The sequence below is a fragment of the Accipiter gentilis genome, chromosome 16 (genome assembly GCF_929443795.1).
Source record: "Accipiter gentilis chromosome 16, bAccGen1.1, whole genome shotgun sequence".
Lineage (NCBI taxonomy): Eukaryota > Metazoa > Chordata > Aves > Accipitriformes > Accipitridae > Astur > Astur gentilis.
The window spans coordinates 27,973,717-28,409,786 of record NC_064895.1 but is presented as its reverse complement, the minus strand read 5'-3'; the positions used below and the strand labels follow the sequence as shown (position 1 = coordinate 28,409,786).

Below are 436,070 nucleotides of genomic sequence, written 5' to 3'. Positions count from 1 at the left end.
AGACCCACGCAAAAACATATTGGGTACAACTGTGCAGAGGGGGGCTCCAGAGCGAGGAACATACCGCACAGACGTTCACAGCTCGGGGGGCAAGGTCAGGGACAAGGCGCAGCGGGCAGAGCTGAAGGAAAGGGCTACTTTTTTGGGGCAAGCTAAACCCCGAGCAAGACCCCAGGGGCGGCGGCTGCACCCCTCAGAGCACGCAGACCCAAGGGCCCACCGCTGGGGGACGGGCAGGGAGGTGGGTTCCCCCTCCACAGCCACCCACACCCCGGGACACAGCGGCTGGGGACACAGCCGGGAGGCTGCTGCCCCCTCCACAGCACCCACTCCCCGGGACGCACCGGCGTGTGCGTGTGAGGAGGGGGATGTTTCCCCCCCCCCCCTCCCTCTCCACAGCCCCCCGGGACGCAAGAGCGGGGCTGAGGGACGCCGCTCGGCAGGGAGGGGCGGGCCGCGCGCCCCCGCCCGCCCGCCCGCCCCAACGGCCAGCGCGCGCGCGGCGGGCCGCTCACACCCGCCCCGTCGCTCCCGCCCCCGCCGCCCGCCGCCTTCTCCTCAGGGGGCGATGCCGGCAGCGGCGCGGCGGCGCCTCCTCCGTACGCTCTGCAGCTCCACCTTCAGGATGGGCGACTGGGCCTCCCGGCTGCCGCTGAAAGAAGAAGCGCTCCCCGGCAGGAACCAGCGCATCCCGGTGGCAGGTAGGGACGACTTTTCACACACAAACACACACGCCCGCCCGCCCCCGGCCGCCGTTACCGGGGGCGGGGGAGCGGAGAGCCGTTCGGTGAGACACAGAGAGGCGGCGCCGCTCCCTCAGGCGGGCGGAGCTGCGCTGAGGGCGCCTGCGCGGCGCGGCTGCGGCGCATGCGCGGCGGGGCGGGGGTGGGGGGCGTGTGTGTGACATGGCGGGGGCCGGCCCGTTCCTGTCAGGCGGCGGGGAGAGGGGGGAGTTGGGGCGAGAGGCTGGAGGGTGCCTTGCGAGCGCTCTTGCTTCGTGGTTTAGCTGCGCAGTGACGTGTCCTGTGCACTCTTGTCCTAAGAACAGGCGTTAATCGATTGCTGGAGCAGTCAGCAAGCTCGTACCTGTTTTTCTCTTGGCCGGGTGTGAGCGTTCTGTTTTGTTTTTAGGGCCGTGGTTGTCCTGTTCAGGGTTTTAAACAGATTTCCCTAGCCCTTGCTTCTTCTGTTGAATAATAATACTTAAGCGTGGCACGGATGTTCTAACCCTAATGTTTGCAAGGTGTTTTAAAGTTCTTAACAACTCTTTCAGTGATTCTCCAGTACACCTTTTTCATTTTGCGTATGCGTGTGCTGTCAGGTAAGCAAAGTAGCAACCTAGAATTAAGCAGTTTTGCCTTCTGTCAGCCCTCCTAGGCACTGAAGACACTGCAAGATGACTGTCATCACCGTTAGATAGGAATTAGAGTAGGTGCTTTAACACACATGATCGTTCTCGGGTTGTACAAGGTGTTTATGTATCTTTGCTCCAGGCATCTGATGTCCCTAACAAAGTCTGTGAACTTAGGAAAAAAAAAATCTTAAACCTATAAAGTACATAAGTGCTGTTGGGAGAATAATAAATGGACGATGGCATAAGCCCAGTGAAAGAAGCGTTTTGAGAGCACGGTAAAATTTCAGATTGTATAGATATTTGGTAAAATGCTGAAGGTAGCAAGAAGGTCGTGGTGAAATTAAAGGTGGCAGGAAGACTATTCTGTCTGATGTGGAGAAGGTGGACTCAAAGGAGCTGTGCAGAGATGGGGTTGATGTTGTTAGGACAATGAACGCTAAGATGATACCAAGATTAGCACATTGCCTAGATTAAAGTGGCACCTTCACATTGCTTCTGGATACAAGCCTGGGCAGAAGGTATGCTAGGCCCATTTTATGCTCTGTAATTCCATAGAATAATTTTATGCTGCTCTACAAAAAACATCCTCATAAGGCCAAATACGATTTATTTTTTGACGTTTTTATTCTCTGACTAAATGTGCTGTTATGTTCTTAATAACAGCATGGACCTCTAGTGAATTGTGACAGTTAAAATAAGATGTAAACTACTTTCAGAAAAGAATGGCAATTTAAATTTTAACATTGTGTAATATTTACTCAGTTGCATTTCCTTTGTTTAAGTTGCTCTTAGGTTGCGGAATCGGAGGAGTGTTGGTTGGAAGGGTGCTCCCCTGTTCAGCTTCTGTGCCAATGCTGCGCCGCCTCCTTGTCAGAGAGTTTTTCCAGAGCTGTCCAACGTGAGTCTCTTATAGCAGAGTTAGTGGCTGCTGTCCTTTCCGATACTGTCTGGTGCTGCTGAGAAAGGTTTGGCTGAATTGTCATTCTCACTCCCTATTTAGCTGCTGTAAGGTTGCCCCTTAGTTTACCCTTCACCAACTGAAATACGCCCAGCTTCTGTGAGCTCTGTAGGTTTGTGTGCTGTAGGCTGCTGACCAACTTGACCATTGACCTTGCAGATCCTTGCAATTTCATTAATGTCTCTTGTGAACTGAGGACCCAAAATGGGACATGGTATTTCAGGTGAATTCTTACCGGTACAGCACAGAGGAGAGAGTTTTTTCCTTACTGTGCTGCCCATGCTCCTTGTAATGCAGCCCAGTACACGGTTTGCTTTATTTGCAACGAGAGCACATTGCTAGTTCATATTTAACCTGGCATCCAGCATAATCACAGGTCCTTTCCAGCAGGTCTGAGATTATCTTGCAGTGGTGCAGAACTTGCACTTCTCCTTGCTGACTTTTATGAGGTTTTTGTTGGCATAGACATGAAATTTTTCAAGGTCTCGTCAGACTGAAGCTCTGCTGTTTGGCATGTCCGCTCTCACTCTCTGTTTAGTGTTGCCCTCAAATTTGCTGAGCATGTTTTCTGTCACATCATTCATGTTATTGTTTAAGATATTGAATGATTTCGGTCCCAGCGTCAGCCCCTGGGGTAACCTGCTACACACTAGACATCAAGATATTGATCACTGCGTTGTGAGTCTGGTGGTCCTGCCAATTTCTGACATGTCTAGTGCCTAGCAGTCTGTTCTTCAGCCACTACTTTCTCACCTTCCAAATGCAAATGCTGTAAGAGATGGTGTCAGAAGCTCTGCTGAAGTCAACATGTATTACATCTACTGCTTTGCCCTCATCTGCATAGCCAATCATTTCATCATAAAAGGCAACCCAGCTGGTCAAGCATGATTTACCTTTGGTAAATATGTTGACTATTCCTGATTACTTTCCTGTTCTCTTTGTGTTTGGAAATGATTTCTGAGGACATACTCCATAATCTTGCCTGGGACTGAGCTGAGGCTGAGCAGCCGATAGTTCCTCAAGCCTCTTTTTGCCTGCCTTAAGAATGGCTGTTACTGTAGCCCATATGTAGTTATTGGAGATCTCCCCCAGTCACCAGGATTTTTCTAGATATCTTTAGATCCAGATCTGTCACAGTGTTCTGATGATCACAACAGTGAGCTTCCTCTGCAGCCCTGGAAAAACTCCACGTGGCTCCTTGGACATTTTAACTTCTCTAACTAGCCATAACGCATTTTTTCCCACATTGCTGTTTTTCTTTCTGACTGTGCCAGTGCGTGCAGAGGTTTTGGAATAGTATTTGTTTCTGAAGACACAGGCAAAAGAGGTTTTGAGTACTTTCGTCTTTTCAGTACTACTTCTAGGCTGTCTTCTGTATTCATCAATGCACCCAGATTTTCTCTGTGCTTCCTTCTACTCTTGTAATTTTTGTGAAGTCATTTCTTATCACTGTTTAGGTCCTTAGCTAGTTTTCACTCCAGTTTTGGCCTTTCTGATTTTGTTCCTAAATGCCTGGGCAAGGCATTTTATATACCTCCTTTGTTGCTTGTTGCTGTTTCTACCTCTTGCAAGCTCTCTCTTTGCCTTTTAGTTCATTGATCTTGACTCGGAGACTCTCAGCAGATGTGACTTCAGTTTCTCTGTGCTATCAAGGAGTTTGTTTCCATAGAGTGCAGCTCCCCATCCTATTCTTCTGTGTTAATCCTTCCTACATACCCTGTGCCCATGCATGACACTGCTTAAGTTGTGTGTGCTGTGCCAGGTCTCTGATTCTGACCACATCATAGGTCTGTGACCACACTTGGACATCTGAGTCTTCTTTGTGAACCAAACTCTGCCTTAGTGTGCAGACACTTGAGGAAAATGTCTGCCGGACCTTTCTTTTAAGCGATAACTAGCACTGATCCTAATCTAGTGACCTGATGTGTCCATCCTGTTCATCTTAAATGGTGTTGAGGGCCTCTAACTGTTTCCCAGGTGAAGAGCTGCAGAGCGTTCGGCTTCTTGTCTGCGCGGTCTCTTTGAAGATCCTGTTGGATCTCCTGCTCCTCCTCCCTGATGCGATATAATGTGCTCACTTCTTGCAGCTCCTTCCCTTGCGCTGCAGCGACTAGGTCTGCCAGGGCACAGCTCTCAAAGGTGAGGCTGCTGCCACTGCTGCGATCCCCATGGAGGAGCACCAGGCTCTCCCCACAGCCTGAGACCACTCTCAGGAGTCCAGTCTGGAGAGAGGCTGCTGAAGTACCAGAGGTGTTAGCGCTGTCTGGGTCAGGGCATTGTGTCCTGGAAGGTGTTTTCAGCAGCTGAGGCTTTTCTTCTGTGAGTGGCACTTCTGGGCTCTCTTTGTGCCTCCTGCACATTGTGTTAATTGCATTGTACCTGCTTGCACATCCTGGTCCCAGCGCTCCAAGCTCCTGATGCTTTCTGGATGTCAGATGGGCATGAATGTGCTGTGCCCCAAATCTCAGTGAGATTTGTTGTTTGGCAGGGAACCTTTTGTGCTGAGGGTTCTTGATCGTCATTCACAAACCTTGTGAGTACAGAGAGGAAAAGACAGCCGAGTGACAACTTCAGCTTGAAAGTTGCATTTCATCTAGTCTTGTGAAAAACTAAATTACATTTCTATTCCTTTGTAACTTGCTGACCAAGGTATTATGTGAGACTTGACCTTGTCAGTGAAAGTTTTTTGGTTTTTTTAATTGTAATTTAGGATCTAAGTCTAAGAAAATGATGCAGTTAAACCTTGTATATTATATGGATTTCTGTGAAGTGACTGAAAGTAGTTGGTTTGTGATAGAAAGGATTCTGTTTGTAGAAGTCAGTTAAACGGGGATAAAATACGATACTGTGAGCTGAAAACAATATAAACATTAGTAAGCCTCACTTACTCTTTATGTAATCAAGTTGGATTTATCTGATCTTCAACAAATTTCATAATCTGGGAATTAGAGTTCATAGTACTGTTTTCTTTCCTTGCAGTAGAGCTGCTGCATTCATTTTTGAAAATTACGTGTTTCATATGATTTCTGTATAACGGTGCAGTACAATGTCATGCTTTATAGTAAAACCACATATTATTTATTGCTTCTACCATTCTACTATAACTGTAGTTTTCAGAATTAATTTTAGTTACTTTACAGCTGAAACATGGCTGTGTTTTATGAATATGTGAGTATATATTGCTTACACTATTTGACTATTTTATTTTATGATAATGGTAGGAGCGCTAGTCAAGGAGCCCTAATAATGTAGAGGGAACCTCTTGTGCAAGACATCGTATAATAGCATACACACACACACACACACACACACACTTTTTTTCTGCTATATAGCCTGAGATAGGAGAGTATAGTAAATTAAAAGAATGTTTTGACCCACTGGTCCCCATGAGTAGTGTCAGGAAACCTTCTCTCTCTGTGGTCTCAGCTATGTTCCTAGCAGAGGTACTTACATTGTAACATACACATCTGTAGTGGGTTAACTTTTTTGAGGCAGTAAAGGTACAGCTCATGGGTAGACAGTCTTATGATTGTTTAAACCTATTAAGCCTCTTAGCTTTATATTTATAGACTAATAGAGCAATAATTACAAACGTGGAGGAGGTCATGGTGAACTTTAGTCTGACCTTCTGTATAAAAAAGAGCACAGCGTTTCCATGAATTAATTCTTGCTTGAATCAGATCATGCTCTTTACAGAAAATATTGATTAAAAATGTCATTTGACAGAGGATTCACTGCAAAATGTCATAAATTGTTCCAGTGTTTCATAACTCTCTCCATCATAAAGGTGTATATTTTGAATTACTTTGTTATGTTTCAACTTCCAACCATTGCAGCTTGTTAGTTTCTTCATGAAGATGAAAACCACAGTAGTATGTATTTTCTGGTTTTCATGACATATGTTTAGATCATAATTAAATTGCTGGTTAGCCTATTTTTTAAAAAAGCAAAGACTTTAACCACACATAAACCAATCAAAGTGAATTTTTATTCGGTCAGCAGAAGGCACATTTTCAATCACTTATTAATTTTTGTTTCTTCTCCTTAAACTGTCGTGAATTATAAGGTCTTCCTTGAGTTTTGGATTTTGGAAGTAGACACAGGATTTTACTAGTGATAGTGTTAGTGTGAACTGCTGTTTTGTTCCTTCTCAGTATTTTCCTGTTTGTGTACCAAAGGTTAACTAACATGTTGGGTTAAAGTGTTGCACTGGGAGCTTTGTGTTTAAGTGATTGACTCCTGCATACCTAAAAGCTTTTCAAGTCATTGGTATAGTGTCTGATTCTACTCTTAACTTTATGAATTGATCTGCATTTGGTTTGACTATTTCATTTAATTCCAAGTCTGTATATTTTACATTAAATTCATACAACAGTGAATTTCAGTTCTATGTGGAATTACTACTTCAACCTGACATACTGAACTCAAGAAAAAGTTGCACTGAATGTTTTTGCTGAGACATCTGGAGAAGGCTAGTGAGCATAGGAAATTGAGATTTTGATAGGTTTCTAGTCTCACCCTTGTTTTATTGTTATTGTCTTCAGGTGTACCAGGAACATTTCAGCTTTAGTTGCCTTGATATTGTTAAAACAAATACATGATCTTTGAGTGAAAGGGTCACTCTTCTTAAATTCAATTAAGCTGGGACATGGTGCTCAGGGGGATCTTATCAATGTGTATAAATAACTGATGGGAAGGAGTAAAGGAGATGGAGACAGACTCTTCTCAGTGGTGCCCCATGGATCGACAAGAGGCAACAAACATAAACTGAAACGTTGGAAATTGCATTTCAACATAAGAAGAAAACTTTTTTTTCTCTGAGTGAGTGGCATAGTTGGCATAGGTTGCCCAGAGAATTTGTAGCTTCTCCATCCTTGGAGACAGTCAAAACCTGACAGGACACAGTACTGAGCAACCTGCTCTATCTGACCTGGCTCAGAGCAGGGGAGTTGAACTAGGTTGTCTCCAGAGGTCCCTTCCAACTTCAGCTGTGCCGTAACTCTGTAAATCCTCTTAGCTGTAGCTGTGGTGGTAGTAGCAGTGTCTGCCTTTTCTAAGATACTCCAGCAGTTACAGAATTCCCTCAGGAAGTTGATGATGCTCCTCTGTTGGGAGGTTGAAATGATGTCCTAAGCAGATATATCAAAATAACCACCCAAAGCACACCTGGGATGATGGTACTTACTCTAAGATGGTACTTAATACAGGAGGCTGGAGCCAGACCCTCAAGTCGTCTTCTCTCTTTTTGGCCGCAATACTTTTGCATTTCTGCATGTATAACAGTCTGACCCGTTGCAGAGTGGGCATGCTGTCAGTCTCACAGGACACTCCAAGTCCAAGTGGTTAGAATATACTTCTGAAATGTGTTTCATTTTTTCTCAGTCTGAGTGGAGTTATGTCAGTTTTTTCTAAAGTTCCTAGAGAATGTACTGAAGTTTTATGACAGGGATCACTTGCTCTTCCTTCAGAGGCACACTTCTTTCCATTAAATTTATGCAGAACATAAACAGGTATTTTATGACTACTGCTTTATTTTTCCTGTTCTGTCCGCTGCCTGCTGAAGTAGCACTTGCTTTTCACAGGGTATAGCCAGATTGGATTCCACCCCAATTGATTGTATATGCATGAAGAATAGTATACCTTATATTCTTAAGGAGAGTTTATTTCACAAGAGATTTTTAAATGAGATGATTTTAGGTATCATATGCCCTGTTAGGAATCGTTTAGTTGATTTCTAATGTTGTATTTAGTTGGACGTCTTTTGAAGCTTAATAGTTTCCAAACACAGTAAAAATAAATGAACATTCCAAAGAAGAACTAACCCTTTAAATTATTTTGCTTCTATACCTGTTTGTTTTAGTGGACTTTCTGTCCATGCTAATCTTTTTTTAACATTCTTAAAAAAATGAACAGAAATTATTGTGGTCAAACTGGTGGCCTGTGGTCTCGTACTTTTGTTTGTCTCATCCTGTGCCCTTGGAGGAGGTTGCTGGCTGGACTGTGTATGCTGCCATGGGCACGTGGAAGGGTGCTAGGGCTAAAAGACCATAACTTATGCATGTTCATGGCCTGGTACAAAGACTTCCCAGTGGAATTTGATCCTGTGGGCATGGGATCATCCAGTAATTTTCTCAACGGTTAGTGAATCTGTGTTGTCATTAAAGTTTAAATTATGCTGACTTGTAATGGTACAGGGGCATTGCACTGACAAATTGTACTGGATATCACCGAGCTGTGATCACTGAATTAACTTATTCTTAAATCATCAGTACTTTCCTACCAAGGGCGAATGGCAAAATGGAGAACTGCTGAATGGGACAGCCTGATCCCTCGATACTTGTGAATTAGTATGTCACAAAAATCTCCATGTTTTTGTAGCCTCTTTGTACTGTGCAGAATTAGGGAAAACATCTGGTACCTTATGCTTATTCTGTGCCTAAATATGTATGCAGTGTTAGGTTGAGAAGTTTTAAAGAGATTTTCCCTGATATTCTGACAGTTTGCTGAATAGTGCAAGGCACAAGATTTTGCAATAGAATTGCAAACTAAAATGTAAGCTTAATGTTTTCTGAGATATTTTTTTCAGTAGCATATAAGGAATAAAATGAAAAAGATTAGTTTTTTTTTCCTTTCATGCTTAAAAAAGTTTGTTAATCATGGGCAAATATAAAATTTTTTTTCAGACATGAATTTAATATCACTCTATTGTAGGTCTAAAATAGAGATTCTTGAGTGATGACTCAGAACAAAGCCTACAAAGGAAATACAGTTTCTCTTAGGGTTTAGAAGGATTAATTTCTTAAAGGTTTCTACCACTTTATTTACCTGATACAGTGTTTTACATGAAGAGTTAACTAGTTACCCATTTTTACTGAAGTTTGTATGGAATATGGGCCAAAAAATGTGTGACCTGACTTCCATTGAAGTAGAGTTCAGGAGCATGTTGAGTGGCAGTGTCATATGTGGACTAGTGTTTCTCAAATTTCAATTTACCTTTCTAATTCAGAAGAGTTAATTACTTATTTCTTCATTCTATGAGATGATCTTTGCCTCAAATACACTTAAGCCATCAATTTCCATAAATTATTAAATTTCATTACAATTTCACTGCGTATGCTGAGATTCAAATCAGAAAGGATGTAAACCAGAGTACGTTTCTTTGCGGAAGCACCTCACTCCCAGTAATTGTTCATTATTTGAAAGACAACTTCTGAAATTTGTGGTTACAACATCTTTACAGGTAGGTGTGAGGTGAATTTGCCTGGAAATCCTGTCTGTACTAACATGCCATGGCTTTTTCTCTTTCTCTCTGTTTTTTTTTTCGCACCTTGTCAGGTATTTATATCTAAACACTAAACAACTCGTTTTCAAGCCAAGTGTACAACTATAAATATTGTACTGTCATTGGAAAAACAGGAGTTACTTTTTAACCACCCATTACATTTACATGTTGGAAGGTGTTGCAAGGAGAAGCAAAGGTTAAGTCAATCTAAGGGGATTTATTTGTTGTTTGCATGTGCTTTTTGCTCTTTCCATGGCAGCTGGAAAACAACAAAAAGGAAGTTAGCGTGCACACACGATGCTTGATAGATTAAAAGCATACAGAAAATATGTTTACAGAGCTGCACATCCAGCTGTCAAATGCTGCTCCCAAGGTAACGCCACCCTGATGAAAAACCCCTGCACTGCCTCATCACCTCTAACTCCACTGCAATAGAAGGGGCTACGTCAGTCATCACTAAGCCCTCTCCAAAAAAATATAAAATAAAAAAAATCTCATGTTCAAGTCCCTGGAGTTCCTGGCGGACTACTTAGCATGCTGCTCACGGTCAGATGTGTGCGCTGGCATGAAGCAGCGCTGCACAAAGCTGTACCCCCAGGACTGCGGCGGGGCGGGTGCGGAGGAAGCTCTCCCCGGGGTTTCTCCTGGCAACAGTGCGGGTTGCTGGGAAACAGAATTACTTAAATGGGGAGAAACTTTACCCAACTGGCAGCCTCTTGAATGCAAATAAGGCTTGAAGGAGACTCCTCTTGCTGATACCGTAATTTCCCTCTCTGAAATGAAAAATGAATCCAGAGGTTCTTTATTCAGAGGATTATGTGTGGATGCTGCTCTGAGGAATCATTCAAAGTTGTGTAATAAAAGAGGATAATTATTTCTAGTAAAAGGTAGTGGTGTGGTACACAGGATTCAATAGCTTCTTATTGCTGCCGTTTTGAAAAGGGATGTAATGTCTGAATTTGGCAAATTTGTGTTGTTACACAAACCTGTCAGTTATGAGAATTAAACACAAGGGTTTTATTTACATAGGTTATTTTTTTCACTAGAGAATATTTTATATTATTTTGTGTGAGTCCTGGGATACATTGGAGTTCTTTGGCTAATTGTGTCCATTTATCTTCAGTGCAATTATTGCATGAATGACATTGACTTGACATTTAGGTAATGTTGTGATTTTGACTCGGAAAATAAGTCAGTTGAGAGAAACATCTCACTTTCTTCACTTGGTCTCCATGCTACTATTTAAAAGCCTTTTGTGCTGGGATGCTAAACAACTGTGGCACCAGCTATGTCTTCAGTTGTGCCTGTGTAACTCGAATAACAAGTGTTCTTTTTCAGTGTGATGTTTGTCTGACTTCATTATAGTCACGCTAACACAAGGTTAGCATATATGGGGAAGACTAAGTTGGTTTTAAATGATGAGCTGTTGCAGCTATTCACATACAAGTAGGCATTGCTAAAATACCATGTAGTAAAACAGATTGTGCCCTGGATCGCATATGTGCCTCTGTAACGCTGATTTGGTCAATGTCTGTTATAAGTAGAGACATGGGATTAGGTTGCCCATTGCTTCTTCTCCTACCACACCAGATAGAAGAGTCTGGGGGAAACCCCCCTTGTTCTGGCTTTACGTTGTACCAGGTACAGAGCTGGGACAGAGCACTGGAGGGGACTGTACGTATCATTGAATTGCTGCTGCAAGTTGGAAGGGACCTTTAAAGGTCATCTAGTCCAACCCCTCTGCGATAAGCAGGGACATCTTCAACTAGATCAGGTTGCTCAGAGCCCTGTCCAACCTGACCTTGAATGGTTCCAGGGATGGGACATCTACCACGTCTCCCGGTGACCTGTGCCAGTGTTTCACCACTCTTGTAAAAAATGTCTTCCTTATACCTAGTCTGAATCTACCCTCTTTTAGTTTAAAACCATTACCCCTTGTCTGAATCTACCCTCTTTTAGTTTAAAACCGTTACCCGTTGTCCAGTCGCAACAAACCCTACTAAAAAATCTGTCCCCATCTTTCTTATAGGCCCCCTTTAAGTACTGAAAGGCCACAATAAGGTCTTCCCAGAGCCTTCTCCAGGCTGAACAACCCCAACTCTCTCAGACTGTCCTCATAGGAGAGGTGCTCCATCCCTCTGACCATTTTTGTGGCCCTAACCAGATAGTGCACAATCTTCTGTGGACCCATTGACTTGTATTTCAATTATGTAGCAGTTTGGTGTTGGTTAAGTCATCGACATGTCTACCCCAGTCTTCCACTTGGAAGGATTTTCCAGGAGTGAACTGCTTTGACTATTTATAATGTTCTTTTAATTTTGACCCTATTATTTATTGCTTTTCTTATCTCTTTTTGTGTCTACATAGTCATTTAGTGTCTCTCCATTTTCTTTTATTTCCTTGATGAGAGGAGAGAGAGGGTGGTCCCATGCCGCCTTCTCCTGTGTTCTGTTAAAGAGTAAAGCTCTGTCAAACAGTATGACCAGCCAGTCAAGAGAGGGGATTATCCTGCTGTACACAGTGTTGGTGCACCCTCACCTTGAATACTGTGTGCAGTTCTGGGCCCCACAGTTTGAGAAGGTCCTTGAGTGTGTCCAGGGAAAGGCAACAACTGGTGAAAGGGCTGGAAGGAATGTCCTGTGAGGGGTGGCTGAGGACTCTGGGCTTGTCTAGTTTGGAGAAAAGGAGGCTGAGGGTTGACCTCATTACAGCTTCCTGAGAAGGGGAAGTGGAGAGGGAGGTGCTGATCTCTTCTCCCTGGTAGCAAGTGACAGGATGCCTGGCAGTGGTTCAGAGCTGTGCCAGAGGAGGTTTAGACTGGACATGAGGAAGCATTTCTTTACCGAGAGGGTGGTCAAACACTTGAATGGGCTTCCTGGAGAGGTGGTCGATGCCCCCAGCCTGTCAGTGCTTAAGAGGCATTTGGACAATACCCTTAATAACATGCTTTTGGTCACCACTGAATTGGTCATGCAGTTGGACTAGATGATCATTTGAAGTCCCTTCCAACTGAAATAGTGTAGTCTATTCTTCTCATAAAATAGGTTACTTTTCAAAAAATATATCATAATCATACTTTTCAGCATGGTAGAGCTCGGTTATATATGGTATTCTTAAAGAAAAGGGTAACTGCTATGGAGACTCATTCAAACTAGACATGACTATGATTTACGTTACGGTTACATGGACAGATTAGCTCAATGCAAGCCAGGTGTGGATTTATAGCATAATAACTACTCCAGGTAACTGCCTATGTGGATGCCTTTGTTGTGCAGTGAATGCAAAGTAATCTGTCTCAGTTTCATTGAAAGGTAAGCTATGTGTTGTGGTTTAACCCCAGATGGCAACTAAGCATCACGCAGCTGCTCGCTCACTCCCCCCGGGGTGGGATGGGGGAGAGAATCAGAAGGGTGGAAGTGAGAAAACAAATGATGGGTTGAAATAAAGACAGTTTAATAGGTAAAGCAAAAGCTGAGTGCACAAGCAAAGGAAAATAAGGAATTCATCCACCACTTCCCGTGGGCAGGCAGGTGTTCAGCCATCCCCAGGAGAGCAGGGCTCCATCACGCCTAACGGGGACTTGGGAAGACAAACGCCATCACTCCAAATGTGCCCCCCTTCCTTCCTCTTCCTTCCTCTTCCTCTGTATGCTGAGCATGATGTCCTATGGTCTGGAATCTCCCTTGGGTCAGTCGGGGTCAGCTGTCCCAGCCGTGTCCCCTCCCAACTCCTTGTGCCCCCCCAGCCTGCTCGTGGTGGGGTGAGAAGCAGAACAGCCCTTGGCTCTGTGTAAGCACTGCTCAGCAGGAACGAAAATATCCCTGTGTTATCAGCACTGTTTTCAGCACAAATCCCAAACATAGCCCCATACTAGCTACTGTGAAGAAAATTAACTCTATGCCAGCCCAAACCTGCACACTATCTTACATTTACTCTAGGGTAAAAAATTGCGGTTACCACAAAGAGATGCTCTAATAGGTAGAGAATTTTGTTTCTGTGAATCATTTTTATCTTCTCTGTTTATTCCCAGAACAGCACAACCAAAAATAATTGAGGGAATGATGTTATTTAATGACCTATTCCTGAAGTTGGTATTCACTGTAAAGCCTTGAAAATCTTTTCTTGCCCAAAGAGTTATTCTGGTTGCCCTGAGTCAAAAGCTGTCTTTTTTTTTTTTTTTTTTTTTTTTTTTTACTCTTTATCAAACGCCAGTTCACAGAATCATAATTTTCTTCCTTCTTTTCTTTGATTTTCTTGGTTAATGTTCATATGCTACATTTTCAATAATAAAGAAAAGAATTTGCAAGGTCAGGTTATGCTAAATGAGGGTTAAGTTTTTCACACATGGAACTTTAGAGGTGCAGCAGCTTTAGTTCCCTCAGAAACCTCAGGAAGTACAATAGTAAAACTCCTCATACTTTAATTGATTTGAAAGAAGATAAGTGCAGACTAGACCTTACATTAGGTTACCATAAGGCAGATTTAAGGTTGTTTGAATGTTTTAGCTACTAACCTCTGTGTCTTAGTCCTTTTGTGTTTCTTTGATGTGTCGTATTTGCTTTGAATTTTTTCAGCTTAAAAAGCTTCTGTGGTTTAATGAATGTCTTCCTGTCACATTTATACCTTCAAATTACAGTGGTGTACGTTGCCTTAACTTCAGTTTTATGTAATTTTTATTAAATTTATTTCTACTTTGTGACCATTGAATTATTTGGCTTGTAATTTGTTGTGTAATAAGCGTTGCTTGATCTTTGCATGCTAATATTTTATTTATTATGTGTAGAATTTCAGTGGTATGGATACATTTTTATATTGCTCTTATTTTGTTACTTGCAAATTTTTACGATACATATGAAACTTGCATTTAAATTTCTAGTACAATTAAAGTAATACACATAAATAAGTCCTTAGTTCAAATACGATAAAAACCTGTGCAATATATAATGATGTTTATTCCAGTTTCTTATGTATTGCTCATAGTTAATTCCTGTTGCAGATATGCAAAATTGGAGTTAGTGGTATTTCATCCATCTGGGTGAAGAGATTATTTTGGTCTTAGTTTTGAAGATAGGATCTTATTTTCTGTTGCAAAATGGGGGCAAGCAGATTATATCTGTATTTTCACTGTAGTTTGGGCTTGATTTTCAGGAATTTGACTTTCCATGAGCCTCCAAAGATATTTTAAGGACTGCCCAAATTTCAGGAATGGCTGAGAAGCAGAACTGTAGCAGGAACCAGTTTTTTTGGTGTCCCTCAATGTGAGGCAGAAAGCTCTCATGTTGAGGACGTATGCTCTGTTTGAGGGTAGAGATTTGGTGCTTGAGACACTGGCTGATACCTTCTGCTAGGAACGCAGTGAGAAAGTAGAAGTATCGTGCAAGGGATGCTTGTTCTGATTAGACAATGGAAGTGCTCATAGAAAGCCTGAAGATTAGCAGCAAAAGCAAGCCACTTCCTGGACTGCTGCTCTGTAATCAGAAAATGCTTGACTACTGTTGTGGGATGTTAGATGTTTTCCACAAACCGTAGCCAACTCTGGCCGTTGGGTAGGAGAAATATTTCAGTATTGCACCCTCGCCCTCAAAAGGGAAGCACAGGTTGGTTCATGTTAGTGGCAGCGCTGGCCTGTCTGCTTTCATTGAGGGATAATCTGGATGATGTTGATGTTTCTCTGGAGGTCTTTCTATTTCTGACATTCCCCATTCATCTTTTACTATTTACAGGCTCAGAAATGCACTTTTTGGTTCATCAAACATTCAACTCCTGAAAATTTCATTCCAGAACCTGGTTATACATCTGTGGCTACTTCAGTCGATGCACAGCCCACTCCTAAAGCAGCAGCAGGAGTTGGGGAGGACAGTCGTTGATTAGCTAGCAGTCTGGATAAGCAAGGAGATGGATGACTCCAGACAGTCCTGGGGGACAGCAAAATAGAATGCAGAGACAGGGCCTGGTACCTACTGAATGGCAGAGTAGGATCACAGGATAATCCAGGTTGGAAGGGACTTTGGGATATCATTGATTTATGAGATCAGTAGACTGACAGCTGATCTACTGGTCTTGTAGAGGAAATGTCTGTAAAGAAATATCTGCTACTTTCAAATGTTGAGCTTACATTTTAAAAAAAGACAAAATACTGTCATGGAATCAGTGGATGATTTCCCGATACGTTTTAGCAAACTGCAGTAAGATTTTTTTCTAAGATTATCAGAAGCAAAGTCACTGCACCAGAGATAACATTACAATATGTAGGGTCTGTGGTGGCTATTTATATTGCTTGCTTTCTTTTGTTTATGTTCTTCCTTAAAAATTCTCCTTCATAGGGATGTGCCAATCTACTTTTGCACTTACTGAGGTTGACCTGATGTCTGATGGGGAGCGGAAATGAAATCTCATCTTAAAGAAGTTCCACGCAGACAACTTTTAATAAAATAAACTGCTCACGGAGTAGTAATGCTTAATTTCAGTAGTATCTTGAGTGTCAATTTTCAAAGTTACTACTCAGAAAGGGAACAGGAAAGAGAAGATATTAGCAGGCAAACCAAATGTAGAGGGTGGATTCTTAAGCAGAACATACTAATATATGTCTTTATATGAAGAAAAGAAATATCAATAAGATGACCCAGAGATATGTTTACAGTTGATTCTTAAGATATTAATCTAAAAACTTAGCTAATGATCCTTTTTTTTTGAGTGATTCTAGGGTGTTCTGACCCTCCTCCTATTTTTTATCATTTCACCCATAAATCTAATCATAAATTCAGTGATTTGGGTATAATTGCTGTGGAGAGCAGCTGCAACTTCTGAAATTAAGCAGTAGGACCAACGGAGTATCTGTTTGCCACGTTCCCTTCTTCAGAAGTGGAGCATTCTGCTTCTGAAAAGTGTCTTCTGATGATGTTGGCAGCTGAACGTGATTCCTGTTTAAAACACTGTGTTGAGCAGTGAAGGGATTTGGGGTAAGACCTTATACCTTGTATCTTACTGTTGAGCAGGTTAATGCATTTGTTTTCTTACCAGGTTGTCTAAATTTCTTCCTATTTGATTTAATTTGGTCCCTTGTGCCATTCTTTGTCATCAAATTGCTTTTCAAACTACCTGAAAGGTGTTCTCTTTCACTGGAGTAGGATACCATCCCAGCCAGGAAAAGCTGGATACAGACTCTAACGCTGAGTACCCAGCATGGGCATTGCAGGCTGTTTCTGTACCAGTAAATCGAACTGTATCAGGGCCCCAGCTCTGTAGATGTAGATGACTCGGGTAATCTCTATTATATTGTTAGAGAGATCCTGGGTCTGCCTTTGCGCTGGCAAACCAGTATGTTACTCTGAAATTCTGAGACATGGTTCAGGAGTTAGCATAAATCGGGAACTGCTCCCACTTGACAGTTTGACACAGCCATCCTTTTTCGGAGTGTACAAGTATGGTGTGGCTGTGCCTGGGCTGTTGACACAGGTCCAGAGGATGGGACCTGTGGTCATGAAGTAGCCGTCAGCAGGACTTTGGTGTCTCTCCAGTCTTTGGTGGTGGAAAGTGCAGACTTTCAGGCTTGCCCTCTTGCATTTAAATGACTAAATTTCTCCTTAAGTCCTCATTAAGGAGTCATTCTTGTGTTGAGCATTTCACACGTCAATTAAGACCTACTCAGTGTTTGATTTAATTTACAACAATTATAGCAAGCTTTTTGAATGAGAGAAAAAAAACAATAGCTCATCAAATATGTATCCTATATGTGTAGATATCTGTGCACAGACATTCCTGGGTACTACTGTTGTGAAAATATTATTAAGTATAATGGAAGTGGAAAATAAGTAAAAAATTGTGATCTCTGGGCTGATGACTGGATGCAGAGGAGGAATTCTGAGATATTAATCTCTGTAGAACCATTTAAAATATTTAATTTGTGAAAATTTAATTGTTGAAGAGAATGTGGAACACAAAATGAAGTACTTTGTACCTGAATTTTACAATAAAGCCCTTGCTTAGTGCAAAACAAAGAATATGTTCTTATTCCTCACACATGGACTGACAATTATGAGATGGTAACCTGACCATATTTTGGATAAATTCTCTTTCTCATTTACTTGATTTTTCAGAGCCTCCTTTTTCATAATCACTGAAGATATTTGAGAGTTTCTATCCACTTCATTACAAGTCTATTTTCACTCTACCCAAGTTAAGTGTAAGTGGATTCCATTATGAGTAACTACTTCTACCTAAAGTGCCATGCATATATTTTTCATGTTGCACGCTGTAACCGCTTTTCTAAATGACAGTCACAAATGCCTGTGAAGCTGAGTTCCTAACATTTTGATTTTCGTAAGTATCTGTTTTTCTCCTGAGATCTAAAAGGAAATTATAAGCAGTTAAGGGTACAAATGATGTTTAAACTTCCATGTGGCACTTTATATATATAATGCATGTATCTAAAGTGTTCCGGGTGGTACTGGACAAAGAGAATGGGAAAACATTTTAACCTATGAATGCAAATTCTGTTTGATATGGTCAGAAAAAACAGCTGGTCCTCAAAAAACTGAAGAAGAATACATTTAGTGAAGATTGACCCATGTGTTTTGCAATTCCAAATTGGGGCATCATGCCAGCAGATGATGAGTAGTTGAAGTATATTCCGACAGTGGAATATTTAGGAAGTTGTTGACTTGAGTTTGGACTTGCAGTTTGTTTGCCTTGCAGAGCTGGAGAACTCCACTCAACAGTGTGACAGTGTGCCAGCCCTAGACCCACTGCACTGCGGCATAGTTCAGGCATGCAGATTTGCTGGTTTGATTTGCAGCTGAATTCAACTGGAACAATCCATTTCTGGTGCTAATCCTTTTCCACAGCATTGCTCGACTATTGCAGCCTCCCGTGGAAAAGGCCACAGTCATGCATACATTATGTTGTCTAAATGATAAATGATAATTGAAGATGGTAAGTGGTCAGCTGCCAAGGAAAGGACAGTCCGTCCTGTAGCAAAGTTAATTGGGTACATACACAACTATGCAAAATGAGCTGTCATAGGTGGTGGCTGCTGGGACACCTCATCAGTCTATTGATTGGTTGCCCTGGGAGTCTGGGAGACCTGAGGTACACTCTGGAGGTCCTTGCAGATCTAGGCCTTCATGTTCAGGTTGTTCATGCATTTATAGGCTTTTATGCTTGTTTTCTTGTATGTTTTTTCCATTTTTGTGGTTGAATCTTGGAATGTCTACTTCAGCTACTGCTATCTTCCTTTGCTGCTTCTGTGTGACTGCGATATTCCTTTTTTTTTGCCTTTTCAACTGTATTTCTCTCAGTATTCATTCTCCTTTTATATTGGTCTCTATGTCATAACTACATTCACTCACTTTTGGGTTCTTAGAGCTTCACCATGGCTATTTAATAATAAATGAAAAAAAGGAATGTGAAGAGTCATTAGGCAATTCATTGTCATCATCTGTCTGTAAGAACAGCCAGGTAAAGTAGCCTTTTTTCTGTCACATAATGTACTTTCACCCTTTAATAATAAATCAACAAAGCATCTGGCTCCAAAATTAGACTCCTAAAAAACCTCTGGCTTGTTCACAGAGGAATCGGCTTCACTCATCTGTAATGGGAATGCCCAGAAATGATACCAGGAGTATGATAGCAGAAAGGCTAATAGAGCTAGCCCTGACATGACAAACCTGCCATGCTAAGAATGTGTTTATTCTTAAGAATAAAACGTTTGGGGAGTATCATGCACACACTGCTTTTGAGCAATATTCTCATATCAGGTGGTCAGGATGAGGTGTTACACAGCTTTCATTGATCCATAGCACTTAGGTATTCTGTCAAGGAAGACAAAAAGGGAAATGAGAGGTATACCTGACATTAAAGTTTTAAAAGTAGCTATTTGGGGTTAAAGTGTCTTGATGAGTTTTCCAATGGATAAAGGCCCTTTTATGTGTACAAATACTTGTTAACATTTGTAGTTTATATTATCTGTATTTAGGCATGCATTTACTGTGTTCCATGAGAAAATGTAGGCCTGTAAGTGTTTTTGCATTTTGTACGTCATTCTCTCATGTTAATTCTTCTCATAAAACTTGCCTGGTAGATTTGTCTCCCCTGCAAGTGAAGAAAATAAGCTGTGGTTATGTGGAAGGAGAGACAGTCTTGTGGGTTACTTTTGGATTCCAAATATAGCATCTTAAATGAATGAGTTACTTCTGCTATTCCTAAGTTTTCCACTTGTGAGATGGGAAATCATGCTCATTTGACAGGTATACTAGGACAGGTATCCAGGTATCCTACTTTTGTGAGACACAGGTGCATTTGAGCGAGATGGAAAAATATACGAATAAAGGGGTTTTGAAAAGAGGCAGAATAAGAAGACATCAGGAGGCTTTCATCGGGAGAATTTTAAATGAACAAATTGTAGGGACATCAAGGTAAAATATATAGAAGATGGTAAAAAGAATTTGAATTGAATGATGACCAAAGTACAGATAAATATTAACTTCTTCTTAATTCATAAAAGAAGGATCAAAGTGATATCTAAGATATTGCAAAAGAATTAATTTGTGGATTTTTCTATGAGCATGGGGGTGTAGACAGTGTTGAAGGACAGACCTACATGTTGTTCTGTAATGGTAAACCTGTCAACAATGAAGATGGTCAAATTTGGACTAGAGATGGATAGGAGAATACTTGGAGAGAAAGATGAGGAATTCAACTCTTTCTGTATTTTGTGCATTGGAAGAGAATAACATCAAAGAAATATCAGGAGGATAGCTGGAGATGCAAGAATGTTCAAAAGAAAAATGTTAGTGTCGGAAAATACTTTCTAGAGTTACTAATACAGAGCCAGATGCCATTATAGTGAGTCAGGTTACCTGAGATTTGGGTACTGACTATTGCAGCCTCCATGGAAAAGGCCACAGTCTTACTGCAAGAAAGGAGTGACATCAGAACCATGGGAGACCCAGATGACAATAAAGAGAAAAGCAAATTGGAGAAGCTAGTGGGAGAGTAAGGTGAAAAACAGGCAGAGAACATGAAAAAAAAGTCCTGAAACACAAAGCGTGGAGAAAGTTTTGTATTTTCTTCCTATCTGGCGGATATTGGATTAAGTGGGACACTAGATTGATCTGGGCTGGAAACTCATTTATGGAAAGGAGGAGAAATTGGTTGCATTGAAAGATTCTGACAGCTCAAATTGGAGGAAGATGCATCTTGGAAGGTGTCACTGAGGGTGGTGTAAGCAATTTCAGGGGAGTGGAGCAGAACTGCAATTATAGAGTATTTCAGAGAAGAGAAAGGGAATTAGGAGAGCTACAGTAAACTACACATTTGGAAAAAAAATGCTTTAAGACAGGAAGAGTGTAGTCATTTCTGCAAACGAGATCCACTGTATTTGGAGCAGTATATATTGAGAGATAAAATAAAGCTCTTCATCCTATTAGCAAGGCTCTTCTTTTCAGGAAAGCATTTGGCTGCTAGGGAATATATTTGGTTTTCCTGCCTTACTTTCAGTAAGAGTAATGAAGGAATAGTTAAAGTTGTTCATCTCTGTTGGAATGATTTTTTTTTTATATATAGCTGAAGTACTCTGTTGTCAATACATAGGGTTTTTGAAGGAAAACTAATTAAAAGATGAGTTTCTAATAGTGACTGCTGAAGTATACCCTTTCAGAGGTAATTCCACTGACAGTAATTTCTATGAGATCTTTTTGTTCCCATGTTGATTCCTGATGGCCTTTCAGTAAAGTCAAACTGACATATTAGAGTTTTCTGTCAAGTGCACAAAGAAAAGAAATAGAAAAATTATACATAGGTGTATTTTTTTCCCAAGCTAGCCTGTCATAATGATGCAAGGTGCTAATTGAAATGATAGGATGTGCAATATTTTGAGGCAAAAATGTGATTTTAAAGTTAATGATGTTTCTTCTGGAGTTGGGAGGCTATTGGGAAAAGCATGGATAGGTCTGTTACAGTCATTGGTAACAAGACAAGGGGAACCTTGGGAGGATGTCTAATTTATCCACCTGTCTGAAGGTCAGATAATTAACCTGTTTTTTTAAAAAAAATCAGTAGTTAAGATTACACAATCTCTTGCAGAATGTAGCAGTTGTTATCTTTAGAAAGTTTTTTCTCAAGGCTTAAGCTAGATATTTATTATTTTGGTTCATCTTGTTTGATTTCTTGTCCTGTTCATGGTAGTTACCTAAAACAATTTCTATTCTCCCTTTTGGTACCATATTTTAGGTATCTGAAGTCTGCTGGCAATTTTCTTCTTGATTAAATAGCTGTAGTGTGGGGTTTAGTGCTGGTTTCAGACCTGAAATTTAGATATCCGCATACAGGTATCTCAGCGTGCTGTGGGTGTGTGACCTCCTGTTACGTTCCGTAGAGGTATAGCCCTGGAGTGATGCCTATAGAGCTTGGTTTATAGCCTAAACAAATGGGTGGGGAGAGCAAAGGAAACAAAATTTGTTGATAAATTTACTAGGAAGAAATGTTGATTCATCAGCTGAATACTTGGTATGTCACAGATGTGTATCTGATGGAAAGCCGGGACAGGACAGATAGGAATTAGATGACTTGCAGCTTGCCAAACAGTCCCGCCCAGCCATCTTGTCGGGCATTAGCCTGTTCTCCAAAGTGCTTTGGCAAATGTGGATCTTAAAGTAACACTTTTAAAACTCCAGGGCTTTCTTAGCCTGAGAAACAAAGCATGCTTTTATATTACATTGAGGAAGAATATTTTGCCTTCTTTTTTAGCCAAGTGAACTTTATCCCTGACTCAAACCTTTGAGAAGATTGTATCACTAAGTCCCAAATAACAACTTAGCCCCAAAACGTCTGGGACTCTATATTGAATCTCTTAACAAAAACCCAGTAGTATCCATAAACTTACAAAATTATACACTTAGGGAAGGGGTTTTTTTTCCTGCATAATTTATTTTGCTCATTAATGTAATGCATATATTTTAAAAAGTTGGCATTTTGCCTTGGCAAATAGCTTGAAGATAAAAGAAAGTTTATTCCTGTAATTCTCCTCATATGAATTCTTGTCATTTAGAATCTCTTGAATGAAGTTCCAAATATAATTTTCCATCCTTAAAGTCTTGCAACGTATTGAAGATTTTTCCACCAAAGTTAACTGTTAACGCTGAGCCATGTCTCCTATGAATGCCACAACAAGAACTTGTGCTTTTGAATTAACAGATGACATCATTGGCATCTACGGATTTGTGGTGATTGCTGAAGATTTTTTGTGTATTAGCCGGGATCAGATTTAGTATTAATTTTCAGCTCATTTTTAATAATGGTGGAATTGATAAGAACCAGTAGTTTTCAAGCTGGAGTTTAGAAAGTTAAAATGTGCCTGAATTTCGAATGTGATCTTAATTCAAATCTATACGTCTCCTGCTCCTGGCATCTTCCCATGATTCTCGGAAGGAGAGAATGAAAACATATTATTTTAAGGAGTATTTGGTGCTTATTAAAATTACACATACGCCCGCCTTCAAAAGAATCTTGATTTACTGCAGGTTGTTCATGTGTCGCATGCGGACATTTTTAGAGAACAGATTTCTTATCACTGTGAACAGCGAATGGCTTCCAGTGCTCCACGATCAGTGAGCAAAAATGTTATAGCCATTGTAAAAGGTAGGAAACCATGAAATCTATAAGCCGATTTGGCAGAAGAAGTGGTTGTTGGTGCCAAGATTTGGTTACTGACCCACAGTTTCCTGTTTTTAAATATATTAATTGATTTGCAAAGAGCATCTCTTGGAAAACAAGAACTCAGACAGACTGGCACAGGCTGGAGCTCCGCCAAGACTGCTCGGGAAGGTTGCCATGCTGGGAGCGAGCGAGCGAGAGAGAGAGCGAGCGAGAGAGCTGAGGAAAGAAAAAAAGGCAAGACTTGGCACAGCTCAGTCAAATCAGCTTCTTTTGTCTGCTTTCTCGGCTTGAGCTTCAGGAAAGAAAACCGTCCTGGGGTACAGAAAAACTCAGAACTTTTTGGTTTTCAAACTTAGATAGCTTTTTAAGTCTCTTGGGCTGTTTGAAAGTGGTGGTACATTAAATGACGTTCAGTTACCAGTGATAAGAGAAATAAAAGACTTCCTTAATGAAGCCTCCACAATGTCAGTTTATACATATGGGAAATATGATATTTGATTTTTTTTTGTATGTCTGATTAAACTGTAAGGGAGCCGAGTAACTTGGAAGATTACAGAGGGAATACCTAAATAAAAGGGAGAATTTTCATTTTTTGCAACAAAAAAAAGTTTTCGTCGACATGAACGTGCTTTAAAACCAAATCTGACCTCCTTCGGAATATGTTCAGAATGGGAATTTCAGCGTTTCTCTCACATATGCTACAGATACGAACTTTTAATGGAACCTCCTGAAAGATTTCATCTGACCCAGCGATGAAGTAAGAGTAGAGAGAAAGTTGTGACATCTTAATATAAAAGTAAGTATGTTCTTAAAGCAACAATATTTATTTTTGCTGCTTCATACTGTCCTAGCTCCATCTCCCAGCTATTAGTGACAACACTGAAGACCAGCAGGGCAAGCCGAAGACACCCAGACTACGCCTGAAGGCAAAGAAAGAAATGAGAGCATGGTTATTTTGCTCCTGCTCTAAAACATTTCTTCCAGTGCATCTTTGTAGAAAGCATATGAAATTGCTGAATTTTCTGCCTGTAGAGGAAATAAGAGATGGAAAAATATTGACTTCTGCCAAGTGAGGGATGTTTGAAGATGACAGAGCTGGATTTGAACTGATGACACTGGATATAGAAACTTCAATTTGTAGTTACAGTACCTGTTTGCTGTAAATTGTGAAAAAATCTGCTCTTTTCTCATACGTGGATTAAAAAAATCTGTGACGACTGAAGCGTGGATGTCTTATGATTTCAATAAAATTAAGGACCTAAAAATCCATTGTTTGTTTTCTCCAAGGGTGCCTGGATTTTCAGTGAGACAGGTACCTTATTTCTGATTTCATAGGAACAAATGCTAGCATACTGCCTATTAGGCCTGGATGTGGTTGGATTATACTACTTCTGTTGTGACAATCAGCATTATTATTTCAGAGAGTAACTGTAAAGCATAGATTTTTATGGATCGTCTTCACTTATAGTAAGTATTATACTATCCTTAAAGAATAGATTGTTCAGCCTGTAAGATGTGCAATTTCTGGCATGCTGCAGAAGTGCATTTCCCTAATTCTTATATGCTGAAGGAAAGTAAGAAACAACATTAATGTAAAGCATTTTAACAGGAATGTGTTTGTATTTTAGCTGTACATTATGACATTTTGTTTAGTGGATGACTAGAAATAACTGGTCTTTTTGATTAAGTAAAAGAACTTTGCTTACTTAATATTACATTAAATTGGTTTCATAGCAAGATATGTCAGATTTTTACTACATCAGTGAACCTTTTGAAAGATACTGTAGTTAAATAGTGGGTAAGATGCAGTTGTGATTACCATTTGATGTACTGAAACCTTTTAATATGGTTTGTTAGTGATTTTGGAAGAAAGTGTCTTCATCAGATGATATTATAAAAATAGTAACCCTGTCTTTTGAAATCATTAAAAAATACATTCAACAGCTATGTGTTAAAATTAGTATCCCGCAATAGATTGCAAATTGATACTCAGTGGAAAGGAAGTGTTTGAAGGAGTTCAGTTTTGCTTTCTGTGTGGTTAGCTAGTATGTTGTTCATTCCTGCACAGACATTAACATGTGATGTGATCGGGGAAAGAGAGAGATGTGATGGGTGTAAGTTTGCAATCACAATAGTGTAGGAAGTTCGTCTATCTGTGTGCATATTCTGAAACAAATTTCCTGTGTTTCTTAGAAATAGCATGTAGTCTCAAAGCATATGCTATTTTTCTTTGCTCACGACATTTCAAAACAAATTTTTAATGGATGCCCCTATTAAAATTCAGGAAACAATAGAAAACATTTATCGTAGTGTTTCTAAGTGAAAACAAGCTCTGAATATTAAAATAACCATATATCTGTCCTGAGTGCTTATATAATTTCATAAATGATTTCTCGGGTTTTAAACACGATCAACATGTGGGTCCTTGCAATGCAGTTACAAATATAAATATTTGTACAAATATTTGAACATATATTGACACTGATGTTATTTTGAAAGCAGTTACTACAATTTTGAGAATATTATTTATCTTTGAAATTTCTAGTCAGCACATTTTGGTTTCTAAGTGAGATATACACCACTGCAGACTTCTTTTGGCCTACATAATAAAGAAAGTATTTTTTCTTTCTGCTAAACCCTTCGCTTTTAAGAGTTCATCCAAGTCCTTATTTTTGGAAAATACCCCAAGTTGGCAAGTTCAAATCAAAATTTGAATTGCATGGTTTAAATGGTTGGTTCCAGAATGTTGATTGGATTGCATGCAAATGTAATTTGTGAGTGTAATTTGACATGGTTTATCGTATTTATATATTTTATTTATAAACTGTGTAATAACTTGGAGTTTTCTGGATACTTTAATCAGATCATTCATTATCACCATTCATTTATGATCCTTAATTATTAGTTAAGTTTAATAACTTCATTGGTTAAGTTTAATAACTTCATAAATGAGCAATTTCTGTTTAATTCTTAATGAATCATTACTATATATTTTGTATTGGATTGTACAATTCCTCAAAGTGGCATATTTCAATGTGGACGGGAGGATTAGGGGTTAGGGCTTAACTTGATTTTTCTTATTAAATTACAGAGGCTTAATATTATTTCACATAGGAGCATTGCGTTTGATACTGTAATGGGCCTATGTCTGATCTCACTTGTATATATTAATAATACATAAACCAAAGTTTACTTTTCTGTTTTTACTAGTATCAAAGTAGATTGAGATCAAAATGGCACTGTAATGGCTTTTATATTGCTATGTGTAAAGCATTTTTAACACAGATTTGTACAAAGAGTGAACGAGCGCTTACTATGAACCTGTATGTTTACTGGACAAGGAAGAGATACACAGTTCTCAGTGTGGCTATGGATTTTTCCTAAATATGGCTGTAGGATAATAATATAGATATTAAAATACAGCGTATGCAGATTTTGCGTGTTATTTTGCATTCCTATATCCATCGAAAATGCTGAAGAGTACCTTGATATTCTATATATGGTAGAACTCCATATTCTGCCATTTCTGTGGTATCTTCAGCTTCTCTATCCAGTATTTTTTAAAAAGCTACGTATATTTTAAGGCTCTTTCCATTTACCATTTACCATTACTCCAGAACAATTGCTTATTTTGTAGCCCACTACATGGCAAGGTGTTTTCTCTCTGTATAGCAGCTTTTCTGGCACTGGTGTCATTATAATTATTCTGTATAACTGTAGCATGTATTCCTTCAGATCTCTCTCCAGTACAAAGTATCTAAAACCGTAAATGTATTCCTAATATTTAGTTGTTAAGTCCAACCTTGACCAAGGTGCAAAACTGTCTGAGAAACTGCAGGAAGAAGGCTGTAGTGTTCCCCTCTTTCTTACCATCTATACCTGATCATAATTTAGCATAAATTACTTATCCACTTGTTTATGAAAACAGACACAGACTTTTTCTTCATTTAAGTTAAAATCATTTGTCCCATACTATGTGTGCATGTGCTGGTTAGATTCTCAACACTGTGAATTGTCATAGTGGGATTCACTTTGGTAGTATTCCACTCCTTTATTCCAACTGGAGGTGTAGGCCACAGTCTTTATCTGTGCAATAGAAATTCTGAGCAAAATCACTAGTGTTTTGTCTAGTGTAACTGTTAAAACAGCATGTGAGTTAAGTAATTTTTGTAATCGATGTGGAGCAATAAACACCTTTAGAAGGTGATTTAGATGGCTGTCACATTGGTCCTGTGAATCACTCTCTTTATTGAGCATAACGGTAATCCAGGGCAGCTGGCTTAGACTAAGACATTTGACATTTAGTTGTCTAAATTTGAGGAAGATCAGTCAAATTCTTAATAAGATAATTTACAAAAAAGGAAGTTTTAAAATAAAAAATGGCAGTGATTGCTTGTACAGGCTTGTGCTCCACTACAATGCAGTATTGGTTATATTCAGTTTCAAGGTTAAGAAAATAGGAAAATAGGACAACAAATGGTAAGAAGAGGAAAATATTAATTTTTAATATTTTAAAGTTGTCTTAAAATAACCATATTGTCTGCTATATTCATATTTATTTTATATATAAGGAATAATCTACAGTTGTTTAGGACCTGACTGATTCTGATAATCTTGTGGAAATTATTGTAGAAATGATAGAAGCTTGTCCTCCTTGATAATTATGGACATCTATATTTTTCCAGCTGTTTTCCTATAATTAAATTATACCCAGCATAGATCTGTTTCTCTGAGTCACTATAGCAGTTTTCCATATCTGGCTGATGCTACAGAATTTTAAAATGTTTGTATCTTCCCTGAAGCAGACAGGGACCACCCACTTAATGTAGTTGAAAGCTGTAGTGGTCTTCACCTTGTCTTGGGTATTCTGTGTCCTCTTATGTTCACAAAGATATCACTTACTGTGGCTAGAAAAATTAACAAACATGAATTGGCCACTGTGCATTTTCTCATCTAAGTCATGGCAATGTTGGGATTGAAATGTGGACCTGATTTGAATGTTATTTTCATTACAAGGGAATGAATTGTAGGTCTTGCAAGAAATTCCCATTATTGTCCTTTACGTTTGTTAAATCACCTATTTTTTTGTAAGTTTGCCAAGATCAAGCAGAACAAGGCTATAATTTCCTTTAGCTAGCTTCGTTTTGTTGTCTTAGTATAATGAAGGTCAACTTTTTTGAGTCTGCTTTGGTTTTACACATTGTGAAGACAAAGACACTTGAGTCGTGTCTAGTGTTTTAAACTGGAGAGTGACTTCTGTATTTGCTACCTCCTAATAAAAATATAATTCCCTTCTCTACTGTATTTTTTTAGTGAAGGCAAAAGATATCCTTGAAGATGCTTGGTGACATGTCTTATGTTTTACATATTCCTAAGTATCTTGGAATGGATTAATTTGATTTTTTTCTCCATTGTCTTCATACACCATATAGTTTTTCCAAGTCTATATAAGAGGATACTGTATGCTTAATAGTTGTTTGAAGAGAATCTGTGAATTTCCTTTTCATGAACTGTAAAATAGCAGATCACCAGAGGTTCATATTGATGCTGTCTTCATTCTTCTCCTGATAGTGATGGATAGGAAAAGAGCTTTTTAGGGAAATAGGATATATTCTTTGGGAACATCTGGGGAGTTTAGGTGCCTAACAGCAGTATATAGTGCCACTTTAGACATCCTAGGCTGGCTGAGATATCTTCCTGGAGCTGGCAGGCATGAGCAGGGTATACAGGAGAACTGGGGTCTTTTGGAATGACAGCTGAAGCCAGATGGGGGCATCTGAAAAGGTATCAGGCATTTGGAATTGCTTTTTTTTTTTTTTATCATTTTACGGATGAAGACTAGAGACATTCTGTAGAGATTCTTTTTCTATCAACTATGTGATTCCCGAAGTCAGATTATGTAATGCGAAGGACCATGGCCCTACAAATAATGTAATCTATCTCCTGAGTAATGACAAGAGAACTTGTGAGTACAGGATGAGGATCCCTCGTGACATGTCCTCTCAGTCTTACGTTTTGGCATCTTAACACCAGTCTTAACACTTTTGTTCGGAGGAGTGCATTAATTTGCGTATCTCTAAGTCATTTTCCTTGTTTCTCTTGAACCTGTCTTGTTTTCTCTAATCCCTGAAATTTTCAGTTCCAAGATGACTGATTTAGTTTATTTTAGTTGCTTTAACCAATTCTGCTGTGTCTCCATTCTTCCCTATTTTTCAGGGATTCAACACTGAACAAGTCCTTTTTGAAAAAAAGAATTTCTTTCTCAGAAAGGGACGCAGGGTTACCAGGGCATCCTGTTACTACCAATTCCACATGAAGAGTTTAGGTTTAAATTCGATCTTGTACTTAAGAAACCTCAAAGGGTAGATAGAGGGTGTTTGAGTTCACTGGGCTTGGTTCAGGACTACTGTATTCTGAAGCCGTTCTTTGCCACCCTCCAGAGATGTTTGTGGTTCCAGGGCAAATGGTGGTGTAGTGTATAAGAGCACAAAAAGAAAATAGGATTGAATTAGGATCATTGTGGCACAGGAAACTGTGGAAATAGTATAGAATAGCCCAGTGTGGCAGAACGGTAGCGGACTCTGATTTCCCCAATGTATTTTGATTTAGCTAGGGCAGTGAGTGCTTCTTAGATCTGGGTAAAGGATGTGCTTCCTGAATGTGCTTTATGGCTGTGGGAGGAAATGTACTTTGTACAATTTCTGGCATAAATTAGATACCAAGAGGTATTGTCTCTCCACCTGGGTAAGCTGGATTCTGAAGGGCAGCAAGATCAACCTATTACGTGATCACTCCTGATCAATGTGCCTGCTACTTTGCTTAGGGACATTACCTGGCTGGCACAGATGGCCGTCTTGATGTCATCTTTTCTCCTAAATTCTTATTCCTGCTGACCTCCTCAGTCTATGTGAAAGTCTTGGTTTGTCTGAAGTTGCAACCTCTGTAGTATCAAATGTTAGGTTTTTAAAAACAGAAAGTATACAGCATTTGTAAGACACTGACAGTTTGCCCTGTGTACTCTTAAGAATTTATTAATGAAGCATATTAATAAGAGAGAAGTTAAAGAATAGTCATGAAACTGGGATGTCATATTTACCTTATTCCTGATTTATGGCGAGATTGGATGGCACACCTGTGGAGACTTTCAAGTCCACTCTTTTCACAGATGTACATTGCTGTAAGGAAAGCAGTTATGAGAGATGTTTCAGACACTTCAGGAGGATGCTTATAAGGAGGTCCGCAGTATAGGAGGTAATCAGATCCCAAGAAGACTGTCTCTCTGATAGGGAGATAATACATTTACTGAATTGGAAAGGAAACGGGAAGGTCTGAAGAAAGGCTTGTTTTGACTTCACTAAACTCTAATGAGAAGATATATAGCTGCCATGCAGATCCTTAAGGAAGCTATTAGTAAACTCTTGATTTAATATGCAGAAGCTATCTAAGATTACATTATCCTTATGTAAGACAGAGCAGGTCCGTCACAAGCAGTTAAAAAAGTAAATTGATTCCCTGACTTTTTGAAATGTTTCAGGATGTAGTTCTTCATCAAGAGTAGTGTGGGTGGCATGGAGTATCTGAGAGCAGATGTGATTTATATTTAGTGAGTAGGTTATCTCTGTTCCATACTGTGGATTGTCTCCATGTTAGGATACAGAATTATATATTTCTGCTGAGGTAAGAGATCTAGAGTAGTATATGTGATGCTTTTCTGGACAGGTGCAAAAGGTGGGGAGTGGATACTAGTAAGCTGTTATTGGGGCTATTAATATATTTTAATATGACTTTGATTTAATCTTCCATATAAATTAGTATTAGAAGAATTAGAGAAGAGGCATACAGAAAACATTGTCTTTGATCTGCTAGATTACATCAAATTGGAATATTTCTTTCACTGTCTTCTTGGATAATGCACTTAACAGTTCTTGCTTTTTTCCTGACACATAAGAAGGGTTTAGTCCCAGTTCTCCATCTGCAAAATGCTAACTTTGGGTTTCAACACTGATAGGTTTCCATTTGTATTGATTTTACAGAGCAAGCCGTCATCCCTTTTACATCTCAGCACAGCACCAAACGTACAATGTAAGAGTGCTTATACTAGATGAAAGGCTTCTGTGTGGATTTTGTTTTGGATGCCCCACAGCTGTGCTTTTCCAGTCCTACAGACAGGAATAGCAATAAGGTCTAGTTTGCTTGTTCATCAAATACATAGCCAAGTGAAAACAAAAGAAGTCTCTGGGGTCCTTACTTCTACATAGATAGTACAGTGATATGATATTTCAAATTTTTGTTTTCCAGACAGTGATTTTGGTAATATGGGTTCCAGCCCAGATTAAAACACCTGCAGAGACTGAGGAGAGGACAGACTGAGAGAAAATGTATATGTTCAGGAGAAGCATATTCAGAAAAATCTTGACAATTTGTTTGTACTATATTGATAGAAATACTTGGAATTGGATTATAAGATGGAAGGTTTTGCACTGAATTTTATCCACGGAAACAATCTTCTCCTAGAAGTTTATGGCCACATCGAAGGCTCGTTTTAGGCAGTTTTCCCATTTTTAAAGAAGAGCATGGTGTTTGCCCATGAGCTTATATTGTATCCTGGTCCTAGTTGGAGAATGTTGGATTGTTCTGTCCTTAGTTAATTGCTTGTTCGTTGTCTGTCTACGAGAGCACTACTTTCTAATCTCCATAGATGAGAAGGCAGGGAGGATTTCAAAGAAGAAAGAGGACCTCTTCTTTACTAGTAACTATTATTTTAAGGCTTGCTACTTTCACTGACGTTAGTTACCTTTCACTTTACGTTGGACTTCTAGATAATGACAGGTATCTGTGATTTGGGAGGTGGAATAGAGGAGGTGATATGCCGGTGGATGCCGTTGGTTATTTGCTAGTGTATTGTCTTTATACAAAGATAATGATACCATCTTGCACAAATCTCCCCAGTACCCTGTGCTGTGATGTGTGTGGTTCTGAGATTGAAACACCCACTTAAACCTTGGTTATGAAAGTCATAGCAAGCCAAACTTCTTGGCTACAGCCAGCTTAGATTCCCGAAGAGAGCCAGTGACGATAGAAAATCGATCTTTTGAGGGCATATATTTCTTCAGCATCTGGATGGTTGTGATCCTTCAGAATAAGAAAGCCGAGATGAGATTGTTAGCAAGGTACAGGCAAGTGCCATACTGAACGTGCTGCCAGCAGCAGCATGTTACTGCAAGTGCTTGGCTGTTTTAAAAGAAAACCAATGCTGTTTGCAAATAAAACCAATGCTGGCTTGTATCTGTAGTTACAAAGAGGGCAGCACTTTTATTTCTTTGTCCGTAGCTTTATCCAGTGAGTGAGAACGTTGTAAGAGTAATCCCATAAGTCTGACCTAATTCTACATACCCATTTTTGGCACTATCGAAGGAACTAATGCATGGGCAATTGGTAGCATGCTGGGAACCCACCTTTATAATCTATAGATAAGAGGTTTGTGGTCCCTAAAGGACATGAAATTACATATATATGCCTTTATATTAGTTGTGCACAGTTGCGATGCATTTTAAGTACTTGAGTTGTTTTGTTCTGATGCTATTACACTTACAGCTCTTGTTTTCTGTTTTTGTGCACCCAGTGTAGTAACTTTTTATAAATGAGTTTATGTAATCCCTGTTGTATTTCTTGGTGCATTTTTTTTTTGGCACTATGATTAAACTCATGAACTTATAGCATTGGTGTAATTTTGCATTTAAGATGCATTGTGCTATTGTAATAAGATACATTGTCCCAGTGTAATGTTTTTTCCTTTCATATGGATTCACTATACATTATAATTCCTTTTTTCTGTTATAACATTTTTTCTGTGTAAATTCATCTGAAATGGAAATGTTAAAAGCCAATATATTTGTAGCGAATGAACCAGTTTTAGCAGAGAGAGCAATGTGATTCCCTGCAATGCTGTCTCACTGTCTCTTCTTTAAAATTGCTGTGTTGTGGGAGGCTATTGTTGTACTTACTTTTATAGTTGGGAAACATTTTCCTTGTTATTTAATTCAGATGCTGACATAATGAGTGCTTGGCTGTAATGAATATTTGATGTGGTTATGCTAATGTAAATGCTGAACTATCTTGCCAGTTCTCTTCAACCTTTATAACTTTTTAGACAACAATTTTGGGAGTGATGCTGTTTGTCTACCTAGTCCACTTTGATGAAAGGGAGAGTATTTTTATGGACGCTCCACCACCATTTTCTTGTGGTCTTGGCTGTTATTCAGTGAGATTTTAACTTCAAATAGTCTCTTTAGACTCTTATGAGAGAATTGGGCCAGAATCAATATCTGCAGTGAAGGTATGTGGGACTCGTTACTCCTGTTCTCCTCTTCAGTCAGCAGACAGAGGTAGGCACTTTTAGGCAAATTTGTTAATTATATAATACAATGCTATTGGAGCCTCAGGTGGAATAGTTTCTAGTAAAACACAGTATCTTCTAATTAATTTGCTTGTAGAAGTGATGAATTATGACTGAGGTGCTCATAAGCAGTGAGTTTGTAAATCAAAGGCTTTCTTTAGCTCTCCTAATCTGGAGCAGATAAATGTTCTTTAGAAATTACTAGCAGTATGCAGGCACATAATTACATCTAGCTAGCCCTTTGTGCGTTTGTGCGTGTGTGTCCCCTCTGGGTGATACCACCCAGTTGCTTTGTCCCACGGGAGACATTTTAGAAGATGGTCTGTACGAGTTGATGTGGCTCATTCTCTCTGCTGTTTGCCCTGTCATTCTAGTGGTAGGGTACAATAGGGAGTAATGCGCTTTTTAAGATTTTGGCACTGCATTTCAAGAAAAATATGGTCCAACTGGAAATAGTCCAGAAGACATCAATGATAGCGATCGGAAGTCTAGAAAATCTAATCGGTGAGAAAGCAAATTTGAGTCATTTAGCCTAAGGAAGAGAAGATTGAAGGAGAACGTGATAACACTATTCAGTTACGTAAAAGGCTGCTGTAAATTGGAAGGTTGTAATCTGTTCTCCATGCCTGTGGTGGTTCAAACAAGGCATAGTGGGTTTAAACTGTGTCAACAGAGATTCAGGTTAGGTATTAGGGAAGAAGTTCAAAAGATACAGGTAGAGCAGTACTGGAATATGTGATCTCTGGGTCTTTGGAGCATCCAACTGTACCAGTCTTTAAAATCTGGTTGGGCAAACGGCTGTCAGAGATGACAACAGGTAATCCTACCTTGAGACAGACTGATGGACTACATTTTCTCTCCAGGACCTCCAAACCTGTTTTTTATGATTATTGATACAATACATGAAAAAAGAGAGATAAAATGACTGAAACTGAAGGATGATGCTTTAACAAAACACCATAACATTTCTAAGACTACATTCTATCAGTGGGACTCACTCCCAGTTTGTTCTACTTCCAAAATTGATCCCTTTGGTTAGGAAGGCTAACAAAATATGACTAACACTGGGGTCTACTAACAGTAAATATGGATGGTAGTAACTGGTAAGGGTTGCCGAATCCTGTAGCGCAATGGAGGTGAAGCTGGAGCAGCTCTATGCCCTGAGGTCCACCCAGCAGTGAAGGTGATCCATGGAAGGTCTTGTTTGATATTTTAATTGTTTTCTTTTGTTTCTTCTTAATTTTCTTCTAGTATTTTGAAGCAATTCTGTAACAGAAAGGAGAGAGGTGTTAAATCTTTCAACCTGTGTGCCTAGCTGTGTCAAAGAACGGCACCTCTGCATTTTATGGTCTTGTAGTGCAAGGAAGTTCATGATGTGCTGGCCGGTTTTTCCCTTGTGAACTTTCAGCCTGTTTTCTTACTCTAATTTTCATTTAAAAAAAGGAAGGTGTTTCTTCTGCTCTCTGTTGCCCTTTTTGTATATGAAACTTGCATGTTCTGTGCATGCCTAGCATACTTATTATTATCACAGACAATCTCAGTGGTCTCGACCGCATATGTTACTTGCTTTTGACTTATATGTTAGAAGTGGTGAATTTTGCATGTGGTATTTTCCCTCGGCTGTTTCATCCTCTGGGATCAGGCACAATCCCACTGGCAGGAATTATGCATGATATTACCGGAAAACATTACAGCTGACCGTGTCTTGTAATGAAAGGGCACAGCACTGTGCCCTGGAGTGGCCAGGCTTATATTTGCTTTGTGGATTCCTTCATAAGGAGCTCATTGAAACAAATCTTCTGGGTGTTCAGCAGCCAAAGGTAGTTTTAAAATGAAAAAATATTTTTAACATAATCAGATAGTGAAAAAATCAAAGAAAATTACAAAAATAGTAGGAAGAGAGACACGTGAAGAAAGGGGGGATAAGAAGAAATGTTTTTAGATGAGGTCTTCCAAGAAGTGCCTACATACATGTTTTCTGTGTTCACGTCTTTTGCTATTAGGAACAGAAATCTGTTGGTTACAAAAAGTTCTTTTACTGCTGCAACATCTATTTCCCTTGCCCTACATGCTTGTGTAGTAAATGTGCAACCTCTTATGCTCACAGAGAATGACGGTATTTTATCTTTGTCCTGTATTGCTGTGGTATGAGGGAATATAGCCAATTAAAATAATTTAATTTTGGACAACATATTAAGAGGCAGTAATCCTATTGTATTACTACTGCATATCAGTTAAAGTTATTTGCACCCTTTACTTGCTTGGGGTTTTTTAGCATATTTGGAGTTTTCTTTGTTCTATATAATATTTTTTTTTTTTTTTTTGGTTTGCTTTTGGATAACTGCAAAATCCTTATGCATTTTTTTATTCCTGACTTAGTGATGTGTGTTATTAAACTTATCTTTCACATAGGAGATTTTATTTAAAGATGAGAGGGGTGTGTATGTATCTATACAAATACATGTATATATGTGTGTGTGTGGTGAAAGTAAGACTTTATGCTCATATGCTTCTCTGAGATAATCAAAACATTTACATTTTTTTTCATTATAATCAGATATCACAGAGCTTGTTTAAAGATTTTTTTTTTTTTTTTTTTCCTGGTAAATTTTCCAGACATTCTGGTATTCATCTTAGTTTGTACACTTGCTTAAATTTGAATTTCTGAGTGACATTTAGATCAAAGGCTCTGTAATTGTTTTATTGTGAATCATTATAATTTCATTTGTAATAGATAAAAATGAGACAAATGAATGTGGAAAGTCCTTGTCTGCCTACCCTCTAGTAATGCATTTCCTTTTTATTGCCTGTGCTGGGAGTTGGAGTTTCTTATGTTGCTTCAAATTCACTGCTTTTTCTTTACAAGTCACTTCTCTTTTATGTATAAAAAGTTTATAGATTTAGTTAGCTAATGCAGTTATTGGTTTTAAAATGTGCCTTTGGGCTTCAGGCAGTCTTTTGTGTAATGCTCTTATATATGCAAGTGATGGGCATGCTGAATGCTTAACTTGCCTTTCAGAAGGACATGGGAAAATAAAATGTGGTATTTGCATATCTTTCAGGATGAGACCAGAAGTCTTATGAGGCACAAATGTCAAAATATCTGACGGAAAACTTTGAGCGCACTTCCTGTGATCCTAAGCACCGATGAACTGAAAAGCAGGACCTTCATTTGTCTAAAATAGTTAGCTGCTCCTACTACCTTGAAGGGGACTGACACAATTTCTTTTATTTGGGCTTTCTGCGAAAGTACGCAAGTTTTCTCTTGCCTTTTTCTGTCCACATAAGCGTGCTGTTTAGTATGCCTGAATTGGAGATTTCTGGCTGTAGTTCTTTTGTCCATAACTTCAGCTCATGTCATGCCCCCAAGTACTTGCATCTCGGAGCTCTGGTCCTTCTCCCTAAGGGTCCTCTGAGATGTCAGCAGCATGAAAAGTTCCCTCCTATTACTGGGAAGCTGTGAGGCTTCGCTCTGAAGCTCGCTGCTACCACCCTACTTGCATCTTTCCCTTTTCAGAAACGTTTACATTACTCCCATATGGATCCACAGTCTTGGTGCCTGATGCTGTGGCATCAGGAACGAAACCAGTGCTGATGATAGCAACTGTATGAAACAATGTATGTAGACAGTACGTAGACAATGTAGACAACTTACGTCTAAATATTTTAAACTACTTTTATTGGCTCTTTAATTATTTAAGCAGTAAAAGGAAATTTGTCCCACACAAAACTGCATCTAACTACTGCTAAGAGTTTTTATTAAAGTTCTGCTTTATTTAATCTCACTTTTCTAGTACTACTTGCTTCATTTTTATCCGTCATGGTAATGGAGGTGATAATGTTTGTTTATTATCACAATCCCATTCTCACTTGTACTGTAACTAAAGTCAGTAGACCTTCACTTAGTAGCCTCAACGTCTGAGTTAATATTTCTCTTGCTTTCCTTTTTATTGAGAATTTATGCCTCCAAACATTCTGTTCTTAATATGCTGCAAATAAATCTGTCACTCCCATTACTTCTATCAGGTGCTGAGCACTCCAGAGAACGGGATACCAGATAATCCTTGGCATTCACGCACTTACCTGGTTTCTTAGCACAGTCCAAGTTTGCTACACCCCAAAGAGAACCCACACAGATCTTATAATGCACTGAAGAGGAAATTGAGGAATTAACCCTGTTGAAGAAGGTTTTGCCACCTTCTTGTGCAGCTCAGGGTCCATTGAGAAAGAGCACTTGCTGCATTTTAAAAATTTTAGCCCCTGGCTCCTCATTGAGCAGTTGAATGACACAAAAGGTGTTTTTTCCTCACTTCTGTGAGTGCTCAGAAGAGGACTACAAGCATCTTTGTCAAAGTTGCAGAGCTAATGATACATCCAAAAATAATGGTGTGGTTTTGTTGTGGGTTTTTTTTTTTTTTTTTAGATCACCTGCAGATTACCAATGACAGCCTGAGATTACTAGTTTGGGGGCCACAGTTTGGGAACACTTGGAGTAATATCCTTGTCTAGGAAGGTCCAGTAACCCAGTGTAATGGTACAGTGACTTTAATATTGATGAATAGGCTCCCTACAGTATCCTTTAAATAGTTTTATTAGTAATCTAAAAATACTGCTTAGCAGTTTCAGATAAAATTGGCTTTATATAAAATTGAAGAGGCCTGGGGGAAATTTTCTGTATTGTTAACTCCATTTTGGCTGACTCTAAACTTGCACATCACAAATCATACTGGGATTTGAATGTAATAGTGGGACTCAAAGCTTTGCTGTCTACACACAGCTTCTTCTTTCCTTCTGTCTGTATTGCACAAAACTTGGACTTTATTTTTTTGACAGTAAGTGAAATTAAAACCTTCTTCTCCCCTTCAGAGCCTAGGAAGCATCACCTTTCCTGTAACTCTTCATCTGAAGATTTTTTTGTCAACCTATTGCAGATTCCTAAGTCCCAGTGTTTTTAAATGGACAACTTATGTTTAAACTGTTGTAAGGATGATTACAGAAATTTTGTGTAGTTCAAATATTTTGAAATCAAGCTGTAATTTTGCCATTGGTGATAGCAGTTATTCTGAAAAGGTATTCATGAAGCAGTTGGAACCCAGCGCGTTCCGTGCCTTAGGTAGCAGGAACATGCTTTCAGGGCTTTCCAGATTTAATTTCTGCAGCATGGCCAAATATTTTAAGCACGTATGTTGAAACTGGCTTTCAAAATCTGTATTTAGTCTTTGATTTTATTGGAAGGTGTAAGAGACTGGTCCTTTGGAAAATTAGGCTCCTCTAATTATGTAGGTAGCATATTTTAAAATGTTAGATTCTGTCTATGAATCATTCTCTCCCATTATTAGAGATGACATTTCCATTTAATTTCCCTGTGGGATTCCATTTAATGTTTTCAAAACAATGTCAGTTGAAATCATATTTGTTTTGGTTGTTAGCCTTTATAAAGAAATTTTTATTAGAGGAATTGCAAAGTTTTTAAAATGGAAGAAAGAGGAGGTTTTAGAGATGAAATATTTGTAAAAGTTCCACTTGTTATTTTCTTTTAAATTCAATACGTTGACTAGATGTCAGACTTGTGAGGCAGCTGTGGCACATCTAAATATAATATCAGAAACAAAGGATTTGGGAGTCTGCTGAATTTTCTTATTTTGATCATGTTCTTATTCGGTGAATCATACATATTTAGTGCTATTGTGAATGAAGCTTAATACTTTGGTTTTAATTTACAGATGAAGAAGTTAGTCCATCCTTGGAGTATTCTTACCAGGAATGATTTTTTTAGCAGGTATATTGAATTTTTGTTACATTACTGGCTATGATGCAATATACCAATCTGTTCTAAATATGTCTGTTCTAAATAAAAGAAGGCCAAGTGATTTTTGGCCCTAGGACCAGGTGGCATGGGCTGCCTTATGTCAGTCAGGCCAAGGCGTGGATTGAGGCACTGAGACAGGACACTCTGTATTCTCCAGATGTCCTGTTCTTTTGGAGATGACAAAGGCTGGATGTGGCTTAAAGTTTTATGAGCTATCACTACTAAGATTCTCCGAGATATTTGAGTCTTTGCCTTGTTTTGGGTTTGGTGAAATGTGGTGTATTGTGGAATTGTATGAGTGAAATTTAAATGTGTTAGGAAAAATGCTAGATAAACTGCTTATGTGCTTGGGAGAGTGTGAAAAGGGAGGAAACTAGCAGAGCAGGGGGAAACAACGTATGTGTGAAGAATAAGAGAGACGTAAAATCTTAGTATACTGCTTATTAATAGGATTTATTGCTGCTATTTATAATAACCCTGACTGAAACTGTTTCTTTTACTTTTCTTACTGGTACATTTTCAGGAAATCAGAAGAAAATATTAAATGTTTTACCTTCTAGACCATGTCCCCTTTCTCTTCTCCTGATCTTTTTACTTGTTAGGTTTTAAACATTTATGGGGAAAAAACATTTTAAAAGGGCATGTAACACAAAGGTAATAATCACAGTGCCATGCTGTTTTATGGGGCCATAATCCAGTTGCCTTGTTTGAAAAAACTACTCGGCCTTCATTCTTCTAGGCTTTACCTTAGGGAATGGAGCTGGATTATTGCCTTGTAAAACAGTGCTGCATTCCTGTTGTTGATTAATTATAAATCTTTGCCTATCAGTAGTCTTGGAGTACTTTGTCTTACAGCATTCCTGTTCCTTTCCTTCATAGTTTTGTCTTGCATTCAGAGAATTCGCAAATAAAAGCTGAGTTCTATTTGTGGCACTCTAATGTTAATCTCCATTCTGGGAGTTTCTGTATAAGCATGTTATACATTTATTTTCTTCAAATGAAGGTGATTCACAGTGCCCTCCATGTGAACAGCTTCTGAGTGAGATTCCGCCTGCCTAAATTTCACTGAAGTCATTCAGTCTGAGATAACTGGGAGTGCAGTGGTGGCTTTAGTGCGGAGGAGGATCTCCTGCCTCCCCATGGGAGTCTTCTCAACTTCAGAACACATACCCACTCATTTTCTGTGACCACTGGAATGTGTAAGCCAGTAGTAAGTAGATGTTAGCAAGGGACTTGATTAGTACCACCCAAATGAATTTTAGGAAGGTTGGAATCTCTTTAGGTTTGAACTCGGAATGTGGGCTACTACCTCACAGTGCCACCATCAAGATATTGTGATTGTTAGCACGTAGCCATATACTGATCCCTCTACTTCTTGTTAACTGACCTTGTTGGGATCTTCCAGAGAATGTTTAAGCCTTTTTCCACTTCCTGAGACTTTCTGGGAATGGGAAGGAACAGTCCAGAAATGCCTGAAATAGCAAGAAGCCAGACACAGCCATGATCATATGGTTGCTGGCATGACATTTTCTGAAATGCAGGTAATCTAGTAGGACAGTCAGTTCAGCAGTATTGCCAAATAGAGTTACAAATTGATAGACACTGTCCAAATTGGAAGATTCTAGCATTTGTAACATCATTTGTAATTTGTGTGCTGAAGAAGTCTGAATAGTATTCTTATAAATTATATCTTTTGGGGGGGGAATGACCTACATATGTTGATGAGTTTGCTCAGTGTACAATTAGTGAATGAGTGTTTTCTGATGTAGTGTTTATGATTTGTGCATGGCAAAATAGCCATTACCATTCCTTATTTATTCATGTATCGATTTGGATGCAATGGTCTCTATACTTTAAAATAATTTGAAAGTTCAACCTGGTGTTGTGCATGGCCACCAGCTTACTAAGTAGTGTTTGATACAGAGGACTTATCGTACATCCAACTCAATCATCAGAGATGGCTATCAATTGTTTTCCTTGCGAACAGTAACAAGGAAAAGTTCGATTGCATGTAAGGAAAAAAATCTTTATAGTGAGAGGGTGGATCACCATCCTTAGAGATTTTGAAAACTTGACTGGATGTGACCCTGAGTAGTCTGTTCTAACTTTGAATTTGTTCTGCTTTGAGCAGGTGTTTAGGCTTCAGACCTCCAGTGGTCCTTCCAAGCTACGTCCTTCTGTGATTGAAACTAGGAGGTGCTGTCTTTGTGTTACTATTACAAACTGCACTGGAAGCCGTGGATTCAAGCGTGCTGCTTCTGTGTCAGACAGCTTTTTTGGCTTCTTGCTGGCTTATGGGAGCCATACTCTTTTCTCATACTGCTGCTTTAGTAGTTCATAAACTGTGCAGCTAGATGGAGAAACTGCTTGTTACTTTCTGGGGATGTTGGGGAATATGTCCTGGGGGCCTGGTTACTGAACAAGTGTTCTACTCCCTCAGTTTCAGGTACAGCACCAGAAGTTGGTGGAATAGCTTCATGGTAGTCATCTGCCTTCAAACCATACATCACCAGTAAGGTTAGAGTTAATGGAGGGTATTTACAACCTTTTCAAATACTTGGTAGAAAGGAGATTAACCCATGCTTGGTTGACCCATCCCAGGATCACACCTGAAATACATTTCTACATCTATAGTAGGCTATGTCATCATAGTAAACTGAATGGTTTTCTAGTCTTGACTCAATCTGACCACATTCACACTATTAAACTCTTGCACGTGACAGAACACTATAGCAACATTCAAAACATCTTTTGGAAAGCTTCCAGGTCCATACTGACACTAGCTGAATAGATAAATACACCAGCCAGTCAGCAGGGCCAGGATCTTGGATCTAGTGCATACACTACATCCTGTTTAAGTTTGCGTAAATTAGAATTTTCCTCCCTTTCCTTTCCTATTCAGCTTCATGATTTCTTGTTCATCGTTGTCTAGGAGGCAGTTTCTGCTTCTGTTCCTGACAGCTAAGTGACCTTACATGCTAAGATATGCTGTTTTTTTGACACGCCATATGCAAGAATCTCTTTTGTGCTTGTCTGAATTACAAGGAGGTTATTAACTTTTAGTGGGGTAGGCTCCTCTTTCTCACCCAGTAAGGCAGTATGCAGGTTTCACGGCGCACTGCGTTTTATAGTTTTTATAAATACACACAGTAACAGATGTATGTTATATGCATATAAATGAGACAAATCACTGCACCCCACTACTGACTTTTGTTTGAGATCAAACATATGCATTATTGACCACCTGAAGGTGACAGTAAATTTTGGGTGCCTGATCCTCAATCCTGTTTTTGAGGGAAACCATGGTATTTACCTCTTGAAATTCTCAATGCTTTAGATGCTAGCAGAGTCTGTAGTTCTTTGTATGGAATGGTAACAGGTGTGATCACCCAAGAAATAAGAATCTTTCAGTTCTTTGATTTAAGTGATCAGTGCTGATGGATACTCACTTTTACAAAGGTCTTTGATTCTTGAATATTATGAACAGAAGTACATAAAGTAAAGGCAGCTCTTTCTCAGTTTACCTATGTAAAAGAGTTTAACACTAATGATACCAAAAGGATTTTTTATGAACAGTGTATGCTGACGAACAGTGTTGTAGTAAAAATTTATATTGATAACAATTATTTGATAAACTTTAAAATGGATTTTTATTTTTACTGTGTCTAAATTTGGCATATAATGGATAAACATATTTAACCATCGAACAGACTATTTAGTAACAGATAGAATTAGGAGGAAAAAGCAGAGGATGTAGGAGGATGAGTTTTGGGAAGCACAAGGAAGTCACTGTGTACTGAGGTAGCTGAACTGCTGATTTTGATTGCAGCAAATCTCTGAAAAGGTTTACAATGAAGAGCCAATTTAATTTTAGAAAAAAGGAGTCCTCATGTGCTGTCACCTGCATTTGGTCCATGCAGGTTAATAAATGTCTTCCCTCTACGTATACTCAAGAGAGTTATTCCTTAAAAATAAAATATATTTCTGCACCCCCATCCCCTAATGCCTTATTGTTTTGTGCAAACGAAGTCAGAACAGAAGTGTATTTTAACTTTGCTTAGAGCAACGTAATTGGTAGGATATATGATGCAAATAAATTGGCTCAAATTTTCACCTAATGTACCCCTGCTTCAATTCTCTTGCTGCCCTTGTGAACTGTAGTTATTGTTCTTGCATTGTAGTTATCTTTGAAGAGGCAGGGTTGCCTGTGGCAGTCAAGGAAAAATCAGAAGAAAATTTAAATGATTAATTAATGTAATCTAGTGTCTGTTTTACCAAAGGCTTTCAGGGACTTATTTAGCTCGATTAATGAGAGAAATTCCAACAGCAGGTTTTTAGAATAGGTTTTTGAAGAGTGTAAATGACATAGCTGCTGGAGGGAAAATGATCTTACACCTCTTTATATTAAGCCACCCACTGAATTAGTACTAAGGAAAAATATTCTTTTAAAGCTTTTGTTTTTTATTTAGTTATTATTTAGTATTTGTAAAAATCAATGTAGTACACATTTTCTTGGAAGTTTTAAAGGACAGAGGATGTAAATTTCAAATATAGCTATCAGGTAATAGTGCACATGTTCCTAAAAGTGGCTGGGCGAAATCATGGAAGAAAAGTCTGCTGGGGGATACTGAATACAGGTACCACATTGGGCCAGGGAGTCCCTGGAGGTTGTGCAAACATCCTAGGACGTTGTCAATATGTCTTTGCAGTGCTTCTATGCTCTTCTGTTGGAGAGAGAGCAAGAGTCTGAACGGACCTTTAGTTCAACTCGTATAGCTGTTTTGCATTATATGTTTTAGGATTCAGAAATACCAGTAACTAAATGAAAAAGGTAAAAGAAGTAAAAATGTTGAGATATTTAAAATTTTGAAATGTTTTGGGTTTATCCATTTAAAATTGTTGTTATTATGCTTAAATTTGGAAACAAACACTGATGAACTAAAATACTGTTATTTCATACTATTACAGAAAGAGTTAGGGTAGGTGGGACTTCTGGAAGTTATCTAGTTCAATTCCTTGCTCTGAGCATGGCTGCCTTCAAAGTTAGGGCCTTGCTCAGCTGAGTACTGAAAATCTCTGAGGATGTAGATTTTTGTTGCATTTTTAGGTACCTCATTCTTGTGCTTAACCACTTCTGTTGTGAAAAATCTTTCCCTTGTATGGAGCTGGAGTTTTGCTTGCTGCTGATATTTTTGTTTCAAAAATGTGCAACTACATGTTTTAATACTTCTGAAAGATTTGCAGGTTTTTTTCAAAACAACAAAAAAATCTATTTATTGATTATTTCCAGCAAATTTTTAATGTAAGGCATACTAGCAATTGCTATTGAAGAATGTCATCAATTCCTGTCCAGCTGTAATTATATTATTTAATGCCAGTCCAGAAGTTACAGCTGTCTGTGGGGATGCAAAATGTCTCGAGCTGAGTTACAGGATCCTAGAGTGGAACAGTGATGAACACTGAGAAAGACACAGAGAGAGATCTTCAAAGTTGCGTTAGTTTTTTTTCTGGGTAGCCTCAAAACTGTGTCAAGTTCAATGCAGATGCACAGGCTTTCCTCCTCGCTCACCCTTCCCCCTTCCCCTCCTCTATAGGTCATGCTAATCAAAATGGTAGTTAAATAGAGAAAAACTCATACTGTAATTCTATGGTAGAAGAATACTGTAGTTTTCGAAATGAAAACTAAAAAGTGAAGGTTTGCACTGTATTGTATAATCATAGAATAATGTAGGTTGGAAGAGGCCCCTGGAGGTCTGTGGTCCAACTTCCCACTCAGAGCAGGGCCAGCTTAGGTAGGCGAGGTTGCTTACCTACCAAAATATAGATGGCTCATCCATCAAAAGTGTTTTATTGGTTGAAAGGTAACAGTAGATTGCCACTTATTTTTCTAGCTGTCTCTGTTAGAAGAGTTTTTACTGGCCAGAAGTTCAATGACAAAATGAAAAAACGACGAAAAGGTATTTTTCAGTATACTAAAAATGTGTACGCTTTACATGTGGCTATATGGAGTAAGGCTAAGTGCATTAATTTAAAAGATGTGCTAATTAGACTTCCTCTTTCAAGAACAGGAGCAACAATATTAGACTCACCGGAGGTCCAGCTGACAATCAGGCGGCCAGCATGACAGTGACAGCATACAGAGTTGGAGGTAAAGTGATAAAGGAGTAAGAAAGCTAGCAAATGGAGGGATAAAAATGAATCCCCAGGCAATCTGAATATATGAGTCAGAGAAGGGAAGGAAGGAGGATGACTTGCAGAGGAGAACTAAAGTAAGGAATGAGAAAGTGTGGCTTTCAGTGCAACTGTGACATGACTGTGAAAAGAGGGATTGAGACATGGAATTTCACGGGGACTCATTTTAAGGTCATGAGCCAGAGAGGAAACCCCCCAAAAGAAGGCGTCCATCGAACTGCTTCCTCATTACCATTGACTACAACATGAGCAGAGCAGTTTCCAGGGGAGGCAGTTAACCCTCTGTGGGTCTCCATGTTAGCAGTATCCCCAGATTCTCAGTGCATCAGACCTAGTTTGCTGGAAAGAGAACTAACACACTAACAACTTGTGTAATCATTATGAGCAGCAAGGTGTTATTTTATATCTTACATTTGTACATAGCTTCACCAAATTAGGGCATGTGATATGCCTACATTTTTAATATCAAGAGGCTTCAATAAAGGTGAAGAGAAAAGAATCTTACTCTTTTAAAGCTTGCATAAAATACTACATTTGAATACAAAGCGACTGCTTCCATGAACCATAAACCAGCCCCAATGCACCAAGGAGGTTCATTATTCAGCCCAAGAACACTCATGCACAGCTCACAAATGTGAGCACAAATGGCATCCCCTATGGCTTTTGTTTTAGTGAGGCCTCTGGCAGCAAGAGGTCTATTTCTTCATTAGCTGTATATACATCTTGATTTATCCTTGTTGGCAAGCTAGCCCACCTTATTCCTTATATTGTGAAATGCACACAATACCTTGATTATGATTATGATATAGAAGTGACAGTTTAAACGGCTTTTAAGTAGCTCCATCTTATCCATAAATGGCAAAAGGTTCTTTCATCACTTTTCTGTAGTTTGTATTTAAAATGACCATTGTCCTCTTGGTATGTATCAGGGTAATATCTACCAGGACAGCAAAAGGTATGCTGTGTTACCAAACAATTTTCACTGGTGTATATCTGTCAGTGATAATTCTGTTACTGCTTATGCTCAGATACTAGTGCTTCTAGTTCAGTCTTTCACCGGAGAAGCTTATGATTCATTGGCGAGAGAAATGTGTAAGTTGTGTCCAAAAGCTGGTAGAGTGAAAACCACAGCAATGTAGCAGCTTTGTTGGTACTGAAATGAACCTTGGGACTTTTCCTTCTGACAGAGTTACTTTTGGGAGCAGTACAGATGCCATAATATAGCGTTATGCTGACATTTACAAGGTAGTTGTGTAGTAGTTGGTTGTACAACTCCATACTGGCTTTCACATAATTTGTCTAGGCTAGAATGTGGTGAAGACCATGTTCAACTCCCATGAGCAATATGAGTCCTGAAAATGCATCTGAGAGGGAACTCTGCTAGATTGGTCATGTGTTGCAATTCAAGCAAAGATAAAGCATTAAAATAGTCAAATGGTAAAATGAGAACAGTAAGCTGTTGGCCTTTGAGCTTATTAAGGGTTCCCAGACTGTCGTCTACCAAGAACCCTTGGCAAAAAGATGATGCAGTCTTGAGTGATATTAGTAGCTGAGCTGAACACATCTGATCCCCCCAGTTTTGGGAGCCCTGCCTGTCAGAAATGATGGATCAAACAAGCGTGAGGTATTGATGGTAAGCGAACTCTTTGCTTTAAGAACTTTAAGTGGCACTTCAAAGAAAGTAGATGACCATACCACTGCAATTCAGGGTGCCTCAGTCAGGTACCGCGTCAGCACTGGAACTAGTCACCTCTGAAGATCTTTGGAGACCAATGCAGCGAACTTACCTGAAATGTCTGTCTCCTCTTACTGACTGTAGATGTTTCTGGAGGATGAGTGAGTGCTTCTACATGACAAATATGCCTATTAGCTTCCTGCAGGGGCTGAGAAAATAATAAGTTACAATTACCCAAATGGCTTTGGGCTTGTGTTTGTACTTTGTGTTGCTCTCCTTGTTTTTCACTCTGAGTGGCAAGCACATTGAACTCTTGTTGTGGTGTTTCTCGGATTTTTTTTGTATAGATGAGGTTTGTATTTGTATAGTGTGATTTTGCCACACATCCACACTGGTTCTTGCTGCTAGAAAAAAGTGGGAAGAGATTTAAACACCACCATATCCCTGCTTTTAGTCTTAATTGCTTTCAGTTGGATCAAAGACTGCCTACTAAAAGAAACTTCTAGTCTGAATTAAAAAATCTTCACAGAGTTATCATCAAACCCCAAAGAAACATCAGTTCTCTTATTTTTACTTTCTTCTATTTTCCCGGTACCTGTAATCCTTCTCATGTTTCTATTTACTTTTTTTTTTTAAATCTGTGCATTCTTTTTGATGTTTAGCTGCAGAACCTGACTTTTCAGAAATTGTGGCTTTTTCGGTATGTTAAAAATACTTTAGTTTTAATACTGTAGCTGCATACACAATTTTAATATAGCTATATACAGTTTTATAGCTTGCAGTTTTTCTGTGCATTTATGTTGAAGAAGCAAAACTCCAGCGTTACGTATTGTTCTTAAAAATGAAACTTTAAAACATTAATCCACACAACAAATAAAGAATCCTGCAAAGCGTTTGATGTTGGTTGCAAAAATAATGTCAGTACTGTATCACATTCAGAAGAGCATTTTATGTGTTTCTCTCTTTTATGATCTATAACACTGCATTGTTTTTTTCCAAAGCTTCTGTTGGATCCTTCTTGTTGAGATTATTTAACAACTTGGTTTCTTGTGTCCTTATGGCTGCAGAGTGACACTTTTCACTGCTGCCTATTTTAAAATGTTCTTACATCTCATTTTCATGATCCTATAATTATGTCGGATCAATGTCTGATTGTGTGATAGTTTAAGGTAAGGATCATCTGACTCAGTCCTCCTCTAACGGGCAGAAGCAAATGCTTTATTTGATCAAGGGTGATACAAACCTTTCACCCGTTTTTATTATCTCTTTTATTATATTTTTGCATGGTGAATATTCTGGACCTGTTTTGATATACTGCTGATCTGTCTATCACACATCACTTAAGTAGTTCCCAAGCCTTGAAGACACTGAGTTATTGTGTTAGAATTTTTCTGAGTTAAAAGATTTTTGTTTTACATTGTTTTGAAGGTACAAGTTGTTTTGATCATTCTTTAATAAAAGAAAAATATATTTAATAGAATGTCCTTCATCATCATTGATACGTTGAGATCGTAGTCTCCTAGCAACAAAAGACGATTTGGAAAAAAAAAAAAAGGTTAAGTATAGAGAAGTCTACTTCTCCCTAAGTTTTATTTTCAAGCTCTTAGTAATTGGAAAAACTGCAGCCAAATTTTAAAAAAAAGTCTTTACTTCTAACTACTTCAATACTTTTTAGGGGAGAAATGGGCGAAGTATTTGTTTTATGATCCCTGCAGTCCAGCTGTGCAGGAAGAAATGGTGAATTTTGCTAATGAGGTCGAGCTTAAACACAATTTCTAACCACATAATACCAGGTCATCCATGCTGTCGGGTCATCCTAGCCTTGTAAAGGGTGAAACAGACTCCAAGAATAAATGCTTCCTCTGTGCTCCAGTTTAGCGGTCAGTGGCGACTGTATGTCAGCTCATCCCTCGACATGGTTATTGTAACCCTTTGTGGTTGTTGTAACTGGGGTCAGCAATTGATGAGTTTACACTGTACAGACAAGAAGCTCCTTCCCCAAGGCTATGTAAGAGATCACCCATGGAGCTGGAAACAGAATTCAGGTCTCCATGCCTCCATCCAGGTGCCCCATCTGCCAGACCAGAAGTCCTTAATCTATAGCTGGTGAGCAACACGTTGCCTTTGAGACTCTGCTGTTGTTCACAGCAATGATTAGAGTTTGTGCGCTGTCACCTAAGAGCACGGGGGAGTGAAGGTTGGTGTTGCCTGTGGCACGTTACATTGCCCGTACTGTTACCTGTGGGTCTGCAAAGATTCAAGGCCATTTGCTGTTAAACCATGTTTTGCTTTTGATGATACATGGCTACCGGTGCATTGTTTACCTCTGTCGTAATACCATAACTCTTACAGAGACAAAAATGAGTATTTAAAATACTAAATGTATTAAAAAAATTAAACCTATGCACAGTACCAGAATTCTTTTTCCCCAAACAAGTACATGGCTTTACATAATCCTCTTTTCCAGTATCACTTGCTACCTGTTTAAAAGAATGCTTCTAAATGTTCTTTTATACCTGTGACTTATAATGTCCCTGTATTCCTGATTTCTGACTCACTGTCAGATATGGCTCTTGACATTCATTTGATTCATTTCTACTATTTCATCACTCTATTAGGATTTTAGGTTTGGCCTAATCCATCTCATATGTTTTCACTCAGTCTCTTACCAGTACATGATCCCTGCAGCACAGGTACTTGTAAGCATTAATATTAAAACTAAGTTAAACTTGCGTTTAAAAGCAAATACTACTTTAAATGAAGCAGAAGCAGCACATAAGAAGACATAACCTTTTCAGCTGTGGGTGCTGCAAGCTTTTGGTGTATGAGGATAGTTGAAAAGTTACTGTCAATAAACTTGGATGCTAGCAACATTATCTTGATTTCTCAGCTTCATATGATTTCATGTCATGCTTGGTTTGAATGGCCTTTTGGACTTGTTTTGCATTTTTTAAAAAATAAAGGCACATAGCCTACTTATTGATTCAGAGAACAAACGTTTTAATTCATGGCATATCACTTTGTCCTTATTTAGACTTTATACACTGATTTTCTCTGTACCAATAAAAATTGCAGTTTCTAAAGATGTTTTAGGTGAGCGTACCAAGTAACACTGTTAAAATTGGGACAAGCTATGTGAGAATCTATTCCTTCTGCATATCTGGGCAGCTCAGAAATCATTCTACACTTTATAAGTTGCTGTCTTGAACCATGAGAGACATTTCAAAGAACTTTCCCCTTCTCACAGGGGTATTTGCGTAATCATTTTTGCTGGAACAAGTTCCTTTGGCATGCTAATGAATTCTCAACTCCAGGAGGTTCTTTCTACAAAGTTGCTTTACATCAGATTTAATGCTGTTAAAAGCACACAAGAAAATTTAACCCACAAAACATGTGCCATCATCATTTATGCTGCTTCATGAAAATGTGACATGCATGACATAAAGAGATGATTGACTAAGATAACTGTTTATATAGTGTGAAGAAGAACAGGCTAAGCTGTAACCTTGCTCTGTTGGATACAAGCAAAGCCGTGGGATGATGCCATTGTAGGTCCACATTAATTACTCAGTAATTATCCAAGAAGAGAAACAAAGAATTTGAGAAGCTATTATAAGGGATATTGGATATCTGCAGTTTTAGTTTTTTTTAAAAAAGAAATATATTAGGCTTTTCTGTAAGCTCTCCTCTTCTACTGACTTTTATGAGTTTTCACAATTCTCCTTTTTAATGGCTCATCTTGGGGTATCTTGAGTCCCTGGTCACAATGCAAACATAGAGTGGCTTGAAAACATAGCCCTTGAAGGAGCACTAGGGCCTAACAGAGACAAATTAAAATTGCCATGACACAGTAATTCTATTTCTTTTTTTATTTATCTTCTCTGCAAATTTCCTCTCTCAGATAACAGGAAAAATGTAAAGACTTTTGGCCACTGTGCTACCAAGTCATAGACCTCGTTTGTTTTCCTTCTGGCTGCATGACTCCTGCATGCTTATGGTTTCAAATGGAGGTGTCAGTAATTGTTCCGCTTAATCTGGTGGTTGGGATATTTTATAAAGGTGCAACAAAAATGGATCTGAATCCTCTTAGGATCCTGCACAGAAGACTGAAATTTAATCTGTCAAAGTGTGTGATAGAATGGGTTGATGTGCATTGGCAATACTCCCTAATGAACACTGGTAGAGTAGCCATCTTGGTGAAATCTGCACTTAGTTAGTGGTCAAACCTTTTGCTGTTTTGAATATGTTATTTTCAGTAAGGAAAATAGCACTTTCCCCTGGGCATGCTAAGGATATTAATGAAATGCTGCAGCATTCAACAGCATGTTTAAGAGTGGTAAATACTGTAGAGATGTTGCCTACCGGATTTTCAAAGGGATGTAAACATCCGTCTTCCATTTTGATTTTTATGGAAGTTATGCATGCAAATACTTTATTTTTCAACATCCAGGCCATAAATTCTTTTAAAAAGTTGCCAAAAGGCTTACTTTCAGTAATAATTCTTAATGGAGAAAAAAAGCAATAGTGCTACTCCATCATTAGAAATGGTTCCTGAAACCGCTCTACATCATTGGTAAGACTACATCAAGAATGATACATCCGTGGATGTTTCCGTGATGAGAAGGATGTGGAAATAGCAAAGAGAAATAAAGGTCAGCCACAAAAATGATTTTGAAGCTGAAAAGCAAGACTTATGATGTAGGTCTTGAAAAACTGTAATTATAATTATGTATGAAGAGAAGATGGATAGGCAACTCTCCTTGTATGTGAGTACTTGCATGTGGAGAAGATTCCTGCTAATGAGTGGCATTTTAGTTTTGCAGAGAAAAATGTAAGATAGAAAGTCTGAAGTCGATGATAGATAAATTCATCTGTAAAACAGGGGTTGGTTCGCTAGCTGTAAAGATCACTGAAGTATGGAGCAACTTCCCAGGGGAGCGTTATTATACCTGGAGTCTTTAAAATGAGTTTAGGTTTATATTTCAAAAGCTTAAAACCTGTTTTGGGAGAAGTTACTTGACCTGTATGTGCAGAAGATATTTTTAATCTCATAGTTCTCTTATGCAACCTCTTGCATGATAGGTTTTGAGCACAGAGGATTGCCTGTATTACCCTCAATGTATAAACAGTCTCTGTGTGCTGTATTAAAACAGTTCTTACTATTTTTAAGGGTGGATGCAGGTCACCTGTACACATTAGGACTTCTTCTTTAGTACACAGTTAGCTAACTGATTTTTTCTATTAAGCTTTTCTGGAGGGTGGTTAGAGGGGGGGGCCCAAACGGCAGAAAAAGGTTTGCAAATCCACAGGTGTGTGTTTCTGTAGAATTACGCAGAGTGGGGATGTTTGAGGGCACAGGGTCTGCTGGGATAGTGCTGAGCATATTCCAGGGGAGGAGGTGGCAACCATGGTATCTCCTTGGCTAAGTCTACAGGAGGAATTAGTGCAAACCAATAGAAATGGATTTTTAGATTTAGATGGCATTGAGGATCTAATGCCTGTACTGCAGACTTTTCAAGGCTTCTTACGTTGGATTAGCTTTAGTCTGGCCCCATAGGCTGAATGCCCACGTGCAGCTGGAGTGTATTAGGTGCATTTCTGGAGTGAATCTTCCAGTTTAGTTTTATCCAAGAGGAATCAACTTCCTGCACTCAGATACCATTCCTCTTGTGAAACAGCAATAAGTGGAGAGTATCACAAAGTTTGCCTGAAAAGCAAACTCCTTCTCTGACCTAACATGCTTAATGTGGATGCACCTTTTATTGCAGCCATGGGGATGAAACTTTGGATTGAATTGTCTCCAACATATCCTGCTTGGGAAGGAACTTGTTTTCTTTGAGAGAAAGTCCAGGAATAAGCTTTAAGTTTTAACAGGTAGAACAAACCCAGAAGCAAACCAGCTATATTACATTGGTAGATTAGACAAACCTCCCAATAACACTCTACTGTAGGGTTCACTTCAGTGATTTATCAAGTGTATTTTGAATAACAGAAGATCTTTGGCATTGCACCGAAAGTACATTTGACCCTCGCCCTTTGCAAAGCCTTCTTGCCTAAATCTCATATCAACTCTTAATACAGTGGACATGGGGAAAGAACTGCCTACACTGAAGAGCTGTACTGATCCAAGAACACAGGCACTGTTCATGGCATAATGTGACCAAGAATAAAATTACCGAAAATTAGAAGAGCATTTCTAAAAATTAGAAACATAAAGTTCTGGACTGGCCTTCCAATGGCAGTAATAAGGCAAATCACTTAAATATTGTATAAATTAAATGACCGGTGTATTGCTGCGAGCATGGGATTGGACTCAGTGACCCAGATGGTCCCTTCCTAATAGAATAACAATTAAAATATAACTTACAATATAAAGTAGTTTCCAATGTGAATTGTGTTTATCTTAATATCTGACTTTTTTTGAAAATTATTTGACTATCTAGCCTCTATGAATCGTACAACTGTGGGCTGAAGATAAAATTTTAACTCATTCAGGAAGATATGCTTCCATTCATACAGAGTCTGAGATGTGCTATTCCATTTTATATTCTCAGAAAAATGCCTTGGTGAATAAAAGCTTTTTTATTAAATTCATGCTATCATATCTTCTTTTTTTACAGTTGGTGAGGATTAATATTACTCTATCGTTTAGTCATAAAGGAACAGGTCCTTATAATGAACTGTGACAAGAGAGAGGTGAAGAACTTTGATAGACAGATCTGATATAATGACACAGAAGATAATATATATTCCACGCTGTCCTCGTATCTTGATCTTTTATATATGTTCAACTGCAGGAAAACTAGAGGAAAAAGCTTTTTATTAAAAGAAAAAACACTAGACAGTTTGCTTACAGAAAGCTTACTTGAATCACTGCTGCAGAGGAGTGGAGAATATGTGACCATCGACTCTCTTTCCCTCTTAGTGGGCAAATGGTAATGTTCTCTCACTGATCACTGCAGCCTAACGGAGGAATCATTTTGCTAAGTTGTCCTCAAAACTGTTAGTTTGTCCTGCAGTTCCTTTGCTGGCTGAAGACTGAGGAGACTTTGGAGAAGACGTTAAATATCCAGAGCATTTTGGATGTATATTTCTCTCTTATTTCTCCTTCATCTCCTTATGCCCAAGGGGGAAAAAAGATTTCCAGCCTGTAGCTCTGCGTTATAACTGAACAAAGCTTCCGTGATTGTGCTGCATGTCTGTCCCTCATTGTTCCCAGTAACTTCTGAATCAGCTGGCCAGCTTCAAGCAAATTGGAAGGAAGGATGGCGTAACTTGAAGGAGAGAGATCAGTGAGTGCTCACACTGATGGAGAGGCAGGGAAATGCAGTACTTCTGCTTTAGGGGTAGTTGGCAGGCTGATCAATATATCCTTGTGGCTGTCTAATCAGCAGAAGCATGGCCTCAAAGTAGCCTCAGTGTGCTTCTTCAGCAGTAAAAAAGGGTCAAATGACATTTGGAGAGGAGCTGTGATCAAGTGAGATGAAATGAGAAAACGGAGGGAGCAAAGTTTACGAATCTGTAGGAAAGCAGACTTCGCTGGCTTCATTTCTCCACAAAATATCACGATTAAACATTTTAGTCCGCACATGATAACAGCTGTAGCGTGGACAACTCATTGTTTTCTCAGGTGTGAGGGTTTGCTTCATTCTGACGTGTGAAATCAAACCATGCTTTCCACGTTAAGATTTTCCTACATACGACCGTGACAATTAACTGTCATACAGAGGCATTCTTCCCTTTGCCCCCTCCTGCAGCATCGATCTCCAAAGTGCACATTTTCCCCTAATTCTCGTACACAATAAAATGAAATTGTGAAAGTCTGTGAAGGTGGAAGTAAAAATAGTTGACACCTAGCCAGTTCAACATTGTACTTCCAAGGAAACATTTTCTGCTCAAATACTGTCTGCGTTTGTTCTAGCTTAGCATGGCTTTTACATGTTACTTTTACTGTGGCTGGAAGTGTCACCCTGAATCCAGATAACTGCCTGGTTTTGAAGAGGCTGTGTGTGTACTTGCTTGTAACTTTAATCTCCCTGAAACTACTGAAAAAATTATTTTAACTTGGTAGTCTTTGTTTCTTTTGTTTAAAGATGTGTTTAATTCTTCTTAAAAAACTTTTTTGATGAGATATTATCATTAAAATGACTGTATTGAACTCAACATCATGAATAATTCATAATGCAAATTTGAAAAACATTGCCATGCAAAACTACAATAATTAGTTTTATGTGATAGGAAAAGCACTATTTTCATATTTAGACAGGAAGTGAACATTTATTTAGATACACTGTTCATAGTATACTAAATTATGGCATAAAGCACTGTTTGTAATTTAAAAAAAATGAGAAGTTAATTTGAAAACCAGCCCTAAGATGCAAACTTGTACGTTGCCACCTACCTGATAAAATTGATTACTTTGTATATTTATGCATTTGCTGTTAAGTAGGTGGTTTTAAAATGTGATTGCACATGTAAAATTAGACTTGAGCCCATGATGCTGCGTTTTATGATTTTTTTTGCATCTTATTCATAATATTTTGAGTAGTAATATCTATTACTTTCTGAGGACACAATGACAATTCTTATTAATTGCCTGCAGTCTTGTAGGCGACTTTAAAGGAGTTGTGGGATGGTTGGATGGAGTCATTGCATATGCCTCAAAATACTACTTTCCTGAATCTGGGATTGGAAGGTGCCTAAATACTGTCATACAAATACTAACCTACATCTCCCCAAATGAGACTGTCTGGCAGTTTTGAGCCAAGCTGTCTTCTTTTCTCTTACTGACATCTTGAAAAATCTGCTCCCTTTCTCAAATGCGGAGTAAGGAACTGTGCTGAGGAAGTACCCTGTCCTGCCCTAAACCCCGCATTTTGCAGAATCCTGAGCTTCTAGTTATTCACTGAATCAAGATGAAGGGCATTTTTTCAACTTAATTAATCACCATGTACACAGCAAATAAGAAAAAAAAAAAAGATTTCTGTAAGTTGTGATTGGCAAGGCTCCCAGGCTTGTGTAGGAAGAGGGGCAGAGATATTTTCACATTCTCTGTTGACCTCAGTCTTTGGGCTGCTGGATGTTGGCGTGTGTTTTTCAAGAAGCTAGTAAGATGAAATGTAAAGTTGCTTGCATTTCAGATATTGAGTATCTGCCACACGATCCAATTAGTAGTATGTGGAGCCTGGCTTTACATCCTGAGCTCAGAAAAGTTTTGGCAAGTTACTTTGATCTTCTTGGCAGTCTGTGGGAACAAGCATTTTAATAAAAAGGCTTGAATAATAAATACAATACATTATTTATTTATTTGTAACAAATCTATTACTTTAATAAAGCTGCTGGAAAATACTTTTCTGCACTGGTGACCGTTAAGTGGTGCAAAGTTTAGTTTGTGCCGGGTGGATAAAGCTGACTGCTGTGAGCTGTGAGACCAGGAGGGTTCGGAGGTGAGCCGGGGGCCTGCAGCTTGGGCTGAGCAATTCCTTGGGTGCTCTCAGCTGTAGTTGCGAAGAGTTTATACAATCTGTTAGATACAGGCAGGGACCGGGATAAAACGAAGTACTGAATAAAACCCTATTCACAAAAATGAGCTGAGGTCCTGCCAGAAAAAAACTAATGACATAATTGCATCTGTATCATGATGCATACACACGAGCAGGATTACTGTAATGAATGTGGACAGTCATAATTCTGGCATTTCCAAACTTCTGAGCACCTGGTTTTGTGATTTTAACATGACTTGAATGAATTATTTGAATAGAGTACTGCTGTAAAAAAGGGCTTGTTGAAATGCAGTCAATGGCTCAGAGCGGCCGATAAGAGCTTTTATTCGTATCTTCTATTAATTTGAATGGCAGGCATGTCGGAATCTCACAGCGCGCTGTGAACGTTGCACTCAATGTTTTTAATATGAGCAGAGGCAAGACACTCAGGCCTTGTCTTTCTGTGTTAAAATACTACCGTATGGCGCTTACTTACCTCGAAACCTTTTAAAAGCTTTCAATTAAGTGAAGAGTTCAGCAGAGCTCTGCAATCATAGAATTCTTTCCCTGCTGTCCTGAATTAAAGATCCTTTTCTATTGGTAGTTGTCAAAATTAGTTAGCTGTGTTTTAATTATGCTCTTAACATCTTGAGCAGTACCTGGACGTTTGGCATGGGAAGTAAGGCAGAAGTGTACTAGATAAAGATTATTGCTATAAGTATTGAAAATAGCAGTGGTATGTCTAAATTATTCCTAAGTATTCTTTTTAGTGTGTTTTTTTGTATCTCCGTGATGATTTTGGGACTACCTCATTAGTGACCGGTACCTAGTTTAAAGACCTGGAAGAGATTTTGTTCTGTCAACTGGGACGATCCACTATTGTTCTTTGTACCGTGCAGTTTCTTGAACATGAAGAGGCTATAAAATGTTAGCAAATAATTTTTTTCTGTCTTCCATTAAAGGCATCATCAGAATAGTCTTCACAGCAGTTTTGACACCTTTTGTAACTTCATATTCTGTGCAGAACAGTGCATACTCGTTTCATCAAAGCTTATATATGCAAACTTTTGTTGTGCTAATGTAAGCTCCCTCAGGGTTCTCTGTGGCACTAGCACAAATTTTAACATTTTGACTTCTACACTGCTGGATTTTGTGTATGTCACCTAAAAAGCAGCAAGAATTTTGTTTCTTTTTTGTTGTTATTGCTAGTTCTTTGTTCCTTCAAAGGCTTTTCAAGGCATTTTCCTCTATTTTTGTGGATGCACTGATTTCTTTCCATGATTTAAAGTCAGAAGATTTTCTCTGTTACTTTTTGAACTGACAGATTCTTTTTGAGCTTTCAAAGGCACTGCAAGATATAGGGTTGTGTCGTTATCAACACTGTCATATTCTTTCTGCAATAACAAAAGAGCCATCCAAAGACTCTCTGTAGCAAGATGAGAATTTATTGTGGATGTGCAGAAACCCTGCCTAAGGTTTCTTCTCGTTGCTCCTGGTGTACCAAGTATCAACATGACAATAGCATTGTTATAAGTAGTACATAAAAGTCATGTTGCCTATGTGAAGTAAACTGCCATTTCCTGGTGCAGGTACGCTAGCCCCAGGAAATGATATAGCAGTATAAAAAATATTTTCATTTTTGTATATAAAATTTCTACCATATGACTGTAGTGGCTTGATCTTTCTTCCGCTGTGTGGCATGTGAACAGTTTCTGATGTTTGTGTTTCAGTGGACGATGCGCTCCCTAAAGCTGGAGTCATGTGGCAGTAAAGGCTGCATTCCCAGGGTTAGGATTCCTACAGGAGGGAAAAAGGAAGCATTGAATCAGAAAGCAGATCATATCAAAAAGGGCAGAAAAATAAGGGGTTTGCAACACAGCCTGCCCCCACAATTAAAACCACAATATTTTGAAACAACAGAGAAAGTACTAGGTTTCTTCTATAATAAAGAGCATACACCATCGTAAGTGACATTGCAGATATTGAGATGTGAGAGCAAAAGCATGTGAACTTAGATAACTGCTGTAATAAAAAAGGAAATTTTCAGATAACCACAATGTTTAGAAGATGGCAAGCCCAGTGTGACTTCATCGACTTCAGTGGTTTTAGCTTGTAAAAAGGTCTATGTCTGTTCAATATGACATAATAAATAATTCTGTCTTCAGTACAAGTTATGACTTAAAAAAAATTCTGAGTGTAAATTCCAGGACCAAGAATCTGATTTGACTCTTCGTCTTATCAGTTGTGAATTCTTGACAGCTTGCAGCCATAAAGCTGAGGTTAAGTGTACCAGGAAGATAGAGTGTCATATTACAAGATTTAATGTTAGTAGAATGAATATTAACTTGTTCCTTCTGCTAAAAATAGGCTGATATTTGCAGTTCGGTTTCTTAAAAATATATATGCTTTTTCTATTGGAAGTGCTTTTATGGTACATCTCTGGGTTACTGAGCACATCATCCTCTAAATTTGACCCAGTGTAATTATGGAGAAATACTGTATTTTGTGGAGAAATATGATGTATATTAATTTTCTGTTTCATTGGCATGTTCTGTTTACGTTGCCTAAGTAACTACTGAGAGCAAAATGATTACATTTTAAAGATGTGAAAAACGTTATTGTTCCATATAGGTGGTAAATATTCACTCTGCTATATTTACAAAATTATTTACACGTTGTTTATGTAAAACTTCCTTTTAGAAAAAGAAATCATCTCCTCTCATAGTATTTTAACATTTGTTCTCATACGCTGTGTTGTACATATAAATGTTTATTTTTCTGGAAAGTGTTTTAAAATTGAATCTCACTTCAACAAAGTCAAGGCAGATTTTCGTTTTAATTCTACTGGGAACAGGATTGGGCCAGTGTATCTTGGATTCCTTTTAATATGGTGATTGACATTTTAAACCAGTTACAGATTTAAAAAAAAATGGGTTTGAGGACTGAAATTGAGTTAATTGCAATAGGTAAAACAGATGAATGTGTGGTTTACTAATTTTATGAATTTTACAAAAGAGCACCTGTAAAGTCACGATGAGGGGATCTTTTAGCATGCATATTTTAAGTTCTGTCCCAGGCAAGAGGAGCAGATAAATATGCAGCAATGTTATTTTTATAAAAATAAATAAATAACTTGGAATTATATTCAATGTAATGATTTAGGAAAAAATATTTGTGCTCTAGATTGCTATCACTTCCTTGCTTGCTGCAATTTTTATTTTCATTTTTCAGTGTTTTAATGTCATCTTCTGAATAACTCTAATTAGATTTATGTTGGAGTAAAGCATTAAAATACTATTTGCAGGTTTTTTTTTTCACAGTAGAAATCAATAAGGAACATTCTCTCATTTGCCTTTCCGTATCATTGTCTGCATCAACTATAGACAATTCCAAACTAGAGGAAAACATGTTCTTAAAGGAGATGCTATAGTCAGTTTGAGCAGAGAAAATGGCATTAAAACTGTGAAAAAAAGAGGCAGAGCTTTGTAAGTATACTTATTCTGCTTAGCTGTGTGAAACGTTTGTACTACTTTACATTCCTGCATGAGTTATTGATTTACGTGAAAAACAAGCATCAACTCTGAAAACATGATTTTAGAAATCATACATCAGTATTGGTGTAATATCCCAATGTGCTGTATGCTGCACATATATCTATACGAGGAGAAATGGTTGCTGTCCCAAATCAGATATACTAAGACAAGCAGCAGTATGGGAATGGAAAGTGATAAAAAATAGGTGCATACAGGCTATGTCATGCTAGTAAATTAAATTGCTGAGAGCTGAAACTCATATTCTGTATACTCTTAATGTGTTGTACATACTCTTACTCTTAAGGCTCTTGGTCCCACCCAACTGGCATTTTATCAGACAGTCCTTGGGCACATTTTGGCAGTGCAGATGAGAACCACTGAAACAGTCTTGCACCACTTTGGATATAGCCTTCCTGGTTTGGAAGATGAGAGGGGTTAGTGTGGATGCCGCCAGACTGGCGTCATGCCAGAGAATGGGCCATGATGTTCTGCAGTTTGCAATGATAGTGGTACCCAGATAGTTCCCCAGGTGAAGAGCTGATGTCGTTAATCAACACCCCTTAGTCCTACACATTTGTCTAATCATTAAAGTGATCTTTAACTGTTAATTGCTTGTCAAGTCTATGGAAAATCTGATTTTGCAAAAGAATTTGGAGAAATGAGGGCGTATTAGGATCTCTGAGTGCAAATTTTAGCATAAAATAAAATAAAAAACGTACACGGGGGAATAGCCAGAAAGTGTGTTGAAATTCACGTTGTTGCTACATCGATCGCAGTAACAATATTATAGTAGCAGCTGGTTAGAGAGTTCCAGAAGGTCATACAATTCATTTGAGAGTATTAAATACAGAAAGTTTTAACTTGGTGTCTGTAGTAGGATCTAACAGAAGAATTCAGTGACAAGTAATTACGGTGACCTCAGCTGTGTTTTGTGTGGAAGGGGAAAGTGCAATGTGTGAATCTAGGAGACAGTTATGGATGGAAATAACATGTCTTTGCTTTACAATTTTGCCTGTCAAGACAGAAAGGAAAGATCATCTCACAGAAATTTGTTGGAGAAAAAGCAGCAAAACTTCTACCTGGAGTGGAGATGAAAGTGTGGGAGGGTACGAGTTGGCACTCACTTTGAAGACCTATGCCTGAAAAGAGGAAAATGATAGTTTTATATAAAAAATACCTAACCGGTGTAAATCACAGTCTTCAGACTTAGATTTTGCCATGATGAGATGGTGGGAAGGGGCAGACGATGGGGACCTTCAAGTGGTGTGACTAGTGTAGCCACACTTAATAGAGCTACATTGATTTACATCAAGTAATTCCTAGCTTAGAAGCTTATTACTGTAAAACAGTTCCCTGATTACCCTGATTCCAACTGCAAAACCCCCAAACAGGTCAATTTGTGAGCAAGCCGTGTGGAGTGTGGACTTTTCAAGGATATTTTTTGGTTAATGACAGTGATTAACATGTAAGATCATCTCCTCTAATTTGATCTCAGTAGAGGAGCAGAGATGATGGACATAGAGATGCCATGGAGATCTCTTCTTATCGCTAGTGCTCTGGCAAGGAAAGACCATTTAACAGTGTATGTTCAAAAATGTCTCCTATGTAGAGCGTGATGCTCAGAAATTTTGGGTTTTATGATAGAAACTTCAGATGAACTAATTTGTTTTCACCAGAGATACAAAATTAAAGGTTCCTGCTGTTTTCCTTTTGATATGAGGATCTTAGTTAATGAAACAAAAAACTAGCACGTAATTATGATTCCTTGAGCTTTGCCAAGTCCAGTTTTCATCATGGACAGAAAACTCGGATGCCATTGCCAGGTAACTTTCACATAGTCATCACAATAGAGTGCATTTTATATTTTATAATTCTCACAGATTACTTTAAACAACATAAGTTATTTTGGTCACTTCTATGCTCATATTTATCTGAATTACTTCTTGAGTTCACAGTATTGACTCGAGTTATGATATTGGGAAGAATAAAGAGAAGATACTTCTCTGCTGAAGTTTAGTCTATAAACTGTAGTCTGTGTTGATCAAATTCTTGGCAAAATATTCTAGTTCCCAAAATAGCCCCACTGAAAAGATTACCTGAATATATACGTTCCACATTTTTCATGGCATTGTTCTGTATTAATAGTACTCCTGCACAGAAATGTTAAGAGCATTTCAAGCTCAGATCATGATGCTGGTTTTCAGAATGGGGTACAATAAATACCGCCTTCCAAAGCTTCTGTCTTTCTTTTATTCATATCTATTCAGCTATAGTAGTAGCTGGACAAAGTAAGTTTTTAAGTCTTAGTATCTTAAGAGTCTGAAAGTTGTTTGGTTGCCATTTAGGTTTATTTATTTGGTGCTAGCTCGTATTTAAAGTTCTGTAAAACTGCTAGTTTTGTTCTTCACCAGCATTCTTTTCTGTTGAATTCTTTGATTCTTGTCATACCTGCATGGGTCTGTGTGAGATCCCTTTGTACATCTTAAAGCTTCTTGGATTTAAATCAAGCCCAGGAACTGCTTCTGGAGGCTGATGTGCAGTCTGGGGGAGCAGGTCTGCTCTTTATCTCTCTCTTTGAAGAGCTGAGATGTGGCGATTTAACTCTTCATTATCTGAACTTCGCTAATGTAAACTCTTCAGCAACTCCCGTCATGTCAGCACTGTAGGTTTGTGGTTCAGAGACTTGTGGTGGATTAAACAAACAGATAGTGTTTGCATGGCTCGAAAGGGAGACAAGTCCAGACGAAAACAGTACATTCTGGCAACCCTTTCACGTCTCACTTTCACCATTGGCACTGAGGTTAGATTGGATTTCCAGGGTCCTCCTCCTGCAGCTCTTGGCTTGTTGTCTGAAAGATGGTGTTTCTCCTTTGTCTTGGTACAGCCATGTCTAGTCTTGGCTAGCCTCTCAGTTAAAGAAGAAACCGCTTTCTCAGCTCTGGTACAATAGTGCTGCTTTTTTTCTGAGTGGAAGAGACTCAAGAGGCTTTTTGGTGTTTTGTGGAGGGACTGATTTCTCCCACATCTTTTCAAAGAATTACTCTGGGTGTTTTTGTTTGAAGGAAGGGTCATTAAAATTTAAGAGATGATTGCTGTCCCTGACCTAGCGGAGACAGAGGCCTAGGACCATGTTGGATGGAAGGGACCTCTTGAGGTCTTCGGTTCAACATCCTGCACTTAGAGCAGGCTGCTCAGGGCTTTGACTATTTGAGGACTAGACAGGTACTGCTGACTTTCTGAGCCCTGCCCCAGCATTTGACCAGGTCTAAGATAAATTTATTATTCTTTCTTAGTTTGAGTTGGAATTTCCCATGTTTCAACTTCTGTCTGTTGCCTCTTGTCATTTTAGTTTACACCTGCAAGAAGGGTCTGGTTTCATCTTCCCTACCCCCTCCAGTTAGGTAGACAGCAATACGATTGACTCTTAGCCTTCTCCTCTTAATGTCCTGCAAACCCAATACTTTCAGCGTCCCCTCATGTGTCCTGTGTTCCAGACCCCTAACCATTTTGGTACTCTGTATAGGGCTCTGTCTGTCTGTCTGTCTATCTATCTACCTACCTATCTACCTATGTACGTATCTACCTATATTCTGGTAGCTCTCTATGTATACAATTATTATAGCAAACAGCTGATTCCCTAAAGCAGTGGATAATACACAACTTCTTTAAGCTGTTCTGCGATAACAGCTTCACAAAGTCAAACTGTGCCTGGGTACATGGGTGGAATCACACATTTTTTAAGTCAAAGGGTCATTCTTAATGCAGTTTCAAAGAGATTTTGTACATTTTGTAAGTAAATGATTAATATATAATTTCTAATTCCATGTCTAAGTGCTATTCTCTTCTTTTATACTGCACATCTTCCTTGGTTACAGTGTTTGTCTCCATAAGCAATGCATACAAAGAGGGTGACTGCAGTCATATGTTTTACAAATGCAAAATATCTAAAATTAATATTTGCTTTTGGAAGCTGAAGTTATGGAAATACCGTAAAATAAACATAGAGCAAATGAAAAGAGAAAAAAATTATAAAATATATAGGAATGTGTATTTTTTTAAACTGCCAGGATCTGGAATGAGCTTTCAGATGTTAAATACCATATTGTCTTCTTATTACTTTTATTTCATTCTTTTACCTTGGTTATTAGAAGAACAAATGATGATGGAATTTAGAGGATGAGCAGTGAGGATCAGGAGATTGAAAGTAATATTTGCAAGTCTTTAAAGATGAAGGTAGCAGAAAGCCAAATGGTTTCCAAAAAGGGACATTTCATGGAGTGATTTATCTGATCTGGCATTGCCATTTGTTGTATAATTTCAGTCTTGTTGCTATGGGAACCAATTTTACTGTTGCAGTGATTGTTAATCAGGATTTGTAGTTATACCATTTTTACCACAAGGCCTTATATCCTTACAGATTAAATCATGGTTCTCATTGACAGTGGTGTACATCAAAATTATTGCCAGAAATAAAATCTGACCAACCTTCCTGTCATTTTTCTCACCATTACCAGAATCAGAGAGCAGAAGCTTGAGTTAACTTTTACAGGAACTCAAGGATTCTGCTTCAGTTACATTTGTCATGCTTGTGCAATTCCAGGAAAAGAAAAAAAAAAGCAAGCTTCTGCCTTACAGTGTAATTTTATTTTTCATTTAAGTGGAAATGAATTGAGTACTCTGGAGATACATTTTCTACGTATTGTTTCTTTAAGCAGCTCTTAAGGTAGAATTAAAGCTTAAGGTCAGCTAAACCTAAGAACTTTTCTCCCTATATTATAAGAAGAGACAGATATTTCTGTTTATGGGGGGAGGATTCAACACTCAAAAGTTTAGATATCTTGGCAGTGTAAATATTCTGTATCTCTTCAATCTTCCCTCTAGTTTTACAACTGTCCCTGCAAAGAGGGTGTTAGGAGGAATAGGGACGAAAGCGCTAATGTAGCGTAGGTTGTATTATCCTTTGCTTCAGTTAAAGGAGGATACTAGGGTCAAAGAGCATGACTTCTCTGGTCCTGGTCCTGGTCTGTTCTCTGTAAGGTGAATAGAAATGGGAAGAATTCTTTCTTTCCAAATTTACTCTCTTGGTGACCTGAAGAGCTAGGCTGAAGTATTTGTCTGGACACTCAAAGCTTAAGGTAACGGATAACGCATTTCTGTTTGATTTCTTCTATGTGTCTTACTAGTTTCTTTGCTACCAAAAAAATAATTTAAGTTCTGAAAAAAGCCATTGGTAAATTGTAAACTAATGAAAAGCTGCACTCAAAATTCACAGAAAACTTGAAAACCGTGAGAATGGTTAACTTCCCCATTCATCTCAGTGGGTGGTTTATGCTGAAGCATATTGATGACCAATATTGTTCAGTGTTCACTGGAGATCAGTTTAATGGAATCATTAAACAAAATGCTTGCCTCTGAGTCCAAAACTACTGACCTCTGATGGCAGAGCTCCAGTTCTTCACTCCCCTGGTCAGCTCTTTTAACTTGCACAATGAAAAGTTGTCAACGCAAAATTTGTGATAGATCGTGAGATGAAATTACATGGATCACATCATTTGAGTGCAGTCTGGGCTGGGGATTATTTTTAGGTGTCCTCTATTATTTAAGTGGTGTTTTGGCAGAATTTCTAAAGTGCTAAACCAGAATGATGCAGAATTGCTAGCATTGTTCCCAGATTTATGTTTATCTGATAGTATATTATTCAACGTGATACAGCCAGGTAGCATTTTGTGTGATATTTCACAAAACCGCTCAGATTGTTGGCTTTTTCCTGATGAACCAAATTCACAGCTTCTCTAATTGCAAGTCAGCCCCATTGAGCCAAGAACATCTACGTAACAGTTTTGTTTTCACTTCATTGTATTCCAAGTACACTGAGGGATGCAGAATCAAAATATTAGCAAGGTGCTAGTCACATTTTTCTGATCCCTTTCCTGATTTTCTTTCTCCCTTCTTTCTCCTTTTTCACGTTTGCTGCTGCCGATACCCAGCCCCCACTATAATTCTGATTGGCTAAATTAATTCTGCAGCATCCTGCTGTGAATAATTATGTTCATCCAGTGTGGAGCTGGATGCCTTTCTCTCCCCCCCTTCCTCCTTGCCTAAATTATAATGTGACAATTGAAGCTCACAGCTGGCTCATCAGAGGTGGCCAGTTTGGGAATTGGCACATCTGAATGTGCCTCTCCGTTAACTCTCTGCCTTGATTGCTTAAGACAAGACATATGTAAACCCCATGATTATTACCATTTTGTGCGTTTCACAAAGATACTGCTTTAAACTGCAAAGCTGTTGTGTTTGTTGGGGGAGGGGAAATTACAGGAATTTTTCTCTTCCCCTCCCTACAGTTCCCTCCAACAATAAATAGCTGTCAGACTTATGTCAAGAATGAAATTATAGGAGCACATGAGGCCTTGATTACATTGTTTTGGATAGATTGCCATTAGCATACTGAAATGAAGTCTAATTTTTCAGTGCTTTAGCTCAGTCAAGAATCAAGTGACACAGGAGGGGGAAGGGATATCATCTACAAGAAATGAATGATGTAATTCTGTGCAACCATTCTGAAGCCTGTTTCGGTTATCAGTGGTTAAAAACAAACAATGAAATAAATAAATATAGTCTGCTGAAATCTATTATTAGTTGGGAGGTAGGCAAAGCTGGCAGATTACTGAACAAAACATTCAGGTTAGATGTCATTCTTTGTGAACTTATTAAAGACATCTCAAAAGCAAATTGGTGTATATTTAATCCATCCTCATGCAGCTTCTAGTTCACTCAGTACATTTGTATTTTAGAGTTGAAAATATACTAGTTTTTTATTAGTTGTTTGCATAATTCATAGCCTATTGCCAGTTTCAGCTACCGCGCGTCCTCTGATGATGCATGCTTATTATCAGATAATGGGTAGGCCAAGTGCCCTTGTTGTGTTTTTGTTGTTTACAATTTCTGATGATGTGCACACATTGCTCGCTTAGTTTGAAAATCGTTCATTTTCTATTCTGTGAGTGTCCTAACCTTTAAATGTTTTAGTATCTGTGGCTCCTAAGATGGTAATTTTATTAGTCACAGATACATTGTTTTAACTACCTCTGTTTTGGTGGGGTGGACATAAATAAAAATTGCTTTGACTGATTCTTGAAACAAGTGACCTGGAGTTTGGAAAGGGTCAAAATTCATTTGGGTTTACTGGGACAACTGAGAGCAGCAAGAAGAGAGCATGAGCTGTGCATGATGATACATAAAAATTCTACTTGCATGAGCTTGAGTTGGCCGTGTTCTTTCTGAGTGGCAAAGTAGAGGGTGAGATGCACGAGACATCCAAATCAAGCATTTAGAAAGGATTTATACCACAACATCATGAATTTACTAGGTGACACATACTATGCAGAAAGTTCTTACTGAAGTGTTAGACATTTTATCGTTCTAACTTGAAATGCTGAGCACTTTAACTTAAATTAATATACTGCATCAGCTGCAGAGGGATGTGGTAATTACCACTAATTCAATTTGAAATATCCCTAAAATGAAACGAAATACCTTGCTTATTCTTAAAAGGCAGTTATGAGATCTGCTGTTTTCGAGACCTCTTATTACTTAAAGAAAACACGGTTTACTTTGTTGGAAAGTTGGGAATCTCTTGGTTCAGTGGCTCATGCAGCCTGTGGACCTTGTTGGCAAAGGCTCCTGTGAATACCAGGAGTTTAGCAGAGCTCAGAAGGTGCTTAGAGAAATTCAGAGAAGAAAAGTCCATGAAGAGCTGTTAAAAAATAAGTATCACTTTTAAGAGATGCCTTCAGTGCAGATAACTGTAAATGAGGGGATCTACGAGGAAATACCACAGTGTGCTTACACTGTTAGACTGGGCAACATCTAAAGCACTATCACAGAAAGGGACCCAGATATACTTTTGGTCAGATCCAGTGTGGATGTTCTCAGGTTTATATGGAATATTGAGCATCTTGCATTTTAGTTAATATCTACCTAGGGTTTGTCTTTATGTGTACTCCAAATGGTTGGTATTAAATTCTAAAGCTCGTCTTGGACTATTTCAGTAGGTTGGACTTTCCTGAACATTTGCAATGTAAAGAAGAAAAGACAATTCAAAAGATAGCTCTTAATAAAATAAATATTATTAATTTCCATGGTTTAAATGGTTTCAGTTGCTTCGGTACTAGGTGCAGACAGTAATGGAGAGAAGGGGAGAAAGAGAGAGTGTAAGCTGGTGTGGAACCAAAGGCTTTCTAGGTCAAAGCTGATATGTCCACTTGTGCCCAACTCTCCCTGTGAGCACGGACTCCTCACTAAATCTTTCTAGTAAAGTGGTGAGATGCTTCATCCATGAGCAGCCAACTAACTCCCTTCCAGGTCTTAGTCTAGACTGAGCATGGGGCTCAGCTGCGCTACCCTGGGCCAAGGAAGGAGACGTGAACCTTAATGTGAATCTCCTGATGACCTGGAATGAACCAAAACCACTTCAGCCCTTGCCTCACTATGTGACTCACAAAAAGCCGTTGGTAGTCAGATGAATTGTTACAACCTTGTGGTCTCCCACTGGAAACATATCCAACATTGGGTAATATTTATTTTGCAATTTCTAAGCTGTCTTGGCCTATGATATGACTATGAGGCCAAAGCATTAAACTCAATGCCTGACAATTTATTGTGGTGGTTTTGAGGAACATTTAATATGTTCTTTGGTTATAACTCATAGGTCATAGCCAGTGTAGAAGTGATTACCAAGCTAAGAGCCATGGGAAAAATGAAAATAACGCAGCATGGTTTGGTTCTCCATTATCCCTGGGGCTTGCAAAATGAACTTGGTAGTTCTGAAATACACCTTTTATATCTGCTGTAGTGAATTCTTGCTGATATTTTGGTACAACCTCAAAAAGCACATTGTATTGTCACTGTATCGGTTTACTAAGAAATATATCTCTCACAGTTAGGTGAATGTCACTTTTGAAATTGGTATATAAGAACATCTTGAAATGACATAGAGCTTAAACAACTGAAGTTATTGTTAAACAAACAAAATTTCAGTTCCATTGAAATCAGAGGAAAAAACAAGCTTACTAAATGGAAAAGGGTAAATTCATAGAGGAAAATAATTTTTGGTTTTAAATGGAAAGATGAACTCAGCTAAGTAGAGAGAAAAATATATCATAGCTATTAAAAAAGAAAATTAAAATATGCTTAAGTGTCATGTAGAGAATCCTAATACAACGAATAAAGAATCTTAAAAATTCCACGTAACATTTCCAAATTCTAAAATTCTAAAAATATTTATGCAATGGCTAAGCGATATTTCTTGCTAAATCATGTTTTTCCTGGATTAGTTCTACTGAGCTGTTTGAAACTAGTCCCCCTCAATAACGGCAATGCAGCCACGTCAGCCATGCTGAAACCGATGGCAGTGTTGCTGTTGATGACGGTAGGTACCAAATGTTGCTCAGTTTGAATAAAGATCTCAAAAACTGATACTAAAAAAAACAAACCAGAATTTGTAATTAGAGAGGATGCTAGTTTTCCTGTCTGTGGTGTCTGAATTTTTAATTTCACTGGTGTGAATGTGTTGTAAATATTTTGTATGGGTACTTCTTGTAAGTCACTGGGAGTTACAAGTTTAAAAGAAGTTAATCAGAGGAACAGATCTGCTAGACATTTGAAGTGCTTTACAAAAAAAGCGAGAGAATGCAAACTCATGTTAGTATCTGCATGACTTAATAAAAGAAGCAAATGATGTGCTAACACAGCCAGAGGGAAAATTGTTATATCACTTATTTCCTGAGAAATGTGAGTTTCAGACATAATTAACCCAGCATTCATACACTTGTGACAATACTATTGATTAGCTAATCAATGATAACTAAATACACACCTCTAAATTACATAGTTTAAAACACATTACATTATATCAATGGAAACAAACCAATTAAAGTGCTCTAAATGCATACAACTAATCAGGAATTTAATACATGCTAATTGTGACCAAAATTTCAATTAATGTGTTGATACATTACATCATATTCAAGAATGTAAAAAAAAGTGAAGTAATCATGTTCATCATGATCATATCAAATGATCTCTGAAACATACTATCAAGAAACAATGGTAATTTTCTGCCATTTGTCAACATTTTCTTGTTACAGGTATGGACTTCATCTCTTTATGTATGTATATACATATATGTGTGTGTATGTGTGTGTATAAAATGCCTGGCTTAGTGTGTCCCAGCTCTAGCGTGGCCTCAGGGTGATATTGCCAAATCTATCTCTTTTTTATAATGTTGTTTCTATCATCTCCTTTTAGTAGGTGTGATTGAATATTTTTATGTGTTACAAAAGATTAGTGCTGGAGAGGATTAGGTGGTGGATTGTAAATGGCTGACAACAGGATAAATATGTTTGTGTGTAGGATCTTTTCTCTGAGTAAAGTAAGATTTGTGTGCTGACTTATTATTTGGAGAGTGCTAACAAATCATCATTTTCTCTTTGGGAAATGATTGGATAATAGTAAGAATTTGTACCAGTATCCCTATTGTTGCATTCCTTTTATTTTACCTGTAAACTCTGGTGAATTTTTTTAAATAGACAAAAGATAGTTAAGTATGTAGCTCTCAAAATTAAATGCAAATTGGACACTTTACAAATCTCTTTCTGAAGTGAAAAATGTCTAGTATAAAATTAATAGTAACAGCCTAATATCAACTTGATCTATACAGGAATAGATGGGAAATAGGTGGGGGAAGAATTGCCAAAAATCTAAAGAGCAGCCGAGAGATAAGAATGCACATTAAGAATTGGATTCAATTCAAAGTTAATACACCTGAATTTAAATGCCTTTAAATGTAGTAGTTGCCTAAGCTCTCATTATAGTCACTGTTGATGCAACCAGAGAGCTGCCCTGCTAATAACGTCCATGTCCGCTTTAGGGTAGGCTATGGGGCAGGCGATGACTTTCCCTGCCTTGTGCTGGTGTGTTGTAGGTAGAAACAAGGACGTGGAAACAACTGTACAGCTAATCAATTCTTCTAACTCATTAACAAATTTGATTTGAAAAAGTGTTTGATAATTTAGAATTTTCCCGTTGAGAACAAAGGAAACTAGGAAAAACAAATCCTTTGGTTTAAAACCAACTGTTTCCATTTGGGGCACCTCTAGGGAGAGATAAAGCAAGAAGAAGCTGAACTTTACCCAGGAGTTTAGGGACGTGGATGCTCTCACCAGATGTGATAAATCCAGCTTTCAGCTCCTTCCTTTCCCTAACAGGATTTTAAGTGATCTTCCCCCACTTTCTAAGAGATTCCCTGGATCACCAAGCGGTGGAGGAAACACATTTTTTCAGGTAATGCCTTTGACCCTTTGTCCATTTTATAAATAAATAAAGAAACATCCACTGTAGCAGGGAAGTGAACCCAAGTGTCCCATTTTCGAAGGAGTACTCTTTAAGTGCCCTAAAGTTGGTCTAAACTGTGCCTTTGAGTTAGTCTTAATCCATTGCAACTACAGCTTGATGCTACAAGAGTTTATCACTAGATGATCTAAAATACATTTTTTCAGTGAGTGTACTCCTGAGAATTTGCTGGTAAATCATTAGGAACCTGCAAGCAAGCAGGAAGAAGGGTTGAGATGTTAGATATACAGAAAGGTAAAATGACAGCTGAAGTACACATAAACTCTGAGAGGTATATAGAAAATACATGAAGTGCTAGAAACTTTATTACAAAATGATGTTGTTATTTCATGGGCTTGAAATACACAGTTGCAGGAGATGGGAAATTTCATAGAGTAAGTGATGTGGTTTAACTCCAGCTGGCAACTCAGCTCCACGCAGCCCCCCACTTACTCCCCCCTGGTGCGGTGGGGGAGAGAGAGAATCAGAAGAGCAAAAGTGAGAAAACTCGTGGGTTGAGATAAAGGCATTGTAACAAGTAAAGCAAAAGCTGTGTGCGCAAGCAAAGCAAAACCAGGAATTCATTCATTCCTTCCCGTGGGCAGGCAGGTGTTCAGCCATCCCCAGGAGAGCAGGGCTCCATCACGCCTAACGGGGACTTGGGAAGACAAACGCCATCACTCCAAATGTGCCCCCCTTCCTTCCTCTTCCCCCAGCTCTGTATGCTGAGCATGATGTCCTATGGTCTGGAATCTCCCTTGGGTCAGTCGGGGTCAGCTGTCCCAGCCGTGTCCCCTCCCAACTCCTTGTGCCCCCCCAGCCTGCTCGTGGTGGGGTGAGAAGCAGAACAGCCCTTGGCTCTGTGTAAGCACTGCTCCGAAAGCATCCCTTTATTATCAATACTGTTTACAGCACAAATCCCAAACATAGCCCCATCCTAGCTACTGTGAAGAAAATTAACTCTATGCCAGCCCAAACCTGCACACTATCTTACATTTACTCTAGGGTAAAAAATTGCGGTTACCACAAAGAGATGCTCTAATAGGTAGAGAATTTTGTTTCTGTGAATCATTTTTGTCTTCTTTGTTTTTTTGACATTCACAGAGAAAGCTTACTAACAATAAAAGTTTTAATTAGAACACATTTTGTAGCTAGATCATGTTACAGGACTTTTGCACCCCTTGCAGTTTTTCAAGGGAAAGAGGGCAACCCTTGAGCAGTAGCCCTTACATGTAGAAGAGGACAACGGCAGCTTTTGCCAGCCAACCCACCAATCCGGTATCCTTTAGCAATAAATACTGGAGTATCAAGCTTGAGGTTATGATTTTTCTAGTATGTAAAGTTCCAGGAAAGTTGTTTGGTTTTTTTTAAATACTCAATGGGGAAAAAGAAGTAACTAAACCAGTGGATATTCAGATGACATAAAAAGAGATTGAACACAGTGGTAAAGGCCTCTTTGAAAAACAAATTATGTTAGTCCTTCCAGCTAAGTGATGAGGTTAAATGCATATTTACAAGGTCATGCAGAATACAAGAAGAAAAGGCAGGTTTCTTTTCCCTTGTCTATGGCAAAACAACTCTAAACTCTCCTGTGTGAGAGAGACAAGTCTGGAGCTGTTCACTAATGTTTCTACTCGTTTCCTATGAGAATCACCCTAGGGTCATACTGCCACTTTCAGATAATACCTTTGGTTTACACACTGGAGGCTGAAGAACCTACTAGAATACTTGGAAGCTTTGGTCAAAACCTGAGAACCATGGAAAAACCACTGACATATTTGTAGAAGAGAAGTGTTCTTTCTCCCCCAAGAGTGAACAGAAGTAGCTTTTGTATACACGTCTTCTTATTCCTTATAAATACAGTCTTCTATAAAGGAAAGTCTTCTCAGTACCGACAGCGTACGGAAAGAGGTGGTCAACAGAGTTTAAGCAAGAAATAGCTGTCTCCTGGAGCAAGCAACAAACAACCCATAGCAGTCCAACACCAACAGTTTCTATTGCTATTAAGCATATAAAGAGAATTCCTTCTGTACTACACAGAAAGTATCTGAGATCCATGGCAAATAGGTATACATATATTTTAAAATGCTGTCCATGAGAACAGCAGTGTTTCCAATAGTAACAGAAGCCAGTGAAAAATAAGCTTCCATGTGAACTGAACAATTTGAGGGTCTGACTCAGAAGGAGATGGATTGCTGCTCTGCACGTTTTAATGCTCTCAGAAACAGTGATGTTCAAACTTCAATATATATGTCTAAATAAATATCTAAAATAGTCCAGATTGTTTGAGGAGACACTGATTGATATATTTTCCATGATACTATTAATCAGCTGGTAGTTTTCATATATTGATGAGCATGTGCAAATAATGGCACATGGAAAATAAGGAGGTGATTGGTGACAGCCAGCGTGGCTTCACTAAGGGCAAATTGTGCCTGATCTATTTGGTGGCCTTCTGCAATGGGGTTAAAGCGTTGGTGCATAAGGGGAGAGCAACTGATGTCATCTACCTGGATTTGTGCAAAGCATCTGACGCTGTCCCGCATGACATCCTTGTCTCTAAATTGGAGAGGTGTGAATTTGACAGATGGTCACACTCAAAGAGTTGCGGTCAACGGCTCGATGTCCGAGTGGAAAGCAGTGACGAGTGGCGTATCTCAGGGGTTGTTGGTATTGGGACCGGCGCTGTTTAACACCTTTGTCGGCGACATGGACAGCGGGATTGAGCGCACCCTCAGCAAGTTTGCTGATGACACCAAGCTGTGTGGTGTGGTCCACAGGCTGGAGGGAAGAGATGCCATCCAGAGGGACCCTGACAGGCTTGAGAGGTGGGCCTGGGTGAACCTCATGGAGTTCAACAAGGCCAAGTGCAAGGTCCTGCACGTGGGTTGGAGCAAGCCCAAGCACAAATACAGGGTGGGCGATGAGTGGATCGAGAGCGGCCATGACGAGAAGGACGTGGGGGGGACTGGTGGATGAAAAACTGGACATGACCTGGCAATGTGTGCTTGCAGCCCAGAAAGCCAACCATCTCCTGGGCTGCATCCCAAGCAGCGTGGCCAGCAGGTCGAGGGAGGGGATTCTGCCCCTCTGCTGTGCTCTGGTGAGACCCCACCTGGAGTCTTTTGTCCAGCTCTGGGGCCCCCAACATGAGAAGGACATGGACCTGTTGGAGCGGGTCCAGAGGAGGCCACAAAGATGGTCAGAGGGCTGGAGAACCCCTCCTGTGAGGACAGGCTGAGAGAGTTGGGCTTGTTCAACCTGGAGAAGAGAAGGCTCCGGGGACACCTTACAGCAGCCTGCCAGTACCTAAAGGGGGTCTACAGGAAAGCTGGAAAGGGACTTTTTACAAGGACATGTAGTGACAAGACAAGGGGTAATGGCTTTAAACTGAAAGAGGGTAGATTTAGATTAGATATAAGGAAGAAATTTCTTACAACGAAGGTGGTGAGGCACTGGAACAGGTTGCCCAGTGAAGTTGTTGATGCCCCATCCCTGGCAGTGTCCAAGGCCAGGTTGGATGGGGCTTGGAGCGACCTGGTCTAGTGGAAGGTGTCCCTGCCCAAGGCAGGGGGTTGGAACTAGATGATCTTTATGGTCCCTTCCAACCCAACCCATTCTATGATTCTATGATTCTATGATAATCCCTTTTGGAGAAGACTTCTAAATTTTTGATGTAGAAAGTAGCATCCTTTCATTTGATTTTTTTCCATTCACTCATTTTAGAACAAAGGTGCCATTCTGTGTAAAACTATAAAAAATGTGGAAGTGCATAACTAGGAAATGAATCTCTGAAAACTGACAGATGATTCATGAGATCTTCTCATGGAAACCAAAAAATGAAAAAACTACAAATACAGAATGGCAAGCAAAAAGAGAGAGTATCGCCAGGTAAAAAGAGTTCAGCTGGCAAAGGAGAACAAAATTGCAATATTGAAAACAATGAAAGAGAGAAAGAAAGAAAAATTATGCACTCCTGTAATTAGAGAGAGTAGATCAGGAGAAATAAAGATTTAGGATAAATATAACCAGAGAAGGCTTTCAGCAATAGATTTCTAAAGTCATCAAAGTTTGATAGCATTTTTCCAAAATTATGGATGTCTAATGCCACCATCGGAATCAAATTCTAATCAATTCTTGAAGTAAATAGAAATTAGTCATCTCAGTTAAGTATGTGGGGTTAAAGTAAAATCTTGTTTGACTTCATTTTCTTTTCATCTTGTGAAAATAATGTAAAATTCGGAAAGGTATGTTGTTTTCTTGGTACTGTACTCGGCATTTCCACAAAGGTAACATTACTCAGAGAGAGAATGTGATCGCTGCAATTTCATGAAAAATGTTTCACGTTGCGTGCAAATGCTTAAGTTTTGAGAACAGAGGTTCTTAGTGGGATTGAGACAGATGGACAACTCAGTTTTTATTTGATTTCACTTCTCAGGTTTCTGACTGCTAATTTTGCAGAGGTGCAGGGGTCATACACATATATGTAATCTTCCACAAGGTCAGAGAAATGTGTTGGAAGAAGCAGAAACATAAACTGGCCACGTATACAATACCTGCTTGAGTAGATCCCAAACTTTCAAGGTCTTTTTTGCTTGGTACGAACAATGCATTCAGATTTTTAAAGGAGCAATACAGCTTGTTTCTTAGAAAATAATGTTAAAGCAGGGGTCAAATTACCACATTAATTACCTGGAGGTCATTTTGAGAAAATTACTATCAAATGTGTTGAAAAAGGTTTTATATTTTCACAGAAATTATGATCTGCTGTTTCTATGGAAACTGCAACAGTAGTTCATAAAAGCTCTTTAATGGAGGTTTACAAAAGCTTAACATCCTGAAGTCTAGCAACATCTACAGAAAAAGCACACGCTCACACACACATAAGGCTAATTTCATCGCTGCTGCAACTCTTTGATTTGAGCCAGAGTTACATCAGGCATGAATTGAGTCCCTAGCATTTAATAGTTTTATGAGATATAGGGATAAATATTATAAGATAATATTTGAATTGTAATCCTCAAATCTTTCTCCTCTGTTGGACACACACGCTCTGTCATACTGTCAACCTGATGAAATGGAGCAAATCTTGGGGGAATAGAACTATTTAAAAATGAACATTATTTCAATCTGTAGAACATTCTGGCCTAGGATTTTATTTTTATATTTCCATATTCCATTAACTATGCTTTTCTGGTGGGTTCAGTCTGGAGTGAGGCTGATCATTCTGCTCTTTTACACACGCTTAACTTTAAGCACGTGAATAGTAATATTGACTTCAATGCATAAAGATAAGAAAATGCTTAAGTGCTTTACTGGCTTAGAGCCAGATTGCTCAGCTCCCAGCAAGAGCGTGCCCAGTATCAATGATTAATAATAATGAAAACTAGAATTCGCATTTTCTTAGATAGTTTATTGATAACTTTTCCAAGATGAATATTCCTTTTATCTACTGTGCACACACACAGTCTGTTTCTTCACTGAGATATCATTGTAAAAAAATTTCAAGAAGCATGATGGACAGTTCACACTCTTTTAGTTGAGAGGACTAATAAACATGAATCTTGCAAAAAGAGGAATAATGTGATATTTTAGTTCAAAGTGCAGTCAGGGTTATTACTGTGATTTTGGGAAGATTCAAACTATTGTTGATTTGCTGACAAACCTGTCATATATATCTTTAAAGCTCAATAATAGCGCCAGGAAAAAAATGTGGGTGGAGTAATGGTGAAGAATGGGCCGTTACATAATTTAATGGAAGTGATAGAAACACCTTTACAGCGGTTGCCTGCAAACATTAGTTCTATATGCTTTTTTCTGCTTTCTGCTAAGACTTTTTAACAACTCCCATTTGCTTAGGGTAATGAACTACCTTATGGAATTGAACTACAGACTATTTGCAAACTATGGAATCGTTAATGTTTTTCTGTGTTTGTATTTGCTAATGAACATGTAAGCAATTTGGGATGAAATTAATAAGAAGTTTCCTCATCTGCATAAAAGGTGGATTTTCTAATTTTGCTAAGTGGATATCAGATGAAAGGGGAGAGAAAAGAATGGCCAAAGTTTGTTACAGCATTGGCATAATTTTAAATGGAATCCTCCAGTTATGCCTCCTTTCCGTGTATCTGTTTGGTTTGGTGTATACACTAAGACTCCTTTTGGAGGAAACTATATGAACTCATCATATTGGAAAATAAAAGATGAATTAGTGACTGACCTTCAGGCAGCTTCATGCACATATGCAATCAGGGGATCAGAGTAAGTCTAGTCCAGCTAATATCTTGTACTGCATATAATATACAGATAGGGACTTTATCAACAACTGCTTGTTTACTGATTTATTTTGGTAGAACTGGATTACTTGCTCTTGTAAACATAACCACTGCGTTTAGGAATGTAAAAAATCAATTTCTGTCTTCATGGCCTTTGTTCCTTGTAGCCACAGGTTGCACATAATGTCGGAAGTCCTGGGAAATACAGGTTTGCTATTAGTATCTATGAACTGCGTGAATGCTGTTGACTGGAAACACTTACCTGAAAATGTTAAATAATGATCTTGGGTGACCGGAGTTCATTTTGATTCCAACTACCAACTCAGTTAAAAGAAAATGGGAGACATTACTGATTTCTGTATAAGGTGTATATTAGCATGTGTGAGTAAAACTAGCATATACATTTTAGAGAATTTCCTGAAATGTTAATTGCACTAAAGATGTCAGTTTACTTATGTGGTTGGCTACCAAAAGGAACATGACTGACTCTATGGCTATTCAGCAGTTACTGATGGTTAGTGCTATTCATTCTTTGGAAGTGAATTGACAAAGCAAATGGTATAGGCATACAGTCAAAAGTCAATCGAAATAGTATCATGCTTTTATTGGTTTTACTTTTAGAATACAGGAGGATTAAATTGAAGTCCATGACTAAAACCCCACTATCCTCAATGAACAGCCACTTTAGTAATTGATTAAAGCTTTTTTCCCCTTCATTCTCACTAATTAAAATAAAACAATAGCCAACCCTTCCCCCCCCCCCCCCCCCCTTAAACGTAAAGAAGCTCCATATGTAATAACAATACTAAATATTTTGTTTTCTTCATGGAGACCCTGATACTGCTACAGCCTTTTCCTGTTGAGGGTCCAAGACCAAAATAGATACACACGAGGACCAACAGAATTTCAATTTCTATTGTACAGGTTCACTTCAAGGAACCTTTGCATGGGTCTTTATCTATAACCTCTCAGTTGCAAGACTTAGCCATAGTCAGGTGAAATAGAAAGTTAGTCTTCTGTCTTGTCTACATCACAAACTAGGTTCTTTGTCAGTGTGTTATATTGCTGTACTGTTCCTAAAATACTTAAAAGGATGCCTATTACTCAAAGCCCCCCATAATTTGCCTTTCAAATAAGGAATAAAATAATAATTCTTAATTATTTCAAATAATTCTTAAAATTCTCTAACCTATTTTTAGTGTAGTATTTAAGATTACATTCGTATTGTAATACTTAACTTGAATAATTATTTTTATTGAAGAAATTAAAATACTTGTAATAAGCATAAATATAGAGTTAACAAAAAATAGATTTTTTTTTCGAGGAAACTCTTCATTAAACATCAGTAGAGAATGTGTGATATTACTATGCTTTTAGTTGCCTTATTTCTAAGAACTGTTTGTCTCTTAGGTACATTCACTCTATAAGTAGAAAGAAAAACAATGAGCAATGTAGTTTAAATCTTAGTAACCGGCTTCAAAATTTGGCTGTCCAACACCCATATAATTTCATTCCTTGGAGCATTGCCGAGAATATTTATTTAATTAAATATCATCTGTTTCCTCATTAATATGTGGTTCTTCTTGGCTAGTTTGTTGTTTCCTTTGTGCAGAAATCATCCAATAAATTTGCATCAGCCCTGATGTATTTTCTTCATTAGATTCTTGGGATGATGAGTCCCCAGGCAGGCCTTAATTTGATTTACAGTGTACAAAGAATTGAACCTTTTTACAAATTAAAACGAAAATGAAACAAACCATAACAGAACAACCTTCACTGAAGCTCTGAGAAGTGCTACCATTTGTTCTTTTCCATTTGAAAAATAATGTAGAGAAACTGCAATGATGTCATAGCAAACTATTATCATAAAATTAATTCTAAACCTATTTGTTTGTACTCAATTAAATAGTCCTTACTAAGGCAAGAATTTTCACCAGCTTAAACCGGAAACTTGTTTATTTTCCTTCTGTTATGAGTTTTCTTTGTTTAAAATCTTCCAAGTTCGATTGTTGAGATGGGTGTTTCTGGGATTTCCCGTAAGATACTAACACATGTGAGTGAATAAGTGCAAATTATGCGTGCCAGTGATAATGAAGTCCACCGCTTCAGCTGTGACCTGAATTTGCCAAGCTATATCCTAGTTGTCCCCCACCATTTAATTTCAGCTGGTCCCTTACCGGTTTATTATATAGATTAAAACAATGTGTATTGCCTATATTAGGGTTTGAAAATGTCTTGGACAAACTTTTGCTGTCTAACTTGTGCTAACACTGTGTCTTAAAATCAAGCCCAGACAATACCAAACCCCACACTTTAGGTTGATAGAAGTGAAGTAGAAGGAGGGCAGGTTCAGGGAAAGCTACATGCACTCAAGCAAGCCACATGAAATAATTGGTAGGGGTATTAGATTGTTGTGTACTATGAGCATCCACCACTTCATTGAGATGGAACACATTGGTAGTGGATTTTGACAGTTTTTTTGTTTGACTGAAGAAAGCAACGAGCTTTGAGGCTTCTGCGATACATTCCAGACCGAGAAGTCCAAAGGAAGAGCAAGCCAAGATCTACATTCAGATTCTTCTTTTAAAACAGGGAGGCAACTGGAACTCTTTAATTAAATGATGGCAAAGATTTGTATTTTAAACATGGGTAAACCATTCCTTTATTTTCTTATAATTGTTTTGACAAGTGGCTGAATTAAAGTTATCTGGAATTTCTAAAAATTGAATAGATATAGACATAGGTATGTGAAAATTTTCTTCCAGCAATGGAAGTGTGGCAGTATTATAGGCAATGTGAAACAAATCTACCGTGAGCAATGGGCAAGCCTAATTATAAGTGTATTAACACTGCAGCTAACATGCTGAGTTTCTAATTGAAAAAATCATGGTCATTGTTTTCATATTTTCCTCATAATGAATGATTCTTATTTCTTGGAGTGATTTCCAATATTTTGCTACTTGATCCTAGTTTGAAGATTGGTCAGCAAACACAGACCTTAATTCTGCAAAATATTCCTCATGTGGTGCACAGTTTCCTGGTAGATTATACAGTTGTATAAGATCTTGTGTGATTAATTTGCAGTAGTGTGCAATCTCAGTTCATGAGCACATTTCTGCAGAGTAAGTGCTGCTTAAGCATAAATATAGCAGGTTCCTAGGTTTTCATCTTGCTCAAATCTCAGCCTAGCTTTTCGCAGGAATATGTTTTGAGATCCGCTCTGTGTAATGCAGGATGCCCACATGACACAGCAGTACTAATGAGAGCGACTCTGACCCCCATGAGCCCGTTTGTTCTTCTGTGTCCTTCATCCAGCTGAGAACCTATGCATTAACATGTGTTACACATAGTAAAATAATGCAGGAGTAGTACCTATTGTGGCTATATTTCTCCATCCCTAATTACCGTCTTGAGATTTATAACAATATAAATGAGTTTGCCTTGTGAGTCTGTTTTATACATCAAGTATATGTGCTTTATAATGAACTTCAGTTAGACTGGAGAAATGGCTTGGCTCAGTTCACGTGTATGAGCCTAGGCTGTGCAGCTTACTGATTTCCATTTCTGAGCCACACGTTTCTTGGAGGTCTTGCCCTCTGCTTTTCAGAACATTTGTCTCACAAACTTCTGAAATATTATCCCCAACTTAAAGTGTTAAACTGGGTACAATTTGCCTTTCCGAGTTTAGGAAGCTTGGGGCAAATTGAAGGGCTGAATCCGAATCTTATGAATATGACTTTAGCGTATTTACAGGTTACACGGTTCAGATCCGTGATTGTAACTACTGTGACTTAAGTCACTTAATTTCCCTGTATTAAATTTTTTTCCTTGTCAAGAACTAGCACTAATTCAAATTATATCTCTTTCCGTTGCTGATTAAGTCATTAACATTTAATAGTGATTTGAACATCAAAACCACTAATCAAGCACAAATATTAATGGCTCTGTTTTGTAGCTTTTCCTCTGACCTAGGCTGTGAGCGCTGCAAATCTGTTATGGCCCATGAGTTCTTGGGGCACAAACTGTTTCTGGTACAGCAGTTTTGCTGGTGAGCATGAGGAAAGGTTGGAGAGATTTTTTTACCTACCTGCTTTTGTTCCCCAAAGTGATTTCCTGCTGGTAGTAATGTGATTTATTTATGATAATGTGAACCCCGTCTCTTCCCAGTACACTCGTTTACTTCGTGATCTGTCCACAGTGTTCCCTCCTCATTCATCAGTCCTAACTCTCTACCTGTGGACTTCTCCTTTGAAACGTGGATGGAAACCACTTTGATGGCAGTAAAAATTATGCTACTGGGTTTAATAGAGGAAAGACTGCGTGAATAAATGAATATAATGTAATGGTCTGCTAATTAATCAGTCTAGATGATCTCACGTTGCTTTTTATCCATCAACTTTATGAATCTTTCCTTTCTAAACAGGACTTCTTTCATTCATGGTCTTTCTTCTTGAGCTCAAATATTATTAAACTGGTGCTTTTAATAGTGTCTCTTTACTCCACTTTTGTTCATTAAGCCTGCCCTCTTTCTGATGGCTTTTTGTTGCTGGGAATATAAAATTTGCATGTGTACAGTTAACTATAATAACCACGACATCACTGTAAAGGTGACATTCTTCTTGTACCTTTTAGTGCAGGATGTCTCGGATACCTTAGGCATCCAAAATAGCATTAGCTATATTTTAAGTACCTGAATGTTTCCAAATGTGTCACAGAAGTATAGTAACTTCCTTGCCTTTGTTTTCCTTGTTTTACTATATGAAATACACATCTATAAATACAGGTACCAATAGCGTGAGACTCTTGGCTCTTCTGAATCATGCACACAACAGGGTGGGATCTTTGCTGGTGCTTTAATTTGGCATGCAGCCGCTGAACGTCTTGCCCAAATTCTGAATTAACACTGAAGAGCAATTGTCTGCAGCAAAAAAATTAACTTCATGATTCTGGCCGCTTACTATGTCTTCCATCTGGCAGTGTGTCTTTCCGAAGGCTACATGCCCATGTCTAGTCTCTTGGATAGGACTGCTATAGCTGAACAGCAGGAGTAAGAGTTTACCAGTTGATCTCCATTTTCTCTTGCATGAGGAGAGCTTATTCGGCACTCATCTGAATGTGCTAGAGGTGATAAGCAAGCAATCGAGTTTTCTTTAAAAAAAGACTAAACAGAAGGGAATCCAAAACACTTGGAGGCTTCTGAGAACGCCTTGAATTGCTTTTGAGCTACTCTTTTGGCTGATAGCTAAAGCGATGGCCCTAAAGAAAGCTTCTTACAACCTTTGTACGCCTGTGGTAATGGGGATGCGGGATTAGCGAAAAGGAGGGAAGAGATTAAAGGAGGAGGTATTTTTGAGAACAGTTCCCAAACCAAATATTGCCTGTCACGTTCTATAATTTATCAACAAGCTGACAGCCTATTTCAGATTTGGAAACCTCCCAGAATTTTGAAATAAATCAAGTCACCCTTCTCAGTTTAAGTAGTACTTTGCCCCTTATCTTAGCTCTACTGTTTGTGGAATAGTGCTAGGGGATGGTGGCATAATCTAGCTCTAAATTAAATGGCTTGGCATTTGTCCAGTACCTACTTCTTCCCGCTACCATGAACTGTGTCAAGATCTTTTTTTCCTCTCAGTTGACTGTAATCAAAATGTCATTTTGTCATTATTCATCCTTTCTTATTAGTGTCTGAAAGTGCTGTGTTTGAATGTGCTGCTTCTTTGGTCCAAATTTACAGTCAACATACAGAAGTTGCCTCATCCTCACTTCTCCATGACTATCTTTTCTCACATTTCCCTTATCTTTCCGTGTATTACTTTTAGTGACATTCATATAAAATGTCTGATCTGGATGAAGAGGGAGGAGGGAAGAAGACGGGACTCACGTAACTCCTCTTCATGCTCATCTTTCCTATTTTTGTTCCTATTTTACTCCCCAGTAACTTGTTGAACTGTGACATCTCAGAAGCTGTCAGTCAAACTGTCAGCCCCCCTTTTTTTTAGTGTATGATATGAGATTATAACTTTTCACTTCTGTCTTTTCAATGCTCCCTTTTCTCTTTGCTGTCATGCTGCTGCAGTGGTGAAATAAATTACCTATTTGTATAATCAGTGACTTACCTTTGTACCTTCCGATCTCCCCTTACAGAGTTCGCTTGCTATGTCAGGCATTCCCCTGGTGAGCTCCAGTCCAGAAACTTCCATTGTTTTTAATTTTTCCTTAGGCAATTGCCAAATAGCTCCGCAAGAGATGAGACTTCTTGTGCTCGATGACAGGACACCTCGTGTAAACGGTCCTGGCTTAAGTGAAGTTAAATGTAAAATCATCTACTGCCACGCTGCTGATCAAAGAGGCAAACTCCCCTTTTCACACTTCTTGTCTCTTTCTGCTTCTTATCATTTTCTCCAACCTGGGCATGAATTGTTACTTTGCCTGTTATGCAAATTTTTTTGCAAATTTGTTGGAACTGGATCTTTGTCCTTTTCAGCAGTTCCCTGTTGATTTCTCAGGAATTGCTGTGCATGAAAAGACATTTGCAAGAGGTTTGTTGGCAGGATACGTCTTCCATGGGAGCATCATTTAGAAAGGACCTTTGGCCAAAGGTCTCAACTATTTCTGTGATTTTGTTTTTCACTTGTTGATTTCCAGCTGACCTGCACTTGCAGCTTTGAGGAAAAAAGTTTGAAGCTGCCAAATGAGGCAAAGAGCAGGAATTATTTTTTTCTGCTTTCTCAGGGAGAAAAAAAAAGAAAAATAAGAAGAGAAAGTTATAGAAATAATTCCTCATTCTTTCAGTCTTACGGTCCTGGGGCTAGGAAGCCTATTTATCCATTGGCTCAACTAGACAACATCCTGGATCCACATGTCTTATATGCATACATTTTTATGTATAGATAAAAAATATATATGGGTGTATAGATATATACACACATATATTCTTATGTATGTATGTATGTATTTGTATAAAGCAAAATGAAACTTGAAATCCTGAGATTATTGTGTAGGTGTGAGTATTGCTATGTGATTACTTAATGTTTACAGTTTTGCAAAAAAACACATTAGAACAACTTTCAATGTTGAGGCTGTATACCGAGTCCTCTGTCAGTATTTTAAACTACAGAGGACAAAATTATTTTCACTTCCAAATGGTCTAGATCCATCTATACTTTTGAAATAGAGGGTATACAAACAAATTTCTGGTTTGTTGTTCCAACCTCGCTTTAGGATAAAAGGTGTCTAAGCTAAACTTAGGGTCCAAGCTGGTTCTGAAGTCAATGCAGGTGGCTGCCTAAAGTCATTTCTAGATTCCATCATTAAACGGTTTCAAGTAGAGAAGGGGGATTCATCTGTTCAGTTGCCACTTTCTCTCTGTTGCCCACAGAAAGCACTTTATGTGTTCATTAGAAAGGTTTAAGATATGTGTATTAGATTAGATAAATCTCACAGTTAAAATTTTCAGATCTTGTTTTCCTGCTATTCAATGGGTTGATGATCTGGATTTTTTTTTTCACAGTCCCCCGTACTTATGACACTGATATCTTGGCAGGTGTGAACTTTCTCTGTGTGTAATTAAACCAAGTTTTATTCCCGATCCATGACACGTAAGATAATATTTTAACAATTCACTGTAGTTTCAAAAAGCTGTATATTAAAAAGACGTTGTACACCACTTTCTGCATGAAATATAACAAGGCAAATACTTTAATTGCATTTTGATTTTCAGTTCACTGTCCAATAATTTCTTGTAATTGTTTATTAGAGATTATTGTAGTCTCTACTGCAATAATTAAAAGTTGAAAAGCAATAAAAAGAAGCAATCTTGTTGCACAACAACGTAGCTGCTAGATTTTGCATGTTTTCTTTTGGAGTTATTAACCAACAAAGGTATTTTTTCTAGGGAAAGACATTTTTCAAGAATCGCATTACCAGCTAAACAATTTTAAAAGCTGCATTTAATAATATTGTAAAATAAAACTATTTCCTATGGTTGACTGAATAATGTAGCTTCCTCAAATAGTACAACCCTTAGCTAATTAACTGGGTGCTTTCATATCAGTAGCTGATTATTGCTTCTGGAAACAATCATTTAGCCACTGAGAGAGGAACAACACATCTTAATAAAGACGTTTTTCCTTACAGATCAGCTCATTAAAAATTTTCTAATGCACGTCATCAGCAAGGCTGTAAAGTAGTTTTGACTGATCCTCTAAACTTTCATGGGTTTCTGTCTGTGAAATGGGGATATAATATTTACTTGGGAGTTCTTTCATAGCCTGATAAACTAATGAAACTGGGGAGTATGTACAGGGGCAAAGATATTTGGTGTTTATACCGAAAGGTATATATATACCTTTACACAAAGGTAAGCGCACTGTTTGCCGCAGCTGCACTTGTTGCTTGCAGATGTTTAAAGGCCGAGACAGTAAGTATGACAACAGTTGTGACTCCAAACTGTTAGGAATCTTAGTCAACGTAATTGTACTATGTAAAAAACTTGTGTTAGAAAGTTAGTTCTTCTCCATTAGTTATGTATTATTTAGCTACTTAAAACCTGTAATTCAGCCGTGAGTAAGAAACAATAGCAGGTAGCTGTGATCTTTCTCACATACAACGTATGTTAGAGAGAGATTAGTCTAATGGTTTCTAAATGATTTGTGAGTTTGGCTGCAACTGAAGTGCATTTCTGAATTGTCTATAGAATGAAAAAAAGATTAATAATCACAAAAAATAATTCAAAGTGTCTGACTTTGAAGAGAGTTACTTTTAGAAAATTTAAACAAGCTTTGTAAAGAATCTTGAGATTCTTTGATAGATTTTTTTTAAAAATTCTTGGAAGATTTTGCTAGTTGAGGTAGCTAAATTGTCAAAAGATTTTTTTTGATGAAAGGAATCTACAAGCAAATATTTTTATCCACAATCAGCACTAAATATTGATATTAGAAATACCCCATCTTTAATCGCTATTATGAATTTGCGATTGATTTAGGTTGTTCCAGAAAAACATAATTATAGGGAAAGCATTATTGGTATAACTTTTATTTTGATTTGAAGAGACAGAGTTCAATAAAATGAACGTTAAACATTATTTTTACTTAAACTAACGAGCCACCTGAAATAGAGAAATCAAATATAAAATTATCTGTGTAATGAAAGACAGCCTTCACACAAAAATACGAGGCCGTATTTTTTCAACCACAAGTCTGCATTTGGGATTTCTATGCATCTATTTCAGTATTTGGTTGTTCATTTAATTGTGGACACTTATCTAGAAGTATTTATTCTGCTGTTACCCGAGTCAGCAAACCCATCTAAATCCTTTGTAAATGTTTTGTTGACAGTTACATAATTTTAATTCATTTATATAAACATCAGTAAGAGAACAAATCAGTGACTCACAAGCCCTGGACATGCTGTGACATGCAATCTTTAATATAAGATTTGGGATTGAAAACTCTGTGTGAAGTTCATTATTTTATTTTGACACTTGATGTTGCCTATAGATTTATTTGTACTGCATACTGACAGAGGTGGCATCTCAAGCATCTGCTAAGATTTCTCTTTTCATAAAGACTAATCATACATTAGAAACACAGACTTACTCAGGCTGGAAGGGACCTCAGGAGGTCTCAAGTCAAACCTCCTGCTCAAAGCAAGGCCAGCACTGAATTCAGCCAGATTGCTTACGACTTTGTCCAGTTGTGGCTTGAAAACCTCCAACTAAAACATTCCACAACCTCTCTGTGCAAACTGTTCCAGTGCTTTATTGTCCTCAGAGTCCTCTTTACACCCAGCTGGAACCTCTAGTCTTTTAGACTAGATAATCGGAAGAAATGTTTTACGCTGAGCTGTAATGCTGGCCCAGGTTGCCCAGAGAGGTGGTCGCTGCCCCATCCCTGGAACCATCCAAGGTCAGGTTGGACGGGGCTCTGAGCAACCTGGTCTGGTTGAAGATGTCCCTGCTCATGGCAGGGGGATGGACGAGATGAATTATTAACGTCCCTCCCAACCCAACCTATTCTTTGGTTCTATTCTATGTTCTCTCCTCTTTCAGTGTGTGACTGTTGTTTCTCCTGATGCACAGCTCAGTAAAGAACTTGAGTTTCTCAGTCACATTTTCTGCTCTTTTCTGAAGAGGGCAGTCTATTGGGAAGACTCTGGCTCAGCCTGTGCCTAGATACAGTAAGATATGTCTCTCACTCTTCCTTCATAAGCAGCCAAGTGTCATCAATGTGGTTCTGGCCTGGCTGTGCAGCAGCATAATTGTGCAGACATCATCTTTATATTGGTCTGTGTGAGAAAAGGATTGGGGTCAATTTAACTTACAAAGCTATGAGTGTTCGTGTCCCCAGACTAACTCTTAGTCTTCAGAGAGAGAGCAGATCCTGTGACTTGTACAGATGAAGCTGTGCTGTTGGCTTCCAGTAGTCTCTATTATGCTTAGATTGGTAATAAATTCAGGTCTCGTGTTTCTCTGTAACATCAGAGTGAACAGCTTTTATGTTTAGCCGTGCAAGGAAATAAACCATTGAACTTACAAACTTATTCTACATTTGATCGTATCAATTTTATATTATTTGAACATTTCTCAGTAAACATAGCAGTGGGGCATGAGTTACAGCTGCAGCATTTTCTCACATCACTTTCTGTTCTTTCATCAGCTTTGTGCTCTTCATTTATTGCCTCCCCTGAGTCATCAGTATTGGTCTAATGGACTGGAACAGCCTAAGGTGAATGGTAATTACTTATTGAGTTGCTGATAGCCCAGATGAGAATAGGACTTATTAGATCAGTAATAATGGAAATCTGTGTTTAATGCAGAAATTTTAGAGTCTAAAAGAAAAGTGTCTGGATTTATCATTTTTTTGTATGCAGGAAGTTAAAATGTTGTTATAGAAGGGTTTAAAATTAATTATATGAATCATGTTGTCAAAAGAAGACATTCCAAGAGGTAAACATCTTAAAAGTGCACTGACTGTGGTCTTTCCTAAAAAAACCCAATAAAATGAAAATGGTTTTGAAATCGCCTTTTTTATATGACAGAATAGGAAAGCAAATGTTCAGTTCCCCAGCAAGAAATGTGTACAACCTGCTTACATCTACCAGAAGAGTAGTACCCCTAAATTGTCTGAAAAGCATCCTCAGAAAAACTTCCATTCCCCCTTTGTCCACACTGGGATGATCAGGGCTCAGCACCAATTTGGTTTCAGAACTGCAGGCGTTCTGGGTTGAGATCTTGTTAAATCTTTTTACCTGCCATTGCTTGGCTGCCTTAGTGCTTGGATGGGAGTTATAAGGGAACATAACCTGTATAAAGTGGCTGCTGATATTTTGCTTTTTTTCTATTCTTTTTCTGTTCAGATGAATATGATGTTCTGTTTTTTCTTCCAATCTTTAAACTTTAGTGTATTGTTGCAGGCGTAGACTTGGCTTCCTTTCGTTATCGACTGAAGTTATTTTCTAATTCATCATCATGAAAAGTCCTTTATTAAAAGGTCTGCAGCTGCGTTGTTAAATAAAATAACAATAATAACAATTATATTTTGTATTAACCTACATGCTCAATCAGGAAGGTGGTGCTCCACTGTACAGGACAACGTGGAACATCTAAGGAGACATGATCCTTTGCTCAGAAAGATTGTAAACTGCTCTAAGGATAGATACAACAACTGTGTATAGTAAAAAATAGGAAGAAAAATTAGAAGGATGAGATTAATTGCAATAATACCTGTCATCTACAGATCTTCACAGCCTAATGTTTGCCCTGAAATTTTACCATGTTTGCTACAATATTTGTTTCTCTAGTGAACCAATTGTATGAATACAGTCATAAATAAGACATCAGAGCAAAGAGAGCATGAGAACCAAGAATGAATGAGATATATCTTACATGATTGCTAAATATATGAAGTATACATTTCTATGTGCTATATTCTTGTCTAGTAAAAGAAAAAAGCTTTTAAAACCTTTCAAAGGAGAAGTGTAAGTGGTGCTAAATAACTAAAATTAGAAACTCCATTATCCCTTTACATTCTTACATGCTATTATTTTAAACATATGAGATGTCTTGTAAATACCCAGCCAAATGAGAAACCCCAGTTATTAGGGAGGCAGTTTATTGCTGCTGTGTGGTTTACCATGGAGCGTGGTTTGGAGACTCTGTTTCTGTGATCTTTACCTGATATATGAAATAATGTTTTAAGGACCATGTCACAAAAAGCTCAGCCTAATTCTTTCTGAAACAAAGAGCCTGTTGTTAAGTTCCCATTTTTATGATGCTGTTGAGCTACTCTAACAGTCAGCAATAAATGCTTCTTAGGATCCCATGTTTTCAGTAAACAATATTTGAAATGTTTTTTTCCTTAGATCAAGTCAGAAAGACCCTTGAATACTTTTTCCATTTGTAAGAGAAACTTTGCCTTCAAGTAAGCTGAGAGCAGACCCTAATTTCTGTTGCATTACTTGATCTTTTAAGATTTACCCTTTACCATATTTAAAATTCACCTTGGTGCTGGGACGACCTGATAAATTCATGGCTGGACTTGCATAACCAAGTTGTTGGGATTCAGAGGGTCCTTTCCACTGTTATATCCATGAATATTTTTTAATGTCAAATAAATCCCGGGGAATCTCAGCTCATTCGAGGATTCTTTATCTTTTTCCTTCCTCATCTTTCAAACAGACTAATCCTTCAAGACCAGTCGTGCAGTGGTAGATGTGAATTAATACCAAGATTCAGGTCTGTTGCGTTGCTGGAATCTGCAAGGCAGTATCAGATATTGTACAACATCGTGTGGAAATGTTGAATGAGCTGTATCACAGGTCTTGCTCAAATATCATGTATTAATTTAAAAAAACATTTTTACATCCAGGCTACATTGAGTGCTTTCTGACTGTAATAGGTTAAAAGCAAGTATATTTTATCTAACTAAGCATATAGTGTTATCATCTCTTATAGTTTGTATTTGAAGAACTGTCTGGAATTGCCATGTTATTTTGTTGTCTTGGCTTTTCTTTCTTTGTTTCTCTAACACTTCCAATAATCCCAGCCAGAAACTGAGTAGCTAACTTGATTTCTTCTCTCCCTCTTGAGTTGTCAGATCAGGCCACATTTGATATTTGAAGGCAGTTCATTGCCTGCTTCGGTGAGTGGTTATTGCTTATTATATTTATAAATATTGCCTTCTTTATTTTTTTTTTGGCTTTGGGGAGGTTATATAGCAAAGCATTTCAGTTTACGTTAACTACTGCCATAACTTCCTTTCAAGCCAGGAAATCTGACTTGCCTGTGGGTAGAAAAGTTTGTGTAGGTGTAGCCTATACTATAAGATCTAAACAATATGCTGTAAATCAGTGCCTTATTTTCAAAATTACAGAGTTAATCATATTTCTGTCAGGAATTTGCAACTGAGATTAATTACTGAAGTTTAATTATACAGTCATACATGAATGTAGATATATGAATATATGCAGGGTACTTAATTTGAATTTGCAAGGTTGTCTTGTTTGTACTTGCATTACTAAATACTTTTGTCCTTGTTAGATATTAGTCGTTGACCCTCTTTCCATTAGTTTACGTGGGTTTTACAATCAATTGCAATAAAAATTGTAGTGCTTAGCTATGATTATTTCCTGTTTCAGGTTTCTTTACTGTTGACTGTGATGAAGTTGATGATATTGTTAGGACAGGTAGACCCTGGGACACACAGATTCAGTTTCCTTCTCTGCTGCTGGCTTCTTTTGTAGCCAGGGGTATGCCAGGTAGCTCCTAATTCTGCCCTTCTGAGGGCTGTGAGAATAAATTCATTAAAAACTATGAAATATGAGATGCTATGGAGGCTTTCAAAGTAAGTGAGACAAACTGGCAGGCTGCAATTTAAATTCTGCTTCTTGAATGCCCGCTTATGTGATTTTTGAAATTGTTTTTCCTTGAACAGTTATAGCAGGAAAATTCAATCAACTGAACGTTTGTAGAAAGCAAATACAAAAGTGAAGCGAACATGGTCAAAGCAAATTAATTTCAAAATGTGAATGATTTTCATTAGAAAATGCTTTTACTTTATTGCCAGTAAGTATTCATCCGACTCTACGTTGGAAGCATTAAGAAAGTTTTTGTTTCACTTTGGGGAAGGCAGTGAAATTTGAAAAAATAGAATGGTATATACATATTAAGTGTTATCAAAATTGAAGATACCTGTGCTTTCTTTAACGCATCCACTTGACCATTCTCTTTCTGGAGGAACCACTTCAGAGATCCTAATCCCACAGAGGTCACTACTACTGACCTCATAATTGTTTTATTAACTTACATTAGCCTACCAGGTAAATCATCATCTGTATTTTATTTTTTTTTATATTCTACACATAATGTAGATTTCCAATTTTCAAATACCAAATAAAGTTCAGCAGTAACCTTAATAAATACAGCAATTATGTTTTCATTATTCCCTCACTGCTTGTTAAATCGGGTCTAGAGTGTTTTATGGATCTAGAGCAATAAATATTATCTTACTTTGAGAGGTATTATAAAGCGTTGAGAAAAACATAATTATTGTTATTGGAAATGTTCAAGGTTTTAATGTGAGAATGTCAGAGAAACTTAATTATAGTTTTTTTCACTGAATAACTTGATATTTTGGGGCTTGATAATGTTATATAGAGCCTTTAATCTGTAGGTGTTACCAATGAATCTTTGATAGTCCGTAGCAGGCATAAGTTGCCACCTGAATTTTGGCAGCATCTCAACCCTGTTCCATCTACATTTGTCCGTAGACAAAGATTACTTTTCTTTCCAACCGTAGCTTTAAATAAAAAATAGCCCCAAATTAGGAATGATAACTTCCAGGCTCAGCTCTTTCTGTGAATTTCTTGATGTAAAATTTTGCATATGGCTGTGTTCGTGACAGGTTGTAGCTTCCTAGAAAGCTACTTGAACCTCATCAAATGTACTTACTGTAGCAGTCTTAAACAGCTGTGCCCAGATTCCTCCAGCACGTGATGTCTGAAAAACTTCCAGAACCTTTTAAGCCTTCAGGCAACACGTATACCAGTAGACCAAGCAGAGCCAAGGCCCGTTTGTTGGCTTTGAGGCCACTGGGGTGGTTTGGCCACCTTCATGCTATTAAATTCTCTTATCTTCCAAATCATCACAGGCGTGTCCAGACTGCCTGCCAGGAATGAACCCCGACCTGCTCTAAGTCCTGAACCTTGCTGGGAATTGCCTGGGAGAGTGCCAGAGAACCTCCATGAACCCATGCCGAAGACCATGTAACTGTGTAGAGCTTTGTCATCCAGCCCATGTGCCTCTGCCACTATTAGTTTATTATTACAAGCAAAGCCTGAAGAGTTAATAATCTCATGTCAGTTCTTGCTGTCCAGGTGCATTCATGACAATGCATCGAGCGGGGGAATCGGCTGGTATTTGGGCTGACTCTCAGGAGAAAAGCCCAAATGCAGTGTGGAGACACCGACTGGATAACTGGCACAGATTTGTAGGTGACCAAGAGGCAGGTTCTTCAGGCTGTGTGGTTAAATGTACAGCAACTCTTTTAAAATCCGATATTTTTTTTGAATGCTAGTTGAAATAATACACAGGAGTCAGATTTTTGAAAGATCTTACAATATTAAGTGCTGAGCTCTTATGAAAATCTGCCATCAGTTCAATGGGAGCTATTGAATAATTTTGAAAAACTGTCCTTGATTATGTAGTACCGTAAGCTGCAGCTGGTCATAATACATGCGGCAAGAAAAAAACTGCAAAATTGGAGTCACATTTACAACACTATTTCAGCAATATATAGATAAAAATACTGTTGGACTGCTGTAGTTATCTGCAAACTAGGCATTATAAACTCAGGATACTTGATGTTATGTTTACTTCTGGTAAAGCAAGACACATTAAAGTACTAAACCCATGATTATGTTTTGTCATTTTATGAAGGGAAAAAGTGTTAAAAAAATCCACATCCATTTTATCTACCAAAAATCTGCTTTGTCTACTACAAAACAGCAAACATTAGCATGTATTACTCATAAAATTGTATGAGAAGTGACTGGCAAAATTATAAAGCAGGATTTCCCAGCAGTTCAGTTTTGTTTCACGCTTTAACTGAGGAAAGAATACTGTGGGCAACTGCTGAAGTAGAAGGTACACAGACAAGGGACATTTCAGAAGCAATGAGAGCTAGGCAAACTCATCCGGGAAGGAAGGGATGCAATGCAGGCAATATTCCCCTATCCCTCACTCATTACAATTTGTAAAATAGTTACCTGTGAGTGAGTTGTAAAGGAGTGATAGTGGTTCGATGAGTTGTATGTCACACCATAACCATGTAGTGCAAGCCTATCCTGAGCTATGGATGAGAGCTCAAGGTGGTTTATCTGTAACAGTTAAAGCAATAATAGATAAATTCATTAGACCTCAATTTATTAAACTACAATGTAAGCTCAATATGTCAGTTAATTTCAGTGTATAATAGGTCTGAAGATTCAAATTCTGTTATTAAGAGCAAAAGAAGAATGGAAAGAATGCTGAATTTCTAAAAAATGCAGTTTATTAATTAGAGCTTTAATAGTTACTAGAAAGAGGAAGAAATTTTCAGAAAATTGATTCTGTATTCAAAGGAATGTGTTGCCTATTTGGATAACATATACTTTATTTTTCTGGGTTGGAATAAAGGTTAAATTCCTGTTATATAAGGAAAGGGGATTTCACTGTTAATTATGGAATTGTGTCTACTAATGGAATAAATATTGGGGTGCAACTAATGCTTCCATAATAACACAGTGTGCCCTTCCACTGGACTTGATGTGTTTGTTTTTTTCTTCACAGGGGTGACATTCTTTAGAAAATACAGGATTCCCTCGAAAATTATATTGAAATTAGGTTCCACAGTGAGGATGACAAATCACTTCTTTGCAAATAGTAAAAAATGTTAGACTAATTTGGCCAAAATTCAGATGCTTACAGTACAGGTGTTGCTATCTGATCTAGTCACCACTGGCTCTCTAACAGTCACGGGCGAGATAAATGTCCTCAAGGTATGATTCAAATATTTTAGATGACTGCTTTAGGATGAGATGAATCATATTAGAATTACCAGCCTATATAGCTACATGCTTTATTTGTTTATATCTCTTGCTCTAATGGGTTAAAATGTTCATTTTGATGATTTTCAGAATAAATTCTAGCTTTCAGCTGAAATTTGTTGCCATTTGCAGGGCTATCAATAGAAACTAACTTTAGCGTAAAGAAGCTAACTTCAGCACAAAGAAGCTAACTTTAGCATAAAGGAGCTAAAATCTCCCATGTTTCTTCCTCCACTGTCAATGGAGAGACAGAGAGTGGGAGAGAACCTCATTCAGAAGGCAGTTCAAGGCTGAAAACTAATTTTAGGTTCTCTGAATTGTTCTCTGCAATGCCCTATCTCCCTGATGATCATGCAGGAGAATTTAGGGCGTTTAACCTTGGGGAATATATTGCTTACACCTGCCAAAATAACTGCCAGATCCCATTTCTTTCTTTTCAAAGGGAGAAATCCTTTCTTGGCGTACCTCAAACACAAGGTTGAACTTACGATGCCTGTCTCGGGTCCGCTGACCAGCAGTGAGGAGCGGACTGCTTGTGCTCCCTCTTCCCGTGCTGGCGGGGTGCTCCGGGCAGCCCCCGTTCCCCCAGACACAGCCAGTATCTTCCCCTCTCCAGTTCATCTTGTTCTCTTGAGTATTTCAAGGAGCAGCCTGTTCCTCCTGGTGCTGAGACATGGAGCATTCCTGTCCATGGCAGGTGCCTCTTACGCTAAACAGTCCGCCACGCTGATTACACTCCCAATTGCCCTGTAAGCATACGTTTTCCCAGGCCTAAAGCATGATACAGCAATGCCAGTAAAGAAATATTAGTGTTTTCAGTGGAGTTCAGAAACAGATCCCTAGCTGTGCTGCTGTTTGATTTAACAATACCCTCCCCAGTTAGTATTTTGATATATTCTACAGTTCTTTTTAATTTTAGTATTAACATGGGTTACTGATAATTACATGTAAGTGAACAATCCCTTTTCTACAACTCTACTTTTCTACAGCTCTACTAGTGTATTTAACGTGTAATATCCTTTCTAGTCAAGCACTCTTTTCTCCTATGTAGCTTTGTCAGTCTACATCCTTCCTTGTCCACTCTGCCTCCTTCCTTCGCGGCTCTGCTAGAGCACCTGCGACGTGACCACTGCTATTCCGTCTCTGGATTTCCTCTAAGCCTTCAGTACCAATTATATCTAATTGTTCCAGATTTGGTAATTGTTTAATGGTGTATACAGTGCTCACAAAGGCCAGGTAAAGGCCACTAAACATGTTTTTTCTCTTTAAAGCTGCTGTCTTCACTCTACACATGGCATTTTAGTAAAGTTCTGGATATAATATGCTTATTAGCAAGTTTTTTGAGAACACTTAAAGGCCATAATTAGTCCGTCTACTTTAGGTTCCCAAATTAGGCAATGCAATACCTTTAAAAGAGTTGCCTTGGACCAGGAAGGATGATTGAGGACCCCAAAAGGAGGCACCTTGCTCTTTCCATTACCTGAAAGGAAACCTCATCATCTCTATCAAGCACTTCAATACTGTAATTGTAGATATTCTTGATGTGAGACTTTACAAATCACTATCAGCATGCAGTTTTTTCCATGTAAAGAAATCCAGGTAACTCCTAACTGTGCATATATAGTCAATGAAAGTCTTGCCTACAGTGAATGGAGTATCTGATGCATTGAGGGTGATCTCACCACTCAGAGACAGTCTTTTTGTTCCACTCTCCTGTCTTTATCCTGGCTTCATCGCCCTCAGAAGTCAATGCTGGACAGCCTACATATAGGATAATTCTTCTGAGCCTCTCGGGGTTGATAGTGGTGTGATGGGTTGACCCTGGCTGAACACCAGGTGCCCACCAAAGCCGTTCTATCACTCCCCCATCCTCAGTTGGATAGGGGAGAGAAAATATAACAAAAGGCTCGTGGGTCGAGATAAGGACAGGAGAGATCATTCACTATTACCGTCACGGGCAAAACAGACTCAATTTGCAAAACATACTCAATTTATTACAAATCAACCAGAGCAAGGTAATGAGAAGTAAAATGAAATCTCAGAACACCTTCCCACCACCCCTCCCTTCTTCCCGGGCACAACTACCCTCCCGGATTTCACCACCAAGCCCCCCCAGCGGCACAGGGGGACAGGGATGGGGTTTATGGTCATCACACGTTATTTTCTGCCGCTTCACCTCCTCAGGACGAGGGCTGATCACACTCTTCCCCTGCTCCAGCGTGGGGTCCCACCCACGGGAGACAGTCCTCCACGAACTCCTCCAACGTGGGCCATTCCCACGGGCTGCAGTTCTTCATGAACTGCTCCAGCATGGGTCCATTCCACGGTGTGCAGTCCTTCAGGAGCACACTGCTCCAGCGCGGGTCCCCCACGGGGTCACAAGTCCTGCCAGAAAGCCTGCTCCGTGGGCTCCTCTCTCCACAGATCCGCAGGTCCTGCCAGGAGCCTGCTCCGGCGCGGGGTTCCCACAGGGTCACAGCCTCCTTCGGGAACCCACCTGCTCCGGCGTGGGGTCCTCCACGGGCTACAGGTGGATATCTGCTCCACCGTGGACCTCCCTGGACTGCAGGGGGACAGCCTGCCTCACCAGGGTCTTCCCCACGGGCTGCAGGGGAATCTTCGCTCCGGCGCCTGGAGCATCTCCTCCCCCTCCTTCTTCACTGACCTTGGTGTCCGCAGGCTTGTTTCTCTTACATGTTCTCACTCCTCACTCCGGCGGCAGTTTCTCCCCGTCCCAACTTTTTTTTCCTTCTTAAAAATGTTATCACAGAGGCATTACCACTATCACTGATTGGCTCGGCCTTGGCCGGCGGCGGGTCCGTCTCAGAGCCGGCTAATATGGGCTCGCTCTCTCTCGAACACAGGGGAAGCTTCCAGCAGTTTCTTACAGAAGTCACCCCTGTAACCGCCCCCCCCCGCTACCAAAACCTTGCCAGACAAAACCAATACAAGTGGATAAAAACTGATCAGTAAGACAGAATCAAATCCACTCTGCTTCCTTTCCTTACAGCTCATCCACTTCCTCTGCTTTGACTACAGTCCTGCTCAGGAGATCTCTCCAAAGACAATCACTAGGCAAACAAGTTTCTTTGTGCAAGTATCTAATATAGGACTTCATATTAGATGCTCTTATCTAATGCTTCTTGAGGGTTTAAGTCTACTCCTTAGCCCAAGCGTAGCTTTGCGCTGACACTCTTCTGGGAAAGGTTGAAGGCATTTTAAAAATGAAACTTTGGTCTCCCAGAGGCCAGGTTTCAAAGCGGAGATGCTTACAGGTGCAGTGAAACGAACGTTAAGATGCCACGTAGACAGCAAGCGAGGCTGCAACAAAGCTGCGAACAGTTCAGTGCCTAACCCTGTCACCCTATGAGAACTGTGTGCCTTATGCTTAGGTGTTCTGCATTTTCATTCATTTTAATTCCTCTTGCATCTCATCCTAAATCACTCATGCACTTTGGAAGCTACAAAATGTGAATTGGAAGTTTACTGTGAAGCATCTATTCACGATGGGTCCTTTAACTGTGAATAAGGTTTCGTAGTGGTCAGTGGCTAATTTGATGTTTGACGGTCACTGGCGTCAGTAAAGAAACATAGTTTGAGCCTAGAATGCTGGAGTAATTTATTTGACTTAAGATAAAAGTGAAAAAAAAATTTTCTTAAGTATGAAATATTTTATGATGTATTTCTAGTCGCTAAGAAATAGAGTATCAGCCTTAAACTGCAAGATGAAGTTGTAGCATATTTTTATAATTTTATATTTTCACTTTAAAAATTGTCTTTTTTAGAATCCCTTCCCCATCCACTCCAGGTACAATGAAAGAAGCAATATCATGATGTTGTTTCACAAAGAGGACAAGCACTTTACATAAACTATATATAAGGTTTGGGTGCATTTTTGAAGCGTTGAGTGAGACGCATCCATGCTTTAAGGAGATAGTTAACTGATGACCGTGCTCATTGTGGTGGCTGTGGTGCGTTGACCCTGGCTGGACACCAAATCTGCTCTATCACTCCTCTCCTCAGCTGGACAGGGGGGGAGAATATAACGAAAGGCTCGTGGCTCAAGATAAGGACAGGGAGAGATCACTCAGCAGTTACCGTCATGGGTGAACCAGACTTGACTTGGGGAAATTAATTTAATTTATTGCCAATCAAATCAGAGTAGGGTAATGGAAAAAAAACCCCTAAATCTTAAAACACCTTCTCCCCACCCCTCCCTTCTTCTTGGGCTCAGCTTCACTCCCAATTTTCTCTTCTTCCTCCCCCCCGAGCATCACAGGGCGACAGAGAATGGAGGTTGGGGTCAGTTCATCCCACGTTGTCTCTGCTGCTCCTTCCTCCTTAGGGGGAGGACTCATCACGCTCTTCTCCTGCTCCTGCGTGGGGTTCTCCTGCTCTCCCATGGGAGACAGTCCTACATGAACTTCTCCAACGCGAGCCCTTCCCACAGGCTGCAGTTCTTCATGAACTGCTCCAGCGTGGGTCCCTTCCATGGGCTGCAGTCCTTCAGGCACAGCCTGCTCCAGCGTGGGTCCCCCACGGGGTCACAAGTCCTGCCAGGACCCTGCTCCAGCGTGGGCTTCCCACGGGGTCACAGCCTCCTTCGGGCATCCCCCTGCTCCGGCGTGGGGTCCTCCCCGGGCTGCAGGTGGAGATCTGCTCCACCGTGGACCTCCCTGGGCTGCAGGGGGACAGCCTGCCTCACCGTGGTCTTCATCCCCACGGGCTGCAGGGGAATCTCTGCTCCGGTGCCTGGAGCATCTCCTCCCCTCCTTCTGCACTGACCTGGGGGGCTGCAGGGCTGTTCCTCTCACGTATGCTCACTCCTCTCTCTGGCTGCAGTTTGCTGTGCAGGTTTTTTCCCTTCTTAAATACATTATCCCATAGGCTCTACTCCTGTCGCTGATGGGCTCAGCCTTGGCCAGCAGCGGTTCCATCTTGGAGCCTGTTGGACATGGGGGAATCTTTGAGCAGCTTCTTACAGAAGCCACCCCCCAAAGCCCCCCCGCCACCAAAACCTTGCCACGCAAACGCAATACAGTGGTTTATAACACTGCTCTCATCTTTATTTTTGCCATCAGATTATGAGCTTCTTCGAGTAGTAAAATCACAATTCCCTTTTTTTTTTGCAAAAGAAAAGCCAGTCGGCCTAACCTTGGCGCTCCCCAATCCTGCCTTTGCTGTGCCGACAGGGGATATTACCAGAAAAAGGCTGACGTTCGTCTGAAACAGATTGCGAGGGGAGGCCTGGACCCGTCAAGCTTAGCTGAGCATTAGGTCTGGTCATTTATCACTGTCAGATGGGCGAGGGGGGGAAGAAGCACTGGACCGTTCCTGCTCATCTGCTGACTGACAGCTGACTGAAGCCTAATGCAACCTCCAGGCAGATAATCTGCCATCAAGGGGGAATGTGCATGAGAGAGATACTCTATCACAGGCTGCATGCTGCTTCTTGCTCAAAGCTACTGACATCTTCACAAGGAAAAAAGAAATGTCAGTTGTGCTTTAAGGGACTGCGGTGTATTGTAATGCTTCGCTAAAACTGTGCTGTACCTCATTTCCATGGTTTCATGTAGATCCATTTTTAAAAACAGATTAACGGCGTAGTGGAGACATGCAGTCGGGCACAGAAATGATAATATGATGACAACGTTCAGACGAGAAAAAGCGCTGTTTGTTTCACCTATCAATGTAATTCACAGGACTGCAGATATGCTGCAAAGCGGCGTAATTATGTAAAAATAGCAAAACCCACCCTGCCAAATACAGGCCTCTGAGTAAGCCTACATATTTAAGGAATGGGAAAAATATCTTGTGAGGGAAAACTGAAGTTAAAGCAAGAAAAATCTAATAAGTAAGAATTAATACTATTTCCTGCAGTGTTTTGTGCAACAAATACTTCCCGTAGGTGCTAATTTAGAGCAATGCTCTGCAAGATAGGCTCCCAAACCAGTGTGAGAATATCCTGTTTTCAAAAATTCTTGCTCTACCGCCTAATGAAAAATTCCGCATCTTTAATTTTGTCAATCTTAAACTCAAGGTTTTATTGTTTTTAATTTGCTATTATTTTTATTAACAGTATCTAATTTTGCTATTCATTACAAATCATATGCATTAACTTAACTGGGGAACATTTTAATTGAGCACTGCTGGAGATTTTCCAATAAATTAACATTACATACTTTTAACAGATGTCTGAATTAGACATTGTTATTAGACATTGTAATTAATAGAAGTATTACTCAAATTAAAATCTCAGGACCTTAGAAAAATTAAATTGTAGGTGACTGAGTGATGTTAACTCATTAATAGAGAGTGACTGTTGAATTCCCTCTGTTGGGTTTTATTAGCCCAATAAACACCCTTTTCCAAGTACCTGGCGAGGGAGTTGGACAAACTTTGGTATAAGGGACTGAGAATCAAGACATGTTTTACCAGGGGTATTGCGGAGTTCTTTAACCTGTCGTTGTGTTATTGGTATAATGTGCATAATAATACCTTTCTGGGATGTTGTAAAATTTTGATATCATGTGTTGGTTAGATTTTTTTAGATACAAAAATCACAATAGGCCTGGTTGTTCACTGGCTTGGCTCTTCAAAATTATTTTGTTCCATTTTCATGGAGAAGAAATACAAAGGTGGTATAAAACAGGATGTTTGTGCAAGGAGGAATCAAGCTCCCTAAATGTACAAAGTATCAACGAGTAGAGGGAGAAAAGTATGAGAGTGGCTTTTCTTTGGTATCGCTTCTTTAATGAGTGAAAACAGACAGTCTGGTTGGAATTAATTTGACCCAATATAGATATCTTTATCTGAGCTGGCGACTGTAGAAGCCTTCGTATTAATTGGGGAAAAACTAGTCACCTGCAGGGTAAGATTCATCTCTTCTGTATGTGGATACCTAAAAGCAGATGAATTGCCCAATACTGCATATTTCTCCCCATTAGTCCAGCTGCTTTGGGTGAGAGGAACCTTTCCTGGGTCAAATTCTTCTGCATTGTATTTCAGAAAAAACAAAGTTACATGTAGAGTGATCTCATCAGCTTGAATGGCATGTTTTAGTGCAATATTAGAATATTGTAATATTAGTCAAAGAAGTCTACATTGGAGAAGCAGGGTTTCTCTCTGAGTCCCTCCGCAGGAAAAAAAAATGTTTGAGTTACGGCTCTGTGTATGTAATTAAAGACTTGAAAAACCACTGCTCTACTACTTATCTACAAATTCACGGCCAGACATGAGTTTCAAAGGGATTTTCCCACTTTGAACACGTGTGTGATGTCCAGCAGAAATTACCTTGACTCTAATTTTGAGAAGCTATGAACATAAACAATCAATAATAGCTTGTCGGTGTTCAGATACCCAGTATCAGTTGGCACAGGACTTAACTGCTCTCAGGCTGAGCCCTCAGAAAGTGAGCAGCCTAAATCAGAAGTCACATTTAGAAGGCTATTTATGTAAATATTAACGTGTAAAAGGAAATAATAAAAAAGCAACCTACGTAAAAGCAATTTGGGGGATTTTACCATTAGGGCTGCACTGTTTTCTGTACCTGGCTTTTCTTTGCGTAGGCTAGCCTAGAATTTGGCATTTATGTTGCTGATTCACGAGTGGAGAGATGTTGAGCCAAGCAGTGCCAGGAAGCATACCAACAGAGATTATATCCCCAGCAGCAGTCTGTGCTGAGGACACATGGTTTCCAGAGTTTGGCCATTATAAGAGCTTATTTTTCCTGTGAATCTTCTGTCCTTCTCTTAGGCCGTGGTCCCTGCCCTTTTAGACAGTTTTTTTTCCTTTTTTTTTCCTCAAGAAAGATGAGGGCGCAAGCTCTTCTTCCATAATAAGAAAACAGTAGAATTCCTGGAGCTACTTTGCATCTCTCTGTGCTTCATTGCAGAATTTCTGCCTAGAGCTTTGTGCTAGTTTTCATTTTTTATGGTGTACACATGATGTCCCAGTTGAGTATCCAGTGCATGTTTTATTCATGTGCTTTTCACCCCTTCTTTGAGATCATTAATAAAGCTGCTAAATAAACCCAGGCTTAACAATCCTCCTTGCCACACCCCACTGGACATCTCCTCCCAACTCCGTTACACTGTGTTTATCATCGTCCTTTGTTTGGATCTCTTGGTTTTCTAGCCTGGCTGATAGTATTCTTATCCAAGCTGGTTTAGATAAGGGTTTCAAGTGAGGTTTTGAAAGGCATTGTCTCTAATTCTGAAATAAAGTCCAGTTGTATTTTATCAGCTTCATTCAATTCCTACACTAACAACCAGATGCTGCTGGCACTGCCTGAAAAGCAGCGATGGTAGAGATGGCATGGATTGTTTGTGTTGTGTGGATAACTCAATACCACACTCTGCTCCAGGTTTAGGGCTTTTTCTAGGCATTCAGGGCATTGCTGATCATTATAGGGAGTCAAAAAAAGGTGTCGTGCTGCTATATTCTCTCAAATGATGGCATGCTGACCTGTTCTTTTGCAGAAGGGGATAATTATCGATCCAAATTATTCAACAGCTATGCATTGGGTTCCACACAGTAAATGCAACAGTATTTTTATTATTTTTATTTGGGTTACCACACAGTGATACAGAACTGACAGACAGCTGAAATCTCTCTAGATCGGTATACTGGCAACCTGACTATACATTACATACAAGCCAACTGACTAGTGTCAGGTTTTTCACGTACATTTCCATAACTGGAGTTTAAGGAAGGGCGTAAGGAGGTAGCTGTGGTTTTGTTTATGGGGATCTCCTCCCTGCTCTAAGGGAAATTACCTCAGAAATGATGAAGAAACTTGTTAGGAAGGGTAAAACTTGATGGCTGGCATCTCTGAGTGATTAGAGGTGGAACAGGATATTCAGCCTGTGCAGAAAAGATGGGTGGCAGTGTAGTCTCGGTCAGGAGGGCCTTGAAAATAGACAAGCAACTTCTGCTTGGTGCGATAGAGAAGCAATCTGAAGAGGAGAGTGACATTGTCAAACTGACGGACTGGAACAGTGTTCTTTGCAGCAATGTTTTTTGGGAATTTTAGTGCTCCAGAGAGCCTTTCTCAAGTCTCAAGGAAAGCATATTTTAGCAATCAAGGTGGGTGATAATGACAACCTAAACAACAGATTTATACATACATGTAGATAGTGGAGCCATATTGTAGAGGTATTAGGAAGATAAAATCTTGACCATTTGAACACTGCATATCGTCTTAGAAGGAGAAATTACATTTGTATTTCTTGTTTAATTCTTAACTTTTGAAGCTAGGTGTTCTCCATTTTTTTAATCTCCCAACAGGCAGGTTAAAAAGCATAGGTTTTAAAAACGAAAACTGAGACTTGCATGTTATGTCATAACTCCATGAGCTAGGTTTTTGGGAAATGAAATGATGTGACAGTCCCCAAAACACCACAAGAGTTAACCACCGTGTATACATAATATGTTTCTGTCTATGTTACCTGTCTGAGCTGGGTGAACACTGTATTGATTAGAGGTCTAGTACTATAGTAAAGCAAAAAAACTCCTCGTGAGATAGTCTACTTTCTAGCCGCCCTTGTAGATAGGATTGTTATTTTCCTCTGCTATTGTTTCCTTTGCTATTTTGAGGGTATGTTTTAGTATTAACATTTGTCCTGGTTCATAACCCAGAATCTCCATTGGTGTCAAGGCCATATTTTAATAAATACGTATGTACACAAAAGTACATATAATCCTCCCACTGAATAGATCATAAATCTCAGTGGTATTACTTCAGGTGGTATAGGTGGAATTCATCTGAGTTTGTCACTCATTTCCTTATAATCAGTGCTCAGAAATTGACATTTTTAAATATGATTCATTTTATCCTGAAGAAAACATCCAAAATATGTCAGATGAATCACCATAGAAGTGTCTGGTTCTTTCCAGAGTACAGAAGGATCCAAGGCTGAATACTCAGATGTAGATATCCATTGTAGATGACTAAAGCCAAGTGGCATGAATCCCAATTTCAGCATATTTAACCTTAATGTGTCTACCCCAGAACTCAAAAGTTAAATGCCTGGCCTACAGAATCAGAAAATACATCAAGCAGCACACGTGGGTACAGTCAGGATGTGAGCAGTGTTGTTTATCCAAGTCTCATGTACTTTCTGTGCGTGAAAGTCACATAATGGTACGTGGCTTTGTCTCCTTGAAAGCAAAAAGTCTGTTATTGCAGTTTCTAGGATCCATTCCTCTGGCCATACCCCAAATATATCCCCGATCCTCCTATTTTACCCCCCCACCCCACCATCCTCTGTCCCAGCTGCCACGTACCCAGTACCCCACACCCAGTACGTACGTCTGCTCTCTCTCTGGTCTTATGCAGAGCCCTACAGCCGGCTTTTCCCCTTGCCCTACACACGCTCCTATAGCCTGTCTTCCCCATCGCACAGGCGGTCTCCTCTGACCTTGCAGCCCATCTACCCTTTCGCACTGCGCAGCCGGCTTCCCTTGTGGTCCATAGCTGCGTGACATACTGCTTCCTATTAGCACAGTCACACAGCTACAGGCGCAGCTGTTCAGCCACTAATCTGCAAACCCCAGTAGATTGGAAATTTCAAAATCGCTATTTCTCCTCCTCTGCATCGCCACTGCCCTCTTCTAAGAAATGAATTCATTTACATTTTCAAAAACTTATTTTCCTGTCATTCCTGTTGGTACATTTCCCGGTAAGAACTGTAGAACAAAATCAGCGTGCGATAATCTCGCCTTTGTTCATTAAACAGAACCTATGTTTTTTGAGGAGTCCATGTGTTTTGGGGTCTGAACTGACACACTGTGCTAGGACGCATCACATTTTGTAGCATCAATCAGTTTCTGTGTAGTAATCTGTTTGATAGAATGGATGCAGCAGAACACAGTTTGTCACATTGTGAGACATCATCTCCAGAATACATTTCAAAACTGTTTTCAGCTACCACTCTTCCTTTCCTGACCTACTTTAATAAGCAAAGTTATTTATTTTTCAACAAAATTTGTAATTAATGTTTTCCATTGAATGAAGTCGTGCTTTTTTGATAATAGTTGGGAACCACCATGTGAGAACAATAACACAATACTACAAATAGTTGTAGGCAGTGAATTACCGTTAGGTAGCTGACCTCTCTTTTTAATTGGTAATGAGTTGACAGCTGATCTCTACTGACTGACGGAGGATGGAACTAGAGAAATGAGAGGTGAAAGAAACCCAGTAGATCATGTACGCCATCTCTCTGCCAATGCTGAGAACCAAAATGACTTGTCAGAGTTGGAAATGTAAATGGCTGGGTTCGAGCAGCAATGTCCCTGTGCTGAAAATATCCTTTGGGAGACAAAGTGATTTGAAACATAACACTTCAGGTTTCATCTGATATGACATTAGATTTTCTTATTACACAGGAGCTTGCAGAACTGACAGTTCTGCTCATTGAACTAGACCCGAAAATAAAAAAGACCTTCTATTTCATCATCAGTGATGAAGAATTTATGGACGAAATTCTGCCATAAATTACACGTCTAATACCACTATTAGCTCCGCAGAGACCTGAAGTTGAGCAGCCCTCTCCTTCTTGTGCCTCTATTTAGTCCTCTAAGAGCATGCCCCTGGTGAAGCTATTCTTCCATGGATTTTTCCATTGAGTAGCTTTGTGAAATCCCCAAAATGATGAACAGAGGCTCCACCTTCAGCGACAAGGATGAATGGGTGCTTTTAGACAGTTTAGGTTGGAAATGGGGGGATTTAGTAGGTAATTTCTATTCCTTCAGCAGCACTACCTACAAGCTTTCTCTTTAACAGCCAGACTTCCCCTCTGTCCTTTCCAGATCATTGTGAAGCCATCTCAAAAGCATATTCTGATATCCAGGAAATCTTGGGAGAGGAGACAGATATAAATAAGGTGAAAGATTTCCCCTTTGTCTGAAGAAGTAAGGATCTGGTTCAATATTAATGACTGGAACAATCCTATCCTTGTACAATTTATAAAATGCTCATATATGACATAATTTGGTACATAGTACATGCATAACTCCTCTTGGCATGCTAAACCCTTTTTTTTAAGGAAATATCTTCCGGGTTATCAAAGAGGTAGACGGTGAAAAGTTTTGCATTTATGCTTTTGTCTGAAAGAACTATCAGGCTTGCTCCTAGAATAACTGACAAAGCAATCCAAATAACTGTTTTGATCAAACTATCAGCCATGCCTACTGAGAATGATAGGACAAAAAAAGAAAGATTCTGGCTCTGTGACAGCTAGGCTTTCAAACGAGAATTTAGTCAGATTGACTTCAAATTGGATGAATCAATTGTTAAAAGATTTCTCAGAGATTTAGTAATTTAAAGAAAAATAAAAAGACTTAACAATTACTGTTAAAAGATTTAACAGGGGTAAGGTACTGTGAAAAAAAAAAAAAACCCAACCAAAACCCTCTTAGGCTTAAAAAGTCAGGCTTCAAGGTTTGTATTTAGGTATATAAATGAATGACCTGTTTTTCAAAAATACTGGCCAGTTGTGACTTTCAGTGAAGTTAATAGAAATTCTGGAAGCCCAGAAGTTTTTAGAATCAGGTAATTTACGTAGGTACCTCATTTTAGGCACAAGTACGATAAAGGTCAGATCCCTGTTTTCTAAGCCAGGTGAATGAAGTGCAATGAAGGTCTCATCAGATAACATGCGAAAATACTGAAATGGAGTTCTGTTTTAAAGATATTGAGTAAGTTTTATACTTGGAAATGTGAATAACACATTTGTTACTGTCTTTTAATTCCACAGGCCATGTAGCCTAATAGAAGTGTGCATTTTAGTAGAGTTAGTTCACTGTTAATAAATTAAGTGCTGCCTGTAGACTTCAATATAGTTACTGTAAGGGGTATGACTATTTGAAAAAAATGAACAGGTATTTAGTTCATTCTCTCTTGACATGTATTGGTTAAATTAAATGGGTAAATGAAAAAGAAAATATTTGTTTGGAAAATATTGGTAAGTAAGGCTAATTTTTCCTTCCTTTGAATTGAGTTTTCATGTGTAACCTGTGTTGAACTTTCACCCAAGGGCAGTGAATTCCTTATTTTTACTACTTCGTCTTCCTTAGCTTAGGATTTCTTCTCTTTGGTGACACTTAACAGACCTTTTACTCATTGCACGTGAAATGGTAACACTGCATTGCCGAACTTCCACCATTTTTTTTCTAAATGTTGCAGTCTTTTACTGGAAATAAAAATTAGATAATTTCTTGTGTACAAGAGAGAAAAGAAACCCACTGGCCTTCAGTTGCGTACTGTATATCGATGGTGCACAGCAGTAAAAAGTGTTATATGAAGAAGCGGAAGGGAATGATCAGGCCTGACAGCCCACGTATCTCACTGTGGGTTACTAGTCATGCCATGAGGAGCTTTTTCTGAATGTCTTACTTCTCACAAAGCACTTCACTTGTCTTGGGCTACGGGTTAGATTTGTTGTTACATCAGTTTTCAGACTGCTGATAATTCTGTCTTCTCCTGAAGCGGTAAAACTTTCTCAGCCATCACAGGAGCAATGAATCTGATGTCTTCACACTGTAGCATTCATTTTACCGTGGTCTTTCTGGAGCATACAAACTCCAACATCAAAGTTAAACTTGGGCATTCAATGAATTTTTAAATGGAAGAACATAGCAGCTGCAGGTTACATCAGTCTGTCTCCATGTCATGAGTTTTCAAATGGTGTCTGTCATCCTACTTTTCATTACTGTGCTTTAGAGAGGTGGAGTTGTGACTGTGGGTGACATACTCCTCTCACATCCAAAATTTAGGAGGCATTTAAATAACTCGCTTATTCGATGCTGAACATTTTTCTTCACCCCTCTTTATTTAGATGAAAGCAGTCTTTTTCACATAGGCCTGGCTCTAAGTTTTATGCCCCTTCATCGCCTCCAAAATTTTGTTTAAAATGAATCTGGCGACTATGCTAAATGTTATATATACGTGCCATGCACAGCTAACACTCTGGAAAGTGAGCAGTGCTTTTATCTTTCTTTGGCGCCCATCTTGCAACTCTTAAGATATATAATATGACTTATATGGCACTTTTGGAAATAATAACTGCTGAGTTATTTTTATTACTGTTTATAAACTTCTCGTATTGCCTCTGTTATCTGTCTGAAATTTCCAGCCCCTCAGTGATCTAGCTACTGCATCGACAGCTGAGAGAGTGTTTGGTGTAGCCAAAGGAGAAAAAATCGCCACGGCGGTGTGATGGAAAGTGTAGGAAAAGGAGTCTAAGGGAAAACAGAAAGGGGAAAGGAGTCATTCAAGCAGTCGCTGATTTGCTTTAGGAAGTTCCTTCCTCACCCCATCACTGCTTAGCCCTTTTCTTCCTCCTCTCCCCATGTACACATCATGTTTGTGCTGGTAGGAGATGGAGGAGGCTCATGGTAATTGGTTAATCAGCTATTTTCAATTCAATTCCTGGCTGTGCTTACCATGGAAAATTAACAGTCCTTGTGTATAAATATGACCCCTGCTCCTGGATTAATTTGATTATGTGAGAATCTCAGTTTTCATTTAAAAATAATAACTTTCTGGCTGCTCTTATAAAACAAGTTTGGATATGTAGTCTAAATATTCCCTAATGGTTTAAAAATCAAAAGATAAATATTAAGAACATATGAATCTCTTACTAATAAAAAATAAATGTTCTCAAATCTTTACTATGATTACTATGATTGCTTGAGATTGAATATTCGGAGACCGGAAAATTTCTGATTTTCACTCAATGCTGGATCAGCATTCTCTGAAAGGCAAATCTTTTTAAGCAGCTTCATTTGGGTCCGCAGATAGAGAACTCATGTTCATTAATGACTGTGGATATCTTAACCTAGAGTTCCTCTCAGATATCTTCAGTTATGCAGAATGCCTTCTGTAGACTTTCTGCACTGCTGGTTTCATTCTTGGTATAACTTTCATTTCATCTGCACTACTGTGAGAGAGGATTTTGCCTATGAGTGACTGGCTGCTCTGCATTAGACCAGTGCTTTAATTTTGCATATTTAAGAAAGAAGCACAAACTTCAGCCTTTAATAATTGCAAGTTTGATTCTGTTAAAGGTCTGATAAGTGCTATAAATTTTGTGGCAATGACTTTATTAGGAATCTAACTTAACAGCAGTGAGTTTATTTAACTGAGCTTTAAATTTCCTCTGGGCTTATAGCAGAACAGTAAATCTGCTTAGAACCTAAGTCAGGCTCATTTGAAAGGAAATATTTTTTACAAAACTTTCTCATTTGAACATCTTCCGTTGTTAAATTTATCTATTACAGGTGTGATTCCATCGACATACATGCAACTCTGAAGATAAATGAAGTGTCTACTAATAAATTAAAATGTGCCAGGGAACAGGTCCAGGCACTGGAACTTGATTGTCCACACTGGTAAATTGCTAGGATAGAATCTAACATGATTTCAGCTAGGCTAGTTAACACTCCTTCAAATAGTTTCTAGATATGACTTGTTTATTTTTATAGTTTACTAGTATAGATAATAGCCTAATCTGTGTGTGGACAGAACTTTAGTTGAAGTTAGTGAATCTTTAGCAAAGGGCAATTGTAGGACTATATTAGAAACTATTGAGTGATAGGCTACAAAGACTGAATAATGCTGAAGAAATACTGAGGACCTATTTAGCAGCTTATGATTATCTTTCCATATATTATGCTGTTTCATAGATACAGAGGACCTGTGAAGGATTATTTCTATAAAAATCCAGAGAAGCTAGGGAGAGTGGGCCAGGCACTGCACCTGTCTACAGCAGACTTTGCCTGAAGCTAAAGTTGAATGTCAAGACCTCCAGGATATGTGTTGCTTTCAGCACATACCAGTTCTGTTCAGCAGGGAGCAAAATACGTTGCAAATATCTCTCAGGCTTAGTTTGAAAATGGTAGAGAGTTTCTGCAGCTGAGGATGGAGCAGCATTCGGCAGTTTTGAGAAGAAGTCCCCCATTGTTTGGTTGTGAATTTACATTAATGAAAATGCTGACAGCTTGAATATCAATGAAACAGAAATTAAAATTTATTCCTTACCAATTGGCTTTCTGTTGAAAACCTGAGGATCATGAAGATCAAGAAAATGACATAAAGATATCCATATCCTCCCAATTCTACTTTTCCAAGTGCCGGAATACTGTTGTAGTCCACTGAAGGATTAACCCTGTAACTATTGACAGTATTAGGGTGAAGTGTGTTGTTTTCACCACTAGGAAGCTGAAGGTAACTTCTCATAGCCAGTTCAGTGTTCACTGATAATCTTTCTATGTCTTTGTAACAACAGGTTTATCTTACTTATTGTAAGCCCTTGTCTCTGGAATGATGATGAGCTTTGAAAATTTATTTATTGTTTCTGTTGGCCAGTTACAGGGAAAGTCCTTCTAACTTTTTTTCTAACTCCATGGGGCCAAAGTATTTCTGATTTTTTGGAGCTACTCAATCCAATTTGTAGGTGAGAATTAAAGCTTATGTTTCCACAAGAAAAACTGTTCAGTAAAAAGCCCCAAACTGCAACGTTCTATGAATAGTGTACTTGTTGAGAGTACTTTATACTTACATGTTGTTACTTTCTTCCTAAGGTTGAATGTATGTTTTGTGAAAGTCCTTTTAATGTTTTTTTGGTTTGGTTTTTTTTTTTTTTTTTTTTTTTACTATTTAGTGCATCTAGGCAGGGGGCAGGGAGTACTGGAAAAATTGTAAAACAAAGTATGAATGACAAGAAAATGAATTATTTTATCTGGCTAGCATCTTTGAAACAAAAATATGAAGGCATTGGAAGGCAACTTGAGAACTCTGAAAATATTACTTTCATTCAAGCCCATCTCACCTCTAAAAGTTTAATTTTAATTTTAATATATTGAAAGCCTCACCATTTGAAATGATAACTATTTCATACATCATATATGTCATTCACTCTTTAAATGAAGGCAGCTATCAGGAATAGGTCAGGGTTAGTTTATTTGATCTTGCACGATGTTTCATAATTTTTCTGACTGTTCGCTCATCTCAGATGGCTGTAGATCATGTTAGTAATACAAGCTATAGCTAACAAGGTTGAAACCTTGCGTGACGCTGGTCGTATTACTCCCACTCTGGAACCTCCAAACAATTTCCTTCCTAAAGCCCCTCTCTTGGCTTGCATGGCCCAGGGCATTCAATCTTCCTAAATGCAAACAATTGACTTCATGGCACCTCTTGTTCCAATTGCATATAACCCTGATTTTCCCTTCTCATTGACTGTTGATAAATGTTTGATGCCAGCTGGGATTAGCACTGTGCTATGCCTCCCTGCTAATGAGAAATACTGCTTTCAGAGAATTCGCAAGGCAATCCCATGTTCTTAATTTGACATGTTTTATTCCTCACCAGGTTCCGTACTACAGGAAGTAAAATAATGCACCTACTGAGAAAAGTCTCTTGGCTTTGTCCCTGGAAAGTATTTTGTGAAGAGAAACCTGTATTTTGAGTTCAGGCGATTTGATTTCTTTTTACCGTTGTTGACAATGAATCTTAGTAGATTCATGAAATGAATGTGGGGATGCCAGTGAAAAGGATTGGGAATATTCTGTTGTGGATCTGTACATTTTATTTTATTTGGAGGTTGGAAATCTCGCTTCCAGGTTATAAATACAACCCTTCCAGGTTAGATATACAACCCTGATCATACAGTAGTGATAAGCCTATATTATCGCAAGGAGTAGAATTTTCTTTATGCTGAGGAAAGTACATTGGGATGAAAGACAAGTACACTGGCATGTGAAGAATATATTATTTAGTTTGGAAACTGAGCAGTTTCTAGACCCTGGGAGCCATCTTGTCACAGAGGGAGTAAAGCCAGGCTTCTACTACTTTATTGCACAGAAAAAATTGCTGTGAGCACTAGCAATGCCAGAATATTGCACTTTCCTGTACTCTTTGTATTCCTTAAGAATGAAGTCTCAGAATTGATTTGTTTTTTACACAAATTCTTTGTATAAGTGTTCTGTCTTATGTCCTCCTGTATACTTGTGCAAAGATATAGAACATAGGCTAGAAACAGACCATTTAACTAAAGTAAACCTGAAATGGACCAACTTTTCAGCTTCCATGAAAACAGTGGATGTGGTTTTGCTAATTTAGTGTCATGCCTCAAGTTTTCTAAGAAAAATTGAAGAAATTTATCCACAGCATAGAGGAAGTGTCCTTTGTGAAGAACATCTCCATTGCAGAGACCCGGTGGGACTTGGAGGGCGCTGGGGCTGTTAACTCCAAGTCACTGGGAACAATTGCACAATGCTTTTTGTTTTGCGTTTTGTGCTCCTCTCCCCTTCTTGAGTAAGCGTTGGTTAATGGAAGAGCCATTACACTTGATCTGTTACAGTGGTTTCCAGTGGCGGCAGTAATTTAATAGTGTTAAAACAGTCCAAGGTGTGACAGGTGTAAAGGACAAACTCTGTATGGTCTGTCATGGATGGACATGGCATTAGACTATGTTGGATAAATATTCATTTTAGCAAAGAGGTTGCTGGTTGTGGTGGGTGTAAACATCCAGGTTTTGGTGGCGGGAGGGTTGCGGGGGTGGCCTCTGTGAGGAACAGGCAGAGGTTGCCCCGTGCCCGTCACAGCCGGTTCCAGCCGGTTCCAGCCAGTTCCAGCTGGCTTGGCAACAGCCCCGCCACAGGACACAGCTGAGCCCATCAGCGTCGCTGGCGGTGCCTCTGGCAAAATATGTGTAAGAAAGGGCAAAATATGGCACGGCAGTGAGGAGTGAGGAAAAAAGTGTGAGAAACAGCTCTGTGAGCCTGAAAGTCGGAGTCGGGAATGGAGTGAAGTTGAACTGGGGAAAAGGGGAGGTGCGGGCAAGGTGGTGTTTTAATTTGTCTTCTCACTATCCAAACACATTTTAATTGGCAATAAATTAAATTAATTTTCCCCAGGTTGAGTCTGGTCTGCCTGTGATGGAATTGGTAAGGGATCTCCCTGTACATTACCTCGACCCATGAGCTTTTCTGTCTTGTTTTCTCCCCCTGTCCTGTTGAAAGGGGGAGTGAGAGAGCAGCTGGGTGGGCATCTGTCAGCCAGTCAAGGTCAACCCACCACACCAGTGCAGAAAATACACATAGTTCACGCTTGATCATATAAAAAAGCTTGTGGTTGAGCACCAGTATGTCCTAGCAGCAAAGGAGAATTATGATTTCCCTGCTTTTTCTGCTTGCATGAAGAGGTTGCTTTCAAGAGTATTCCACATGTGACAGCAATTGCTACGTTATATTGCTCTGTATGTGTGTGTCACGTTGGTATCAGCTGATTTGTCTTAACCACTAAACTGAAACGCATCTCCAGCTTATATCCTGGGACTTGTGGACAGTATTTTTGAAAAATAGACTCAAAAGAGTGTGAAGTTGCAGATATTAGTGAATTGTACAGGTCGGCTTTCATAAATCAGACTTCCGTTTTCAACAGAACTATAAGAAAAACCAGTTAGTTTTATGCAAAGCATATATTCTATTACATTTTGACTTTTTTTCTCCCTTCTAGATAAACATCATGTCAATGGAAACAGAATGGTAGAACCTTTCCCAGAGGGAACACAGATGGCTGTATTTGGTAAGACATCAGTTTTAAAATAAAAGCTCTAAGCTGTATAGTGTTACTGCACGCCAAATTTGTTAATATCAGTCTGAGTCCTTAGAGTTTTAGAATCTGGGTTGCTATTGCCATTTTCTAATCACTACATCAGCTAAAGCCACTGATCATTTTTGGAGATGTCCATGCCACAAAAGAAGTATACTAAAAGTATTTTTCTGAGTTACACAAACAGAAGATTTAAACCCTTATTTTGTTCCATAAAAATTCCCAAACAGTAGATTTTTATGTATGATAATTACTGTAAGATCATTCAGTAGTTTAAACAAAATTCTGAAGATGATCCATGATTCTCCAGACCTTAAGTCATGCAAGGAACTCAAACTGTTGGGATCTACTGTACTTCCAGACTTGTTACCATTTACATGCCCCAAACCAAATCTGCTGTTTTGTACTTTACTTCATGAATAGTACCATAGACTTTCTGTTGGGTGCCAACAGAGCTGGAAAGGTGACCCGCTGTAAAAGAGATGTTTAATTTCATTGTATCTATGCTATTTTCTATGAAATTCTCATTCTTTGAGCCCTTTTGTAAAACTTGACAAAAGTGTTTCTCTGGAGAAATTAATTACTTCTGGAAGAAAGGAACATCCTAAACCAGATCAGAATCACCAGTTTTTTACCAAGATATGGACTTTGCCCAAATGCAGGAATCGTCAGAGCTGTCATTTCAGAATGTGCTAATGTTAGGGCAAGCCTATGGAATTTACTAGGGAAGAAAAAAGTGGATTTCTATGACAATTATTCTTAAAACTTACTGTTACAGAGAATCAAAACTAACCCTGTTTTGAACCATAAGACTGGATTGTTTAGAAAGGATATAATTCTTTATTAACTTCTATAGGGTGGTATAAAAATGCCTTAGGAAATCTATTATATCCTATTAAATGTTTATCTATCTGGGATGTTGAAGTAAATATTAAATTACTACTTGATACACTATATCATCTATGTATCATCTATCATAATCTATCTATGATATGCTATATCATCTAGCCTGATGGAGTTATAATCGTAGTAAGTGCAGGTCAGGTATGTAAAGCAGTCATCACTATTTTTGACCTGGGCCTGTTCTAATAACATACATATATACATTTTGGCAATTGCAAGGCAATGTGTGTAACAACAAACATGTAAAAATGGAGGATGTACCCTGGAAAGCTGTGGTTCTGAGAGGCGATGCTAAATAAATGCCCAGTATGATGTAACAAAAAGAATAAATGCAGCCTTCAGACATGAAGTCAGAGGCATAGTGAGTAGGCGTGAGTGGGAAATTTTATACCTGCATGCAGTGTTTCCGAGACAGACACTAAAATACATTTCGTATTCTACTGAGCAATTAGACAGAATTTATTAACAACAGCAACAAAAAGGTGAAACCCTGAAACAAACTATCAAAGCAACCAAGAGAATCTGCGTATCATCATGTCCTAAGATACAGACTGGGAGAGTTAACAGGGTGCCTAACCGGAGGTTTCAGAAGTCAGCTCACGAGGCTGCCTGCTGCCAAAGTAGAGGGATGGAGGTCTCCTGTGGTCCTGCGGTGTGGGTATCTCAGTAGTCCTAGGGCACCCAGAATGAACCTAGACACTTGTGTCAGGTATCCCATTCACCCCAGATGCTTCCTGAGGTTGTGCATCCATGGAAAACACATTATTGATCTCCATAAAGGCAAAAGTACTAGAAGTTATCTTCCCTACATGATACAGTAGGTCATATTAGATAATCTAATCATGCCTACTGATGTTAAAGGTTATGAATCTGTATTTTACAGGAGAAAGTAGCCCATGTCAATATGGCATTTTCTCAGTCATTGAGCTTAGCGATGGTGATCTGGTCTAATTTATAAAAAGAAAACGTAGCATAAATATTTCAAAAACCTGAGCAGTGTCTGAAAGTTCTTAGTTAGTAACAGTTTACATAGCTCTCTGGAATAAACTGTTGTTCTTAATCTATTTTCAAACAGAGCTGTATTCACATCTGAAATATTTAGCAATCCTATGTGCAATGCAAAGGGCTAAGTTATCCATGGGCACTAATTTATTACTCCGAAAATTATCTTTTGAATTGATTATTGCAAAAAAATCATAGTAAGTGTTAACTTTCCTGTTGAGCTAATGTTTCTGTAGTTAACGTAGTTGAAGAGGAGAAATGCTTCGTGGGTGTCACCCTTCAGTTATCACTGTGATTTCTTCAAGTTCTCTTTAGAGTTCCTCTAATCCAGTATTGTCTTTCTGCCAGTATTCCCTTGTCTGTGGATTGTGGGAACATCAAAAAAATCTTGGAGTGTTGGAATGAGAGAATGATAATTTTTTTTGAGCTAATGGAAAATGATCGTATGTTACCTTTTGAGTTTTAAAGTTAAGATGGATGTAGAGATTCTTCTTTGGATTTCTTACAGCAGAAAGGGTGAGAGTTCTGGTACAATCTGATATTGATGCAGTCTTCACCGTTTAAATTTTTTTAAAGCTCCTCCTTTATTTCCTGTGTGATGGTCAGATTGGTTTTCCAGTTGTTGTGGTGGGTGTGGGTGTGAGTGCTTTTATTGGTTATATCACTGTTGATTGTACACAATTTGTAAAATTTCATAGAAAGTAAAACCCTATCTACAGAATTTCATTGGAATAGTGCAAAAGCTCATTAAACAGCCTACTTTGGATCATTCCTGAGGAACATCGTTATATTCATATCGAGCCTGGTAACTTTCATGATTTTTAAATTGCCATAGATTTTCCACAACATTATGATTGCAAATGTTGGGCTAGGTGGTGAAAACTCATGCTGCTGCCATCTGTGCTGTGAATAAATGGAAAACCTACATGTTCTTAGGTTTACTATTAAACCTGAAATATAATAGTATACAAACATGACTCTGATAATAATTGTTGTCATTTGTTGGCATTGGCATCCCATTCTAATATGTGGTATAGAAAAATGGAGCTACAGTTCGCTTTTGCTGCCTCCCAATGGGGCAGCGTTTGCTGGCCCGTGTGAACAGGAGTGATAGGAAGCACTCAAAGAAGAAAACGATTATCTGTTAGTAATTCTTCTCCTCTCATTGTTACTCATCCTATCCATGTATACTCCTGTTAACAGGAAGATCTTTGTATTTTAGGACTAAGCTAGGGGGAAGAAATTGAGCTAGTCTGAGCTAGTAGGCTTTCTGACTCCATCTTAGCAAGAGAGGGCTTCTCCCTCCTCTGCTCCAGAAACACCCTTTAGTCCTTTAATTGGGATTGCACAGGGACAAGTCTCGAAGAGCAGTAGTTACTAAGAAGTAATCCCTCTTCCTTAAAAAGATCTACAAAAGCTAAAAGATGGTAAATAACCATATGATTTTGTAGATCTAGCTTACTTGCAGTGAATTTTCCTACTGCTTGGATAGTTTAGATTCACCACTAAAAATAACAGTATGAAATGTAATGCTGGGTTGTAAACACTAATCCTTTTACCTGCTTGCAAAATGCAGTTAGATTGCATTACATAGCTGCATCTTCTGCAAAACCTCCTTCAAGATGCTCTTACTAATGCTGCATTATTTGCTTTATGGTATGACATCTTGTTTTGATCAAGGTACAGGGGGAATGTACATGGGTCATTGTTTCTGCAGCTTTCCATTTATAACAGAACCTCACAGTTTTCCAAAGACTATTGAAAAGATCTTGAGATTCTCTGGTTGTCTGTTTAGCATCATTCAGCTGCCTAAGATACGCCTATTGTTCGTTAGAATAAAGAAATGCGTCCTTGTTTCTACAATGGTAAAAAAGCTAGATTTCAAGGGTGAGGGTGACTCTTTAATGGAAATCTTTTAATGCTAACCATCCAGTGACCTTTTAATCCAGTTTTCAGCTAATACTGAAGCACTAAGAGCACAGGAGGTGCACAGGCACTGCTCCCAGCCTCACCGGAGGCACTGCAGAATGCTGTATCAAAAATCGTTGTGCCCCTTGGAGTAAGGAGGAGGATGTATTCCCAAGTTCAGTGACTGAAACAGATGAAACTCTAGACGTTATGTGCTTGTGTTATGGATGGTAAAGTAGAAGCCATTCAATAAATGCCTGTCCAGAAAGTTTTGTTGTAGTTTTTGTGGCCATAGATATTTTCAGTTATTTTGCCTGAGAGAGACTGATTTTGACCAGAAACCTAACCACAAGTCAAAACCTGAACATATATTAGGGGGTTGATAATGTTTTGAAAAGAAGCAATTTGAGATCTAAAATCAACTTTTGGTTAGAGGTGTAAAAAATAAAAAGCAATGCTTCAAAGCTGCAGAACGTATGCAACTTTTGATAAATTAACATTTCCATCAGTACCATTGTAATTCTTTGCATATTTTGAACACATTTAAATGCACTGCTGTATTATGCCTAGAAATATTTCTGGTCAGCATTTCTGAATTTTAAGTACATATTCTTCTCATCAACTGCTGCTATTGCAAGACTCCAGTTTATCCCAGAACACCTGTATATTCACTGTGCTTTATATGCTACCTTATTTCTCTAAGAGGAAGCATTGTGCATATGGTGCGTTCATAGAAGGGCTCTTATTTACCTTTTGTAAAATCTGGCAATAGTTCAGATTTGTAATTATAACACTTTTTAAATACAGGACTGAATTGTGTTGTATTTGCTTGACATACTGGCTAGTAATGGGATAATTGGTTTCTTAATGTAAACAAAATATAGACAGAAGTGGGATGTTAAGTAACTGATAAGATCTAATTACAGACATTTCTGAGTTGGCAGACAGATCCAAGCTTGTTCACCTTCTGCTCTGCACTTATTAGACAGCAGCATGTTCCAGTAATTCTACAGAGAGCCGTATTATTGTTGTACTTTGCCTGAGTTATGATGTCCTATTGAGATTCAGATGTACTCTATGCATTCCCACAATTCCCACTGCTTCAAAGGTTATTTAAAAACTAAAATAGGATTACACCAAGACTGTCCAGTTAGCCCTGGGCAGAGCCAGGGGTTTCTCAGCCTTTGCATGTGGCCTGTTCAGCTGCCTCGGCAGCGCAGCTTCACCCGATACCTCTGTGGGTTAGCAGTTGGAAAGCTGTGCTCCTCAAACAAGACTTGCTCTTGAATGGTTTAACTCTTTCTAATACAGGCTTGGTCAGGGCAACTTTTCAACCAAAGGAAAATAATTTCACTTGAAAGTGGGGTGATGTGTTTAAGAATGGATCACTCTATCCTGAAACAGCTACTGGTGGCTATGTCAGATAAGAAAGTGTCTTAGGAAGTCCTTTGGTCCAACTGAGTTTTCAATTACTATGTTTTTATGATGAGCTCTGTTCTTTTCAGCAGGAAAAGGAAATGACCGGAAACAAAATTTGAACCCCAAGAAAAATACCTTTTTTGTAGACAGTAAAAATAGAACAATTTTTCTCTGTTGCACAAAGAAAAGGAAGAAAACTTTAAACCACGCTACATGTCAGGAGATATTATATCTCTGTCTGAAGAGAATGTAAGACTTCATGATGTTGAAACAGGTGTGTGTGCTGTGACCCAAATTGTAGGAGAAACATCTACAGCAATATTACCAGATGTTACGAAGATCACACTGTGGAAGAACTGAGAGCCAGAGGGAATGTCTTCCAGAAGGGATTCATGTTTCTCATGCTAATTCTCTTTCAACGTCTTGGAAAAGTGAAGGAAGTGTACTAAATGGCTGGATTTATAAAGGACTGAAGCATTAGTGCTGTCCTGTGTTCACAAGGTGGCGTAAAAATGGACACTGAACTTTCTGCAGTTCTGGAATGAGAAAATAAACCTGTGAAGACATTGCATAACAAAAAGGGTTTGCCTAAAGGGAGTCTGCTCCATCCCTAAACCAAATCATGTTCCTATTCTTACCTTTGCAGTATGTTTATTAAAGAAATATATCCTTATTTCCTATTTGCTTTTATCTTCCAAATACTGACTTATGGCCAGTGTCTTTTTGTTGCCTCTTCTAGTGAACTGAAACACAACCCAGTTCCCTGGCTCTGCTGTCTGGTCCTGGTTCATCCTTATTGCCACCAGTGCCTAAACATCTTCTTCCTCGTAATCTTGCCTGAAATATGATGCTGTGGTTTGCTGGTCAAACCTTCAGGGGGTGTGTCAGCTCTAAGCAATTGCCAGGGAACATTGTCTGTTTAGGATTTAAAAGTGCAACCAGGGAAGCCCTGAACTGAAAATTTTCCCCTAAGCCTGTTGTAAAATAAGGTGATAAACACAGAAATAAACATTATTCTGGGACCTTTTAAAAATGCAAATCTTACTATTCAATTTCTCTTGTCCTATAGCATATCATAGGCATTAGGCATTAAATGCTGGTGATCTGATTTGATAGCATTGTGCGTCAACTTTGTGGTAGTGTAAATGGGTTATTGCAGAGCACTATGCAAGGCAGACCCAGATAAATACAAAATGCTACCGTCTGCTTGGTCTTTCCCAAGGACGTTTCCTGACATTTATAAACACTAATAAGGGACAATAAAATATCCCTAATGCAAAGTGAAAGCTGTCCTTGATCAGCACAACCCTTCGTAACATTCTTTTATTTCAAAGGATCCACATCTCTTTTTCTTTTTGCTTCTGAAAACAAAAGTAATGTGGCCTTCAAACACAATATCTGTCCTTCTCTGTCAGGGACCTGTTTATGTTAATTTAGCTTTCTTGAGGTAATGAAGAATTTAGCTTTGTGTGGATTTCCACTTAGAGTGTGTATTGCACATTAGTGAAGATCCAGAGGTTTTTAAAAGTAAATCAGATCGCAGCTTTTAAGTCAACATCATTCACCTTAAAACAGCCATTTAATTATGTTTTGGGGACTTGCCCACTGAAATGAGTAGAAGAGACATAGTTAATTTTCATGGGTTTTGGGAGAAGGCTCAGTGATCTCCAATGGCAGGAATTGTCTTTAACATACCTTTTATTTTTTATGCAAAAAACCAGCAAGAGCACCTAGATTACTTTAGCGATGCAAAAGCCTTGCAGAGAAGTAATTTCTTGCCAATGATAAATAGGGATATATCAGTGACTAGGATGAACATATGCTTGGCATCATTCTGAGTTGGTTTAAGTTTGAAATAGAAGTAAATTATCCTGTTAATGACTAGAGGCTGCCCTCGTCAGATTTATGCTGCTTTGCAGGAGATATATGTGTGTGTGTGTTTATGTGCTGGGATATACACACATACACATTTACCATCAGCATTTATCCTTTGATTCTTGTTAATAAAGCACAGAGCATGGTGACATAGCATAAAAAATACAGAACAGTGATGATTTATTCTATTCAGCCACAAAAAAATGTGGTGCTAATTGTCAGTAGTTACAACAGCAGAGAAAAAATAAATAAGGACATTTTTGGAGGCATAAAATTGTGTTGTTTTGATAATTTGAGACATACTGTGACATTCACAAAGTATTGTCAGTGCATCTTACAGCTCCTAATGGATTTATCTTTACAAGACTGCTGTCACAGACTGACAATATTAGAACTGGGGATGTGAGACCAAGAAAATAGGATCCTATATTAAAAAATATGGATTACTTATTATTGGGTTATTCCATCTGGGATAATTTAGAGTGATTTTCCTGATTTTCAGAAGGTTTTCTCACCTGATGAAGTTACAGGTGATCTCAAAAAATGTATCATTAGATATCTGGCTTAAAATCGAAGGTACAAAAATCTTCATCTACTTTTAAAATACTTGCTCGGAAATGCTCCTGAAGCCTGGGGGAGTCAACTGCAATCTTTATATTGATCTCATTGGTGCTTTCAACTCATCGGGCTGGAATTAATCTCAACAGATTTCAGGTATGTAATGTAAAGTGGTCGTCAAGAATTTCTCCCTAGTCAGAGAAAACACATTTGGAGGTCAGTTCATAACGGCTGTCTCAGACAGGAATAAATCACCCTCTGTAGGTGCCTTGTACTGTCAAACGCTGTCTAAACAACTAGCTTAGACTAGGGGGAATTGATTCGTTTGCATAAATATGTTGCAAATGTTTTCTGCCATCTAAGGTGCTCTAGGGCATTTGAGACATCCACAGGGGGCTGGCAGGGATGATACAGGTCTCACAGGAGAGCCATACTCCTCTGAACTAGGAGATGAAAGCCTGGTAGGTTTGTGCAGGACGTCCCAAATGATATTAGATACCTTTGTTTAGGGATTCCATGTGCAGATAAATGTAAGTGTAATAGGTATGTGAAATTGTCCTTGGCATCCAGCTTTCAAGGACACAGGTCTACCTTTTGTCATATGTGCCACTCTTATGCCAGTCCTACGCAGAATTGCTGCATAAGGCATCTCTGGTGACACCAGATGCCTTTAGTTATGCATCGGTACTGAACCCTCGATCCTCACTGACCGTCATGGGAGCTTGGATACCTTTTGTCCCACCTGAACACCTATTTGTAGAGATCTAATTGTAGTTGTTCAAGTCTGCATGCTGAAGCACACCCTAGAGGTCTCTATTTCAAGTGCCTGTGCTTAGCTGGGAAGAATTGCTTCTAGACTATTTCTCACAGAATCCCTTACATCCCAGTATATGCCAGGTACATTATTTATCCTTGTATTTAGGGTAATGCCCACATTATTAGATTATTTTCAGTGGCAGTCTATGCTGGCAGGTACAGGCGCTCAGCTTTTTCTGGGTGACACACACAAGTCTTTTGTCTTTAGAAGAGAGTGAAAACTCCACCCTTTAAGAGGGTCAGACAGCATTTTGTTCCAGATTTTTCTTCTAGAATACCACCTGACTTTGCTGTCTGTGCAGGACACACTTTAGAAATGAAGGAAAAAATGCACTTCAGCAGCTACAAGAAAGAAATAATATGATCAGTTTTTCAAATAAGATAAGAACTAATCACAATAAAAATCTGATTTGAGTTGAACTGTAAGTAATTTTGAAACAGCCGTAGTTATTTGTTTGTGAGCCAGGGAAAACAGCATGCAATATGTCAGGCTTTGAGATAAAATTTATTGGTGTGTCATTGGCTTAAATCCAACATTATGCTCATAAATAATATAATCCTAGTGTGACACATTTCTGCTTGAACCTTGACTGAAAATTATTGAGAATCATGTTATGAATTATGTAGTAGCAGTCACGCATTCAAGTCAAAAGGATATAACTTGAGTGAAATGCTGAAATGTATTTGTAATTAGGTACACTATCTAAAGATGCATAGTTGCAGAAAGGGCGAGGTATCTTTCTGTGTATCCAAAGGTATGACATGGAGCCTTGCTGCAGACTCAGGCTAATGGTCATTCAGCTTTTATTGACTCATTCTTCTGGGATGGAAAGTCTGATGTGGTTGAATGTTGTTGTCATCTGTATCACTCTCTTCTATGCTATTAGCACCGTCTTTTGTCTCTTAATTTGTGCTAGCTCAGTATGACCCAAGGCTCCAGACAAACCTTGACAATAATATACAGTCCAACTGCACAGCAGGATGGGAGTGTTATTCAGTGGAATGTGCCTGACAAGCCAAGAGAGGACACATGTAGGGGTTTAAGCATCAAAATGGTTATACTCAGACTCATCAAGTGTGATGGTGTTTATCCCTGTGGCAGACAAAGAGATTATCAATTGCTTTGCTTTCTGGAGGCCAATAAACCCAAGATCATTTTACTGTGCTGCTACATTAAAGATCTGGGCATGTTTTTTAGATGTAGAAGGACTTTTTGTAGCTAACATAGTCCCTCTTCAAACCTTTGTGTAGTGTGCTACTTGGCTGTAGTGGTTATTTCTAGTCTACTACGGAAATTCACACCTGGGTTCTTCTCTTTTTTTTTTGTCCTTACTATATGTGTACAAGTTTGTTCCCGGTCTGTCTTCTGGAGAGAACCAGTTGGCTCCCTTTGAGATGAAACCTGCATGTGGTTCTGGGGATAGTTCATCCTGCTCTACACCATCCCGCAATGCTCTCCTGGCAGGCCTTGTACCCTCAAATGTCCTGATGTGCTCTCATGTCATGCCCAATGCATGCAGCCCCCACCCTGGGTCTTATGCTATAGAAGCACCTCTTTTAAAAGACCGACACTGATTTGAAACAAAAGACTAAGCTGAAAAAATGTATGCGCACACAACACCAATTATGCCTTAGGTGAAATGCGGTTTGCGTGGTAAATGGAAGAACAAGGTTGTTGACCATGTTTCCCATCTCAGAGCTTTATCTTTTCTTAAATTTCCTAGATCTCATGCCATGGTATTTCCTGAAAACAGGGAACAGCATTGTTGCATGAATAAATGAAGCCAGGCCATGAACCACCTGTGGTACAGATATATTCAGCCAGCTGGAGCTGACTATAGTGTGAGAATTTAGCATCTGTGAAGAATTCATGAATACTCCTGAATTTTACTTGTTCTAGTACTGTACCTTCAGACAAAGAAAACTGCATATAAGTGGAGACTTTTAATACAGATTTCCTCTTGCTGGCCAATATCTTCTGTATCCTTTCTTTTTGTTTTCATCAACAGACTTTTATTAGGTCACCAATTCCTTGGTGCATGTGACAGGGCCAAAATTTGGATTTTTATAAGACATGCTTATAATTGAATTTTTTATATCTTCAGTTAAAATATTGCCACTTACCTAATTTTAAAACTAATCTCGATCCCTTCCAGTTGTTTGTTCCAGACTACAATTATTTACGCTTTACAATGCTATAGATCAAACCCAAGGGTAAATCAAAGATGTTTGTAGCCTTGAGGCAGTTTTTTGCTTTAACAGACTTATTGACTCTATACAACTATTTTCCCAAGAATTCAAGGTACTGTGTGGATCCAACATGTTTTGGAGCATGTGCTGGATTTTACAAAAGGGCTGTGTTGTTTGGAACCTGAGGCTATAAGAGTCTCTCAGATCTCAACCAGTTGTGTTGTCCCTGGCTGCAGCCTGCTGTGAGTCGAAGGCACTTTGCTGATGACTCCATCAGTCATATTTTGCCCCCAAACTCCTTTCTTATACACAGTTTTAGGAGGAGGGTAATATATGGATTTTAACTGATTCCTAATTATGCAATTCCTTTCCCTGTTGATGCATGTTGTTGGAAAGCGGAATAGGAATGGAAAAGAGAACAAAACAGAAGTCATCATTATGCCAGTGCATAAACCCATGGGTTTTCCATTCGGTGAATACTGTATGCATTTGTGCACCACTCAGGTCAAAAGAGATGTAGCAGAACTGAAAAAGGTTCGGGGGGCAAAAAGGGTGATAGGAAGTATGGAGCATCTTCTACCCGAGGAACGACAGGGTACACTAGGACTATTCAATATCAAAAAGAGATAACCTAGTGGGGTATGAGAGGTCTACAGAATAATGCTAGGCATGGGGAATGTAAAAGGGAATTGATTTTGCAGAGTATCTCCCCTTAAAAGAAGTAGAGGCCAGAAGAATGGATGCAAGTAGGAGCCAGTTTCAAAATAAATCAGAAAAGCTGGAATAAAATAAGAAACTGTTGGTCTCCTTGCCAAAGGATTTTCTGCATACAGAAGATTTCTCAGGTTGAAATGGGGCCAGGAGAAATAGCTGGAAGAGAGATCCACTGAGAGTTATTCAAACCACAGCAGGCTCAGGAAATCCTGCAAAAGTCAGAGACTAGGACTGGCAGGTATCGTGTGTATTTGTCCTTTTGTTACTCTTCCCTGAGTGCCTGCTGTTGTCAACTGTGAAATGGATCCCTATTTTGCCATATACTGCATGTCACAGGTCTCATATATCATGTGTGTATATCACCGATCATATCCCATCGACTGATTTTCTATTATTAATTAATTAAACCTCTGGGGAGTCTCATAGCTAGAACCTGTGTGCTGATTTGAAAGTACAGGAGTCGTTGCTGAAAATCGTGTTGAAAACCATGCAAATGCAAGCCACAGTTGTCATTAGGTCCCCGTTGAGAGATTTGTAATGAGAAATAATAAATTAAAGATGCATGTAAGTCTTTTTCTGCTGGACAATAAAGTTGGGCAAGTTTTGCAAACTTGATATGAATTCTAGTAATCGCACCTAACCTGCTTTGAAGTTGTATGTCAGAAAACCCCCTAAAGCCCCCAAAGGAGGCAAAATGCCTGATTGCACAGTGAATGCTGTAAAATAGACAACAGCTCTTTCTGGATGCACATCTAGCTTGGCATGGATATGAGAGATGTCTCTGCGCTTGGAAAGCGGGTGGGCTGAAGGCCCATAAAGGGACCACTTACTGCTTCCACCCTGGGGCAGCACAGCTCTGTCTGTGACTGCGGTACCCGACTTATTCAAGCCTGGTTGGACAGCTACAGTTATCCAAAATACATTTGTACAAAGATCTCTGACCATGGTTTGTATAAGCTAATTTATTATCCGCTTCAGTGTTCACTCTGGTGCATCTCAGGCTTGTCTGTCATGTATCACTTTTGGCTACTGCATTACTCGGAAATGCAGTAGTCAGAAGTGATACAAATTGCGTTGCTTTTTTAAAAATGTTAATAGTTGCTGATTCAAAACCTGTGAAGAAAGAGAAAAACTCTGCTGTATACAAAAATAAGTGTATCTTTGCTTGTTCAAAGAGTTGCTATACAACAGCCACATCCAACTTCATGGTAAAGACGGGAATTTCCACCTTCGGCGGCTGCTGTGCAGCTGTCATGGTGCTTCTTTAATGAACGACAGTGCGTAGGTCTATTGCACATTACAAGGCTCTCCCAAAAGCCAGCTTCAAGGATAGAGAGGCTATTTATTTAAGCAAGAGCATGCTACTCCAGCCCTTAAAACAGCCGGAGGCTGTATGCCTCATGATGCCCTCTAGCTTAATATTCTGCCAACCACAGCCAGAGAAGAGAGCACAGGACGTTCAGAGGATGTCTAAGAAAACCGCGGGGTTGCAGAGGGAGCAGGCCATGGACTTCGCTGTGTGTAGTGGCAATTCCTTTGCCGAGCCATTAATGCAGTGCAGACACTCTGCCTCAGCGTTTATTATAGTTACTTTATTTTCAACAGTGACATACCCTGTTTTTTGGGAATGAGTGCACGTCAACTACTGCATAAATGGTAAATGACTAACAACATATCTATTTGGCCTCTGTCTGTTCCTCTGGATATAAATTAGTTTTTCTATAACAATCTTCTCGAGTATTTTCTGGAGTAATTCTCTTTTTGGGGGTGGGTAAGAAAGAGTTATTCTCTTTTGTGAGTGAGAACATACCATAATTTTATTGGTTACTAACAGATGAGGAAATGACTCTTGGAAATTCTATATTTCCATTAAGGACAGCTGTGGTTCAAAATAGATTAATTTTAATGATCTTCTAGGTACACTTAGAAGGCATTTATTAGTTTGGGCTAGAAGGCATTTATTAGTTTGGGCTTTTATTGGAAAAAGGTTAAGGGTATGTTTCTGTGGAGCTGGGGAAAGGAGGACTAAAGGGCTGCTTGTTGAATTGGCTTGCTATTTGAATGTAATTATTTTTTGCTCCTGCGCAATTATAGATTGTAAGTTTAAATAATTGTCAGGGTGCCTACAGCTTTCTATTGTTGCCTAAAATCTAAGGTTATAAATAAAATAAGTAATATGAGTTTACTTTTTCTGAATGTGTCTATGGCAGTTAATTTAACTTAGGAATAAGTATCAAAAAAGGAAAGAAAAGGCAAGATTTCTATTCCTTGCAGTAAACAAATTTTGTAAACAAGTTATTATTTTCTGCAGCATAGCCCTAAAAGTGATTCTTATTTTGCTGGTAACAAAATGTTTGTGGTGCTTTGCTTTTAAAATAGTAGAATATATTTTGTTTTGCTTCTCTGTATTTCAAGCTCCCTAAGGTTGCTGAGTGATTAAAGAGATTTTCACAAGACAAGGGTAAGGCTTTGCTATTATTGCAGAGATGAATTTATATGAAAGATACTGTTTCAAGAGAATGAAATGGATTACACAGCCATGATGACATCTCTTATTTTATGTGTACATCAAGTTCTACTTGAGTAGCAGAGCCCTAAAGTGTGTCAAATGACCGAAGATGATCTAAAATGAATCTCTGCAAAGTGTTGGAATGTTTAGAGCAAAGGAGGATCACAAAATGATTTGAAAGCCTCAAATCAATGACTGAACTAAAGATGTGATGCTTTGCAATGAAGCAAATAATCAGGTTGATGATAGGACCATGTAGCTCTATCTCAATCTCTTTCACATATTATTGTACTAGTGGTTCTTTTTATCCCTAACAGACTTTTGAAAGGTAATATATTAAGAAACTACTCCCTTCTTCAGAGGAGATAGAAAAGTGGCTAGAGTGAATTTATCTGTGCAGAAGTTGGCATAATTTATTATTTATTGACTGTATCCTTGGACATTCTACTGTGTCAATTCAGATTAAGATTTGGTTCCATTTTTTGGGGCACTTCAGAGATGTGCAAAGATCTTCTGATCCTTTTATTCATACTTATCATATTTTCATTGATCCAATAGTTTATTTTGTAAGAGAAATTAAAGAGCGTAAGTAATTAAAGGAGTCAGAATTTTGACCATAAACCCTGAGATTTGTCTCTGTGTCCTTGGGACACTTCAATCATCATCTTTGTGGCCAAGAAACATCAGGTCCCTACAGTACTTATTAAGACTCCTCTTTAATCAATTAGACATGAAAGGCATGCAATTGTAATCCAAATATGTTGCACTTAAGGGCTGATTGTACTTACGCTGTGAATAGCACTTCTTTTCTGCAGGTCATACCCGTTTTTGGTGCAATATGGCTTTGTACGTGATTCAGTTGTTCATGGAAAATGATACCCAATTGTTCCCAGCCATGAGCATTCACTCAGTTGCATTCCCAAATCCCCAAACATTAAAGAAAGCATGTGTTTATTGGTTTCCAATTCCTGAATTGGAATTGTACAATTTGTGACAGTTCTCTTTCATGTTTATGGAATGTACTGATATGAATGGCCCTGTAAATAGAAATCTAAACTTTTGGGGAGGTTGCGGTTTTGTTCTGCATTTGTACCCAGAACCCAGCACAATGGAATTCAAATCTGTGATGAAGGCTTTTATGTGCTGTGGTTTTGAAAATAGCAATACCACAGATGATGGAAACAAGCCTCAGAGAGAAAATCTTTCACAGTCTGCTTTCAGGCTTGAATTCCCGAAGCCTGCTTCTCATCTCATTTTTCCCAGTTCTACACCTGTCTAAATATAATGGAATCGATTACTTATTCAATGCCAAGTAAACAGAATTAGTTCCATTTCATGAATGAAACTCAATCAAAGAACAAAATTAATTTTTATAAGATGGAAATTTTCAAGAGTAAGACATTGAACTTTTGGGGGGATGAATTCTTTATTTACTTGTTAAAGATTTTTGCTTTCTTTTGTCCCATGCCTAATCTTGACTGGTTCTATCCTCAACGTTAACAAATATCAAGATCACCAATTGGTATATCTGGCTCAACATGTTAAAGCAATCATAATGTTCCAATATATTTTCTGTATTTTTGGAAGCAGTTCTTTATTTTGTCTTATTTTCCACATTACTGTTTTGCAGCTATGTTCCCCTGACTGAAGATGAGTAAGATGAAAGTTGCTACATTTTATCTAGATAAAGTTTTACTGCAGAATACAAACTACCAAAATACAGGACGGAAAAAGTTAGAAAATACATAGTTTTATCAAGTGGTGCTTCTTTCACCCAATAGTCATAGCATGAAAAAGAGATACTTTAAACAAAGGCCTGTTAGTTGGGATCCTTTGGTATTTTTCCAAAAGGGATTCTTTGCTTTGCTTTGGGACCACTCGTACCTCACAACCGAGTACTTAAAGTAATAATTCATAAATTATGGTTCATGTGAGGCTTAATTATTGTGTGCAAAATGCTTTGATGGTTTTGGATGAAAGGAGCTAAATACATGTGAATTAGTATTTAAGTATTTGCTTTCTGGAGGAGGCAGAAAACATGGTTCCCCAGATCTGAACGTCTGCTGCCAGGCTTCCTCCTGTGGCATATCCGCACACTAGTGTCCTTTTGGGAGCTGGAAGTAAATCTCGTGAATTTTATGTATATGTTTGGGCCTAATGAACCCTGCATGTCTTCCAACTCCTCCTAACCTTTCTCTCCTAATTAAGAAAATGCTGGGTGTGATTAATGCAGAACAAATAGATGCAGAACAGTGATTAGGAATACAGCCTGTACCCCAAGACCACGGAAGGAGGCAGAGCCGCGGCTTTCTTCCCTCTCGCAAGATCTAATTCTTTTCCTATTCACTTTTCGGAATGATTCACAGTGGTAGTTCTGATTATTTAGACCCAAGAAGAACTTGTGAATGGTTCAGGTGCCGCTCACAGGTGGAAGTTGTGTTGCACAGTTGTCCACCCAGCTCTGCCTGGTGGAGGTATGTGTCATGGCTACAGGGACACTCTGGTGAATCTCTCAAAGGTCAGAAAGTTTGGCCTCTGCTGCTTTTACATATTCTCCTTCCAGGGTGTGATGACAACCTTTCAGCTCAGCATAAATGATTTTTTGAGTGGGCCGTATCTTCTAGTTTCTGGGAATTGAAGGCAAGAAGTTTTCCAACAGAGGATTTTGATGATGGAATTTTCTTATTATGTGGACTCACCAGAGAACAGCTTGTTGACCTTCGGGATAAAATTGGTTTAAATATTCCTGCTTATTGGGTGGGGAAGGAATACTGATGCAGTGAATAAGGCCATCTTTGAAAGTATCTTAATACACTGACTTGGGTATATCCCTGCTCTCTGCTGGTTAAGATCAAAATTACATTTAAATAGGAATATCTGAAACCCCTTGTACTATAACTGTGAAGTTCAGAGCAACTGTGGTTTGTGCCTCATTAACATTCTTGATATTGGCTTTGGATTTATTTAAATACTGTTGATTTTTTTATTTATTTATAACTTGTAACATGCTTTTATGATGGATTGAACAAACATGTTTTAAGGATCATATTCTATCTCTCTATCCCTCTATTGCTTTTCCCAGTTTGAGTGCTGTTGTCTTACAGGGTTTTTCAAAAGTCATACTTATGACACGTTATGCATATTTTTTGTGCTGAAAACATGGCAGTTTTTCTCTTGACAGTAAAATATTCCTTTTCTATTATGGTAGTCTGCTTTTCCTTTTACAATAATTCTAATCTGTTGTGCAGATTTTATACAAACATACATACATACACAAACATGTGCCCACACGCACTTCGAATGTCAGCAGCTACCGTACAGGCATAAATGAATTGCCTGGGCATTTGTTAATTTGAATGAACATGAGGCTTCTGCTTCTCCTATGGAAAAAGAAGCAAACCCAACAGTTTCTCTGGGAATTCATGCAGTGTGAACAGAACACATCTTGGCAAAATGGTGAGCCAAGAAATTCCTCTTTAGTTGCTCTGTTAGGCAAACTGCATTTTAAATTTCTTGCCGAGGGCTTTGTTTGACTTGCCCCAGGCAAGCTGTTCAACATATTTATCAACCCTGTTGTAGCATTAGAGCCAACGCTTATCTAGGAAGATCATCCGCTTAATGCCATCTGTCATCAGGAGTTTTATTTCTTTCAGCTGAGCTTGTTCTCCATTTCAGTTTTTTTTATATTCCTCCCAACCATTTCTTAGTTGATTGTTTTCCAGTGATCTCAAATATTCTGTGATTGCTCAAATATTCTGTGGTTGCTGCGTGTTAAACCCCTAAAGACATCAATAATACAATTTTACTTTAAATCCTGATTGATAACATTAATCCTATATACATACAGATGGCTCACCAAAGTGCCCTACATCTTACAGTGTTATGTAAAAGATGATACTGCATTTCAATCTGAATCTGGAATTCTTTCCAGATAGTCAACAGGACTTTGAAAAAATGCAGAACAAAGACTCTGGAGTAATTCATGCTGTGGTTTTATGTTGGTGCCTGTGAGGACATGGCTTTGATAATTTTAGATTTTCATGTCCTTATTAACTGTTGTGTAAGTGCACAGGGAGTATGTATGTGTTCAACAAAGCTGAATTCACTCACTTTGCATGGGATTGTGAGATACAGTTCTACTTTTGGATTTGTGTGCACAATCACAGTGAAGCCAAAGGGACCAGCATATTTCCCTGCAGAGAACAAAATTTAACTTTCTGGAAGTCTGGTGCTATTGAGTTACATAAAGTCAAGAAAAATTGCTGTAACCAGGCGTACAAGCACTGTGTATAGACTAGATAGAGGATGGATTTTCTCCTGTATTGCCAGGACGTCCTGATCTCCTGATTGTCCCAACTGGGAGATCTGCTGGGTCCCACCAGAGCTCCCTTGTTGCCTGCTTGCCCATCTTCTGTTTGAGGGATGAAACACGATGGTGCCTACCAAGGTCTCATCCCGACCTTTCATGGTGAAGCCAAGGTACCCACTTCAACCTGCGAAGAACTAAAAATCAATGGTCCCCACAGTTTCAGAGCACACAGCATAAATATCTCTTTGGCTCAGTACTTAGAAATATCAGTACTTGGACTGACTTCAATCAATCAGCTGTACCAACTGCTTGACACAATTTTTTAAAGAGAAAAACGCCAATCACACTCAGTTAGTATTTGGCGGAAATGTCTGAAATGAGCATTATTATATAGGTATATAACTTGAGGTTCAATTTATTCCTTCCAACTGGGGAAAAAAAATAATTTCAGTTTAAAGCAGCTGAGCATTTCCTTCTCCAGATTTTATAGAGGTAACTAAGTAAATCGTATTCAAAATTTGGGCCAAGTTCTATACTGGCCAAGAGAAGCAGGGATACTGGCAGCTGTGTCTTCAGCTCCCAGGGAGATGCTGGCTAGAGCAAGATGCATTGAGGTAGGCCGGTGGGATGTACTGTTGGCTGTCCTTTACTGCTTCAATGTATAGGAGCAGCCTGTGCCCCCAGCTACTTTTGGCTGGGTACTGTAGAATTTGAGCAGCTGGCAGAATCGTTGCTTCTAGGGTTTCAGAACATAAGCTGGCACAGGAGCCAGTCTCCTCCGTCTAGTGTGCTCCCGAGCTTTGGATAGATCCTGTCCCCCTACTTACTCTGATCTGGGGTTAGGGAAGAGGTTTCCAGGGCACGTCGCTCTTTGTTCTCTCAACATACCAGCATGGTTTATTTTTCTGAGTATATATTTAAAACTGACATTTTCCCCTACTTAGTGGAATCATACATTCTAAAATCCTGTTAACAGAAGGACGAGCAGGATCCGTATCCTTTGCAGTTCATCTTCTGCAGCGAAGCATTGCTATCAGCCTGGCACGGAAACAGCTTCTTAATCTGCTGCATGGAAAAGTGCCTTGAAGTGTGGGTGTAGGGATTGCAGGCGGTGGGCCAGAAAAGACTTGGCATGCCAAGGAAATAATGCATTCATTCTGCAGAATATGACAAAAAGAGTCTTCTGGATGTCCTGTTGGGCTGCTGGGAGGGCAAGAGAAAGAGAACGCTTGTAAATAAAGCTGGCAGGAGCGAAAGGTCGTTGGGTAGTCAGGCAGAAGTTGGGTTGTGTATGCACCTGATGCCCAGTGAGAAGGATGTGCCTCAAAGGTAAAGGACAAAGGTATTGAAAAAAATGCTCCACAAATGAAAATACCATATATATGTACACGTTTTAGAGAAAATATGAAAGTTAGCCAGTAGATAAAAACAATGCACCTGCTGTGAGTTTCTTTAAATGGAAAGCTGAGAGTCCCTGAAGCATCAGCCTCCTTTAGCAACTGTGGAGCTCAGAACTTAATAGACTTTAATTAGTACAGAATGGGTGCATCTTGTGAGGTTTTAGTTTGGATCAGGAATACCGTCTGATGCAAATTTACTGCTTCTGCTGATTTACATAATGGAATCATAAATAGGAATTTACATCAGGGAACCTGCATGGAAACCAAATGTTATTCAAAGATGTGATAGGAACAGCCATTGGAGAAGGGGATCCGAACGAAGGCGAGTAAAGGTTACCTTTGCAGGATCACGCAGTTTCTTGTAGGAGTGGAGAACATTTCCTGAACGTTGCATAATTTTCAAACAAGTTTTCCAGTCTGTTTTTTGGTTCTGTGTGGTGGCTATTGCATGCAGTACACAAAATAAAGACTAACAATATTACGAGCTACCAACATTATTATGAGGATAGATAACTTTGTAATTACTGATTTTGCTTAGGATTCATCTAGCTTATGCTGCAGCATAGATTTCTACAACTGAGCGAGTCATGCTAGGCTCTCTTTATAGTTGTGGAAGAGAATTAGGCAACTTTCAGACACAAATCACTGTATTTTGGGGGACTTGATTCAACTACAGGTTCAGAGACTTTCAGGTTTTTTTAATGTCTGCATATGGGGTGTGGGCTTGTTTCTCTTGCCTTAAAATATGCAAACAGTTACATTTGAGATGTCCAGGAGCATTTTGCCTGGCCTCAGGATGCCTTTCAAGAAAGGCATGTGTCTCACCTGAGTCCCGTGTAATTTATATCAGACTCGTGTAGATAGATGTCTTGGATATCCTAAGGCATCTCAAATGACCCTGAATGTCTCCATTTAGGCAAATAAATTAATTCCTGAATGTATGAGCTCCTGTTGCAGTCAATGGAGACCAAGTCAATATGGTTAACGTAATCTATAAAGCTATTCATCCCACTAGAAAGTAAACACCTGGGTTTCAATTCTGCTCAGTTTATCTCTGTGAATATTTCAAAATTATTACAGATTACCTTTAACAATGGGATGCTTATCTCTCTTATCAGAGTAACACTTTGCTTTCCTTATTTTAGAAAAAGACTTCAGTTTACACTAACTATTTTTTACAAATATGCAAATGATCTGGGTTGCCTATGGAAACACATGTTCCTGGGCTGGGCGTAAGGCTGTGTGCAAAAAGAGTTGTTCAGAAGATATGTATGTGTATGGATATATAAAGAGAATAGTTTGAGAAAATGGATGTGGGTGCTACAAAGGAATGGGGGTACTAGCATTTATTCCCAAATTGTATGATTAATATTGTTTATAGGGATGAATGAACCTTTAAAGATTGCCATTTGAATCTGTTTGGTTTTGATGTTCAAAAGCAAAAAATCTTTAAATAGCTTTTGAAATTCCAATTAAGAGTCAGTCAAAACCTATCACTAAAAGAATAGTTTTTGTTTTACAAATTAGCAATTAAAAAGTGACAAATATCTTCAATGCTTAAACACTGTTCTGCAATACCCATTATGTTCAAATAATACTTTTTCTGGGAACATGGGTATGTTTCCCAGTATTTCCTTTTTTTTTCTTTCTCTTAGGAATGCCTCCGGAAGCTGTCTAATTCTAAAGCTGCACTCACTTCACCAGTACTGGGGATTATGCAAATTATTTCATGAATAGTTTAAAATCACATTCTTTTTTCTAGTTTCAAATTATAATACGGGTGGCTCATTTTGCTTTTATGGTTTTTTTTCTACCGTTTTTTACTGTTTTTTCCTCTGAGTTTTATTTACTTATTTAATTTACTTATTTTATTTATTTATTTAGTTAGTTTTCTTACTAGAGTAGTAATAATTAGGGGCAGTAAACTTTTTTGTACTACAAGAGCATGAAGTCTTGAACTGAGATTATTTCCCTATTTCAGTAATCGTTGTTCATGTTAAACATGGCTTAAGGCAGCCAGTGGTCTGAAGAACAGGAATTCCATGAGCTGATGTGTCTTAACACTGGAATATTATGTGAGGTTTTATTGTTAATATTTCTGTCCTTGTGACAATTTCTCTGTAGACCGTGGCACCACTTTAGCAGAATAACAAACATCAACCGCTGAATGTATTAATACTGTGGAAAGCAATTTATTATTTCATTGTTGTAAATTATGTCCCTTTACTAGCAGGTTGTTTTATTATGACAAAGATTTCAATTTTATCTATTCTCGTGGATGTGAGGATTTATTGTTTGTGCAAGGTGCCAGCGTACTTGAGAAATGATGAGAATAGTTCACCAAGAGAATAAAATGTCTGTCTCTCAGAGGAAGGAGGGCAGAATGAATTCAGACATAAACTGGAAGAAGAAAAAGTGAAGGAAACCATGATAAGGATGTAGGTCACTAGGTCAAATCAACAGGTCAGAGAGGTCTATCAATGAGAGAATCCTAAATCATAGTTATTGATCAAGGAGGGTCAGCGACCACTACCCTGATGATCAGTAATTTCAGACAGTGCAGTTAGGGATTTATTGAGCATTAAAATTCTTGAAATAAATAGGAAAAGAATGAGCATTTCTACTTTGTATTTGAAGCTAGGCCTATATCCGAACTCAAACCTGAATTTGGATTGTGTCCTTAATTTTGGGTTGCTCATTTGCACTCAGGTGTAGGCCTAGGAGTATGTTGTGGGAACAATTTTGAGTCTGTACCATTCCTTGGCATAGATGAAACAGCTCATTCACCACCCCTCAACATGCTTGTCCAGCCAACAGTAGTTTGATAAATTGGCTACAGAGTCCTTTCTGCAAAGGGTCTCGGTGTCACCTGCAGCAAACAGAGCTATCGTTTTAGGCACCTGGAACTCAAAACTTCCCCTATAGTATTAAGGATGCACAGCACTGAAGTATTAGTGTTCGGCTGAAGTTTGTTTTCTGTGCTTCGCATACAGATACAGACTTAGGATCTAACAAACAACCCATGAAACAAATTAAAAGCACCCTTGGAAGCAATCTAATACAACCTAATTCTGCCCACTTCTGTGTGAGTTCTGAAGTCCTGTTCTGCTCTCCGCCTAAATGCAACCACCAGAAAGCTACTGAAAGGTGCCTTTTTTTTTCAGGACAAAATGTTTGGGTGAGTGCTGTCATGGGAAGTAGAGAAGAACCTAATGAATTCCAAGACGATCAAGTTTAGACAGTCCTAAAAAATAAGCAGAATAACTGGGCAGTGTGTGTAGTTAAATATCTAAATTTAAGATAGATGAGATTTAAGTGGATCCTGCCTCCTTCTTTTGGGGTTGCATATCTAAATACAAAATTTTCTTTTGTTGACAGAGTAAATTAGGATTATCAGAAGGAAAAAAGTCTGTCACAGCAGACTGGATAGGCATGGAAAAGCTGTGTTCCTAACTTTTCACTATCTTGCAATGGAATTGAAATAACTTTTTTTTGGAATCTGTGATAGACTTGGTATTCAATAGGCCTTTCCCATAATTAAACTATTGTCCCAGTCATGATTCTTAAAAATGATGTTTTCTGTGTTGACTTTAGCAAAATCAGATGCACTTTTCGAATACATTCTTCATCACAGCTGAATTCTGTAATGCCTCCAAAATGTCCTCATGGATAAAGCAGTTTGAAGGTGTAGTCAAGGTTTAGCTACATCTCTAAGGCTGGGGATGAGGAGTAAAGAACTGCAGACAGGAATGATGAAGCTCAAGGGTTTTATTTTAACAGAAGTTTGCCCTTCTACCCCAAGCTGTGTATGGTTGTATTTGCTTCTGAACTTTGTTACCATATGCCTGTTCAGCGTAAAAAAGTCAAGAATTTGCGTACCCTCCGCATTAAAGTACTGTTAATGAGCATTGCCTACGTGCTTCACATCACTCAAATGTACTGCGACAGGAATTTTGGCAGGATGCGTGTGGTATTTTTACAAGGAACTTGCAGACGTACCTGTCTTCACATGCAGTTTTACATGTACATATGAGAAACATGGCTAGAAATATACTTCTAAGCAATTATTTGGTTAAAGCCTCAAAGGCTGTGTCTAAACTATGTGTTCAAAGGCTGTCTTCACCATGGACCAAGGAGCACTTCCCAGCTCATTGCTCCAGGCTCCCTCTCATCTGTGACCCGACTGTTGGGATGAGACATGGGCATGCGCTGTCCCCCCTTATACATGCTCTGACTTCTGTGGGAAGGAAGCCTGAGCATCAGGGATTTCTGACGTTCTGTTACGCTCTTGATTTGGACAACTGATGGGACCACAGCTGCCGTTGGTACTGGGCAACATAGGCAGAGTGATGTGTGAAAGCTCTCTCGCCCTACATCAATTGACTAGACCTAGGGGTGTAATTACTGGAGAACTTCTGAGGCTTAGCTGAGATAAAATAGTGACATCAGGTACAGAAATACACCCTAGTTTAAATCACCATTAGATAGGTGATGTGTGAGTGCCTGGAAAATTTCTGAAATCAGAATTCTTGATTGTTCTTTCTGCAAAACTGGGAGGGAATTTCACGAGAGTTCCTACAGCAGCTTGCCACCAGCCTAATTTAGCTGAGGAACCCAAGTCCAATAGCCATAGCTATCTCTGTAGTCAAGGGAGAATGACTGTAATTTGATCAGCTTTTTCTCTCTTCTGTGGGCTGAATTGTCCTCAGGAGATGCCTGCCTCTTTCTGTGGTCTCCAGGAGCAGGCTAGGCTCCTAATTTATGTGTCTTGCTTGAGCACCTGAATTAGAAGGAGAAATTTGGGATCATCACTTCCATAATTTTTGGTGCATTACAACTTTAATTTGAAGTTAAGCTCTGGAGTTTCAGAGAAAGAATATGACTTTGTGAGTTGATAGAAGGGACTGCTTTGTTCTTCTAGTTGTACTTTGAAGGAACATTTCTGTAATTTTTTAACCTGTCATATCTGCAGTGTTATCAATAGAAAATCCATTATGGATCATTGATTTCTAAGTGTATTTAATATTTAGCTTATTTTTTACTGCCTTTTATTTCAGATGTTTTAGTAAGGGAATAATAAAAGGAAGTATGTTATCACTGAAAGAGAAAATACATTGCCCATAATCAGGGATAAGCTAAACAATGCTAGAGTGTGCATGACATGTTTCAGCTTTTAGAGAGTCCTCCAAATTGTAGCTAGCATCTCTTAACTATGTGAGCCATCAGAGAATTGTGAATGTTAGTCTTGTTTGTTCCTTCCCCCTGGCTTTCGTACAATGTGCTTGATTCGTATTGCCAGGAGAGTTTTGCTAATTTACACCTGTTGACAGTCTGATGTCCTTTGATAATTGGCCATGTGGGTGAATGACTACCAAAATTTTGTCTGAACATCAAATATCTGCATGCATAAATTGTTAAACTAAAGCATTTTTCCTCCTGTATAGCATATAATTTAATCCATTATTACTGCCACCTTTAAAGACTTCATATGCCTGAAAGCAGAAAATTAAATAACTGTTTGCCGTTAATACAAATTATTGTGTTTTGACAGCTTGCTAATCAACTGAAGTAAAAATGATGCTGTACGAATAGCGCAATTGCCTTTTAAGTAACTTTTTTTTTAATGTGCATGAGAATTCCCCTTCTTTGGGCCTTTGAACCCTTATAGGATTTGTCCTCTGTGATATGTTAATGTTCAGAAGCATAATAAAGCTTTATTTGAGTTGTGCTCTGATGCAGAATGGATTTTTCAGTATAGTTACTCTATGCATAATCTTGGGAAATATTTGACCATCATGTGCTGGCGATAGATGTTGCTTCCACTATGGACTGTATCAATTAATGTGCAAATGAGTGATTTAGTATTGAGGAGATTTTGACATAACATGTACTTTATGCAATATTCAGGTATGGGCTGTTTCTGGGGAGCTGAGAGGAAGTTTTGGAGGCAGAAGGGAGTCTATTCCACTCAAGTGGGTTACGCAGGAGGGTATACCCCAAATCCTACCTACAAAGAGGTCTGTTCAGGTAAGTCTTTCTCTTTGTTTTTTAAGGGTTGTGAGTAGAATCGTGTCGGATTATGAGTGACAATGAAGGGTAAAATGGGTGACTGCAGCGACTAAAAAGATTTGGTGTTTAGACAACCTTGGTATTGGCCTTGCATCTTAAACTGTAATGGAATCTATGGTGTGTCCATCCCATTGTTATCTCCTAATAATTAATGAGTTAATGTATGTAAAAATATTCTGAGGAAAAATAAAAAAATATTTCTTCAGGAAGTTAATTCTGTTTCAAACTATGCAAATGTGTTCCTGAGAAAAAAGCATGAGTTTTGATTTTACTTTTGTCTGTATCTGAGTATGAACAAAAATCAGAAAGCACACATTCTTTCTTTTTCTTTCCATATAAACAAGAGGTTGTATAGAGGAGTCTAAATTTCTCATTTGCGCTATTATTAATAATTTGTTAACTTTTTATACTGTTCAATGCACAGCATCCTATCATTTCCATGCCAAACCCTTGCATTTATTTTTCATTGCAGTCTTACACTAATCCTTCTATAGTACTAATAACCCAATACAGTTCCTTTCTGTGATCTAAAACATAGAACCACTGGCAGCCAACTGACTAATGTTGCTGTTAAAGCAAATTCTTGCTTTCCTATACTTGCTGGTGGAGAACAGCTTGGAGGTTTTCTTTTGGTTTATTTTCTTGTTAACACTTTTTATGCCAAATGCTGAAGTTGATATACTGTTCTCCCTGACAATCTGTCACAGAGGCTTGATAGAAAGAGTGTAAAAAGTTCAGTGGCACAAACAAATAACGGACACTTTAGCAACTGTGCAGAAGTGCTGCAAGGCATCCAAAAAAGCAGAAACTTTCTGGAAATAGTAAAAAATGGGAAAAGAGATGTTTTAAGGTGGTATAGAATGGAATGGAATGGAATGGAATAGAATAGAATAGAATAGAATAGAATAGAATAGAATATTTCAGTTGGAAGGGACCTGCAACAATGATCTAGTCCAACTGCCTGACCAATTGAGGGCTGACCAAAAGTTAAAGAAAGTTATTAGGTCATTGTCCAAATGCCTCTATTTTATAGACAATACTGTACTAATTAGAAATTGCCTATAAATGCTAAAGAAAACATATAGATTAGGGAGAATTGCCAGTGGGAAAGCTCCTAAGTGCAAAAGTTTAGTGTATAGAAATATAAAAATATCTAGAACAAAAAAAAGGACACCATGCATTTAGCATTAAGTGATGCATAGATACCCAGAACTCCTGCAAACATAGCAATAAGAAGCTTCATCTAGGGAAGGATCAGTGATGCCAATCTTATTTATCGAAATGATCCATTACTTCCTAATACTTCTTGCACTTTTGTATTCTGTACTTTCATCATTTGCCTGCACTATCTGTAATTTTTATAAGAATATAAAATCCAAGACCTCTCTGGTAATTATTGTCCACTCTGTTTAATGGCCTGGGTATTAAATAATTAGATTATTTATATAGAATAGGGATGTGCAGCACAACTTCTCTTTTCCAATGCGCTCACAGTTCCAGTACACCGAGGGTAGTTATGATGGACTGTTGAGTGTTTCTCCCAAGATCCTGAGTGCTGGCTGTTGGCCAGGGGAGATGTGAACACAGGACAAGATGATGTGTCCAGGAAAGTAAAAAAAAGGTACCGTCTCTTTCAATTCTGTGCAGTATAGGCTGGTTTTATATTTCAGAATAGCTCCATAGTATTTTAAGCTTTGTGTTTGATTGAGATACTTTGAAAGCTTTTTGTAGCTACTTTATGTGTTGTATTTCATCAACAGTGAACAAAAATAAAAAAGATAATTGTATAATAAGAATCCTGGAATAAAGCAATGGGAAAAATCTTTGAAATCTATTTTCTGATAGTTTTTTTAGTTAAATTTGTAGCGCAAAACCACAGCTGAGGTTATTTTTCTAGTGCTTGTTTTTATACACATTTGCATTATGGATGTTTATATGCCTCCAGATGCTGGACACTAGAGGATTTTTGCTTAGAGATATCCAGAAGCATAAGCACATATTTCGTAGCCTTGTCTGTGTGAACATAAATGGGATGTGTATGTGCAACACACTTCTGTTCCTAGTTGTGCAGCTGAGCTGAGTTGGAGAATTTACTGATTTCTGCATGCTATTTTTTTCTGCTTAGCTTCCTCTAGCTCTATTTTATTCTGACTTTGTTCTGATCTTTTTTTGGCACTTTTTTTTCATCTTTGAACATACTTTTTGGAAGTCTCTTTAAAGAGAGCTCTCACAAGCTCCCCTGAGTTATTGCCATCTGGCTGCTCCTAGGTTCCATAGTTTTCATTGGGAAGAACAGTTCTTATGAAATAGTAGACTTCAGTTATGCACTGGGTGATTGCCACTTTCTTATTCTTCTGTTCTGGAAAGATCATCTCTATGGTAAACACTTAACAGTCATATCCTCTAAATCCAGCTCTAGAAAGGACATCAGGGACATCTAAACAATATCCGCTTGGCAAGACTTTGAGCTTTACTGTCAGCCCATGCAGTCCTGAGAATCTGTGCAGGAAGTTATTTTAGTCCAACACCTTTCTGACTACTCTGAACAAAAAAAAGCAACAATTATTTGGATGAAACATTTAACACTTCTAAAAGCACATTCATTGTCAGCTAGACCTCAGGCAAAATGGTGTAGATTTACTCTTTTCCCCACGCTAAGGTCACTCAAAACATATCAACCAATGGTGGTTTTCTTTATTTAGTTGCCTAAATGTAGGATTTTGTGCCATTTGAGATGCCTGGGAATATCCCATGTGCCATGCTACAGTGACATCTGACAGTTTTTCATGAATGCCCTAGCTGCCCTTGGACATCTTAAATGTAACTGGATGCCTACATATGAACAACTAATTCAAATCTAAGGTATCTGTGTGTACGTTCGCTATCCATACTTCCATCTGGAGCTAAGGACATGGGTAGGCCATGCACTGTTGATTTATGTAAATATGTGCTGCTACACAGTGTGGAGGCAGGGGAGCGTGTACCTGCTGAGGCATAAAATTTTTCAATCTCTTGTTCTTGGATGTTCTTGGATGCATGCACAGTTTTGATCATGTATCTATCATCTGATCCATGCATGTTATATATCATAGAATCATAGAATGGTTTAGGTTGGACGGGACCTTTAGACATCATCAAACCCCCTATGCCCTGGGCAAGGACAGCTTTCACTAGATCAAGTTGCTCAAAGCCCCATCCAACCTGACCTTGAACACTTCCAATGATGGGACATCCACAACTTCTCTGGGCAACCTGTTCCAGTGTCTCACCACCCTCATTGTAAGAAATTTCTTCCTTATATCTAACCTAAATCTACACTCTTTCAGTTTAAGACTGTTACCCCTTGTCCTGTCACTACAGAGCTTGGCATAAAGTCTTTCTCCATCTTTCTAATAAGCCCCTAGATCTGCAGACGTAGTGTTAAGCTGTATGTGTGTGGGGGGACATCATTTCTCTTACAGCAGCCAGGTGATGGCTGCACTGTTACAGCACTGTGTTGGCACCCCATGAAAACTTAAGCCTCTCAGGATAAAACCTCTAACCTCGTAAGCCTTGAAGAGCAGCATGATTCACCTCGCCGTTGGGGAGGTAGGGAAGTCATGATTCTGCTTGAAAGGGTCAGATTAGTGTTATCCTGTTCAGATGTGGGACAGGTCATTTGAAGATTCTCCTCAGTTGATGTGGTATTGCCTTGCTAAATTCATGTTTAAGAGATAATTGAGTTACTTTGAAGCTTATGAATACAGTTCTGGAAATTATTTTTACATTTTGTGGTGACAACCATATAGATGAAAATCTGAAAAGGCATTCTGGAGTGCATGAAGGATTTGGAGCTATTTTCAGTGCATTAGCCTAATACATAAATACACCATTTTTGGCCAGCATTAGACAACCCAGGATGTTCATTCAGTATGAACATCTTTTCATATTTTGCTTACAGATGTTCAGAACAATTCTGTTTATCTGTATATTCATAAGCTTTTTGAAATCTGCATAGCTCAAGTGGCACTGAAATCAGAAGGGAAAAACTCTGCTGTTGTTATTCATAAACTGGTTATGTACAATTACCGTATAAAATATGCAGCTAATGATGATTTTCTTAAAAACAGGACAGTTTATAGGCTTATGGTTCAAGCTGTTAACATCTAAGCAGGTAATTTTATTTTGTTTGGGGTTTTTTCTTTTTTTATCTTCAGTGACTATAATGTAAAAAAAAAATAGATTAATATGCCTGTTTTTATCCAATATTAGTTAGAAGGCTTAGTGAACATAACAGTTAGTTAAACCAATTTATAACCTAGTCAATTCTCGGTACCTTTCTGAAGCATATTCTCTTTTACACAAGTCACATTTCTTAATAATTAACAATGCAATAGAACAGTATGCCACATGGACTTAGTTTCTGTGTTGAGTTACATAAAATACTTGATTGTGAAGTTGTTTCACATTTCCCATGCAGCAAACCCACATTTTTCTGAGGGATAGTACTGCCTCTTGAATACCAATTAGTCTTTTGACTGATTCTTATATGTAGGAGTTCCAGTCCTCCTTAAAAAGTCTAGGCTTCCAAAGGTCATCTGGAATACTTCTAAATAGCTGATGGAAGACAGTGGAGAAAGGCAAAATTAATTTCTTGCTCTGTTACCTCCTATCCCTTTGGTCAGTTGGTGATTTACAAAGTTAATTCCATCTCTGCTTCTTCTTAGTTATACTTGAAAGAGAGGGCAAGACAACCATTGAATTCCACAACAGGTTGATGATTAGCATGTTCTTGCTTTAAGAATGGAAGTGCGTGCAGAGGGTTTGACTTGGTGATGTGGGACTTATTTGACATACTTATGCATAAACAGCATGATCATTAAAGCCAACAACAGCAAATCTGACTAGCATTTTTCACAAGTTATTAACAGCAATATAGACAAAATGTAATATGGGAAAATATTTCTTTCCTTCTCAGATTTCCCATTCTCTACAAAATACAGATGAATGTCCTACAAGAAACCACTTGAAAAGCCCTTCATTTAGACATCACAACACTATTCCAAAGTGGGTCTGACTCTCCAAAATGTTTAAATGTATAATTAAACTACAAATATTCCCTTCACTTTCTGTAGCTGATAAAGGGATCTGAAGGTTTTCATGAGCAGAAACTAAGTCCACAAGATTAAAGTTTCCAAGCAGTAATGAGAATGGCTCAGAACATTTTCTTTTATTATTAAATCGCTGTCAAGAGAATAGATTCCTGTTGTGCCTTTGTCTGTTCTTTTTTTTCTTATAAGAACAGGATATAGGAATTTTAATGACTTATAGATTCTGTGAAGAATATCAGTGTTCACCATGCTTGATCTGTACAACGTGCCTTGATATGATTGGCCAATTGCTCCATCTCTACCCTTTTTTTTTTGCCTAGTTCACCTGTAAGGGTGGAAGGAAAGCTTATCAAAATACGAAATACTGTATTGATCAAAGTTAATGTCATGTACTGTGGATATTAGTGTTTTGTATATTTTTTTGTAGCAATTGAAGAACAGGATTTTGTAGAAAATATATAATTTTTATTAACTAGGCCACAGTTAGAATAGTCGTGCCTCTGTAATCGCACGACTATAGTCCTAGGAGCCTCCTAGAAGTGCAGAAAAAACCTTGATATAACCCTATAAACTATAATTTCTCCTCAATGCAATTGCTAAGTCATGAAATAAAATGAATGTACCAATTTCACTTCAAAAAATCATTTGGAAAGGTGATAGCAGATGCTGCTGTGATGTTAAAACCTTGGCAACAAGAAATATAACAGATGCATTGAATTTCAGTTACCTGCTATATTGCAGTTCTACCTAGAAAATTGTCTATGTTGACATGACTGACATGCTCTTTTTCAACATAAGAGCTTCTTGTTGACCAAGAAAACTTCATTATACCTTAGTATACCAGGATACAAAAATATGTTCTGTAGATTCATCATGTAAAAATAAAAGGCAGAATGAATATTTTTACCAACCATCGTCTGAAAAACAAAAAGCTCCCTGTCCACAAGGAATGGTAGCTGCTCTGCTTAGGGAGTTCTGCTACATCTTTAATCAAGGTTAAGTGTACATTTCCATTTCAGAATGTGACTTCTCAGGGTTAATATCTTGGCCGATTCAGGCTTGAAGAAATTAAACTGATATTTATTATTTAGATACCTGATTGTGCCTTGTGGCAAATTTAAAATCCTAATAGCCTCACTTCTATCCTCTGTTCCTTTTATCTATTTATTTCAGCATTGCCCATAATCACAGGCTTAGGTTGTAGTAGCAGTATAAATACTAAATATATTATTTATTATTAACAACTTTATTTGAATTGTATTCCGCTGAGATGTGTTGTTTCCGTCTTTCTCATCTCCTGGTTTTATTAAAGATATATATAAGATGAAAATGTGATAGCCCCAGAGGTTGAAAGAGCCATTGCAGAACAAGTCAAAGACAAAATCTTCTGACCTGGAGCCTACACTACGTTCCCAAAGGACCTTAATTTTCAGAAGAGACTCCATGCAGGATTAGGCTGTGCTGTTCACCGTGTCACTGTGCCTGAAGACAGAGTAAGCTGAGGCAGGAAGCTGCTTCTCATTTTAGGCATGGGAACATGGTGTATTTGTGAAAAAGATGCTGCTGCCAGAGGGCTCACCATTATTATGGCTACTGGGGTTTTCTTACATTTTGCTTTTGCTATAGAGACACTTGAAAAGAAAAAAAACCGACAAGGCCATTCTACTCAGCCTACCAAACTGTCCTCCCAGAAGTAGTGATTACTACAGGTGGTAACTCCATTGAAGTCACCTGTGGCTATTTGTGTCCATGAGAACCATGCTTGGTATGTCATATTTGAAGTATCATGTGCAAACTGATAATACAAGTCAAGAGAAAGAGGAAAAACAACATGCAAAAAAATGCCATGAGGGGTAGAGATTCTAGATGGAAGAAACCCGGGAGAAGCTACCGCTATTGGGAGAGCATCGCTCTGGCAGGAAAGCAAATGGCAGAATATGTTTGCATCTTCCCCGTATTTCTCGTTTATTGTGGTGTGTTTCTCTTATTTTGCTGCTCCTACTGCTTATTCCCCCAGCTGAAATCTTCATTCCTTTAGTGGCACATGACCGAAATGCTTTGGGGGTAATACGAATATTTCTGAGAATATATTTTTCCTGAAATTGGGAAAGTACTGAAATTACTATGTGGAAACATAGCAGCCCACTTTGGCTTACTTCCCTTATGGAAAATGTTCCTATGCTGGCATATAAATGTTTATAAATTGAATTAGGGCTGTATCAAAAGAAGTGTGGCCAGCAGGTCGAGGGAGGGGATTCTCCCCCTCTACTCTGCTCTGATGAGACCCCACCTGCAGTACAGCATTCAGCTCTGGGGCCCCCAACATAAGAAGGACTTGAACCTGTTGGAGTGGGTCCAGAGGAGGGCCACAAAGATGGTCAGAGGGCTGGAGAACCCCTCCTATGAGGACAGGCTGAGAGAGTTGGGATTGTTCAGCCTGGAGAAGAGAAGGCTCCGGGGACACCTTACAGCAGCCTGCCAGTACCTAAAGGGGGCCGACAAGAAAGATGAGGAGGGACTCTTTATCAGGGCATGTAGTGATAGGACGAGGGGTAACGGTTTTAAACTGAAAGAGGGTAGATTTAGGTTAGATATTAGGAAGAAATTCTTTACTGTGAGGGTGGTGAGGCACTGGAACAAATTGGCCAGAGAAGTTGTGGCTGCCCCATCCCTGGCAGTGTCCAAGGCCAGGTTGGATGGGGCTTTGAGCAACCTCGTCTAGTGAAAGGTGTCCCTGCCCATGGCAGGGGGTTGGAACTAGATGATCTTTAATGTCCCCTCCAGCCCAAAACATTCTATGATTCTATGATTCAATACTGTCTCACTAAGATGATTAATATTTTGAATAATTCTACACGTGACCTGCATGGTTTCTGACTTGGATGAATGGTGAAAATATCTAATTACAAGATTTTAACTTCTTTTTTCCTCAGCTGTGCCTAGGAAGACTACTGTATCTCAGTTTATAATAAGCAAAATTATGATAGTCGAGTTCTGCTCTGTCTTACATTTGCAGACTCAGGCATTCTCACATGAGTTTCTCCAGGTGAGAAGAATTTGGTCCATGATTGGAAAGGCAGATCCTTTGGGGTCCTCGTGGCTGTAGTGCACTGTAGCAACAGTTTCCGCATTTGACATTAAGTAACAACAGGGTAAAGGATGCTTTGAGAAGGATTTTGGGAAAGCCAGAGCTCAAGGGAATTCAAGGAATTGCTCACAAAAATTAGGAAAGGTTATAAAAATCCCTTTGGGAGTGTGACACATAGTAGTAGGCAACTGCACTGTAATACCAGAGACTTACAAAGAGAAGACTGTCACTAAGGAAATAGCTTGTTTTCAGTTAGCTGGTTACACTGAAAAAAACTAAATAGACATAATGCTTGGGTGAATTCAGATTTTTTTTTTTTTCCTGATTAGATTTGGCTAATAGACAAACCAAAGAAATGAAGAAATTGGGACCAAGTAGAACACTGATTTTGTTTTAAATTTTACCTAAATTTTTAAGAAAGATTAAGGTAATGAAACCGTATTTTAGAATGGTACTTTGCCTTGAACTAAAAGAAAAATAAAAATATTTCATTATGAAAAGAACAACCCCCCACTTTTCACAATTCTACAGTGGCATCCATTAAGAGAAACCAGCAACAAAATTGCAAAATGTTGTGGTCAGCCTCAGGATGCATTTTGGGAAGAAGGGCTCATAAAGTAGCAAGAGATTACAACTGCACACAGCACGAAATATTTTCTAAGAGAGATCAAGCAGTTTGTTTGAGGAGTCCTAACTTATCTTGGTAAAGCCAAGAAATGAAGGATCCTTCAGGGAAGTCATCTTTCAATTTACTCACTGATGATTTGCTGTGGGCTAGGACTTGAGTACATCCATTGTAGGTATATTCGTTTTAGAAGAGAAAAAAATCTTTCAAATGCTTTGGTGCACTAAAAAAGGCAGAGATTGTAAAGCTAGGATAGGCTGTAAATTATGATTGAGTCACAGTTCTGGTGTAACAGAAGGTATAGGATGCCATCTACAAATTTCTGCATGAAGTATGAGAACCTATTGCTAGGTAGGCACCATCACTTTACGTTTGTATGCTCTCAGGTTGGATGCCCTAAGTACTATTGTAATCACAGTGGTAAGCTATGAAGCCCAAGCTACTGAAAAGACTATTATCCAATTTTTATCTGAATACCCAAAGTCTGCCATTTCCATCAGTAGGAAACTTCCCCACAGTAATAGGATGCAACAGCACTCGTAACTGATTTGTAGAAGGACTGAGCTAGATCTGTTTAAGATTGCAGCAGAGATGTTTGCCACCAGAGCTCAAGGGATAATCCACAAGCCACACAAGATACTTCTGATAAAAGATAACGGAGGTAAAATTGATACACAGACTCCCGCTTTTTGTTCTTTGACTTCAAGATCCTTTACAAAAATTTTGTCTTCCTGTGTGAGACCTGTCTGCTCCTACAGCATGGGCAAGAGGAAGGGTGGATCACTCTTTTCTTGACCTCAGGATCTAAGATTCATTTAATGAAATATGTTACCCATTGCTTGACTAACTGGGTCACTCAAAGGTTTATTTGGGTCCCCACTCAGAAACCAAATCCCCTTTTTATTTAAGCTGCCTTTCAGGAAATTTCTGGGACATACAATCTCAAAAAAGGGAGAAAACAAAGGGAAAGTATTTGACTAATTGAAATATAACTGCTGTGTTGTTCCACACCAAGGACGCATTTAATCTAACAATCTACTTCAGTGAAAGTTAGCGTAAATTCTGTCTTCATATACCTCAGACCTTCCAGGTATCTTAGTGATTTAGTATTTAATTATCACTGATGACCTTTTCTGTATTAATTTGTCTATCCATTTGTTTAATATGATTTTATTCCTGGCATTCACAAATATGAGGGGAAAATTGTGTTTTCATTAACTCTAGTGCTGAACCTGTGCAGGAAGTTTCAAAGATAACTTGCTATAGATAAACAATATTTTGCTAAAGGTTATTTCATGCCAGCTAGGTATCAATACGTCTGGGAATGAAGTATTTATTCTGAGGAGTAAGTGAAAAGAGCTTAATTTGCTTTACTGACACTCTGCCTTATTAACAAGTGTTCCATAGTTACCTGCTGTATCTCTACCATCAGTAGAGCTCAAAGCAATGAGTGAGCTGGGAAGGGGAGAAAAAACAAGGTAATGGGGATAAAACAAACAGCAGATCTGTCATAGGAGATCTGAAAGTATCAGACTTTTTTTTTTTTTTCTTCTGGGTGGTTACTGCTTTGAAACCCTTTTGTAATACATCTTTGGAGGCTTTCACTTTGCAGCAGGAAGGAGATGTTTCTTCCTGGCTGCACATCATATGGCATCAGCCTCCCTGGTGTGTTTCACGCACAGCGCTGCTGGCAGGATGTGTTTTTTCTCACCCCATAGTTATAATAGTTGCTGTCATTCATCTACACTGGATTCAAATTATATGTGAACTGTGACCACCAACAGTACTAAGAGCGTACCTCATTTCCACATCAATGAGATCTTTTCAGCCTGTTGATATGGACAAAGTGGCCAGTCTAAGGTAACTGGCCTTAAACCTGTACTTCAAAAGGAGGAGGAGCCGCCTGCCTGGAATAGAGTCCACTTGGAGCTGCAGATACTCTTAAAAAAATCAGCAGGGTAATGTCTTCTGAAAGGCTGTCTCCTCTTTAGCTTCTAAAGAAGCTGCTTTGTTATCAGCACTAGTGACATCCCCAGAAGAGTTGTCATGGCTACGCACAGGCGATATCTATGGCAGTAAACTGAACAGGGCGCAGATTTGGGCATGGGTATGTGATCAGTCCTACCGCTGGATTGCTTTCGTAGTCCCTGACATGGTCGTAGCCAGGCAAGTAGCCTGTCCTGGACAATTCCTAGACACAGCTGATGGTTACTACAGTGCAGATACTCAAACTCAGTGAGCAGTGTGGATGCACAAACCCTTTTCAGTTTAGCTGCAAGGTAGGGTCTGTTGTGGTGTTGGCCGTACAGCCAGAGAGTAATCCTAGGCCTGTTGTACTTGCTCACAAATATTTTGTGCTGAGAAACTCAGTGGACTGTTTGGATTGCCCTACTCTGGTTTTCAATCTTTTTTGAGGTGTATTGTATATACTGACATTCACAACCAGCCCTTTAAAACCACGGATCCTAGGAGTTCTCTGGCTGGGAAGAAGCAAGAAGGAATTACCAGCTTTGCCTCCTTGACTTTGCATGCGGTGCATGCCTGGAGACACTTCTGTACCTATTACTGGGCGCAAAAATATGCCGTGATCGTGGTTGCATACACATGTGCCCACAGTGCTAACACACAGATCAAATCTGCCTGGAAAAAAAACCAACCCTGACATGTGGCTAATCTTATTTTTTGTCTACTAGTTCCCCACTTGGTTTTATCCAGTGTTTATTCAGTGAAGCGATTCAATTAGAAACTATTTTTATTTTCTTTCCGAGGAGTGAAAAATGTTAATTGTAGCTGAAATGCCTTCGAGTGATTCTGTTCTAATGTCACATTTCCATAAAGTCTATACAATTTGCTTTCTGCTAGAATAATACAACAGTAGAACAAAAATACTAAAAAAGTGTCATTAATATTTTGGATGCTAGACTTGGCGTGGACTATGACCTTGCTGGGTAAAGCACAGAAAAAAAAATAATAAAGTCCTTTCCTCCCAAAGTGTACCATATAAGACTAAGAGAAAAGACAACAGATTGCTGCAGACAGTTGGAGGAATCAAAAGAAACTATAAGAGAATTTTAATTAATATGATAAGCCATCATCTCAGCATACTAGTAAGTACATGCCACTGGCTTTTTTTGAGTAGCAAGTAAGTGAGGGGAAAGGAGTTTCAACTATACTGTCCTTGGGATCCCAGGCTGTTGCTGGGTTTGAAACTGAAGCATGACACAGACTGTGATGGTCCTTCTTCTCAGGAATCTCATCAGCCATGAAAAAGAGAGCTGCACTCCTGTTACCTAGTCCTAGAGCTTTTGGTAGCATCCGTTGTAGCACCTCTGGGAGAGGTTGGGAGAAGAGCGCTTCTGTCACCAAAAGCATGAGGTCAGCCCGCTGAGCGTGAGTGGTGTCCCGGTGGAGGTCTGGCTTTGGCTGTTGGTAGGTAGTAGCATTTCAGTCTGAGGAACTCAAAGGAACAAGTATAACCTTAATGGGTGATACTCAACACATTTGTGTTAAAGGGATGGCGATCTATGCCTACGTTCAGTTTAGGAACTTCTCAGGGGTAACTAGATGGAGATGGCAGAAATCTTTCAGCAGAAGTGGGAGTCTGCTGGGAGCACGGAGTAGTTATGCACATTAGGCAAGTTATGGTACTCTCTGGAGACTTGTTTGGGGAGAAAGGCTTCACGGCCCATGGGCGCTGTTGAGCTCTTCACGTCCCTGTCACGTCACTTCTACCACCCCTGTTGTGCTTCCTTTCAGGTTGAACCATTCTAGAGGCAGAGGAAATGGAGATCCTTTCACGTACTTACAGATACCCATGCATCAACTTGCTGCAGGGAGCTGTAGCCATTGTTTTATCTTGCTTCTCTGCAAGCAGAGGAACCGTTCTGTGCAGCTTAGGAGCCAGCTAAACAGCAGAAATACGCATTGAGGCTAAAACATGCATTATAGCTGGCAGCCTTGACTAAGATGCATCTCCTTAATTATAAAGGTTAGAAGAGATTCCAAAACGAGGTACAAATTTGCCATCACTGCGAAGCTTTAAATTAGGATTTGTTTATCTTTCTAAAATATGTTCAGCTTAGCCATGAGTTATCCGCCTCACTGATAGGAAAGAATACTTTCCTCTGCAAAAGGAGACTCTGGTTTAAAGGAGGCTCTCTGGCCTGTATTATTAAGGAGGTCATAATTTATTCTGGCCATAACTTTCCTTTATTCATCCTGGAAAGGTGACAGGTACTATGTACTAAACTGAAAGTTTGCATTATCATCAACTACCGTGATTACACATTGTTAACTTCTTTTTTTTTTTTCCTCTTTTTTTTTTTTTTTTTCATTTTTGTGTTATAATTATAGTGGTTTAGATTTTCTGGAAAGTATACAGGGTTTAATCATGTCATTATGTGTGCTGAATGCTGTGAAAATTCTTTGTTCCAACTCAAGTGGTACGCCATTATAGTACTCTTATCATCTATTAAGAAAGTAATAAAATTGGGCCAAATTGATCCCAGACATAATTCTGCTGATGTCAATGGTGTTACATCAGGAAGAAATTTGTCTCAGTCTGTTAATAGGATGACAAGATAAAAGAGAAAAGTGGCTACTGAGTAGCAAACCAGTCTTGGAAAAAGAAGTTCCACTCACTGCTTAGGCCCTGTTTGTGCAATGTTTTGAAGCTACAAAGCATTGCAAGAGTGCTAAATATTGTTGTTATTATTACTATTATTATTGTTTTCTGAATGGACTGTGTTGAAAATGGTCAGGATTCTATTTCATTATTCTCCTTTCAATTTTTGGCAGTACACTTTTCTTCAGCAGAGCTGACCCCGAACCAGTGGTAGGTGCAGATGGGACCATTATTTTTCACCGCTTCATTTATTTTGGTTTAACAAATGGCTTCATTTTATTTCTTGCCTCATTCCTTTCTGTTCAGGGACAGTTTAGCCCTTCTGCAGGTGTTCAAAGATGTTCAAAGACAGGAGTAATGTGTAATGAGTTCTCCACTTACAATGCAATCTCCCAGCCTGCCTTTGTGATCCATTCAGAAGCCTTTAAGTGAAACTAAAATTAAATGAATAAATATAGACTGGGATCTGGTGTCCTTAGCCTGTGAGCTGAACTTAGGCACCTAGCTTGAAAGTGCAAAGAAGGTAGGATCCAATTTTCATTAATTAAGTAGGTCAGATTTTGGATGGGGAGGAGACCTTTCTTCCTTCTCCTTCTGAATGTGCAGCAACACGCGATCCAAAATGGAAATGTGGTGGGTACAGAAGCAAATGAGATGAGATTCTTGCACAGGAAGGAGCAGGGGTCCCAGATTTGGCTTCCCACAGTGCATCTGGCATGAATCTGTTACAAAGTGTATAAAAAAAAGATGTTAACCATGAGAATAGGTTCCAGGGCCTTGCCCTTCTTTCTCTCCTTCTCCTCCCTGCCCCAGATTGCCCTAATCAGTAGATGAAAACCAGCTTCCCATCTGGCTTTATGGTGTCCAAAGAAGAGCGATAAAGCTGGCTGGTGAAGGGTCTAGAGCACAAGTCTTACAAGGAGCAGCTGAGGGACCTGGGGATGTTCAGTCTGGAGAAAAGGAGGCTGAGGGGAGACCTGATCGCTCTCTACAACTACCTGAAAGGGGGTTGTAGCCAGGTGGGTCTCGGTCTCTTCTCCCAAGTAACAAGCGATAGGACAAGAGGAAATGGCCTCAAGTTGTGCCAGGGGAGGTTTAGATTGGATATTAGGAAAAATTTCTTCACTGAAAGGGTTGTCAAGCATTGGAACAGGCTGCCCAGGGACGTGGTGGAGTCACCATTCCTGGGGGTATTTAAAAGATGTGTAAACATGGCACTTAGGGACATGGTTTAGTGGTGGACTTGGCAGTGCTGGGTTAACGGTTGGACTCGATCTTAAAGGTCTTTTCCAACCTAAACGATTCTATGATTCTGTCATTCTATAATCTTGCATTTGTGGCTACACAGTGGCCTTGCTTCGTCAGGACAAGTAACGAATGTGCTTCCTCAGCATATCCGCTATGCTGGTAGTTAGGATGCTCTCAAGAGATGTATGTTTCTTATTTTGAAAGTCATTTGGGATCCAGGCATCAAACTTCCTGAGCAGGTGTTTGAACCGAGGGCTATCACACCAAAGGTGTGCAATATTTTGGTATGAGCTCCCACTGTTTCAGATCTAATTAACTAGGAAGAGCAAAATACTCTTCCTGGTCTTTTCCAGAGATTCACACACTCTGAATCTCACCAAAGTCTCTAATGATTAGCAGTATCTTTTATATAGCAGTGGGGATTTAAGGAACTTTGCATAATAAAGAGAATTATTTCTAAAGCCTGCTTGAAGGATGACTATTTCAGGCAGCTATGGAAAATAAAATAATTAATTAAAAAGGAAACAAAATTGCAGCAAAACTGCATTTGTTGCTACTGCTCTTGTAATAAGCAGTTTTGATCTTCTATTAAAGGTGCAGAAATAAATAGTGTCACAACAGATATGGAAGGCAGATTCTTCAGACCAACTAAATATAAAGCCAAGTGTCTTACTGCATATTCATCTATTTACTGTCTTTGATTCTTGTCTAATTCCTTTATTTTCAATATGATAATAGACTTTTCTCCATGCAGACTCATTGTTACCATGAAATAGAATTTGTCTACACATGATATGTTCATATAAAGTGTGAGGGCAGGATTCATCAAAACAATTGAGCTATGAGCAGGGATAGCACTTAGTCGCTTTTTGCCTCCTTTATTCTCATCTTTCTGCATGTGAATTGTTAAACAGGAGCTCTGCTGCAGTGTCAAAGAGTATCTTACAAAAGCTGTTGCCATAGTGTTACACCTAGATATGAATTCTTTGTGTATCACTGGCACAATAAGTGGTTATTTATTTGTACTTAGGCTTACTGAATAGCTCTTAATTAGAAGAATGGCCCAGAGTTGAGGACCAACTTGACTATTAGAACTCCTGCTCCCATTATGGTTGATAAAGATCAGATAAAACTTTTTCAGATAACATTTTTCAGCAACTTATTAGAAAATAACTCCCTCTTTTCTCACCTCTTCCAAGAATCCCTAAACTACCACTGTAGCTGTCACGCCAGCAACGCAACCTTCCTCTCCTCTTTTGAAACCCCTCTAGAAATGAAACTTCTCCCTGAATGCAGTAGGGGAAGATCTTCCCATTTAATTACACTTGTACTGAAAACGGGCAACAGAAGTTTCTCTCCTGCAGCACCAGTCTTGGTTGGTGTGTGCTTTCTTCCCTTTTGTTGCTCTTGCCTTTCATATTCCTCAGCAGTGGTTTTAATTCTGGACTTTGCCTGGCAGCTCTTTGGAGCAGAATGTATTGCAGAAAGAAGGAGGAGCACCTCAGCTGGGCTGTTACCTTGACACTCAGCTGATTTCCTTCTATTCCTGGCTCCAAGGCTGACTTGGATGACCTTCAGCTCTTCCTGCCTATTGTCCTCATCTATAAAAAAGGAAATACTTTATCTTGTTTTATAAAGCGCTTCGAAATCTACAGCTATATGGATTTTTCTGGTACCGAGTGTTGGAGGAAAGCATAGGTAACAAGGGCAAATCTAGTTTTCTTTTATCTCCTGCAGTCATAGACAACTTCAACTGATATATTTAGGTATTTATATATCTAAATTGCTTTATTCAGCTGAAAAGGATCTGTGTATCTGAACACTTTACATTAAGCATAATTTTTAATCTCCATTTTAAAATTCTGATTCCTTTCTAGTCCTGTAGGATGCAGAAGCAGATACTGCAGTGTATCATATAAAATCTTCTTTGGGCACTTTCTAATTGTCCAGATTTTACAATATGTGATAATACATACCATATGCAATGTCTGCTCCCAAACCTGCTCTGTATACTTCATAAAAACATTACTTCTAATTGAAATAAGCTTTCAGACAGAGATTTTTACAGCTCTGCAGCATGTAACTTGATAGATTCATTCAGTACTTACATATATTGTGCAAATGCACTAAATTCATTGGAGTTACTGTTTTCATTTATAATGAAGTCACTGACAAAAAGATCTGCCTGTAATACTTTTGCAATTTTGACTTATTAAATATATGGTAAATAAGGTAATATATTTTTTTTCCAGTGCATGGACTGTACCATAGCGTCTCCTTCATTGAAGACCTTCTATGAAGATTGAGTTTTAAAAATCTTTCCCTTGCAGAAATGTTCTAAAACCCCCTAATTCTCCTATGAAGCTTTTTCTTCCCCCAGAAGTATTTAAAACACTTTTTTCTGTATCTCCTTAATTGAAAGCAGCAGTGTTTCAGTGCTACAAGCCAAGGTAAATCTTGTTTCGTTGTAAAACTACTACCTTGACACAACCAAAATAATAATAAAAAAGAAACCCTCAGGGAAAAAAAATCCTGAAGCCCGAAATTACTGCTTATGCAAGGATAGTGTTAGTGGTTGTGCCATTCCCTTTTAAATAATACCTCTTTAATTGGTAACCCAATGTAATGGGTAAGTGAACATATTTCACAGCAGCAGCTGTTGGATGTTCAATGACTGGAAAATACAGTGATGGTTAAGTGTATGGAGTACTCATCCCGTCAGTAAGAGTAAGTTAATCATATACAATTCACTGAACAGTAGAGTTGCATTTGCAGAGCAGTGGGCTGCCTTTTAATTGTTGTAGATCTTTTTCAATATCTTGCAGTATCTTTTGTCTCAGCTGTAGCAGTTTTGGTTGCATCCCTAAAACTGTCAGTCTTCCTTATTTTTGCAAGGGCCTAACAATTCCTCCTTCACAATGCAGCTTAAATTGGACCAGATGCTGCATCAATAGAACAGTCTGCCCATCTCAGAGGCATTAAGCCCAAAATTATTTAGAAAATTGAAGCCTTTAACATACTCTGGATTAATGTGATTAAGTAGAGCTTGCTTTAATTCATAGCCATCTATTCCTTTATTAATAGCCATTTCATCAACAGGAGCAGCACATATGGGTACAAGATGACTGAAAGTTAAATTGATTGCTGTAAGCCTGTAAGAAAAGCATTTAATGTTTCAATAATAACTGATGTAAGACTTCACTGTGGGGCATTTTAGATAGATTTAGACCAGCTTATAGGCACAGTATTTATTAACATCTTTTAATTTTTAATATAAGCTTGCTAAATGAAAGTCTTTTTTTAAAAAAAATTTTTAATCCCTTCTTTAAGTCTGTATTTGATATACAAGATCAGTGCATTTATAAGGGAGAGTCTCCCTTGTGAATGATAACAGCTGGTCCAGTGCATAGTGGAGTCGAGACTTCTGTCAGGCCTAGGAAAAGATAAAATGTAACAGAGGTTAATTTTATATGAGTATATATACCCACACATCCTCCAACAACACATATTTCTCATCCTATAATCATTATAGGTACTGGAAGAGTGTGTGCTAGCTCCTGTACCACAGGAAATCCAGGGAATCCATCACTCACACTCTTAAACTCCATTTTTAGGGAGGGTTCAGGTGGTCCTCGCTTATTTCCCAACTCAGTAATTATATATGTGCAAATGTATACATGCGCACACATGTAGGGAGAGGAGAGAGACATTTACAGTATGACCCAATGCCATGGAGACGACCATTCCAACAATTTACGCTTGAAGAGATCTAATCCCAGTACTTGGGAATGTTCCCTGGTACTGTTCAATTTGCTAGTACAGGCATAGTCTTAAATTCTGCTAAAGGTGACTAAGATGGCAAAGTTTCTTTGTATGTTCAGACTGTGTTGTCTTATCCAGAATAAATCTATAAATTTAAAATGGAGAATGAAGGGAACTAGCTGTAATTTATTACCATAGTTATTGTGAAGGTGTAGAATCATAGAAATGCTGGTCAGAAGGGACATGTGGAAGTCTTTGCTCCAAACTCTCATCTGAAGCAGGACCATCTTCAACACTCAATCAGGTCATCAGTGGCTTTGTCTAGCTAGGTCAGGAAAAGCTCCAAGGATGGAGGTTACGGAAGCGCACAGGGTAGTGTGCTCCACTGCAGCACTGTCCTCCACAGAGGTTCTCCTAATGTCCAGTTTGAACCTTATGGCCATTGCCACTTCCTATACTGCCTATCACTGCTGAAGAAAGAAGACTTTGTTTACATCATTGCTGTAACTTCCCATCAAATATTTTACGTTGGAATTAGCTTTCCCTTTAGCATCCTCGTGGACAGACTCAGCTTCCTGCAGGTCATGTATGATGGCCCCTTGCCATTTTGATAGCTTTCTGTAGACTTCTTAGTTTCTCAACATCCTTGAAGTGGCCAACAATCTGGCCTTCTTTGTGCAGAAAAAACCAAATGCAAATGTCAGCGTCATCTCATGCATCATTACAGTTTCACACCATTAATGGTTAAAGGGGCCACGAAAAAATCTGATCTTCGGGCTATGGCACACTTCCACAATTCACCTGTATTTGCACATTGAAGCTCAGGTAACTGCAGTACTATGTGCCATGTACAAGAAGCAGGTGATGGAAAAGTGCAGTCAACACACAAGGCCTCAGTAGTGGCAGAAGAATTCCCTAGATGTTCTTAGATGATCACAGGGGGGAGCTATTGGCTTTCCTGCACATAAAGTGAGAGATGAAGAGGAAAGAGCAAACCACATTAAATGTCCATCTGTCATGGGGAAATACCCCCTTCCATTCCTTCATCTGCGATGTGGACCATGGAAGCCCAATGCAGAGCACTGGGCCATCGTGTCCTCGCTGTAGGGGAATCCGTGCGTCAGTGGAAGGCAACAATAGAAGAAAGACAGAGGATACCTCTGGCTAGTTATATAGAGGGACATGGGCGATATTACCTTCTGAGCAGTCGAAGCTCCAAAGTGTACAACATGACTGTAGAAACTGTTATAATGAGAGCTGAAACGACTATGAGTGCTGAGCTTTACAAAAGTGATGTTCTCAGTAAAGCTTGTGAAAGAAAGGAACGATGGACAGAGCCATAGATTCATGGATTCTGGTGCTGTGGATGATCACCATGACCATCCCTGCTGCCCTCCTGCATCTGCGGACCATAGAATTCAGCACAGAAACTTGAATTAAAAATATCTTAAGAACATAAATAATGTCAAGCATTTATCCCTCAATGTTGAGGAACTACATTTTATTACTGGTTGAACTTATGTAGCCTCAGCTTTTAGCCACAGGATCTTCCTCTGCCTCTTTCTCTTAGCAAGACTGGATCTTCTCTCAGTAAGAGAAAGAAATATCTCCAAGGAGCGGTATCTGTGAGAAAGCAGTTTGTGCCCCTCATTTTGCCACATTTGATGTTATTAAATTCAAACAGATCTCACAGTAGTAGGTACTGTATGATAAACATAAATGCGAGCACAGTGATTCACATTATTTGAATTAAGATACTTCTTCAGTTTCATTTTTTTTTTTTAATAGATGAACAATTACTTTTTTTCCCTCATTGTCTTCCAAGTACTTTGGGCACCCAAATTGGGCATTTCTTTCTGGATGAATTAATGTCAAGGAATACTGGTTTCACTTCAATTAAAATCCTTTTTTTGCTTTTCTTAAATGCTCCCATTTAAATGGGAATTTTAGAAAGGATACAAGTGACCTGTAATTTAAAACTCTTGATTTGTGACTGGTTGAATAGAAATAATGGATAGTCAAATACAATGAATGTTCATTAGGTTTAAGCAGGAGGTAAATGCTTTCACTGGGCTAATGTGAAGTATAACATGTACATTTTAGCAAAACAAAAAAAAGCAAAAATAATTTTTGTTATGTGTAAGTAGCAGCATAAATAGTATACTGTTTACTGGAGTCAATTTTAATTAATTTTATCAGTGGCTGAAATAAAGGTTGCTCTTATTGGGGTATTACAGCGTAATTAATCATCAGTAATAATTCATTTTACGTGACTTCTTGAGGTTAAGCATTGCCACAGCCATTCATTAAAATTGGGCTGAGAATTAATAATGTCTAAAAGGTTTGCCACAAAAAAGTGAAATATCTGTAAAGATTTATTAAAGGCTAATGATTGATCTACTTGCCTTTATTTTTTAAACCTGATCTCAAATATGGGTCATGCCGCTGTAGAAATATATTAGCCGGCTTTTGATCTGTTTCCAGTGGTTAATGGTCTTTGTGAAACCTATGACACTATGTGGCATATTTTTCACGGTGTCCTTAAGAAGATGCTTGTCATCACTAAGTGAGGTTTTATGCTCAGGGAGAGATTCTAGGAATGAAGAATTCCACTTACCATAATTAGAAATGAGATATTCTAAAATGTTGATGTAGCCTCAGATGGTGCTGGCCACAGAACAAGCCGCCTCTTCTCATTGCAGGGACCTTCATGAGGATGGTTGGGAGAAATAAACTTGCAGTCTAGGAACTGTTAATTCTTTCCAGCAGTTTCAGTGGGCAGCAGGGCTGTCTCTTATTCTGTATTTATACAGCACCTTGCACAGTGAGATGGCAGCTACAATTTGCAATGTAATGTCCAGGTATTAGAATAATGAAATAAGGCAGGAAAGGGAGAAGAAGATGTTATTTTCTAGCAGAAAGACAACCCATCGCTCTATTGTACACTCTGTAGGGTCCCCAGGAGGAACTGTGCTTGCAAAGAACCCCTTGCTAGTGTCACTGGTTTTAACTTCACAATTAAAGAAAATCAACCATTTTCCTAAGTGTGCCACACCACCATCTACAGTTAATGGGGAACAATTCATGTTCCCTCGTGGTGGACGAAGAGCTGCCTTGAGCCAGCTGAGAGGTAACGCCAGAGCAGGCGCTGACTTAGTCTTCGCAATATCCTGATTATCAGGCTGTAGGGTATGACATCATTTGTCAAAAGGGTTTGTGATGTCAAAGATCAGGCCAGGTACAAGAGCTCTACTGTTTCTGTTTATCAGATAGGGATTCTTTGGGAGGCAGGGATTATAAATCCATAGCCTAGACTGGATTAACCTTGAAGCTGTACAGTAAGTAACCTGTTTTCAGTGAGCTCTCTGCAGTTTCCTGGCATTCTCTGCCAGCTCAATCTTCTGCGTTCAAACTCATTTGATTATCATAGTTTTAAGTTTTTTAAATGTCTCTTTTTATGAATCAGCCAACCAACTATTTCACCTTTTCTGATTTGAATTCCCCTTTCTTGCTCTTTGCAGACACTTGCACCACCCACCAAAGACTGTACGTTTCTGATTTACCTGTTGCTGACCTTACTGCACTTTTTAATACTTATACTGGGCAAATTTTTAGCCCCCTCCCTCAATAATCTTTCAGGAGTATCACTTTAAGTGGGGTAATAGCTATGGTTCATATTTAAAAGAAATAGTAGGATTCTAAAAGCTCTTAAAGGGAAGGTACAGTTTTGCCAAGGCACTGTAAGTGAAATAACTAAATCTAATTTTATATTTATTCAGCCTTGGAGATTTTTTTCCTGATCCTTAAGGTACTTTTCTGCAGTTCCTCTGTCAGGTCTGTAGTCTGCTTTCATTTTGAAAGGTGCTCCATTTTGTCTCTGTGCCCAGTCATTGGTCTTTCATCATGCTACATGCAATGCCTGCTCACACACTTTTCCCCAACATTCTCATATCTGTGTTCTAGATGTATAAATTGTCAAAATTTTCTCTTTTTAAGCTCTTACCCACAGGTTGTTTCGGTAAAAGACTTTCACAGAAAACAGGTTGCTTGGGCATTTTTAGAACTTTCATTCTACAATTCTTTTATTAGTTTTGGTGGACTTAAAAGTGTTTGTCTAGTATAAATTAATTCTGAATTTTCATCCTAGTTCTCTTTTTGCTGGAAGCCCTCGGAATGTCTGTCTGTCATCATGAAGTTCTCTGCTCTGTTGCCGTATCTTTCCAGTTTGATGTCTGTGAGAGGTCTCTGGTGAAACCAGGTTGCCTGTACTGGTTTTTGCATATTTGTTTTTGGGAAATCATGAGGGAAATAATGATCCCAATCATATTTATGTATATCATATAACTGTCAGATTAGTTTAATAAAAGTTAGATATGAAAGAGGAGCTTTCAGAGTACAAATATAGAAATCTTTTTTTGTTTTGCATTCTAGCCTATGGTTCTCAGGTATTAGATATGTACGGTTCTCTTCTGAGTGCTATGTTGGTGTCCAGATTCACAAAGAGTGAGAATTGGCATATTTCAGAAATCTAACCTTATATTCAGAGATCTCCTCAGAGTAGTAACCCCTTACTAAAATCACTCTAGAGAGAAAAAGATAAACCTACCATTTTTGTTGTTCTAGTGGAAAATAATAGTAGAATATCTTACTCTCATTTCTTCTTTTTTATATTCCAGATTATTTAATATTTTCCAACTCCTCACATTGAGCTTGCTATAAATAGGTGTCCCTAGGTATTATATTTACTTCCTTTTATCCGTTTTCAAAGTTGTTCTCAATGCATGGCATATTCTTCACAATTCTATTATTCTTTGCCTTCCATTATGCCCATTTATTTAAGGAAATTCTGTGTGTTGCATAACTGTAGTACAGAGGCTTTGCAGCTAAAAGCTGTAAACTTTTAAGCAAAAAATCGATCATATTTTCTGCTAAATTGACATAAAAAATATTTCCTTTATAGATTGAAGCTGGATTTCAGTACTGAGTCCAGGCATTTTATTTATATATATAGTCTTTGCTTTTCCATCTATGCTTTTTCTGTACCAGAGCAGAGCTCCAATACTGCTTTGGTTTGGGATATTACAGCCATTTTTGTGAAAAAATCTTCCCTTAAGACTCTTTTCTGGAGCCTTGGGTCTCTATAGCTCCTTACTCCCGAGCCTGCTTGCAGTTGTCCTGGGGAATTCTTGGTTTCCATATGCCTTCTCAGGAGCACGTCGCAGTTGAAGCAAACAAGTAAAGCTTTATATGAGACAGCAGTACTCAGGCTATTGAACACTTTTACTCTTTGACTTTTTGAAGCACAAGTTGTTGGTTTTTTTTCCTTAGGAACTACAAGAAGCATAAATATTCAGGCAAACTGAAATGCAATCTAGAAATAATGGTCTTGGCTTCCTAATCATTTGTGATTGTGTGAGTCAGTGGGTTTTTAGGTTCTTGCATCCAGTTAAGCGGTCTGTGCTCTAGGATGGGCTCTGGAATATTGCTCTCGAGTCATTCTTTGCCCTGTACAGTCAGCCGCCTCTGTTCCTGGCAGATGCAGTGGTCAGAAGGTTCCCGCTCTTCAAAGACTTGTCCTTTGTTTCTCTATCTCTCAGAGCTTTTGGGGGATTGTATTAACATTTGGTTTATTCACTGCTCTTTAAGGAAAATGTCAATGTTTCAACCTTCTTCCCTTACTTTGCAGTCATCTTCTTCTCCTAGGGTACTTCACTTTGGAAGCTGTTTGTATTACGACTCTATGTTGTCTTTGGCAAGACAAGGACATGACACAAGTCCTAAAGCCATTGTCTGACTTCACATTCACCAAGGCAGTAACTGAGGTAGCATTTTTATAAATCAGTCAGGATTCAATCATTATACACAATTCCATTTCCGAAATGATCACAGTCTGCCAACTCACCCATGGCGATGGATTGTATCTGGAGACAACTTCACATATCTTACGTGCAAAATCCTGAGGGAGGCATTAGGATACTTGCTCAAGATGACATAGCAGATCTGTGTCTGCACCAAAACTGAGCCAGAGGGCTGCAGTTTGTGTCAGTGGATTTTATGATAAAATAGAGATTAAAGGAATGGTTTAGTTGCTTAAAGGGACAGATGTTTAGATGCTGTATCCGAGACATCCACGCAGGGCTGACAAATTGTCACTGGGCATGTAGGAGACCTGCTGCCATCTGGAGCAGGAGCTAAAGTCCAGACAATTTGTCCTAAGCCATCTCAAATAAACTACCTGCCTTTATGGCACAACTGAATTAGTGTCTTAATTTCATGGAGCTGAAGATAGCATCCTATTTATTGAGCTTGTTAGAACAGATATTTGTTTTAAAAAAAGGTAGGTAGTATAGCCAAATTTTTACCTTTTGAAATTCTTATCTGAAGTCAAAATTGCATCACCATATGTATTCCACACATCATGTCGTAACTGAATTTTTTATTATCTAAGCATGATAATATTGTTTCCCTTAGTCCCACACTAAATATTTATATTAGGTAAAGTTTTGCATTTGGGTTTTAAAAGAACAGAAATGCTGTAAGCCCAGGGCTTGCAGTGTTTAGAGAAATTATGTTGCATATATGGAAAATTAATTAAGAGGAACACAATGTAATAGTGAGTTATGCTCTGCAAAATGGGGATAATGGCATCCAAATTTAGAGAGTACTTTGAAGTCTTTAGGACAAAAGCATGGTGCAACTGTGACATAGTGTTAATCTTTCATCCTCAGAGTTTTTGATGCCCATGGATAACAGGATATATTTCCTGGGCTGATCTTTATTCACTGTGTTTATCTGTTATGATAAAAAATGTCAACATAGTTTCACTAATTTAATTTTTCAAAGGAGCTTTGCAATGAAACAATCTTCTGAGCTACTGAATTCGTAACTGTATGACAGGAGAAATCGATGAGACCAGAAGCAGACTAAAGCTGCGTGGAATGTCATGTGGTGGGATAATGACTCCTGTGCTTTAGGTGGTGGCAGAAGTTTGAGCTGCAGTTCAGTACAGGTCGTATCCCCCAAGCAAAGGGCAATGAGTATAAGTCGGATGCCCCAAGGTCTTATTCTGTCCCCAATTCACTTCTGTTGCCATAGTCCTTTTTTATGTTGTTCAAGAATGACCTCTATACCTAATAGTAATCAACGAATCAATGTGTTTATAATTTATAAAAAAGCCTATATATATGAATAAAAGACAGTTGTCTATGGTATTTCAGTTTGTCACAGCTTTGTTACAGTAGCTTTGTTACGTTCCTTATCTGCCCTAATAGGCACAAGTATGTCAGATAAGGAATTAATTTGAGGGGAAGTGAATGAGTAGGACTGCAGAATACAAGGACTTAAGTTCTGAATGGCAACATTTTTTTCTTTGAGGAAGCTCAATTCGCTTGATCCAAAGTATCCAACAGAAACCTAAGCTGAGCAGTTCGAGATGGAATTCTCCCCAAACAGAGAATCTAAACTTGTGGGCCACCAAATCTTTCCTGTAAGATGAATAATTTTAATCAGGAGAGTACCTTTGTATTCATGATATGTTACTTTATTGATAGCGAGTTCATCATGTACTTTGGACATACTTTTTCCTAAGGAGACTCTGTATAAAAAAATAGAAGTCTTTCTTCCCTGTTTTGAGTTTTTTCTGTATTACTGATATGCTTATTATCTAATACAGGGTAAAGAAATACACACGTGAAATGCAGCAACTTTGAGGAATGTCAAAGTAGAAGGTGATGAAATCAAACAAAATTCTTGTATTATCTTCTATATAAAATGAGTGGGGAAAATACAATAAATGTATTGTGGATTTTAGCTCGTCTTATAAACACCATGTAAACAAAAGATACAGTGTTAATGTACAGTTAAATCAAAACTGTATATTGTGCTGTTGTTATGCTGTTGGGAAGGCTTTGGAACAAGTAGTAGGTTTTCTTGTGCTTTCTTTGAGGAGATGGAAATATATATCTGGAACAAGAATGATGGACTTTGTATTTTGTTGTACTCTTCCAAAACTTGGATCCTAGTCTAGGGAAGAAAATGGAATGATTTGTACTGCTTTATGCTATTAGGTGTTTCAGTCCCAGCCAGGAAAGTGACAAATTCAGTGACATTTTTCAAAATCGCCTGTCTTCAGTGCAATATCTTCATTGTACCATTGTGTGTTCATATGACCACATTTTTTACCTTCTTTTATTTCTTATCACTCTCCAAACTTCTTTTCATGAGATACATTGTGACTTTTCAGTATTTGAAAGCCTAGGAAATGCATTTTTGTTTCTAAAAGCAAAACTTAAAGTTTTTGTAAGACAAATGGTTATTTTAGCATGCCATTTTTACAGAAAACTTATAGGATAAACCAGTTATGCCCTAATTCTTGGCTCCATGGTAATGTAAGATGCTGTCAATAATACAAGATTGCTGTTAGTTATGAGGCTAAGGTTCTGTGATTCCCATTACATTCCATATTTAATGCTTCATTTTATTAATTAACTTTGTAATTAATGTGTCCTAACTTAAAGCTAGCATTTCTCACGTGCATGACCACTTGTTTTGTTCTATATTCACCTAATCTAGTGTTCAGATTCACAGGCTAGATGTTACAAGCCTGTCATTGCATTTCCTTGGTGCCAAGTATGACTAGTTTGTCAGTAAACATAATTTACTGGCATGTAAAGGCTCCACCCATCTGATGTGTAAGTTTAGGGTTAAATTTGGGCTTTTAAATGAGAACTTTGTTAATGTGGCAATACGGTATCTTTCTGTTCCCAACACTGTGTAGCTGAAAGATTTTAACTCACCTGTATAAAGGTCATATAGAAATCGTAGTTAGGTTAGAGTCTACCTCATCAACCATGATGAAAAGAAGATAATACAGAAGTCCCCACTCTTTGTACAGATAACAGTGTTTGGGATAGAAAGACTTCGTTAAAGCTAAGTGAACAAAGGAAAAAGAGGGGCAATTCACTCATATATTCACAGCATTTAAGGCTGGTAAGGGCTCACTGCATTATTTAATTTGACATCTTTTATAGCATACATTTCATTCACTTACTATTTTATTAAGCCCTATCACTTTTTCCTTTAAGTTTAACTGTTATTTGTCTGAAGTGTCTCTCCCAGAAAGGAATCTGATTTGACTTGAAAACATCAAGAGATGAAGAATTGACCACTTCCCTTGGTTTATAGGAGCACCGAATGATCTAGTGTTGTAATTGAGCAGTAACCATCTTCTGTATTTAAAATATGCACCTACTTTTCCGTTTGAATTTACCTGGTTTCCATTCCTACCACTAGCTCTTGATATGCCTTTTCGTTGCGTGTTCAAAGACCCCTTTTGCACTTACTCATTCTCTTCCTGAGAAGACACTTATATCCTTTAATTAAAAACCTCTAGGTTTTCTTTTTGAAAGGCTAAACATATCACGCTCTACATGGCTGTCGCTGAAACTATTTTTGGGGATCTACTGAATGCCAGGATTGATCTCACCAGTGCTGTTCCTACCAACCTCTTCTTTACTTGGGCAGGCATCCCAATTCAGTCACTCTTCCGTTTTATTGCAACATTGCAATGAAATTCCATATTTACTTGCTTTTCTACTGCCATCCTTGCACTTTCCTCAAAGATTGTTCCCCATTTGCAGGTACTGTGTGTGTCACTTTTTCCCTCAAGTAGAGATTTTACGTATGACTGTTTTTAATACATTTTGGATTGACTGGCCCCAGTGCAGCAAGTAATCGCTTTATAAGAACATCCTATCAGACTTCTTATCTGAGTTATCCCCAGATTTTATAAGTTGATACTTTTTATTTCTTTAAAATTACTGATGATAGACTTCAACAGCAACAGGCTTTGTACCAGCCCCTGCAGAGGACAGATAAAAATGCTGCCTGCCATTCAATGCTTGTTCCCTTTAGACAATTTTTTTAGAACTGTCATTTAGACAATTCTTAATCCATTTAACATGTGCACTATTGATATTGTATAGTGCTAATTTTTTAATCAGACTGTCATGAGGTAATAAGTCAAATTCATTAATAAAGTCTAAGTCTGTTACATCCATGCCATTACATCCTATATTTATTACAACTAGACTTGTAATTTCACGAGAGAATGATATTGAGTTTGGCTGACGAGACCTATATTCCATACAACCATGTTGACTGGCATTAATTATATGCCTATCTGCAACATTTTGTCTTCAGTTCAATGCCACAGGAGATATTCTGTTGTGTTGTCGAGGTGCAATGTCAGACTAATCCTTTAGACGATGTGGCTCATCCAGTTCAGTGATCTCTGCTATACCCTGGCTAGCAAAGCAACACAACTCAAAGCAGAGATATCCCGTATCACCTATCGCAACCAAAACGGTTTCCCTAGGATGCAGACATTTCTCCCAGTACAAAGAGTAAAGAAGCTTTCCACCAACACCTGCAAGAAATCACTGGGAAGTTTTTTTGAACCTGAGATTCCTTTTGAATGAAATTAAATCAGAATATACTTTCTAGGAGCACACTTAATGCACTCCAACTGTGAACAGCATTCAGTCCACCGGACCGGACCAGAGTGAATCTAACGTAATCCCTCTTGAAGTGCTTGCAGTGTGGCCATTCAGCCTATGGAAGACATAACCTATAAGGACAGTGAACAAGATAGCAAAGTTTGACCATCTCCTTTGTCCTATAGGCTATAGAATTGTTGGGTTTTTTTCCTTTTATGGGTTCTTCAATGTACAGCTATTTTAAAATGAGAATAGAAAAAGTGTCAGTAGTAGTGGTCTTGCTTTCAGATATTCTGTTCAGTGTCTGACTATCAAAACCAATTTGCTGCTAAAGAATACATAGGATTTTAGCAAACAAAAGTAAGAACTTTTTATAGCTATACCATAAAAATTTTAAATACTTGCAAATAAGGAACAAGTTCATTTAGTAGTTACGTAGGTTTTTAGAAAAAAGCAATATTCTTTGTTCAAACTGACAATCTTCTTTATTTTAATTAATTCAACTAGTTTTGCTGAAAAACATGACTGAATTCCTGTGAAAAAATTATCAGTAACAGCATTTTGTACCCCATTTTTCACTGTCACCTTTATTCTCTTAATTTTGATTTGATGGGGTAAAAAACTAAGTGATTGTAACAGTCACCAGAAATGCATTTTATAGCAGTTCACTGTTCTATCAGCAAGTTTTCCTATCTTTAAAATTTTTCATTTAGTGTGTAATTAATCTGTCCTCTACTAACACAAATAAATAAAATTCAAGAAAATTCTCTCTTTAGATGTATGCACCACATTGTAGCTACTCTGTGTGCTACTTTCTGTAGGCGCTAGAAGAGATATGATTTCCCGTGGTCCAGGCAGAAGTTTCTAGAATTTATGGAAAATTTTATTTTATGAACAACTGCAAGATTGGCTGGCCCATAGTGATAAATTGGCTTCTTGCTGTACAAGATTGAGATATTTTAATAAAAATGTATAAAAGAGTGTGGATCACACTGAGAAAGTAAATCGTTATATTTTGTAAAGCAGAAATTCACAGTGGATAATAAATGAAACATTATCTCCTAGTTCAATGCTAACAAAGTCATTAAAGTTATTTGAAATGTAAAGAAGAAGGTAAAAAAATAGTAGCCACGTATTAGTGCCATTGTATACCTGATATATTTTACAGTCTCTTCCAAACAGTGGGGAAATCACCCTGAAAAACTGAAAAGTGCTCAGGAGAACGTGAGTTGCAGGAGGCGAATGTGTAGGGACGGGCAGCTCACCATCCCTCCCAGCGAAACAAGCTCAGAAGAAGCCAGTGGGAGCCAAGTTCAGATAAAGGCAGTTGATTCTTCACGGACAGTGAAGTAGGTGGATCACATATGCTTTTTCAACCCTACCCTGAGCATCTGCTTATGGTCATGGCCAGGGAGAGGCTGAAGGTCTGAACTAGTACATTGTTATGTTCTCAAAAAGTGAAAAAAAAAAAAAATAAAAAATTGTGTCCAGAAAGATTGATTCAGTTGAAATATTCAGAAAAAAATGTTAAGGGATGACTTGCTAGTAGTCTTTGTCTGTACAAAAAGATCTTTAAATAAACCAAAGGTAATAAATAAAATGTCTGTCGTCTTTGTTTTTCTTCTTTGCTTGTTTGAAAAGTGAGAGGTATTAACCTCTTGATGAAGTTACCTTGACTTCTGGTGGATGTTGTGTTCTTTGAGTCAAGAGCCGTTACTTTTCTAAGTACAAAATACAGGCTTGCTTCAGTGAAATTCTCTCATCTATGTTAGGCAAGAAGTCAAATAAAATTATCATAATGGACTCTTCTTAAACATCTATTGATCTGTGATTATTTCCATTCTTTTCATCCTCGTTTCTTTGAAGGTAAAAAAGTGAAAGTTAAGTAGATCCCCAAAGTGTGGGTTCTCAGCCTGTTAGTGTTGAGCCTTCTGTTTATTTAACACATTGCTATTTTAGGAAGAAGCTGGAAATTTTGTTAGTGATAACTACAACATAATAAAAATTCCCAGGCTAGTTTGGAGAAACAGATGCTCAAAAGACCTGCTACTTTTTCATGTAATACTTTGCATATTCTCTAGGGCCTGGGCTTTAGCTAGCACAAATTGGTTTAGCTCCAAAACCAATAAGCTCTGAAATGTGCCTCAGCTGAAGATCTGCCACCTATTTCTCCACAGTTAGACATTTACTGGATTTAGGAACTTTATTTCAGTGGGTAAAGAGAGGCCAGTCCTTTTTTTATTGAAGAAGTGAGGCAGGAGGGAGTAGTTTTGGCATTGCTTGAATTTGATAATTTAATTCACCCAGGGCTGGACTAGCCGGAGATGAAGCACACGTGCCATGTAGCAGCCCCGGAGCTGCCGGGCAGTGGGTATTTACAGGTGAGGTGCTCTCAAGCCAGCCCTTTGAAGTTGTTCCACTTTGCCAGAAATAATTAAATGCTTACTGGATACAGCGAGTTAAAAAGGATGAGTTGGCTTCTCTAATCCATCGGCTTGGGCACTCACCTGGGAGATGATTAAGAAGGTGAAAATCTAAACACTATTAGGAAGAAAAAAATTGAAAAGGAGCACTGAGGTGTCACTCAGATGTCTTTTTCTATTGCTCTTTACAGGAACATTTTTTGCCAGAGTTTGAATCCCCACTGAAAGAGCTCACTGTAGCTAATCCTCTGAGAGTGGCTGTGTTTTCTGTGTGGGAAATGGATATAGGATAAACAGACAATCTGCTGTTGGCACACAGCCCTCTCTGCCACGGTGTAATAAAGTCTTATCATCTGCAGCGAGGTTCTTCAATGGCTAAGCTCCTTCTAAAGCTGAAGGAGAACTGAGCACCATAACTGGAAATCCGATAATGGCACCTATAAATAAAGGATTTCTATTTGCACAGTAAACGGCAAATGAAATTATATTTAGTGATTCAATAAGTTATTTAAAAAATATGGTTCAAACCTTGAGCTTTTTTGGGAGAAGGCTTCTAGAAACGTTCATACTTGTTAAAACTTTTGGAACTTAAAGTGAAGCATGCTTTTGCTGTGGAATATCAGGGATCAGCTAATTAAAAGCAATAGGTGAACTGAGGACACCCTGACTCTCTGACTTAATATAAATGGGCCTTTCATGAGAAATTCTGAAAGAAGCACTAAGGTGAAGAGCTGAATATCACTGGAAGAATAGCATCTATCACTGATCATTTTAAATCATTTCAGCTGTTCAGTGTCAGCCTGTTAAATTTCTTGTTAAAAGACATGCAGCTTTTTTGAGAACAAGTGGGTTTATTGTTTCTCTTTGATTACTGCCTCTCCATTTTAAGAAATCTTACAAAAAAGATGTGATTAGAAAGATGTCAATGATTTTTTTTTTACAATACAGAGGAGTGGTTAGCTGGTTTGATGCCTGCTCTGTTCTTTTGGTGCTGTACTGTACCAAATGTATGAAACCCAAACTGAAATGTGATTATTCTGTGTTCATAGTCAAACTTAAGCCTAATGCAAAAAGCGAAATAAGAAGATTAACAGGGAGAACCCAATTTAAGTTCCCTTTTGCCACTCTGGCTGCAGCTGTGTCAGATTCGGCACCGCCGAGCTGGTTGTTTCCATGTGCTACTTAGGGTAACCTGGTATCTTTTGATTCCTTCCTGTGGGGCATATTGCACCTGTGGAGAGATTGCTCTTTTTCTTTTCCTGTCCCCCCATGCTGTTTTCTCTCTGTGCTGCTTCTAGGAAATTTTGTGGTTAATCTGTCCCACATGGAGCCATTTACCTGTCTATTTGCTCATGTGTACCCAGTTGATTGGTATAGTTTTCACTAAAATTGTTGGGAAGTAGGAGTGCTTACCACAAATGACTAAGATTGTTCTTAGTAGAAATAGCCACACCGTATTCTGAAAGAGAACCCAGTAGATTGTGGAAAAGCTTTGAGGAAAATTAGAGGTGAATCTGATAGGACCAGCAGCATTACCTCCTTGCTTTTCCTGTGGGGATGAATATTGATTTTAAATATGCTCTGGGTTCTAACAGTCTGTTAGCCACACATCTGAGGATTTTTTTCTTGAGGTCAGGCTATAGTTTTCAGAGTAGCACCATTATTTCCTTATTTAGAGGAAAAGAAGAAAGCTGATTCTTTGAACTTCTGGATTAGTCAGAGCAGACAGTGTTGACAAGATGTAATTGCTGCTTCAGTTGAGAGGAAAGGTAATGCTTCTGTTGTTTTGAAGTTCTTTAAGAAACTCTCTTGTGATCTAAAGCTAGTCATCTTAGACAAGCAATTTGCTTCTGAGTGATAAGAACCTTTCATAAGCTTCACATTGGCTCACAAAAAAAAAAAAAAAAAAAAAGAAAAAAAGAAAAGAATTAAAGTCAGAAGCCACTCCTTAATCTCTTTAGTCCGTTTGCTCTCCTTTTTTATCTCAGGCAACAACAAAAGTCCTGACCTGGGCTTCAGATAAGGCAAACCCCATTATTCTCACTGATAGTCCATATTAAACCATGAAATCTGAAATAAATTTCCTCTCTGACCTAAACTGGCCATCAGTTCATGCCATAATATATAAAGACCATTTCACTTTATTATTAAGCCAATTACCTCTGACTTGTATTTTTATTCTACTAAATATATGATCCTTTTCTGCTAATCTACCATCAGAATTTGACTTCAGATAATATGTTGCTCCCATGGACTTCAATAGGCGTAGTGCATGTGAAAGAGGAATTGGGCCATCGTTCGCCCGGCGAGTACCCTGGTGGACAGGATGACATGGCTTTAGCTACGGGTTACCTGAAACTTGGATATTCTTGTCTTTTAATCTCAGCGAGCGTATCTTTGTTGTATCGTAAAGCACACTAGATAGGAACCAATTTGATTTTATCAAAAGTTTCATTACAGATATCCCAGATGTGTCTCCTTTTACTCCTCTGCATTCTAGACTAAATTTAATCCCAGTGTTTTAAATCCCTTTTAATAGCTAGCCCACCCCTCTGTGCCTCATTTAGGTTTTCTTCATTTTAGGGGCCCCATTAACTAATATAATGCTGTCATACTTTTCCCTGTTATCTCTCTTTAAAGTATCTTAGCATCCTTTTTATTTCTTTCAATTTCATTTTTTTTAAATTCAGATTTCTCCTGGTACGGAATTGGTGTTTCTACTGAACACTCCCCAGTTACTCATAGACTCTTTTTTCTTGTTTGGTGACCGCTAATTCAGAACACATCACTGGGCCAAATTCAGCTGGATGTTGCACTGCATGAAATTCAACAATTCTATTGAAATCGGTTGAGTAAATCTGAAGTTTATACTGGTATAAATGAAATAAAAACTTCGCCTAGTGTGATCAAGGAGCTTATTATGTCCCCACCAAAAGACAGATTAGGCTGTCCCGTTTACATTTTTTAGTATTAACTTATTATGACTTAACTGAAGAATAGGATAAGGTTTTTTCCCCATTCATGGATATATTATGACAACAAATATGCCTACATTTATATATTGAGAAATATATAATACATAATCTTTATAAAATATAAAATGCTTGTGTAGTTCTCAATGCAATGGACTTTCACGCTGAGATATCTGAGCACTCATCAATCTGTTTAGTTACAATTGAAGTGAATTATGTGGCCAGATTCTTCACATTTGGTGGAGCTGGATCTTTCAATAATATTATGATTGATTAGACGCATAAAGAATGAAAAAAATCTTGCCCATAATGTAATTGAAAAATAGGAACAATATGTTTTAATGTGCTGTAACACCTGCTAATCTTCCTTGAACTTCATCTGCTAGCGTAAGGTTCAGTCAGGCTCTCTTTGACTCTTTTTGAAGCCTGTTGTCATCAGTGGTTTGGATGATGTTAAATAGTTTGAAATTATTTGTATGGTCTTGTGTAAACATGCTCTTGAAATTTGTTTTTATAATCAATTATCTTATCCATTTCTTATCTCATGGAAATGAAGCGCAGTTTTATACTGTCCAGACAACTTAGACATACAAGTTTTCGTATTTTCATGTTGTATGTAGAATATTTAAAAATATTTTACTAGTTGTTGGTTACAAAGATTTAAGAACTATTCTTTTTCTCTCCTGAAAGCTGATAGACTACTGCAATAACATCCCTGTCTTACCTTACTGTCTCTCTGGTTGGTTTACTTCATGGTGGCCTTGTCCAAACTAGCAGACATGTATATAAAATATTGTATAAAAAAGCTTAAGGATAAATGATGGTCAATCAAACCATCTTTAGGGGAAAAAAATGAAAAACAAAGGATTGTGCTTTGAATCTCAGATATAAAAACCTAGATACGCAGTAGGTAATTCTCACTAATAATATCTGATTTTATTTTGTCTTTTAAGGTAAAACTGGCCACACAGAGGCTGTACGAGTAGTATATCAGCCAGAAAACATCAGCTTTGAGAAACTGCTCAAGGTCTTCTGGGAGAATCATGACCCGACACAAGGTAGAGTGATGAGTGAGCCAGTATTTAATTATCTTACTAATTACAGCTGGGATAATTAGTGTTTGAGCTGCATGGAAGAGATGAACCTTGAAATCACACTGGAGCTCAAGAATATGATTGCAGACATTTATTGACAGAGAAAGAGAGGAAGAGAGAGAAAGAGAGTACAGAAACTCACAATACCCCTCCTCCTTTACAGCTGTCTGTGCTGGGAAAATTCCCACAGAGAGGCACAGTAGACAATAGAAAATTTTTTTCCACTTTGATTATGACAATTTCTTCTGTAATGCTATCTTTTGTCTCTTAAATTAAAGCATATTTCTTCACAGCTTCAGAGCTGGTCATTTTATTTGTGCCGAGGACCTTTATCCTTCATAAAAATTTTTGTTTGTTTTTTTTATATTTTTCAATGGCAGTGAATATCTTTTATGATTAGAAAAAGGGAACAAAAAGAGGTAAGAGATCATGTGTAGAGGCACCAGCAGAGCATTCTAGCTATTTGCCTTATTCGAACCTTTTGATTTAATTTATCTTTCTTGGAAGAGGCTTCACGATGACATTATACACATCTGTGCAAACATAAATGGGAAACTGTGTTGAGAAAACATTTTACATGTTTATATAGTTTCAATAAACATCATCCTTTCCACCATTTCCCAGAAATACTACACACAGTAACTCATTTCAATATTTTAACAGCTATCATAATTATGCCACTTGTTACTACATCTGAGAGCAAAAAAATGCAGATGATACCTTCAAAACGTGATGCCATCCTGGGAAACAGTAACTCTGAGAAGGATCCAGGGGCTATTGTGGATAAGCGTCTTCCAGTGAGCCCAGGGCACAATGCAAAGACAAAAATGGCTATTGCAACTCCTGCCTATATGAAAAGGGAAGCTTTAGTCAGGGGTATGAAAGCTATTTTCTGTATGCAAAGTCAGTAAAATCTCAGAACATTTTGTGCAGTTCCTGTGTTGGCATACTGGGAAATTTACAGAGATATTGCTGGGGATTTGAAGGAAGGACAGAAAAAGGATATAGAGCCTAGAAAACTGGCCTGGTGCTGTGAATAAACACGTTCAACTACTTGAAGAGACATAACACTATGATCAAGTAATTTTTACAGGTGCTTATGTGAGGAGCAGATACTTTATAATGAGGTTGACAACCCAGCCCCTGGTAAGCCATAAGTACCAGTAGCTGGAAGCTGAAGTTTGAAAAGTTCTACCCTGGAATAAAATAATTTCACAGCTCCCAGTGTAATTAAAGGCTGGAGTCTTTTTCCATCACCATCCTTCCGAGTCTTTAAGATGAGATAATTTATCATTTTAAAAGAGGCGCTTGATTCAAGTCATGAGAAGAAATTCTATGTCTGTGTGTCAAGTGTGGTGGCCTCTACTGTTGATTTATGGGCCTCCCTTTTCAACTCCTTCCTTTATATTTGTGCTCAGAGTAATTTGTCTGCACCATCCTTGAAATACTTGCAGCTCTGCATTAAGACAATGACCATCTTCAAATCATGCTTCAGGGCATTTGTGGTTTGCTCATAATAGGGATCAGGAAGGAGGTTTTCTCCTTATCCTACTGGTGGTTGGTTTTAGGTCTTTTTTTGTTCTTTTTTCGTTCTTTTTTCTTTAGATTGTCAGAGATTGGCCATCACCAGAGGCTGGCTTCTTTGTAATGGGCTGGTTGTTTTGATACAGCAGAGAATCCTATTTCAGGATAATTGGTTCATGTGTCTTGTTCACATGTTGGGATTCATCCTGATTGCCAGAGCTGGAACTAATGGGCAGGACTATAGGATTCTTCACCTTCCAGAGCAGTATGAGGAATGGATTTCTGCTGAAATAATCTGGGCAAATACCACCTAATCAGTCATCTGCCATGTCTGTAGGCTTGCCTTTGACAGCGTATAGTTGAGCTCTGCCTGTGGCACACGTACAATAGGTCAGTCTCTAAAGGACTTCAGTGCTTTAGGCTGACTGAAGTTCATGTGCTGGACACAATGGTATGGGGATGAAGTGTAGTAGTTGTAATAACGGGTCAGATCAGATGAATTTATGATTCCTTCTGGCTTCAAAACAAAGTAAAATGATGACATTATGTCTTTATATTCACCTTGCATTCTCAGATAACTGAGGTTCTAAATAGTTCCAGTCTGTGCTTTCAGAAGAAGGTTGGATGCTGGCAGATGTATGATTCGCTCTTTGATTTCTGGCAACTGGGGAATCATCACCTAATTAGCTCGGGCACAGAGCCACGCTAATGTGGCTGTATTCCTTCTGGGACGTGAGCTAATATCTCTGTATGACACTGAGCTGTGTAGATACCCAAGTCATTCAGGACTGTCTCAGGCATCTATATGGCACTGCAGTACTTGATGTAAACATAGCTAAGCCTTTATCTAAGCTTGGCTCAGTAGAATTTCCAAATGGTTTTGTAATGATTTGCCGGAAGTGAAAGCATGATTTTATCCACAGAGAAGATGGCAGTCTTCTCTGAAGACGTTGCATACCCCCGACTTGGACAGGTTGCTTTACTTACGGTTTTTTTATGGTGCTTAAGGCTAATCTCTGTTCAAGAACTTTGCAAAACTCATCACATCTCTACAGCTTTTCTTGATTTGAGGCAAACCTAAACCACAAGGTCCCAATTTCATGTTTCTTTGTTTTGTAAGCTACGGATGGTATGCTTATATATTCTTTCAAGTTTGAGCAGTTAGCAGTAGGAAGACTTTACGGTGGAATTGTGTCTTTGCCTTGATTTGTATGTACTCCCTGCTTTTAGCTTGCTATGGGAAATGTGGTTTTATGTAAAGATACTGAAAGTGAGAGTTATCTCTCTGACCTATGATACTTTCCTCCTTTCCTGAGGTTCAGCCATGTGCACACAGTAAGTCTTATTTAGCCAGCCTTATGGGAATGCAGGACTATGTCAAAGAGAAGGTTTTTACTAAGCAGATATATTAGCAAGATTTCTTATTCATGAAATTCAGCACACTCTTTGGATGAACCCAGCGTCTCATATAGCCAGCAAATGCTGGAGTTCTTGAGTATAGCGCTCACTCAGAAGTATAAAAGCTTTATCTGTGGCATTCTTATCTTTTCTCCAGAAGTTTGGGTTAATGCCACTTAAGCCCTCCTACCCCCAGCAGAGATAATGGACTTGTCTAATTGTTCTAATGTCATTAAACATCAAATATGTACATTCTATTGCAGTTAAAGACCTTTCAAATATCAGTCTAGATGGTACCAAGTTGCTAAAGAGTACAGACCGGCAGTCCTATCATTCATTATTGTATGAGTGTATTAATATTCAAAAGTTCCTGCTTTCCAAACAGTTGGACCTCCTGCCTTCAAGATGAGACTGACATCTCACTGGGATTCCAATTTTCTCTGGGAGGCAGCCTGGCTCTTGTTTCGTGAAGCTCTTGAGTCTGAGTATTATACAGAAGTCTATTGAACAGCAAGAACCTTTGATCAAGTCAAACAGTCTATGAGTTGAAAGACATTCTCCCAGATGAGCATCTCCTAAGTGTGGGGCACTGATAAAGTCCTCCTTGACTATTAATTTAGGGTCTATTTTATAATTCATTACATTTGGGAGACTGAAAAAGCAACAAACAAACCCCTGACTTCTGCCAAGTGACATATGGTTGTCATCTCTGTTCAGCCTCTAATGCACAGATCAGCATTCCTTCTCTCCTAGGAATGATCTTATCTATAAGAGGATTGCTCTGGATAGCTCTATAAGTGCTTGAGGTGGTTGCTTCTTTGTCATTGATACAGAAAAAGAGAACAAATGTGATATGCTGAAAATCCTGCAAAAGAATCTTACGGCTATTCACTTCGTACATAATTTTAGTTTTCTAAAGTTTATAGAGGTGTAGGACAGATTCTGTATTGCCTTGTTTTGGCACTAAAGAGGCCATCCTCAGAGCCTTCCAGAATTTTACAATATAAGCCTGACTGTCTCCTTAAAATTGCACCTTAACGGTGGTTCTGCTGGCATGTCCATGCTGTCTGGCTGGAGGGATGTGGACTTTCAGAGCATAAGTTTGTCTGTGTTGTGCCTCAGCCTGTAGTTTCACGATTGCTGTAAGCTAATCTTTGACTTAACTGTTAGGGAAAAGGGCAATATTCTTCTCTCTCCCTGACCTGTCTGCAGGATACACCCTCTTTCTTTGGGCTGACACTGGCAATCACAAAGTTCTCTGATCAAGCTGAAAATGAACTCTGTCTGAATTGAAGTGAAATGTAATTTTCAGCCAGGATGTAAATTGCCAGGAGCATGACTGCTAGCGGGACCACCCTTCTGGTGTTCGCACTGTCCTATAGTGTGTGAGCCAACTGTGAAACTCGACTGTGTTTATGTTCAGGGAAGAAGATGCCATATTTTATCTGATCAGAAAGTTTAGTCACTCTTTGTGGGGTGTCAGAAACTATTTCTCCAAACCTTGGAAAAATCTATCTGATACCAGAGGACTCTGTTTGTCATGGTGCAAATATGATTCCTGTAAAGCAGATTATTGTTCGTAATTATCCTGATGCTGTGTGTGGCTGAAGTCCTACATGTGTCAGAGATTTCAGCCCAGTCCAAGGCAACTTTAACGAAAGGCTCCTTTTTGCTTTCAGTGGCTGTACAGAAGACAAGCAGAAGACAAAACAAATATTATTTATTCCTCTTTAAAACATGTTTGAGGCAAATGAAAAATCCACTTGCCTCTTCTAGCTCTTTTCTCTCTTGAATACAATCCAAAACAGATGCTGCTTTTGGTAGTTCTGCTCCCCACGTTTGTCAAGAGTACCTGATCCTTCCTAGCCCACAAGAAACAACTTAGGTACCACTACAACTCTCTGGGGTGAGCCCCTCTTGCCCACAAATCCCATCCTTGTTCCTCGCTTCTTCTGGCTTTCTGGTTGGTTATTTGAATTAGTGGCAGGAGCTGAGAGGAAGCCCGACTCCATGGTTTTGGCCACTCTCTGACAATGGGGTGAAGGGCAAAGGCACCCATGGCCACTGCTGCCCAGGAGCTTCTGGAATTTTTCTTCTAGCCTTCTTGATTCTTTGAGTGTGGATACACAAAGAACCAAAGTTACTGGTAAGTAAGTAATCTCGTTCCTCCTTTCTGTCATGAAGAAGTCTTTATCTTGCCTGTGTTTGTACAGGAAATGTAAGCAGAACTGATATTTTTCCAGCAGTTGAGGACCATCTGTACTACAACAAACCCATCACCTGCCAGATTCATTCAGAACATCTCTTAGTCCATATGTCTTGTGTATCCACGACAAAGAAGAGCTGTATGAGCCATTTCTCCTCCCTGTGACCTTCCAAACAGCTTGGCATTTAGCCTTAGTGCTGATACATGAGTTCTCCAGATTAGTATCTGTTTTTCATTGTGCTGACCCATTTTAGTTGCAGAGGGTATATTTATTTCTCACCAGTTTTGAAGGACTGTACTTTTTTTAGACATTGCATAAGGAATCTATCATCTGCAAATAATTAAAATTAGACACTAGAAATGACATTGTATTGCTAATGAGCAGATGTGTCTACTTATACCAGTGGAAGAACAGCTGTACACATAAAAAACGCTACAGCGACCCTAAACCAGCATTATGTATTCTGCTACAGGCCTGTAACTTCATTTAGAGATTAAAGGGAAAAAAGTAATCTTTCCATGTAAAATATAACCATTTTTGATTTTTTTTCTTTGCATTTCTGTAACCCTCTTCCCTTTATAATTTGAATGAAATTTGCAACTCTCAGATTAAAGCACAAAGCACTTTTGTCTTGTATTTCAAATGTTATTAAGAGTCCTGATGGTTTCAGTATTATTACAAGGTGTAACAAAAAAAAGTAGAAATACAAAATCTATTGTCACCAGGCATATTAAATATATTCAAAATAGAATTACCAACCCCTTAGGGAGTCATTCTTGGTCCAATACTCTTCAATATTTTCATTAATGACTTGGAGGATATAGTGGAGAGGATGCTAATTAAATCTGTGGTAAAGACATTGCTAGGAGGCTCTTGGAAGAAACGAATAAAACACAGCTCTGTGTTGATAAATTAAAAAAGCCATGGAAATCGATATGCTGAGACACAATAAAGATAAATGTATATTGGTTCACGCAGGACTGAATACTCAGCAATAGAAATATGCACTGAGTTGTTTGATAGGAGGCAGTGTCTTCTATTGCCTTCAGGTTCTTCTAATTCCTGCTCTTTCCAATGAAGTATCAATGGTGGGACATAGTTGACTGATGTCTACCCATCCCACCAGAAATCAATTTAGTGGTCCCTTGCCCATAATCACCGCATAAATACCCGTGGTCTATACTTTTTGAAAAGTAACAAAGAGAGTCTTTGGCAGTGATGCTTAACCAGTGCGACTTCATTTCTTTCATGAACTGAAATGCTGAATGCTATGTTGTTCCCATTCTTTGTCCTTTCTCTAGAACTAAATATGCATTAAAAATAAATACATATTATTAGGCTGCTTTGCGTCCCCAGGAATTTTAGCTGTCATGACCTAATTTGCATATTAGACTCTTTTTATCCATATAAATTAGAATAGACTTTTTCTGACCTATATTTCCAGTTTAGGAGATGTTGTTTTTCCATATCACAGTGAGAAGCTGAGATTTGACTCTCCGTCTTTCTAATGAAGGGGATTATTAGCCAGTGCACTGGTTGCTGAGATGGCTGAACAGTTTGCATTATGAAGTGAGTGGTGGTGAATCAATTCTGGCTCAAGGGCAGAAGTCCTTCTGGGCTCTGATTTCTTCTGACCTTTAAACTACTTTTAGCCTATTTATTTTATATCTGACAATGACGTGTGAACCAGTTCTCCAGAACTACCAGTATCTTTCAGTATTGCTACAGTCAGTAATAAAATGATTCCTTGAAGATAAGAAAAGCCATGGCATCAGTCCTTTGTGCCACTGAAGATGACACTGTGACTCTTATGCTGTGGGAAGCATGAACCCACCACTCACCTGAAAGCAGGGTAGATTAGATTAGATATAAGGAAGACATTGTTTACGCTGAGAGTGGTGAGACACTGGCCCAGGTTGCCCAGAGAGGTGATCGCTGCCATTCAAGGTCAGGTTGGACGGGGCTCTGAGCAACCTGATGTGGTTGAAGATGTCCCTGCTCATGGCAGGGGGGTTGGACTAGATGAGCTTTAAGGGTCCCTTCCAACCCAAACCGTTCTGTGATTCAATGATTCCTTTTGTTCATAATGCCTGTATCTACTAAGAACAACTTTGGACAGTGTTTTTATTCGATTACAGTCTTCCTCAGAACCATTTCTGGGTTATTTTGTAGTTATAGCATAGCTGTGTTTCTAATTGAGGAGAGGAAGAGGAAAGGATGAGGCAAGGAATATTCATTTTAATTCAGGCTTGTTGATTTGTAACTTCTGAAGGAAAATCTGGACGTCTCAATACTTAGGACATCTCAATGCTTAAGACTTCTCAGTGCTTAGGACTGTCTTCAGTAGCTTTCAAATATCCATGAAGTCAATGGGCATATGGTGTGAATAACAGCATCTAGATTTTCATGTATGTGTATAGAAAAGAGCAACCTTAGAAGGTCCTTTTTCTGCAGATTTTTTTTGATGGACTGTTCCTAATCTTTATACAAGGAAAGCAATAGACAAAGTCAAAACAAAGTAACACCAATCAGTCTTTTCTTCTTCAAATAACCCACTAGTGAATTTACTGTACTTGGGCCTAGAAATCTGAGGCACTGAAGCATGGCATCATTAATCATAGTTTATGGTGATTATTAGTAGGCTTTTAATCTTTTTTTTTCATGTATAATTAGGTACAAGAGGTCAAAGCTGACTCTCCTCTAAACAACAATATTTTCAGTGAATGACTGTTTTTCTCTGCCTGCAATTTTCTCTCGCATATTTATAAGAGCATACTTGTCTGTGTTTTGAGAGAGCAGTGTCCCATGAGTTTATCTGCTGATAAAAGCAAATGACAACAATGTTATTTTTATTATCACTAATTATTTTTATTACTATTGCAATAACACCTGGTGGATCATAGTAGGTTTAGATTCATAGTGCTAACACATGCCTAAATTTAGGCAAGGCACTGGTGAGCAACAGATAGATGAAGAGAAAGGAGAAGGCACATAAAGAAAATAATAGCCAATCTGTGTGATTCTGTAGCTGAGCAATATGTAGTACCTGATCTGAGTTGCTGTATTTCTTAATTATATTTTCTCACTTTGTCAGTAGTCGTCCAGCTTTTTGTAAGCATCACAACACAGCTAGTCCGTGAAGAAAAGAGGCACTGAGGACCCAATTCAGCTGCCCAAACAGAAATGTCTTTTGCCTTGTCAAATCCTCTTGTGCATTCTGCCTGTTTTCCAGCTGTGCTTTAGAAAATGTGGGGCTCCCTTATGCCCTGTGTCATGTCCTCCAGTCTCTTCCAGACATCTCTGCTCGATGTATTTATTTGTTTTTGAAGACTATGAAGATCTTTGGTCAGATTTGGCTGACCAGCATAGACTTGTCAGGTGGGATAAAGACTGAGATAAAGCCACCTATATTTAGATGTTTCCATAGGCATGGAGAGTCTCAGCTACTATGATTGTCAGTAGAGATCTAGTTAACATGGTTGGCTCACCCCATATTAGGCACCTATGTTTGGTCAGCTTTTGGGTGCCTAAACCTGGAAGCTTAGTTCCAGCTGCACCAATATATATTGTTAAAAGTTTTCGCTCCCATCCCAAGTTTGTCCATCCCTGAGAAAGATTTTTAAGAGAAGGCACCTCTGAAAGGGCTTAATGCCTCTTTATGATAGAAAAAGTCTAAAAACTTGTCTAAAACTAATAATTTAACTTTTGATTAAAGTTAAGTAAAAGACCCCACAACCTACAATAGATTTAATGCCATTAAGGATGACTTATGTATATATTCACCGTTCTGTTTGCCTGTTCTATGTGCTACTGTTAAAGACCTATTTTTAATTAATAATTAGAAATGGATTCAAATTCCTGTCTGCCAGTGACATTTCATACATAAGCTTTGTGATATTCATAAAAAACTAACCTATGTTTTTTTGTGGGCTCAGGTAGGTCATGCACTTCCTTCGAAGGTCAAAGAGCATTCAAATATGCATTTAAGCATTGTTACCTCTGAATGAATTAATAAATAACGAAGCATACAGGGAACTCTTCTTTCAAACCAAGACTTCGTTCAGACTTTCTAGTTCTGTAAAATATTTGAACTATCTTGAGAAGCAATATGATGCATTTTATAACTATTGAATAATAATGCTAATAAAAACCAAAGAGAATTGGACAGAGATAGAGCTTAGGCTGGTATACTATCACCGCTTCTTGAGGGCAGCCTGTCATTTCAAATAACAGACAAAAGGGAGACCTGGTAACTCTTCATGGCCTAAATCTGATAATGTTGGAGGCCTGCATAAAGTCTCTGGTGTACCGTATAGGAATGTCTCTGTGAAGAACTAAGGGGAAAGTAACAGTTATTGACATACGTGAAATACATGTGATATTTGTGCTTCTCCTTTACTGGACACCCCCCCCCCCCCCCCCAGCATATGGGCAAGCACAAGGTAAAGTTGGAAGCAGAAAAAAATGGTCAACATTTTGCTGGATTGAACTTAAAGTCTACCACTGCAGAGTTATGCATTCTGAAAGTTGCCCCTTTATTTCATATTGGATGTAAAGCAGGCTGCCAAAACTGTAGACACCAATGCCCAGGAAATGGGTTTAGTGATTGCAGAAGGGAGGGAGAGATTTATTCTAGATGGGAGAAGAAGGAGGTGAAGAATCTCGTGAGAGTGTTCCTCTTCTCAGCTTCTACTTCTTGGATGACTTTTCCCAGCAGCTGCTAGGGTGGGCCATGCTAATTTAGTATGGTGTAATGATGATATGTGAATCACAGAATCACAGAATAGTTTGGGTTGGGAGGGACCTTCAAAGGTCATCTAATCCAACCCCTCTCCCCTGGGCAGGAACATCTTTCACTAGATCACATTGGTCAAAGCCCCATCCAGACTGACCTTGAACACCTCCAGGGATGGGGCATCTACAGCTTCTCTGGGCAACCTGATCCAGTGTCTCACTGCCCTCTTGTAAAGAATTTCTTCCTTATGTCCAATCTAGACTAGACTAGACTAGAATATTGAGTTGGAAGGGACCTACAATGATCATCTAATCCAAGTGCCTGACCAATTCAGGGCTGACCAAAAGTTAAAGCATATTGTTAAAGGGATTGTGCAATGTTGTCAAATTATGATGGGTTTTGGTATTGCAATGCTGTTAAACCTTTTGGACAGGGCGCCATTAAGATCTACAGATAGTGATAGACTACTCTTTATCTCTGTCACTGTACTAACTGCACTCCTCCCCAGCAAGTTGGGGTGGAAAATTGCATAAGAGATGAGGAAGCTGTAGAAGGCCTGGCAGGGAAATTTATTTCATTACAGGGCAGTGCTGAGACTATTTCCTTGTAGCCCAATCCCATGGGACCGCTTTTCTTGGCTGTTCCTCCCCTTGTCTCACAAACCCATTTGCATGCCTTCTGTATCTCAGTTCTTCTCTGGTATTTTGCTGGAAGTGAGGAGGAGGGTCTTTCTACTCATGTCTGCACAGAAAGGCAGTGCAGGCGTCACCGCTCCAGCTCTGGGGAGAAGGCAGAGGTGTCATGTAGCTGGGTGGCCTGGGCCAGAGTCAAGCCTGGCCACACTGAGGGAGGGACATTACTGTTGTGGCAGATCCCACAAAATCAAAGATTTATAAAGCTGCTGTCTTTCACTGGTATTTTGGTTTTGTTATAGCAGTATTCTGGCCATTGGTGGTGGGGAACAGACAAAATTTCTTATTGCACCGAATTGGTGGCAGCAACTCATCCCATTCCCACAAAATGTCATTGCTAAAAGAGTGATGGAGTATGTTCTCCATGAAGAATCTGTTGTCAGAAAATCTTCTCTCTACTTAAAGAACTATTGATATTTCATACAGCGAGTGTTGTATTGACCATGAACAAGAAGCTCATTTACACCAGCACTGCCAATCTTAAGGAACTAAGTATTTTGTAACGTCTTTGTCCTTGGTGATGTTCAAAACTGGACTGGACGAGGCCCTGGACAACCTGCTCTAGTCTGACATTACTTTGAGCAGGGGTGTTGGACTAGAGACCTCCACAAATCCCTTCCAAGCTCAGAAAATTTGTGATTCTGTTTTAGCTTCAAAGCTACACCAGAAAACCTGTAATCTGGTGGTTTGATGAAGGTTAAAGACGAGGCAATTTTGCAGCTGATATGGACTGTTGAAAATGTTGCTGTAGGCATGATCATAGAATCATAGAATGGTTCAGGTTGGAAGGGACCTTAAACATCATCTAGTTCCCACTCCCCTGCCATGGGCAGGGACACCTTCAACCAGATCAGGTTGCTCAGAGCCCAGTCCAACCTGACCTTGAATGGTTCCAGGGATGGGGCAGCTACAACTTCACTGGGCTACCTGTTCCAGTGTCTCACCACCCTCACAGTAAAGAATTTTTTCCTAATATCTAATCGAAATCTACCCTCTTTCAGTTTAAAACCGTTACCCCTCGACCTATCACTACACGCCCTGATAAAGAGTCCCTCTTCATCTTTCTTGTCGGCCCCCTTTAGGTACTGGCAGGCTGCTGTAAGGTGTCCCCGGAGCCTTCTCTTCTCCAGGCTGAACAACCCCAACTCTCTCAGCCTGTCCTCATAGCAGAGGTGCTCCAGCCCTCTGATCATCTTTGTGTCCCTCCTCTGGACCCGCTCCAACAGGTCCATGTCTGTCCTGTGCTGAGGACCCCAGAGCTGGACGCAGGACTCCAGGTGGGGTCTCACCCGATGGGAGCAGAGTGGCACAATCCCCTCCCTCGACCTGCTGGCCACGCTGCTTTTGATACAGTTGGCTTTCTGGGCTGCGAGTGCACATTGCTGCGTCATGCTGAGCTTCTCGGTTTAAGTTCTAAGTATATGGGCAAGTCAGAATTGATAGAGAAAGCTAGTATTTGCTGTGTTGATCCCAAAGCAAATGGGGAAGACCAAAACTATAGTTTCCTCCTTGACATTGAAAACCAGGTATATTGAAAGCTTTGTACATGTTTTGGTCAATAGACAGTATAAAAGTTTTCTTTAATATGTACAAGCTCATTAATGTATTGTAACCTTCTGAAGAAACTCTTTTATATTTCATTTATCCTTCCTGCACCCCAGCACCTTGAAAATCATCAAGAACTCTCAATCCACAGCACTGTAACTAACTTCTTTTCTATTAACATTTTTCTCCTTTAATCATATGCTATAAAGAGTTTTACTTTCCCTTGGCAACTTTTAAGCTGTATAGATGTAATCATTACAGTGAGTGATGACATCAAGCCAGGGTGACATGGTGCAATTGATTTTTACTAAATAATTATATGATGAGCTGGAAGAAAGAGTTTTATTAGTCTTAACTCAGCAAGGATTGATTGGGGAAAAGAAAATGACCAATCAGTATATCAGGTTTCTGCGGTTATAAGAAAATAAGTGACAGCTGCAGAAAAGTCTATAAATCACAGAAAAAATTATGATAAAAATAAAAGCTATGAACTGCCCTTTAAAATTTCACTGGGTGGCACAGAAGAGTCTAACAGACCTTAGTCATTTATCTCCATTATGCTTGGGATCCTATGAGAATAGTAAGGCTGACGAATGATGCCATTACATTTTTTTATTATTTTTAAATGGAGAGAAGATAAGGATTGTTGTATAAGTATTACTTTCAAGTCATTGGAGGGTTGAGTCTTCAAAAGAAATCCCTGATTTAGATAATAAAATAAATAAAGTATATTTTGCTTTAGCCTTCTGTAGGTAATATATTCAAAAATCACCATTTTGAAACAAATCTGCTTGTTTGCAATTAAGTCTCAATTTGTAAAGCAAAACAAAAAAAAAAAAGTATAGCACTAGGAAATATGTGTTTTTATTAATGCTGTGGATATTCCTATTTCTTATTGACCTCAAGTTACTCAGACAGGAAGGACAATGACCTACCTAAGATGCATCTCAGCATCTCAACAGAAACTCAAAACTGTAGCATAACAGCAGTGTAACTGCTTGAAAGGGGCAACTCTTTCCCCCAGCCTAGAAGACACCGTAGTTTTGACAAGGTCTAGAAAATATGAAGGAAAAAGCACTGACCAGCTGAATGGAAGCAGGGATGATGTCGTATATCCTAGTCATTCAACTGAAAGGAGAGCTAGTATTTACTACTTTGATGCCAGAGAAGACCAAAACTAAGTCATTCCTACCCAGGTACATCAGAAGATATCAAAGTGTTGGTAAGAGAGCTTTTTAGAGCTATTTCTTTGACTGTTATCTACCTTTTGGCAAATAACAGTTTTTCTAGTGGCAGTGTGTTTGTATTGAATGGCACTCTCAACCTGGGAATCGTTCCTGTTGCAGGATCTGGGAGAGCATCACAGCTCCCTGTTCTTTCCATCTACCATCCTATGGCCACAAATTTCTTTCATGTAAGTCAGAGCAAGCGCTTAGCTCTTGAGGGCGTTTTTTGATTAATTAGTGTTCTGGTGTCTGCTGGCACAGTGAGGAAATTTTATGTTCTCCAGAGTGGTCCAAGCTGAGAACCACTGAGGTGCTTTGGTCAGCCAAAGTGAAATTCCTAAATATGATCCATGCCCGAGATCTAAACACATTTAGAGCTCCAGATGCTGTCATCCTCACTGGTTCTCCAGAGACAAGAGCTTTCAAGGACTGGCCAGTACTCACACAGGCTTTGGGCTTACATTCTTTGGCACCATGCAGCCATATCCAAAAGCAGGTATTTTTGTGTCTTGCCAGAGATGTGCAAATTCTATGCTTTTCTCTCAGTTCTAAAATCAGCCTCTCTATCTAAACATCTCTTTGACAAGAGATTTTACAGCTGTTCTCAGCATAGCAGCTGATTTTCTTGGTCTTGGGCATCAACAGCAAGTGCCAGCCTTTTGACTCCAGAGTATATTTGTTCCTGTTGCTGTCGAATGTGTTCCTGATCACCTGGTCAGGGAGGTAGATATTTGCCTTTTTGCCAATTACTGGCTCGCACCGCTGATGTTAGTAAAGTACAGCCAGATGAAATGGGGTGATCTTGCAAACCCTGGGCTGGCCAAGGGGGTTCTAGTGTCAGAGTCCTGGAGGACCTGATGTGAAGCTCAAGGACTTGTCTCTGCTCTGAACCTTCTTACACCAGGTACAAATCAGGTAAAACACCGAGGCTTTGGCTTCCTCTGTATCATGGCAGGGACATTGGGTAGCCCTTGAAACTCTGTCTGGTTGCCTCTAGTTATAGAGATACTGATCAACAATGGGAACAAGTCGTCTGGGTGTGCTTTGTGACAAAGTGGACCAGGTCCGATGCTGCATGTAAGATGATGTTCTGTTTTCAGACTTTAAGACGTCTTGCAGAAGAACAGTTGTAGGCAATCAGCATTTCCCTGCCAGGAAGATCCAGCTGCTCTAAAGATGTGCAGCTGATGTTCTGTAGGAGTTATTCCTTCTTCCAGTAGCGAAGATTTAGACAAACTTGATTCACTGGTTTGATCTGGAATGAAAGCAAAATCACACGTATTACCTAATTATTTAATAAATAATTTTCACATTCTTAACTGAAACCTAACGTGTACAACTGTGGTGTTACGTTAACAGAGAGAGACAGAATGTCATGATAGACAAAATAAGAAAGACATTTCAGAAATGGAAAGAAAGTTAACTACAGATGATATTGTGGAATTTTTGGATAGCCAAGCAGAGATCATTTTTGATTTAGTAGACTTTCTTTCAGACAAAGCCAAGATTGTTAAGCTCAATCATCCTACCACAGTTGTTTAGTAAATTGAATTTCTTGCCTTGTTTGCTACTCATTGAGTTAGTGAATCTCAACAAGTAAGATTTGCCAGAGGGTTTTAAAAAATCAGTGATGGACCCTTGAGAAATAAGTTTGTACATGTGAGGTACATTACAAATAATAACAGCAACAGTGGCAATTGATTATGTCTGTACACATGGAATTTATTTTGCTTTATTATCACGTAGTCTTTGTGGCTTAAATAATAGCTACTTATTATGGGATATTTAGGTACAAATTAATTTAAGTAACAAGTAAAAATAAATGACATTTTAGCTTAGATGATTGATCACATTAAAGCTACACTTTGGAGTAAAACTTAGAATACCTGTTCAGTCTTCTTCATAGCTAGTGGATGGTTTAACAGTGCAAGCCAACGCTTGAGTTCTAGGAGGGGCTGTTATTATCGCACAGTCTGACCTCCTCCTTAACTTAATCATTTCATCACTGGCCTTAGACAGCTCTTTGGGCTTTGGTATATCTTTGGGGAAAATGGATATCCTTGATGTGAAGCCCTCAGGAAAGGGGTGTGGCTTTAAGTGCATTGTTCCAGCGAGAAATGCTCTCCGCTATTTAAACGTTGTCTTATTTCCAATCTGGATATTGTACACTTTGGCTTTCAATTGCTCTACCTAGTTAAGCTACTTTGCCAAGATTAAAGAGCCTTGTTGCTCAGGTTATTTCTCTCTATACGTATTTTTAAATCAGAGTCAGTTTTCCTCTTAACCTTCTCTTCAATAAATTAATTAAGCTGACCGCTTCCCTATTGCTATGGAACAGTGGTGGCACGTGCATGTATTAAATAATCTTGTTTATCTTCTTACTCAGAGTACCGTGCACATGAGCTCATGCTAAACTCATACACTTGAAATGCATGCTAGAAACTAGCATACTATATAGTGATCCTCCATTTATAGAGGTTTTTGTAATCTACTCCCTGGTCAGTTGTTAAGTAATTTGTTAAGCAATAAATAGATTTGTAGAATGCTAATGCTTGAGCTCAAACATCAATCAGCATTAACATATCCTGGCAAAACTAATGCTTTACTGGGCTGTATTCATTTTATGCCTAACTATTCAGTAGCACTGGCTTTACAAGAGCTCCCTACCACCCTAAAATAACTTGCAAAGAAATGAGCAAAATATTCTCTGCCTTGCAGACCACAGTATTAAGTATTGATGAAGAACGTAGTTGTTGTTCTTATGTGTAATAATGTAACACTTTATCAATTAAAAAGTAACCCAAAGCATCAGAAAGCTCCGTAACATTTTTCAGAATCACATTCTGTCATGTATACTGTTGGTCACTGAATGGAATTTTTGTCCAAATGCATCTTTGAAAATATTTCTGCATCTTTTAGTTCATAAATATTTCAGCCATATTTCGTTTGTTTATTGTACTATCCTTTAAACCATTTTTCTGTTTCCTTGGAAAGTACCAGAGGGATAAAAGTTACCATGTTTTAATGAGTAGTATTATGTTGATAGCATCTTCCCCCCCACCAGTATCACAGGCTCTTTCTCTACCCTCTGCCCTTTGCTAGGGGGGTATCAGTAGGTACAGGGTTTTTTTCCAGTTCTTCCCCATAGTCGTGAGAGTTGATGGTAATCTTCAAAGGGGCTTCTGTAGTCTGGTGGCAGTCAAAAGACAAATCCTGATGATTTCCAGTTTTGCTTGGGTTGCAGGCATTTGGGAGGAGTCTGCTTCTTTGAGTCTGCTTTAGAAATTCCGGCTCTTTCACTCACCCAAGTTCATATACACCACCGGACAAACTCAAAATTAATACAATTTATTACAGCAAAGCAAAAAGTTGTGTCCTTGAATACAACATTGGGAACAAGGTATAAAACACAAAAACTGCAAAACTGCAATTGCAGTTGCAAAACTGCACCTCCGGATCACTCTTAATGCTAAAGCTCCTCTCTAAGGCTGTTGTTTGACTTTATGGAATGATCCACAGCAAAGCTGGCTTGCAGTCTTGCTGCCTGAGGGAATGGGAATGGGTAGCGATGAGAGGCAGCAATGCCTCTGGCCGGCGCGGCTGACTAGCGCTGCATAATGCCAAACCATATCTGGGTGAATCACCTAAGGGGATAGGAACATTCTTTCTGCTTTGGCCCATTATTTTATAGTTTCGTAGGCAGAGCCATCTCATATTTTGGAAATTTGTACAGGAGCAACTTCATACAACCAGTCTTTTGAAGGGATTACATAGATCAGCATTAAAGGGGCTAATCCTTGTACCAAAATTACTCATTTATGGTATAATTTCAAGGAGTTACTAAGTATGTATAAGCAGAGTTTTGTTTTCACAATATTACATATAAACAGTATTATATACTTTCGCCATCCATATTACCCACATGTAGGTTGCAAATAGAATTTAGTAGATATTAGATATATACCGTTGTTTTCTACTTCTCCCAAACTCAAAAAAAATTGTGAAAGTGTTGCTGTTCCTACACATTACTCACTCTACAAGAGTACTAATGCAGCCAGACTTTCTCCAAACCTTCTCCTTAGCATACTTCTCTATCGGAGTCCTCTTTGGAGCTCAGATGTGAGAGTTTCGTAAGAGTCATTCCTTCTCTCCGTAACTAGTGGTGATGATGGTAGGAACTGATAACTTCAGAGTTAATTCAGCAATACATGCATACAAGTCTTTTAGCAAGATCATTGCTTTATGAATAGAAGAGAATAGCTAGTTATCTCCAAGGGTATTTTGAACCTTTCTCCCACTAAGATGTACTCCTCCGGCACAAGAAAATTTTTAAGCACTTGTTAAAATCAAGGGGGTTTTTTGTAACTATTTGCATGGTTCAAAATAAATATTTTAAGAGTACCTTGATTACAGTAACTACAGCTTGATTATTTAAGGTTTTACATCTGTATTTGACTACTGTGTGATTTACCAAAATGTAAAACGCTCACATTTCATTTGCATGTCATTTAAAAGTAGATGTCAGAGCTGAAACTTTTCAGGACTGTTTAACCAAAGAAAGACTTGGACTTCCTAAAAATACCTACTGAGTATGCACATAAGAGACCAGGCTAATCCAGGTGTATGGAACGTCCTAAATTTAGGTCTGTTGAACTTGTGCCTGCAGCCCCGTCAAGTGGGGAGGAGGATCCTCATGGTGTGCTGCTGTGTTTTCTCTCTCCCCAGGAATGCGACAAGGTAATGACTTTGGCACACAGTATCGCTCGGCCATCTACACGTTTTCTCCGGAACAGATGGAAGCTGCCTTGAGATCTAAGGAAGAATATCAAAAGGTAACATTGGGCAGGGCGTGGAATTGCTTCACATATGAGCGGAGGTCAAAGACATCACCTGTTAGCACAAAATCACTTCTCGTGTTGTACATTGTCTCTGTGTTGCTATTGGAGCTCCTCATTTCAGTACTGAACTTGCATCATATTTGCTTTAAATTCCAACTTTTGTGAAGTGGGGTTTTTTTGTATGTGAGTCACTTTATAACTATGGAGAAAGAAAAATAGTTACTTGCACAGAGATAGTTTTAATCTCTTCTAGAGATTTTTTTGTGTGTGTGCACCAGAGTGAAAGTCTGTGGTCTTAAAGATATTCAAGCGTATCTGAACCCCATACTTTGAAGGGTGTAGCCAAAATCTCAGACCTAGGAGTTCTTGAACACTAGGGGAAACTCCTGATCAATATTTGAGCTTGTTAACTCAGGATCACCCACCTGCTGCTTATAAGATGCTTCTAATCAAGCCATTCCATAAATGTCTTTGATTAAATGTGACAGCCCGTGACTTAGTAAGACTATTTGTTTTGACACTAGGGTTTGTGTGAGAGAAGATCGACCATTTCCCTTTCTATACCCAGTCCTGTTTTTCAGTGAAGATGGATTCTGTCTTTTGCCTGCCACATAAGCTATTATTTAACTAAAGGAAGAAGGATTACTGTCCTATAGTGTTGCTGCATTGTAATTGCTGTCTGATCTGCCTAGTGGTCTTGTCAATGCAAGCTCCGAATTCTATAGCAGAGATATATATAAATTCTTATGACTTACACAAAATAAACTACTAGGACATCAGGGCAATAGACAGAGTAACTATCAAATAGTGCTAAAAGAATACCAGCTTTCATGCATTCACTTATATACTATGGCTTCACTAAAGTGTTATGTTGAAGAATCAGGGCTTTTGGTCAATATCTAATGTTAAAGAACTGTGTTTTGAAAAGTGAGGGTACATCAGTCAGAGGCATGTGCCGAGGTCCAAAAAGGAGGTGCATGTGCTCAAGTCTTGCATGGCAGTTTGGTTTCCATAAATGTGTGTGTGACATTGGTGGGCTGAGCTATGTGTGCACTTGTAGGGCTGGTTTGTACATGCAGTTGGCATTATTTTGCATGCAAAGAGATGCTCTGAACTGCAAGTAACTAATTTGCAAGTCGTTCCTAGCAGTGTGATAACTGTGCATGTAAATTAAGTGTTCAATGACATATATTTTCTCATGAGTAGCTGAACACATGGGGATAAGTCAGTCTTGCAGGTGTTTATCTTTGTTAACAGAGTAGTTTCTGAAGGTTCGGTATTCATATTTATCATGCAGAACTTCTTTCTACTCATTGTTTACCTTAGATCCATTGCTTTTCCAAATTGGTTTTGATCCTTTTTGTTAGCATCTGCTGACCAATATCACACTGTAAATCTTACAGCTTTCAGTTTGCTTTCCCAACTCTATTATTCTCTGCTGTTATTTGTCATTAAATTAATACTGACTTGAAAGCAAAATTACGATGTAGGAGATTGCAATATGATATTACAGAGATTTCCATCATCAAATATGTCATGGTTTAACCCCAGCCAGCAACTAAGCACTACACAGCTGCTTGCTCACTCCCCCGCAGTGGGATGGGGGAGAGAATCAGAAGGGTAAAAGCAAGAAAACTCATGGGTTGAGATAAGAACAGTTTATTAATCGAATAAAATAATAATAACAATAATGAAAATAACAAAAAGAGAGAAATAAAGCCCGAGAAAAACAAGTGATGCAAATGAGAAACAATTGCTCACCACAAACAGACCGATGCCCAGCCTGTTCCCGAGCAGCGTCCCCCTGGCCACCTTTCCCCTCAGTTTATATGCTGAGCATGACATCCCATGGTCTGGAATCTCCCTCGGGTCAGTCGGGGTCAGCTGTCCCAGCCGTGTCCCCTCCCAAATCCTTGTGCCCCCCCCAGCCTGCTCGCTGGCAGGGCAGCATGAGAATCCAAAAAGTCCTTGACTTAGTGTAAGCGCTGCTGAGCAACAACTAAAACCATCAGTGTGTTATCAACATTCTTCTCATCCTAAATGCAAAACACAGCACTATACCAGCTACTAGGAAGAAAACTAGCTCTATCCCAGCCAAAACCAGGACAAAATAGATTTTCTTAATGGCACGATTTAAAATTTACCTACTTTGAAGTCTGTCACCATTTGAAAAGTGTGTATAATTAGTACATTTATATAATTAGGCAGAACTCTGTAAGTGATCACATGTAGAGTTTGTTTTTGCACTGAATTAGGGGGAAGGAAGGCACTGTGGTTGCCAACTAAGGAAGCACAGCAAATATGTACTGAAATTCCTACAGGATATGTGGTTTCTTTGTATTATTAACAACAATATCTACAATATTATCTTCTGTGGTATTGCAGTAGCAGTAGAATGGTTGTATGGGAAACATACTGAGCAAACAATATGTCCAGGAATCCCTTTCCATATTAAATGTTTTGCATTACATTATTTTAATGTAAATATAATACAGCCGCTTTCCTTATTATTGCAGTAATTTAAAATAAATACCAGGCTCTTCTGGCAGTGACACATGCATATCTGTGCACCTGATAATGACAGATAAAAACATGTGGGGATGGCATAACACTTGATTTTTCCATGATAAGCAGTTGTGCATACACCAACTGGAGGAATGCCTAACATATACTAGAAGTAAAATTAGAGGTTTTCGGTGCTGCAGGTGAATAAAAACAAAATGTAGTTTGTTTGTTCACTGAATAGTTGTGCATATGCTGTTAGATGTCTTTTTGAGCTGAGGACCTGGAAGAGAGCTAAGAATGGCCTCCAAACAGAAAATGATGTTCTTGCTAGATAAGTTTTTTTCTTAAAGACAGGTAGGGTTGTTAAGTTAAAGGAAACATTTTTGTTCGCTGAGGATAGAAACCATCCAACCCCAAGGTTTATATCTTAAATTCCTGCCTCCAAGACGGGCGAGCCTGAAGCGCTAGCTCCTCTCTAGAAGTCAGATAGCCGTGTTCATCTCTGGCTACATTTAGCGAGCAGTATGGGCTGAGGGGAGCGGATCTGCAGAACAAAACCGTTTGTACCGAGGACCCCGAACACACTATGTGCATTTCAAGAGGGTTTGCTCTTCAGTAGCTGCGGTTTGGTGCTCCGAACCACGTGCCACGCTAGCAGGTGGAAGTCAGTGGCGCATTTCTGGTTTAGCTCCACCAAAAGGACTTGGGTTCATCCATCCCAAGACCACTCCGTGGTGTGAACCAAAGCATGATAAGTGGCAACGATCAGGAGATTTATTACAAGAGCACACTTCTGCTCCAAACTGAAACGCTGATGTAGCTTACACCTTTAGGGTAGTGCTATGCTTGAGTGGAGAAATACTGTGGTGAAGTGTACCACGTCCCTAGCTCCTATCAGCCAACGAGTGAGAATCATAATGCTCATTGAGCCCAAGTATCCTGCAGGGTTACATCTATTTTAAGTTGTGAAACTTGTTGCTGATTCATGCAGCTGTTTTAACAGCTGAGAAATGGCAATACAGCAATGAATATGCATCGAGCCATGCATCTTTAGCTGTTGATGAAGCTGAATGCATACAGTCAGAGTCGGCTAGTGGTAATATATATTATAATACAATAGTGCTGCTGGTAAATTGTAACACAATGTAAGTGTAATCAGAAAAACAAAAAAATGAGGGCCAGGGCTTGGTGAAAGTACTGCGAATGAGCTGTTCCATCAGTTTTGCCTGAAGCTGAAGTTTTTTAATACAGTTGAACCTGAGGTTACTCAATTTTCAAGACAGTTGCTAGGCTGGATTTGGTTTTCAAATGAATTATCTAGGCAATAATCCAAATATTGAAATCTGAGTGGGAAGAAGTTTGTATTTATGTTTTCTGAATCAGAGGCCTGCATTTGTTTTGTCAAGCACCGACACTAGGTTTTCAGGCTCCAAGAATATACTGAGTCCCTCCCCACCATGTTTGGCATCCCCAAAATGCCAACATCTCTGCATCCTCATGTGGGACAGCACTGACAATGAACAGGATGCACAGAGAGCAAAACACAGGTCTATTACTTTGTTAGAAAAGCAAATATTTGGCAGGAGCAGATCCTTCCACAAAGCAACTAAAGGGCCTCTCCACGAATAATTATGAATGAATTGAGTCTTGAGCTCTTGACGGAGGTGTTGGATGATGTGAGCAGGTAATAAGCTCCTGATTTGTTATAGCCAAGAGAAGTTGGTGGGGAGAGTTGCTGTCATTTGTTCTTACAGTTGTAAAGTGGAGAGAGTAATAAGGGCTTAAAGAGACAGGAGTATAGAAATGTTGAGATTTTATGAAGACATTAAAAATGTGGCCTTTACTAAAGTCCAGAGAACTGGAATGGAGTGGGTTTCTACTGAACATATAGGAAATGTAGATGAAGCACAGAAGTAACTTTTTTTCTGCTTAGAAATGGATGGAGCTTTGCTAGAAGCAACATAATACTTTTTTTTTTTTTTTTTTTTTTTTATGATTTGGACTGTAAGGCTATAATCTTGGAAAGTTTCTCTGCAGGAGTAGATTGTGATGCTGATAGAAATCCTCTCTGAAATCTAAACCAGCTGGTCAACAGATTGAGAAAAGAAATCAAATAAAACAATAACTGCACCAAAGCCAGAATTACAAAGAAAAAAAAAAAAGAAAGAAGCAATGCTAATTGTTTGCTTTGGGGGCTGCAAATATGTTTAAGAAGTTCAAAAAGTAATGTAAGTAGAGGTGAAGAGATTAAATTTAAAAATTAAAATTTAGTATAAATATAAAAAATACAGGCCATTGAAACTAGCCCATTGCCCAATCTATTAGTCTGGAGAACAGTGTCTTTGTGGAAATGTCAGGAACTATAAAACCATAGGTGGGTAGACTTTCTGGAGATCTTGAGGCGAACAGTGTATGATGCTCAGAGGAGAGACTGGGTCCCACTGCATTTTTCTTTGCATTTTGTCAAACAGCATTTTCTGTTTATTTAACAAAAGACTTGGCCTGAAGAACATGAATTTGGCCAAAGATCTAAAATTTCTTTTTGAATCAGGCAAGCAAAGGATTACTATGCTGCACTAAATTCCCTATTGGTGTAACTCCACAAGAGCTGATATATTTGCACAACGGGTTAGTTCGACCCATATGCTTTATTGCATATTTACTCACATGCAGCTGAGAAGTGAATCTTTCAACCGATAACTTCAAATGTACTGTTTGGTTTCACAAATGTAGGTCTTGGAGCATCTGAACTTGAAGCACCATTGGGTTTTCTCTGTTTGTGCTTCTGTCTTTTTGTTCTGCACAAGTTTATAGTGATGGGGAGGGGTTTTGAGGGAGCGGGGTGGGTGGTGTTTTGTTTTGTTATTTTTTTAACTTTTAAAGCCCTGAACAGTTACCTGATAAATCATGGATGACCATGGGAAGAATGGGGATGAATATTATTTTACACAGTTGTGGATTTACAGTGCTATTGTTCATTTGCAATGGCCAAATTTCAGTGTGGCTACAGCTACATGATAGCGCTCCTGGTCCTGAACTTGCTCACAGAAGGTCCGGGAACACATTGAATTAACACTGAGGTTGGCTTTGGTAGTTTTCAAGAAGCTCCTCTGTGCTGGGGTAGTCAGATACTGTGTCTTAGCCCAGAGCTGAAAACCAGCTGCTGGCCCGTGGTTGAAGCTCCCTTATCTCCTTGCGAAGCAGAAGGGCTTGCACGAGCAGTGCTCCGCTCCGCTGGAAGGTCTCAACTAACCGCTGACCTGGGAGTTCACACTTCCCCAAAATGGAGTGAGTGCTCAGCCACGGGACACATTCCCAGTGCCTGGTTCAGCTGCTTACACCTAGTGCTGTTGGGGAAGCTCTAGCGTACCTCAGCCCACCTCCTCCTGCCGCTTCACAACCCACAAATATCCCTTAGGGGCTCTATCGTACCTGCCGGTCCTGCGAAGACATCTGAAATACTCTGGGCACCTCAAATAGTGCTCAGTGCCTATATTTAGGTAGCTGATTTTAGGCCCACCCTGATCTCTCATGACTGTAATGGAAGTTAGGTTACCTAATTCACACGTGTACCTCACCAGATATAAACCAGGTTGCGATGGATGGATGTGTTCTGCAGGATAAGGCAAACAGTGAATTAGTACGGGCCAGCAGAAGATGCAACAGCCTCTGCAGCTCGGGAGCCTAACAGATACCGTGAAACTTTCCTAAGCTTGCTGTGGGATGATGTGGGAACAAACCGGCAGAACCCTCAGCTGCAAAACCAAGAGCTTTATATTTGGTATCATAGAAACGCCTTTCAAAAGCTGGAGTTTCAGGGCCAGTGCAATGAGCCTTGGAGCAGCAATCTACAAAGAAATGGTCAGGACTGTTATTTGTCGAGGCTGGCGGAACGGCTATTTACAGACCTACAGGGTCGACAGTTCTGAGTTTTTAATTGCATAAAGGAATGCCTTGTGGAGTGAATTTACGACATTCAGCTGTGGTTTTATTTAACGTGCTGTGTGAGGTTAGAACATGCTTTGGCTGCGAGTCAGCTTTTCACATGTTTTTTGGCTGGGAAAAGTTAAATAGCTCTTTTTAAAAGTAGGTTGTTGTTATTAAAGCAATACAATAGAGTCAATAAAAAAATAACACCTGCTTACTCCTCTTCAAATTATGTCTATTTCAGAGCTTTACGTATCAAATTATCTTTGCTTCACTCTGATGTGAATAGTAGCTACTTGATTCCTGATTGATGGTGGTAGTTCTTATGAAAATAAGCAAACCTGATCTGATAAGCTAAGCCATTATTTATTTTGTAATCACTCATCTGTGCTACAGAGATACCCTTTTTATGTTCATCCCTCTCTGAGAAAGCTGCATTCAGCTATGGATTGAAGAGGTTTTGTATGAACAGTTGCTAACTCTTTTCATATTACTTTAAACCACAGAAAATTTGACTTCTTTGTTACTCCAAGAAAATTTGGTCACCTTGCAGCAGAAAGATAGCTCAAAACTAATATACACTTTTGACCGCATTTCTTAATGACAGTGGCAACAAGATAAAAGCTTTAATGGCATGAACTTAGGAGACTGTTGTTGGCTTGTGTGAGTTTCTTAAAATAAACATGTCTGTGAGATGACCTGTCCTATTGTCAACACTGATTAACAACCCAGTTGTGCTTTCTTTGTTGAATTTATGCTGAAATGCATCTATATGATGCATTTATAAAGTTTTATGGTTCTCTGCTATTTTTTTTCTACCTTTTCGATAGGGAATTCTGTTACGATAGACATGGTTAGCACCCTGTATTTTTCTTTGCAGCCATAACATACAACATCAGAGTTCGCTCAATATCATAGTTATTGTTTATCTGGCTTTTCTTTCTTAATAAATTTTCTTACATTTCTGTGCTGTAGAATCTCATCTTGTGTTGTGGGAGGAAAGGCATCTTAATATCACCAACAAGATGACTTTATTTTGAAACAGTGAAATGTACAGGATGTATATGTCCATATCAAAACATAAGTGAGCATCCCTGGAAAGCATAGGAGGACTAAGGACACGTCTCAAAATTCACTGAGGCAGAGAAGTGCCACCATCCTATGCTGAGTGCAGCATGCTACCAATTGCATATTATTTCTGTTCCCCTGGATGCAGCAGCAGTACATGTTGCTTGCTTTTCTCAACGCTGAAGGCAAGATTTTTTTTTTAGCTTTCGATTCTGCATATATGCTGTTCATTTGATCAAAGGCCGGGCGTTTCACTTAGCCCTTTGACTGTTGCAAATATAGCTAATCATGCATTTGAAGTTAGAACGATGAACAACATTATGAAACCATACTTTCTATTTCACAATCATTTTTTCATCTGGGAGGTCATGGAGTTCAGCAAAGAAGCCATTTGCTTTATTGTACTGTGACTGTGAAGCCAGTGCTTCAAGCTAACGTTTATATTGGACATTTACACCAATATTAGACATTACCCTACAATAAACTAATGTAAATATCAGATAGAATTGACTCCATGAATGTGTTGTAAATAAAACATTTCCTGCTTTGTATTGCTTGCTCTGTTCCTAACGTAAAAACGTCCTAAATTTGTCTAGACATTAAGTTTTCATATACTTAGGCAGATAAATTCTCAATCTTCAGGGCACATCTCCATGCTGATCCAGAAGATGAAGATTTAAAGGGCTAAGTTGACTTGCCTACAGGAGTCTAGTGCCATTTGAGATGTCCTACCCTACCTGGCCTGGCCTTCAGCTGCCCCTCCAGGTGGGCACAGATCTCCTGTGGGTCCAAGGTTATACCAGTGGCAAGGCAACATAGCGGAGTCTGCAGTGATGCCAACACACTGAAGCTAAATGCCTTTACATCAGCCTGTAAATGTGTTCCCACATGGTTCAGTGGCATCTAGGATCGTTCTGAAGGGCTTCTGGTTCAGGCTTTTGAATTTCTTGATCTTGATTATGCATCTGTTATAGCACTTTAAAAGTTTCACAAGCATATTAAATGTCAGGAACATAAATTTGATAATGATATTAATAATGATGGCTTAAGTGTACACAGTGATTTACAGGGAACAGGATATAGTTCTTTCTCTTAAGGAAGCTCTCAAGGAGCTTAGTTTAACTAAGAGATTAGTTATGGGGAGGACATGATAAAATAGTCTAGAAGGTCAAAGCAAAAGAAAGATGATAATGATTAGCTGTTGCTGTTTTGTATCAGATCTTGTTGTCTTTGGGTTAAATGTAGCCCTTAAAACTGACCTAAGCAAAAATTTCCAGGAAACAAAAACTGAGAAATCATCTCAAGATGTATTGAGTCTCAAGATGTGTTGAGAATGTCGTGTCTTAATTCTGCTATGGCTATTGAATCCGTCTATGTCCAGGTGAAAGATAAGGCTTGTAGTGGGACTCTCTGCATTGATCTGGAGAGGGGGAGAGGGGCTGTCCTGGTTTATTGTTTCCATACAAATTAAAAAATGAAACAAAAAGCCTTTTTTTTTTTTTTTTAATGCATTTTTAATGAGCATAGTGAAGCCTGGGAACATTACTTCTGCTATCCAAACAGTTTGCTTATCCTTAGTGCAAAGCTGTGGGATCCAAAGAACACTATTCAAATCTCAAGTTTTCTCAGTGACAAAAGTGTGCCTAAGCCAGAATTCAAGTAAGTACTCATGGAACACTTTTCCACTGTTTATCCAACTCTAAAATATAAAGCCAAGAATTTATCTGAGACAGGGCTTTTCAAGTCAGATGTAAGAACATAATGGCCCTTCAAAAAGTTCTGAGCTCCACAAAGCTCAGACATGGAAATGACAGATACTCAACATTTATCAAATATGCTGCATATCTAAATATGGATGTAGGAGTGTCCGCTTAAGCACTCAGGTTCAAACAATTTGATAACCGGATGTACTACAGCATGTATTGAGAATTGTTGTACCCTGAGGAGGTTGCTTTCTAAGTGATGTTAATATTTGCTTAAATAACTCTCAAGATTTTCTAGCAGGACCCAATGCAGATCAGACGTACAGCTGCAAATCCAGAGCAACACCGTTGGAATCAATGGAATTACTTTGGATTTCCAGTAATGCAATTGAGATAAAAATCTGGCCCAGGAGTTTCTTTAATTTCAGCATTTTTGTTCCCCAATGAATTGTCAGAGAATTCTGTGTATTATTTTCTGTTTGAAGTATGCCACTTAGTCAAATATGGCTCTCAGCTTTTGGGAAAACGAGTAAATACTTACTAGAAAAAGAAATCAGAGCACGCTTTAGCAAGCAACATTGTCATGTCTGTTTTGATCTTGTGATCTTTTTGCATCAAGATCTTTTTCTCCTTTATTGATTTCCACAGATCACTTGTAGACTAGTCTTTTTTTCTTTTAGATCCAGGATGTCTACTGATTTCAGTAAGAGCTAGATTGCAGAAAGAGATCGGAGTGGGCTTTTTGGTTGATGGGCAATACCATCAACTCTATTATCGGTCTTGTGCTAGAGCTTTGTAGGATTGCAGACATTAAAACCGAACCAGCTAGGGAAAGCCAGGACATTTGTCTTTATGTTAATGCATATCCATCATTCCTGAGAAAGCATGGAGTTACAACAGATATTAACATAAGTATTTTCTCAATGGTGTATCAATGGGCTTAAGCCTGTACGTAAATCATTTGTACACAGGCATATAGGAATACATAAAGATATTTAGCTAAGAGCTGCTGTGAAGCACAGAGGAGGAAACATGCTGCACAGATGCTGCTATCCCTAAATATTTGGGTATGGCTGAGGATATGGAGGGATGGGATTTGCCTGAGTTCAGTCCTATTTTACAAAAATTTCAGTTCAGGAATCTCTGCTTCTATGACTTTGACTGATTTTATTCCGTGGCTCTGTAGCTAGTAATTTTGTCATCTTGTGCTGCAGGGCTTATGAGCCTAACTGGTGAAGTACGGGCTAGATGGATGTCTGCATTCACACCAGGCACTGCTGAGAAGCAAGATGAAGCAAAGCCCACGTTACAGCTCTCCATTGAGCTGATGTAGAAAAATCAGTTCTTCTGCCTTTCTCTCTTCATTTTCCCACTCCCAAGTTTATTTCAACCTTTATTTGTTGTTTGTTTCCTCCCCACGTTGTTTCCTGGCTCTTTGCTTTCCAGGATCTTCTAACATTTGACCTTGCCCCAAATCCTTTACTTCCTAGTTCCACATTTTCCCCAGTCTTCAATTTTCTACTTTCTTCCTCAGGCCTATGTTTCTGAAAAGTCTCTGCTCTTTATCCTTGCAGACACAGATAAACTTGTATTTTTCTAGCCGACCTTTATTACCTGCCATTTAGTCACAGGAGCTAAAAGTAAATCTAACTACCCACTATATCAAGGTGGACAAAACATATTCCCTCTTCCTGCTGCCTCAAGCATCCTAAGATACGTCCTACTGCAGGACCACGTAGGTGTGTTCTCTGCTGGACCACTGCCGAAAGTGTCTTCAAAGACTGAGAAATGTTCTTCAGTGACGCGGTGCTCGCAGCCCCCAGGACTTTTTGCTCTGCAGGTTTGGGTCCTGACCTTTCCCCAAGCAACCAGCTTCCTATGGCGTATTGAGGTTAATATATTTCCATTCTGGCTGCTCCTTTCTCCTTTGCTTTCGTTATTTTTAGGTGACTCAGTTAAACCACATCTTTTTCCATTTTTAAAGGAGCTGTATTTAAGGCGTTCGTAGAAGAAAAACTCTTTTACACATAAAGACAATTTGTAAGCTAGTAGGGAAAGGCATAATGAAGAGCCCTGGCCAGAAGCTTAAACTAGGTGAAGGTATATATTTGTAACAGCAGGTGACTGACAGTGAAAGCTATGGATGCACCATCTCTTCAGGAGAATAGTCAGTATTATGAACTAATTAATTTTTATCAGGAAATGTCTGTAGTCAAAATTGTAGCTTTATGCATCAATGTTCTCATATCAGTGACTTTCACCAAAAAGGTTTTTTAAATTTAGTTTGGAACTTTCTTCAAGTTTTTGTCTTTTAAAAGCAGCTTTCTTTTTTCCGTGAAAAAATGGATACCAGAACTGGATGCAGTATCACAGAATGAACTTAATCAATGATGTAAATAAAGGTCAAATTACCTCCCTGGGCACACCGCTGTTTATACATGTTTCTGTAGGTGTGCCTTTATTCTTTGTTCCTAGATGTAAAATTTCTGGATTTCACCTCCCTAGATGTAGAACTCGGGGTTTAACTATGTTGTAATGATCTCAGCTCTGCAGTGTGAGCGCCCCAGCATTACCAGCATTTGCTCTACCTCTGACCTTCATGTGATCTTCCAATTTTACCAGCACTCATTTTGTAATTATTTCTAAGGCTTGGTCACTGTGCTTCATAAAAATTCTGGTGAAAGTCCATCTTAATTCAGTTATCATTTGCTGTATTGATACCTTGTAGCGCTTCTTTTTTTATATACTACTAAATGAAACATGAAATGTTAACTGTATTATATCTACAAAGTTTCCTTTGTCAGCTAAACTTGTAAGCTCATCAAAGATATTGGGTTTATATTTGACCTGTTTTCTACAAATACATGTTGATTGGCACTAATTATATTCCTTTCCATTTGAATGTCATTTATTTTTTTTGTTTGTTTTTGTTTTTAACTGAGTACAAATTGGCACAGTGTGGTGTGTGTTGTCTTACTTGTCCCTTTTGAAGTGCTGCAGGAAACCAGTGCTCATTCCCTCTTAGAATATTCAATACTAACCATCCACTGATTGTGTGAAAACCATGTTTTTCTAAAAAGTTAAAAAATTGGACAACTTTGGGTTTATTAGCCAGTTCTTCATGGTGAAGGACTCCCAACTGCAAACTTCAAGGCTCAGTTTTTGCATTCCTTAAAGAAAGTGTCCCGGATTCTTTTTTTTTTTTTTTTTTTATAGTATGGAAAACACAATATTTTCCCCAGTCATATTTCTAAGAAATGGCTGAACAATTACCTAGAAAATTTGGAAAATTAATTGCCTCCAACAAATACAATTTGATGACAACTTTCAGCTCCAAAGGTAAAGTTTCATGGAGCTTAAAACATCCAAAGAAAAATTCTGACAAAGGAGGAGTTAGAAAATCTCAGTGCGGGATTGTAGCATCCCTCCTCCTTCTCCACATACACACACAAATGTGCACTTATTAGCATCATCTCCCTCATTTTACTTTCTGTAATATTTTTTATTTTTATCTCAATCAGCTAATTATATCTTGGATGATTATTTTTCATCCAACTCTTCTTGCCATTATATATACGTGGTTGCTATTTTATGTGCCAACAATCATAGGAAATAAATTTCCCCATTATCCCATGATATATTATTATAGGAAAAACCTTCAGTGCGACATTAGGGGCTTTAACAGGGCTGGAGGAAAAACCTGATTTGTTTCATTGCCCTCTAGTGGCCTCGCAGCACGTCTGCAATGGCATGAAATGCAGGAGCTTGTTTTCCTTTCTCTTTGTGTGCAGCACAAACCATCGGGTTTCTTGTCATCTGAGCATCCTAAAGTTGTTTGTCCCCATTTGTGTAAACCACAGAGCGCTGTTTTATATATCAGATAAGGCAGAATTATCCTAGCCGTGTTTGTAAATGATGACAACAGGGGATTCTGTGGGTTTTATATTTTGCTACGGAAAAGAGAAAGATGCGCACTACCTGTATGAACATTATTTACCAAGTGAGTTTTGGGAGGGACACTTGTATATGGTGCCCCATCATTTAAATATATACAGTCTAGAAACGTCGACATCATTTTTTAGGCATCGTTTGCTGCTGCCATTGCTGTGTATAATTGTGATTTCATCACACCGTCCAGCTGAAGGAGGGCTTGGCAAATGTTTCATCCCATTTATTTGTAAACTATCCTTCCATCTCGCAGTGGAAATCTTCATTGGCGTCCGCAGGGGCTGATCACTGTATGTGCGCGGGTCCACCTGCAGGTGCAGAGATGTTGAATGCCCATGAGAGTTCATGGTTTCACATCTTGAACTTGCTGAGCATCTTCAGCTGCATTGATACCCAGAGAGATGATGAGTGCTCACCACCTTTCGGAGTGAGCTCTTCGCCGTTGTCACACTCAATGCTTGACACTGGACAGAGACCACAGAAATCAATGGGATCTAATTCTTGTTTTGCAAATAGAAAGAACGTGACTGCCCACCCCCCAAATTTCATTGCAAGGTAATGTTTCAACAAATATATCAGTAAGGTGCTTTAGGCAGTGAATTAGATACGTACAAGACATACCAAGGGAAGGAAGAAGATGAAATAATGTTTGTGTTGGGAAAAGATCATAATATCAAGAATGGCCTTTTGTGAATTAAAAAGCCAAAGCAAAACTTGAGGCAAAGATATTAATTTTGAACGGTAAGATCAGAGGAAATCAAACACTGCTCTAGACTGGTTGTTACTAATTTTTACTTTGAGTTAAATTGCAATGTGCAACTGAATTATGGTTTGTTAGTCTTAAAAATGGAGCGACGTTTTGCCACAGCATGCCTGTCTAATATATATTGACTTTATACAATGTCATATTTCTGCACTATCCTGGAAGGAGAGGAAGGGAAAAAGCTTTACAGGGCATTTTTGAAATGACAACACAGTTCTGGCTGGGAGAGTTGTTTTAGGTCAGGCATTAATTTAGCATCACGAGAAAATCACAGCTTTCATTAGAGAGCGGAGCACGGGTGACTCGAGCACCTGTGCAAGAGATGAAAGCACATTTATTTGTACGTCCGTGTTTGCGGATGCGCATTGAGAGCGCAGGAAAAAAATATTGCAGCTTTGCACTTACTTCAAAAATGACTCACTCCCTCTGGTGGGAACATTTAATTCTGAACGTGTAATGCTGCTTTCCCTCCTCCTCTTGCATCCACCCCCCTCACCACATCCCATTCATCTTGCTTCGCGTGACATCTGCTCCGTGTGCTGCAGAGCAGTACTTTGGTTTCTATGGTAGCTGCTGTAGCCAGTGGACCCACGGACGGGATAGGGACAGGAAGAAGAAAAAGCCCAAAGTGGCCGGGTTCGGGTGCACGATGTCCATTCGCCCTCGGCCGGTGGGCTGGGATGCTTTTGGAAAGGGTGTCCCAAGAGTAGGTCGCTTCCATGGCCGGCAACTGCTGGGATGTCCGGGGCCAGGGGTATTTGCTTTCTTCTTCAGTGTGAAGTGGCTGAAGGACAATAGGCAAGTGGAGGGTGTGAAGAACAGCGCACTGTGGGTTTGCTTGAACTTCACTCCGTGTTTCCTTTTGTCTTGTTTAGGTCTCCAATTTTGCAGCAGAGAGCCCTGGCTTCTGCCTTTCAGATGGTGAAAATGCAGATGCCAGACCCAAGATATTATAATTAAGTGTCTATTTATAACAGAGTTTGTCATTAGAATTACCATGTCATTTTTTAAACAAGAGAGGATAATGCCAGTTCACAATCTACACCTGTAGCTTTTTTTTTTTTTTTTATTTTAAGCACAGTTCTTCTTTGATTTGTTCTGGCTCTGAATTCATTAAGAGGCCTGAATTAGCATCCTGCCATATCGTCTGTGGCTTCTTTGCTCCTCCATCCCCCCAGGTATAAACACCGGCTCACTTCAGCTACAGTGGGTTGAAGAAAATACAGAGCCCACTTCTTCCTTTTTTAAAAAAATTCTTTATATAATAGAATCAGAATAGGGTTTGTGTTTCTCTGTTGCAAAACCCACGAGGATTGTCATTCAGGTTGCAACGTCATGGCTCGTGTGCCACCGCTTACCGTGGGGCATTGCTGCTATGAAACGTCCCGTGTTCAGATCAATGTTATCATGTTACACCATTACAAAGACTTATTCATTTTAGAGCAGTTTGTACATGGTAGACTAAGCCTGCAGGAGCTAGGATTTTCTAGTAAAATTAATAGGAACTTGGCAAATGTGAGAGGAAAGGTTGTCAGAGATTAATATCACTCCTGTTGCCCGTAGCTGGTATAACGAAGGGCAGGCATCACGTGCCAGCGTGCGGTGTGTGAGTTCATGGATGATACCGGGCTCTGACATGTCTTCAGAGAGACAGCTGCTGGCTTGGCGAGGTAAATCTAGTGTTGGACGTACTTTAGAGAACTCTGAATAGTCTTTTTTTACAGCAGATGAACAAGTCCTTTTCGTGTCTGTGCTTCTTGTATTTCTTTTCTTTGAAAAATCTTTTCTTTTTTTTGGTTCCATTTTCTTTAATGCTTGGAATGTCAGGAAGGTAAGGCTAAGTGTTTTGTCCTATGTGAACAACGTTTTGCATCTTCAGGCATGTCTGCTATACTTTGTGTGATTCTATTATCTAGCTGTGTTTGTACCTTGCATCTTGTCCACTTTGTCAGTTATTCCTGTTTAATCCTATATAATCTTTCCTTGAGTCTTTATCAGCATGCTAGATATCAGATCCCCCTCAAACTGTTTTTAAGTAGCTGTCAATGGCATGATACACTCTCTAGAACTCGGCTGTAGTCTGTTGTGTGTGCTTCTCTGGTGCTGTCCTAAAATAATACAAATTAGGCTTTATTAGAAAAAAAATCCCAGAAAATTATGCCAAAAGAAGAGGAATACCTTTTACCAGGCTTCTTAGGATCTATGGTCATCTCCCAGTTTTAAAGTGCTGCTTGCTTGCCTGTTCTACCCTTAGTCTTGCTCCTATTCCCATCTGTTGTGTGGAGCCTCTTCCAGTTGCATGGAAATACCATCCTAGTCTCCCATCTTTACGGACATTTCATTTCTATTTATTATTAATAGTCCTCCTTATAAACAACTTTTTTTTTCTTTTTTCTCTTTGTCTAAGAGCCGACAAGCTTCATAACCTTTAAACTGACTAAGTATCTGACTTGAACCCCTTGAGTTTTCTAGAGGTCACAGTGGGTAGCTAAATCCTACGCTGGCCTTCTAGAGGTAGCTGGAAAAAAAAGTTAGATCTCTCTAAAAGATGATAAAGTTATGTGGGTCCTCTCCCCCACTTACAGAGGGCACCGTAGACTCCACCTGGTTTACATTATCCTATAACGGTGCTGTTCATTGCTGTAACTTCAATTGTAAATGATTTCTTCGGGAGCTAAGATCATCCCACATTTTCCAGTATTTGGCCCTGAATGGTTGTAGACCCTGTGATCCACTTTGGAGAGGTGGAACAGGAATTCTGCTCATAGGAGATGCCACATCAGGAGTGGGGGGATGGCCTGAGCAGTTACTTGGAGAAGGTTAAGATCTTTTCCTAAAATGATGCTGTCAGGAAACTGACTGTGATCAGTAAGGGCATGAGACAAAAGACGAAAATCTGAAGGCAGAGGGCTGCTTGCAATTGTGCAGGCACCTGATTTATTCAGGTTATACATGATATACTGTTATAAGTTCCTTGGGCCCAGCATGACTTTCGTTTTGCATGCATGGTATCATGCTCGTGTTCTCAACTTCCATTTGCTTTTTTGGCTACTACCTCAATATATATAGTCCATACTACTGCTATTAGTATAATGCATACTAAAAGGTTCTTTCTTAACATTGTTAAGAGTCCATGACATCTTGATTGTAGGTGGAGTGTAGTTATATTTACATTTTTTAATGTTTCTTTTGTACCAGTTGGTTGGGTTTTTTTGAGATCAGTCAGTTTATGACTTACGTGTCTATGTATCGATCAATGTTTGAAGATAATATTAAAAATGGGATTAGCACGTAGCAATGATATATTAAACAGTACAATTCATCATTCTGCAGAGGCCATCATTAATTTAATTTGTTTAATTAAAATAGCCCATTAAAATGCTGGTGCTGGATTTAGTTACTGGCATAAATACACTACTGGCTTCCTTTTTGTTAATGGGACATAATATTATACAAGGTCTCAACAACTTCAACATTTTGCTAATTGAGTCAGCAGTTCAATTTGAAATTAGTGTTGCTGGGAAGGAAAAACAAATCAAATATATAACCTAGTTAGCATTTAAAACTTAAAACAGGGTGTTTCCTTATTTTCTTTTTAGTGAATGTGAGCAGGAGGTCAGGTTGTTATGTGAACATTAAAAAATGTCATCACTCGACCTGCTGTATGCCTGACAATGCGTCATGTTTATACTGACAGAAAGAAGCAAACAAAACAAAATGAAAAGGTAATGAGGTAGAGCACGGAGGGGCTGAGAAATCTTCCCCTCAGAAAGCTCTGCAATGTTTATTAATGCTGCTGGTTCAACATAAAAATGCAACCTGCAATAAAATGCCACTATGTATTTTTCCATTTCTACTTGTGCTTCTGGAATTTGCCCATGATAGAAAAGATAAAAATGAAATACTTTCATATCTAAGCATAAAAGCACAGAATATATCCATGCTGGCAAGCAGGTTTCATTTCTACCATGGTTTTGAAGCATTGCGCATGGAGTGGAGAAAGTCCAGTTTTACCCCTTTGGTGAAGTCTTTATTGTTAATATTAGAGCCCTAACCTTCGTGCAGGCTTTCCTTCTGCAGGACCGTTCTGGTTCTGCCTTCTCCTGCAATTTTCCTTCTTTGGGTTGAGTTTGTGCTGCCTCAAAGTGAAAGCCCTGACCCCTTTTTTCTGTACAAAAATACAGTGCCTGTGCTCCGCTGGCTGAGCCATCCTGGATGACCTACCCCAGTTCCAAAAACTTGAACACAAGGGTCTGATGGCTTAGTAATTTTGTAGTAGATGCTAGGGTAAAAATTTGGTTGCCTAACTTAGCACCTGGTGCAGTTTGAGATGCTTCAGGTTATCCGAGATATTGGTATGGGGCTGCTAGATAGGTCAAGGGACCTGCAGGAATCCTGCACACTTCTGGATCAGTGGCTGGAGATCAAAGCAAAGTACCTGTATTTAGACCACTGAATCCAACCTCCAGTTTACTAGCAGACACCTCTGCTGTAGGTTTGTCCAGAACAGAGTCATGGAGAGAGCTACTATTAAAACAACTTGCTCGGGCTCTCTCTTTGGGCTCTTTTGTTCTCAGTTACAGGTGCACGTGAAAGCTAGGCTGATAATGGTGCTAAACATGGTTATGGCCTGGGTCCCAGTGCTGTCCTGTGACTGTGCGCGCTCTTCAGTTGTTGGCGTGGTCGCTGGCATGGTTTTGGCTTTGTCTCACTAACAGTCTCCAAAGCGATGCCCATGAGAGATCTGAGGGCGGCAAGGTGAAGGCCAGTTCCCAAGAGGCAGTTTCAGTGTGACCAGACCGTTGGGAGTAGGAGAGTCTGGTTGCTTGGACGTGAGCCCAGCTGCACCGCCTGGCCTGTGGACCGCCTAATGAATAATGAATGATTCAGCACACTTTATTTTCCAGTATGAATGGAGCCATTCCACATCAAGAATTACTTCTGTGAATGAGAAGGACTTAGACCGTGGCCTTTGATCATGGTGAAATCAAGGAATACTCTTCTCCACAGTTGTTTTCAATAATGCACTTTAGTCAGATGGGTGTCATTTTGCCTGTTGAGAAAGTTGATGGAAATGTTTAGCAAAACCAGTGCCATAACCTTCTCTGGTGGTTGAAAATTTTCAGATGCTCCAAGCAGCGAGAAGGGGTAGGACCTGCAGAAACTTCGGGGTGACACTGTGAGGCAGCAGGGAGGTAGGTCTGGAATCTATCGGCCAAGTTATTTTCTGCAGAACTGGGGAACTGGAACTGTAATGGTAATGTGGAAGACAATAGTTCAGAGTCTTCTGCAGTGTTGTGTACAGCTCTGGTCACTCATCCAGGACAGATACAGAAAAGTCTTACTAGGATGATCAGGGAACATGGAAGTGTTAAACAAGACAAGACTCTGGTTTGTTATCTAGCAAACAAGCTGAGCAAAAAAAGAACATTTCCCCCCCCCCCCCCTAGAAATAGGAGAGGAGTAAATATCAGGGAGAGGGGAAAGAGCTGTTTAAGGTAAAGAACAATGTTAGCACAAATCCAGGTGGGTATAAATTGGCCATCTTTACGTTTAGGTTTGGAAATTAGATGTTTTATAATCATTAGAGCAGCTGGGTTCAGAAACAGCTGCCCAAACAGAATAGAGGGGATAAGAAATCTGACGATTTATGCGACAGTGCTTGCAAAGTTCATGAAAGGATGTATGTGAGCTTCCAGTGGCAGGAAACTGAATTTGATAACACGGAAGGAGGTCTTTCAGACCTGTGGCCCTATTGGTGCAAAGTGCTACTATTTTATGAACTAATTTATCCTCAATTTTTCCCTATTTAAAAAGAGCTGGGACTGCATTAAGCCATTATACGGCATCCCATGCCTTGTCTTTATGAATTTATAGATTCACTGGGAGGACCATTACTTTGTTCATCAATATTCAATTTCCTGGACCCTACGGTACACCTGTTTTGTGTGTCCCACTATTCACAGCTGTTCGTGTAATGTCATAAGTTGCAAAGCCTGATGTACTGAAAAGACATGATGTACAGAAAATAATCAAATTCTATGGCCAGAGTGTACTCTGATGTTGGTAGAAAACTAGGTTTCCTGTGATCAAACACAGACAGCCAGTCAAATCGCAAATGCCTTGTTGTCAACATCGTCATAAAATACATTATCTAAAGTTACCCATGAAAAACTCGTACACTGACCACAGCACGCCCAACATCTTTGTGGTGGGTTGACCCTGGCTGGACACCAGGTGCCCACCAAAGCTGCTCTATCACTCCCCTCCTCAGCTGGACAGGGGGGAAAAAATATAAAAAAAGGCTCGTGGGTCGAGATAAGGACGGGGAGAGATCCCTCACCAATTACCATCATGGGCAAAACAGACTCAACTTGGGGAAATATTAATTTGATTTATTACCAATCAAATCAGAGCAGGATAATGAGAAATAAAACCAAATCTTAAAACACCTTCCCCCCACCCCTCCCTTCTTCCTGGGCACAACTCCACTCCCGAATTCTCTCCTTCATCCCCGCCAGCGGTGTAAGGAGGACGGGGAATGGGGGTTTGGGGTCAGTTCATCCCACATTTTCTCTGCCAATCCTTCCTCCTCAGGGGCAGGACTACTCACTTGGCCCCTGCTCCGGCGTGGGGTCCTCCCCAGGCTGCAGGTGGAGATCTGCTCCCCCGTGGACCTCCCTGGGCTGCAGGGGGACAACCTGCCTCACCGTGGTCTTCCTCACGGGCTGCAGGGGAATCTCTGCTCCGGCGCCTGGAGCATCTCCTCCCTCCTTCTGCACTGACCTGGGGTCTGCAGGGCTGGGGCTTTCACCCATCCTTACTCCATCCACTCTCCGGCTGCAGTTTCTGTGCCACAGCAACTCTTTTTCCCTTCTTAAATACGTTCTCCCACTGTCACTGACGGGCTCAGCCTTGGCCAGCAGCGGGTCCGTCTTGGAGCCGGCTGGCATTGGCTCGGTCGGACACGGGGGAAGCTTCTGGCACCTTCTCACAGAAGCCACCCTGGTAGCTGCCCCCGCTACCGAAACCTTGCCACGCAATTCAATACAATCTTAATGACAACCATGAACAGAGAAAGCTTAACACATCTCTTTCTATGCAATAATCACAATGTAAGATGGCTTCTTCTCTTTGGTGATTATGACTTATGAATCTACCCCTGGTTTATAATTTTTTATATGTATATATACGTATATTTATTTCTTTTATTTTTACCATTCTCATGTGTCAGTTAAGTTCATAAAAGGGGATCTAATAAAAGCTGAGGTAGAGAGATCCCTAAAATTTGGAGAGACATCTCATGCTTGTAAGTTCTTGTTAATTGATACATGAACTTGGGCAATAAACAAGAAGTTACTAAATATTCTTGCAAATTGTACATGCTAACCTAAACAGAAAGTCCTGATTTTAAAGTTCAGGTGTTTTGGTTGTCAGACAGAAGCAACACCATGTCCTGATTAGCCAACCAGTTCACCAAGAAACAATAGATTTAGAATTTATTTCCACCAGTGAATTTGGAGTGCATACAGATCATAAACAGGTAAAATAGTGTAGTATCACAGATATTGAATGAATAGACTAAAAAGGGCTATACTCACAGAGTAAACTGCCAAATAGTCCGTGAATGGATGCAATAGGGGTTTCAGATCTTTTGAACAGATCCTCATTTCCACTTTCAGGCTCCATTTTGCCAAAGACATCAGCACTTGAAATAAGTATTAGATATTGGTGATCCATGGTGTCTTCTCAGGACCAGAGGTTTCCTGTCAGTAACCACATTTAATTCAGATGATCAGTGTATCTGAAAACACTACTGAATATTGCAGCATATCCCTGATGTGGAGAACTGGATTGCAAATGTAGTTTCTTTTTTTTTTTTTTTTAAACTACTAGGTTAATTATTGCTTTGATTATAGAGCTAGAATTGCCATCTGTCACAAGCTCAGTGGTATGACCAAGCTTATTTTGGCTTAGTGTTTTCCTACATCTAATGTTCATTATTCCCAAAATAATAGAATGTGGGACAGATACTATCATCCTGGGACAACTCGTCACGTGATGACTTTACTCATCATACTGTACTGTAATGCAATTACATTTTCATGTGCCATTCTATTAGGCCGTGAGCTACATGATATTATATTGTGCATAGCTTAGAGTTGTGACACAGGGAAAAATGGTGCATCTGACTGACATATCTCCTCTGTTTAATTAATGTTATTTCCATGTAACGAGTGTCTAGCCGTTAGCCAGTAGCTTTCTTGAAAGTTGAGAGCACTTGGGAGAATAGGATGTTACTGTCAGATTAAAATATCTTCATTTTGTTAAGGATCCTCCACAGATCTATCCCAAAACAACCCCCTTTGCCTTTGCGTTGGGAAGCGGTAGGATCAAGTCTCCTGGTGCTGACTGCTATTGCTGTATTACAAGGAAAAAGACATAAACACATTCAGTTTTGTTTGAGGCTTTGCAGATAAAAGTGAATATTTAACTATCATCCTAAACTGAAAATACTTCCAGGTGAGAAAACACAAATGTGTGGAAATACCATTAAATAAACAGGCAGATGTATTATCCTCTAGCTCGAGTCTTAACTGAGCTTGGGCTCTAATTCTGGGAAAATACATTACCATTATCAGCCTTGCTATGATGAGGGCTGCAGCTAACGGGAAAAGTTTCGAGCTCCTTGCTGTGTAAAGTTTGAGAAAAACTCACATTCCGGGCCAGAACTAAATTAAAGGATCATTTTACACACTGGCAAGTTAATATAGTGACACCACCAAAGCCTCTTGCAGGTATTTTCCTCTAAAAAATAGATAGAGGAAAACTGTAGGATGTGTCACTCTTACCTATTAGCTGCTAAAAAGATACCTCCATGTCTTCGCATGCCATTCCACCCTGTCACTTACTCCTTCCTTCTGCAGGCTTTTCCTTTACATTTTTTGATCTAGAAACAATAAAGGATATTTGAACCCAAGATGTGTGCACGGAACAACTTCAGAATTATCGGATTTTTTCAAATGTTTCATATTAAGCTAATCATCCGTAAAGGAGAGGGCCAGGGTGTTACCTCCTTTTTCAGTTTATTGAAGGAAAAGCTGATGGAAAGCCTTATGACCATTTCTAATCACATCAGAAGGAGGAAAATAAAAGGAGAAAAATTAATTGCCAGCAGCCTAGCTTTCATGATGAGCTGTACTGACAAAATGCTATGCCTGTCTATAGGCAATGAATAAAGTGCATGTGATTTCAAACTCCAGGAGATGAGAATGTAAAATCTGTAGCAGGTCTCTTGTCACCGCCTCTTCTGGCCGACCAGAAAAAAATCCTTTGGCTTTTTTTTTTTCCCCTTTTTTTCACAATTTTGCTGTAGAACACTCTCTGCAAACAGGCTTCAAAACCCAAGTTACCGAGCTTTTCAATTAAATTCCCATCAAAGCCACAAATGGAAAAATCAATATGGTTCATCTAGCATTTCTGAAGTTGCTCAAGTGCTGCCTGATAAAGGACACACTGGCAGTGGTTTCCCCCCTGCATTGTTTTGTTAATGATTTTAAAAAATCTGATATTTTAGGGTCTCACCTCCAAAACTTGAAACAAACTTAGAAGCTTGTTTTCCTCCCCTTCACGCATTAAATACGACTTCTTAGAAGCCGCTTGGCTATTACTGATTGTGTGTGTATTTCTGCCAGCTGTTTTGCCAGTGCGATACCAATAAAAGCAATTTTTTTCCTTGGGCAGCCGTGCTGAGGACCTCGTCAAATGCACTTGAGCACGTGAGTCCGTGCGTGCTCCGGAGGACACCCTCCAGCCATGCCCGAGGCAGCGCTTGCAAGTCCCGGCGCAGGGCAGAGCTCTTGTCGAGGGTGAGCCTCAGAGGAGGTGCTGGAGACACTCAAGGAGATTTGCAATTTCAGATGAGGCGGCAGGATCGGGTCCCCGAAGCATTGTAGGCGTTTTTGCTGACCGTCTTTGCAAGCGGGTGCAAAAGCAGCGGCAAATTGTGAGCCTAGCTGCCGCGTCAGCATAATTTTAATTAAGTATATATTGCTTTTTTTAGCTCTACGGATCGCATCAGTTGTATTATTTCTTTAAATGAAGGGCTGGAATGCAAATGGCATGCATTTAAGTGTAGAGAGCAAAGGATGGTATTATAGTAGGAGAAAATGTCTAAATGAAACACAGAGAAAACAGTTGAGTCTCAGTGATATTACTGCTTATGGCAAACTTGGTTGAAATGTGCATTCACCCATTATCTTAACTCCTCATGTGCACACAAATCGCATTCCCAGCTTATTCGGAGCCTGCATACTGTTAGCACAGTCACCAGGGTGTTTGGGCAGCATTATTAAAACAGCATTAGTATGCAGCAAGGTGCTCCTCGCCCTGCTAAATCACTTTGTAAAGTGGGGCTACAAGCTCTCCCTCTCTTTGTTATGACAGCATTACTCCTCGCGCTTCTGATGCAAGACTAATAAGACTTAAAAAGTAGAGAGCTAAATTAGGTAGATGGGAAATGAAGGCAGGGGTAGAGACTGAAATGGGCTGATGGAAAAGAGTGGGCTGGTGGGAAAGGCAGAGAGAGAGTGAACATGGATGGGGAGAGGCCCTGGGGAGTCAGGCTACGTGAAGAGGGCAGAAGAGGCCCAAGCAGGAGGGGAATTCAAGCTTACTCTGAGTCTGGCATGATAAAGATGGCTGAAGTGTCAGCATTAAAAAGAAAAAAATGAAAAAAACCCCACAGTATTTGCAAAACAAGATGATCCAGTGAAATGATACATGTGAAAAAGAAGAGAGTGAGGAGTAAGGAGGACGTAACATACAAAGGAAATAGAGAGAAAAATGGCTGGAAAATTAGAATATTTCTGTTAGAAGGAAAGAACATTCAAGTCATCTTTTTTTTTTTTCTACAGACTTTTAGTTCAAGAATGCTTCTAACCAAACAGAACACCGTATTCCTGGTCCTATATGGTATTTTTTTAACACTTGCCAAATGGTGTCTGTTAGCTTGTAACAGATGTAAAAGATTATTTCCCAAATCTGCAAGAATTGTCACTTTACACTTGCAAAGTGAAGACGTCTTGACTGGAAATACAGGAAGAATGAATTATTCATGACAGTGCTGCATGCCTATTTTTAATGGTGCATGGGCATAGCCTGAAATATTATTTGTTTCCCTGGCTTACGTTTAAGAGGGGTGTGAGTAAGGAAAGAAGGTGAACAGGGAAATCTGCCTTAAAAACATGTGCTGAGATTTCCCGATTACGGAGACACCAGTCCAGCACTGTGGAGCAGTAAATAGTGCTCTGTGATTAACTAAAATTAGTACGTATAAAACGTTGGTAACTTCATGGTGCCTTTGTCACCATCACTAATAAAATGGCATTACAGCTGCAGGGCAGGCCAGCGTTTACAGTAAGCTTCCTAAATTCAGGCTCGTTAAATGTTTTATTTATTGATTAGCCATACAGAAGCAAACCAGAAGCAATCCTGATCGGAGCGACGGTTTCCCTTGCATCGCGGAAGAGGAACGCACGTTTCTTGCCATTGTTTTGAAAGTCACAGTTTGGAACCTCAGGGGGAAGAAGTGACGACTTTCCCACGGTGCTGGCTTGTCGCAGGTGATAGACGGCCTGCGCTCCCCCATCAAAGACCTCGCGCATCCCTTGTTTATATCCAGTTGTAAAGGACGGGGAGAGTGAACAGCTTGCACATCAGAAAGTTTGCGTTGGAGGGGAGATTAATGAGATGAGACATACCTGCTAGAGTCATTTGGATCCTTAGAGGAGTCTGAATGAAAAATTTCCAAACAGAGAACCTGTTCAGGTTGTACCTTCAGTACCTTGTAATACATATAAGCAGGAATGATTAGAGAGGTAAAGTCGCACTTAGCATTTCATTCTAAATTAAATTTTGACTCCCCCAGTTAAGTAAAACAGTTTTCTGTCCAAAATGTCTATTATACTTTCTAGACTGTGTAGGGCAGGTCAGAAAAAAAATTCTGCTTCTTAGAAAATGTCAGGATTATCAAGGTTTATGTGCTTGCTTTTGTTTCACATTAAAACAAATTTTAAAATGATTTGATTTTTGTTTGTGTGTGAAAGAACAGAGATAACCTGAGCAAGTGAGGATTTGTGCATACTGCCCAGTTTGTGATGGCTGTGAGACTTCTCCCCAGCACTAATTCCTGGATGATCCTGGTGAGGTGGGATCTCCTGCCACATTGCACTGACTGCGTTATCACCTGATGGGAGGTGATCCCCACCTTGAGAAATTTTTGTGGCAAACAGCAAATATTTCCATTCTGATGCTTTAATGGAGAGCTGTAGAAGAGAACAAAGTTGACTGAGGCAGCACAAAGAGCAGGAAGCAAAGCTTGGTCAGGGATTTCTTCCCAACATCTAGTGATGAATGGGACCTTGATGGGTGTTTCCCTCGGGTAATTTTTCCGTGGTTTAGGAGACCACAGTGGTTTCCCAGCATCCTCTGGTTTTCCTCTTTCTTTTTTTATCTGCTCAACCATTGAGAATATCCTGCTTGACACTGATCTTTGTGTGAGGTGGTGTTGTATTGGTACTTTGCTATTTAATAACTATTAACTTTATTGCAACTGTGTAATGGAGATGGGTGTAGTTGAGAAAATTTGTAGTTTGAGAGATAAATAGGCCGTCGAGCAGACAGTGCACATGCTCTCTGGGAATACTGCTATGGAGCTGGCAGTGCACACAGGATGTGTTTGTCTTCTGGTTCTGTAAGAAATAAGTCATTTTACAGTAATACTCCCTGCTGGCACTGCCTCTTCCTTTCGGAGAGGATGGGAAATGTGTTCAGCCGCCAGTAGATTGGTTTGGCAGGTGCCTACCACTGGCATGACTTCGGCAGCTGTAAGACCCAGACGCCTGGCTCTGACTAGTTTATCCATGGCATCTGGGAGTCAGTTCTTAGGTGACCCAGCTTGGCCAACTTGCTTCTTGAAGAATGTGGTGAAAAGACTTAGGGTTAGTGCGTTACTTTCTTCTCAGTTTTTAAAATCTGATTTATTCTTTGCAGCCTTGAAACTATGGGTAGAGAATGCATTGCTATAGTGGAAGAGTAACAGCAAAAACTGCATGCAGTGAACAAAACACTCAATTATATCAAATATTTACATCACCATACAATGCCTCTAACAAGTTTTCAGATAACTGTATGGTTTCGTTAAGAATTGCATCTTAGGATCTTGTGGTATGTATCACACTCAGGCATGTACAATCATAGACAGTAGAAAGGAAGTCACATTCCAGGCTAAAATCACATTAAAATTTTGGCATATCCAATGGCTTTTTGAGTGAAAAATGAAATTAAGATTCCTTTAAATTCTGGGAATGTGACTCCTGCTGTGTGTTTGCCATCATGACTTTGTGCCCATTGACTCCAAGGGAAGCAGTTAATCCATTTTTGGGTCGTAGACTGGGGGATCTGGTTTTCATCTTTTAACGAATGTCTCTTGCCTCCTTGGGGGAAAATCTTTCTTATATCATGGCAGTATACGCTGGTTTTTGTATGTGGTTTATATTCTCATGCAGTTACATCTTGTGCACTACACGTGAAAATCACAGTGACCCCATGCAGACTGATCATGAGCCGGTATAAATTATCACGGCTCTGGTGGTTTCCAGGCATTCACTTTGTTTTATGCTAGCTGAGAATATGACCCGTATCCTTTCAAACCTGCTGTGCTAACAAACTCGGAGCCCAATCCTGCTTTCAGCCAACTCAGGAGACTTTTTGCAAACGGCTTTATGGTGCCTGAGAAGGCCCCAGATCTTATAGCTTCCTTTATGTGCTACTTGCAGTTTTAAGGTTTGGGAATATGTTAACTTAGCTCTGATGAGAAGGGGGAAAGGCAGCAGTGCTGTTCTTCATCTGTGGAAGTACATTTGTTGGGTAGGCTGTGTTCTTTTAATGCTTTCCTCAAATGCCATTTTGTAACAGTAAAATGCTCACTAAAAATACTAAAATATTTTTAGTTGTCGAGTACAAATCAGATTGAGCTGCACATTTCCCTCGTGAGTAAAAGTGATGAGTTTGTGTTCATTAACTCGGGGCCATCTGGTGCAGACATGCTGCAGTCTGTGAATCAAACATGCATCAAACTCCAGGGATCAGAATAATCGCCAGACCCAGTGTTTGGGGGGCTTGGGGGTGGAGGGAGGAGGAAGAGGGTAGTCGACTGTAGACTTCACTCTTTTTAAAAATTAACTCTACTCTACAACAGATTTTAGAGTTTAATGTTACACTATTGTAAAATTGTGTTCCAGGCTCACGAGTGACCATTCAAGTAACCTTCAGGGTGCTCGCCTGCCATTAAAGTAATTGTACCTGTCATCCCGACTATTTTGTGTACAAAATGACTAAATGGTACTGTGTTTCTCTGAATTTTTAAATAACACATGTGGAGGGTGCAGCTACATAGATGTGTATAAGAAATAAATCTACACTGCCTTTCTCAGTTTTTCGGGGTTTGCACCGATGCAAGTCAGTGGTGTTTTCACTTACATCAGCAGAACTGGATCAGATTTTGTAGGGTTTCATAGAAAACTTTGAAAAAAGGAGTTGTAATTAGAGGTGCTGATTCCATCTTAAAGGTCTTTTCCAACCTAAATGATTCTGTAATTCTGTGAAATCCACTCCGATTACCAACCTGGCAGCCTTTATACGTTTCTCACCCAAATGTCTCCAGCCTTTCTTCCTGCTTCTCCTGTGTATGTTTTTTTCTGGGCTCTACTTTCATCTCTTCCAAGTTCACGTCTGTCACTGCTTGCAGCGATAGCTGGGTGATCCCACAGGGTGGGGAAGAGCCAGTTTCAAGCCTGCACGTATTTTGTGATGATCCAAAGGCACCAGGCTCCACCTGCAAACCTGTATAACCTTGCGAGTTCATCGTCACATGACTCCGGCTCCTCCCATCTGCATTGCTTCATGTTTTCATCATTTTTCATCAATTAACCTTTGTATAAGCTTGAGAATGACATAGACTGGGGCTGTGAGAAGCATGACAACACTTCCTTTAAATTCTGGGAACATGGTTCCTAACAGGAAACATTTTTTCTTTTCTGAGGATAGATATGTGTGACTTGGTTTCCCTTTTTCTCCTGTCTTTCCTGACCTGTGAAGTCTGGAGGGGTGAATTTCTTCCCCACAAATGATGAGTAAGAGGTAGGCACAGGCCAGGCAGGTGTGACTGGGCTGAACACAACCAGTGTTAATGGGTTTACTGGGGGAGCATGATGACAGACCAGTGATCATCCATGGGTGTTGCAACTGCAGTCCATGGGAAGTCCATGGGCACATAAACCCAGCAAAGCTGGAGCATGAAACAGCAGCAGCAGAAGAGCAGTTATTAAACAGTAATGAGAACCCTCTTGCCTAGGAGAAAGGGAAGGATTGAATTTAGCGTACTTGGGGTCAGCTCTGTAGTGGTAAAAAAGAAAAAAAGGATCAGGCCCATTTTCTGTCCCGGAGGCCAAGTTATCTCATTCATATAGTTGCTCAAATAAAAACAAACTAGGGTGGCTGCATCCATATTGTCTCCCGAGGTGAGTCCTGGGCCCGTTGCATCCCCTGGTACAGGCAGTGCTGGGACAGACACCAGGGTCTGCAAGGTGCCATGGGTCACCTGTGCCTGAGACCATGTCCTGGCCCTGCTTATTTTACTCATATAAACATAACCTTTGGGGCTAGGGGGTAATTTGCACAGTCAAAATGCATGTGCATATCAACTTTGCTTTTTCTTTCCAGCCTCAATCCCTATAATAACATATTACGCTATTTTTATACAAGGTTATCTTGTTTTGAACAGGCCATCTGTGTCACTGTAAACATCTGCTTATTCCTAACTTCAGTAGGTTTTTCTTTTCCTAACATCAGGAGGAGTAAAATCGCCAAGAGGGAGCTGAAATTACTGTAAGCTTGCTGAAAAAGCCATATATCTAGAGCCATAAAATAGACAGTGCCATGGCCAATGTCCATATTGTTTGAGTTGTTTTAGTGGTACCTTGCAGAGTTTTGCCCAGGACAGCGGTCATTCCCCTGAGTATCTCCTAGGTGCTTGATGCCTGTGTTTGGGCAACTGAATTGAACCCCCAGAACCTTCAGAGCAATTCTGGTGACCAAAGATAGATGTTCACTTTAGGAGGAATTGAACTGCTCCCTGGGCTCCGCTGGGCTCAGTTAAGTTGCCCACACATGTATGTCGAGTGCTGTTAAAGGTGATCTCGGATATCTGAGATGTCCGTGTAAAGCAGGCAGACATGACTTCGGTACCCACGGGAGATCTGAGCCATGGGAATGGTAGTCAGGGGCTGGACAAGATTCCCCGTGGCATCTCAGTGCCTATGGATGCCTATGTTTAGGCAACTATATCCTGCAGTAAGACTGTATTGTCCTTTAAAGGGAGCTTAGAAACCTTCTTGGAAATGCCCAAGTCAAAGTTTCTGGAGGAGAATCCCATTTCATTTATTTTGTTAGATGTCCTGGGGTATAAGTTGTATTCTCCGTATCTGTAATGTATCCACTGGCTCATAGTCTAAAAGTTGTGTCCATCCCTGCAAAAGATGGAGTACTGTGTCTCCTTACTAAACCAGGCGCAGTTCATGGGGGGGGACTGGAGGCCAATTTTTCCTGTGGGCTGTGGCACTACTTGTGGGCCATTACTGCAGTCTGTCTGTAAATGAGAAATGACACAGCTGAAAACCAGGATGAAATCCATACAGGAGATAGGAGAAGATTCAGGTCCATAGTCTGTAACTGACTTAATAAAAAAAAAAAAAAATCTATTATTAATATATGAAGGGAATGAGAGCAAGAGTAAGTAATCACTTCTGAGCAAAGATCATGTTTCCATGACAATACCCCATCACCAGATAATCCATATAGCATAAGCTTGTCTGTCCTGCTGGGATGTATTTTGGCATATTTGGAAAGAAAAATTCTCAAACAGAAAAACTCAAGCAGAATCATGCCTTTGAAAAAGTTAGGGTTTTTTTAAAGAGTCCTACTCTTTTCATCACTCTCTTAAATGACTCGTTGTATTAATGGGACCCAGTCAAAGGAGATAACAGTGCTGCACAGCCCCCTTGTTTCCTTTCTCTGTTCTCTTTGAGTCTTCTCATCAAAATGACCGTCCCTGCTCTGTCTCTTAATTTCCTGCCTGGATTCAGTCACTCTGCTCTCCCATTAAGGGCAGTTTTGTGAATGACATCTTTGAAAGCTCATCATTGCTTTCATTTGCCTGCAAGGGAAATGACTGCTTACTCATCCCCTTTGGGAAATCAAGTTTACCTTCCAAAGAAGTCTCTTTTTTCAGTACTTTGTACTGGAGTCTTTGCAAAATTCTCAGTACGCTTGTTGGCTCTTCCTTTGTGCCACCTCTAGGAAGAGAAACACACGTTCATGCTCATTTACGCAAGAAAGCGGGTGACTTTCAGATTCTAATAGCTCATTTTTCGAGTAACTTTTTCCATAGGACAAGGTGATTCTTTGTCATCTTCTATTAAAGGATGTTTCAAATTTGCACCAAGTTCTTTCTCTATATGGTTGCTTTTCCCCCTTCAGTCTCGTGACGTTTCGGTTTGAGTCTTTGGATTTTGGATGGTAATAAAATTCTAGATTCTGATTCTTTTCGTATTACCTGCCTGTTACTTAAGCTCCTCTTACACTCACTTCATGGCTTCTTTGCACAGTGAGTGCAGCAAGTTCACAGCAAGCCCTCGCAAAGATGAAAATTAGGTGCATAGTTTTTGTTGAAAGAGAACTAAAGGTTCATTACAGCACTTGACTTTGCATTGCCTTGAGATGTGTAAAGCTTCCCAAGCCTTTGATGTGAGCAGGAGAGCACACCGAAACCTGATCTAGCACGGCTCCCAGCATCCAAGCGCACTGTTGTTCGTCCATCAAAACCACTAGTTTTTGCGATTTGCTCTCCACACTTCCCGTTATTGTGCTCTGCGAGGCAGTTATTTGCCGTTTCATGGAAATTACATGGTTAGATGCAATTCTCAGTCAGATAGAAGTACCTCAGCAAAGTGATTTTCAATTTGTTTTTTTGTTAGGCTTACTGAGGGAGACTTTATAACTACTAATCTCTAGGAGTGGAGATCTCAGGGGGCCAGAGTGAATAAAACAAGGTTATTTTCATAGATCCACACTTACCTTTTTTCTGTTCCTATTTCCTGTCAGAAATTGTATCTTGTGTCAGAGAATAAAAAGAAGGAACTTCATTCAGTACTACTGTCTTTATTATTACTCTTATTCTGTCCTTTCCTCTTTTCTTTTCTTGACTCTTTTGTTTAGCTATATGCATATCTTTCCGAGTAGGAGGTAGCCTTTTCTACAGCCCCTCGGTGACTTAATAGGCTCAGTCCCAATAAACTCAGCAAAGTTCAGGCTCCTCAGTCACTCTGGGGATTTCAAATATGTTACTCTGAAAGCTAACAGGGACAATGACTGTCACATACCATGCCAACGTACTGCATCTAGAACGATGTCAATGTACTGTGTTGTGAAGCTATGGCACATTATTAACTGACAGGGTAGGGCCAGCCTGTCTCCCTTTATAAATACGACTGGTACAGCTGTGCACTCGCACCGCGGTATATGGGAACAGTATTAATTTAAATGCTTTAATTCCATCTGGATCTTCTTGGCTCTATTTTGTGACTCTAGAAGAGCTCTTTTTGAGGCAGTGTATTTGAAGAATTCCGTTTAATACAGATAAATAATCCATTGCTATGCGTTGGTCAAAAAAGAAGGATGAAGAAGTCCTAATTAATCAGATCTCTTCCTAATTGGCTATGACAAAGAGATGTCCAAGCGTGCCAAGTGCATAAAGCGGCTGAATAGCTGGCTTTGCCTAAATAAGATAGAGACTGTTTCTGAAACTGTTGTACTCAATTTGTTTGGATTTTCTTTGAGGAGACGGCAGCAGAATGTCAGGTAGATTAATCTTGGCTTTAGTACATCCTGTCCCAGAGTGTCATCCCTTTGCCTCCCATCCACTTTGCCCAGGAGTTTGACTGCAGCGTTTTTAGCCTTGGATTTTGAATAGTTCTGATGAGGCTCACTTGAACCAAATACAATTCAACTGGCACCTCTGGAGCAAGCGATGTTTCAGTGACTGAGTAGAATTAAATTGTTGACTGTGTGTCATTAAAGAAAGGAGAGAGGGGTTTATAGTCTCAGCCATTAGTTTTCTTTCTTTTGGTTCACACGGGCTTTTAGGCAGCCCGTTTGGACCATATATAGAGTGACCTTTACAGCATTTCCAAGCAATAAAATGTGATATTGACCATTTCTATTGGCTGTTCTCCTGATCTTGGTACTTTTGAATCACCTCACTGGCCTAAATCTGCTCTCTTGGTGAGGAACAGTCCAAACCAAACCTGCTAGGCAGGAGTCAGTTGTCAGCTGCGTGTACGCTGGATGAAGAAATCCGGGTGCTGTGATGGTATGTCACTTAGAAACAGCTCTGACCCTTTGGTCCTTGGAGCTACTGCATTTTAGAAATCACCCCAGGAAACACTTCAAGGTATGCCCAGCCATTTGAGATGATCATTTGCTATCCTGTTTGCTGGATGTGAGCAGTCATTTAGCACAGCCAGTAGCCCATTTGTGTCAAACAGGTCCCGGAGAGATGTTGAAGAAGAGGAGAGGGTCTGTCCGAGCACAGCACTATGTCCAGCAGAAGCCAGTCCACAAAGCATTTAGGCTTGCAGTGATACATCATTTTCCCCTAGTATCACAGATAAAAGGTACAAGCTTTTCTCCTGCAGCAGCAGCAGTATAAAAGGCAAGGTGGGGAAAAGAAGAGTGAGATAGCACTGGTGTAAGAATAGCTGTGATCAGGTTACAATGAGATTCTATCAAATGTGTTGTGAAAAGTTCTAATAATTAATTGTTTCTTAAACTGTGCAGCCTATTTGTTTGAGCTTTCTTCTGCATTTCTAAAGCAGTATATAATTTATTTTTCTTCATTCGTTTTTCCTTGTGAACCATATTTCTACACTTCATACTTGATTTAGTAACCATAGCAATGAAATAAATGCATTGTCTTCATTTACAATGGTGTCTAAATAGGTACTCATCTCTGTGTAAGTCCTTTAACAAGGGATAGTTCCCTACCGCCATAATGAGAAAGCTATAAGCTATGTTATTGAAATAATTTTCACTTTGATTTTGTGACATCAAGTCCAAAAGTGTCTGAAAATGCATCTGAGTCTACTTTATTTCTCAAGAGTGTACATAGAAATAGATAACCAGAACTTTCCAGAGGTATTATTTTTTGTGTAGAGAGAGAACATGGTTAGCATTGTATCTTTCCAGATACAAAGAGATGCATTAATACCTTTTATTTTCTTACGCTACCCTCACATTGTCAATAACCCACAAGTTTCTATAGACAAAAAAAGAAAAGAATGCATACTGACTTTTTTCTGTAAGAAAGAGTACATACTCTTGTGCTTGGGCAGTCCTTACAGGAATAGATGTAGACCGTGTTCGTTTCCTAAGGTTAAAAATAAAAGCTGCAAAAGCAAAAAAAAAAGAAAACCCCTCTCCTTTTGTGTTCTTAACAGATTGCTTTTGCAACTTGGTGACGGATACATGACTCCCTTTAGCTTATTCATGTTTTATATATTAATTCTGTTTATCATAGTCTTATGCAAACATAATTCAGTCATTTTCTAGAGAACAGACATAGATTTCTATACGTTTATGCTGCAGTCGTGCTATAGCCTCATAGCACTTGTAGGAGTTGAACATCACATTTGAGCAGCAGTTTGCAGCTATTTTATTTTGTTAGGATCATATGGCACAATCAGAGAATGCTGTGCTAGGTTTGCACTGAAATTATAGAATTTTCTCTGTGCATCACAGTCTTTCCATACCTCTGCCACAAGCAAGAAATGCTGAATTAGTGTCAACACTGAACCCTTCTCAGATAAATGCAAACCGCATGTTGCTACATGCACCATGAGCATCTCTTGGATGGAGTAGTGTTACAGCTACTGAGATTTAAATTTAAATCTTTCAGCTCCAGGCATATTTTTTAAAAGAAAAGGCTTATTATCCCTTTTCCATACGGAGCCTGGATTTCCAGGAAATAGAGACTGGAAAGGATTTGAACCTTAGAACAAATTAGAGACCTAAATTAGACTTCCCTGAAAATTTTGCACAGAAATATTTCTTGACCAAAAATATGGTTTTAATAAAGGGAAATTTGCTCATGAGGATAAATTTTATATCTTCGGATAGCAAAGCATCTAAAAAAATCCATTTTAGGGTGTTGATTGTGTATGTATACGTTGACATGTGCTTGTGTGTATGTGCTATATAAAGAGCCATTACCTAGCTTTTTGCTTTTTCATAAAAGTTAAAATCAGTGGGATAAGAACAGATTAAAATTCAGTGCTTCTATTTTATTTGATTTGGGTTTTTTTGTGAAAGGAAAGAATTTTCCTACTAGCTGTACTTTTAACCGTAAGTCTTAGCTTTTGGCCATTGCCTGTGTGTTATAAATGCCCAATTGCAAAAGCCAGCTGCTGACTCTAGACTTTTAAACTCTGTATATCTCTAATAGGCTAAATCAAGAAAAAATCTCTTGCAAGTGCATAGCATGGCTAGCAGCAGGATAGGTAATTTATACATTCCCTGGGGTTCACAGGGAGTCTGAAAATTGAAATTGAAGCTTAGCCCTATGTCCTAGTAATGTCACTTCTATATCACCTGTCCATATGTTACTTAAACAGTTCTCACCTGTGTCTCTACTGGGGTTTGAGCCTTTACTGCTTGAAGCAAAGCTGTGCCCTAGCTGGGGGCTGCAGCAGAATTGTACCCTGCATTTTGGGTACAGAACAGGGACTTACAACACGTGGGCTTGCACTTCAAAGGAAGTAGGTGTGTGCTGTCTTTGACTCAGCAGGAAAATCCTTTTATCCTATGAAAACCTTCTGAAAAACTATTTCTTTTTACTTCTTGCAGTACTGGTTTAGACAACAGTGCAGGTAGTTCCTGTAGGGTAATGAGTTGGGGGGGGGTGATAATTTTTTATGGGGAGGTGTTAAAGGCAGAGGCTGTTCCTCAAGATTGCAGTAAAATAGGAGTGAAGCTTTGTGGTTCAGACGCCTGAACCCTAAATAATGACGACAGAAATACTAGAAATAATAATATTCTGGTGATGATCAGACCTTTCTTTTATGTATCTCTCAAAGCAACAGTGAATAGGGAGGTTACAGGAAAACAAGGTGTTCATCTTGTCTCACCAGAAAATTCATGGGCTCCTTCACCATACCAAATTGTTGTCTTAATCCTTTTTATGTAATCCTTTCCCCTGCCTTCTTTCTTCATCCCCTTCCTCGCTTCTTTGCCCCTTAGGAAACAACTTTGCCAACTATAAATGTCACAAGGTGTCATCCAGTCATGGTAGTTGCACTCTTCAAAGCCCAGAAGCTGTGCTTTGTTGTCAAAACTGGGGAAAAAAAATCCAAAGCTATGTGTTTTCAGCCTCTTTTTACTTTTGAATGCATACATCTTAAAGAAAAAAAAAAAAAAAAAAAAGAGCATTGCCTTCCCTTTATGCTAAGGACACTGTGAAACAGTGCTTGAATTAGTAGTGCTGCCCCTCTCTGATGTGCGTTCCTGTCCTGTGGTGCTCACTTGCTTATGGCATTAAAGAGTTGGGAAGGAAGAAACCCAATGGTTGTGTTCTCTCTGTTAGAGGTGACAGTATGAACAGGGGGATCCTGAGTTCCAACAACCATTTTAATTTAGACTTTCTAAGACATTTTTGAAACTCTGCAAGTCCCAGAAAAATAAGCAAATACTTTTGTTCTTACAAAACATTGTCTTTATTATCTCATGGGACCCTCAAATAAGACCTAAAATAGACAGAAGTTCATGACAAACCCCAGTGTTTTCTAAACACAGTATTCAGATTCCCCATATTTCTGAGGTTGTTATGAATTATTGTATCAATGGGCCAATAAAAAATACAATGACTGTAGAATTGGAAGGGATATCTCATGTCTTCAAAGTTCGGTCATATGTTGTTGCAGACAATATCGTATCATCTGGTCCTTTTCCTATAGGTGATCAGACTTTATTTAGTAGTGCATCCTTTCTGCAATTTCTCTTCCACATGTGCGTGTCTTGACTGACAGCTCTATAATCTTAGGTTTTCTAAGAGCAGAGGCAATCGGATCGTTGCTGATTATGGAAATATACAATGGAGATAAATTTACTTTTCTATCATTCACAGCTTCTGAACAGCGCAGGACTGCTAGAGTGAAGATACCAAAGGTGAAGAAATTATGTTAGTACAGGCTCTAAAGCCCAAACTTCTCATTTTGGGAGCTTCTCATGGAGTCTTTTTGCAGCATCAGTTTCCCATAGAGGAGCCCAGCACTTTGTCATGGGTCTGCTGCAGTGGTTCTCAGCAGGTTGAGGAGGGAAATTCACATGGACTTTGCAGTGAAGATTCAGCAGATACATATCCTCAGAGAAAATACCTGCTCACCCAAAAGTTACAAGACAGATCAAAGTATTTCTGGGTGTCAAATGAGAATGCTGAACCAGGAATGACTGACACTATTTACCAAAACAAGTGGTTATAGTCAGATTTATCCAGCTGCTACAGGAAGGTATCAGTATGAATGTGCTACCAGAGAGGACTTGACCTAACAGAACAGAGTGAACCAGGCACCAGTTCTTTGGTGTACATTTCCTTCACATCTTCTTCTATCCAGAGTCCTTCAAAATCTTTGACCTGAATGTTTTTTGTCATCTCAAACTTCTTTTGGTATGTGCTCCTACTCAGACTACCTCTGTTTTCCTTTAGGTGCAATGTCCTGGTTTGTGGGGGTTTTTTTAACACTGTCCAGATTTATAAAATCTGATTATGCATCAGATTTGAAATGTTTACCTTCCTAACTGTCACGCTAGGAAAGAACATCTGTGATGAGATGCAGCTTCTACATTTAAGTGTCAGCAGGTAGGGGCTACCTGTGCACTAGTCAGTAGAGCCTGTGGAATCCAGAGAGCTATGCAGGTGACCAGACGTCTACTAAGGGAGAGCAGAATTCCTCTTGTGTCCCATTGATTAGATCCCCATTAACTGTACAGGAAGGTTGGACACCAAACACACATGCACACCCATATATGTAGACGCCTATATTTAGGAGTGTCAGTCTCAAACTCAGTTCTTCTCTTGGGACCAAATGATCTGCCATAGATTAAACGATCTAGTGTCATTGGAGATCTTCTGACACATTCATCCTGGTGCGAAGCAGTCTGTCCGGATAGATGCAGGTCAACTGTAGGTTGTATATCTCACCTGCCAGCCCTGTGTAGATGGTTAGGATGCTCTAAGGCATTGCAAATGGCGTTGGATGTCAATGTGCGGTTACTGATTTCAGTCCGTGTAGATAGCTAAAGGTGGGTGTCTGAGCCTGATGCTGGATGTCACTCCTAGTGTTCTAGAAAGATATCCTCTGATCTGTTGTGCAAGGCTATAACGGAGTTCAGTCTACGAATGCAAAGCATATGTCAGCGCAATAGATGACATTCCCAACACTCTCCAGTTTCCTTGGGACATTTAAGGAATTCATTTCAGAGGCAGTTTCTTTGCATGAACATAATTTGATTCTAATCATCTTTATACACGTAACATTAAGTTTTTCATTTGCCTCATTAACTGTTGCTTTAAAATTTAGATGGTCAAATATTGATGAAGTACCAAGCTCTGGGACAGATCATATCCAAATTCAACTGTGTTTTGGTTTTTTTCATCTTATAAATTTTCATCAATTTCCCTATATGCACAGATCAATCACTTTTCCTTTTGCCAGAGGAAAATTTATAATAGCTGAAAACAAATGTCCCAAATTACCCCACACTAGTGTTCCAGAAGGGGTGTCTCTTCTAGGTGCTGCGTCCTCTCAGATGCCATAGGGGCATCTGAAATAACATTAGAGGACTGTCTCCAGGCAACAGAATCGTACCCTAGGCAAACTCTCTGCCTGCCAGAGGAAGTTTTCCCTCTGAGGCATCTGGGAACAAAATAGTGTTTGTATCTATGTCAGTGGTTCCAGTCATGGTCCATGGAGAAGTCACCCATAACTCTTACAAAGCTAAGACTCATGCTCCTGGATGTCATTATTTCAGCTATTGAATTCTAACAGAAGTTAAAAAGAAATCAAATGTTTCTTAAAAAGAATGTTACTTAAAATGTCTTTAAAATGTTTCTTAAAAAGAAACCTGAATGTTATGCGTCCTGACAGGACCACCGAATTGCTGTGTTTTACTTTAACGTATTATATGCCTACAAATAGGAAAGACAATGATCTGCCTGAGGTCTAATGAAAGAAGATGGTCAGCAGAGAAGGGTGGGTTAAAAAAGTGGACTTTATAGTTAAAACGCTGGCAAACAGCTGCTCTCTGTGTTATCTGGCCTTTAACTGAGCAAGTATATACATTGGTTGATACATTTTATTGAGAACTCGAGTATCACAGCTGCTCAGGACTGCAAGCAAAAGGCATCTCTCAGTCATTCTGGGAATCCTTTTCTCGCTGGCTTGAAAATGCCACTCTCCTAGAGATTTAAAGATGTTGCTGACCTGTGACATATTTTTCTTCAAATAAATTTTAGTGGCAGAATTTGTTCATTGCTAATGAAGAAAATGATATGAAAGGTTTGTGATTTCATTAGCTAAAATTAGCTCAGAAGACATGTGGTACTGCTAGATGGGCTCATAAAAACTCAGTTATGGGTGAGATCTCTGTATGGGGAATATATTTGTTATTATTAAAGAAGAAAAAAACCAATCAGTTGTGCTCTCCTTTTGCAGTTTCACCGGGGCTGAATAAATGAAGAGTTTAGGTTTTAATACCCAGTGGTAAATGAAAATGAAGTAATGGGATAAAGCGAATCAAGTCTTTCATTCTAAGTCAGTAGTACGTTCTGCGATTAGGATAATGATGTAGAAAATCATTGCATTCTAAAATTCGTTTTGTAGCTTATACTTGTTGAAAGGTTTGTCTCATGCGTGTTTCCATTTGCATCAATGAGTTCAAAGTAATAAAAATCTCCCAAAATTACAAAACCAAAACAGCTTTCATATTTCTGGAGGCAGGCGATGGGACAATCAGGCCACTGGTGCAGAGGTTCTTGCAGAACCTTCTTACTTCAGAAGGTGACTGTTTTGAGGTTCAGGATTATTGGTGTAACCCAGCCACTAAAAATCACTGATGCCTGTTAAATCAAAATTTTTTTCAGATCTCACGAAAGCTAGTGTAATTATCTTCCCGAGTAACATACCACATCTTACGCATTCTTAAGAAATCCATAGTTTTATGTACGCTGTAATATTCATATCAATAACAAGATCTTGAGGAAAATCCATGGGTTGCCATAGCTCTTAGACTACTACACAATGATTTTCACGTAATAAGAGTTTGTGTTTCCTGGACATGCAGAATTTGAAGCCAGCCACCTGGAAACCAGACATACTCTCCAGTCCTGAAATTACTACTGTAGATCCTTCTCACACCATCCCCAATTTTTCAATGTCCTTTAAAAATGTGGTTGGCAGGAGTGGATTTAATATTCCAGCATTAGTCTTGATGCTGCTGTAAATGAAAATCAAGTCACTCTCCACTCCTACTCCTACTCTGCTGTGCACATGTCCATGGATTGCATTAGTGCTTTTCATCACGGCATCCTAATGGGAGCTAGTGCTAAGCTGCTTGGCTACTGTGACCCCTAAATTACTTTCAGATGCTATTTTCCATTATGTAATCCTTTGTTCTCTCTGTTCCTGCTTTCCTTCTTCCTAGCTGAACACAGAGTCGTATGTCTATATTAAAATAGGGGTTTGCTGATTGAACCTAATGTACTAAGGAATCCAAGCTGATTTTATGACTATCTCACTCTCCTTAATACTTATTATGATGTCAAACTTCATGTCATTCACAGTTGTTATCAGCAATGATTTTATATTTGTTTCCAGATCCCATAAAAAAAAAAAATATTTAATAGTGTTAGACCTAAGACAAGGCCTTTTAAAGGTAATGCAACACTTAGGAGATGGCTCAAATGGTTTACTTTATAGCCAGTGAGAAACAATGTATGTTTAGGAGTAATTCTCAGATTGTCAGTCGTGCATACGAATGGTGAGGAGCAGTGCCTGTGATATTTATTAATGGTCAATATGGTGCAATGAACCCTTGCTTTGCCTCCAGCTCAAAAAGAAAAGCATTTTAAGGGTAAAAATGAGGCAAATACTGGTAGCTAACTTAGCCAGCTGGTCTCCCCCTGTTCCTGCTGTAGTTAATGGAGAGAGAAGGGCTCCTCTGCAGTCGGCGCAGGCTAGTACTCGGGCACACGGAATTGCCTCCTGTCTCTGCGGACTGTTGAAGGATGTCAGCTATCTTCCATGCCCGAAGCTGGGGGATGTGAATTACTCCTTTCCCCCAGCTGTTAAATAATAATCTTCACTTTTTACGGCTCTCTAATTTGAGGTGCCGAGCACCTATGAAATTCCCTCAATAAATAAAGTAAAGAACTTGCATTAACATCTTAACATTCAGGAGCCATTTTAGGCATTAGAGTAGTGACAGTGCTAACATTTCACAAGCAGCCCTAATGCTTCCCCTGCCTGCATTTGTTTTACAGTGATCTTTAATTTCCTGGTTTCCAAGTAATACAATGCACTGTATACACATTTTCTACAGTTCTTAGAAAATGTATAGCTTGGTATAAGCAAAGCTATACAGTATTCCCTTATAATCTTCTATGTGTACAGTGTTGTAGAAGAACGATGTACATCTGAGGAAATATTCAGCTATCCTGCATTTTTTCATATAAATTAACTGTGTATCTAATTGCCTCATCTGCCAGTCTGCAATTTGTATGTGTTCACAGGTATATTGCTTTTGTGTTTAACTGCTTCATTTCCATGAATTGTATGCATAAAGGGGTTGTAGAGCTCTGTGTAGTACAATGCTTCTTGCTAAAATATTGAAATACATACCCTAGAGAGAAGAAAGATCATTTGAAGTTGATTAAGATCATGTCAAACGGAGTAAGTATACTGTGAAGGACTGCTACCTACCCTTATAAAGAAATCAGTATTGTAGGGAGGTGTGTGAAATCAGAGAGAGCAGAAAAGGGCTCTCTCCTTATAAACCAAATTCTCTTTCTACGAATAACTTTGTTAAATTCAAGGGAGTCGGTTCAGAATCAAATCTGCGCAAGATCGAAGGAAGGTCTTCTCAATGTGCGCTGTCTAGGGGGGTAGAGGGAAGTGTGCAGGTGCAACTCCAGTTGTGACATTTCCTGATTTTGTTGATTCCTTAATTGTAACGTTCTCAATACGCTTGTTTCAGAGTGGAATTTCTTAAATAAACACCACTCAGAGCTGATTAGCACCCAGAGATATAGAGCCGCCAGCATTATCATGGTTAAAAAAATACCTGGAGGAAGCATCAAGGCTGGAAATGATCACGTATGAAAACTTGAACCTGGATCCAGAGTTTTGGAGCACTTGATTAACTAATTCATGTAGTACGTTGTAACAAACTATTCTTCCATAATGCTGCTTCTGTACTGCAGGATGTTAAGAATCGAGGAGCGTGTTCAAAACCAGTTTGTCTTTGCTTGTGGGAAGGTTGAGGTTAGGTCAAGACTAATGGTTGACAGCAGACTGACCCTGCAGGTATTTTCACAGGAGACCTTGACTCTGTGTTACAGCTTGCTTAGCTGCCGTATGCAGTGTGTGTAGCCTCAACCTACCCAACTGGTCTTGCAAAGAGATGAACCAGGATCCTTCCTTGGAGGACTCTGATGCTTTTTGCTGCAAGGATAGAGTTTATAGGCATCCACCTCTCAGGCCTGCTGACACGGTGCTTATAGATATGCATTTGGGGGTGTCTGGAGGGGCTTACTGGGATGCAGCGTATGGCTATTTCCATGCTGATAAACATTGCCAGGGCACAGGCCCAGGCACCGGACTGCTGCCGTTCTTATTGTTCCTGTGGTCCTGGCACAGTTTTGGCCCTGGCAAACTTTCCAGACACTACCCAAGCACACTTTGGGAGCTGGCACCTGCCAGAGACCATTCCCAAAAGGCAGTTTGGATGCCGCTACCCAGTTCTGGAGTGTAGAAGAGCATGGGCATGGCCAGACCATGCCAACTGGCCTCTGTCGTCAGGCTAGCTGAGTTGTGGAGGTGTAAACTTTCAGTCCGCAGTTTGAGCGAAGTTCTGTTTTAGAGCTCCCATTCTTTGAGGCAGAATCCGGCACGGCTACTTGTAGCCTCCGCAAAGTGAGACATCTCGTGTAAGCTCCTGAACCGGGCACCTCCAAAGGGCGATTCATCCCACTTGGCTACCAATTTAGGAAAGACCGATGGCGGGTGATAAACAATCCCATCTCACGGCGGAGCGGGTGTCGATGTCTACGGGAGGGCAGACACCTACGGCAGGAAGCTGGTGGGAGCAGAGGTGGAAGGGCCACCAGCATCAACAAGGGTGCAAGCACCAGGCCAGCTTGGACAACATGGGTGAAGTTCAACCCTCTGTAAAGAACAGCACAAGGCTTGTATAAACTCACAGCCCTCACACGGGATGCAAATGGTGCAAAAACTTTAAAGCTGTCTGGGTGCGGCTCAGAAACAAGCCCTCAATGGCTGAGCGATGCGTTCACATGAATCACGATGGGCTCGCTCTCATCTCTGATAACTTGCGTCCAAAAAGTGCTGATTGGGAGAAGAAAACTTTCAGCTCATTACTGTCATTTTTAAATATTTTTTTTTTTTAATTTTTTTTCCCTATGAGCTCTGACTACTGTTCTTAATTTCCTGACCAGCTTGCGCCCTTCCCCCGCGCCTCTCCGAGCATCTGTGGTCGTTTCAAATTGAGCTGTACTACCTGCTGCTCCGACTTTCTAACATACCATACCAGTTGGTTTGCCAAACAGTGAACTGCCAGCCATCTGCCATCCGAATCAGAATTTACATTGTTTCATCTTAAAATAACGCCTTCGGAATATCAAGTAACTCTCTGCATCAGGTTTTGCGAACTGAAAATCGGCCAGGATTAAAAACAAATACCAAATGTGCCTCGGAAAGGAGCGGGGAGGGGAGGGGGGGAAAGTGGGAGAGGTAAAGTTTTTAATTTGCTACTTACCTGATCTGGAGTGAGATGCTAAGGCTGATAATTTTAACCTTGCAAATGCAAACTTCTTAACACGGAAGCAATTTCACAGTAGCTGGTGAGGTGGAGCAGGGGGAATGGGGACTGGTTTCTGTGCATAAGTTGGTATGCTGTGACTTTTTCTTGAGTCAAATACTCCTTGGGCCTCAGTTTCTCTGTCTTCAAAGACTTCAAACTAAGTATTCACAAGTTCTTGGAGTACTCTGGCCTTAGGTCTGCTCTTTGGGTGTAGGGTTTTCGTGACTACAGCAGCTAGCTGTAAATTAATGAGTCGATTGTAGCAGAGTATTAACTTAGTGGAGACCTAATTTGCCTGACTCCTTGATAACAGTCATTAAGAGGAAAACCAATAAATTTAATAAAAATAAGAAACACATCCTGCTGTTTGATATTAAACACTTTTGTTCATGAGGCTTTAGGATGTATTTTAGTGACGCTATCGGGCAGCTGATAGGTCTTTTGAACTCAAGCAATGCCCACCACTGTATATCTGTAATGAAGGTCTCCATAGGTGATGTTTGCTTGTAACACTTACTAAATAAAAGAGGAATCTGACCGATTGATGAACGGTCCCTCCGTTCCTGTGATCTAAAACGTAATACTGGCCAGTGTATTTCTATTTAGAAAAGTCCATCAGCATATCCAACCTATGGCCTGTTATGAAAGGCAGTAAAACAGAAAGGGGTTCAAATGTCACCAACAGACCTTAATTTGGCACTCTCTCCTCCTGCAAACCTTCCATGTGGTTCTAAAATCTTTTGAGCCCTAAAAAATGCTTTAGTATGGTGGTTTCTTTTAGGCAACATGCTGCAAATATCCCTGTTGCTGAAGAAGTCATGAGTAGTGTGTATGCACTTACAGTGACAAGTCCAATTAGATTAGTTGCCTTTAGTAATGGTAGGTGCAGGCACATAGACTACATAGAAATGTGTTGAAATGTCAGCCCACAAGATGAATTTCCAGTGTATTTAGTTTCCAGTTAAGGGGAAAATCAGTGCATATTCCAGCACACAGTATAATAGCAGTCTCAGTCTTCTCATCTACCAGGACTGTGGGAAAGGTGTATTTGGTGCAATATCCATCCGTTAATAGTAAATTAAATATCTTAAATGGAATCATCACTGAACTGACATGTCTGCATCTAGGCCCAAGGCCCCGAGTAAGAGTCAGGCTGTTTATTTGTGGTGCCTAATACATGCTAAATACTCAGAAACACTTCTTTCCAGCAGCATCTCCTCCAGGATCTGTAAACTCAGATGGAACATATGTTTTGGGCCAGAGCACAGAAGCATGTCAGTTTGATTACTTAAGCACTCAGAGGGTGATTACTCTTACCTTGCTTTAGCTATTTAAAACTAACGGCCTTAACCTAAACTTGTCCATTATCAAGGGAAAGAGCGCAATGCCTCCAGGGAACAATTCAACCCATCCTTGTGTAGGTCTGGAGTTAGTATACCTCAATGACAATTTTTCCCACCTTTCTCTTGAACATTAAGAATTAGCTAGAACTACATGCCTACTTTTTAAATGAATCCTACTGAAATAGATGCTACCTACTATTTTGGGTTCCTGTTTGTTTTTTTATTTTGCAGGAACGGCACACTAGGAGTTTCTTCTGCTAGAACCCAACAGCTGCTCTAGAAAATCTTTCTTTTTTCATTGATTTTTGAAAGGCTGAGCTCTTCTCAGTTAAACATTTGGCCTTGGGGAGACCACTTCATATTCTGAACCTGGGTTGGGTATCAGTAGTGGGAACCCCTCATTCAGATGTTTGAGCTTCAAATCGAGTGGATTGACCCGTCTTCGTGCCATGAATTTCAAATAGGCTAACTATTATTACTCTTTAGAAGTGCCCGGAGCTAAGTTAGTAGTATTTTGTTGAAGAGGCAAGCAGAGTTGTGGCATGGGCACTTGCATTGGAAAGTCATTCTTCACACTATTAAAATGTTATAAGGGTTCCTGGTACAGTTGGCCAGTTTTGCTCCAACAGAAACTCTCCTGGATAGTGACCAGGCATGGTTAGAAAACTTGGACGGACAAGGAACTATTCCCGGTTGGCTCTTTGGATGCAACCAGTATGTTTGGAAAGTAAGAAAGTATAGCTGTGCCATGTTAGTTGGGCCTCAGGGGCAGAAAATGAGACCTGGCACATTATTTGCCAGTGTAGATGGTAGCTTGAATCTCTGCATTATCTGCAGAGTGCTTAATTGAAGTACTCTGAATTAATGCTAGGCACCTGTGTTTTAGGTGTTATAAAATGTAAACAGGGACCTGAAGCAACCCGAATCTCACTGCACGTGCCTTGGTTTGCTGAGAAGTGGGCAAGGACCCAGCTTCTGTTTTGGGAGCTTGCTTTCTGCATTATTTATACACTTGTGTTTTAGTAGCCACTACAAGCCCCAAGCCCACTTACGCAAAGTGTTATGCTGACATGTAACAGCAAGATTGTCCTGTCTCCAAACCCACTTATGATTCATGTGTAAGATGAGAGGTAAGAAGTATTTTCAAGAAACAGGTGGTGGGAATACAGGGTAACAAAGAGATCCATTAGTAGAGGTATTCGATGAATTTCCTTCATTGCCTCTTCTCCCAAAGGTCTCACAAAAGATAGTTTATGACAAAACTACTAACAAAACTCGAGAAAATAACTTCAGTTAGGGCTTGAGGGTAGTAAGGTTCAAGCTGGTAGATATGTTTTTACTGCAGCCCCAGAAAAACTAGTGGAGCATATTGATACCCAAATTACTTTCAAAATGGTTCTGAACAGGGAAAATTACCGATGTTGAGCTTCATGCCTGCACCTTCAGCCTGCTACTCATACGCAAACTAGCTAGTTTAAAGCTGTCTGAGGTGCCTTAACACAAACCCTTAGTTTTTCTGGTTGCTAATGATTCACATCTCTCCTCATTCATACAGAGAAGCTCAAGCCCTTGCTAATGCTTTCACCTGCCAGCTGTGTTTGAGTATTAGCAAAAAACTGTTTCCACTTGTCCAAGGTCACTGAGATGTTTCTTCAGAACTGAATTCCAACTATTCAGCGCTCTTAAACTCTCACAGAAACATTTGAAAACAGTTACCTTTTAGAAAAGCAAGGACGAAGAATTAGATCACATTCTGTGATTTGCATTTATCAGTAAATGCATTTACCGGAGTATCTTGTGGTTTCTTCTTTTTACCTAAGTTGAAGTTTAGCCACCTCAAAATGCTGTTCCCAGGATAACATGGGAACTGTCAGGCATCGTGCAGCCCTACAGAAAAGGAAAAAAGGAGCTACAAGAAATAGCATCGAGGAAAATTTACTCTTATTTGGGGAGTGGGAGAGGTTCACTTGTTCTGGACTTTCTAGTGGGCTCAGGCTATGACAACCCAACTATTTCAGGTTTGTGGAAGATTTTATAAATCTGTGTTTGACTTTTAATGTCTTTGATGATGTCTCTCTGTTAAGGAACTATTTATAGGGCAAAAAGTTGTGAAAGTCAGTGTATTTTCACAGTATTTTTTGCTTTTAGGGATGGAAATATCCACAGAAGATCAGACATCATTTTTTTTCCAGTGCTGTAAATAACTTCTAGCTTTTAAAGCCCCAAGAAATTTATAAACAAAAATATTTGAGATATAAATATTAGTTTCCATAATCCCTGTACTGTTTATTTATAGGAAACCAAGGAAACACAGGAATGGTAGGTGGATGAATTGAAAAACACGCTTTATTAAAGAAAAAGGCATAATGAGCAACCATGTACTGTGCTTGGTGTTGTGCCCAAGTTAATTCATGGAAGACTTGCAGACTATGTTGTCATCTGAATTATGTCATTTTTGAAGGAAGTGTGCTGCAAAGGATGTAATTGTTAGGAAGATCATTTGTATCCTGATATAAATGGACTCTTCCATTTTGTGAAGAAGAAAAAAGAAAAGCCCGTCAGAATTAATTCAAGATCTTTATATTGGCCATTTATAAGACTAAAATAGATAACACTTGGGCAAAAGAACAGTGAAGCTGCTGAGGTCAGATTTAGACATGGGAGCAATGATATTACTGAGAAGCAGTTGGTAGAAATGTTCATAAAAATGATTGAGAAAGGATCATTGAAGGACAAAAGCTGAAGACAAACCTGCAGTAGGCACAGACGAGATAACCTGTGCTGTGACTTCCAGCCCTGACTTCCAGTTGCTGCATATGTGTGTATCCAAAAACCAAAGTGCATCCATCTTTGGCACGAGTCAATAACTTGAGCAAACATTTGCATCTGGGCTGAACCCGTGCCTTGTCCACAGAGCTGTAAGGATCCATCCGTTGGGAATGCTCGAAACCTCCCTGCTGCTAAGCAGCTGCCGGAGCAGGAGAGCGGTGCGTGTGATTAAGGAGAAGGTAGTTATGGATCGGGAGCCCTGGGAGGTCCTCCACTCCTTATGCCTTCTGAGGACAGCAGGAGACTGGGCAGAAAGGGGTCTGTGAAAAGGAGTGAGGCAAGTGGTGATAAAAATCGCTTTCTGAACAGTTCAGTGTGACTCTTTTTTGACTCCACGCTATTTCCCGGTGAAAGCACCCTTTCCTAGGCGCTGGTGCTAGAACTCTTCCCATGTACGTTTTCATGCCTGAATGCAAACTTGCTTACCTTTCTCATCCTGGACAGCAGCTCTGCTATATGTGGAAAGGAATGTTCTGATGACTGAGAAAAGCCATTTGCTTATCTTCTTCTGAGAGATACATACTCGCAGAGGCTGCATCCTGCATAAGATGCTGTCTGTGGGAAGGGTAGAATTCAGAAAATGTTCATCTCTTGTACTGAAAACAAGGGCTGTGGACTAAACTCCACCTCGGTTTGCAGCCACATTGGTTCCAAGAGGTTCTGTGCTGTTTGTACCTGACAGAGCTTGGTCTTCTCCAGACAAATAGAGTTGATGTTGTGTAAGTTTGCTGAGACAAAGGTTGTGCGGGTATTACTTCATGAGAAAGAGAGGTTACGGGGAGATCTCCTGGAAAAAACGGTCAGAAGCTGACAAAAGTATTTTAATAGAGCCAGCTAAGACATTATCTCTGACACAAAGGTAACGTGGTGTATTGAGTAGAAACAGATAAAGGATCTCGTATTTGCATGTGATTTTAAGACAGTTATTGATAAACTCTGTTCAGTTCTGGATCCATTTGGAAAAGAAGTAATAGAAATTATTTAGAATAGAATAGAATAGAATAGAATAGAATAGAATAGAATGTTTTCAGTTGGAAGGGACCTACAACCATCATCTAGCCAAGCTACCTAGACAGGTAGAGAAAACAGCCAGTAGTTGTAAACCAAGGGGTTTGAAACTCAATGTTTCCAGCTTACAGAAAAGGAGACATGAGGAGAGAGGTAATGTTACCATTGATCTGGAATGTTTAAACATGGAAAATATCTCACATATGGGACACTTCAGTCCTTTTGTCAAAGACACAGTAAGAGACAATGGTTAGAAGTTTCCGCTGGGCAAAATCTAACATGGTGTTTCTTGGAAGTGATGATAGTTGAACATTAGGGTTGTAGAAGCTTGGAATAAACTTTCATGTCTATGTCTTTTATGGGACAACCACAGCTTTTGACCCAGGGCCTAGTTTGTGAAGGAAAGTTGGCCTAAGGCTAGGTCTTAGGCTTACAGTACAAAGAAGTTGTTGATGAGGCCATACTACAAACCAGATGAGATGACTCCTTTTTCTGTAAAGAAAGGGTTTTGACAGGTTTTTGCTGGGTTTCATTTTAATTTGAATGAATTCCCTGGTGTGGTTCAGGAAACACTGGCTCAAGCCTTGCTTCCTGGAGATGGCTTGCACAATGCTTTCCTTGAAAAACTGGGGCACCTGCTATCTGCCACACTTGCCTCAAGGCCATTAAATTCTTAAAGGGAAATAAATTCATCAACTTAGAGAAAATTCATACCCAGAAACCTGGGAATGATCAGAAATGATCAGAGATGGTCAGAAATGTTCAGAGTGTGTATATGTACTTACAGATATATACATATTTTCCATACATCCAGTATATTCTGTAATATAAAACTTTTTGATCTGTGAGTCTTTAGTTGAGCTATTTGGGGGAAGGAGGTGGAAAAGAGGGGGAAGTTATAAAGATGTTGGCATTTTAAAGTTATGTTTTTACAGACATGAAATGGAATTTCTAATCTTTCCATTGAAATGTTCATGAAACCATTTTTGAAAAAATTACATTCCACCATGTCTTTACCTTCTTTTTTCCCCATTTTATCCTGTAATACAATAAAAAAAGATGTAGTACTTTCCTACTTTTCAGTATTTCATTGCCATCTTTTATTTCCTTGACATTATTTTTGACGGTAAGGGAGAAAAAAAGTGGGGAAAATGAGCTAGGCAAAGGTGGACATTATTCTGATGCACACAGGACACCAGTAAAACCCTAAAGTGGAGTTTAAAATTAGTGATTTCTTAGGAAATCTAGAAGATGTCAATAAAATGCAGCTTTGCCACTGAAGTTTTTGTTTTCACACAAAATTCATTTTTTTCAGAGAAAATATAATGAATTCTAGCATTTATGTACAGTGATGCTGTTGCTCTAAAAACCCTTCGTTGATGGTTGCTATAGAAAACCTTTTGAAAAACAAATGTATCTCTAGTAAGCTTTTAGCCAAGTGCTTTCTTCAAGTTTTTTTCCTTTTCCATTCACGTGTGATCTTGACGAAATAGATTTACGTATGGGCACGTCCTAATCTCACTTTAATTAGGGTAAATCAGAAGCACTTCATTAGCATCCCTGAAAGTATGCTGACCTAAAAGTGGACCAAAATAAAAATCTAGTCCCATTGTGTATTTATTTTATGGTTTTATTTCATATGGGTTTTGCGATTATTTATTTATGTTTGGCTTAAATATCTCCAACCTGAAGGTGACACAAGGCCTAGTTTTAAATGTTTTTCTATAGCAGTCCAGCTAGTGCCCGAAGCATAATTTGGCTCACTGAGCACAAGATCCTTTCACACCCCTCTAGCAAAATCTTCCATCAGAAAGTCATGAGCCTTGAGAGGACTTTCAGAGAATTTATTACATTATTAATAAACGGGCTGATTAAAGGACACAGTTCCCTCTGGCTTTTCCTAAACTGGTTTTGTTCATGGTATTTTAATTCAGGCACATTCTCTAATTAAGACAATTTGATTCCATTTCTATTAACAGTGATAAGGAACCAAATCATAAAAAAAAATCAAATAAAAGTAGAGAAAGGCCTGAGGACACAAGCCTCAGAGAGCGCCCAGTAGCCTGCAGTTGACTGTGATACTTTCTATACAGAAGGTATCAGATTCTTTTAGTTGCACAATGTCTCCTTTAGAGTTAAAGAAAATAAGAATGGAGAAAGGCAAACGTATGGCATCTCAGCCGGGGAGTGCAGTTCACTCCTAGCACACTGTCTCGGCTCGGCCACAGCAATCTTGGCAGTCACGGCTCGGAGGTGAATACCTTACAAATATAAAGGTGCAAGGGAAAGAAATCAAATTCACAAGACCTACATTTGCACAAGAATTATATTAGCCGTTTGCAGATGCATTTCTCTGCATTATACCGAGATTTGACCAGTTTCTGCCTTATTGGACAAAGACAAAGGGTTTAATTGGAGAAAGAGGCTTTAATTATGTTTAGCATATGCAGCGCTTGCTGGCAATCCACTTTCAATAAAACGGACGTGAAGACCCAAACGAGCTGAGCTGACCACCAGGAAGGATCACAGATTTCCAGCTGCAATGGGCAGAGCCCATTTGTGAATCAACCCCAGCGAGCACGTCCTGGCAGAGCTGAATTTCGCAAACCCACGGCATTTTAATATGCTTTAACTGTAGCCTAATAAACTACATCTCTATTAGTAGACTAAATAGAGCCAAGACATGGGCTGAGAAGTTGGCCCTGGATTTAAGTAAAGCCTCTGACACAGTTTTGGCCAGATTAACTATGCCATTCCCAGATGTGGTCTGAGAGTCAGCACATGCCAAGTATCAAACTGAAGTTTGGACGTGGCTCCTCATTTTGGGGTGTTTAGTTGTCATGTACTTAAACAGGACCATGACGGTTGATCTTTAGGCCAGAGACGAGTCCTTTATCCCTTATAGAAACCCTCCAAAAGAGGATAGCTTACAGCCAGGTATATAAAATGTAGGAGGTGGGGAAAAAATAGTAAATATATATATATTCTGTATTAACCCAACACTTCAATAAAACTATTTTCTAGATGTAGGGCAAAAAATGCCCCCGTCTACACTTCTGTGTTCATAAGTACCTATTACAGAGCCTTAACATGTCTTTTTGTAGTGACTGGGACGCGAGGCATTCACTGTATGAGTGTAGCACAGCTCTTTGCTGACTCAAATCGCAGAAAAGTGTTTTCTCTGCAGCAGAACTGCCTGACGAACTGCTGACAACTCTGACTGAGAAAGTGTTTGTGGCTCAGTACCTGCAGCAAGGGATGGAAAAGAAACATTGAAGTTGTCAAATAGCTGCCTACAGGTGCAGAAATAGGTCAGCCAACCTGGAAACCTTTGGATTATCTCCAAATAAGAATTGGCAGGTCAAAGATAATATGGGAATGTGGGTCTGGTCAAATGATACAGGACTGCATTGAAGCAGAAAGCAAGCTACACGACTGAAAATGGGTGGGAGAGCTACTTAATACTGAGCACTCAGGGCAAATATCAAAGATGTTGCTTCTGTTTTAATTGACGCCTGATCATGTCCTAGTCATTTAGAATATATTCTACCTCCTTTCGGTAAGGAAGAGCTGTCAAGTTTGTCCTCCCTCCTGTTTGCCACTTGCACTCTGGCATATAAGGCCAGGCCAACTGTAATCTACAGGAGATGCTACTAACTATGTATTCTATATTTCTGTGCCCTCTTTCTTCATTTTGTGGAGTGCGTTGGCTTCGGTGAATTATGCCAACATGCAATTGATATCATGAAACAGAGGATGCGGTTTATGAAGCAGTCCCAAACTGCTCATACCTGTAGCTCTGTGATTATCTTGCTGTAGTGCTACCTGGACACCACTGAGGGTTGAAGCTGAATTCAGGTGGCGTGTTGGCCCTGACACAGGGCTACCTTAATCTTCAAGCATCGTGGCTTTCAGGTACAGTGTGGGGTGGTGGGTTTGTTTTCTTTCATTCTGACTCACCACTGGCTCAAGAAGAGTTATTTTTCTCTCCCTACTGATCAGTGAAATAAGAACTAAAAAAAGACTGTGCATTGTAGGTCACCTACCCACTCTTCCTACTTTACAGGTTTTAAAGTGCTTCTTCACATGTAGCTCTATCATTTTCCAGCCTTTCATAAAAGATAGACTCAAGCTCTCTGTCAGGGTCATAAAATGAAGACCATTGTGTTCTGTGTCTGATCTAATGGATAAAGCTGGAACTCGCTTTCACACTGATGCCTGAAATAACTAAGCCAACCTATTGAGATGTAAGCTCAAATCCACCTTGCCTTCCTAACTTCTGGGATTCTAAGTACATTTTCACAATTCTCTCTGATATTTTGAAGCTCTTCCAGATGGATGCGTAAAACAGAAAAACATTCTAATCTTATATTTAAAACCTGGTTATTCAGTATTGTTATCTCTAAGTATTGCTGCAAACTGATGTAATGAGCACATGCTGTCTCAAAGCAAGCTCAGAGCAGAATAATATTCCAATGCAGAGACACTTTTGGAGAAAAAACAAATACCTTCTTTCCTAGTCCCCCTCCCCAAGCCCCCTGAATACATGTAGTCAGCTCTTTCTATATCACCAAGGGGTTTTTATTCCTTTGCAATATGGCAAGCTATTTCTTCCTTCTTAAATTTAGTTTAATCAGCACTTACGGCACAGTGTGTGGCTCTTCATAATTCTACTGATGTTTCTGCAAATGATGACTTAGTGCAGTGCATTATTAGTACTGTGGACCATCACTTACAAACATCTGTCGGGACTGACACAGGTAGAGCTGAGCCTGCCTTCAGGCGGGAAGATGGGTTAGAGGTCCTCCCCAGTCCTGTTTTTATAATACTCTGCTTTTTCAGTTGCCTGGTGGTTTTTTTTTCTTATGTCTTCAGCACTGGATGTCGTTATCTGCCCCAAATCATCTTTTTCTTTTTTGTGATGCCCTAATAATGAGCTTTTGTCATGTATAATGACTACATCTTTTTTTTTTTTTTTTTTCCTCCTTTTTATCATATCATCTGCTTGGGACGTTCTGAGAAAAATGCAACAAGCTATGATAAATCACCTTGTCAAGTTACACAGTAATTCAAGCTGTTGCTGAAGTTACAGATAAAATCCAGCAAGAGGCTTTGTGGGGAAGAAAGGTGGGGGAAGGAGTTCGGTTCTTCAGAGCCTGCATCTCTCTTGTGTCTGTAATGAATCTATGGATGGGATGAAATGTGGGGGATGTGTCAACCTTGCTGTTGTTCCTAATGAATCAAGAAGCTATTCTGAAGAGTTTCTCTGTCTCTCAGGAGCCGTTTCCATGTTGCAACATCGGATATGCATTTTGAATCGCTCTCCCTTTTCAACCTGCACCTGCAGTGCAGTAAAATATATTAAGTTTAGTGTGGTGCATCTTCTCAGGTTGAAGCGTTGGGCAGACCTAGCTGCAAACTTTATAGAGCCCTATGCACTCTGAGGTTTTACAGCAGCCACCGAAAGTAGAGGCAAACACGGGCAGTTTTGCAGATGTTGTCTCCATATTTGTTGTCAGGGACCTCTGAGGGGAAAAAAGCCTTCTTCTTTTCTCTTAAAGAAGACGATTGGGGGCACAAGTGCTCCCAAGATGTTAAGAACAGTTAGTCTGTAAATAACAGAAGTCTTAGAATTTCCCTTTGTAGTCCCTTCAGCCAAAAATGAGTTCTGGAGGAGCTGGAGCACACTCCTCTGCTGCGCCTGGTCACAAATAAAGAGCAACCGCATCCCTTGAGAATGAAGGACTTTGCTTTCAGATGAAAGGAAAAGGACATAGGAAGTCCAAATGTAAGGGTAGGACACAGTATATGTTTCTTTTCTTTGAGAACAGCCATCTTAAACTGAAATCATTCTCTGAATTGCAGGTCCTCACGGCAGATGGGTAGGAAAACTGCCTGGATACTGAGCTGTACATAGAAATGAAAAGCAGAACAGATCCATGATTACAGATAAAAGAAATAGCTAAGTTTTAAAATAGTTTTACTTCCAATTCCCCCTCTCCCCCAGTGTAGCAATGTTTCAATAGTTTAACACATTAGTGGAAAAAATAGCACCCAAAAAAGACATCACCCAGAGGAATTAAGATACCATTATTTATAATATCTAGAAATTGCCTGTACATGAGGAGCGTAAAATAAGCGCAGTGTAGATTAGTGCATAAAGCACAGCCTGAACCTGTCCCTGTGTATTAAATCATGCCATCCAATGTTTGCAGGCACAATCGCTCCTTCATCCACGCTGGTCACTTGTTAGCACGTCCTTGGCACACATGGGGCTCTGGCTGGCTGGCACTAGCCCGGGCAATTCCTGGCCGCGGTGTGCAAGCTAACAGAGGCCAAGAACCATTCCCAGTATGTAATCTGCACATGGAAACCTGTCTTCAGGGCCTGAGAGAGGTTAATAGGATGGATGCGAGCTGTGTCATAACATTTAGCCTCTGGGCCACAGAGCAGTCTCAGGTGTATTTTATGAAATACAGGAATCGGTGAGCACAAATGATTTCCCCAACAAAAGAGGGTTTCTTGTAATCATCCTTTGCAGGAAAAAAAATTATTAGATTACCTTTACAGATTTATATATTAGCAAGAATAGCATTCTGGTTGAAGTTAGACTGAGTAATAGACATACTTTGAGCAGTGGAATGGCAGGAGAAATGCTTGCTATGAAACACAATTACAAATCCCGGCTTTGCACAGATGCTCATATGGGGCCTCTGTTGTGTAATGCCAGATGCAAAAATATCCCTTTGTTCAACAGTTCAACACAGTTTGTTCAACAGACGGTGACAATTTCGTATCAGATTCATTCAGCTGAGCTCATATATAAATTATTGAAATGGCCTGGGATTTCCCTGCCTGGGAGATAACCTCTTTTTATCTGTGCTACATACCGAGAGTGGAGGCCAGTGATGTCCCCCGTCTGTGTCCCTTGGAAGAAAGGCTACAGGCAATGCATTCCGGTTGCTTTTGAAATCTCCAACCAAACCTTGCTCTCAAGGGGAGCAAACAATTTCCAGGACATGCTGCAAGACTCAGCTGTTTACGTGGGGCTTGTGGGAGACAAATGTCATTGATCAGCATTATTTAGAGGAAGGGATGGGTTTTTTCCACTTTTTCCTGGTGGAAGATAAGAAGTCACATGTGCATACTGTGGTTTCACCTGGCTGAGTTTTTAAATCTTTGCAGAAAATACTTGTGGTCTGTTTTCCACCCTTGTGCATACCCTCCTAACTGCCCCTTATGTACGTGCTCCGTGCTCTCTGATGCCTACTTCAGTTTGTGAGTTCCTCGGGGCAGAGACCCATCAGTCCTCATTACCCTGACGTGAGCCATGCACACCCTTGCTGCTATATATATAAAATCATCTTGCATATAAAACCAGGGTTGTCATGGTGATTTGAAACTCCCTGAAAGCTTGCTGTAATGCAGTTAATCTTATGCACATATCTACACTTACTTAAAGTCAACCATATGACAAGTCACCTTGTATGTAATGGCATCCAACCCACCCCTTAGGGAGCAAAAAATCTACATAGGCTGTGCAGCTGCCTTTTTGGGGGAGTAGTATTTTGAGCATCTAACTGCTTTTGACCTCACCTGTCTGCCAGATGCTGCCAGCTGTTCCTACAACCATGCGAACGGTCGTCCTCATTTATAATTTACAAAATATAAATCATAGCTTTTTGTTGGGGTTCGGGGGTTATATGGAGGAAGAGTCTGTGTATAATTCTTAATGATACCTCGAAAATCAGCATGAGGGTGGGAAGTTGCTGTTTTCTCCATGTGGTATATTCCTTAAATATTCAACGAAAAGACAACCAGAGGAGAAGGAAAAAAAAAAAAAAAAAAAAAGAGGGATTAATTTTGCCATCCTTGTAGAGATGCTTTGTAGGGAGCAGTTCAGCTCCTATGGAAGTCAGTGGGATGGGATCAGGTCTTGAGAAGTGAAACAAAAAGGAGGTAGAAGTATTAATATTTAATTTTCAAAGACTGTAAGTTATGTGCCTTTCCTGAAGAGACCCCTTTCTGTAGCCATCATTAAGTGAAAACTAAACAATTCTTTCCACATTTGTATGGAAAATTAGTCCGTAGATAAAGACAAGATGTTCCAGAGTAATCTGCACAATACAAAGGAAATCGTACCATAGTAAAATGAAATTATGACTTCATCCTAAAAGCAACTCTACTGTAGTCCAGATCCTTTTCGGTGGCCGTTGTGCCCCACTGTGGGTGCGTTAAGGTTGCCCTTCTGTCGTTGGTTCCTTTTAACGTATTAATGGAGGGCTCTCTTTTTGAATGTTATTGCATTTAAACTGCTAAATGTGCAGTACCAATTAGCTTATCAAACAGTGATTGGGAGAGAACGAATAATAGTTAATTTGTGGCATTTGCTTCAGACGAAAACTGTAACGTGCTCAAGTTTTGAGGAGTTTAGCAGCATTCCGAGGAATTACCTATAGTGTTCTGGCACTCGCATTTACCAGGCTCCCACGGGGCTGCTGAGCTCATACTGCTCGTTCCGTATCCAGTCTGTAGATGGATTGGTCTTCGGCCTCCCTCATTAAAGACTGAGAAATACTCCATCCATCTCAAGCCTATGTGGTTTTCTTTGCTGTGTTAATCTATCAATGAGTATTTTAACCTGCAGCTGGTGGTCCTCAATGTTGAACACATTTTATTACCAGAGGTACCAAACTCTCAGTGTGTTTCAGCAATGGGAAGGACCAGTTTCAACATATGATGTTCAGTATAGGGGTCGTACATTTTTAGTGTGTAGGGGGGAGCGAGGGGAAGGCGGCAAAGGTACTTCAGTGCCCTTTATTTACGGCTCCTTCATGCAGTGTGGTTCTAGTTTCAGTTCCTGTGACTGTGCTCAGTAGGTGTTAGCATCAGGCAGTGTTTTGCTTCTTTCTCTAGTGGCCTGGAGCAGCACTGACAAATGAGGACTTTAAACAAATTTTGTCCCTCTGTTAATGGCAAAGGAGGATTAGTAGCACTTCTCTTAATTATCTCTGTTGGAAAAAGAGTTATACTGAATGAAAAAGACAATGTCTGCAAGATCAGGCCAATTTATGATAAGCAAAAAGAAGCCATAATCCTTATATTCAGCAAAAGCCCTGTAACTCTTATGGTAACACTGACCTTTTGGGAACAAGCATAAAAGTGTGCAGGAGAGCTCAGGTGGGTGGGTACATTTGGTATCGATTTGTTTTTTCTGCATTTGTCAGAGGATCGGCTGTTAGCCATCAAAAGGGGCAAAACACTGGGCTCTGGGTTAGTGTGCTCTGGTTTTCTTCTGTGAGGCCGCTGAGGACAGGGGAGGCATTAAATAAATGAAAAAAAAAAAAAATCCAAGACGGCTTTTGGTTCACTCCTTAGATTCTTTTCCTTTTTCTGATTTAGGGATGAATTCCCCCTTTCAAGGAGAAGGGGGAAATACAGTGCTTACGCTGCTGTCTCACCCTTTCCTGGTGGCAGTGAAGAGAAGCTACAGTCCATCTTTGGACATATTCCTGCTGCCATTTGCTGTAGTATCTGGCCCCTTTTTCTCTTCAAGGATTAGCTCAGAGAAGAGGCCTCTGCAGTGCAGTGAGGCACATAGCGTACAGATACCATTCCCCTCTGTGCCATTCCTCCTTTTCAGGATCTGCCTTGCCCAGCTGGATTCTGTGGCTCTACCTGTACCAGCAGCCCTGAGCTTGAGCAATGTCCTGAGATCTTCCGTGCTGTGAAATTGTTACCGGGGTTCCTTGTCATGGTTTTGGCCCAAAGCAATGAGTGCTCTATCCAGAAAGGTCTGGACATTTAGGTCTTTTAGCTGGACCAGGTGACCTCCAGGACCACTTTGTTTACCGGTAGAAATCTGGGCCATTCATTTAAAGTAGTGTGATATAAGCACTGGACTATGTTTTCCTCCATTCCTTCTCCATTCTTTTGATTAGGCTTTAAATTTCTTACTTTTTGTTTGCTAGCATGTCTTCCTCTCCCTTCATCTTCCTCGCCTTTGTTCTTTGCTTGTTGCTTGCTAACACTTGTTACTATATATACAGTATTTCTGAACTAAAAACCTTTCATGCAGTACCTTTATTTCTTGACTAGCTAAGTGCTTTCTCTGTTACTTAGTACTGAGTCTGACAGACACATGCCTCTGGCTTATTAATCTCATAGAGTGAGGTTCATTATGAATATGTGCTATTAGCAAACAGGAAAGTGCTTACTTATAATTGCTGTTCTCTAAAGGTTGCCTTGTCTGTGGATTCAGATTCATCATCTTTGTTCTAGAAAGTGAAAATCTGTTTCTGCTAATAGGGCTGGCCCTTATTAAACCAAACAGCAGTCAGCAGTGGCTCTAGGGGAAGATCTATGCTGCTTTTTTTCAAGTTCTCCTAGGGATTGCCAGTGGGATGGTGTTAGGGCCACCTCTGCATTCGTGCTTAAGACCTGAAGTCTGGGTTCAGAGGTCCTCGGACCTGTCCATGTGGCACCACAGATAAAGCACACATGCAGATGTGATCTAGCACCACAAACTCCGGCAGGGGAACTCAGCAGCCCCATCCTACCCTACTTGCATACCTGGGTTTTCTGTACTAAGCATAACCCTCAACTCCAGGTATTGTCCTAGAGAAGCAGGGTCATCTGCTGTGACTCCTCTGCATCCACTCTGACCTTGTTGCCTCTGCATGCTTTGCCAAGTTGCTGCATGCAAGGGGTGAGAAAGTCGAAAAAAGCAGCAGGAGTCAAAAAAGCAGACAGACCTGCCATTTCAGAAGGTAGCAGCACTGTTACCTTCCCGAGATCCAATACCAAGGGTGCTTCCAGCCTAACTGCATGCTGCAAGTGATTTTGCTGGGTACATTTCACTGAGAGCATCACGTGTGGGTGTCATATGTAGGATATGTAGGATGCCATATGTAGGATGATATGCAGGATGTTCTCCAGTGGCCTCTTGGTGTTCTGCTTTGCTAGTGATACCTAGGGAAAGCTCCTTCATTGGGTCTGCAGGATCAGCTTTGGAGCAGATCCACAGAGAAGGGGAGAAGTTAGTGAAGACCTGGTTAATAGACGGTCTGCAGGAGAGGCTGACTCTGTTTCATTAGTGGATGTCAATACCAGGGAGAGAAAGCCAGCTTATCGTTAGGTGGCGAATCCAACTGGGTTTGTGACCTCTTAGTTGATGGAAGTCCCATCGGATCGGTGGCCTGCCAGCAGCAAGTAAAGGCCTCCCCAAGACTGAGCTACACTGTGTGGCACTTTTGTCTTCTCTGGAGGTAGCCTTTGGAGGATTGAGTGTCCTCGCTGTGCAGGCTATCAGATCCACAATGTATGGTCTTGGTCATGAGCAGCCAGAGGTGATAGAGGATTTCCTGGGACTTTCCATACCCAGCCCAATTTACTACTTGAGGTATAGCCTGGATGTTTCAGGTAGGATCCGGGCAAGAGTTTGGTCCAGGTGAATTCTCTGGGGAATGCCTTTAGGCCTGGGAGCCCTTGTCCCCAGGGTATCAGATGAGGAAGCTCCTACTGCACTCTTACAGGCAACCTAAAACTGTCTCTGGGTGGATGGTTGGGGACTGTGGTCTCACCAACATTACTGAGGGTGTTACCGGAAGGCAATTTAGATGCAGCCTGAATATGCTTGGAGGCATGTCTTCATTCATATTAATTTTCCTAAAAGAAAAAGGTCACCCTAAATGAAATAAGAAGTCATTTTGCCTCTCACTGGGAGCCATACAGCAGTAAAAAGCAGTTGCAGAACAATCACTAAAATATTGCAGAGAAGAGGCTTTAAAGGGTCCACTAACTTAAGAGAACTCCACTCACTATGTTGTCCCACTGGTATAACAGTGGAAGATCAGCTGAAGGTCATAACTATGTTTTTACACATGTGTAATGCTGAGATAACTAATGACTACTTCTAATGTTTTGAGGGAAACCTGAAAATGACTTTTCTTTAAAAACTCCCATTTTCAGTATAACCCTGAATTCAGTCCATTCCCCAACATGCAGCGAGATTCATGAACAAAAAGGGTCTGATGCCTTCATGGCTTTCTGGTCTACAACAGCAGCAGTGTGAGTATTCAGAAGCGCTACCCAAATTACTGTCCGGTGTCCGAGCGCATCCTTCTCAGGGTGTGAGCAGAGGGACCGCAGCTCTGAGAATCGCACAACACCTGAAATGTTGAGATCAGACGGTAACAGATTGCAGCCCAGGGAGCGCCGCTTCGATCTTGGGATGAACAACAGTGAAATGCAAGTAGTATTTTAACATTTAAGTTGCACGTTTTAACTCTGGGAAGCCAAGGAAGTCAAAGGCAGAACTGAAACGTGAATCCCTCAACCTGTCCTCTCGTCGTTATAAATTGCTGTGGTCTCTAGCAGAGCCATCCCGAGCTGTTTTGGAACATACAGATGTGTGAAAGGTTGCGGAAAAAAGATTATTTAAGAAACAGTATGCAGTGATCTGATAAAAGATGACAACATAATTAATATCCTCAAGGAGGCAGAGTTAAAGCTCTATGAGCCTTGCATTTCTCATTTCCTGACTTTTGAGTGCTTAACTGTGCATATTTAATGTTATATTAAAATAAAGGAGAGGTGCATGTTATAAGCCAATAGTCCCTTTCCTGCTACTTGAGGATATTGAATTATTTCACGGAAGATGCATTGTTTTGATGATATCTGCATGATGTGAATTGAAGTGACATCAGCTGTGATCCACATTTATAATTCTAATTTATAATACCGTATTAGTAAATTAGGCCATGCATTTTTCTATCCAGTATCAGAGTCCATGCTGCTTTTTGGCAGACATGAGCTAAATATGAAATCAAAAGAGTGTTGTTCTGACTGGAAACGAAAAGAGGCCAGGACTGTTTTGCTGCTCTGCAACATGCTGTTACAGAGAGCGGCTGGTTAGGACTGGGGAGGAAAACATGGTCTGGGGAAGCAACCTCGAATGTATTAATAACTTTGCTGCTGGGGATGTTAGAGCTCCGTTAATGTAAGACTTAGCTGAAATGAGGTAAAGCTGCTTAGAAACATTTCCAAACGTAAGGGTAGGTAGTGACTTTTTAAGACGCAGTGGGGAAGGGCCTCAGTGGGGATTATTCCCAGAGATGTCACTGAGACACACTGCAAATGTTTCCTCTTATAACTTCTTAAAAGAAAAAAGTGAATTCACAGCAGGCATCCTAGGTGGAGTGTCGCCGGCTTGCTCTGTAATCTGCCTTGCTGGCTGTGCTACCATCTTCCAGCTCCAGCACCTCAGGTGTAAAAGTCGCAAGTCTGCACAGCCTTGCAGATGGAAGATCCACTTGAAATAATAAAATCCAAAATCAATGCACAGCACTTGGCAGAGGTGGAGTACTGAGGCGGTGCTGCAAATAATGACAAGACTGTCGCTCTTGGTGTCCATTCCCCTGTGCTCGCTGGCAGACTTGTAAAGCTGCGTTTGGGGGTGTGAGTTATTTTCTATGCTGCGGGGAAGGAGTCTGTGTGAGCACCTCTCTGCTCGAACGTGGGAGGGTTGGTGGGGACTGTGAACTACGTTGGCAGCTCTGTTCCCTTTTGAATAGGTAAAGCACGCTCTCATCCTTGTGCTCTCAGAGCACCGGGGCTTTTTCCTCACCTCCAGACCTTCTTTGCGTACCAAACACCCATGAAGACGCTGTCAGAGTACCAGCCCTTTGGTACGAAGCAGGACTGATCTAGAGACAGAAGTGCCTTGGCTGTAGGCAAAAGATAAGTGAGATTATTTTGGGGGAACTTCAGGAGATATAAGGCTACTACATGTATTGAAATTTGCACAAAACCACATACCCACAGAAACATATTTACATCTGTCTCCCAAGACCGCTCCCCATAATAAGTATTCTTAGCAGATCAATAAAATGTCTGGGTAGGTGTGGAGAGGAGACTGGAATGTGCACAAATGGGGTTTAATGGATATTTAAGGCATTTTCACAGTCTCTGGCGCTTTCTACCTGCGCAGACCTGGAATAATTGCGTCTATAGCTGTAGACCTAAAACAAGCAGGAATCGGATTAGAATCAGGTCTGTTCTGCGGGCAGGCAATTGGCGAACGGCTTTCTACCATCGTGTGGCCAATTTTCATTCACCCAATCTGTTGTTCTGGAAGGCTGAAATTGTACAAACGGCATAAAAACATAGGACCAGATGTGTTGGGTCTGACCAAAGGTCCACCCAGCCTATTGCTCTGATGGCATCCCACTAGGCTGGATCCTCACCTAGTGTCCATCGCTGTCACACCTTGGTGGCCATGGCTACTTTACTGGCATTTTGATAACTGTATTGGAGGATGTAGACTTTGTTACAGCTTTTCTGGAGTTCTGGTTCATGTGCCAGGAGGAAGGGTGTGCCTTTTCCTCAGCCTAAACATGATGAGGTATGGAAAAAGCATGGGTCAATCTCCTTTGGTGTGATCAGAGAAAGCCAGGCAGGAGGCAGGTTTGCAAGTGACTGGAGCAGGAGATGAGATCTTCAGGTTAGGAGGGGAACCTGAGTTCCCAGGCTGCCAATCCTTCCTTTTCCAAAGGTATTAGGAGGAAATGATGAGCTGCAGGCGCTGGAAGATTGCGACATTCAGGTTATCATCATTCTTTCTTCGTTGAGTCACATATCCTACTCCTTCAGTAGGTGGATCACAAAATGTGCTCCTGCCTCGCCTTGGAGAGGAAGCGCAGCTCTGAGAAATGTATCATCGCCTGCTTTCTGGCAGGAAAGAGTTCTTCTCTTGGAGATTTGGAGCAGACTTAAGAAGGAGTGAGGGACCCTTCTCTGTGGATCTCATTGACCCCAGCGCTTTTCCGGCACAGTGGAACAGGCTTTGAGGATCTGCCTGGTTGACCATGTTGGGATGGATCTCGCTCAGGCTGTCTGCCCAAATGCCCACTAGCAAATCCCAGCCATTGAGAGCTTTGCTCTGATGTCTTACTGCATGTTCTGGGACATGGACAGTCCAGGTCTTCTGCTAAAGATCAGGAACCTCCATAATCTGAGGATCTGGAGCCTGGCGTCACTCCTCAGCAAGATTTACAAGACCTCATGGTGGCTGACAACACAGGATAAGGAGAGATTTAGATGTCAAAGGGAAGTCTGGCCAGACCAGAGGAGGAATGTTTGCCCTGAACCCTGCTTGGATGTGGCTGTGGCAAGTAGAGGAGAAAGGAAGGCTTCAGGTTTACTTTGCTACCACAAAGCTTTAAAGGCTGGTTGAGAGGCTACACTGCTATCATGTGAAAAAAAAACCCTACAGCAAGAACAAAGTAAAACACCCCATTGTCAGTAATATCCTTCCATTAAAATACAATAAGAAGAAAGTAATAATTTCTTTTATGAAGCCATAGTTATTTTCTGGTCACTGGTAGTATCTTGGATCTTGTCTTCTGCTATATTTATACTCCTGACAAAGATGGGAGCTGCAGCAGCTGCAATGACTGATTGCCAGGTATTGAAATAATAAGGCCAAAAAGCTGTCATGTGATGTAAACTTTGGAGAAGAAATTTCTGTGAATGCGAAACGTCGAGGCTCTGAGTCAGGACTCTTCAGTACTATCACTACCTCTGCCAGCAGGCTGCTATGTAGGACACCGTGGCTTGTTTTCCCTTCACGCCTAGTTTGCACCAAAATAACTCTGCTGACATCAAAGGCCCTATGTCTGAGCTGCAGCGAAAAGAGGAGGAGGAGGAGGAGGAGGAGGAGGAGGAACAGACGCTTCAGGTGCAGTCGCACGTCACAGTCAAGCAACTCGCCCAACCGTCTGCTGTTGGAAGAGGCGATTCTGACTTCTCCTCTCTTCTGCTGTCCCCTTCCACCCCTTCTTTTTCACTACCACTCATGTGAGACTGTGCTGAGGCATTTCAGAGATCTAAAGTGGCAGAAAATGTGGTACCCTTTTGTGAGTTAGTTTTCCACTGATGCAATTCCCTGGGCAAGTTGACCAGAAGGTAAGAAGAGCACCAGGAAATTGGGAGTGGGTGATCAAGAGGGATGGGGAGAGGTCTGAGCAGGACTGTCCGTTACGGCGGCGTGTACTCCTTTGCTCAGCTGATGTTAGCACCTCAGGTAGTTTTACAGGCAGTTTTCTTTTTTAAGTGACATGATGTTTCGCATGATGCTTCACATCTCCGAGGATATTGAGGCTGAGTTAGTTTTTGTAAGTTGTAAGTTAGAAAAGTGCTTTTGCTAAGATACTATTGTGAAGAGAAACAATCTTTTTTTTTGGTACATTCAAAGGATCAGTTTATCTATAGGGAACAATTTATTATGTGTCATTTGATCCACACTGACTGATAGAGTCAATTCAAATGACCTGATGATATTTGCTATTGATTAATAGACCACATATGAATAGTCAAAAAACAGCTGAAAGTAACCCACTTAGCTTCAATATAACTGTGTGAGTGAGAAAAAAAGAGAAGTATGAGTAGAGATTTTGAAAGTATGACCCAATTAATAGGGCCAGCTATGGAAGTCCTCACTCAGATCTTGACAAGCTTTTAGAGTAGCAAAATGGTTGCTGGGCCAAACCTTATGGGTCTTATTTCGTAACTGAATCCGATGGACGTTTGCCTGAAAAGCATTAAGTTCATTACTTGGCATGTCTATTTCAGTGACAGCTTTGAATGGGTGAGATCTAAGTCTGAATTCAAGATTTGGCCCTTAATTCTTTGTTTGTAAGAATACACACTATCCAGCACTGTAAACATCACTCCTTTCTTGTAAATGCAAAATACCCTTTTTTAACACAGAAATTCAGAGCCACCTTATGCATTCACAGAGCTTAAGTATTGATAATGCAATACTTCACCAAGTATCTGCTCAAGGAATCATTAGTATGTTGAAGACCTGGTGCATGTGTCTGATGTATGAACTTGCTAGTGGCTAAATAAGAAAGACTGAGACTGCCACATTAAATTTGCTGGTGTCACAAGGAATAGAGCAGAGCATCTTTGAAGTAATTACAGGTGAGTGAACCAATGTACTGTTACAAATGTAGTTCCATTAAGACATTTTCCATCACATTCTGTCTTATAAATCTGGATGTTTTATTGATGCAGAGCTAAATCAAGTATCTGCCATTACTACATTCTCTTCTTCCACCCCCAGCTGGCATTTCATGCAGCACATATTGCAGTTTTCTTTTTGAACAGAAGCCTTTTCATCTACTGGAAAGCAGAAAAATGCCATAGGTGACATAGTTTAGCAGCATTCAACACATTAAATAGCTCTCTGAACTGCTGCAGATGGGATAAAGAGAGTCCTGTATGCATGTCAAAGCTACAGGAAAACACATTTTCCTTTCAGAAGTGAGCACTGCATTTTCCGTGCTCATAGTTTAAAGAAAACAGAAACTTGGGTCTGGAAAGCATTCCCTAGGTCATCTAATCTGGTTCCTTGTTATTCTGGGCAACCATCTCATTGAATCCTTCCCATAAACAAATTGAGTCCCATTTAACATCTAGTGAGGTTTTTCTGAGCTATTCCCATTGGGAGGCTATTTCCTAACTTCATTTATCCAAGAGTAAAAGATTTTTTTTTTTACTTTTTTTTTTTTTAAAATTTACGGCCTATGTATCTTCATGGCCAGTTTAGCCACATCTGTGGTTCAGATTCTCTCTGTCCACATCTGCTGGTTGCTCATTGGCCTTGGACAGAATACAAAAATGCTTTAGAGGACTAGGATAACACGGTATGGCAATTCTTCTTTGCCAGATGGTACGTTTTTTTAGAAGAAAGCTGCCAGTCACTGCCTGTTGAACTAATTCTTTATGCCAACCTCTACAAAATCACGGCACAACAAAGCTGATCGTAGATGATTTGGGAGGTTGAAACCATGGAGGGTTAGAGCTGTACTTACACCAGGAGCTTGAGTGAGCTCTTCATCTGTGTTGCCACTTTGACAAGCATGTCCTTACGTGCAGATGTGTCGTAGGGTGCTGTGTGCCACGTTGATAGCTGGGGCAAGAGTAAGGCTGCAGATTCCCTGATACAGCACAAATATTTGAATGGAGCAACGAATAGGCAACAAGATGGGACAAACTGGCCTAGAGTGAAGTGTAATGTTCTGCTGCCAAAGAGCAGGGGGAGAGGGTCAGCATCGGAAGGCTGTGAATGCTTGGATCCTTGGATAGGTCCAGCTGGCTTGCCAAAAATGCTGCTCTTGATAGCCAGTTTTATCCCCAAATCTTGGCAAGTAGGCAGCCTGCCATGCAGGCTGTGGTTTAGCAGCACCTACTAACAGCGGAGATCAGCTCATAAGACTTATAGGTATCGTAGAGGTAGAAATCACATAATTCTGATGGGTTTAGCTGCAAATATCATTTAATGGCAGAAGATGGATGTAAATACCAGAGCCAAAGTGTCATCACAATGAAAAATTACTTAAGACTGCTTACCCAAGCTCATGTCATCAGCAGATAAATTAATGGAATAATGTTTTAAGCTGCTTGATAATGTACAAGTGGAAAAAAACAACCAACACAACAGTGCTGATATGGAACGGATTAAGAGATGCCCCAAAATAGCCTCTAAAATTATGCTGTGTAAAAGTTCTGTAATGTGAATAAACCACGTAGGAAATACTCTAGACAGTCACACTAGCAGGCTGCTGTGGTATACCTCGTCATGGGAGGAAATGATTAACCTACCTCTCTCTCTTCTAGAGATTTCTTGAATGATTGCACCCCTGGATTGCACTTGTCTTATTAACAGGTGCATCATGTCAGTGGGGAAAAGCTTGAAGTCTGGCTTCATTCATATTATTAAAGTCCTTTACTTTTGGAAACAGAGTGGCCACTTGCAACTGCCTTTGGGAACGAACCCTGGCCCACACTCTCTGAAACGGTGATTGGAAAGCATGGGAAAGAGTGTTAGTTGCTGTGGGCTAAAAGCATGCCATGGGCTGCTATAAAAGCTTAGCAGTAGTGATGATTGAGTTCCTCTGTCCGTGCCCTGGCACAGTTTAATTTACTGGTATGGCTGTAGCCATATTATGTGTTATTAGCTCTGTGGATATAATTGAATAAAACATCTTTCAGGAGCTAATGGGTTTCTTTGGGTAGACACATTATGCTTCAAGGTAAGTATAGGTTGAGAACAATATCTTTGACTGTAACTTAAGTTGATTAATTAGAAAATTTGAAAGGAAGGGTTCCTAGTTCCCTTAGAGCAGATGTGGCTGATAGCAAAGGAAGCAGTGATAACTTCACGGTCACCACATCAAATGTTACCCCCAAAAGGGGGCTTCCTCCTTCTTAGCTTTGTTTTAATAGCTGAAGATCTTGCTTTTCAGGTCTGGATTTGAAGTCTTCCATTCTAATCCATTTCTAAGTGCTCCACTCTTGAAGAGTAGGGTTTTTTTGTTTGGTTGGTTGGTTTTTTCTATGATATTCCAGTTCTCTTTGTATTGATCTGAGAGCTGTTAGCAGTTAGAAGTGGCTGGAACTTGCAGAGGACAGGTGAGGTACTGGGGGACTGGAAAAAGGCAGATTTGGTGCCTGTCTTAATACTAAATGGGAAAGGAGGACCTTACAATGTAGAAATCAACCACTCTAAGCTAATTCCTAGAAATATACTGGCACAAATAATCAAAGCCTTTTTAAGCACCCAGAAGATAACAAGGACCTAAGTAACAGTGAACATGGACTTGTCAAGAACAAATGACATCAAACTAATCTAATTTCCTTCTGTGACAGGATAAAAAGCCTTGTGGACAGAAGAGAAGTAGTAGGTGTCATATATCTTTGTGCAAGAAAACTTTTGACACCGACCCTCATGACATCCTTGTAAGCAAGCTAAGGCAACAAGGTCTACATGAAACTACTGTAAAGTCTGTATGAAATTTGCTGGAAAGCTGTAGTCAGAGAAGTTAACAATAGTTTTGACATTTATTTGTGTCAAAGTAGAGAGATGCATTGAACAGAATTGCACAGGGCTCTGGTTTAGGCAAGCGAATTTAACTGCATGTATTTGGAGTGGGAAACAGCAAGGCTAGGAGGTTATTTTATAGGAACAGATTTAGGATGAGTATGGTGAATAGCACCCAACAATGCTGTGTTCTTGGAAAAACATGCAAATACATTCTAGGATGTATATTTATTAAGTTAACCTACACGCCATATGCAATAAACCTGATTTATTCAGCTCTCACAAAACCATAGCTGTTTTGCCATGCATGGTTCTGGGTGATGTCCTTCAACAAAAACATAGAGCAGCTGGTGGGGATGTAGAGTAGAGCAATACGAATGATCAGACATGAGAAAAGATTGGGCAAATATCCATCAGGAAAGCTGGAAATGTGGCTGTTTCTGTTGTGGGACAGTAGGATGACTTGCAAAAGTCTATGCAAACCATGTGATGCCATGGTGGCATTTTGCACGTGCATATTTTGTCAACTGATTTCTATTGTTCTGTGTCAAAGTAGTGAATGAGCATATGAAACAGGATTAGTCCTAAGAAAGTTCCTTGAGGAACTCTAATTTTAATCTTCCTCTGGTCTAATCTTGCTCTAATTTAGGGTGTTTTTCTGTCATCTTTCTTTTAGCCAGAGTCCTTGTACTAATTAGCATCTTTAATCACAAATAGTTTCCCATCTGGCGTGAAATCAAATACTTAAGTATTTCTAGTATTAGAAGTCACAACAGAGCTGTTCAGTCAAAATTTTTCAGAAAATTAAGAAGGACTATTAACTCTGTCCATTCTTGGAAACTCCCATGGATGCTAATATTGCTTAAAGTGATGTATTTTAGCAATCTGTCAGATATGTTATGTCTACTTATGTATGCTGAATATTTAGGGACCCAAGGTGTGCCTCTTCTCTATTTGGTAGTCTGAACTGAGCTTAAATGTCACAGCAGCCAAGGCCATCATCTCAGTCACCTGTAATAGGGCTGGGGTTTTTGTATTTATTGTGGCCTTTCCTCTGTAGCTGGAGTATACTAAGTGGAGGACACAGTTTATACATGTAATGTAATGAATTTCTTTGGAAAAAATAAGGTGAAGTGAGTGTTAATTCCAGCATCTCTTCTTTCCAAACAGTAAGGAGTCTCAACCTACATAATCTATTTATTCTATGTTTTGTGAAATTTCTTTAACAGAATCAGAATCTTTTATGGGAACTTGATTACCTCGTTGCTAGAAGTCTGTCTCAGATCCAAAGGAAACCTATTTCTGATTCTTGTCTTCTCCTGTTTCACTGCACTGGAAGTGCAGAAGCAGTTAAATCGCTTCCATCTTGCACACACACACACACGCACGCACGTAGCCTAACACACTACTTTATACGATGTGTCTGCTTGGCAACTTGTAAGAGTTTTGCTGGCGCGTGGGAGAGACCTGCAGGAGTCAAGTGCAGCATTAATGTAAGTTCCCAGTGGCTTAGAGGGAAGCTCATTACTGACCTGGCTTGTGCGTCTTGTTCATTTACAGTAACACTTTAAATATTTAATCGATCTCTCATTCTTTCCTGTCATGGACCATTTTCCCTCAATTGATTCCTTTTCGGGGGCAGGGATGGCTGGAATGCATTTATGTTAGTGGAATTCTATAAATTATACTCATTAAGAGGCCAGATACAATAGGCCAATATGGAATTAGTCTAAGCTTCATATTGTACTTTTTGCCCCAGGTTCTCAAAGCGCTTCAGAAGCACTAACTAAATAAAGGTGTAGAGCAAAGCTCTGCTGAAAGTTAAAATACCTCCTTAAGTTCCCAGGAGCTGCTGCTTCGGAGCTGTCGTTGCAGAGGTAACAGGCTTATCCTTTCGGTAGTGCTCGGCTCACTCAGCTTCAGCCTTTCTGGGTTTTCTGTCATGATAAGGGATGGGATGCATCCTAACTAGAGGGAAGGAAAGTGGAAGGTTGGCGTGAGAAACATTGCTTTTTCCAGCAAAAAGATGTGTAGTTGTCTTGGTTGCATCTCCTGAGACTCCTCACCAGGCCAGGCAATTCTGAGGCACTTGCAAGGTCGAGCGGTGTCCTCATATTACACAGTTTAGCTGTGAAGCATCTCTTCTGTAGGTATAGATGCTGTAACATCTGTTTTACAAGTGGGCAAATAGGGGGACAGGCAGGAAAGGGCCTGCCCCAACCCCTCATCTGCAGACTCATAAATCTTGTGTTGACTTTGTGGGGTCGCGAATTAATTTTTACCACGAAGGATTTGACAGCAACTTTTTTTGGTGATATTTTTAATAAGGTCTGTAAGCCTCACTTTGTAATCCTGTGAAATAGGCATTAGACAGCACGGGCTTGTCAAGACAGCCGTAGCAGGTACATTTACTTTACACGGCTCCTGAATGCACTCGGGGGAATCATGAAAACAATATCACACCTTTGGGGTTGTACAGAGGTCTTGGAGTACAGTTTGGCCTTGTTCTTGATGAACACGATATCACTTTATAAACCCTGTAAAGAAAGAACTGTGGGGTATTTGCCTTTCACCAAGCCAGGCTCAGAGAAGATAATAAGAAACCTTCAGTAGCTGAAGGCAAACACTTTTAATGGGCAGGCAGAGGGGGTTTTCAGCAAACGTGCTTTAAGATAGGATGACAAAACAGATATTCAGAGCTGTTTCTGGGCCCAACAAGTTCTTTGCCACTCTTGGTGAATGTGGACGTCACCTTGAAAATATGTCATTTTCAAATCGAATTAAATCCCTTGCATACTTCCTCAGTTGCTATTGATTTTTATTCTATCGATCAGCCAAGAAATGCTCAGGTATTTCATATATGCATTTAAAGTATTCCTGTGTCATCTGGTTTTGTGCTGTCAAACTTAAATCTAAATGTCCTCAGTTAGCTGTAATAACAAATTAAAAAAACCAGCCCCAAACCTGTCCTGTTCCCTAGTAACTTAGCACGAAGTGCTATCCCACAAGTGTCACAAGTGTTTTTCTTCAAATCACAGTGATAGATACAGAAGAAAGAGAAAGCCAGGTTCCTGCTCTGTGGGAACAGGGTATTTTCATGTATAGGAATATTTGCTTTTCAACACAATGCTTTATAATATTATCCATTATTACACAGCTAAAATGCTCAGCCTTTGAACTCAAAAGCTAGTATCGCCTAACTACAAGGACCGGTGTCTGTGCAACTCCATTTATGCTATTACTATTTAAGTAAGCATTTGAGTAGCGGGCTCTGAATACAGTTAAATTGCAAAGACAAATGCTGCTGTTTTCGTTATTGATGGTGTATGTCCTTGATACAAGTGCTGTATCTCAAGGAGAGAAGTATTCATGCAATCGTCCACTGCTGACTTTCTGGGCACCCTTCATTTCAGTTTTGTTTGGTAAGTGGTGGAGTCTTTGAATGAAGATGCAACATTTCAATTATTCCTCTCTTTTCTTTCCTGGAAACTGTCAAGGGATAAGAGCTGTGATTGTAATTGAAAATATCCCTACAAAGCCTCAAAATTATTATAACTGAAATTAAAATCTTATTCTTTAACTACTATTAGGTTTCACCTTGAAAAATCATGCCTGACTTTCAAAGAGAGTTTCGTGGCTAATAATAATAATAATCTTTGAGAATTTAGTAGATTTTGACCATTCATTTTCCTGTACAGTCACAAAGAAATACCCAGGGAAGTCTCAGTCTTCTAATTGCAAATTTGATTTGCTTTAACCTGGAGTCACCATCAGAAATTTTGGCACCTAACTGAGGCACGTAACACAGGAATAAAGAAATGATGGGATCTTCTGTAGTCAATGGAGCGGTATAGGCACCTCTGGATGGCAGGACAAATTTTAGGAGGACTGAACTACTCGCTGGAGGTGGGTATCCGTTGACGTTGATTGCGGAGTAGACTGTTCTCCTAAGTTCAGGTTATGCAGGAGGTCCCCAGCATGTAGCTGTTGAGACATCTCTTGTTGAGGAGTTAGATGGAGCCATCCACCCTGCCAGTCACTTTTATTGGCTACATCAAAAAAATGTAGGGTTACAATTAAAAAAAATGTTTCTGCGCTAACAGAAGTTGACTGCTAAAGTAGTGAATGGGTGAAAGAGAAGAAGTTACTTCCAACCTCAGTCTTGCAGGTGGAGCTGGATGCTCCCCATTTTAGGGATGTCTGACAGTTCCTCTCAGAATTCTTTTCCTCAGTTGATTGATACTTTAGCAAACATTAATTTGGGGGGTGAAATTTTCCATGCCAGTTTTCTGTCTCCTCAGACTGATATTTTTAAAGATCCAGCCAAAATTGTTCAGAGAAGGAAGCTGGAGAAAAACATGTTGTTTTCAATACTAAAATATTTCTCCCAGCCTGTCTACAAGGAGCCCTGATACCTCCCTGCTGCAGAGCAGAGATCTGAAATTCGGTAAGGGGGCGTCTTTTGCGCATGTTCTGCCTTTTTTTTTTTTTAATCTCCCTGTGGAAATTTCCCTAGCCTTTCTTAATTTATAGGCTTTTTTTTTTTTTTTTTTTTTTTTTTAAATCCCACACATTTGGGAGAGATGTCGCAGCATTTAACAGCTGAAGCCTTCAAAAGACGCTGCGGGGTAAGTGTCGTGCCGCTCTGACTGCGCGTGCCCTGTTGCCGCAGCTTGCTTTCCACCGCTACCTAAGTGACAGGGCTGTTCCTTACCATCGCGGCTGATGTTTGCTCTTTGCAAATTTGGGAGCTGGGTTTTCCTGGGGTTTTAAAAACAATGGCACCCAGTGCAATGAAGAGGGACAAGCTGCCTGACTAGAAGGCAAAAATGAAAGAAATGAGATTTTAAGGGGGGAAAGAAAGGAGCAGGTTGGGATGGGGAGAGGGGAACAAGAGAGCTAATGGGATTAGAAATTGTTTAGGGCTGCTCAGACACATCGGAGAGGGAGCTGGGACCAGGAGCCCGACGGAGGTACCTGGGTCTGCAGCTGGCAGAGCTTGGAGAGGTGCTGGCAGAGGAAGGATTCAGAGGGGAATCCAAACCACCTGATGATGTGGGGGAAAGGCACAGCCCAAGCATAATTGCCATTGCTCAGCCTGAGTACTAATTGTAACACCACAACTCAGCACAGTGCCTAGTTAAAGGCTGACCCGCGGGCTACTATATATACAGTTACAGCCTTTCTCCTTTTCCTTGTATCTCTTTTTTAAGGTCCTATACACAGCACGTGATCCTGCACCTCCTTATTTTCTGCTGAAGACACAGCTTTAAATACAACAGCCGTGTTAAACTCACCAGAACAAAGTGCTTGTTGCTAGATTTTAATCCAGCAAGCCCAGCGAACATCCGCTTTTGCAGTGTCAGGTATTAGAGAGGAACAAGACACACACACTTTCAGAGAAGAAAAAGAAAGGAAATCAAGCTGCTTTCATGTAGTCTTTGTAATTATTTTCCCCCTGTTGTTCAGAATTCAAGTTTAAAAAAAAAAAAGGGCGGGGGGGGGAGGAAGAGGGCTCTAACATTTACTGGCAGTAATCATTTCACCATCTGCTCAAGCGTGCTGCTTCCAGAACACACGTTCTCAGCTGTTGAGCAGTCAGCTCTCCGCTCCCCTTCCTTTTGGAGACAGGGATGCTAGCAGTTCCTAAACTGTAACAGCATGAACAAGGCGCTTTTTTTTTTTTTTTTTTTTTTTTCCCCCTTCCTTTTTTCCCTTTCAGTCGCTGGAATTTTTTTGAAAAGGCAGGAAAGTTAGGACTTTTCACCAGATTGTTTCAAAGACTGAGCTGTTCCTGACTTGACAGTTCTTCATCTGAGTGCATGCGAGTGGTTAAAAATGTGGACATTATTAATATTTAATATTTTGGAGTGCCACAGGTGGGTTTGCTTTGTAGTAGATCTCCACTGGCACCTGGGCGGCTCTTAAGGATGGATTTAGCCTGTGTTTCTTTAGCTGTACCTAGGGGAAGGCTTTCCTGGTGGGGTACTTTCATGCCTGGGCATAGACACCTTTGATTTCTGCTCTCATGAACCGTAATGCTGAGCTCAGCATCCCTCTTTCTAATGGCTTCTTCCCATTCTCTTCTATGTGCTAAGCCAGCACCGGGATGTTCACCATCCCAGTCTACTCTCTGAGAGCCCAAACTCAGCAGTGAATCACAGCATATAAAAGAGAAGGAGGGATACCTTGCTCCCGAATGGGCTTTGTTGGCTAGAAGGAGCTAGGACAGCCAGAGTTACCCTCTTTGCATGTTCCTGCATCATTGCCCTTTGGCTAGTGGTGAGCAGAAGCACTTAAGTAAATATATGACTAATTTAGAGGGCAGAGGGTAACATTAATTAGCTCATCCTGTCCTTGAATGTTTCTGTGTCACTGACGCCCTAATCTATGGCTCTTGCATTTTCTGTTGTTGTTTCACATGGCAATAATAACCCACGGTCTCAGTTTGTACATTTAAATTCAGAATGAAAAAACATCCATCAGTGAAAGACCCTATTCAATTCTCCCACTGTATAGCCAATGCTTTACAAAGAAATGAGCCAGAGTGAATTCAGAGCCCATTAGGCATGTCCCAGGAGGCATAAATCTATATGCTTACAGATGTACTTACAGATACAAATCTGCATTAAGAAAAAAAGTCCTGCTTGACCTAAGGTATTTGTTCTAAACTACACGATTTAAAGTGCAGCTTTGTATGGAGAAGTGACTCTGTGGGATGGCTTTTTGTGATTTTATGTGTGTTTCATTGCATCAAGATCAAATTTACTCTTTTACAAGCAGAAGAAATGTTATTTCTCTGTCAGCCCCCCATACTTGCTCTCATTTCCATAGCCCAAGCTGGATGGGTGTTTTCCCATCCAGAAATCAGGTTTTTTTTCAATCAGCATTTGATCCATCTGAACTGTAATGCAGACCGCCTTGGTTGGAGCCTCAAGAACACCTTGGGAATATCCTTTGTTTCTTAAGGCAGTGTCTGTGTTTGTGCATTAGCCTCTGTATTTTCACCTTTGAGCACGCTGTGACACTCAAACCAGTTCTTTGCTGCCATTTAAGAAAATATCAATCTTTGAGATTGAATGAGTTGGACATGCTATTTATAAAAAGGTTATGTGAGCCAAATACTTATCATCCTCATAGCACAGGATGGTGACACAGGGCAAATCCGAAGATAGGCAGGTGGGAGAAAGGGGTTGGGAAGACAAGAAATGGAGGCTAAAGAACATGAGGAAGCAGGGAAAAAAGGAAAAGAGAAAAAAAGGAAGATGTTTGGGCTTGAAAGGCCTCCTAAATATCGGTGCCTATTGCAAATTCTCCCTGAGCAAGGAAAACGCATCCATTGACCTCCTGTTGCTGTTCCCTAGGTGTAGATAGGAGCTCTTTATGGTGTTATTATACCTCCTCCAATGATTATTAGATGTAGTGCTGTGTAGTAAAGGAGAGTAGGAAAATCCCCTGCAGGCTTGCTGATTTTTAAGATCAAAAGCCCTTCACAACCTGAGGTGGGCAGAAGCTGGCCACTTTCATAAGGTGAGTGGCTGTGTCAGGCTGTGCAAGGCAAGCTTGGCTGTGGGGCACAAATGCTATATTCACTAGCTGAAGAAAATCAGACAGAAACAGTCTATGCTCAGGAGATTGGGGGAGGATGAACTGAATGACCTTATTCCTTCAAAGGAAACACAGATACAGTGAGCGTGGATTACGGGCAACAGATTTGAGACCATCCGTGGTGTCAGGCATGGTGGGAGAGGCCATGCTGACTTGTGATCTTGGATATAGCACTTGGAAGAGTATGGGAAATTCTTTAACGTGTCTCTGCTGTCCACTTCGAGTTGCCTACACGGAGGGACCCCCATTGCTTCCTCTGGAGAAATGACAGCCTGGCAGGGTTGGCATCGGTTGGTGCCTATAGCCTGGATCACAGTGAGAGCTTGGACCGCGCCCCTTCATTTTCTTCTCGTAAACCCCTCAAAGGACCCACACTGAGATGGACGTAAAGAGGCAGCAAAAGGGAAGCAGTTGTTCTCCGAAGGAAGGAGTAGAGGGGTGTTGCTAACACTGTGATTCCTTGGAGCAACATGTCCTGATGCAGCCTGCCATGCCAAGAGAGGCACAGAGCCACGCACGACATCTCCAAATGGTCTGTTAGCTTCCCCCGTGCTCTTGCTTCGAAAAAAGGAAAAGGCAGAGGAGAGGGCAGAGACCCCAACGGCGGCTGGGGAGGTGTTTTGGGGGGCGATGGGGGGAGCCCCATCGTTTCTCTCTACTTGCTGTAGTAACCTAAATGAACAGTTTTGAGACTAGCCACTTCCTAATTAGGACAAGCTTAAAAAGGACCACTTGGCATCCTTGTTGGTGAGAGCCATGTGCTACCTGCAGCAGGCCAACTCCAAAATGAAACTGATTTTTCTCTTACCTACATTCTGCATTCAAGCAGCTGCTCCTAACAGGTGCTTGCTCTCTTCCTAGCAGATGGCGACAAAAAAATGGGTTTGTTGGCAGGTTTTGCCACAAAGCAGCCTTCTTATCACACATATTGATGTGTATACAAACATACACGCGCGCTATCAGGCTTTCAGTTTAAAAAGTAATTCTCCTTCTGATATAAGGTCAGTCACGTGGGGGTCTTAGCAAGAATGGTATGTAATTCTCTCTTTTGTATCCTGGCTCTAAAGGCATTTGTGACTTAGCTGCCACATCAAAACCCTGGCTAACATTTCCCCATTAGTTCAACTCTTCTGCTGTATCTAAAGGACCATGTGGTAGGAGGAATATGTAATGTTAGACTGCATACCTCCATATTTATCAGTGCATCTTTAATAGCTTGTACTAGCTTAAATAAGAACGAACTGGAAAGCCAGCAGGTTTTAGACAGGGACTGCCCTGATGTTTTTCTCCTTGTCATTGGTTAGGGTAATATAATAGAAATGCAGGAAACAAATGATCTCTCTCCTTAAATAAAACTACCAACTGAAAATTTACAGTGGAGGAGAGACATAGCAATGCCTTTCAACAAAGAAATATAACTGCAGCATTTTATCACTGGGAAACGCACCCAGGACTCTTGAGTGCCGAAATGTGTTCAAAGCTGCCTTGGGGAAGTATGCGGGGAGATCATTTGTTCTGTATTCATCACTTGAAGAGAGACAGCTGTCAAACAAATCCTTATATCGCCTTTTGTTCTTGGTCTGTTAACTCCGATTCCACCTCCCAGATTTTGCCTGGTGAGGGCTGTAAATTTGACAAAATGGTGCAAAGCAATGCCAGCCTCAGAGGACTACGGCATCGCCCAAAAGACCTTTCCTACTTCTATTTCTTGTCGTGCAAGTAGCACCAGGAAGACCCCATACTCGCTCTGTTTTGCTGTTCATTTCAAAGAAACAGCCTGAGCCAAGACAACCAGATGAGGATGACATCTGGCTATCAAACCTTTGCCAAGTCACTGCTGTTCTCTAGCTGGCAGGAAGATGATGTGCTGCAAATGCCAGGTTCTCACTGAAATGTAAAGTGCATTCCCTGCATTTTCTTTGCTTCCTATCCAGCCACAATCAGTTCGGTATTTTGCTTTACTAATGGCCAAATTCAAATCTCCTTTCCAGACGCGTAAATCCATTTCGTCAATGCGAGGAGGCTTATACGACGAGTGGAATTTGACCCTGAAGTCCAAGATGGTCTCGTATTTTCTAAGCTTACTGACAAATTAACTTGTTGACTGTGTATCTCATTCAAACATCCAAGCCCCTCCTGTGGGGTATGTTTGTGGTGAGGCTCGCTAATCATAACATATATGAGAGCAGTTTGTATCCAAACTCTTCCAGGAAGGAGTAGGTAGAGCTTGGGGCAGGTGGATAAGCTAAAGAAGCTCCGGAGTCTCCTTCACTGCTATTTTTCTGTAAGCCTAAGGTGCACCTCTTTAGTAAGAAATCACTATAGCTTGTGAAAAAAAGCGCTGCAGCTTGTGAAAGAAATCTGTTGCTAATCAAAGGTACGTGCAGTTAAAAGACAGCTTGCTAGGCCCCCTGCAATACATTGCTCTCTGTTGTGCTCGGAAGCAGTCTGATCACAGCTACACAGAGGAAGCTCATTCAGGGATGGTGTGTGAAGGAGCTGAAGCTGTAGGATTTGCCCTGTTTCCTTAGGAAGGATTTTTGTTTTCACCCCTCCCCGCCTGCTGCTGTACTCTCAGCATTTTTGGCAGCTGCCGGAGGGCATGAAAGAAATAACTATGCTGGTTTTGCAGATGATGTTCTGGCCAAGTGCATTTTTTCCCCTCTTCTGGTAAAATAGGTTTGCTGCAGGCACAAGTAACCAGTTTTCGAAACTGGAGAAATAAAGTAATGGCATTAAATAAATATGCACAGAGCTTGGGCTGTTGAAGCGAACTTGCTTTGCGCAGGGTGCAGGTCGTATTTCTACTTTTCTAGTTAGCATCCAAAGTTTGGCTTCTCTGCCACATATCTGCAGATTTCAGAAGTATCATCGTGCTTTCAGTCTGTGGGCTTGTAGGCAGAAGCCATCTGCATTCAAGTGCACTCACAGAAGTGGATATTGACGCCTGAAGAATAACTGAAATCTTTTAGATTTTCTGTGGTGAACCAGCTCGCTATGAAAATGAAGTCCATGCCAAAATCTTCACCAAAGCGTCTGTAGATGGATAGAGCTTAGAGAAATTGGATTAACCGCGCATTATTTTGGCATGTGCAACTCTGCTAGTAACTCACCAGCAGTTTGATCTTCCTCCGTAGCTTCTGTGGAGCTGATCTGAGAGGCATGCGTGTTTGGATGTGGCCCTAGCAAGGTGATGCAGTGAGTGACGCTGGATTCAGTCGCTTCTGTTCGATCCCAGCTGTGCCCATGTCCCTTTAGTGCTTTATCAGTTTTGCCTGTTTTGGTACACGGGCTGACTTCTGGGGTTTAATCCTGTTGTCTGATGCACAAGCGTCACGGCGACATTCGTGATGTCCTGGAGGGGAATCTGCTGTGCTTGAGATGCCGCTCCAGTGGGATGGGGGTTCCCATCAGTCTTTTATCAGACCTACCAACCTCCTGAGCACATGTCTGGTACCTTGAGCTACCTTGCGTACACGGGGTTCACTACAATCAAACCAGAGTGTACGGCTGACAGTATTACCCTGCCTTCCACTCTGAGATCAGTTGGTTTCAGCATCAAATAAGCAAAACTAAACCGATCTGTATGGAAATTCTCAGGATTGTATGTGCTTATTCAAAAGGTGTTTTCATCTGCTGGCTCCAGCGTAGATCTCACATACAGCAAATTCAACCCATAACAATTTTTTTTTTTTAACTTCATCAGAAGTTACCCTCCATCTATGCATAGGAATAGGTTAGAATATTTTGAATTAAAATCAACTTTGATCAAAGAGTTGTCAAATATGGGGGGATCTTTGCATCAAGAGGTATGTACAGATACCGTAACTAACTTGAATCACGTTAGATGCTACATAACTGCTCAACTTGAAATATCATTCTGAATATCTAACTGAATCTATGTATCTTTAGATTCTGTCCTTATCAATGATCATAATGCATCCTCCTGTAAAATAATCAGTTAACTCATGGAACTGTCATGGCAGTATGGTTTATTCATGTCTGCCCAAAAAATAAATTGCTTGATATTATCCCAGTGCTTGAGAGCAAACCTTTTTTTTCCAAAAAAGATAACAAATAGCTAATTCAGGTTTTCAAAAGCATGTGTACTATTATCGTTAGTAAGAAGCTTAAGCAACCTGCAAGCAAATCCTAAACGATCCAGATCTTAGTCTTATTAAGCTTATGTGTTTCCTACCACTTAAAAGCCTATCAAAAACCTAAAGATGTGGGTAAATGAGATTTTCTGGAAGGGAAGCTTTAAAGTTTACCTCCTTCTCTTTTTAAACAAGAAGGCAATGACTCTATTTACATGCCGTTTCTGGAACTCAAACGGAGCGAGTACATCACTGCTGCAGTGTTTCATGGAACATCCTTTGTTTATTCACACTGTGCCACTTTTAAACTTCAGATGTAAACAACAAAGGCTTCTTTGTATTTCACACTATCTCATACTCACTACCTTATGAAGTCCAAAGCCAAAACAGTGTGGAATTTTACCCTCCTCACACTTTCTTCTGCTTGTCGGATGCGTTCTTCCAGCCTTTTCTATTTATAGTAGCTGGAAAACTACTTATCTTCTGATTAAAACGTGCTTTGTTCATTTTCTCTTGACTTTTTGGTCCTTGGTATGGGCTAAAATTGTATTCTCCGGTACCCATTTCAAATATAATTTTAGTAGTAATTATGCATATATTCGATAACAGAAACAATTTGTCATCCTGAAGGATTCAAATTGCTTTAAAGTGGTTGACCCGCCTGCGATCTGTTACAGAGAGAAAAAAATCCAGAAAATATTCCGCTGAACTCAGTTGGTCAGACAGAAAGGTCAGAAAGACCCAGGCTGGAAATGCAGCAGCTGTCTGACAACATACGTTTTAGCACAGAAGAGTATGGTTTCCATTTCAAACCAGAGCGAGAATTTTAGTTGGAAATTTCACAAAACTGTAGCTGCACTGATCCTTGAGATCTGCCACTGAGAAGTCCCCCCTGCCTTTTTCACTGTGAGGAAGGACCTCAATATTATGTTTCATTTGACATGCGGTGGGTCAGACCGCATGGCGTCCACATCAATCTCCTGCTGGATCCATCTCCTCTCTGTTTGCTGATGCCTGGGGGAGGTAGCCAAGGCTCTTTGCTCCTCTTCTTCCATTCTGTGCTTATCTCCATGGGAAAGACAAGGACAGACTGCCCATAGTATAAACGAAAATATTGCTTTTCAAGAAAACCAAAGTAGCGTTGTCTTGATTTTTTCCTTTTCCAGGGACAAGTAGCATCCTTCATCATCCCCTCCGCTTGTGCGGCATTTGAGTACAAGAGATATCCGATGACCCCATCCACCAAATACTGTGTTGGGTTTTGGGCCCCTTGCTACAAGAAAGACATTGGGGTGCTGGAGCGTGTCCAACGAAGAGCAATAAAGCTGGTGAAGGGTCTAGAGCACAAGTCTTATGAGGAGCAGCTGAGGGAACTGGGGGTGTTCAGTCTGGAGAAAAGGAGCCTGAGGGGAGACCTGATCGCTCTCTACAACTACCTGAAAGGGGGTTGTAGCCAGGTGGGTCTCGGTCTCTTCTCCCAAGTAACAAGTGATAGGACAAGAGGAGATGGCCTCAAGTTGTGCCAGGGGGAGGTTTAGATTGGACATTAGGAAAAATTTCTTCACTGAAAGGGTTGTCAAGCACTGGAACAGGCTGCCCAGGGAAGCGGTGGAGTCACCATCCCTGGAGGTGTTTAAAAAACTTATAGATGTGGTGCTTAGGGACATGGTTTAGTGGTGGACTTGGCAGTGCTGGGTTAACAGCTGGACTCAATGATCTTAAAGGTCTTTTCCAACCTAAATGATTCTATGATCCTGTGATTCTGCTTGGGTAGAATATTGAATGTATAGCGTAACAAATAGTTTTGCTGTAAATTGCTAGGAGCATTATGTCCATGATAGATCCCTCTAAGATCTTTCCTTATATAAGAAACCAGCAATATAGACTGAAAATACTTTAGTGGTGACAGCAGCTAGTTTAGTAGGTGAGCCTAGTGGTAGGCGTTCAAGGTGAGTTGTCCTCCACTTTAGAATATCCTCCTGTGGCTGCGTGAAAGCTTGGTTGAACGAACAGTATCAACAAAATCCCCTTGACCTCAGAATGGCCAGAGTTTTCCTTGCGGTCTCAGCTGACCTAGGAGCTCTGAGGCGTACTGTATGATAACTTCCTTCGTATTTGTGTTAACTGTGGCAACTGGAGCCTGCAACTTTGGTCAGGCTCCTCGTTGTGCCAAGTGGTGCCCATGTGGCCATAGTACGGAGCAGTGCATGCCCTGCAGAGCTGGAACAGAAAAGGAGGAGTAGCATGAGTGCCATTTTAAAGAACGAGAAACAGAAGCAGAAAGAGAGGTTGGGAATGCTTGTTTTGCTGTCAGCGGGACAGTCTGAGGTGAGCTAGCTGATGGTCCTGCTGCTCTAGAAAGTAAGCTCAGGGCTTTCGCCACAAACAACTCTATCTTCTAAAGAGAGTGGACAGCACAATGCAAATCATTGCCCAGCTTTTTGGGGCTGGGATGGTTTAGCATTACACACTAGTGGTCATGAGAAGCTGAATAGAAAAACAGAGCTTGTTGCTAGAGGCAAAATAAGTGGCAGAGATGACAGGTTGCCCAACAATTTCCATTATAAGGATCTTCTTTCAGGTATTCCAGTGTACCAATTTTTATAATTTCAGAAGAAAATATTTGTGCTTGGTCTCTGTCTGAAAGTTTTTCCTTCCAATCACAACAGAAGAAATTTCTGGATTTTTCAGGATAAGTTTAGGAAAAGATAAGTTGTTTATTCCTCTTAAAAATTCATATGTTTTCCTGAGAAACTGTCATGTTTATATATTGTGGAAGAAATACTTGATATAAATCCAGTGTTGGCTCCGGTGAGAAAAATAAAATTATGGCAATGTAACAGTAGAGCTGAACTGAGCCCTCTACGTTAAATATGTGAAATGAACATTTTTACTTCTACATTGCAACTTCCCCTGAATGAAAAATAATTGGAGTGACTTCCATTTATTGCAAAGGATACATACACAAGGGAGTACCTTGCATCGCACAGGCTAGTCTGCACTTTGCAATGAAGCGTGGTTCAGAGATAACTGAGCTAATGGAGGTAGTAAAGTCTTGTCAAGACAGTATTTATATGTGGAGTGTTTTCTTCTGCTCGCAGGCAGCATGGATTTGCCTGATCTTACCATTACACTGCATTTGGACCCGAGTTAGCTTCTCGGAGTCGTTCAGGACTGCACCACGTGGAGATACCAGTCCTGGTCTGCAACAGCTTGGAAGATTCTGCACGAAGCTTCACTGCTCCGTATGTGGGTTGTTATCGGTGGCCCCATCTCAGTTTGGACCTGGCCATTTTTCATTTCAGGAATATGAGAGTAATGGATGAGTGATTAGTGAAGAACAGTCTGCTGTCTCAAACCGCGGAATAGATTTTAGCTTTAGATCACTGAAAGTCAGAACAGGGCATATCTTTTCTTAGCCATCATAAATTATCCATGCAGGATGTACAGTAAAAGGCTGTTTGGCTGCGTTAAAATTGGCTAGACAAACAGAATTTCCATCTCTCTCAATGGCTCCTTCAACACCTAATTAGTTCCCAGATGCTAGTTGAGCAAGATGTCTTTTATCTTTGCTAATGTTATCTTCCTATACCTCCTAAATGCCCCCTGGTGCCATTCTTCACTTTCATCTTTCTTCCCTCAAGAGAAGGCAGGATGGGTGTTCAGGAAGCTCTACTCTGAAGGTCAAGCTTGTAAAGACTGTGGGTCAAGTTGATCCTGTTATACCCGTCAGTATCTGGAGCAAAAGCTTTGAATCCAGAATTAGATTGATATGATGGCGTGCAGGATATGACTTCCTTTCTGTGCATGTTCATAGGATCAGTATCCAACAGGAAAAAATAGAATTGCAGATTTTATTTCACTGTCAGTTCCATTTAATACAATTTAGGACAAATTCAATGTTCATCTTTTCCCATTGCTAGAAGGTACAAAGAAGTCTGTCCGTATAAATCTGCCATTTCAGCTGGCATAGCTGATTGTTGTGGGCAATGAGGAAGTACACTCAGATGTAAAATAGTAGGAAATATCAGACTTAACTGCACTCCTGATCCTTCCTAGACCCTCTGAGGATAACCACTTGGGGCCTCAGATATGTTAATAGCCAGGCTATCGGCCAACTGTGATTTACCTTGGCAGGTCTGATTTATATCCAAGCCCAGTAATTCTTTCCCCTCTGGCAGGAATGAGTGACCAAACAGCCTCCTTCAAGCTAAGTATTTAAGAGAAAAGCATTTCAGAGAAAGCAGATCTTCAAACCAATGGAATAGACTATGTATATATACATGCAGCTTTCCCCTAAGGCTCATGAAGCTCTGTCTCTAGCTACGTTGAGTTTACTCGATTCAGATGACGTGCTCTGTTGTGTGTGGGGGTTTTGTCAATAGGCAAAAGCGCTGACAAAGTCAGTTTTGCAGTTTTACAGATGAGAATCAAGGTTCTTCAACTCAGACTTTGCACCACCACCATTTTAAGTTTCTATTGTATTTCTTTCTTGTCTGCGTTTTCCCTGTGCCGCACTGGAAGAATACGCTCGTATGAACAATTCCAGCCAGCCCATGTAACAGCATTTCTCCTCCTTGACCAGGTTATGTGTAGTCCCTATAGGAAGTTTATGTCTTCAGATTTATAATGTAGTCACATAGCAGCTTGTTTTCTATCACAGCAAAGACCAAAGAAAGCAGTAAAGTCCCTGGGTTGCACCATTTCTGCTCTCAGGTCCATACACCCACACTATGAAGGATGCAGAATTTATACCAGCATGATTTGATCATTCCTGGTTTCAATCTTGCCCAATTTGCGAAAGGCATGCTATAAAGTGAGTTCTGAGACTAGATAGCTTCCCTGCAAGGATATTAATAATATTTAGAAATTATATGACACTCCAAAATCCTGTGCAAGCATTAGCTAATTATATAGTACTCCAAAGCCCTGTGCAAAACATTAGCTAATCAATTCTTGCAGCACCTCTCAAATATAACAATATCATTGAATCCACTGTGCAGAGGTAACTGGAAACAGGAGAATGTGGGTATCTGGTCCCAGTCTATGCCGCTGCCTGGTGTGATAGCTGGGGTTAGGCTTCAGCACTTGCCAGCCACTGCTCCCACATCTTCCTTGGCAGGATCCTTCTTTCCGTCTGTGTCTCTGTGGATAAACACATGATTTCCAAAAGGAGGTCGCCTACATGGATGTGAATGCAGATTTTACCGGCTAGACATAATTTCAGCCCATTCCAGGGCTTCGTAGAGGTCACTGGCACCAATTAGTTTGGAAAAGCCAATATCAGTAAGTGACATAGAGAAGGCTGGACTCAGCACAGCAAACTGAATTTTAATATTCGCTAGAATAACAGTGGAGTGTTTACCACTGAGGTGCTCCAGCCAAGTGAAGGCAGCACAAAGGAAATAATTTAAAATAATATATCATTGAGATGTGATACTGCAGAGCAGGCTCTTTTCCTTGCAGAAAAGGAGAGGTGTATCTACATGACACTTAGCAAATGAAGGAGAGATAAAACATTCTTTCTTAATTGCACATTACTGAGGCCTCAAGCTACTCATTGTGTTAGTTCCTCTGGACCAAAGTTAGTTACTCTGGATCAAGTGAGCGCATTGCTGAATTTCTGCTCCCAAGCCTGCCAGCAGCTAATCCACGCACTTGGCAAAGACAGTTAATTTGTTTTCCAGTTAAAAATATCACAGTAATCATGTATCTAGGAGGTACGCGTACTCCCATCCTACAGAGGATCGAGTCCGTGCAACTAATTCCTGCAGGCCTTCTCCTGAAATAGCGCAGCTCCTTTAACTCTTAGTGCTTTTGGAAACAGAGCTTCATTTCAGTATTGCTGACGATGATACGAAGTTTTGAGTAGCCCATATGATAAAGGGGTAGCCCTAGAGATTTTAAGTAGGCGCTCCCTGCTGGAGCACTCAGCATCGTGAGATTACTTGCCTTACAGTTTTCCATCCAGGATGACTGATGGTACAGAAGCACAAGCTGTCATAGGTGTCGAGATACTCTGCAGGATTTTCAACGTCAGTGATTTTAGAGGGGCCATTAGAAACAGGGTAGCTTTGTGTAACTTGCTGAGATGTGAGACAAGCTGGATATTGCAGCGGCCTGAGTACAGGCTGTAAGCTTGCTTTTAAAGTGCGTATTGGATCAAACACAGGATGATGCTCTTTTTATCAAAAGCCACAAAATGCTTGAAACCAATTAATACTCTGCTGCTTTACTAATGCCTCTGCTCAGAAAATTAAATGGTTTCATTTAACAAAACCAATTTTAAAGCTTTTTTTTGTCAAATTTTTAAGTGGGTTCAACCTCTTCTCTAAACTTCCATGAACTATGCATTTTCAGCACAACGTATCAAAGTGTCCTGGCTTCCAGTCTGTTCCTTCAGGTATATATGGAGGTACAAGGGAATTATGCTTTTCTGGCACAGTTCATTCCAAATTCTTAAGGCACTTTACAAGTATTAGCTACTTCCATCTGAATATAAACAAGGAGCCAAACACCTTGGATGTGTTGTTGCCATGCTGTAATGTCAAATGATTAAATATTTTGACATACTTTGGCTCAATATAATCAGCTGGCTACAAAAAGCTGAAGCAGCAATTACTGTCAGTTCAGAGGGCAGTAGCAAATCAAAGTGCAGAAGTATCGCGTGCTAAATGCAGTTGCTTGGGAGTAAGTGAAGAACAACCTTCTGTGGTTACACTGGTTTGGTTTATTCCTTGGCAGTCTACCATATAATCTCCCCTGTTGAGGACAGCATTTCATATCACCTAGCATAACTGAAGTGAATTGCTGCCAGCGGAACAAACCCATTTCGCTAACACGCAGATTCTGCTGTGTCCCAGTGACCCAGTGCATGGCCTTCAAGTTAAAAAGCGAGAATATCTGTAAGACGATACCATCTCTCTAAATGACTAGGACTTCCCTTAAAATCTTTCTAACTACATCTGCATGCCATGGGATCCCCTCACTCCAGCGGAGATCGGACTGGTAGCACTGGGTTAAGTGGCAGACAGTTGGGTAACCAAGTGGTATGGTGCAAATGGAAAAAAAAGTGGGGTTTGATTTGCTGCAATTCATTGTGGTTCCAAGCCTGTGTGTTCAAAATCATGTATTTACTGGCAGTGATGTTTGTGCCAGTTGCTGGTCCTATGCATGTAGTGTTCATGTGTATAGCACTGGCTATTTGATGGCCCGATACCCGCGGTGCAAGTGGGCTTCTCTAAGTGCCTCGGTGCACGCCTCCAGTCTTGGTGCCACCAGGAGGGAAATTGCTTCTCGCCAATGTGCTGGACAAGTCCAAATATAGAGGCAAATCTGCGTCCAAAATAAGTGCTCCTGTTCACTAATTCACTAATTAATTTTCCTTAAGATAGCTGAGCATTTTAGGAATCAATTCTGGAGACAAAGCATCTGCAAAGCTTGAGCTGTCCATGAAGGACTTGACGTGGGTAATACCATAGCAGAAAGTACATAATTCCTCTTGTCTGTGTTCACAGCTGAGGAATTTGGGGGTTTCCCACCCCAGATTGTAGTGACAATTTTGAGGAGCTGTCTCCAATTCAAGCTACAGCAGAAGAGGTTCAGAGCAAATCACTGAAATGAGCAGTGGTAGGTCAGTGCAACCAGGTGGTAGTTAGCTTCAGGTATGAAAAGAACTTAAATTGGAAATTGCTTGCACACTAGCATCATGGGTAAGCTGTGATTTAAATTGGCCCTGCTACTGGAGGAATGAAAAGTGGGCTGCTTCTGTGCTTAAGGTGTCTTCAAGATGATCCAGCAGAATTATAGACAAGTTAGGTCTGATGTTTTATGCTGCAGATTGCTTGAGTTATCTGAAGTTGGTAGATACACATAGAACAGCGTTTCAGAGAAGAGTTGATGTGACTTTAGCAGAGGAAACTCACGTCTTGCACACATAATACACTTTTTTGAAGAAAGCGGGTGCATAAAAGGGAGCCAGGTACTGTGGAATAAATGGAAAGTTTCTTTTCTTTCTGAATGAATAACTGGTTATAGATAGGAAATAAAAGATACAAATAACTGGGCAGTTTTCGCAGTGAAGGGAGATTACCAATTACCTGTCTCGGGAACCCATGCAGTTTCATATACTGATAAAAGAGCTGGAAAAGGGAGGCAGATGATAGTGACGTGCCAAAATCTGCTGAAGGTATAGAGTTATTTCAGGTAAGCAAAAGTAGACATGACTACAAAAAGTTGCAGAAGAATCTGACAATATCAAATGCCTGGGCAATAAAATAGCTGCTGAAATTCCATGTCGGTGAGTCAAGTGCAGACACAATGATAGGGTTTAAATTAGCCCGCGAAAGAGGTCCTGGCGTCATTGCAGATGGTTCTTTGAAAACGTCTGCTCAGTGCTCAGCAGAGGTCAGAAAGGCAAGTGGAATGCTAAGAATTGCTGGGGAAGAGTTGGAGAATAAAAGAGAAAATGTAAGTACACCACTGAATAAATCCGTGGTGATCTTGAATAGAGTGCAGTTCCAGTCACCCCATCTCAATGCAGCAGTAAAATAGAACTAGAAAAGATGCAGAAAAGGGCAAGAAGGCTGACCTGAGTTATGAACCGGGGAGTCTAAGCCTATGAAGCTTGCTGAAGAAATGAATGAGCAGGATTAAGGCAGAGGTATAAAATCAAGATCGCTATGGAGAGAGTGAATAAGGAATTATTTTTTGCAGCAGAGGATGTAATGACATGGTCGGGCAAGAAATTTAAAGCAAACAACAGGAAAAAACTTCCACAGGCTATAATAAATTAGGAAATGCTGGGAGTACACGTTGTTTAAAAAGGTAGTAGTGCTGAGATTCCTGGCGGTGGCTCCAACATGTTCCTCCAGCACTTATCCCAGTATACGGAGTTGGCCACGTCCCTTCTGTCCTCTACAGCTGGGTGAGATTTGGGTTGTGGTTTGGTTTGGCCTCTTGCCAGTAGAACCTGCCAGGTTTTGGGGGGCTGGATTATAATCAATTAAAGGATCATTGTGTTCTTCTAGTGTGATCTCTCCTGTGACAAAAGCCACAGAAGTCCCTTGACTGAATTAATGAATTAATTCTCTTTGAATTACAGCAGAGTATTTGCGGGAAAAAAAGATCCCATAGTACCTTAAAACTTTCCTGCACTGAGTAAAGGGTCCCAAGGGTTAATTACACTCTCCCTAATTTGGTCCTTCCCGTTGTCTGCATGCAAAGGCTGCAGTAGCCTTTTTGGCTGCAGCATGGTAATGGGAGGTCACGTTGGATGGGTCAGGAATTTTGAGACAGCAAGGACTAAAAAGTCTGCTAGAACAGGATTATCATCAAATTATATCTGCCTTGGCAGCAGGAAATCAATCAAGAGTGGGCTGATTTACACCTGCTGGAGCCAGCACATCATGAACTTCATCATCTTTCCCAGCGATGTTTTTATCTTTGCATCGACACAGTCAGTGCGAGGAAAATATTTTCCTGTTTAAAATCAAAACATTCTAGGTAGTGTTTGGCAGAGTGTCGGAGCCTGGGGTTCCCGCTGCTTCTGACAACAGTGCTGGTATCTTTTGCTAATGACCAAAGTGCAATATAATGAGTTGTCTTGGGCTTCTGCTTTATTCAGCATGCAGTGTTTTAATAGACTGTTAGTAATTCTGAAAGGGATAAATGATGTTTATGCCCTCTTGTGGTACGTTATTGAACAGAATGGATTTTCTAACTGACAAAATTAGGCCAATGATGGAAAAGTCCCAGGTAAAAATCTGTAACGAATACTGTTTTGCACAGTAGAAAAATATCTATCCCTCCAGCAGCACCCTCATGACTCAGTTAAGGTGGGGGGAAGCCAATTTTACATGCATTTACAGCAGCAAGTAAATGACTAATGCCCATGATGACAGAGTTTGTGCCATCTTTCTGGAGTGAAGATAATTTTAAAAGTGCTTTTCTTTGCTAAGAAGGTTAGAAAGTAAGTGAAATACCGCTTTTTAAAAGCAGTTGTGTTGTTCACACCTCCTTGTGTTAGTTGTTGCCGACATGTTGTGGTACATAGCTTCACATTTTTTATCTTCACTCACACGGGTGAGCATGACAGGTAAATAATCTGATTCCCTTGGGACAAAGCCTTTCCCAAAGATGAAAAACACTGTTTGGTGATTTTACATGGGGAAATAAGGCCAGATTCCTGTGAAATTTGGCTCATTACCCTGCCATGTTCAAATACAATGCATTAACTAGTCGACATCTTCCTAACCTGTGCTGAGAATTTAGATGTAGGGTTGGGGACCCAGAGGCGCCCCAGACAGGTCAGTCACGGATTTTGTATCAATCCTATTACTTCATTCCTGATTGAAAACCGAATACAGCAAAATGTATCCTCCAGACAGTGAAACTACCAGAATCAATCAGACTAATGCTCTACAAAGTCCAGCAACTGATGTCAGACTGTGGTCAGTACTTAGCTGTGCTGAGGCAGGATCTAGGAAACCCTGCCGTATGAAATTCCAAGATTTTTTGGTCCCAAATAATCACCTATTATTTCAGTGTTAGCTAGTGCTGTGAGGAAGCGTTATTTCCATTACATGTCCTCTTTCTCTCTGCCCAGCCACCAAGTATGTAGAAGACTACTGTAAAGAGGAAGGGAATGATTTCCTTTCCGCATCCATGACGAGTACAACCACAGTAGTGGGTTTAAATGGAAGTAGTGGGCTTAACTGGGCTAGGCTTTAGGAGAAACTCCCTAACAGGATGGTAAATGTTGGAACGGCCTCCTTGAGGAAACTGGAGGATCTGCGTCTCTGAAGATCTTTCAGAAGCAGTTAAGCAAATGTTTGCTGGGAGTAAGGCAGCTATCGTTTGTTGTACCATGATGAAAGAAGTTGGACTTGACGACTTACAACAGGTCTACCAGTTCAATTTTTGTGATTCTGTGTGATGATTTCCTTTTATTTGGTTTATTTATTAGTATGATGAGAGAACACATTAATCTGTTAATCTTAAATGCTGACCCTTTGTTCTTACAGTTGATCTTGCTGTCAAGCCTAGCTGATAGCAATGCAATTCTATGTCCAGTACTTTACAGGTATACTTTGCAACAGTAGTCTGACACCAATTAAAATGCTTATTAGGTTAGCATGGACTTCAGTGAACACAAGTTATGTCCCCAGTGAGATGATAATTGGCTCCAAAATGTTGGTCCCTAACAGTTTTCTGTTTAGTTTTCTGTTTCTTAGAAAAGGAAAATTCAGTAGGAAAAATGACATGGCAATTCATGTTAAAAAGAAATTCCCTCTGTCAGAAACCTTTCAGGAGTTTCAAATTCGGTTAGGGAATATCAGAAAGAAATTGAAGTCTAATTTAAAATCCCCACTCAGATTCTTTCTTCTTTTCCTGCAAAGTGGTTCTTGCTCCTGGTCCAATGTATTGGCAAATCTTTCAGAAATGAGCCATAACTCACCTTAAAAATACCTTTCTGGCCATGATGGAACTGTTCTTTTTGAAGAATGGTTTTGCAGCGACTCTGTGAAAAGAGCCCAAATGCTCTTATTTCTCAATGACATCAGTGGAGCTAAAGTTTCACCCGGAAATTCTTCTTGGTGTGAGGACATTTGGGGTGGATAGCACACTTCAAAGGTGAGGCACCTGCCAGGCAAAGTACTTGGACACTGCCAGGCAGCTGGCCAGGCTTGATCAGAGTGTGCTCTGCTGCCTTTCACATTTGTTTTCCACTTTTGCTGATGGCACCACATCCCTGCCTGGCGTGGTTAATAAAGAGAACGAATGTGTGGCCATAGCAAATTAAACAAATGAGCCATTAAAATGGGAGGGTGCACTACCTCTTCTTACCAACACCTACTTTGGTGCCCGCAATGTCTCCTAGCGCAATAACATGAGAGCAAGGAAAAAGAGCTTTCAGGGATGTGCTGCAAATGTGGTCCAAGTGCTGAGAGATGTCTGTGGCTCCTGCTGAAAGAAAACCTGATGTCATTCATCAGCAGAGAAGCCAGCAAACCGCTAATGGCTTTCCATCACGTTTCTCGACAGGTATTGACGGAGGGCGGTTTTGGTCCCATCACAACAGAAATCCGGGAGGCTCCGGAGTTCTATTACGCCGAAGATTACCATCAGCAGTACCTCAGTAAGAACCCCGGCGGATACTGCGGCCTCGGGGGAACGGGGCTTTCCTGCCCTATTGGGATCATGAAATAGCCTGTGCTTACTCCACCGCCTCCGCTTTGGTGTAGGGAGTTTGAAAAAAGACCGACAACCCTGCTAAGTGTTACAGTACACCCGCAGCATCAGCGCATAAAGATTTGGGAACCTGTTGGGTCGCTTTCCATAATCTGAGCAGTTTCCCATTCACTGACGTTAAAAGCCAAAGTAGAGGCAGAAATTGCACCTGTTGGCAAATGCAGCTTCTTGCTCTGTACAACTCACTGGGTTTCCTTGTAATCTTGTAATCTGAAGAGAAAAGAAACTTCTAAAAGTTTGGCTTAAAATGCTGTTAGAAGGATGAATTAGGAGGTGGTTGCACCTGCTAACTGCTTTGCATAGCTAATGCCTTCAGTCATGTTTATTTTCTTGGGTTAATGAAATTGCTTATGTTATGAGAGCTTTGACTTCTGGAGACATGGCTGGGCTCATCTTAACTATCACAACCCTGTAATTTGATGTCTTTGAGAATGGTGAATTTATAAGATCAGTAATTCTCTCACAATTCCACTTTCACAGCACCATGTAATATCACCTAGAGTGCCTATTTTCTGAAACAATTTTAGTAAGAAAAAGTAAAAATTGTAATGTGTTACTTCTTTTTGACAGTTCCAAAAAGTGTATAAACACAAAAAGAAATCAATTCTGTTTCCCGCACTACAATAAATTACAAAAAAAGAAAAGAAAAATGCTGTCTGTGATGCGTTCCATGGCTCTAAGTATATATCTGGGTAGATCTAAAAAAAGTATCAAATATTATAAAAGGTTGCAGCCTGCTAATTAAACACCAGGGCTTTTAAATCTGTATTATCATGCATGACATTACAGAGGAGTAGAATTCGTATTGGCCACACTATAACATAATTATTCCTATGATTAATTATTTGTACTTCAGTAGCTTGCGGAGCCCCCACCAAGACCAGAGTTCATTATGGCAGGTGCTGTGCAAACGTAACAGCGGGCAGCCTCTGCCCCAGTGCGGGTACAGTCAAAATAGCAGGACAGCCAGAAAGAGGCAAAATAAATTTCCATTTTATCGATGGGGTTCTCAGAGTGGAGGCTAAAAGCTACAGCCAAAGGATGTATGGGATGCAGGGGTTATTCTGTATGGATATGGGTTCCTATGGATTATATATATGCTATGGAGTATCCTAGGACAATCAGCTTCAGTAGGAGAGATGGGGAAGGGTTTGTCCCACCCGACCAGCCTGCTGCTTGCAATACTTCCCAGAGCAATGGGAGGTGTGGGCTCGAGCATGTCGTGTGTTTCCTATTTTGGAGACTGTCTTAATCACTAAGTTTGGAGAACATGTGTCATTGGTGTCTCCTCTTGCAGATGTGCTTTCTTCAGGGATGGCTTGTAGGAGCCCGCCTTGATGTGTCAGTTCTGGGCAGCAGAGCACATAAAGCCATTTTGGAAGGCCAGATGGTGGGAACCCAGAGACACAAATCCCCAGGAATTCCTTTTGGATAGCGTTCCGTAACACTCCTCTCCATATCTTGGTTTGATGTTTCGGGCTCACCAGCTCGGGTTTTAGGCTCAGAAAGGCCCAAAACAGCTCCCCAAAGATCTCTTGTAACTACCCACCAGATCTTGTTCCAAGCTTGGAGCGACTGAAAATGTGGATCAGAGAGTCAGTCTTCGGGCTTGTAAATCCACTGCTGAAGTCCTGCCTGCTTTATCCAAAGACACATGGGAAGTCCATCCCAGAGACATTAGCTCCCCATCTTCTCTTGTTCCTCAGCTGATGCTGAGTTCATTCCAGTCTCAAAAGCCAGAGGAAACCTGTCCTTTTAGTAGACTTATACCTGGGGCAAAATTGAGAGGAGCCATCTCTGGCAGGATTGCCATGTTAGGCTCTTTCTGGAGATGCCCCAAAATGTGCCCACATCACGCTCAGGATTTCCAGTTGCTGTGGTAACTGATCGCCTGTCCTTAACGTGTTCTGCCACTGAATTGTTCTAGTGCTCACTGTCAAGGAAACCAGCACTTTCATCTAATTTCCTGGGCATGAGGTGACAGAAAAGCAAAGAAGAGAGGAAAACAAAGTCTTTACCTTCATCCCATGCATTTTTAACCTCTGCATAAGTCAGACTTCAGTGGGATAACTCCTGATTTGCTCCAAAGTACAAGGCAAAACATTTCATATGCTGAATCATTCGGGTGCTCATAAAATGTTGCTTGGTTCCCTTCTGCGCTTTCCCTTCCCTCCCTTCCTATTCCATGCTATAGTTATTGTTTTGAAACAAGCTGGAAAGTCTTTGGAGAAAGTGCCATTCTGTCTTCAATATAGCCAGGGTAAAGTCTGAACCTGGCTGAGTTTTTTTTAAGTCCTGTCCTGATGGAAATAATACGTTGGTTTAGAAATCAGCATAGATGGGTCCATTGATGCTAAAATTGGCCCACGCTAAAATATTATGCCACCACAGCATTAATTACAGAATTACTGTAGGGTGGAGTTTTGGCCTCGACCCCTTGCAGTTGCTGCTGAAGATACAAAGCATATCAGGGATATAATCAGTAAAGGTGAAATGATAATGATTCAGCCTCATGGATTAGGTTTTTTTAAGCTGGATTTGGTCTTGCAAGCCACCCTTGCCCACAGGAAAGAAGGGAGTGGCTGCCTTAACATCTTTGATACTATACTTTTGATTTGGCACTGCTGGAAATTTACCCTCCCACAGAGCTGCCTCTTTCTTCTGAGAACACAGACTTGGTCTAAACGAAGAAGAGAAAATTAATTCAGAGTTTGATAGGCTTCAGCACTTCTCAGAGTTGAAGATGAAAACTGATGCATGACCTGGAGCTAAGGTCTTCAGAGAGAAGAATGTGGTCCAAGATCCAAAAAGCACCAAATTCATGAAGTCCACTATTGCAATACCCCGCGAAAGTCAGTCCAGGCCACAGACGGGAATTTCACTGCTGCCCTGCTCCTATTATAGCTATAGGAAATTCCAAGCCTCTTGGAAATCACTGAGCTTTCCCTCATCGCCTTGGGAGGGACAGCATCCAACTGTGATGTCAAGAGAAATAAGCAGATTGTGTGATGTCACAGCCTGGTTGCCCCGGCAGAGAGATGTGCTGCCTTTGGTGAGAACATGGAATGGGGACGGTGTCCTGAGGTGTCTGCGGAAGCATCACTGCTCTGAATGTTGTCGAAGAGTGTTGGTCCAAGACTGGGATTGAAATGCTGCTCCTTACCCTCTTTTGTGTAGCTTCTCTGATCAGCAGCATCAATGCAGGTTTTTATTCTCAACTTTTTATGTTCAGAAATAACCAGCAGAGTGGAACTGCTAGTAGTCCTACAGGATATACACGTCGGTAAATGAAATAGGCCTGGGCTTATTCCTTGTACTTGATGGCATATATGGATGGCTTGTACTACAAGCTGCTACTGAACTCTTCCACTCATACTCCCTAGACAAGGACTTTGTCCGGCCTTCCTATGGGAAATGGTCCGTGGCCCTGCTAGCCCCCAAACTGCCTGGGCATTGCTTGGCAGAGTGCAGGTTTGGGGAGGCTACAGAATGCCAGGGGCTTTGGTAGACATCAGGTAGCATGGATAATTATAGACCAGGGCTTTAGCTGATGTTCTGCCCCTCTAGTTTAGTAGCCCAGGCAGTGGTACTGCCGTACGTGAGCAATATGTCTCATTTTGTACCCAGAGTGTGGCCTCCGACCATCTTACGAGTCCTTTCTGGACACTGGCAAGAGGATCACAGCAGGGAGATATGCCAAGACCGGGGAGTTCCCGTGGCACGTGAGCATCCAGAGCAACGGGAAACATATCTGCGGAGGCACCATGATCAGCGCATTGTGGATTTTAACTGCGGCCCATTGCTTTGCGGAAGAGGTGTGAGTACTCGGGAGAAGTGAGGTCAGCCCAGGCCAATGGGGTTGGTAACGTCACTCCTTGTGGGTATAGGATATGTCTGTCCTTGAGGTCTAGTGCAACATATATGTGGCTGAGCCAGAAAGAGAGCCCTGAACACAGGATGTGTCTTCTTTGGGGAAAACAGGCCCATTTTTGATCAGAGGTAGTGTTACAACAGAAACGTGCAGAAATCTGCATAACTGGGAGATGCAGAAGGGCAATATTTTGAAGGATGGTCTGAGCAGCCTTGTATAAATGCCCGTGATGCTGTTCTGATGGCTCCAAGTGTTTCCTTTACACCTAAAAAGAGGTGTATTCCATTCCAGCGTATACTAACCCCCAAATTACCTTTGCTTTCACATAGCAAACACCTTTACCTCACGGAGAGTCTGATTTTAAAACAGCGGTCTCTGGCTAAATCAACCCCATGCAATGCCCAGGGGCAGACTCCAGCCTTCTGTAAGCCCCTTCCAAAATTCGGCAGGTCCGAGAGCTGAGACCGCTCGGTGACAAATGACCTGTGCCATCACAACCCAGAGCAGCTGGGCTGGAGCAGCGATCCTGACGATCTAGCCCGCTCCATCTGTTCATTAGCGGCTGGGCTATTTATAACTTGGTTGCATTCATGTTCTCCCTCTGCACCTCTCTCCCCTGAAAATTAGATTTGCCTAGAAGTGAGGGTAGATTTCTGCGGTATTTATAGCTAACCTGCCTCTGCAATTTGCTGAGCACCACCCTACCCTGCTCAGGGGAAGGAAGCACCAACCTTTACAACAGAAAGCCTTCATGTTTGCTTATGTCTACACCGCTTCTGCTTTGTTTATAAGGCCACCAGATCTCACTGTTGTAGTGGGGGGAACTGACCTCAGCCACCCGCTGGAACAACATAGGCCGGACAGCTTGATCCTCCACGAAAACTTTGACAGAATGAGCATGCAGAATGATATTGCTCTGATCCTGCTCAGCGATCCCATTGAGTTCAGCAATGAGAAAATCCCCATCTGCTTGCCCTTCATATATGACATCAATACGTGGCAACACTGCTGGGTTGCTGGGTGGGGAACAACAAGTGCAGGTGAGATGCTGTCAGGAGATGTATTTGCTAACGGAGGCTGGTTTTTATCCATTTAAAGTAAGATGTGCTCTCCCAGGAGGGGTTACCCACACTAACTTCCACTCCCTACCTCCCTGGTATACACATGCAGACCCTCGCAGCCTCTGCACATCCACCAGTTCTCTGTTCAGTGCAAGAACCCGTCACCTACTGACCCTCAGAACAAAGTCCCTGGTACTCTGAGCACGTATGTTCAAGCCGAAACCTTAGAGCCCACCTTTGCTCTGCAGGAATGCAACCTCTTGCTTGCATTTTTTGGCATCCTAAGTAAGACAAGCTCCACCCTGGTGGGCAAGTTAAGTTGGGTCTAAAGTGGTCTGGAATAAGGGAAATGAAGGTCTAGGGTTGTCTTTGGTTTAATGCCTCCATGAACCAGATTGATTCAATGGTACTGGCCACTCCTCTTCTTCACTCGTTTAGAACAGCAGGTTGCTATTGCTAATTGCTCTCATTTAAGCCCTAATGAAAGTAGCTCCAGCACTGATTGTGACCCAAAATGTCTATCCTGAACAAATGTCACTAAATGGCTAATGAGCGATTTCATTATTGGAAAGAGATAATTGGGATGGAGTGGGCAGGGTGGTGCCTTGGGGCTTTTTAACAGTCCTCCCTAGGATGTAGTAAGCGATTGTCCCATTTAATCCTTGCTATTGTGCTCTGTAGGTTTACTGTCTCCTCTCCGAAACTCTGCATTTTCCTTCTTAGACTTCATTTCCCTCACGTAACAGTAATACACGACACAGCACTGTGTTATAGTTGTGAAACTCTCCCATTTCACCAAGGTAACGTGTTCTGAGAAAAGCAGGGGGCTGCTGTAGAGTCACTCTGCAGCTTGGCAGGGTTTCTCTTTAGCTAGTCTCTTTGCAAAATGCATGGCACGGCTCCGGCGATCAGTCTCCTGCTGCTGTGTGGGCTCAGTTGACATTGCTTCCTTCTGCTGTCCAAGTTGCACCCTGCGTGAGGTCAACGCGCTCAGCCCCGGCACACACCCCTTCTGTCTGGGAGGTGTTTCAGAAGAAAACCAGCAGAAGCTGAGTGCGGTGTGAGGGGTGTGCGATGGTGTGATACGGGCCATACCAAAAAGTATGAGGCGTTGTTCCTTGGTGGGGGAAAATGGGTCGTTTCTCATCTCTACCAGCCTTTTGTAGGTGGACATCTCTCAACTGGCCCCTCAGGTGGCACTAGCCTGACTCCCCTTCAAATGCGGTGAATTAGACCTCAACAAGAAGAGCCACCTCCTCGGAGATACCTACCTCAAAGCATCTGAATCTGTGGGCACTTCCCATCTTAGCTGGGAAAAGGACCTGACGACTTTCTATCTTTTAGATCTTACCTTTGAGTCCCACCTTCCCGAAGGTGCTGGCAGGATTTAGCTCAGTGAAGTACGGAAGGAGGAGTGAGTTTCTCTGTAGGTCTCCTCCCCAGCAGTATCCTCCTCCAAAAGTCAGTTTTATCCCTCAGGCTCAGGTTCACTTTAAAGAGAAACGTGGGTGAAATGAGTGGGGTTTTCAAGTGGCCCTGCATATTTTCAGTCTTTTTGTTGCTTGCTGGTGCCCACTGCAATTTCTGTTTTCCCATCTTGAGGGAAGAGTAAAGCAGTTCTTTCCATTGTGTACTGCCATCCTGAGAGCCACTTTGTAAAAAATACAGCTGGTCCCCTCAGTGAGGCATGGCCAGGAGAGCGTGGGGATAACAAGATCAGCTGTTCTGGGGAAAGCTCAGTGGACTTTCCTCTGCAGGGCTCACACAGGACCCCATGAAGGGTCCCTCAAACTGAGTTCCCCAGAAACGTGAGTAAGAAACCCCAGGTGTGCAGTGCAGCTCATCTCAGGTCATCACCAAGACCAGCAGGACAAACCATCCCTTTGGGGGTCTTCCAGCTGTACCACATCCCAGGGTTCATCTGCAAAAATAAGTGATTTAAAAAAAATCCTATTTAGCAAGCCTCCACTCGCCCGGATTTCAGACTTGCTTATTAACTCTTCCCCCCCTTTCCACCTACCTACCCACCCCCTGGTCTGGCATAAAGTCAAGAGCACAAACTTGTCTTTGCTAATACTTGGGCAGCCTCTGTAAGCACCCATGACCCCAAGACCGTACGGTTGTGCCCTGAGATGCTTTACAAATTCGGCTGAGAGCAGTCCCAAGGGCTGGTCTCCAGCTGCGATATCACTCTTACAAGACTGCACTGCTCTGCAGTTTCGTTAATCCTTCTCTTCTCACTTGCCGGTTACCTCTTGCGGTTCCAGCGTCCCACGTGCTGCAGAAAGCGCGGATGAAGCTCATCAGCAGGGAGGAATGCTTGGAGCGGATCCCGCAGCTAGAGGAGAACATGCTGTGTGCTGAGCTGGAGAAAGGAGAAAGAGGTGCCTGCCAGGTAAAGTAAACAGGCTCCGGGATGGCCACGCTGCCTACGGGGGCACAGACACATTTAGGGGAGAAGCTCCTTCGCCTCAGGAACGAATATTGATCCTTCCTACGGCTTCCTGGGGTTGCTAAAGCTTCTCTGCAGGAGGCCAGGGCAGGATGCCCAGGGGCCAAGGAACTGCCTGCAAAGGCATATTGACCCAGGCAATGGGGGTGCAGGGCTCCTGGGGCTCTGGAAAGCAGCAGCGGTGCTGGAAATGAAACAGCTCGTTGAGTGGATGAGCCTCTCCTCACGCTCTCCCCCCCTGCCCCGATTCCCTCCCTGCATCAAGAGAGACAGGAGCTCTGCAAGGGAAACCCTGAGCTGAAAGGGGGGTGAGGGAAAAGGGTGGTTCCCAGCAAGTGTCCTTGGATAGGAGACCATATTGGATGGCTCTAGGCACAGGATTTTGGACTGTTACCTCACAGCAATTTAAAAACCCAGTGCCTGCTGTGGCCAAGCTGTGGAGTGGTGGGAGAGATGGGAGGAGAGGTCTCGCATCCCTGCGGAGAGGGCTCAGCGCAGCACGGGCTGCGTCCTCCTCCTGCCTCGTGTCCCCTCAGCGCTGCGCCAGGCAGTGCTGCTCTACCACCAGGTTAAATACTGCGAGGAGACAGGAAAAGTTTGTCCAGGAGGGTCAAAGCAAAAGAATTGGGAAGCAAATTTAATCCAGGTGCATTTAATTTGAATATTAGGAACCTTTCTCAGGTGCGCTCTTGGCTCTGACCCAAATGTCCTTTGCTAACACGGCAGGTTGGTCTGTGGGTGCTGGAACTAGTCATGTCTTATTGCAGTGAGTTCGTGATACAGGATGATGGACTTTTCAAGCTAAATTATAAAGAGTTCAAATACTATTTGATATCAGGGACTGCTAAGGGGAGAGAGCTGACACAAACGCCCAAAATGTGGGAAAACCTCACTCAGAACTCGTGGCCTCAGAACATACTCCACCCTGCAGAATTGCTGTCAGGATGTCAAAGAAAGTCTGAAAGCCAACAAACACCTTTTCTTTCATAGCACCCAACCTCCAAGCCCTCCTCTGAGAGCCTGGTGAGGACTGGGCTCTCCTTCAGCCTCTGTTTCAGGACTAAGGTCTCCATCCTCCACCGGGCAAGGGTTTTCTTAGACGTGTGAATGTGTTTGCGGTGGGACAGATGGGCAGACGCGTGTATGCAGAGCTTCATCCTGTAGGAATCATTCACTGAGGGAACTAAAACAACACCCAGGACTGAGAGAGGTCCCCTGCCCTTTAGGCAAAGACAGCAGGTACAGGGACCTTGGACTGCCAAACCATTGCGAGCTGGGCCCATAGCTGGGCAGCGGAGGGGAAGTTTGCTTTGCAAAATCATTTTCTGATTAGCCAGAGAGCATCTGTCTCTGAAACCATTCAGCTAGTGACTTTCACCTCCATTAAATTCAATCAAAAATTTTAAAAAGAAAACTGCCACAGGATAACATTAACATAATTAAAGAATGCACTTCCCAGCCCAGCCTTAAGTTCTGCGGCTGAATTATGCTGGTGAAACAGCAAGAGCACTTGTACCCAGCAAAATGAATCTCCTGTACTCAGAAAGCTGATGAGGGTGCTATTTTGATCTACAATAATGTTAGAGTCTTCTGAGAAATGAACTAGAAATGTGAGCTTTCCAAGCAGTGGAAGTACACAACGATTGAATGTGTGATAATGCTCATAATCCAGCGACTGCCCACTCGTAGTGGAAGCTTCACCAGGCAGAAATGTCCTGTGAAATGAAATAATGAGAGCAAGACAAAACCATACCCTAGGCTAGTGGAGCTCTTCAGGAGAGAAACAGGTGACGGGTTTTCTGGGAAGTGCTGACTGAAGTCAGGTAGGGCACATTTTGGCCTTGCTAGGCTGGTTCGGAAATCTGGGGGCTTGCCCGTAGTAGGCTGCCTGGTAAGGAACTGGGAAGCCGGGTCCAAGCCTGATGCTTGCTCTGCAGCATGGACCACTGGACACCCAACTCATCTGCCCCGGGCAGATAGCGAGGCACGCTGTGGACAGTGCAGTCTGTCGTGCTACACTTGTCTATAAAGATTATGGGGTTTGTGTCAAATAAGAATGAGGCCAGGTTCCAAAATACCTAAATCCTTTACAAAGTCAGCGCTGTCAGGGAGGTAGAGCAGCCCTGGGCATGGTTTTCATCTATGCCAACCAGCTGTAAATCTGGATGATTTCCAGACACAACTCGAGCTTTTGCACGGGTCAGGAGCCACCCACAACAGAATCACGGAACGGTTTGGGTTGGAAGGGACCTTTCAAGGTCATCCGGTCCAACCCCCTGCCATGAGCGGGGACATCTTCAACCAGATCAGGTTGCTCAGAGCCCCGTCCAACCTGACCTTGAATGATTCCCGGGATGGGGCAGGATCACTTTGGATGCTGTCACCCCAGTTTAGAGGCTAGGAAGGAGCAGCAGCACAGGCAAGGCAGAGACCCCTGGTCAGGGAACAAGATGCTGAGCTTGCTGGTGTAGCTGTGGTCACGGTAAATCTGGAAGCCATGCACTGCACAGGTGCATGTCCTGTCTGGACATGAAGTAGATAAAAGCCTTATGTTAACCTTTTCTGAGGTTTGCTGACAATCAGGATACATTTGTTCACGTCCAAAGCCATGCTAAGTTGGGCAAGTTGCATCTAGACCCAAGGCTGTAAGCCCACATGATCCTGATCTGGATACAAAGGATTACCATCCTAGCTCTTTGGACTGCGTGCCATTTGTGTGCTAGATTTTCCCTGTTGCAGCAAGCTGTTTTATATGAGTAACTAGAGCCACACGGAAGTCTTCACCAAGGCATCGTGCAGAAGTTTTATTCTACTGACCACTGCCTTAATACCCCCATGTGGCAACAGGACATGAATAGAAAGGCTGAGACATTTCACCAGCTGCCATCGTGCTAGTACCAGACAAGACTAATTTGTGGATCACTGACCATATTCCTATAATAAGTCAAGGAGATTGAATAGCAGAGCTCCCGAGTATTTGTACTTTAAAAAAAAAATCCATTCACTTAAAAAGAAAAATCTATTGTATACCATTCCCTAGTGGTTCTGCAGACAAATATATAGATTGACTGTGAATTAACACTAACAGGATCTGTAATTGACTTATAGTTCTATTTAGTCATAAACATTAGCATTAATGGATGTTCATGGGGTACAAGTGCTAAAGAACAGACGCTAGAGATGGCCTATGTGTTATTTTTTTGTGCGCTACATTTCTTCCATGACCCCATGAACCACAATTGATGTCTAATTCCTTGCTTTCTTAAGCATCGTTTGTTAGGCTCTGATGCAATGGTAACTTGAACAATAATTAGAGTATGAGGGACTCACAAAGCAAATGCCTCTTCAGCGTCTTGCCTATCCAGACAAAATTCAGTAAATGGCCCAATTATATTTCAGAGAGTTTCTGCAAAGGAGGTCTGTGGGGGTAGCTCTGCGACGGGGTGATTAGGACAGAGAGTGTGTTCAGCTGGAAGTCACAGTTCACGTACAGTTCAGGTCAGCAGCAGATGAAGAGGGGCCCAGTCCCTGGCCTGCCTTTGGGGCGAAGGAACCGTTGTGTAGCCACAAAGAAGCAGTGGGATGGTTCCAGCTCAGGTTCACTCTGTAGGGCTGATCTGAGTCATGGGCTGAAGGTATCATCTACCCCCTTCCACCAGTTGTAGCCGGAGGTGATCTTGGCCATCTCTGAGGAATGTCTGAAATGATGCGTCTAAGGCTCTGGGGTTTAATTTCTTTAGTTGTGTGAAAAAGGCAGAGAAGGACCTCTTTCCTTCACCTGCGATATGTCCTGCCCACATATACTGCCAGCAGTTTGGAAAGGGCTAATTCCCTTTCCAGCACCTGGGGCGCTCAGGGCTCTCCCCCCTCATAGCTGTAGTGATAGCAGTAGTTGTTGTACAGCCCTGGGTGGGATTTACCCAGCGAGATACAAATGTCTTTTCTGTAGCCATCTGCAGCTACCGAGTCATCTTTCCATCAATAGGGAGGAAAAAAGCTCTTCTGACATGTAGTCGTTGAGACTGTTTTAACCACCTATTATAAAACGAGATAAATCCCTGTATGAGTGCTTATTGCTCCCCATTTACTAAAAGCAAGGTGTCTAGGACACACGGCTCCAAGACAGGACAGTTGCCTACATCTAAGTCTCCAGTGCTATTTTAGATGTCCCAGGTTACCCCCCTGGCTTCCCACTGCCGCCATCTCAAACCATCCGCCAGTGCCAGTAATGTGACTGCAATGGGAGCTTGACACTTGCACTGGAAACACCAAGGAGAGGTGATGAGTCTGGAGCTGAACTCACCCCCGAGCGCCCTCGCTTCGTCTGTGCATGAGTGCAGAAGTGACAAAAGCTCTTGCATCCTTTTACAAGCTCTTGCAGCCCTTTAGCGGTGCTAAGGTGGGTCCAAAACTGCAAAGGAAGACTTGCGAAATAGAGGTTTTTTAAAGAAAAAGTCTGCAAATGAAAATTGGGTCCGTGTAGGCAAATTACGACAGATGCAAGGAAAAGGTCACAAACCAGGGAAGCGTGGTCAGTCCCTCAGGCTGTTCAAAGTATCTGAATGGAGGCGGATAGAGGGTGGTCTGATTGCAGTCTGTAGGGGAGGAGAGTATCTGTCTGAGCTCTGAGGTTATAGGCCCTTCTGCCTATCAGACAAAGGTCTCCTGGGGGCCAGGAGTCAAAGCTAACCACGTTTCAGTTCAAAGTTATTACTAACTATACAAAATTAGTTTGCTATTGTACCTTACCTTAATAGTGATGAGACTGATCCACTCTCCATTCTCGTGGTGGATTCTCCATCACTGAACTGTTGCTGACATGATGAGGTGGGGTTTTTCCCTAAGGGACAGATTGCTTTAGGTAGGAAGGTATCCTGGGAAGCCCCAGAAGAGAGCAGTAGAAAGGTGTTTCTGCATTTGCAGTCTCTTAAATTTTCTTCTGAAGGGTGCTTTGATGTGCAGCTCGTAAGAATCAGAACGCTTTTCCTATGTCCCATGGTTTTATAGGCTTTTCATCATTCTATCATTTTATGACATGGGCTGACAAGTGAACACATTCAGGCCGTGGTGCCTTAATTCTCTGATCTGTGAAACACACTCCTTCCTATTGCAAGGACCTGGGCTGTTGAAGATGTTGCATGTCTCCTCTTCTTCCTTCCTCTGGGTTTGGTCCCTCAAACTGAAGCTGTTTGCTTTACAGCAAGGGGGTCCAGCATTACTTCGTGTGCCTGGTGGGGGAAGCTGTGGGGAGCAGAATATCTTTGCATCCAGCTGAACACGAAAGCTACTGTGTGCTTGCCCTCAGAGTGGGGGAATGGGTGCGATGACTCAGAGGAGCTGCTTCTCATTCAATTACAGTGAGTCAACAGGGCGTTAAGGGAAAGTCATGACTCACGGGCGGATTTAAATTCTTTGAAGGAGTCACAAGCATGTGGCAGAGGGTGACCCAGCTGATATAACGCGCTGAGATATCCAAAACTCTTTTAACAAGATTTCTCACCGAAGGCTCACGGAGGGACTGAGCTGTCATGAAGTAGGACGGCGTCTGTTTGAAAGGGTGGCAGCACGGGGGAAGGATTTGACCGGAGAAAGGGCTTACAAGGGGACTGGTGCTGGCATCCGTGCAAGGAATTGTGATGGTCGAGGAGGGCGAATGCTGAGGCGACCAAGTTGGCCAATGCCACAGCATTACTCAGAGTGGTCAAAATTAAAACTGACCGTGCAGAGGTGCAGCAGGATCTCATTATTCTGAGTGACAGGAGGTTAAAACAGCAGGTGCAGTTCACTGTTGATAAAGGAAAAGTAATGACTGTAGGGAGAAGCAACTCAAGCTGTATGCATGCAATAAAAGGCTCTAAATTACCTATTGCCATGTAAGAAGATCTTGGAGTAACTGTGTATAGTCCTTCAAAAACATCAGCATGAGGCTCTGTGGAGGTCAAAAAGGCAACGAGAGCATTATGAATTATTAGGAAAGAAATAGGTAGCAAAGCAAATGCGTGTTATGCCAGGGCACTAATCTTGGGAGTCTACATCTTGTGTGCTCTGTGTGTGATTCCCATCCATCCCGTCTGAGAAAGGAGTAGTATTAGAAGAGAAGAGCAGATGAACAGGGACACGGAGTATCTTCTGGTGGAAAGGAGAATAACAGAGCAGGACTCTGAGGCTTGTAAAAGTTTGTCTGATGGGGACATGACACGGATTTCTAAAGTCTTGAGCAGCAAGGAGAGGACAGTCAGGAGCTGTCCTCTTGTCACTACTGTTCAAAATACATGAAGGAGGGGGTGTCAGATGGCCGTATCAGGCAGCAGATTTAAAACAACGAGAAGGAAGTGTTTTTTCATCCAACAGATAATTAAACTATGGAAGTCACTGACCAGGATGTTGTGGGTATTTATCCTAAGGGATAAATGGATTCAAAAAGCAATTAGATAACTTCCTGGATGAAGATCTCTCTAAGGCTATTAACCACTGTGATGTAAACACAACTCTGTAAATACTTGCCCTGTTTCTCATTCTCCTTCCCTGAGCACTTGCTACAGATGACAGTCAGACACAGGAGTTTGGGCCACACGGGTCTTTGGCCAGATGCATTACAACCGCCTTTAAGTCCGTGCCACCGTAGATACTAATGGACACTGCGGATGTCAGTGGGGATGGAGCTGGGCGGTCTTGATCTCCCATCTTCCAGCAAGGGGATGGAGAGGCAGAGTAGCTGAAGGCTCTCACCTGAGGTCTCAAAGGGATCCCATGAAAGGAGTCCAGGTGCCCTGTGTAACCCGGTTCGTTTCCCACACCTGCACACTAAAAATGGCCGTAGCCTGCCTCCTTCCACTTGTCCCTAAAGATAGCTTCTTCGTGGTGAAAAAACTGAAGAAATAATCTGTTTGCAAAAGCCTTTACTTCCTACAGCCAGGGCAGCTCTAATGGTAAATGTTGTTATTCACATGCTGATTCTCTCCAATTTACACAGAGCTTACCAACATGAAAATGAAACCAGCAATGACTTGCAAGGATTGTGTATCCACCTAATGAGTATCAGATGGGTTGTCCTCCCTCCCCCAGAGCTTCTCCCACCTAAGAAGATTTATGTGGCTGAACGTGTTTGTTCTGATCAATTACCACGTTGCAGACACGAATACAAATATGAACGGAAGAAGATTACACCCTTGATCCAAAGCCCACTAAGTCAGCAGAAAGGCTCCTGATATTCACAAAAAGGTTTTAGCTGTGGTGAGAAGGATGAAACTTTTGATCAGCTTCAGTGAACAAAGCCCCTTGTTAGTCTGTGACAGTTTTTGTACAACCCAGAACTATTTATGGGCAGATATATCATGGCTCTCACCTCTCCTAATGGAAGGATTAACATGCAGTTGCGGAAGGCATGAGTTCAGCACCAGATCTGATTTGATGTGGTTGCTTTTCGATCATCCTCCAGTTGACAAGAAACATGCAACAGAGGCAAAGAGACTATTTTTAGGTCTTTTTCTGTCCAGAAACTTGGCACTGAGACTGAAGAGCAGGAGCAGGTATCTGGTGTGTGTCGCTGACCAGAAGTATTTCACCACCAGGATTCAGGACGCTGAAAGCTGAAAGCAGCATTTAATAAGTTCTTCGATCTTCAGAGTCGTTAACCTGAGCATTCATTAAATTAGTGCTACTGGAAACATCACAGAGCTGAGATAATTGTACCACTGCTCAAAACTCGCTCCTCCCACAGCCTCTCCTACACAAGGATGGAAAATCTTGGGCCAGTGTTTCCGAGAGCTTAAGGTGGATGCAGAGGTATTCAGAAGTGTCCAGGAAATGAGTTTATTTTCTCTAGCTTTTGCCCTATAAAAAACAGGCTACTGATTCATCTGGATCACTGCTATAATTATGTGAGCGAGATTATCACATGGAGAGGATGATTTAGCCCATTCTGTGATAAAATCATTGGGTTAAATAGCTGAAGTTAGGAGAAATGGCATGTTAGAAGTTGCACCCATGAAGCAGACCAGCTCAGCCCATGTGGAAAGGGATCTGAAGCAGGATTTGGGTCTCAGGGCTTGTGGATTAGAGAAATGGATTTGCAGCTGCCGCCTGGGTTTTCACAGCATTGCCTAACTCCCTCTCTGCCCAGGTTTTAAATGGCTTTCCACAGCTGACAGACCCCCAAGCCCTGCAGACAGCTCTCCCTTTCCCCGCCAACCGGGCAGAGAGCAAAATGAACATGGATAAAGAAGGCAACAGAGAAAAGCAGATCTGGTTTGAACGGAAAACTGTGGTTTAAACAGGGATTCCTGGCTCTGTCATTGCCTCGTGCAAATCGCATCCCTTTTCTGCTGTGGTTTTTCTCAGCTATGAAATATGATAAGACTTCTCCCCCCAAGGATAGTCACAAGGTATCAGGAATAAGTTGGTATTTAAGCGCCCTGGGAGAAAGGTCCTTTGCAAGTGTGAACAGCCTCTAAATTGGACACTCTGAATCTGATCTGCCCTAATGGTGTGCAGGGACTCTGCCAGTGCTAAAAATCTCCTTTACAAGGAAACGCTGGCATGATACATCCCGACATATCGCCGATGAAGGATCGTCCGCCGTTGCGGCACCACTGGCTTGTGAATGGCTCCCACCCTCTCGACTTCATTTATTATCTTTGTGTAGGAGGCTCGAAGTGCCTTCCTTTCGCTACCAGGATAATATGTTTGGCCTGTTCCTGCCCTAAGGGAATTAGCAGTAAAATTCCCAGTAATTTAATTATGTGTACAGCCTAGGAGATGTTCATTCATTCAAACAGGATGCCATCGCCAAGGACACTGATAACGCATGGATCCAAGGTCACTGCAAGGTCACTTTTGCCATTCACGAAAATTCTTGGCTGAAACAGGGTCGGGAAACATTTTTAGATCCTGAGTCTGAAGAGGGTCCAGCAGCACTGGCTGAGATGCAGACACATAGCTACAGCAACACCATTGCAGTGCAAACAGTATTGAATTCATGGTTGGACTGGATGATCTTAAAGGTCTTTTCCAATCTAAATGGTTCTGTGATTCTATGACTGAATGCTGAAGCAACATTTGCTCTGTATTTATCTCAGGTTTTCCCTCCTGTATGCATGTTGAACTAAAAAGAAAAATAGAAAAAAAAAAAAAAGATAAACATATTAATGACCTGGGCCCTCCATCTAGCGAAGTGAGTAGGAATTCAGCCATAAACTTCAGCGGGTGCTGATGAGTTGCACAGGGGACTACAGCCGCTTCCTTACTCATTAATTAATGTGTGTTAGCACAGGGTAGCTGCTGGCGGAAGGGGGTTCATACATTAACGACAAAAACATTTCTCAAAGTAGTGTGCAAAGAGAGAAGGCCAACATTTCCCAGGAAAGCTGGCTGTCTCTGGAAATGGGTTTGTATTGAATTTATTTGCCACTTGTACTGGAGACAGGGTAGAAAAAAGATTCAAACCCACTGTGGAAGGAAACTTCTTTAGAGCAGGGGCTGCACAGCGCTCAAGCTGTACGTAACTGTCAGAAAAGTGTTGTATCTGGCTGGGCGGATTTTGTGCTGGTTTCTCTTCTCCCTCAGGTTGTGTTCAGACATTGCAGAGGTCATACGGGCAACTAGACGTGCTCTTGGTGTTCAAGCTACAGCAGCCAAGGGGAGGACATTCCTCTTTGCAGGGTGGCTGCAACGTGCATTTGAAGGCTTGCACACGCTGGGTGAGTGATGGTTGCCCTTGCAGTAGAAGGCAAGTCTTCAGTAAAATTACCGTGGTTGCAAGAAGGATTTGTCAGGATCAGCGTTCGTCTCTTGTCCAGTCTCTGGATGCTAGCACCCAAAATCAGCAGTGGCGGGTACGCAGCACCTCCATGCACCAGCTTTGCAGGCAGGTCAAGGACTGCATGAACGGTCACAGCAAATGTTCTTTTTTGCTCTTGGATGTTGTGTCTCGGAGACAGGATTTAGGTATCCTTCTGGGGCCGCGGGAGCGTGTGGAAAAGGCCGAGAAGGACAGGGCATTGCGCCGAGCCAGAGCTGTGACTGATCTCTTCCTCTTACCTTCTGTGTCTATTTATTCTGCAGGGATCTCAGGGCTGAGCTGTGAAAGTTTGAGGCCAAAAACGTCCTTGTTCCCCCAGATCCTCACAAACTTGGGATAGAGTTTGATTGTCCCAATCAGCCTGTGGGCACCTCTCAGCTGCTATGAGAGGTTTGATCCTGCTATAACATCCTCCTTATGCCGTAGGTGGACAGCGGGGGACCTCTGGTTTGCAGCTACTGGAACACCATGAAGTGGTTTCAGGTTGGCATCGTCAGCTGGGGAGAAGATTGTGCAGAAAAGCCAAACCATGACATCTTAATATCTGTTTACAGCTACCGTGGCTGGATCGAGACTGAAACAGCCATAAGGGGGAAACCTTTCTTCATTGAAGGCGTGGATAACCATGCAAATGGCGAGGTGGTTCTTTCCAGGGCTGAGACACAGCTGGTGTTTCTTGAGCGTCGCCTCCTTTTATTTATCTCTTTAATAGCAATTAGATTACTCTAGAGAAGATTTTTTCAAAACATAATAAAAGAACTACTGTCTCATTCTTCTTTTGCTGCTGACCCATATAATCGTGTCTCAGGTCAACCTGCTCCATCGCACTGATGTGGACACAGATGCCAAAATGAGATGGCACAGCGAGGCAAGGAAGCGATGCAGAGGACAGAGAGATGAATGAGAGAGCCCAGGACGCTGACAAGAGAGGCCATAATCCTCTGAAAAAAACAGATTTTCCACACTGGTGGGTCACATCAGGCCCTGTTTTTTGCTAAGCTCACGTGCAAAGTCAAGATGTGGCAGCTGAAGCAACTGCTCCCCTTGGAAAACTGAAACCCTAAGAAAGGTCTTAGCTTACTCAGTTGCATGTTAACTTAGCTGTTGGTAGGATAGCTCTGGGTTAACGTATCTTACAGCTAATTATTAGCTGGACTAACGTATCTTCTATCTTGCAGCTGGCCCAAGCTAAAGGCATCTTCAGGGACCAAAGCAGCTGTTCAGGTGATATGTCAAGCTGCTGGGACATGACTACATGTCATATTCAGTATATCCTTGAGCTACAAAACCGGCAAGAAATCTTTTGGGCAGTGTTGGAAGGTGTAGCATCATATAAATAATCAGTCTTATTTACCTGGATTGTAAATGCTGGGGTTTGGTTGTTAAAGGCAATAGAGAAAAATCTGGCTGAGGTATCCATAAAATGCTGTCTACAGAAACGCCTTGGCTTTGTAATTAGCCAACATTAATCCTTTGCAAGTAAATGGTAAATCAAAAGGAAATAGCATTATTTTTTTCTGTGTTAGAGGCCTTTTATATGCATTGCTGGGGGGTCCACATCCCAGCCTGAGCTGGGACTGAGCTGGTCCTTCATGCAACGCGTGGTCCTTCATTGCTTCGCCGGCAGCAAAGTGCATTGCAAAATGCGTACTTGTCTTCACAAGGAGGTTGCTTTTCTGGGAAGTGATGGGGAAGGAGGCAAGCAGCAAGGTCTCCTTCATGTCCCACCTTTGCAATGGCATAAAAGCACCTGTAATTTGCAGCAATGATAAAACTCAGTGAATGTGCAATGGGACAGAACCTCACAAATTGGTTTTAATTACCTTGATATTTTCTGGCTAGCTGGTGGAGAAGCCTTGTAAATGAGAATTAATTCATCTACCTTAAGCTAATGCAAACCCATCTTGGCATAAAAGTCAGACTTTATTTTCTGTGTTATCTGAGCAGAAAATAATGCTTAATTATTATTAGTTCTGAGTAATGCTTATGAAAATTGCTCCACATTAATTTCACATGGCTGACTGGCTAATGGATGCATAAAGGTCTTGTAACCCTTTGCAAAAAGACTAATAAAAGCTAAAAACAAGGGGAATATATTACTTTAGCAGCTATTAGTAGTAGACAGTGTCTGCTGGCATTAATACCTATATTTATTTTCCTTTCTATTAATAATATATCAACAGATTCTAGAAGCTGTGGCAGGGGCTGGACATCAGGAAATATTTCCTAATGCTGCAATCTATTCAGCTACAGAATTGTTTCCCCCAAAGGAAATGAGAGATGTCCTCCTGTTTGAATTATTTTAATGTAGGGATTGTATAAAGCACTTTTGTCTACAGCACATGGCATGGAAAAACCTGCACTTACAGGGAACTGCAAAAGGACTCAGTAGGTCTTTTCCATCAGTAGCATTTGCATACTGTTAAGGGTCTGTGTTAAACGAAGGTGATGCTACTCACTGGTTACAGCAGGGCACTGCTGCTACAGGTTTTGATCCATCCTGCTGCTCATTTACTCAATGGCCTTGGGGAAAGAAAGTTTGTGCTTCGTGCCTCAGTTTCCCTACTTGTAAATTGAGATATTGAAAGCAGTCACTTTGCTGTATGGAAGCATCAGTTCTGCAAATTAAGACCAGCTATGTAGCTGCAAGGTAATAAACGGGGAAGAGACTTTTTCCTCCTTATTTGAAACATCAGAAAATTCATTAAAGTGAATGAATCTTTGCTACTACATACACTCATTATGTATGTTCATTATTTAGGGCAAGAAAGGAAATGTTTGTTTAATATTTCTGTGCTGTAAGTAGGTCTGATGAAAACAGGTTGATGTTGTATTTTGTTTCAAAGGTATTTGTGTTTTGAGAGAGCACATCACTTTTGATTATGGATTTGATGGGAATGTGCTGGAGTCACACAAAATCAAAATGCAATATATCGGTTTAACATTTCAGTGTGACCCATTAATTTTTTAAGCTTTACAGCATTGGTGTACTATGTTACTTACATTATTGTATTCCATATTCACTTAGATCATCTAAGTGAAAAGTTTCCAAATTGAACTACCTCAATTTTTATGCTTCAGGCTATAGTTCGGGATGTTAATTTTCTGTCTTAATTTGCAGCAAATTTCCTATTGCTCCTTCCCTCTTTCCAGATACCCCTTCTTCATGTGCAGTCAGCCCAATGGAGAGACCATCAAGCGGTCTGGGCAAAAGAAATACGTTTCTTTCAATATCCTTTGCTCAATGAGCAACAAATGGCCAACATAAACCAAGAGGCTGCTGCATGGAGCATGGTGATGCAAAGCAGTGCCCCAAAATACCAATTTTGTTCTCAGCACTACACCTTTAGCAGCAAATACCAGAAGACAAGGCAGCTACAAAAATGCTTAGAGACCTGGGGAAACATCCATAAGGGGATTCAGGGCACACAAATTTGAGGATACGGGTACTCAAGGAGACAGAGAAGAGGTAGTCAGGCCTTGCTTGCACATTTTGCTAAGGAGCTAAGAACAAAAGCACCTCCTGTGAGCACTGAAGGTAGCAATTTAAAAGCCAATATACCAAAACACTTTTGGCTTAGTTCTGCAGAAATTAAGGGCTCTGTATATATAGGTGCGTTTCCCTGCCTGCCACATCCCAGCTGGCTGTTTGCACGCCAGTTTGTGCAGAGAGATGGAAGATTTGAAGATGATGGTGTTTGTGCAACTTTGGCAGCAAAAGCTGGTTGCAGGTGAGAAGTGGGGAGGGCTCCAAGCAAGACAGACAGTCGTGTGGCTCCACCTCAGAGAAGGAGGGTTGGAAGAGCATCAGTCCAAGGTCATAACTACCGCTGTAGAAATCCAATCTTTACTCAGGGTGATAATCCCAGACTTCTCTCGCCCAGCTCCTCCTTAGTAGATGTGACATGGGTGATCTGAGGACAAAACAGTTGCCAGCACGAGCATTTTAGAGGGACAGAGATTTCCCATTTTCTCCTTTTCCAGCCTGTGCTTCCTCACAGGGATAAGACACAATGAAAACCATAGGGTTGTCTTCTCCTGCTCCCTTCAGCGTCACGGGCACCTCTGTCCCTCTGAGGAGAAGGCAGATGGCCACACGGATGTGACCACAACCGTTGACATCCATACGTCGGTTCATATGCACTGCATGAAGTGTTTTGACTTTGCGTATGTGTCTTTAGCTGTCTAGCTTCAATCCAAGCAAAACGGCAGAGGGCTTATTCTCTCCTGTGTTTCTGTGCACCTACCAGGCGAAGAGTGAAGAAGCATCTGTAGATATGGTAAAAATCATTGCTCAGGTCTTTAATTGTGTCTTTTGTTGATGGTAAAGTAGATTAGAACTGGAGACCGAAGGCTGCAGTGGATCTGCGCCCATTCCCACATTTCCCAGTGACTTCCCAAGTGGCTTTCTGGACAAGCCGTTTTTCAGGCTAAGGACTTAGTTTACCCTTCCGTAAGCATGACAATAACTAAAAGCCAGGGATGTCTCCTGGGATGCATCAATTGTGATAGTGATCAATTACTGATGTTAACTAAAGTGAAGATAGCTCTGGGACAGAAAACACTACTGACAGTATCGAACTACTTGATTTCTTCAAGAACTGCTGAACTCTTCTGGTGTGAGGCTGAAGAGATGCTTCAAGTAGGTGGATTATGGTCTGAAGGAGAGCTTGGCTTTGGGATGAATACAAGACGGAGGTTGGCAGCCCTTGCCGTGCCTAACCAAGCCATTGACATCCCTAAATGTACTCCAGAAATACAACCACGCTTTTCCCTGCAGTGTGGGAATGCTCAAGCGTGCTGGGTGTGTGCTGAGCAGTGCCCAACCTTTGCATAGCAGTTGTGCTTGCTGACCTTGAAGAAACACCTATTCTGCTTGGAGGATTTTGCTCAGTTGCCATTTTTAGTCTTTGAGCATTTCATTGCCAGGGAAATCCCTCTGGTTTGGGCTTCTCTGGCAGTCCTGTGACAGCCCACACTGCTGATCATGAGTGGCTTTTCTAAGTCATGCTTGAACTGCCCGTGTACTTCAAGAGCACCAGCTTGGCCATCTCTGGGCAGATCGTACTTCTTTGCTGTGCCAACATTGGTGTGCACAGCTCCTGGTGGTTATTAGGGCTTGCAAAATGGAACAGCTGGCAGCAACTGAGCTTAAAACATCCTGTGGCATCACGAAACATCCTCTGACTGGGCATTTCCAAGTATCTGCGTTCAAAGTACCTGCCTCCCACGTCCTTTGCTGAGAGGTGCCTTGTGCTTGCTAATGATTTCTGTATTCACAACTGGTTGCTTTCTCCATGTCTCATCATGACTCACTGCTTCAAGGGCTCTTTAATATGCAGTTCACTTTGTTCCCACCACCCAGACCACTAAATGATTTAGCATGTGGCTACAGAGGACAACACTGCATTTGGCTTCTCTCCTGGGAAGGGTGGGCTTCAAGACGCTGCTGGAAAGTAAAAGTTCTTCTTCCTCAAGGCTTTTGAATTTTTATGTCTTAGCACTAACTCTGCAGATATTAACCACAACATAAGCAACTCCAGAGCTAATCCATGTATCTCCAAATTAGGGAAATGGCGGGGGGGAAGGATGATTTGATGGCTTAGGCACTGAATGCAGACAAGGAGCATAAATTCAGCTCTGCAGCAACCCTCTGAGATCCTGGAGGAGCTCTGTAGGGTTGCATATGAAGAGGAGGAACTCTTGAAAATTGAGGCAATCAATTGTGAGCCATCTGAAATTCATTTGGAGAGCTACTGGGAGAAGAAAGCTTTGCTCTTTGTCCTCTTTCCTTTGATCACAATGGGAGATAATTTGAGTGGACTTGTGCCTTGGACATCCATGGGAAGGAATTTTCCCACCACCAGTGTGAAAAGCATTGCTTCAGTCTGGAATGCATAAGAATTGGGGTAAAAGATAGGAAAGCGAGTGTTTCCACTGAAGAGGGTCATCTCAAGCAAAAATTTTGGGAGCAACCTTGGTCTGAACAGAATCATGGGAAAGGGCCAAGGGAACAATAGGCAATGATCTGTCAACTATGAACATCAGTTTACAAATAACCCCTGAAACACAGCGTGCTGGGCCAGTGGTCTACATATTCCTTTATTTCAAGCTGCACTAATAACTTGTCCTGTTCTGCAACTTTTGGCCAGAGACTCAAGGACAAAAGTGATGCTATACAGAGCGGAGGGCTTTGTTAGGATGGGAGGGGACCCAAGAGTGATGCAGGAGCACGGGGGCACTGGGGAGGTGTTGAAAAACCTCCAGCTGTCTGAGTGTCACTGCCCCAGCCACGCTCACGGCAAGCGCCGAGTAGGTGGAGTGGGTAGCTGGAGCTGGATGTGTAGAGGAGCATGAAGAATCACAAAGTGTTTATTCAAGGCGGGCCCAATTGCTGGGTGCCTTGTGACAAGAGAGTTATTTTGCAGATGAGTGAGCAGCTGTCGCTCTGTTTGCACGACTGGTAATATCAGAAAGAAGCCATTCGTGCAGAAGGGAAGCCTCTCGGCAAATGCATGTTATCACATCCAAGGTGCCTGGGGTATGGGTTCAGGGTACGCTGCCACTTGCAAACGCCTCCGATGCCCCACGTTTGAACCTGTTTCCCGGAGGAACCTGGCACACCACGTCCTTCGGGGGAATATAATTCTCTCCAAAATCCGCCGCACACTGCCAGATCACAGGGTATGATCTTTTGCTGTTCTTTGTTGGCCGCTCATCCAGTATCAGGAGGAGCCAGATCTTGGGAAGGCCCTTCGATGCACTGCGTACGGGGTCTGGCTGGGATGGAGTTAGCTTTCTTTGTACCAGCCCATATGGTGCTATGTCTTAGATTTGTGACCCAAACACACCGGGGTTTCAGCTATCGCTGAGCAGTGCTTGCACAAGGCTTTCTCTGCTTCTCACCCCACCCCACCACGAGCAGGCTGGGGGTGCACAAGAAGTTGGGAGGAGACACAGCGGGGACAGATGACCCCCATTGACCAAAGGGATATTCCAGACCATAGGACATCAAGCTCAGTAATAAAATCTTGAGGAAAGAAGGAGAAAGGGGGGATATTTGGGGTTATGGCATTTGCCTGCTCAAGTATTGTTAAGCATGGGGAAGCCCTGCTTTCCTGGAACTGGCAGAACAACTGCCTGCCGATGGGAAGGAGTGAATGCATTCTTTATTCCGCTTTGCTTGCACATACAGCTTTGCCTCATTTATTAAACTGTCTTTATCTTGACCTGTGAGGTTTTTGCCTTTACACTGGATCCAAACTCACACATCTCCAAGGATGCATTTAAAACCACTACTGCAGGCTGGTGCTTGGATAAGCTCCAGGTGACTCTGTTATATTTCCCTTGTAACCAGCATACAGAAGTTGTGGCTTCCTTTCTGATAAACTAAACGGCACCAAGGCCTCTTCTCCAGCCCCCAAACCAACTGGCAGGGCCCTGCCTGATCCATACGGTTAAACTCTCAGCCTCCTAATCAGGGTGGCTGATCCAAACTGCCTCCTGGCAATTGTCCCTGGCCTGTGCTAAGCTGGGAAGCGTTTGGGTTGATGCTTCTTAGTTTGGGCTAAAGCAGGGCCAAGGCTAGCTATGAACCACGTAGGTGAGCGAGTTCCTGAACCCACGCAACCCTGTTTGATTTACCAGTACAGAGCTATAGCTTGTGCATCGCTCCCTCCTCCAAACCCTGCTTCTTTCCCAGCCCTTCTGCCAATGATTCCTGCTCTCCAGCCATCCCAAACATCCTCCTACCAGCCTGGCAGGCTCACTCAAGTCATGAAGCCATTATTCAAATCCTCAAATGAGCTTAAAAAGTACGGTTTGGTGTTCTGTTTTTCCCACTGTGTTTAGAAGCACACTGAGTCACTGTTGAAAAGGGTTTTGACCGACTCGCTGCCTGCCGTTACGGGAAGGGGATGCATCACAAACTTTTCAATACCACCTACGTTCCTGCTCGGCTGCCAGGATTTCAAAGCAATCACTGCACAATTACAGGCTAACTATACAATACAGAAAAGGGAATGATACCATCCCACTGTGATCTCGCGGAGAACCACAGAACTGTTCTTTAATAAAGGTAAATCGGTTTCTGCTTTGCTGCATAATGAGCCTCTGATGATTTCAGCAGGAGAAATCCCAATTAGAAACGGGTGGAAGAGGGGCGTCCCATCTTGGGAGCATGTTGGAAAGTCTGAGAATTTTTCCTGTTGTGCTTTGTGGTTAAACTAAGGCTTTTACATTTGAAAAAAATCACCCCAAATTAGCCAGGCACAATGCTGCGAAGCAGGAATCAAGCCTTCCTACCCCTTTTTTTCACCTACTGCAGTCTGGTGAGAAGAACATCACCGTCCACCCCAGTTATGATCCAGAGCACTACTGTATGGGCTGTTTGGTAGTGGGAGTCTCTATGGGAGCTGTTCTGCTTCATATAAATGAATATTTGCAAGGATAAAAGGGTAAGAGATCAACGTATTTCTAATACAGTTTTAAAAGATAGCTGCAGTGGTGAAGGAGGAGCAAAGACATCTGCTGATTCAACCTGAACCAGATCCCAGGGAGGGTTGTAGGAACCACAGACTTGCATCGTACCCCTTGTAGCTGCATTCTGTCACTAAACAACGATGATGTTAGCCAGGACGCAATCTCACAAGGCCAAACAGCCTGTTTTGGCCATCTCCAGGCTATTAAGTTCTCTCCCTGTCCCATGTGGGTCACTTCATCCCAACTGTCTCTTGGGAAATGATTCCATCCCGAAGCCCAGGATGCAGGTGGCCAACTGAATGTCTCCAAAGATGTGACGCCCTGCATGGGGGCAGGCACCTTTTCTTTTCTTTTCTTTTCTTTTCTTTTCTTTTCTTTTCTTTTCTTTTCTTTTCTTTTCTTTTCTTTTCTTTTCTTTTCTTTTCTTTTCTTTTCTTTTCTTTTCTTTTCTTTTCTTTTCTTTTCTTTTCTTTTCTTTTCTTTTCCTTTCCTTTCCTTTCTTTTCCTTTCTTTTCCTTTCTTTTCCTTTCTTTTCCTTTCTTTTTCTTTCTTTTCTTTTCCTTTCCTTTTCCTTTCCTTTTTCCTTCCTTCCTTTCCTTTCCTTCCTTTCCTTTCCTTTCCTTTTCCTTTCCTTTCCTTTCCTTTCCTTTCCCTTTCCTTTCCTTTCCTTTCCTTTCCTTTCCTTTCCTTTCCTTTCCTTTCCTTTCCTTTCCTTTCCTTTTCCCTTTTCCTTTCCTTTCCTTTCCCCTTTCCTTTCCTTTCCCCTTTCCTTTCCTTTCCCTTCCCTTTCCTTCCCTTCCCTTCCCTTCCCTTCCCTTCCCTTCCCTTCCTTCCCTTCCCTTCCCTTCCCTTCCCTTCCCTTCCCTTCCCTTCCCTTCCCTTCTCTTCTCTTCTCTTCTCTTCTCTTCTCTTCTCTTCTCTTCTCTTCTCTTCTCTTCTCTTCTCCTTTTGAATTTCCTGAGTATCCCACACTGTAAGGGATGGTGGTACCCTGTATCCCAACCAGTCCACCCCTGCATTTCCCATGAGATAGGGCTCAATTCTTGATTTTTCTGGCAGATGGGGCAGTGCCTCCTCTGTGACTGGCCATGGAAAGCGTGCAGCCAACCTGCCGCACGGCCCCTCAAGCAGGAGGTGATCGGAGACTGAATTTCCTCAGGCATTTTAAACAGGTTTACTGTAAAGCCTTTTAAAACAGGTATCATGTTGGTTTCGACATACAAATCCTGGCACGTGAAGCCTTCCTTTTTCTCTTTCTAGAGGACAGCCATAGCTAAGCATGTATATCATGACAATCTTTGCAATTTGCTACCTGTTCTGCAGCAACTGAGATTTTGTGGCATGTACTACGGGTGCCAAGCACTTGAAAATTCTGATGCTAAAGCTCTTCTGCTTTCTGGCCTGTGGAACAGATGGACGGCATAAGTAGAAATAGCTATTTATTTTTTAAGAGCTATTTCATCCCTTAAGAAAATGTTTCTTCAAAAAGCAGAATGGGGAAAAGAAAATCTTCCTAAGGACCGTAACTATTAGGTGGGGAATGTTTTTGCAAAGGAAACTGTCAATGCCTCATCACTTGGGAATTGTAAAATTACAGCGAATAAAGTATTAAAGACTACCCTGCAAGACAGAAAGTGGCACAGGCTGATGTAGGCACTGAGGGCTGGAGGGCTGTAGGCTTTGCCATGCCTTGCATTAGGGGTCTGGCCTGTAGAAAGGAGCTACAACCTCGTGTAACACACCTGAGCTCCTAGAGAGGGTGGCAGACAGTGCAGTGTCCTGCGATGCTAAATCCAAAGACTTCACAAAGTGAGGCTGACCGCAGGCTGGGGATGCTCCTCTAGTTCAGGTACCAGGGAAAGAATTGTTTTCTCCTTGCCATGCTCTTAAAATTTCCCCCGAGAATCTCCCATCTACCAGTTTTGGAGATATAAAACTGGGCTAAACAGCCCCAGTTTGAATCTGACTCAGTGTGCTCCTTCTCTTAGTTGCCACTTCAGTGCAGAAATGAAATGGAATGAAAAGACAAGTTTTTCATGCACTTCCCAAACTGTTAGATCTTTATCAGTCAGGTAAGATGGTAAAGTTTGAGTGCTATGAGACGGAAATAAAGGAACTGTGTCCATGTCATAAACCGGGCATGTTGGATTTTCCTCTCTGATACCACATTCAAGGGATCCCTTTTGCATTTCTGAAAATAGTGGGTATGAACATTGAATAGAATTTCATAGGGGACTTCAAGATGGCATCCACTACCCCTAAAATGGGAATTTTCAAATAATTTCAAGAATCACAGGCCAGATTCTGACCTTCAAAAGAATTTTGCTCAAACTTTAAGGGACTTTCAGGTCAGGAGAAACTCTTCGTATCATATAATTTGGCCATCTGTGTAGCAGAGTGCAACAAAACCTTAAAGAAATAAAAAAATCAGTCTGTTACTACTTTATTAAGATTTTAAAAACTGCACCACAATGCCCAAGCAATGAAGAGTGTGGCACACTTGAAATATCAAGCCACAGCTTTGCTATTTAAACAGAAGTTGAATTCTTTTAATGGCTGAGCTTAGCTGTGGGTGTTAAGCATTAAAAAAATGTGATGCTAATGATGCTACTGGCTATTTTATGCAAATTGAGGTTTAAAAGAAAAACTCTGTTGCTTCCCCCACTCTCTTGTGGCTTTGTCTAAAAACTTTCCTCCCTGCCAGGAAATGAAAAATAACCTTTGGTTTTTCATGTGCTTCATCCAGCACCTTTCTAACACAAGCAATGCTGAGATACTGCAGTACGAATAAAATAAAAATTAAATGGAGTTTCTTGCTGCAAATTCATAGAGAAAGGGGAGTTGCTTCTCTTTTTGCTCTTTAAAGCTTATTTTTTGTAAAAGTGTATATACATATGTATATTCGTATATGTTTACATGCATATAGCTAAGACAGGGGAAATTACGGTTTACCTTTTTCAGCCTGGACTGTAATTGAAAAATATGACCTCTAGATGGCAGAAACGCCTTCTTTTTTTTTTTTTTTTTTTTTTTTTTTTTTTTTTTTTTTTTTTTTTCGGTTTGGTTCGTTTTAATCCCAGCACAGGATGCCACAAAACCAAATTTTAGTATAATAGATGGAGTTATAAATATTCAGCCTTATCCAAGCCTGGAGATCTCATAGCATGGTGTGGCATCATCAAGCTCTAAGCTGCACCGAATTTGCTTTATGCTTATCATACTGCAAACCTTATGCCATACTGCAACTATCTGTACTCTTAGCCAGATAGGTCCAACTGCTTTTTGGTGGCGAGTCATTTAGCGTAAGGCTGAGTGAAATCAGGATGAGCTAAGTGCCTAAATATTAAAGGATCTGGATTATTTGGATGCATGGTGCAGCACAAGACAGAGGTAGTGGGGGCATTACAGAACTGTTTGCACAGTCTAGCTGATATATCTATCGGGAAAGAGATGGTTTTGGGGGGTAAAAATTGGTTCCCTAGCTAAAAAGATTAGTATCTAGGCTAAGGGGGTCACTTAGTTGTTTTTTGCTATCCGTGGAGCGAGACGGGTAATTCATTCCTCCTACTTGGGGCATCCAATTCATCCCAGAACCACTGCTGCAGCCTCATACCTTCTTTTGCTGAAATTTATGGTTTCCCATCCTCACCTCTGGAGCTGGGGACTGATGGGGTTGTCTGCAAACAAGGTGTTCGCATGTTGCTGCAACCAGAGGATGACAGACTGAGCCTCTTAGAGTGAAACAGGCTTTTAGGTATCTGCCTTCCCATGGTATCACGACAAAAATACACCTTGTCCTTCCTCTCTTCCGGCTCTGGGTAACAGGCAGAACCTTTCTTCAGTCATCTCTCCCTCTATATATTTTTAATTCTCTTTTCCCACCTCTGTTCTCATCCAAGGGTTTCTGGACCTTGGCCAAAATTATGCTCTTCTAAAATTGATGTAAATCTTCAAGGTTCGTGGCTACCTCATGCCCTCCAGGAGCATGTCCTACACTCACAGCTAGTTACCAAAACCACCTGCCTCCAGCCATGGGAAAGGTGGGTGAATCTGATGGATGTGAGGCAGAAATTTCACTCTGCCAGAAAACTGGAGAACATGAATGTAGGATGCCAAGGCCCAAACCTTGACTATAGCCCAACATTGACCAGAGAACCTGGGATAATACTTGGTATTAATTAGTGAGAAGTCTATGTTCAAGTGAGGATTGGGTAGGTGAATAAGTAACAAGGGAAAAGCTTGTAAGGCAGAATATAATGCAAGAACATAAGAATGGCTGAACGGCTTCAGATGATGAGTCCATCCACTCTCTACCAGTGGCTGAGCAGGCGAGCATGGTCAGGGCTACCAAATTCCTTTTTGAAGGCTGGCCTGTTTGTTCCTCCTGAACCTTGTAATAACAATAAATCCCTTCTTTTGATGGCCAGAAAGGACCATTATAATCAAGTTATCTGAGCTTCTCTCTAGGTCCAGCTGTTGAGTTTCATGCTCTACTTCTCCATAAGCCAGCATGACGATGAAACACGTACGTCTTGAGGATGAAGCTCCCTTCAGCTAAACCCAGCTCCAGCATACAGGCAGGATCTCCCTAGGACCCGTCCTGGGAACGGTGCGTTTGCCAAGGCGGATGCTGTGTTGGTTCCCTGGGGTGTTACAGCCCTCAGGGTCTGAGTGCTTGGGACTCTATGGGTTCGCATGGCCCCTACCCGTGTTGTGCGGTGGGTCACTGTGTGCTGCAAGAAGGTGGCCTCTGCTCACTGGGGGAGACAGGAAAGGGATACAGCCCAGCAACAGCTGAGGTGCTGCTGAGTACTGCTCATCTCACCTCCCTTTAGATGCTGTAAGCATACATACTTCTATACCTGATCAGGTCTTTAGGCTCCTACTATTGCTTATAAAGCCCTAGCAAATTATCGCAGCCAGTGATTCACCTCACCCTAAGTCAGAAACCTACATTTGGTCTGATGACTCACTTCACTGATTGTGCTGGCTGGGTTTCTGTTGACGTTAGCGGGAGGCTAAACACCTACCTTGGATGTAGACGTCTATGCCATTGACACGAGGTTCTTGATTCAGCTGCCCACACACAGGCACGTAGTGCCATTTGAGATGTCCTGCAGTATCTGAGACATCTGCATCCCCTGGCAGGTACGACATGGGACATCTCTGTCGTCTGGGCTAGCACTTGGAGGTCAGATAGGACAGGCTTGGGCATCTCACATAGCATGAGGTGTCCATAGTTAGAGACCTGAACTGAAAAATCAAGTTTCCAATAATGAGTCCCCAGCAGGTTGGCTGAACAAACTATCTAGGATGCTTGCATGGGAGATGCAGGTTTAATTCCCTGTTGTGACATTGTGTACAAACACGAGAGCCACAAAAGGGGAGTGAGCTGGGACATACTCAGCCCATTCTGCTGATGCTGTTTCTCTCTCCATCTCTCACTTAGCTGTTCAGTGGAGCAGGGAGGACTTGGTTGATGGGTGATATGACAACTAGACATGCTTTCTCCTCTCTCTTCATCCACCTCTATCTTGTTCTGGTTGAAACAGTGATCGTGTTAAACTCAAGGACAGGAAAATGTAACAACATAAGGAGATTTTTAAAAAAAGAGACACATTTTGCAATTCAGCAGGGCAGTGAACAAGGATCAGCATTTCCACTGCAATTGTTTCTGCTGTGGGAAAGAGGGATTTGGGCAAAACCAAATCACGTCCATGGTTGGCTTCTGAATCAAAGCTGCTTGCACTGAAGGATGTGAACGATGTCTCCTGGTAAGGAAAACTCCACCAACATATGCAAGTTGAATGGCAGAGAGGAGAAGAAGCCTGGATGAGGTTTCAACTTGTCCCAAGTAAGAGTCTCTGACATCATGTTAATAAAATCCAAACCCCATTAAGACATGAAAATATGATCCTGAAGGAATCAAAGTGCCTTGAGCTGAAGGGAAAGAGAAGTAAGGTGAAGGGATAGAGGGCATCACCCATGAATGCAGTCAGTCCCAGTGCAAAAAACGGCTTCCACATGGAGCCAAAGACACCCTGAGGGACAGACAGGGGTGCTCCTGGAGGGGCTGCAGAGCTCAGGAATCATTGCACTCTTTTCCTCCATCCTAGAGCATGTAAAGGTCTTTATAAAGGGTGACAAGGAGGAAAAACTGTCATTTTGAAACTAATGTAATCCTCTGTCATTCTCTCTGAGGTTTGCTGCAGCTTGGTGATGCTCAAACCAAAAGGACCATTTTGTGCTCTCAGCAACCCCGTGATACCTCAAGCAGCAACCTTCATAGCTCCGTAAAGTAAAATACCCTCAAACCTGCTCGATTCATGGCTGAGAAGTTATCAAGCAGCATTAGCGATTACCAGGCACCCATTAAAAGGCGAAACGAACCATAATCAAGACTTGCACTGAAATACCTCCATGCAGCCGGCATCAAGAGCAGGCACTTAGCTGAAAAGCCAGGTCCTTTGAAGAGGGCTCTAGTTCAGCTTCCAAAACCGGCAGGCACGTAAGCGATCCTTGTCTGGATGTTGTTATTTCCTGACAATAATGGCCCTGAGTGTGAGCTCTGTGGCCATGCTGCTGCCTTGATCCAGGGGCAAAGAGGGGTCCGTCCAATGGTGGTGGTACAAGGCTGGTTTGTGTCCTTCTGTCCTCCCCGGGGAGGGACCACCTGAGCCCCGGGGAGCAGGTCTCAGGTCTCTCCCCAGCATGGAAAATGAGTTTGGCAAGGTGTGGGGTCAGCAGCAGCAGCAGGATCAGGCCCTGCATCTCATACACTACTCCGTGGTTTGGCACTTTCATCCCAACAGCCGCCTGTCTGGGGATTTGGAGAATACTGCGGAGATGGAGAAAGGAAGGAATAGAGTTTCACCTTTTATTCTTTTATCTTGGCAACAATGTGTGGTAGGAAAAAAAAAAAAAGAAGAAGAAGAAGAAGAAGTTGTGAATGGCAGAATTAACAATAATATAAGCCCCCCCCTCCCCCCCCTCCCTCTGCCGTCCATTCAGGAGACCGACAATAAACAAGGTCATTTGATTCATTCGGCTTGGGGTGTAAACAAAGTCTTACAATAAAATCCCCCCACCAGGGCCCCCCTTTTTCTCTAAGAATAGATGTCCCCCCCTATGCCGGACTCCCCCCCGCTTCGCTTCTCCTCTCCCATCATCCTCGGATCGGCGGCCGCGGGCGTCCAGCCCTGCTGCCGCTTCCGCAGCCCCCGTCCCGGCTCCGTGAGGCCCCGCTTCCTACTTGGTGTGGGAACCTCGGCTTCCCTGGGCGACATCTGCACGGACGGCCCCACTTTCTCATGCCGGCAGCAGCTCCTGATACAGAGAGAGAGAAAAGAGACCAAAAAAAAAAAAAAAAATTTAAAATAAAATAAAACAAACCCTGCGCAACAATAAAGGGATTCACATCCCCCTTCCCGGCCTGCGGGGAGCAGATCCCAAAAGCTTGTGGTCAGCTTCCTTTTTTTCACAGGCTTCGCTGCTATCTGTGTGGACAATGGAAAAATAGGTCTGTGTGTGTATGTGCAAGCACAGTGGGAAGGCTGCGGGTTGTGCATGGGGCTGTGTAGTGGGATCAAGCCTTGGATGGGGTCCAGGGGGGTCCATGAGCCTCTGCCTGCACCGGGGGAGGCGATGAGCATTTACAGAATGATAGAACAGTTTGGGTGGGAAGGGACCTTCAAAGATCATCTCATTCAACCTCCCTGCCATGAGCAGGGACATCTTCAACCAGACCAGGTTGCTCAGAGCCCCGTCCAACCTGACCTTGGATGGTTCCAGGGATGGGGCAGCGACCACCTCTCTGGGCAACCTGGGCCAGTGTCTCACCAACCACCCTCAGCGTAAAAAATTTCTTCTTTATATCTAGTTTGAATCTGCCCTCTTTTAGCTTAAAACAATTGCTCCTTGTCCAATCATAACAAGCCCTACTAAAAAGTCTGTCGACATCTTTCTTATAGGCCCCCTGTAAGTACTGAAAGGCCACAATAAGGTCTCCCCGGAGCCTTCTCTTCTCCAGGCTGAACAACCCCAACTCTCTCAGCCTGTCCTCATAGCAGAGGTGCTCCAGCCCTCGGATTATCTTTGTGTCCCTCCTCTGGACCCGCTCCAACAGGTCCATGTCTGTCCTGTGCTGAGGACCCCAGAGCTGGACGCAGGACTCCAGGTGGGGTCTCACCCGATGGGAGCAGAGGGGCACAATCCCCTCCCTCGACCTGCTGGTCCTGCTTCTTTTGATGCAGCGCAGGATACGGTTGGCTGGGTTATAGGGTGTTTCTAGGGGTGTTGCTGTATGTTCATTCCTGAAGGCTGGATACTGAGTTAGATGGCTGCGTGTTGTGGGTGATAGGGTTGTAGTGTGGAGCAGGATGGGACACATAGAGTAAGAATCCTGTGGTTCTGAGCCCTCTGAAGGCAGATAGCTTAAACACTTTCTCCTGGTTAAGGTCAGTTCAGGGTGGGTTCATGCCAGAAGGTAGGCTTGGGAAGCTCTGAGATCTTCTCCACCTCATACATTGCTTAAAATAATTCCTACAGAGCATAACTGGATGCTGAGGCAATGACCCGCACACCTGGGGATGTATCCCCACCTGGCACGTCCACCCCGCTTGTCTGCCCCTCCACCTACACATGCTGGGACAACACTTAGGGGTCCTGCCTGTGAGTTTCTGTCCCAAATGTAGAGATACCTTGCATCATAGATGTTCACCAGAAGCTCCCTTTACCCTTCTGGATTCCCTCCAGTGTCTTGCAATGGCTCCAGGGTCTGCAGGGGATGGTGGGATGCAGGAAGGGAGGTCGCAGCATGCACGTGGCATGTGGGAGACTGCTTTGGTCAAAACAGAGAGAAATTAGCAATAACTCTCCTAACACACCCAGTTTTGCTCTCTGTGTCGCGACAACATGGATGCACTGCTGGATTTAAGCACTGGGAAAACTGGCACAGCTTTTGCTCTCTTGAGTCCACCATAAACTTTCTCTATGAGACCTCAAATAGCCCAAATCCTCAGGAACACCTCAGTTTCTTACTCAAAAGCACTGAAATAACACTGGGCAATGCACCTTCACCTCCCCCATGCCTCAGTTTCCTACTTGGTTTTTTCTCAGTGTTCAACTACTTGCTTTACTTAAACTGTAAATTGGCAACATCAGGGGTTGTCTCATGATATTTCCACATCACTTAGTACAATGGAAAACAGCTCATCTTTTACAATTTATCTAATACCACAGCACTTTTACAATGGTGTCTTGAGCTGTGTAATAATAATAAAAATAATAAAAAGGAATGAGTTTTTCTTTCTCAGGGGAGGAAGGCTGTTTTCAGAGATGCTCAAGTGATGGGTAATAACAAATAATTCTAATACAAAGCCTGTTTTTTTGCAATTCAGTATTCGCAACACCACAAATCTGGCTGCATTTTTACTTTTTGTTTGTCCGCTGGATCCCTTCCACAGTTTCTTGCCGGGAGAAGCCGTTTCTTTTCCTGTATTTCCTGGGAGAGACAATTCTCCAAAATACAAACTGTGAGAGACTGAGCTGTGAGAGGGAGGAAAACTGCAGGCCAAATCATCGGGTAAATGTACTGCAAGAAAACCTGGTGTATGACAATGAACTGTTCTGCTTCAGTTATCACCTGCATAACATAAATATGTCTTTTAGGCGAGGAAAATGGCTCTCTTCCTCCCTCTCTCACACACCTGCTCACATACACTATAAAAATTTCTCATTTTATCTGCTAAAACGTTGGCAGGTGCATTGCAGTCCTCGCCGACAGGTCCCCTCCAGAAAAACATCCAATTTAAGTCACGAAGCAGCTTTGTCTTTTCTTTCCAGGAGCAGATCCGTGACTGCGTGTTCATCGCTGCTCTGATGAAGCAGGGCAGACCTGTCTGGCAGGGACCAAGAGGCTGATGTTTTGCTGAAATTGCTGGTGCTGTCCCTGGTCAGAGGAACAGGGAGGTCTGAGACCTCTGTGTAAGATCAGTGTAGCTCTTGGGCAGGAAAAAAAAAAAGGGAAATTTAGCAGGGCATCATTTCTGAGTTTGTGTCACACAATGGCATATTTAAGCTTCAGGCAGCACTACTTTCTTGAAGTTCAGCAGGGCAAAATTTCATCCTATCGAACAGCAGAAGACTGTTTGATTAGCATTAAGTCTTCCTGTACAGACTTAGCAAAGCATCTGGGGTGCACATATAGAAAAGCCAGGCAATGGGTCCATCCTGGTGTGTGTCACTGGGATTTTCCTGGTCTCATTCTAGCTATATCAGCCCCCCCCCCCAAATACCCCTGATCTGGGAAATTACGAGAAGGACAAAACATGTTGCATTTTTTTTCTCTAGTGGGCTTCTTTGAACTGTAATAGGAATCACTCTAGGTCTGTTTTTTTTAAGATTTGCAGCCCAGATTTTCCACAGCCTTGGCACCTGCCTTTAGGGACCGATGTGGCCCCTCCACGGGGCAATGAGAAGGGAGAGAAATTCCCGGTTTGAAGCTGTTTGAGGGGATGCATTGCAAGGGCGAAGGAAAACTTCAGCTGAGTCCCTGGGAATTCTTCTACAGCCAAGAAATCTGCATTGTTGGAAAGAGTCTCCCAGAGGAAGTGATTGAAATATCATCGTGTGAATCATATCTGTAACGAGGTTGGGCTGTAGGAAACAAACCTTTGCTGAACCCTGGGAATAGATTAAATGACCTAAAAGGACTTTTTTTTTTCATGCAAAAATGGCCTTTACCAGTCCATGTTACATGAAGGTTACTGGGTTTGGAGGTCCAGCAGGGCTCGGTTGTCCCACAACATTACCTGTCACCAACTGTGCTGCACGAGGTGCTCCAGTACAGCTGGAGGATGGCTTTTCTGCTATTTAGAGAGGGCTGACCTACCTCAAATGATGACCCTTGCGGTGATAAAACCTGCATGCGGTGTATTCTCATGGTGTGGCTGATGTGTGGTGTTTGCTGAGGCTCAGAGCAGCCGTGATCGGAGACTGGGACCATTGGGGCAGCGATGGGGCCACGGGGACGTGCGACATGGGAGGGAGAGGGCAGCAGATAGGTTTGGGGTCCTGCGCTGGCCATAGGGGCTGGTACGGGGAAGGATGTTTGGAGGGAAGCGTACGGTCTGGAGAGGTGAGTGTTGTGCTGGGGTGAGGAAGCTGGATTGATCCATGGCACAACTTCTCTGGGAGGAAGGGTATCCACGAACTCATTTAGGATCTGGACCGCAAGTCTTGCTTAGGACTAAGCAGGGGTTAATTCCAGACTTATTTTCCATGATGCACCTTGCTCTGTACTATTAATTCTACCTGTTGCCCCTATCAACACTGTCATTTCAGAGACTATGGATACAGACAGAAAAAGGACAGTCTGCTCCAAGGAGCTTAAAATCTGCATGCACCTTCCATGAAATTACTGAAACAGTTGACACGTACATGAGGAAGGTGCCAAATACATTACAAACCTTCCTATGCATCTTAACAGGCAGAAGGAAGTCTGCAAAACCCACCTAAATTGCTGTTTATTAGGTAGCTTTAACAAATATCTATTTTTTTCAGTAGCTGCTTCATCCTGCCAGCCATTCTTACTGCCTGCTTCAGCTCAGTGCTACTGAAGCAAACATTAACAGCTCATCCAATTCCCTATATTTAACACTCCGAATCTGGCACAGATTTATACCAGCACTGGTAACAATGGCAATGAACACCTGTTGGTGACTGCATTTGCCCAGGGATTCGCTCCGTTCCATGCTGTGTGTTTAATAATTCCTGCGAACAATGGGACAAATAAACATATTTTTTGCTTAGCTCTTACTCAAGCCAATGCCACTGTCCAAATTGTACATGAGAGGCCTGCAGAGGCTGGTGGTTGCTTCCTAGACTTGTCGCCTCTTTCCCTCAAAAATGACGTTGTCAGCAGCTCTGTGCTCAGAGAGGGCATTTACCACTTGTATGTAAGGAAGGAAGAAGGAAGAATGAGCAGGAAAGGGGCAGCGTCACGCACGGCTCTGAAGGCAAGGATGATAAATTTGAACCTGAAGCAGTGGATGACAGAGAAGTCTTCTAAGAAAGGCCGAGGCGGTCTGAGCGAAAAGGATGGGAGATGCTTGTAGCGCAAGGCCGAGGTTGGCGTAATGAGGGGTTACAGGAGCCAGCAGAGGAGGTGGGAGCTGGTGGTGGTTGACCGGAGGGAACGTCACACATTGCAGCTGTGTCCTGGAATAAGATGTAGGGATGGGGATGGGGAGGATTGCTGGAGGTTGGCAGTGTTGTCTTTGGATGGGGAAAGGGCTTGCGGGGGAAGGCAGGCTGCGTTTGACACGGAGAAGTTCACTTCTCCTGGTGTCATCTGGAGACCTGTGAGAGCTGAAGGGTCTCTGCGCCCCTCTGGACAGCATAGGCCTTTGCATATTGTGAGCAAGGTACATGTAGCAATTCAGTCCTCTGGCTAGTGATTTTCCAGACATCAGTCAGTGCTTAATACTATCCACTCTTTCCACAGAAATGAGCCCTGCCTTGTGAGGTTGAGTAGCTGTATTCCCTCAGTCACCGCTAGTGTCTTGCTAGAAGTTTGTGGATGGGCAAGTGTGGGTGTCTCAGCAGTGGCTCACCAGGAAAGATGGGTCATCTATTTAAAATATACATTTAGGGCCTTCAAGCCTTGTGTGCTTGAGGAAACTTACTGACCTGAGCGGTGTGGTAGCATCTTTCTACCTGTCAGAAGGAGGTCCACCACAAACGCTTGGAGAACCTTTGCTGTTGACCTTGTAGGACCATGAGCTTGACAGTGGTCAAGGAGACAAATTCACCTTCACTCAGATCAACTGAACTCTGGGTTTACAAAAAAAAAAAAATTTGGCAAGCTGTGTCTGTCCAAAGTCTGAATGAATAGAAACTCCAAAGGAAGCACCTGCTGCTAAAGGAAATCCAGGACAAGTTTTATTATCCTTTTTCACAGGTCTATTCAGGACTACATTAGGGGTTTCCTCTTTCCTTTTCTGGTACTTCACACTCATTCACAACAAAAAACATATTGTGCTTATGAATTATATTCCAGAGAATATAGCTGGAGCTTATAAAGGCGCTGGCCAAAGAACTTTATTTTTAACCTTACTCCCTTGCGAATTAATTTCTCAAATGAAAGCTTTGCAATTGTTTGGGGTTATTTTTCTCTCTTTTTCTTGGACGGGGCACAAGGGCAAATCCTGCCTGCTCTGTGTTAACAAAAAGTGCCTCTCAAGGAATGAGGAGCAAAGGAGGTGAGTGAGGCTCTTGATGGAGCTCAGCTATGGGGAACAAATGGAAAACATTGATGCAATCCCTCCTAAACTAGCAAAGTGTTAGAAGGCCTCCTACTAGTGATGCACTGACCACTCTGGTGCACGCAGAAGCCAATGGCAGTTTTTCCATTTCTAATGTGCTGTAGCTGCACAGCACAAGGAGCAAGAAAACCCCCTTCGGCTGCTGAAGGCCATGTAAAGAGCAACTTTTGGGTTTGATCCTGAGACCATTTGAGCCAGTGATTAGGTACCCAGGAGGCACTGAGGAGTTTGCTTATCAAACACAGCTGTTCAGCTTAACATCCTCCAGGTACAAAGTACACAAAAGCTGAAGGGCTTGCAAACAACCCAAGTGTAACACATGAGCCACTTGTGAACCAATATGTTTGCTTTAGTGGGTGATTTTGCACCTGTGCAAAAAGGATATGACCTGATCCCTGGGTAGCCTGGGAAGGTTTTTCACCCTTCTGCACCAGGGTGGGTGCCTAAAAGGCAGCACTAGGCCCTCTGTGTAGCAAATATACTGTACCCCATGAGCGCAAGGAGCTTCCCATGCATGCACACAAAGCCTTTTCTCATTCTCATTCTGCTCTGTCCTTAAAGGTCTCCTTCTTGGTTTTAAATGCCCTTGTCCATCCCCCTGCCTCCACACCATCAGGAGGTCACAGCCTGGGGCATGGCTTGTCATTGCTGCTCTCTTCCCCTGCCCCTCTGGGGGCTGGTTCTCCTTCTCACAGGTTATATTTTGATTAGGAGCCCTTTTTAAGAGAGGAGATGGCCCGCTCTGCTTTTGTACTGTAACCAGCACAAGTATTTCTTCTTCAGCCTGAGTCTCCTAGTTGCTACCGCAGCAGAAATAGTAAATTATAGCAATTAACGGTGGCATAAATCAGAAACCGTGACCAGACGAGGTCACCGAGGACTCGAGGGCTGCATCATACCAGTAAATTACCCCAGACAGGAATTCCTTCATCCGCACTGCTAAATTGTTTGAGCGATTCTTGACATGATTTTCGCCCAGGCCAGTGACACTGACCCCAGGAATGGCTCAGGCATTAGCAGGGACCAGCGATCAGCTGGGCATCTTGTGCGGGACATTTGTCTGAAGTGTTACAGGGCAACCATCGCAGGAACATGGCCAGGTAGCAAGTGCTGGCACTGGTTAGTAGAGATGCAGCCCATTTTTTAATGAGCATGGGCTCATTTTTAATGAGTGTGTTAGCCTGGAGATGACATTTCTATATAGGCAGAACATGCTCTGGTTCCCGGATTACCATTGCCATTTTCACTGCCCTTGATGCTCTTCGCATTTCTTCCCCCTCGAGGTGTTAGCTATGGGTGTTTTAAGGTGTTGCCCCAGGGTCAAGCTGTTGGTCCTTGTGATTTCCAAGTGGTGTCAGACACTCTGCCACTCGCAGAGAGCAGCCCTGGCTGGTTGGAAGGTGCAGCACACAAAGCCCTGACAGTCCTCGCTGCAGGACATTAGCACGACAGGGGCTTCTCTGTTCAGATGGGATTGATTTTTCTCTCTTTGGCTTTTAGGATGCTTTTCTGAGTGTTCTTGTTTGATCTTATTAGATGGCAAGAATACTTCCAGATGTCACCTAATGCTTTGCAATATAGGTACTGAACATGGTTGAATATACAGCTCATTTTCTACATTGACAAGCTGTATTACTCTTACCGTAAGGCAGCTACACTCTTTAACAAAGTAACATGAAATGTAAGAACTGAAGCCAATGTCTAACTTGCATTTTGTTTGGTCAGGCTGGGGAAGAGGTTGAAATCTGGGTTGCCTCTGGCCTGATGCCTTGTATTAGTATTTCCATTTGGGGGCAGCCTGGGCTTGGGCAGTCGATGAATCCCACTTCTTGCAGCATGGGGGGTTGGGGTCCTTCCTGGCTGACTCCCTAACTGTCTTGTCTTCTCGCCATGCAATACTGCCAAAAAGTTCCTCCATACTTTAGGCCTTTAGGTTTTTCCTCATCTCCAAACTGGTTGCCCAGGAACATCAGTGATGATGCAGGATGGTGCTGGCGTCAGCAGATGTGATCCTGCACCCTTGTTGGACCACCACCTATCGTTCTTTCATGGATGGATGGTGCAGGCAGGAATTAGGGCCATGTGTGCAAGGGGAAAAGCTACTACCTGCCCATTGAGTGAGCACCGAGTAGTAGTCAGATATGTCAGAGTGGGAGAAGTATGGAGAGTTGTGGCTAGGAAGAATGATGCTCCAAGAGGAAAGATACTCCAGTAAATAGTTTTTCAGTCCAGGCTGACTCCATTGCCTGCCCTGGATGCATCAGTCAAAAGCAGCAGTCATCAGTCTCTCCCCACCTGGTCCTTGAGGCACTCAAAATTTCTCCAAGACCATTCCCCTGGTGCTTGGTTTCTGTATCTGGGTATGTCCAGAGTCACCATCATCCTGGCTAGCCTTGATGGAGAGACAATCCCCACCTATCCCACCTGGCATGGTCCCTGAAACAGTGGCCTCAAAACACATCCTGAAAAAGCAGCTTTTTGTGAAACATGGTTGCTCCCATTCCCACGCTCCTGCACAGCCTCCTGCTCTACAACTCTTTCATGGTTTGAGCTCTTGGTTGGGAAGAGGGAATAGCCAGTATGGGATTAATTTTGTAGCAAGAAAATGTGTATCGGTCGTCTTGTACTTTGGTCCTTCAGATCCTTGTCTCGGGATTATCATACAGGGGACCCAATTCAGTTCCCCACATGTAGATGCCTGGTGTGATCTGTGATGTCTGCTAGACCTTTGCAGATGGATTAGACATCCTCAGGGATGTCACATAGCACTGGGCACTTTTCTGTAGCTAACTGAATTCTGTCTTTCATCTCCGCTGACTACAGCGAGAGTTTAGATGAAGTCACATGTAGATACCTGCTTGCAGACACCTAAATTGATATGACTTCAGTTGCCTAAAGACAAGCTCTGAGAGCTGTCAGAGATACTCCGGGGATCTGCACAGAACAGATACTTAGAAGGAAGGTACGTGTCTCTGCAACAGCAGCACTGGGCCATCTAATGTGGACCTCAGACCCCAATGACACTAAAAAATTATGTTAAGGTAACTGAGTCTTTCCTCTAATCTGGAGCTGAATCCCACCCTTTCTTTGAAAGCACAGTTGGAGGAGGCACTTCCTTCCCTCAGGACAGAGGCACCCCAGCTTGTGAGAGTTGCATGTTGTGCATCCTCATCGCATAGGTGCTCCTCAGTGATGCTGATGGCCTTGCTCCAGGCTGCCGGCCTCGTGTACCCCAGCCACCAGAAAGTCCAGCCTAAGATATGTTGTTCTACCAAAGCATGGCAGAAAGAACTCAAATACCTTCAAAAGCAATAAATGCTATATTGAATAATAAATGCCACCGCTGGTATAGTAAATGCGACTTCTTGTCAGGTATTGCACGTGGGCGGCAATCTTCCTGCGCCCAGTTTGCATGGGACAACGTCCACCCTCCTTCACATCTCCTAGAGCGGGGTTTGAGCTGCGCTGCTGGGACGGGGATGCTGGTTTCAAAGGAAGCTTCAAGGGAAGCTTCTTTATGAGCAAGCAGCAGAGGCAAGGGCTAAAGGGACTGAGTAGTGACTCCAAGGAGTGCTGCAAAATTTTCCATGCTACAGAGCATATCCTCCTCTCCACAAAGACTTCTGCCAGCCAGCGAGAGCTTGTCATTTCTTTGAGAGCTAAAAGATGAAGATTAGGCTGTCTCCCTCCTGTCTCCACTGCCTGGGAGGTACCCAAAAGGCTGTTAGGACACAGCAGCTGACTCTTCACTACTTTTCTATAGGATGTAGAAAGCCCATGGGGGCAAGCTGGGAGATGCTCCACTGAACCACACGGGGGTTTGTGGAGGGGCTGGAAAATGGCTGAAACCCTTATAAAATGTAGGAGCTGAGTAGCAATGGAGAAGATCCTCCGCTTTTATTTTGCAGTCAATTTCAGATGGGGGAAATGCCTGCACGGCACACTTATTTGGTGGGAAATCAATATTTTCTGATATTTCTCCTGCAGCCTTAGCAGAGGGGCTCAGAGCCCCACTGTGGTGGGTGTTGTATGGAATCAGGGAGGAAAAAAAGGCAGCTCCAGCATCCCTTACCAAGGTCAAGGAAGGGGGAAGAGGTTCCCACTATTTTCTGTTTTGCCTCTAGAATTTAATTCAGATCAAGGAGGTGAATTTGGGGACAAGCTAGATGAGTTCAGCAGCTGTGGCATTGAAATGCAGGGATCATAAATGGCAGGAGGAAGGGAAACCCAGTAAACAGTTTTCAGATCTCAACCGAGCATTACCTCTGAACTACAAAGACCTGCGAGAAAGTGGTTTCAAACACCCAGCTCCTACTTTGACCCCTGCCTGAGGGGAAGTGAATCAATGTTGGGAAAATACGGAAAGCAGGATGAGATTATCTACTGTATAAAAGAAGCTGGAAGAGATGGCTTGGGATATTTGTGTATTGAGGCTCTTTCCACGTCCTATTCCTTTATGGGGAGGTGCTATTGTACCTATTGTGGCAGATCTTTATCGGCCCTGTTTATCACGTTGGGTGCAGGGAATGTCAGATTGCTGAATGTCAGGTTGCTGACTGTTTTCATAACAGGAAGCTGCCTGCTGTCTTGCTGTGTTAAGGAACTCCCGTATGCACAATATTTTCCAAAACAACAAAAAAAAATTCTAAACACTCTGCTGTGGTTGGATAACTACACGGATTCAAGTTTCTATTGTTCCTTGTAAGGCAAAATCCTGTATAGATAAATACACTTGATATACATATGCCTGTTATTTCTTTTGTGTAAAGATACAGGAAATATGGCTGTTGTTTTGTCAAGATGGAATATTTCCCAACGCTAAAACTAAACCTCAACACTTTCATCAGTGCTTGGGAGCCTGGAGAGCTGCCATGTTCGGGTGCAGGTGGGACGTGGGAGAGAGCAGTACAAGAGTGGGTTAGCCACTGCAACAGCGAGCATCACGGGACCCAGCTTTTATGTGCCTTTATCCCGCTGAGCTGAAGTTAGGCAACCAGCTTCCCCTGACCACTGCAGAGAGGGGATGGCTAATTCCGATTTCTTACTAGAAAACTGTATCTGCCTCTCCACACTTGGAAAACAAGTGACCCAAATACCTCCTGGCTGCCCTGAACATCAAAATCACAATGACTGAGTCTGGGAGCTGTAAGTAACCCATGTGAGCTGCCTGAGAATGCGATCCAGGGGACACCCTTTGCCGGGTGCGACATATCTCAGTGGGTCAGTTTGGGCACAAGGTACTGCAATTTGGGTGAAAGGAGGTCCTAAGCACCTTTGTTCAGAGTCCCGGACTGCCTGCTAGTTGCATGCACCTAAACCGTTCATTGGAGCAATGCACTAACGAAGCTCCTACACAAGCGCCCTCCAAGTGCTGGTTACTCTGAATTGTCCAAAAAGGGTGCGAGCATTGTGTATGAAGTAAAGTACCTTTGAACACAGCCTGACCTGCTCTAAGGTACAGTATACCTTAGTGCAATTAAGAGATGTTCATCTGAAGCACCCCTAGGATGAGGAATTTGAATTTGAATCTTCCCTAATCCCTCTGGCTGCTTTAATTGATGGACAGAGATGAGGATAAAGTTTTTATACAAGACTAAAGTAGCTCAGAGGAAGACAGAGGGGGCATCTAAACTTTTGCCATGGAGTCTGTGTTCCCCAAGGGTTTTCTTTTCAGGCACCAGGTAGCAGCGTGTTTAAACAGGGTCGGTGCGCTTTCAAGAATTGGTCAGAGCACAGCCTGGCTGCTGTTTCTGATTCTAGGTCTCCACAATTTGGGCCACAACACGTGTGTCTTCCCATAGGACCCCACAAGGCTGCCTCTCACAGACACGTGCTTTCTCAAATTGCTGCTTGGGCTGTAGGATCATGGCACAGGCGGAAAGCAAGAGGTATTGAATTAGCAAACGGATTTCTTAGAAGTCCCTGCAAATTAAAGAATCTTGGTACCAATAGAAAATGCAGTATGCTTTCTGTAGCTGCACATATCCCTTGTGGTCAGCATACTCATATTTCAGCCTGGATAAAATCCCCCTCTGCTCAGTAGTATAACCAGAATTATTAACTCAGGTAATTCTGAGCCTTTGCACAAAGCACAATATACCTTTTAAAGAGCATCTTCCCCCTCTCCAGTCACCAGGTAACCTCATGAGGCTGCCAACCCAGTGCAGGAGTTGCTGGCAGAAAAAGTGGGCAAGTCACCACGACTGGTTTCTAATTCAATGTGAGCAATCAGCTGGTCACTCCCCAACAGGACATCAGCCCATGCTGCTGGTTCCCTCTCACTGCTCTTCAATGGGGGAAAAAAAAGATATATTCTGCCTCAGAACAAAAAGTGACAATCCTTGAAGGTGGAAATTGCCAAATCTGTACTTGGAAAGAATAGATTTGTTGGGATTTAGAGAACTTTTGGAAGAAGATTCAGCTTGAGAGGCCAGCTCTGCTTCCTCAACTTTAGCCATGCTATCCAGGGACGGGGAAACTAATGATCTCGGCAGTCAAAGCTGAGCCAGACTCTTCAGAGCTTCAGAAACTCTGTGAGACATCAGGCCAATGGTGGTGGGGACCTCACCCTCTACTTTCCTCCTCCTGAGGACCTCAGAGCCAACAGCTGCATCCGTACTGCAGGGATGCAGAAGTTGGAAGTGGAATGGCCATGCTGTTAAACTGGCAGAGGAATGGCACATGCCAGAATGGAGCAGGGAAAAAACATCTTTCAAAGAAGATTTAAAAAGAAGACGGACTCAATCAGAATTCAAGCAAAATTGATTTTTGTTTTGGGGTAGAGCATGGCCTAGAAGGCCCTTCCATCCCATATTTTTATTATTTCGTGCTCATATAAGAACAGAGCTGTTAAGACCTAGCACCATTGGGCCTGGCTTTGAATTAATTGTAGCATTAAAGAGAAATACGATAGACTCATATTTATCATATAGTCAGCAGAGGGCGTCAAATGCACGCGTGTCTCTCAACCCCACTGGAGAGTTGGAAGAGTAAATCCTCTAACGGCCAACTATTCCTCCGACGCGCCTGATGCTTCCCCGTCAATTGTGCGGTTGCCCCACGTTTCCTTCCCCGCTTGCCGTGTGCGGTGCCATACGGTAGATGCAGACCTAATTGTTCACCCTACGGCCCCTGCAGACAGGATACAAGTCCAGTGCCAGGTGTTGAATTATTTTCCTGCGTGGTGGTATACTGCATGGGAATTGTTGATAACGCTAACAATACAGCAAAGGAAAAGTGGGAGAGGAGGAGGACAATTAAGCAGCCTTTGAAAGCCCTGGGGACATGTAAAATACCCTCCCTCTATTCATGTGTCACCAAGTCCAAATTCTTAAGTATAGAAATGCGGGTGTTGTTACTAGGTGAACCTCTCTTACAGCCTGAAACCTTTCAGCGGGACCTGGTCTGTCTTGTGGTAACATTCACCCCACTGGCTTAGGGAGGTTAAATTTGATTTATCCCAGGAGGCGGTCAAGATGGATCATCTTCCCAAGGAATAGCTACGTATCGCTGCTATGTTTTGGTAGTGCTGGGGGCTGAGTTAGGGTTGGGGTCCCAGGCTGCTGACCCAAAGGGGTCTCAGTGAAAAGCAGGTGGGGGGTAAGGTCACTGCAACAAAGAGGTGAGGAGTGAAGGAGAAATTTTGTGGGAAAAGATGATCTAGGATGTAGGAGATCTGGGGTCAGGCACTGGCTCCAGACTCACTTCATGATATTGAGAAAGTCACTGGTCCTACTTCGCTCCTAAATGACTGTAGAAATAGTCAGATTTCAGGGTTGAAACCGTATACAGTGATAGAGCACCATATAGAGCCATATAGCACCCAGCCATTTGTGCAAAGAACTTGTCACCATCCTAGATGTTGTTGCCTGGCAGCATCCTGTAGGTCTTTCAGCAGAGTATCAAGGGTTGATTTACAGAAGTATAAGGGCCTGAGGACTTTTCTCCTGGGCTTCTGAGCTCACCAGGGCTCAAGGTGAGGCTTTAGCCACGTTTCCAGGCACACACACGGCTCTTGCCAAGCTGGCTGTGCCACCAGCCCTTCTCACGACACTGAGCTCTTGCACTGTCCAAGAGGCCACCGTGTCCCAGAAAGCTGAGGCCCCTCGAGCTTGCTGCCATGAGGACACTTTCCTGTTGTCCAACATGCAAATCCCAGCACAAATCACCGGCACTTCTGATTAGGAACTGTTTTGTCAGCATTTGGCACCATCCCAGCAAAAATGACACCAATTATTTGTGTCAGCTCCCCTCCGAAAGCAGGAGATATATGAAATCTCACCCTGAGACAATCCATCACAGCTTGCAATGGGATTTGGGAACTGTCACCCTGATGGGGTATTGACTGAGTGTGGCTTCTTCCAGGACAGAGAGGTTATGAAGAGCATTATATCATCCCCAGCAAGGCATCACAGATTGAAACTGAAAAATGAGCTTCAGAGTCTCCCAACTCGGGTAAATGGTGCGACGAGAGCAACTGAAGTGAATTCAGGCTGCTCCTGCTTTGTGTTTATCTGAGGAGTTTTAATAACCAATACATGATTAAATGGCAAATGTTTGCTTTAAAGCAAGCTGGGACCAGGCCTTATTTGCCTGTTTATTTTAACATCAGCTTAGGTTGTTGTTAAAGTCTTTCCACCTGGGTGCACGGTGAGCTCTTGCTTTGCTCAAGGGCCACTGTATTTTCCAAACAATCCTTTCTTTTTTTTTTTTTTTTTTTCCTATGACTGGTAGCAGCTGGGGTTTTGTGCTCATACCAGGCTTTGCTTGCAGATGGGATGGGAAATGGTGGGCACTCAACTTAGAAGACAGGAATTGGGCTCTGCCTGGGGTTGTTTTGGGAAAGCTGTGTTGCATCCACAATTCCTTAGTACCTCTTTGCAGTCTAATGAAAAAAAACAATAAACATCTTGAGTTATTGTTGAAAGATCTTTATCGTAGCTAGGTGTTAATTACACCGATGGCTCAGCAAGACCATGAGCTCTAGCTTGGTTGCACCTCAGTTTACTGGGGAGCGTCCTGTATGCTGCTCACTTCTATAACGCTCTTCTTAAAAACTGCTAAACATTGCAGAGGCATGGTGAGGGCTGGAAGGACCTCTGGTCAGACCCTGTAATAAATGGTCCCTCATACAGTCATTACTATTTGGTAAAACATATCCATTCCTGTTTTGCAGTGGTTGTTTCTTTCTATTTTTCCCCAAAATGAAGTTTGCTGTGTGCATCATTAATACATAGTACTGTGTGGTGATCTTTCCCTTTGTGTCTCACCGGCTCCCTGTGGCTCTGCTCATCCCACAGCTCATGTCAGCTCTGTCCTGGGCTTTATTCCTCACATTTTGGTGTCTGCAGCTCCCTTTTTTTCTGCTAAAGAATCACCTTGGATAAGTGCAGGACACCTGCTACGGGCCATCCCTTTTCCTCTGTCTTCATCGCCTCATACTGTGATAGTCTAGGGTGAGGGTTTGCAGATCTCATCCACAGGTGCAGGAATTACTAGCACAACCCATGTCCTGAACAGTAAATCTAGAAACTCAGATGAGAGAACAATGGTCTTCTACCTCTGTTAGAAACTTGCCATCATCACCATGAAGCAATCCCCAGGTAACTCACCTCCTAACCTCACCAGCACCCATCTCCCAGCCCACCCAAACCCAAAGCAACTAGAATTAAGGAGCCCGGGTGCTCCAGGGTGGAAACATGCCCCATGCAACTGCATTAGGTAGTGAATGAACACCCACATCCGCACTCATGCATTAAAACTATTGACAAAAAAAAGCACACAGCAAAGCATTGAAGAGGGGAAGAATCAAACCAGGAGGTGTGCTTACAGAGCAGGTTAAAAGTGCATTTTCCCACTATTCAGAATATTTATTCTGATTGTTTTATTATTGTCCTTCACCAAACCACCAGGAATAGACACTCTGCTCATGGAGGAGAACAGTAACATAATAATACAACCTCTGAGGTCTCCGTTTCCTCAGCACCACAGCTACATTTGACCTCCAAATATTGAGCCTTCTGCTGCCCAAAGGGCAAGTTCAGCCTGGTGCAGTAGTTATGGGATTTCTCAGGGTGTGCAGGGAACCATGGGGTGCTTACTGTGTCCCAGATTGCAAGGGAACCAGAAAATCTGTGTTTCTCAATCAGACAGCTTCAAAAATCACCCCAGATCCCAGTGCCAGTCAGAGCCGGAGTGATCCAGACACACTCCATCCCAAGACTTTGGGAGAAGGACTTCACACTCACCTTCTCTGCACTGACCTTCAGCAAGAGCAGCTCTCCCTTGGGTGTGCCAGTGCTGAGTTGCCCTTCTCTGACAATTCACTCACCCCATTTCTTGCCACCCATCAGCTTTCCTCTCTTTCCTTGTCTTTTTGGGCTGACTCGCTCCCAGGTTATGCCATGGCCAGTGCAATCCCTTTGGCTTTCTGAAAAGAAGATGCATGAGGTTTCCAGCGTGAGCACAGAGTCTTTCTATCGGAGGATGGGAGTCCAGGGTTCAAGAGGGATTTAGGCAGCTCAAAGGCCACCGTTGCCCACTGGGGACTGACTCTTGGCCACAGCCAAGCACAGATCCCAGCAAGACAAGGGAAGAGGGATTCCCAAGGGAAAATACTAAGATGCACCGTGGACGCCAATAACAGGGGGGTATCTGCAGTTCTGCCCTTTCACGGCTGATGAAGATGCTGACTGAGTCTGATACGTAGCTCCCCCTGCCTTTCCCCAGCTTCAAATGATGAGCCCGTGTCCAAATCACAGGCAATTTCCCCTAAATGCAGAAGACCAACCTACTGCAGAGATTCCCACTAAGCAACCAACTAACCATTGCTTTGCCAGCTAACTTCAGGGAAGAATGGTAAAGTCAGGGCTCTAGCAGTATTTCTAGTCCAGTTGGGTTTCCCTAGTTTATTCATTATTTTTAAAGGAAAAGAAATCCTTTGACCTGTGAAAATGCTGCAGTGACTGTCAGCAGAACTGTTCATTCATGGTAGAAAGGCATATAGGATATTTTAAGTAAGGGGGGGACTGTTTTTCTTCTTTGCCTTTTGCTTTAAGTATACCACATACTCTTTCTCTGTGTTGAGAGTGCAGAATTGAATCCTAATTAAAGGCTGTAAAAACACAGTGGATATAAGAGACCAGGTACAGATACATATTATTGCCCCTTTCATAGATCATATGAGTGCTGTGGTGACATAATAAATAATGCACCCAAAGTTTTTAAAGGTAAAAACCAGCAAATCATTAATAATGTCTCTGGCACCATATATCAAACTGAAGCCTTCCTCTTACAGCTGATCTCCAGCTATTCCCAGCTGCCTTTTTGCATTGCTGCGTACATTTCTACCTCCCTTTGCATTGCTCTTTCTTCCTGGCTTCCCTGCTACCATATTTCTGTGCGTTGTCCGTTTGCATTTGTTTCTGCAGTTCACTGAATGCAGGTATGAATAACCCAAGAAAACACACATGACACTGTTTAAACCCATTTGCTCAGGAGGTTTAAAACTTGCCCAGACAAGAAAAGACTGGCAGAAACTCTTTTTCAGGGTAGGGAGCAGTACCGGATGATCATATGGCAGTCTCATTTATTTCTGGCACACAGCATTTATTTACATTGCTGTCTGTAATGGTGAAGCATTTCACTCTGTGCAATTTTTGCTGTCTTTTCACCCTCTCTTTTTTTGCTTTTTGTTTAATCCACTTAATCTGTTTCACTGTCTCAGTCTGTCTCTCAGTAAGTCCATTTCTGAAGGGTTGAGATGCAATTTGTCATTACACTTTACTTGTTTGTGCTTAGCATAGGTGAGTTCTTCCAACTGGCTGGGCTTCTTGGGGTTATCATAATTAGTATATCTTCATATCACTATTATTAAGCATCATGAATTTGGTAACAGGGATTCCTCCAATGATGCCTCAGTCCAGCTGCCCGATTGCTCTTCTGTCGCATGATGTGGGCTTTTATCCTACCTCTTTTTGGGCATCAAGGGAACACTGATCACACAGGTCTCGCAGAGGAGGAAGGGACTGCGAGCACAGAGGCAGGGTGATGTTGTGCTGGATTCCCCCATCTGGAAGATGCACCGCTCAGTGCCAGATCTAAATGAATCACCTTTTTCACAGGGAAGGCAAGAACAGCAGGGAACTCACCGCAGTGGCCAAACTTCATTTTCTATGCTTGGTTATTTATTTATTTATTTTAGATCTGGGAGTTGCTGCAGCTGTTACACCATTTCTGGTTGGCCTGGTTTCGGCTGGGATACAGTTAATTTTCTTCCTAGTAGCTGGTACAGTGTGTTTTGGATTTAGTGTGAGAATAATGTTGATAATGCACTGATGTTTCAGTTGTTGCTCAGTAGCTCTTATGCTAAGTTAAGGATTTTTCAGTTTCCCATGCTCTGCTAGCAAGCAGGTTCAAGAAACTGGGAGGGAGCATGGCCAGGACAGCTGACCCGAACTAGCCAAAGGGATATTCCAGACCATAGGACATGATGCTCAGTATATAAACTGGGTGGAATTGGGTAGGAGGGGTGGATCGCTGCTTGAGCATCCTTCAATGGGTGGTGAGCAATTGCATTGTGCATCACTTGTCTTTTCTTGGTTTGTTCCCCCCCTCCCCCAATTTTCCTATTATTATTGTTAGTATTATATTATTATTGTCTGTATTATATTTTATTTTTCTTTAAATTGTTCTTGTCTCAACCGACGAGTTTTACTTTTTTTGTGATTCTTCTCCCTGTCCCACTAGCAGGGGGAGAAGTGAGTGAGCGGCTGCGTGGTGCTTAGTTGCTGGCTGGGCTTAAACCATGACACTGGTACAATACAATTCTCTGCCAGTGGTCTGGGATGCACTAGCACAGTAAAGGTGATATTGCTCACTATCTGCGTACCTGACTTCTCTCCCTAATGCTTAGGGCAGGATTCACCTCACCTCACTTTACAGATATCTTCAGCTTGGGGGCACCTGGAGTTAGGACACCTGCAGGTGTCCCCACATGAACTGCCTTTCTAAATGCCTGTTGCAGACAGCAAGGACGGGTGGCTCAATCAGTTGCCCATGCATAGGTGTCTAGTGCCACTTGAGATGCTTTTTGGTATCTGAGCTACCCACATGCAGGTGGCAAATGTGATCCAGTCAATGGAGTTTAGACAAATATTCAGAAGAGGAAATGTCAATGTCTGCTTTAGGTTGAGCTCAGCAGCTCTCCAGGCTCTGCTGTCTGCACTGACTTAATCTTCTTTGACTATAGTGACGTTTGATTCCCACAGAGACACTCACATTTAGATACCCACGATCTGGAACTGAGCCCCATTCACTTGCTTACATGCCCACAAGCGGCACGAAGTGCCATCTGAAATGTCCCAACTAGTCCTCTCCGGCTCCCACCTCCTGCTCCAGATGAGAATCTCTTGCAGAGGTCCTGCGTCCTATCCGTCAATCCTGTGTGAATATCTCTGAAACCAAGAGGTGATCCATGGCACTGAAATCAAACCCTTTCTGTATCCTGAGAAAGTCTGCTCTGCATCATGTCCATAACAAAACAGCTGCCACTTGTACGTGTGGCACCAAGATAAGCCAAACTCGTTTGTCTCTGGTACATGCCATTGCAGCTTTTGGGGCTGAGGAAGAGCCGAGAATGGAAGTGAAATGGGAGGACTGCACACACGTGTGGGTGCAAGGCAATGATGAAACGTTGCTGCAACTCTCAAAGGAGCTAGAGTGCAGGGATTTGTATAGTACTGAGGTGACACACGTCCTTCCAGCTGGTAAGGAAGACTATCATTTTGCTCCTTCCTTACTGTGTGCACATGTGGATGGGTGATTCCAGCAGGATGACAGCGTGGATCTCCAAAAAGGCATGGTTAAGTTTCAGTTCAGCACCAACCAACCTTGCACGTAGCATTCCCCAAACTGGGAGGCAATTTTTTTAGTCCTCATATGAAATTTCAATTGCCTTTGTAGTGGCCCTTATGCCTGCCTCTTCAGTGTTTCATTGCCACAGGAAATTTCTGTGGCCATCTGAGAAGGTAATGAAACCTTTGGAACAGGCTGCCCAGGGAGGTAGTTGAGTCACCATCCCTGGAGGTTTTTATAAGACATGTAGATGTGGCACTTAAGGATGTGGTTTAGTGGTGGACTTGTCAGTGTTAGGTTTACAGTTGGACTCGATGATCTTAAAGGTCTTTTCCAACCTAAATGATTCTATGAAAAATTTGAATGAGGTACCTGTGTTCAGAAAAATGTGTAGGGTCCCAAATCCTACTGACTTCTTTGGGGACTTAGGCTCCTCCATGTGTTTCTGAGTGTGGCTGTAGAGCTACCTGGCCAGGGAAAGGCTTGTTATTTCAGCTACCCCCTTTAATTTCAGTGGAAAGCCACCACTGATGCTCAGCATACTTGTCTCAAAGAACATCATAAGCTTACAACCATAGTGTCCTCCGAGCTACCACCTCAAGTAGCATATTTTACTTTATATCTATTCACAGTAAGCAGAAAAAGGTGCAGGAAGCAAAGCTAGCACTTCTACAGCAAAAACTGAGTCCTGCCTGAGTTCTGCTAAGCAAGTTTCTTCTGCATCAGGAATGAAAAAAATTAGTGGGTCTGACTCTTCAAAAAACTGACGTTCTGAATTCCCTGAGCTTAGCAAGGGCTCTGTGCTATCCATCCCCCTTTGGGTTTCGTAGTGCTGCAAACCTTCAAAGTAGTTGCGTGTTTCATATCTAGGCTAATTGAAAAATTTTCTGTGTCCAGAAAAAGGATTTAAAGATATCAAAAAGCTTCAAGCAGACATCACATCAATTGTCTGGTCCACCTGCTCCTAATAACATTTAACAAGCTTATGTCTTGGGCAGTGAATTCTTAATGCCCAAATGATAGTGTCCTCTCTGGAAATTCTTTTACAACCTCACCAGTTTCCTTAGGTCAACTTTCACTCCAGTATTCAAGCTACATTGCTTGTTCAGCCTGAGCCCACTCACTTCTGAACTCATGGTGGTGTAAGTCAAAGGAAATAGTAGCAGTCAGCAGGGATAAAGAGGGACAAAGGTTTGGGTGCCTCAATCAATATTTCTCATATTGACTCATCAGTAAGAAGTCTAGAAAACTTTTGCCCTCACACTGGACAAAAGCACAGAAACGGCTGAAAACCATTACTTACATAAAAATCAAATCTGTGTAGTTCACACGCAAGTGTTTGGGGTTTTTTTTAAATGTATTTACTTGTTTTGGTATGCTGTCACCTAGGACTCCACCTCCTGCCCTTGAACTTTCTTATTGTACATTTAATTTCTGATCCTCCAAACACTGAGTTTGCAGCCACCAGTCCCTGGACGCTCTTTATTCCCATCAGTCCAGTCCTCACAGCATATAAATTTCTCTGTTTCTGGACATGTCTGGAGCTGCCTAAGTCTCAACAGTGATGATCAGTGAGGAGCTTACTCAACTCTAAACCCTGTTGGGATTCACCAGCTGAGCATGTCCTTACCTGCTTAGCTTTGGGGATTGATCCAGTGGGTGTATTCAGAAGATGCCAACCTGTTCCTTGCACAAATGGCAGCAGCAGGCAGAAGTAACCTCTTCCCTTTTTAGTGGTTTGTCCCTCTCTTCTAACTTTCGGGAGGCGCTTGTTCAAATAACTCCATAAGGGGCTTGAACCTACATTTCCATTGTTATAGGAAAGGGCACTAATCCGTAGGTACTCTGATACTCCTCACTGTTTCTCTCCCATTAAACTGCCCCACGGTGTAAAGCAATGATTGCATAGTTCAGCAGTAAGTGCATTGCCCTGAAAGACCATGTTCTCCCCATTGATATGTTATACAAAACAAAACAGTTTCCAGATGGGAAATCTTGAGACCACTACTAATGTCTCAGACTAAAAGATGCTGGTGGGACTTGAGAAAGCATTTCTGTGTCTCTTTTTGCTGTCTGTGTGTGGCATGGCCTGTTCTGAGAGCACTGACTAGATCAAGGCCAATGAGTACAATGACTGGAGAAATACCAGCTTGTGGACACTGTATTTCTCAGTGTGACCAGGGTTTGGGTGACTGTGCGTTATCTCTAGCAGAAGGACAGGTACTTGCAGAGTTAGCTAGACAGCTGTAAGTGCTAAGGGAAGAGCTGTGATTTGAGCACGATGCCTAAATGTCTTTGGCAGGAAAGGCAGTGTTGTTATTTCAAAGATCCTCTGTGGGTTTGTACAACCCATGCTAGAGGAAAGTGGGTCTTCCACTCACTACGGATGATCCGCATGAAACAATAAGAAGCTATTACAAGATTCAGGGCATGGTGTTGCCTCTTAAGGTCCTGAGGGTCAAGCCACTGTAAATTGTCTTCCCATCTCAGCATCATCTGCAGATGTAATTAATATAGGCCTAAATTCTAATTCTTGGTTATTAATGACACTAATCCAAATCTATCCCTTTCATTTTCCACAAGTTAGTCTGCTCCAACATGGCAAAAACCAAGAGCAGAATCGTTTGAACCACTCCTGATTTGGAAAAGAGACTGTAAGACACCTGTACTTACTCATGTATCCAGAACCCTCTTTGGGGATGGATGCTCTTTTCCTCCGCTTTTCCTCGGTGGCGGTGGGACATGGGATCTCCCAGCTCCCCTTGGTGCCCTCCCGGCCACCCTGGCAGGGAATAGCCCTAAGCCCAAGAGGGACGTTGGGTTCCCGTCATCTTGCTGGGAAAAGGTCAGTCTCTGCCGGGATGACCAGACAGGAAGAGATTGGGAGGAGCAACAGGAAAGTGAGGGAAAGGGGGGGTGGAGAGGGGCTCCGCTTTTTCCCATCTTCTATCCTTCCTTTCCAGCAGCAGCGCTCCCACACGTGATGTGAATGTAGGGTGCGGCCAGAGATGCACAATCCTCTTTCCTTGCTCAAGGGATGTCACAGGAAGGTGAAACCTGATGAGATTAGATGAGGTACATTGCTGCAACTGGCTGTCAGCTCCAAAAGACATCTGATGTAACTAAATCCTTGCAGTTCAGCGTAGGCAACAGCCGTGGGAGATAATAAAGATCTCACAGAGCGGGTGCATTTTCCTCCCCACATTCTCCTTCCTTCCTGGCACACATTGATGCTGTGGACTGATTTTGCCAGGAATTGCTATCCTCACTAGCTCGGTCTCATCCCTGTAGTTCTCATATTTATTAAACGCATCATCAGGGCTGTGGCTCAGAAAACTAAATTACTCCATGAGTAACTTCCAAAATGTTACTCCTTTGCTACGGACTTGGCTTCTTGGGATGGGATTTTCAGGTGTGCAATACAGTACCAAGTCTGAACGAAGCTTTCTTCACCTCTGCGTTATGGCTCTGTCCCCAGGGAACTCCTTAGTGTCCTTCTATTTTCACTCTCCAGGTTTCTCAGGAAGTCAAGCAAAATACAGCATGTTAGGACTGATGGGTATTTGCTTTCAAGGTTAGGTTTGGGGCAAGGTGGGAGACTGGGAAGAGATCAAGGCTCCTGCCATAAAGTATAATCTGGGCTTTTCAGAAACACAGGGATGCTTTTATTAACAGGAAAACGCTTTTCTTCAAATCATTGCAGATTTTCATGTGGAATCTCTGTTCTCTTGTCTATTCCATCATCTGACTGGCTTTGAGGTTTAGCAGCCCAAACCAACCTCACATGTCTAAAGCTACCATAAAGAAGAGGGGAAGCCTTAATGGTCCCCTGTCCAGACCTTGGTTGGTGCACGGGGTCAGGGAGCATCGTGGAGCCCACCAGGTGAGACAGCAGACAGGGTGGGTGCCCTTCCCCAGGACAACTTGGTGCATGAAGCCTTGCAGGGTGCCTCCCTCCATGATGCCTGACATAGATGTTTGGTGAATCACGGGTCTGACGCATGGAGGCATGGCGAGGGAGAGACTGCAGCACAGGACAGACAGACAAGGGAGAGCCAGACCTGGCTGCATCCCTTGCCTGCTCCTGAGGACAGACTCTTTAATAAGGGTGAGTCCTGCTGCCCAGTGACAAGAGCAGGGGTGGGTCCCTCGTACTTCAGTAAAGTTTCTGCTCTGGATGATCTGGGGAAAAAATGGTGCTTGAAAGAGAAGTACAGAAATTTGAATGTTTAGCAACCAGCAAATTATTCTTCAAATGTTTTAGTGTACAACGAAGATTTTTGCATATTTCACAGACTTACCCATGTCATTCATGAAGCTGAACGTGGAATTAGCTTTGAATGGTTGAGGTTGTTGTCATGGCCAAGACAGGCACTGCTTCAAGATAGCACTGCGGTAGAAGTGAAGAGACAACGTTTGCGTCCGAGTCCTAGAGCTGTAAGTCTTCTCCGTACCTCGGCACAAGGGATGAGGAGTGCCAGAACAGGAGCCAAACTAGCCACTGTCCTAAGGCAGTCCTGCCACCTGGGACCACGGAGCACTCCCAGATCGGGGACCAGCGAAGGGGGAGGATTTCTGTACCGTAACAGACTAATTAGGCACCACGGCGAAGCATTTCCATCCGCTTAGGAAGCACTGTCCTGACCTTACTCCTACGCCCACTCCCTCTCTGTCACAGGACTGAAAGAGCCTCGCTCAGCTCTTTTAAAACTGGAAAAGGAACCCGAGCACCATCCTTTATGCAAGAGCTGAAAGGTTAATACTTGTCACTTTTGTCGGCCAGGACTCTGCAATAGGCTAAGGAGGAGCCAGCCCTTTTTACTGAGGAAAAAGAAACACAAGCCTGCCACAGCCTGCCCTTTCAACCCTCACAGTTCAACCCCACTTTCACACTACAGGGCTTAGAGTAAATATATCCTTCTCAGAGCAGGGCTGTGTCCTCTCAGTTGCAGCAAACCTGAAATGCAATTCATTGCAATGCAATGTGCTGTGCAGGTGGCTCTTAGGTAGGGAGTTTCCTGTGGATTGCAGGGATAAGCAAGCATCAAGCTCCCGAAATTAGAAAGGTCAGCAGGGATGCTTCTTGCTGGAGCTGCACAAACCCTGGTGCTCAGCTCAGAGGGCATGGAGTTAAAATTAGAAGGGGCTGCAGGGCTACAGAGATTGCTCCTTCAGCCTGACGTGGTGATGGGGTCTGTGGCTTAGGGGCATGAGAAAATAAAACATCTCCAGCCTGAATATGTTCTAGAGGATCACAGAAAATACCACCCCTTCTGTCTCAGGCACAAGGTTTGGGATATCAGAAATTCCTCCCTAAATAATCCCTCTCTTTCCTTGGCAAATAGAGTGTATACATCTGGTTGTCTACACTGAAATAATAGGGACCAAAATAATTATGGAATTCTCAGTCGAGTTGCTTCCTGGAAAGGCTGTGTTGAGTGGACACAGCTCAGAAGATGTCTTGGTGTCTGGCACTTTTCTGGGATATAAAAGACTGAATAATTCAACAGTCAGAAGCTCAGAATCTGAGGTCCCTTCTCTGCTGAGTATGTCCTGCATCTCTTTCTGACTCTGGGAATAATTATTCACCAAAAGGACAGCTCCAACAGAAGAGATGGAGAGAGATCCCACAGCCCCAAACAGCCCGTTTGTTTCAGACCTTCGTAGAAACCTTTTCCCAGGTGTTTATCTTCCATCTACTCAAGGTATCTAACTTGGAGAAGGGCAAATTACAGGGACTGACTACTGCCAAGGATGTAATGCACAGTCACACGCAACACCCACTGCAACAGTTTAAACCATTGCTGTGTATTCCTCATCCCATGTCCTAACCACAGCCCACTCCTCCTGCACCCACCAGGACATACCTCTCTGGAGGAGTAGCGGGAGTAATTGCTGCAGGAAAGTAGTGTTGCACTTTTGGAGCAAAACACTGCAAGTCCCGCATGTCTGATTTTGGAGCTTGATGTGCATGGATTTGAGTTTTTCCATCCCATTCCTAACCCTGTCTTAGGAGGAGTACTTATTCTTGCCAAGGAGCCACCAAGCCCTGTAGTGCAAGTTCTCTACCTTCCAGTTAAAGAAAAGATGGAGCTTGCAGGGCACATACACAGCCAGCTTGGAAACTCTCCCTGGCCTCCAGAACAAAGCCTGCTGCAGGAGCCTGAGGTCCAGAAATAGCAACAAACCACCCCTTTGTGTAAGGCAGATGGGATTTCAAGTGGCTGGAGCTAAATACAGTGCTAGGTCAGCAAGGACCCACCAGGAAAGGGGGATTATTGCTCTCCATTAGTGAGAGGAATGTCTGCTTGCACACATTTGTGAAGAACTCAGCTTTAGAAAGCACATTTCTTTTATTTCAGTGGTTCACACTTTCATTTCCACCATGCTCTTCATCATCTCTCACTGAATATTTCCTATTCAAAAAACAAACAAGCAAACAAACCCAACATACATCAAGAAGCAATTTGTCTGGCTGGTAAAAAAAAAACAACCAAAAAACAACAACAACAACAACAACAAAACAAAACCAAAAAAACCACCCAAAAGACAAACAGAAATGCACAGCAAAACATGCCATACAGCTATGCACTGCCAAACGCGCCGTACAGCTGTGCAAGTCTTGCATTGCCTCTCCTCCCTCCTCCTCAGCTCTGCTGAAAGACAGCAGCTGTAATCCCCTCCAGGTGGTGACAACCATTATCTTTCCAGCCAGTATAAACGTGACAGCTCTGGAGCTGGCCGGTAACACGTGTTCCTGTGCTGTAAGAGGGAGAGGGAAGCTGCAAGACCGAACACGCGTGTGAGTCACACCAGCCAAGGGGAAATGTAAAGTTTGGAAGCAGTGCAAGTGTGAGAGATGTAACTGCGAGGGATCCTTTTCAGCTGCGTGCTTCATTCGCGGATGCTCTGGGTGATGCTGGGAGAGACTGATGGAGGAAAGAAACAACTACTTCAGCAACATCTGCCTGCTGGATCGACGCCGTGACTGCTCCCCAGCCCCTCCGACCGGGGGTTTTTGTGAGCAGGCTGTATGGGTGCAGAGCCCACTCTGCCCCGATGAGGACAGGCACGTGTGTGAGTCACTGCCCAAACACAGACGGTGAGAAACACAGACATGAGTGGGACAGGTCTCATGGGGGGGGGGGAACTCCGGTGATTTCAGTTTTCATGGTTTGATGATTGCATTTTTGTGTTTTATTTGATTTCTTTCTCCTTGCTGGTGCTGTGAGTGGGGAACTTATTGACTCAACACAGCTAGGGTGTGATGTTGACTATGCACAAGTGGCTTTAAAATGAGCAAAGTCAACAGCTGGAGGAGAAGTCCTGGGAAATGTTTGCCCTTTCATTAACCCGTTAAGTTCCAGCAGTGGCTTTTAGCAGTAGCAGAGAAGGGTGATCTTGGAGCCAACAAACACCTTTAAAACTTCCAAGGATGACTGGCTTGAGGTCTTGCCTGGCAGTCTGCAAGTTACCACCAGAAGCTTTGTAAGACGCTTTTGGGTAGCTACACTGGGATCAGCTCTTCCCACATGAGACATCTCCATCTGAGCAACTTGTCTGGATTCCCTGTGCACTCAGCAGAGAGAAACAGGCCTGCTGAGAGTGTAATTCATCTGCTCCTAATGTCGTTGTCTACGGCAGATGAATCACGCTCTTCTTTGCCTCCCTCTCCCCGCTGGTTATAATGGGAGTCTGGATGGCAGGCTCAGAGGGAGACATCTTCACCAGCAATGTTTAAAGTTAAGTTAACGTGTACCACTTCCAGTGTATGTCTCATGCCAAGATCAGAGCTATGACTCCCCGGCTCAGTGCCTTTCTGAATCCTGCAAGAACTGATGCATCAGAAAGCAGACGTTTCACTTTGCTCCCTGTGAAACCAAAAGGCTTCTACACACGACTCTGTACCTGCCAGTCGCTGCTGACATGGAGAGACGCACACTGCAGGGCCCCTGAGCAGCTGTGCTGGGCCAGCCGCTCTCCTGCAGGGACTGACATGCTTTAAATAACAAGCTTCCTTCGGTGGCAAACACATTTTCCCTGGCATCTGGAATAGCTCCCTCGCAGGCACCAGTGAACAAAGATGCCACAGCCTTCACCCAACGTCCCTAGGCTGGGTTTTGAACCAAGGAGCCTTGTCAACTTCCAAGTTGCAGGAGTAGTCACAGCTTGAATTCAACCATTTGCTCAAAGTGCCTGGGTCAGGATGCCACAGTCCGTGGGCTTCACCTCTCCAGGTGACAGTCCTGTGTCACACTCTGAATAACTGCTGGGAGACCCTGTCTCTTCACATTGCCTGGAGAACCCAGGACAAAAAACCTGATGCATGTACCTAGAGTTAGCGGTACGAATCCAGTCCAGCAGTAAGTGTCCCCTTGGTGTCTTTCCCTTAATTATAAATCAATGGATGTAACTGTATTTTTTGGCATTTCTCATGCTGGACACCTTAAAAAGTGTTTTGGAATTGGTTTGTGGAAACCTTGGAAAAGTTTAATAAAAAGTCAGAATACTGATGTCATGGGACAGCACTGTTTCTGACCCAGACAGTAAATGCAAGAGGGATCACTGGTCCTGTGTGGGTGCTGTCTTTAATCACGAGCATAGTCTAGACAAGGAGGATTCAGTAGGACTACCAACTCTTGTGAACAGTGGGTGCTTGAAGGCATTTGCAGTCAATCAGATCCAGCTCATAAAGGCAATGTTCACTTATGTGCAAAGCCCAGTGCTGAGCTCATGCACAACAATTTCTGCTTGAACCTTCAAATAGCACCTTAAAGGGTTCTTGAATGGTACAGAAACTACAGGCCTGGCCCTTGGAGCAGGCATGATGTTTGTCATGTACTCTGGATGTGGGAATTAACCTGTTAGTGCCATACTGAAATACTAGAAAATGTGTAAGTATTGCTGTGTCACAGGAGAGTAAGTTTTCATTTTCCTGTTGTGCTGGTTTTGGCTGGGACAGAGTTAATTTTCTTCATAGTAGCTAGTACGGGGCTGTGTTTGGGATTTGTGCTGAAAACAGTGCTGATAACACAGGGATGTTTTCGTTACTGCTGAGCAGTGCTTACACAGAGCCAAGGGCTGTTCTGCTTCTCACCCCACCCCACCAGCAAGTTGGGAGGGGACACGGCTGGGACAGCTGACCCCGACTGACCCAACGGAGGACCATAGGACGTCATGTTCAACGTGCAAAGCTGGGGGAAGAAGAAGGAAGGGGGGCGTTCGGAGTGATGGTGTTTGTCTTCCCAAGTCCCCGTTAGGCGTGATGGAGCCCTGCTCTCCTGGGGATGGCTGAACACCTGCCTGCCCACGGGAAGTGGTGGATGAATTCCTTATTTTCCTTTCCTTGTGCACTCAGCTTTTGCTTTACCTATTAAACTGTCTTGATCTCAAACCATCAGTTTTCTCGCTTTTACTCTTCCAATTCTCTCCCCCATCCCACTCTGGGCAAGTGAGCAAGCGGCTGCATGGGGCTGAGTTGCCAGCTGGGGTTAAACCACAACACCTGCACTTCAAACCAAATTAGTTTTAACATTTAGTTTTAACCTTGTACTTCATTTTCTTGAGGTAGGATTTGTTTACACAACTTTCAGGGTGGATTCAGGTTTTTTTACATCCATGACTAATGCAGTTTAAGATGCCCTAGAGCATCCCTGACATTTACAAGGAGGTTGTGATATGGCTCTGGACCTACAGGAGATCTGTACCCCTTTACACCAACACTGGGACTGGTCTGGGACTTTAGACCAATACTGGATTCCCTAGGCCATCTCAACTAGCACTGAACATCTATGTTTAAACAAGTACACAGACTCTAAGCTGTCTGAAAGCTAGTATTCTTAGTTGTGGAAGTGTCTGCAGAAGAAGCAAGGAAAGGAGACTACCAGATGAGACAAGATATCAAACTTCGAGACAGTCAGGGTTCAACTGAGTTGCATCTAGAGAGAGGCATAGTTCTACCTGAGCTGTCCTAGGGAACCCAAGACATCCACATGAGGCTAACAGATAGGGTTATCCTTCGTTTTAGGAAGGCCCAGATCTTAACTTCTCTGTCTTGAGGACAGTGTCGTTGTCTTGGACTGCCTGGAGGATCTCAAATGGCACTGTAAGCCTTTGTGAGGGCAGCTCAGCTGCGATCTAGCTCTCCATTGACTAGTCCACATAGACCCCTATTTCTCAGACACCTAAAATAAAGTATGCACCTCTGGAGCTAAACCCAATTCTTAATTTGAGTGAAATGAATCTTATCTCTGGAAATCAATTGGTTGGCTATGAGTTTCAGAAATTGATTCATAAAACGATAACAATCTTAATTATTTGGTTTTGATTATTGATTATTTCAACATGTCTGCATGCACCTTCACAAACCTGGCACAATACTACACACATACTTTTTCACCGTACAATTTAAGGCATTTTTGTTTTCACCCTCTCTTAGTTTTTTGCTGTTTTATTCTCCCTGCAAATTATTGTTAAAATGGGCTGTTTCCCAAAGAGGTATACACATGTATGCAGCTGAGGTATCATCAAACTTCTGCTGGCATTAGTTGGGCATTCATTCAGGGGAAAAAAAAGATATAATCTGGTAGAAAACAGTTGTTAAATGAAGTCTGCAGTTCTATCATGGTTTGTAAAGTCCAGCCTCTCGCGTAAATGCTTGAGCCTTTTCCAGCTGCTTGCTGCAGCACAAATGCCCAAATCTTTTCCATGTTAAAGGTAAAATTAGTTTAAATTTTACTGGTTGTCTGCAAGGGTGAGGCACTGAGCAATTGCAAATCCTATTAGCTTCGGAACAGGGCCTCGTACAAAATTGAGGGATCCCATATGATTGTCAAGTGCTTAGATACCGCCATTTGCATAGTAAAGGTAATCACAAGGGATTGAACTTCACTCATTTCTAATTTGGTCAATATTGCATTCAACCACTTCTCAGATACCTGACAGGTGAATTAACTCATCTTATTTATCTGCTGCTACATGGTTACATACTACAGTGATGAACACAGTACAAACAGGTAGGTGGTCTGGAAAAGGAGAGATCTACTGGAATGAGCTTTCTCGGTGTTGAGGATTTCCAGTGAAGTGAGGAATGATTTCAACCTCTACTAAAGAAAAATAGGGAAAGTGGGGAAAGACTTTGATAACTCAGATCTTTTCTGGGTACGGAGAAGATAGGGTAGGGTAGGGTAGAAATGAATATACATCTCTGTGGGCTCTGACCAGACTTTGGCAATTAATCCAGATTTTGTCATGTTTCTGTGGATTGGCAATCTTTCCAGGAAAATGGCATGCAACAGATGAAAGGCATCCTGAAGTCACTCAGAGATGATGCCCAGCAGAGCCACAGATCACTCAAGCAGCAAGCAGCACGGCTTAAGGAGTGGGAACAAGAAGGTATCACAAACAAAACAGCCTTCCCTTTCCCCAAACCACTTTTCTATTGAAACCACTAAATTTTAATGAGTTTACTAGCCCTCTAGAAATGAGGGCAGGTAATTGCAATGTTACTTACAGGATTCAAGATCAAGTTTACCACATTTAACTCAGGAGAAAAGCCAATTATAATGGCTTAACTCACTGGAGATACTGTAATATGTAATGAAAATATACTTTAAAAAAAAAAAAGAAAGAAAGGAAGAAAGAAAAAAGCAGTTTTTTATAAGCAGTTCTAGAAGTCCAGGTCATCCTGGCCAATCTCTTCAGAGTCTTCTTTCTTTTTAGAAGCCTGAACTTCATCACTATGTTCAACCTCCTTTGGATTTACACCTTCAGCATCTGCCTGGTCCTCATCTCCCGAAGGATCAGTGCATGAAGATTCTTTGTCCTCTTCTTCTTCCTCACAGTCAGGATACATCTGTGAGGGTTTGCTGCTCTCATCACTTTGAACCTCTCCATTGGGATGGCTGCTCATGGGGTTACTGTTATCTTTGCATTCCTCTTCACCTTCATCTTCAGAACCCTTCTGGGATTGCTGTGAGAAGTTTCCTACAGAAGAATAACAAGAAAAGACAGCTGCTTTGTTCAGACTCTTTAGCCTTTTCCTGTTTTGTTTGCCTCGGGCCCTTGAGGGTCTCTCAGAAACCTTGTTGTTGCCTTTGTCTTCATATGTTTCATGTGCCCTGTCAGGGTCATCGCTGGTTGGTTTCTCATCATTCTCATCATATTTATCACCTCCTTCAGTGTTGTTTTCCTCCTCAGCTGAACATACCTCATCTTCTGACTCTGGATTTGCATCTTCCACTGCCTCAGCTTCATCCTGCTCGGCTTCCTCAGTTCCTTCTGCAGCATCTCCTTCAGGATTGTTGTCAGTTCCAGAGCCGTCAGCATCTCCTCTGCATTCCGATGTCTCTTCCTCGTCATCAGCCCCAATGTCCTCATCCTCTGGCTCCTCTGTTTCTTCAGCTTCATCGTCAGCTTCATCTTCAGCTTTGGACTTCTCTTCAGCTTCCTGCTCTTCATTTTGAGTTTCTTCTTGCTCTTCCTCTTTCCCGTTTGCTTCCTCCTCTGCCTTTGTTTCTTCCTCCTCTTTTGCTCCCTCTTTTTCTTCTTTTGTTTCTTCCTCCTTCTCTTCTGGGTTTTCTTCCTCTTCTTCCACTTCCTGCTCCTCTTGTTTTGCTTCTTTATCATGTTCTTTTGCTTCCTCATCCTCATTTGTTGCTTCTTCTTCTTCTTGCACTTCCTCCTCTTTTGTTTCTTCCTCCTCCTTCACTTCCTCCTCCTCCTCCTCTTTTGTTTCTTCCTCTTCCTCCTTCACTTCCTCCTCCTCCTCCTCTTTTGTTTCTTCCTCTTCCTCCTTCATTTCCTCCTCCTCTTTTGTTTCTTCCTCTTCCTCCTTCACTTCCTCCTCCTCCTCCTCTTTTGTTTCTTCCTCTTCCTCCTTCATTTCCTCCTCCTCTTTTGTTTCTTCCTCTTCCTCCTTCACTTCCTCCTCCTCCTCTTTTGTTTCTTCCTCTTCCTCCTTCATTTCCTCCTCCTCTTTTGTTTCTTCCTCTTCCTCCTTCACTTCCTCCTCCTCCTCCTCTTTTGTTTCTTCCTCTTTCACTTCCTCCTCCTCCTCTTTTGTTTCTTCCTCTTCCTCCTTCACTTCCTCCTCCTCCTCCTCTTTTGTTTCTTCCTCTTCCTCCTCCCCTTCCTCCTCCTCCTTTTTTGTTTCTTCCTCCTTCCCTTCCTCCTTGTCCTCTTTTGCTTCTTCCTCTTCCTCCTTCACTTCCTCCTCCTCCTCCTCTTTTGTTTCTTCCTCTTCCTCCTTCACTTCCTCCTCCTCCTCTTTTGTTTCTTCCTCTTCCTCCTTCACATCCTCCTCCTCCTCTTTTGTTTCTTCCTCCTTCACTTCCTCTTCCTCCTCTTTTGCTTCTTCCTCCTCTTTCATGTCTTCCTCTTCTTCTTTTGTTTCTTCTTCCTTCTCATTCACTTCCTCCTCTTCCTCCTTAGTTTCTCCTTCCTCCTCATCTTTTGTTTCTTCCTCCTCCTCCTTCACTCCCTCCTCCTCGTCCTCCTGCTCTTCCTCCTCTTTTATTTCCTCTTCCTCCTTTGTCTCCTCTGCTGCTTCCTCTTTTACTTCCTCATCTTCTTTCTCTGTTGTTTCTCCCTCCTCTTCCTCTTTTCTTTCCTCCTCTTCTGCCTTCATTATTTCTTCTTCCTCTTTCTCTTCCTCCTCTTCTTTTGCTTCCTCTTCTTCTTCTCTCTCTTTTGTTTCTTCCCCCACTTCTTCTGCTTCTTCCTTTTCTTCTTCTTTGGTTTCTTCATCTTTAACCTCATCCTCCATCTCACAGTTTTGACTCTCTGATATTTCAGATCCTTCTCCATCTCTGTTCAACGTTGAGCTGTCCACTTCGTTTAATTCTGACTCCTTTTCTTCATTGTCCTCCACTTCCGTTTCACTTGGCTGGGGTTCACCCTCATTGTTCTCCTCATTTGGAATTGTTTTGATGTCCTGGGCTGCTTCTGAGGCACAGGCTTCCTCATCATCATTTTTCTTCAACCTCAGGATTTGCTGTAAATCAAATGCCTTCATGACTGGGGCATTGGTGGCCACCACTGGCTTTCTTGCAGGCTTGGAAGCCATTTTTTTCCTCACGCAGGAGTCACATGGGCAGTATTCCTCCTCACTTGTTTGTTCATTAAGACTGGCCTCAAAAGCTGCACTAAATGCTGTATCTTCATTTACATCAAATGATAAGTCTGATGTGCCCTCTAGCCCAGTCTGGGTTCCATTCTTGTCACCGATGAGTGACTTTTTATGCATAGTTTGCAATCGCCGTCTCCTCTGCTCAGTTTGGAGTGTTGACTCACGCTTGAGTGGTTCATCTGGAGGTCTTGGCATCTTCTTCCCTGCTCTGCTTTTGATCTTCCTCATCTCCTTATCTATGCTTCTTTGTATCCTTTTACTCACTTCTTCCTTCAGCTCCAGTATCATTTCATCCATCTGCTGGTTGTTCTGCAGGTTCCACCTGACTTTGAACTCATTCATGGCACTGACATAGTGGGTCATGAACTCCTTCTCGATTTTCTTGAGCAGTCTCAGGACCCAAATTGGGTCCGGATCTATTGAATTTTGCTGGACAAAGGATGTGCCCATAGTGGTGGCCATATTGACTTTGGGCTCTGGGTCATTTGGAGACTTTTTTTCAAGCTGCTCTTCCAAATCAGCTTTCAGCTCTGTCCCACAATCAGCATCACTGACATTTGTATCATCATTAGTGGGTAGCTGATCAGCTTCCTCTTCAAGATTTTCTTTTTGGAGTTCATCATTCACAGCTTCATCTTCTTCTTGTTCTCCATTTTCAGTTAATTTGCTGTTTTCTTTGTTTTCATTTTCTCCCCCTTCCTCCTGACCATTTTCACAGTTACTGCACTGATCCTCCTTATTCTCTTCTGCCTCCTGAGTTAGAGAGTCCTCTCTAGTAGACTGTGCTTTTGCCTCTCCTTTTGATTCTGAGCACGCTGTCGAAGGTCGGGATGACTGCTCTTCCTCTTTACTTTGCTCCTCACCCTCAGTCAGTTCGGTGCCAGTCTCTACATTTTCCACGTGTCCAGCTGATTTGAGTTCAGCAGTTTTCTGTGCCGTTAAGGTGCAGTCCCTGGCACCAGCTGTGCTCTCTTCTGAGCCACCAGAACCACTGCCAACATCAACCCCAGAGGAGGACATGGGGGTGAAGTCACAATCTACAGATTTGGGAACTTTAAACCCAGAGGCTGTCTTTGGCTGCTCACTTGCCTCTTGACCTGAACTTGGACCACTTTTTTCAGCTGTGCATCCAAACCACAGGGCTTGAAAAATGTTTAGCAGCTCCATATACCTTGGCTTATTCAAACATTTTGATTTATCTGATGGATCTTCTGACTCTTCATCAAGGAGTTGGAGACTCGCAAGACAAGTAATCAAAATGTTGGCAGAGTTACTCAGTTTTCTCCCCATAGTGGGGGACACTTCAGGCAAACTGTTTGATCGGTCAAATTTTGTTTCATGTTTTGAACTGAGCAAGGCCTTCATGATCTGGACGGAAGTCTGGACAGAGGTTGGCAGGTCTCTTCTGTTATTATTTTGGCTGGATGTAACTGACTGGCTGCATTCCGCCTGGTCAGCTTTGGCAGCTTCGGCAGCTTCGGCAGCTTCGGACGCAACCTCAGAGATTTGTTCCTGATTCACACACTCTTCAGCTTCTTCATTAATAGCAGTGCCTTCTGCTGTCTCTTTTTCCACTTCATCGTTTGCTTCATTTTCAGCCTCCTCTACATTCTTTTTCTCAGCGTTTTCATCCTCTGAGTTTTCCTTGGCATTTGGACAGTATGATACCTCAGTGGTTGCCTCTATACATTCCTCTTCTGCATCATCCTCCATTTCATATTTCATAAGCAATGTTTCTGAAGGGATTTTACTTAGCCATTCTTGCACAACTTCTTCTGGAGTTGTATTTGGTAGAGTAGATGGCATTAAATCACTCCCTTCCTCCTGCATACCTGTGCTTTCTAACTCTTCCTCCACTTTTCTGTTGCAAGAATCATCAGTCTCTTTATTCTTCTGATCATTTATTTCAGTTGCAGCTGATTTAGACCCATAGGAAGTTGCTTTGGAGGAATCTACAATTTCTTTCTGCTCTTTTCCTGTGGTCAGCACTGACTCAGTACCTATGCTGCTAAGGGAAGAGTTCTTCAACATGGCTGAATGTATTTTTTTGCTGTTTGGCTTCCCTTTTGGTGGGGCAGGACAATGCATACTACATACTGACAAAGTCTCGGACAGTGATGCTCGGCTGGAGTTTGACATCCTCACATGGAGATTTCTAGTTTTTACCTGCCTTGATTTTGAAGACTGAGATATGTTTGATTGTAAACACCTATCATCACTTTCCTGGGATACCTGTGTCAACAAGCATTTATCTTTTACTTCTGACTTTGAAGAGACTCTTGAAGAGACACTTGCAGGGTTTCCATTCCTAATCCCAGTCTCAGTTGAGTGGTCACCTTTTGAACATATACTCTCACTCATACTTCCCTGTCTTGAAGATGGGGCCTCTGAATTAATCTTGGAATGACCCTCTCCAGCTTTTCCTTTAGGGCTTGAAACACTTGAGCAGAGGGATGATGGCTTACTATTTTCTTCTCTATGGCTTCTCTTCTTTGAGCCTTTTGAGGATTCACTGTAGCCATCGGTGGTACTTTTCAAGCTTTTCTCCTCAGTAAAACCTGTAATCGCCTGTGCTTCACTAGTAGATGAAATGTTTGAGTGAAAAGATCCTGAGTTATGAGACATGGGGTGTCCAGTAGATTTTTTCTTGATTTCACACGAGCTTTTGGAGTAATTAGATGCCCTGCTGCATGATCTCAGATCATCTGCGTGTAGGGAATTCTTCTTTTTATTCAGAGTGGATTCAAGTGAAGACACAGACAGTTCAGACCGTGCATCCAAATGAATATGGCTGTGTTTGCTCTTTTTGGATCCTATCGAAGAGCAAGAGGCATTGCACAGAATCTCATCACTGTCACTTCTCTTGCTGTTCCTGTCACTAGCTCTGGAATGGGGGGTACCTTGTGTAGAGCATCGTTCACTTTCACTGCTCTCATCTCTAATTGATCGGCTGGGCTTTGTTTTTGCTGACACTGAGCTGACTTCATTGATTTCATCTTGTTCTGCTTCAACCTCTTCAGCCTCTTTCTTAGGGCAGGACTCACTGGAGAAGGAGGAGACCACTACGTTGTCATCAGAGCGGTCATTCTGTTCGCTCTTTGCTGTTGGCGTGGTACAGTTACTAGACTTGCTGTGCACACTGTTGGCAGAAGTGGAGCACCTAGTGTTATCTTCTTGATTCGCCTTCTGAAGACTTGAGGAGGACATGCTCCTACCCGTGCTACTTGTTTCCTCACATACGTTCTTCTTGCTCTGTCTGGACTGCAGAGATGACCTTGATGAGACACTCCCAACTCTGCTGCTTTCAATCTCTTCTGCATCATTCTTTAAGCACTTCACAGAGGAAACTTCAAAACAATTTTCATCTTCATTTTGTGAATTGGTTTTGCTGGCCTCATGGTCTTCGTGGGCATCCTGGGTATCCAGGTTGTTTTCACAGCTTGAATGTGACATTAAACCCAAGGATGAAGGTCTCTGACTATTGCTCGTGCTTGTCCGAGTGTATTCTTGCTGGTCTTCTCCATTGGAAACACCTGTAGACAAATCACTGCGACACATACACTTTTTAATGGATCTATATGCCACTCTGTTCTCTATAGTCTCTGAGTAGGATGAGGACTCTTGCACAATGTGCTCAGAGAACTCCTCACTGGATGTGGTGTGGAGGCTATCCACAGAAGCCATTTTTTTGTGGACTACTCTCCTCCGGGAAGATGTGCTGGAGCATGACGACCGTGTGTGCCAGGTGCTTCGTACACTGGGCTCTTCCCTCTGGGATGTGTGCATGGGGTTTTTCCAAATGTCATAGTCCTGGTGTTTCTTTCCACAGCTATGACAATGAGCCTCGTCACATTCTGATTCCTCAAGTTTTGACATGTAAGAATCGATATCGCAGGGATATAATGACTCATCTGCCTCTGAGCTGGCTTCTGGGTTCATTTTCTGTATGGGGTCTACTCCGCTGTCCTCCTCTACACCTGACTCTTCACAAGGCAACTGGTTCATCAGATTGGACTTTTTGATCTGGGTGGACCACTGCAAAGTCTCATCATTCAGCAAGCGGAAGCGGACTTTCATCTCAACGGATAGGCTACCATCCTTATTCACATGTACCCGTTTTTCTATGTCGTCATTGACCAAGGAATGGACCAGGTCCCCAGGTTTTGAATGTGAGAAACTGTTAGAGAAAGATGCACCATTATCCGGTGAGGCAAGGAGACCATTAGGATATGACTTTTCTGATGATAAAGAAAATCTCATTGACCGATTGCTTGATGCTGACCGTGGATGGATAACACTTTTTTTGGCTTTCAGTCCAAAGTTCACTGGAGTTTGAAATAAGTAAAGAAAAGAAAGATGGAGAGAAATGTTAACTCATATAAAGATGACACAAAATATACAGGTCAAACCCTCAAACTAGTGAATGCTGATATTATTCCATTAAAGCTAAGCCTATGCCAGTTTACATAATTTGAAAATTTGGCTTTGGCTAAGTGATGACCATAAATATTAAGTTTGAATTAATAATCTGTATTAAAATCTTCTATACATTAACTTTATTTTTTTTTAATCTAAATTGAAACAGAAACACTTTTTTTGTCGTATTAAGTGGATGTCAGGAAGAAAAAGAAATATATATACAGAGCAATTTAGTCTCAGAGTTTCTATATTTTATCATCCTGCAAATATCCCTTTTTTTAAATGTGCAAGTTTTCATCCTTCCTATTCAGTCGGGGGAAAATACATGGAGAAGTGACCCTCTTCCTTAGCTAGAGGTCAAGTGTCACACATTTATTGTGCATCATCCACCTCTTCACTCACATGCCAGGAAACACAGGTGTGGCCGTGTAGACCAGAGCAGCACTCAGTCCCTGCAGGGATGTGGCACTATGAATAATTATAATGCTTATTAAAACATAAAGAATAAATGGAAAATTAATTGTAAGCTGGTGATACTTACAAAAAGAAATAGTGGTAGTTATAGAAGAAATCAGTAATAGTACGGGAATTTTAAGAATTGTAATCCAAAGCACATCTCTATGGATCAGTGCAGTGATCTGCATAGATTTATTCAAGCACTTGACCCTTCATTTCAAGTAGACTACATTGCTATCATGCAGTTTTGCAAGATACGCACCTATCTCATTTCTAATACAAATTTGTTCAAAGTTTACTTTTATATATCTAGACAACCATATGCCTCTGTGGGCATATGGATATGCAGCTGAATGGAGGGCATTTTAGGCAGGTAGTGTTGAACAGGGAGCACATCAACCAAGATCAATAACACATGAAATATAGCTCTTATCTAACCATCCTTATGCATTTGAACTGATGTATTTGCTCAGTCTCCTGATGGACAAAGCTTCAGATTATTCCCACTGCTCCCTCCAATTTTTGATGTCTCAGGCAGTGAGTGTGGCATGCCTCTGTCCTTAAGTTTCTACAAATAGTTGTCAACATACGAGCGAATCTTTCCTGGGTCCTGGTATTGACAATGGCGAGAAACAGGTGCACCTCCAGAGTACGCTTTATTTAATGCTAAAACAAATCCCTACCATAGGTGAGATGAATTGCCCATTGGACATGGGAAGTTTCTTTTCATAGGCTACTGAGGGTGGCTGGTGTAACTACCTGTGACCTCAGATAACTCATGATGAAGTGCCTAAGAAATATCATCCTGAATAACCCATAACATACTCCTTCCTGAACATAACCTTTCCTTAAAAACATGCTTTGTTCCCAAAAGGCTACACTGCAGCTGTAACCTGCAGGAGCAACTGAATCTCCTGCTGACAAAACCAGGGCATCCTCTGGTCCTGGTGCAGGCAAATGCAGACATTATATGACATAAAGACACGGCGATAGAGGATTCGTGGGAAATCTCAAGGGTTTGGGGAGCCTCAGAGGCAGACACAGGAAAGGAGGGAGTTCTGGAAGGAAAAGGAGACACAGAGATATGAAAGAGGAAGGGAAGTCAGCCAGACACGGGGAGCATGCAAAAGAAAGACTGGAGGGTGTAGGGAGGAAATCCTAGAAGGAAACCAGAGAAAAAGAAGGGGAGGATGGAAAGGCCTGGGAGGCAGAGAGAGGGAAGTACATTTTCCACGTGAAATCTGCGCGTTGGGGCCGTACAATAGGTGCCTGTAATCTCCATGCTGTGGGACACAGGCCTGGAGAGGACGGTGCAATATGCGCCAGAGTTTTTCTTACTTTCATTGTTTTCATTGACATTGTTGCCGTTGGAACGGGGAGCCAGGTTGGGCAGCTTCTCCACCGAGTGTTTCCTCAAATTCTCCATCGATACAGGTTTAAATGGCTCCCGGCCGACACACACCAGCACACTGGGACAGTGAAGCAGAGCCTGCATGCTGTCGATCTAGAAAGAGATGAGCAAGTGGATCACTGCGGGCCAATAGAGCAGAACTACTTTTTACCTTCCAGGTCCAGAATCACTTGACATTTAGATGTCACCTAAAATAAAATAAACATGGTTCTGGAGAACTTCAGGGTCCACCAGGGCCTGTTAGTAGACTCTGTTGCAGTACTCTTCCATTGAAAGAGAGACTCTGCTATGTTTTAATCAGATCTCCTAAGATAGGGAAGGTATGGGAGAGATTGCCTAAGGGAGAAGATATTTATTACAAGGTTTTACATCTTCCAGGAAAGATTTAGGCATAATCAATGTGGTAGTGAGGAAGGGGGTGGAACCAGAGGCTTCTCAGTTTCCCTTACAGAGAATTACACTCTTCAAGTCTTCTAATTCCTGCACGGGACAGCAATTACTCCCTGGTAAATGCTACATTCTAGGTTGACCATTAGTTCTCTTTCTTCCTCTGCCCAGGAAAGGACAAGAACTGTGACTTCCCCTAATATTACCTCAAATACTCTCTCAAATATTACCTCAGGTATTGCCTCAATGAGGGACAATGTGGGACATAGTCCCTCAGCGTGGGAAGTGCCTGTGAAGGGCTCTCCGTTCCTCCACGAGAACCCAGGCTTACACTCTGCCTCTTCTTCTTCACCTCATGACCTGTGTCTGGATTACACACCAAGTTCTTCATGTCAGCTGCAGCTAGGAAGAGGGAGCAGGGCTAGACATGGCAGAAAGTCACTTTTACCCAAATACAACATTTAAGTAGCATCCAAAGGAGTAGGAATCAGGCCTGTGATGAGCCCTGGCTAGACGAAGCCTGGACCCTTTTCCATCTTGCTTCTCCAATTCTTTATTTGTAAGGCTGAAGTTAAGCTCCCAGGTAAACCACTCGTTGGCTTCTGGAAGGATGAGAGGGCTCTCTTGCTGTCTGAAAGGTCTTTAGAGTGGCCAACATCTGGCAGCTTTGTGCTGTCAGGGGTCTCCACAATGCAGCTAGGATGTTCCTTCCTCCTTAGACTGCTACATCAGGAGAACATCTCTAGAGCATACAGGGTCTCACCATTAAGAAGTGACCATGCAATGGGCTACCGAGATGTTAGCTAGCACCGGTGGTGGGCTGAACACTATCTTGCCCATGAGATACACCCTGACCTCACTGTGTCACTTAATCATCAGCCCATTAACTAGCAGCCGAGTATGGAAGAGAACAAATCTCGGAGGAGCTGTGATGACAATTCTGCAGTTGTCACACGTGCCTGGCATAACAGGGCATGAAGGGCGGACCTCATTCTCTAAATGTTGCTATAGCATCAGAATGAAGAATCAGGCCCCCTTTGGAGCCCAAGCCCTGAGTTTGTGAAATGCCTCCGGGGTTTTCAGAGATTAGTTAGTACCACCAGGGCTTTGAGAGGTACTGAGATAACAGTGCTGGACTTGTGCAAATAAAAGGAGGGTGAATATGTGGAGGGTGAAAGAACAAGACAGAGAGAATCACACTCAAGATCCAGTTAAACACTTGCGGTAATTTTTCTTACAGTAAAGCATATGGCATCACCTTTTTAGTGGGAAGACACTAAAATCCCATCGTCTTCCCATTTTTTTTAATTTACTCTTTGCACTGTAACAACAGTTGGAACCTGAGGCCCATTGAGTTTGGTGCTATAAAAACCCACAGTAAGTGAGGATCTGCTCTCTAAAACTTACATTAAGCACCACTGTGTGTAAAGGAACAAAACTCCTGAGTCTATGTGATAAGCACCATGAAACAGAAACAGAGAATAACCCACAAATCTCAGTCTATCTATCCCTACTGCTTGTCATTTGTCAATAAATCCACTTTTAGTCCATATACTTCTAAAGGAAACATCTTTCTAGCTCACTCGAAAAGTTTATAGAAAACCTATAATTTAATAAATGACAATATTTTGAGTAGGGGTTTGCCACCTATATATTTCTTTTCCTTCTTTACTTCCCTGGTCTTTTTTCTTTTGTTTTTTATTCCTTTAGTGAGATCTTTCTCTGTGTCCTCATACAAGTAGAAAAAAGATGAGGGTAAAAAAAGGAGAAAGAGAAAAGGAAAAAGAGGTAGAGACGTAAGAAAAACAGATGTGAAATCCCTCCTGATCTTAATGTAAAACAACCTGACTTTAAAAACCCACTAAGTTTAGGGACTATCCCTATTTGCAAGGGACATGTTTTCAGTGAAAGCTATTTTTTGCCCAGGACATTTTCTCACATGGTACTGTGTTCTGTATATAGATACTTCAATCACACTCATCACCGGTGCGTTGTGTCTGCAGAAAATAGATGGTGCCAATGACACAGCTTCAGGAATCAATGGAGCTGAGCCAGATGAGTTATTGAATTTATATATACTCCACAAACCAAATCCTTTCATATGGAATATACTTGTGTTACGTGATTTAAAATAAAGGGTCTGTCATGTAGTATTTCTGGCATCATCAGCTCTTCAGGAGTGTTTATACCTATAACATAGCCTTTATTCCTAATAAATTGCAAGCTTAATCTCTTTGAATTAATAATTGTAGAAATTCATATATATTTGGGAAATCAGCACTTCATAACGCTTCATTGTAAAAACATTTCGGCAGTTGTAAATACAACTGAATGTTTCCTAAGTGTTAAATAAACGATTTTTCTCACATTGATTTGGTTTAATGCAACATTCATTCTGTCAGGGCAGTACAGTGGAGCTGGGATAATAGTTCATCTCATTTTGCTCAGCACAGAGCTTTCCCACACTGCTGCATGAATCCCATCCTCTCAACAACACGTCGTTGCCTGGGCTATACAGAGGACATCTGTCTTCAGGGCAATCAATATGGCATTTCTTACTAGTGCTAAATTATCTCTAAACAGTATGTCCCCTCTTAGGTGTTTAGCAACTTGCAGCTCGCTCAGTGTGTCCCAGGATGTGACCCATGTGTTGCCTCTCAGATTTGCTTCTTCTTAAGGAATACACAAAAGTTATTTCTAATGAGAAGGCATCAGATCCTGAACCTGCAGCCATGCTAGTGTCTACTGTTGCTCCTGAATGTGCTGAGAGAAATATTGGCCCCATTTCAACCAGTGGCAGAATTTCCCCTGGCTTTTCTGGAATCTGCATCACACTGGTAACAACTAGGAAACAACACAAAACCCAGGAACTTTCTTTTGCTGTCCTGCAAGAGAAGCGATCCTTCTGCTTAGACATAACAACCACCAGACAAAGAGTTATTACGGCTTGTGAAACTGTATTTTCCATGCACCTTCTGCATTGATTTTTCATGCCAGGGGAGGAAACAGGACATCAAACAGAAAATTGGTGAAGTGGTTTGAGAGATAAGATTGCAAGATTTGGCAGTAACACTATGGCAAAAAGCAGACACAGTAGCTATTCATATTTCAGAAGCATGTGAGCCCCAGAGAAAAAGATGAAATATTAGATCTGATTAAATGATGAGAAAATAATCTGATGTTGAATTGCTGTTCAGGATAGGTAAGAGGTGGGAATCGTCTTGCAGAGATGACAGTGTGAATTCCAGCGTATGGGATGTTGTTCAAGGCTGAGATGTGCCTCCCCAAGCATGATCCTAGTCTAACTCTCAGGAGTTATCTTACTCTAAAGCGGCTTGCTCTGGGACCTAGGCTTTCATAAGCAATGCTTTTATAAGCAACTTCTATAAAGGAACATACTGTCATCATCTCTCTTAGGCAAGTTCTGGAAAACAAGGAACAGGCATCCTTCTGTAAATGTTGAAATCAAAGGACGCGAAGATAATAGCTAGATTTGGCCTCAGATTTTGGACATTTAAAAGTTAGGTGTGTCGGACTGAGCTAGTTAACCAACCTTTAGTACTAGTAGTAGGACTACCAACATGTAGTCCATGTAGAAAGGGCAATTCCTGTATCCTGCACTGGACATCTCTTCTGCTGTGAGACAAATCATGCTCTGGAAATGCCTTTCTCCCTTGGTATACAGCACCTTGGAATGATTAGGAGAGATGTAGACATCTAAGCTAAGGCAGATTAACTCTAGCCAACGTGACCATTCGATAGTTACCAGGAAGCATCACCTGAGCTGAATATTGAATATCAGCTCCAGGGTGCCAGGCCTGTGCTCCTTCTTGAAGGCCACATTATTTCAATGAGTTGCTGCTCTTAATTACTATTTTAGGAATACAGTCACAATTAACTTCAGCTGTATAATATCAAATGGGCCATAATCCTAATCTAAGTAAGATCAGTAATAGAACATGCTGGGACAAACCTTATAGGTCTGTCCTGAAGCAGGGAGACTACCACTGCAGTAAATATTAAATTATTTAAAAGGGTCATTTAAATTTCTTGCAGTCGATGAAACCCCAGGACTTTAGAGACTGTTGTTGTCTGACCTTTACTGTATTGGATTCTTTTTTTATTTATTTATAAATTCCATTAAAACATAAGAAAACATTTTTTTCCACTGCGAGAGTGGCCAAACACTGGAACAGGTTGCTCAGGTATGTTGTGAAGTCTCCACCCTTGGAGATATTCAAAAGCCAGCTGGACACTGGAACAATCTGAACCTAGCTGGACACCAGAACAATCTGAACCTAGCTGGACACCTGGACAACCTGCTCTAGTTGACTGTGCTTTGAAAAGGGGGGTTGGATGAGATTATCTCCAGAGGTCTCTTCCAACCTCAGCAATGATGTGATTCTGTGATTTCTTGTAGGAGAGGTGGTTGTTATTGTCATATAGACCTCAGCCTGAAGATAAGTGTGGTGGAACTGAAAGAGTAGAAGGTAGATGTTCTCAGCTCCCTTAGCTGTCACGATCACTGGAGAAAAATATATATCATTAGGGTGGGATTTGTTTCATTTTAAAGCAGCAATAAAACCTTAGATACTTGGTGCTTTCTTTTTGTGTGTGTGTGTGGGGGCAAGATCAGAAGATGCCCCCGCGAAATAAAATGGTCAGCACAGATTTTTTCCAACATTTAAGTTTTCTTTGTTTGCTCAGAGATGCCATTTATCTCTTCCGAGCAGTAGCCTGTAAGGAAATCCTTCTGGTAAACAGATTCCTCGCTTCCCTCAGGCTGCCACAGCAAGATTTTTGAGTACACATGCCAGGATACCATATTACAAGAAAACAGTATTACATCCCAGTTCAATTTAGCCATAAAAACCAAAGGCAACTGATTGTGAATACTTAAAATCTGGTGATGACCTCAAGGGGTCGTGATGGAGAAAGGAATGCCCTGCCCTATTGTTTCTCCATTAGCTCATCACACCTGATTGTAAGTCATCTTTTACAATCTAGGCTTCTTGCACATTGGTGGAGAGCAATCAATATTTCCGGGGGACAGGTCATTTCGCCCCAGGAAAGCCACCTGATACAGGTGGTACATCCCCCACTGGACATGCCTGCCTCTTTCCCTGTCTAGAGAGAAAGTCAGTCATCTCAATGCAGTTGTCTAAATGTAGATAACTAGAGCAATTTGAGATGTTCTAGAGTATCTAATATGTGCCTGAGGCTGGCAGACAGGATACAAGTTAAATATGAGACCTGTGCCCCACCAGACTACCACCTGAAAGCTAAGCAGGAAACATCTAGCATATTCATATAGAGACAGTTAGAAAATGAAATGTCTTCATTTGCAAGCTGAATCCCAAAACATGGTAACTTCCAAGAATATTTTAATCCATGACAAGTGAACAGTCAGGAGTAAAATGGAAGAAAATGAATGGCTTATGAGAAAGGTCTTTGATGGGTTAGGAAAGAGTTACTATGCATAACTCAGGCCCCATTCAAGCCCTCTCTTGAGTTCCCTCAATGTAATTACCCTGTCATATGAGCTCATGAGAAGGGTTGCTCACAGCTAAGGCACTTGATGTTCAGAGGCAAAAATCCTCTAAGCAAAATTCACAGGGAACAATCTCTAGCAGTTTGCACTTGGTGGGCTGAAATAGACTCCCGTTAAAGTTTTATTGCATAATCCTTGAAAATGAAATTAAGTTTCTCAATATTACTGCAAAACCTGATCCAAATCCCACTGCAACCAACAGAGAGAAACTTGCTGACCTCTACAGACTCTGGATCGAGAACCAAGAGGATTATGGAGGCTGTTAATGAAGTTCTGGACAAGAAAGCAGAAAACATGTTGCCAGTACCTGCCTCTGTTGAAGTATTTTTGTTTGTATCGGTCAACTTCTGACCCACTGTGGTGTCTTAAAGCTCAGGTGCTGCTACGTGAAAAAAATTGCAATTTGCTGTGTGTTAAACCTATAGGCACAGACTCTTCCAAGGAAATGTCAGCTATGTCTTTAGGTTTCATTGAAGTTTTTGTACTTCTGACAATAAAATTATGACTTTTCAAAACAGTAAAACTTCTGTTTACTTGCATATTTCATTATCTCGTACCACAGGAACTCCCTGTCACAGTGGGATATGTCATGTATGGATTGGTTCAAAAAAGCTAAATGTCCTTTCCAATAAAAATGTTTCATAGGCGTTACCCTCAGCCCGGCTGGGGAGGTCACCGTGTGCAAGGTGGAAATGAAAGGACATCCTCTCTTCTGAACTATGTCTGGTTTTTTCAGTTTGGGTGCTATCCATTGGAGGATGGATTGTCTCCATGAATGTTACTGTACAGTACCTACCACAAAGGGGCTGTGATCTCAGCAGGGACCTCTAGGTGCTACTGCAACACAATTAATAATAAAATGTCATCATTACCTAAACAGAAGAAAGACAAACATAACATCTCTAAAATTAGGAATCTGTTGCTTGTTGTGGAGAACATTCTATCCTCTGGCTCTTCCCAAAGAAGAAACAACCTTTGTAAACCTTACTCACCTCAGAAGCTGAATATGGATACCAGTTTCTGATTAAGGTAAAATGTAGGAAACATCTTTTGTTCTAACTGTGCGGTCTACCAGCCAACCACAGACATTTGAGAGTTAGAAAGACAGAATGGGGAAATAACGCAAGGCATGGTTGAGATCACAGGTCCATAAGCTAATCCACCTTCCAAAGAGTGCAGAGATGCAAGGGAGAAACAGGAAAAGCTTGTAACAGACACGTTGACGAAAAGGCTAACGGGCTGAGTTCATTGCCTATCATGCTGACTCATTGCCTCGTTTCCTTGTGCTCTTTCATCTGTTCCCTTTTGTCTTGCATTCAGATTTACAACTCTTTGGAGTGCAAACAGCCCTTTTGTTTTGTAATTGTACTACATTCAGTCCAGGGGGATCCTGGCTCTGAACTGGGGTATCTCGTTTAACAATAATAAATTTTGTATTTTATTCATGCCCTTCCCCAGACTTTGCGCTGGAGGAATTAGAGTGGTTCTTCTGGGGAGTGGTTTTTTAAAGCTATGCTAATCTGTTGGTCAGAAGGTGAATCATGGGGCGTTGCCACTCCATGCCCACATACATATTAGCAAATTAGCGGAAGAAAAGAAGGAGGAAGGTATAGGAAAGTGCATTACTTGACCTCACTTTCTCTAAGATCAGCATGGGCAACCTGCCCCACACCCTACCGCAGTGGAACACCCCTTTCCCCATCTGCGGAGAGGCTGGTGGATGTGGCATGGGTGTGTGTTTGGTGAACAGCCAGAAGACTCTCCCCATCCCATCAGAAGGAACGCAGAACAAGACCTAATACTGAACTTAAATTACGGAACTATTGCATGGAAGTATGGATCTAACCGTCTGCAAACTGTAACACCGCAGTGATTAGTCTAGAAGAGAGTATGCAGCATCCCTTCCATCTCCCACGGCAAATCAAAACTCACACGGTCTCTTACACACCAAATCAAATATCAGGTCCCAAAATCCACATGCAGGAAACAGGACAGATGCCAGTGTCCTAGGCTCCTGCAAAAGCGGGTAATCTGCTAAACATAAATTACATGCTGCTTCCTTTATTTGATTCTTATATCACGGGAATATGGGCCAGTCCATTGCTCCAGATGGTGAAATGCAGCACTATAAGATGATTTGTCATACCAACGCTTCTAAAAAAATCAGCATCTTCTAGAACTTTTCAGACATGAGCTGTCTAGTTTTCTGGTTTGACCACTGTGTAAAGCTGCACGAAAAATGATAGCTTTGGGAGTTGTGATCTGGAAATCAGGCCATGAAGCACTCAAACAGCCAAGTAAAATATGTGAAAGACAGAGGAATAATGCACTGCACTGCTTTCTCAGTCAACCACAGGCAAAGATCATGTTTAGCTATTTCACTGCTGGCAGCTTTTCCTGGAGTACTCACAGATGCCTTTTCCCTGTCTGTGACACTTTGCACATGTACAAAGAAAATGTTCTGAGTTTGGTCCTGGAAATAGTCTGGATGAACAGGTCTTTTACCAGTCCAGGTGAAATACTACAACCAGAAGTTCAGTGGTCATTGGAAATCATCTGGGTAGCAGCAGAAGAGAACCACCGAATGGAAAAAGGGGAAGGAAGAGGAAGGACTGAAAAAAACAGGCATGAAGAAAGCAGAAAAGGTTTTGAGAGACAGCTGAGGATGACAAAAAGGGGAAAAAACCTGATTTACAGCCTGGTTCAGTTTGGAAGACAGGCTGCTAGGATCGTATGAGGGGTGCCACGGTTATTGCCTCCATGGGGGATGAGCTGGTTCCTGAGGAAGACTATGGGAGGCTTCCTGAGGACTTCCACTGAGTGCTGGTTTGAACTGGGGAGGTCCCCACAATGCACTGACTTCATATGCAAACTTTTGATGGCCTTTTCCCTACCCACCCACCCCGTCAGCTCAAAATGAGGTCTGAGACTGTTCTAGCTGCAACTCAGGCAGAGGAACAGAAAATTGCTGTTAAGAGTGCAAATTTCAACATAGAAGAGAGGAAGGCATTTCTTAGAAAGTTTTTGCTGCAGATATATCCCACCTTCTGACACACTGCAATTCCTCAGGGAAATCGGAGTCCACCACCTGCTCCTTTGGCACCAGGTTCATTAAATCTGGTCCATCAACCTCAGGATTTGAAAACCATGAGTCAGACTAACATCCACCCCACCCCAAGCGCCTGCTCTTATGCCCTCCGAGGGCAGGATTAGCTTAAAAACTGACAAGTCTTGAAAAATGCTAAGCATTTAGTTCTTGCGATTAGCCTTGTGGTGACTGAGTCAGTGGGAAGGATACAGTTCATGAGTTCCAGCTTCTCCCCGGGACCAGAATCTCAAAACTTACTCTTTTTATATGGGGAGTATCTACATCATGGATGAAAAGTTACTCCAGCTGGAAGCTGAGAGGGAAAAGAGGGAAGCACAACATAGGTGCGTTCCAACTAGCTGTAGGAGCTGGGACCGAGTATATACACCCTACTTGCTTCTAGATCAAGCTCATAGATCCATACGGCGTTGTGCCATGGTCTTACCATCCAGGGTGTCTCCTAGTGTAAACAACTGTGCATTGTGCTTCTTTGAGCACTATGGATATAGTATATGGACTCCAGAAGCTCAGGGCATAAAGAGAAACACATTTAGCTGAAAACCCTGGTTTAATGGAATAGTTTTCTTGTTACTGAGCCCAGGGTTTCACTTTCAATTTGCAGAGTCCATAGTACAAATGTGAAAGCTGGAAAGTTGTTTACTTCTACACAGAACAAGTAGCTCCCCTGATGTTAACTCAATTTATTTCAGAAAAGATGCAAGCTGAAAGAAAACCAGACCTTTCTAAGAGCTGCAGCACAATCCTTTGAATTCTCTGTTCAGGGCCCGAAAGGAAGAAGCAAACTGATGAAAATGCAAAACATCCTCTCTTTTCCCCTCCCGTTAGTGATAAAAACTCCAAAATCTGCATTTGGAAAACCAGATATCCCTATGAAAAAACCAGCCTTTCCTGCAAAAATTCTTCGCAGAAACAGTGATTTCTACTTAACTTAAAGAAAATTCACAGTTTTTCCAGGAGAGGGTGGAATTCTGCTATTCTTTGTATTCTAGGTAAATGAATAAATAGAAGCATTAAGTTCACAAATATTATTGCATATACTAAATAATATGATTGGAAATGTCTTTGCCCTGGATTAAATTCAAAAGAATTAGAAAGTAATTACACTTTGCTACATTATTATTATTGAAAGAACAAAATCTCCTCAGGCTAAGGGAATCATTTGCATTTGGTATATGTTAGATAAGAAAGTATTAGATTTGGTATATGTTAGATAAGAAAGTGGCTAGCACATGGGGTCCATTTAACTACATCTTGTAAGGCACTGGGCCAAATGATTTCAGGGCATCTCAAAGGTTCATAAAACACACCTGGATATGAGTCTTCTTATGGATCAGGTTCATGGAAAGTTTTGCTGAGGTTTACAGATCGCTTGTGTAAATCTCATTGGAGTCATTGTGGTTTTGGCATGGAATCAGAGAATATTGAACCTGAAACCTGTGGTTTGTTTTTAGACTATGACTCACACACACGGTGGGTGGAAAGTGGTACAGCTCACTTGATAACAACGGTTTGCACCAGATGAGGGGCTGAAACTGGTTGCAGTTACTCATACCTGAACACAGCATGAAACCAAGTGTCACAGTGAATATGTCAACATGAACCAGAAAATTAACTATCCCAAGGAGGGAAATTATCACCTTTCTTCTCTTAGTGTTTATATATGTACCACGTTTTAAAACAGCTTATTTGCCTCCATCTACCCCATTCCATCAGGGTCTTGATGACACCTGTCATTAAGACAGATGAGCTTGGTAGACAGCCCAAACATGAGTGGCCTAGAGGATGCCTGCGGGCAGTCTACAGATGTCCTAGAAATGGCTATATGGTTGTGTAAATCTGAGCCAGGAAATATGTCAGACAAGCCTGTTTCCTGGCCTTGCACCCTGAGGTCGCTGTAAATCCAGTCACTATTATCAAGGATGATTTAGTAATAATAGTTAGACCAACACCTTTACTAATAACAGCTAAAAATAAAATTTCTGTCTTTACTGCTAAATTAAACAACTCTGGATCCAGGGCACTGGAACTGAGTTGCCTGTACTGTTAAATTCTTAGAACGGTCTTTAGCGCATTTAAAGCCTGGATGAGCTGGCACTCTCCCAAGAAATTCCTGGACAGATCTGGGAGTTAACATACACCAGGGACCTTTCCTAAGGAGTAGCTTGAATGTGGCCACCCAATTACAAAGGCTGTAGGAATTAGACCCTATTTTGGAGGCTACATAGTATGAATATGTATAGATAGTGCTATTCGGTGTCAGGGCCAGAGTATGTGCCCTGATACTATTCTGCCTACTAGAAGAGCTGTAGCCCATGGTGCTGCTTCTGGGTGAGGAATATCTTAGCCTACAGGTTGCTGGAGACTGGGAAAACACACTGGGAAAAGCATCCCTTCATATGTGCCCTTCTGTCTTTCTCCAAGACTGCTACAACTGGTCGCTGCCAAAGATGGCTTGATTTGTCCCAGAACGGTTAGTCTTGCCACAGCATCTAGTGTGCCTCATTCCAAACTCTACACAAACACAGAAGGAAAATGAGGGTCCTTACCCCAAGGAGTTTCTAATAACTAATCCTTTACAGTCTCCAGTTAGTGGTGCCTGAGGAAGCATTCCTTAACTCGTGATTGCTCCCCTGATTAACTCGCACAGTAATTCTCTGATCCCTCAAGGAAATTTGGTTGCATACAGTGCTCATTCTACAATGTTCTCACTTGTAGAGTCTAAGGCAAAAGAGAGTCTTTCTGGTCATCTACTCTGCCTTTCTACATAACAGTCTGGATCAGATTCACTCATTAAATATAACAACTTACGGTCAGCCTTGAGCGCGCCTAAGCAAAAAACCATCTAAGTCTTGGCCTGACTCCAACAAACATAAAACTAGCCACATCCCTTGGAAAACTCTTCTGACGGTTGATAAATCCCATTTGAGAAGCTCATGGTAATTGCCACCAATAACCATAAACTATGTAGACTATTTACCATAACACAATGTGGTTTCAAATGCCATACAAGAAAGAGTATTGGATTTTAAGGAAGAACTTGGCTTTGTTTTTGTTTTAATTTAAGACAGTCCGTAAAAGGCAGGCGTAGTGATTCAAGAGTAAGTGCAGAAATCAGGACATCTGTGACTAGACATATAGTCATGCTGCTGGGTTCCTGTGACTTAAAGAAGTCTTAATGACTGTTCAGCTGGCAGACCCTGGATAATTGCCATTTGTCGGGGAAATCCTCTGTTGCTGTGCAGTTGCTGTCACGTAATCCTACACGTCATTTCTTATAGTTTAACTGTCTGTGAGGATTTCTGGTCTTTCTATGATCTCTCTCTGTCTCTTTGCCCCTAGAGACATCCTTCGCTCTCCAGAGGCAGGCGGTGGGGATCTGCACAAAGGTGCACTCTCCTGTGGTTTACACCATGGAGAAAGAAAATGCATAAGAACTTCCCAGAACAGAGATGAAAGGCCATGTGATGGAGAAGATAACCTACAAATTTTACTCTACCTTTTTTTATTAAGATATCTGCTCTTAGTAACACACCTGGTTCTTTTTTAGCATAGAACTGATGTCCCTAGTAAAGACTAGGAAAGCTGCTATTTTCAACTGTCTCATCAGCCAAATGATCTTCAGATGTAGAGTCCCATGTCTTATGTTTGCTAACATTTAAAAATCTGTAGTACTTTAAAACAAGTGTATGAAAATCTAGGCCTGGGTTAATTTTAGGTGAGTAGTCTGAGTCAGTCTTCTGATCTTCTTCTATATTCAATAAAAAGAGGCCAACAGGCAAAATCACCCCCCATCCTAAATGCCTAATAAGATGATCAGATTTAGATCAGTTAAGTCCAGGCCTGTCTATCTTTTAGTGAAGAAACTTGCACAAAGTTTCACTGACAAGTTAATGACATGTCAATGTTAACCTATATAACAGATTTCTCCATTTGGGCACTATTTCCAGTTAATCACCTGGAAAACAGTAACCGGTGGCTTGACTGGAAAAGAATTATATGATTTACACTATTTACTTGCTGAAAATTTAACTGATTTTTCTAAGCTAAAATCAAATTAAATTTGCCTCTAGTCCCATAATCATCCAATTACTATTTTGCTTTAGAAACTGACAACAAAAATCATGGTTAGTTTGGGAAGAGGGGCTCGTGGCTCTCCTGATATTGGTGCCCAAATACTTAAACACCTATTCACTTCAGTGGGAGTAGCTTTTCCTTCCTAGTGGGCAGTTTCCTTGATGCTTAAGAGTAAAAATACCAGTTTCACCTCGTTTAAGACTTCAGGAATTAGAACGAAGATTCAAATGTATAAATACCAATAGAACCACTCTGAATTTCTACTAACATTGGAATCAGGATCTTTCAATCACTGTTTCTACTGACCTGAGTTTTGCATAATTATTATAGGCTAATTCTGAATTCATAGCATGGAAAGACTCTCTGGCCCAAGAGCAATGAAGGCCCATAATCCAGGCCACAGAAGAAACAACCAGCAAATACACTGACCTTTCCTAGGAAGTTCATAAAGTATAATTTTGAAAATATGTGAGAGGTACATAAGCAGACAAATGGGAGCAAGAAAAGACAAAATAACAGCAAAATAAGTGTGATCACAAAAGCAAAAGCTCTGCTGGCCTCCAATGGATCTTGATGCTACACCACCACCTTTGGCCTTACAATGAACTTCATCTGTGTTAGGATTCTGCATAGCTGCCCATGACCTTCTTCTGATTTCGTTCCATGAAAAAGAAAAATAGGTAAAATGTTCAGTTTATTGGCTTCATGAAATCACTAACATTTCTTCCTTTTTTGGGTAAAACCTTACCCTAAAAACCAATTTGAAAAAAAATGAGACAAAATGAGGGATATAAAAATAAATGATACAAGTTTTGTCTGGAGAAGAAAATGTACTGATGTGCAAAACCGGCGAGATTTGCAGTCCAAAAGTTTATTTCCCTGTGAGTTATGATTGAATTAAACTTAGAGGTTTACTGGAAACATTTGTGGACTAGGCGGACTACAAAATGAAGAAAACACTTTTCTCTGCTTTTTCAAATCAATACTACATGAAAGGAACACAAAACAACAGGTCTGTTCCATGTGTGTCTAAGTTTATACCCACTAAAGGTATAATAGGAAACCAAAGACTTGTAATTTTCAAATGTTCTGGATTTTTTCAATAAAATGGTAAAGATACTAAAACAGAGCCACTGGGCAGTATATGCCAACCATATATTATGTTTCAGAGGTGATTTAACTTATTTTAAGATTTGAGTTCAGATCTGGAATTATGGTACTAGAAGAAAAGAAAAGGAGATTGAAGGGACAACACTCTCAGGTCTATGAGTAGCACTTTCATTGGTGGAAGAGAACGATTCACCTGTAGGAGATGAGATTTTTCCTTTTTTGTGTTCAGATTTCAAGAGATCAAGAAAAAACTGACAGCAAAAGAGACATTGTGAACCTGTTATTAAATGCCGTGAATTATGTTGTTCTAAGCCAGACAAATACAAAGGCAGTCAAGCAGCAGTCCAGATGCATTGTTTAGGAATGAATTTTACTGTTATTCAGCTAATCTGTCAAATCACGGGAATGAATGTCAAAAGTTACTGTTCCCCTCAATCCTAGCCCTCTTTCCCAGAAATAATGGCCTCTGCAATAAGTCTTGCGAAAAATGTACATAGACATGTCATAAAAGCAGTTTACAAAATTATTAAAAGATAATTTGAATTATTATTTAAAGATTATAATAGGAGAAACAAGGAAATACCCAAGAAATATGAAGCATCCAGACACCTTTGAATAGTCATGGAAGATGGGATGCTTGTTTTCTTTGTCTCTAACAGAAAATTCAAATGTAAATATAAACGCAAGACATACAGTCAAAATTAATCTTCAGCACCAGTTGAAGGTTATTTCAGGAAATGCCCCAAACTGTGTGACAAATTTGCCATTTTCACCCCTCAAAGAAACTGCTAGTGTCTGGTGAAAACCCTGGGATACAACCAGTTGTCTATAGGGAACAGAGATCTTGAAGATGAGGTACAATAAGAAAACTTAGAAGAACAAAAGTGGTTTAGATAATCCTTATGAAAGGAAAAAATGGGAAAATCCAAGACAGAGTGACTTTTTTTGTGGTTTAAATGCTTTGTACCCGAGACTAGAGTAACAGGTCCAGGAAGTCCTAACAGCAATGACCATTGAATGAGCAGTAGCAAACAGTTAAAGAGCAAGAGGTAAATGGTTGAAATGAAGAATGGCCAAAATATCACTTTAAAAGATTCCCCAGAAAAGATATTAATAATCACATATTTTCTAGCTATGTGTAAGCTGATAACATTGATCCAGTTGGACCCATAGACACCTATCACTGCGATATTCTACATAAGAATAAAAGGACTGCAGTTTAAATTAATAAGGTACAGAAGATGAACTGCCTATTGACAAGACTGTAATGAAAATGTTCATATCCAAAAGAAGAATCCCAAGGGACTGTGGAGAGATTAAGTAAGTGATAGTGGTTGATCCACACCCATATTTCTGCAGATGGAAAACATGAGGATTTATTGTGGAAAATATCATTATCACTACCTAGAAGATAATTTTAAACTCTGTGGCATGCCAGAGAAGATAATCTAGCTGCAACAAAGAGCATCAATATCTCTTCAACTGATGTTCATGTGCAGCCTAGGCTGAACCATTTCCAGACACAAAGACTGAACTGGGAATGGGGATGCAAAACAAGTGACAAAGCTATTGACACGTTGTCTCCTGAAGAGACCTACATAGCTTGTCACTTAAACTGTCAGCAAAGATGTTAGCACGTAAAACTTAGTAGGTGCCATCAGCTTCAAATACTTCCCAGTGACCACTTCTGGTCAGTCGGTACCCATGTCATTCTAGCCATGCCTTGCCACGTCTTGGCACGTTGGGATGAGATCCAACTCTGGGAGAATAGAGACCTTTAGACAGCACGACCACCACCGCAGAGCTGAAAATGTAAAAGGTAACTGCATGTCTTTAGATGGAAAAAGAGATGGAGGCTGAATAATAGTGAAGATACTGTGTTTACAGAGTGTGTATTTAGTATACATGCCAGCTAAAATATTGGTGTTTATAATGACTAGAAGGAAAATTGTGGGAAACTCATTTAAGAATCACAAGGAGAACATTAAGACTGTACTGAGAAGTAGAAAGCAAACCTTTTCTTTGGAGAAATGAGTGAAAATTCTCAAAAATGGAAGATGTGAAGAAGAAGTTACTACCACTACACAAGATTATTATCTCCATGTGGACTGAACAGGAGTCCAAGTCTTGAAAACTGGAGAAATCAGTGACAAAATAAAATACTTATCCATAGATTATAACACGTCTTGGCAGCAGGGTGGGGTTTGTTGGGGTTTTTTTCCTACATTGAGTTGACTACATTTGTAGTAGTCAAGCAATCGGTGCCAGACCCTGTTCTTCAGAATGGAGGTCACCTGAAGCAGCCTGGCTGCTCAGACACAGGCTGGCCACATCCAAACCACCTACAGTGAGTGGACCCAGGCACTAAATCTAAAGTGTCAGTACACCGTTGCTCTGGGCCAAGACCAAACCAGGGAAGATACTAAGAATTTAGCGGAATAGAGAAAAGAAGCATGAGATCCTGCTCTAACACTTTTTAATTTAGTAGTATAGATGTAGCTGTGGTACACAGCAAACTTTTGCAAATAAATTGATGGAAGCTAGAAAAAAAGAACCTACCTGATTCTGAAGGCCTCTAGATACCTACCTTTGGCCAGCTCTAAGTTCAATGGACTGTCAGCTTAGTCTCAACAGCTCTATGGGAGCTTAGCCACTTGCTTCGCTTACTTACAGAAACATTTAGACACTGACATGCTGAATCTGAAATGAATCCAGCTTCAGATATCTGCAGTCATTTAGACAATTACTTGGGAAGCAGCTGTCTAAAGTGCCGATTTCTTTCCATTGACTGCTGAAATAACCTAGGGCATGGGATTTGTCTTGCCTACAAGTGAGCCATTTTTTTCTACTCTCCCATTAGGAGAAACACAGACTCAAGACACTCTTAGAAAAGATGAATGCCACAGGGGTGGCCAGCTTGCTCACCTTTTACTTAGACAACTGGCTCTTAGGCTGGAAAGTCTGAGGACATGATTTATCTATTTTGCTTATCCTAGGCCATGTTGCGTTGTCCACAGCTAAGTTTCCTCTCTTGCTCCTGGGTCTCTTTTCATAAATCGTTAGTTTTTACAGGACCCTCAGTTTCTGAGCAAGGTTGAAGTTTTACTTGTCTGGCATATGTGGAGTGGCACTGTCCTTTCCCTGGCATCTCATCTCTAACTGCAGTCAGGCTGACACTCGTTTAGCCTCTAGATCAGTAGGGTTGGGAAAGCTGTAGCAGTAGGATGTTCGGGAAGGATATTCTCCTTGGAACCTTCAGCTGAGAACAGGAAGCTCTTTCCAGAGTGGTGGGCATAGCAGAAAGCACTGTGATATGGCGTGTTGCCTCCACCAGGAAAGACGACTTAAGCCACCGTTATCCCCTCTCTTCTTCATAGCTGCACACTCCTGCTCCTGTGCCAGGTCAAAATTATTTGGGTTAAAGATATTCCTCCTGTTCTTTTTTTTCCTCCTCCTGTATAGTGGGTCATTTGAACCCAAGTAATTTCAGTCATGTGGTTCAGAAAGTGACACCACAAACGGTTGTAACGTTACCACTGAGGAGCTGGCACACAGCACTGTAAAGGTGGAAAAGGTGGCAAGGAGCAGGGCAACCACTCCACTCGGCTGCATTGCCAGGGACAAGTCAGGCTAACATGTGAGACCTCTTCAGAAGAAATGAAATACAGGTTAGTCTATGTTACAATGAGATGGAGAAGAAATCAGGAGAATCTCAGGTTTGTCAGGAAATTCCTTTGGGAACAGAAGAACAAAGGAATTGTCATGTCCCAAATTTATTGAGAGTCCACCCCAACTGGCACATTCACCAAATCATCAATACAAATGCATCACCTGATCCCACTCATATCCTAATTACTTATACATTTATCAGTTATATTACTGTAATGCTGAGGATCCCACATCATGAGCAGGACCCTGTTCCGTTAGGAACTATGCAACTGCACGGTGCTACCTAAGGGCCATCTTACTCTGTTGAATTCCCAGTTGTTAGGTATAGAAAAGTTAAGCCTCTGTTGGGACATGCCTCCCAGGACAGGGTGGGAAACTCCATTACTAGAAGTTTATTTAGGGTCTTATACCCAGCTGCAAAACATTGAGCTTCTGGACTTCTGTCAAAAGTTGCCTCCTATTGACCCAAAACTGATGTATGAAGATCTTGAATGGCTGAACAAGATTCTTCTACACCACCCATTCATGTAAGTGGTGGGGAAGTACGTCGTGTGACAGTAAGTACACAAGATGAAAGAATTAATGTAATGTGGGTAAACTAATGGCCCCATGAGCTAAAGGATTTGCATCACAGGGAGTGCAAACGCTGATGTGATAACACCTGTTAGAACAAGTGACCAGCACTAGGTATCAGAGATACTTGCCTTTTTCCCATCAACAGTGTAAAGCTTCTTCACTGGGAACTGCAGGATGTCTGAAATCTCATCCAGGAGCGTTTTGAAACTCCTGGCATTTCTGCGGTTCAAGATAATTGAGCGCCGGAAACCACTTTCTCCATTCTTAACTAGAGTGATTTTCTTGGGTATTCTGGGGCCATGCTGAGTGAAAGGTGTGGAATACTCTTCAAGCTTTCCCTCCTGAGCTGCTCTTCTCAAGGTACTGGAGGGACGACCATTTCGCGGAGGGCCTGGCCTGTGTCCCCCAGAAGTAATGCTAATAGGCTTGACGTATTTCTTGTCGGAGCAAAGGTAGCATCCTCCATCCTCCAGCTGGTCCAGCTCGCTGATGCAATGTATTCCTCGTGGGGTGGTGATGGTCCGTACCCCAAATGGCAGTGGGACCCTATGAGAGAGGTCATCCATGAGCGCGTTGAAGCTCTTGAAGCTTCGCTGGTTGATGGCCATCTTGACTCCTGCAAACTGAGGATCTCCGCTCTTGAAGAAGGTTATTTTTTTGGCTGGGGCTACCTTGGTGACAGTGCCGGTCCGAGCCAAGGAGGGAAGGGGCTGCTCATAGTTGTAGGAGCTGGTGGTTGACAGGTAGTCAGCAGGCACCTGAGTCATCCCTCTTGCTTAAAGGTAACTACAAGAGAAGCAAAAACAGAGTAGGGTTTGTTTGAGTCATGCAGAATCAGTGCCTGGCTAGCACAGGAGCAAAGTTTGTTTTCCTTGCAACAGTTTTACCATCTGTGCTCGATCAAGAGCAGATTGTACCAACACGGAGGTATGAACTCACTGGCTCAGGTAGATACGAGGAAACACAGCAAGAAGAGTAGCCGTAACCCTGCTCCTCACAGTTAAACCATCCTTGTCCTGCAGATGCCAATGAGAATTCAGTCAGTGTTAGTCGACCCTGAGGCACAAAAAGCATGAGTCAGACCCCAAGCAAAAGCCACAAAAAATTATATTTGTGTATTGTTGTTTTTTTGAGTTTTGCGTCTTCCTTGCTTATATTTTTGAGGTTTTCTCAGAAACTATCAGAGCCAGTGATTATTCTGGTTTTATTTTTACAAGCAAGCAGAGAGCCGAGATTCTCATGTAACCCTTTAACCCCGGGAACTGGCACATAACAAACACCCAAACAAAACTGAATTTGTTCCTGTAGTGATTGCACACTGTAGCACACAACCAGTCCTGAGTGTACGGAGGGGCAGAGTAGCCTGGTTTCAGAACAGCTGCCCGTGGTCTGCTAAGGTAAGGTCTGGATGAAATCTATGGCAGTTACGCAAACAAGTAACAGTAAGAAATATCACAAGATCTCAAACAGTACTACAAAAGTCGGTTCTGCTAAACAGTGGGGAAATTTGCAATAAGCCTGGTAAGCACAGATGTGAGGAGAATGGTCTGCCCAATTTGTGTCAGAACAGCTGGTATCCACTTTTAAAGCAAAACTGACTTTGGTGTTTAAGTCTGGAGGTTGAACCCCAGCTTTTGGAACCCTAGTTTTTTTAATGTCTTCGCCATGATGGACACAAGTGGAAAAGAGACTGGACTCTACTCTTTCTTGCTTATCCTTATCAAATGCATTGTCTTGGAAGTAATCACTAAAAAACTCAGACCCCACATGGAATGAAACTACTATGCCAAAAAAGACGACACTGGTTTTGACATGGAAAAAAAAAAAACCCTCACCACTATTTACAACTGCTAAAATATTGGCTGTAATGAGTATGACAAATGTCTATTTCATGAATATGAACAGTGATTCCACAGTTCACTTTGAGTTAATTACTCAAACTTAAATGGAGACTCTCAAAATGTCATTTGGAGATGTCATCTTCTGATCAGAATTTACTGCTCACAGGTAGGCAGCAAACCATTTGAATTGTTAGTGAGGAATACAGTAGCTTGTCTTGTAGCTTGCAGAAGGTGGTTCTTTCCAAATTATCTTCTTCGTTGATAGCAGTTTTCTATGGCAACTTTAAAAAAATGCTCTCACAAGAAAGGAATTTTTTTAGTGTTCACAGATGAGTTAGAAAACAATAAATATGCTTCTAAAGACATGTTTCCTTCAGTTTGCTCCTGGTTATGCTTCTTGCAGCAGCTGAATAAAATTCTAGTTTCAAGAAAATAGTTATGCTACTCACAAATTATTCTTTGGAGGACCAGTTCAGGGACCACTATAATTAATGGGAATTTTGTCATTGATTGCAGAGGTGCAGCATTCAAAAAGCTGTAAATGCTGATTTTCTCCATATTTTAGAACAAGACCATTATTTTCTTACTATGCTACTCTCTAGTGAAATATTTGTGCACCTTGTACTACAGCAAATTCACTCCTGCAATAAATGGAAGTTTAACCTCAGCTAGGTGAGAAAAGACATTAGGCACCATTTGAAAGATTATTATTTTGACAAATCTCTGCTTTTTTATATCCATGCATGCTGACAAAGGTTTCAGTATGATTTATTCTTTCCATGTACATATTTCACCAAGCAATTATTCACTTATTTATTTCCCAGTTAAAGGTCAATCCATCACTCTATCTTCCAGGGAAAAAAATATCTAATTTCTCTATTTTTCAACAGCTTTCAGAAAGGTGGCTTTAACTTTTTCTCCATGAGTCCCACATTAGAGCTTTCACACACCATCAGCATAATTTCCAAACAAACCCATTATCCAAATTGTAGTCCCTGGACCAATGGTGGTCCACAATATGCTGGCTGCACTCCCAGAAATCTAACTGCTTCCCAAGGATTTGTTCTACTTTTTTCAAGCTGTTAAATCATATTGAAAGAAGTACAAAAAAAAAAAAAAAAATCAAAATAAGGGACAAATCATAACTTATTTTCCCAATACTAATTTTCTCTGGGAATAATTTCACAAAACTGTTAAGGGATCACCAATGTAAAGGAACATCAATCCCTTAAGTTTTGGGTGATAGAGTTGGTTACTCATGCAAGCCTAGACAGTCTGTCGGATCTGCTCTTATGAAGCAGCATATAATGTGAAGAAAGAGCCTTCCACAAAAACCTTGCATGAAATATAAACAGTTCCCACAGGGAGAAGTTTTGTATTGTCCACTTCAAGTTTCAGAATGGGAAGGGGATTCTACTGTATATCTAGCAAGGCAATAAAAATGGTCATCTTGCCCAAACACATCTTTTTATAGATATATGAGAGGAGTCTCAATGCATATTTTTTTTTGTACTTACATTGAAATACTTCATGCCTCTTGCTCAGGATGACTTTTTCTTATAGAATATCCAAGAGATTAAAAATAAATCAACAAAATAATAATTAAAAAACCCAACACAGCCAACCAACCACCTTCAGGATGCAATGCACTGGACAATGCAGGGAAAAGCATTAGCAGGTTACATGCTGTCAATCAAACTGTCCTCAAAATGACTGACCACAGCTTGGAGGGTTAATCAGGACTGTGTTGCTAAGGATAGAAAGAAAAGCTACCTAAGCTGCTGGAGAAGGCTCTCAAATCCACTGGGGCTTTAGGCACAGTTTGCCCAATCCTTCTCTTGCTTGCGCCCATGTAACTCAGATATAAATCTGATTCAGTGACACTCCTCTCAAATCATAACAGTATAAATGAGAATGCAGTAGTCAAGGCCAAAGAGGTAATATTTTCCTCTTGCATAAAGGCCTGCAGAGATCTGGAAAACTTTCCTGAGCCACCCCACTCATCAACTCATCAACCCACCCACTCATCAGCAACACTTTGGAATCAGATTTATCTTTTGGGTAACGCCGGGGAAATCAATGGAGCTAGAGTGAAGATGATGGTAGCTCTTAGGTATTTGTGTATATGTTTGTTACTTCTCAGCTGGTTGATAGCCACTCAGGATATAGATGGCTGAGATTCGTAACAATTTTTTCAGTGAAATATTGTCTTAACAGGAAAGTGTGGTGAGTCCTAACCCAAATATTTTCAAGTTCATTGCAGATGACAAAGTCAGATTCTCAGATAATGCTCAACAGCTGGATCACTGAGATTTGGGCATGAAATAAGGACAGACAATCAACCTGCCAATGATAAATGATAAGAAATGACTTGTTCTTTCATAATTCACCTGTAAGAGCCTTCCTGCTTTCTCTCACACTTCCTTTTTGCAAAGAAGACATAGACACACAACAATAAAAATGCTTCAGTTGGATTCAAGTACAAAATCAGTGGCAAACCCCACTTTTCTATGAACTGGAATGCTTGTCTTTTAGCAATATTTATTCATTACTTGCATAGCCATTGCACCTGTGCACCAATGTCACTTACAGCACCAGGCACTTTCTTTTGAAGAAAGCAATTACTTGCAGAGAGACCAGAGTCATAAAGGGCTTCCATTGGAAGAGCAGGGGCGTGGGGATCCTGTAAGAATAGGTTCAGCAAGTTTTACATCTCAGTTCCTTAACATGAATCTTCCAAATGTAAGGTTAGTGTTCGAGCCACTACATGGTCGTCTTTCTTACACAGCATTGCTTTTCCACCTGTGGACAGCACACCTTTCAGGGTCCAGAGACCATTCCTGTGAGATCCTAGATCCAGAAGAACAAGGTCATCCCTCTGTAGGCTTGCATCTACTATAAGAGGTCAGCAGCACTACTGGAAAATTTGTAGGGGTCCATGCATGGGAAACCTGAGCCCCTCATGGAGCCCATTCTGCTCAATCAGGACTGTGCCAGGCAGGCTGGTCCCCATTTTTCAATTTCCCATCACAGTTCAAAATGACATCTCAAAAAGTCTAAGCCATAGCAGGCAGGCAAGTCATGCACTTCCAAACCTTATCAAACCTCTGCTATCAAAATTCACACAGAGGAAGGTGTGTGACCCTGTGGTTGGACATCCATCATCCCTTAGCCAAAATCCCCTGGAACCCCCAAAACATCAACAGCATGTCTCTTCACATCAGCCTTCACCTTCTGTTCCCTCACACTAGGCTTTCTATTTCTGAGGGGGTTTTGCAGCCTTCTCTCTGTTGGGGACATAGAAGAAGGAGAGGAATCCGGATATTGCCTGACCTGAGGCAGGGGACCTGACAGAGAACTTGACTCTCAGAATTGGGCACCAAGTCTATAACCTCTGTTTGAGAGATGGGAAGGCCTTTATGAGAAGCATCCAGACTTGACTTAAATAAATTATCAAGAGCCTACCCTGCCCAGAGGCAACAGTTTCAATAGATAATCCCACTTATTGGTAAACATTTGTGTCTTTTCTCTAGCCTGAATATGCCTAGTGTCAATTTTTGTATGGCTTTTGTTGATAAAGTAGTATGCAGGCTTTTACTGGAATTTTCTCTTCCCATACAAGTAGTTGTAGCTTCCATTTTTACAAATTCATTTCTTCTAGACATAAGAAAAATTTACAGGTCACCGTTAACATTTAGAATGGGGCTGGTTGAAAAATCCAGCTGTGTGTTCTAGGGAAACCATGAACAAGATTCTTTAATTTGATTTTTTTTTCCCTGGAAAGGTGGGAGTTTCTGGCAAGAAAGATGAATCAGCATTTTGTAAGGTCTAACCATGTTTCTTTAAGAAGGCTCATTTCAATTTGCTCTGTGCCCTTCTTGAGAAAGAAAAATATTTTTTAAATGTCAAAGTGATCTTATTAACAAGGAGTATTTATGGTCGGACCAAGCCAAGTATCGTATGGAAAATTACAGAAGTTGAGACTTTTGATTCATAAAAGAGAAAAGCATTGAATTGGAAGGCAGCAGATCCCTTTGCCTGTGATTATATAAGAATTCCCTGCAAACAAAACAGGTAGGTTGTATATTTTCCCCTCAATTTATTTGTTACTTTAAATTACTTGAAAAGGATTGTCAAACTCTGTGTCAGACTTGAAGTTTTAATTGTCTGCTAAAGAAGTTTCCAATACCCAACACTGTCATTCTGTTCCATGGTTGAATGAGCTTAAAACAGAGCGCTCTTCTTCACGTCAGAGCTGGTGTTAAATACAAGGAAAACCACCTCTCGGTAGGAACAGTGCTTTGGTAATCGCAGACGTTGTGACCATCCCTTGAACCACACCGCCGGACCAGTAAGCTAAAAAGCATGCTGGAGACGCAAACCTCTATCTTCTGTGCTAAAACCAACCTGGATTTGATGGCACCTACGGCTTATAACATTTTCCTCTACCGTTCTCAGAGAAGAACATGGGCGCATCTGCCTAGGAGTCTTTGGATTCATTGGATCTAAGATCATTTATTTCTTTTCCTTCTCTTCTGGGATTCAGTTGGGAATTTACCATGTGGCTATCTCGGCTACTAAGCTGTACCATGCCCATGTCCCATTCCATACAGGTAAGGACGGTCAGGGTCCTGAGCAGAAACAAGCACAATATTACTTTCTCTCAAGTCCTCTCTTGGAGTATGCACTTACTCAAGCTCTTGTGTTCTTGTCCGTGCCTATGATCTGGGTATTTTCTTACTCTAAGCAACAGTATAACAGGCAGGCTGTTCTTCACGGAGCCCTAGGGCTGGAATGGTAGGGGCAGGGCAGCACTAGAAATGGCTACTCAGAAATCCTCATTAGTGGCCTGGATGGTGACAGAGGGCACCCGCAGCAAGTTCCCCAGTAACACCAAACTGTTGGGAGCAGCTGATGTGCTGGAGGGCAGGACTGCCATTTGGAAGGACCTTGAAAGTCTGGAGAAATTAGCTGACATGACCCCCAGGAGAAGAAAATGTCAACCGCGTGTCAGGGACAGTAAACCCCCTGCAGCAACACAGGCTTAGGCTGACTGATAGCAGCTTTGCAGAAATGGATAGGGGGGTCCCGGTGGACAAGAAGTTGAACAGGAGTCAGCAGTGAGCCCTCGTGGCAAAGACCACCACCCACACACTGCAATGTATTAGCAAGAGTGTGCTAAGCAGGCCAAGAGAAGTCATAACTCCCTTCTGCTTGGCTCTTTTGAGAGCACACCCGGACACTGTGTCCAGGTTTGCCCTCTGTAGTACAAGAAAGATACTGGCATACTGGAGTGAGTCCAGCAAAGGCCACCAAGATGATAGGGCAAAATAGGAGCACGTGATGTGCAGGGGGAGGGCAAGAGCACTAAAATTGTTAAACCTGGAGGATAGGTTTGGAGGCATTCATATCGTTGTCTGTAACTACCTAGGACATGGTTATGGAGAGCCAGACTCTTCCCAGAAGTGCATAGTAAAGCGCTGTGGCAGATACAAGTAGCAGCCTGCAAAATGCCATGTAAGTATTCGAAAAAATTCTTCATGATGGTGATCAAAGACTGGGACCCAAAAGGTAGAGGAATAGCCAACCCTGGAGATATTCAAAACTCAGCTGAGCAACTTGATCTACTGGGCTTGACTAAGAGTCTGTGGTTGGACCAGAGAACTTCCAAAGTCCCTTCCAGCCTAGTTTATTCCATGATTCAGTGAAGGCAAGGCAGCTTCTCCAAAGGTTGTCTGCCCTCTCCTTGGCTCAGGCTCGTGTGGTAATTAAGACCCAGTTAAGTGCCAGTTTAATGTGATACATCCTTTGTAACAATCTGAACTGTTACATCCTCGGAGATGTTTTCTGTGATCTGAGAGAATACTCCACTTCTAATTAATTTAATATTGTTAGCTCTTCCCTTTTGTGATTACTGGATCTTCTTCTAAGTAACTTAAATATTCATTTATAAGTGTGAGGCAGATCTTAGTAGATAAGATTTTGTTGTTGTTGTTTTGGGGGGCTTTGATAGGAGTTTTATTTTGGGGTTGGTGGGGTTTTTTTGAAAGAATGTATTGCTTTTTCTTTATTTGGGTCCATATCAGTTTGAAACAAGTCAATCTTCAAAGCACAGCAGTCCGAGTTGTATTTAGAGCTACAGCCTTCAATGCAAAGGATTACATTGCACTTAACCCAGGTAATCAAGAAGCCCAGCTTTCTGGAGGATAAGAATTAGTCTCAGGGATCAGATTCACCTACAGCAAATCTCCCTCCTATTCTAGATGCATTATCTACTTAGTTTTTCAGCCATCAACCATGGGTGCAAAGAAAGAAAACCCTCTGAAATTGCTAAAAAATATGTTTTTTTCAACGTTCCTTATTTTTAAAAGCATTTATTCTGTAGATAATAGCTCTATAGGTGGTACGTCCATCTTCATGGACTTGAATTATGAACTTGAGTCCCTTCAACATGAGTATAAAATACAGTTGAGAAATGTTATTACTTTGCCAAGAGTCACCCTCACCATGCAAATAACAGGTGCAGTTATGAAGTTGAAGACCAAAGGTCATTGTACCAGTAGCAGTTCAGAGAAGAGGGACTGAGCCATAAAGACCTGGTTACAGGATCGGGACCTCAGACCCGACAGACCTGACCGAGGCTGGGTCCTCAGCTCTATACTAAGACTTTTCAGACTCCTCAGTTTTGAGATTTGCTTTCTGCTTAGTAGGAAATGTAAGGCTAGTTGTACATGAGTACAACATAATAAAACAAGATGACGGATGGCACACGGAGCATCCGTTAGGTTTTCTTGGTGAGCAGAAAGAGACAGGGAGACGGTGGTGCCCGTTCATTATTCCTTCCCCTACGTATCCTGTTGTCTCCCATCAATCAGTTCTCTCAGTTCCTCAATACAATCATACTGTGACAGCTCCCCCGGGATGCCGTTAATCACAGTCCACTGCGAAATTAAAGCATTCTTCCACTGAAGGGAGTAGACAAGCCCTAACAGAGGATTGGTTTTTCATTTACTGAAGAAAAGTAGGATTTGCCTTCCCTAAAATGAAAACAGGGGCTTAAGAAACCAGATACAGAGAGGCCAGTTCTGCCACATCCTGACACCCAGCCGCGGTCTATTGAAGTACAGTTCTGCAACACAGCCCTGATTACACGCGAGTCTGCAACAGGCTCTGGCAGCAACAGTCGCATCTGGGTGTTTCAGACTGCACACAGTTCAGCTCCACCAACAGCTCAGAAATATCCCTAGAAGCTGGGGACGATGCTTTTGTTGCCGAGGGTATTTCTAGTGCTGTAGCCAGGCATTTCCTGGGAAGATTGCTGTTTTAAAGATCCAGGATTTTAGGTAACCAGCACTGCCCTTTACTCACGTTTCTGGCAACACTGGGGAGAATAACTTTGCATTTCCTTTTGAGATGGGCTTGAAGTTTTATGTCCAAGCTGATCTGCATGTTTGTGCCAGGAAACTGATAAACAGATGTGCTATTTATCACATCAGATGGAGGAGACAGCATGGCAAGATTGGAGCAGCTTGCCAAATTCAAACCTAGAATTGACACAATTGATTACATGAAAGGAAAAAGATGACAAGAACATATATGTATCATGACGATTAAGTATGGTGTGATTAGCAGGGTGTTAGCAGTCCTTTTGTCTTCTCATGAAGATTGTCTGTAGTATGCATGTCCCTTGATATGTCAACTCAGCCACACAAGGTGGCTCCTCCACCTGCCACCTCTCATTCCAGGACTGTTTCCGTCACCAAGCAGGATATAAAAGCTCAGGCACAGAAGTTCTACAGACAACCAGCTGAGATTTCCTAGGCTGGTTAACTCATACGCACCCACCCCCCTTGACAATCCAAGTTAACATCCTTGTCTTCCTGATTGGAAAGGAGAACGAAGAAAGAGGCTGAGCAAAGATGATTATGTCCGTATCCAGAAAACCAAACCAGCTAACTGGAGTGAGCAGCTGAAGAACCAGGAATATGCACAAAAATCAGGACCTGAGGCAAGGCATGCCTAAAAAGTGACAGCCAGGAGCCAACTACTGAGAGATGAACCAAGAAAGTCACCATGAGCTTTGAAGAGGTTTCGATCTACAACTGGATCTGGACTTGGCAGCTAAAGGCTATATGTCAGTAGAAGAAACACGCTGTACGTTCCAGCAACTGCAGATGTTGGAACTTTTTTTTTCCAGTTTCCATGCAAACCCATGCCAACCCTTCTTCCTCAGGAGAGCACCCAACTCTGCAAACAGACAGGCACTTCATCGCACATACCTCCCGAGTTCAATACGGGGCTATCCACACGTGCAACGAAACAACCACTTACGTCCTGGTGTTTTCATCCACTGGAAAGCACAAGATAATTTCCACTACACCACCATCATTTCCCAATTTTACATTTCCAGCAAAACTTTTACTTGAGATTATTAAACCTCTGATATGTGACATTTGCTTTTTTTCCAGTATGGATCTAATTTTGCTGACCATTTCTAATGCTTCTATGCCCCTTTATACCATTTCTCTTGCCTTTCTGATGCCCCCAGTTCCTTCCAAATGATTATCAATTTTGATTTTCATTAATGCGTTTTTTTGCACTCTTAAAATTATTTTTCAAAAGATATTAAATCAAACCAGATCCCTCCAGATTTCAACATGTATACTCTTTCTCTCTCACTTTTTCAATGTGTTTATTACTGAATCTGTGGACAGCTTTTATTCATCCAACAATGTATCTTCTAAAACCCTTTGAAATAATTTTCCAAGCCAAATTAAGCACTGTATATAACCTGATAAACAGTAGAAGCAGACAAGTTTCTCTGGCATTATGTATTTATTTGGTCTTTTGCTTAAATTCTTGTGCCATACAGTTGTGTACTTATTTCTGCCGTAATATTTGTTCCATTATATTAAAAGACACAATGTCTCACCTGAAGTGACTGTCTCATTTTGGCTTTGAGTAGTAGGAAAAAAAAAAAAAAATCAGGGGTATTATCCCAGCCCTTACTCCTTTATTCATTCCAGTTAGCACCCGTTGCCTTTGGGAAGCGATACAGCTAGTTTCTCAATTCGTTCTCTAATGTCCAACATGATCAGCAAAGCTGATGTGTACGCTTTCCAATTTTTTCAAGCATTCCTCCACTTGTTCTTTATCAATTATATTTTTTTTTATAGTGACTTCCTTCCTCACTTTAAATCCTGTCCAAACTACTCTCCTATAGTTTTCTTCTTTAGGAGAGATTTTTTTTTAAAGGCGTTCAATAACTCAGCCAGTTTTGAATCATTGTCCTCCTTTTTCATTTATTAATGATCCTGCTTTTTCCGCTACTTTTGCTCTACCCCCAAGATTTACATCCTTCCAATTTTACTTATTCTTGATTTTAAGTCATGTCAGCAGAACTTTGACCTCTCATCAAGGGTAGCATTGCTAACACTGGTACCCTGGCCAAAGTCTAAATTTGGTGATTTCTGCAATTTTTGCTTACCTACACTTTTAGCACAATAAACTGTTCTTTCTTGTCCCCATCTATCGAGTCTCAGTGCCAGATTCTTAGATCAGATGAGCCAGCAGGACTCACTGGAGCTCACGAGATCTCTTGGGATTAGCGCTTGCCGAACACCTGCTCCTTTTGGGCACCGTACAGGAGCAGAAGGGACAAAGCTTTCTCACCCACCATTGTCACGCAGCTGGCGGCGGAATTTCCTACACACGCAAATGTGTTGGGGCCATTCTGGAAGAACAAAGCGTTCTGGTGGGGTAGTACGGTCAGATGGCTCCACAACTGCTCAACCCCAAACAGGGTCGGGGACATCACGTGCCACCAGGGAGCGGGGACAAGGATCAGCCAATGCCTGGGCACTGTGGGATAAATACAGCTTAGCTGGGTGGGATACTTCAGGCTGGATGTGGATGTTTGTAATGGCACTACTCGAGAGAGTCACTCCAGCCCTCCTTCAGAGTCCCCAGAAAGACATGGTGTCTTTTAGGCTGTGTCCATCTCCTCCTGAACTGGATGTCCCAGATGAACTCTATTTTAAAACTACTGTTTCTCTCCACTGTCTGGAAAAGAAGCTCAAGGTGCTAAGTTACCAGAAATTAATACTTGAATTGCTAACAAAGAAGGGGGAGGTGGGTGAATCTCCTTGGATGATCCTTCAAAGCACATGTTTAAAAATATTTTTTAAAAAATTGGATAGAAAAAAATTACCAGAAATTAATACCTGAAATACTGGGGGTGGGGGGGGTGGGGGGGGTGTATAGGGGGGTGGGAAAGCCAAAAAGAAGCACCATAATTCCTCCTGGGCTGACCCTTCAAATAGTATTCCTTTGATATTTTTCAGAGATGAGAAGGTAAAAAAGCCATTTTAAATTAAATGAAAGATTTTGCTTCACTTTCATTTTCCTTTTACTCTTCCAAACCAGGTGAAAGAATTTCTTAAAAAAAAAAAAATAAAAGAAAAGTAGAAATTTCATATGAAACATTCAAAACTTCATGAACAGAATGGTTTGGGTCTGTTAAAAGACTCCCCATTTGAACCTGACATTAAAAAAAAACCCAGCTAAAAAAGCCAACTCCTGCCCCTCCTCTACTTGAGCTGCAGCTGAGATCCAGCTCTCCTCCACAGCAATGGACACCACGTTTGCTAGCCTCAGTCGGCTTTGTGAAAGACCGGCCACCTGCTGCTGCCTTCCTTCCACATGTTCCCCGAGTGCCCTGCTACTTCTTCCTCATCCTCGTTCTCTCTCCTGTTGACCTCATGCTCCCTGTGATGTCAGCTGGTGACATCATTCTCCACATTCACGGTAGCAGGTGTAACTCTCCGCTGCTGGGTCTCTCTTCCTCTGAGCTCTTTTCCAGACGCGGGGCTGCCAACTCTTATCGTGGTTAAAAGAACACCTCCTTATCTTTCACCACAAACTCTTCCCTCCCCCAGTCCTCCTTGCTGCAAATGACCCGTGCTCGTATGACACTCAAACTCACAATCTCCGTGTCGCGTTCGACACCTACATCTCCTTCACACCAAACACTCGTATCTGGGTTGTTGCCAAATCCCACAGATTCTTAACTGTAATCTCTCCAAAATCTCCTGCCATGCCTTCCTGCTAACACACCTATCTGTTTCTGAGTTAGCTTATCTCAACCTTTATAAACTTTACCAGCTTTCACAATATTATGCAAGGTCTATTCAAAATCCTGTCTGTAAAATTCTTTGCTTCTGCAATCTGGTGGTTTCCCTCTGTTTTTCCACGCTTTTACATTTGCCCTTACCACCCTCAGCAACTCTGAAGATCTTCACCTTCTCCCTTCTCACTCCTGCCTCTCCTGAAGATTGCCAGGGTTGAGCAATTCAGCTCACACCTTGCAATTCACGGAGCAGAAAGCGTTCAGATACAAAGGTAATAGGTGATATGTGAAAGCACAGGGAGAGATGTAGTCCTCGTTGCTGCTGTGCACCTCCCTTCCCTGGCCTCATACCCATCCTAAAAACACAGATCTTCTAAAACACGTAGGAGTTAATGCAAAGCTTATATAACACCGCAGTCATCACTCAGCTCTTCATCACCACCATCTCCCAGCCTACATCTGATCCTGACCTGGATTCAGATGTGAACGCTGTCCCATTTGTCCTGTCTCTCACTCCAAGGCAGATATGATAAGAAATAGCGAGATTACTTATTAAGAGGCTTTGCGTGCCTTTGAGGAAGCTTAAAGTGATAACACGTTGAAATGGGTAAATGAATCCCCAACAAAAAGGCAATAGGTCTGGAAAAGTACTGCTAAATATACCTAGGATTATTCGTACTGATTTTTTTCCATGGATTGGCGACGTGCCACCTTTTTCTGATTTCAGTGTTCACTTTGCCTGAACTTTAATGGCAAGGGCATCTGCCAAATATGCTTATGGGCTTGCTGAGGTGTTCACGGAGGGCAAGTCAGAACTACCTCCCTGCAAGACCTCATGGCCAGATCTCAGTGACACAAGATTGGCTTGTGCAGTCAAGAAACAAGGACAACACCAGGTGACTAAGCCTGGTCAGCTAATGCAGAAAGAATGCAAATATGAAGAAACCAAGCCACTGAGCAAAAGAAGCCTGTGAGCAGTTTATATGGGATAATTCCAAATAAACTTTGATGCATCAGTAAATGTTCCCTCAAGTAAGACCAAAAAAAAAAAAAAAAATCCACCAAATTCTTGTAATTTATTGAACCAACTGTAGCAGCTCAGTTACCTCTTACATTTAGGGTATATCTCATTATTTTTAGCTGCACTTTTAGTAGCAAAAGTTACTGTAAATGTGTTTTTTCCTAGTAACGCTAGATCAAATATTCTAAACTTACAACTCCACAGGTTATTTTTATTACCTGCCAGAGCCTTATCGCTTTCTGGGCTCTGGGAAACATGCTCTGCTCTTCTGTCGTTCCCAGTGCCACCCAGTGCAACCCAGCACAGCAGCTAGAGATGAACTGGCACCCATATGTACGTCTCCATAAGGCTGCAAAAAATCCAGTTCTCACTCTCACAGCTTTACTGACTGCACCGGGCTAACAAAGTCTAGAAACACATGTTTGTTCAAGGAGTAGAATCGGCACAGTCTGGCTCCGAGATGTGCATCGGGTCTGTTGAGTAAGCAGATACCATTTCTACAGATTTATTGCTCCTTTGGATTCCAACAGCGCTCCGAGGCTGCTGCCGAGATGGCTGACAGTAAATGCACATGGTAGGACATCCACGCCGCCAGCCGGCACGGGCCCAGGCTTACTGTCAGGATCAGACTTGCCCACCACCACGCTGCGATCAGGCACGCGTGCCCAAAGAGGTCACCTCAGCTCTCTGGGTGCTGTTAACGCCAGCCAACCTCTCTTTGCTGGGCAACGTCCAGGTGGTCCAGCATATGCCATCGCCAGATAGCCAAGCCTGGCTCCGTCCAAGCATGCTGGGGATGCCGAGACCCAGGGAAGCCCAGCGCACAGCACAAAGGGTGGGTAGAAAACAGGCAGCTTCGGGACCCTGCAGTGCTTAAGCTCTCTCTTCATCTCAGAGTTGTATAGACACAAACCTAAGCGATAGTCACGGTTCCCAGAGCATCAGACAGAAGAGGGAGACTAAAAGGGAAACTGAGGTACTGACAGATCAAGTGACTTGCTCAGTACCACTTATTTGGCCATTGGGACAGGACTAGGAACACAACCTTTGTTTCCTTGGTCCCGATACAGTGATTTACATCAGCTCATTAAAGCAAAGAGAAAGAGACAAAGCCAATTTCCGACAAAAGTGCATTGTTTCTGGGTGAGCTGCTCTGGAACACGCACGGAAGAATTTGCATTGCCATCTCAGTAGCCCACCTCTCCCTCTAAGCCTTTAAGTACACGCACGACTCTTCTCACGCAATCCAGGCCACCAACGTCAGTGGAAACACCTAAGAAAGTGAGGCAACAAACTCAACTTCCATACCCTGCAGGAGGAGGGAGACGGAGCGTGACGCTGGACAGCCATAATCCTGCAGGATGCCGACAATTTGGAGAGGTTTTGGAGAAAAGCAACAAAACGATTGAGGGGTTGGTTAGATGAAGGAGGAAGGAAAGAAAAAAATATCGAAATTACTAAATATACATTGCTTGGCCAACTAACGCCCGAGGGAAAATAAAAGAGCTGGCAGGCAGGAGGGAGCCGAGAGCCAAGGAAGAAGTAGGATCTCCATTGTTAAGAGCTCTCAGCCCTTGTAAGTGAACAATGAGGAATGACTGCGTGCTGCAAGCCTGGAGATAAATTGGGCTGAGGGGAGGCTGGTGAGTGTAGGCACTAAATAAATAGATGAAATCAAGTCCTTTCTGAAACAACTTTTTTGGCACTATCTGCACCTGGGTCTTGATTTTCACCTGTGTTTTTCATTCTCTATGTGGTCAAAATGTGAAGGTGCTAATTCTTCCCAGGTGTGCAGAGGAACAGCTTCATATAGAGCAAGAGGGTATAAATAGATGTGATGGGATAAAACTGAGAAAAGGGCAAGTGAGGTCGTTTAGATTGGAATAATCCTCAAATGAAGTAGTGGAAGCCCCTTCTCACAGGTTATTTAAAACTAGACTGAGAAAGAAAAAAAAAAAAAGGTGGTTTTTTTTTTTTAAGAGAGAGTAGACTTTAGGGGGGAAAAAAAATTACACTGTGAAGGGAAGAGATTAAGAGATGCATTGGTTATCTCTCCAAACTGATTTTTTAATCTATTAAAACTGCCTAAGCTGTATAAGCAACATTTACACTTGAATGTACAGTTTGTCCCTCTTTTACATTAATGGGCACAAATTAATAATAACAATTGATAGCAATAAAACTCACATATTGGCCAATGATTCATGTTTCTCCAAGGCACAATAAGAAGAGAGCCATGATTACAAGGAAATAAATTAAAGAGATGAGAAAAGAACGGTAAAAGCCTCAAAGGAGAGCTGAGGGAGATCCAGTGAAGCAGGGGGAAAAAAACCAATCCAAAACAAAACCAGCAAGAGATGGAAATATTATCTTGTGCCCCCAGTTGCTGTAAGGAGCAATCTGGGGGAGTAGAAGATGTAGAAGATAAATACGAATCAATCACCGTCACAGCCAATAACTAATAGTGATTATGGACAGGCCAAGAACCCACTGTACTTTCAGATGTTCAAAAGCAAATACAAATCTTGGCCCCAACCCTACAAGAAGAATCACAGACATGCAGAAATTCCCAGATCAGGAGTACGGCCACCGGGCAATATTCTTCCCCAACAGACAGATGAAACCAGGTGGGTTTTGAGCAAGAGGCAACTCAGTATTGCCCAGGCTCCTCTCTTCAAAGGCTCAATGGGCTGCTGACCTATGACCTCCTATCGAATTTATATCAGTGCTTTTCTTCCCTTCCATGTTAATTCAGCCCCTACAGCTATGCGGTCCTGACATTATGAGTTTCCTAACACGATGTATAAAGGCCATAAATGAAAGGCCAGGAGCTCCAGGATGAAATTCAGTGCCCTGTACTATTCAAGGGGTCAAATCTGATGGTCTAAATGACCTTTATGTCATCAACTATATGAATCTCTCTTCAGCCTAAGAAATGAATTCATTTTTTTAATAGTAATTCACTGAGGAACTGTCAAGGGTTAACAACCTGAGGCTTGTATTAGCCAAAAACCACAAGGCCTCCGCTTTAGCTTTTACTTTGAGAGGCTGGGGGGGTTACCAACAAAAGAATAGGGAAGGGGGGGGGGGGGGGGGGCGGGGGTAAGACCTTGCTGGCTATTCAGATCTTAAGGAGAAAAATCAGAGCGGAAATTCTGGTTTAGACTCCAACTGGGATTGTGGTGAAAGAGACAATCTCTCCCATCAGGGACCAGTGTTGGAGCAAGCCTGCGACCAGCCTGGCTCCCCGCCTGGGCAGCACTGCTTAAAATGGACAGGAGTCCCCTCTCTGTGCACAGGAGCCCATATCTTCTTATGGGCTTGATCCACTCAATCTCCTGCTGTCCTTGAGTAGCAGCAGAGACATTAAGTGGTCACATCAAGTTATATCAGGAAAACTAGAACCCAGCCCTGATCAGAAAGGATACCTGTCTGCTTGGGAAATGCCTCAGTAAGGATGGACCCGGAGCCCACCGCAAAGCCTCCCAGGAAAACACAAAACCAGCCTTTGGAAGTCTTCCAGGGATAACATCTGCATTGGTCAACAGAGCAAAAATACAGCCACCAACCATGGTGTGATCACATCAGCAACCTTCCCCCATAAGTATAATTTGTATTTATCATGGGCACCTATTTCTGCCACGTGAACATCAATCACATCCCACTTCCCTAGTAAGAAACAAAAGATGTAGGAAAAAAAAGGACAACAGAGCTACTGAAAAAGACAATCAATACTAACATCTGACCTCCTGCTGCCGCCTGCTCTCTGTTGGTCCAGCATCTCCCTTGCTGCTCCTTTTTCCCTGTATTGATTCATAAGCGCACAGAAGGACAGAGAGAGGCAGATTCAACTCACCGCAGTGCAGGTAATCCAGGTACATCGCTTTGCTCTGGTCAATAATCCATCTCAGGTCAGGCCTCCCCTGAGCGCTCACAGCGGAGATCAAAAGCCAGGCAGAGAAATCTCCCTGGTTTGCATTTCTAAGCCCTACAAAAGAAAGACAGAACACTTCTGCTCACTCGCTGCCTACGCAGTGGGATGGGCCCCCATCTCCTTTCCTAAAACTTTACATCTCTCCCCTTCTCGCAGCTTTCTCCACCGCCATGTGCTCCTGTGCTCAACCACTTCTCCAGATAAAAAACCAAATGGGCTTTTCTGCCTCCGGTAGCCACTTGGAATGGGATTAAGATGAGCAGAAAGGAGCTTACAGCTGGGCACCATCTGCGGTGACGATAATTAACTAATGAGGTTTTAAAGATGTTTTTTTCTTGCTCCTCATACAGAGCTGATGACTGAGAAATTTGCATCACTGTGCGCATCATGGTCTCTGCTGCTTGACAAGCCTGACCCAGTGCCTCCTTCTCCTCTATACGCATGTATTTGAGTCACGAGCTCGAACGCTGGGGAAAAGCTGGTTCCTGGTGGCAAAGGCTTTCTTGCCTTTTCTGATCACAAAGCCCATGTTTTAAGTTTCCAGCCCGTGATATGCAGTAAATAAATCAAATTAAATGATTGCAAAGGTCCCTCCCAGCCTGGAAAAAAAATCATTAATAGCAAAAAAGTAAAATTCAGAATCCAGGACAAAGTTTCAAATATTCCATCAGGGGATCTTAGAGGGCGCCTATAAATGACAAGGAATGACAAATATCACAACCCCAAAGAGGCAAGGGGAAACATTATTCCTCATTCACCAGTGGGAAAATTCTGGAATGTTTTCCACAGTCACACCAGGTGCAGACCCCAACTGTCCTAACGCCTAGCTCAGTACGCTCACCCCAGACCATGTTTCCTTGCCAAAAGACTCTCATGCTCTCTTAAATAAAAACATCACCTGGCCTGCAAAGCTGGTGTGCTCTGCAGTCCATGTTAATGATCATTCACCCCAAAACTTCCCAGTTTATGCTGAGGCTCCATTCCCACTTCCTCATCTGGGCTTCCTTTGGGTGGACCAAGAGTATGCGGAGATGATGGTCCATGGCTGAATGCCACCCCAACCCTGTACTGGGACGCAGCAAGGGTGGAAGCCACCTGACCGAATAGAAGTGTCTACACTACGGACCCTGTGAGATAGCAGCCTACGCTCCCTGCTCAGCATGCTCCGCAGGGCACAATTCTTCACATGCTATAGCTGATGTCAAAAACAGGTGAGCTGATTCACCCTCACGAGTGCTTCATTCTCTGCAGGGAATAAATGAAGTCTGAGATATTCGCTCAGACGCTGACCTCTACCTCATAGACATCTAGAGTTAGGTGGGATGGGCGCCCACTCTCAGCCTGCCTGGTCGTATAGTGCTCATGAGGATAGGCGCTTTCTTTCTGTATCCCAGAGTGAAAACAATTAGCAAAGTGCAGTACTGAATAACTAGCATCCAATAATTGCAGCCCTTCTTTTGGTGATGATCGGGAATCCTAATTGCAAATAAGGCTTCTGTCATGTTTTACCAACAAAAACTTTGGTGATGCCCATCTTTTTCTCCTAAGAGTGAAGTACTCTTTTAACAAGGCCAGATGCCTTCTCACCCCCCCTTAGACGCAGATCAGCTTCAACCCAGGAGCCCAACAGCCAGCAAATCTCCAATAGGGGTTCAACACTGTTAAAACTAAACCTAAAGACACTCTGTGGATGCCTGTGAAATAAGTTAAATTTGTGCTGAAGTAAGAAATAGTACTGTCCCCCTTGGAAGTTGATGTGTTTTTTTGTTCTTTTTCTTTGGGGGAGGAAAAATTTAGGGAATAAAACTGTAAATTTTGGAATTTTACCCAGGGGAAGACAGACACCTCTGGGCCTTCTGCTTTAGAATGAGCTGAACCCTTTTCCAGGCTCTGTTGGCCATGTCTCATCTAGGAAGAACATCACAGGCAAAACACATACAGTATAAGCATAAAGAGTTCAGTGTCTGAATTTATACAGTGAATCCCCACATGAGCTGTGGCCGTAAATAAGTAGTCCCAGCAATTACTACCTACCTTCAGGTGCTTCTGGTTCTTCTACGCGAAGGGAGACAGGGAGAGACCTCAGCCAGCTCTGAACCACCCTTGCAAGTGACTATTGCCCCACTGATGACAGACCAGAGGCTGTTTGCAATGTATTATTCAACAGCTGTAACTAGAGCAGAATCTAATTCTGCATGATTTGCCCCAAATAATACTCCAAAAGACAAGGTCACAAGAATAGCAGTGTAAAAAGATTTTCCTTTTGTGTGGTGTACTCCCGCCTTCTTCCTCACCCTGTCCCATCTGAAAGAAATCATACCCGCAGTGGTGTTCAAACCACAGCTGAAAACAAGGCTCACTTCAGATACGCGTGAGGACTCCACATGTTGCAGGCTGTAACTTCAGGCAGGTGTCATGTTAAATCTCTCGAGGGATTGATTGTTGTTTATCGTCGGAACGAGGGGAATCTCTTCAGCTTTACCTTGTGCCGTGGCTTCGTAAGTTAAAGCTGCACATGATCAGCTTGACCTTATGCTGCAGTTGTTGATTGGGGTTTTTTTTCCAAAAGAAGATTACACATTGAGTTGCTCAGAGTGGGGTTTCCAGCACTTTTCTCCTCCGAGATTGTCTTAACAATTTATTGTTTATTAGCATTAATTGCATTTTGGCAGCCTCCCTGGCCTATTTCACCTGTAAATCTCTGTGCAGCTTCAAGGCATTAATGAAAATGGACTCACCTGCAGAGGTGGCTGAGGATTTTTTTTATTAAGTGTTAAGTGAGAATTCAAGGGGGGGAAAGGCACTTTGGAATATGTGTTAGGCTTGAGGAAAAATTCTGCTGGGAATGTTTCTCAAATTCAGGGCTGAACTCCAGTCAAATCCACACAGGGCTGATAGCTATTAACCCACATTCAAGCCTTTTTAATAAATTAAGAATCACACTGTAGGCCCCAGCTCCACACCACAGTGGCTGTCCTGACCCTGTCTCCTCTCCAAATCAAGAATCCTGTAAGGTCTTGAGCCCAAGAAAAAGCCACGATGTTCATCTGCATTGAGAGTGAGAGGAAGGCAGAGGAACTGGCACATTGAATGCGACACAGCAGCAGGTCATGCAACAAACCCGGGGTCCCCTTTTCTGATCCCCCTCCTGCATTAATAAATACCTCTTACCCCAGGATGAGAAATTTAGCAGAAGACAGGAGAAACTTGCTGACTGAGAGACAGGGCAAACATAAAGCTCTTTGACTCCCATAAACCCCTCCTTACATTTGGGTATTATTAGCACCTGTTTCTAATCCATTATTTAAAGGTTTTACACTTAACAGCTGAAATTACCAAGGGTGTTAGGTGTCACTCAGAAAAACTGAGTATAGTACAATGGGGGTTACTTTGGGCAAATCACTTACTCCCAGTTCACAAAGGAATATAAGCCAGCACCTCGCTTCCAGGAGGTGCTTATCTTCCTCCTAGGTTCTGCTGAATAGGGCCTCATTTTCTCTATATAACACTATTTTACATATAGTAAAAGGATCTTGGTCCCAGCCTCCCAGAGGTATTAATCAAGAGGTAATTGTGCTGCACGGCAGAAGAGAATGAGCGTAGACCTCCCTGTTTGTCTCAGTTATCAGTTAGTGCTCTCTACCAAAATAATTCCTAGAACTAATAATTCTCATTGCAGTCCCTGTACATATGGTGATATGTCAATATTGTATAATTTTAGGCCGACTGTACTTAAGGACTGGTTTGCTCAGATGATCCCAACTGTGGATGACCAGCTTCTAGGAGGACTATGAAGCCTAGGTGTTATCAAGACTATAGGAGGACCTCTGGAGAGTCTAGAAACTTAGGAAATACAGCTGCAGGCAGGCCTCTGTCCTAGCTACAACAGATCCCTCTTTCCCATTGAGACTAAATTTATTTCTTTTCCAAATCTCCCCTCCTTCCTCACCAAACACACATCGTACTTCAACATTGCAGGGTCATTCGAAAAAGCTTTTTGTTCACTCCTGTGTTTTATAAAAATAGAAACACCTGGAACCCCAACAAACTAGGAAACCCAGTTCTGTCCTGAAATGCAGCTGTAAAAACGCATTAAACTGTCGGGGTCAGCACGAGTGAAAATGAAGTTACTCAGTTGCCCTCTGCTCACTTTCGTAGAATGGCTCCGGATTTGCGCTGCTGGGGCTGATGGAGGAATTTAGCCTTCAGGATCTGAAGGGGATTGTCATGTTATTAATTCAGGACAGGCACATAAAAAATTAAAATGTTAAAAGGGCCCAGGTAAAGTCAAGCACATTGGATGAAGTTTATTACCAAGTTGTTGCTACCCCTAGGGTGGGCAGCACCTTCCTGAACCCAGCCAGCTGGCTTTTCTGAGCCAGGCCACAGGCAATGACCGTGCTGTCTTCTGCTGCCCAACAGCACCGAAAAGACTAGACCCATCAAGGTGGATAGCGGGGAGGCCAAAACCACAAGTCTCAAAATGCCGATCACCTTGGAGGAGTCTGACTGGCAGGACAGCGAGATTACCTTGCTTTAGTCCGTTACAGAGATAAGAGATGGCTGTGGGATGCTCGAGCATCTCCCCAGACCTCACCTTCTGCCTGGGCCCCTCTCTAAGAGCGACCCCAGGGTCCTGGTGGGGCTGTGACCACAGTGGGAGATCTGAGCAGGACCCTCCATCATCAGCGGCTCTTCTGGGTCAACCAAAAGGAGAGCTGGAGCTTTGCCAGGCCTTGCTGCTCTTATCTTATCTCAGCTGGAGCGCGGCCCCTGACATATCTTCACAGGTTCATCTCTTAGCGCTGAGACACAACTGGGCAGAGCCTACTGGCAGATGCACAGGGTGATATCGCTGCCTCGGTCCAACACCCCTGCACTTACCACACTCTCTGTTCAAGTGGGCTCTGAGATTAGGATCTCAGGTTGCCGTTGGGAGGCAGCTGACGTACCACAAGCCTTGTTGAGCTGAGGCGAAGGTCTCTGGCCTTACGCCAGTTACACCTGCAGTGGGTAATGGTGAGGGTTTTCAGGACTGGATTTCTTCACCCTCCAAGGGGCTGTCTCTTACAACAGACCATATGGTGCAGAGAGCCGTGGGTGTGATACAGAACACAAGGGCAAGAGATGATAGACCTTTCCTAGTAATGTTCTTGGACCCAAAATCCATATAAGAGAGAACTGCCTTATATGCTAAAGCATTCATGTATTAGCACTAAGCATTAGGGACTTGATTAGTACTGTAACCTCCCCACCCACCACATGACTGTGCTCCATCCTTGCATAGTCCTTATGCTTCTCTGCCAGTGGAAAGGAAAAGATGCCTCCAGAGAGGTTTTATGTAAAGAGCTTTGTTTGGTTAGCTCAAAATTCAGGCCATAGCAGGCAGATGTTGTTTCAGAGAGGGAGTACAATTTGCATCATGTGTAAATACAGGCAGAAGAGTCCATGGTGGTCTGAGAGCTGCCCCAGGCTGGGAAGAGCCCAGGAGGGAAGGGTTTGTTAGAGCCATGGTTGCTGGGAACACCAGGAGCAGTCATGCTCTGCTATACTTTGGGCAAAATGTCTGGGAGCACAGCCCAGCAGAACAAGTCTGGTAGGGTTGCTGGCATTTTCATACCGGTGTGATTGGTATGAAATCATGCCCTCACCCTACCTCCCAGTGAGCTGCTGAAGAACTTCCCTGTTTTGTAATAAAGATGACAACATCCATCCATCCTCTGCCAAATGAGGATCTGAATACAGCGGGTAAACATCCCTGGGCTCCCCTGAGGCCAGCAGGCAAGAGGGGGTCCTGCCCACTGCTCCTCTGGGGCAAAATGGTGCTCACCCCTACACGTGCCTGCGGTTCACTGCAGCAAACAATTTTACTCAACCCACACGTACTTGCAATACTGAGGTGTGTGAGAATGTGCCCCTTTGTAAGACTGGCTCAAGAGACTACTGTTTAGCTCAGGCAACGTGGCTTTGGGTTCTGGTCTCAGGTCTCAGGTTCTGCCAGACACTGTCCTTGTGATTTCTTTGTCCCAGCCTTTTCAAACTATACTTATACCACATCAGAAGTGAAAAGTTAAATAAAAACCTGAGACTTCAGTTCTTTGCGTGGCAGCAAAAAATACTGCTGCTGATTTTACTTGTATCATATTGCTTTGGACTTACATACGTTCTTGGGCATCAGGTCTAGATACAGATTCTCCATCATGGTAGTATTAATCTAGAGTAATCAGATTAAAGTTGAAGGAGCTGCTATGGTTTTACACCATTGAACTGAATCCAGAACTCAGCCCCTCACTGAGTATTATAGTCATGTTGGGTATGACAGTCTGGCCAGGAGTGAGAAATTGGTTCTACTGGATGGAGTTTTGCAGAAACCTGACCATGCCACTGCTGCAAGCCCCAGAGCAGATGGATTCTTCCCAGTGAACAAGGGTAACCTTTACACTTTTCTTCTTCCAAAACCGATTTGTTAATCCTCCACCCCTGCTGCTGTAGGCATGTCACCGCCTTGCCCAGCTCTGACTCCTTACTGACATGGCCCCAACTCTTTAATGAGAGGTGTGAAGGTTCTTAATGGAGCATTTTATACTCACTTCCAGTAGCGGAGTCCCTTGAGGATCACCAGGAATGCACTGGTAAATATAAGGAGTGAATTAGCCCTGAGCATGTGTATGGATGACCAGACCACTTACTTGAGTCACTGGGAACTTTGGCTACTACTAAAACTAATGTTAAGTCCCTGGCACGGTTCCAGCATGACCTTACACCACTCTTGCAAACAATTCCCAGGCATGGATCAAGAGTTAGTACAGGACCACCTGGTTTTGAAGGCTGAATTTGGCAGTATGGACGTGGCCAAACTGTATCAGGGGAACCAAGGCATTGTTCGATTTACAGATATTGCAATAAACTTTTTAATGTTGCCTCTGTTGGTTGTGGCTTTGTTGCATATGAATATATTAGTATCTTGAGGGCTTTACCCTGCAAGAACCTCAGTTTGCATTGTCTTAGTGGTTTCAAAGAGTGCAAACCCACTCCGTGCTTGAGTACTTTGAAGTATCTGCATTGTTATGGCCATTTATAAACATTGTCAGGCAGTTTGTTTCTTTCTTGCCCCTATTTGCTGCCAAGAAATAAATTAGAGGTAATACTTCCCTTGTTTGTGTATGAGAGAACAGAGTCACTTTACACCGCTGGGTGTGCCCGATGTGTGCTCAGCACACCTCTGAGCGGTGATGGACCGCCACCTTTGTGGAGCTTGGGGTGAACTTCCTTAAAGCTTCCCTTACATCCAGTGTTGGGCACAACACCTGCAGCCGGGGGCTTGTCCTGGGCTCGTCACGGAATCACGGAGCGATGCGGTTCAGAAGGGACCTCGGGACATCTCTGATCCATTCAAATCAGGGGGTGTCTGAAGTTAGATCCAGCTTCAAAGTTATGAGATATTGATCAGGATCATACTCCGCAATGTTCTGAGTATCTCCAAGGATGGAGATCCCCCAACATCTCTGGGTACCTCCTCCAATTTTTTATTGTCTTCATGGTGGATTTCCAACCCCCGCCCCCACCCTACCCCCTAATGTCTAACTGGGATTTCTGTTCTTGCAATCAAAGTCCATTGTCTCTTTCCCTTTCACTGTGGACATCCAAGGAGAATCCGCCTCTACCTTCTCTATACCCTCCCATTAAGTAGTTGAAGACAGCAATAAGATCCCCTTTAGACATCTCTGTTTATGGGTGAACAAATCCAGTTCCCTCAGCCTCTGCTTGTAAATCCTGCCCTTTAATCCCTAACCATGCTGGCGACCTTCTGCCTGACTCTCTCCAGTTTGTCAGTCTCCTCCTTGTGGAAAAGCCCAAAACCGGGAAGCCCAAAACCAGATCCAGTATTCCGGATGTGTCTTACAAGTACCAAATACTTCCATACAAAGGAGAACAGGTGCTCTGTTACACTATTATGCTGTTCTGTTACACTATTATGCTGTTCTGTTACACTCTGTTGCACCCCAGAAGGTGTAATAAGGTTTATTCTCCTCTTGGGCTGTTTTTACATCCATCTCCTTGGTATTTTGAAATTCTTTCTTGCTTGAATTGATGCATATAAGGCAGGAATCCGATCTAAGCTAAGACAGAGATGAGGCTGGTCTCTTTCTCCTTCATGCCTCCATTGAGAACGAGAAGGATGGAGCAAGTGATGAGAGAAACCAGCAGCAAAGCCGCATCAACACAGTTCAGCAGGAGATGTCCACATAAGAGTTGGGTGAAAAACCAGTTATCTGCCTATCTTTTTCCTGCACTGGATGGAAGGAGAAGAGGGAATGGTACTATGGCACCATGTTATTTTGCATGATGTGCTGGTTGGCTTCCCATCTCACTCACCTTTAGGAGGTGGTCCATGTCCACCACATGGCCAAAGAGAGATAACAGGGTTTTGTCCTGATGCTGGAATAAACCTGTTTGCCCACTGGGGTTTTTAGAATACCTATGAAATAAAATTAAGATGCCGTTAATGCGTAACTCAACACAAAGCTGGTGCCTGTGCCTGCACAGTACTTGGGCTCCCTCCCCTCCCAGGTCCTAAGCATCGTATCGAAGGTGCAGAGCAGAGCTGAAAAGAATGTACTAATCTGTCCTGGATTAGACCCTGCACAGGGAAGCCTGAGAGATTAGGTATTTTGATGCTTACAAAGCTGTTTAATCATAAGGTAATGCACAGCTTGTTCACACAAATTAGGGTGGGTCCTGTTTGCATAATGTTGATTTCAGAGATGAATTAATCTTACAGACAACTTGTTTCTACTGCAGGTTTTATCCATTCAGCACATTCGATACGGGATCAGATCTCGGTCTGATGAAATTGTTGCAGGGTACATTTTGAGAGGAAGGAAGGAGGAGAAGGGAAGCACAACCAGAAAGGTAGCTGGACTTCACTGTATCATTGCTCCTGGATCGCTAGGTTTAAGTAGAATTTAGCCAAGGCTTTACAAACTGAAGGAGATCTTTGCTTCTTGCTGACCCTTCTGATCAGAGGATGTTTAATAACAATTCATTCCTTATTTGTTTTGCAAATAATACAACTTCAGTCATGGATCAAACATCTCCCCCCAACCCTCCTGGGCTTCTGGCCCCACAGCTCTTACAATCTGACTACCTTCCTTACAAAAATGCATCCATTCATTACTTTCCCAACACTACAGAGGATCAGAGCACCAATTTTCAAGCATTCCCTTTGAAATAAAAAATCTATTCAGGACATCCACTGCTTCTTAACAAATTAATTAAATTTTAATTAAACATCACTAAGAAATTGAATTTCCCTTTGCAGTCAGCTGGGTTGGGAAGGGCCATGGGGCATTCTGACGAAGTTGCAGTTTTTCTCAGCTTTCAAAGGGGAGGGATCTATGCTGATTCATTCATAATCAGCCCACTGAATAATGCATGGAATGCTAATGACAGTCCAAAGTCCTGAGAAGGAGCCAGAATGTACTTCCACAACTTTTTTCTTGAGAGGAGGTGTGAAGAGGGAAATGAAAGAAAATCTCATTTCAGTTTAAGAAGCCAGGATGGAAAACACAGTTTTGAGGACTTTGTGAGTTCCTGACAAACATCTGGAGGTGCATTTTTTTTGTGTGTGTGATATTTCAGAAACTGCCTTCTGGGGTCTCAGTCTATTACTATATGTTCTCCCATCTCTCACTGTAAGCAGAAGTACTAATACTTGAAAATAAGTCCTGAGACAGCTTGTGCTCTCACACAAACACCGGGACCAGCGAAGGAAGTAATCAGAGATGTGGGGTACTGAGAGAGAGGGGGGAAGCTATGGGTGATCAGGAGCAATGAGACGTTGGGAGTCGTAGGGCTCTGAAGAGGGCTTGCTCTCCTATCACCTTTACAAGCCTAGAAAGCGTCCCTGATCAGAAGGGGCTTTTTAACAGAAACCCTGAGGTTAATGACTGTAACCACGTTGTACGGCTTTGGTTAAACTGTAATTTTAAGCCACTCTAAATTACTTTGTATTCAGAAAGCAGAAAGGCTTTTCCTGCCTTGTCCCAGTGCAGGACATCTCCAGTGTGAGGGGCTGGAGAAGCTAAGCCAGCTGAAGCACAAAAAGATCTAAGGTTGACAGTAGCCAACGTCTAGATGAATTGGAATGAAAAAGCAAGTGTCTGAGTAGTGGAAACACAATCTTTCGGGTTCGTCCCCTGACCTTTACTGTCCTTCTGCAAAGAAAAGGCAGGACAATACGTCTCTGGGATGAAGCTCGTTTTAACTGAGAGTTTGAAGGAGGAGGTGGAGGTGTGGAGTGAGGAGCAGACTGCTCTCCCTCTCACCCTACCCTGGCTTTGGGAACAGCAAACGGAGGTGGCAGTTGGTTGGTAGCGTGGAGAACGGAGGCAAGCGCAGAGATCTGTGTTGTGTATGGCCAGGACATCAAGAAAGAGGGAGTCTGTACAAGACCCACAGAAGTCCACGAGGGCCATTTGGCCTGAGAGCAAAACTCTGGTGAGGAAGCAGTGGGCTCAGATGTGTCCTACAAGTGAAATGTCTTTGGTGGGGAAGTGCAGGAGGCATTGAAGAGAGCTTGGTGTGTGGGAGAGAAAAGGGTGCTTGTGACCACTGGCAATGGGAACCTACCAAAACCTTCTCTTGAAAAGTGAGTCTTCTCCTCACCATTAAAGCATAGTTGTAATCTTTGGCAAAGTTTTTGGTCTGAGCCATTTAACGCACCCCAACCAATTCCCAGATGCAGATCAGGAGTCAACACAGACCAAGAACCATTCCCAAGAGGCAGTAGGGGTGGGCCCACCTGATTTCGGAGGCTGAATAAGTAAAGGCATAGCCAGATGATGCCTGCTGGCCTGAGGGTCAGACAGTCAGTGCTGTTGCAGTTTTGTTTCATAGCCCAGCTGTTGCCAGAGATGTGTCCCAGTCCAGGACACAGCCCGCAGAGCAGGTCCATGTTGCTCAGGATGTTACTACAGCCACCCAATAGCTCCCTGGAGCCCGTCCTTCCTCTTGCTGAAACAAAAGGATTGGCACTGGTTACCTCCACCCAGTCCTGGCTCTCCCCTGCGAACTATATTCCTGTTTTTTAAGATGTGAATAGGAATTGTCCATTCCCATCTATCCTCCAGCATGGTTTCAGATTGCTTCTCCAAGGCTTCCTGCAATTGCCCACTTAGCCCACAACTTCTCCTTGCTGTTGCCTTGGGTGTGGCTTCTCTTCCAGCCACCTTCCTCCGTACTACGCAATTTAATTGACTTTCAACCCCTCTGAGTTTACACCACTACATCAAGATCAGCTTCCAGCTGGACCAAAGGCCAGACCCCAGAAGATGCCAGCTCCTCAGCAGGCTTGCAAGAGTTTCTATCAGAAGTGCATTAAAAAGTATTAAATACAAGTTCTTTGTGCCCTAAATTTATTAAACACAAGTTCTTTGCTTCCTTTGAGAGGAAAAGGGTGTCACAGAGAATCTGGACCTTAGCAGACCCATGGGCTGTGCTCCATCTTCTCTGCTGCTTCTGCATAGGTACATAGAAAGGCTCAGGTCTCTTGCAGACAGCTATCAGTGAATTGTGTGACTGCAGCCCAAAGATCCTAAACATTAAGTTCAGCAGCTGCAGGGAGCTTAGGACTTTCACCATCAGCTTGAGATCTCTTTCCACTACAGCTGAGCTTTGGTGTCCCCTCAGCCTGTTTCTTCCCTGCAGGTCTCAGGGTGGAAATCACAGCACCTCATTCCATTTTGTGTGGTGCTGCGGTAAAGCTAGGGTAACTGGTCTTCAGTGGACCTACCTCACATTGACATGGGTGTGATTAGGTGCTAAAAAGGTGCAAGAAAGGGGTGGAGTAAACTACATCTGGTGGGCCTGAACTTATATGGAAGCAAATGAGAAATAGTTGCACTGAACTTTAGGGGGCTGCACTCAATGAAACCAGCGTGTGGTCAGAGTGAGGCCATATCCTAACATTAATATGTTAACTCAGTATTTCAGCTTCCTGGATCCCCCGTTTGTAAAGTGCTTGGGGTGAAGGACCTACTTTGTCGTTGTTGTTTTGCATTTGTAGAGAAGATGGCATGGGGCATTGCTGGGCCCTGGCTGAAGTCCTCTGGCAGTTCAGCGATGATAACGTTACTTACAGGCACTAAAACACTGCTGGTGAATCTGGGTCTTGTCTATGGTGCTCCAGGCTCTTCATGTCTTGTTGGGATTCATTTAAGTGCAGGAAGCATGCTGGAGCCATATAAATCCAACCGCACCGCTCTTGCTCCCCTTCATACCTTCTAGAGACTGCATTGAAGAATGGAGTAAGAATGAAAGGCACTTTGACAAAGGACACGTTTTCTTATTTTAAAACAGACGCTTAAAATACCCTGACCACACCTGGAGGTTCTCAGCCAACACTGACCCAGGTGAGTCCTGTGCACGTTTTGGGAGTTTGCACTGATCGGGGCAATTCCCACTAGGGAATGTAGGTGCACCACCCTAATAAGAAGTTTAATATTATGGTTATTTGGGCAGGGAATGGGCTTAGTAACATTTAGATAACTAATGAAGATACAACTCTGAGTGCCTAAATTTAGGTGGGATAAATATCACCCTACATTTTTTCTGTGATCCTAAGACAGATGCTGAGGCTTATCCTGCCATTTTCACTACAAGGGCATTCACCAATGCTGGGGACAGGGCTGTGCATAAATTAGAAGCAGGGGATGGATCTCTGTCCTTCAGTTCCCCAGAAATAATATTAGCAATAATGATGATAATATGCAGGGGTGATGAATACTTTCCCCTCTTGCCTCCCCAGATGTTTTGCCTGTTTCAGTGCTAAGCACCGCAGACCTGGTGGTGTAGAGGTTTGTACTGCACTGTGCACCTTGAGCAAATACTGTTCCCAAGAGTGGCTGACACTTGTGTGTCACTGTGATGTTGATAACACACACATTTCATCTCCTTGTCCTACTGAGAAACATATGAAAAGCTGCAGGATTTGGGGACTTACTTATATATTACACGTTTTTTCCTGTATAACTGCACAAAAGATATAGACTCCACTTTTACATATGAACCTATAGTTGCAAAAGGTTGGTGTGGTAGTCAGGCACTTTGTATACTGATAACCTGTTCCTCTTCATCCCACAGGACCCCTGAAAGGTTTTCATGCCTAGGCAGGATGAGGTGTACAGTCAATTCCTGGTCTCACCTCCCTAACACCATTCCCATGACATGACTCATTTTTGGACATCCAGCCTGAAGAAAGTCCAGAAGATGTACCTTCAAGTAAGATCAGTGGGCATCAGGCTCCTACATACTCCTGTAATTAAGCTTTTTTGGATATTTCCCATCAAAAAGCATGAAGGGAACGCTGTACTTAATGACCACATCAGTTTATTCAACACTGCTTCGCCTCAGTTCCCCAATGGGCTTGGCTGTGCTTTTACCATGTGTTGCTGTGGATCTTCTTTCCTAGCCAAATATTTTCATGCTAACAATTTTATCTCCCAAGGCTCAGCCTATTACTACAGACATTTCTCCCAAAAGACACCAATCTCTTTCCAACTCATTAATGTCACCTTGGAGGAAACTAATAACAGCGTGAGTTCACTAGCTCTTTAGGATTTTGCAGAGAATAACGGATGTTCCCAGGTCCCTTAAGAGAGGAATTATCATTCTGGTACTGCAAACAGGTTAGAGCTCACTGAGGTTAAGGGACTTGGCAAGGGGCATGTGGTAATTTGGTGGCAGAAACAAGACTGTAATTGCAGAGTCCTGACTCGCTCCATTCATAATTACTGTCTGCCATTAACATAATGCAGACTGGAGGGTTAGGAAGCAGATCCCGATTTCCCTTCAGCCTCCAAGCATATGTAACCCCGCATCTGATTTTTAGAAATGTTCCCTAATTCTATAGGTGTCATTTCACGGCTTGGCTGAAAGGTACAGGCAAAATCAGCGATAAAAAATTGGACAATCTGAACTGTTCTCTCAGTTTAGGTTTGCATCATTCTTTCTTCAACAAAAAGCTCCCTTTCTGAAAAAAAAAAATAATTTTGTTGTAAAAATCTTCAGTTTATTAAATGGAAAATATGTCTTCTCTATACAGTTTTTCTTTGTTTAATTTAAAACATTAAACTAACCATCTTACGTATTTATTGAAAAATCTCATACTTTTAGTCAATAAAAAAATTGTTCACCTGAATATAGTTAATGTTAAAGCAGAGAGTTCTTAAATCATAGAATCGCAGAATGGTTTGGGTTGGAAGGGACCTTCAAAGATCATCTAGTCCAACTCCCCTGCCATGGGCAGGGACATCTTCAACCGGATCAGGTTGCTCAGAGCCCCGTCCAACCTGATCCTGAATGGTTCCAGGGATGGGGCAGCGACCACCTCTCTGGGCAACCTGGGCCAGTGTCTCACCACCCTCATAATGAAGAATTTCTTCCTTACATCTAATCTAAATCTACCCTCTTCCAGTTTAAAATCATTGCCTCTTGTCCTCTCACTACAGACCCTGGTAAAAAGCCTCCCTCCGTCTTTCTTATAAGCCCCTTTATATATTGAAAGGCTCCAATAAGGTCTTCCCGGAGCCCTCTGAACATTTTTGCCTCCAGTTACCTCTTCACAGACTGGGAAGAGATTGTGTGACAGAAACCCCATCTCTTCCCAGCTCTGTTGCTGTGATCCTGTGTCTCTAAACACTGTTGGGTTTTGAGGTTAGGAGTATTTTTATTGAATTTCCTCTCACTCCTCCTCAAATATTTCCCATTCAGACGGGATGTCTTTAGGAACACTCTTCAATATTAGAAGACAGTCCCACCAGAAATGCTGGGGTGGGGGTATGATCATTTGATCTCAAACAGTTTATGAGACAGATGTCCCAGTAATACCCTTTTCTCTACTGTCCATAAATAGAGCTGCCTTCTCAAGCCAATGTCTGCTTTATAGACATTAGAGATGAGATTTAGCTCACCTACCTTTAGCTCTCTCCACTGAGATCAAATGCCGCTTCCAAACTTGGGGAGATAAATAACCCGCCTGCTCAGGTTCTTTCCTTCCTTCCAAATAACTCCAATCCTTTAACCACGTCACACCTTTCAGTGCAGAAAGCATCCCCAGTCTACAGGCTGAGAAACGAGGATAAGAGGGATGCTGTGATTTGCCCAGAGCCCTGCAGCAGGTTGTGGCATGACTAGGAAGCAGCACGGGAGAGCCTGGCCCATCCTGAGTCATTCTGCGTCATGCAGATGTCATCCTGTGAGGAGATCACCTCAAAACTCGTCTTCCAGACCGGGTACTACTAGCAGGTCTTGCCCACGTAAATGCTCTTGTGTCCAGCAGTATAGCTGTGTGTGCGCTGTGGCCGTATCCTCAGAAAGAAGAAGTATTATGGTGTCTGAATTCAATGAATATCATCAAAATTATCAGAGCTTCACAACTTTGGGACTTCTTCCATGCCCTCACATTGGATTGAAACCGGCCAAAAGACTTACAAATAATGGGGAAGGGGGCAGTAGGTATGGGTATGGTGATCGCAAAAGTCATATTTCCATAGCACTTTAGGCTTTTTCTGTTTTTTAAAAGCTGAGAGTGTTGGCTAAACCAGAAAGGTTCAGAGTTGGGTGTTTTATATTTTCATTATGTTCTCTTTAATCTACTAAAACTAAATAGGTCTTCAAACTGGTAGAATCCGATGATGAGAATGAAGACTAGCTTGAACAAAAAACTGTTAATTACAGCTAACGGAAAGAAATAAGTACAGCCCATGAAAAATAAAATATTGAATTTTCTATTTTCTATGGATGTTCTGGGGGAGCTTGGGTATCGCTATGAAAAATGTTATTTTTTTAAAAAAATGCATCATGTCTTTAAAAGAATCAAACAATCTCACTCTGGCTGGTCAGTCATCACTTTTATTTTTCCTTTATGCATGTGGGCCATTAAAGAGGAAAGAAAAGAGAAAAAGTTGTGTAAAATGCATTTATTTTTTTTAAAGTGCATTTAAGGGAACTAAGCTAAACCTAGAATTTTTCTTTAGGTTTCTTTCCCCCCCCCCCCCCCCCCCTTAGAAGGATGTTTTCTGCAAGGAAATCATCAATGGAAAATGTTTGACCAGCTGTACTCTTATCTTTCAATCTAGAAACACATGCAATACATGGAAATCCCCGCCTCACTTGAAGTTTCAAGGGGATGACTGGTTTTTGTGCTCATACTTCTTTTGATATGAGTAAGTGCTTCAGTATTTGCTTTTGTTTACTATCCATCCACTCCAGTTCAAGGAAAAATACAGGCGAATTTCCCCTTTTGCCATTACAGTGCATGATCACTGTGCAGGGATCTGTGACGTCTGCACCTGATCATTTTTTTGCAGTCCCCTGAACAAGGCCTTGGTCTTGAGTCCTTTCATCTTCAGGGAATTTTAATCTGGAGATTAACTTCCATCTTGCAGGAAATAACAGAGATGACCTGGATATATCTCGATATGGACTGGCCATCAGAGCTCAGTCATTTGCACTGTTGTTAGCATAGTCCTTGGCTTGGTTTTGGCCTGACCCTGCTGGCGTGAACCTAAAAGATCCCCAGCCATGGGTCAGGAGTTAGCATAGTCCAAGGACCGTTCCTGGTAGTCTGTTTAGATGCAGCCACCTTGCTCTGGAGAGAGTTTAACTGTATGGACTTTACCAGACCATGCCAGCTGGCCATCAAGCCAGAGCACGGGCACTGGTCTAGGTTAGTCTGCTTGTAAGCGACTATTTGGGTTCATCATGCAGTGGGTTTTTTTCCTTCAACATTAATGACTCCAGTGCATCTTTGTACCATGGAGTAAAGTAGCAGAAGGGTCTTGTCCTTTGGTGGATGTTGTCCCACCAAAACCCTTGTCAAACCACTTTACTTGTCAAAATCATCGAGGCAGAAGATTTGATATCCAGGTTACCTGGAAGATCCTTAAACAAGAACTGTTTTAACTGTTCTTTTGAAACAGCAGCCTCCCACCCTCTCTGCACCTCAGGTAGGAATTGCAGGAAATAAAATAGTAAGAAGAATAAAGGGGAAGAGGAGGTTAAGTTACTTTTTCCAGTTGAGTGAACATCAGTTGATGCTAATAGCTGCTGGGTTTTGTTTTGTTTTGGTTTGGTTTGTTTTCAAAACCAGAGTACCATAATAGTGTGTGTTGCCAACTGCAGGATTCTTGCAGGCCCATTTAGGCCTGCATTTACTCACCTTTGGGCACGCAGCCAAGGTCCTTAAAGGATTTTAACTGACTAGTCTCTCTCGGAGCCCATGGAAAAAGTTGGCCACCTCTGGAGAGCTAGGAAGAACTCAAAGCAGGAGGATCACTCTTAGAAGACCCTGTGTCTCTTCATTGGTCCGAATCCAAGCCTCAGGAGCCATTATAATCTCTTTCCAGGTATAACCAAACCCCCCAAGCCTTCCAGGACAAAGTCTCAGCCTGTAAGCCAAAGCTGAGGCTGCTCAAGATGAGCGTCTTGTGTGATCACTTTCTCAACGTGTACTTCAAACACTTCCACCTCTAACAGGTCTCGCTGTGCCCCAAGAGAGCCACGGTGTCAGAGCTCCACCAGCCTGGAGGGCTCTGTGCCGCCATATGCCCTCTCACTGGGGGATGGCGTTAGATGTAGAGGTTGAAAAACACCATTACCACATTGCTGCTCTGTTGGACACCAAGACCCAAACCCACACTTATGTGCTGCTTCTGCAAAGGACAGTGAGGGTGGAGAAGGACACCATCTTGGAGAAAGTATACAAAACACTGCAAGACCCAGGAAAGAAGCTGGATATAGCAGTAAAACCCTCCTGTACTGAGATGCTGTTGGTGCAGCGCTTGGAGCAGATTAAAAGGGTTGGAGATGGCACCTGCCCTCTGCCACCAATTCACTCCTTTCTACCTCTTCATTTTCCACCTAAGGATGAGGATCAGATATGGAACTTGTCTTTGATGTAAAGAGATCTCGTTTCGTTGGCCATCCAAAGCTGTTGAACTTGGAATTCCTTTGTCCCTCTGCTTTTTTGCCAAGCTTCGATAGTGGGAACTAATCTATCTGAGGGTGACTTCTAATTCCTGATTACTGCACCTCCTGCCAATGTCCTACAAGGGGACTGTAGTGCAAAATCCTGCTGTTCTTCCAGGAGAACAGCACTCTCAGTGGGAGTGACGGGTGCAGAAAGTCTGTAAAATCTGGCTTTTCTTTATACAGTCTGAACTGGATTACCACCTCTGGTTTTATTTCATACCGCAACCATGAAGTGTTGATAATGCTTAGGAAAAAACATCACATGTGCAAATAATAAAAAAAAAAAAAAGAAACCCAAAATCCCAGACGTACATACACACATACACATGCAGACCTGCTTCGGCTTGCATTGCAAGTTCTCAGCCCGGGAGCAAATCACTTGGGAAATTTAATTAAACTTTAATGAGGTACTTTGATTGTTGGGCCGTACGCCTAGTGGAATTAATGTACAATGAAGGGGCGTCTCGTCATGCTGCTGGCAATAGCTGGCAAGTTCATGTAGAACAGAGCATGTCATCCTAAATCACCTTTTGAACTCGGGAAAGCAGCAAGGAAGAACAACCAGGAAGCTCTAATGGGTCATTTAATTACAGCAGGTCCTTTACATGTGAGTCCCGAACTTAGAAGAAACTCCTTCTGAGTCACTTTTGGGACTTTTCAGGAGGTTGGGGAATGGAAGACAGGCAGGGCGGTGGTGGTGGTCTGGGTTGTGGGTTTTCTTCTCTTCTTTCCCCTGAGTAGGCAGGGGACTGGGTCGGAGGGAGCTCTGGCATGGGAGATCCTGGGAGAGTTGGATGGTCAGCAGCAACCTCCATGGATCCTTCATGGGACCTCGGTGCACAGCCGCCCACTAAACGGAGAAAGGCACTATTTTGTTGCTAGTGGAGATGTGGCTTCTGTTTCAAGTGAAGGGCCTATTCATGCCCTCCTCGGCCACCAGGGAAAGGCTGTTTTGTAATGTAAGGCTGGTTTGGAGAGGGGCATTCAGCCTCAGGAGAGTCCCACCTCCTTCTGCCTCAAAGCTAGGCCTCCATCTCGGAAAAGATCTGTCATAGATCCCATATGGGATCTCCAGACATCCCTTACAACCTCAACATTTCTGTGAGAAGCTGCTGCACGAGGCCGATTTCACTATCACCCACCCTCGGCTTATGGGGTCCCAAAGGGACTGGGACACTGTGCAATCCCCACGGTATGTTACCACACAAGACCCGCTATGGAAAGGATCAATTTTGAAAGGGACATGCCTCTCCAGGCGTCCAGGAAGGGAAGTCTCACACACTGGGAGAGAAAAGAGTTGCAAAGTTTACAAAGGAGAACCATAGGATAACTGAGGTTGGAAGGGGCTTCTGGAGATTTCCAGTCCAACCCCTCCTCTACTCAAAGCAGGGACGGTTAGAGCAGGTTACTCAGGACCTTGATGAGTTGAGCTTTCACTGTCTTCAGGGACAGAGATCCCGTGGGACCTTGTCCCCAGGCTTTACTTCCAGAATTTCACTTGCTGCAACCTGTGCCCATTGCCTTTTATCCTTCTCTGCATGTCTCTCACAAGAGGCTCTGTCTTCTCTACAGCCCCCCATTAGGTAGCTGAAAGCAGCAATAAGATATTCCCCGAGCCTTGTCTTTTCCAGCCTGAGCAAACCCAGATCTCAGGCTCTCCTCATACATGAGTTTCAAGAGGATTACCAGAAAAGATAACCCTCTGCTTGGACCTGTGTCAGTTTGTCAGCAAGAAGAAACTTTAAAAAGAGAAGCCCCAACCTTCCTGCATTTCTTTTTGCTCCTTTAGAGGTTGGAGGATTCACAAAAGACATGATCAGTGGCAAGGCAGAATCCATGCATGAGCTTTTCCAGGCTGAGATCCAGACCACCTCAGAGATCCTGGAGCTGAGACTCCAGAAGAAGACACCAGCCTTGAAGCCATCTCTTTCAAGGCAACCCTAGAAAGCCCAGTTTAGAAATACAGTCCTGCTCTGCGCTCAGTCGTGTCAGCGTTATAATCAACAGATACAGGAGGGGCACCAGGCAGCGTCTTCCTCAGAGGTGTGGAGAGGACAGATATTTTCAGCTTTGGGCATCACTTGTAGCATTCATCACCAAGACAGGCTCCTGGGAGCACAGTTGCATTTATTTGGAGGCTTGAATGTTAAGGGTTCACAAAGGACTTGTCAATCCTTGCTCCATCAGGAAGCCCTGGGTTTACTCTAGTCAGGGCTCTGGTGGTGCACCGGCCATCGGAAAGTCAGAAGTGGGTGAACTCTGTCTCCTCCTGACGCTCAACTACCACGGGGCCATGGAGATTTTGGCATGTCTCAGGATGGCCAAACTAATGAAATGTCCTGCTGCTCTGCAGCCCCAGCGGGTCCTTCTGTGCACATTATTGTAGATCAGCTTTCTATTGTAGATCAACCCCTTATTGTAGATCAGCCCTCAAGGCAAGGTCCTTCACCTCCTCTGGTCTTTTTACTCCACGTAAATGAACTGGAGCTGTGCTGGAAACACGTCCCAGGAACGCAAATGGTTAACGTAAAGCACCGCATGAACTCTTGAAATCTGACTGAGATGGAGACAAAACAGAAAGTTCTGTCTGCACATGCCAAATGATCATGTACTGTGTTCTTGGAAATCTGGAGGCCACTGAGCCAGTAGCAGTATTTCTTGGCATTTCTATAACACCATCCACCCAGTTGTACAAAACCGAGCTGTCAGTGCGCTGACACAGTGCAGCTGGGAGCGACAAACTGTTTCGTGTTCTCCACTGTTTTTTCAGCAACACCCATTCATTTCTGCTTCTCTTTTCAGTGGACAGTACAACTTCTGCACTCTCTGGGCAGTTAAGGATGTGTGGGACTCTGTCATAGAATCATTTAGGTGGGAAAAGACCTTTAAGATCATCTAGTGTAACCGTTAACCTAGCACTGCCAAGTCCACCACTAAACCATGTCCCTAAGTGCCACATCTACACGTCTTTTAAACACCCCCAGGGATGGTGACTCCACCGCTTCCCTGAGCAGCCTGTTCCAGTGCTTGACAACCCTTTCGGTGTAATTTTTCCTAATATCCAATCTAAACCTCCCCTGGCATAACTTGAGGCCATTTCCTCTTGTCCTGTCACTGATTAGTTGGGAGAAGAGACTGACCCCCACCTGGCTACAACCCCCTTTCAGGTAGCTGTAGAGAGCGATCAGGTCTCCCCTCAGCCTCCTTTTCTCCAGGCTACCATACACCAGGGTCTTGAGATCTGAGTTGCCAAGTAGAGATTGACCAGTGGGCATCCAGCATCCCAAGCTGATGGGCAACTCCTCCATCTCTCCAACACCTTGCTTCACTGGGGTCCAAGGAAATAGCTGAGAAAGAATGAATCCAGCAACTTCTCATTACTGAGGGGCTGTGGTCCAGGTTCAGCCATTTAAAGGATGCCTCTGCTGTGGTGTTCAAGTTGGGAGCCTTGCTACCCTAGGATCTCCATGGGGACAGCTGGGCATGTCTGGGAAGAAAATCCCACCTTAAACCACTGATCAGACTTGCCCAGATCTGTGCAATCACTGGGGAGGGACCTGGCAGGTTCAGTTAAATGATAAATGTTGAGTGGATGCATCCAAATCTGCCTGTGAGCTGAAAGAGGTAGTGATCCAAGGGGGGTGAGGGGGGAAGTTCACGCGTGATCCTGCAATGTGATCATGCAACGAGTGCCTTTCACCGCACGATCACGTCATGGGATCTCCTGCAACTCCAGGTCTCCTGCAATGCCTGGCACCTGGAAAGAGCAGGGAGGTTGCACAAACATGCTGCAGCCCGCCGCTTCCTAATCCTGGAGCACTTCACTCTGCAACTGCGACACTTCTTCCGTCCTCCTGCGCATGGGGGAGGGAAGTGGGGCTGTTTTCTAAGGTTGTAAGAGCCCAACAGAGAAATCTACCCAAATCCCACACTCTAGCATCACCCAAGGGCCCAAGTCTGCATTTATACTCATAAATAAATAGGACCAGGATCAGGGGCACACACGCTTCCGCAATGACCCTCCAGTTATTTGTAGCACGCACCCTGGTGTGATTTTGGCCCAAGTCAAGTGGCACTGATGCAACCAATGCCCAGGTAAGGTTCAAGGTGAGTGAAGGCTGTTTGGGTGCTGTTGTCCTGGTTTTGGAGGCTGAGAGGGTTTGGTAGAAGGGTGGACCAACTGGGCTCAGAGCTGACCTGTTTATTTTCCTGCATCCACGTGAGCCATCAGGGCCTCTGGAACCCCCATGCCACAGCAGGAGGTTGTCACCTCTCCCAGGCCAGCTCTGAAGAGGACATGTGGGATGTGCATTCTGCTGAGCCTTTCACCGGTTTGTGCTGACAGCTGTGGAAAAGGAGACCAGGGGATGCTGATTTCTCCAAGCCATGGCTAGTCTGACCTCTGTATTCGGGCTTGGCAGCCCATGGGCAGTACATGGGCAACCCAATCATTTCTTCTCCATCTTGGACCATTGGTCCCTCTCTTGTCTGTTTTCTGTTAATAGCCCTTGGCCCTACTGTAAGGTCCGTCATCCCCGCCTGGTCCAGCAGATCCTGATGCCACTCCTCTCCCTTTCCCAGTCCAGCCTCCACTCCAGAAATTTCCTTCAATAGTCTGGTCCTTTTCTCCTCCATCTCCTGGTTCCTCATCCAACGTTCATCCTTCCAGTCATGCTCTGTTCCTTCCCAGCCCTACTCTTCCTTGCCAGACCATGGTGGTTCACACCCATCTCCTCCTTCCTTGGCTGCTTTCTCCAGCCTCTTTTACCATCTAGTCCTGTCCCCAGCACCCCAACTCTTTGCCTCCTGTCTGGCTCAGAACAGGTCGCACCCCCAGCCTCCCACTCGCTGCTCACGGTTCATGCCACCATTCCCACACCCACCCGGCATCCCTCGGTGCCTCCTCCACCCAGTCTCCCCCTGCATAATGATAGTTTAAAGCTGTTGAAACTCCACAGCACGCAAGTCTCCCTCTGCAGCACCTGCTCCCAGTGCTTGACAAATATTCCTGAAGTGAATAATGAGCAAATCAAGTCTCAGCTCTCCCAAGGTTTGCTGAAAACCAGAGAGGAAGACTGGAGGTCTCCAGACTGGAAAAAAGATGGCTAAAGGGGGTGGGATATGTTATATGCTTACAAAGTCGCACGTGGCCCAGAGAGGGTTAATAAGGAATAACACAACTGGAGAAATACAGCATCAAATGAACCTGGCAGGTGGCAGGATCAAAGCAACAGAAGGAGGTGGTTCTTCACGTGGAGTGGGGTTGTGAAGGGTACTAAAATTTTAAACCCAGAACCGAGCAAATGTATGGAAGAAAATCCCACTGAGAGCATGTCAAGACAGAGAGCTCGCAAAGTCCTGAGCTGCAGGTGGTCTGAAGAAGGAGAGATGCTGGGGTGGGTCGCTCTGCTTGCCTCGTTCTTATACTCTTCTTCAGACGTGCTTTTCTTACCCCGTCGGAAAAAACATCATGAGCTGCATCAGACTTAGGCCTGGCCAGATGTGGCCCTTGTGCATATATATATATATATGTGTGTGTCTTATCTCCTCTGTATGTGTGTGTGCGCGTATATATATGTGTATCTTCTATCTCCTGTAAATGAGAGGGGTAGGGTGGGGAATACCGGCCCCTCCATACCAGAGCTCATGGTGCTCCTGGGTTCAGAGACAAATTGGACCTCGGGCTTTTGCTACTCTGGGGGGAGTCTGAGCGGTGACAATCTTTTTGGTATCGTGTGATGCTCAAGACAAGAAGGCTGGCCCTGACAGCAGAAAATCAAATAGCTGGTCCCAGTTCAGGGGTGCTGAGGAGCCTGCTTCAAACGAAGGTTTTCAGCATCCTCCCTGGATTTTGGCCGAGGCCCAAAAGGGCAGTGTGGAGACTCTTCACTCGCCGGGGAAGCAAATCCAGCCTTTCCCACTCAACTGCAGGAAAAAAACAAAAGCAGTGTTTTATTTCTCAAAAACAAACCGGTGGTGTTGGTGGAGAAGGATTTTTGGCGCCTTAGCTGGTCAGGGGGGCAATGGGATCTGCCATCCCTTGGTACCCGATGCCGCCCGCTCCTTGGGATGCCGGGAGGGAGCAGCGGGATCATGACTCAGCCCCCACGTGAGCGGGTTTCCTTCCTGCGCCGCCAGCCCGGGCTTCTGATGTTTTGTTTGCCGTGAAGCTCTGGGGGCCAAGCGGGAGCTCTTGGAAATCAAAGGGAAAGAACAACATCTTGGGTTTGCCGAGGCGGGGTGTGTCCTGGCTTGCCGGGGGGGGGGGTGTGGGATGGGGTATTTGGGGTGCTGAGGGAACAGAGGTGGGGAGCTGGAAGGAAGGCACGGGTCAGGTCTCCAGCATGAGCCTTTTTAACCCCCAAACTCTCCCTGCATGCAGCAACGCTCCTCAGATGCCCTTCAGCTGCTGACGGGGAGCCGCATGGGCTCCCCAAGCTCCGAGGAGGAGGAAGGGAAGGGAAGGAGCTTCCCCCTCTCCCCTTTCTTCTCGGGGTGCCCTCTCTTTGCCCCACTGGGTGGGAAACGGGACCCCCAGCAGTCCCTCTTGCATTGCCATGGGAGTAAACAGGGGTGGGGAGGCAGCTCAGCTCATTAGCCACCCGGGACAGGAGATGGCCAGGTTTTGTCTGTTATCAGACTTCTCTCTGTTGATGCCAAAGAGCAAACTCTCAGTCAGAAGTCGCTCAGTGCTAGCAAAAAAAAATGTCTGTAGAGTCTCTGGTAGTGCCCAGACATAACTGTTGGGCCCTGAGGTCTCAGGGTTGGTCTGGGTGCATCCAAACCAGGTGCCCACATCCAGACCTTCCCTGGGGATGTCCTTGGCTACCTCTGCCCCAGAGCTGGGGGAGGACTTGTTGGCCCGGACACCTCTATGCCGGGGATTGTGCTAATTTCGGTGTGGATGGTTGCTGTTGAGGGCTGGGGATCTTCCCTGTCCTGGTTTCTTGACCAGTGTGAGCCTAGTGCGAGTCTCTCCGCGTCCCTTCCCATGCGCAGAGATGACGCTGAAGACGTACCAGCCTTCAGGCAGCGTGGAGGTTTTGGCTCGAGCCCTGTGGATGGTCCCAGAAGGGCTGCAGGAGCACCCAAGCTGCATCTAAAAGACGAGGGGCCAGCCAGCACTGGATTTGACTGATTTATTGCAAAAAGATGGCAAACCTGTCTTCCCTCTTTCAACATCTCTGGATGACGGAGCAGGCAGGAGCCAAGCCTGGACCTTCAGCCACAGAGGCTGATGTGGGTGGTCTTAGCTCCTGCCTTGCAGGGGCTCTTCTGAGCAAGTCCTGACTGGGGGCTGGATCTCCTCCAGGCGGACACTGTAGGTGACTTGCTGGATTTGGCCAAGTGGGTTGCCACCGAGGTGACTCTGGATTGACGCTGAGGCTGAGCCCACCGGGTCGAGCCTGCGCTATCCAGCCCCGGGGTCTTCTCCCCAGCTCCTTTGCCTTGGCACCCTCCCACCCCAGCCCCAGCAAGAAGGGGGATCCCCCAGCCTGCCCAGTCTGCCCACAACCCTCCTGCCCCGGGGCCAAACCCTTCTCCCCCATCCCCTCGCCCCCCATTTTCCCATTCCCAGCATTTACCCTCTCGCACGTAACCCTGGGGGAGCCGGAGGATTGTTACACAGAGGGAGAAGTTATTTTTCCTTGACATAAACATCCAAGCCTTTCCTCGGCCCCTTCTCTTGAAACGTGGAGGTAGGACCTGGACTCATAACATCCGCCAGGAGGGGCTGGCCTTATCTGCCAGGAAACACTCAGCTCCGGATACATCCTCCCCTGCTCCCAGCACCCCAAGCAGCTCCCATTGGCGGTGCTGGGCAGGAAACCACTCAGCAGCTTGTCTCATTCCCTCCTCTGGAGGGATGGGAGGGAGGGCCTGATCCTGTCCTCCCCGCTGCCTGCAGGAGCCGCCGTGGGTCCCCGTGGGGGTGCGGCAGGGCTCGGAGTTGGGGCGAGAGGGGAGCAAAGAGGGATGGAGGGGGAAGCTGTTTGCTCATGAGGAGAAAGGGGTTGACGGGGGCAAAGGGGGATTTGGGGGAGCTGGCGGTATTGAGGGGCTCCTCCAGGCTCTGCCACTGATTTGCGGGGTGACCTCGGTCGAGTCTCCTCGCCCCCTTCTCTGCCTCTGCTTCTGCTTTGAGAGCAACAGAGGGGGAAAAAAAAAATCATCTCCCAGCTAATTTAGCAGCAGCATCCAGAGCCCTCGCATGGGATAGAGACCCCCTGTACTAAGGGCAGCACAAGCACTTGGTCCTTGGTAAGAAGACAGTTCATACCCCAACGTTGGACAAAAAAAAGGACGGGAGGGAAGGCAGTATTATCTCTGTTTTGCAAACGGGGAAACTGAGGCACAGAGCAGCCATATGGCTGCTTGTCGTCGGGGTCTAGCCCTGCCCAGTGGCACTGGGACAAGCAGATGTGGCTGGTGGAGCGAGGACGGAGAGGGGCCACCACCTGCTCGACGGATGCAAAGGAAATCGCCCATCCCGGGAGGGCCAGGGCATGACACACACCGCAGCTCCCAGCCAGCCCGAATCCCAGCGCTATCTGGGAAGGTGACTTCATCCCTGCTCCCAATGCCCAGCACCGTGACCTGCACAGCCACAGGGGCCAAGGGCTGGCCAAGGCCACCGGACACCGGGGCAGAGGACTCACACCCTGGTCACCTCCTGGCAAGGAGACACCCTTGCCCTGGCCCAACATGACACCCCTGAGCAGGAGCCCAAATGTGGTGTGAGGTCATTTTATCCCTTCCTGCAGCCCTGATTTGATTTTCCTGCTGGTTCCCAGCCCATCCCAGCCTGGAGAAATCAGACCACAAACCACAAAGCTCCTCGGCGTGCCAGAGACGGCTTAGGCTCATGGGTTTGGGATGGGGAGGGAGGAGAAACGTGCCCAGGACTGATGCAGAACGAGTCCCGCTTGGGGAGGGGATCCCCCCAACATCCATAAACCACCACGGCCATCAGTCCTCCATGGGGATGTCCGCTTTCCAAGCACAAAAGGCTCCTTCTCACCTCTGCTCGCCACTTATTTTCTGGCTGGTTCCTGCAGCAACCCTGTGCATCCCCAAAAATGCGCTGTGGAGCAGGCGGGGAGCAACCCGTAGTGTTGCGTTTTCCATCCCGCTAGAGAAGGGGCGGATGGCTCTGCTCCCGAATTTCATCTCAGCTGTCGGTGTCCTGGGAGGTGGAAGCCGGCTGCTCCCGGCGCTGGGCGTGTGCCTGGATCCGGCCGGCGAGTCCTGGCTCCCAGGGAGCCGCACCTCGCCTTGGCTGCGGTTCCCAAAGCCCTCGGGGGGCCCCGGCTCCCGGTTGGGGCCTGTAGCTGTTCCTGACGTGCCGAGAGCATGGGGACACGCTCCCACCTCTCCTCACGTGGCTCCAGGTTGAGCAAGCGGGGACAGGCTCAGCTCGCGGGAGTCTCCGTGCATCCCAGCCCGGCGGGCTCCTTGGGACTGGGATGAACGGGGAAATCCATTTTCCTGGGGAAACCAGACTCCGGCCACTGCCGCACAGGCTTCCAGGAGCTCTTGGCGTGGGCTTTGCCTCCTCCAACCCCAAATGCGGCTCTGTCTGTGAGAAGGAAAGTAGGAGAAGCGGCTCGCAGGGTCTTTTGGTCCATCCCATCACCGCTTGGGGCATGGGAACAAGGAGCAGGACAGGCGGGAGCAGCCAATGTCCCAGAGAGAGGGTCCCACCGAGGCAATAAATGCAACAGCCCAAATCAGGCATGATGGCGGCAATAGCGGGAGCTGACCTTGTTGGGGGGCCAGGGGACGTGCTCTGTGCCTCCTCACCAAGGCAGTTTAAAAACTCTTTACACCGTTCTCGGCCGCCCCTGCAGCAGGTCTGGCAGAAAGGGACGTTTGCAGAGTGCCCTGGGGTGGGTGCCCCTCTGATGCCCTGGGGTGGGTGACCCCCTAACGAGAGCCTGCTTGGAAGGGAGCAGCCTCCTGGATTTGCCGGTCGAAAGGCAGACCCAGGTTTGGCCACGTGCACCCGGGCCACCCTTCCTATGAACAATTTTTCATGTGCTGCTGGGGGGCTGCGAGCATCCTTAGGCCTGGGGCAACACAGAGATCGTGGGCAGAGCAGGAGGTGGGACAAGCAGGACTTCTCCAACCTGCTCCTGGCACGGTCCCACGTGAGTGAATGTTGCTGGGCAGAGAGGCCAAACAAGCTCATGACACCTCTCTCCCTCCAGCCCAGTCGGGCTGATTCACAAATCCTCTTGGAAGAGTGACGATGCCCCAGCCGGGCTGCCGCACCGGCCATCTCGGCACCGCGCTGAGCACCATGCCCTTGTGCTGTGCTGGTGCAAGAGCCACCACAGTCCACGGTGCTGGTAGGACACCCAAAGGTATCTACTTCCTTCCCCCGAAAAGGGAAAGCAGTGGCATGTGGATGCCCGAGGGAAACCAGTGGCATGTGGATGCCCGAGGGATGGGCAAAGGAAGAGGCGGCGTGTGCGATGGGAGCGCTGTCTCCATCAGGGCCAGAAGTAGGGGATGGAGAAGGACCATAAGCACAGGACAGGGGCACATTGGTGCCTCCCCAAATACTCAGCATCCCACCTTCTGGAACCACGGACTCCCCGAGTCAGAGAGAATTCATTTATGGGAGGCAAGCCAGCCCAGTTGCGTTGGGGTGCGTTGGGTTAGGTTGGGTCAAGTGACCTCTGGAGACCCCTTCCAGCCAACACACATAGGTGGGCACCACAAAGTGCAGTAGGAAACTCGCTCCTCCACTTTTTGGGGCCACAAGCAGGAGGATGCAGCCTGGGAGGACACCGCTTTGGGAGGGGGTGCATGGCTTAACCTCACAGACCGCAGGGACACAGTCTAATTTCATGTCTGGCAAGAGTAGGCTGTGATGTTGGTCCACAGACCACGAGAAGGACTAAGCTTTTCTCTTTGCTAGCGATGCCTGAAGGCCATCACTCAACATTCACCTACAAGAGCACCCTTGACACAGCTCCCCAAATTTGACCCACACTCCATTTCTCAGGCCTCACTGCCTTGATCCGTATTTGCATCGAGGACCATTTATGCGGCCCTCACACTTTGGAGCATCTTAAATGGTGCATCAGCACGAACTGTGAAAGACAGCCTTAAACGTAAACAAAACCCACGCTCCAGGCACTGGCACTCGTTCCGTAAATAGGCAACAGCGTTTGTGCTCACCAACACACCAACGGCAAAGCTCTGCCTTAACTTCACCGTAACATCTACATAGGACCTGGCGTTAAAAGGCCGTATTCGTGAGATGGCAAAAGCAAAATCAAAGCCATCAAAGTGACTTGCTGCCCCTAAAGACACACCATGAAAAGTGAAGGTATGCGTGCCTCGAGTCGGTTTGTTAGAAAGTAATCCACAATTTGTAAAGATAACCACAGATCTTTTTTATTTAAAAAAAATGGAAGTAGAAAAGTTTGGCTGAAAATATAAAAAAAAAAATTAAAAAAATAGCACTCGCACAGGAAATGTTTCTGTTTTGAAAACTTTGTCAATAGCTACAGCAATTTAAATCATAAAACAATCATCGTATAAAAACATATTTATTTAAATTAAATATTTTATGCAAACTCATATCTACACTCATTCAAAATGCATAGAGTCACACAAAAAAGATGGAATGTATTAGCTTAAAAACCTGTGAAGTTGTGGGGTTTTTTAAGTATTATTTGCAATTATTATTAATATATGTTTGGGACCGAAACCAGAAAATCATAGCCACGCTACTAACTAATCATTACCAAGTGCCATACAGTAAACACTAAGATTAATCATGTCATATAACTGATTTAAAATAAAGCTTCATCTTTATGAAAAGGAAGAGAACTCGAGCAATACAAAATCCGAGGGGAGGAATAATGGAAGGAATAAATCAATGTACAGCTTTATTACAAGCAATAATACGCTGGAGTTAGAAGAGGCATTGGGCACTGCGGCTCGAAACATGAAGCATTCGACTTCAAAGGATATTTGATAAAAAAACCTGTCTGCTACATCACCACCTCTTTGCCAAAACGCTCATCCCAGGACCCATTCCCGGCTCACGCCGCCCCTCCTTCGGGAGCTCTTTTGCTGGAAGACCAAGGGAAAGCCGTGGCGGGGTGGATGCCGGCCAGATCCTGCCTTCCCAGATCTTACCCTCCTCGGGAACACAGAGGCTGAGCGCCCTCAGGGCTGGCTGCCCCCCCTGCAGCCCCCCCCCAGCCCTTCCATCCCTGGGGCCAGCCCGGCAGCATCCCTGGTGTCCCATCTGTCCCCTCGGCATGTCCCGAGGGATGAAGACCCCAACTCGTGGTTTGGGAGCAGGGGGATGGGGGGGGTTCAACCAGGCGGGTCAGGTTGGCCGCAGCGACACCGACGCCAGGAGCCAAGAGCAGGGCAAAGCACGCTTGCAGACCGTGCGTCCCTTTACCAAAATCTTCCCTTTCTCCCCCACCCCATCCCTGCCTTTTCTATTTCCAGGAGGTTTTGCCCTTGCCGGGACTTCAGACCTGCTGTTTGCGGGATGCTGCCGCCCTCCCGACTCCAAAGCAGAGCTGGGGGTGCCCCGAAATGGGGGAGCAGCCTCCCCGTCCTTCCAGGAACATCTCTGCTTTGGAAGAGGGACTTGGCCAAAGGGCTTTGGCTTTGGGAAATCCCTCCGCCCCGGCCCCATCGGAAGCAGGACACCGGAGGCTTTGCACCGGTGGTGAGCCGACGACCGAAATCCTTTACCTACGCCACCGAGGAGATTCCACGGCCCTCGTGGTTCGGACACGGTCACCCTAAGGGGTGTTGAGCGATGTCCCCGGGGAGCAACGCCTCGTAATACTGTGTCAGGTCCTTCCTCGGCCGGTCCAGGCGGCCCCGGCCGAGGTTCTAGGAGACGCTGTAGTTATTGTAGTAGGTGGCCGTGGCATCGGCGAGGACGGAGATGAGGCTGGTCTCGGAGGCGTGGGAGCTGCCAGACGCCGAGACGTGTCCGTTGACCAAGACCCCACCATGGTGGTCACCGTGGCCGGGGTTGTTGAGATACTGGTCGAACTCATTGCGGTCCATCTCCCCCAGGAGCTCGGCTTGGCTCAGCTGGTCCAAGGTGTCAAAGCCGTGGTGGTCGGGTGGTGGGGAGAGCTGGCCCAGGTGGGCATGGAGGCTAGGGGGGTGCAGGGAGGGGAAGGCGGGTGTGTAGTAGCTGGGAGGAGGAGGAGGAGGAGGAAGGGGAGGGCAGCCAGAGGCCGGAGGGATCATGCAGGTGGCCGGCTGCGGCATGGGGCTGAGAGGGTGATGGTTGCACGGGATGGAGCTGCCCGCGTATTCCGGAGAGTAGGTGGCTCCGGTGAGGTGGGACCGGTGATGCTCGTCGGGGCAGGGCGAGGAGAAGAAGCTCTGCTCGGGGTCTATGGCGTCCAGCGGAGACATCTCCGGCGGGGTGGGCAGCCCGTAGGGGTAGGTGTCCACGCTGGTGCTGCTGCCGCTGCCCGGAGCCTCCCGGTATCCCCGAACGGCCGGCAGCCCCGGGCGAGGGGGGTACTCACCCGACCCCTCTTTCTCCCCCCCTGCCCGGCCGCAGGTCCGCTTCTCCGGCACCGCGTTTTGGTCCCGCGTCAGACTGCCCAGCAAAAAACCCGGGTCCACCCGCTTGCAGATCCGCTTGACCTGTTTCTTCCGCCGGGGCCGGTATTTGTAGTTGGGGTAATCTTGCATGTGCTTCACCCGCAGCCGCTCGGCCTCCTCCACGTAGGGACGCTTCTGCGAGAGGCTCAGAGCCTTCCAGGACTTGCCTGAAACGGAGAACGAAACTCCCCTGAGCGCCCGTGGCGGCCGTATCGTGGGGGGGGGGGGGGGAAAGGGGGCTGCCTCCCAAAGCTTGCAGGCACACAACCCAAGGGCAAGCTCCCAATATCCAAACTGGTGGATGTGGAGGACGCAGCCTGCAAAACCCGCAGGAGGACAGGACGGCAGCGGGAGGGCGAAGAAGGAGGGTACTGAAGCCACCGTTAGGTCCACCAACTCCCCCCCGTCCCAAATCTCCCAACGGGGCGGGTTCAGGGTTAGCTGAGCCCCAACTGCAAATAAATCAGAGCAAAGAAACTCCCCCAGCTCCATGGCCTGATCTTGCAGTGCCTCTCTGGGACGGAAAGCCCGTTTGCTGAGCGGGGACGATCGAAGCCATGCCCGGCTGAGCAGGGGGTCAGGATACGGCATCCCTGGATGAATCCCAGCCCGTAACCTGCCGGGACTCGCACTAGGGCCAGTACGGAGACCTGGGTGCCGTGACCTCGCTGCTCCTTGTTTGAGATACCTAAAATGTCCCCAAGATCCAGGACAGAGAAGCAGCACCGGGGCTGGGGGGGTTGTATCCCACGGTGACGCTACCCCAGGCTGTGCCTCAGGGTAGGGGGAGAAACGAGGATACAGATCAAAGCTTTTGGTGCCTTCCCATTGCCAAAGAGACAGCAGAAATAACATTAATAAGCTGAGATGCTGCACGGCAAAGCGGCGAGGAGAAAACCCAAACCACCAAAGAAAACACCGCAAAACTGTCCAGGGAAACACAAACTTTGGGTAAGAGGCTGGACAGCAGAGCTGTGTTGCAATTCGGGCGGCTCTTTCTCAGGCTGTCTGGGCTGGTTATTTCTGTTTGCCCTCTCGGTTTCGCATAAAAAATGGGGATTGGGAGATGGGGAAAATAGTGGATGGGGAGGGGGGGAAAAAAATGTATATTCAAAATGGGTTGTGATCCCCGGAAAGAAACAGCAGAAACACCGCCCCACCACCCCCGGGCATGCAATATTGGGGTGGGCTAGTGAGTTCGGAGACAAAGTGAGACCAGCAAAGACAGGCCAGGAAAATTTGGGGGTCCCTCCTTGCACTGCATTGGGGGGTCCCCGGCACAGGTTTTACATCCAAGGGGCGGCAGGGTGTGCACGTGGGTGTCTGTCCCCTGGGGTGGGGGACCCCACCAGGCTTTGCACCCCACAGGGCACCCCAGTGGTTGTTACCCCAGCGTGCTGGACCCGGGCAGGGCTTACACCCTGCGGAGCAGCAGGGAGGGTGCACGGGTCCCCATCCGGACAGGGTTTGCACCCCCAGGGATCGCGGATGGGTGCATGGGTGCCCACCCTGGGGTACTGGACCCGGACAGGGTTTGCACCCCATGGGACGGCCGGGTGGGTGCGTGGGTGCCCATCCCGGATTATTGGATCCAGACGGGGTTTGCACCCCACGGGACGGCCGGGTGGGTGCGTGGGTGCCCATCCCGGATTATTGAATCCGGACAGGGTTTGCGCCCCCAGGGATCACAGATGGGTGCATGGGTGCCCACCCCTGGGGTACTGGATCCAGACAGGATTTGCACCCCGTGGGATGCCTGGGTGGGTGGGTGCATGGGTGCCCAGCCCGGGGTGCTGGATCCGGACAGGGTTTGCACCCCCAGGGATGGTTGGGTGGGTACCTGGGTGCCCACCCCGGGGTGCACGGACACCCACCCCCGAGTGGCACCCCTTCACACCCCCCCCCCCCAATCCCTCCCCTCTCCTCACCGAGCATCTTGCTGAGCTCCGCGTTGTGCAGGTCGGGGTTTTGCACGGCAAGACGCTTCCTCTCGTCCTTCGCCCACACCATGAAAGCGTTCATGGGCCTCCGGATTCGACTTTCGGAGCTTTTTTCCCCAGGAGGACACCGAGGGGGTGGCCCGGGGGGCAGCCCCTCCGTCGGATCCCCCTCCAACCTCTCCGACCAGGGGTAGGTACTCAGCAACGCAGCCATGACCGGGCTCCTCTTCTTCCCTTCCCCTTCTCCCCCCCCCCCCCCCCCAAAAAAAAAAGAAAAAAACACCCCAAAACCCAAATTCTCTCCTGCCTTTACCCACTGCGCTGCCCTCGGGGGTCCCCGCGCAGTCCCAGCCTCCTGCCCTGGCCTCTCCCGTATTTATGAGCTCCTTGGAAAAAAAAAACCACCTCCTCCAATGACACCGAAGGGACTCGCTGCTCCTCCTTGTTTGCAAACTCCTGAGCCCCGGCCAGGATGGTGCGGGGAGAAAACTTCTCCCCACCCTCTGCCTGGCATCCCCCCCTCCCCACCTCCGATGTGTGTGTGTGGGGGCAGCACCCCCCAAAATCCCCTCTCCCCCCCTCCCCCCCTTTAATTATTATTATTTTGTCTTATTTTGCCCACTGAAAGGCTGAAGGGGGGGTGAGGAGGGAGCTGGAAATGGCCCTGCTACCCCCCCGCCCCGCGCACCACAGCAGCCCTAAAACTTCAAGGTTGGGGGAAATGCAGAGAGAGGAGATGAGGGCACTGATTTTTTTTTTTTTTTTGGGGGGTGGCCTGGAAAGAAAAGGAAAATGAACCCAAAAGGAAGGTCTCCATAGGGGTGCAAAACGTGTGTCCCCCCCCAGCCCCCTCCCCAGGCTTTGGCAAGCTGCAGCGTGTCTGTTTGAAAGGGGAAATCAAGGCACGGGTCCTACAGGCAAGGTACCCCCCCACTCCCCCTGCTTTAACCACTAGTCCAGGCTGTGCTTTGCCACCCCTTGTGGGTTTTCACCCATTTACCCCAAAGTCCCAGGTCCCATCGTACGGGAGGGAAACTGGGACGCGGTGAACTGGTCGGTAGGTGCTTGCCCAGCCTGCTTGGGGTCCCGAGTGATTTTTGCAGGGGCTGGGGCTGGGAACAGCCCAGAGAGGCTGCAACATCCCCAGTCGGTCTCCGCTACCCATCCCTGGGACATTAGGAGACAAAGGGCTGCTTCGATGCTTTGCAATCTTTTTCTTGCTGCTGCCTTTTATGGAGCGCTGCCCCATCCTGCAAAGCCATCCCAGTCCGGCTGGGATGGAAGCATCACCGTCACACAACGGTATTTCCCACTAAATCCCAGTTTGGCTCTCACGAGGGCAGGAAAGTCACCCCCGAGAAGCATTCCCCCAGCTAGGATGAAGGATCTCCAAGAAAGCAACAGGATCAAAAAACCCCAGCCGGACGCCCTTGCCCAGCTCATCCCTGCAACCTGCCCCAAGGAATATATTTAGTCGCTCGATTCCTTTATGATTCTGACCCCCTGACATGGGCTGCAGGGCGGCAGCGGCTCCGCTTTGAGTGATTGTGGATTTCCTCTCCGCGCTGCCAGAAAGCCGGCGGGCTAGGGTGCGAGCTGGGAAAGGCATTTCCTTGGGCTGGCCATCGCTGCCCCGGCTAACCCCCAAACAGGGGGGAAAAAACCCCCCAAAAAACCCAGCACGGATCCCAAGCCGGGGTGTTTGTGCAGGTAGGCAGCGATTTATCACGTGCCTGGGTGTTCCTATTGACTCTTGTCAGATTACAAGTGATGGAGAGAGCGGTATGTAAATGGAAGTTACGCGGGTTCAGGATCCGCCCGGGTTTCCTGGTCTCTCGCCCTGTTTGGCACAGGAGCGGGATCGCTGCGGTTCTGGTTTCTCGTGGGTTACGGCGATTTGGGGGTCCGGAGAGGTGGAAGGTGCCAACTTCGCTCGCCGCAGAAGCAGCAACTGCCTTGTCTGGGCTTTTCCCCGGGACCAAATTAAAGCCCTGCGGAAGCAACAACATTTTCCAAAGGAACTGATTAAATCTATTAAGCTATTTACAAGTGGGCTTGATCAGAGCTGCGTTATCTGGGAATACAACAGGAAGGCAACTTCTCTTAAATCTAAAAGGCGCAGGAGATTTCCTGGTCTCAGGACAGATTTATAAACCCTTTACACACACACACACACGCAGGCCGGCACATAGCAACTGCCTTTTATCTGTGTTTTGGAGCCGTACGTGCTCCTGGGGACAGCCCGTGCCGTCCCAGGCTTTACACGGCGGGCTCCGGTTCGCTCCGAAAGTCCTGTCTCACGCCTTGAAGTGCCGGGATGGGGCAGGGAGAGAGGATGCCAAACCCTCCATCCTGCTCCGAACGGGTCTCCCGGGTGCATTTTGCAGGCAGGAGTTGCTGCAGAGGTTGGCAGCAAGAGGTTGGGAAGAGAACCTGTAACATCCTTTTTTTTTTTTTTTTTTTTAAATTTCCCTTTACTAGGGGTTGAAGTGGGCTTAAAGAGAAACCGCCCGAAGTTGCAAGTTTTTATTTTGAGTGTGGTGTTACACCGCTCAGTGTTATTCTTTCACCCTCAGGATGCACAGGGCCTGGATATCATCAGTATTATAAAAACACCACCTCTATACTCGAGGCCCCGGAGGCCAGAGAATTTTAATAGTAGTAGTACAATATATCCCCTCGAGGGAGAAGAGCAACAAACGAATTCCACTGGAGCCCTTTTACACGACACGGGGCAGTGCCTCCATCCCGCGCTGCGTTTCCAAGGTGCGAGGATGGGAGGAAAGGTCTGGGGGGAGGAAAAAACCACTGAGCACGGACAGGACCCGCGTCCACCTACTGCCTCTGATGCCTGAAAGCTCTCGGAGCAACTCACCGGGTTTTCCTGGTCCTCGCTATTCCCTCTGCATTGCGGGGGTAACGTCGTTTGACGTCCCCCAGGTATCGCAGGGGTAAACTCAGGTGGCTGTACAGAACCCCTCTCCCGAGACGCGTGTTGGGACTCCTGGGCGGTTGCAGGACAAAGAAATACTGCCAAATATTTCTCGTTTGGATTTTCTCCCACACTGGAAGACGGCACCTTCCTAGGGGCCCCCACGCCGCATTTTGAGTGCAAACAATAATAATAATAAACACTTTTTTTTTCTCCTCCTCTCCTTTAGCACCTGGCATTCTAATTGCATTAGTAAGAAGGGTTTCATTCTGCACCCTACCTAAAATGCTGGTTAAACCTGTCCTGTAGGAAGCTCTGCATTACATAAAGACAGCTGGGGCCATGTGAAAATGCCACCTTTTAATTGCGACCATATCAGGGTAATTAGCAGCAGTCTGGAAAAACTCATCTTTACTTTTTATGCTTACCTTCCCCATTCTGGTGCAATGCTTACCTGTATCTGGGGCACGGGAAGAAGCAGAGCTCTCACAGGGCTTTGAGAGCAGGGAAATTACGGCTAAAAGCTACAAGCTAAAATAGACCGAGCAGACAAAGGGTGGAAGAAAGCTTTGTTCTCCCCGTTTTCACGGATGGGGAACAGTGGCAGCAACTCCCGTGGGTCAAGCAGAAAATCCGTGACCGACCCTGGCTTTCGCGCCGTTATAGGCGAGACCATCCCCGCTCTTTAAAAACATCCCTTTTTGGCGTGGATCCGACATCTGGCATTTTACTCGGCTTGCAAACGGCGGGTCTTATTTTCACCAAGTAACCTGCCCCCCCCCCGCTTCAGAGACATTAAAATGTGTGAGAAAGTGCAAATCCTAAATTAGCTCAATATTCACATGTTCCTTAATTATTGATGAAACTCTCGTCTCCAAGGGCAGTTTTTGCAGAGCCAGCTGGGGGTTCCCAGCAGAAGAGCCGGCTCTCAGCGGTGCAGCTCCCAGCTGCTTTGCCACCGAGACAGAAGAACCAACCCTGCCCACTGCCTGTCCTCCCCGGGTCCACCAGGCTTTCCCCAGGGACCGCTACTGGGACCATTTAGTTGCTAGGAGGAGAAACCAGAGCTTGCCCATTACACGGCCTGCAGCGAAAAATGTAGACAAAAAAAAAAGCTAAAATTTTCAGCACACACACTCATGGCGCGGAATACTTCTGCTCTTACTGTTTTTAAACTGCAGCTTTAAGTTATCAAAAAATATATATATTGTAGTCCCTTTAGGTTAAAAGGGACTAGCAGAATTTCCCTTACACTTTAAAATTTATACAAATGGACTAAGATAAGAAAAAAGAAATATCTTTGAGTGACGCAGAAGCAGAATTTAAGTTCCGATCTGCTGAGAAATCAAGCTCCAATTTAGCATTGGAACACTCTTCCCAATTCTGCCACCATAAAAGTTGGTATTTTTACCATATTCACCAGACCCATTGCACTGAAAGTTTGCTTATCCCTACATGGGATGGGTACGGAGCCTTGGTTATTGTCCCAGTACTCTGTGAGCTCAGATCCTCGACCACTAACACTATGTGGATGCGATTTATAACCTTTTGCGTAGCAAACCTCACGCTGCCCGGGCATGAGGAGGAATTAAGCAAAGGGCTGCTCCGGATGCTAGAGATCCTCACGCTGCTCGAGGACACACTATTATAAGATCTTTTTTCAAGACGGGCATGATGCTATGCAGCGTTTCCAATAGACTGTGTGTGGTTTTCCTCTCTTCTTGGAGCTTCCTTCCTCCTCTTAGTGCTGGCAGGTTTGGAGGTTTCGTGACGTAAATTGCGCCTTTTGAAGGTGGATGCTTCAAGAACTTCAATCTTGTGCATTTGAACAGGAGAAAATTGGTTAATTACATTGGTGCATTCAGCTAATTTTCTTTGCCGAGAGCTGATTACCTGAAGGAAGTCGGCACCAGAGCTGCCTTTTGCTTAAAGGAAAATTGCATTAATTGAACATGTGGCTGAACTGTCCCCAAACACGTTTCTTAAATTTCACAAAGCGGCTGCATCCCAGATACCGTCTAATGGACTGAAATTCACACGGATGTAAAGACAGGCGGTTCTGAAATCTTAATGGGTTGTCCTGAAACTTGTACTTAACAGTGTCATGCATCTATGCTTTAACTTAACCCAGGTTGTGACTACTTCTGCTTTACACCGGTTGTGTGTAAAGCACTATGGCTAGTACGTCTTGGAAAGAAATTCAAGGAACGCTGCCTGTTCCACACATTTGGGTGGTCACGCAGCGTGCACCAGTGCAACCTCCCACCCTTGGCTCTAAGGAAGACGCTGCAGAGTCGGACGCAGCAAGATCAAAACAGCTGAAGCCCATACAGCTCGTGCAGACTTTGCTGCGATGCTGGTAGCAGGACTGCTTTTCCATGGCCTCTACTTTTCAGGATACAGTTTTGTGCTTGCAGGTATTTACAAGCACAAAAGTCAGCATATATATTGCTGTTCACAAAATTGCAATTGCAAATCACGTAGCTTGGCATGTAGCAGCCTTTGCACCGACAGTTAATTTCAAGGCTCAAAGCAAAGCCCAACGCTATACCTGTGAAGAATGGAAGTAACTCAGGAGAAACCATCATCTCTGTAAGGCTCCCAATGCGAAAAGGAGAATTTTCTTCTATGTCACTGGTGACCTGGGATTACTAAAACTGAAAACATTTTAATATCTATGCTATGTGTGCATCATTCTCCATTTGGAAGTGAAAGCAGAGTGGCAG

At 41.9% G+C, this 436,070-nt stretch overlaps 4 protein-coding genes across 53 annotated transcripts; 2 read left to right on the top strand and 2 right to left on the bottom strand.

The window, feature by feature from the left end:
- Nucleotides 1-529: 529 nt before the first annotated feature.
- Nucleotides 530-287,764, top strand: MSRA (methionine sulfoxide reductase A). Its single transcript, XM_049819244.1, has 6 exons — nucleotides 530-701; nucleotides 114,608-114,676; nucleotides 140,214-140,333; nucleotides 175,657-175,761; nucleotides 193,850-193,956; nucleotides 286,962-287,764. The coding sequence occupies exons 1-6, from the start codon at nucleotides 569-571 to the stop codon at nucleotides 287,124-287,126; spliced, it is 699 nt and encodes a 232-aa protein (XP_049675201.1). The 5' UTR covers nucleotides 530-568; the 3' UTR covers nucleotides 287,127-287,764.
- Nucleotides 287,765-290,317: 2,553 nt separating this feature from the next.
- Nucleotides 290,318-305,080, top strand: LOC126046596 (serine protease 55-like). Its single transcript, XM_049819243.1, has 5 exons — nucleotides 290,318-290,372; nucleotides 290,796-290,985; nucleotides 291,832-292,082; nucleotides 294,356-294,495; nucleotides 304,778-305,080. Exons 1-5 carry the CDS (start codon nucleotides 290,318-290,320, stop codon nucleotides 305,078-305,080), a joined length of 939 nt encoding a protein of 312 aa, XP_049675200.1.
- Nucleotides 305,081-349,353: 44,273 nt separating this feature from the next.
- On the bottom strand, nucleotides 349,354-397,019 carry RP1L1 (RP1 like 1). 50 transcript variants are annotated; one of them, XM_049819176.1, is made up of 8 exons: nucleotides 382,260-382,382; nucleotides 379,841-379,957; nucleotides 379,030-379,687; nucleotides 360,353-360,518; nucleotides 353,192-358,464; nucleotides 353,054-353,107; nucleotides 352,895-352,978; nucleotides 349,354-352,816 (listed from the first exon to the last, which is right to left on the bottom strand). In XM_049819176.1, the coding sequence occupies exons 3-8, from the start codon at nucleotides 379,666-379,668 to the stop codon at nucleotides 351,680-351,682; spliced, it is 7,353 nt and encodes a 2,450-aa protein (XP_049675133.1). In that variant the 5' UTR covers nucleotides 379,669-379,687; nucleotides 379,841-379,957; nucleotides 382,260-382,382; the 3' UTR covers nucleotides 349,354-351,679. The 50 variants fall into 50 exon arrangements, with proteins under 50 accessions (XP_049675133.1, XP_049675126.1, XP_049675140.1 ...); XM_049819169.1 differs by having other exon boundaries at nucleotides 349,354-352,893; nucleotides 352,933-352,978; XM_049819183.1 differs by having other exon boundaries at nucleotides 349,354-352,809; nucleotides 352,933-352,978.
- Nucleotides 397,020-426,341: 29,322 nt separating this feature from the next.
- On the bottom strand, nucleotides 426,342-430,641 carry SOX7 (SRY-box transcription factor 7). Its single transcript, XM_049819235.1, has 2 exons — nucleotides 430,401-430,641; nucleotides 426,342-428,639 (listed from the first exon to the last, which is right to left on the bottom strand). Exons 1-2 carry the CDS (start codon nucleotides 430,624-430,626, stop codon nucleotides 427,738-427,740), a joined length of 1,128 nt encoding a protein of 375 aa, XP_049675192.1. The 5' UTR covers nucleotides 430,627-430,641; the 3' UTR covers nucleotides 426,342-427,737.
- Nucleotides 430,642-436,070: the final 5,429 nt, after the last annotated feature.

Excerpts from the sequence above, each read along its gene's own strand:
- MSRA (XM_049819244.1), top strand. The coding sequence starts at position 569 with ATGCCGGCAGCGGCGCGGCGGCGCCTCCTCCGTACGCTCTGCAGCTCC. Across the intron at positions 702-114,607 it reads CCAGCGCATCCCGGTGGCAG|ATAAACATCATGTCAATGGA; the intron begins GTAGGGACGACT and ends TCTCCCTTCTAG. Across the intron at positions 175,762-193,849 it reads GAATCATGACCCGACACAAG|GAATGCGACAAGGTAATGAC; the intron begins GTAGAGTGATGA and ends CTCTCTCCCCAG.
- LOC126046596 (XM_049819243.1), top strand. The coding sequence starts at position 290,318 with ATGCTGCTCCTTACCCTCTTTTGTGTAGCTTCTCTGATCAGCAGCATC. Across the intron at positions 290,373-290,795 it reads GATCAGCAGCATCAATGCAG|AGTGTGGCCTCCGACCATCT; the intron begins GTTTTTATTCTC and ends TTTTGTACCCAG. Across the intron at positions 294,496-304,777 it reads GAGAAAGAGGTGCCTGCCAG|GTGGACAGCGGGGGACCTCT; the intron begins GTAAAGTAAACA and ends CTTATGCCGTAG.
- RP1L1 (XM_049819151.1), bottom strand. The coding sequence starts at position 379,668 with ATGACTCAGGTGCCTGCTGACTACCTGTCAACCACCAGCTCCTACAAC. Across the intron at positions 360,519-379,029 it reads ACACTGTTGATGGGAAAAAG|ATCGACAGCATGCAGGCTCT; the intron begins GCAAGTATCTCT and ends ATCTCTTTCTAG. Across the intron at positions 353,108-353,191 it reads AGGAAGAGGAAGAAGCAAAA|GAGGAGGAGGAAGTGAAGGA; the intron begins GAGGACAAGGAG and ends ACAAAAGAGGAG.
- SOX7 (XM_049819235.1), bottom strand. The coding sequence starts at position 430,626 with ATGGCTGCGTTGCTGAGTACCTACCCCTGGTCGGAGAGGTTGGAGGGG. Across the intron at positions 428,640-430,400 it reads GGAGCTCAGCAAGATGCTCG|GCAAGTCCTGGAAGGCTCTG; the intron begins GTGAGGAGAGGG and ends TCTCCGTTTCAG.